General features: G+C 42.7%; 1 protein-coding gene across 4 annotated transcripts; it reads left to right on the top strand.

Moving 5' to 3' along the window:
* Nucleotides 1-328,400: 328,400 nt before the first annotated feature.
* On the top strand, nucleotides 328,401-567,318 carry KCNK12 (potassium two pore domain channel subfamily K member 12). 4 transcript variants are annotated; one of them, XM_089676430.1, is made up of 4 exons: nucleotides 328,413-328,897; nucleotides 329,130-330,008; nucleotides 522,266-523,157; nucleotides 566,760-567,314. In XM_089676430.1, exons 2-4 carry the CDS (start codon nucleotides 329,666-329,668, stop codon nucleotides 566,809-566,811), a joined length of 1,287 nt encoding a protein of 428 aa, XP_089532556.1. In that variant the 5' UTR covers nucleotides 328,413-328,897; nucleotides 329,130-329,665; the 3' UTR covers nucleotides 566,812-567,314. The 4 variants fall into 4 exon arrangements, with proteins under 4 accessions (XP_089532558.1, XP_089532557.1, XP_089532556.1 ...); XM_089676432.1 differs by having other exon boundaries at nucleotides 328,401-330,008; nucleotides 522,266-522,704; nucleotides 566,760-567,318; XM_089676429.1 differs by having other exon boundaries at nucleotides 328,413-330,008.
* The last annotated feature ends 9,398 nt before the right edge of the window (nucleotides 567,319-576,716 follow it).

The following is a 576,716-nucleotide window of genomic DNA, read 5'->3' as shown; positions in this document are numbered from 1 at the left end:
ACGGTTCTGTGGCCCTCAGTAACAATTCTGTGTCCCTGAGTAACGTTTCTGTGGCCCTAAGTAACAATTCTGTGGCCCTCAGTAACAATTCTGTGTCTGTCCCTGAGTAACAATTCTGTGGCCCTAAGTAACGGTTCTGTGGCCCTCAGTAACAATTCTGTGTCCCTGAGTAACGTTTCTGTGGCCCTAAGTAACAATTCTGTGTCCCTGAGTAACAATTCTGTGTCTGGCCCTCAGTAACAATTCTGTGTCCCTGAGTAACAATTCTGTGGCCCTAAGTAACGGTTCTGTGGCCCTCAGTAACAATTCTGTGTCCCTGAGTAACAATTCTGTGTCTGTCCCTGAGTAACAATTCTGTGGCCCTAAGTAACGGTTCTGTGGACCTCAGTAACAATTCTGTGTCCCTGAGTAACAATTCTGTGGCCCTAAGTAACAGTTCTGTGGCCCTCAGTAACAATTCTGTGTCCCTCAGTAACATTTCTGTGTCTGTCCCTGAGTAACAATTCTGTGGCCCTAACTAACGTTTCTGTGGCCCTAAGTAACAGTTCTGTGGCCCTCAGTAACAATTCTGTGTCCCTGAGTAGCGTTTCTGTGGCCCTAAGTAACAATTCTGTGGCCCTCAGTAACAATTCTGTCTGTCCCTGAGTAACAATTCTGTGGCCCTAACTAGCGTTTCTGTGGCCCTAAGTAACAGTTCTGTGGCCCTCAGTAACAATTCTGTGTCCCTCAGTAACATTTCTGTGTCTGTCCCTGAGTAACAATTCTGTGGCCCTAACTAACGTTTCTGTGGCCCTAAGTAACAGTTCTGTGGCCCTCAGTAACAATTCTGTGGCCCTGAGTAACGTTTCTGTGGCCCTAAGTAACAATTCTGTGGCCCTCAGTAACAATTCTGTCTGTCCCTGAGTAACAATTCTGTGGCCCTAACTAGCGTTTCTGTGGCCCTAAGTAACGATTCTGTGGCCCTCACTAACAATTCTGTGTCCCTGAGTAACGTTTCTCTGTCCCTAAGTAACGTTTCTCTGTCCCCAAGTAACGTTTCTGTGGCCCTAACTCTGTCCCTAATACAGAGCGGTCTGCCTCTCTTGAATGACTGGAGGCAAATGAAGAATTCTAAAATGGCCACCATTTATAGCTCGACCATTACACAGTGCTGGCTGGCTGGCTGCTGATTGGCTAATGCGATCACATGTCATTAAGGAATGCATTATGGGTCAGCGTGCCTTGTCTGCGCGCCTTCCCAGACATCCCCGCTCCGTCGCCGCACATGTCCGCCGCCATTTTAGGAAAAATTTCGATTCGCGCGTCCGAAGTAGGCTATTTTTCGGATTCGGCACGAATATTCGAAACGAATTCCACTTCGCCTACTTCGATTCGCTCATCTCTAATAACAATAAAAGTGATTGTAATGGAAATGCTGGGTGCAATAACTAAAAGCAAGTCATATACACACACATACAATCGAAAGGTAGTCACACACAGGTACTTTTAACCAGCATTTACACCATTACATAATCTACGCATGTGAAAGATTCTCTACCAAATGAACACCTGACCTGGCACATCATAGCATTCACCTGGCACACCAAGAAATAACAGGATCCAACTGCAATATTCTTGCACTGTCAAAACCTCCACTTTTATTATCACACGACACACAGGAGGATATATCTTATAGTCATCACAATCTGCATAATCACACACACCAATAATAATGTGAGCATTACAGCATGAAATACACACATCATTTGACAGTGTCACAGCATAGAATTAATACATTACCGAAGCTATGTGAAGACGGGAAGGAACAGATCCCATCGGAACTAAACTGCACAGGGGGTCACAGGGAAGCCATAAACGCGACCAATCAATGAGCCCATATAGCGTTGGCGAGAGTCTCAGTGTCAGAGCGTCCTCATACACTAGGGGGCTCGCAATTGATCTCTTTCAGACTCTCGGCTTTTAAATCATTTTCCTGGCAGCTTTCCCGAAGTGGGTGGGTGCCACACCCACTCTTGGAGGAGCTAGCAGAAAATTCCTTGGACTGTCTACTTTCCAAAAGGGGTCATTTGGGGGGGTGTTTGTACTATCCTGGCATTTTAGCGCCTCCAAAATTGTGATCGGTAGTGAGGAAGTGATATGAGGAAATATGCCCTTTGAAAGCCTGAGAGTGGTCATTGGATTTTAGGGACCTGTATGTGGATAGGCTTCCAAAAATTCTCTCAAATGTGGTATCCCCATACTCAAGAGAAGTATCAGAATGTGTTTTCGGGTGTTATTCCACATATAGCCATGGCATGTGTGAGCAATATATCATTTAAGTGACAACTTTGCGTAAAATAAATAAATTTAATTTTTTTTTAATTTTTTAAAATATGAGCATGCTCAGTAGAGGACACCAGCTGGTCTGCACAATCTCAGGCTGCAGTGGGGACACAGAGAAGATGGGAGGGACAGCTGAAGGCAGGATCAACCAGATATATTTCACTATACACAAAATGAATGCTTTAGTGGCTTTGTGACTATGAACACTCTGTTATATAACATGTAATCAGAACTTTTCATAGTCTAGGCTTTAATATACATTCCAGGTCTGGTATGTATTTTTGGGATATGTTTTTGTTTTCAATTCTTGCTGTCGGATGAGCTAGAGCACAAGTGACATTTACAAAATATATAGCAGACCCTCGGAGGGGTCTACATTTTTTCCTTTTTGCCTGCAAGGTAAAAACACTTTTTTCCTTTCTAAATACTAGTGCTACTGCAGGACTTTCTGTATGTCACAGAGATGCCCCCCCCTTCATAGGCAGTATTAGGACACCCCCAGGCACGCTGTTTAAAGGAGCTGGGCATTTTCAATGCTTTACTTTAAGTGCTGGCTCATCACCGCAAAGAATCGTATGTGATTTGAACAGGAATGCAATGTGTTTTCTGCCCAAAGCGCTGAGCAAACTGTTGTCGCTATATAAATCCTGTATAATAATAATAATAAAAATCACAAGCGCTTTCCAGCACCGCATTCCTGTTCAAGGGAGAATGTCACCAGCACACCGAGGATCACCAATATGGGTGCAAAAGTTTTAATGAACAATCACATAGTTACAGAAAGGTAACGTTTCGGAGTCTCACAGGACCCCTTCATCAGGCATATGACCTAGGGGTCCTGTGAGTCTCTGAAACGTTGCCTTGCTGTAACTATGTGATCGTTCATTAAAACCTTTGGATCCATTTTGGTGATCCTCGGTGTGCTGGTGACATTCTCCCTTGCTGATTCTGTTCGGTTCCAGCCGACAGTCACTGCAGCTCCCACTTATACACACAGCCATTTTTAACGCAGGAGTGTGTGCGTTTGGATTGTACACTTGCATTCCTGTTCAGATCACATGCGATTCTTTGCAGTGCGTTTTGAGCCCGTTCATTTTCTATGAATCGCACCGCACCTACACAAAAATGCGATCCGATTCAGCCAATCGCACTGTTTTGCAACTTGTTTTTGGGGTGTCGTTGACTTCACATTGACACCTGCAGTGGTTCTTGTGAACAATCCCTCTGCCAATCCCTCCACTGGCTTCCGATTGCCCAACACATAAAATTCAAAATATTAACATTGACGTACAAAGCTATCCATAACACTGCCCCAAACTACATCACCGATCTGATATCCATCTTGTTGTGGTGGTTTATGTAAGGATATATATTATTTATAAAGGGCGTGTCCCTTTCCCTTAGATGAAATATTACAGTGCCTCCAGCCGTTAAAATACGGCAAATATTTAGTAAACCAGTAATTTGGACACCTTGATAATTCGATCACCACTTATTATTATACCTTGAATTCTTTTAGCCAATATGATTTCGTACCATACACACAAAATTTGCCTTATAATAGATAAATATAAAAATTTATTTATGTACAAAAATTATATATATATTAACACAAAACACAGAAGACTGGTGATAAATGAATATTGGTACACACAATCAAAAATATATCCTACCAATGTAAGACACAATAATAAGGTCTCTAACTAATTTCATCAATCACAAACTTTAAATGATATGATATTTATTAAATTTATTAATAATTAATAATTTTGAATATCTCAAAGGTTATATTCTTACACGCCGTGGCCATAGGCTTGCAAGAAGTAAGCCCTTGATATATGATACTCTGGTTATTAATATTCAATAAATTATGAAATATGGAAAAATTTATAATATGGCAATAAACAATTTTTTTAACAGTAACACAGTATCTGACTACATATATCTAACTATCCAATATTGTTGTAATACACTACGGTAATTTTTATGATTCTACATAACAGAGAAAGTAATGAATACAAATCAAATAAACATCTCACCACACCCGGACGTCAGACTAGGCAACTCTCCCGGGGATTTAGCTGGCAGTGGAACGCCTTTAGACTGATATATAGGCAAGTGATAGATTCAATAGGGGAGAATGTAGGAAGTTATAAGTTTTGAGGTTTAAAGTTTTAGGAAGTTTGAAAAGATGGAAGAGTAGTTATTCAGCAGAGATCTTCTTCAGATGTCAGGTCTTTCCATGAGGTCTTTATGAGGGTTTTTCTTCTTTTCATCAGGTTTTTTTTATGTCAAAACACATGGGCTTTTTATATCCACTAGTCCATTGTTCTAAGATACCTTCCCACCAGGCTTCCTGATTGGCTAGTTGAGAAATGTGTGTACATAAGCTATTTCTCACCTGCCCGCCAGGTGGCGGTCATGTATCACAGAACAATGTGAGTATTTGAGATGACTCATATCTTGGGTGGAATCTTCAGGTAATTTCAGGAATGAAATATACGGCTCTTTCCAGATATAGCAGTGATCATACCTATATTATTCTAAATAGGGACCATGGAATATAGGTGTATATTCAGTTATTCCTATTTGAAATACCATCCTGTTTGTTTCCTGATAAGACATGTAACTAATGCTAGTTTATAATACATCTTACTTCCCATCATCTCAATACTCAAGTTTAGTGATATATATAGTTCCCATTGCTGAGTATTCAATGGTGTTTAAAGTCTATGACATCTTATTTATAATCTGTTTTTGTAGTACATTTTTGTAATGATATACAGTGAACTTTTAGACTTAAATGTCCTGAATTTCACCTCTTGGTTTCAGCATCAACATTTCCTCTGTGTAGGGGAAAAAAAATTCTCTGTTTGCCTAGCCCTTGTATTGGACTCATGGTAAACAATTGTTAATGCTTTCACCCTTGGTGAACAATAGTAGATGGTAATAGTTTCAGAGGTTTGTTGGTTCATCACACTCTACAGGTTTTGGTTAAGCTTTCAAACAGTTGAGTTCCCGTCTCATTATTGTTGAAATGTTTACAAGTCAGAGTCCTATGTGTTTGACTTTCTGTAGATGCATTCTTCTCACTTCCATATACAAATAGTCCTTGTTGACAGTTTAAACAGTCCCATTGTCTTGGAAAAGTCTTAATTCCCTGTTCTCTTCAGTTCTTTAACTAGAATTCTTGAAGGTTCAACCAAGACAAAATTAACTCTTAACATACGGTTCTGCTGAGCTGTTTGCTATATAACATTATGTCTTGATAAAAGTCATATTCTTGAGACATGATTCAAAAGCCCACAACAATCTACCACCCAAAATGCACTCTCCGCTCCTCACAAGACCTCCTACTCTCCAGTTCCCTGGTCTCCTCCTCCCATGCCCGTCTCCAGGACTTCTCCAGGGCTTCCCCCATTCTCTGGAACTCACTACCCCAATCCGTCAGACTGTCACCTTCCCTCCACACCTTTAGGCGCACCCTGAAAACCCATCTATTTAGAGAAGCCTACCCAGCCCTCACCTAATTGCTGATCTCCTCCACTCCTCCCACCACAGCTATTTCCTCCTGCACCACTATCCCCTCCCTCCTAGATTGTAAGCTCCGAGGAGCAGGGCCCTCGAACACCTCCTGTATCGCATTGTATTGTTACTGTACTGTCTCCCATTATAATGTAAAGCGCTGAGAAAACTTTTGGCGCTATATAAATACTGTATAATAATAACTGAGGGAAATGAACAGGAATCCCACACCACATCGGTGTGAACCAAGACTAAGCAATTAAAAAAAAAAAATCACTGCTCCTAGCTGAATGGGATTTTTTTGCATTGGTACATGTTCCCCAGGGCAATGCCCACCAACATGCTATTTTTTGATACACTGCTGCCTGTTAGCCCAGGAAATTTTAATTTGACAGATCCAGGTTCATTGATTTCAAGGGCATTCAGGTTTGTCATCCGAACTTCTTTGAAGTTCACAACATTGGAACCAAACCCAGGGCAGTTCAGCTCGTCCCTAGTAAATAACAGACAGTACATATTTCAGGAACTATACCCGTGTATGTCTGCGGTACCCCGGCCTAATCGCGCCATGTGTATCGCTCCATAGCCACTTCTAATAAAAATCTCAATATCATCTATGCTCTGCAAATGTCATCTCACTTATGCTGTCTCAATGCTGACATTTCGGGTTTATCTTTCGTTTACAAAGCAGCGACTGGAATGTTAAACCGACATTTATTCTACATCTTCAAAACAGACATTCATCTCAATAGGCGATGTCGAATTAAAAGCCTGCCATGATCATTGCTTTGCTATCTGGGCCCCAGAGACCGCACACCAATATTGTGGATGTGGACGAAGACTTGGAAGAATAGATCTGGCACTATTGCTTAAAGCCATATTTAACCCAAAAGCAAATATTTATTATATTGCACTTTACCAATTCTTAGATGTGATGTCTGCATTCATTGACTTTTTGGGGGCTTTTTTTCTTCTATTTTCATTTGGTGACGCAGACAGCAAGTCTGTTGGTTTTGAAAAGAACAAGCTCTCTTCCAGATGTATCAATTTACAGGGATGAGACAAACCATTTAATACCAGCAGGGGTGCTTACATTGATCAGATTTATTTATTTATGTAAAAAAGGAAATAACTGTTTTCTGCAATTGCTTATAAAGTGTTAGCTGGAGTTTGGCTTCAATTTGTTTGTGTGTTTAAATCTGCCAGTTGTTAGAAATTGTGTATACAGTTGCAAGAAAAAGTATGTGAACCTCTTGGGATTACGTGGAGTTTTGCATGAATTGGGCATAAAATGTGCTCTGAAAGTCATCTAAGTCATAACAATAGAAGAACGCAGTCTGCTGAACATAATACTACACAAACATTAGATGTTGCCATGGTTTAATTGCACATAACATGTAAACCTTCACAGTGCAGGGAGGAAAAAGTATGTGAGGCCCTAGCTTAATGACTTCTCCCAGAGCTAATTGGAGCCAGGAGTGAGCCAACCTTGACTCCAATCAATGTGATGATATTGGATGTGTTGCTGACAGCTGTCCTGCCCTTAAACACACACCTCTTTTGGGTTTACGGGTTTCAAGAAGCACTGTCTGATGTGAACCATGCCTCGCAGAAAAGAGCTCTCAGAAGACCTGCAATCAAGAATTGTTGACTTGCATGAAGCTGGAAAGGGTTACAAAAGTATCTCCAAAAGCCTTGATGTTCATGTGTCCACGGTAAGACAGACTGTCTACAAATGGAGAAAGTTTAGCACTGTTGCTACTCTCCCTAGGCGTGGTCGTCCTGTAAAAATGACTGCAAGAGCACAGCGCAGAATGCTGCATGAGGTAAAGAAGAATCCCAGTGTCAGCTGCAATAGATTACATGTTTGGTTTTGGGTTTCATATCGCTTTAAAGTGTTACTAAACCCACAACAGTAAAATTAGTCTATGCAGTAAAGCATGCTTGTTATACTCCCTGTGGAACCTAAGGGGTTAATCCTCTGCACTGTGTAAAAATGATGTTTGATCCTGTCTTCTCTGATCCTCTCCTTCCACTGTCCCCAATCCATCTGCTGATAGAACAGAGCCTTGGGGGCAAGCTGTGCATGCTCAGTGTGCTGTGTATTGCTAGAGAGTTTTTTTCTTATTTAGGAGGGTGCATGTGATCAGCACAGGGCCAATCAGCACTGTCCAGACAGAGGGTCAGGAGTTATGCAGCCTCATAGGACAATCAGGGGAGAATGAAAACTCCTCCTACAAGCTTTAACCAGTGCTCTGCTGGACACTGATAGAAGTCACAAGACTGCTATATACTGCTGATGAGAAAAAGGTATTTATCAGTTTAAATTTGCTAAAATAATTGCATTTCAATGTTGTGTGTACTGTAGGAGACCAGATATAGTGAATGCTGGGTCCGAGGAGACCAGATATAGTTAATGCAGGGTCCGGGGGAGAGCGGATATAGTGAATGCAGGGTCCGGGGGAGACCAGATCTAGTGAATGCAGGGTCTGGGGAGAGCGGATATAGTGAATGCAGGGTCTGGGGGAGACCAGATGTAGTGAATGCAGGGTCCTGGGACACCAGATATAGTGAATACGGGGTCCGGGGAGACCGGATATAGTGAATGCGGGGTCTAGGGAGACCGGATATAGTGATTGCGGGGTTCGGGGAGACCAGATATAGTGAATGCGGGGTCCGGGGAGACCGGATATAGTGAATGCGGGGTCCGGGGAGACCGGATATAGTGAATGCGGGGTTCGGGGAGACCAGATATAGTGAATGCGGGGTTCGGGGAGACCAGATATAGTGAATGCGGGGTCCGGGGAGACCAGATATAGTGAATGCGGGGTCCGGGGAGACCGGATATAGTGAATGCGGGGTTCGGGGAGACCGGATATTGGGAATGCGGGGTCCGGGGAGACCATAAATAGTGAATGCAGGGTTCGGGGAGACCAAATATAGTGAATGCAGGGTCCGGGGAGACCAGATATAGTGAATGAAGGGTCCTGGGAGACCAGATATAGTGAATGCAGGGTCCGGGGAGACCAGATATAGTGAATGCAGGGTCTGGGGAGACCAGATATAGTGAATGCAGGGTCTGGGGAGATCAGATATAGTGAATGCAGGGTCTGGAGAGACCAGATATAGTAAATGCAGGGACCTGGGTTTAGTAACACTTTAATATTTCCAAAGGCCCCCATGTTTGGCTGCTTATGCTTGTTAATGAATATGAATCAGATGATCTGTCCAGTTAAAGGTCTCATAATAATAATGACTATGACAAAAGTGGAATAAATACAATAAACTGTATGGTGCAAGATTGTGCCGGTGTGTCTGCCTATTCATGAAATAATAAAAACATGTCTTGCTCAGCAGACGGCACTCAATGCGCGCCAATCCAAACTTGCAAAGCCTTGCTTATTCAATCAATATCACGGACGGCCGAGGTTATTTTTCAGCAGGTAACCTACAGTATGGTATTGATTCAATAACGTGTGCTGATGGGCATAACAAAATCCTGTTAAAACACACAGCAAATTAATGCTATTTATCATTCCCAACACTCGCTCATCATTTTTCAACAGTGGCACAGATTCACGGTTTAACTGTGATTTAGCTGCGGCAAAAACATTACGGGTCAGCATAAGGATAACCCTTTAGAAGCCTATAAATGTCTGAATGTAGGGCTCATGCACACTGGGCTTAAAAATGTTCCTTTTACAGGCGTTTGATTTTTTGTGATCTGTAGAAGTACTTCTAAGTTAGCCTTTGGGCTAACTCTGGTGCAGCTGTGCATGGTAGCCAATCAGCTTCTCATTTCAGCTTGTTCAATAATCTTTGATAATAAAAAATGTGTAGCACTACTCCCTCAGTAGTCATCAAGTTTTGGGTCCCCCTACAGCTCTGCGCAGCCAGGCAACACGCATTTTCTTCCACACCTGCACACTGAAGTCAGTAAAAAGTCATTGAACTTGGTTGTGATGTTTTACTAGTAGGTGAACATGGATGGGGTTTAGGGGTGTATGGGATGCCCAAGGAAACTGTGAAGACAAACTCCTTAGCAACTATGTACAAGTCCATAGACATTCTGTCCTTGAAGAGCTCTCCAGCTCTGGTGTACCACCCCAGACCACAGATGAATCCTCTTCTTCACTCAGCTGCTTTAGGGTATCCCTGGGCAAGGGGACCAAGAAACTGCCAACTTAAGAGACAGTCCCAGATGAGGAGCTAGCTGGGTTCTCCACCTGACTGCCCTCTCCCCTTGTCTAGCCCAAGGGGGTGTAAGATAAGGTTACTCACACTGTCCTTTGATAACTCAATGTGTAGGGGGCTACCTTCAGGCCTTTTGCTAGGCTGGCTGTTTCCCTTCTGTTCAGGGTGTCCTTCCTGGAAGACGGTGGTACAGTGGAGACTCCCTTGTCCAGCACCAAACTGTAGGTAGGCCCCCTCCCAGGCTCCACACTCCAGCCTTCACTCCATCTTCCAGCTGACATTACTCCCACCTCATACTTAAGGGCTGTCCTGGCCCCATGTCAAGCCTCCTGCTTGGGGATTGGCCAAGATCTCTTTAATATGCAGATCAGCCCCTCTTCACCCCCACTCGCTGCCTTCTAGAAACCTTTCCAGCTTCTAGAGCAGGGGGAGGTATCAGGGAACTGACCTGCAGAGCCCTCAGCCCTGACCTACAATAACCTGGCTGACTCACACCCAGGCTAACTCATCCCAGGCTGCTATCCAGCCTTTACCTTAAAAAAATTAACTAGCTTTCCCTAGCTAAACTCGAGGGGCATCCTGGAGGATGACCTGGAGCTGCACCAGATTTTTCACTCTCTAGTATTAGTAAATTTATGTCCATTATGTCCATACACACATAGGCAAGTACAGGCATATTATAAAAGAAGCATTTATAGGCTGACACCTCCCCCTCCCTCCCCCCCACCACCTTTAAAGGTGTGTTCAGGAAAGAAGTAGCTGAACAGCAGAAAAAACACATTTAACCAGTTAGCATCAATGCATTCCAAAGGCCAGAATAAATTCATATTCAAAGGCTTGATGCACCTAAACTCGCCTTATGTATTTGCAATGTGCATGTAGGCAGGTGCAGTCTATTTTCTCCACTACAGGTGGTGCTTGTCCACAGCGGCAATGCAGATGGGGGAGGAAGTTGAGGGGAAACTAGTTCCTCTATGGTTTCCTCGGTCATAGGGAGGCAGCTATCCAATTGGATGCTAACACCCTATGTGACTGTGGCAGCCATCTTGGATCAGGCAGAGTTTTATTAAGACCCTGGATTCTGGGTTTGGTGTGCATTTTGCAAGTTGCTAGAGTAGGGACAGGTCGCCTGTCTGTCAGAAACCATTCATAGTGTCCGGGAAAGGTTCCAGGAGGAGGGAAAGTGCAGGGACACCCTGTGCAAGAGGCATGCCGTGAATTGCAACAGTTGCTCATATTGTGGATGGTGTCATAAATGATCACATGTGCAGCACCATGGCAAACATAGATCAGAGGTTAAGATGGTGGAAGGAATAGTGTCCTATTGTTGGTGTCAGTGGGAGGGAAATAATGCCCCATCAATGGTGTGGGAGGAATAGTGCCCCATCAATGGTGTCAGTGGGAGGAATAGTGCCTAATCAATGGTGTCAGTGGGAGGAATAGTGCCCCATAAATGGTGTCAGTGGGAGGAATAGTGCCCCATCGTTGGTGTCAGTGGGAGGAATAGTATCCTATCATTGGTGTCAGTTTGAGGAATAGTGCCCTACTGTTGGTATCATTGGGGGGAAATAGTGCCCCGTCATTGGTGTTCAAGCCAGGAATAGTGCCTCATCAATGGAGTCAGTGGGAGGAATAGTGCCCCATTGTTGGTGTTGGTGGCAGGAATAGTGCCTCATCAATGGTGTCAATGGGAGGAATAGTGCCCCATTGTTGGCGTCAGTGAGAGGAATAGTGCCCCATTGTTGGCGTCAGTGAGAGGAATAGTGCCCTATTGTTGGTGTCAGTGGAAGAAATGGTGCACCATTGTTAATGTCAGTAGCAGTAATTATGCCCCATTGTCGGTGGGAGGAAAGGAATAGTGCTTTGTGTCAGTGAGAGGAAAAGTGCCCCGACAGTCAGATAAAGGCAAGCAAAGGGCCATATCCGGCCCCCGGGCTGCAGTTCGGCCTAAATTTATTTTTTTTAATTGGTTATGTTTTATAGCAAAAAGTCAAAATTATTGTTTTTTTTTTTCAGAATTGTCAGTCTTTTTTTGTTTAAAGCGCAAACAAAAAAAAAAGGGCAGAGGTGATCAAATACCAATGAAAGAAAGCTCTATTTGTGAAAAAAGAATGCCATAAATTCATATACAGCGTTGCATGACCGCACAATTGTCAGTTAAAGTAACGCAGCGCCGTATTGCAAAAAATAACCTGGTCAGGAAGGTGGGGGGGAATCTTCTGGAGGGCAAGTGGTTAACCCAATGAGCTGCCTTATGCAGGCCATAGATGGGTCGAAAATTTTTCGATTTTTCAGCCGAAAATAAAATCGGCCGATTTTCGGATCGTTAGTGGGCGATTTGGTCGACCGTTTTTCGGTATTTTGGCCGTTTTTTTTTTCGGTAAAGTTGGGAAAAAATCGGCCGATTTTGCCGATCGGCCGATTTTCGCGGCAATTAGTGGGCAAATCGGCCGATTTTTTACCGATAAAAAATCTGCGCATGAGCAGTGACCTGCAAGAGGAAGACAAAAAGAAGAAAAAGAAGAAGAGGAAGAGGATGAAGAAGAGGATGAAGAAGAAGAAGAGGATGAAGAAGAAGAGGATGAGGATGAAGAAGAAGAAGAGGATGAGGATGATGAAGAAGAAGATGAGGATGAAGAAGAAGAAGAGGATGAAGAAGAAGAGGATGAGGATGATGCTGATGAAGAAGAAGAAGAAGAGGATGATGATGATGATGAAGAAGAAGAGGATGAGGATGATGAAGAAGAAGAAGAGGATGAGGATGAAGAAGAAGAAGAAGAAGAAGAAGAAGAGGATGAGGATGAAGAAGAAGAAGAAGAGGATGAAGATGAAGAAGAGGATGAAGAAGAAGAAGATGAGGATGATGAAGAAGAAGAAGAAGAGGATGAGGATGAGGAAGAAGAGGAGGAGGAGGAGGATGAAGAAGAAGAAGAAGAAGAAGAGGAGGAGGAGGAGGAGGAGGAGGATGAAGAAGAAGAGGATGAGGATGATGAAGAAGAAGAGGAGGAGGATGAAGAAGAAGAAGAAGATGAGGATGATGAAGAAGAAGAAGAAGAAGAGGATGAGGATGAGGAAGAAGAGGAGGAGGAGGAGGATGAAGAAGAAGAAGAAGAGGAGGAGGAGGATGATGAAGAAGAAGAGGGTGAGGATGATGAAGAAGAAGAGGATGAGGATGAAGAAGAAGAAGAGGATGAGGAAGAAGAAGAAGAAGAAGAAGAAGAAGAAGAAGAGGATGAGGATGAAGAAGAGGATGAAGAAGAAGAAGAAGAAGAGGATGAGGATGAAGAAGAAGAGGATGAGGATGAAGAAGAAGAGGATGAGGATGAAGAAGAAGAAGTAGGATGAAAATAAGAAGAATTCGAGTCCAGCAAAAAGTATCTCTGCAGAGAGCTCCGCTATTTCTGACAGTTCTCTGACAGTTCTTTGACATTTACAGCGGTTGAAACATTGTATCTATTTGTTTCCGAATAAAAACATCTGTATCCTAAATGGAAACAAATAGATACAATGTTTCAACCGCTGTAAATGTCAAGGAACTGTCAGAAATAGCGGAGCTCTCTGCAGGGACACTTTTTGCCAGCTGTAGAAGGGATGAAAATCGGCCGATTTTTTTTACCATTGATGGTAACGTCGGCCGCTTGAACGACCGAATTTTCGTTTTTTAAAAGAAAAATCTGCCGTTTTTTCTCCCCATCTATGGCCTGCATTAGCCTTAATGCACATCAATCCATAAAAATACCTGTCAATGTATGCAAGTTATGGCATGAATGGGGGTTTTAGTTGCTTTAATGAAAGTAATTTATTATGAAAGTCCATTTTTTTTCTCAGTTGAAAGCCTATAATAAGCTTACATGTGCTATTATTATTGTGAGGTTTGATGTCTGCAGGCAGAATTAGAACAATTTCCATGTGGATTTGAATTGGTAAAATATTTACTTTTTTCACAATCTCTTAAGCAATTATCAGGAAATGCTCTATTAGCCGTCATACGAGCAAACAGCTGGACATACTCCCAGCAGGAAGATGAAATAATTGCTCTGACCTTATCTCTGAAAATGAGTAGATTAGCAGATTAATTTACTAAAGATGTAATCGTTTTCTTTTCCAGGTAGAAGTGCCGGAAACCTGAGAATGTGAGAGAGCCACGACAGAGCCATGATCTGTGATAATGAGGAAAACAATTCAAAACTCATGTGATACATTGTGAGGCTCAGGGATGCCAAGGCTATATATGAGGTGGTAACAAAATGTTTCGAGACTAGTTTTGTGATGCACCAAGAGATGGCAGCACAAGGCTGCACGCACGGTCATAGGGACCTTCATAAGTCAGTGTGTCAAAAGACATCGTCCTGTGTACATCGGGTGCTGTGCAACTGGTGTTATTGTGCCCACATACGTTACCACCAGGGGCGGACTGACAACTCATGGGGCCCCTGGGCAATAAGGGATCATGGGGCCACTGTGTCCTCACCCACACCCAAAGCCTATGAAAAAGGTACCAGAGGCATCTCATGGGGCCCCCTACTGACCCAGGGCCCTCGGGCAGTGCCCGAGTTCCCAAATGGTCAGTCCGCCCTTGGTTACCACATCTGCTGTTTCATCATAGACAGCAAGTTAGAACAAAGAGCAAACATGAAATTCTGCATGAAACCCGTACACCCAAGTTTCATCTCCAGTAATGATCCTCGACACACACAAGTGCCGAATGGTTTTGACATTCTAGGGCGTTGAGCTTGTTGAAGGTCTTCTTGATCTCTCGTCATCTCCCAGTGATGTTCTTCCACTCTCGAATTGCGAGTGACACTCAAAACACCTCAAACAACTCATTACAGCTTTGTCGTAAACTTGCTGAATCATGTCAGACATCTCTGTGGCAGATTTTCCCAGTTTCACGCAGAATTTAATGTTTGTGCTTTGTTCTAACTTGCTGTCCATGATGAAATAGAAGACGTGGTAATGCACGTGGTCTGAATAGCACCAGTTGCACAGCTCCTGTTTTTTGGCACACTGACTTATGAAGGATGGTGCTCTCTGTGACTGTGTGTGCAGCCTTGTGCTGCCATCTGTTGGTGAGGTACAAAACTTTAAACTTTTTGATATCACCTCATACAATGTAACAAGTCAACATGGTGGCCATTGGGCACATAATTCTGTTCTAACATTAATTTTTAAAAAAAACTACTCCTTGCTCTTTATGAACTTTTTTTTTCACCATCCCACCAAAAATGCATGTCTGAGTTTTTTGTATACAGTAGAGAGAGAAAGTGTTAAAGATTTCCAGTTATGGGTATTTTATACATACTATACATTGTAACTATGGATATGTATGCATAGCACCCTCCTAGTATAGAGTAGGCTGCTGGGTAAATTTAGATAGGCTCACCTGTAATCAGAGGAGCAGGGATTGATTGATTAATTGATTGATTAGAGCTGTTTAGTGTTTAACAGGCTGCTGCTCTGATTATTTCCCCCATCTTTTAGATGATTCTAGAAACATTGTGGGAGGAAGGACAGAGTGGACGTCCTGAATATTTATGGAACGTTAGCAAATCCCTGGGGAGGAATGCCCAGAAGGTGGTGAGAGAGCCTATAAATAGCCTGAGCCCTGAGCAGCAGGGTGTAGTGTTCCTAGGTCCAGGCCTGCAGGAGGAGACCCCTGTGCAGGGGCTTTACCCCTGGTGCAGGTTTCAAGAAGAAGTCATCAGGAAGACACTGAGGTCTCAGCTAAGCTTAGGGGCCTATTTGCAAGTACGAGTCTGGTGATCAAGTCGGGTCTGTAGAAGCTCATTGGAAAAAGCCAGGAAGAAGTTGTTGGAAAAGAGGCTATCTGTCCTATAGTGGTGTTAGCCTGGAATGTTTATTTTATTTTGCTCCATGTGTTAAAGTGTAACTAAACCCAGGACCCTGCATTCACTATATCTGGTCTCCCCGGACCCTGCATTCACTATATCTGGTCTCCCCGGACCCTGCATTCACTATATCTGGTCTCCCCGGACCCTGCATTCACTATATCTGGTCTCCCCGGGCCCTGCATTCACTATATCCGGTCTCCCCGGACCCTGCATTCACTATATCCGGTCTCCCCGGGCCCTGCATTCACTATATCCGGTCTCCCCGGACCCTGCATTCACTATATCCGGTCTCCCCGGGCCCTGCATTCACTATATCCGGTCTCCCCAGACCCTGCATTCACTATATCCGGTCTCCCCGGACCCTGCATTCACTATATCCGGTCTCCCCGGACCCTGCATTCACTATATCTGGTCTCCCCGGACCCTGCATTCACTATATCTGGTCTCCCCGGATCCTGCATTCACTATATCCGGTCTCCCCGGACCCTGCATTTACTATATCTGGTCTCCCCGGACCCTACATTCACTATATCCGGTCTCCCCGGACCCTGCATTCACTATATCTGGTCTCCCACAGTACACAGCACACGGAAGTGCAAATATTTTAGTAAATATAAACTGCTAATTACCTTCTCTCGTCAGCAGTATATAGCAGTGTTGTGGCTTATATCAGTGTCCAGCCCCGCACTAACTAAAGCTTGTAGGAGAAGTTTTCTTTCTGCTCTATGAGGATGCATAACCCCTGCCCTATGTCTGGACAGTGCTGATTGGCCCTGTGCTGATCACATGCACTCTCCCAAGAATAAAACTAACCTCTCTAGCATACACATTAAACGGAGTATGTGCAGAATGGCTACGGTTCAGTCTGTCTTATCAGGAGATACGCTGTGGACATTTGAACAAGAGGAGGAGCAGAGAAGTCAGGATCACACTGCCTTTTTACACAATGCAGATGATTAACCCCTCAGATTCCACAGTGAGTATAACAAGCATACTTTACTGCATATACAGACTGCTTTTACTGTTGTGGGTTTAGTAACAATTTAAGCTAACAAAGTTTTCATACTACTTTAACCAATAATGGATATGTTCTCTTTACAAAATCCTGATATTCATCTTGTTCACCATATTGCAAAACCCTGTTTTTGCCATTTTCTTCATCTTCTGAATCAGATTAGTGTGTTTTACTATTTTGATCCCTAGCCTTTCCGCAAGCCAACTCACTCCCACATACTGAAATCATAGAGGAGGTTGCATAGTACAGAATTGTAACAAGACTGCAGACCTTCCAAAAGGCAAAGTCTGATGAGTCTAACTGAAAAAATTTAAAACTCAGGTTAGTCCCTTTAGATTAATGTTCTCTTACACAATTCCGCATTCAAAATGGAATGTTAACCTTCATTTGCTTTTGCACGCTGCTCAAAAAGTGCCCACACTGTCAAGGACAAATGCCTGGGCAGCGTGGTTCCTGATCATGTGATCACCATATTTGCTTTCAGATGGTGAGCACATTGCTTTGTTTGTAAACAGTTGTCACCGACAATGACTCCAGGTATAGACTCCAGAGAGAGAGAGAGAGAGATCATATTTCCCCCGGTACAAATCATTAGTAAGACCTCATCTGGAATATGCAGTTCAGTTTTGGGCATCAATTCACAAAAAGAACATTGCGGAACTGGAGAAAGTGCAGAGAATGGCAACCAAACTGATAAGAGGCATGGAGGAGCTCAGCTATGAGGAAAGATTAGAGGAGCTGAATTTATTCTCTCTTGAGAAGAGGAGATTAAGGGGGGATATAATCACCATGTATAATACATAAGGGGGGATATGATCTCCATGTATAATACATAAGGGGGGATATGATCTCCATGTATAATACATAAGGGGGATATGATCTCCATGTATAATACATAAGGGGGGGATATGATCTCCATGTATAATACATAAGGGGGGATATGATCCCCATGTATGATACATAAGGGGGATATGATCAACATGTATAAATACATCAGTGGTTCATATAGTGAACTCGGTGTAGAGCTATTCACCCTGAGGTCATCACAGAGGACAAGGGGGCACTCTTTACATCTGGAGGAAAAGAAATTTGATCTCCAAACACGGAAAGGTTTCTTCACAGTGAGAGCTGTGAAAATGTGGAATAGACTCCATCAAGAGTTGCTCTGGCCAGCTCAGTGGATTGCTTCAAAAAAGTCCTGGATTATTTCTTGGATACACAGAATATAACTGGATATAACATTTATAGGTAAAGTTGATCCAGGGAATATCCGATTGCCTCTCGAGGGATCAGGAAGTAATTTTTTTCCCCTGCAGGAGCAAATTGGATCATGCTTTGCTGGGTTTTTTGCCTTCCTCTGGATCAACTGTGGGTGTAGGATTCTAATTTTTTTTTTTTTTCTATGGCTGAACTGGATGGACGTTTGTCTTTTTTCAGCCAGACTAACTATGTAACTATGACATCTGCCAGAGTATTCTTTTCTGTGAGCGTGTGCTGTGCAAATAGAAGTATATACTGTTCATAAAGCAGACAGTGCGGCAACCTAAAATAAATAAATTAAATAATATAGGTTTAGAATAATATACATTTTACAGATACATAAATAAGATAGATTTTTCCCCAAAAATTATAATCAGGATTTTTTTGGACTCAAATAAATACCTTATAAAGCCTTAACAAAAATCAATGCAAAACTATTTACAGTTGCGCTCAAAATGTTGCATACCCTGGCGGAAATCATGAAATGTTGGCATTTATGTTGAAAATATAACTGATCTTTTATTTAAGTATTTTGAAAATGTCTAGTTAGGTTTGTTGGCTTTTCAGGTAAGTTTGCAAAACTGAAGTCCGCTGACCTCCTATCTCTACACAGTTTAGACCCGGGGTCTCCAAACTTTCTAAACATAGGGCCAGTTTACTGTCAATCAGACTTTTGGGGGGCCGGACTGTGGCCATTGGGAGTAGAAATTGTCCTGGCATCAGTGGGAGTAAACAACGCATCTTTGGTATTAGAAGGAGGAATAGCGCCCCTTCATTGGTGTAAGTGGGAGGAATAGTGTCCAATTGTTGGTGTTAGTGTGAGAAAGAATACCCTGTTGTGTCAGTGGGAGGAATAGTGTCCCATCAATGGTGTCAGTTTGAGGAATAGTGTCCTATCATTTGTGTCATTGGGGGAAATAGTGCCCCATTGTTGGTGTTGATGGCAGGAATAAAGCCCCATCAATGGTGTCAGTGGGAAGAATAGTGCCCCATCAATGGTGTCAGTGGGAAGAATAGTGTCCCATCATTGGTGTCAGTTTCAGGAATAGTGTCCTATTGTTGGTGTCATTGGGGGAAAATAGTGCCTCATCATTGGTGTTGATGGCAGGAATCGTGCCCCATCATTGGTGTCAGTGGGAGGAATGGTGCCCATCGTTGTCGTCAGTGGGAGGAATAGTGCCCCATCGTTGGTGTTGGTGGCAGGAATAGTGCCTCATCAATGGTGTCAGTGGGAGGAATAGTGTCCCATCATTGGTGTCAGTTTCAGGAATAGTGGCCTATTGTTGGTGTCATTGGGGGAAATAGTGCTTCATCGTTGGTGTTGATGGCAGGAATAGTGCCCCATCATTGGTGTCAATGGGAGGAATAGTGCCCCATCATTGTTGTCAGTGGGAGGAATAGTGCCTCATTGTTGGTGTTGGTGGCAGGAATAGTGCTCCATCAATGGTGTCAGTGCAAGAAATAGTGTCCCATTGTTGGTGTCAGTGCGAGGAATAGTGCCCCATTGTTGCTGTCAGTGGGAGGAATAGTGCCCCATTGTTGGTGTCAGTGTGAGGAATAGTGCCCCATTGTTGGTGTCAGTGGGAGGAATAGTGCCCCATTGTTGGTGTCAGTGGGAGGAATAGTGCCCCATTGTTGGTGTCAGTGGGAGGAATAGTGCCCCATTGTTGGCGTCAGTGGGAGGAATAGTGCCCCATTGTTGGCGTCAGTGGGAGGAATAGTGCCCCATCTTTGGTATTAGTGGGAGGAATAGTGCCCCATTGTTGGTGTCAGTGGGAGGAATAGTACCCCATCGTTGTCGTCAGTGGGAGAAATAGTGCCCAGCGTTGACGTCACTGGGAGCAATAGTGCCCCATCGTTGGAGTCAGTGGGAGGAATAGTGCTCCATCAATGGTGTCAGTGGAAGGAATAGTGCCCCATCGTTGGAATCAGTGGGAGGAATAGTGCTCCATCAATGGTGTCAGTGGGAAAAATAGTGCCCCATTGTTGGCGTCAGTGGGAGGAATAGTGCCCCATCGTTGGTGTTGGTGGCAGGAATAGTGCTCCATCAATAGTGTCAGTGGGAGGAATAGTGCCCCATTGTTGGTGTCAATGGGAAAAATAGTGCCTCATTGTGGACGTCAGTAGCAGTAATTATGCCCTATTGGTGGGAGGAAAGGAATAGTGCCTTGCATCAGTGGGAGGAAAAGTCCCCCGAGGGCTGGATAAAGGCAAGCAAAGTGCCACATGCAGCCCCCCGGGCCACAGTTTGGAGACCACTGGTTTAGAATGATTGCAGAATATAGTCATTATTGCAGTATGTTTGTGCCTGTCATTAGAAATGCTGGCTTCTTGCCGGGAACTTTTTACTTTCTGTGCCATCCTGGTAATTAAGGCAGTAAAAGTACATTTATTAACTTGCAAGAGCTAAGAGTTGCTGTTAATTTCAGCAGTGAAAATATTTCCTGTTAGGAATGAGTGTTTAATTTGCATTGAGGGTTTAGCAAATTAGTCATGTTTATGTAAGATATTAAAGGAAACGGCTTGATCTGCTTTTCTTGGCACCTCCAGAAACTCAGCTGACATGCTCATCCTTCGGCTTTTGTACTGAGACAGGACAATTGATACACTGTAAATTGTTTAGAGCAGGAGTATTGAATTAAAATTTAAGGAGGTCCAGACTTGCTTCATTATCTGTAGGGGAGATCAGAGAATATATGTTCCCTGGTCTCCTGTTCTTACTGTATGGCCCGTTTACTGTGGTCCCAGGCTCTCCTGATCAGCAGGCAGCAGCAGGGGAACCCTTCTTACCACTGTATAATGTGATAGAGCCACCTAGATAACCTTTACTGAATAGCCAATCACTGGCTGAAAATAATGATACCAAGCTTATGGCTGCAGCTGTAGCCTGTTTTAACCACTTGAAGTCCAGGACATTTTAAAACATTTCAAGGATAGCAAGTGGTGAATGTTATTGTATGGCTAATCACGTAAAAAAAGTTTGTGTGTATACAGTTGCAAGAAAAAGTATGTGAACCCCTTGGGATTACGTGGAGTTTTGCATGAATTGGGCATAAAATGTGCTCTGAACGTCATCTAAGTCACAACAATAGAAGAACACAGTCTGCTGAACATAATACTACACAAGCATTAGATGTTGCCATGGTTTAATTGCACATGACATGTAAACATTCACAGTGCAGGGAGGAAAAAGTATGTGAACCTTTGGACTTAATAACTGGTTGACCCTCCTTTGGCAGCAATAACCTCAACCAAACGTTTCCTGTAGTTGCAGATCAGACCTGCACAACGATCTGGAGTAATTTTGGACCACTCCTCTTCACAAAACTGTTTCAGTGTAGCAATATTCTTGGGATGTCTGGTGTGAATCGCTCTCTTAAGGTCATGCCACAGCATTTCAATCGGGTTGAGGTCAGGACTCTGACTGGGCCACTCCAGAAGGCGTATTCTGTGCTGTTGCAGCCATTGTTTTGTTGAATTACGTGTATGCTTTGGGTCATTGTCCGGTTGCATCACCCATCCTCTGCGGAGCTTCAGTTGGTGGACAGATGGTTGTACGTTTTCCTGCAAAATGTCTTGATAAACTCTGGAATTCATTTTCCCATCAATGACAACAATCCGTCCAGGCTCTGAGGCAGCAAAGCAGCCCCAAACCATGATGCTCCCTCTGCCATGTTTTACAGTGGGGATGAGGTTTTGATGTTGGTGTGCTGTGCCTTTTTTTCTCCACACATAGGGGTTTATTTACTAAAGCTGGAGAGTCCAAAATCAGACTCCCTTCTGCATAGAAACCAATCAGCTTCCAGGTTTCATTGCCAAAGCTTCATTGAACAAGCTGAGGTTAGAAGCTGATTGGTTTCTATGCAGAAGGGAGTCTGATTTTGGACTCTCCAGCTTTAGTAAATAAACCCCATAGTGTCATCAGACACTGAAAACGATTTTGCAACTTTGCTCAGTGATGTGCGAACTTGGTGCTATATTCAAAATTTCAGTGTTTTTGGTTTGATTATATTATTGAATTAAATTTATTATTATATTATTATTTTTTATGATTATTTATTAAATTATAATTTATGATTTCGTGTTTTAAATTTTAACAAACATGTTTACTAGACTCTTGTTCGGACAGATTTCAGTGAGTTATTCCTAAAAATTACAGGCCTACAATAAAAAAAAAAACATATTTCCATGCAAAAAAATGTACCGCTTTGAGCACAGAAATATGGACATAATCAGACCACTAGGGAGGTTAATAAAGAGGCCGGTGAGTGTATAGCCCCAGACAAGCCTGCTCATACATTCAAACATGAGATCTTGGCTCAGTTCTCTTATTCAGTTCCCCATGGCAGTGATAAAGTTTCTATGTATATTATAGTTCTCTGACAATGATTTTATTGTGCATATCACAGGCCAGTAATTTCCTCTGATTAAGAGTCTGCAAGAGACAAAGAACATTTGTACTGGTTTGAAAAAGTGCAACAGACATTCGGGTATATTATTAGCACTGCTCCCACGTTGTGATAACCACAGTGACAAGTGGTTCTTAAGGAAACTTGTCATCCATCTCTTTGCAAAGTGGCTGGCATCATACTCTTGGACTTCTTTCCAAATGATGATCAAGATGACATCCTGCTGCTTATCATGGAGATCAAGAAGATAGTTTGCTCATGTTCTAAGCAGAACTTCAGTTAAAGGACAAGTTCACCTTTTGTGTAATAAAAAAATAAATAAATGCACATGATTTTGCAAGTAAAAAAAGTGCATTTAATATTTTTTTACACTGTAGCCTGTAAAGCATTGCACCTGCAATCACTGGTGCAATGCCAGGCTCCTGTTGACATCCAGTATAGCTGTCTGCCCATAGCTCTTGTACGGACAGACAGTCACTGAATTACAGGTATAGTCAATGAACTACAAGAGCGCTCATCATTGCCATCAAAGTTCATTGAGAACAACCAGTCGCCTGCCTCGGTGACAGATGGGTCTTCTAGTTCAGCGGTTGCCAACTGATGGTCCGCGGAAAATTTTGGTGGTCCGCAGAAAAATGTGGACATTATTTTAATTTTTTATGTTTTATTAATAATAAAACAAAAATAATATTCTACGAAATTCTTATATTCTGAATCACAATTTTCGCCTTTATATTGCACTAAATTCATGAACTGTACTAGAGAGGGAGAAACGAGAGAGGTGCAGCGTGACGTCAGGGTGGTCTTAAATTTGTATGAGGTCATCACAGAGGACAAGGGGGCACTCTTTACGTCTGGAGGAAAAGAAAGGTTTCTTCACAGTGAGAGCTGTGAAAATGTGGAATAGACTCCCTCAAGAGTTGGTTCTGGCCAGCTCAGTGGATTGCTTTAAAAAAGTCCTGGATTCTTTCTTGGATACACAGAATATAACTGGATATAACATTTATAGGTAAAGTTGATCCAGGGAATATCCGATTGCCTCTCGGGGGATCAGGAAGGAATTTTCTCCCCTGCAGGAGCAAATTGGATCGTGCCTTGCTGGGTTTTTTGCCTTCCTCTGGATCAACTGTTGGTGTAGAATTATAACATTTTTTTGTGTGGTTTTTTTTTTTTTATGGTCGAACTGGATGGACTTTTGTCTTTTTTCAGCCAGACTAACTATGTAATCATTACTGAGCTATACACTTCAGTATTGTCAGTACCGGTCTTGGCTTGAAATAAAAACGGCTCTCCATCTTGCAGTAACGTCCTAGGAGCCAAAAATACATAAACGCATTTCAAACAAGCAGGAACAAATATCACACTGAAAATGTGTAATACTTAAATAAGCTTCAATTATTTTGTAATTATATATATATATATATATATAAATATAAAATATGTGGAAATGCTTTTTTATATATTACCAAATATATAAAAATTATTTTTAAAAATATATATTTTTTAAATATATTCTTCAGATTTTTTTTTTTTTTAAAAGTCATTTTAACATATATTTTTACATATATTTGTAAATGCATTCCAAAAATGTAGATTTGTAACTTTAATGACATACAGTATATTTGAAATGTATTTTTAAAAATATTTTTCATATATTTTGTACTAAAAACGCATTTCAACATAATAAATATATATATATATATATATATATATATATATATTATAATATGGCCAACATTGTAGTATTTCAAATATATGTCAATATATTTGGGAAGAATATTTTTTAAATATATTTTTCTTCCATATGGGGTGGCACATACATACTTACATTGGCCCAACCTGGACCAGTGTAACTATGTACCTGGAATTCATCATTAACACATGTAGCACCCTTCTAGTTAGTGTAGGTTGTTAGGCAAGTTTAGTCTAGCTCCTCTGTAGTCAGTGGAGCAGATGCTGATTGCTCTAGTCAGTTCGGTTTCACACAGGCTGTTTATCTAATTACTTCCCCCTGTATTCTAGAGAATTTTGGAATTATAGTGGGAGGAAGAATAGCAGTCTGAATATTTATGGTGATCCAGCCAATTCCTGGAGAGGTGTGCCCAGTAGGTGACTGGAGAACCCATATATACTCTGAGGCCTGGGGCAGGTGGGGGGTTCCTGGGTCCAGTCCTGCCAGAGGAGACTCCTATGCAGGGTCTCTGCCCCTGAGGCAGTGTGCTGGAGTTGTTATTCAGGAGTGAGGTCCCAGCTGAAGCTTAAGCCTGGGGGCCTATTCACAAAGTCTATTCCTGCAGTTGTTTTGGGTCTGGAGAGTGTCCAGATGGCCTGTGGTATTGTGAGCCTATCTCCCTCACTGAAGAGTGCCCAGTGGATATCAAAAGGAGGCAACTAAAGATCCTGCGGCATCGTGAGTAGCAGACCCAAGTGCTAGGCCTTAGTGACTGCGTGTAGCTCTCAGCTCTTTGGAAGAAGTCATAGTCACCTGTCAGCAGTAGAGAGTTTTGTGGGATGTTTTGTGCAGCTCAGTGTGAAATTAAAGAGTCCTCAAAGAATTCAGTTCAACATTTCTGGGATATCCAATGCTCCCCTTGCCCCATCCAAGTTCAACTCTACAATAAAGCATCAAAAAGACATCCCTGATCTGTTCTATGGAAATAAAGAAAATGCTGTATGCTTGGCTGTATGTGCTCTAATCATTGGGCAAAGAATCAGTCCACCAGTGGCTCCTCCAGGGGTGAGCTATGTACAAATATCACCAGTGTTGCTATAATCACCATTTTTGTAAGGAAGCAACATTTGAATTTCTTGGCAGAGCTAAAACATAAGTGGCCCAAATAGAAAGGTCAATTTCATTGATATTATATTTCCAAAATGGCTTGTGTAGCCATTTTACAACATGTTTGACGAAAGCAGAATTTTCATTAAAAGGGATCTTTAACTACATGGTATACAAAATGCTGCAAAGGAGGAAACTAGAAAACACACACAATACATTCAACATTTTTAGACTTACTTAGCAGAATGGAACAAACAGCCGCTATTAGTCATTTTGGAGGCTTTCATTATCTGTGTATATCCCTTTTCAACTGCAAAATTTATTTTGAGGACAAGTACTGTAGAAGCAAGTAATGCTGTGCAATTGTTAGTGTGATCTTTCATCAAATGTGGCTTTGTTGCAGTGCAAACATTAGTCATGTTTAGGAACCAGCAACAGCAATCAAAAATGTGAATGAATAAATATTTAGAATTGTCAGAACACAACAAATCTAACCCAAAATGGGAATTTATGTAGGCACAGAGTGAACATTCACCATGTGAAATTAAGACACCCCTTTGTCCCCTATGTAGCACCCTCCTAGTGTAGAGTAGGTTGCTGAGCAAATATAGTTTGGCTTACCTGTAACCAGTGGAGCAAGGGTTGATTATTTAGGGCTGCTCAGTGTTTCACAGGCTGATGCTCTGGTGCTTCCACTGTCTTCTAGAGGTTTAAAGAAGGAAGGACAGAGTGGGCACCTTGAATATTAATGGGACTCCAGCCAATATCTGGGGAGGTGTGTGCAGTAGGTGGTGACAGAACCCATAAATAGCATGAGGCCTGAGCAACAGGGTGCAGTGTTCCTGGGTCCAGTCCTGCAGGGGGAGACCCCTGGTGCAGGTTTCAAGAGTAAGCCATCAGGAAGACACTGAGGTCCCAGCCAGGCTTAGTTGGGGGGCCTATTTGCATGTTTGAGTCCGGGAATCAAGTCAGGTCTGTAGAATCTCACTGGAAAGAGTCAGGAGGAAGTTGGTGGGGAAATGCCCAGCTGTCCTATGGTGGTGTGAGTCTACATCTCCCTCACTAGGAAGAGCCTGGTGGATATTGGCAGGACGCAACCGATGAACCTGTGGCTATGTGAGTAAATGACCCCAGTGCTGGGAAGACTGTGTAGCTTTTAACCTCTAGAAGAGGTACTACCCACTGTCAATGTAGAGAATCTATGGGACATTTCATTTTGTACAAGTGCAGCCAGAAGATAAGAAGTCCTTAGTTTGTTCAGTTCTACAGTTTTGGGGTATCCTATGCTCCCTATCCAAGTTTATTGTTCCAAATATAAAAACAAACAAACCCTTAGACCAGGGGTGGGCAAACTTTTTGACTTGAGGGCCGCAATGGATTCATATATTGGACCCGGGGGCCGGACCAAGAGTAGATGAATGATGTGTATGTGTCATCCATAGTAAGTATAGTAATATTCCCCCATAGTAAGCATAGTAATTAATCCCCCATATAGTAATTCATCCCCCATATAGTAATTCATCCCCCATAGTAATTCATCCCCCATATAGTAATTCATCCCCCATATAGTAATTCATCTCCCATATAGTAATTCATCCCCCATATAGTAATTCATCTCCCATAGTAATTCATCCCCCATATAGTAATTCATCCCCCATATAGTAATTAATCTCCCATAGTAATTCATCCCCCATATAGTAATTCATCCCCCATAGTAATTAATCCCCCATATAGTAATTCATCCCCCATATAGTAATTCATCCCCCATAGTAATTCATCCCCCATATAGTAATTCATCCCCCATAGTAATTCATCCCCCATATAGTAATTTATCCCCCATATAGTAATTCATCCCCCATAGTAATTCATCCCCCATAGTAATTAATCCCCCATATAGTAATTCATTCATCCCCCATAGTAATTAATCCCCCATATAGTAATTCATCCCCCATATAGTAATTCATTCATCCCCCATAGTAATTCATCTCTCATATAGTAATTCATCCCCCCTATAGTAATTCATCCCCCCTATAGTAATTTATCCCCCATAGTAATTCATCCCCCATATAGTAATTCATCCCCCATAGTAATTCATCCCCCCTATAGTAATTCATCCCCCATATAGTAATTCATCCCCCCTATAGTAATTCATCCCCCCTATAGTAATTCATCCCCCATATAGTAATTCATCCCCCATGGTAATTCATCCCCCATGGTAATTCATCCCCCATGGTAATTCATCCCCCATATAGTAATTCATCCCCCATAGTAATTCATCTCCCATAGTAATTCATCCCCCATATAGTAATTCATCCCCCATATAGTAATTCATCCCCCATAGTAATTCATCCCCCATAGTAATTAATCCCCCATATAGTAATTCATCCCCCATATAGTAATTCATTCATCCCCCATAGTAATTCATCCCTCATATAGTAATTCATCCCCCATATAGTAATTCATCCCCCATATAGTAATTCATCCCCCATAGTAATTTATCCCCCATATAGTAATTCATCCCCCATAGTAATTCATCCCCCCTATAGTAATTCATCCCCTCTATAGTAATTCATACCCCATAGTAATTCATCCCCCATATAGTAATTCATCCCCCATAGTAATTCATCCCCCATATAGTAATTCATTCCCCATATTAATTCATCCCCCATATTAAGTCCCCAAGTCCCCCCTGTGTCAATTCACTTACCTTTGCTCCGCGCGTTCCTCTCGCCGTGTTCCCGCGCCGTTCCGGTGTAGCATGAAAATCTGTCTCCTATGAGGATCTGTCCCCTCGACGTATCTGCGCATGTGCCAGTTTCAGGCATTAGCAGCCGATCGGCGATCTCCGGCACATGTGCAGATACGTCGAGGGGGACAGATCCTCATAGGAGACAGATTTTCATGCTACACCGGTCTTCAGGGCGGACTGTGAGAGGAGCCTAGCTCCCCTCACGTTCGTCACGCTGCCCCGCCTACACACATCCTGACAGCCATCCTGACAGTATCACGCTCCGCGGGCCGGATTAAAAGGTCCGCCGGGCCGTATACGGGCCGTAGTTTGCCCATTGCTGCCTTAGACTGTTCTTTGGATCCTGAGAAAGAGAATGTCAAAATTCTTTGTGCCTGGCTGTGTGCGCTTTAAGAGGGAGAAATATTACTAAATTCACCAGAGGTTCTTTTAGAGGTGTGCTACACTGAATAAATTTAAAAGATGCTGTGGAGGGAACTCATAAAGGTTGTCACAAGCTCCATTTAGACTTCCATTGGTCCTCCGCACTGAATTTGTTGGTGTTTGTGCCCTATTCATGTTCCTTTCATTAACAGGTACATGATACCATTGGAGGCCAGCACTGAGGCTGGGAGCATCCATACAGTGCACTGCCTCCCTGGTGATTGCGCCCGTCACACAGACAGGATGATGAACGAGGATTCTGATAGGGAACTGAAAGACTAGTTCTTCGTCAGGTCCAACTTGCTTTTCATTGACTGCATGGCAGTTGGTGGATCTACAGTGCTATGAAAAGAGTATTTGCCCCCTTCCTGATTTTTTTATTGTTTTGCATATTTGTCACATTTAAATTGTTCAGATCATCAAACAAATTTATATATTACACAAAGATAATTTGAGCAAATACAAAATGCTGTTTTTAAATGATGATTTCATTTACTAAGGTAAAAAAAGCTGGCCAAAGTAGTTTTTTGGAAAGCTGAGTTAAATATAATTTGCCACACCTAGGCCTGATTACTTCCAGACCTGCTGAATCAAGAAATTACTTAACTAGAAGCTGTCTGGCAAAGTGAAGAATGCTAAAAGATCTCAAAATGTAACACATCATGCTGCAATCTAAAGAAATTCAAAGAACAGATGAGAAACAAAATAATTGACATAGATCTGTCTGGAAAGAGTTACAAAGCCATTTCTAAGGGTTTTGGACTCCAGCAAATCACATTGAGAGCCGTTATCCACAAATGGAAGGTTTTCCACTGTTCCAAATTTTCTCCAAGGAGTGGCCGGCCTTCCAAAATTACTCCAAGAGCACAAGAAAGACTCATCCAGGAGGTCAAAAAAGAACCCAGAACAACATCTAAAGAACTGCAGGACTCACTTGCCTTAGTTAAGGTCAGTGTTCATGATTCAACAATAAGAAAGAGACTCGGCGAAAATGGGAGAATTCATGGGAGAGTTCTGTGGCAAAAAAAGAACACAAAGGCTCACCTCATATTTGTCAAAAAACATCTTGCTTTACAGGGGGCACTTCTTTTCACAATAAAAACTTAGCTGCAGAGTCATTTTAAAGTGGACCTTATAGTAACTTTACACTTGGCACAATGCAGTCAGGCAAGTACCATTCTACTGGCAAGCACCAAACCCAGACACGTCCATCGGATTGCCAGACAGAGAAGCGTGATTGGTCACTCCAGAGAACACATCTCCACTGCTCTAGAGTCCAGTGGCGGCGTGCTTTACACCTCATCATCCGATGCTTTGCATTGCATTTGGTGATGTAAGGTTTGGATGCAGATGATCGACCATGGAAACCCATTCCATGAAGCTCTCTATGCACTGTTGTTGTGCTAATCTGAAGGCCACATGAAGGTTGGAGGTGTTTAGCTATTGACTCTGCAGACAGTTGGCGACTTCTGCACATTGTGCGCTTCAGCATGTGCTGACCCCACTCTTATTTTACGCTGCCTATCAATTCGTGGCTAAGTTGCTGTTGTTCCCAGTTGCTTCCACTTTGTTATAATACCACTAACAGTTGACCGTAGAATATTTAGTAGCCAGGAAATGTCACGGATGGACTTCTTGCACAGGTGACAACCTATCACGGTACTACGCTAGAATTCACTGAGCTCCTGAGAGCGACCCATTCTTTCACAAATGTTTGTAGAAGCAGTCTGCATGCCTAGGTGATGATTTTATACACCTGAGGTGATTGGAATCCAATGATTTGGAGGGCCGTCCCAATACTTTTTGCAATATAGTGTATTCCACTGCTTGCACCACCAAATTCCTCTTGGTTGAAGAAAGACACTTATGAATATATAGTATATTCAGCATCCTGTACATGTCCAGGTGTTCTGTTTTACATGGTGCTTTCTGCACTGAGATGGGGAGTTTAGACCTTGGATCCGCAGATCCGATCCATCCTGCGTGGATCGTTGGCATGCAACCTATACGGGGTGAAACCGGACCCGCTCCACGAAAAGGTAAGTTATAAAGAAAGCCGACGATCCCAGCAGGATGGATGAACGTTGGCTTGCTTTACCACTTACCTTTTCGTGGAGCAGGTCCATTGTCACCCCATGCGGTCGGTGTCACCCCATGCGGTCGGTGTCACCCGGAGCGCCTTGTACCCTTCGCACCTGCCTTGGGATGCCACTGCACTCCCGGAAGCATCAGATGCAGAAGTTACTCTTCATCTGGGTGGAATTCTTTGGCACAGGCGGCAGGATAGGTAAGTATTCATTGCTTGCTTTGCAAGGAGCATTGCTTTTCACAAAATAGCGACGGAGTCACATTAATTATAACCTAAAGATTTGATTGCATTCTAATATTCATGAGTAAACGTAGGAATGGAACATTGCGTTTTAGCCACCACAATTTACAACCATTGATTCCGTATGGCGTCTTCCTAATAAGTTGTTCTCTAAACTTTACAAAGCCCAAATATATTATATGAAAAGAAGGTTTGGATCTGTGATATGCCAAGCCAGTTGAAATCAAGAGAGGACTCATTCATCACTCCAGCCGCTAGACAGGTGATTATTAACATATTGACTTTGTGAAGTGGATATTTCATGCAGCCAGAATACAAAACTTCTCAGCCCTGAAGGTCAGAAAATTTTACTATGACAATATCTATTTAATGTAGCTGAACAGACCTTGTATAAACACTCCATGGTGCCTTGACAAAAATAGAATTTAGGGTTTAAAGGGAAATATATATTTTGTAGGTATTTTATTTTTATATTTCTACTGAAATACATATTCTGTTTTGTTTTTTTGCGGTGAAATTGAAACTTGGCATATGAATATTTCGCTTTTACCACTTGCAGCCAGAAGGTGGCACGATCCAAAGAAGTGACGTAGCTTTTTGGAGGCCCAGCTATGGGTGTGTTGGTAAATAGACATAAAGGGGGAGAGTTACTAAAACGGGAGCACTCAGGATCTGGTGCAGCTGTCCGGGGCTGGGACAAGGGGTGGGCAGGAGGGGCGGCTGCCCTGGGCACTGTGGTACAATTTGAGGTGGGTAGGTACCATGAGATGATTGTGGGGATTTCTGTTGAGAGGGGGAATTTGGGGTGGCAGCAGGAAGTAAGAATTGCTCTAGGAAGGAAGGGCAGCACAGTGCCTATATGGTCAGCACTTCCGCCTGGCAGCACTAGGGTCGTTGGTTCAAATCCCAGCTACAGCACCACCTGCCTGGAGTTTGCATGTTCTCCCTGTGCCTGTGGGGGTTTCCTCCGGGTACTCCGGTTTCCTCCCACACTCCAAAGACATGCTGCTAGGTTATTTGGCTCCTGTCTACATTGGCCCTAGTATGTGTATGTATGAATGTGAGTTAGGGACCCTAGATTGTACACCCCTTGAGGGTTAGGGACTGATGTGAATGTACAATATATATGTAAAGCGCTGTGTAAATTGACAGCACTATATAAGTACCTGAAATAAATAAATAAATAGGAAGGGAAATTTGGAGGGCTGGAAAGGGGACATGGTAAAGGGATAAGAGGATTTGTGCTAGTAGGGATGATTGAGGAGGGGGGTTGTGCTTGAAAGTGAAATTTAAGGGGGGGGGGGGGGATTTGTGCCAGGATGTGGGATTGGGGAGGGAATTTGTACCAGAAGGGGGGATTTGGAGTAGGGGGAGAGAATTTGTGCTCATAGGAGAAAATTTGAGGGGTAGAGGAATTGTGCTGGGAGGTTTTAAGCTGAGGGGAAGGGGGGCAAAAATTGTGCTGTGAGGGGGAATTTCAGCGGGGGGGCAAATTTGTTCTGGGAGAAGGGGTAATTTAAGCCTAGGGGTTTTTCAAGGGGGGGGATTGCTGACACATAATACACATACATCTTGTGGGGGTGGGGGTCACCGTTGGGCATGTTTGCCCTGGGCTCTGGATGATGTTGTCTCGGCACTGCAACTGTGCAATTAAACCTTGACAATAAAACCTGGAAGCTGATTGGTTTCTATGCAGAGCTGCACCAGATTTTGTACTCTTCAGTTTTAGTAAATCTCCCCCAAAGAGCGCTAGAGATCAGATTACATAGACTAATGAAAGACCAAGAAAGAACCATTAGCTCTGTCTGTTAGCGGATATGTAACTAAGGTTTACACTTGCATTTGCTCACTGAAGAGCAATCTGTGTTGGATCACTTTTTAAAAGAGGGCAGTTCACATCCTGTGAGGAGGCTTTATACACTGCCTGTTATAACCCCTTAAACCCTGAATCAGCATACAGTTGCAGGGTGGTGGCAGGGCGCCCCCATTCAGTTGAATGGGTCACATACAGCAGGCATACTGCCCACTAAACGCAACTGCAGGAATCTATTTTGCCACATAGCCTCAGGGCCACAGAAAATCACTCCTTTTCAGCTCAAGAGGAAGTGGTTGGGGGCTGTAAAAATGTGGTTGAACCGCTCATTTTTACTGCTCCCCCAACCATAAGTGTAAACAAGGCCTAATTCTTAGTCCGTTATACCCAGGCTGACAGCCAAGTAGGCAATGCTGAGCGTTTTTGCTAAAGTCTAGCAGACTTTACATATGGAGCGTCATGGGTGAACCTTGTGGTAATTATTTATTTGCATTTTGTTTTTTTTTTTATAAATCCATAATGTGTCAGCAGGTCCAGATTTAGACCATGGGGGCCTGGAGCACTTCAGGTTCATGGGGCCCCTTATATACAGAGTTGGTTTTCATTCTCAATGAGAGGTACACATTTTATAAATGCATGACACAACGTCACTTTGACGTCAAGCATACACACACACAGTCATAGGCTACCTTCCTTGGTAGGTGTAAGTGCTCTATGTGTGGTTCGCTTGAGCTCCCAAAGTTCATTTTAAAAAATTATATAATATACCAGTCCAGAGTTAAAACTTTTACAGGTGATGGCAGGCAAAATTTTACTTCCCAAGATACATTTAATAAAAGTAATTCATTATTATTTTTATTATTATTATTATTATTATTATTAATAATAAATTATTTTATTGTTATTTATTTTTTTATTATTTTAAATTATTATTATTTTTAATATTGTTTTATATCTTTGTATAGAGGGGAGCTCCTTCTGTCAGTGGGAACGAGGTCAGCTGCCCCTTTTGCCCCCTTATAAATCCAGCACTGAGTGTCAATGTTGGTTCTAGCAGGGAGTGGTGTGTCACTCATTTCAGCTTATCGCACTGTTTTTCTTTTTTTTTTTATTTTCTAATGACACTTTATTTATGTCTGCTGTGCAGTGACATGTGGTCTTGCCCAGTGCGCTGCAGAAAAATGTTAACATGCTGCAGCACCAGGGGCGGACTGACAACTCATGGGGCCCCCGGGCAATAGGGGATCATGGGGCCCCTGTGTCCTTGCCCAAACTCAAAAAAGCATATGAAAAAGGTACCAGGGGCATCTCATGGGGCCCCCTACTGACCCCGGCCCTTGGGCAGTGCCCAAGTTTCCAAATGGTCAGTCCGCCCCTGTGCAGCACACATCACAGCAGCACTGTGTGAACAGGGCACCTAGAAAACAATTGTTTTCCTTGTGCCCAAGAGGTGACCAGTGGGGAAAAAAAACAGGCCACGGACGCAGTGTGAATGAGCCCTTAACCATTTTCCTAGGGAGGCAAGATTTTTCACACATAGTAATTTCTACAAAAAAAATGCAGAAATTAACGTCAACCCCTCCAAAAGTATACATTTTCTGAAAGCAGCGACCCTGGAAAATAAAAGGGCGGTAGTTACAAATGTATTTGTCATACCATATTTGCACACCTGTTCATCAAACACATATTTTCAGAAAAAAAAATACACTAAGATGAATTTTAGTGCAAACATAATATTGTATCACATTTTTTGGTAAAAATATAAAAAGGTTGCATCAAGTAAATGGATACCAAACATGTCAAGCCTTAAAATTGCACAGGCATTCGAAATGTCGAAAAAACTATGGTACCCAAAATTCATCACAGGCAACGCTTTAAATGATTTTACAGGTCTTAGAGGTTTTAGAGGTAACAGTGAATTACTGCTCCCACTCGTTTGTGCTGATACCTCACATGTAATCATGGTTTACATCAGGGCTTAAAATTTCAAGTCCTGAGCTACTAGCCAGGCCTTAAGAGTTACTCACCACCAACACACACAAACAGAGACACCTGTACACACACACAGACATGTACATACACACACAGAAACATGTACACACACGCACAGAGACACATGTACACACAGACACATGTGTACACACACAGGCACGTACAGACACACAGATACATGTACATACACAGAAATACACATGCACAGACACATGTACACACAGACACATGTACATATATACACAGACACATGTACACACAGACACATGTACGTACATACGCACACATGTACATGCACACACATACACACACGTACACATACATGTACATACACCCAGACACATGTATAGATACATACATGTACATACACACAAACACATGTATACACACACACACACACAGAGCCCTATAAAAAATTGCAGTACTTCGTTGTTCACTCACAGAGCCGGGTACTGCACTCTAGGGGGAGGCAGAGAGCACAGCACACACTTCTTGCTTTGCTTTCACTGCGCTCAGCTATTGAGCAGTCTGACAGCTCCCACTGGCAATGACAGATCTGGCCTGAGCTCTGAGCCTGCTCAGCAAGACGGCCCTGGGGGACACACCCCCACTATAATTTCCACTCGCCACTGGAAAGCAGGCCAGTTGAAATTTCAAGGCCTGGTTTACAGATAAGTGCTTGTGACCCCATATGTAACATAATACATGTCACTTGCGGGGTCGTTAGTCGCAGGAGGGTTTGGGTCACTGCTGGTCTCTCTACCTATGTAGGGTGACTGGTGTTGTCTCCGCTACCTCCTATAATTTTCTGCAGGCCGCCTGTAGTGGCTGGAGCTGCTGGGTCCCTCCCACAGCTCTGGCTAGGTACAGCAGAGCGATAATATCACCACTACATTTACATGGTGATACCTGGACTTGCAAAGGCATTTGGTACACACAAAGAAGATTTACATCCTTTGTGGCTACTGAAAAATACACTCACTGGTCACTTTAACCACTAGCCTACAGGGCACTTATACCCCCTTCCTGCCCAGGCCAATTTCCAGCTTTCAGCGCTGTTGCACTTTGAATGACAATTGCTCGGTCATGCAACACTGTACCCATATGACATTTTTATCATTTTTTTGTGACAGATAGAGCTTTTTTTTGGTGGTATTTAATCACCTCCTGGGTTTTTAATTTTTTCCTAAACAAACCAAAAACCACTGAAAATTTTGAAAAAAAACCCATTTTGTCTTGGTTTTTGTTATAAAATTTTGTAAATAAGTGATTTTTCTCCTTCACTGATGTGCGCTAATGAGGCTGCACTGATGGACACTGATAGGTGGCACTGATGAGGAGGCACTGGTAGGTGGCACTGATGGGCATTGACAGGCATCACTGAAGGGCACTGAAAGACAGCACTCATATAGGGCACTGATAGGTGGCACTGATAGGTGGCACTGACTGGCACTGTTAGGTGGCACTGATAGGCAGCACTGAGGGGCACTGATAGGTGGCACTGCACACTGATAGGCGGCACTGACTGGCACTGATAGACGGCACTGATTGGCAGCAGTGATAGGTGGCATTGCTTGGCATTAATAGGTGGCACTGACTGGCACTGGGTGTCACACTGATGGGCACTGATATGTGGCATTGTGCACTGGTAGGCATTGACGTGGCATTGATGTGGCACTGATGGGCATTGGCAGGTGGCATGGATAAGCACTGACCGCTGGCACTGATGGACACTGACAGGTGGCACTGCTGGGGCTACACAGATCATCAGGGCACACTGATCATCAGTGCCCTGATGATCAGTGTACATGTCCCCTCCGCAGAATGCCGATTACCGGCTCTCTCCTCTCGAGCTGTCAGAGTGACAGCTCGTGGGGAGAGAAATGCCGATAACCGGCATTTCCCTATTTACATGCGATTAGCTGTGATTGGGCACAGCTGATCACATGACCGAGCCAACATTTTCGGCTCTTTCCGTTGATCGGTGATACGCTGTGTCCGAGGGACACAGCATACCGCCAATTGCCACGCTGCGCACTCCAGGAGCCGCGCATGCGTGGTTAGAATGGGAGGACGTCATATGCCATCCTCCCAGAACGAGAGAACCGCCTTGCATCCGTCATTTTACTATATGGCGGGCAGGAGGCGGTTAACAGGTACACCTTGCTTGTTCTGGGTTGGACCCCTTCAGAACTGCCTTAATTCTTCTTCATATATTTAACAGGGTGTTGGAAACATTCTTCAGAGATTTTGGTCAATAGTGACATAAGTTACTGTTCTATCACCTCGAACCAGTCTGCCCATTCTCCTCTGATATCAACAAGACATTTTCCTCCACACAACTGGCGCTCACTGGATATTTTCTCTTTTTCAGACCATTCTATGCAAACCCCAGAGATGGTTGTGCGTAAAAATCTCAGTAGATCAGCAGTTTTTGAAATACTCAGACCAGCCCATCTGGCACCTACAACCATGCCACCTTCAACGTCACTTAAATCCCTTTTCTTCCCCAGTCTGATTGCTTGGTTTGAACCTCAGCAAGTCATCTTCACCACGCCTACATGCCTAAATGCATTGAGTGGCTGATTAGGAATTTGTGTTACCAAGCAATTGAACAGGTGTACCTAATAAAGGGACTGGTAAGTATACACTATATTGCCAAAAGTATTGGGACACCCCTCCAAATCATTGGATTCAGGTGTTCTAATCACCTCCATGGCCACAGGTGTATAAAATGAAGCACCTAGGCATGCAGACTGCTTCTACAAACGTTTGTGAAAGAATGGGTCACTCTCAGGAGCTCAATGACTCCAAGCATGGTACCGTGTTAGGTTGTCACCTGTGCAATAAGTCCATCTATGACATTACCTGCTACTAAATATTCCACGCTCAACTGTTAGTGGGGTTATAACAAAGTGGAAGCAACTGGGAGCAACAGCAACTCAGCCACCAAGTGGTAGGCCACGTATAATGACAGGGTGGGGCCAGCGCATGCTGAAGCGCACAGTGCGCAGAAGTCGCCAACTGTCTGCAGAGTCAATAGCTAAAGACCTCCAAACTTCATGTGGCCTTCAGATTAGCACAACAACAGTGCGTAGAGAGCTTCATTGAATGGGTTTCCATGGTCGAGCAGCTGCATCCAAACCTTACATAATCGAGTGCAATGCAAAGCGTCAGATGCCGTGGTGTAAAGCACGCTGTCACTGGACTCTAGAGCAGTGGAGACGTGTTCTCTGGAGTGACCAATCACACTTCTCTGTCTGGCAATCTGATGGACATGTCTGGGTTTGGCAGTTGCCAGGAGAACGGTACTTGCCTGACTGCTTTGTGCCAAGTGTAAAATTTGGTGGAGGGGAGATTATGGTGTTGGGTTGTTTGTCAGGGGTTGGGCTTGGCCCTTTAGCTCCAGTGAAGGGAACTCTTAAGGCAGGCATGTCCAAAGTCCGGCCCGCGGGCCATTTATGGCCCGGGGGTCGGTTTAATACGGCCCTCCAACAGCCCTCCCTGCTCTGTGTAATGTGGCCCTCCCACGGCCCTCCCTTCTATGGCAGACAGTCTTCTGCTTGAGAGCAGAGGGCAGTGCGCATGCCTGACTGCGGCGCGTTCTCCCTGGTCTGTGTAAATGCGGCTGTCGCACGGCCCTCCCTTCTGTGGCAGACAGTCTTCTGCTTGAGAGCAGTGCGCATGCGTGACTGCGCCGCGCTGGGAGCGACAGAGGGCGGCGACGTCAGGGCCGGGCTTCCAGCGTGAAGTGTGTTTCTCTTCCCCTCCCGGCTGCCGAGCAGAGACTTCAGCTCCAGCTACCTTTTTCACCCTTCACATTAGTGCAGGTAAGTTTTTTTTTAAATTTATTTTCAATACATTGTGAAAACTCAGCTGTCAGTTGATCTTAATGTTATGAAATGAAAAGTATGTCGTTTGCAATTAACTTGGCATAAAATAATTTATTTGCATTTAATTGTAATGGTTCAAAGAATGTTCGGAAAAATGTTCGGCCCTCCACCATGTTCACTTCATCCAATCTCGCCCTCTTTGAAAAAGGTTTGGACACCCCTGTCTTAAGGTATCAGCATACCAAGACATTTTGGACAATTTCATGCTCCCAACTTTGTGGGAGTAGTTTGAGGATGGCCTCTTCTTGTTCCAACATGACTGTGCACCAGTGCACAAAGCAAGGTCCATAAAAACATGGATGAGCGAGTTTGGAGTGGAGGAACTTGACTGGTCTGCACAGAGTCCTGACCTCAACCTGAAAGTCTTTGGGACGAATTAGAGTGGAGACTGTGAGCCAAGCCTTCTCATTTTCAGAGCCTGACCTTACAAATGTGCTTCTGGAAGAATGGTCAAATATTCCCATAGACACTCTCCTAAACCTTGTGGACAGCCTTCCCAGAAGAGTTGAAGCTGCAAAGGGCGGGGCCAACTCAGTCCGTAGGGTTCAATATTAACAATGGGATGCCATTAAAGTTCATGTGCATGTAAAGGCAGTCCGACCAATATTTTTGGCAATATAGTGTATATTTAAATGAACGTTTTTGTTCCCGGAGTTCAACTTTAAATCCCAATAAAGACACTACATACTGCAGGCTGAAGTCCTTCATTTAAATACTCATCTCAAATTGTTATTGGCCTTGACTGGCCTTGCTATTTTTATCATTTTGTTTCTAATTGGCATGACATCAAGATTGTAAAAGCTGTAGCTCTTTTTTGCTCTTTGGAAATGTACTGGTTCAGAATGATTGTCTATTCTAAAAAAAACTGACTTTTTTTTATTTATAGCCATTTTAAGGCTCAGGAACTGACCGTCGGCTGTCCTCAATTCCTCCTTCGTCCTGCAATGAACATTTTTCACTAAACTCATGGACGGGGGCCAGGCTCCTGTCCCTGTGCATCCAAACCTTTGGCAATCATCCAGATTTGTGGAGAAGCTTTCAAGGTGCTATTCGTCATCTCCGCGCGGAGAAATAAAAATCCTTTGCTGCTGCGAATGCCTTCTTAATTGTAATCACCTGTGACAGGGTTCTCTGTACCCACCTCTGGTAAGATGGTGAAAAACTGTACCTGTCAGCATAGACAAAGCTGGCACAAAGAATAGAAACATACACAGAATATAAAGTAGACAAATATTCCGAGAGAACCGGAAATCTACAATTACTAATTCTTTGCTTTTTGATAAAAATTTCCTTAAAGGGTAACCCCACTTCAATAAAAATAGCAAAATAAAGAAAACAATTAGCATATACAATCGCGGCATAAGTCATATTGTAATTGAATCGTATTAAAAATCATTGAATAATTTTCTGTAAAATGCAATATGGCAACCTGGAGGCGTTGTGTACACAGATGGTATACAGAACGCCCCCAAACACACCTCGAAGATGACCACTGCCTTGCTATAAAAACTGAGGGTAAAGGTGATGGACTGGCCAAGCAGGTCTCCAGTCCTAAACCCTATTGAGCATCTGTGGGGCATCCTCAAATGGAAGGTGGAGGAGCGCAAGGTCTCTAACATCCACCAGCTCTGTGATGTCGTCATGGAGGAGTGGAAGAGGACTCCAGTGGCAACCTGTGAAGCTCTGGTGAACTCCATGTCTAAGAGGGTTAAGGCAGTGCTGGAAAATAATGGTGGCCACACAAAATATTGACACTTTGGGCCCAATTTGGACCTTGTCACTTAGGGGTGGACTCACTTTTGTTGCCAGCGGTTTAGACGTTAATGGCTGTGTGTTGAGTTTTTTTGTGGGGACAGCAAATTTACACCTCAATAAAACTAAAGTTATTCTAAAGATTGGAATAAAAAAAACAAGCAAACATGTCAAACATACCTGCTCTGTGTAATGGTTTTGCACAGAGCAGCCCCAATCTTTTTCTTTTTGGCTCCCCTGCCTGCAGTCCTGACTCCTCCCCCCAGACTTGTGCTCCCTATAGCAAGCTTCTTGTTATGGGGGCACTCGAGCAGGCTTGCTCCTTAGCTGTGCTCCTGTGAATGGACATTGTCACCCTGCCCCCTCCTCATTGGCTCACTGGCTGTGATTTACTGCTATGTGAGCCAATGAGGAGAGAGCGATCCGGGAAAGCTGTAGCTCTCATGCACATCGCTGGATCAAGATGAGGCTCAGGTAAGTATAAGAGAGGACTGAGGGGGGAGCTACAGCCAGAAGGTTTTTTTACCTTAATGCATAGAATGTTTTAAGGTAAAAAAGCTTCTGCCTTTAGAACTTCTTGGGCGGGGTGGACAACTACATGGCAAATGAGGTTTATTGTTGAAAAATGTAATGTAATGCACTTGGGGGCCAAAAATATAAATAAAAGTTACTCAATAGGGGGAGAGCCATTGGGGGATTCCAGAATGGAAAAAGATCTGGGGATCTTAGTTGATTATAGGCTCTTCAATGGCATGCAAAGCCAAACTATAGCAAGCAAAGCCAGCAGAAAAAACGGTATTTACTCAAGAGATAAGACTATAATTCTATAATTTTACAAGTCTATTTCCTTTAGTAAATCAACCCCATAATGTTTATGAACCCAAATTCCTGAATGCCGGGGCAGAGAGGCTAAAATACACTAAGAGACTAAAGAACCAAAATACTAAAAATAAAAATTAAAGCTACATAGAATGCTTAGCTATAGATATTTTACATATGTAAAATATCTATAGCTGTGCTGGGATGTGGTAATTGGCATGTATACACTGACAAAATATTGACAGTAAGTTATGCATAGTAATAAAGACACCAAAATGACAGCTGTGTTCTATGAAAGATCACCCCCCAAAACTCACTCCCCATAATGTCAGCTGTCTTCTGTTGTGATATCCTCCTCAGACTATTACATATTCATTCACAAATCTAAAAAAAAATCCAGATAAAAAAATTCAAATAATGAAAATGATTCAATGTAGATTTTTTGACTGTTTTTGGGTTCTTTTAGAGTTTGAATGTCTTCCAGTGTTTGCATATAACAGTTATATATCACAGGTATAGACTATTAAAGGACCACTTTATTTCTGGAAGTGGAAGAGGCGTTATATCATCTCTATGTGGTGTACAGTATATGATATTTCCTGCTTGCAAATTTTAAATGTTTTGCTTAAAGGGTAACCTTACTTTGATGGGAAAAGGTCTAGCGAAAAAAAAAAAGTATATATACACTGCTCAAAAAAATTAAAGGAACACTTTGAAAACACATCAGATCTCAATGGGGAAAAAAATCATATTGGATATCTATACTGATATTGACTGGGTAATGTGTTTGGAACATAAGGATGCCCCATTGTTTGATGGAAATGAAAATGATCAACCTACAGAGTAACTGCCTGTCTCCTGGAATCTCCTCCATGCTCTGGAGACTGTGCTGGAAGACACAGCAAACCTTCTGGCAATGGTACGTATTGTTGTGCCATCCTGGAGGCGCTGGACTGCCTGTGCAACCTCTGTAGGGTCCAGGTATCGCCACATGCTACCAGTAGTGACACTGACCCTAGCCAAATGCAAAACTAGTGAAAAACAATCAGAAAAGAGGAGTAGGGAAAAAAATGTCAGTGGCCTCCACCTGTAAACCCATTCCTGTTTTGGGGGTCATCTTATTGTTGCCCATCTAGTGCACCTGTTGTTAATTTTATTAACATCAAAGCAGCTGAAACTGATTAACAACCCCCTCTGCTACTTAACTGACCAGATCAATATCCCAGGAGTATATACAGTCAGGTCCATAAATATTGGGACATCAACACAATTCTAAAATTTTTGGCTCTATACACCACCACAATAGATTTGAAATGAAACAAACAAGATGTGCTTTAACTGCAAACTGTCAGCTTTAATTTGAGGGTATTTATATCCAAATCAGGTGAACGGTGTAGGAATTACAACAGTTTGCATATGTGCCTCCCATTTGTTAAGGGACCAAAAGTTATGGGACAACTGGCTTCTCAGCTGTTCCATGGCCAGGTGTGTGTTATTCCCTCATTATCCCAATTACAATGAGCAGATAAAAGGTCCAGAGTTAATTTCAAGTGTGCTATTTGCATTTGGAATCTGATGCTGTCAACTCTCAAGATGAGATTGAAAGAGATGTCACTATAAGTGAAGCAAGCCATCATTAGGCTGAAAAAACAAAACAAACCCATCAGAGAGATAGCAAAAACATTAGGCGTGGCCAAAACAACTGTTTGGAACATTCTTAAAAAGAAGGAACGCACTGGTGAGCTCAGCAACACCAAAAGACCCGGAAGACCACGGAAAACAACTGTGGTGGATGACCGAAGAATTCTTTCCCTGGTGAAGAAAACACCCTTCACAACAGTTGGCCAGATCAAGAACACTCTCCAGGAGGTAGGTGTATGTGTGTCAAAGTCAACAATCAAGAGAAGACTTCACCAGAGTGAATACAGAGGGTTCACCACAAGATGGAAACCATTGGTGAGCCTCAAAAACAGGAAGGCCAGATTAGAGTTTGCCAAACGCCATCTAAAAAAGCCTTCACAGTTCTGGAACAACATCCTATGGACAGATGAGACCAAGATCAACTTGTACCAGAGTGATGGGAAGAGAAGAGTATGGAGAAGGAAAGGAACTGCTCATGATCCTAAGCATACCACCTCATCAGTGAAGCATGGTGGTGGTAGTGTCATGGCGTAGGCATGTATGGCTGCCAATGGAACTGGTTCTCTTGTATTTATTGATGATGTGACTGCTGACAAAAGCAGCAGGATGAATTCTGAAGTGTTTCAGGCAATATTATCTGCTCATATTCAGCCAAATGCTTCAGAACTCATTGGACGCTTCACAGTGCAGATGGACAATGACCCAAAGCATACTGCAAAAGCAACCAAAGAGTTTTTTTTTTTGTTTACAAACGATTTTATTGAGTATAAGTAGACAATAAAATAACAGCACATTTTCAAATATTAACAGCAAAAACAAGGCACTTTGGAAAAGTACAATTCAGAAAAAGATATCATAATAATGAAGAGAAGAAACAGAAGAAAAGTAGATTGCAAGTACATGAAATACGTTAATGATAAGAGAAATTGAATAATACGTCTGTCAACAGCATCTGTCAGTCATTACCAAAGAGTTTTTTAAGGGAAAGAAGTGGAATGTTATGCAATGGCCAAGTCAATCACCTGACCTGAATCCGATTGAGCATGCATTTCACTTGCTGAAGACAAAACTGAAGGGAAAATGCCCCAAGAACAAGCAGGAATGGAAGACCGTTGCAGTAGAGGCCTGGCAGAGCATCACCAGGGATGAAACCCAGCATGTGGTGATGTCTATGCGTTCCACACTTCAGGCTGTCATTGACTGCAAAGGATTTGCAACCAAGTATTAAAAAGTGAAAGTTTGATTTATGATTATTATTCTGTCCCATTACTTTTGGCCCCTTAACAAGTGGAAGGCACATATGCAAACTGTTGTGATTCCTACACCGTTCACCTGATTTGGATGTAAATACCCTCAAATTAAAGCTGACAGTCTGCAGTTAAAGCACATCTTGTTTGTTTCATTTTAAATCCATTGTGGTGGTGTATAGAGCCAAAAATGTTAGAATTGTGTCGCTGTCCCAATATTTATGGACCTGACTGTATATATATATATATATATATATCTCATATACAGTTGTTACACAAGCCATATTGTAAATTATTGTTAATACAAATGACCTTTCCTTTTCAACCTGCAGCCACTTTAATGCTCTGTAAAATGTAATGTAACATGGCATCCTGGGGGCATTTTATACACCATGCAGATCACCCGCAAGATGTTTATTCCTGCTTATACGATCATTTTACCAATTTTTGCAGAAGTCTGCACTGCACTAAGATACAAGTCAAATTGTAGACATTGCATTATCACAGGTGTGTTTGGACTCGGAAGTCTGGAAATGTTTGGATCCCTACTCTGCTGTCTCTCCCCCATATTGACCTCGTACCAGGCTCCCTTTATTGAATTTCAATAATAATAACAATAATAATAGCAATGATGTGCAGTAGCCCATAGCATCCCCACAGCAGTTTAGAGAAGTCAGATGAATGAACAATGATTTCCTGCAAAAGGAATTTAAATTTTGGTGAGATACTCCCCAAGGATTCAATACATCTAAGTGGATGCAGATACTGCAAATTTTCTAATCAGAGCACTAAGAGTGCACCAGGTGATTGTAATGAATCAGACCCTCCTCTTCAGGGTTAGTTTGCAATACATGATGAAACAAACAGCTATTTATTTAGAGCAACAAAAGGTAGGAATCTGCTACAAGATTTTTTTAAAAAACCCTGCAATGTACATAGATCATCCAGAGGGGATTGTTTTTTCTCAACAAAGACAAAGCAGTGAAATAGTCTATTTAAAGGAAGAGCTGTTATGCTCATCTCTCCAGTGGCCAGTGTCTCCTACCTTTGCCTTGTTCAATGTGGCAGTCTATGTCAGACCCTTCAGTATTCAACATTTCCAGGAGTGTTGGATGCCTGTGTCCCCTGTTGTGCAACATGGTTCCATCCTCCGATTGCTACCGGACATAGCTGCATGGAGGAAGAACACAGACATTTGACCTCCCAGATATCTTGAATGCCAAAGAGGCTGATGGAGGTTGCAACACTGGATCTGAGTGAAGGCGTATAAGAGCTCATCTACTGCAGTGGCCCTTTCTTTGGATCTTTTTCTTCCTGGCAGGGTCACTTTAAATTCCATGCTGGCCATGAGCATTTGTGATAGAAAATAGTGTTTGACTTTCCAAAAAATATAAGTTTTCCTGTGTGCTGGACTTTTTACCAGACTGTAAAAACAAAGAAATATTGGCATCAATGAACACAACAAAGAAATGGGAGTTCTTCAAAAAAACTGTATGTGATATTCTCTGAAATATTACCTGTGCCATGCGCAACTCGGGAAAGACGGGGAGTTTAGAGAACTCAATGCATGGCTAAAGACCTGGTGTAAGAGGGAAGGTTTATTAAGTACTAATGCAAACTCACAAAAAAGGTGTCTGAGCCGACATTTCATCATTCGACATCCTCACAGAGCGGAGAGGACGTCGAATATGAAACGCGTAGGGTGTGGCTTAATGGATGTGACGTCACGATGTTCCTCGAGACTGTTGGCTGGGTTACCGCGGTGAGCAAGGCTCGTCCTTGTTGTTTTGCAGAGGCTGTCATTGCTGGTGTCGGCTCAGACACCTTTTTTGTGAGTTTGCATTGGTACTTAATAAAGCTTATGTTTTTAACAACGTATTGCACCATTATATTTCTTCTTGATTTCCCCGAGCATTGCCACTATTTTTGGAGAGAGAGAGGATGACCGTTTGATATCAGAATTCCTTCATTCATGCTGATTGGCTGATTGCAGTGTATTGCTCCCAAACCTTGGAAACCTCAACAGATCATCACTCCCAGAGCAATAGCGATTATGCTGATTTATAATTTTATCAGCATATAGCTCTAGTTAGTTTATTTAATTTATTCGGTGGGGGATTTCCTTCACGGTGTTTATTGTTTATACTAGATTACAGCATTGATTGTCACTTCATGGTGGTTGGACTTTATATAAGACTTGTGGACATTATAATTTCCTTGCATTTTTTATTATTGATATATTTTTTTGGGATGATCTAATATGGACATTTTGTTTGTTGGATTTATTATTTTTGATTTATGTTTTTGATATTATTTGATTATTTATTTATTAGCGCATTTCTTTTATTATTTAGTGTTTATACCTGATTTGGGCTAAGGTTTGCAGCTTTGTTGTGAGATTTTGGCGCTTTTTCTTATTATCACTACAGTAAGAGGGAAGGATTTGGGTTTCTAGAGCACTGGGCTAACTTTCATTGGAGTGCAACCTATATGCTAGAGATGGTTTGCACCTAAATAGAAGGGGGTCTGCTGTGCTGGGGGAGAGGTTTATGGGAAGGCTGGAGGAGTATTTAAACTACGATCAAAGGGGGAGGGAAAATTAGATTATAATGGGGTAGACAGGTCAGACAGGGGTCAGTACTTATTGGTGGGTGGAATGGGCAAAGATCGGGGGAGGGCTATGGCAGATAATAAGAAAGTTCCCATGTTACAAACAACCAGTGGAATTGGTACCTTTTGTATGAACATAAAAAATATGCAAAATACTTGTGCACAAGGTGTCAATGAATTAAAGTGTTCACTAATGCCAGAAGTCTGCCAAGCAAAATGGGTGAGTTGAAAGCTTTGGTGCATGAACAGAACTATGATTTAATTGGTATTGCTGAATCTTGGCTTCATTCTTCACACAACTGGGCCATTAATATTCCTGACTATGTTCTCTTTCGAGAAAGGGTAAACAGGAAAGGTGGGGGTGTCTGTCTCTATGTGAGAAGTGATCTCAGAGCGAGCATGAAAGAGGACCTAGTTGATGGAGAGTATGATGAGGCTGAAGTATTATGGGTGGAACTGCACATGGGGGTGCGTACTACAAAGGTAATCATTGGAGTTTGTTATAGACCGCCCAGTGTTAATGAGGAGGTGGAGACTCAGCTGCTTGCACAGCTCGAAAGGGCTGGGACAGTGATAATAATGGGGGATTTTAATTAACTAGAAACTGAGTGGAGTAATGGTACTGCAGGAACAGTTAAAGGAACAGTTAAAGGGCAAGGATTTTTAAACCTACTACAGGACAATTATGTTACAGTTCATAGAGGCCCCAACTAGGAATGATGCTCTGCTGGACCTGGTAATCTCAAACCATGCAGAGCTTATTACAAATGTCCATATAAAAGAACATCTGGGTAGCAGTGACCATAACATGATTTCATTTATTGTTAGCTGTAAACAGCAAGCACATACGGGAAAAATAAAAACGCTTAATTTTAAGAGAGCTAATTTTCCAAGGCTGAGAGCTACTCTCCAAGACTTAGACGGGGAGGTTATATTGGCATCAATGAACACAACACAGAAATGGGAGTTCTTCAAAAAGACCGTATGTGAACAGACTGCAAAATATATTCCCATGGTCAACTAGTTTAAAAGGCTAAAAATCAAACCTATGTGGCTTACGGCCAAAGTTAAAAAAGCTATAGATAGTAAGAAAAGAGCTTTTATTAAATATAAAAATGAAGGAACGCTATCATCGTTTAAACTTTACAAAGAATATAACAGAATATGCAAAAAGGAAATAGAGGCAGTAAAATTTGAAAACGAACGACAGATAGCAAAAGATAGCAGGACCAACCCCCAAAAATTCTTCCAATATATTAAAAGTAAAAAGGTCTCGTCCGAGCATGTAGGTACTTTAATCTTTAATCTAGAGTGGGTGACTTTGGACAAAGAGAAGGCAAATTTATTAAATACCTTCTTCAGCTCTGTGTATACAAAGGAGCATGGGGGAGCTCTTGTCCATAATGGGCATGGTATTGACACAGCTCCAAATGATCCACATTGGCTCACAACTGATATGATCCAAAAAAATTTAGATAGAATAAAGGCGAATAAACCACCTGGACCGGATGGCATACTGTAACGTGCCTGATTGGGGAGCCTGATTTGGAGAGAGGGCGTCCTCTTACCACTCCCGCTCGGGACCCCTGATAGGGTAGACAGAAGGTATCGAGCTAGGAGAGGCACGAGTGCCTGACGGGTCTGCGGTGACAGCTGGCAGGTGATGACCCGGAGGACCAGGATGCAGGTCGGTTGCAGATGCAGGTGCAGCAGCAGGAATGTATAGCGGGGATACGAACAACCGTGGCAGCTGGCAGACCGGAATAGTCACAGGCAGGAGAGGTAGAAGCATCAGGCAAGCCAGGTCAGGATCAATCAGGTGAATCAGGTACAGAGGAGCAGGCAAGCGGATAGTCAAGGGGTGAGCCAGGTCATAGTCAGGTCAAGCAGGTAAATAACAGGAGTCAGGATACAAACACAGAATGTAGTAGACCAGAAGGCACCATTCTAAGTGCAGCAGGGGTTTAAATAGCCTGCCTGTGCACGTCAGCACGTGCACACATGTGCACTCGAGTGTGCGCAAGCACGTGTGCACCAGCACGGCCAACGGGCACCCGGCGCTGGCACACACTCCTTTTCCCTGACAGTGCCCCCCTCTTAAGGCAGGCTCCGGATGCCCAACTGGGTCATTCTCTCCGGGTGCTTGCATCTAAATGCCAAGATTATGTCTCTAGCGTGGACATTGATTTCTGGCTCCTATGAATTATCTTCAGGTCCATATCCCTTCCATTTAATTAGGTATTGGAGCTGATTCCTTCTTCTTCTGCAATCAATGAACATTTCTACCTCCTATTCTTCCTCACCATTGACGATCACTGATTCAGGTGGTTTTGATTTTCGGTCAGGAAAACGGTTAGGAACTGAAGGTTTGAGTAGTGACATGTGGAATACAGGATGCATCCTTAGTGTTTCTGGCAAGGTAATCTCGTATGATACACTATTGATCCTCTTCTTTACTTTGAAAGGTCCCAGAAATTTGGCACCAAGCTTCTTTGAGGGACAGGTCAATTTTTAAATTAGTTGTAGACAGCCATACCTCTTCACCAGGCTCCAGGATCAAGTCCCCCTTTCTTTTCTTATAAAAAAATTTCTTGTCTTGTTGGGCTTTCAGGATTGCCTCCTGTAGTACTTTGTTGTTCTGTTGGAGGAACACAAAAGTATGCTGTACTGCTGGAATCAATGACTCAGGCAACGTATTGGATAAAAATAATGGATGAAATCCATAGTTTGAGAAGAATGTAGACTGTTTTGTGGCCGAGTGCTTTCAGTTGCTATAAGCAAACTCAGCCAAGGGCAACAATGACACCCAGTCGTCTTGGGAAAATGAAGTAAAGCAACGGATATATTGTTCTAATGTCTGATTTGTTCTTTCCATTTGTCCATTAGTCTGGGGGTGATAGGCGGAAGAAAATGAGAGTTCTATTCTTTATTTTTCACAAAGTGCTTTCCAGAACTTTGAGGTGAATTGTACTCCTCGATCGGAAACAATATTTCTCAGCACTGCATGGAGTCTTACTACTACTTTAATGAAGCTTTGGGCTGTCTCTGTTGCAGAGGGTACTCCTTTCATGGGAATGAAATGAGCCATCTTCCCCAATAGTCCCCAATGTTTTGCTCCTATTGCTCTTATTACGCATACACGTGGAACAAGAGTTTACATAAGCTTTGCAGTCCTTCTCCCATTCAGGCCACCAGAACAGACGTTGTATTAAGTGTTGTGGACCCCAAAGTGTCCTGCCAGGGGATGATCATGACATAATCCTAAAATCCTTAGCCATACACTTTCCGTGCAAAAATTCTGTCTCCCGACCACAGTAAGCCCTCTCTAGCCGATAAGGTTACTCCTGGAGGTGAGGGAGCCCCCACTGATGCCTGCTGGACTTGTGACAACAGATCTCTTTGTAAAAGACAGAAATTTCCTGCTGAAAGCACCGTGTTGGGAATGGGAAGATCCCTAGGATCATCGAACATCCAAGACAGGGCATCGGGTTTGACATTCTTTTGAGCCTGGTCTATAGGTTATGTGAAACATGTATTGTGAAAAGAAAAGTGCCCACCTGGCTTGTCAGGGTTTCAAATGCTTTACCGTCTTCAGGTATTCCAGGTTCTTATGGTCCGTATAGATCAGGATGGGGTGTGCTGCTCTTTCCAAGAGATACCTCCACTACTCCAAAGTCGATTTGATAGCCAGCAGTTCTCGATCCCCTACATCATAGTTCCTCTCTGGAGGGGATAATTTGTGGGAAAAGAATGCTACCGGGTGTAGTAGAAGTTTGAGGCCCTGCCACTGAGATAGGACTTCCCCCACTGCATTCTCCGAGGTGTCAACTTCCACTACAAAGGAGAGTCTCGGATCTGGATGACTCAGGATGAGTGCTGAGGTAAATAGTTTCTTTAATGAATCCAAGGCTGTCTGCGCTTCAGGTGTCCAATGGAATCGGATGCCTTGATTGGTCAGTTGGTTAATGGGGACTATGATGGCTGAGAAGCCCTTGATAAATCTCCTGTAGAAGTTTGCAAATCTCATAAAGCGTTGTATTCCATTTTTGTCTGATGGTGCAGGCCATTCCAAGATGGCAGAGACCTTCTGGGGATCCATCCTGAACCCTTCAGTGGAGATGATAATCCCAAGAATTGGATACTCTGGTGTTCGACTTCACATTTCTCAGGCTTGGCATAAAGACCATGAAGTCTTAGGCGACTGAGAACCTTTTGCAGTGTCCTCGGCGGGGTTCAAGGGAAGTGGAAAAAATTAAAATGTTGTCAAGGTATACTATAACGAAAATGTCTAGGAAGTCTCTGAAAATATTGTTCACAAAATGCTGGAAGGTTGCTGGAGTGTTACATAGGCCAAAGGGCATAACTAGGTATTCAAAATTCCAAATTTGGTATGAAAGGCAGTTTTCCACTCATCTCCTTCTCAGATATGTACAAGATTATAAGCTCCTCTTAGATCCAGTTTTGTAAACAAGGTTGCAGATCTGTCTCTGGAATAGTTCTGGAACCAATGGTAGGGGGTATCTGTTCTTGACTGTGGTGTTTTTAGCTCACAGTAGTCAACACAGGGACGAACAGAGTGATCCTTCTTTTCTACGAAGATGCCAGCTTCTGCTGGGGAGGTAGATGGAAAGATAAACCCCTTCTTCAGGCTGTCATCAAGATACTCTTTTAGTGCTTCCAATTCCCGCTCTGACAAAGGGAAAATCTGACTAAAGGGAATCTTGGCCCCAGGTAATAATTCGATTGGGCAGTCATATGGTCTATGTGGTGGCAGGGAGTCAGCACCACGTTTGCTAAAGATGTCCAGGAAACTGTGATAGGCCGTTGGGACTGTTTTGGTGTACTTCAGTTTCTGCATCAAGTAGGGGTCTGGGTGGAGCCGAAGGTTGGAGCAGGCAATGCTCGTGACAGTAGGTGGACTGGAACTTCACCTCACCAGATACCCTATTGATGTTAGGGTTATGTACCTGCAACAAGGGGATTCCCAAGATAACCGGAAATAGTGGGGAAGCAATGGCATCCAGGCATAGTAGTTCCTGTTGGCCCGAGAAAGGTATCATGACTGGTAGGGGAATCGTTTCCTGGGTGACTGCCCCAGATTTGATGTTAGATCCATCAGCCAGATATACTGTAAGTCTCTGTGCTTTGCCTCATAAGGGTATCTGGTGTTGCCTGGCGAAGGTTACATTAATAAAACAGCTGCAAGCTCCAGAGGCAAGGATAGCGGAAGCTGGAAAGGCTCTTTCCGAAAGCTGAAATGAGACAGGAATAGAGACGTGAGCATGGTTGATGGGAGCAGGAGGTGGACTGGTGGGTAAGTTGTTTGGAGACTTACACAACTTGGCGGGGCAGTTTTGCACGTAGTGCCCGGATTCTCCACAATAGAGGCAAAAGTTGTTTTGGCGTCGATGCTGGCGTTCTTCAGGTACCAAAGAGGTTCGTAATAGACCCAGTTGCATGGGTTCAGGTTTTTCCACTGAGGGTGTAGCGGAGCTGGTTGGCTCCATGTTTGTCAGTGGTGATGCCTTGGGTAGCATCCATATGGGGCAGCCTAGCCCAGTGGATCTCTCTAATCTACGCTCCCTGAGATGATGGCCAATATGTATGGCGAGATTAATGAGCTCTTCCAGAGTGTTGGGTACTCCCTTGTGGGCTAGTTCATCCTCGAGGGGCTCAGCAAGGCCTAGGCAGAACTGGTAACATAGGGCAGCATTGTTCCATTTGGTATCGGCGCTCCAGCGCCTAAACTCTGTGACATAGTCCTCCACTGCCCTGTGTCCCTGCTGGAGTGCATTAAGAGCAGCCTCTGCTGATGCGGATCGCTGGGGGTCATCGTAGAGCTGAGCCATGGAGTCAAAAAAGATATTTAAGGAGGCTAACTTGGAATCCTCTTTTTCCAGCTAGTGATGGGCCCATGCCTGTGGTTCTCCCTGGAGCAGAGAGATCACAAACCCCACCTTAGTTGCTTCTAGGGAAAAGGTATGATGTAAAGCGAAATAAAGTTCACATGCATTGTGGATCGCCCAGAATTTGCCGCGATCGCCAGAAAATCTCTCCGGTGTAGGGACCCTTGGTTTGGGAGGTAGTATCATTACAGCAGGAGGCATTATGTTTCGTGGAGCAGCAGCGGGGGCAGGTGCTGCTGCGGCACTAGCAGAAGGTGCAGGTAAGGTCTGAAGACGGTTCTCCAGTTGTGTGTATCCCTCTTGCAGATCCTTGACGGCCTGTGTTAGTGCCGAGATGTGATGATAGATTTCATCTAGAGGTCAGGCCCATCTCTCAGGCTCTGACATGGCCTTCTGGTACTGTAACGTGCCTGGTTGGACGGCCTGATGTGGAGAGAGGGCGTCCTCTTACCACTCCCGCTCGGGACTCCTGATAGAGTAGACAGAAGGTATCAAGCTAGGAGAGGCACGAGTGCCTGATGGGTCTGCGGTGACAGCTGGCAGGTGATGACCCAGGAAACCAGGATGCAGGTCGGTTGCAGATGCAGGTGAGCAGGTGCAGCAGCAAGAAGGTATAGCGGAGATATGGACAACCGTGGCAGCTGGCAGCCAGGAATTGTCACAGGCAGGAGAGGTAGAAGTGTAAGGCAAGCGAGGTCAGGATCAATCGGGCAAATCAGGTACAGAGGAGCAGGCAAGCGGATAGTCAAGGGGAGAGCCGGGTTGGCGCAGGCGGAGTTTAATCACAGTCAGGTCAAGCAGGTAGATAACAGGAGTCAGGATACAAACACAGAGCGTAGTAGACCAGAAGGCACCATTCTAAGTGCAGCAGGGGTTTAAATAGCCTGCCTGTGCACGTCAGCGGGTGCACGCGTGCACACTCGGGTGCACACATCTGTGTGCGCATGCACACCTGCACGGCCAATGGGCACCCGGCGCTGGTGCACAGATGTGCACAGATGTGCACAGATGCAAAACTCATTTTCCCTGACACATACACTCTCACAGGTCCTTAAAGAATTGAGCTCTGTCATTTCAAAACCATTGTTTCTAATTTTTAGGGACTCTTTAATGACTGGCATAGTACCACTGGATTGGCGTAAGGTCAATGTGGTGCCAATATTTAAAAAGCGGTCAAAATCTTTATGAAGTAATTATAGACCTGTTAGTTTAACTTCTCTAGTTGGGAAGATACTGGAGAGTTTCATTTAAGACCACATAGATGAGTTCTTGCTGGAAAAAAATATTTTAAGCAACAGACAGCATGGATTCATGAAAGACAGAATTTGTCAAACAAATCTGATTTCTTTTTATGAGAAGCTTAGCAATACCTTGGACAGAGGTGTGGCTGTAGACGTGGTATACATGGACAGAGGAGTGGCGGTGGACGTGGTATACTTGAACAGAGGGTTGGCGGTGGATGTGGAATACTTAGATTTTGCAAAATAGTTTGACACAGTTCCCCACACACGGCTAATGTGTAAGGTAAAGTCTACAGACTTGGAAAAATCCATATATAAATGGATAGAAAACTGGCTAAAAGATCGTATTCCGGGAGTAGTGGTTAATGATTCATATTCTGAATGGTCTAGGGTTGTCAGTTGTGTACCCCAAGGTTCAGTGTTGGGACCCTTACTTTTTAATATATTTATAAATGATATAGGGTCTGATATTAAAAATCCCATTTCATTCTTTGCAGATGACACCAAGCTGTGCCATGGAATAACATCCTTACAGGATGTCTCCAACTTCCAAGCCGACCTCAATGCACTGTTTAATTGAGCAACAATGTGGCAAATGAGGTTTAATGTTGATAAATGTAAGGTGCTGCACATGGGGGCTAAGAATATGCATGCATCATACATACTAGGGGGGGTACAACTGGGGGGATCAATGGTGGAGAGGGATCTGGGGGTTCTGGTAGATCACAAGTTTAATAATGGCATGCAATGCCAAGCTGCGGTTTCTAGAGTGAGCAAAATCCTCTCGTATTAAAAGAGGTATAGACTCCAGAGAGAGAGAGATCATATTACCCCGGTACAAATCATTAGTAATACCTCATCTGGAATATGCAGTTCAAATTTGGGCACCAATTCACAAAAAGAACATTGGGGAACTGGAGAAAGTACAGAGAAGGGCAACCAAACTGATAAGAGGCATGGAGGAGTTCAGCTATGAGGAAAGATTAGAGGAACTGAATTTATTCTCTCTTATCAGTTTGAGAAGAGAAGAGGAGATTAAGGGGGGATATGATCTCCATGTATAATACATAAGGGGGGGTATGATCTCCATGTATAATACATAAGGGGGGATATGATCTCCATGTATAAATACATCAGTGGTTTATATAGTGAACTTAGTGTAGCGTTATTCACCCTGAGGTCATCACAGAGGACAAGGGGGCACTCTTTACATCTGGAGGAAAATACATTTAATCTCCAAACACAGAAAGGTTTCTTCACAGTGAGAGCTGTGAAAATGTGGAATAGACTCCCTCAAGAGTTGGTTCTGGCCAGCTCAGTGGATTGCTTCAAAAAAGTCCTGGATTCTTTCCTAGATACACAGAATATAACTGGATACTAACATTTATAGGTAAAGTTGATCCAGGGAATATCCGATTGCCTCTTGGGGGATCAGGAAGGATTTTTTTTTTCTGCAGGAGCAAATTTGGTCATGCTTTGATGTTGTTTTTTTTTTTTTGCCTTCCTCTGGATCAACTGTGTGTGTAGGATTATAACTTTTTTTTTTTAATGGTTGGACTGGATGGACTTTTGTCTTTTTTTCAGCCAGACTAACTATGTAACTACGTGAGGAAGAAGAAGGAAAGTTACTTGTAGAAAGTTTTGCGATTTCTTGAAGAATAGGCAGTCATAAGAATTTTTGTTATTTTATGGTCAGTAGCACAGTAACCTATGTACCTTGTTGCGGATCACAGATCAGTTTTTATATGATATGTCACATACTGTTTTTCAACATGTTTTTCATGCTTCACAGCAAGGACACATCAAAATGATTAGAAGCCTTTGCCCAGCAGGAGCACAGAATGATCCAGCCTAGGGTGGTGACGTTTTAGAGGGCAGCTGGCTGTTCTTTGTGTAATTACGTTAAACACATTTAAATAACCTGTAAAGCATCCAAACAGAAATCAATCTGATTTTAATAATATGTATTACAAAATGTATTTACCTTATAAAATTGTTAGGAACCGTCAAAGCTGTTTGTTCATAGGAAAGTCACCTTGAACTTGGCCAAGGGGTGCAAACAACTGAAATCCAGCCCGTGATACAGGATAGTTTTGATCAGAAATAATTGGAACTTGATACATGGCTAGCATAGTGGCTTAGTAAAAGGTTAGCTTTGAAAGTGGTGAACAGCATTTTCTTGAACGAGTTGGCAGGCCACCAAAGGGCATGAATTTGAAAAATGTTTTTCATTATACAGTCCTCATTGTGTCAAACGGACAACCTACCAGAACATATGAATTGGATTTCCTATTATCTCTTTAAAAAAAACGATTGTAGCTTTTAAGAATAAATTGGACTTTTCAGAATAATCAGCTTTGCTCTAAATGTTACAATGGCTTTTTAATTAGGACAGCCAAAAAAAGCATGAAGGATAATGTACTAAGTGCTGTCACCCATACTCAAGAGCAAATCCTATATACATCTGATGCCAGGATTGTGTGGCTAGGCACCAACATCTCTAGGATCAATAGATACAAATGCAGTTTCTTCTAGTTATGGGACTCCATATACACTAGAAGCTTTAAAAATGACAGAGATATGCTGGATAAAAACTGCTGATATTATTTTGCCGAAGTTTCTGACAGCTGAATGTAAACCAAAAATGAAAATACAAAATGTAAATTAAACCATATGGGGGTCTCACCTCAATCCATACCAGGCCCTTTGGGTCTGGTATGGATTTTAAGGGAAACCCCACTCCAAAAATTAAAAACAAAAAGGCTTTGGGTCCCCCCCCCAAAATCCCTATCAGACCCTTAGGTCTAGTATGGATTTTGAGGGGGACCCACTGCCCAAAAAAAAAAAAAGCCATGGAGTCCATAACAGACACTTATCCTAGAATGCAGCCTGGCAGGCCAGGAAAGGAGGGGGAACAAGTAAGCCCCCTCAAAGCACCTATTCCCTGTGTTGATAGGGACAAGGGTCTACAGGTGGGGGGTTATCAGTCCCTTTTAACAAGGGGGACCCCAGATACCGCCCCCCCATGTGAATGAGTATGAGGTACATAGTACCCCTACTCCTTCACACAAAAGAAAGGAGTAGTGTAAATAAAAGCAAGAGATAGATAGATTTTTTTTCTGCTCCTAAACACTGAGCTTAAAAAACGCCTCTAGACTACAAAGTGTGCATGGACACAGGATAGCAAGGTTTGCTTCTAGAGGCAAAAAAACCCCTCTAAACTCTGCTGCTAGGAGTGTGTTTCTAAGCTAGTGTGCATGGAGCCCAAAGGTGCCGAACATTGTAAAAATCTAAAAGTTAAAACAAGTGCAATGTGAACTTAGTACCATACATTTTGCAGGTATATTACATAATACGGATACATAAAACTTATTTCCATGTGTTTCACAGTCAGTTGCTACAGTGGGGCAAAAACACCATACCTACTGTGAAGCATGGGGGTGGCAACATCATGCTTTGGGGCTGTTTCTCCGCAAAGGGACCAGGATGACTGATCCATGTACAGGAAAGTCTGAAAGTCCGTGTTGCCCAGCGACAGCCCCAAAACATCACTGCTCTAGAGGAGATCTGCATGGAGGAATGGGCCAACATACCAGCAACAGTGTGTGCCAACCTTGTGAAGACTTACAGGAAACGTTTGACCTCTGTCATTGCCAACAAAGGATATATAACAAAGTATTGAGATGAACTTTTGATATTGACCAAATACTTATTTTCCACCATAATTTGCAAATAAATTCTTTCCAAATCAGCCAATGTGATTGTCTGGATTTTATTTCTCATTTTGTCTCTCATAGTTGAGGTCTAGCTATGATGCCAATTACAGGCCTCTCTCATCTTTTTAAGTGGGAGAACTTGCACAATTGGTGGCTAACTAAATACTTTTTTGCCCACTGTATGTATTCCCCTCCATTCAACATTGAGACTTCCAATTTGAAATTAGGGTCCACTCAAGGACAATAATTACGATTCGTTTCATGGGTATCCACCCCCACCTCCTCAGGTTCTGTGAAACTATAATATACAGTCAGAATACATGTTGAAAAATGTCTAAGTAGATTATATATATATATATATATATATATATATATATATATATATATATATATATATTTTACACATATTTCTCATATTTCTATAAATACCTTAGACTAAAATAAAAGATTAATCCCAGACTGGAATCATGGGCCTGGGGACCACCATCCACACCAAACCCCCTCCCAGGGGGAAAAAAGTATCATTTTACATTTTGCTATCCTTTTTTCAGTCAGGTGAATATATAGGGTCCTTTGACATTACAATGCACTGAAGATGCATGTTCAATAATGTGCATTAGCTTGCATGTTTCTGCATGTTGCCTTGCATTTATATACGTTAATATGTGTTACAGTGCGAACAACAAACATAGAAGAGCCATTGTTTTCTATGCTCCCTTACAGAGGCAGTGTTACCTCCTTACTGACTGTTTAAACCTCATTTGTGCATCCATGTCTTTATGGACCTTGCTTTGTGCACTGGTGTGCAGTCATGTTGGAACAGGAAGGGGCCATTCCCAAACTGTTCTCACAAAGTTGGGAGCATGAAATTGTCCACCATGTCTTGGTATGCTGATGCCTTAAGACACAGGTGTCAAACGGGTGGCTCTCCAGCTGTTGCCAAACTACAAGTCCCATGAGGCATTGCAAGATTGACAGTTACAAGCATGACTCCCGAAGGTAGAGGCATGATGAGACTTGTAGTTTCGTAACAGCTGGAGGACCGCCAGTTAGACACCCCTGCCTTAAGAGTTCCCTTCACTGGAACTAGGGGGCCAAGCCCAACCCCTGAAAAACAACCCCACACCATAACCCCCCTCCACCAAACTTTACACTTGGCACAATGCAGTCAGGTAAGTAACATTCTCCTGGCAACCGCCAAACCCAGACACGTCCATCGGATTGCTAGACAGAGAAGCGTGATTGGTCACACCAGAAAACATGTTTCCACTGCTCTAGAGTCCAGTGGCGGCGTGCTTTACGCCACTGCATCTGACGCTTTGCATTGCACTTGGTGATGTAAGGCTTGGATGCAGCTGCTCGGCCATGGAAACCCATTCCATGAAGCTCTCTACACACTGTTGTTGTGCTAATCTGAAGGCCACATGAAGGTTGGAGATCTTTAGCTATTGACTCTGCAGACGGTTGTTGACTTCTGCGCACTGTGCGCTTCAGCATGCGCTGACCCCACTCTGTCATGTGACGTGGCCTACCACTTGGTGGCTGAGTTGCTGTTGTTCCCAGTTTCTTCCACTTTGTTATAATACCACCAACAGTTGAGCGTGGAATATTTAGTAGCCAGGAAATGTCACGGATGGACTTATTGCACAGGTGGCAACCTATCACGGGACCACGCTTGGAGTCACTGAGCTCCTGAGAATGACCCATTCTTTCAAAAATATTTGTAGAAGCAGTCTGCATGCCTAGGTGATGATTTTATACACCTGTGGCCATGCAGGTGATTGGAACACCTGAATCACATGTTTTGGAGGGCTGTCCCAATTCTTTTGACAATATAATGTAAATGTAACATTTTGTGCCTGCAGTTCAGATTTAATCTAATGAAATTGCCAGTAGTAATTTTTTTTTACGGTGAGGAGAGCACCAGACACATGGTTGAGAGTCCATTTCAATTTTTATTCATTATAAGAGTATAAAGGACATCTGCCATTTTTGGCTAGTTTGAATTGTCGGCCAACATTTCATAAATATGTAAATGTTTCTGCTATACTTATTCTAGCCATTCACATTAGGATTTCTGTTGTGCAGCTCTGTGGGTTGAACAGAAGAGAAATCAATAGATTGGATGAAGGAATCTCCTCTGCCGAATATTGCATTGTTGAAGTGACAGATTTATGGCACTGGAGCCTTAAGTAGATATACTTTAGTACTGTTGACAAAAATGTCATCCCAATGGGGCGACTAAGTGATGAGTGGGCTGCTCTCAGTTCGGCCGAACCAAGGAACTGGGACAGTAACCTTGAACTATAAAAGTCATTTTTAAATTTGAAAATCGAAGAAATTGAAGCACCGCACCAAAGTGTTAGAGTCCAAAATGAGGTTTTATTACAAATGTGTAATAGGTGCCGCAGCTGACATGTTTCAGCAACCACACAACGTCCCCTTCGTCAGGGTGTATTGTGAGCACTGGGCAATGTCCAGCAGCTGATGTTGTACAATGCTCCATCAGTGAAAGAAATAGCTGTCAGAATACAATATTCAAAATATTAGGTTTTACTCCAAATGTAAATTAGATGTTACAGCCAACGTGTTTCAGGGAACACACACCATCTCCTTCCTTGGGGTGCATTGTGAGTGCTGCGCAATGCTCAGCAGCTAATATTTGGAATTTTTCATCAGCTGCTGAACATTGCCAAGTGCTCACAATACACCTTGATGAAGGGGACATTGTGTGGTCCCTGAAACACATTAGCTGTACCACATATTATACGGCTGGGAATAAATCCTCCAACACTTTGGTGTGGAGCTTCGATTTTCAGACTTAAATATCACTTCTAAAGGCCACAACAAAGTGTTAGAGTACTAAAAACATATAAATAAGTGAGCGCTTCCAATAATAATATATTTGTCATCAATGACAGCAGCTGTACACAAAAGGCACCATATAAGACCTCCAGATAAGCAGTAACATAGAAGAGGGTGCAGCACTAATAAATTAATAAACAAATGAGTGGATAAATGCATATACATACATATATAAATATAAAGTGATACTGTGCAGTTATATATATGCCACTGAGATATGTGGCCAATATAACGTGAGAAAAGCACTATATCAAAGAATAAGTCCAAAGTGAAGATGTGAGCGAGATCTCAGACGATCTTCCGATGTCCAAATGACACAAATTGTGGATAAGGTGAGACAATTAGGATATAGACTGCGCACTCACCAGATACGCAACCTTTAAGCGCATTTGTGTAATATGACAAGGACATCAGATATCTCCTCATAGGTCTGGTCAGATCTGGTCATGCCTCCTTCACTGCCCCACGGTTTGCACTCAGCATTCCCATTTAGAGATAACCACTCTGTGGATGTAGCTGGCTCTCTCAGGAGCTCAGAAAAAAACAGAGGAGGCCAGTAGTGCAATACGTTTTCGAATGTTTATTCCCACATATAGGCAAGTAGGCATAACAAGAAGTAGAATTAAGTACTGACCCGATTCAAAGTTGCCGCCGGGATCCCTCGTGGTGCCGGCGGTGTTGCGTCAAACCAGCTGTAGCTTGATCCTAGTAGCTTGAAGCTACAGCTGGTTTGACGCTACACTGCCAGCACCACGCTTGATTGATGTGACGTCATTACGTTTTCCTACGAGCTACTGCGCATGTGCTGAGAAGCTGGGTCCGTTTTCTGTGATTGCTGTATGCTGTTGACGCTGGTGTCGGCTGGGACACCTCCTGAGTTAAGTGCAATGAGTACCTAATAAAGGAAGTTGGTTTTTAATAATACTGCACTATGAAGTTCTTTTGTTTCCTCCGAGTGTCTGGCATCTTCTTCCTTGGATACGATTAAGGGTGGCTTTTTTGGAGGATTTCCTTTATGATAATTTGAAAGTATTTGCTCCATCTGAAATTGGTCTATGTGGATCTGGGTTCTGCAGAATATCATTTCTTGAAGATACATCTACGAATGACTGACCACTCTATTAATACTATCGCTCCCAGAGCAATATATGTTTTTGTTTTATAGCTCTGGTGAGTTTATTCAGCGTTTTTTGGTGGTGGTATTATCACATTTAGATATTTTTGTGCACAGTTTTTGTGTTACATATATTTTTAAGTGTGGACTATTTTGAACTTTTTTTCATTTAAATATTATTTATATATTTTTTTGTATCATGGATATATTTTTATATTTACTAGCGCAAAATATATTTTTTGTAATAATTGTTACACTTTATTTATTTATGGTGGATTTTTGCAGCTGGTATATCATAAGTGATTTATATATAATTTTTCCTCTTTCCATAGGCGCCATTATATATATTTTTTCCAGATATAATTTAAACACCAAAAACGATAGAAAAACTGTTTATTACATCTTTATTACAGAACAAAAAAAATCATATTTCAAAACATATACTATAGTTCTAGACAATAGTGGAATAGAGCTCCATATGTAGCTCTCATAGGTTCAAGTGTAACAGTCTTGATGTAAAGGCTTTCAGACACATTTCAAATATCACTCTTCCTCATGGGTATAAATATACCTACAAGTATATGTATAAAAGGGTGCAGCGCTAAAAACACAAAGTAAATGTATCAAGTGGAACAATAAAGTGCAACATATAGATATATATAAAACTTGCGAATATATAAAGAAAAGGAAATCAGTAAACGGTAGGAAAATAAAGTCTGTGAGTAAATGTGATAATAAGTGCACTAAAGTGCAATAAAATTGATCAATAGTATTATAAATGATATTCACGGTTGCACTTAATTGATTTGTGCAATAATGTAATCAAAAGTCCATCAAACAACTGCGTTCAAATAATGTTCTTATATTAACCTCCCTGGCAGTATTTCCGAGTGTAGCTCGGGGTAACATTTCACTACCAAAAGCGGTAACCCCCCCGAGCTACACTCGGGCTTACCATGCGGCGCTGCTCCGGCATGTGTTCTTCACTTACCTTACCCTGCGCTCCCACGATGTGTCCCCTGCAGCGTCCCCGGCCATCTCCTCCGGCCGATGCCGGCATCCGGCTTCTGTGTCCTGTCCCTGTGACGTCAGGACGTACGGGCGCCGCCGGCGGCGGGAAATTTAAAAATTTTAAAAAATGTCATTTTTTTTTTTTTTACATTTTACACAGTAAAACATTGCTGTTTCAACCTATTTCACATACATATTGTCCCTAGTGCTTTGTCCTGTGCCCTGCCTGCATTTTGTCTGTTCTTTCTGCCTGGAAACTGAGAAATGTCCATGGCGTCCAAAAAGTGTCCCTTTAGGTCAAAAGCGGTTTAGATCAGCTAGAGAACAGCGATAGTAAATCAGAACCACTTGCAGAATTGAGTGATAATGATTCGTGGGGGAAATTCGTCATCAGAAACTGAAAACGATTTTGCGACTGAGCTCAGCAATGTGCGAACTTGGCGCTCTATTTCACATTTCAGTGTTTTTGGTTTGATTATATTATTGAATTAAATTTTTTATTATTTTTATATTATTTTTATGATTATTTATTAAATTATAATTTATGATTTTGTGTTTCAAATTTTATCATACCCGGGATGTCTACTAGACTCTTGTTCGGACAGATTTCAGTGAGTTTTTCCTAAAAATTACAGCCTACAATAAAAAAAATACATATTTCCATGCAAAAAAATGGTACCGCTTTCAGCACCAAAAATCTGAAATAATCATACCGCCAGGGAGGTTAAAGTGCAGGATGTGAACGTGAGATCAATCACACAGGGGAATCCACCACCTCGGACGGATGTACACTCACCAGAAGGTATATGATAACAGCCATAAGATATATCACATCTGGAGGTGAAGAGGCAGCCAGGGGGTTAATCGTACTGCTCCATCAAAGGCATAGGTGGAATGAGGAACCCTTGTCCTAGGGAAGATAGCTCAACCACAAGAGCCAGAAATTTGTATACAGTGTAGTAATTTATTGAATTCATAAAGCAGGGTTAAAAAATCCCTGTGGAGTGACAAAGGTGAAAATGACAGGTACCAAAACGGCCGCCACTCTGTCCTTCTGCAGCGGCCACGTGACGTCAGCAATGTGGCTCCACTGACGCGTTTCATGCTCATGCACATCCTCAGGGGTACCCCATACTACATATTTGTATAAATATACCTGGTTTTACAAGAATAAAGCAACTCAATAAACTGTTTTTATATCATTTTTGGTGTTTGAATTATATCTGGTGCCGTGAAAGTCCTATACACCCATGACACATTTATTGGATTGACTATTTCTGGCATGTTGGCAGCCAAGTGGCCTCCAATCACACTAATTAGTTTTTTGCTATTCCCCTTCATCAGGGTGTATTGTGAGCACTTGGCAATGTACAGCAGCTGATGGAACATTGTACATTAGCTGATGAATAGTGCCAAGTACTTATGATACATCCCGAGGAAGGAGATGTTGTATGGTGCCTGAAACATGTTGGCTGTAACAGCTTTTATACATTTGGAAAAAAACCTCATTTTTAAAACCTCTGCCATTGTCAGAATACCCAAACAGAGGCATCTAATTGGCTGCAGTGACTTTTCGGCTTTTTGGATGATTTTATGCTTCTTCATTGTATCCCCGACCTTATATACTTGAATATAGTGTTTGGTGCAAACCCCTGTTCTATGTGCAGAGATGTTCTGGTTGCTTTAAATCTTAAACAGCAGTTGCAAAGCATTTTTTTATCTTTTCCCTCTTTGTGAGTGACAGACAGGGAAAGCAGGACTGTGCTCTGATTGGTTGTTACTACAGCTGAGAAGGATCCACCCATAGCAGCACTGTTGCAGCTGAACTTATGATTGGCTGTGGAGGAAAGGAGAGAGGAAAAAGGAAGAAGAAGCACATGTGGGGAAGGAGACATTTTCAGGGGACCGCATGAAGCAAGGGCTCCTGGTGTAAAGTCACAGAGTCTCACTCTCTGTGCTGCTAGAGCCCATGGGCTGGGCTGGGAGTGTGTAGCAGAGGAATTGTTGCAGGAGGACAGTGTGCAAATCAAGGATGGTCCTGCCTGACACTCAGGATTACAGCCACTCAAGTGCATGTGTCTCTCAAAGTTTGGAGCTGCTGAAAGAGAGAGGATTTCTACTACTGTCTAATGCTATCTAGAGGACAATCCAGAAACCGTGAGTACTCTGTGATGAAAGGGGATTTTGATATTGCTGCATTTGCTGTTCATCTCTGGAGAATGGTCATGAGAAAGCCTGCTCTCTAATTCTCAGAGTGACACAGATCTTGGAAAGCCCAAGCTGCTCAGAATTGGCTATTCCTTCTGCTGATTTGATGAGAGAACTCTGTCTTTGTATATTACTGTTTTGTCTCAAGACTTGTGCTGTGGCTGAAGAGTGTGTTTAGTTCCAAGTCCCCACAGAAGCTTGCTGCTCTGAATATACTGAGCAAGTGTCAGTAAATCAGGATTTCACCTGTATGGTAAAGATTTTGTGGAAGTGTTGTTTTTCTTCTATTGCAATGTTCACTGGAAGATTCTGCTTAAAGGAGACTGTGCTATCCTGCTACCCCTGGATTACAAATACTCTCCCATGCAGAGAGTGAGCGCTCTTCCATTGATTAAAGGGCCCCAATGCAGAGAGACTTTAAGTTTCATCCCACTGGCCAGTGGTTAGGACATTTCTGCTCTAGATAGTACTGCTATAGCAAATGTCAATAAGCTGCTAAACCTCATTAACAGTCATTGTTTCATGTGTCAATGTCACTCTCATATGTCACTCTAGTCAGTGTGATACTAGTCAGTTTTTGGAGTCTTTGGCGAGTGAATTGTGACTTCTTACTGTGTTATGCAAAGTGGTATCTGTGTTTTATGTACATTACCTGTGTTAAATCAGATAGTTCTTTTTCAGGGTTTGTCTTCTTCAATAAAACCCATAAAAAATATTCTCAGAGTGTCGCAGTGTTCTGGGTATAATCGGGGGTGTCTCCAGATTCAGGTGGGAGCTGAACCATATATCTAGCCAAGTTCCACCCAAGGGTATGCTACATATAAAAACATACAAATGATAATAATTTGTCCCCACAGTGCAGGTTGTGATGTTACATATGTTACAAAAAAAAAAAGGTGCAGCTCAAGGCTCCATCGGGTCCTCTTGCATGACAAACTGCTGGGAGTGCTGACAAGGACAGAGCTCTAAACATCCAGTGGGGAAAGGGAGTCCTAGAAGTCACACATCACAGCAAAACCTTGTGAGGAAGTGTATGACGGCCTCAGCTCAGGGCTCCAACGTGGCCATACCCCCAACGTGTTTCACTCCAACCCTGGGGCTACAGGGTGGAGTGAAACGCATTACAGGTATGGCCTGGTTGGAGCGCCCCCTACCCAGAAATACAAAATCACGTATATATACATAATTTTGCGCAGTCCTGCCGCCCCATAACAGTACTTCTGCTATAGGGTGGTCAGGAAGCTGTTAAAAAAACAAACAAAAATAAAACAGAACCAAAACATCATTACTACAACAAACTTTTTTACTATAGCTTCCTGGAGCTAAACAATCATTTTGCGCAGCCCTGCCGCCCCATAGCAGTACTTCTGCTATAGGGCGATCGGGAAGCGGTTAAAAAAAACAAATTGAAAAAAACAAAACAGAACAGAAAAACATCATTACTACAACATACTTTTTTACTATAGCTTCCTGGAGATAACTTTTGTCATTGTGTGATTTTGCTATATTTTGCAGTGTAGCAACGTTTTATCATATTATTTTTATTATTGTTCAGCGCTAACAGTTTGCACAGCAGTTTACAGCATGAGGGCAGGCAGTACAGTTGCAACACAATTCAATACAGAAGTATCAGCAAAAAAGGGATAAAATCATTGCTCTTCTCTGTACAAGAGGATGGATGAATTTTATAATTACTGTTACATGTCAGGAATAAGTCAAGATACTAAATGAATGGATAAACCAATGAGAGATGGAATTTAGCAGCTCCCAGAATTAATGAATGCATTAATTAGTTCACAAACTGGAAATTGAAATGTTATTAAAGCAAAGCTTGAAAGAGGAAAAAACAGAGCAATTTATATAACAGGTTATTGCTGTAAAGATTAAAGTGATATTCAATGTTATTTTAATAAAAAAAAAAAACTTTTAGTAACAAACGTTATACTCACCTGTTCTGTGCAGCGGTATTGCACAGAGCAGCCCCAATCCTCCTGTATATAAAAAGTTTTTTTCACCTTAAAGTGGAATTACACTGCGCCTAAGGGCCACAAACCAAAATGCTATTTAATTCATTTTAATATTAATAACACCCCCCCCCATCCCTCTATGTCCCAATGCTTTATTTTGCTGAGAAATCACTTTGAACCCCCCCACTATCATTTCTGGCAGTGGCCATCTTGAGTAAGGGCAGATGATTTATGTACCATTTACTTCCTGGAATCCATCTTCCCGTAGCTTAGGCATGCAGGCAGGAAGGTGTGCTTAGCTAAGAAAACCTTTCCTCCCATCTCAAAGACTTCTGGGATGTATGACATCATTTGCCTAGGCCTGGAAACCAGAAAGTAACTGTAGGCATGTAAATAAAGAGTCTAAAATCATTAAATAAAATATCCTTTCCTCTCTATTTACTAATGCTAGCAGTATAAAGAATAAAACTAGTCAATGTTGATTGAGAGAGTTCAATTCTGCTTTACTTCATGGAATGCACTAAGGTAAAATATGTTTTTAGCCTTAGAATCACTTTAAAATGGTAGTAAACCAGGGGCGGACTGACCATTAGGAAACTCGGGCACTGTCCGAGGGCCCGGGGTCGGTAGGGGGCCCCATGAGATGCCCCTGTTACCTTTTTCATAGGCTTTTTTGAGTTTGGGCAAGGACACGGGGGCCCCATGATGCCCTATTGTCCGGGGGCCCCATGAGTTGTAAGTCCACCCCTGTAGTAAACTGTATTAAAAGTTAATAAACTGGTCCCCCTGCAAGTTAACCACTTTAGTCCCAGGCCATTTCTGGCACTTTTACATTTTAAAATCAGTATCTTTTGCTAGAAAATGTCTTAGAATCCCCAAACAATATATATATTTTTTTACCACTTCAAGTCCGGACACTTTTACCCCCTTCCTGTCCAGGCCAATTTTCAGCGCTGTCACACTTTTAATGACAATTGCGCAGTCATGCAACACTGTACCCATATTAATTTTTTTAGCATTTTTTGAGACAGATAAAACTTTATTTTGGTGGTATTTATTCACCACTGGGATTTTTTATTTTTTTTGCTATATAAATGAAAAAGTTCAACAATTTTGAAAAAAAGTGTTTTTCTTATAAAATTTTGCAAATAAATAATCTTTCTTCATAAATCTTGGCCAAAATGTATTCAGCTATTTTTATAGTAAAAATAAAAAAACCCAAATTAGTTTATAACCAAAAATTATAATTTTTCCAAAATGTTTTTACATTTTTTTTATATTATTATTTATTGTTTTTTTTCTAACATACTGTCACCCTAGCAGTACAGTGTCACCATAGTGACACTGTACTGCTTGTGGGGGGTGATGAAGATGTTTTTTTTTTTTTTACACTGATTGATTGCTTTTACACCTATAAAGGTTATAAAAGCAATCTTTTCTCTTTCTCTCTGGCTGCATTCTTGCAGCCATTGAGAAATACTGTGAGGGCTGTGATTGGTCACAGCTTGTCACATGGTACAAGGCTGTTATGAATAGCCTTGTACCATGTGATCTCTGTGATCATTCACGGATTTCACTAGTAGTAAGCAATGATGTCAGGAAGTGACATCTTGCTTACTACTATTCATTTGATCACTGATTGGCCAATCAGTGATCACATGATCGGGACCTCACATAGAGGTCCCGTACAGTGATCAGTGTTCCGGAGGACACAGCAGACACCGGTTTGCTGTGCCGCGTGCTCCCAGGGAGTGCGCACAGGCTGAAAATGCTGGTGCCGTTTATGAACGGAAACCCGCTCCTGCACATGTGCCGGACAGGAAGTGGTTAAAGCAGAGGCCCTAGAGAATAAATTGGCGGTGTATGCAAATTAGTGGGTCCACTGGACTGGGCTTTTTTCTGTGGGGCAGCTAATTTGCATACCTGTCTTTGTGCTGGAAGTGCACCACACAGATACCGGGGTCTCACTGAAAGCCCTGGGTCCTGGTCTAACGGTCAGGCACGGAACTCCCGATTCTGGGTCACCTGTCCGCTGTGATAGTCTCTGATTGGCTATCACAGTGATCAGTCACTGTGAAGCCCGCCCCCACGTTTTCTCTCTCTGAATGGAGGAGAGAGATACAATGTATCACTCGCTGTCCTTTCAGAGAGAAAAAAAAGTGTGTGTAAAAATAAACAAATAAATAAATAATAATAAAATAAAATAAAAAAAATACCTAGATCTAGTATTTTTTTTTTTTTTTTTTTAGGTCAGGATTTTTTTTTAATTTTTAAATTAATATCAGTGTCAGTTTTAGTGAAAAAAAAACAAAAAAAAACACAAAATGCGCACTATTGTTTCTGGGCTGTACTACGGGTACAAACGACAACTAACACACACACATGTGGTATTGCTGTGATCGTCAGGAGCAAGAGAAATTATTTTGGCTTGTTCTCTGGTGGTTTACAAAATTGCTGCCCTATAGCTGGTAATATGTCGGATTATAGTTTTGTCGGACTAGTGACACTGGATGTTCTGCCTTGGTTGGATATATTTCACCTTCTTTTTCCTTTTTTGTTTCTGTAAGATGTCTTGTCTTGCTGAAGTACGCAATAAAATTTTTACTACAAAAAAAAATATTAAAAATTAGGGTGGAGATGGAGGCCATCACCTCACGTACTTGTGCGTGTGCGCACCTGCTTTTGGTGGAATCCTGTTAAAGCAGAGATTTTATTTATTTCAGGTACTTATATAGCGCCATCAATATACGCAACGCTTCACATATATATTGTACATTCACATCAGTCCCTAACCCTCAAGGGGTGTACAGTCTAAGGTCCCTAACTCACATTCATACATATACTAGGGACAATTTAGGCAGGAGCCAATTCACCTACCAGCATGTCTTTGGAGTGTGGGAGGAGAACATGCAAACTCCAGGTAGGTGTTGCTGTGGTTGGAATTTGAACCAGCGACCCTAGTACTGCCACAAGGAAGTGCGAACCATTTAACCACTGTGCTGCCTAACACCTTCTTCTAAATACTAGAAGCCAAATTAGACAGGGTTCAATTAACCCACCAGCATGTCTTTGGAGTGTAGGAGGAAACCCATGCAGGCACAAGGAGAACAAGCAAACTCCAGGCAGGTTGGGATTCAAACCATTTACTCTATTATTGCCAGGCGGAAGTGTTAATCATTTAGCCACTGTGCTGCCCAGCACCTTCTTCTAAATACTAGAGCCAAATTAGACAGGATCCAATTAACCAACCAACATGTCTTTGGAGTGTGGGAAAAAACCAGAGTACCCAGAGGACACCATGCAGGCACAGGGAGAACATGCAAACTCCAGGCAGATGGTGCCATGGTTGGGATTCAAACCAATGACTCTAGTACTGCCAGGTGGAAGTGTTAATCATTTAGCCACTGTGCTGCCCAGCACCTTCTTCTAAATACTGGAACCAAATTAGACAGGATCCAAATAATCTCCCAGCATGTCTTTGGAATATGGGGGAAAGCCAGAATACCCAGAGGAAACCCACGCAGGCACAGGGAGAACATGCAAACTCCAGACAGGTGGTGCTGTGGTTGGGATCCAAACCAATGACCCTAGTACTGCCAGGTGGAAGTGTTAACCATTTAGCCACTGTGCTGCTCGGCACCTTCTTCTAAATACATGTTTTTATTGGATTTACACTATTGGAGCCCTCTCTTCTCTCCCTATATGAGTGTTATGTCATTGCTACCCGTTTATGGGAAGAAGAGCTGATGACAAGATTTATGTCTGCTGATGATCAGTTGGCGGCTGGTGCCTCAGTCTATAAAAGCTTTTGTTGACTTCTCTCATGGGGATCGCAGGGCTTCTGGTAAGCCTTTTGAATAATTGGTGATCTCCACATGGTGATTTCATCTACACGATATTGGGGAAGAAGATCATCGGTTTACTTACCATTACACGCACTGGGTGGCAGTTACCTACATTTTATGGACTTTTTGCTATTTATGTTTTCAATAATTTTGTATATATTATTTAGCGCTGCACAACTGTTTATATCCGTACCTTGGTAAGCCGTATATACTCCTTCCATATACATACATACACAGGTTTGCTTAGCAGCGCTGCGTAATGATGAATCTTTCCTCTCTATCAGTGTATCTCTCGGCTCAAACAACCGCAAAACAATCAACTGTCTCTGTGGTTTATATTGTAATCTCAGCGTTTTCCAGCATCTGGGAGGTATTATGGGCTGCCCGGCACCGATCTGAATGTTGGTCGCAGGACACCTGAGTGGAGATTAATTATGGTTTTCCGGAAGGCACTTAGGATACGGCGTGAATACACAGAATATTCTGGGGGGATTTTGTAGCTCGGATAAACCCGTAATTTAATTGCTGCTTACAGTTTAAATCTCTCTTCTACTTTTCATGAAAATGGAGTTCTTTGGGATTTTGACCTCTGGGATTATTATTGCAGTCGAATGTCATGTTTGTGTAATAGGCACAGACCATTCTTAGGTATGTTTTTTTTTTTTTATTGAAGTTACAAATATAATTATGGTAGGTATGAATTACAGTTACACTTCACTTTAACCCCTTACACTGCCAGACTTTTTTTTTTACGATATCTTTTAAAACATTTTTGCACAGATGTTAAAATGCTCATTTTAGACCTAAAGATTACTTACAACCCTCCAAATAGTATATAATATTTGAAAGCAGAGACCCTGGAGAAACCCCTCCCAAAAAAATATTATATAATTTCTGAAAGCAGGGACCCTAGAGAAACCCCCCCAAATATTATATAATTTCTGAAAGCAGGGACCCTGGAGAACCTTCCCCCCCAAAAAAAATATAATTTCTGAAAGCAGGGACCCTGGAGGAAACCCCCCAAAATATTATATAATTTCTGAAAGCAAGGACCCGGGGTAAACCCCCCCCAAAAAAAAACAAATGTATTATATAATTTATGAAAGCAAGGACCCTGGAGAAACCCCCCAAATATTATATAATTTCTGAAAGCAGGTACCCTGAGGAAAACCCCCAAAATAGTATATAATTTCTGAAAGCAGGGACTCTGGGGATAACCCCCCAAATATTACATAATCTCTGAAAGCAGGGACCCTGGGGAAAACCCCCCAAATATTATATAATTTCTGAAAGCAAGGACCCGGGGGAATCCCCCAAAAAAACCCAAATTTATTATATAATTTATGAAAGCAGGGACCCTGGAGAAACCTACCAAAATATATAATTTCTGAAAAAAGGGACCCTGGAGACCCCCCCAAAAAAATATAATTCCTGAAAGCAGGAACCCTGGAGGAAACCCCCCAAAATATTACATAATTTCTGAAAGCAGGGACCCTGGAGAACCCCCCCCAAAAATATATAATTTCTGAAAGCAGGAACCCTAGGGAAACCCCCCAAAATATGATATAATTTATGAAAGCAGGGACCCTGGAGAACCCCCCCCCTAAAAAAAAAAAATTATATAATTTCTGAAAGCAGGGACCCTGGAGAAACCCCCCCAATATATTATATAATTTCCGAAAGCAGGGACCCTGAGGATAACCCCCCAAATATTATATAATTTCTGAAAGCAAGGACCCTGGGGAACCCCCCCCAAAAAAAACATGTATTATATAATTTCTGAAAGCAGGGACCCTGGAGAAACCCCCCAAATATTATATAATTTCTGAAAGCAGGTACCCTGAGGAAAACCCCCAAAATATTATATAATTTCTGAAAGCAGGTACCCTGAGGAAAACCCCCAAAATATTATATAATTTCTGAAAGCAGGGACCCTAGGGAAAACCCCCCAAATATTATATAATTTCTGAAAGTAAGGACCCGGGGGAACCCCCCCAAAAAAACCCAAATGTATTATATAATTTATGAAAGCAGGGACCCTGGAGAACCCCCCAAAATATTATATAATTTCTGAAAAAAGGGACCATGGAGACACCCCCCAAAAAAATATAATTTATGAATGCAGGGACCCTGGAGGAAACCCCCCAAAATATTACATCATTTTTGAAAGCAGGGACCCTGGAGAACCCCCCTAAACAATATTATATAATTTCTGAAAGCAGGAACCCTGGGGAAACCCCCCAAAATATGATATAATTTATGAAAGCAGGGACCCTGGAGAACCCCCCCAAAAAAAAAATTTATATAATTTCTGAAAGCAGGGACCCTGGAGAAAACCCCCCAAAATATTATATAATTTCCGAAAGCAGGGACCCTGAGGATAACCCCCCCAAATATTATATAATTTCTGAAAGCAAGGACCCTAGGGAAAACCCCCCAAATATTATATAATTTCTGAAAGCAAGGACCTGGGGGAACCCCCCCCCCAAACAAAAACAAATGTATTATATAATTTCTGAAAGCAGGGACCCTGGAGAAACCCAAAAAAAATTATATAATTTCTGAAAGCAGGGACCCTGAGGAAAACCCCCCAAATATAATATAATTTCTGAAAGCAGAGACCTTGAGGATAACCCCCCAACATATTATATAATTTCTTAAAGCAGGGACCCTGGAGAACCCCCCCACCAAAAAAAAAATATAATTTCTCAAAGCAGGGACCCTGTAGAAAACCCCCCAAAATATTATATATTTTCTGAAAGCAGGGACCCTGGAGAATAAGATAATGGCAGTTGCATTTTTTTTTATATCACATGATATTAACGCAACTGTTTATCTATAATCAAGTCTTTAAAAGCCTTTCCTGGCTCTCAGTTTAGAGGCAACCATGAATGATTGCCCTGGAATTATTGCTCTCACTCAGCTATACCTAATATGTGTGGGGCAGTTGTCATTTTCATACGCGTGTGCAGCCGACATGTTTGTATGTGTGTGTGCATGTGGTGGGGAGGGGGCTGTAAAAATTGAGGGCTGTTTTATATTTATCTTAATAAAATTTAAAGCAGTATTAAACCCAAATCCAAAAATGCAATATACTGCAGCTTAATCAAATGCTCAGCTCATTAAATGGGGTGGCTGCATTAGTTTTTTCTTTTAAGGCTTTTTTCCCCCCTCTGTTTTCACCTGCTTATCTGGACAGTAACACACCTCCTGTATTAGAGCGTCCCCACTCTGGATGAAGGAGCACAGGGGGCACAGCAGACGGCAGGGGTAGGGGAGTGTTAAAGAGTGTTAAACGAGCAGGGCCCTCATATTCCTTCTGTATTGAACTGTATTGTAATTGTACTGTCTGCGTTATATTGTAAAGCGCTGCGCAAACTGTTGGCGCTATATAAATCCTGTATAATAATAATGTACTAGCAATATGTACAATAATACAGTAACAAATTGAAGCCAAACTCCAGCTAATACTTTATAAGCAGTTACAGCAAACAGTTTCTGTTTCCTTTTTGGATAAAGGTTTTACATAAATAATTAAAAGCTGATCAATGTAAGTACCCCTGCCAGTGGTAAATGGTTTGTCTCGTTCCTGGAAACTGATACATTTGAAAAAGAGCTTGCTCTTTTGAAAAACAATAGACTTATGCAGGCCATAGACGGGTCGAACATCGGGTGATTTTTCAAAAAAAAAAAAGGAAAAATCGGTCGTTCGTACGGCCGACGTTACCACCAACGATAAAAAAATCGGCCGACTAAATCATAAAGTTCACCCCATAACTTCTGTCCCTTGCTGGTCACGGCTAATGCGTGGATTTTTTATCGGTAAAACGATCAGCTGATTTGCCCATCATTGCTGGGAAAATCGTCCGTAAATTTTCCAGCATGACTGATAAACAAACTGCAAAAAACCAGAAAAATGGCCGACCAATTAACCCACTAACAGTGCGAAAATCGGCTGATTTTTTTTTTGGCCGAAAAATCGGCCGATTTTCGAATCCTCTATGGCCAGCATTAGGCCTAGTTCACACTGGCACTGAAAGCAGGTGTTTGAGGGGCATTTTTACCAGAACTCTGGATCTGCCTCCCGGTACATGTGACACTGCATATCATGTGAGGGTGAAGTCACTGGTGATGTATCCTACCAACAATGAATTTGTGAAGTCAGAGTTACATTACTAGTGTCTCACTCACCAGGTAGTGGAAAAACATTCAACATTCAATATATATATTAATCAAAAAACTGCTGCCACTTTAAACAAAATGTAATAAATAAGTGACTAAGACAACATTTAAAATGTTATAGTGGTGCTAAATTAATAGTGATGGGGTGATATAGTGAGTACCACACAATAAAATGTGAATAAATCAATAAAATGATAACAGTGAATTACTGTGAATACAAAAATTATATATAATAATCCAAAGTCCACAGAAATTGTTCCTCTTTCTTTGGAATCCACCGCGTGCTCTCTAATAATAACCAGGTGCCTCAAAGTGTCCCTCACACAGATATGCACTCACCAATAGTTGTTGCCTCCCAATTTCGTGATTGGCAAAACAGGCATCAAAGAATAATTCTCCAAATATAAGCAGATTATAACCAATGGGGTCCAACCATCATGGAGGAATACCAACAACAGGGTCAGGGTGGCAAAGGTTCATTGATGTACACGAGGAATGAAGACTGGTCCATGTAGTCCTTTCCAATAGAAGAACTACTGTTGCTCAGATTGCTGAAAAAGTCAAAGCTGGTTCCGATAGAAAGGTATCTCATACCTTCAGAGGTCTAGTCCATGCCTTGACAGTTCAGGACTGTTTTGTGGAAAAAGGGGGACCTACTCAATATTAGATGGGTGATCATAATGTTTTTTATATCAGTGTATAAAACCACAATTATTGTGGCCACAGTTGAGGGGGGGTTCATAACTGAAAAGTCCGGGGCCTTTCAAAAAGGTCTGCAGTCTGACCACAGTGGAGTGTATTTGTTCCATTCCGAAACGTGCCATCATACACAGTCAGGCCATTAGATACCACTAATCAAACAACAACATCCTACAGGAGACAGAAGGTCTTATTGAGGGGTCAGAAAGTCCAGCCAGAAGCAAGAAGACAAAGGTCTCAGTTCCAGGAGTCAGGTCAGCTCCTATCGGGGTGTCAGGAGAACCCCAATCCATAGGCCAGAGGTGGGCCATGCAGCAGGATGCTGTGTCTAAAGGCTAGAGAACCAAGCATCCAGGAGAGCTGGACAACGCAGTCAGAGTGACTGGATTCCATGGAGGAATAAAATGGAGGCGATTAATATTCCCAATCAGGGTGAAAAAGAAGATTTGATCTCCTTTGGAGGGGCTATAGGATCCCTTATTTCCTATAAGGCTCATTACTCACCTCTATCTGGTGAGTGCCGTCAATATTATTTTTCACGTGGTGGCCAGGTGGAAGCACATTTTGAATAATTTACTATTGGTCTTGACGGGAATAAGGACTTATTTTCACATGGACACTTATTGTTATTTTTAATTTTATTTTTGTTCACTTGTGTAAATTTGTTTGTAGATTTTGCGCTTTGCGATTTTTTGTTGTTGTTGTTTGATTATTGGTGGTTTTTCACTGTTGCACAGCTGCATAATCACTTAGTATTTTCTTTTTGGCACTGGGATATATATTTTTGATTCATTAGATACCACTGAATATGTTCTGACCCAAGAGACAGAGATAAACATCTCGGGACACTAGCAGACTCCTTCCATAAGAACGGTTACAAGGACAAAACTATCAACACCGTCATAAACTCAGCCTTGAGAACACGAAGGGAAAACCTACTTCAGTACAAGGAGAAAAAAACAAACAACCGTGTACCTCTAGTAACCACATACAACCCAGCACTAGAAGGAATAGGAAAATTGATCAAAGATTTACAACCCATCATAACAGAGGATGGAACTCTGAAAGAAATATTCCAGCAACCCCCAATACTGGCCTCCAGACAACCCCCCCAACCTCAGAAATAAACTAATCAGTAGGAAACTTCCTTCCGATCAAGAGGTCCCAAATAATGGAAGCCAACCCTGCAATAAAAAACTCAGCAAACTGTGCAACCAAATCAATCCATCGAAAAGCATCAGACACTCAAAAGGATCTTCAATATCTCCGGATCATACAGCTGCACCTCCAGTAATGTTGTGTACCTTATCCAGTGCAGAAAATGCAGCAAAGGATCTTATGTTGGCAAAATGACAGAAGTTGCAAACAAGGATGAATTTGCACAGACATACCATCAAGGAACCATCAAGGAACATAAAGAAGATGACTTCTGCACACCTGTGGGACACCATTTCGCACAACCAGACCACACTTTGGGAGACCTCAATATTTTAGTTCTTAAAGGAAATTTCAAATCCACTAAGGAAAGAAAAACTTTTGAACTAAGAATGATAATTCTGTTTGAAACAAGAGATAACGGCCTTAATTTGGACATGGGATTCCTCAGTCATTATCCAACAGTTTTATGACTCCCTATGTGAGTGTTGATCCCCCCCCCCAGTCTTTGCTTTTGCTTTGCTGTGTCTTATCTCTAGGCTAACCTTAGGCCTGTGTTTCGTTCTGCTTTTTTTTTTTCTCATCCCCCACATCTCTAACATTCTGCTAAAACTTTGTAATAATAGTACTGCTTGGACCTTGAAGAAGAGGACATACCCCGAAAGCTTGTCCTCAAAATTGTATGTTAGTGCAAATAAAAAAAGTATCACGTCAGTACTCAATTGTTTCTGTCGCAAATGCACTAATACGGCTACAATCACCTCGAACTAAGAATGATAATTCTATTTGACACAAGAGATACAGTAACTGCCTTAATTTGGACATGGGATTCCTCAATCATTATTCAACAGTTTTATGACTCCCTATGTGAGTGTTGTTCCCCCCCCCCCAGTCTTTGCTTTTGCTGTGTCTTATCTCTAGTCTTTTTTTTTCATCCCCCACATCTCTTCTAACATTCTGCTAAAACTTTGTGAAGTATTACTGCCTGGACCTTGAAGAAGGGGACATTCCCCGAAAACTTTTCCTCAAAATTGTATGTTAGTGCAAATAAAAAAAGTATCACGTCAGTACTCAATTGTTCCATTCCATCAAACACCTCTAGCTATAATGATAGTAATCGGCATCAGCACTTTCCGAAAGTATTAGTTAACAAATCTTATCTTACATCCATTTCCAATGCAATTTAAACATGTTTCTCTTGTTTCTAGACTATGTCAAGAAGATTGATAGTATCTCTTTCTATGTGCTCCTTTTCCCACGGAAAGTACATTTATCTTATTACTTGCTGGTTTAGAACAATTTAATGGAGTGCTGAAGTTCACTAATGATTTCAAAAGAACCGGCTTGCATTAATCAAAGCGTCATTACCCGTTACTTCCCGAAATGTGATGCCGGCTGACTTTGATACCAATTAAACTGATCCAAGGGGAATGGTCAGTACAATGCCCATTGGACAATTCCTTTGTGTAATGGGCAACGTGTCTTTCAGGTATTCATTAGCTGCCACCCTGTGATTTCCATTTCATCATCTGTTGTCAGATGTTCCCTATTTCATGTGTAGGAGCAGTGATGATAGATTTCACCTTGGCAAGACAGTCCATTCTCTTACATGATGTGCAGTCATACAGACAAGATGGTAGATGTTTGTGCTCCAGCCATCATTAAATATCAAACCTTGCTACATTCCAGGATGTTCAATCCCAGTGAATTTTAATTACTTCAGGGACTGCCGTCTGTGTATAGAAGATGTGCGATGGAGTGACTAGAGATGGTGGTTGAGAAAAGGAATGGGAATTGTTTATTTTTTGGGTGTTTTTTGTTTTTTTTTGTTTTTTTGTTTTGCTTTTTTTAATTGCAAAGCTAACACCCCAGAGAATCAGAGAGTGAATTTTACTTGCCAAATGGTGGTAGCAGTTCACACCAGTGTAATTAATAGCAAACACTGTAGGGTGGGTTATAGCGATATACACTGAATTATTTATAAAGTTAAACTCCAAAGTTAAAAAATAAAACCACTATATGATATACTTGGTATTCAAAAGTATTTCATACACATCCACTACTTAAAGTGGAAATAAACTCTCTCAATCAACATGAACTTTTATTAACTCATATGCTGCTAGCACTAGTAAACAGACAGGAAGGTGTATTATATTTACTTGTTTTAAACTTTTTTGTACATTTCTTCACTTGCTTTCTGGTTTCTGGCCTAGGCTAAAATGATTTCACACATCCCAGGAGTCTTTATGGCATTTTCTTTCTTTCACCTGGAGGAGGGGAGGATAGTCTTTCTCAGCTAAGCACGCACTCCTGCCTGCATGCTTGAGCTAAGGGCAGATGGATTCCAGGAAGTAAATGCTACATGAATCAACTGCTCTTACTCAAGATGGCTGTGGCTAGAAATGCTAGTGAGTATTTTTAAAATTGGAGATGTAACCGTGTGCCACCGGCTGCATAAACGTCTGCAACTGTTGCCCCCCACAGCAGTCTACAGTACTGTAAATACAGAATGGGCTGTGTTAGTGCTCTCCCCCCGCTGGTGTATATCTGCAGTCAACATCTCTCTCTGCTCTCACAGCTGCTGTTGAGGGGATCTCTGTAATTCTCCACTTGCTTTGTGCTTCCCCTTCTCTTCTGGCAGTGAAGTTCAGATCCTAACAGAGGGCAGGAGAGGGAGAGAGACAATGGGAACATCAGTAAGGATTTACTGTGCAGGTGCTATAGATTATGGGAGTTGTAGTTCTTAAAAGGGTGCTGGACAATGCATGTTAATGGAGGATGGCAGGTTGTGGACTTTATACCCTGTGAACCCCTGCATCGGAGAGAAGTGTCACTGCTTTCCTGGGCACACTGATTCTGTTCAGGGCAGTCTAGGGAAGAGAGTGGTGAGGAAAGATCTGTTGTGAGGGTCTGTGGCTAACGTCTGAGGGACTGGAGCCATTAGCGAGGAGTAAAGAGGACTGGTTGCTGTGCCTGTTCCCCACCACATCAGGGAGAGGGGATGGACTTGCACCCAAGCCTACTGGAGCTGCCTCCAGAGAGAGTTGAGAGAGAGTCACCGTGGCTTCAGGGTCTGAGCTTAGAGCTGTGTGAGGGTCTGGGACCTGATTGCGGTGAACTTCTGATTGCCAAGCCACTGGGACCTGATTAGCTGCCTGCCAGGAAGTGGGGAGCTGATTTACATGTCCTGAATGCCAGCCACACATAGCCAAAACATAAACTGTTTTTACTTATCAGCTTAGCCTCTGGCATGTACTAACACGCCTAAAGGCACAGTGCACTACCTAAAGATGGGCCCCACCGAAAACTGGTCAATGAATACCAGGCGCCAGGTACTTTCAGGGGTACCCCATTCAGCATTTGACAGGTGTTGAGGAGGCATTGTCTCACCCCTTGGACTGCTTTAACCCCTTGGATCCCACACTAGCACCCTGCAACCATGTGCAATAACACACGGTTGTGGAGGAACTTGCAGAGAAACCCCATTCACTTGCGACAGGGAGTATAATTTCTGACACAGCACGTGTACACCCCCAGCAACTAATGGGGGAAGCATTGGGGGGAGCATATAAGTAGCTTGGTATGAATGCAACGATGAGTTAACTAAAGGTTTCCAGGCATGTAGGGTAGGGTGGGTTAGATTTTTTCCAATTTAAGATAATAACTTATCTGACCTAAAAAATAATAGTACATTCAAGAAGATTCGGGAGGCCACTGTATTGGTCAAGTGTTTTATCAGACCCAACAGTCAGATGTTTGGATCCAGAGTTAGGTGGAATGGTAGTGAGTCTGAAAGTTGACCACGGCTAATATAATAGGTTGTCTAGCTGGGCAGTTCCAAAAGACAAGTGGGAAATGCGCATTCATTTTTAATAGCACCCCAAAGCTTCTTTACAACACACTGCAATGCAACAGTCCTGCAGCCACGGTTGCTGAAGGAAAAATATGGTGCTTGTCCAATGTTCTCTGTGTTGCAGCACATAGGCAACCTATTCAAAATACATGATTATTACACAACACATTGGCTATATGTGAATCAGCCCTGAAGTGTATCCAAAGCCATAACTTTTTACCTGTTTTAGATAGAGAAGGGAGAGTTTAGTTGGATAGATTGACTCTTTCTATTTAACTTGATAATTAGTGTAAATGGAATAGAAAGTGATGACAAAGTCCAACATTTCAATTTGTCCCAAAAAGAGGAACACGGGAAATCCTCCAATAGAAACACTGTCCTCAAAATGGCTCACATTTCCTCCAGTTACCGCTGAATAAACCAAAATTCGAGGCGTGGTTGACTCTGTAAACATCACCCAGCTCATCAAAAGTCGGTTTATAAATCAACTGAGACAGAAGGAAAAATATTGTCCAAACAGAAACTACATTCTATCACAGGGCTTAAAATTTCAAGTCCTGAGCTACTAGCCAGTCCTTAGAGTTATTCACCACCAACACACACAAACAGAGACACCTGTACACACACACTCAGACATGTACATACACACACATACATACACACACAGAAACATGTACACACACACACATACAGACACATGTATACACAGGCACGTACAGACACGCATACACACAGATACATGTACATACACAGAAATATACACACACGTACAGACACATGTACATACACACAGACACATGTACATACATACACAGACACATGTACACACAGACACATGTACGTACATATACACAAACACACACACACATGTACATACACACACAGACAGACACATGTACACACACAGACACATGTACATGCACACATACATGTACATACACGCAGACACGTGTACAGATACACACATGTACATACATACAGACACATGTACAATTGTACATGCATACACAGACACACACATGTACACGTACACACACAAACACACACACACACGTACACACACACACCACCCCCCCACCATAAAAAGTTGCAGTACTTTGTTGTTCACTCACAGAGCCGGGTACTGCACTCTAGGGGGAGGTAGAGAGCATAGCACACAATCCTTGCTTTGCTTTCACTGCGCTCAGCTATTGAGCAGTCTGACGGCTCCCAGTGCTAATGACAGATCCAGCCTGAGCTCCGAGCCTGCTCAGCAAGACGGCCCTGGGGGACACACTCGCCCCCACCAAAATTTCTACTCGCCATTGGCAAACAGGCGAGTGGACATTTCAAGCACTGTTCTATCAGATGGCAGTGCCAACATACCCGTGGCTACCTGAACAAAGTAGCCGACAGTGGAGATTCTTCCATCCATGCTGTTGTGGGGAAATCAATTGGTTTTCTCTCATTTAGCCTTATAGGCCCATCTTACTTTTTGTTGTTTTAGGATTTCCCCAATGGGACACAAATGGCAAAATAAAACTGGCAGGGGGTTTTAACCATTCCCTACCTTATCCAAAATGAAAAAAGAAAAGGCTTTAGATATGCAGGGAGCACGTGGATTTGGGTCACAGAACCGAGAAGAGGGTGATCGCTGCTATATTCTGAGTGCTGTGACTACTACAGTGTATCTCAGCTTCCATAGCAGTCCCACAGGTTTGGCATATGCATGTTTCCATGGGTCCAAGCTGTAACTATGCAATAAAATCAATATCTGGATTGGAATTTATCTTTAAAGAAGAAATGCAATGGCAAACCTAGTACCAAATAATAGCAATCGTGTTGTTTCTCAGACCATCAATCCAATGTCATCAACCCCAGTGGTGTATTTTGGTTGCGTGCCACCCTAGGCAAGAGTAAAATTGGGGGGGGCTGGGAGAGAGGGATTCCAGCACTCACTCACCGGCCACCCCGGGAGCCATGATCAGGAAAGCCAGACGTCTTCCTTCTGTGCTAATCTCTGACAATTATCCGGTAATGAGAGTTGGACACCCTTCAGCAGCCCATACTTCTGTGCCTGTGCCACACCTGCTCCCCATGCTCAGTCACCGGATGCCACGTGTGTCACTTCTGCCGGGGGGTGGTGCTGCCCCCCTGAAAAATACCACCCTAGGCAAATGCCTTGTTTGCCTTGTGGTAAATATGCACGTGATCAACCCTAACTCATCCTTTCTATACAGTACATGCCTTTATGACATACCTGGAGACGCCTGGAGTTGCACCCACCAATTTGAGCGCTTAAAGGACATCACAAAATATTGGTGGGCACGACACATGAGTGCATTGTAAAGAGTGTAATGTATATGCTATGTGATTTTAATGGTACGTTATTCATATTTTCATCTTTCATCTTTTTCTTCCTTCTTGTTGAAGAACCCCTTACCATATGTACCTATGTATAACATTATCTGTTTGTTATCTCAACCTGAATTTTTATTTTTGTTAATGTTAACCCTTTCACGTCAACGCCTCCTGGCCCTTTAAGAGTTTCTGGATGCCGGGAGACAAAGGCGGGCATTCGGCTTATGTAACCACTCTGACTGGCTGTCACAGCGGCCACATGATCAGAAAGCTCCCGATGGCAGGTATGCATTGGGAGCTTACCGATCACCACTGGCTACCGTGCTGGGATCATGCAGAAAGCGTGCTCTCAGCATGGTAAGTGGTGTATACAGGGCCGCATATAAGCGTACAGCTGGCAGAAGGAGTTAAGGAATAGGTATATCATGATATAGTACTGGTTGTAAAAGATGTGGGAAAAAACATTTCCCTAGACTAATGTCTTTTTTATCTGTAATGTTTTCTGGAATAAATTATATTTTTCTTTTGGTATGTTTTGGTTCTGTACTGCAAAACACAACTTGGGAGCTACTCAATTGCATGGAGCATGTGTATGTAAGGGGAGAGCAGAGTGATGAGCTCATCAGTGTGCTACTTCTTCTTTCTCTGTTCATTCATAGGCTGGGGAAGGGGAGGGAACTACAGCAGATCAAAACTCTTCTTTTGCCAGGCAGGGCTGTATTGTGTAGCAGAGCTGTGTAAGTCACAGAACTGGATGGAAATATAAATCCTTTGGTTGGTAAATCTTCTCCCTTATATTTCATCTGCATATTTAGCTTTTTGCCTACAGTTCAGCTTTACAATGTGCCTGGTCACATGACATTCATAATTATTGATGCTTCAGATGTAATTTACCCTTTGCTTTACTTGCCATTTTTAGATTGTGGACCCTTAACAATGCCCTGAAAGACTGCCTTCTTCTTTATGATAAGTGTGTTTAATTGAGGATTTCTAACCGTTTAATTGCAAGATACATAGACTTCGCTGCTTGTGTCGCCTATTTACTGTGGACTGTAAAAACATTTGCCAACGTCTCTCGTAAACTCATTAGCCGGTTCTTCAGATGTTGTGATTTTCTTTTATTAGATGCATAGCGAGAGCAATAAAACACCTTCCCTCACCTAGCCGGCTTTCTTCCATTTATCTACATGAATAATGCCTCCAGCACAGTGTCATGCACCGCACATAATAGTAAGATACTAGAAAACATCATGAATAATCTCGATACATTATCTCACTTACACCTTTCCCTTTCACTGTAGCACCAGATGAAGAATATTTATGTGCTTTAAATGATGTTAAAATAAATTAGAATTTCTTTTGTTTTGGGAAATTTATTTGGCTTCCTTATTAGCCATCAGTAACATTGGCAGGGAATGTTTCACAACTATAGGAATCAGTCTAGTCAAGATTGGATTATGTTTTGGGTCAGATATGCTGTGATAAAAACAGCAGTTTACTATTTCTTTCTAAATATGAATGCATGCAGTATGTATATATATATATATATATATATATATATATATATATATATATATATACTGTAAATACACTGTGCCAAAAAAATAATGAACACTTATTAATCAAAGTGTAGCATCGATCAAGTCAATGTAACTCCTGGTCAGTTAAGTGGCAGAGGGGGTTGTTAATCAGTTTCAGCTGCTTGGTATTAATGAAATTAACAACAGGTGCACTAGATCAGCAACAATGAGATGACCCCCAAAACAGGAATGGTTTTACACATGGAGGCCACTGACATTTTTTTCCTTACTCATCTTTTCTGACTGTTTTTCACAAGTTTTGCATTTGGCTAGGGTCAGTGTCACTACTGGTAGCATGAGGCCATACCTGGACCCTACAGAGGTTGCACAGGCAGTCCAACTCCTCCAGGATGGCAGATCAGTACATGCCATTGCCAGAAGGTTTGCTGTGTCTCCCAGCACAGTCTCAGGAGCATGGAGGAGATTCCAGGAGAGAGGCAGTTACTCTAGGAGAGCTGGACAGGGCCGTAGAAGGTCCTTAATCCATTAGCAGGACCGGTATCTCCTCCATTGTGCAAGGAGGAACAGGATGAGCACTGCCAGAGCCCTACAAAATGACCTCCAGCAGGCCACTGGTGTGAAAGTCTCTGACCAAACAATCAGAAACAGACTTCATGAGGGTGGCCTGAGGGCCAGACATCCTCTAGTGGGCCCTGTGCTCACGGCCCAGCACCATAGAGCTCAATTGGCATTTGCCATTGAACACCAGAATTGGCAGGTCCACCACTGGCACCCTGTGCTTTTCACAGATGAGAGCAGGTTCACCCTGAGCACATGTGACAGACGTGAAAGGGTCTGGAGAAGCCATGGAGAACGTTATGCTGCCTGTAACATCGTTCAGCATGACCGTTTTAGTGGTGGGTCAGTGATGGTCTGGGGAGGCATATCCATGGAGGGACGCACAGACCTCTACAGGCTAGACAATGGCACCCTGACTGCTATTAGGTATCGGGATGAAATCCTTGGTCCCATTGTCAGACCCACCCACTGGTGCAGTGGGTCCTGGGTCCCTCCTGGTGCCCGACAATGCCCGGCCTCATGTGGTGAGAGTATGCAGGCAGTTCCTGGAGGATGAAGTAATTTATACCATTGAATGGCCCCCACGCTTGCCTGACCTAAATCCAATAGAACACCCCTGGGATATCATTTTTCAGTCCATCAGATGCTGCCAGGTTGCTCCTCAGACTGTCTGGGAGCTCAGTGATGCCCTGGTCCAGATCTGGGAGGAAATACCCCAGGACGCCATTCGCCGTCTCATAAAGAGCATGCCCTGACATTGTCAGGCATGCTTACAAGCACGTGGGGGTCATACAAACTACTGAGGACCATTTTGAGTTGCTGCAATGAAATTTCAGTAAAGTGGACTAGCCTGCCGCATAATTTTTTCACTTTGATTTTCGGGGTGTCTTTGAATTCAGTCCTCTGTAGGTTGATAATTTTCATTTCCATCAAACGATGGGGCACCCTTACGTTCCGAACACATTACCCCGTCCATATCAGTATAGATATCCAGCATGAGATGTTTCCCCATTGAGGTCTGAGGTGTTTTCAAAGTGTTCCTTTAATTTTTTGGAGCAGTGTATATTTGTGTGCTCGCCCAAGCATTTGCAGGGATCACTTATACTTATTAGATAGATAAATGTTGACCTTTTTGATGACCCCTAAAGTCATTTTGCTGGCCATTGAAAGGTATATGTTTGTTAGTAAAAAAAAAATAATTTTGGATGGTTTGTTTCTAAGAGATAATGTCCAATCAAAGAGTAAAATTGATCATCGTTTTCGACCATAGTGACAAGAGAAATGGGGAAGCAGGATGGAAATTTTTTGTCAAACTAATGAAATGCTAACAGTGTACCTGGCTTTGGTTTGGGAACTTCCATTTATTCTAAAACTTAATGTTAAAAGCAAGTGAAATCTGAAGAGCCAGCTTAAGAGACCAACTTAGGCGTCACTGTTAATCTTGAGAGGAAACTTTCTGGTGCAGTGAAGATAAGAATAGAAGATGCCTCAAGCCAGTTCCTTTATGAATCACCTATGAAGAGTATGATGCTGCTTGAGGGTTCTTTTTGTGATTGAATAATTAGAATCGAACATCAGAGACTCCTCAGGTCTCCCAAGTTTTGGGTGTTTATTGCTTCCAGGAGAAAAGTGGTTGAAGATGTGGAAGGTGTCCTGTAGCTGAGGGCTGGACCAAAGCTTAATGAGAAGTAAAGATACAAGACTGTAGCTAAGTTCTTGGTTTGCAGCAGCCATGATAGCAAATATTCTTTTACCAGCATACCATATATCATATGCATGCCATAGAGCAATGTGTCTCAGAGGGAGAACAGCACCCTGTGGAATAAGTGACTGTAACTTTTATGGATCTTGTGTTAAAGGTAAATTGTGCTGAAGATGCATCTATCCGTGGCTCCATGTAACTCTTGTTTTAAAAAGAGCCACTTGGCAAGTCCAAAGGACCACTGTATAAGGTCTTTTAGGCAGCAGGGTCCAGGAGTTGGTGAGCATAGACAAAGCACAGCTGCTAAAGGAGAATATGTTGTAATAGAAGCAGGGGTGGACTGACAACTCATGGGGCCCCCGGGCACAAGGGGATCATGGGGCCCCTGTGTCCTTGCCCAAACTCAAAAAAGCCTATGAAAAAGGTACCAGGGGCATCTCATGGGGCCCCCTACTGACCCCGGGCCCTCGGGCAGTGCCAGAGTTTCCAAATGGTCAGTCCGCCCCTGAATAGAAGTAAAATAGTTAAGATGAGGCCTGTACCCTAGGATAAAATAGGCTACATTTCAAAACTTTGACACAAGCATAAGGATCCTGGTTTTAACCAGGTGACTATAATTTTTAAAACTCATTGGACTCAGCTGAAAATAACAGTTACCTTATATTGGTGTGTCGACTTTGTGAACGGACTCTAACATATACAGTTGCAAGAAAAAGTATGTGAACCCCTTGGGATTACGTGGAGTTTTGCATGAATTGGGCATAAAATGTGCTCTGAACGTCATCTAAGTCACAACAATAGAAGAACACAGTCTGCTGAACATAATACTACACAAACATTAGATGTTGCCATGGTTTAATTGCACATAACATGTAAACATTCACAGTGCAGGGAGGAAAAAGTATGTGAACCTTTGGACTTAATAACTGGTTGACCCTCTTTTGGCAGCAATTACCTCAACCAAACGTTTCCTGTAGTTGCAGATCAGACCTGCACAATGATCTGGAGTAATTTTGGACCACTCCTCTTCACAAAACTGTTTCAGTGTAGCAATATTCTTGGGATGTCTGGTGTGAATCGCTCTCTTAAGGTCATGCCACAGCATTTCAATCGGGTTGAGGTCAGGACTCTGACTGGGCCACTCCAGAAGGCGTATTCTGTGCTGTTGCAGCCATTGTTTTGTTGAATGACTTGTATGCTTTGGGTCATTGTCCTGTTGCATCACCCATCCTCTGCGGGGCTTCAGTTGGCGGACAGATGGTCGTACGTATTCCTGCAAAATGTCTTGATAAACTCTGGAATTCATTTTCCCATCAATAACAACAATCCGTCCAGGCCCTGAGGCAGCAAAACAGCCCCAAACCATGATGCTCCCTCCGCCATGTTTTACAGTGGGGATGAGGTTTTGATGTTGGTGTGCTGTGCCTTTTTTCTCCACACATAGTGTTGTGTGTTCTTCCCAAACAACTCAGTCTTGGTTTCATCTGTCCACAGTATATTTTGCCAGTAGTGCTGTGGAACATCCAGGTGCTCTTTTGCAAACTTCAAACGTGCTGCAATATTCTTTTTGGACAGCAATGGCTTCCTCCGTGGTGTCCTCCCATGTACTCCATTCTTGTTTAATGTTTTCCTTATTGTAGATGTGTCAACAAAAATGTTAGCATGTGCCAGAGATTTCTGTAGGTCTTTAGCTGACACTCTGGGATTCTTCTTTACCTCATGCAGCATTCTGCGCTGTGCTCTTGCAGTCATTTTTACAGGACGACCACACCTAGGGAGAGTAGCAACAGTGCTAAACTTTCTCCATTTGTAGACAGTCTGTCTTACCGTGGACACATGAACATCAAGGCTTTTGGAGATACTTTTGCAACCCTTTCCAGCTTCATGCAAGTCAACAATTCTTGATCGTAGGTCTTCTGAGAGCTCTTTTCTGCGAGGCATGGTTCACATCAGACAGTGCTTCTTGAAACCAGTAAACCCAAAACAGGTGTGTGTTTTTTAAGGGCAGGACAGCTGTCAGCAACACATCCAATATCATCACACTGATTGGAGTCAAGGTTGGCTCACTCCTGGCTCCAATTAGCTCTGGGAGAAGTCATTAAGCTAGGGCGTCACATACTTTTTCCTCCCTGCACTGTGAATGTTTACATGTTATGTGCAATTAAACCATGACAACATCTAATGTTTGTGTAGTATTATGTTCAGCAGACTGTGTTCTTCTATTGTTGTGACTTAGATGACGTTCAGAGCACATTCTATGCCCAATTAATGCAAAACTCCACGTAATCCCAAGGGGTTCACATACTTTTTCTTGCAACTGTATACATACTGTCCTTTACTTGACTATATCAGGCTGAATTGGGTTAATACAGTAGATTTGTAATTTGGGTCAGAAGAACTACTAATGGCTGAATCAGCTTAGATGACTCATGCAGAGCCATACAAAGCAGTGTGCTTACAGTGTAAAGCACACACACAGCCCACACAGTAAAACACACACAGAACACAATTAATCATTTGATCTCCCCACATCTTAACCCCTTCCTGTCAGTGTCAGTGCTTTTTATTAGCACTGATCACTGTATTGGTGTCACTGGGGATGTCATTGACACCAAGTCAGTTCCCCCCAGTGTCAGAATGCCCGCCACAGTCCCGCTATAAGTCGCTGATCGCAGCCATTACTAGTAAAAAAAACAAAATTCCAGTATATATACCGCCATCTGTAAATGCTATAACTTTCACATAAACCAATTCACTTACACGTATTGGGATTTTTTTTTAGCAAAGTCATGGAGCAGAATACATTTTGGCCTAAATTTATGACAAAATTCTATTTTTTTAAATTTTTGTTTACTGGACATGTTTAATAGCAAAAAAAAAAATATTTTTTTAAAAATAGTGTTTTTATTTCAAAATTGTAGAACGTTTTTAATTATAGTGCAAAAAATAAAAAATGCAGTGGCGATCAAATACCACCGAAAGAAAGCTCTATTTGTGGGAAAAAAAGGACATACATTTTATTAGGGTGCAGCGTTGCATGACTGTGCAATTTTCAGTTAAAGTAATGCAGCGCCGTATCTCAAAAAATGGCCTGTTAAGGAAGGTGGTTAAAAAAAAAAACAATTTTGTCTAAGTAGCACAATGAGCAAACTTTCCAATTTGCAATGTTTCATGATAATGCAATTACTATATCACTTTTATTCCATTGTAAGTGTTTTTCAGTTACTATTACATAGATCCATGTCCCTTGTGTAAAATATGAAAATTTTGCACCCACTCAATTTTAGCAAAGCATAATTAAGGTGTCACTACAAAACTGTCTTTAGCCCTCTGTTTCCCATTGGGGAGATTTCCCTTCACTTCCTGTCTCCTAGCCACAACAGGAAGTGAGAGGGAATTCTGAAGTGTCACCAGAACTAGTATCCCCATTGGAAAATTTCCTTTTTATTCCTGTTCTGGTGTCAATCCAAAATGTGAGATTTTTTTTTTACTTTCAACGATAATGGGAAACAGAACAAACACAGAGCAAATCTCCCTAACAGTGGCACAGAGAGCAATAAAAACTGACAGCTGTTTCAATCCCTCCTCACTCTATCTGAAAAAAAAAAAGTTTTGCTTTTAGTGAAACTTTAAGCCCGGGTTCACGCTCGCAGCAAATTCCACACCGCATCAGAATTGCACCCCGTTCATGCAAACTTCTGCGGGTGTGTATGTTAACAACACCCCAAAATCGGTCCGCAAAACGCGGTGCGATGTGCAGAATCGGATTGCATAGGTGTGAATACCCATGTGATCCGATTCTAGTGCGGACCCAAAAAAGGGTCCTGCACCTTTTTGGTGTGGATGCAGTGCGATTTGAACCATACATAATGTATGGCCCCAATTGCACCGCACACAATTTGCATGTTATTTGCACAGGAATGCGGTGCAGTTCCTGTGCGAATCACGTGCGATGTACCTACCCTAAGGGAATGATAGAGTTCACCTCTGCATAAGGCTCCATGTACACTGCAGTTGATAAACTCACGTTTAGGAGCTTTTCTGCATTTTTTCCAGCAGCCCCTGAACTCTCCCTAATGTTTTCCTATGTGTCCATGTACACATCGTCGTTTACAGTCGTTTACAGGCAGTTGAGATTAGAGTTCAAGAGTAGATTTTATCAGCGTTTCAAACGTTTGTAAACTCGTGTAAACGCGGCTAACCGCGTTTATAAGCGTTTGCATTTGGAAATTTTTTTTAACTCTTCCATTTGCATTTTTAACTCTTCCAAATGCACGCAAAGCGTTTTCCGGGTACTCAAATGAACCCGGTACACCATACTTTGAGATTTCACATGAAAGAAAATATGTTAGACACTGCTGCAATAATTTCTGCACAGAAATGAGCTGGAACACATCCAAACACCACAAAAAAAGACAGCTAATCTTAACAAATACTGCCCTCTCTGCTTCTGCTCTCTCTATTTCCCTCAAAATGTCTGAAATAGTTAATTTTTTACTGTTTTTTAGTGCATTCTGGGCATTTTGGAAGGTCTCCTGAGGTTATCTTTAACCTCCTTAGCGGTAATCCCGAGTGTAGCTCGGGGTAAAATTTCAATACCAAGAGCGGTAACCCTGAGCTACACTCGGGCTTACCATGCGGCGTTGCTCGGGGGGTCCCTGCACCACTTACCTTGTCCTTCGCTCCCGCGATGCGTCCCCTGCAGCGTCCCCGGCCATCTCCTCTGGCCGATGCCGGCATCCGGCTTCTGTGTTCCGGTCCCTGTGACGTCGGGACATACGGGCGCCGAAACCGGCGGGAAATTTGAAATTTTAAAAAAATTTCATTTTTGCTGTCATTGCTGTTTCAATGCATTTCACATATATTCTGTCCCGAGTGCTTTGTCCTGTGACCTGCCAGCATTTTGACTGTTCTTTCTGCCTGGAAACTTAGAAAAGTCCACGGCGTCCAAAAAGCATCCCTTTACGTCAAAAGCGGTTTTAGAACAGCGATAGTAAATCAGAACCACTTGCAGAATTGAGTGATAATGATTCGTGGGGGAAATTCGTCATCAGACACTGAAAACGATTTTGCGACTTTGCTCAGCGATGTGCGAATTTGCCTCTGTATTTCAAATTTTAGTGTTTTTGGTTTGATTATATTATTGAATTAAATTTATTATTATTATATTATTATTTTTTATGATTATTTATTAAATTATAATTTATGATTTCGTGTTTCAAGTTTTATCATATCCGGAATGTTTACTAGACTCTTGTTCGGACAGATTTCAGTGAGTTATTCCTACAAATTACAGCCTACAATAAAAAACTACATATTTCCATGCAAAAAAATGGTACCACTTTCAGCGCAAAAAATCGGAAAGAATCATACCGCCAAGGAGGTTAAAAAACACTTCTAAGCGCAAACGCTCACAAACGTGCATAAACGCACGGTATGCAAACGTGGCTAAACAGACGTTTTTTTAACCTACGTTTTCCAGCAGTCAGTTTCCATCATTCAGAAGTGTCCTGTGTACATGGAACCTAAGGATTCATTTCTTTCAGGATAGAAGGACACTTCACAAGTTAATTTAATAATAAACTCTGATATGTGGTCTATTAAGAATTAATAGTATGTGTAAAATTTTTAATTATTTTGCAAGTGCGTTCTCATAGGACGAATTACGCACGCCTCTTTGCAAACACTTTTTTTTTCTGCTAAGTAAATAGGATACATTGATAAAACCGAAGGGATAGCTGGGGTTTGAAGGTGAATAAAATCAGACCCATGCTATTTCATTTGCACTATTAATTATTTTGCATAATATATGTTGTTTTCTTCCTATGGGGCGTTCTGTGTTTGCTTTGAAGTCATTAGAACTGCAGCATCGCGGGATACAAATAACCCTTCCTGAAAAAAAAAAAAATCATATTTTCATATTTTTTTGCAAGTTTTGTATAAAAACATGTAATTAAGCATACGCCTGCAATGCGGCTTAATTAGCTACGAATTTCAGCCTGCAAGATTTATTAATAGAAATTATAGCCCCGAGCATGCCTTCATTGAAACATATTGGTACTTATTAAATATTTCCAAAATGTATTAAGATCACTACGGTGAAGAAGTGGAATGACTTTATCCACCATTGGCACTGCACAATAGTTTTAGTTTCTTTGTAAAAGGGATTTGCCAAATTAAACAATTTCAGTTTAAAGGACAAGTTCACCTTTTCTGGCAGAATTTCACTTTTCATAATAAATAGAAGCGTTTTCCAATGCCATTTCTGGCACGGCCATCCTAATGTGCTTTTCTCTCACGTACAGTAGCTCTGGCTGTATGTTTCGGGTCGTTGGCCTGCTGGAAGGTGAACCTCCGCCCCGGTCTCAAGTCTTTTGCAGACTCTAACAGGTTTTCTTCTAAGATTGCCCTGTATTTGGCTCCATCCATCTTCTCATCAACTCTGACCAGCTTCCCTGTCCCTGCTGAAGAAAAGCATCCCCACAACATGATGCTTCCACCACCATGTTTCACAGTGAGGATGGTGTGTTCAGGATGATGTGCAGTGTTAGTTTTCCGCCACATATAGCGTTTTGCTTCTAGACCAAAAAGTTAAGTTTTGGTCTCATCTGACCAGAGCACCTTCTTCAACATGTTTGCTGTGTCCCCCACATGGCTTCTCACAAACTGTAAATGAGACTTCTTATGGCTTTCTTTCAACAATGGTTTTCTTCTTGCCACTCTTCTATAAAGGCCAGATTTGTGGAGTGCACGATTTTCCCACCTGAGCTGTGGATCTCTGCAGATCCTCCAGAGTTACCATGGCTACGTTTCTGATTAATCCTCTCCTTGCCCGGCCTGTCAGTTTAGGTGGACAGCTATGTCTTGGTAGGTTTACAGTGGTGCCCAGGGACGGACTGACAACTCATGGGGCCCCCGGGCAATAGGGGATCATGGGGCCCTGTGTCCTTGCCCAAACTCAAAAAAGCCTATGCAAAAGGTATTTCATGGGGCCCCCTACTGACCCCGGGCCCTCGGCAGTGCCCGAGTTTCCAAATGGTCAGTCCGCCCCTGGTTGTGCCATACTCTTTCCATTTTCAGATGATGGATTGAACAGCTCCGTGAGATGTTCAAAGCTTGGGATATTTTTTTTATAACCTAACCTTACCCTGCTTAAAGCTTCTCCACAACTTTATCCCTGACCTGTCTGGTGTGTTCCTTGGCCTTCATGAAACTGTTTGTTCACTAATGTTCTCTAACAAACCTCTAGCGGCTTTTCAGAACAGCTGTATTTATACTGAGATTACATTATACACAGGTGGACTCTATTTACTAATTAGGTGACTTCTGAAGGCAATTGGTTCTACTAAATTTTAGTTAGGGGTATCAGAGTAAAGGGGGCAGACTACAAATGCACGCCACACTTTTCAGATATTTACTTGTAAAAAATTTTGAAAACCATTTATCATTCTTTCCACTTCACAATTATGTGCCACTTTGTGTTGGTCTAATACAAAACACAAAACTACTAAGTTTCCTGTAAATCAATAACCATTCAAAACCCACACTACACCACTGTAAAGGTAGAATCCCGGACCAGCTAACACAGTGGGCACCACAATGACTGGGGCTTAAAATTAAGCTGTGTGCCCTTGCGCTGTCATGTGGTTACAACAACGAAGCAGTATTCCCTCACCTAGTAACAGCCCACATGCCCAGTCCAGTCGTCCCATTCAGGTGTGGTCTCTCTGAGAGCCTAAGGGCAGGAAACAGTGAAACTTGTACCTCCTGGGTGTGCCCAGGTGTCCTGGGGATTGTGGGAAAGGGAATTAAAGGACATGCAATAATCATAAATAGTGCAGCGCTTGAAGCAATACTTTGTGCAATACAAAAACTGTGCTCACATACAAATGTGTCAATATTAAATAATATAAATAATATTAAAATATGTTAAATCATTGAATAAAACAAAATGTATCTTAAATATATAGTGCCACTCAAAATAATCTCTTGACAATAGTGTCCACACAGTAAAAAAAAAAAAAAAAAATATATATATATATATATATAACAGCCCCCTACAAAGGAGGATAATTTAAACAGTGCTTTAAGTGTAATAAAGTGACCACACTTCAAATACCACTCAAATAATCAAACAAAATGTCCATGAAGTAATCCACAGGTGATAAAAATTCATGCAATGTGCAAATAGTGCTTGTATTCCGTGAGCGTGTCCACACTCTTCACCTACTAAGGCTAAATTGCCTCCTCACCTCCTCCAAGTGACCCCCAAGGGCCAGACAGCTTTCAGGATCACCCTGGATCCCTATTTCCTGACGGCAAGTACCTCTCCTCACGATGTGGATCTCTTAGGGGACTCCCATTACCCCAGACCAGAAGCTTCTGAAGAATAATTGCTCACCAACCCAGTGAGCCAAAAAAGGAATCTTCTAAGTGTAGTATTTTAGCCAAGACTCTTTATTGTTAGTAAACAGAAAAGAAGAACCCACTCACATGTTCCCGCAGTCCTCCTTCCTCACCAATATGTGGGTGTACTGCATGTAAAGGAACTTCCTGGGTGTACCAAGATGGCGGCTGGCGCTGTAGGTGCGTCACCGCGTACCGGAAGCTGAGTAATAGCGTACCTATGCGTTACGTCACTGGCTACTCGTGACTTCCTCGGGGTAGCAGTTTAAGTGCTGGCAGCTTTCAGTAGGTAGACTTCCTTTCAGCGCAGGAGGACTCTTGTCTGAATTAAAGGACATGCACCCACTTTTGGATAAGTTGAGTGAAGAGAGACTTTGCTATACTACTTAGGCACAATTTTCATTTCCCAATGTGCAACTGCAACATTGTAAATCATAAGTTTTTTAGGTTCAGATACACTTCAAATGTTGTTTTATGTATGCCTAGATTTCAACTTCTACTGTATGCCTCACATCAGCCAGCTTGACTTTAGAGGGTCCAGTGTCTTCTCCTGACTAGTTCAACAACACATTAATCAGTAGGTCACCAGAAGATGTTTTTTAAAAAGGAGTTCAGAAGTACACATGTGCTCCCAAGGAAAACTCATGGGAGCTTTCCTTCTAGTCTTTTCCCGGTAGAAGCCCCACACGAATTATTTGGAAGTTCTAGGCTTTCAAACAAGCCATCAGCGATTAGATGAATTAAAATGTTATCCAAGCTCCACTCAGCCAAGCGGGTGTGAAGACACTACTAGGCTTCAACTGACAGATTTCGTCATAGAAGATGTTGTCAAGAGGTCAATTGACAACATCTTCTATGACAAAACGCATTGGGAGGAGCCTACTGCTGACGTCCTCATGCCCGCTTGGCTGAGCAAAGCTTATTTTTCCAGGCTTATCTATTTTTACATTATTTGACTATCTTTGTTTTGCACAATTAACAGCGTTTTTTTTTACAGTTTTACACTATGGGAGTTCTTGTACATATTTCATGCTTAAGATGGTGGAAATGACTTGACAGAAGTCACTGTGGAAGAGTGACCTTTTCTGACCATTCTAAAGTTTTTCTGGCTACTTTGAGTGTGCATTTAGACATCTTATAGTGTGGGATCTATCCATCTGGTAAGCAGTTGGTGTGTCTTTGTGGTGGAGGTTATGTCAATATTCCCATTATACACGTTCTTGGATCAGACTCAAAAGAAGCAGCGCTGCAGCAACATTTAGCTGGAAACCGGAACCATCATAGGTCAATGTTCATATTTGCCAGCACACCATGGTTCACCACCGGCCAGCGTCCTTTCGTTGCCTAGCAAGAGCCAACTTCACTGGGCATGCGCAACCGGCAGGTGTCATTTGATTGGGCAGGAGGTTTGGTCACCTAAAAATGGTGACACTGGACTCCACTGGCCATAGATTAAGATCGGGCACATCTGGTAAGAGTGCCCAATCAGTTCTTTACATCTGATACTTTGCTGACAGGTAGGGGGACAGTCCTGCCAGTAGTGTTGATTGATATATGCCGATCCCATGAGTGATGGATATGTGTTCTGACAGTATTTACCATTGATTCATGTGGTTTTGGCAGGATTGTGATGTCATATGATGTCAGAGGGCAGGGGTGTCACACTGTTTCTTGTATTTGATTGGTGCATATTACTTAATTCATATCAATTTGTATGTATTGGAATTTTAAAGGTACAACGCAAAATGTTTATGTACATTTTTCCTGCCCACTGCTTACCAATTTAAAGGAAATGCATACACTGACCACCAGTGTGAGGGGGCACAGACACTGACCACCAGTGTGAGGGGGCACAGACACTGACCACCAGTGTGAGGGGGCACAGACACTGACCACCAGTGTAAGGGGGCACAGACACTGACCACCAGTGTAAGGGGGACACAGACACTGACCCCAGTGTAAGGGGACACAGACACTGACCGCCAGTGTAAGGGGGACACAGACACTGGCCACCAGTGTAAGGGAGACACAGACACTGACCGCCAGTGTAAGGGAGACACGGACACTGACCGCCAGTGTAAGGGAGACACGACACTGACCGCCAGTGTAAGGGAGACACGGACACTGAACGCCAGTGTAAGGGAGACACGGACACTGAACGCCAGTGTAAGGGAGACACGGACACTGAACGCCAGTGTAAGGGAGACACAGACACTGGCCGCCAGTGTAAGGGAGACACAGACACTGACCCCAGTGTAAGGGGGACACAGACACTGACCCCAGTGTAAGGGGGACACAGACACTGACCGCCAGTGTAAGGGGGACACAGACACTGACCTCCAGTGTAAGGGAGACACAGACACTGACCGCGAGTGTAAGGTGGACATAGACACTGACCACCAGTATAAGGGGGACACAGACACTGACCGCGAGTGTAAGGGGGACACAGATACTGACCACCAGTGTGAGGGGGCACAGACACTGACCACCAGTGTAAGGGGGCACAGACACTGACCACCAGTGTAAGGGGGACACAGGCACTGACCCCAGTGTAAGGGGGCACAGACACTGACCGCCAGTGTAAGGGGACACAGACACTGACCGCCAGTGTAAGGGGGACACAGACACTGACCGCCAGTGTAAGGGGGACACAGACACTGGCCGCCAGTGTAAGGGAGACACAGACACTGACCGCCAGTGTAAGGGAGACACAAGCACTGACCGCCAGTGTAAGGGGGACACAGACACTGACCGCGAGTGTAAGGTGGACATAGACACTGACCGCCAGTATAAGGGGGACACAGACACTGACCGCCAGTGTAAGGGGGCACAACACTTACCAGCGACTTTTGAGTATTTTTTCTCTTGTCAACCACCATTGCCAAGCATTTTTCCCTCCCACTGACTTTGGCCTTTTTTTTTTACTTGTGCTGACTACAAATACCAGGTATTTCACCTTCCCCTGACCACTGATACCAGACATTTCCTTCCTCTGGCCATCAATGCCAGCACTCTGCTAGCAAGATGGCAGCGGTATGACGTCACGAGCTCGGCTCCTCCTCCCTAGATGTGTTGCGCTCTCCAATAGGGCTTCCTAGTAGCAGAGTGGTGAGCAGATTGATGGTTGTTTTATATATGTGCACTTTGTACATTGTCTTGTAAGTGTAATTTTAATGGTGGGGATTTAATACATTTTAAATGGAGAGTACTACATTTCGGCCTTTCTGTTGCTTGGGATATATACCGATTGGTCTCTGAGAGCAAGCTGCAGAAGAAGGTGGAAGTCGCCTGGAGAAGATGTCAGGCCCTGATCCAGATAGTCAAACGAGGAAAAACACAAGCGCCATCTGGGTGTAGTACTTTTAATGAACCTTTGAATGAAAAAACAGCAAAAGTAACACTCACAAAAGGAAATTGGTCTCAGGCATGGGTAATAGTAGGGATGGTCGTCAGTATCGGTACCGGGCTGCAAAAGAATGGAGGCTGTGAACCGGCTGGCAGGTAGTTCTGGAGGCTCCCAGGGCTTCCTGGTCTGCGTGGAAGGCAGCGTCTGGGGGGCAGAAGTGACGTCAACACCTGAAGTGGGCCAGATAGTTCAGATGGGCTTGCATTATTTATATATCTAAGGTGAGCAGGTTTTTCAGCTGGTGTGGTGTATGTGCGCTACATTCTGAAGGAAGAAGTGAAAATATATACATTCACAAGATATGTGCTTAAAGTATGGAAACTCTGGTTTTCAGATTTTCACAGAGAAAAATATTTTTTTTTATTGATTATTAATTAAATTTGTTGCAATAATATTACTCTTGATGCCTTCAAATAACTATGTTAATAATCACAAACTGATTTTATTCCATAAGTCCATGTATTTGCTTTGTAGTGTGGCTGTTAGAAGTCATGCTAAGTTTAATAAATGAAATCGCATGTCAAGCACAGCCTGTATTGATACAGAATAGGTGGTAATCTGGTGATGGTAATCGATTCTACAACCAGCAGAGTTCAGACTTGTAGAAGTCAGGTTGATGGTATATGATTAACAAGTTTAATTGGAATACGCACCTTTCATCCTTTTTTTTCCGCTACTGACACCAAAAGGAAGCGTGTTGTGACAATAATAGACTGGATGTCCTTGTTTGCTTCTGTAGAAGAATTTTCTTATTTGCAATATTCAGGACTGTCATCATAGTTACATAGTTAGTCTGGCTGAAAAAAGACAAAAGTCCATCCAGTTCAACCATAGAAAAAAAAAAAGTTATAATCCCACACCCACAGTTGATCCAGAGGAAGGCAAAAAACCCAGCAAAGCATGATCCAATTTGCTCCTGCAGGGAAAACAATTCCTTCCTGATCCCGAGAGGCAATTGGATATTCCCTGGATCAACTTTACCTATAAATGTTATATCCAGTTATATTCTGTGTATCTAAGAAACAATCCTGGACTTTTTAAAAGCGATCCACTGAACTGGCCAGAACCAACTCTTGAGGGAGTCTATTCCACATTTTCACAGCTCTCACTGTGAAGAAAACCTTTCCTTGTTTGGAGATTAAATTTCTTTTCATCCAGACGTAAAGAGTGCCCCCTTGTCCTCTGTGATGACCTCAGGGTGAATAGCTCTACACTGAGTTCACTATATGAACCACTGATGTATTTATACATGGAGATCATATCCCCCCTTATGTACTATACATGGAGATCATATCCCCCCTTATGTATTATACATGGAGATCATATCCCCCCTTATGTATTATACATGGAGATCATATCCCCCCCTTTATGTATTATACGTGGAGATCATATCCCCCCTTATGTATTATACATGGAGATCGTATCCCCCCTTATGTATTATACATGGAGATCATATCCCCCTTATGTATTATACATGGAGATCGTATCCCCCCTTATGTATTATACATGGAGATCATATCCCCCTTATGTATTATACATGGAGATCATATCCCCCCTTATGTATTATACATGGTGATCATATCCCCCCTTATGTATTATACATGGAGATCATATCCCCCCTTATGTATTATACATGGTGATCATACCCCTCCTTATGTATTATACATAGAGATCATATCCCCCCTTATGTATTATACATGGTGATCATATCCCCCCTTATGTATTATACATGGAGATCATATCCCCCCTTATGTATTATACATGGAGATCATATCCCCCTTATGTATTATACATGGTGATCATATCCCCCCTTATGTATTATACATTGAGATCATATCCCCCCTCATGTATTATACATGGAGATCATATCCCCCCTTATGTATTATACATGGTGATCATATCCCCCCTCATGTATTATACATGGAGATCATATCCCCCCTTATGTATTATACATGGAGATCATATCCCCCCTTATGTATTATACATGTTGATCATATCCCCCTTATGTATTATACATGGAGACCATACCCCCCTTATGTATTATACATGGAGATCATATCCCCCCTTATGTATTATACGTGGTGATCATATCCTCCCCTTATGTATTATACATGGAGATCATATCCCCCCTTATGTATTATACGTGGTGATCATATCCCCCCCTTATGTATTATACATGGAGATCATATCCCCCTTATGTATTATACATGGAGATAATATCCCCCCCTTATGTATTATACATGGAGATCATATCCCCCCCTTATGTATTATACATGGAGATCATATCCCCCTTATGTATTATATATGGTGATCATTTCCCCCTTATGTATTATACATGGAGATCATATCCCCCATTATGTATTATACATGTTGATCATATCCCCCCCTTATGTATTATACATGGAGATCATATCCCCCTTATGTATTATACGTGGTGATCATATCCCCCCCTTATGTATTATACATGGAGATCATATCCCCCCTTATGTATTACACATGGAGATCATATTCCCCCCTTATGTATTATACATGGAGATCATATCCCCCCTTATGTATTATACGTGGTGATCATATCCCCCCCTTATGTATTATACGTGGAGATCATATCCCCCTTTATGTATTATACATGGTGATCATATCCCCCCCTTATGTATTATACGTGGTGATCATATCCCCCCCCCCTTATGTATTATACATGGAGATCATATCCCCCTTATGTATTATACATGGAGATCATATCCCCCTTATGTATTATACATGGAGATCATATCCCCCTTATGTATTATACATGGAGATCATATCCCTCCTTATGTATTATACATGGAGATCATATCCCCCCCTTATGTATTATACATGGAGATCATATCCCCCCTTATGTATTATACGTGGTGATCATATCCCCCCCCCTTATGTATTATACATGGAGATCATATCCCCCTTATGTATTATACATGGAGATCATATCCCCCTTATGTATTATACATGGAGATCATATCCCCCTTATGTATTATACATGGAGATCATATCCCTCCTTATGTATTATACATGGAGATCATATCCCCCCCTTATGTATTATACATGGAGATCATATCCCCCTTTATGTATTATACGTGGTGATCGTATCCCCCCCTTATGTATTATACGTGGTGATCATATCCCCCCCTTATGTATTATACATGGAGATCATATCCCCCTTATGTATTATACATGGAGTTCATATCCCCCTTATGTATTATACATGGAGATCATATCCCCCCTTATGTATTATACATGGAGATCATATCCCCCTTATGTATTATACATGGAGATCATATCCCCCCTTATGTATTATACATGGAGATCATATCCCCCCCTTATGTATTATACATGGTGATCATATCCCCCCTTATGTATCATACATGGAGATCATATCCCCCCTTATGTATTATACATGGAGATCATATCCCCCATTATGTATTATACATGTTGATCATATCCCCCCCTTATGTATTATACATGTTGATCATATCCCCCCTTATGTATTATACATGGAGATCATATCCCCCTTATGTATTATACATGGAGATCATATCCCCCTTATGTATTATACATGGTGATCATATCCCCCCTTATGTATTATACATGGAGATCATATCCCCCTTATGTATTATACATGGAGATCATATCCCCCCTTATGTATTATACATGGAGATCATATCCCCCCCTTATGTATTATACATGGTGATCATATCCCCCCTTATGTATCATACATGGAGATCATATCCCCCCTTATGTATTATACATGGAGATCATATCCCCCATTATGTATTATACATGTTGATCATATCCCCCCTTATGTATTATACATGTTGATCATATCCCCCTTCTGTATTATACATGGAGATCATATCCCCCTTATGTATTATACATGGTGATCATATCCCGCCTTATGTATCAGACATGGAGATCATATCCCCCCTTATGTATCATACATGGAGATAATATCCCCCCTTATGTATTATACATGTTGATCATATCCCCCTTATGTATTATACATGGAGATCATATCCCCTCCTTATGTATTATACATGGAGATCATATCCCCCCTGTCACGACCCGCGGTCGCCGCCACCAACAGGCGACAATCGCACAGCCACGACTAGCAGTAATACGTCACGCCCACGGCGTCAGACCCCAGACCTTCTCACCAAACTCGTGACCGAAGGGCCGGCCGATCCAAAACCGCGGTGTGACGCGCGTAACAAGGCCCCACCCAGCTGCACCCTACACAGCGATTGCCCAGCTAATGGACTACAATCGGTGCCTGCAGCCTGAATGCGCTTGTTACTTGGTCGGGTTAGTTACGCAACTAACCCTCTACTGCCACCACCACTTTTGTCGGAGACTGGGAAACTCCCGTTATCAAATATACACTTGCCTTGCCTGGTTTTAGCAAATTCAAGTTGTGAGCCGAAAGGTTCTTTGATCTCCTCTGTTACGATGTTACCTCGGAGATCTCTCTGTGTGTGAGTGTCTCTAACTCACTTAAAAGTCTTAAAGGTCCCTCTCAAAAGGGGAGGGGGGCTCTGACTTGGGAGTGGTCATTGGGAAACTCTACACTAAATTACTAGCTCATATCCCGTAATATGAACCATACAGTTGACCTCAGGACTGTGCACTTATTCTGGTCGGTTTGATAATGAGTGGGCTTACATAGTTTTGGGTGATAAAAATGACACCTTTGCAGACTGGCCGTCTCCACTTCTCATGTCTTAGGTTGTTCCACACCATTTGCCAGGAGATTTGCCTCACAGTCTGCCTCACAGGAATGCAGGGGGGATGTGAGGATTCCAGGAAGACCTCAAATACACAGACAGAACACGAAAAAGAGGGTTGAGGGGGAACTCCGCTCCAATTCTGATGAGCAAGTTTGCCACACCTCCCCCTTAAGTGGTTGCCAAGGAGTGATTATACATGGAGGTCTTATCCCCCCTTATGTATTATACATGGAGATCATATCCCCCCTTATGTATTATACATGGAGATCATATCCCCCCTTATGTATTATACATGTTGATCATATCCCCCCTTAATCTTCTCTTCTCAAGAGAGAATAAATTCAGTTCCTCTAATCTTTCCTTATAGCTGAGCTCCTCCATGCCTCTTATCAGTTTGGTTGCCCTTCTCTGTACTTTTTCCAGTTCCCCAATGTTCTGGTTGTAAATTGGTGCCCAAAACTGAACTGCATATTCCATTTGAAACAGGAAATCAGGACTAAGGTGTGACATAAAGAAATACAGTACTTAGCCTCTTTTTAGGATTTTAGAGTGCCAGGCAAGCTGATGAATATACAGGCATACCTCGGATAATCCGCCTCGGTTAACATCACTTTCGGTTTGTGAATAAAAATCCATTGAAAATAATGCCTCGGTTTACGAACTTTTTACGATTTTTTTTTGCAATACAAAGTAAGTTTCCCTAGGATACAATGCACCTGGGAGATTTATAGTGCCGCACATGCTGGAGTCTGTGGTAGCACGTGGCGTCGAGTGTGGAGGTGTCGGAGGATTTGGAGCGGTTTTTGAATCAAGTTATTGCTTGATTAATCATGTCCCTGTACAGTATTTATGCATTTAAAGTGCACTTTATAAAGAGTTTTGAACAGATAAAAGACTTTTTTTTCACTTTTTTCTGACCTCCGGAACGGATTAATTGGTTTTCAATGCATTCCTATGGGAAACCACGCTTCGGTTTACGAACTTTTCACAATACGAAACGTCCCGGAGAACGCATTAAATTCGTAAACCGAGGTACACCTGCATTGTTGAAATACATAGCGGGAACTGTTTTGCCTACTAAATGATCCTTTACAGAGAGTTGTATGATCCAAGAACCCCTGCCAGAGTATAGCCAGATCCTCAAACTTCAATGCAACAGTATGACTTGCCATGGAACACCCCTCCCCAACAGTCAAATGATTGGCCAAGCAGTACACTGCTCGCTCTTCTCTCTTCTCCTACCGTCATGTCAGTACATGGGCATGCAGCAGAGCCTGATTGAGAACGAAAAAAAAAAATGCGCTAGGACTCCGTTGGATGTCGGCAGGGGATCTGTCTGCTAATCCCCTGCTGATCAGAGCGGAGTGTACGGATGCGGTCCATGTCTGCTCAGTGTATGCAGACCAGACATGGACGGAGCCCACTCTGCCCTATGGGTGGCTGGGAATAAACAGACTCCATTGTTCGTTTACACCCAACTGCCCTCCCATTTGCCCACATGGTAGGAGATAGATCCCCTTCTAGTTTTTTTTCAGTGGAACAGATTGGATTGGAGGCAGGCAGGTGTAAACAGACACAAGTCCTTTTAGACTCGATGGTCCTTAGGGGGGAATGGACCATCCAATCAGGTCCACCTGAAAATCTTACCGGCAGACCTGATTTTGGACCCTTTGTATGGAAGGGGCCTAAGAAACAGAAGAAGCAGACTAATGACATCATGTCTACCTAGAGAAAGTTACTGAAGTGGATTGCATTTTAATGATCATTCTGTTGCTGTATATTATGATGTATTAAGAATTTATTCATGCAGACTTAAAAAGATAATGAAGGGTCCACTTTGATGAATAAATTTCTGTATTCATTTCTGTTTTTATTGATCTGCCTTAAGTGCAAAATGTAGTAATTTAGTTGTACCTCCAATAACTAAATGATCTAAGTGTAATAACAGGGAATATTTTATTCTCTAATATAGATTATTAGGACAAATGAGTCACAGAAGACCAGGAGCACAATATCTACTAAGATACTTCACAATATATATGCATTTAGCATTTGCACTGTCTTAGACTTTTTAAAATAAAAAATGCTGCATTCACTATAATGCTTTCCTTATTCCCTTACCATGGTGGAGCTCAGATGTTATCTTATAGAATAGTTATGGTCAATTAAAATTTCCTGCTAATGAGAGATTTAACTAATTTCCGGCAGTCACCTCATTGGGCTAGAGTTACAAGTCTAAGCAGGTGCTTCCGAAGGGCTAAAGTGGTTGTAAAGGCTCAAGGTTTTTTAGCTTCATGCATGCTATGCATGAAGGTAAAAAACCTTCTGTGGGCAGCATTCCTCCCAGACCCCTCAATACTTACCTGAGCCCCATTGTAATTCAGCGATGTGCATGAGAGGGACTCTCCCTCCTCATTGCCTGAGAAAGCAGTGGAAGCCATTGGCTTCCGCTGCTATGAATCACAGCCAGTGAGCCGATTAGGAGAGAGAGGGGTCGACCGAGCCAAGGCTCCGTGTATGAATTGACACCCAGAGCAGCAGCTCGGGAGTGAGCCTGACTCAGTGCCTCCTTAGCAAGCAACTAGCTCTGGGGGCACTTGGCAGGAGGGAAGGGCCAGGAGCGGTGTCAGGGGACCTGAGAAGAGGAGGATTGGGGCTGCTCTGTACAAAACCACTGCACAAAGCACGTAAATATGACATGTTTGTTATTTTTAAAATAAAATAAAATTGCCTTTACTATAACTTTAAAGTTTTTCTGCTGTGCTGACTCAAGTTCTGAAGTTTTATGGGTCAACTATGTTATTTGTACAACTAATTTGTTACAATCTAGAAGTGTGTACGGTGTCCTTAGGTTTATCTGCTAGGTTGGCAGATCTGAGAGGATGGCGTAAACACCGCTGGCTAGGTTTTTGCATTCTTTTTCAGATATTCTCTTCCCCCTTCAGGTCATAAATAGGGATTCTTCAGTGCTGGGGAAAGATTGCCAAAATATAGATGATACTCTGTTGGTCTGTGCCTCCATATAGGGGTCCAGTCGGGGTTCCCTGTGGGGTTTGGAACCCAGGGACTACATGGACTTTTAGCTGCCAATTGTGGACTTACTGCCTTTTATGGATTACTACCAAATCATGGACTCTAAGGGATTTCTTGCTAACTCTGTGGATTTGCTGTCTAAATGGACTCTTGCTCTTGAAGGATTAATTCCTGAACTTTGCTGCTAAATCAGATATGACTACCTCAGGGGTATTTAGACAACTCTGTACAGGTATGTGTGTGAAGATGTTGTTTGATAAAATTCCTATGTTACCCTCAACTACTTCAATAAAGATCCTTTGTTGATGCTTTAATCTGCCTGGTCTGAAGTCTCTCTAAAGGGGTGCATGCATGGTATATCAAAGAACAGGGTTTACATCAGGGGATTGAGGTCAGAGAATGTATGCTACAAAGAGTCCAGCATGTAGGATGCTGTCTAGTATTGCTACATTGCTGTTGCTATGGACGACATATATATATATATATATATATATATATATTGTGGGGTTAGCTCAGGTGGGGGATCTCCTTCCCTGGGACAAAGGTAGACCGCACAGCAGGCTTTCGTCAAAATCTGACTGGATGTCAGTTTTATTAAAAAGGTTTGCAAGAAATATCAAAATAAACAAAACATCAAAATAAACCCTTGCCATCCAGGCACTAACTAAACAGCAGATGATTCCTCTCTCAGAGGTGAAGGGCTTCTCCCTGTCACCAAAACAAAGTAACAGCAAACCTTTTCTTGCAGGTATAGTCCATACACACAGCTCTCTCAGAACACCTCTCTGAGTCCCAGGCCACGAGCAACTCCTTGCTCCAGCCCTGCCTTATTTATACCACCTGTTGGTGGTCATCAGTGGAGCCCAAACTCTGGTCCGGACCCACCTGCTTAACTGTGGCCCCGAAAACCCGGAGTGGACTCCACCTAAACGGTCAGGTATGAGCATATGCGAGGTGACACATAGCGTCCCTCTATCACCTCGCCGTTCATCCTGTCACATATCCCCCCCCCTCTGCTCAAGCCCCTGCGGCTGAGCAACTGTCCCAACCAGACAATGGACCCGGGAGAGGGCATCTACATTACTTTGCAGTTTCCCCGCTCTGTGTTCCACTGTGAATTTGAACACTTGTAGCGCGAGAAACCACCTTGTCACTCGACTGTTTTTCTCCTTATTATCACACATCCATTTGAGCGGGGCATGATCAGTAACCAACTTGAACGGTCTTCCTAACAGGTAATATTTCAGGGCCTCCAAGGCCCATTTGATAGCCAAACATTCCTTCTCCACAATGGCATAGTTTCTCTCATGTTTGTTGAGCTTTCTACTTAGGAAGACCACAGGGTGCTCCTCCCCATCTCTGATTTGGGACAGTACCGCACCTAGTCCCACGTCAGAGGCATCAGTCTGTACCACAAACTCTGTTGTGAAATCTGGAGTCACCAGCACAGGTTGAGCACAGAGAGCTTGTTTCAGCCTTTGAAATGCGGTCTCCGCCTCAGGATTCCACTTAATCATGACTGACCCCCTACCTTTTGTCAGATCTGTCAGTGGGGCTGCAATGGTGGCAAAATTGGGGATAAACCGCCTGTAGTACCCCGTGATTCCAAGAAATGCCCGGACTTGTTTTTTATTTACAGGTTGGGGCCACTTTTGAATTGCCTCAATTTTATTGATCTGAGGCCTAATGAGACCTCGACCAATGATGTAGCCAAGATATTTGGCCTCCTCTAAGCCAATGGCACACTTTCTGGGGTTGGCGGTAAGACCTGCTTCCCGCAGCGAATCTACGACCGCTTGCAAGCGGGACAAATGAGATTCCCAGTCTGGACTGTGGATGACGACATCGTCCAAATAGGCAGCTGCATATTGGCGATGTGGTCTCAACGTCTTGTCCATCATCCTTTGGAATGATGCAGGAGCCCCATGCAAACCAAACGGCATCCGCTTATACTGAAAGGACCCCTCGGGGGTGGAGAATGCCGTCTTTTCTTTTGCAGCTTCCGTTAAAGGAATCTGCCAATAGCCTTTGGTCAGATCTAAGGTGGTTATGTACCGAGCCGTTCCCAACCTGTCAATGAGCTCATCCACCCGAGGCATCGGGTATGCATCAAACTTAGACACACTGTTCAGTTTCCTGAAATCATTACAGAAACGAATGGTTCCATCTGGTTTTGGGACCAACACTATGGGACTCGACCACTCACTGTGAGATTCCTCAATCACTCCCAACTCTAACATGTCCTTTATTTCCTTTGCCACCGCTTCCCGCCTGGCCTCAGGTATTCTATAGGGCTTGACATTTATACGGACCCCGGGCTGGGTAACTATGTCATGCTGTATGACCGTCGTCAGTCCAGGTAGGGGGGAGAAGAAATCTCCATTTTTCCTCACAAACTCCTTAACATCATTTTGTTGGGCTACTGACAAGGTTTCCGTTATCGGTACCTGAGGGGCCACGGGAACCACGTCCTTTTGGGGGCTTGGTACTGCCAACAGACTTTCCCTGTCTTTCCAAGGTTTTAAGAGATTAACATGATAGATTTGTTCGGGTTTCCTTTTTCCTGGCTGGTAAACTTTATAATTTACTTCCCCCACTTTCTCCCTAATTTCAAAGGGACCTTGCCACTTTGCGAGGAATTTACTTTCCACAGTGGGGACTAGCACCAGCACTCTATCCCCAGGGTTGAAGGTACGGATCCTGGCACCCCGGTTATAAACCCTTCTCTGGACCTCCTGGGCTTGCTCCATGTGTTCCCGAACGAGTGGCATGACAGCTGCGATTCTATCCTGCATCTGTGAGATATGCTCGATGACACTTCTATAGGGCGTGGTCTCTCCCTCCCAGGTTTCTTTTGCAACATCTAGCAATCCCCTGGGATGTCTACCATACAGTAATTCAAAAGGCGAATATCCTGTAGATGCCTGAGGTACTTCTCGTATAGCAAACATGAGATATGGTAGCAAAAAATCCCAATTTCTCCCATCTTTGTCCACCACCTTTTTTAACATATTCTTAAGGGTCTTGTTAAACCTTTCCACAAGCCCATCAGTTTGGGGGTGGTAGACCGAGGTACGGAGATGGGAGATTTTGAACAATTTGCATAACTCTTTCATAACTCTAGACATAAACGGCGTGCCCTGATCCGTTAATATCTCCTTTTGAATACCTACACGACTAAGCACCCGAACAAGCTCTTTGGCGATATTTTTAGCGGAGGTATTACGCAAGGGGATGGCTTCAGGATACCGGGTGGCATAGTCAAGTATAACCAGTATGTGCTGATGGCCCCGGGCAGACTTTACTACTGGACCCACTAGGTCCATGCCCACTCTTTCAAACGGTACTTCAATAATGGGTAGAGGTACTAGCGGACTGCGAAAATGGGGTGAGGGCGCAGAATATTGACATTCCGGGCATGATTCACAATGCGCTTTGATGTCTCCATGTAAGCCTGGCCAGAAGAATCTCTGGGTTATTCTCTCCTTTGTTTTCTCTACACCCAGGTGTCCACCCATTATATGCCCATGGGCTAAATCCAGTACCATCCGGCGAAAGGGTTTGGGGACCACTAACTGTTCTACCACCTCCTCCCCTTGCTTTACCACTTGATAGAGCAAGTTATTGTTAAGAGCCATGTAGGGAAAAGACACCGCTACATCATTTTCAACTGGTTCCCCATCAATCATTTTAATGTTTTCACGGGCTCTATTAAGTGTGGAATCTTTCAGTTGTTCCGTACAAAAATCCTCTTTTCTGACCTCTAGGTCAGGCACCACATTCTGTCCACTCTCACTAGAGCCAGCGATCATCTCTTGTTTTATATCCTCAATGTCTGGGGTTGGATCCAACTCCTCCTGCTCCCCAGCCATTACAGAGAAAGGGAAAAGATCTACGCCTTCCTCGGACACACCCACAGTTTCCACTTCCACTCGGCAGTCAAAGGGGTCAGGAGTGAGTTCAGGAGTTTCCGGCGTTTCCCCAGCAGGGGGAGCTCGGTCTTCCTGACTCCCCTCCTTATCCCATAACTTCCAGAAATGGGGAAAATCTCTCCCCACTATGGCTTCATGAAGCAGAGAGGGCACCACCCCCACAGAATGGGTCACAGGGCCCCAGGGAGTACCAACCTCCACCAGAGCAGTCTGGTAATTACGTGTATCACCATGAATACAAATAACCCCAATCATGCTAGGGTGTAAGCTGGCAGGGTTTACCAAATCACTTTTCACTAAGGTCACAACACTACCCGAGTCTAGCAGAGCAGTTACTGGCTTTTCATCAATGGCAATCACACACATTTGTTTTTCCATGCGTTTCTGACATGCTGCAGTACATACCACCTGTGCAAACAGAGACATGCGTTTTCCTAAATAAGCATTTTCACATTGCATAGGTTCATCATTTAAAGGACAGTTTGCAGCAATATGACCTAACGCATGACAACGATAACAGATTATATGTTCAGTGCTTAGACCTCAAAATGGCTTTGGGGACCTTCCTGACCTATTTGGCCAGTCTCTAGGTCCTAAGCCTACAGTCTCATTATCTGACACAATAGTCTTATCATTTTTTTCTGAGCCTTTGGCCCATGGAACAGTCTTACGGGATCCTCCGGATAGTTTTCCACCCCTAGTGACCTTGGGGTACGGCCCAGGTGAATGAAGAAAGTCCTCAGCGGCTGCATATCTCTCCACCAGGTCCACCAGCTCATTTGCAGATTTAGGGTCTCCACGGCCGACCCACTTCCTCAAAGTGGCAGGGAGTGCATGCAAATATTGGTCCATGACCACACGCTCCACAATCTGAGGGCCTGACAATACCTCTGGCTGGAGCCACTTTTTGGAGAGATGTATCAAATCGAACATCTGAGATCTGGGTGGTTTGTCAGCCCTAAAATGCCACTGATGCATCCGCTGAGCCCGGACTGCAATGGTGACACCCAGGCGTGCAAGGACCTCAGCCTTCAGTTTCTCATAGTCCTGGGCATCCCCTGGTTCCAGGTCATAATAGGCTTTTTGGGATTCACCTGTCAAAAATGGTGCAAGCAGTCCTGCCCATTGCTCCTTTTTCCATCCTTCCCGAACAGCAACCCTTTCAAAAGTTGTGAGATAGGCCTCCACATCATCCGCAGGTGTCATCTTCTGCAAAACATAGCTGGCCCGCGCCATTTTCTGCTCCACTGGCAGTGGATCTGCAGATTCCTTCTTTAATTCTAATAGGTGTTGGGCCACCTGCTTAAGGAGCTCTCGGTCTGCTTCTTGGGCCTCCGCAAACTGGCGATTTGTCTCCCGTTGTGCTGCATTGGCCTGCAGCAAGGCTCTTATTATTTCCTCCATCTTCCCACTTGCTCAGGAAATGCCCGCATCCCCCACCATATGTGGGGTTAGCTCAGGTGGGGGATCTCCTTCCCTGGGACAAAGGTAGACCGCACAGCAGGCTTTCGTCAAAATCTGACTGGATGTCAGTTTTATTAAAAAGGTTTGCAAGAAATATCAAAATAAACAAAACATCAAAATAAACCCTTGCCATCCAGGCACTAACTAAACAGCAGATGATTCCTCTCTCAGAGGTGAAGGGCTTCTCCCTGTCACCAAAACAAAGTAACAGCAAACCTTTTCTTGCAGGTATAGTCCATACACACAGCTCTCTCAGAACACCTCTCTGAGTCCCAGGCCACGAGCAACTCCTTGCTCCAGCCCTGCCTTATTTATACCACCTGTTGGTGGTCATCAGTGGAGCCCAAACTCTGGTCCGGACCCACCTGCTTAACTGTGGCCCCGAAAACCCGGAGTGGACTCCACCTAAACGGTCAGGTATGAGCATATGTGAGGTGACACATAGCGTCCCTCTATCACCTCGCCGTTCATCCTGTCACAATATATATACATATATATATCACTTGCTAAAGTAACCAACCAGCCAGGGAACGGGTGACAGCCAAGGGTGACAATTACTCTAGTTGTGAAGGGGTGTTATGTTTGGCCCCTTTACTAGCAATTGGCTCCCTACAAAGAGGTAGACCAGGTGGCTCCTTAAACCCTGAGCGTTGGCCCTCCTAAGGGCTCTCACCTCTTTTGAATCAACGGGAATGCTGACCCCATTTCCTTCTGTGCCATTGAGTTTCAGATCTCCGCAGTTTCCTTTGCCTCTCTGTGACTCTGTGAGGCTCTCTGTTTCTTGTGTGGTCAATGGTATTGTCTATCCCTAGCTGCTATTACCAGGTCCCAGTCAGCTAGTCTGCCCTTAGTGGGAACAAATTCCCCCATGGGACCCTTCATTTTTAATACCATTCTGGCACTGATTTTGTTGTTCCTAGGTTATGCTAACCAGCTGATCTATCATTATGGCTTACTGTATATCAAGGGAATTGAAAATGTGCATGAACATATGGTCCATGTTTTGAAGAGTTATAAAACATTTAGCATGCAACTCTGCTATATGGATTGTGACATGGCAATAATCAGGTTTGTTTTTTTCTAGATTTCTTAAAAGTCAGGAAATATAACATGCTGCAGCTAAAGTGACCTTCCAATGGAAGCAGACTCATAGTACTGTATACTCCATGGAACTCATGTAAGCTTTTATCAGATGGTTAACCAGAGCTGACCCTAACCCATCCTCATAATTAGATTGTCTTCTAATTGTATATTTGAGATTGAGTTTGCTTAATTTTTAACCAACAGCCATTGAAAGCCCTTTGACTGAGCTAGTTAAATTTAGGTGTATATAACAGACTGCAAAATAATATTTTGTGCACAAAGAGTAAACTGTAGTTACTAGAGGAAAGTGTCAGACCCTCTAGGCCAGGGTTTCTTAACTAGGGATCCCTCACAGGTTGCTAGGGGTTCCTTGAGCAATGAGCAATTTGTGTCTCAAATAAGTTCCTAATGACACCATTGATCATTTTAGCTATCTGTAAGGGGGTAATTCTTCCCAATGAACACAAGTGTAAGGAACATTCATCCCACTGACTACTGTATTATGATTTGTAGATATAGTAATTTTTAGCAGGGGTTCCTTGAGACCGAAAAGTTAAAGGGTTCCTCTGAGTTGGAAAGGTTGAGAAAGTCTGCTCTAGGCACTGGGCAGGGCTGCCCTTAGGTTTTCCAGCACCTTGTGTGAGATTTTAATGTAGCAATCATCCAATAAATAAATACATAAATAAATAAAAGTGCACACTGTTGAACATTAGTCCACTTAAGGGGAATGCACACTTTTTTGTTAATTACAAGTAGCATCTGCTCTGTTTTCTAAGTTTCTAAATACTACTTTAAAGTATAGTATGAGCAAATATTTGGCAATTTTGCAAACTAGAGTTTGGGCTGACCAGAGAGGGATCACTTTCACCCAGCTGGCCGGCTGTTGGCCATGTATTGCAATGTACAGTGGGGATCTCAATCCCATAGACCAACTGTGGGGAGATCGCAAAACAGCAGTTGGGAAAAAGAACCCTTCCAATCTGAGAGACCTGGATCAGTTGGCGAAAGAAGAATGGTACATAATTCCAGTAGAGAGACGTAAGAAACATATTGATGGTTACAGGAAGCGATTGATTTCTTTTTTTTTTCAAGCGGTGTGCTACCAAATATTAAATTGAGGGTGCTAATAATTTTGTTCAGTCCATTGTTGGGATTTTGTATGGAATGTGTCAGATTTGGCTTTTTGTTTCTCCAATTTTTGGTGTCATACCAATAAAAAAAGAAATAAACATGAGAATGCCTAAACATTTGTAATTGCAATAATTTGCTGGGGAAGTGGTGCGTTATCTGACAGAAATTTATTTATTTCAGGCACTTATATATCACTGTCTACGCAGCTCTTTACATATATATTGTACGTTCACATCAGTCCCTAACCCTCAAGGGGCGTACAATCTAAGGTTCCATAACTTACATTCATACATACACATACTAGGGCCAATTTAGACAGGATCCAATTAACCTAGTAGCATGTCTTTGGAGTGTGGGAGGAAACCGGAGTACCCAGAGGAAACCCACGCAAGCACAGGGAGAACATGCAAACTCCAGGCAGGTGGTTCCATGGTTGGGATTCAAACCAGTGACACTAGTACTGCCAGGCAGAAATGCTAACCATTTAGCCACTGTGCTGCCCAGAAAGGGGTGCCAATATTTTTGGCCATGACTGTATATAAAAAATATGAGATGCTAGAGGGGTTTTACGTTTTGACTTCAAGACTCAAAATTTGCAATTAACTCTCTACACACTGCAATATACACATGAAACCCCTTGAAAATGCATCTTCTTGATTGCTGTGCCATACATAAAACACAGAGTTTTGTATTTCACTTGCTGCTTAGTAATAGGCACAAGTGGAATTTTTATTCATATTTTCTTAGTAGCTTGTATTGCCTATTATTTTCCTGTGTAAATGAGATGGGCCAAGTCTTTTGACACCCATATTTGTTTCAGTATATTTCCATGTAGCTACACTGATAGTGTGAGTGTTCCTGGAAGATAAAATGAAGCAGTGCTTGAACGGTAGTGAACGTGCCCTAGGTGGCCCAATTATTATGGAGAGTGGCAGGGTGCTTGGATTTACTGAACAATTACTCTGAATTGAATCAGCTCTGAGATGCATGGTGTCTTTTCTTTATCCAGATAGAAGATGTAACCCAAACATATCACAACTAGACTTTCATTTTAGGCTAAACTTTAAATAGAACTCCAAATGTTTCTAAACTTTTGGAATTGGGGGCTCACTTTGATCTTTTGCTGAGTGCTCACTGCCAGATCTAGATGCTGTGTTTTTTCCCCCCTATATTTAATGTTTACCCTTTAAAGGGTAAGCTCACCTTTGCTATGTTACAAATTCCACCTGTCTTTAGGGTGGAAATTGTAACATGTTCCAGCTCCTGTCTTCTCTCTCCATGATCCCTCCTCCCTGTGACAGTGGGTGGGGGATCCTCTCCCTGAAACCACTGTCAGAATTCACAAGCAACTCCCGCCATGGCCAGTGTTCTGTGAATGAATGAACTACAACTACCGTCAGCTATCGTGGCGGACGGCTTGTAGTTGTCAATGCACTGTGAGATGCTCTTTTAGTTCATTGATTCTTCCTGTCAGTAACTGTCTGTCCATACAAAGTATGGATAGACAGCTGTACTGATTTTCTGCAGAATCCTGGCATTGCACCCAAGATCTACTGATCACAGGTGCAATGCCTTGCAAAAATATAATAAATGCATGTATTTTTTTTACCTGTGCATTTATTATTATTATATGTATTTATAAAAGGTGAACTTATTCTTTAAGTGGTAAATTTATTAATCTCTCAGTTTCACTGGAGTGGGGGCAGAGTCATGGTCAAACACAACAGTAAAGGCTGGCTGGAATTTTCTAAAGCCCCTCTTTTCCACTCTCCTCTAACGACCCGCTGGTATGAAAAAAAAAACCTATCCAAATGCCCATTTTGCTTTCCTGAAGCCATGGTGATGTGACGGCCTTTCACTCTTCTACTTCCTATCAGTGGTCCTTCTTCAGGTGTCCATATTACTGCTTGTGTGATGTGAACAGCTTCTATTGATGGAGGTGACACTTCCAGTGACCTGGTCCTCTCCCATAGGCTCCAAAGGCAGGAAAACGTATAAAGGGTGGAGAGAACTAATCCTTCCCACCTTCCTCTAACCAACCACTGGTATAAACAAAAAAGAATTTAGCCAAATGCCCATTTTACTTATCAGAAGCCATAGTCACGTGACGATCCTTTGCTCTTCTTTGGTTTCCCTCTTGGGATCCTTTGTTCAGGGGTCTACATCACCAGCTGCATGATTTCGACACTTTATATTGGTAGATGGGGCACTTCCAGCGATCATATCTTCTCTCATAGGCTTCAGAGGCAGAAGAACTCACAAGGGCAGTGAGGGGACCAGTGCCCAAGAAGATGACAAGCAGGGATAAATTCCTGGTCCATATGGCAGGAAATTAGCATAACTCATAGAGGAAAACTCGATTTCGCTCCATTACACTGCAGGATGGCTTAGGAAAGGTGTTTGCAATTAAGACTGATGAGTAAGGTGTTTGATACACAATGTACTATTTAAATATCATTTTTGCCGGGAGTTGGGCTTTAAAGCTAAGGTTAGGTATGGCAGTTTCTACATAGTTACATTCATCCAACTTGAACCAACTTATGTGCAATTCTTATGGGATCCCAATGGAAGCTGGAAATTGGGAACACAGGAGGTCACTCATTGGCATGAGCGCCATTCATAGAACACTTTGGGGGAGATTTACTAAAACTGGAGAGTGCAAAATCTGGTGCAGCTCTGCATAGAAAAATCAGCTTCCAATTTCTTTTTTTTGTCAAAGCTTAATTGAACAAGCTGAAGTTAGAAGCCGACTAGCTACCCTGCAGAGCTGCTCCACATTTTGCACTTTCCAGTTTTTGTAAACCAACCCCTTTGTATGTTTTTGCATTCTGATTGGATAAGGTGGAGAGATGGGGCGGTATTGTCATGCCGTCCACCTGTAAAAATTGCCATACCTAAACTTCAGCTTTAAGCCTAAATCCATCCATAACTTTAATTTAATTTTTGAATAGAGTGGGGAAATGATCCATTTTTCATTGTTGCATTGAGGGAATATTCTCTTGCTTCCTGTCCTTGTGACAACCTGATACTTAGGGAGTCATTGGGTAGCAGATGAAGGAATAGCTCTCTGCTGGACAGAGATAGCAATATAAACCAATCAGAGGTTCTAAATCTTCCCCACTCTGAGAAAAAAGATGTATGTTAGTTGATGTCTGGTTTGTGAGACTTTTCACCTAAGAGGGATTCTTAACCATTCCCCCCTCTATCCAAAACTGAGATTGAGTGCTTTTGATATTGCCAAGAAATATTGGCAATAATGTTGATTATTTTTGACCATAATAGATATACCTGGAGAAGAGCAATAGTTAATTAGAACATTCCATCATGGATCTATTATGAATCGGGTGAATCCCATGTTATCACACTCTCTATTAATAGTAGAGAAGTTTGAGTTGTAGTTGTTGGTGAATGCTGCTGGTCAACAATGGAGAATGAATTAAATATGTATGATCTTAAAAAAAATACATCTAATGAGTACACTAGCTAAGGAAGAAGAAAACGTGACTAGAGAAATACATACGCAACAGAAAAAACAGAAACATTAAATGTTTTTGGCTCCATTATCAACATTTTATTTACAGCCCCTTCAAATGTCCATAGGCAGCACAACAGGGTGCCATTCAATATAGTGCCACTCAAGTGCTTCTCAGTTAGATATAGTGCCCCCAGTTGGCCATCAATCATATACAGTGCCCCCAAGTGTCACTAACTAAAAACTTGCAGTATCTCCAATTGTCTCTTAAAGTGTATGTAAAGCCAATACTTTTTTATAAAGTATTATATAAAATAGGATAAGTTTAAGAACCCAAACACTGTTTTTTTTCTATTCCTCCTTGCTTCCTGCCCTAGAATCACAACAAAAGTAGGAGGGGCTCTCTACAGAGCATGGGGATATTCCCTCTTAGATAATTATCAAAGCACATGTTTATTTATTGGATGATTTCTCCTCTTGTTTCCGTGACAACACAAAAATTTGGATTCAATTGATTTTCTGTACTGGAGACAATTATCCCCAGAACCAAGAGGTTCTGGTGAATCTCCCTTTTTTTGAGGACACAGATAGCAAAAGAAACCTCAGAAGAAAGGAAGGGAAAGAGAAAGGCGCCAATAGGGTTTCCACCTCATCCCTTTAAACCTGAACCCATATTAATTACACAGGTTCTGGGGCTAATTTAATGTAGATAAGGCACTAAGTGAGTTCAATTACCACCTTAATCAGCCACAGAATCTGTGTAATTCTTATGTGCTCGGTTTTAAAATGATGAGGTGGCAACCCTAGGCGCCAAGCAGCCGATAGTGTAGCTCAGTTTATCGGAAAACTGTAAATGTGCCACACAATTCACTCACAAAAAGTTCCAAGGTGAAAGGCATGTAATAGCAGGAAGTATAGCCACCATGAGCCAGTCCAATCCAGGTGGAAGCCGCGAGCAGAGCATCAGCAGTGAAGCAGGGCAGGAAGCTGGACCAGGCATTGAGGAGCCACCATGAGGAGAGAACTGAAAGAAGACCTGTCAAACCCAGGGACTCTGCAGCCAATGGGGATGCGTTTCAGAGGCTGGACCACGCCTCCTTTCCCAGCCTCTCAGCAAAGGAAGTGTATGTGCTTTTTTCTGTCTTAGCAAAAGAAACCTCAAAGGATTTCTATCCCCTTACCATTCAACCAGGGGCGGACTGACAACTCATGGGGCCCCTGTGTCCTTGCCCAAACTCAAAAAAGCCTATGAAAAAGGTACCAGGGGCATCTCATGGGGCCCCCTACTGACCCTGGGCCCTCGGGCAGTGCCCGAGTTTCCAAATGGTCAGTCCGCCCCTGCACTCAATCCAAAACAATTTTGGCTTCACACACACTAGTGCCTATCTAATACATTACTCCCCCTGGTCCCTTCAATTATACACGGGGGTTATTTACTAAAACTGGAGAGTGCAAAATCTGGTGCAACTCTGCAAAAAAAACAATCAGCTTCTAGGATTTATTGTAAAATCTTAACTGAACAAGCTGAAGGTAGAAGCTGATTGGCTACCATGCAGAGCTGAACCAGGTTCTGAGTGCTCCCGTTTTAGTAAATCTCCTCTTGTATACAGCACCACAAAAGTTCCACCATTTATAAGTAGTACACATAAATGTATATTTATGTGAATTAAAAATAATAAATCTTTAGTTTTCCCTTAAAAAAAAATCACAGAGCATCACAATGGGTCTATAAAGGCAGATTCTGTTGATTACAATAGCTGCTTTGAAAAATTAATTTAAAGATTTTTACTAATTAATTCATAACTGCATCTGCATTAATTAGAGTTTCTTTCAGATCTTTCTGAATTCAGCCTCAAAATACGTGTTTTACTCTGTGTTTGGTAATGCAGATATAATTTAAAAGAAAATGATGTGTTTCATATTTAGGCTGTATCATCGTCTATTACTTGCCCAATGTACATTGGAAATCAGAAAACAATGTCTGCACATTAGCAGGAAATGTTCGACTTCTGGTGGACTGTACACTTTACAAGAATAATTTATACTGTGCAATAAAATTTTATTTGGCAAATGTTGGTAGGTCTAGACAAGGCTAATCTTGAGCATTGGACAGATCTATTTTAAAAAAAATAGAAATACCAAGGCTAACACAAATGGTGGCCTTCTTTTCTAATGCTACTTTCCTGGCTCTCTCTGCTTTCAGTACATTTTGAGTTACTGACCCAGGGCAAGCATGCAGAAAGTGAAACTAAAACTCCTAAATTGTGTCCTGGGTTAGTCAATCAGAAAGTGAAGGGAATTGGCCCCAGAGCTTAGTGAAGAAGGCAGAGCTCTGCTGACTTCCAATCATGTGCAAGCAAAAATGCATTTTTTTTTTTTTAAATCTCCTTGAATGTGAAAAGGTATTCTTTAAAAAGTGAAATTTCACCTCTTTCACTAGGCTTTGGACCAAATTCACTTGCAAAGTGCAACTTCCCTTGCACAGTCAACAGCTTATTTGCCTTTAGTAAATCAAACCCTGTGCATTTATGGAGTTGGCTTTATGTACAGGGGCACAGTCATGATGGAACAGAAAAGGGCCTTCTCCAAAATGTTGCCCCAAAGTTGATAACATATAGTTGACTATGTATGCTGTAGCATCAATATTATCTTTCACCATAAACACATGAACTCAATATTTGGATGCTGTAGCATTAACAGTAACTCAATATTTGGAGAGATTTCCATATACTTTTGGCCACTTGGTAAGTATGATTGGTGGTCAGATCTTCCTCCTGAAAGTTTTGTGGTCCCACTTCTGTGGCCTTTACAAAAATCCAAAACTGCTAGCTATATATGAATATGCCAATAACTGGGGAAATTCATATGGATTCTCTAATCAAGTATCACTAACGGTAAGGGCTTGCAGCTCAATTCTGGGATGGACAAACCCCTGCAATTCGTCATCTTCCCCATAGGATCACACCCTGCATCATTAAAAAAATGATGCTTAGTTTTTTAACAGGTATCTTCTTTCTGGTCTGATGCCATCACAGGTTCTCTTTGCCTCCTAATTCCTCTGATGGTGGGCAGATGCTAAATACTGTAGAAAATTGAACCAAGTAATGGTGTGGTGTCGTTCTCACAAGCTTTTTTCTGCAATTTCAAGGCCATAAGGTTTATTTACTAAAACTAGAGTGCAAAATCTGGTGTAGAGAAACCAATCAGCTTCCAGATTTTATTGCCAAAACCTAATTAAACAAACTGAAGTTAGAAGCTAATTAACTACCATGTGCAGCTGCACTAGATTCTGAGTGCTCCAGTTTTAGTAATGCAGGCCATAGATGGGGAGAAAACCAGCCGATTTTTCTTTAAAAAAAAAAAAAATCTGTCGTTCAAGCGGCCGACGTTACCAGGAACGGTAACAAAAATTGGCCGATTTTCATCCCGTCTACAGCCGGCAAAAAATGTCCCTGCAGAGAGCTCCGCTATTTCTTTGACAGTTCCTTGACATTTATAGCGGTTGCAACAATGTATCTATTTGTATCCATTTAGGATACAGATGTTTTTATTCGTAAACAAATAGATACATTGTTGCAACTGCTATAAATGTCAAGGAACTGTCAAAGAAATAGGGGAGCTCTCCACAGGGACACTTTTTGCCGGGCTGGAATTCCTCTTCTTCTTCATCCTCTTCTTCTTCTTCCTCTTCTTCTTCTTCCTCTTCTTCATCCTCTTCTTCTTCTTCTTCTTCATCCTCTTCTTCATCTTCTTCATCCTCTTCTTCTTCTTCATCCTCTTCTTCATCCTCCTCTTCTTCTTCATCCTCTTCTTCTTCTTCTTCATCCTCTTCTTCTTCTTCCTCTTCTTCTTCTTCTTCTTCTTCTTCTTCTTCATCCTCTTCTTCTTCTTCATCCTCTTCTTCTTCATCCTCTTCTTCTTCACCCTCTTCTTCTTCTTCTTCTTCTTCACCCTCTTCTTCTTCTTCCTCCTCTTCTTCTTCCTCTTCTTCTTCTTCATCCTCTTCTTCATCCTCTTCTTCATCTTCTTCGTCCTCTTCTTCTTCATCCTCTTCTTCTTCTTCTTCATCCTCTTCTTCAGCTTCTTTATCTTCCTCTTCTTCTTCATCCTCTTCTTCATCTTTTTCTTCCTCTTTTTCTTCATCCTCTTCTTCTTCTTCTTCATCCTCTTCTTCTTCATCATCCTCTTCTTCTTCTTCTACCTCTTCTTCATCCTCTTCTTCTTCTTCTTCTTCTTCTTCATCTTCTTCTTCTTCTTCATCCTCTTCTTCTTCTTCCTCCTCTTCTTCTTCCTCTTCTTCTTCATCCTCTTCTTCTTCTTCTTCCTCTTCCTCTTCTTCTTCTTTTTCTTCTTCTTTTTGTCTTCCTCTTGCAGGTCACTGCTCATGCGCAGATTTTTTTATCGGTAAAAAGATCGGCCGATTTGCCCATAATTGCCGCGAAAATCGGCCAATCGGCAAATTCGGCCGATTTTTTCTTCCAACTTTACCGATAAAAAAAATCTGCCAAAATACCGAAAAATGGCCGAACAATTAGCCCACTAACGATCCGAAAATCGGCCGATTTTATTTTCAGCCGAAAAATCGACCGATTTTCGACCCATCTATGGCCTGCATTAGTCTACCCTCAAGACTCCCTGGACTCCCGATAAGTGGGATGAAAGTGGATCTGTGAGTGAGTGAGTCTGCAGAGGACGGACCTGGACATAGGGTGGAGTTGCTTTTTTGAAGAGCTGCTGGCAGAGCTTCTTTTTGGTGTTATGCCCAGAATGGAATTGGGTTTTAAAATGCTTTACAATTAACAGAATTCAATTTTTACCTTTGTAGTTCTCTGCCCTGTGCTAAACATTTTATAACATTTTCTCTCCTTTTCCATTTGCACTGTAAAGGCCAATATTAATAAAATGTTTTTCCACTTTTATATAAAATTTTATTTGTTTATTACGATGGCGTTTCACCTCCTGTCTTCTGCGAATTCACCTTTGAACATCAGACTTATAGCTATTCCCATCTGCAGTACTCTGTTCCTATCATGCATTACAGTCAACCTGATGATTTATATCCTTATCTTTAAAATAAAATCTAACCTCATATCATTGTGTACCGCATACCAAACTAAAGCTTTCAGCAAAATGCAGAAGAAAAATCCATTTGTAGCATAAAGGCATTACAGCAGATTAAAAATGGCAGTTCTATGCCTTCTAATCACATTCTCTTTCAATATAAACTACAACAATGTACAAAAGACAGGACTTTGGATTAATGGGGATAATCAAGTCTCTTTACAGATGCATATCAATTACTAAACTGAAATCCAAGTAGATCGCATGATGGGACCTAAGTATTATGGCACTGGATAAGATATTTTACAGGCTTGTGTAACATGATTTATTTTGTTGGCCTACAATGGTAAAGAAACAAAGAACCCTTCAAGATAGTTTAAAGTGGTTAATCTATGTTTAAAATGCAAAAATATAATGAAAATGTTTTTTGTAATCTGGTAAACATGACATTTGCATATGCATTTTTCATAATTTTATTCATTACAATTTTCAGCCAGCAAGTGTACCTTGAGGCTCCTTTTACCTATTTACTTGGATATTCTTAACTGAACTGCTAAAAAAAAGTCTGTTTAGTAAGCTGGGCAGCACAGTGGCTAAATGGTTAGCACTTCCACCTGGCAGTACTAGGGTCACTGGTTCAAATCCCAACCCCAGCACTACCTGCCTGGAGTTTGCATGTTCTCTCTGTGACTGCATGGGTTTCCTCCAGGTACTCTGGTTTCCTCCCACACTCCAAAGACATGCTGGTAGGTGAACTGGCTCCTGTCTAAATTGTCCCTAGTATGTGTATGAATGTGAGTTAGGGACCTTAGATTGTACACTCCTTGAGGGTTAGGGACTGATGTGAATGTACAATATATATGTAAAGCACTGCATAAATTGACAGTGCTATATAAGTACCTGAAATAAATAGGTAAAACTCAGATAACTCAAACAACTGAACTTGTGCAAGAAGTGGAGGATCCCATCTGCTACCCCTCAATTCCCCCAAAATATATGTACTACATAGTGTTTTTGTGCTATACGTAAGTGAAGAATGTATTTAGGTGCTGGCAAACATTATAACCATTGCACCCACTAGTACTTCAATGCCCCTCATATGTGCAACTGCCTTGAAGTTGCAAAGATACTTGTTGAAACCAATGCACTTGTTAAAACTAATACAAATTTATTGAACAAAAATTTTATTTAGGTATTATATGAAGACAATGAAGGTGTATACACAAATTGCGGTCTTCCCCACCTCAACTCGGGATGTTTCTTCCTTTAGCTGCTGGTTGAAGGCAATTTCACATGCTGAAGTTAATCTGGTCATCAAAGACGCAGCTGACTATCATTCAGCTGTGAGTCAGAATGTCCCCTCATCCTTCATCCTTTAGGCTATTGATGCTAATTGAACTCTAAATGCAAACTTTCTGGTACCAAAAGAACTTTATTGAAAGAGTACTTTTACAGAAATGACTCTATAAAACGCAACCTTAAAGTATCACACAAGTGTGGCAAATGAAACAGGTTCATATAATGCTTGAAGAAAGTATGGGCCCGCGCAGGGGCCTATTTGGCAGTAGTAACAATGAAACAAACAAAGGGATCACAATCCATATATCAATAGCATGATAGAGGCCAAAGATTATACTGATACATCTCTGGAAAAAGATCATGCAACCTGGTCCCCATGATGTACACCCACAAATGGTAGTGACAATATGAAGTGGGACTTAAAAATTGTAAATGTGGCAGTGTGAATGTGTGGTTGGAACAGTTCAATAAGAGATATTTAAATGTTGTGAAATATTATCTAGTCTCTGTAATTAGATTAACTCCTAAGAAAAGCTAAAGGTCCCTGGAGTGTGAAGTACAGGGGCCCTATTGTGAATCTTACCAAATAGTGGCACAGAGTGAGAAAAAGAACAGAAAAAGGAAGGAAGAGAGATGGTTCACCATGGGGTGGTAGCAGTCACCTTTCTGCCCTCAAAAGGGGTAGCAAGGGGAAGAAAGAAGTTTCAGGATAAAGAGGGAGCTCAGACGTGCAAGGGTCAAAGGTGAAGTAACTGTGTTGTGAAGTGGGATACTGATTGGTAATCCAATCAGGGTTGCCAGATAGAGAGAAATTTATCATGTTTGTCTTCCAGTATTGCCATCAGTTTTTCATTAACAAGAAAACCTTGAATTCTGGATTTGACCTCCTCAAATTGAAGACCTGGTGTCCTCCAAGCACAAGATAAACGCAATTAAAGCATGAGAGCGCCAGGGACTTTGAGTAGGAAGGCCTCACCTGGGTTTTTTTGTAAATTCAGCTGCGTGACCGAGTAGATAGTGTTACAGACACGTATACACAGTCTGCGGGCCATCAGGCAGGACCACCATATCTGGCACATGGTGCCCTTCATCTTATATACTCTGAAACAAGACGCGTCATAGCCAGGAACCTACAGTGCTCAGCATAAATGTGTACACCCCTTTTGAAAAGTAAGATTTTAATCAATATCTCAATGAACACAGGAACAGTTTCCAAAATTTTAACTTGAGGTGATTGTAGCCGTAGTAGTGCACTTGCGACAAAAATAATTGAATTCCAACTCCAAAACATCTCTTCTAACCCTTTGTGATCAGTACTGCTTTGACCTTAAGAAGGGGACACTCCCCGAAAGCTTGTCCTTAAAATTGTTTGTTAGTGCAAATAAAAAAAGTATCACGGACAGTACTCAAAATTTTAACAAAACTGAGTTTTATAGAACATTGTTTTAGCTCATTGCATGAAAGTAAGATTAATAATATGACTTAGATTACAAAGTCTTCAGTTTTACTTAAATTAGTTGATGCAAAAATGAATACACCCCACAACAAAAACTACTCCATCTAGTATTTTGTATGACCTCCATAATTTTTAAGGACAGCACCAAGTCTTCTAGGCATGGAATGAACAAGTTGGTGACATATTGCAACATCTATAGTTTTCTGTTCTTCAAGACCAACCTCTTTTAGAGAATGGATGCTGAATGGATAGTGATACTCAACTTGTCTCTTCAGAATTTCCCATAGGTGTTCAATACGGTTCAGATCAGGAGATATGCAGTACTTAGCCACTGATTCACTTCCACCCTGTTCTTCTTCAGAAATGCAACAGTGGCCTTAGATGCGTGTTTTGGATCATTGTCATGTTGGAAAAGTGCACGACGACCAAGGGCACGGAGCACAAGACACAAGGGACAACGGACACAAGGGAGCGCCAATCTCAGAGGGTTATAAAATTATTGGTAACAAGAGGTTAAGAACTACTCACAAGCGTAAGAAGTGTTAAAGCATGGTAAAAGAATGCCTTTGGTAAGCCCTCAGTCTGACAGTGATGTGAAGATGGGTCCTGGTAATGCAGGATGAGCAGAGATGCAGCCGTCAGTATTCAGCAATGCAGAGAGTTTTGAAAATGGTGCCAAAACCAACGTGGACCGCAAGGAAGTTGGGACCTCGGCGGGTGACCAATGGCAAGGCAGGAACAGGGTCAGGTGATGCGTTTTGAAGCACTTGCTTCTTTTTCAAACCTGATCGGCTGTCTGGTACTGTCACATACCTGGTTGGGGATCCTGATGTGGAGAGGAGGCGTCCTCTTACGACTCCCGCTCGGAGCCCCTGATAATGGGAACAGAGGGCGCAGAGCCAAGAGTGGCACAAGTGCCGGGTAGGTCTGGAGCTGGTGCAGGTAGGTGAAGACCCAGGAGATCCGGATGCAGGCCAGGTGTGGATCAATCAGGATACAAGCCAGGTGAAGATACAGGTAAGTAGATGCAGCAGAGTCAGACAAGCCGGGTCAGGATCAAACGAGCAAATCAAGTACAAGGGAGCAGGCAAGCGGATAGTCAGTGATAGCTGGGGTTGGTGCAAGCAGAGTTCTTTCTTAGTCAGGTCAGATCAGGATACAGGCAACAGAATCAGGTTATGGAGTGCAGAACATTATAGACCAGAAGGCATTGATGACACTGTATTGCAGGTTTAAATAGCCCACCTTGCGGTGACGTGCACCCTACTGCGCATGCGTGCACTTGCACGCTCCTGCGCATGCGTGCCCGCACACTCCCGCGCATGCGCACTTGCACCGCCGTGGCCCGAGGGGATCCATCGCCATCGCACAGCTGCACGACGAGAGGATCCCTGACAGGGACTCCGGTGCTTTATAGGCAGAAAACCGGATGGGGCGGGATGAGGATGATTTCACTCTGAATTGCAGCTGGGTCAGCAGCTTGGATCAGTGGATAGGGCATCGCCGGAGGGGAGACATAGACCGGCTCATTCATTGCTTCCCTTCCAACACACGTACAACCCGGAGAAGGAAAACTACAACTCCCAGTAGTCTTCTACTGGGACACTGCCACCACCATGTTTCACTGTAGGCACCATGCATTTTTCTTTGTACTCCTCACCTTTGCGATGCCATACAGTTCTGAGTCCATCAGTTCCAAAAACATTGATCTTGGTCTCATCACTCCAGAGTGCAGAGTCCTAGTAGTCTTCTTCTTTTTCAGCATGGGCCCTGGCAAATTCTAGGTCGGCTTTTTTGTGCATGGGCTTCAGGAGAGGCTTCCTTCGTGGCCGACACCTTTGCATGCCATTCCTCTCTGGGTGTACTTTCTGGGTGTTCCAAAATGGCACCAACGCTGGATGTGATGTCACCACATCTACGTAATCATCTGACGCGTTGCATCACATATCACGTTACCTCCTCAGGAACAGTAGGCGTGGTGACAAGCCATTCTCTTTATACCCAGTCTGCTAATTCAACTCTAAGAGGCTGACACATAAATCTACTAAGAGGGAACACCCGCTGCCATTTTCTTGAAGACCTGCGGCCATGAGAAGTGTGATTTTTCACTCCAGAGAACATGTCTCTACTGCTCCAGAGTCCAGTGGCAGCGTGCTTTATACCATCGCATCCGACGCTTAGCATTGCACTTGGAGATGTAAGCTGCTCAGCCATGGAAACCCAATCCAGGATGTTCTCACTGTTGTTGTGCTAATCTGAAGGCCACACAAGTTTTCAAGGTTTTAGCTATTGACTCTGCAGACAATTGGTGACTTCTGCACACTGTGCGCTTCAACATGCACTGACCCCACTTTGTCATATTACATGGACTACCACTTCGTAGCTGAGTTGCTGTAGTTTCTAGTTGCTTTCAGTTTGTTATAATACCACTAACAGTTGACCGTGGAATATTTAGTAGCAAGCATGGTAGCAAGCATGAGAGCGACCCATTATTTCACAAATGTTTGTAGAAGCAGTCTCTATGCCTAGGAGCTTGATTTTATACACTTGTGGCCATGAAGGTGATTGGAACATCTGAATCCAATGATTTGGAGGGGTGTCCCAATACTTTTGGCAATATATTATATATTAACATATGCTCATCTGTACACTATCCACCTCCTCTGACCAGGAATCTCGTTCCTCCTTCAGGTTACTCCCGCCTTCCTTGTACTCAGACAACAATCGATATGGTTCCCATCAGGGGCAGACTGACAACTCATGGGGCTCCCGGGCAATAGGGGATCATAGGGCCCCTGTGTCCTTGCCCAAACTCAAAAAAGTCTATGAAAAAGGTACCAGGGGCATCTCATGGGGCCCCCTACTGACACCAGGTCCTCGGGCAGTGCCCGAGTTTCCAAATGGTCAGTCCACCCCTTGTTCCCATGCAACAAAAAGGCCATAACATCGTGCTCTCTGTATAAAAATAGATTAAATCCCCCCCAATAAAATTACACTTATAGACAAATAAATATAGTACACTTTAAAACCAGTCCACAACCAGCTCACCACTCCGCTAGCAAGATGGCAGTGGTGTGATGTCAAGGGCTCGGCTCCTCCTCCCTAGGTAGCCTACTGAAGAAGCCATATTGGATGGCTCAATGCTTCTAGGGAGGAGGAGCCAAGCCCGTAATGACACACTGCCACCATCTTGCTAGCAGAGTGGTGAGCTGGTTGTGGACTGGTTTTAAAGCGTACTACATTTATTTGTCTGTAAGTGTATTTTATTAGGGGGATTTAATACATTTTTATATAAAGTGCACTATGTTTTAGCCTTTTTGTTGCATGGGATCCAAATTGATTGTTGTCTGAGTGCAAGAAAGGCGGGAGTAACCTGGAGGTTCCTGGTCAGAGGAGGTGGATAGTGTCCAGATGAGCATACGTTAATATCCATAAGGTGAGCAGGTTTTTCACAGGTTTGAGGTGGAGGTGTACTTGCCACTGGATGAAGAAGTGGAGATATTATTTTACACACAATTTTCAGCAAATATTTCATGGTGGGTTTTTTTTTTACTTTTCTTTTTTGGATTGGACTATTATCCTTATGTTGTTTGATATTTGGTTGTGCTTATTGGCATTATAAATTCACTAGTAATGTAGTGACTGGCAGGTAGAACTCCTGGAAACTTGAGATCCAGTACTACCCTTTGCCTTCTTCACCTCATTACATCAGTAGCAACAGAAACTCATGGATATCAAATTTTAGTTTAATATAGTCAGATCATTGAAAAATCCATTATTTGCAGTTACATTACATTCTATAAAAATAATTGCATTTCTTTGCAATACTAATTCAAACATGCAAATGGTTACACACTTTGATTTTTTTTTCTGTTGGAAACCTTTAAAACTTTAGGTATAATTTGAAACATATTTAGATGGCAGTTAATTTTACCTGACAGCCCCTAACGACTGCCTATAAACCCCATCTTCCCATATTTCATTATAATGGAGAAGTTTTATATGAACTGTCTTATTTTTATTGTATTGTCTCAGAATTGTCTGTTGACAGTCTCCGACTATAATTTTCAGGCGTAAAATTATCAACATACACCTAAAAGTCTCTTCTTATCCTTTGATCTACAGTATTGCTCTGATGAATTCCATATATTATTTCAGTTATTACTTGTCACTATAATTGTCTATCATTTTCTCTGCACCTGGAAGATGAAAGGATGAGTGGAATAAACTCTTTATTTTATAGCGTTGGCCTCTTTTGTTGGACCCACACAGGCAGGAAGAAATATTTTGTTTTCTGAAGACTTTATGACACTTTACTTGTGACAGCAATTACAAATCAAGTAAAGTCATTTGAAGAGAAGAGAACAATCAAACATTTTAGACTTGAAGAGCTCACCATACAACTCTAGTGCTAACTACAGCAGCTGCTGCTCCGAATTTCCAGAATTTATCAATACTGCCAAGAACAATGGCAGGTACATTTTGTCTTCTTGCACTCTTGGAGACTTACTACCATTCATACCGCATTGAAGAGCACCTGGGGCATGGTAAATATGCTACCCAATACTCATCAAGCTCAGCAGTACTAATGGAAAAAGGTGTGAAGTGGAAATGGGGGGGATAGAATTACCCTAGGTGTACACTTATGTAGATTTCAGTGTGTTTTCCAGTTTGCAGAAATGCACTACAGTCTATTTAACATGGTCTGCTTTGGATCTAGGTCACATCTGTGCGTTTTGAGTTGGTGTGTTTTTTTGGAAAGGGTCAGGAACTTTTTTGCTGCAGCAGATTGCGTTTTGTGTGTAATAGACTTCAATGGAGCTGCACCAAAAACATTGTGTTTTGATGAGTTTGCTGTTTTTTTTGCTAATAGGAAAGTATGACAGTTATGTTCATGTAGTGCGACTTTTAAGCAACTGTAGAAGAAATTTGTAAATTTTGTATAAAATTGTATTCTATGTATTGTACACTGCACTCATTGTGCACACCGCACTAATTATGTTTTCATTACATTTGCATTCTTTCAAGTCCTGATTAGAGATTAGCCTGCCTATGTAATGCCCCTTGTTACCATAAACATTTTATAATATTAATGTTATACCTACGTAAACATGTGTATAAAAAAACTTCAAACATGCTGAATAAACAGAACAGTGATTTGGAAAGATGCTGAGTGTATCTTCTTGTGTCTGTTCCCTACTTCAGTAGTTAATACTAATTTGGAACCAGTAATCAATATGAGGATAGGAGTTGCCTATCTATAAAATTTTCAGTATTAATGTCCAGAACAGATGGTGAGCTTTGCCTTGGAGAGGATTTACAGATGACCCTGAGAATCTGAAACGGGGAGCCTGAGACAATCTAGGAATTTAATCAGCCGGCTGATGTATGCCCTTTGCTTACATTTTGAGATATCAGAATTCCTTGATCAGTAAGGCATTTTCAAGAGAAAAGATACCTATTTTACTCCCCTTAATCGAACTGTGTTGATTGGTGGTTATATGTTATGTTGTCACTGTCTACAGTCCATTGTAGTGTTATAGAGTGTTATAGATAAGAAAAGGAAGAATAGTGCTGGTTACCAGGTTACATGAAGCACATCTGCTGTAATAGAGCTAGAGGCAAGAGGGTATAGGCACATGTAGAGAAGAGAAGAGAAAATACTGGCCAGTCATTATGGGCATTAAGTTAAGTAGGTAAGTAAGGGATTGAAAGGTAAGAGGGTACCCTTAGAAAATGCCCAGCTCAAGAGAAGTGCTAGAGAATATATGAACCGAAGGTGTGGTTCCGCCTTTACTGAGCCCCTAGATGAATGGTTAAAGTGTACAGGGATCCACAAAGGGTAACATAGTTTCCAAGTCCACAGGGACTAAGAATAATGCAGATTAAACAGCTAGAGGAACAGCTATCTATTTAAGCAGGAGGGTTGAAAGATGACAGACAATGTAACATTAGACATAAGAGGAAATTTTGATCTTAAATTGTGGAATTATTTTAGAGTAAGGCACCACAACTAGTAAATTCTAAAACATGAGAAAAAGCTAAAAACAGAGAAATGAGAGTCAAATTGTAAAGAAATAATATCATTTTTGGCCCTGGCCCAAACAGAATACTTTAGATGTGGTCAGAGAAGGAATATAAGATGAGCACTATGGCTACCCATCTGATTATTAAAGCAAGAGTAAGTTGAATACTGGATTATAGTACATGGGGTGAAGGGATATCATAGAACAAAATAAGAAAGCAGAGTATAAAGAGAGGTAAAACTAACTTAGGCAGAGACATTTTAAAGAGAGATAATGAAAAGTGAGAGAATGACATGCATGTGTTGTGTAAAAAATGGGAAAAATTTAAGCAATTTAGAGATATAATCTTGTATGTGTGTGAATGGGTGTGCTGGGCCTTTTGGTCCTTTGTGTTCTATAGCTCCGTGTAGATTTCCCCCCTCACTCACTTTCTCTTTCCCATGAGAAGAATATGCTGGAATGAGACATGAGTGATAAAGACTGGTAAGGACACAAATATGATATGACTATGGGTTTTCATAACATTGTGGGGTTTATTTACTAAAGCTGTAGAGTGCAAGATCAGGCTCACTTCTGCATAGAAACCAATCAACTTCCAGGTTTTATTGCCAAAGCTTAATTGAACAAGCTGAGGTTAAAAGTTGATTGGTTACTATGCAGAAGTGAGTCTGATTTTGCACTCTCCAGCTTTAGTAAATCAACCCCTATGTGTCGGCTTAATTAATCTGATAAACAATGTGATCACAGGAATCATGGTAAGTTAAAGGTTAAATTTAAAAGTGCATATAGTATAAAATAACACAAATAAAATATAAAAGCAGAAACAGTGCATTTAAAAAAGGGAAATGAGGTAAAGCGTCCTCTTTTATGGAGATGTATCTGTGTAACTGGAATTAGGTGTGATATTGAGATTATCACTCGAGTATTCATTTCTGATATGATGTTAACAATTTTATTAATTTTATTAATGATATAGATATCTTTTAATTGGTTTAGACAACCTTTGGGTGGAAATGGAATATAGGTTATTGGGAAAATCTGTAATTCTTATTGTTATACAGGATTTATATAGTACCAGGAGTTTGCGCAGCACTTTACAATATAAAGGGAGACAATACAATACAATCAAAAAACAAGAATATTAAGAGGGCTCTGCTCATAAAAGCTTACAATCTAATAGGGTGGATATGGGGTTACTTTAGATTAATATGACATGGTTATTTTACAGCTGCCTTAATACTTAACAGAGCCTAGATGGATGGGATACATGAGAACTTTTTCTATTAAAATGAAAAATATAGGTCTTATAGCAACTCGATGTATGTTCCATGATGTGAGAGTAATAAATAAAATGACAGACCCATATGACCAAGCCCACACACCCTGTGAGGATAAATGCCACCTGTTTTATATTTTTTTGATCTGGCTGATGATTTTCTTTTCTTTCATATACAGATCATTGGTACTTTTTGTTATTATTATTTATTTTTATTTTTAAATCCAAAGCAGAATGTGTGGACTGTGAAATGATGCGTCTGTTTTCCTTGTAAGTAAGTTGGTAAGCTAAAGAGAACTTTGGATTTACGGACATCTCTGCATCACCGCACGGTATTGTTATCATATATTATGTTGTGACTTTGGAAAATATGTAAGACAGGAACTAAGAACTTGTATTATCTAGCTAAAACTAACAACAGAGCACGCAAAGAAATATTATTATTGCCAGGAAAGGTTGTCTTTTTAGAACATGAAACTTGAGTTCTTACACAAAGAACATGATAGGAAAAAACAAGCCATTGAGATATATTTCATGCAAACTAGACCCAGTAATGGCGGGTTCACCCGGCTTTATCAGAGCAGTAGCTGCTACTAGACAAAAGTACAGACATTTTTTCCGGTCGATTATTCAACGTTAATGGTCATTTTGTGCAGGAATGATTGCAAACAACCCAACTAAATATTTGTCTAATACAAGGTTCACAAAATATGGATTTGTATTGTTATTTCTGTACAAAAGATAGCAATGAAAAAGGCGTAGCATTGAATCCAGCCACCTTATTGCCTGCGTTGGAGGAGGCTAGAGACAAAGAAAAACCACATGTGTTAAATTGATGTTGCTTTGATCAGCTGTTGTGAGCCCAGTGAGGACACATTCCTTGAAGACCCAGATATTTTATTTTTTTTGTAGATTTGATCCCGGTTTTATACCGAGGATGGCTAGACCCATACTGAATATGCAGTTATCACCCAGAAGGACGCTCTGTATTTAAAGTCATTGGATCCTTCTTCACCAGCTCAAGAAGCTGAACTCCATGCTTTAGCAACACCTGTGAGCTATCAAAAGAGAATGTATTTGCCAGTTTATAAGATGAATTTTTATACTTAAAAATAAACCCCAAAAATCAGGGGTCGTCTTTTTTTTTTTAAAGAATATTGATTGGGTTTTCACAAAACAGAACATTTCAAAGTGGCGAGTACACATATGACATATACGTAACATCATATCTAACTTAAAGGGTTGTGATGCAGCACTCATCAATCACATATCATAGTGAAGGTAATTACAAGAAAACACTTGTATACTGTCGGGTTAAAAGGTTTACATAAACGGGTAGAATAGGAGGGATTGTATATGAAGGTGATGAGAAGATGACGGGTGTGGGAAGGAAGACGATGTGGTGTCGAGTAGAGACTATGAGTTAAGGAAAGAAGGTGAGGTTGTGATTTAAATGATGTAGCCTGAGGTTGGATGCTTGAGATGTACATAGATGTCAGCTGATGTCTGGGGGTCTTCTTACATGCAGGGTATACAATGTGAACCTTTAGTTCATTTGGGCCAATATGTATACTGTATGCTGTATGTAGCCAAAGCTACCGTTCATACAGTATTACCGCACATCCAGCGGGCTGAAAGATTAGTGGGTGTATTTAAATAAAATGGCTGGTAGACAAGACCCCCATCATGGCTCCAGCAAGAAGAAGGAAATATGAAGCCAGTTTCAAACTGAAAGTTGTAATGTATCACAAGATGTCATTGATGAACTTATGATGTCAGGGGATGAACATGATGAGGATTTTTAAGGATTTTGAATACTGGTAAGTCATAACCATTTTAATTAAATTGATTGAAATCAAATCTGATGTTTTTAAATGGTGTTGCCTCGGAAGGGTGGTAGTCTTATATGACAACTATAGACCAAAACCTATGTTTTAACTGGAAAATTAGGGGGTCGTCTTATACACCCTGTCTCCGGCAAATACGGTATACATTTATATAGATAGTAGAGAATTCGAGAGCTTTTGGGGTGGCGCATGATTTTACTTCCATTTGAAGGGCTAGACGTTTTTACTTCAGCAGGTAAAACCAATCAAGCATGCTAAGTTATTGATTGGCTGTTTTCAGCCCTCCAGTGTCTTGCTGAAGTAGCCATACTAACAATAAAACTCACACATTGGAAGCAGACCAGGTAACTAAGAATTCTGCATTACAGCCCGGGACACTTGCTGGGTCTGTGCAACTCACAGATTCCACCCTAGTTCTTGCCCAGTAGAGCTGGGATGAATAATTAAACTCTGAGGACCCCAGAACAACAAGAACAAGTGGTCCACAGCAGGGGCGGACTGACCATTTGAAAACTTGGGCACTGCCTGAGGGCTCGGAGTCAGTAGGGAGCCCCATGAGATGCCCCTGGTACCTTTTTCATAGGCTTTTTTGAGTTTGGGCAAGGACACAGGGGCCCCATGATCCCCTATTGCCCGGGGGCCTCATGAGTTGTCAGTCCACCCCTGGTCCACAGTGGGGGAGGGAGGCAACTTCTTATGAAACAGGACTTTGGAAAGAGGTGATTTTTTTTAGGTCTGCCAGCCACTCTTTTATTATTACAGGTACTTATATAGCGCTGACAATTTACTCAACGCTTTACATATACAGGTGTACCTCGGTTTACGAATTTAATGCATTCTCTGGGACGTTTCGTATTGTGAAAAATTTGTAAACTAAAACACATTTTCCCATAGGAATGCATTGAAAACTAATGAATCCGTTCTGGAGGTCAGAAAAAAGTAAAAAAAAAGTCACTGTCTCTATAGGTCAGTGCCGGTTTTGAAATGTAATTACCGGCTTTTTTTTATCTTCACTATAGCTCAGAGAGTCAGCTGTCACTTTCCCCCCAGCTAATAGAAAGAAAGTTTCCTTTTCGTTTGTTTCCCGAGATAAAAGAAACAAAGTGACAGCTAATTCTGTGAGCTATAGTGAAGAAAAAAAAAAAGCCGGCAATTGTATTTAAAAATTGGCACCAACATACACTTGATATATTGCAAAAATTCGTAAACTGAGGCATTATTTTCAATGGATTTTCATTCATAAACCGAAAATTAAGTTAACCGAGGCGTTCGTAAACCGCGGTACACCTGTACATTCACATCAGTCCCTAACCCTCAAGGGGTGTACAATCTAAGGTCCCTAACTCACATTCATACATACACATACTAGGTACAATTTAGACAGGAGCCAATTCACCTACCAGCATGTCTTTTCCCTGCATCTTGACACACATAATTAGTAAATGAGCCTGGAATAACGCCAGGGTTCACCAATGTTGTTTTTGAATATACAGCTTCTTGTTTTACCTGTTACCAAAGGTGTTACCAAAAACTGAACATCCCTTCCAGACATGCACTGCTGGGGCTTGGATGACATGCACTGCTGGAGCCTCCGGGGACATGCACGTTACATATCCCAGGATGTATGGGCTCCCATTCATGAAGGGAGTAGGCGGGAGGGTCTGGCAGAGCATCATCGATAGGTGGCTACCTTAACCCAGAAGACAACCTCTTCCTGATAAAATCATAGAGGAAGATGGCAGCATGACACCTGAGTGGTGGCAACAGAGAAGGACATCGCAGCAAGACTACACTGGATTCCCCCGGGTGGGTATGTATCTTAATGGAAGACATCCCAGAATCAGGCAAGTGGGAGTTAAAAAAAATAAGTTTTAAAAAAATAAATAAATGGTGGGGCCTTCTTGAACCTCATTCACATTGTTAGGGAGCCATAAAAAAGAGCACTGCACATTTATAATACAAAGCAATGTTTTTATGAATGTGCATTGCATTCCACTTGCTTTGGGACCCTAAAATAAGCTAAGTGCAATAAAAATGCAGTAATAAAATCTGAGAACACAGTGTGATCATGTGACCCAGGGACGGACTGACCATTTGGAAACTCGGGCACTGCCCGAGGGCCCGGGGTCAGTAGGGGACCCCATGAGATGCCCCTGGTACCTTTTTCATAGCCTTTTTTTAGTTTGGGCAAGGACACAGGGGCCCCATGATCCCCTATTGCCCGGGGGCCCCATGAGTTGTCAGTCCGCCCCTGATGTGACCTATCAATGCCATGTGATTGACTGCAGTTCCAATCACAAAATTGTCTCTTCTATGTTACGCACAGCACAAGTCTGATCATTGGAGGAGAGCAGGCTGAGTTCTTAGCACACTGACCATGCTGTGCTCTCATGCACTGTGTGGTCAGCTTTTATTAAGAAAGTAGAGAGGGACTGTCAGGAGCACCAGATATTTCCCACAAAAGGAAGCAATACAAAGAGAACAGGATATTGTTTCATACAAGTGTACCACTACCACCCCCTTGCTGATAATTTTGGGTCCTCAAATAGTATTGCACAGCCAGGCAATCTGCATTCTCCACACAAGTTCAGAGTCAGAAATCAGTCCTTGAGTGTTTGTTTTGTTGTTTATTGAGGGGATTTGGAACTGGAATAGGGTAATGGGGGAATTCAGATAATTCGTTATTTCGGATGACATTTTGTTTCATTATTTCCGAATTCATTTAAATTTGTTATTATTGTAATTTGGAAATTCGGATACAACCGTATCGCCAAATAACAAAAATTTTATCTGAATTTCGATTCTTAACAAAAAGAACCGCACTGAGAGGTTTTATCTTCTCTGTCCTTGTTCGGGTCAGACTGACCACTGGCCTTCACAGCCTTACTGCAGCAAATTTTGAAGTTTTGCATAGAGTGGGGATAAATTAAAATTCCTGCCAGATTTTTTTTTCTGCAATCCCCCTGGGGAGATGCTGCCTGATGCTTACAAAAGAAATGGGGGGGGGGGTTGCCTTCAGTAGTAAGGGACAGGGCGGACTGACCGTTTGGAAACTCGGGCACTGCCCGAGGGCCCGGGGTCAATAGGGGGCCCCATGAGATGCCCCTGGTACCTTTTTCATAGGTTTTTTCGAGTTTGGGCAAGGACACAGGGGCCCCATGATCCCCTATTGCCCGGAGGCCCCATGAGTTGTCATTCCGCCCCTGGCAAGGGATCATATAGATTTAAGGTTGGGGCGCGTTAAAAAATGCCCTTGAACTACAATATTAGAGCCGTCCAAAACCAAGAATGTTGAATGCAGCTTACCAATCATTAGATGTAGCTGCATTTGTTTTCTTTTATAGTATTTTTCCTCTGTGTTTTCACCTGGCAATCTGGCAAGTAGAGAGTGACTCCACTCTGGATGAAGGAGCACAGGGACACCTTTCGACAGCAGACAGACTAGACAGATGGACTAGAAGATTTAGATACACTAACATGGAAAAGAAAAATAATTCCCAGTATAAACATGCATATACAATATCAGACATTCAGGTGAACCCCAGCATGGGTTTAACCATGGAAATTGAGGTTTTCTTTCTTAGTGACCTGCGAAAAGATGTTGCAAAACTCCAGCTAACACTTTTTTAGGCAGTAAAGCTGGATGCTCAGCCTGTTGCCCTACAAGTCCCATGATGCATTGCAAGTCGCTGGCAATTACAAGGATGACTCCCAAAGGCAGAGGCATGATGGGACTTATAGTTCCTCAACAGCTGGAGTGGCACAGGTTGAGCACCTGGTTTAGCAGGGACCAACCAAATTTCTATGGCCAATCCCATTCATGAGAAGTTGATCTAATGAGAGACTCCTCTTGAACAGGACTATTAGGCTCCATTCAACGCTGGTAACGTTAGTTGTGTAAAGTCACGTTAAAAATGTGAGTTTTTCAGCATTTTTGCATTAGCATTTAGCCGAGTTTAGCCACATTTTGCCATGTTTTTTCGCATTTGTGTTTTTTAATGAAAAAACATTTTTTTTTTTGCTGAAAAAATCCAAAAACACTGGTTTGCTGTGTTTTACTGCATTTTGCCACATTTTACCAAATTTTTCAGCATTAGAGCGTTTTTACAACTAAAAAAACTCCTCTAGAAACCCACTATTTCTGAGTTTTTTTCCAGCCAAAAAGCGCCCTTGCCAAAAAACGCTGCTTACAGTCTATGTGTGCATGGACACATAGGATATCATGCTGGGGAGTTTACTGTTTGTAGAAAAAAAAATGCCAAAATACAAAAACAGTCGCTGTAAAAACAATCAGTGTGCATCAGACTGTTTTGTACGATCAGCTCCTGCAGCCAACTGGCTGCAGCGTTAATCAGTTTATTCTAACAGTGAAGAAATCCCCAGTTTTAGAATAAAATTGCACAGCGGGGAGATTTCCTTCATCCACTTCAAATGTGTGGATGGCCAGTTTTTTAGCAACAGTTTTTTTTCCTTTTTGGGATAAAGGTTTTACATAAATAACTAAAAGCTGACCGCAGTAAGCACCCCTGTCAGTTGTAAATGGTTCGTCTCAATCTTCTAACTTGTACATCTACAGGACAGTCTGTTCTGTCAAAAACAACAGATTTACTGGTCAGATGACCAAGTGAATATAAAAGAAAGAAAGCCTAAAAAAAGAAAACGAATGCAGCCACCACATCTGATGACTGGTAAGCTGCAATATAATAAATATGCATTTGGGTTTAATACCGCTTTAAGCACTTTTCCTGATATGACCCAAATCGGTTTCCAAAGCATTGAAACCAAGTGGGTAGGTTTGGCGCGGCCCAGTTTACATGCCGTACTGAGTTCCGCTTCTGATCGTGTTGTCAGGAACATATTTGTTAATACTGTCTCTTAGCAACCATTGTAAATGATTCCTCACTACTGCTGTTGAGTGGAAGTTCTATTTATAGACTATATATTTTGTCTGATAAATAGAAGGTAAATGGCTGCTTGTTTATCAGTGGTCTGTAGGATTAATATATTATTCCAATTAAGAGGGCCAAGGATTGTTGTTTGTAGCTTATCAGCCATCTCCATCTCTGGGAACGCTTTTAATATGTGCTTTTTGCATGTATTTCCCCCAAGAATTCTACATATATTGTGGATAGATAGATAGATAGATAGATACACTATATTGCCAAAAGTATTGGGCCAGCCCTCCAAATCATGTGATTCAGGTGTTCCAATCCCCTCCATGGCCACAGGTGTATAAAATCATCACCTAGGCATGCAGACTGCTTCTACAAACATTTGTGAAAGAATGGGTCGCTCTCAGAAGCTCAGTGACTCCAAGCGTGGTCCCGTGATAGGTTGCCTCCTGTGCAATAAGTCCATCCGTGACATTTCCTGGCTACCAAATATTCCACGGTCATCTGTTAGTGGGATTATAACAAAGTGGAAGCAACTGGGAACAACAGCAACTCAGCCACCAAGTGGTAGGCCACGTAAAATGACAGAACGGTTTCAGCGCATGCTGAAGCGCACAGTGCGCAGAAGTTGCCAACTGTCTGCAGAGTCAATAGCCAAAGACCTCCAAACTTCTTGTGTCCTTCAGATTAGCACAACAATAGTGTGTAGAGAGCTTCATGGAATGGGTTTCCATGGCCGAGGAGCTGCATCCAAGCCTTACATCGCCAAGTGCAATGCAAAGTGTCGGATGCAATGGTGTAAAGCATGCCGCCACTGGACTCTAGAGCAGCGGAGACGTGTTCTCTGGATTAAAAAATCATGCTTCTCTGTCTGGCAATCTGATGGACATGTCTGGGTTTGCTGGTTGCCATTAGAATGGTACTTGTCTGACTGCATTGTGCCAAGTGTAAAGTTTGGTGGAGGGGGGATTATGGTATGGGGTTGTTTTTCAGGGGTTGGGCTTGGCCCCTTAGTTCCAGTGAAGGGAACTCTTAAGGCGTCAGCATACCAAGACATTTTGGACAATTTCATGCTCCCAACTTTGTGGGAACAGTTTGGAAATGGCCCCTTCCTGTTCCAACATGACTGCGCACCAGTGCACAAAGCAAGGTCCATAAAGACATGGATGAGCGAGTTCGGGGTGGAGGAACTTGACTGGCCTGCACAGAGTCCTGACCTCAATCCCATAGAACACCTTTGGGATGAATTAGAGCAGAGACTGCGAGCCAGGCCTTCTTGTCCGACATCAGTGCCTGACCTCACAAATGAAGAAGAATGGTCAAACCTTCCCATAGACACCCTCCTAAACCTTGTGGACGGCCTTCCCAGAAGAATTGAAGCTGTTATAGCTGCAAAGGGCGGGGCCAACTCAATATTGAACCCTACGGACTAAGACTGGGATGCCAATAAAGTTCATGTGTGTGTGAAGGCAGGCGAGCCAATGCTTTTGGCAATATAGTGTAGAAAGATGGATAGATAGATAGATAGATAGATAGATAGATGCACACACATTGTCTGACCATTTCCTTTTAGTGCAAAAAAGTGCAAAAAAGTCCCAAGAAGCACAGTGCAATACAAAAACAGCGATTTTCCAGTTCAGCCCCCATACATCATATGCTTTCCTTTTGGTTAGATTGATATGGGGTCCGTGTTTACAAAGGACACAGCAGGCCTGTGACTATAGGTGGAAGAGATAGGGTTGCCATCACAGTACGGATATTATAAATGTGTTCAGTTCCATAATTGAGATGCGGGGTGTTCAGTTAGCATAGCAAATCAGACTGCCTTACCCAACTGTTGCCTTTGCTCTGCCCGCTGTAATTGGGTGGCAAGCTGTCAGGTTGACGAGCCAGTCATGCTCCATGTTTCAGAGGTGGTAGCAGCAGCTGCTGTGTAATTGAAGCTTGCAGTTTTTCCAGGTTTAATTCATAAATACAATGATTATTCTGTATTTTTTTTAGTGTATACAAAGTGGTGGTGCAGCGCTAACTAGAAAATATAGACATAAAATTAGTCCACAAGATCATTGCACCATGGTAGTACTTATATTATTAGCTGCCAAACCAATCATCACCAGACTGTGGAGGAGAGACTTGGCACCTAATATCTCTGAAATGACTGCCTTTTTAAATTTCACATATTATAATGAAAAAGCTATTGCTATTAGAACTGGTTCTTATAAAAGTTCCAAAGACATTGAAATCCATGGATCCAATGGTTATCTCCACTACACTAATTGATGTTTATTATTAGTAAGCGTTGCCAAATGTAATTTAATTTTACATAACTTTTTGTCTTGCTTTGTTTTCCCTTGCTTTGGTTTAAAACCCATGAAGACTATCAAGTTTCAGCTTTCATATTTACTTTTGATGACTTTATTATTATCAATACATTGCTGTATATTCTGTATTAACAAGATGAAGCCATTTATGCCTTGATGTAATTAATAAACTGCAAAATTCAATACAAATTTATTGTTGCAAACAAATTAGTCCCTAAACATCTCATCAGGGGCGGACTAACCATTTGGAAACTCGGGCACTGCCCGAGGGCCCGGGGTCAGTAGGGGGCCCCATGAGATGCCCCTGGTACCTTTTTCATAGGCTTTTTTGAGTTTGGGCAAGGACACAGGGGCCCCATGATCCCCTATTGCCCGGGGGCCCCATGAGTTGTCAGTCCGCCCCTGCATTTCATCATAAGGTACAAATAAAAGTCCAATGGGATGGTGCAAAAAACTAAAAGAAAAGCTGACAGTGCATAAAGATCCTTATTGAATAAGCCGTATTTGATGGTGCCCAGAGGGATAGAACACACGAAGGAAGATCCTTCACCTGCAAACCAAACAAACTGCCTCTTTCCTCTGTTTTTTGACTGCCCAATGGGGAACAGTCAAAAAGCACAGTAGTAACAACACCATAAACGGCGTAAGAAGGACCTCCAGACATTTTTCTCAATGGCACCACTCTGATTGGGCAAATTGTCTCCAGTTAAATGGACAGAAGTAATTCCAGCATATATTAATTAAAAGGAAAAAGCCATCTCATAGTATAGTAAGAGTATAGCAAAAGAATTTTATTCAAAGAAAACGTCAGGATGGATAAAGGTTTTTAGGTCCAGGCTGGAGATTATATTACTCTATTGATTCATGACTACTGATGAAACCATGGCTCCTGCTAGCACCTAACTTTAAACATATAAATCTTTGTCTTATGATTTATTCATGGATTGTAATTACTCCATTGAGTTCCAAGACAATGCCACTTTCAGGATATTTGTTACATAGTTAGTCTGGCTGAAAAAAGACAAAAGTCCATACAGTTCAACCATAAAAAAAAAAAAAAAGTTCTAATCCTATACCCACAGTTGATCCAGAGGAAGGAAAAAAAACCCCAGCAAAGCATGATCCAATATGCTCCTGCAGGGGAAAAAATTCCTTCCTGATTCCCGAGAGGCAAACTTGTAAAAAAGATATGCTCTTTGCTGTATCATGTGAATTTTTTATTTTTTTTGCTCTTTGGTGTTTACTTGTTTTGGATAGCATGGGAAAGGAGGGAATATCAACATTCAATTCTGCTAAAAAGTAGAAATAATTGTGCTAAAAAAGTAGAAATAATTGTGCATGGAGTTGGAAAGTACTTAGGCAACACAAAAAAGTTATATTGGAAGATAGAGCATTCACATGGTTACCTTTAGCGTCACCTTAACCTCCCTAGCGGTCTGATTATGTCAGTATTTCTGGGCTGAAAGCGGTAAATTTTTTTGCATTGAAATATGTTGTTTTTTTATTGTAGGCCTGTAATTTTTAGGAATAACTCACTGAAATCTGTCTGAACAAGAGTCTAATAAACACCCCGGGTATGTTAAAACTTGAAACACGAAATCATAAATTATAATTTAATAAATAATCATAAAAAAATAATAATATAATAAATGTAATTCAATAACATAATCAAACCAAAAATACTGAAAATTGAAATATAGCGCCAAGTTCGCACATCACTGAGCAAAGTCGCAAAATAGTTTTCAGTGTCTGATGACGAATTTCCCCACAAATCATTATCACTCAATTCTGCAAGTAATTTACTATCGCTGTTCTCTAGCTGGACTAAAACTGCTTTTGACCTAAAGGGACAGTTTTTGGATGCCATGGACTTTTCTCAGTTTCCAGGCAGAAAGAACAGTAAAAATGCAGGCAGGGTGCAGGACAAAGCACTCGGGATAAAATGTATGTGAAATGATTTGATACAGGAATGTTATACTATGTGATTTTAGTGTATTAGTGAATGTCACTTTTTAAAATGTTTAAATTTCCCGCCAGTTCCGTCCCCCCCCGTACGTCCCGACGTCGCAGGGAACGGAACCCGGAAGACGGATGCCAGCATCGGCCAGAGGAGATGGCCGGGGATGCTGCAGGGGGGACATCACGGGAGCAAAGGACAAGGTAAGTGATCGAGGGATCCCGGAGCAACGCTGCAGTGTATTCCCGAGTGTAGCTCGTGGTTACTGCTTGTTTTGCTGCAACTTTACCCCGAGCTACACTTGGGAATACCGCCAGGGAGGTTAAAGCAAAGCCCGTGCTGGACAAAGCAATAGATCCCACCTCTAAACCTGCACATACTCAACTTTTCATCACTGCTCTGTTCAGCCACCAAGAGTGAAGAAAAAACCTTGTATTTCCAGGGAGAAATGTGACTTACGCCATGTGACAGCCCTGGGCCAATCACCAAACACCGCCACTGTCACATGGGTATAGTTCATAGCCTTATGTAGGCTCTAACTCATAGCTTCTACATGGCGGTATCTTCTGTTCCCAGTAGCTGAACAGAACGGGGGGAGTGAAAAAACATTGAATATGTACTACTGGGCAGTGAGGGGTTAAAGTTAACCTCTTGTTTTTGCCTTGCTGGCAAATAACAGATTCACTTTCGGAAGCTTTACACGAAATGCAGGCATACCTCGACTTACGAACATAATTTTTGGTTTAAGAATGAATATCCATTGAAAATAATGCCTCGGTTTACAAATTTTTTTTGCAATTAAAACGGATTAATTGGTTTTCAGTGCATTTACAATTTTTTTTAATCATGTCCCTGTACAGTATTTATGCCTCTAAAGTGCACTTTATAAAGAGTTTTGAACAGATAACATTTTTTTTACTTTTTTCTGACCTCGAACGGATTAACTGGCTTTCAATGCATGTACTAATTCATTTTTAATCATGTCCCTGTATTTATTCCTTTAAAGTGCACTTTATAAAGAGTTTTGAACAGATAAAGGACTTCTTTTTTACTTTATTCTGACCTCCGGAACGGATTAATTGGTTTTCAATGCATTCCTGTGGGAAATCGCATTTCAGTTTACAAATTTTTTGCAAAACGAAAAGTCCAGCAGAATGTATTAAATTCATAAACCGAGGTACGCCTGTAATATTTTCCAACATAACGTTCTGGATTTTCTGTCCAAAACTCCCATGGAAGAAAACTGACAACTTTCACCTACCAGCCTTACATTAAACTGTCAGGAAACATTAAACCAACAGACAATAAGACATTTCATATAGTAAGTGTTAAATTACTTTATTTCCATGTCAGTCATCAAGTGTAGAAGCAAAAATAAAGAAGACAGCCCGGGAGTTTTCACCTTTAGAAACAAGTGAGGAATGACTTTGATATTTCTGTCCTTAAATTTCCTTTTAAGCTGATGTGTTAATATTCTCCCCACTCCTCCGGTGATGTAGTGCAGACACAGTCTGAAATAATTATAGTGGAAGTCATATAATTGCTGTCTAATAACGTAGACAGAATTTTATGCAGTGACGCATCATTTCGTTTTTTTTTTCTATCCTAGTTTATTTTTATGGTTTTGTGTTCCTCCTGCCTTTGTGTATACTCAAAGATAATTTCTTTCTATATTCCTATAATTTTACTGAATAGTTTAGGAAACGTGAATATCCGAGAAACTTGAATAAAGTTTGTGAGTGGCATTGTGGGATGTCAAACTAAAAGGTTTTTATGGCCATCAGTAGTGATGGGTCAAACACCCTCCTGTTCGGTTCACGGTCGAACATTTGAATCTAACAAAAGTTTGACCGCAAACTTCGAACAGAGAGGAAAATTCACTAAGCAGCATATTACCGCATCTGAGTATGCGGTAAGATACGGCACAGCTACTAAAAAACATTCTTTAATGTTTCAGCTGTCATCGGGATTCCCCACTGACAGCTAAATGTAAAATGAATTGCTGTCTTTGTCTGGCAATTCAAAAAAATAGCTTAATTTTTCAAGAAAATGGCATGGGGGTCCCCCCAAAATCCATACCAAACCCTTATCTGAGCATACAACCTGGCAGGTCAGGAAAGGGGGGACGAGCGGGCGCCCCCCGAACCATATCAGGCCACATGCCCTCAATATAAGGGGGGGTGCTTTGAGGCAGGGAGGGCTCCCCCCCAAAGCACCTTGTCCCCATGTTGATGGGGACAAGGGCCTCTTCCTCACAACCATGGCTGGTGGTTGTGGTGGTCTGCGGGGGGCCCCCCCAAAATCCATACCAGATCCTTATCCGAGCACGCAGCCTGGCAGGTCAGGAAGGGGGGGATGAGCCAGTGCGTCCCCCCCAAACCATACCAGGCCACATGCCCTCAACATGGAGGGGTGCTTTGGGGCAGGGAGGGCTCCCACCCGAAGCACCTTATCAACACCTTGATGGCCAACAAGGGAGACCCCGTATCCTGCCCCTCTCCGTGTGAATGAGTATGGGGTACATGGTACTGCTACTCATTCACAAAAAAAAGGGGTAGTTTAAAAAATGTCAGAAGACAGTCTTAGACAAGTCCTTTATTAAAAACAAAAATTAAAAAAAAGTCCCTCAAAGTAGATCTAACGTCAATAATGATGGTTGTGGCCACTGCCAACCCAAAAAAAGTTTATAGCCGATGGTTGAAGGGGTCTGCAGGCGGGTCCCCCCAAAATCCATACCAGACCTTTATCAGAGCACGCAACCTGGCAGGTCAGGAAAGGGGGAATGAGCGGGCAGCCCCCCCAAACCATATCAGGCCACATGCCCTCAATATGGGGGAGTGCTTTGTGGCAGGGAGGGCCTTATCCCCACCTTGATGGTCATGGTTGTGGGGGTCTGCAGGCAGGGGGCTTATCAGAATCTGGAAGCCCCCATTAACAAGGGAGGCTCCAGATCCCCCCCCCGTGTGCATGAGTATGGGATACATGGTACCGCTACTCATTCACCAAAAAAAGTGTAGTGTAAAAAATGTCAGAAGACAGTCTTTGACAAGTCCTTTATTAAAAACAAAAATTTAAAAAAATGTCCTCCGGAGTAGATCTAACATCAATCATGATGCCCACAGCCACCTCCGACCCAAAAAAAAAAAAAAAGCTTCACTCTCAATGCTGGCTTCTACAATCTGACAGATGCGGTGGGATGACAGTTCTTAAATACTGTGATGATGTCACAAGGGGCAGGGTTACCCCCTGTCATCGTGCGCTGTGATTGGCCAAAGCATTGCACCTGACCTGTGGTCAGGTGCAATGCTTTGGCCAATCACTATGCACTGTCAGGGCGCAGCGGGTTGTGGGGTGCGACGGGTGAATAGCCTACCGAACAGCATTACCGTTCATGTGTTCGGAAACTTATGTTCTACTCAAGCATCTAACCCAACCTTAGTCATCAGTATTGTTGAGGAAGACCACCCGAGGCATCACTGTTCTGATCTTTGATTTTTACAGTGACTCTGTCATTGTTCATTAAATAAAATCAAGCCAGAAGTCCCTGTAAAAGAACCAGGTTAATGCTCATCTGTCCTGATGTCCGTTCCACCGATCTCCAGTCATTACTGTGGCAAATAAAGGTTACTTCTCTTCTGGTCTTTTACCTTCATGACCTGCTCCTCTTCTCACTAAGGCTGACCAAAAATGAGGTGACTGAATGATCATATAAATGAATGAGATTCAGATGATTGTACAAATGCTAATTGTGCTCAAAATGGAAATGATTGCTATTTGAAAATTTAATGATTTTCCTGGAAATCTTTTGCCACTGAAATCGCATTGATGGAACAGACATTACAAAGATGTCACATCATTTCCACCATTCCACTACTTAGAACAATTGCTCACATGGATAACTTTTCTGGTCAATGACTTTCTGCCAAGAATGATTTTCTGCCATGTTTATCAATCATTTACAGTTATTTTTGCACTGGAATGAGCCAATTATAGTGTTAGTAAAAAAAGTTTTGTGAATCTCTGTTGGCTGCGTAGAAAAATAGTTCCGTCCATGGCCAGCTTCACTTATAGCCACCAGTCATTTTTATTGTTTTGCCCGTTCGGCACTTCATACCTCATCATTGTCCTATACTCTCTCTTATTAAACCTGATAATGTCACGCTCTGCACTGCAGCCTTTGTTTTTAATCTGCCGAGTCAGCAAAGTTCCAGTCCAGTCTTGAATCCAGAAAAATCAATTTGCTGATCCGTAGATAAAGGTCTATGTTGTGCTGGAGAGGCATGGTAGTGCGTTGCCTCAGTTATTATCTGTGCTCCATCACACAAAGAGGGTCAGTTCTCAGGAGGGAGACAATGTTTATCTGCCCTAAGAGCAAACACAAAATGTGATGCAGGTCAAGTGGGATGTGCTGTCTATTATTCCAATTGAACAAACATGGAATACTTAAAACCCATTTTCCAGCATTGACGTTCTTGCTGTGCAATCTTTATTTTCTTGGTTGTCTTTGAAGCTGAACTCTGGGCATAAAAACTTTCATTTAAACATGTCACTCAATAGTCACTAAGGATATAAATCTACTCGGTATACCAAATGTTTTTGCAAACCGAGGAAATACCTTGTGGTGACATTATTGCTGAGCGAGATCTGTGGTTGAGACCCAGGAACACATCTCCCATCCAGGGGCGAACTGACAACTCATGGGGCCCCCGGGAAATAGGGGATCATGGGGCCCCTGTGTCCTTGCCCAAACTCAAAAAAGCCTATGAAAAAGGTACCAGGGGCATCTCATGGGGCCCCCTACTGACCCCGGGCCCTCGGGCAATGCCCGAGTTTCCAAATGGTCAGTCCGCCCCTGCTCCCATCTGTCCCCGGAGGAGGACTGTCCTTATTCAGGACCAAATCTTTTTTTTCCCTCTTTGATCTCCCAGTGGCCTTCAATTTAGCTTCATTTACATATAGAAAAAACACCTTCCGTTTACCCAGAAATAGTGCTTATATTGCTCTTAGTCTTACGTCAAAGCTGTAGAATATTGTACTTCTTTAATTAGGAAAAAAGGAGACATAGTGTGAAAATCAGCAAAACAGGGTTTAACGCAGGGGTGGACTTACAACTCATGGGGCCCCCGGGCAATAGGGGATCATGGGGCCCCTGTGTCCTTGACCAAACTAAAAAAAGCCTATGAAAAAGGTACCAGGGGCATCTCATGGGGCCCCCTACTGACCCCGGACCCTCGGGCAGTGACCGAGTTTCCAAATGGTCAGTCTGTTCCTGGTTTAAAGTAATAAGGGCCAGTTCACACTACATGTGTTTCAGTTGCTTTTTCTGCATCCAAAACACACACAAAGTAAGTTATATGGTTGTCAATGTCATAGTCCACATCAGTGATTGCAGTTCCAGTGCGTTCCGGTTGCAGAAAAAAAAGTAGAACAGGCTGCATTTTTCTGCACAGAACTGTACTGGAACGTGGTAAAACGCATCAAAAACACACCAGAATGCACCAAAACACATCAAAATAGCACTGAAACATGCATGTCCCTTTTTGAATTGAAGAAAAAGAGAAGGGGAAAAAATGAACTGGAATGCATAAAAACCACATTGGAATGCATATAAACCGCACCAGAATGCATCAAAAACACATCAAAACGCTCATGTGGAAACGCACCAAGAACACATCTGGGCTGTGTTTCTATAGTATGAACTAAAGGCAATTAAAAAAGTTATACTTACCTGCACTATGCAGTGGCTTTGCATAGAGCAGCCAATGAGGTAAGTACTGGGGGGGGGGGGGTGCTGCACACAGAAGGCTTTTTACCTTTATGCACAAAATGCATGAAGATAAAGACATTAAGTCTTTAGGACGACTTTAACTGATAATTTTTGCTTTTTCAAGCATATCTAAACCCAAAAGCGAAAAAATAATATATTGCAGCCTGGCAGTCCTTCAATATGGTGGATGTATTACTTTTTTTTTGTTTGAATTATTTATAGTTTTTTATTTTGCTCTTTAGCAAAGCACATGGTACAGTCAACGGATAATAGCCATAATGAAATGAGGGGCATACAACAGTATACATTATCACCGTGCAATGAGACTGTGGTAAGTGAGTCCACAAAAGAACGGAGATCTTTTGTTAGTATCCTAAAATATCAAAAGTCCAGCCACACGCAAGGCCACCTGGACCAACAGAGCCCCCATAAAGTCGTATTCCTAAAACACTTATACCAGATACACTATATTGCCAAAAGTATTAGGACCCCCCTCCAAATCATTGGATTCAGGTGTTCCAATCACCTCCATGATCACAGGTGTATAATATCACCTAGGCATGCAGACTGCTTCTACAAACATTGGTGAAAGAATGGGTCGCTCTCAGGAGCTCAGTGACTCCAAGCGTGGTCCCGTGATAGGTTGCCACCTGTGCAATAAGTCCATCCGTGACATTTCCTGGCTACTAAATATTCCACGGTCAACTGTTAGTGGGATTATAACAAAGTGGAAGCAACTGGGAACAACAGCAACTCAGCCATGAAGTGGAAGGCCACGTAAAATGACAGAGCGGAGTCAGCGCATGCTGAAGCGCACAGTGCGCAGAAGTCGCCAATTGTCTGCAGAGTTAATAGCTAAAGATCTCCAAACTTCATGTGGCCTTCAGATTAGCACAACAACAGTGCAGAGAGAGCTTCATGGAATGGGTTCCATGGCCGAGCAGCTGCATCCAAGCCTTACGTCACCAAGTGCGATGCAAAGAGTCGGATGCAGTGGTGTAAAGCCCGCTGCAACTGGACTCTAGAGCAGTGGAGACGTGTTCTCTGGAGTGACCAATCACGCTTCTCTGTCTGGCAATCTGATGAACTTGTCTAGGTTTGGCAGTTGCCAGGGGAACGGTACTTGCCTGACTGCATTGTGCCAAGTGTAAAGTTTGGTGGAGGAGGGATTATGGTATAGGGGTTGGTTTTCAGGGGTTGGGCTTGGCCCCTTAGTTCCAGTGAAGGGAACTCTTAAGGCGTCAGCATACCAAGACATTTTGGACAATTTCATTTTCCCAACTTTGTGGGAACAGTTTGGGGGTGGCCCCTTCCTGTTCTAACATGACTGCACACCAGTGCACAAAGCAAGGTCCATAAAGACATGGAGGAACCAGTTTGGGGTGGAGGAACTTAACTGGCCTGCACAGAGTCCTGACCTCAACCCCATAGAACACCTTTGGGATGAATTAGAGCGGAGACTGTGAGCCAGTCCTTCTCATCCGACATCAGTGCCTGACCTGACAAATGACTTCTGGAAGAATGGTCCAACCTTCCCATAGACACCCTCCTAAACCTTGTGGATGGCCTTCCCAGAAGAGTTGAAGCTGTTATAGCTGCAAAGGGCGGGGCCAACTCAATATTGAACCCTACGGACTAAGACTGGGATGCCATTAGAGTTCATGTGCTGGTAAAGGCAGGCCGACCAATACTTTTGGAAATATAGTGTATGCGGGTGGGGGACTGGTTAGAGCGCCTAAATGTAGAGCGGTGAAAAATGTATTCCTTTTTTTCCACCTAGTGATCTGGCCACTGCAAGTCTGTTATTTTTAAACTTCCTTTAACAGATGAAAATGTTCAGCAAAAGTGGCAGTTAGATGATTGAGACAAACCAATTAACCGCTTGCCTAGAGGGCCAATTATGACATTTCTCTCCTACATGTAAAAATCATCATTTTTTTGCTGGAAGATTACTTAGAAACCCACAAACATTATATATTTTCTAAACAGAGGCCCTAGAAAATGAACTGATGGGTGTTGCAATTTTTCCAATTCAAATCTTTTGAAAAACATACACTTTGCTGAATTTTAGTGAATACAAACACAATATAATACCCATTTTTTGGTAACATATAAAAGATGAGCTGGTTATTTGTCTTCAGTTTTTGAGTCTATCTAAATTGGCTAGTAAATCTAACACACCCCTCCCCCCAGACTGACAATGCTGCTGTCCAAAGGTGCCCCCTGTGCTCCTTCATCCAGAGTAGAGGCGCTCTAATACAGGTGGTGTGTTACTGGCCAGATCACCAGTTAAAAACAGAGCAAAAAAAAAGAAAACTTAAGCAGCCACCACATTTTAGCACTGGTAGGTTGCAATAAATCTAATTTTTTGTTTGAAAACAGAGGGAAAAAGCCTAAAAAAAAATCAAATGTAGTCGCTACATCTATTGATTGTGATTTTTCATTCAATATGTTTTATTGTCGTTTTATAAAGACAAACAAAAAGGCAGCACAATATTGCTCATGTACCTATAATCAGGGGCGGACTGACCATTCGGGCTCTCGGGCATTGCCCGAGGGCCCAGGGTCAGTAGGGGGCCCCATGAGATGCCCCTGGTACCTTTCATGGGCTTTTTTGGGTGTAGTTTGAGTGTGGATGAGGACACAGGGGCCCCATGATCCCCTATTGCCCAGGGGCCCCTTGAGCTGTCAGTCCGCCCCTACCTATAACACACAGACAAGGAGGAAGAACACAAGAAAGTCACTCAAATCAGAAATTACTGTGTTTTTCTGCTTCCTTGTAACATCCTCCATGAACTCCCAAACCTCTCCTTTTCCCTCTCACTTCCTTTTGTTTTAAATGTGCAGTGCATGTTTGTTGTGGTCATGTTCACTGCTCTAGGCACACTACACATTACATTGTACATATTTCACCTTTCTAGCGAAGAGAGAGCGATTACGTTGCCACATAAAGTGGGACCATAGGGAGTGGATGTAGAGAAAGTCAGATCACAGCAGCAAAAAAGAAAAAGAAAAAAGGAACGTTGAGATTTGGAGGAGGCTGAGAACAACAGAAGAGATTTTTCAGAATACACATTTTTCTTTAAACCAGTTGTGGACTGCCCACCACACTTTCACTGCACCTGATCCGGAATCTCTGGGTAGGAGGGTGATCACTCACCACCCAATCTGTGCTGTCATTGGCTACAGCACAAGTCAGTCAGCAGGTCCTGGCCAATGATTCATGGAGCAGCACAGGGCTCTGCACGCGAAGCAGCGAGAAAAAACAAAGCAAAGCAGGGAGAAAAAACAAACACATCTAGGTGAAAAAGCAGCACATATTACACAAGTTAGGCACACAGTTAACCCTTTGATTGCCCCTGGATTTTAACCCCTTCTCAGCCAGTGTCATTAGTACAGTGACAGTGTATTGTATTAGCATTGATCACTGTATTAGGCTAGGTTCACACCTATGCAGCTTGAGTTTGGTCTGTTTCTGCAGTGCTTTTTGCAGTGCGTTTTGCATTTTTGAACATTCATTTTTGATGCGTTGTTACATGTTTTTGATGCATTTTGTGATTTTATTTTTTTTTTCTTGTTGCTAGGCAGATAAAAATGCGAAACGCAGCTAAAACACACTACACGTTTTTCTGCAGCATCTCCATTGAAGTTTATAGAACCAAAAATGCAACGTTTTGCATTTTAAATAGTCCCTGACCCTTTCCAAAAAACGCACCGGGTGAAAACGCGGCAATGTGAATGTGTCCCATAGGAAATCATGTTAAATGGACTGTAGTGTATTTCTGCAAAATGCTGCGAAAAACACATAGAACCTAGACTCAGTGTCACTGGATTATAAAAGTGTCAGTTAATCAGTTCCCACACAGTGGGGGAGATTTACTAAAGCTGGTTCAATCAGAATCTGGTGCAGTTGTGCATGGTAGCCAATCAGCTTCTAACCTCAGCTTGTTAAATTAAGCTTTGGCAATAAGACTCCGGTCGCACTGGGTGCGACTTGGCATGCGATTTGCATGCCATGGGACTTACAAATTGCATGCCAAGTTGCACCCTATTGTCTGCAATTACAGCGGTCATATCAATGCGGTTCTGACTTGGTTGGAGCCACACCGATTTCTATAGTAGTGCATGCAATAAATTTGGTGCGATCTGCATAGACATCTGTGTCAGATGTCTTGCAAATCGCACCTGAAATTGGCATGTCCCCAGACTTTGAAATCCTGCGACTTCACTGTAAGTTGCGCGATTTCAAATTCGGGCTTGATGTGACCGGAGTGTAAGTGCCCGGTCATACCGGTGCGATTTGGGAATTGAAATCGCACCTGAAATTGCATCTAGTGAATGTCAGTGTCTTAACAGGTGCGATTCACTGCAGCGCAATTTCTAAAGTAGTTTTTGCATTACTTTTCCTGCAGTTTTGTTGCAATTTCGCATACTGTACATAGAATATAATGGAAATCGCACTGAAAATTGCAAGAAATCGTTGGAAATCTTCACAAGTAGCAATAAATTCTTCAGAAATCGCACCTGAAATCGAGCTGAAGTTGCACAAAATCGTGTGGTTTTTAATTTCTATGCAGAAGTGCACCTGATTTTGCACTCTCCAGCTTTAGTACATAAATCCCAGTGTCAGATTGCCCTCTGCAGTATCACAGTCCCACTATAACCCCCAGTTCACATCTATGCGGCTGTGCAGGCTGCGTTTTGCACGGGCACAAGAGCCCATTCATTTGAATGGACTCTCGTGCCAGTGACATGCAGGGAAAGAAGTCCCTGCTCTTCTTTGGAAAACGCAGCCCACATGGGAACCTCTTTTCCCAGTACAGTTGCGTTTTCCAGTGTGGGTGGCGTGCCATTAGAACTAATGGCATCCACCCGCGGGTCCGCAATTCTCTGTGTGGGTGGTGCGGTTGCACGGATTTTCATGCGGATCCACTGCGGCACCACCCGCACAGATGTGATCCTAGGGTCAGTCTCTGCATACTGATACAGTATAAAAATAAATAAATAACAACAAAAATAACAACAAAATGTTAGAATTGTGTCGATATCCCAATATTTATGGACCTGACTGTACACCTATTGGGATTTTTGTTTTACCAAAGACATATAGCAAAATACATTTTAGCCTACATTTATGAAGAAATTGTATTTTTTTTATTGGATATGTTATATAGCAGAAAGTAAAAAATGCTGGGGTTTTTTTTTTTCAAATTTTCGGTCTTTTTTCATTTATATAATACAAAATTAAAAAACCCAGTGGTGATCAAATACCACCAAAAGAAAACTCTATTTGTGTGAAAAAAATTGTATACATTTCACTTGCGTACAGTGTTGCATGACCATGCAATTAAGTTAAAGTAGCACAGTGCCGAATAGCAAAAAAAAAATGCCCTGATCATGAAGGGGGTAAAATCTTCTGGAGCTTAAGTGGTTAAACCAAAGTTTCATTTAATTGTAATACAGTCCACTTCCTTTTGTAAAGACCATCATACATTTAGACGTATTTCCCAATTTTATAAATATCACGGTTTAAGTTTGTCCACTTCTGAGCCCGGCATTAGTGCCTCTGTTACATTTTGAAGAAAGCTCAGATGTTATCTGTTCAGGAGGAGTACAGAACTGGATAACAGAGATAGTGAGAGACATGGCATGGAAAGAAATTGGAAAATGGAAGAGATAGAAATAGGAAAAATGTCAGAACATTCTAACTGTAATTACGAAGAAAAAAATGGGAGGGGGGGGGGGGGGAGAGAGAGAAAGAAAGAGAGAGGGAGGGGGGAGAACATACATGTAAAGTCAAGAAGAAGAAAGTCACATTCATGCTTGGCAGATCAGGGCCCATCCAGCATCCCAATAGATTTAGCAAATGGTATAAAAAGTGCACTTTGTTAGCTGCTACAATAAGAATCACCATCATATCACAAGGGAAGCCCATTGACATCCTGAGAAAACAAATCGGATATACAGTTCAAAGAGAATCAAGTGAAAAAAATTGCCATCGAACTTACATAATATCAGCACATTAGCTATGAAATCAGCTGAAAGTAAAGGTGACCCCACCTGTAGAATCTCATTTGAAAATATTAATTCTCAGATTGTTTGATTTTCTAATGCAGGAGTGCTCAACCTGTGGCCTGCGAGCCACATGTGGCCCATGGAGCCCTCTGATGTGGCCCACGATCTCACACCACACCCAAAGGTTATAATAGAGGTCTATGGCAAAGAGCAGGTTGTGCCAAATGTGGTGCCTGAACCCTACCCTTCTCACCAACTCCTGACAAAGGACTGGCCATCTCCCACTGTACTGTCATTTACATAACAATGCCACTCTCAGCTGCACCCTGCACAAAGATTTTCCAGCTCCCGGGTCCATAATCTAGGTGCCAGCAGCCTGAGTCACTGGGTGAAAGTGTTACCAAACCCGCAATAGTAAAATCAGTCTGTATATGCAGTAAAACATGCTTGTTATACTCACGGTGGAACTTAAGGGGTTAATCCTCTGCATTGTGTAAAAAGGCTGTTTGATCCTGTCTTCTCTGATCCTCACCTTCTCCTACTGTCCACAATCCATTTGCTGATAGTACAAAACCCTGGAAGGCACTCAGTTTAGTGTGTATTACTAGAAAGTTTTTTTCTTCTTTGGGAGGGTGTATGTGATCAGCACAGGGCCAATCAGCACTGTCCAGACAGAGGGTCAGAGGTCCTGCAGCCTCATAGGACAGTCAGAGCAGAATGAAAACTCCTCCTACAAGATTAACCAGTGCTTGGCTGGACACTGTCACAAAACTGTCACAAAACTGCTATATACTGCTGATGAGAAAAGGTATTTAGCAGTTTATATTTACTAAAATAATTGCACTTCCATGTTGTGTGCACTGTGGGAGACCAGATATAGTGACTGCAGGGACCGGGGAGACCAGATATAGTGAATGCAGGGTCCGGGAGACCAGATATAGTGAATGCAGGGTCCGGGGAGACCAGATATAGTGAATGCGGGGTCCAGGGAGAGCGGATATAGTGAATGCAGGGTTCGGGGAGACCAGATATAGTGAATGCAGGGTCCTGGGAGACCGAATATAGTGAATGCAGGGTCCAGGGAGACCGGATATAGTAAATGCAGGGTCCTGGGAGACCAGATATAGTGAATGCAGGGTCCTGGGAAACCAGATATAGTGAATGCAGGGTCTAGGAAGACCGGATATAGTGAATGCAGGGTCCGGGGAACTCAGATATAGTGAATGCAGGGTCTGAGGGAGACCAGATATAGTGAATGCAGGGTCAGAGGAGACCAGATATAGTGAATGCAGGGTCCGGGGAGACCAGGTATAGTGAATGCAGGGTCCAGGGAAACCATATATAGTGAATGCAGGGTCTGGGGAGACCAGACATAGTGAATGCAGGGTCTGAGGGAGACCAGATATAGTGAATGCAGGGTCCGGGGAGACCAGATATAGTGAATGCAGGGTCCAGGGAGACCAGGTGTAGTGAATGCAGGGTCCGGGGAGACCAGATATAGTGAATGCAGGGTCCAGGGAGACCAGATATAGTGAATGCAGGGTCCGGGGAGACCAGATATAGTGAATGCAGGGTCCGGGGAGACCAGGTATAGTGAATGCAGGGTCCTGGGTTTAGTAATACTTTTATTAAGCAATTAACTCTTTAAGCTGCCACCACCTTTTGACTGAGAAGGTGCAAACTCACTCTTAGCAAGAACAAATATGAAAAATAAACGACTGTACAAACACTGTCACCACAGACAGGTGTATTCAGAGATTTGTCATATACCGTGGATCTCTTTAGGAGACAGGGATTTAGTTTACAGTTTAGTTTTTAGTATTTCTTAGCTACAAAGAGACAAAAAGCAACAGAGAATTAAAATGTAGTTGAAAATGAAGAATACTTGCAGAGTCCTGGGTTTTAGCAGAGTCTAAAAAAATGGTACAATGTCTCTCTCAAGTCCGGTTAGGTGTTCCTTGGTTGATGTTAAAACGAGAGCTATCAAATCTGCTTGCAATCTCTTTTTTATCTGACTTCATGGGGGGTGCTGACAGAGGCCATCTGACCAATCATATGGTTTAAGGGGTGGGTGCTGCTGGTAGGTCACCACATTTATGACCAAATACAGTTTTTTTTATAAGTAATCATATTTCTGAATACCTACCGTTTACAGTCTGCTACAATGCAGAGTATTGTCCAGCATGAAAGTATCTTCAAAATGGATATAGATATGACAGGTCTTGGATATTTATTTCTCCTAGGAGGGGTGTGGAGGCCAAATCCACTCTACTACCTCCTAGCATAGGGGTATTTGGGTTCAAAATGCTACCCAATAACTGATATAGGTGAATATGATTTTATTCTGGCTATACTGTCATAATTTCAGAAGTTATGAAATGTGCTCAAGTTTTAGTCTTAGCTGATAATCAGTCTATCAGAAATGTGTGTGTGTGTGGGGGGGCTGGTGTGGCGTCAGGGGTCATAATGGCGACTCTACCCCATGCTCCAGGGGGACCGTGCGGCCTCCCTGTCACATTCTGTTTCACACTTGAACAGGAAGGACGGTGGGGGCTGCATATACAGGTTCCAATGCTCTCTATTTTCCTCCTTCAACCACTGAAAGCTGGCTTCTCCTCTTCTTCCTCTCACCGACTTTCAGCGGCTGCAGGAGGAAAATGTTCATTATGATATTCAAAATAACAAATCCAAATTCTAAACCATTTAATTTCATTGTGGCCCATGGATCATTTAAGTGGCCCTCGCTCTTCAAAAGTTTGAGCACCCCTGTTCTAATGGTTAGTGTTCATTTTTTTATTGTATTGATAATAAAATTAGAAGGAGCAGGATGACATTTTTTTCCTCCAATGAATTAAATTCTAAAGGTGCTTTACACTGCACCATTGAAAAAATGTGATACAAATATATACGCATTTTTGAAGCATTTTTGCAGCGTTTTCCAGACTCCTGACTTTAATCATGCACTTGGACATGTGACTAAAAAAAAGCACCAAAACGCACCACAGATGCAACATCAGCGTAAAGCTTGCCATTGGCCAAAACACATAAAAATGCACATAAAAACTGTAAAATGCACCAGAAAACCTGCCACAAAAACGCATAGATCTGAACCCAGCCTAGAGTTTCAAATCAGGATATTGTGTGCAATGGCTAGTTGTGTTCTGAACACACAAAAGCTGAGCAGTGTTAGAAAGGAAGGCATGGTGGCTAAGAGACAATTTTAAGGCTTCTATTCCAACTGGACAGCATCCTACATGGGGCCCATCCTTCCTCCGCTCCATCAATTATCTCCTGGCCAAGCAATAAACAATTGTCCTAGATTGTAAGCTCGAAGGAGCAGGGCCCTCGAACCCCTCGTGTATCGCATTGTATTGTTATTGTACTGTCGCGTGTTCTGTCCCCCTTTGTAATGTACAGCGCTGAGCGAACTATTGGCGCTTTATAAATACAGTATAATAATAATAATTGTCAATGGAGCTTGGGACAGTTCCTCAGGTAATGGTGACACAGCCTTAACCATTAGCCGCCCGGCCTATAGCCGTTTGGCGGCCGCAAAAATGCTTTAGCTTTCCGGGGTGTACGCCATTTGGCGTCCTCCCACACATGCGCAGTTTGCGCGGTTGCAGAGCTGCGCAGTGGTGCGATCTGTCACCGGCCGTGTTCCTCGGACACGGCCGATGACAGATCTGAGTACCGGCCCCCGTTGCCGGTACCATGTGACCTGCTGTGACCAATCACAGCAGGTCACATGACAGTTGTATACAATGGATGGCTTCATTCATGCCATCCATTGTATACTAGTGCCTAGCTGTGAATGGTCACAGCAGGTCACATGCACATGTCATGTGATTAGCTGTGGCCAAATCACAGCTAAGCACAAACAAAAAAAAAATACCTGAATGAATCGATGTCATTCAAGTAAATGCTTGCTTATAGCAAATTAATTCTTTGCTATAAGCAAATTGTGTAAAAAAACAAACAAATACTGATCACTTCCCCAAAGTAGTACAATGTTACTATGGTAACATTGTACTACTATGGTAACATCGTACTACTTTGATCATAGTAAAATATGAAAAAAAATCTTAAAAAAAAAAAAATGTAATAAAAAATTAAAAATAATAATAAAAAAATATATATATTTTTTTTTCATACTGTCACCAGTCAGTGTCCCTGATCACCGCCATGCCAGTTATATGATGATGCTGTACTGCACTGGTGACAGTATGTAAAAAAAAAATAGTGAAAATAATTTTTTTAATTTTTTAATTTTCCGAAAAATTATGACAAGAAAAATACAACTTCAAAAAACTCGCCATGCCTCTTATGAAGTACGTCGGACTGTCTACTCTGCAAAAAGGGGTCATTTGGGGGATATCTGTACTGTTCTGACATTCTTGGACCTCAAGAAATTAGATTGGCTGTCAGTACTTCAGGATTGATCAATATTCAGATCTATACCATAGTTTGTGAACTCTATAACTTTCCTACAAACTAAATAATACATCCTAATTTGGGTTATTTTCACCAAAGACATGTAGCAGAATACATCTTGGCCTAAATTTATGAAGAACAATTATTTATTTGTAAACTTTTATAACAGAAACAAAGAAAAATGTGTTTTTTTTTTCAAAATTTTGGGTATTTTTTTGTTAATTTAGCAAAAAATAAAAACCCCAGCAGTGATTAAATACCACTAAAAGAAAGCTCTAGTTGTGTGAAGAAAATGATAAAATTTTAGTTTGGGTACAATGTTGTATGACCGCGCAATTGTCATTCAAAGTGTGAGAGCGCTGAAACCTGAAAAATGGCCTGGGCAGGAAGGTGTAAAATTGCACGGTATTGAAATGGTTAAAGTGGCATTAAACCCAAAACCAAAAATGAAAGTTATTGCAGCGTACCAGTGCTAAGATGTATACCTGCATACGTTTTCTTTTGTTAGGCTTTTTCTCTCTGTTTTCACCTGGTAATCTGCCCAGTAACACACCTCCTGTATTAGAGTGCCCTCACTCTGGATGAAGGAGCACAGGGGAGCAAGGCAGACAGCAGCATTGCCAGTCTGGGGGAAGGGGAGTGTTAGATACACTATCAGATTAAAATACACTAACAAATTGAAGCCAAATTCCAGCTCACACTTAATAAGTAGTTACAGGAAAATTGTTTTCCTTTTTATTTTCCTTTTGGAGTTTTTGACATAAATAAATAAAAGCTGACCATTGTAAGCACCCTTGTCAGTAGTAAATGTTTTGTCTCATCGCTGTAACTGATACATTTGCAGGACAGCTTGTTCTGTTGAAAAACAGCAGATTTACTCGCCAGATCACTACATGAAAATAAGGGAGATAAAGCCTAAAAAAGAAAGCTAATGCAGCAACCACATTTAAGCATTGGTAAGCTGCAATATAATAAATGATGCTTTTGGAATTAATACTACTTTATTAGGTAAATGGCATCCAGTTAGGGTTTACATTCACTTAAAGTGGAGCTCCACCCAAAAGGGGAAGTTCCACTATAAGGACTGGTCCTTCGCTCCCTGGGGAGTGGGGGGGGGGGGAGGAGCAGGTACCCAAAATTGACAGGTACCCACTCCTGCTGTGATTGCCTAAGTAATCGTTAGCGGAGGTTGTCCTCCCCCCCTCCTCCTCCACTTTAAAGATTGGTCCCCCGCTTCCCATTAACCACTTGCAGACCGGACACTTTTACCCCCTTCCTGACCAGGGCAATTTTCAGCTTTCAGCGCTATCACACTTTGAATGACAATTGCGCGGTCATGCAACACTGTACCCAAATGAATTTTTTACCATTTTTTTGAGACAGATAAAGCTTTATTTTGGTGGTATTTATTCACCACTGGGATTTTTATTTTTTTTGCTATGTAAATGAAAATGTCCAAAAATTTTTTAAAAAAGTGTTTTTTTTTATAAAATTTTGCAAATAAATAATATTTCATCCTTAATCTTTGCCAAAATGTATTCCATTATCTTTTTAGTAAAAAAAAAATCCAAATTAGTTTATAACCAAAAATTATAATTTTTAAACATTTTTTTTTACATTTTTATTTTTTTTTTACATACTGTCACCCTAGCAGTACAGTGTCACCATGGTGACCAGGTGCCCAAACTGAAGATGCTGGCGCCGGGAACACAGGGCGGCTGGTGAAACGGACTGTGGGGGAGGGACATCACAGGATCGAGGGAAAGGTCAGTTGTTTTTAAAAGTCAGCAGCTACAGTTTTTATAGCCTCTACCATTTATTTATTTTTTTTATTTGCACTGGAATTTTGCTTTAAATCAATCCCTCTTTTTATACTTATTTTTTTTATTCCTAGAGCTTTGTGTTAATAGCTGCATTGGGTAACAAAAAAGGAGGAGGAAGACTCCTAAAAAGAGGCCAGAGAAAGTTGGGTTATGGCTGGTGGTGTAATGCTCTCCTATAGGTGGGCAGAGCATGGACAGTATAAAAATACAACACAAAACATAAGACAGTAATAATACATTTTAGATACAATGTAACACCACAGAATAGAAGAAAAGCTACAAATGTTCTGAAGCTCGTTCTCTTAACAAATCATTGGCTTCTCCATCAAAGTGTTTGTATGGGACAGCCATGGAATTCCGTTTTAAATCAACATCCTCTTTTTGTACTTTTTTTTTTCATTCTTAGAGCTTTGTGTTAATAGCTGCATTTGGCAACAAAAAAGGAGGAGGATGACTCCTAAAAAGAGGCCAGAGAAAGTTGGGTTGTGGCTGGTGGTGTAATGCTCTCCTATAGGTGGGCAGAGCATGGACAGTATAAAAATACAACACAAAACATAAGACAGCAATAATACATTTTAGATACAATGTAACACCACAGAATAGAAGAAAAGCTACAAATGTTCAGAAGCTCGTTCTCTTCACAAATCATTGGCTTCTCCATCAAAGTGTTTGCATGGCAGACACCCTTGTTATGTCTGTGTCATTCTGCTCTGCAACTCAGGAAGATACAATAAATCATTTCAATGTTGTGCTGTCTCATTATGTGAGGGTTTTTTTTCATTATATAACTTTGCTCCAGCTTCCTTGCTGTCTTCCTACCCTAAATAATAGCCTTTTTTTCCCCAAAGTCTCTTCAAACTCGGAGCAGCGGGAGACTAAAAATAGATTAGAGATCAGAGGAAGTTTTCTGTAACATTCGCCTCTTATTCACCTGTTATGTTTTTTTATCATTCCATTAAGGATATTTGAAATCCTTTGCTAGGGTGACACAGGAGCAACTATAGATTTCAAGACAATTTAAAGGCAAAATCTATCTACTGTAAAAATGTAATAAGTGCATCCACATTAATTTAAAAAAAATGCTTTTATTTAATGATTGCTTTGGAACCTGCAGAGCATTGCAACTGCAACCAGTGGATCTTAGGTGTAATGCACAGGATACTGCAGACTATTACTCCAGTTCCAGGTCCACTCCAAGATTCAGACCAGGGGTGGACTGATCATTTGAGCACTCGGGCACTGCCCGAGGGCCCAGGGTCAGTAGGGGGCCCCATGAAATGCCCCTGGTACCTTTTTATAGGCTTTTTTTGGTGTGCTTTGAGTGTGGGCAAGAACACAGGGGCCCCATGATCCCCTATTGCCCGGGGGCCCCATGAATTGTCAGTCCGCCCCTGATTCAGACCTATGGTTAACCACTTCAAGTCCAGACACTTTCACCCCCTTTCGGCCCAAGGCAGATTTCAGCTTTCAGCTTTCAGCGCTGTCACACTTTGAATGACAATTGCACGGTCATGCTCCCGGCCCTTTAAGAGTTCCAGAAGCCTGGAGGTGGGGTGGGGTTTTAGGGTCATGTGACCGCTGTGATTTGCCTTCACGACAGTCACATGATTGGAAAAGGTCCTGATCGCAAGGGGAGATTGGGACCTTTCCGTGTGTCACGGACATATGTGCTTGGAGCACGTAGGGTGCACGCTCTCAGCACATATGTATTTTCTAATGGCACGCAAATATGTCAATTAGTTTGTTAGCTCTTACATGGAAGCACTGACTAGTCTAGATACTGTGCCATGGGAATTGGAAAAGAACTGTCAAAAGACCTGAGTAACAAGGTAATGGAACTTTATAAAGATGGAAAAGGACATAAAAAGATGTCCAAAGTGCCTTCAAAACAACCACACTGTCTTTTTCCAGAGCAGCCTGTATTTTTCTTGTGGTTACCTATGCGTTTCCCTTTGTATCCCAAACAATTCTTCTGTCAGTTATGGCTGCAATCTTTCTTGGTCTACCTGACCTTGGCTTAATAATCCTATGCTCCCTCACTCACATCTTCAATCTCTCCCTCTCTACAGGTGCATTCCCCTCCCCTCTAAAGCACGCGCACATCACTCCCATTCTTAAGAAACCCTCCCTGGACCCCACCAACCTGAACAACCTTAAACCCATCCCCCTGCTGCCACTTACCTCTAATCTCCTAGAACGCCTAGCCTACAATCATCTGAGCTCCCACCTCATTGACAACAACCTTCTCTACCCCTTACAGTCTGGCTTTTGCCCCCTACACTCCACTGAAACTGCCCTACTAAAGCTCTCTAATGACCTACTAACTGCTAAAACCAATGGCCACTATTCAATACTCCTATTACTCGACCTCTCCACGGCTTTTGACACGGTTGACCATCCCCTCCTCCTCAAAAAACTATACTCTTTTGGCCTCAGAGACTCTGCTCTCTCCTGGTTCTCCTCCTATCTATCACAGCACTCCATCAGTGTTACCTATAACGCTGCCACCTCCTCTTCACTCCCTCTCTCTGTAGGGGTCCCCCAAGGTTCTGTCCTTGGACCCCTTCTCTTCTCTATCTACACCTCCTCCCTTGGTCACTTGATAAGCTCCCACGGCTTCAAGTACCATCTCTATGCTGACGACACACAAATCTATCTGTCTACCCCTCACCTCACCCTTTCATTTTCCACCCGCATCGCTAGCCTACTGAGTGACATATCGGCTTGGATGTCACTCCACTTCCTCAAACTCAACCTTTCCAAACCTGAGCTCCTAGTATTCCCCCCAGCCTGCACCACCCCCACTGACTTCACCATAAATATCGCTAACACCACCCTCAGTCCATCCCAGGGGCGGACTGACCATTTGGAAACTCGGGCACTGCTCGAGGGCCCGGGGTCAGTAGGGGGCCCCATGAGATGTCCCTGGTACCTTTTTCATGGGCTTTTTTGAGTTTGGGCAAGGACACAGGGGCCCCATGATCCCCTATTGCCCGGGGGCCCCATGAGTTGTCAGTCCGCCCCTGGTCCATCCCCTCACGCCAGGGTACTAGGTGTAATCCTAGACTCCCATCTGTCCTTCCATCCCCAGATCCAATCGCTGACAAAATCATGTAGACTTCACCTCCACAACATCTCCAGGATACGACCGTTTCTAACCTCGGAAACCACTAAGCAACTTATTCACTCCCTTGTTATATCTCGCCTCGACTACTGTAACTCCATCCTCATTGGCCGACCTCATTGCAGGCTATCCCCCCTCCAGTCTATCATGAACGCTGCTGCCAGTCTCATCCACCTCACAAACCGTTCTGTATCAGCCAGCCCTCTCTGCCAATACCTCCACTGGCTCCCAGTTGCCCAACGGATAAAATTCAGAACTCTAACAATGACATAAAAAGGCATCCACAACACTGCCCCAATTTACACAACCAATCTCATCTCTAAATATCACCCAAACCGTACACTCCGCTCCTTGCAAGACCTCTTGCTCTCTACCTCCCTTATCTCCTCCTCCCATGCTCGTCTCCAAGACTTCTCCAGGGCATCACCCATCCTCTGGAACTCCCTACCTTAATCTATCAGACTATCACCTACTCTACTTGCCTTTCGGCAATCATTGAAAACCTTTCTCTTCAGGAAAGCCTATCCCGCCCTCTGGTAATTCTGGAATCCTCTACTCTTCCAACAACTCCATCCCCCACAGTGACTACCTACTGTACCACTCACCCCTCCCTCCTAGATTGTAAGCTCCAAGGAGCAGGGCCCTCAAATCCCTCTTGTATTGAACTGTGTTGTTGCTGTATTGTCTCCCACTGTAGTGTAAAGCGCTGAGCAAACCGTTGGTATAAATCCTGTATAATAATAATAACAAGAGATCCTCAAAATTTCCACTTCTTAATAGGCGATTTAACAGTACCGATTGGCATATTCAAGGCTGTGGACATCTTTTTATGTCCTTTTCCAAATATGGGGCACCATTCCCTCCACTGACACCAACAACGGGGTACTATTCCTCTCACTGACAGCAACGATGGTGCACTATACTTCCTCCTAATGCCAAAGATGCACCAGTACCATATCTACTCCCAATGGCCACAGTCCGGCCCCCCTGAAGTCTGAAGGATAGTAAACTGGCCCTGTGTTTAGAAAGTTTGGAGACTACTGCTCTAGAATAGATGGTATTGTTAGAAAGTGATGTGTCTATGATCAGATCACCAATATACAAGTAAAATTGTACAGATTTTTTATAGTGTAAACAATAAAGTAATGCTTAACTTAAAGTGTTACTAAACCAATGACAATTAATGCTCTATATCTGGTCTCCCACCGTATACAGAACATGGAAATGTAATTATTTTCCTAAATATAAACTGCTAAATGCCTTTAATCACCAGCAGCATATAGCAGTCTTGTGAGTGTCCAGCAGAGCACTGGTTAAAGCTTGTAGGAGGAGTTTTCATTCTGCTCTGACTGTCCTATGAGGCTGCATAACCCTGACCCTCTGTCCGGACAGGGCTGATTAGCCCTGTGCTGATCACATGCACTCTCCCAAAGTAAAAAACAACAACTCTCTAGCCATACACACTAAGCTGAGCATGTGCAAAGTGTCTGCTAGAGCTCTATTTTATCAGCAGATGGATTGTGACAGTAAAAGCAGTGGAGGATCAGAGAAGACAGGATCAAACAACCTTTTTACACAATGCGGAGGATTAACCCCTTAGGTTCCACAGTGAGTATAACAAGCATGCTTTACTGTATATTCAGATTGATTTTACTGTTGTGGGTTTAGTAACACTTTAATCAATTATTTTGGTATTTGGTACCTTAAAAGTCCTCTCTGTATATATTCTTTTTCTAGATTTCATTTTTGACTAAACACAACATGTTGTTATGCAGCCTCATAGGACAGTGTTCTCTGATTTCCTTTGTTTTTCTGATTTACTAACTATGTAAAAATGTATCCTTTCTAAAATGAACGTGTCTAATAATGATACATATTTTATAATGCACTTATTCCAAACTCCATTCTGAAGAATTTTCCAGACAGTAGTTTTACATCTTGGCATAGCTCTTCTAAATACATTTTCTGAAAAATCTAAACAAGGAAAACATGTGAAATAATGCCTTGCTTTCCCCCATCCCTACCTTATGCTCACATTGCAGCTTTTGCACAATAAAATGTGATTTATTCATACCTTGCATACTTCATGCAATTACTTTCTATTGTACACAAAACAAGATACATTTATATCAACTTTGGACTAGAATCACAGAGAAGAAAGGAAAATCTACACAGTTGCTTGTGCTCCCAATCGAACTGTCAAGCCATCTAATGGCTGGTGTCATAACTGAGCACATGTGCAGCACCATGGCAGTTGCATATCAATCAGAGGCTAAGATGGCAGATTCTCTGGCTGTAAAGCAGTGGTTCTCAACCTTTCTAACGCCGCGACCCCTTAATACAGTTCCTCATGTTGTGGTGACCCCCAACCATAAAATTATTTTCGTTGCTACTTCAGAACTGTAATTTTGCAGTGGGAGGAATAGTGCCCCATCATTGGTATCAGTGGGAGGAATAGTGCCCCATCATTGGTATCAGTGGGAGGAATAGTGTCCCATCGTTGGTATCAGTGGGAGGAATAGTGCCCCATCATTGGTATCAGTGGGAGGACTAGCGCCCCATCACTGATGTCAGTGGGAGGAATAGTGTCCCATCATTGGTATCAGTGGGAGGAATAGTGCCCCATCGTTGGTGTCAGTGGGGGGAGGAATAGTGCCCCATCGTTGGTGTCAGTGGGAGGAATAGTGCCCCATCGTTGGTGTCAGTGGGAGGAATAGTGCCCCATCGTTGGTGTCAGTGGGAGGAATAGTGCCTATCATTGGTGTCAGTGGGAGGAATAGTGCCCCATCGTTGGTGTCAGTGGGAAGAATAGTGCCCCATCATTGGTGTCAGTGGGGGAGGAATAGTGCCCCATCGTTGGTGTCAGTGGGGGGAGGAATAGTGCCCCATCGTTGGTATTAGTGACACAAATGATTGGGCACTATTCCTCCCACTGACACCAATGATACTTACCTTGCTGACCCCTGCTCCAGCCTGGGCTCGCTCTCTCCCTCTCCCATCTACAGCCTGCAGAAGCAAAATTTGCACTTACCTGTCAGCTGTCTTCCTTCTCTGGCCTCTCTCCTCTTCACTTGGTCCTGCAGCTCCCTCGATCTTCTTCGATCTGCGCGCTCTGCCGCTCGGCTCCTCCTCTCCAAGCTCCACCTCCTCGCCGGTGATTGGCCGCCTGTGTGCCTCTCCTGAGCTACAGTTCCGGTGGCCAATCAGCGGCGAGGAGGCGGAGCTGTTGAGTGATCCCGGAGGTGTGGCCAGGTTACAGGGGCAGCATATCATCCCGCCCACAGATCGCGAGACAGAGCAGCGGTGTCTCGGTTCCTAAGACCATCGGAAATATGTGTTTTCCGATGGTCTTAGGCGACCCCTGGGAAATGGTCGTTCGACCCCCAAAGGGGTCGCGACCCCCAGGTTGAGAACCGCTGCTGTAAAGGATAGGGTGGTTTAGTTCCATTTTATTACATTTAATATTAGCTTCTGTAATAGATTGAACCCACAAATCCCCGTTAGGTGACAAATCTCTGCGTCCGCAAACAGAATGTACACCACAACATATATACTAGAACAGGAAGTAAATCCCTTTCTATAGTGGCCATACATGGAACGACTTTATATACGATTGTGTTGTTGGTCAATTTACTGTCTTTGAGAAAAATACATTTGGGACATCGAAAAGATTCGCCAAATAATGCACCTTATAATACGCTAAATAATGCACCAAATAATACGCCAAATAATGCGCCAAATAATACGCTAAATAATGCACCTTATACTACGCCAAATAATGCGCCAAATAATGTGCCAAATAATGCACCTTATAATACGCCAAATAATGCACCAAATAATGCACCTTATAATACGCTAAATAATGCGCCAAATAATGCACCTTATACTACGCCAAATAATACGCCAAATAATGCGCCAAATAATACGCTAAATAATGCACCTTATAATACGCCAAATAATACGCCAAATAATGCGCCAAATAATGCACCTTATAATACGCTAAATAATGCGCCAAATAATGCACCTTATACTACGCCAAATAATACGCCAAATAATGCGCCAAATAATACGCTAAATAATGCACCTTATAATACGCCAAATAATGCACCAAATAATGCACCTTATAATACGCTAAATAATGCGCCAAATAATGCACCTTATACTACGCCAAATAATACGCCAAATAATGCGCCAAATAATGCACCTTATACTACGCCAAATAATACGCCAAATAATGCGCCAAATAATGCACCTTATAATACGCTAAATAATTCGCCAAATAATGCACCTTATACTACGCCAAATAATACGCCAAATAATGCGCCAAATAATGCACCTTATACTACGCCAAATAATACGCCAAATAATGCGCCAAATAATGCACCTTATACTACGCCAAATAATACGCCAAATAATGCGCCAAATAATGCACCTTATAATACGCTAAATAATGCGCCAAATAATGCACCTTATACTACGCCAAATAATACGCCAAATAATGCACCTTATAATACGCTAAATAATACGCCAAATAATGCGCCAAATAATGCACCTTATAATACGCCAAATAATACGCCAAATAATGCGCCTTATAATACGCCAAATAATGCGCCAAATAATGCGCCAAATAATGCACCTTATAATACACCAAATAATACGCCAAATAATGCGTCAAATAATGCAACAAATAATGCACCTTATAATACACCAAATAATACGCTAAATAATGCGCCAAATAATGCACCTTATAATATGCCAAATAATACGCCAAATAATGCGCCAAATAATACGCTAAATAATGCACCTTATACTACGCCAAATAATATGCCAAATAATGCGCCAAATAATGCACCTTATAATACGCTAAATAATGCACCAAATAATGCACCTTATAATACGCTAAATAATGCGCCAAATAATGCACCCTATACTACGCCAAATAATACGCCAAATAATGCGCCAAATAATGCACCTTATACTATGCCAAATAATACGCCAAATAATGCGCCAAATAATGCACCTTATAATACGCTAAATAATGCGCCAAATAATGCACCTTATACTACGCCAAAATAATGTGCCAAATAATATGCTAAATAATGCACCTTATAATACACCAAATAATGCGCCAAATAATGCACCTTATACTACGCCAAATAATATGCCAAATAATGCGCCAAATAATGCACCTTATAATACGCTAAATAATACGCCAAATAATGCACCTTATAATACGCTAAATAATGCGCCAAATAATGCACCTTATACTACGCCAAATAATACGCCAAATAATGCGCCAAATAATGCACCTTATAATACGCTAAATAATGCGCCAAATAATGCACCTTATACTACGCCAAATAATACGCCAAATAATGCGCCAAATAATACGCTAAATAATGCACCTTATAATACGCCAAATAATGCACCAAATAATGCACCTTATAATACGCTAAATAATGCGCCAAATAATGCACCTTATACTACGCCAAATAATACGCCAAATAATGCGCCAAATAATGCACCTTATACTACGCCAAATAATACGCCAAATAATGCGCCAAATAATGCACCTTATAATACGCTAAATAATTCGCCAAATAATGCACCTTATACTACGCCAAATAATACGCCAAATAATGCACCTTATAATACGCCAAATAATACGCCAAATAATGCGCCAAATAATGCACCTTATAATACGCCAAATAATACGCCAAATAATGCGCCTTATAATACGCCAAATAATGCGCCAAATAATGCGCCAAATAATGCACCTTATAATACACCAAATAATATGCCAAATAATGCGCCAAATAATGCACCTTATAATATGCCAAATAATGCGCCAAATAATACGCCAAACAATGCGCCAAATAATGCACCATACACACTGATTTATCTACTTTACTACAATCAGATTTCTTTGCTTAAAATCAATTGATGGCACATTATGTGTCTTTTTTATTGCTCATACATTCATCATATTGTCCGATTCTGTGAAAAAATTGTTCAGTCAGATCATTACATGTATGGCCACCACTCTAAACATTTCAGTACAAGGGCCAAATCATACATGTTATAAATATTCATGGGCTGTAAAAAAAAGTCCTCATCAGAGTCCTCCCTTACATCAAAGTCCTCATCAGAGTCCTCCCTTACATCAAAGTCCTCATCAGAGTCCTCCCTTACATCAAAGTCCCTGTCAGAGTCTTCCTTAACATCAGGGTCCATCTCAGAGTCCTCCTTAACTTCAGGATCCATCTCAGAGTCCTCCTTAACTTCAGGATCCATCTCAGAGTCCTCCTTAACATCAGGGTCTCTATCAGAGTCCTCCTTAACATCAGGGTCCCTATCAGAGTCCTCCTTAACATCAGGGTCCCTATCAGAGTCCTCCTTAACATCATGGTCCTTATCAGAGTCTTCCTTAACAACAGGGTCCTTTTCAGAGTCCTCCTTAACATCAGAGTCCCTATCAGAGTCATCCTTAACATCAGGGTCCCTATCAGAGTTTTCCTTAACATTAGGGTCCCTTTCAGAGTCCTCCTTAACATCAGGATCCCAATCAGAGTCCTCCCTTACCTCTGGGTTCGCATCAGAGGCCTTCCTTACATCACCGTGTCAGAGTCCTCCCTTACATCAGGGTCCCAATCAGAGTCTCCCCTTTCATTAACCCCTTCACGCCTAAGAGTAAAACAAAATCTAATGCCTAAGCACAATTTTGCAGCTTTGACCTGTGTTAGTAAAACTGTCCATATCATCACAACTACCTTGTATATCCAGGTGGATTATACCTTGTTTATTGTCAGAACAAATCACGCTTTTTTTTGTTTATTCAGTTGTATATTTCTTGCTACTACCATAACCAACCACCAAAGAACAACCCAAAATCATTTCTCCTGCTGCTGACGATCGCAGTGATACCACATATGTATGTTAGTTGTTGTTTGTACCCGTAGTACAGTCCAGAAACAATAGTGCGCATTTTGTTTGTTTTTTTATCCTGTCACTTGACATTGGTACTAATTAAAAAATAAAAATCCTCAAAAAAAAAAAAAAAAAAATCTGACCCTTGACCCAAACACTAACCCTGGCACTGACCTAGATTAAACGTTGATCTACGTATTTTTGTTTATTTATTATTATTATTATTATTTATTTTTTATAACACTTTTTTTTCTCTCTGAAAGAAGAGGGAGAGATACAATGTATACTATAATGTGTACAATGATACAATGTATCTCTCTTCCATTCAGAGAGAGAAAACAAGAGGGATGGGCTTCACAGTGACTGATCACTGTGATATCCAATCAGAGACTTTCACAGCAATCATGTGACACAGAATCGGGAGTTCTGGGTCCCGATTGTTAGACCTGGACCCGGGGCTCTCACTGACACATTGGTCTTTGTGCTGCGCGTGCACCATGCAGCGTGCTCCCAGCACAAAGACAAGTACACAAATTAGTGGCCCCAGGGAAAAAAAGCCCAGTAATTTGTGTACGCTTGGCACCAAGGGGTTAAGGTCCCTATCAAAGTCCCTCTTTACATTATGCTCCCTATCAGAGACCTCCCTTTCATCAGGGTCCCCATCAGAGCCCCCCTTACATCAGGGTCCCCATCAGAGCCCCCCTTACATCAGGAACCTTATCAGATTCCCCTTACATATGTGTCCCTATCAGAGTCCCTCCTTAAATCAGGGTCCCCATCAGAGTTCCCCCTTACACCAGAGTCCCTATTAGAGTCCCTCCTTATATCAGGGTCCCCCCAGAGCCTCCTCTTACATCAGGAACCTTATCAGATTCCCCCTTACATAAATGTCCTTATCAGAGACCCTCATTACATCAGGGTCCCCATCAGAGTCTGTCCTTACATCAGGGTCCCCATCAGAGTTCCCCCTTACATCAGAGTCCCTATTAGAGTCCCTCCTTACATAAGGGTCCCCATCAGTGTCCACCTTACATCATGTCCCAATCAGAGTCCCCCCTTATATTAGGGTCCCCATCAGAGTCCCTCCTTGCATCAGGGTCCGCATCAGAGTCCCTTTTACATCAGGGTCCACATCAAAGTCTCTCTTTACATCAGGGTCCCCATCAGAGCCTGTACTTGCATCAGGGTTCCTATCAGAGTTCACCCTTACACCAGGGTCCCTATTAGAGCCCCTCCTTACACCAGGGTCACTATCAAAGTCCCTCCTTACACCAGGGTCCCCATCAGTGTCCAGCTTACATCAGGGTCCCCATCAGAGTCCCCCCTTACATCAGGGTCCCTATCAGAGCTCCTCCTTACATCATGGCCCCCATCAGTGTCCCCCTTACATCAGGGTCCCCACCAGTTTCTCTCCTTACATCAAGGTTCCCATCAGGGTCTCTCCTTACATCAGGGTCCCCATTAGATTACCCCTGTACATCATGGACCTTATCAGAGTCCCTTCTTTTATTAGTTTCCCTATAAGAGTCCCCCTTACATCAGAAGCGGAGCAGCCTCTGCCGACTTTATTCCTCAATCAGAATTCATTCAGGACAAGCCGCTGACCCTAGCTGGAGGTTGGATAAATCCCTGTAGGGGTGACCCATATTCTAGGCACACAGACATGGCCATGTAGCGGGTATTGGCTGCCAGAGGAGAGAAGACAATTCATTTTGTCTCTGAGTTTTCTTGTAACTCGTGAACTTTGTGGGAGAGATCGCAGTGTGCAGAGATTCGGGAGCTCTTTGTTTTTTGATTCTTAGCAACACCATGCTTTAGCAGACATCCCCGGTCAGCTCCAGAATCATCCTTCCTTTTCCATCCTATTAAATGTGAAGATGTGGGCGACGTCAGGGTGTGATAGTGCAAGGAAAATACAACGGGGGTAATACAAAAATCTTTGAAAGGGTAACTCCACAACCACTTGCGCTGCTAAGGATTTACCCCCCCCCTTCCTGACCAGGCCATTTTTTGCGTTACGGCACTGCGATACTTTAACCCTTTGAGGACCAACGGACGTATTTGTCCCATGTTTTTAATTGCCTGTATCATCTGATTAAGAACTTAAAATACTTTTTTTTTTTGGTTTGAGTCAAAATATTAGTTCTTATCAACAAATGGATCTAGCTTTTTGCCAATTATTTCATGAAATGGCTTAGTTACAGCAACTGAAGTGTACGAACTTTAAAAACAAAAAATTGATTCTTTTGGCGTTCCGTAATCTTATGGTCCTCAAAGGGTTAACTGCCAATTGTGCGGTCATGCAACATTGCACCCAAATGAAATTTGTGTTCTTTTTTCCCCACAAATAAATCTTTCTGTTGGTGGTATTTGATCCCCTGTGCATTTTTTATTTTTTGCGCTATAGCAAAAAAAGACCGACAATTTTGAAAAAAAAAATATTTTTGACTTTTTGCAATAAAACATATTCAATAAAAAAATTTAAACAAATCAAATTTCATCATAAATTTAGACCAAAATGTATTCTGCTCCATGTCTTTGGTAAAAAAAAAAAAATCCCAATTCTTGTAAATTAATTGGTTACAACAAAGTTTTAGCGTCTACAAATGGCTCATACAAATGAATGAGCTGCTGTTCCAAATCAAATGAGGCCCAAGACAATTCATCTTCTTCCAATAGGACCCAGGAAGATCAAAAGGTTGGACACCCCTGCCATAGTCCATCTCAGGAGCAAAGGGTGGCTACATTTTTACATACAGTGGGATCACTCTAATAGAAAGTTGGATCACAGCAGCAGCAAAAAAAAGTGCTATCTTCTGAAGTTATACACTATTTTTCCAAAAGTATTGGGATGCTCACCTTTACATGCACATGGACTTTAATGGCATCCGTAGGGTTGGTGATGCTAAGCTAGGGGTGATAGTTAGGGACCTTAGATTGTACACCCCTTGAGGGTTAGGGACTGATGGGAATGTACAATATATACAGTATGTGTAAAGCGCTGCGTAAATTGACAGCACTATACAAGTACCTGAAATAAATATGTGTTTGCAGTATTCTTTTTAGGATGTTTTTGATATGAATAAAAAGATCTTTGACACACAAAAAAAAATTGCATTTTCATATATATTATATATATATATACACATACACACAAAGTACACAGTGCCTTGAAAAAGTATTCATACCTCTTGAAATTTTCCATATTTTGTCATGTTACAACCAAAAATGTAAATGTATTTTATTTGGATTTTATGTGACAGACCAACAGAAAGTGGCACAAAATTGTGAAGTAGAAGGAAATTGAGAAATGGTTTTCAATTTTTGTTTACAAATAAATATGTGAAAAGTGTGGCGTACATTTGTATTCAGCCCCCCGGAGTCAATACTTTGTAGGACCCCCTTTCCCAGCAATTACAGCTGCAAGTCTTTTTGGGGATGTCTCTACCAGCTTTGCACATCTAGGGAGGGACATTTCTGCCCATTCTTCTTTGCAAAATAGCTCAAGCTCTGTCAGATTGGATGGAGAGCGTCTGAACAGCAATTTTCAAGTCTTGCCACAGATTCTCAATTGGATTTAGGTCTGGACTTTGACTGGGCCATTGTAACACATGAATATGCTTTGATCTAAACCAGGGGTGTCCAAACTTTCTAAACAAAGGACCAGTTTATTGTCCTTTAAACTTTAGGGGGGCCAGACTGTGGCCAGCGGGTACGGAAATTTTCCTGGCATCAGTGGGAGTAAACATTTTCCACATTTGGTATTAGAGAGAGGAACAGTGTCCTGTCATTGGGAGGAACAGTGCCCCATTACTGCTGTCAATAAGAGAAATGATGCCCCATTGTTGGTGTTAGTTGGTAGAACAGTGTCTTGCAACAGTGGGTGGAACAGTGCCCCAAGGGCCGGATAAAAGCAAGCAAAGGGCCACAGTTTGGAGACCACTGATCTAAACCATTCCATTGTAGCTCTGGATGGATGTTTAGAATCGTTGTCCTGCTGGAAGGTGAACCTCCACCCCAGTCTCAAGTCTTTTGCAGACTCTAACAGGTTTTCTTCTAAGATTGTCCTGTATTTGGCTCCATCCATCTTCCCATCAACTCTGACCAGCTTCCCTGTCTCTGCTGAAGAAAGGCATCCCCATACCATGATGCTGCCACCACCATGTTTCACGGTGGGGATGGTGTGTTCAGGGCGATGAGCAGTGTTAGTTTTCCCCCCACACATAGCATTTTGCTTTTAGGCCAAAAAGTTAAATTTTGGTCTCATCTGTCCAGAGCCCCTTCTTCCACATGTTTGTTGTGTACCCCACATGGCTTCTCACAAACTGCAAACGTGACTTCGTATTGCTTTCTTTCAACAATGGCTTTCTTCTTGCCACTCTTCCAAAAAGGCCATATTTGTGGAGTGCACGACTAATAGTTGTCCTGTGCACAGATTCTCCCACCTGAGCTGTGGATCTCTGCAGCTCCTCCAGAGTTACCATGGGCCTCTTGGCTCCTTCTCTGATTAATGTTCTCCTTGCCCAGCCTGTCAGTTTAGGTGGATGGCCATGTCTTGGTAGGTTTGCAGTTGTGCCGTACTCTTTCCATTTTCGGATGATGGATTGAATAGTGCTCCGTGAGATGTTAAAAGCTTGGGATATATTTTTATAACCTAACCCTGCTTTAAACTTATCCACAACTTTATCCCTGACCTGTCTGGTGTGTTCCTTGGCTTTCATGATGCAGTTTGTTTAATAATATTCTCTAACAAACCTCTGAGGGCTTCACAGAAAAGCTGTATTTATAGTGAGATTAAATTACACACAGGTGGACTCTATTTACTAATTAGGTGACTTCTGAAGGCAATTGGTTCCACTAGTTATTAGTTAGGGTATCAAAGTAAAGGGGCTGAATACAAATTCACACCACACTTTTCACATCTTTATTTGTAAACAAATTTGAAAACCATTTATCATTCTCTTTCCACTTCCCAATTATGTACCACTTTGTGTTGCTCAATCACATAAAATCCAAATAAAATACATCTACATTTTTGGTTGCAGCATGACAAAATGTGGAAAATTTCAAGGCGTATGAATACTTTTTCAAGGCACTGTGTGTGTGTGTATATATATATAGTGTGTATATAAAGACAGGCGTCCCAATACTTTTGGCAATATAGTGTGTATATATATATATATATATATATATATACACGCATACAATGTTGCCAAAAGTATTAGGACACTTGCAACTTTAATCGCATCCCAGTCTTAGTCCACGGTCCTCAATACTGAGTTGGCCCGCCCTTTGCAGCTATAACAGCTTCAGCTCTTCTGGGAAGGCCGTCCACAAGGTTTAGGAGGGTGTCTATGGGAAGGTTTGACCATTCTTTCAGAAGCACATTTGTGAGGTCAGGCAGTGATGTCGGACGAGAACGCCTGGCTCACAGTCTCCACTCTAATTCATTCCAAAGGTGTTCTATCAGGTTAAGGTCAGGACTCTGTGCAGGCCAGTCAAGTTCCTCCACCCCAAACTCGCTCCTCCATGTCTTTATGGACCTTGCTTTGTGCACTGGTGCGCAGTCATGTTGGAACAGGAAGGGGCCATCTCCAAACTGTTCCCACAAAGTTGGGAGCATGAAATTTTCCAAAATGTCTTGGTATGCTGACGCCTTTAGAGTTCCCTTCACTGGAACTAAGGGGCCAAGCCCAACCCCTGAAAAACAACTCCACACCATTAACTCCCGTCCACCAAATGTTACACTAGGCACAATGCAGTCAGGCAAGTTCCGTTTTCCTGGCAACTACCAAACCCAGACAAGTCCATTGGATTGCCAGACAGAGAAGCATGATTCGTCACTCCAGAGAACACGTCTCCACTGCTCTAGAGTCCAGTGACGGCGTGCTTTACACCACTGCATCCGACACTTTGCATTGCACTTGGTGATGTAAGGCTTGGATGCAGCTGCCCGGCCATGGAAACCCATTCCATGAAGCTCTCTATACACTGCTGTGCTAATCTGAAGGCCACACCACGTTTGGAGGTCTTAGAATCTGCAGACAGTTGGTGACTTCTGCACACTGTGCGCTTTAGCATGCGCTGACCCCGCTCTGTCATTTTATGTGCCCTACCACTTTGTGGCTGAGTTGCTGTTGTTCCCAATTGCTTCCACTTTGTTATAATCCCACTAACAGTTGACCGTGGAATATTTAGTATCCAGGAAATGTCACGGATGGACTTATTGCACAGGTGGCAACCTATCACGGGACCACGCTTGGAGTCACTGAGCTCCTGAGAGCGACAAATTCTTTCACAAGTGTTTGTAGAAGCAGTCTGCATGCCTAGGTGCCAAGGTATTTTCTGCTTCTTTTTGGTATAGAACAAATTTTTCAGGAAGAGAATTGTACTCAGTGGGGTTCCCTGTTGGTTCCCTTTGAAATCTTTGCAGTTACAAATACTAGGTGTATCTACAATTCACACATAAAAAGTAAGTAGTATGTTGTGCCAAGCAAAGCAGAGTCTGGCACATAGATTCACATGGCATACATTTACATAAAGAGCACCAAATGTTGTCCTTGCAGGGATGTAGGCTCATTATTTATTCATCACGTTTATAAAGTGTCAATGCCAACATGTTACGCAGTGCTTTGCATAGTACATTGAACCATTCACATCAGTTGGATCCACACCAGGTTTTACTACATATATTTTGGATTGGCCATATTTAACATTTTATGTTCATCTGTGTCATATCCCTGTTCCCATGGCAATGCTAACAAGTTAGCCCCCAACAGAATTACGTGTCAACTGTCATTCAGCACCTTCGATCATCAATGAATGTAACAACAGCTCTTCCAAAGCCCTAACTCACAGCAGAAGTGGAGTATTGTGCCGTTTTGGCCATCAATAAATGCTGAAAGTTTGGAGTTTTAGTGACACCATTCAATGGCCAACATAAAGTATATCTATGATCAAAATGTAAAATCATATATTAATTTCCACACTATTTCTAGCCTATTCCTATTATTCTGAATGATCTTGATGTTTGTAAACTTACTTTGTGAAGATCCCCACACCTTTACTTCCTTGAATTCTGTGACACCTATGTGTGTATTATTATTATTATTATTATTATTATTATTATTATTATTAAACAGGATTTATATAGCGCCAACGGTTTGCTCAGCGCTGTACATTATAGTGGGAGACAATTTAGTAACAATACAGTTCAATACAAGAGGGATTTGAGGGCCCTGCTCCTTGGAACTTACAATCTAGGAGGGAGGGGTGAATGGTACAGTAGGTAGTAACTGTGGGGGATGGATTGGTTGGAAGAGTAGAGGATTCCAGAATTAGCAGAGGACGGGATAGGCTTCCCTGAAGAGATAGGTTTTCAGTGATCGCCTAAAGGCAAGTAGAGTAGGTGAGAGTCTGATAGATTGGGGTAGGGAGTTCCAGAGGATGGGTGACGCCCTGGAGAAGTCTTGGAGATGAGCATGGGAGGAGGAGATAAGGGAGCTAGAGAGTAAGAGGTCTTGCGAGGAGCGGAGTGTACGGTTTGGGTGATATTTAGAGATGAGATTGGTTATGTAAATTGGGGCAGTGTTGTGGATGGCTTTATATGTCATTGTTAGTATTTTGAATTTTATCCGTTGGGCAACTGGGAGCCAGTGGAGGGATTGGCAGAGAGGACTGGCGGATACAGAACAGTTTGTGAGGTGGATGAGACTGGCAGCAGCGTTCATGATAGACTGGAGGGGGGATAGCCTGCGATGAAGTCGGTCAATGAGAAGGGAGTTACAGTAGTCGAGGTGACATATAACAAGGGAGTGGATAAGTTGCTTAGTGGTTTCCGAGGTTAGGAACGGTCGTATCTTGGAGATGTTGCGGAGGTGAAGTCTACACGATTTTGTCGGCGATTGGATCTGGGGCTGGAAGGACAGATGGGAGTCTAGGATTACACCTAGTACCCTGGCGTGAGGAGAGGGACTGAGGATGGTGTTAGTGATATTTATGGTGAAGTCAGTGGGGGGGGGGGGGGGGTGCGGGCTGGGGGGAATACTAGGAGCTCAGTTTTGGAAAGGTTGAGTTTGAGGAAGTGAAGTGATATCCAATCCGATATGTCGCTTAGTAGGCTAGCGATGCGGGTGGAAACTGAAGGGGTGAGGTGAGGGGTAGAATGACAGATTTGCGTGTGTAGGCTGCATTCACTCTTGACCTTAGCATCCCTGGCCATTTTTACAGGCTTTTTTTCCCTAGCAATTGTACAGATATCTATGAGTGTTTTTGCATACGTTTTTGCTTGAGCGTTTCTTATTTTAATAATTTTTAGCCAGTGGAAAGCTATTTATTAGGGAAATAAAAAAACAAAACTTGTGATATGCGTGATTATGCACCTTTATGCACAATTTTTGTGGATTTTTTTCAGACATTCCCATTGAAGTCTATTGGAGCCAAAAATGATTGATGCTTGTAAGTCAAAAGAAGCTTGCATACTTTTTTAAGCTACAAGCTTCGAGTAAAACTTAGGTATGAATGGGATGTTAAAGATGCAAGGTTTTGGCATAGCTTAGATTCTTTTGTCAGGCTTTATTTATTGTATCAATTCAGAAATGAATAATGCCTGATGAAGGGATCTATGTAATCTTAAGGCAGGGGTCTGCAATCTATGGCCCTCCAGGTGTTCAGGAACTACAAGTCCCATGAGGCCTTGCAAGACTCTGACAGCCACAAGCAAGACTCCCAGAGGCAGATGCATGATGGGACTTGTAGTACTTCAACAGCTGGCGGGCATAGTTTGGAGACCCCTGTTTTAAGGTATCTAAGTTTTCTTAAGGGATCTAGATTATCTTGAGTCATCTGAGTTATTGAAGTTGTTATTAATTTATCTATATGATCTGAAGGGATCTAATTTATCTTAGGAGATCTACGTTATATGAAGTGATCTAAGTCATCTTAAGTTACCTGAGTTATGCAAATTATCTTACGGTATATAAATTATCTTAAAGTGTTACTAAACCCACAACAGTAAAATCAGTCTGTATATGCAGTAAAGCATGATTGTTATACTCACTGTGGAACCTAAGGGGTTAAACCTTCGCATTGCGTAAAAAGGCTGTGTGATCCTGTCTTCTCTGATCCTCCCCTTATTTTACTGTCCCCAATTCATCTGCTTTAGTACAGAGCAGCAGTGGCAAGTCTGCACATTCTAAGTTTGTTGAGTATTGCTTTTTTTGGGAGGGTGCATGTGATCGGCATATGGCCAATCAGCACTGTCCAGACAGAGGGTCAGAGTCATACAGTATCATAGGACAATCAGAGGAGAATGAAAACTCATTCTACAAGCTTTAACCAGTGCTCAGCCGAACATTAATAGAAGTCACAAACTGCTATATAATACTGATGAGAAAAGGTATTTAGAAGTTTCTATTTACTAAAATAATTGCTTTTCCATGTTCTGTGAACTGTGGGAGACCAGATAATGTGAATGCAGGGTCCTGGGTTTAGTAACACTTTAAGGGACCTAAGTTATCTAAATTATATTAACCGCTTCCCGACCGCCCTATAGAACTACTGCTACAGGGCGGCAGGGCTGCGCAAAATCACAGCTTCAGTTGTCGATCACAGGGTCCCAGTTGGAGGATCGCCAAGTATTACTGACAGGGGAGAGGTCTGTATGTAAACAATACAGATCTCTTCCCTGTCAGCTCCAGCACGCTGCTTTGTATTGCTCTGCATAGCAGAGTGCTTACACAGTAAAACACACACAGCACATAGTTAACCTTTTGATTGCCACAAATGTTATCCCCTTCCTGCCCAGTGTCATTAGTACAGTGTAAGTGCTTTTTGTTAGCACTGATCACTGTATTGGTGTCACAGGGAATGTCAGTGGCAGTTAGTCAGTTCCCACCCAGGGTCAGAATACCCGCTGCAGTCCTGCAGTCCCGCAGCCCGCTATAAGTTGCTGGTCAGCGCCATTATTACAGGTGAAACTCGAAAAATTAGAATATCGTGCAAAAGTTCATTTATTTCAGTAATGCAACTTAAAAGTTGAAACTAATATATGAGATAGACTCATTACATGCAAAGCAAGATAGTTCAAGCCGTGATTTGTCATAATTGTGATGATTATGGCTTACAGCTCATGAAAACCCCAAATCCACAAAATCAGGAAATTAGAACATTACATGCAATCAATAAAACAAGGATTGTACATAGAACAATATCGGACCTCTGAAAAGTATAAGCATACATATGTACTCAGCACTTGGTTTGGGCCCCTTTTGCAGCAATTACTGCCTCAGTGCGGCATGGCATGGAAGCTATCAGCCTGTGGCACTGCGGAGGTGTTATGGAAGACCAGGATGCTTCAATAGCGGCCTTCAGCTCTTCTGCATTGTTCGGTCTCATGTCTCATCTTTCTCTTGGCAATGTCCCATAGATTGTCTATGGGGTTCAGGTCAGGCAAGTTTGCAGGCCAATCAAGCACCGTAATCCCACGGTCATTGAACCAGGTTTTGGTGCTTTTGGCAGTGTGGGCAGGTGCCAAGTCCTGCTGGAAAATGAAGTCAGCATCCCCCTAAAGCTCGTCTGCGGAAGGAAGCATGAAGTGCTCCAAAATCTCCTGGTAGATGGCTGCGTTGACCCTGGGCTTAATGAAGCACAGTGGACCAACACCAGCAGATTAAATGGCTCCCCAAATCAACACAGACTGTGGAAACTTGACACTGGACTTCAAGCATCTTGCAGTGTGTGCCTCTCCATTCTTCCTCCATACTCGGGGTCCTTGGGCCTCTCCATTCTTCCTCCATACTCGGGGTCCTTGTGCCTCTCCATTCTTCCTCCATACTCGGGGTCCTTGGTTTCCAAATGAGATGCAAAAGTTGCTCTCATCAGAAAAGAGGACTTTGGACCACTGAGCAACAGACCAGGTCTGTTTTTCTTTAGCCCAGGTAAGACGCTTCTGACATTGTTTGTTGCTCAGGAGCGGTTTGACAAGAGGAATATGATATTTGAAGCCCATGTCCAGGATCCATCTGTGTGTGGTGGCTCTTGATGCACTGACTCCAGCCTCAGTCCACTCCTTGTGAAAGTCCCCAACACTTTTGAATGGCTTTTTCCTGACAATCCTCTCCAGGCTACAGTCATCCCTGCTGCTTGTGCAACTTTTTCTTCCATACTTTTCCCTTCCACATAACTTTCTATTAATGTGCTTTGATACAGCACTTTGGGAACATCCAACTTCTTTTGCAATTACCTTTTGAGGCTTTCCCTCCTTATGGAGGGTGCCAATGATGGTTTTCTGCACAATTGTCAGGTCAGCAGTCTTTCCCATGATTGTGATTCCTACTGAACCAGACTGAGGGACCATTTATAGGCTTAGGAACCCTTTTCAGGTGTTATGGCTTAATTAGCTGATTATAGTGGGACACTTTGAGCCGAGAATATTGCACCTTTTCACAATATTCTCATTTTCTGAGATTGTGGATTTGGGGTTTTCATGAGCTGTAAGCCATAATCATCACACTTATGACAAATCACGACTTGAACTATCTTGCTTTGCATGTAATGAGTCTATCTCGTATATTAGTTTCACCTTTTAAGTTGCATTACTGAAATAAATGAACTTTTGCACGATATTCTAATTTTTCGAGTTTCACCTGTAGTATAAAAAAAAAAAAATTCCAGTATATTTACCGCCATTTGTAGACGCTATAACTTTCATGAAACTCAATTAATTTTACAAGTATTGGAATTTTTTTTAGTAAAGACATGTGGCAGAATACATTTTGGCCTAAATGTAAATGTTTTACATTTTTTTACTGGGCATGTTTAATAGCAAAAAGTCCAAAATATTGTTTTTTTCCTCAAAATTGTCGATCTTCTTTTGTTTATAGTGCAAAAAAAAATGAAGAGACGATCAAATACCACAGAAAGAAAGCTCTATTTGTGGGGAAAAAAGGACATAAATTTCATTTTGGTGCAGCATTGCATGACCGCGCAATTGTCAGTTAAAGTAACGCAGCGCTGTATCACAAAAAATGGCCTGGTCAGGAAGGGGGGTAAATCCTCTGGAGGACAAGTGGTTAGTGAATATGAATGATTCTAAGATATCTAAGGTATCTTATCTAAGTTGTGTTAAGGGATCTAAATTTGTGTCACTGCGGATGTCGGTGACAGTCAGTTCCCCCCAGTGTCAGAATGTCCACCGCAGTCCCGCTATAAGCTGCGTATCACCGCCATTACTAGTAGCAAAAAAAAAATTCCAGTATCTATACCGCCATTTGTTAACGCTAGAGCTTTCACGTAAACCAATTCATTTACATGTATTGGTTTTTAGCAAAGGCCAGGAGCAGAATACATTTTGGCCTAACTTTATGACAAAATTAGATTTTTAAAATTTTTTACTGGACTTGTTTAATTGCAAAAAGTCCAAAATATTTGTTTTTCCTCAAAATTGCTGGTCTTTTTTTTTTTATAGCGCAAAAAATAAAAAACACATAGGTGATCAAACACCATCGAAAAGAATGCTCAATTTGTGGGATAAAAAAGGGACATAAATTTAATTTGGGTGCAGCGTACGCAGTGCCGTAACGCAAAAAATGACCTGGTCAGGAAGAGGGATACATCCTCTGGAGGGCAAGTGGTTAATTAAATGATTACATTGTGATTTGTGGTCTATTCTGATAACTGTATGTGTCATGTTTCACATGACTGTCATATGCCTTTAAGTGTTCTTTGTATTTTGTCTGCTCCTCCCTTTCTTTTGGTTTAGTTCTTGCTGTATAGATAGCCCACCCCTTTTCCTAGTAATGCATTTCAGCTTCAAACCTCATGTCCTGAAGCAGATCACATTATGATCTTTTGACCTATCCAATGTTCATTGTTGTAAGATTCTCTCAGTTTAAGGAATAAACTTCACAAGATCTACAAGATGTCATCTGGATTGAGTCACTGCCCGTGTTATTCAACTAAGATTGGAGTTATAGCTATCTCATCACAACTGTAAGTTACAGAGATCACACTTTCAATGCATAGATTGGAGAGACAGAACAGTATGGGGCCAATATATACAACAATTGTATTCAGTATATGATTTTTTTTTCTCCAGATATTTTTCCTTTATATTTAGCTAAACACTAACCTGTCCAGCAAAATAAAAGTCAAAGGGGTTGGGACGAATCATAACACTGCCAAGGGTGCAGGACCCTTGGTTCTCACAGTACTTTTTAGCCCAGGGTGGGATTTGTTTCAGCTGTTTGTGATAATGATTGGAAATAGAGGTAGCATAGGACTTTAATCTCCATGAATTAATTATCTTTCTGTAATAATTTATGGGAATACTTTGTAAATTCTGCATGATGAAGTAATTTTAAGTAATTAAACTAATTTAGAAATATGTATAAATATTAAGCCACATGTTCCTCCACATGCAGATACATTCATTAAGAGCATTTCTGGGTAAAGACACTTTGATAGAAGTAAACTGTTATACTATTAAAATGTTATATGTATTTATTCTTTCTAGCAGCTTTGTAATGATTCCACTTTAACACATGATTTCCATCTTAAATACATTGCAGTGTTTTATAACAAATAGCTTAGTGTCTATGTGTCTATCATGTGGTGTGAAGATATTGTATTACAGGGAACCTACTCATTAATTATCCTGCAGATTACAAATAATTAGCACAATAATTATCTACTCTGAAATATTTTATTTTTATATTTTCTATCAAATGCAAACCCTTTGGCATGAACTGTGAAGAAATGCATACATTAAAGGGGAAGTGTGCCTTTTCAGTGAGCACTTGTTGAGCTATTATTGCAATGTTTAGAATCCATTTATACCTGAGCATTATACAGCATGTTAATTTGAAAGGAGCTGCCAATAAATTGCAATGCAGCCAAAAACACGCATTTTTAAAACCCAGAGGACAACAGTGCACAGAATGTATGTTGTGCTGCACTGCAGTGCGGGTGTGTTGTCCTCTATTTTATTAGTGGATTAGGGTGCCAATCAAAATGGATGAAGTATGTTAATGAAGTATGTTAATGAAGTATGTTAATAAAGAGCAATAAAACATGCATTTTACCATGTGTTACCAAAATGCATACCTGTGAACAGGGGCGAACTGACAACTCATGGGGCCCCCCGGGCAATAAGGGATCATGGGGCCCCTGTGTCCTTGCCCACACTCAAAGCACACCAAAAAAAGCCTATAATAGGAACCAGGGGCATTTCATGGGGCCCCCTACTGACCCCGGGCTCTTAGGCAGTGTCCGAGTGCTCGAATGGTCAGTCCGCCCCTGCCTGTGAATAGGTCCTAAAGTACTTTTTTGTGCACAGTTTTACATGCTTGTTGTTCCATATCTTGTTATTTTATTTAAAGCCTAAGTGTAGCTAAAATAAAACACAGAAAAATAAGCACAAGGGGCATACCGTACGGTCAGTAGGATGTGTCCCTTGTGCTGATTCCTCCATCCATGCCCCCATGCTGTTATAATCTTCCAGTGCAGCAGGGGTAATAGAACTAAAATAAAATACAGAAAAATCAGCACAAGGGGCATACCATACGTTCAGTAGGAAGTGTTCATTGTGCTGATTCCTCCATCCATGCCCCCATGCCATTATAATCTTCCAGTGCGGCAGGGGTAATAGAACTAAAATAAAATACAGAAAAATCAGCACAAGGGGCATACCATACGTTCAGTAGGAAGTGTCTATTGTGCTGATTCCTCCATCCATGCCCCCATGCCATTATAATCTTCCAGTGCGGCAGGGGTAATAGAACTTAAAAAAAATACAGAAACATCAGCGCAAGGGGCATACAGTATGGCATTAAGAGAGTCCGACTATACCCACCGTTTTTGTCCAGCTCCTCTATTCATAGAAGCTGTACCACAGCTTCTATGAAGAAAACAGGATCTATGAATAGAGGTGGCAGACCTTTTTTTTTTTTTTTTAATTAATACCTTTTATTAGATTTTATTACAATACATAATACAACAATATACAGGTGTACCTCGGTTTATGAATTTAATGCGTTCTCCGGGACGTTTTGTATTGTGAAAAATTAGTAAACCAAAACGCGGTTTCCCATAGGAATGCATTGAAAACCAACTAATCCATTCCGGAGGTCAGAGAAAAGTAAAAAAAAAGTCGTTGTCACTATAGGTCAGTGCCAGTTTTTAACTGTAATTAACCAATTTTTTTCCCTTCACTATAGCTCAGAGAATCAGCTGTAATTTCCCCCCCAGCTAAAAGAAACAAAGTTTCCTTTTAGTTTGTTTCCCAATCAGCTGTCACTTTTCCCTCAGCTAAAGAAAGAACATTTCCTTTTAGTTTATTTCCCTGAGTTAAAAGAAACAATGTTTCCTTTAGTTTGTTTCCCGAGATAAAAGAAACAAAGTATCCTTTAGCTCCGGGGAAAGTGACAGCTAATTCTGTGAGCTATAGTGAAGAAAAAAAAAGCTGACAATTGCATTTAAAAATCGGCACCGACGTACACTTCGTATTGCGAAAACAATTCATAAAACATTTGTAAACCGAGGCATTATTTTCAATAGATTTTCATTCGTAAACCGAAAATTACGTTAACAAAGGCGTTCGTAAACTGAGGTACACCTATACAATTTATCAAAACATAGACAGTCCAACTAAACTACTTTAACCCTCAATCCATCTCTCCTTATCCCTCCCTACCCAATAATGAAAATGACAGGTGTCACTGGTTGTTTTATTTCATTCATATTGTGGTACATCGTACATTTGGTTTCAGAATTTAAGGAGCAGCACATTTTTTGAACAAAGCCTCCCATGTGACTTGACCAATCAGAATATGTTTCCCAATGCCCATATTGCAACAGCACAAATGCACAAGTGTTTTGATGGGCAATACTGCTGACCAGCCTACACTATAGAAGATCTTGAGTGAGATGGTGGCTGTGCATAGGAAAACTGTGCTATACAGATGTGGAGGTTGTTGGTTAGGCATGCCTATGGGACAACCATGCTAGGGTTGCCATCCCTTTAAACCTGAACACATATTCATTACACAGATTCTGGGGCTAATTTAATGCAAATAAGGCACTAGGTGAGTTTAATTACATAATAATCAGCCACAGAACCTAAGTAATTAATATGTGTTTGGTTTTAAAGGGATGAGGTGGCAACCCTAAACCATGCCCCTATTACAGGGAGCAGCAGGTGAGGCCCTTATTATTCAGGAATAACTGAGCTGAACAGACAACATTCACTGAAAGGGCACAGAAGGGCAGCAAAGATGATGAATTAGGCAATACTTTAGGAGGAAAAAAAATAGCCTTTACCTACAGTGCATTCCTAAAGTATTCAAACCAATTTTTTTCAATATTGTTATGTGGCAGCCTGATACTACAGTTGTTTAATCACTTACCTACTGGGCACTTATACGCCCTTCCTGCCCAGGCCAATTTTCAGCTTTCAGCGCTGTAGCTCTTTGAATGACAATTGCACGGCCATGCAACACTGTACCTATATGACATTTTTATAATTTTTTTCACACAAATAAAGCTTTTTTTTGGTGGTATGTACTCGCCGCTGGGTGTTTTATTTTTTGCGCTATAAACAAAAAAAGAGCAAAAAATTAAAAAAAATAAGTTTTTCTTTGTTTCTATTATAAAATTTTTCAAACAGGTAATTTTTCTCCTTCACTGATGTGTGTTGATCAGGCTGCACTGATAAGCAGCGCTGATGGGCATTGATGAGGTGGCATAGATAGGCAGCACTGATGGGCACTGATAGGCTGCACTGATGAGGCAGCACTGATGATGCTCTACTGATATGCAACAATGATGGGCACTGATAGGCAGCACTGACTGGCAGCGCTGACTGGCGGCACTGCTGGGCACTGATGGGCACTGATGGATGGCACTGCTGGGCAGCACTGATGGGTGGCAGTGATTGGGGGGGAGGGGGCACTGCTAAGCACTAATTGGAGGGCACTGCTAAGCACTGATGGGTGGTACTGCTGGGCACTGGTGGGTGGCACTGGTGATCAGTGCCGATCTGTTGTCTCACAATTGCCGGTTATTGGTAGTACTTTCCTCATGCTGTGACAGCGTGAGGAAAGTGCTGCTGATAACCGGAAACTGTATTTACATTGTGATCTGCTGTGTCATTGGACACAGCTGATAACGTGGTAAAAGGCTACTGTGATTGGCCTTTTACCACATCACGTGATCAGCTATATCCGTAAGACACAGCGATCATGGGCGTGACATCATATTTATCACGTGATTAGCCGTCATTCGGCTATAGCGCGGTTGCCTAATGGTTAAATTCATTTTTTTCTTGTTAATCTACACTCAGTACCCCATAATGACAAAGTGAAAACAGAATTTTAGAAATGTGTGCAAATGTATGAAAAAGGAAAAACTGAAATGTCATATTAGCATAAGTATTCAGACCCTTTGCAACAACACTTGAAATTTAGCTCAGGTGCCTCCCGTTTCTCTTAATCGTTGCTGAGATGTTTCTACACCTTGATTGGAGTCCACCTGTGGCAAATTAAATTGATTGGACATGATTGGGAAAGGCACACACCTCTCTATAAAAGACCTCACAGCTCACAAAGCATACTGTATCAGAGCAAAAAACAAGAGGTCAAAGGAACTGCCTGCAGAGCTCAGAGACAGAATTATTTCAAGGCACAGATCTGAGGAAGGCTACAGAAAAAAATTCTCAAGAGCACAGTGGCCTCCATAATTCTCAAATGGAAGACGTTTTGTACAACCAGGACTCTTCCAAGAGCTGCTGGAGTAATGAATAAGCAGTCCCCCCACTGTATGTCCACTGTCTGTATTGGTTTTATCCTGGTTCAATAAAGTGGATTGTTTGGAGTGCAGCCAATGGAACCTTTGTTCTCATCTTCCAAGAGCTGGTCGCCCGGTCAAACTGAGCAATCAGGGCAGAAGGACCTTAGTAAGAGAGGTGACCAAGAACCTGATGGTCACTTTAACTGAGCTCTAGAGATCCAGTGTGGGGATGGGACAACCCTCACTGCAGCCCTCCACTGATCTAGGCTTTATGGAAAAGTGGCCTGTGCAAAACACATGAAAGCCCACTTGGAGTTTGAAGAAATATTTTATTTTACAATCAGGCTATTTCCTGTGCTGCTGAAATATTTTTAATTTATTTAAAACAGACAATGGCACATCTGGCCACTAGATAGCAATACGTATCATGATTTTAGTGCCATATAGTGGCCAAATTCTGTATTTTCTGTTTTAAATCAAAGAAAAACATTCGTTCAGCACAGGAAATAGCCTGATAACATTTGATTTTTTTGCCCCTTTGGCACAGAACAAATGTACATGCACTTTTATCAGTCAAACTGCTATGCATTTTTTTTATAAATACCCCTCTCAGTTTCAATACTGTGGGTAAGTAACCTGAAGCAAGTATGCAAGACAGGGGTTCTGGTGTTACTTGCTATACCATATGCAGGTCAAAAACTCAGAAACTTTGGAGCATATTAAGAAGGAGGTCAGCAAGAGTAGCCTACATATTTGTCTCAAATCAGGTTTCTTCCATAAATGACATAAAAATATAAATAAAAGTAGACCTGAGGTGCATACACGGAGCTGTCCAAGATGGCCACCAAAGCCGAGAGCTCTGTCCCAGGCCGGCCGACTCTAACCAGCCACAGCACCCACAGCCCTCGTTCCTTGCTCCCTTGTAGGGCAAGTGATCCAGAGAGAGCCCCAGCAGTGATTGGGACCCATGTAGATGGAGTGGCGGACACGCTCCCACCACCATCAGGCAGACATAACTCATGCTAGGGCATCCAAGATGGCGGCCGGATCTGCTGCACGGCCATGCACGGTCTGTCACTTCACTTGCTGGAGGATGGAGGGCGGGACCCATTAAACCTACCAGACACTCAGAGCACTCATGTGAATACTCCATCTTATATTAGGGATTCACCAGCTTCTGTGGAATCCCTCATTGAACACACAATGGACGATCTGGTTCTCTCACAGCCTAAGCCTTCCAGACCTATACCCCCTGACCCAGCTACAGGTTCTGCATCCCCCAGCTGCTTGGATGTAACTGCCATGTTCTCTAAATTTTCTGACCTGCTGGATAAAGGATTGATCAGATAGCTTTGCAGATTACTGCAGATATTAAGGCAGATTTGCAGGGCCTAGGCTTTCGCATTGATACCATTGAAAACAAGGTTGATTTGATGGTGGCTAGGACAAATCAGAATACAGCATGCATCCAGGATCTCCAGGATTAGTTGGAGACTGCCCTGGCCAAAATTGATGATTTGGAGAATCGATCTCAGCGGTATAATTTCAGAATTAGAGGGCTCCCTAAAACTGTAAAGGACACTCCTGCTGTGGTCCATGATTTCTTGGAAGTCTTCTCCCCAACATCTCTAATCACAAGCTGGAGGTGGATAGGGCACTCCGGGCTTTACAACCCCCTCATGCTGATGGGTTAACAAGAGATATATTATAGTGAAGCCCAATATTTACACTGTCAAGGAAGCTGTGATGAGATGCTCTTTACATATCCAGGGCCATGAGATTCAAGTCTTTGCAGATCTCTCACCTTATACCATACAGCGCAGGTGGGCTCTTAAATCCTTGCTGCTGGCCCTTACTCAGAAAGAAATCAAATATCAGTCATCTATTGGGTCCAGGGAACTCCATTGTAACTCTAGATCTTAGTTTAGACAAGTCCAGAGCGATGGCGGTGCCATTTCAATGTCCCTCTAAAAGCAGCATAGCTATCGCTAAAATGACTAACTCTTTGGGACTGGTGGACATTTGGAGGGAAACTCACCACACAGGGAGAGATTATACACATTACTCGGCCCCGCATGCTACTTGCTCAAATAGATCACGTATTTGCATCAAGCACTAGCGTTCCTGGGGTAATTAAGGCCCATATTAGTGAAACAGCATTGTTCAATCACTCTATGGTATGTGTGGTCTTCTCGCAATCTAAAGGGAGGCCAGTACCCTTTCATTGGCAATTTAATGAGTTGCTTCGTAGTGACCCGATAATATGTATGGAAATTAGAGATGAGCGAATCGAACATGACGAAGTGGAATTCGTTCCGAAGATTTGGAAAAATTCTATTCGCGACGAATCCGAAGATTAGTAAACTTCGGATGCACGAATCGAATTTTCCCAAAAATGGCGGCGACGTGTGGCGACGGAGAAAATGGACAGAGAAGATGGGGCGGGGATCTCTGGGAAGGCGCGCAGACAAGGCACGCTGACCCATAATGCATTCATGACATGTGATCGCATTAGCCAATCAGCAGCCAGCCAGCACTGTGTAATGGTGGAGCTATAAATCGCGGCCATCTTAGAATTCTCCATTAGCCTCCGGTCATTCAAGAGAGACAGACCTGTGTGTATTAAGGGACAGAGTTAGGGCCACAGAGACTTTAGGGCCACAGAATCGTTACTCAGGGACACAGAATCGTTACTCAGGGACACAGTGTTCAGTGTTGTGCGCATTAAGCCAGACACCAAAGGGCAGCACAGACCTGTTATTACTCGCTCAAGCATGGCTGAACAAAACCAGTCTCTACCACAAATTGGACCCAGACCTGCCCAGGGTCTCGTAACTAGATTGCACGGAGGAGTAGAGTCCGTTATCGGAATTAAATAGACAAATGCCACACCAAAAAGAGTGGCCATTTCCAACACTTATTCCAGAAAGAGGAACAACCCGTTTCATATACAGCCTGTAGACGTTTCACATCTGCCACATTCAGTCGATTTAAGACGCAAGCTCCACTTCCTGTGGTCTCTGACCGTCGATATACCTTTAAGTGTCAGCTTTGAAGCTATATTCCCTCCGGAGCACTGACACTGGTGCCCTTCCGTCAACATGCCTTTAAGTTTCAGTTTTCAACCATATTCCCCACAGAAGCCAAACTCTTGGGTATCCCAGAAGCTGCTCAGCGGGTCAGGGCAATAAAGCTCCCGGTTCGCAGGTTGTTCCGTCTTATGGATGGAAGTACGACGGTATATGATCTTCTTGGCACCCACGGCATTACCTCATAAAATTTCTGCATTGCATCTGCAATCACAACGCTGACTTCCCGGATCGCCACTCAGCCATTGGACTCTTGATAGTCGTCTCCCCACACTGCTGCTGGGGGGACTTTTTAACCTAGGCCTGTGTATGGCCTTCAATTGAAGCTGCTTCCGCTCCGCCACTCTGCCATTGGACTCTTGATAGTCGTCTCCCCACGCTGCTGCTGGGGGGACTTTTTAACATAGGCCTCTGTATGGCCTTTAATTGAAGCTGCTTACGCTCCGCCACTCTGCCATGGGCCTCTTGGGTATCCCAGAAGCTGCTCAGCGGGTCAGGGCAATAAAGCTCCCGGTTCGCAGGTTGTTTTGTCTTATGGATGGAAGTACGACGGTATATGATCTTCTTCGCACCCACGGCATCACCTCATAGAATCTCTGCATTGCATCTGCAATCACAACGCTGACTTCCCGGATCGCCACTCAGCCATTGGACTCTTGATAGTCGTCTCCCCACACTGCTGCTGGGGGGACTTTTTAACCTAGGCCTGTGTATGGCCTTCAATTGAAGCTGCTTCCGCTCCGCCACTCTGCCATTGGACTCTTGATAGTCGTCTCCCCACACTGCTGCTGGGGGGACTTTTTAACATAGGCCTCTGTATGGCCTTCAATTTAAGCTGCTTACGCTTCGCCACTCTGCCATGGGCCCCTGTACCGCCTCCTCTTGCTGCTGCCAGGTCCAGAGTGTGTCATGGGTCCCTGTACGGCCTCCCATTGCTGCTGACTTCATCGCCAGACTCTGCCATGTGCCACTTTCAGATCTCCTTACACTGTTGGTGGGTTCCATTTTGTGATAGGGTGCTGTATGGCCTTCCATTGCTGCTGCCTCCACCGCCACCCTGCGCCATGTGCCTCTGTCGTCTGCTCACGCTGCTGACGGCTTCCGCTTTTTAACAGAGGCCTGTGTTTGGCTTCCGAATACTGCTGCATCCACCGCCACCCTGCGCCATGTGTCTCTGTCGTCTGCTCACGCTGCTGACGGCTTCCGCTTTTTAACCTAGGCCTGTGTATGGCTTCAGAATAATGCTGCCTACACCGCCACCCTGCGCCATGTGCCTCTGTCGTCTGCTCACGCTGCTGCCAGGTCCATGCTGATTCATGGCCCCCTGTACCGGCTCCTCATGAACGTGGTTCAGCGGGTTTGCATCACTTAACGGCAAATCGTTGACAAACGCTGGGACGTTCAGTGTTGTGCGCATTAAGCCAGACACCAAAGGGCAGCACAGACCTGTTATTACTCGCTCAAGCATGGCTGAACAAAACCAGTCTCTACCACAAATTGGACCCAGACCTGCCCAGGGTCTCGTAAGTAGATTGCACGGAGGAGTAGAGTTCGTTATTGGAATTAACTGTGAGGGACTTTTAAACCTAGGCCTGTGTATGGCCTTCAATTGAAGCTGCTTCTGCTCCGCCACTCTGCCATTGGACTCTTGATAGTCGTCTCCCCACGCTGCTGCTGGGGGGACTTTTTAACATAGGCCTCTGTATGGCCTTCAATTTTAGCTGCTTACGCTCCGCCACTCTGCCATGGGCCCCTGTACCGCCTCCTCATGCTGCTGCCAGGCCCGTAATCTGCCATGGGCCCCCGTACCGACTCCTCATGCTGCTTCCAGGCCCGTAATCTGTCATGGGCCCCTGTACCGCCTCCTCATGCTGCTGCCAGGTCCAGAGTGTGTCATGGGTCCCTGTACGGCCTCCCATTGCTGCTGTCTCCATCGCCACACTCTGCCATGTGCCACTTTCAGGTCTCCTCACACTGCTGGTGGGTTCCATTTTGTCATAGGGTGCTGTATGGCCTCCCATTGCTGCTGCCTCCACCGCCACACTGTGGCTCCACACTCTGGTTTTGGCCCCGTGACTGCCCAAATGAGTGAAGTGTGCGGTGATTCTAAGATCGACGGCACTCATCTGCATGTCATACTGACTGACAGTATTATTTCTCTTCCCCAGCAGACTCCAAGGACATTTAAATTAAAGGTACAGTGTTCTGCACTAATATAAAGGCTCTCTGAAGCCTAGAAACACCCTTTTTATAAGTTAAATTCGCAGCGAATATATTCGGCTCGAAGCGAATTTATTCGGCGAATTCGGCGAATCAGCCGAACCGAATTTTTGAATAATTTGCTCATCTCTAATGGAAATAGATACCACCTTGTGTGAATACTTTCAACAAAATGACACAGCTGACATTCCACTGGTCACATTATGGGCGGTTCAGAAAGCTACCATGAGGGGAAATATTTTACAAATTTCCTCTCGGGTCAAGCTGAAACACCACATAGACATAAAGAGATTGGACACTGAATTACAGTTGCTTAGCAAAATTCATAAACGCAAACTCAACAGGACACCCTTGCCAAACTGGAATCTACTAGGCTGGTATTGAGCCTAGCACTGACGACTAGGGCTAAGAGGGACTTGAGGGGGACTAACGCTCATTGCTACTGCCAATAGATAGAACTGGCTCGATGTTGGCCACTACGCTGACGCCTAAAGTCTGGTCCCATACATTCCCAAAAATAAAATCTATTATGGGGGATATACCCAAAATCTGCAAAAAATAACGGCGGAGTTTCATGCCTTTTTCTCTAGGCTATATCAGTCAGGGTCCTCGGTCTCCAGGGAAGCTGTTGATGCCTTTTTGCAAGACTTACCATTGCCCCGTCTGACGGTAACTCACAGAAATAAGCTGGAGGCCCCTATCTCTGGGGAAGAGTAATCAAGCAGGCCAAGACAGGCTCTGCCCCTAACCCGAATGGCTTTTCTTCACTTTATTATAAAAAAATTGCTTTCACCCTATCCCCGTATTTAGCTTGTTTCTTTCATTTGCAGGACGGGGAACCGCTGTATCCTTCCCTGAACATGGCCAGATCCTAGAGCGATTAATGTTGTGTCTCCCTGCTGTGCTCCCACTGGGATGGTGGTCCCCCCCAGGAAGGATTTATACTGTCTATAGACTTACAGAAGGTCATTGACACGGGGTCTTGGCCCTATCTTTTTAGGGTCTTAGAGGTCTGGGGGTTTGCTACACGGTTTTTAGGCATACTACAGGCCCTTTATTCTTCCCCGCTAGCACAGGTTCGCTTGTAAGGTCAAGACTCTCAGTCGATCCAGATCATTTGGGGTACTCAGCAAGGGTGTCCCTTATCTCCCATAATTTTTGCCATGGCAAATGAGACCCTTGTGTTAGCAGTTCAGACTGACTGTTAGAGATCCGGGTGTGACCAGAAATGTATGGACTGACACAGGGAAGTAGCAGGCTTCAGGAACACAGGTGTAGTCAGGGCTGGAGAGGTGGAATGGTCAGGCAGCCCGGTAGGTACTGTCAGGCACCGCCCGGCGGGATCTCTAGTACCCACAGAAGGGGATTCCCCAGGGAGCGGAGTCTAAGCTCCAGTCTGCCTTTTCACCAGAGCCCCTGATGGTGGGGATGGACTTGGCGCAGGACTGAGACCAGGTCGCAGCCCCTGAGTGCACCCAACTGTGGTAGAGGGGTCCGACGAGGGTATGTACCGTGGGAAAGCCTGACGTGAAGAGGCTGGCAGACCTGGTAACAGGGACAGATCCGTGCGGGATGGATGGATGGATCGTCTGGGTAGCGTCAGGCGTAGTCAGGCAGGCTAGGTCAGCAACGTGCGGGCAGCGAGGTACCGGAGGATCAGGCAGAGAATAGTCAGGGTCATAATCTGGGTTCAGTAACTCACGGGCAGCGCGGTACAGAGGATCAGGCAGAGAATGGTCAGGGTCACAAGCCGGGTTCAGTAACTCACAGGCAGCACGGTACAGAGGATCAGGCAGAAAGATGGTCAGGCAAGCCAGCGGTTAAACAGGAGACAGTCAGCAGGGTCAGGAACAATGCAGAGTCGGCAACAAATCAGATAGGCAGAGGAACAGGAACACAGGATACAAGGTACAACGGCTCATGGGAAACATACACCAAGGCCCAGATCACAGGCCTGGTCCTGCTTAAATACACCTCCCGCAATCAGCTTCAGCTGATGGCTGACTGCAGGAATGAGCTTCTGGTTGCTGAGAGCACCCGCTGGCCAGCCCTGGTACTGCAGCCCACACGGCAGGTGAGTCCCCCCACCAGTGGTGAATCCATTTCTGACACTGACCCTGATATAAGAGGGGAACGCTGCAGTCCACAAGAACACAAGTGTGCACTGTTTGTGGATGACCGTTTGATGTTCTTGACCTCTCCGTTAACCTCTACTCCCAAGGTAGTCCACCTATTATGGGATTTTTGGAGGGTGTCAGGTTTGGAGGTTAATATGACTAAGTCGTTAGCTCCGAATGTCTCTGTTGCAACAGGATTGATTACTCGACTACAGGATTCATTTCCCTTTGAGTGGAGTGACACCCACATTCCGTGTTTGGGTGTGCAGCTTAAGGCTACTGTGGAATTCCTTTACAAATTCAATTATCCACCACTTCTTTGCAAGCTTGAGGCAGAGCTACAGATGTGGCCGGCACATAATCTTTCCTGGCTGGGCAGACTACATTCAGTTAAAAAGACTTTACTCCGACAACTTCAATATTACTCTCTCACCATTCCTGTCCCATGATTGGTGTTGGAGAAATTTCAATCTTCAGTAATTAGGTATGTTTTGGGCAACAAGGGCTGTTGCTTCACTAAAAAGATCCTCTTCTGTCCTAAGACAAGGGGTGGGTTAGGACTCCCGGACTTCATAGTTATTATCAGGCGGCACAACTGACCCAACTCTCGGTGGTATATAGGAGAAGTAATAAACCAAATTGGGTCTACAGTATATGGGGAAGATGGCGGTTCCTGGTTTCACATTAGACTTTACTTTAGTGTCCCCCTCAGAACCGGTCTCGGTCGGTTTTGATATGTGACAAACTCAAGGATAACTCAGCATTGGTTTTCCCCTTCTGTCTGCTGGCCCATATTTTTAATATTCCTAACTTTCAACCAGAGAGGGATATTAAGGCATTTAAATGATGGCTTGACAAGGGGCTATATCAGATTGGGCAGAGGGCCTTTTACGCTACGCTATTGTATTGCAGTTCTAGAAATGCCCCAAACGGAATAGTTCCTTTCTTCCAGATCTCGCATTTTTTGCGTTCCCTTGTGCCCAATTAGCCAGATCAATGTAGGGTCACTTTATACGAAAAGTGGTTGTTAGGGATCTGGGTATGACCAGAAATGTGTGGACTGACAAAGGGAAGTACCAGGCTTCAGGAACACAGGCGTAGTCAGGGATGGAGCAGTGGAATGGTCAGGCAGGCCGTTAGGTACTGTCAGGCACCGCCCAGCAGGATCTCTAGTACCCACAGAAGGGGATTCCCCAGGGCGTGGAGTCTAAGCCCCAGTCTGCCTTTTCACCAGAGCCCCTGATGGTGGGGATGGACTTGGCGCAGGACTGAGACCAGGTCGCAGCCCCTGAGTGCACCCAACTGTGGTAGAGGGGTCCGCCGAGGGTATGTACTATGGGAAAGTCTGACGTGAAGAGGCTGGCAGACCTGGTAACAGGGACAGATCCGTGCGGGATGGATGGATCGTCTGGGTAGTGTCTGGCAGGCCAGGTCAGCAACGTGCGGGCAGCGAGGTACCGGAGGAGCAGGCAGAGAATAGTCAGGGTCACAAGCCGGGTTCAGTAACTCACGGGCAGCATGGTACAGAGGATCAGGCAGAAGGATGGTCAGGCAAGCCAGGGATCAAGCAGGAGAAGTCAGCAGAGGTCAGGATCAGGCAGGGTCGGCAACAAATCAGATAGTCAGCAGAACAGGAACACAGGATACCAGGTACAGGGGCTCATGGGAAACAATACACCAAGGCCCTGATCACAGTGCCTGGTCCTGCTTAAATACACCTCCTGCAATCAGCTTCAGCTGATGGCTGACTGCAGGAGTGAGCTTCTGGTTGCTGAGAGCACCTGCTGGCCAGCCCTGGTACTGCAGCCCACACGGCAGGTGAGTCCCACCACCAGTGGTGAATCCATTCCTGACAGTGGTGCACACAGGACAAAGGCCAAAGAGGGGGTATCGCTCTCATATATGGACTGCTACTGACTTCTCATTTTAAGTTTTCTTGCATGTATGACTGGGAGAAGGATCTTGGGGAAGAGGTTGAGTCTGGCATAAGTGTTTTTTGAGATCCTACTCTGGTATTATGAATGTAACTTTAATAGAAGCTAATGTTAAACTACTTACCTGACGGTACTTGGTTCCAATACGTTTAGCTAAAATTTATCCATCAACTTCTCCCCTTTCAAGGGATGTGGCATGAATGGATCCATGTTTCATGTATGGTGGGAATGTCCATGGCTGAAAGCTTTTGGAATGGTGTCTTTGCTATGTTGTGTAAAGTTATGGGGATACCCTTTCCTCAGAATCCTTCTGTGGCTTTACTTAATGCAGCAGTGAAGGATGCACCTTGACATTTACAACGCTTGATTTTCCTTGTTCTATTAGGAGCAAAGATGACCATTGTTAGAGTTGGAAGCAACCCTCAGTCACTGTGACCCAGGCAAAGAAGAAAATCACCTGGATTATGCTGCAGGAGAACACTGTTAGTATACTTCATGATACAGTGGCTAGATTTGAAGGTACGTCGGAACCCTGGGCTGAATATATGAATGCTGCTTTATGATTGCTCAGTGGGGACAGGGGTATGTGCCACCTTGACATCTTGCTCTGGACCTGTCTTTCTGGTTTCTTTTTCTTTCCTATCTCTTTTTTCTTTCTTTTCCTCTTTGGTAGTCTGTTATCAGTTTCTAAGTTCAAAGTATCTTTATGGCAGACGCCTGAGGTATCTGGTACTGAGTGCTCCTTTTCTGGGAGATAACTGTGCGATACAGGGGGATGATGAATATTGCCCTTCCTAGGAGTTACTTGAGCATATCTGTTATTGCTGGAAACTATCGGATTCTGTGCACCCCAATGTATTCATTATGTGTTCCTTCTCCTCTTTTCTCTTGTGCTAATCTATTTTGATACTGATGATAGTTATTTGTTTTGTTCTGTCAAAACTTCAATAAAAATCTATTGGAAGTAAATAAAACTAGACCTATTGGTGTGCAGTATTAGATAAATAAGTATATGATATTGATTTTGATGGTGTAGCTTAGACCTCGTATGCACAGGTGCCGGAAGGAAGCACTTGGCATGTATCCCTGACATCCAGTGTATAAAAAAATATAATGAGCCAACTGGATCAATACACTAGAGCTGTCTGCTAAGCACCATGTTTACCTGGAGCTACATTGTGTTCTGTGCTGTTTATGTGGTTTTCATGTTGGATAATGTTCATGTCTATTTCCAGCCTGGCACAGCAACTAGCACAGCAAGCAATGCACGACTTTTTGTACTACTGCTACATACGCTTCTACAATTACACCTTTTGTAGGCTTAGCCTGATTTTTTTCTACTCTTTTCTCTAGTAGCTCAGTAAACATTGCGGATCCATCCCAGATGACATCTGGATCATTGGCCCAGTTCTTGTTATTACAAATTCAAAATAGGGGACTTACAAGAGACCTGAACATTTCTTAGTAACTAAAATTTAAGGGAAAAAAGCTTAGTTTATGCACTACATAAAACATACATACTTCATAAGTAGAATAAAAACATTCTGGTACACCCCTCTCGCTCATGTCTTATCCAACACCATATTGGACACTACGTACAATATAAAATTATTTACCTAGTACCATTCCAGAGTATATTAATTTTACAGTAAAAACGATAGTGTGAGACCAGCTGAGTGATAGACTCATTGCGTTTGTTGAGAATATTTGAACTTTTTTGGGAGTATCTGTAGGTGACCAAAAATATAAAATATAGTGTAGCCTATCTATGGTCAATACTGGTGGGCAGTCCCATGACCAGCATGGATACTTGGAGGGAATCAAGGGAAGGGCACCCTGCAGTTGAAAGGACCCTGATACTTATGGTACAGATCAACATGGACATCCAAAATGTAATAAACCCCCCCAAAAAAATTAGGCCTTCAGACTGGGGAACAGAAGGCTAAGTCCAAGGTAAGTACATGGTTCCCCAAGCTTGTCTTTTCCCTCTCACACAAATCCTATGGCTGCAGTATGTCCTCAGAAAGGAGGGGAGTATGTTTGTTTTATGTACCTTATAAATAAAAGTTGTTTTTTTTTATTATAAGTATTGAGACATTTTCTATTGTCTTTAAAGTTCCAAATATTGAGTTTGGATGTCTAACTATATAATGGGAATGTTGGTGCCCATAACTAACATTTCAAGTAACTTAATTCTATACATATTTATATAACTTGGTCCAGTTCTTATGTCCAAAGTCCCTATTCCAATGTTTTCATTTCCATTTTCCCTTCCAGCCTGTCTGAGACATACATATACTGTATGTTAATCAGTTTGGAACAGGGTATGTAGCATACCATGTAACTGTTATGGGCTCCAGAAGCACAGTGATTAGGGCTGTCTAGCTTCATCGTCATCGTCATCCACCAGTGCCCATCAGTGCAGCCAAGCAGTGCTGCCAGTCAGTGCCACCAGTCAGTGCCCAGCAGATGTGCCAGTCAATGCCTAGCAGTGCCGCCAGTCAGAGCCCAGCAGTGATGCAAGTCAGTGCCACCTATCAGTGCTGTCTATCAGTGCCACCTATCAGTGCTGTCTTTCAGTGCCACCTATCAGTTCCGCCTATCCGTGCCGCCTCATTAGTGCTGCCTATCAGTGCTGCCTATCAGTTCCCATCAGTGCTGCCTATCAGTGCCGCCTATTAGTGCCCATCAGTGCTGCCTCATCAACGCACATCAGTGAAGGTGAAAAATTACCTGTTTGAAAAATTTTATACTAGAAACAAAGAAACTTTTTTTTTTCAAATTTTTTTGCATTTTTTTTGTTTATAGCGCAAAAAGTAAAGTGCCCAGCAGCGATTAAATGCCACCAAAAGAAAGCTCTATTTGTGAGAAAAAAATGATAAAAATTTCATATGGGTACAGTGTTGCATGACCGCGCAATTGTCATTCAAAGTGCGACAGCGCTGAAAGCTGAAAATTGGCCTGGTAAAGAAGGGGGTATAAGTGGTTAAAGGCCTTCATGTTTTTTCTGAAAACAGTAGAATGATGGGCTTTACCAAAAAGCTATCATTTTGTTTCATCTGTCCACAGCACATCTCCCAAAATGATTTGGCTTCCTCAGGTAAGTTTTGGCAAACTCCAAACTGGCTTTTTTATCTTTTTGTGTCAGCAGTGGGGTCCTCCTGGGTCTCCTATCATAGCGTCCCTTTTCATTCAGATGGCGACGTATAGTGCGAGTGGACACAGGTGTACCCTGTGCCTGAAAGTCAGCTTGAATTTGTCTGGAAGTTGATTGAGGATCTTTATCCACCATTCGAGCAATCCTTTGTTGCAATCTTGATCAATATTGGCTTTTTGTTTCTGCACTTTTTTGTGTCATACTAGTACAAACAATAGACATAAACATGAGAATGCCTAAACATTTGTAATTGCAAGAATTTTCTGGGCGAATTTGTGCATTATCTGACAGAAATACAGTGGTGGTAATATTTTTGGCCATGACTGTAGAACCTTTTTTTTTCATTTTGGATAGAGTAAGGAATGGTTATAACCCCTGTCAGTTTATTTTTTGCCATCTGTGTCCCATTGGGGAGATTTACCTTTACTTCCTGTTCCACTACCAAAACAAGAAGTGAGAGATAATCCATGCAAATTAAGGGGTTTTCTTGGGGACCCCAAGTCACCAGAACTAGTGTTGCCATTGGAAAGCTTCGCCTCCATTACTTTTCTGGGGACAACCCAAAATTTGGGGTTTATTTTACTTTCACTTTTGATAATAATGGTAAACAGGACAAATAGAGGGGGTGAATCTCCCTAACTGGGGCGCAGACTAAAAACTGACACTTTATCTAAAAGAAAAAGTTTTGCCTTTAGTTACACTTACTGGAGTATTTGGTTCTTTTCACATGAACACAGATATTCTGTGTTTTGTTTGCCTCTACAGCCTCTCTAATGGGGCCCCTTCCTACCCCCAGGCCCCATAGCAGCCATGCGGGCTGCTTTAGCTATTGTTACACCATTGCTCCACTCCATTGTTAGATGCCCCATGGTTCTCAATAATTTAGGGAAGTAAGCTGGAAAGGGCTTACTGTGAGTGGTCAATCCTTCTGGTGATCCAGAGATATATATATATCTGTCCCCAACCATCAATCTTAAACTGTTACTAAACCCACAACAGTAAAATCAGTCTGTATATGCAGTAAAGCATGCTTGTTATACTCACTGTGGAACCTAAGGGGTTAATCCTCTGCATTGTGTAAAAAGGCCGCTTGATCCTGTCTTCTCTGCCCCTCCTCTTGTTCAAATGTCCACGTCTTATCTCCTGATAAGACAGACTGAACCTGTAGCCCTTCTGCACATGCTCAGTTTAGTGTGTATTGCTAGAGAGGTTTTTTTTTTTTCTTGGGAGAGTGAATGTGATCAGCAAAGGGCCAATCAGCACTGTCCAGACAGAGGTCAGGTGTTCTGCATCTTGATAGAGCAGAAAGAAAACTCCTTTCTGCTCTATCAAGATATCATATATATCTGTTACCAACCATCAATCAGAGCAGAAAGAAAACTCCTCCTACAAGCTTTAACCAGTGCTCAGCTGAAGTCACAAGACTGCTATATACTGCTGATAAGAAAAAGTATTTAGTTTATATTTACTAATATAATTGCGTTTCCATGTTCTGTGGGAGACCAGATATAGTGAATGCAGGGTCCCCGGAGACCAGATATAGTGAATGCAGGGTCCGGGGAAACCAGATATAGTGAATGCAGGGTCCGGGGAGACCAGATATAGTGAATGCAGGGTCCAGGGAGACCAGATATAGTGAATGCAGGGTCCGGGGAGGCCAGATATAGTGAATGCAGGGTCCATGGAAACCAGATATAGTGAATGCAGGGTCCTGAGAGACCAGATATAGTGAATGCAGGGTCCCTGGAGACCAGATATAGTGAATACAGGGTCCAGGGAGACCAGATATAGTGAATGCAGGGTCCGGGGAGACCAGATATAGCGAATGCAGGGTCTGGAGGGACCAGATATAGTGCATGCAGGGTCCGGGGAGACCAGATATAGTGAATGCAGGGTCCGGGGAGGCCAGATATAGTGAATGCAGGGTCCATGGAAACCAGATATAGTGAATGCAGGGTCCTGGGAGACCAGATATAGAGAATGCAGGGTCCCTGGAGACCAGATATAGTGAATACAGGGTCCAGGGAGACCAGATATAGTGAATGCAGGCTCCAGGGAGACCAGATATAGCGAATGCAGGGTCCGGGGAGACCAGATATAGCGAATGCAGGGTCCAGGGAGACCAGATATAGTGAATGCAGGGTCTGGGGAGACCAGATATAGCGAATGCAGGGTCCTGGGAGACCAGATATAGTGAATGCAGGGTCCCTGGAGACCAGATATAGTGAATACAGGGTCCAGGGAGACCAGATATAGTGAATGCAGGGTCCGGGGAGACCAGATATAGCGAATGCAGGGTCCGGGGAGACCAGATATAGTGCATGCAGGGTCCGGGGAGACCAGATAAAGTGAATGCAGGGTCCATGGAAACCAGATATAGTGAATGCAGGGTCCTGGGAGACCAGATATAGTGAATGCAGGGTCCCTGGAGACCAGATATAGTGAATACAGGGTCCAGGGAGACCAGATACAGTGAATGCAGGGTCCGGGGAGACCAGATATAGCGAATGCAGGGTCCAGGGAGACCAGATATAGTGAGTGCAGGGTCTGGGGAGACCAGATATAGCGAATGCAGGGTCCTGGGAGACCAGATATAGCGAATGCAGGGTCCGGAAAGACCAGATATAGTGAATGCAGGGTCCAGGGAGACCAGATATAGTGAATGCAGGGTCCGGGGAGACCAGATATAGCGAATGCAGGGTCCAGGGAGACCAGATATAGTGAATGCAGGGTCCGGGGAGACCAGATATAGCGAATGCAGGGTCCAGGGAGACCAGATATAGTGAATGCAGGGTCCGGGGAGACCAGATATAGTGAATGCAGGGTCCGGGGAGACCAGATATAGCGAATGCAGGGTCCTGGGTTTAGTAACACTTTAAGTATTGCTGATATGCTGCCCCGTTGCAAACCAAAACTCCCATGTGGAATAAGGCACTGCACAACATCGATAAGTCATCTAGCCATGGCAGAACATTGAAGTGTTCTGTCCTATAGCAGGACTTTATTCCCATGTTCTGACAAAATCCTGCTATAAAACATAATTGGAGGAATTTATCAAAACTGGAGCAAGGAGAATCTCTATCAGCCGTACACAGCAACCAACCAGCTTCTATCTTTTTTTTTTTTTTTTTTTTAAATAATATAATAAAAAACCCTCAAAAAGCAGCAGTTAAACATTCATGTTATGCTGCAGAAAGTAGCATTGGTAAACTGCTCTTGTTTTAACGTAATATGCAATATGTTTGGAAAGCAATATAAAAACATGTCACATTGCTTTTACAAATGATGTTGTGAAGAAATTGAAATTGGAAGCTGATGTCTGTGTGCCATCGAGGTTATTTTATACCAACTGCTGGACAAAAATATAAGCTGAATGTAGATAGTGTATTATTTGTCCCTATTAAATCACCAAAGGCTAGATTGCTCGGATATTTAATTTACTTTTTTTTTTTTTCTGTAAAAGCTGAAAAGCAAGCGACATTTGACAAGTTTAAATATAAATTAAATATTATATCCAACTCCAGGCAGTTGCAAAAATCTCAATTTAGCCCACAGTTGTATCCAGCTATGCTATATTTAACCACTTGCCCTCCAGAGGATTTACCCCCCTTCCTGAGCAGGATATTTTTTGCAATACGGCGCTGCGTTACTTTAACTGACAATTGCGCGGTCATACAATCTTGCACCCAAATGAGATTTATGTCCATTTTTTCCCCACAAATAGAGCTTTCTTTTGGTGGTATTTGATTGCCTCTGCGTTTTTTAATTTTTTTTTATAAACAAAAAAAAATGACAATTTTGAAAAAAATATATTTGTGACTTTTTGCTATAAAACATATCGGTAAAAAAATTTAAATAATCCAATTTCATCATAAATGTAGGCCAAAATGTATTGTGCTCTATGTCTTTGCTAAAATTAAATATCAATACGTGTAAATTAATTGGTTTATGTGAAAGCTATAGTGTCTACAAATGGCGGTATATATACTGGAATTTTTAATATTTTTTTATATTAGTAATGGGGGCGATCAGTGATGTATAGCGGGACTGCGGGACTGTGGCGGGCATTCTGACACTGAGGGGGAACTGATTAACTGCCACTGACATCCCCAGTGACACTAATACAGTGATCAGTGCTAATAAAAAGCACTGACACTGTACTAATGACACTGGGCAGGAAGGGGTTAACATCTGGGGGAGATCAAAGGGTTCTGTGTGTGTTCTGTGCTTTACTGTATAAGCATGCTATGCAGAGCAATACAAAGCAGCGTGCTGGAGCTGACAGAGGAGAGATCTGTATTGTTTACATACAGACCTCTCCTCTGTCAGTGTTCCTTGGCGATCGCCAGGTGCCGTCGGGGAATCTCTGGCCGGGACCCAGTGATCGACAGCTGTAGCCGCCAATGGCCCCCTATCCAGAAATACAAAATAATGTATATATACATGATTTTGCACAGCCCTGCCGCCCTGTAGCAGTAGTTCTGCTATAGGGCGGTTGGGAAGCGGGTTAATTACCTGTAATCCACCTTGAATTAATATTATTATACAGGATTTATATAGCACCAACAGTTTGCTCAGCGCTTTACAATATAATGGGAGACAATACAGCAACAATACAGTTCAATACAAGAGGGATTTGAGCTTACAATCCAGGAGGGAGGGGCTAGTGGTACAAAAGGTAGAAACTGTGGGGGATGGACTGGTTGGAAGAGTAGAAGATTCCATTATTAGCTGAGGGCAGGATAGGCTTCCATGAAGAGATAGGTTTTCAGAGATCACCTAAAAGTGAGCAGAGTAGGCGATAGTCTGAGAAATTGGGGTAGAGAGTTCCAGAGAATGAGGGAAGCTCTGGAGAAGTCCTGGAGACGAGCATGGGAGGAGGAGACAAGGGAGCTAGAGAGCAGGAAGTCTTGCGAGGAGCGGAGAGTGCGGTTTGGGTGATATTTGGGGACAAGATTGGTGATGTAATTTGGGGCAGAGTTATAAATGGCTTTATATGTTATTGTTAATGTTTTGAATTTTATCCGTTGGGCAATGGGAAGCCAGTGGAGGGATTGGCAGGGAGGGGTGGCAGATACAGAACGGTTAGTAAGGTGGATGAGTCTGGCAGCAGCATTCATGATAGACTGAAGAGGGGATAGCCTGCGATGAGGTCGGCCAATGAGGAGGGAGTTACAATAGTCAAGGTGAGAGATAACAACGGAGTGAATAAGTTGCTTAGTGGTTTCCGAGGTTAGGAACGGGCGTATCTTGGAGATGTTGCAGAGGTGAAGTCTACACGATTTGGACAGTGATTGGATCTGGGGGTGAAAGGACAGATGGGAGTCTAGGGTTACACCTAGTACCCTGGCATGAGGGGAGGGACTGATGATTGTATTATTGATCTTACAAATATTCCTGTTAAAAAAAGTTTTAAACCTATCTCCAGGCAAAAATTAACTTTTATATTAATTTATTACATGTGTTTACAGATTGTATTGCATGGTGATGGCTTCAGCGGCCATCATACTTCAGTGTGTCCAAAGCACAGTGACACACAACAAGGGCATTTGTTTTGTAAACAAACCCATATGATCACCATGACTAGATTCCATAATAATCACATGATCAGGAACTAGGTTGATTGGTTCCTGATAGTGAGCATAGACCACTGGCTGTCACTTAAAAAAGCTGTACATGCTTCTAGTACTTCAATAGAATGTAGGTTAACATTCTTCTAGCAAGGGTACTATGTTAAAAGTGACTGCTGAATTGGAGGATCTGCCTTCATTATTACCACCTGATACAATCACAACATTCGAATGAAAAAAGCTGCAGAGTCTACATCTTTTTACGAATAGCCAAAAAATATTTGTTACATGTCTTTACAGATTATATTGCTGTAGACTGTTGGCACCAGTGGCCATAGTGCCTCAGTCTGTGCAAGGCATAGTACCAGCTGAAGTTGGCATTTGTTTTGCAAACAAACCCATGTGATCACCATGAATGGATGTGATCACATGATCAGGAACTACATTGATTGGTTCATGATCATGGGTGTCACTTACAGAAGCTGTTCATGCCTCTAGTTCTTCAATAGAATGTAGGTAACCATAATCCTAGCAAAGGTGTAGTTTAAGTTTACCATAATCCTAGCAAATTATTTTTGCTTAAGCTGATTTCTGAATTGGAGTATCTGCCTTCATTATTACCACCTGGTACAGTCAGAAACCTATAATGAGAAAAGCTGCAGAGTCTACATCGTTTTAGGAATGGGCATAAAATGTATTTGTTACATGTTTTTACAGTTCGAATTTTCACAGTGATAGCTGTAGGTTGTTAGCATCAGTGCCATTGTGCTTCAGTCTGTGGAAGACATAGTGGCAGCTGAAGTTGGCATTTGTTTTGCAAACAAACCCATGTGATCACATGATCAGGAACTACATTATTTGGGTCATGATCATGGGCGCCACTTACAGAAGCTGTACATGCCTCTTTTTCTTTCATAGAATGTAGGTTAACATGATCCCAGTAAATGAACTGTGCTTAAATTGATTTCTGAATTGGAGTACCTGCCTTCATTATTACCACCTGGTGCAATCAGAAAATTCTAATGAGAAAAGCTGCAGAGTCTATATCATGGGCAGCACAGTGGCTAAATGGTTAGCACTTCCGCCTGACAGTACTAGAGGCATTGGTTCGAATCCCATCCACGGCACCTCTTGCCTGGAGTTTTCATGTTCTGCCTGTGTGGGTTTCCTCTGGGTACTCCAGTTTCCTCCCACACCCAAAGACATGCTGGTAGGTTAATTGGCTCCTGACTAAATTGGCCCTAATATGTGTATGTATGAATGTGAGTTAGGCACCTTAGATTGTACGCCCCTTGAGGGTTAGGGACTGATGTGAATGTACAATATATATGTAAAACGCTGCGTAAATTGACGGCGCTATATATGTACCTGAAATAAATAAATTTTGGGAATAAGCAAAAATTAATTTGTTGCGTTTTTACAGATTGTATTGCGTGGTGATAGTTGTTGACTGTTGGCAACAGTGGCAGCTGAAGTTGATATTTGTTTTATAAACAAACCCACGTTATCACCATGATTGCATGTTATATTTAGGGATGCACTGATACCCTTTATCAGGAAGTATGAGTACTGATACTTTTGGTCAAGTACTCGCCGATGCTGAGTACCCATACTTGTGCTATTTGCACCAATACAAAATGTATGGACACAAATTGCACAGCAAAGATTAGCATACGATTTGAACAGGAAAGCCAATTCTGTCCAAATCGCATGCGGTTTCCCCACTGCTCCTGTGTGAACCCAAGCTGTCATTGCAGGAAGGTTTCCTGCAGCAGAGGGTGTGTGTGGGGGGATGCTTGCTATGGTGGCAGATGCTCAATATTCTCAGTGGTAGGAGAGGAGAGAAAGCGGCAAGGATTTCAAATTCCTGTTGCTTTCTCTCCTCTCCTTGCAGGGATGACAGGTTGGGCTAAAGGGCTTTGATTAGTCAGCACCATCACATGAAGGGTGCTAACCAATCAGATGCCATCTAGTCCATACTGTCATCCCTGCCCTGCAAGGAGAGGAGAGAAAGCTGCTTCACAGGTCTGGGGATTTAAATTCCCCTCAGCTTTATTTTCTCTCCTTGCAGTGATGACAGTATGGGCTAGATGCCATCTGACTGGTGAGCACTGTCCATGTGACGGTGCTGATCAATCAAAATCCCTCTAGCCCAAACTGCCATCCCTGCAAGGAGAGAAAATAAAGCTGAGGGGAATTTAAACTACAGTTGTGGCCAAAATTATTCAACCCCCAATGCTGTAAAGGGGTTTAGGGACTATAGTGTACATTTGGAATTGTATTCAGAATCAAATCCTACAAGGACGTTGTAACTACCCAAATGCAACTAAAATGACATCAATTGTTTATGTAATACAGTAGTAAATGGTTCTTATGTGGTTTCTTCATTGCCACAATTATTCAACCCCTTAAAGACTACCACTCTGAAGAACAGAGGTTCATACAGGTGCTTTCCATCAGGTATTGAAAACACCTGTGGATGTCACCGAGCAGCAATCAAGCATAATAAGCACCAATTAGGCAGCTTTAAAATGACTGTGATACTCAGCTCCTTCTAGACATTTACTGGTGTGGTTACAAACATGGTGAAGGCAAGAGAATGGTCCAGGAAGACAAGAGAAGAGGTGATTTCTCTTCACAGGAAGGGCAATGGCTATAAGAAGATTGCAAAGATGTTAAACATACCAAGAGACACCTTAGGAAGCATCATTCGCAAATTCAAGGCAAAGGGCACTGTTGAAACGCTACCTGGTCGTGGCAGAAAGAAGATGCTGACTTCGACTGCTGTGCGCTACCTGAAGCGTAGAGTGGAGAGAAGTCCCCGTGTGACTGCTGAGGAACTGAGAAAAGATTTGTCAGATGTGGGTACAGAAGTTTCAGCCCAGACAATAAGACGCACACTGCGTAATGAAGGCCTCCGTGCCAGAACTCCCAGGCGTACCCCCTTGCTGTCTCCAAAGAATAAGAAGAGTCGACTGCAGTATGCCAAAAGCCATGTGGACAAACCACAAAAGTTGTGGGATAGTGTTCTGTGGACTGATGAAACAAAATTAGAACTGTTTGGGCCCATGGATCAACGCTATGTTTGGAGGAGGAAGAACAAGGCCTATGATGAAAAGAACACCTTGCCTACTGTGAAGCATGGTGGAGGGTCAATCATGCTTTGGGGCTGTTTTGCTTCTGCAGGTACAGGGAAGCTTCAGCGTGTGCAAGGTACCATGAATTCTCTTCAGTACCAGGAGATATTGGATGGAAACGTGATGCAGTCCGTCACACACCTGAGGCTTGGGAGACGTTGGACCTTTCAACAGGACAATGATCCCAAGCATACCTCCAAGTCCACTAGAGCATGGTTGCAGAGGAAAGGCTGGAACATTTTGGAGTGGCCATCGCAGTCACCAGACTTAAATCCGATTGAGAACCTCTGGTGGGACTTAAAGAAAGCAGTTGCAGTGCGCAAGCCTAAGAATGTGACTGAACTGGAGGCCTTTGCCCATGAAGAATGGGCGAAGATACCCGTAGATCGCTGCAAGACACTTGTGTCAAGCTATGCTTCACGTTTAAAAGCTGTTATAACTGTAAAAGGATGCTGTACTAAGTACTAAGATTGAATGTCACTTGGGGGTTGAATAAAACTGATAATGCTGTGAGCACAGAAAAGACATTTGTGGTTATTTCATTATAACTGTTATGTTATATTTGTCTGACCTACAAGTGCCTCTTTAATGTAAATGTAAGCAAGATGACTGAATGATCAAAAGCAATGTCAAACTGGCCAAAACACTCAATTTCAGTGGGGGTTGAATAATTTTGGCCACAACTGTACATCACTGACCTAATATCCAAGTACCACCCAGCACGCACACTCCGCTCCTCACAAAACCTCCTTCTCTCTAGTTCCCTGGTCTCCTCCTCCCATGCCCGCCTCCAGGACTCTCCAGGGTGTCACCCATCCTCTGGAACTCCCTGCCCCAACCATCACCTACTCTCCTCTCCTTTAGGCGCACCCTGAAAACCCACCTCTTCAGGGAATCCTACCCCACCCCCTGCTAACTTGCCGACCTCCTCCACTCCATCCCCCACAGCTATTTCCTCCTGTGCCACCATCCCCTCCCTCCTAGATTGTAAGCTCAAAAGAGCAGGGCCCTCGATCCCCTCATGTTTTGCATTGTATTGTTGTTGTTCTGTCACATGTTCTGTCCCCCTTTGTAATGTACAGCGCTGAGCGAACTATTGGCGCTTTATAAATACTGTGTAATAATAATAATTTAAAAAATTAAATTTTAAATTTGATGGTGGGATTTCAAATCCAATTAACCTCCCAGCATGTCTTTGGAATGTGGGAGAAAACCCACACAGGCACAGGGAGAACACACAAACTCCATGCAGGTGGTGCCATGGTTGGGATTGGAACCAGCAACCCTAGTGTTGTCAGGTGGAAGTACTAACCATTTAGTCACTGTGCCACCCCAAGAGCACTATAGGGAACAACTTCAGGCTGTCATATTGCAAGGAAGCAACTTTTGGATTTTTACAGTTTTTCAACTTACAACTGCTGTGCAATGAGAAGGAAAGGCAGTTTTTAAAAGCATTAAAATATAAATGTCTTATATCGCAATTAAATATTTTTAAACAATTTTTAGTCCACAAGGGGTATATCCTTTATTAACCATTCGAAAGGGGTATTTTATTTGCCTGGATTTGTTTTCCACCCCTATAAGTACGGTAAGTCAGTCTCCTGGTAATTTTTATCAGTACTGCAGCTCCTTTAAAATGAAATTTCACTGTGTATTCTGAATACACATTCTACACCTCATCGTACATAAAGAGATTAAATATGATAAGCTGTGTGAGGCCCTGTAGCAAAAATGGGCTTAATATCTCACAAGGCCTGAACATTCACCAGTGGTTGCCTCAAACCTTGTAACAATGGATTAAAAACATATTAAAAGAGAAGGTGAGGTGTTTAATTCACCATGTTATATCCTGAAATAAACAGCAAAGGATAATGTGTGAATAAGTGGTGGTTTCTAAAGAGATTTGTGAGAGGGATAAAAATGCGAAGGGCTGGCGTGGAAAAATCAGATTTATAGGAGCACATCTAGAAATAAAAAATGTATTTAGCATAAGGTAAATGTAATTAATATTGTTTATAATGTCATCGCTGTTATTATTATTATTGGGGTTCCGCAGATACCGGTATTGGGGCCGATACTAAGCATTTGCAGGAGTGCTCATACTTGTACGAATACTCCGATACCTGAAAAAAATACCTTTGCAGTGCGATTTGAGCCCATAGAAAATGAATGCAAGGAATCACATGTGAGCTGAACAGGAATGCAGTGGGATTCCTGTCTCAATCAAATGCAGCTTCCCGATGGGTGATTTGCAGTGCAATTTATTTATTTCAGGTACTTATATAGTGCTGTCAATTTACGCAGTGCTTTACAAATACAGTTGCAAGAAAAAGTATGTGAACCCCTTGGGATTATGTGGAGTTTTGCATGAATTGGGCATAAAATGTGCTCTGAACTTCATCTAAGTCACAACAATAGAAGAACACAGTCTGCTGAACATAATACTTCGCAAACATTAGATGTTGCCATGGTTTAATTGCACATAACATGTAAACATTCACAGCGCAGGGAGGAAAAAGTATGTGAACCTTTGGACTTAATAACTGGTTGACCCTCCTTTGGCAGCAATAACCTCAACCAAACGCTTCCTGTAGTTGCAGATCAGACCTGCACAACGATCTGGAGTCATTTTGGACCACTCCTCTTCACAAAACTGTTTCAGTGTAGCACTATTCTTGGGATGTCTGGTGTGAATCGCTCTCTTAAGGTCATGCCACAGCATTTCAATCGGGTTGAGGTCAGGACTCTGACTGGGCCACTCCAGAAGGTGTATTCTGTGCTGTTGCAGCCATTGTTTTGTTGAATTACTTGTATGCTTTGGGTCATTGTCCTGTTGCATCACCCATCCTCTGCGGAGCTTCAGTTGGCGGACAGATGGTCGTACGTTTTCCTGCAAAATGTCTTGATAAACTCTGGAATTCATTTTCCCATCAATGACAACAATCCATCCAGGCCCTGAGGCAGCAAAGCAGCCCCAAACCATGATGCTCCCTCCGCCATGTTTTACAGTGGGGATGAGGTTTTGATGTTGGTGTGCTGTGCCTTTTTTTCTCCACACAAAGTGTTGTGTGTTCTTCCCAAACAACTCAATCTTGGTTTCATCTGTCCACAGTATATTTTGCCAGTAGTGCTGAGGAACATCCAGGTGCTGTTTTGCAAACTTCAAACGTGCTGCAATATTCTTTTTGGACAGCAATGGCTTTCTCCGTAGTGTCCTCCCATGTACTCCATTCTTGTTTAATGTTTTCCTTATTGTAGATGTGTCAACAAAAATGTTAGCATGTGCCAGAGATTTCTGTAGGTCTTTAGCTGACACTCTGGGATTCTTCTTTACCTCATGCAGCATTCTGCGCTGTGCTCTTGCAATCATTTTTACAGGACGACCACGCCTAGGGAGAGTAGCAACAGTGCTAAACTTTCTCCCTTTGTAGACAGTCTGTCTTACCGTGGACACATGAACATCAAGGCTTTTGGAGATACTTTTGTAACCCTTTCCAGCTTCATGCAAGTTAACAATTCTTGATCGTAGGTCTTCTGAGAGCTCTTTTCTGCGAGGCATGGTTCACATCAGACAATGCTTCTTGAAACCAGTAAACCCAAAACAGGTGTGTGTTTTTTAAGGGCAGGACAGCTGTCATCAACACATCCAATATCATCACACTGATTGGAGTAAAGGTTGGCTCACTCCTGGCTCCAATTAGCTCTGGGAGAAGTCATTAAGCTAGGGCCTCACATACTTTTTCCTCTCTGCACTGTGAATGTTTACATGTTATGTGCAATTAAACCATGGCAACATCTAATGTTTGTGTAGTATTATGTTCAGCAGACTGTTCTTCTATTGTTGTGACTTAGATGACGTTCAGAGCACATTTTATGCCCAATTCATGCAAAACTCCACGTAATCCCAAGGGGTTCACATACTTTTTCTTGCAACTGTATATTGTACATTCACATCAGTCCCTAACCTCAAGGGGTGTACGGTCTAAGGTCCCTAACTTACATTCATACATACACTTACTAGGGCCAATTTAGACAGGAGCCAATTCACCTACCAGCATGTCTTTGTGGTGTGGGAGGAAACTGAAATACCTGGAGGAAACCCACACAGGCACAAAGAGAACATGCAAACTCCATGCAGGTGGTACTGTGGCTGGGATTTGATCCAACAACCAGGGGCAGACTGACAACTCATGGGGCCCCCGGGCAATAGGGGATCATGGGACCCCTGTGTCCTTGCCCAAACTCAAAAAAGCCTATGAAAAAGCTACTAGGGCCATCTCATGGGGCCCCCTACTGACCCTGGGCCCACGGGCAGTGCTCGAGTTTCCAAATGGTCAGTCCACCCCTGCCAACAACCCTAGTACTTGCAGGTGGAAGTCATAACCATTTAGCCACTGTGCTGCCTCTAAATTTGAGCCATTTATTTAGTATGGGCTTAAATCGAAGGATATCAGTATCGGCAAGTACTTGAGCACAAGTATAGGTTCTCGTACTCGCCGAAAAACAACCCGTATCGATGCAACCCTAATTATTATTATCTACATCCTCTACATTTATTTTACATTTGCTAATGTAAACAGGGAAAAAATATTTGTAAAATGGTAGATGAGGCCAAAAAATCAAGCCATGTGATTCTTTTAAGGACAGACCCAGAGGAATGAAATTTACGGAGGGGCTACATGATGGGAGCAATAGTTCCAAGAAAGAATTAAAGTGACTGTAAACCCTTACCCAGTGAAGTGACTGGCCTCAGGTGATACACTGAGATGAAACAAATCCTCCTACATACGTTGTACCTGTTTATCTGAGTCTTCTCTCCTCTACATTCATTCAAAGTCTAGAACTTATAAAGCTTCCATACAATGTATATTATATAGGGCACGCTTGTTAGAGCCCAATCTCTGTAGCTGTAGGGCTCAGAGATTCTGCTTTCTCCTGGCTCTTATCCTACCTGTCACAACGCTCTTTCAGTGTTACCTATAATGCTACCACCTCCCCCTCACTCCCCCTCTCTGTTGGAGTCCCTCAAGGCTCCATCCTCAGGCCCCTTCTCTTCTCCATCTACACCTCCTCCCTTGGCCAACTCATACACTCTCACGGCTTCAACTACCACCTCTATGCCGACGACACACAAATCTATCTCTCAACCCCCCACCTCACCCCCTCGGTCTCTGCCCGAATCACACACCTACTGAGCGACATATCAGACTGGATGTCACTCCACTTCCTTAAACTGAACCTCTCCAAAACCGAGTTTCTTGTCTTCCCCCCAGCCCAGACACCACCCCCCATTAACTTATCCATCACATCTAACAATGCCACCATCAAACCCGCCCGCAGGCCAGAGTACTTGGTGTCATTCTGGACTCCAACCTATCCTTCCAGCCCCAAGTCCAATCTTTAACAAACTCGTGCAGACTCCACCTCCGCAACATCGCCAAAATCCGCCCGTTCCTGACCCCAGAAACCACTAAACAGCTCATCCACTCCCTCATCATATCACAACTCGACTACTGCAACTCCCTCCTCACTGGCCTGCCTCGCCGCTGGCTATCCCCGCTTCAGTCGATCCTGAATACGGCTGCCAGACTCATTCACCTTTCTAACAGCTCCATTTCCGCCACCCCCCTCTGCCAATCCCTCCACTGGCTTCTGATTGCGCAACGGATCAAATTCAAAATCCTAACACTGACGTACAAAGCTTTCCACCATAATGCCCTGAACTACATCACTGACCTAATATCCAAGTACCACCCAACACGCACACTCCACTCCTCACAAGACCTCCTTCTCTCTAGTTCCCTGGTCTCCTCCTCCCATGCCCGCCTCCAGGACTTCTCCAGGGTGTCACCCATCCTCTGGAACTCCCTGCCCCAACCCATTAGATTATCACCTACTCTCCTCTCCTTTAGGCGCACCCTGAAAACCCATCTCTTCAGGGAAGCCTACCCCAAACCCCTGCTAACTTGCCGACCTCCTCCACTCTTCCTACCACTCCATCCCCCACAGCTTTCTCCTCCTGTGCCACCATCCCCTCCCTCCTAGATTGTAAGCTCGAAAGAGCAGGGCCCTCCATCCCCTCATGTTTTGCATTGTATTGGTATTGTTCTGTCACATGTTCTGTCCCCCTTTGTAATGTACAGCGCTGAGTGAACCATTGGCGCTTTAAAAATACTGTATAATAATAATAAAGGGCCTCAGGTCTGAAGAAGGAGCCTACTGAGCATGCTCCGAAATGTGTTACTGTCCCCTTCACCGCCTACATCCGACTCTGCTCACCAAGCCTCATTTTGATACACAGGCACATCCTAGGCTTTATTTCCTGATCCTATAGACAGAGTTTGCTGCTGGACGGCTGGATGTCTCACCTGGATCTTAGTACACCACACAATGAGTCTTTTTAACTATTTATCTTGTAAGTGCAATCAGGGGTGGACTGACAACTCATGGGGCCCCCGGGCAATAGGGGTCATAGGGCCCCTGTGTCCTCGTCCACACACAAAAAAGCCTATCAAAAAGCCAATGAAAGGTACCAGGGGCATCTAATGGGGCCCCCTACTGACCCCGGGCCCTCGGGCAGTGCCCGAGTGCTCAGATGGTCAGTCCGCCCCTGAGTGCAATTTGTCTATTGTTCACTAATAAATTGTCTATACTGCACTTAGAGGCGCCTTCCTCTCTTTTTCAAACTTATAAAGCTTGTCTGAGCTTTCAAGAAACAGGAGGCAGAGAGCTGACAATACACACTTCAGAGCTCAGTGAGGAGAGCTTTGAGAGATGATTGGAGGGAAGGGACACACCCATCCTTATACAACACATAGGAACAGAGCTGAGGCTGTCAATCACAGTCCTGTGCGCTGGAGCTCCCTCCCCTGTTACCATTGTTTTCTGGTGTCAGGAAAACTTGTCAGAAGTGACTCATGCTGATAGCAGACGAATGAAGCAGTGGATAGAAATGACACTTAGTTTTCTTAACCACTTCCCTACCAGGCACTTATACCCCCTTATTTACCAGGCCAATTTTCAGCTTTCAGCGCTGCCGCACTTTGATTGACAATTGCGCGGTCATGCAACATTGTACCCATATGAAATTTTGATAATTTTTTTCTCACAAATAGAGCTTTCTTTTGGTGGTATTTAATCGCCACTGGGCACTTTACTTTTTGCGCTATAAATAAAAAAGGTGCAAAAAATTTGAAAAAAAAAAAAAGTTTCTTTGTTTCTATTATAAAATTTTTCAAACAGGTAATTTTTCTCCTTCACTGATGTGCGTTGATGAGGCAGCACTGATGGGCACTGATAGGCGGCACTGATAGGCAGCACCAAAGGGCACTGATAGGCAGTACTAATGAGGTGGCACGGATAGGCGGCACTGATAGACAGCACTAATGAGGTGTCACGGATAGGCGGCACTAAAATGCAGCACTGATAGGCGGCACTGATAGGTGACACTGATGATGGGTACTGATAGACGGCACTGACTGGCATCACTGCTGGGCACTGACTGGCGGCACTGACTGGCACAACCGCTGGGCACTGACTGGTGGCACTGACTGGCAGCACTGCTGGGCTGCACTGGTGGGTGGCACTGGTGGGCAGCACTGGTGGGTGGGCACAGGTGGGTGGCACTGGTGGGCACAGGTGGGTGGCACTGGTGGGCACAGGTGGGTGGCACTGCTGGGCACAGGTAGGTGGCACTTCTGGGCACAGGTGTGACACTGCAGAGTGGCACAGGTGGATGCACTGCTGGGCACAGGTGGGTGCACTGCTGGGCACAGGTGGGTGATCTGCTGGGCACAGGTGGGCGGAGTTAGTGGGCGCACTGCTGGGCACAGGTGGGCGGAACTTGCGGGTGGCACTGCTGGGCACCGATGATCAGGGCACTGATCATCAGTGCCCTGATGATCGGTGCCGATCCTCGCTCTGACAACTGCTGGTTCTCGGCAGTACTTTCCTCACGATCTGACAGCGTGAGGAAAGTGCAGCCGAGAACCGGCACTTGCATTTCCCTCTGATCAGCGTGTCATTGGACACCGCTGATCACGTGGTAAAAGGCCGCTGTGATTGGCCTTTTACCACATCACGTGATCAGCTGTGTCCGTAGGACACAGCGATCATGGAGATCGCCGGGTGTGCGCCCCCTGGGGCGCGCAGGAGAGCGCGTTCTGGGGGGACGTCATATGACATCCACTCAGAACTGGCCGGCCGCAGTGCAGCCGGCATTCGGCTATCTGCGGTCGGCTACTAGTTAATTGAAACAAGTACACACTATAGAAGGATATGCTTTGTTCATTTTTCATATCTGAGGATTACAACCACTTTAAGATGTATAGGTTCAAGATGCCTTTTACTGATTGGAGGTTGACTATCAAGATATTGTGAGGAACCGAATGGGTAGGAGCTGTGGTGATTGCTAGGAAATATTTCCAGACGTTTGGACGAGAGAAAGTTGAACCGCCAGCCTACCCTCACTTTTTTCTCTTCCAAGTAGGTCAGATTATAGGAAATTTTGTCACTGCAGCTTGGCGGATAGTGGATCTTTGGGGGTCTAGGGAACGCAAACAAAAAGTGGGGCCCATGATGGTATGGTACTTCGTCTTTTGGTATTGGTTGTTTTTACTGGGGCTCGGTCCCTTGAGAAGCAAGAAAATGGTTAATTTGGAGCTGACCTTGGCTTGTGGGTCTGGGGAAAGGGTTAAATCATAGTTAATACTACGCAGACACAAAAGACTTCCTCCTAGAATCCCACAGTTGTCATGTTGTTTAGGCCTGCTTCACACCTATGCTGTTTGCTTTTGATCCGTTATTGCAGTGCTTTTTACGGTGCGCTTTTGCACACACGCTTTTCACGTGTTTTTGATGCGTTTTCTTTTTTCTTATTTATTTTTTTATGAATGGGATAGGGAATTTGTTCACGTAATTTAGAGGTGCTGTATGTAGGGACTTCCAGATAAGCTCCCCACCCACAGACCTCCAAAGGCACTTGGGCCTGGGTGATGAGGAAGAGACAAGGTCCCCCCCATGCTGAGGGCATGTGGCCATGTATGGTTGGAGATGGGGGGAGCACACACTTATCCCTCCCCTTTCCTGGTCTGCCAGGCTGCATGCTGAGATAAGGGTGTGCTATGAGTATCCCAGCACATTTGTTTACATTCATCTGCCCGTCAGGAATCCCTCGCTGACAGCTGAACGGGCTGGGAGGGGCATGCGTTACTGGCTTTTACAATGCTTGCAGCTCCCTGACAACCAGGAGCCCAAAGCAGGAAGTTGTCACGTGTAGCAGCAGGTTTGGCACAGACGAACACCCATTTTGTTTGGCTGTTTTTGAAAATCTCCGAACCACTCTTGGATTGGGAACGTACTGGCAGCTCATCCCTATTGTTACGTCTACTGTACAACTTAAAGCAGAACTTCACTCAACATTGACTACTTTTAATCCTGCTAACATTCGTAAATGGATAGGAAATTATATTATTTTTACTTGTTTTAAACTTTTTTCAAATGTTTTCAGTTACTTCCTGGCTTCCAGGCCTAGGCAAATGATGTCATACATCCCAGGAATCTTCAGGAAGCCAATGCCTGAGCTAAGGGCAGATGGATTCCAGGAAGTAAATGCTACATGAATCATCTGCTCTTACTCAAGAAGGCCACTGCCAGAAATGCTAGTGGGGTGTTTTTCAAAATGACTTTTCAGCAAAATAAATCATGGAGACATAGATGGGGGAGTTTACTTTGAATATTAACATTGAATCCTACATGGAAGAAAGATATATTTTAAAAATATTCTTCCCAAATATATTGACATATATTTTAAATACTATAATTTTGGACATATTCAATATATTTTAAAAATAAATAAATATATATATATATACTGTATGTTGAAATGCTTTTTTTATATATTACAAAATCTATGAAAAATGTTTTTAAAAAATACGTTTTCAAATATACTGTGTGTCTTTAAAAATACATTTAATCTACATTTAATCTACATTTTTGGGATGCATTTATAAATATATGTAAAAACATATGTTAAAATGACATTTTTATATGTAAAAAAAATCTGAGGAATATATAAAAAAAAAATAAAAAAATATTTTTCATGTATTTTGTAATATATAAAAAAAAGCATTTTAACATACAGTTTATATATGGGAATATATATTGTATACGGCCAAAATTGTAGTATTTCAAATATATGTCAATATATTTGGGAAGAATATTTTTAAAATATATTTAAAATATATTTTTCTTCCATGTGAGATTAAATATCATTTTTTGGTATGTGGTGCTTGCATGCAGTGCAGTTCCACTTTAAAGAGTAAGGCAGTTCATAAATTCATCTTTTTTTTTTGTTTAACCAGTGGGTTGAACAGAAAAAAAAAAGATCTGATTCCCCCATCCAAACATTTGATGAGGATGGGGGAATTACTTCTGTTGAGCTATTGTATTCTGACAGAGGGGAGCATTCCCCACCATTAGATTACAATGATTATTGCTGCTGGCTATAGCTGGCGGCACCGATCAATCAGGAAAACCCCGACAGACCGGTTATACAGCAGTCGAGCAATAGATTGAATTCTGTACAACCAGGGTGTCCATATATGGATCAAAATTTTTTCGGTCCCTGCAGAACTGGATGATTTTCGATCCTGATATGGCCGGCTTTGAGATGATTTTTGCGTTTTGTGATCTGCCATACATCACCATAATCTTGTTTCATATCTTATACATTTTTTTGAAAGCCGTTCTCATTGTTTGGCTGTTTTTAGATAAGGAAATGAAAGTGTGTGGATTGCTTTTTCTGCCGTTGGAATTTTTAGTGGAGCCATCCTTTCATTGCACATAGATATTATACTGTGTCAAGCTATTCCATGGTAGCTCCTATCACGGAAATAATTGTTAGGCAATCTCTTCTGTCAGTTTTGTATGGAAATTGCACAGCAGATTAGCTTAGAAGGCATCTCATTCGGAACATATTATACAGACTGCATACAGTACAGTGAGGCCATAGTATACGAGTAACACAATACAAATATGCTGACAAAAGCAGAGATCTGCCAAGCTTACACACATCACCCAGTTTCAACAAATCATCAGCCATCCACGTACATGAGTAACGACAACCTATTGTGGATGAATGTTAAAGTTACTTACCAGCTATGCTTCCCCTTCTGCCAAGGGTGTGAAGCTGGGAAAAGCAATATAATAATCTCTTTTTTTTTTAATATGCCATTGTCATGCAATACTACTATGAGGGTGACCTAATAAGGTCCACTTGTTCTCCTGGTGCCCTAGGGCAGGGGTCTCCAAACTATGGCCCTCCAGGTTTTGAGGAACTGCAAGTCCCATGAGGCCTTGAAAGACTCTGACAGCCACAGGCAAGACTCCCAGAGGCAGAGGTATGATGGGACTTCTAGTACTTCAACAGCTGGAGGGCCATAGCTTGGAGACCCCTGCCCTAGGGGATAATAATAACCTTTTTTTATGCTGAAATCAGGGGCAGACTGACAACTCATGTGGCTCCCGGGCAATAGAAGATCATGGGGCCCCTGTGTCCTTGCCCAAACTCAAAAAAGCCTATGAAAAAGGTACCAGGGGCATCTCATGGGGCCCCCTACTGACCCTGGGCCCTCGGGCAGTGCCCGTGTTTCCAAATGGTCAGTCCGCCCCTGGTGAGGCCATAGTATACAAGTAACACAATACAAATATGCAGACAAAAGCAGAGATCTGCCAAGCTTACACACATCACCCAGTTTCAACAAATCATCAGCCATCCACGTACATGAGTAACGACAACCTATTGTGGATGAATGTTAAAGTTACTTACCAGCTATGCTTCCCCTTCTGCCAAGGGTGTGAAGCTGGGAAAAGCAATATAATAATCTCTTTTTTTTTAATATGCCATTGTCATGCAATACTACTATGAGGGTGACCTAATAAGGTCCACTTGTTCTCCTGGTGCCCTAGGGCAGGGGTCTCCAAACTATGGCCCTCCAGGTTTTGAGGAACTGCAAGTCCCATGAGGCCTTGAAAGACTCTGACAGCCACAGGCAAGACTCCCAGATTCAGAGGTATGATGGGACTTCTAATAATTCAAAAGCTGGAGGGCCATAGTTTGGAGACCTCTGCCCTAGGGGATGATAATGACCTTTTTTATGCTGAAATCAGGGGCAGAACGACAACTCATGGGGACCCCGGGCAATAGGGGATCATGGGGCCCCTGTGTCCTTGCCCAAACTCAAAAAAGCCTATGAAAAAGGTACCAGGGGCATCTCATGGGGCCCCCTACTGACCACAGGCCCCCGGGCAGTGCCCGAGTTTCCAAATGGTCAGTCCGCCTCTGGCTGAAATGCATTGTACTGCAGCCTATGGCGTGGAATTGTGCAAGAAGCAGCATCAGGTCCTGGTGCTACGGAGGGCAAACAAATATCTCACCGCTTCTGCTTCTTCAGGAGATTTCTTGTCCTTTGTGATCAGCCTTAGTTGAAGGTTAGACCAGACAATTTTTTCCTTTTTTTGGTGGACATACTGAATTACTCTTTAAGTTTAATTTTTCTCTTGGGGACATTGGTGGTGAAGTGGTTCTCAGCTATGCCTTCCCTGGACTGAGACCCCAAAATAATGCCAACAACTAAAGTGCCGAGGTCCACAGGAATCCCTGCAAATTAAAACAAACTAATGTATGATTTGCCAACATGGACCAAAGTTCAACATGCTTTAAGCTGGTGACATGTGGGTGCTTCCCCCCACTATATCTTAATGCTTGCTAAATCTAGGAGAAATCTAAAAGATCTACAGTCCTAGAAGATCTAAAAGATCTGCTTACCTAGAGTGTGCAACTCTGTACTGTGCCATTGTCCCATTTCTACAAAGTTGAGGGCTTTAGCTTTATTTAATTAAGAGCAAACTTTCCCATCTCTTTTAGATCTGCTGTGGCTGCTACTTCCACTGATCAATTCAGACCTATTAAAACCTGATAAAAATATGGTGCCATAGCAAAAATTACCACAACAAAACTCACAAAACATTTTTTTTCAAGATTAAATGAATTTGATTGGGCCTTTGTGTATTTACATAGTTACATAGTTAGTCTGGATGAAACAGACAAAAGTCCATCCAATTCAACCATAAAAAAAAATAGTTATAATCCTACACCCACAGTTGATTCGGGGGAAGGCAAAAAACACAGAAAAGCATGATCCAATTTGCTCCTGCAGGTGAAAAAAATTCCTTCCTGATCCCCCGAGAGGCAATCGGATATTCCCTCAATCAACTTTACCTATAAATGTTAGTATCTAGTTATATTCTGTGTATCTAGGAAAGAATCCAGGACTTTTTTAAAGCAATCCAATGAGCTGGCCAGAACCAAATCTTGGGGGAGTCTATTCCACATTTTCACAGCTGTGAAGAAACCTTTCTGTATTTGGAGATTAAATTGCTTTTCCTCCAGACATAAAGAGTGCCCCCTTGTCCTCTGTGATGACCTCAGGGTGAATAGCTCTACACAGAGTTCACTATATGAACCACTGATGTATTTATACATGGAGATCATATCCCCCCTATGTATTATACATGGTGATCATATCCCCCCTTATGTATTATACATGGTGATCATATCCCCCCTTATGTATTATACATGGTGATCATATCCCCCCTTATGTATTATACATGGAGATCATATCCCCCCTTATGTATTATACATGGAGATCATATCCCCCTTATGTATTATACATGGAGATCATATCCCCCCTTATGTATTATACATGGAGATCATATCCTCCCTTATGTATTATACATGGAGATCATATCCCCCCTTATGTATTATACATGGTGATCATATCCCCCCTTATGTATTATACATGGAGATCATATCCCCCCTTATGTATTATACATGGAGATCATATCCCCCTTATGTATTATACATGGTGATCATATCCCCCTTATGTATTATACATGGAGATCATATCCCCCCTTATGTATTATACATGGAGATCATATCCCCCCCTTATGTATTATACATGGCGATCATATCCCCCATATGTATTATACATGGAGATCATATCCCCCCTTATGTATTATACATGGCGATCATATCCCCCTTATGTATTATACATGGAGATCATATCCCCCTTATGTATTATACATGGTGATCATATCCCCCTTATGTATTATACATGGTGATCATATCCCCCTTATGTATTATACATGGAGATCATATCCCCCCTTATGTATTATACATGGTGATCATATCCCCCCTTATGTATTATACATGGAGATCATATCCCCCCTTATGTATTATACATGGAGATCATATCCTCCCTTATGTATTATACATGGAGATCATATCCCCCCTTATGTATTATACATGGAGATCATATCCCCCCTTATGTATTATACATGGAGATCATATCCCCCTTATGTATTATACATGGAGATCATATCCCCCTTATGTATTATACATGGAGATCATATCCCCCTTATGTATTATACATGGTGATCATATCCCCCCTTATGTATTATACATGGTGATCATATCCCCCCTTATGTATTATACATGGAGATCATATCCCCCCTTATGTATTATACATGGAGATCATATCCCCCCTTATGTATTATACATGGAGATCATATCCCCCCTTATGTATTATACATGGAGATCATATCCCCCCTTATGTATTATACATGGAGATCATATCCCCCCTTATGTATTATACATGGTGATCATATCCCCCCTTATGTATTATACATGGAGATCATATCCCCCCTTATGTATTATACATGGAGATCATACCCCTCCTTATGTATTATACATGGTGATCATATCCCCCCCTTATGTATTATACATGGGGATCATATCCCCCCTTATGTATTCAAGAGAAAATAAATTCAGTTTCTCTAATCTTTCCTAATAGCTGAGCTTCTCCATGCCTCTTATCAGTTTGGTTGCCCTTCTCTGCACTTTCTCCAGTTCCCCAATGTTCTTTTTGTGAATCGGTGCCCAAAACTGAACTGCATATTCCAGATGAGGTGTTACTAATGATTTGTACCGATGGAAATATGATCTCTCTCTCTGGAGTCTATACCTCTTTTAATACAAGAGAGGATTTTGCTCACTCTAGAACCCCCAGCTTGGCATTGCATGCCATTATTAAGTTTGTGATCTACCAGAACTCCCAGATCCTTCTCCACCATTGATCCCCCAGTTGTATCCCCCCCTAGTATGTATGATGCATGCATATTCTTAGCCCCCAAGTGCAGAACCTTACATTTATAAACATTAAACCTCATTTGCCACGTAGTTACCCAATTACACAGCATTGAGGTCGGCTTGTAAGTTGGAGACATCCTGTAAGGACGTTATTCCACGGCACAGCATGGAACAGCATTTTGAACAAGCTAAATGTAAAAGTTAAAAAATCTATATCAAATCCAAAAATGTGATGCCTGAATACAGTATCACTGATGCTGTCGGTGAAAATCACACTGGCCCATAACACCACATGCAGCTTAGCAGCATCTCCCAAGCATTTAATTTAAAGGATTGGCATTTCCCCATATTTCCCTTAAATGCCTCAACCTAGAAACATCCCAGAATTTGGTATCATACTTTGTTTCCATAGATTTCAATGGGGAGGGCAATTTTTTCAGGTTTTGCAGATTTTAAGCTGCATTCAACACACTCCCTGTGAACCCACTACAAGCAGATTCCCACATCCCTAATGCTTTCTTTGACAATGTCGTCAGTGTAGTTGTGATTATAACTGGTGTCCCCATTGAAAGTTTTCCCTTCGCCTCCTGTTTCTGTTGCAACTCAGAAATATTTTGAATTTCCCATCACTTTCTGTACTGGAGAGAATGGTTACCAGGAGCTGGCCATAGACGTTTTGGCTGAACGAAAAACCCAACAGGTTCCTCCATCCACACCTCATTTGTGTGGATAGAGGAACCCCCCCTTCCAGGACATTGTATTCTAAAGGCTCCTGTACACTGCAGCTAATAAACTTATGTTTAGGAGCTGTTCAGTATTTTTTTCAGCAGCCCCTGAACTCACCCTAATGTTTTCCTATGTGACCATGTACACATCTTTGTTTACAGTCGTTTACAAGCATTTGAGTTTACAGTCATTTTTTTGAACACACAAAACTTGCGTTCAGCAGTCGATTTTATCAGCGTTTCAAATGCAAAATGTGGCTAAATGCAGCAAATCGCATTTATAAGCGTTTGAAATTTTTTTTAACTCTTCCAGTTCCCGATGCTGTCCACAGCCTTGTTTCATCATGAAAAATGCATGCAAAGCATTTTCAAGGTGCTCAGATGGAAAAAACACTGAACACAGGATGTTCCTACCAAGCTTGTCACTAGAGATGAGCGAATTATTCAAAAATTCGGTTCGGCTGATTCGCCGAATTCGCGGAATAAATTCGCTTCGAGCCGAATATATTCGCTACGAATTTAACTTATAAAAAGGGTGTTTCTAGGCTTCAGAGAGCCTTTATATTAGTGCAGAACACTGTACCTTTAATTTAAATGCCCTTGGAGTCTGCTGGGGAAGAGAAATAATACTGTCAGTCAGTATGACATGCAGATGAGTGCCGTCGATCTTAGAATCACCGCACACTTCACTCATTTGGGCAGTCACGGGGCCAAAACCAGAGTGTGGAGCCACAGTGTGGCGGTGGAGGCAGCAGCAATGGGAGGCCATACAGCACCCTATGACAAAATGGAATCCACCAGCAGTGTGAGGAAACCTGAAAGTGGCACATGGCAGAGTGTGGCAATGGAGACAGCAGCAATGGGAGGCCGTACAGGGACCCATGAGACACTCTGGACCTGGCAGCAGCATGAGGAGGCGGTACAGGGGCCCATGACAGATTATGGGCCTGGCAGCAGCATGAGGAGTCGGTACGGGGGCCCATGGCAGATTACGGGCCTGGCAGCAGCATGAGGAGGCGGTACAGGGGCCCATGGCAGAGTGGCGGAGCGTAAGCAGCTAAAATTGAAGGCCATACAGAGGCCTATGTTAAAAAGTCCCCCCAGCAGCAGCGTGGGGAGACGACTATCAAGAGTCCAATGGCAGAGTGGCGGAGCAGAAGCAGCTTCAATTGAAGGCCATACACAGGCCTAGGTTTAAAAGTCCCTCACAGTTAATTCCAATAACGAACTCTACTCCTCCGTGCAATCTACTTACGAGACCCTGGGCAGGTCTGGGTCCAATTTGTGGTAGAGACTGGTTTTGTTCAGCCATGCTTGAGCGAGTAATAACAGGTCTGTGCTGCCCTTTGGTGTCTGGCTTAATGCGCACAACACTGAACGTCCCAGCGTTTGTCAACAATTTGCCGTTAAGTGATGCAAACCCGCTGAACCACGTTCATGAGGAGCCGGTACAGGGGGCCATGAATCAGTATGGACCTGGCAGCAGCGTGAGCAGACGACAGAGGCACATGGCGCAGGGTGGCGGTGTAGGCAGCATTATTCTGAAGCCATACACAGGCCTAGGTTAAAAAGCGGAAGCCGTCAGCAGCGTGAGCAGACGACAGAGACACATGGCGCAGGGTGGCGGTGGATGCAGCAGTATTCGGAAGCCATACACAGGCCTCGGTTAAAAAGCGGAAGCCGTCAGCAGCGTGAGCAGACGACAGAGGCACATGGCGCAGGGTGGCGGTGGAGGCAGCAGCAATGGAAGGCCATACAGCACCCTATCACAAAATGGAACCCACCAACAGTGTAAGGAGACCTGAAAGTGGCACATGGCAGAGTCTGGCGATGAAGTCAGCAGCAATGGGAGGCCGTACAGGGACCCATGACACACTCTGGACCTGGCAGCAGCAAGAGGAGGCGGTACAGGGGCCCATGGCAGAGTGGCGAAGCGTAAGCAGCTTAAATTGAAGGCCATACAGAGGCCTATGTTAAAAAGTCCCCCCAGCAGCAGTGTGGGGAGACGACTATCAAGAGTCCAATGGCAGAGTGGCGGAGCAGAAGCAGCTTCAATTGAAGGCCATACACAGGCCTAGGTTAAAAAGTCCCCCCAGCAGCAGCGTGGGGAGACGACTATCAAGAGTCCAATGGCAGAGTGGCGGAGCGGAAGCAGCTTCAATTGAAGGCCATACACAGGCCTAGGTTAAAAAGTCCCCCCAGCAGCAGTGTGGGGAGACGACTATCAAGAGTCCAATGGCTGAGTGGCGATCCGGGAAGTCAGCGTTGTGATTGCAGATGCAATGCAGAAATTCTACGAAGTAATGCCGTGGGTGCGAAAAAGATCATATACCGTCGTACTTCCATCCATAAGACGGAACAACCTGCGAACCGGGAGCTTTATTGCCCTGACCCGCTGAGCAGCTTCTGGGATACCCAAGAGTTTGGCTTCTGTGGGGAATATGGTTGAAAACTGAAACTTAAAGGCATGTTGACGGAAGGGCACCAGTGTCAGTGCTCCGGAGGGAATATAGCTTCAAAGCTGACACTTAAAGGTATATCGACGGTCAGAGACCACAGGAAGTGGAGCTTGCGTCTTAAATCGACTGAATGTGGCAGACGTGAAACGTCTACGGGCCGTATATGAAACGGGTTGTTCCTCTTTCTGGAATAAGTGTTGGAAATGGCCACTCTTTTTGGTGTGGCGTTTTGTCTATTTAATTTCGATAACGGACTCTACTCCTCCGTGCAATCTAGTTACGAGACCCTGGGCAGGTCTGGGTCCAATTTGTGGTAGAGACTGGTTTTGTTCAGCCATGCTTGAGCGAGTAATAACAGGTCTGTGCTGCCCTTTGGTGTCTGGCTTAATGCGCACAGCACTGAACTTCCCAGCATTTGTCAACGATTTGCCGTTAAGTGATGCAAACCCGCTGAACCACGTTCATGAGGAGCCGGTACAGGGGGCCATGAATCAGTATAGACCTGGCAGCAGTGTGAGGAGACCCGAAAGTGGCACATGGCGCAGGGTGGCGGTGGAGGCAGCAGTATTCGGAAGACATACACAGGACTAGTTTAAAAAGCGGAAGCCGTCAGCAGCGTGAGCAGACGACAGAGGCACATGGCGCAGGGTGGCGGTGGAGGCAGCAGTATTCGGAAGCCATACACAGGCCTAGGTTAAAAAGCGGAAGCCGTCAGCAGCGTGAGCAGACGACAGAGGCACATGGCGCAGGGTGGCAGTGGAGGCAGCAGTATTCGGAAGCCATACACAGGCCTAGGTTTAAAACTGGAACCCAGCAGCGTGAGCAGACGACAAAGACGCACATGGCAGAGGATGGATCTGGCAGCAGTATGAGAAGGCGGTACAGGGGCCCGTGGCACAGTGTGGTGATGGGGGCTACAGCAACTGGATGCCAGAAAGTGGCCGATAGGGCTATATACTGCATGGAATTATAAAGTTGTAAAGACAGCGGCCTATAAGGCTATACACACTATAATAATCATGACTTGATTGACCATTGGCCTATAAGGCTATACACAGCATGAATATCATGACTTATTCTGAGAGTGGTTTGGAAGGCTATATACAAAAAGTAATTCATGAGCTGTCCGGACAGCGGACAATAAGTACATATATACAAATCAATTCATCAGCTGTCCAGCCAGCGGCCTCAAAGGCGACACATATAGAAAGCAATTCATGAGCTGTTCAGACAGCGGCCTCTAAGGCGACAGATATACAAAGCAATTCCCGAGGTGTTCAGGGAGCGGCCTGAACGGCTAGGTTATTACTAAATATATTTTTGTGGCCAAACATCGGCCTATAAATAGATGTCTACACAGTGACAAAAAATTATGTCACCAGACAGCGGCCCCTAAGGCGACAGATATACAAAGCAATTCCCGAGGTGTTCAGGGAGCGGTCTGAACGGCTAGGTTATTACTAAATATATTTTTGTGGCCAAACATCGGCCTATAAATAGATGTCTACACAGTGGCAAAAAATTATGTCACCAGACAGCGGCCCCTAAGGCGACAGATATACAAAGCAATTCCCGAGGTGTTCAGGGAGCGGCCTGAACGGCTAGGTTATTACTAAATATATTTTTGTGGCCAAACATCGGCCTATAAATAGATGTCTACACAGTGACAAAAAATTATGTCACCAGACAGCGGCCCCTAAGGCGACAGATATACAAAGCAATTCCCGAGGTGTTCAGTGAGCGGCTTGAACGGCTAGGTTATTACTAAATATATCTTTCTGGCCAAACATCGGCCTATAAATAGATGTCTACACAGTGACAAAAAAGTAGGTCGCCTTACAGCGGCGTATCCTACAAATTATAAGAAATGGTTTAGACCAAAAAAAAAAAAAAAAAAACTTTGATGCGATGCTATACCTTAGTAGATTGTGGAAAGTCGACAAGTCAAGCGTAACTGTGTACATTACAGAAAATCTTAACAAGACAACCAAACATGTGGCCAAACCGTGACCGATACAACAAGTTAACAATGTAAGAAACAGGAGGGGGCCAAACCGTGGCCAATAAATAAACAGTCCACCTCATTGATGAGATGGACAACACGTGTCAAATAAATATTTAAAAAAATTGCTATTCCATCGGTCTGGAACTGGTCGACTATAAATAATTAAAAAGTTTAAATTCATGTGACAGTCGTCCAGCGACGTATAAATAATTTAAAAACACCAATTCATGAGGGGCCCGACCAGCAGAGTATAAGTCATTAAAAAGGTTCAATTCATGTGACGGTCGTCCAGCGAAGTATAAATAATTTAAAAACACCAATTCATGAGGGGCCCGACCTGCAGAGTATAAGTCATTAAAAATGTGCAAAACATGAGTCGGCCGACCAGCAGCCTCTCAATAAAATATATATACAAATGTACGGATCAGGTGGAGGTCTTCCATTTGTCCCTAATAACATGTTTGGGGCATGATTCATGGCGGATTTAGTCAGTTGTGTCAGGAACTGGTGGTTTGAAATCCAGACTAATCCACGCCTGATTCATTTTCACAAACGTGAGTCTCTCCACACTTTGGGTGGACAGTCGTGTCCTCCGTGGAGTTACAATACCTCCTGCCGCACTAAACACGCGCTCCGATGCCACGCTACTGGCCGGGCATGACAGCCTTTCAAGGGCAAATTCAGCTAGTTGGGGCCAAAGGTCAAGTTTCGTTGCCCAGTAGTCAAGGGGATTGTCTACCTCGGTTGGCAGGGTGCTGTCCAAGTAGGCCCAAGCCTGTTGTTTGAGGTCCTGCTCCAGGTCCACCTGATGCTGCTGCTGCTGTGGCTGGTTAGTAGTTTCCTCACTGCGCTGGTGAAGAAAGCTACTCATCATCGACTGCAGACTGAGGCAGCCGCTGCTGGTGGAGCTGCCACTGCTCCTACCACCCCACCCCTCCCCTGCTGCCATGGCAGCGGAACGCGAGCGCACAGGGCCCACAGTGTCTGAGGATGGACGTTGGCGCACAAAGGCAGAGACCAACTGACTACATAGGTGGTTTTTATAGTACGTTATTTTGGCCTCCCTCTCAGCAGGTGTGAAAAAGGCCACCATTTTTGAACGGTAGCGAGGGTCCAACAAGGTGGACAGCCAAAAGTCATCCCTCTGTCTGATGGTTATTATTCGGCTGTCGCTACGCAAGCAACCGAGCATGCTATGGGCCATTTGTGCCAAGGAATGCGAGGGACTCCCTGCCTCCATCTCCACAGCATACTGCCACGGTGCGTCTGGGTCCTCTGTCTCCTCCTCCTCCTCTACCAGATGCTCCTGCTCCTCCACTCTTGTCCGCTGAGTGGAAAAACCACCCATTTCACTCAATAATTCCTGAGCACCAATGTCCTCCTCTACCTCCTCCTCTTCTTCCTGTCCTGCCCCCACAGGGGTCATGTGGCGTTGAGATCTGTGCGCCACGTCTACCGCACCCTGACCAGCCATTGTTAACAGCATTTGTTCCAGGACGTGCAACAGAGGAATGACGTCGTTCATCCCATAGTCCTGCCGACTCACGAATAGCGTGGCCTCCTCAAAGGGCCTGAGCAAGCGACAGGTGTCACGCATGAGCTGCCAATGGCTGACATCTAAGTTACACAGGGGAGTACCTTTATCCGCTTGTAACATCAGGAAATCGGTGATGGCCTTTTGCTGTTCGTAAAGGCGGTCTAACATATGTAGGGTTGAATTCCACCTTGTTGCAACGTCGCAGATCAGGCGATGCTGTGGAATTCCGTTCTGCCGCTGCAGCTCAAGGAGGGTGTGCTTTGCGGTGTAGGAATGGCTGAAATGCATGCAAAGTTTACGTGACATTTTAAGGATGTCTTGCAGTGGGATGGTGGATTTTAGGAACCGCTTGACAACCAGATTGAACACGTGAGCCATGCATGGCGCATGGCACAACCTTCCTTGACGCAGAGCAGACACCATGTTCTTTCCGTTGTCGGTCAACATGGTTCCGATTTTCAGTTTGCGCGGAGACAGCCATCTGTCGATTTTTCTGTTCATTACACTCAGAAGTTCCTCCCCTGTGTGACTACGTTCGCCAAGGCATACCAGGTGCAGCACAGCGTGACACCGTTGCGCCCTGCACATGTGATATGCCGGTCGGGTAATGGGACTTGGCACGGGGGTGACGGCTGAGGACACGGCGGAAGAAGAGGTGGTAGAGGCGGACATCTTTTCTGGACCAAGGACGTGCAAACGTGGAGGCAAAAGCGGCGTGACCTGTCCAAGTTGCTGGTGCGGCTGTGCCGGCACCACGTTCACCCAGTGGGCCGTAAATGACGTGTACTGTCCCTGACCATAGTTACAGCTCCACACGTCGGCGCTGCCGTGCACTTTGGCAGAGACCGACATGCTCAAAGACTGGCCCACCATCTCTTCTACATGTGAATGCAGGGCTGGCACTGCCTTTTTGGCGAAGAAATGCCGGCTTGGCACTCTCCACCGCGGCTCGGCACAAGCCATCATTTCTCGGAAAGGTGCTGAGTCCACCACTTGGAAAGGGAGGGACTGCAGCACCAGCAACTTGGACAGGAGGACGTTCAGCTTCTGCACCGTCGGGTGCGTGCTCGCAAACTGTTGTCTCTTGGAAACGGATTGCAAGAAAGACTGCTGACGGAATCCGTGAAGAGGAGTAGCAGGAGAAGGAGCATCTGAACGAGCAGAAGATGCCAACGAGCGACAACTCCCCTCAGCAGAGGTGTTGGAGCCTTGACTGGCTGATAGAGGGCGATTGACGTCGGGTGACGAAGCAAGTAACAGAGCGGGTGATAGAGCGGGGGCTGGGGCAGGCAGAACCGCCGTATCTTTATCACGGTTTTCCCAGGCCACCGAATGGCGACGCTGCATATGCTGACGCAACGCTGTAGTCCCAACATTGGCCCCCTGGCCACGCTTGACTTTCTGGCCACATAGTCGACATACGGCTACGTTTACTTCCTCGGGCGGCTTGACGAAAAATTGCCACACCGCCGAGTAGGAAACTTTGCCCCCGCTACTCCTCACTGGCTGACTGCTACTTCCTCCGTGCACACCGGCACCACTACTGGCCGTGGTGGTAGGCTGCAGTGGAGCTGGTGCTCTACTCCGTGGCCGTTTGGCTCCACTGACACTGCTGCGACCCTGCTGCCTCCTGGGCAACCCACCGACTGTTTTGCTCGCTGGCAAGCTGGCACCCTCTTCTCCTGATGATGCGGAAGCAATAGCCTGATGATGACGAGGCTGCCAAGTGCGATCAGCCTCATCATCATCAATTAGGGTCTCCGCGTCACTACTAGCCCCCTCGGCTGCGTGTGGGTCAGGAGACAGACCTGCCTCTAGACCGGCTACCGAGCCACTCTCCTCGCCAGTACTTCTTCGCCTGGCTGCTGAAGAGGCGGATGTCTCCCCCCGTTCCTGACCGCCCTCTGTTAGCTCTTCCTCACTGTACAGTGGGGCTGAGCCCACAGCATGCGATACTTCGCTTGGTGAGGGAACACCAAAGGACAGGGGCAGGTCGAGGACACGTGATTTCAGTGGGCTTGCTCCCGGGCCATGCCAACTAACGGTTGTGTCTGACGTACCCACCGACCGTTGGCTGTAGGTGTCAGAGGTGACCTGGGAAGAGGAAGACGACCGAGTCAACCAATCGATGACGGCAGGGTTGTTGGTGGAGACACGACCGCTGGATGACACCGGGAGCACTGGCCTCTGGCTGCGACTAGTGCTGCCTCGACCCCTTCCTCTGCTGCCACGTCTGCTCGCTCCTGAAACATTGCCTCCTCTGCCACTCCTCTGCGTGTTGTCTGACATACTCTTTAATTCAAAAAGCACCCCAAAAATAAAACCGGATTTAACTCTTTGAACGTACAATAGTGGTTGTGAAGCAGAAAGTCAGTTTATTTAGCACAATCTGTCAATTGCAGCTTGCCGTTGGCTGTAAACTGTACGTTTATGTCACTGGAATGCACTAATCACCCAAAAAATATTACCGCCAGCCGGCGTGTAAATGGATTTAACTCTTTGAACGTACAATAGTGGTTGTGAAGCAGAAAGTCAGTTTATTTAGCACAATCGGTCAATTGCAGCTTGCCGTTGGCTGGAAACTGTACGTTTATGTCACTGGAATGCACTAATCACCCAAAAAATATTACCGCCACCCGGCATGTATATGGATTTAACTCTTTGAACGTACAATAGTGGTTGTGAAGCAGAAAGTCAGTTTATTTAGCACAATCGGTCAATTGCAGCTTGCCGTTGGCTGTAAACTGTACGTTTATGTCACTGGAATGCACTAATCACCCAAAAAATATTACCGCCACCCGGCGTGTATATGGATTTAACTCTTTGAACGTACAATAGTGGTTGTGAAGCAGAAAGTCAGTTTATTGTACACAATCGGTCAATTGCAGCTTGCCGTTGGCTGGAAACTGTACGTTTATGTCACTGGAATGCACTAATCACCCAAAAAATATTACCGCCACCCGGCGTGTAAATGGATCTAACTCTTTGAACGTACAATAGTGGTTGTAAAGCAGAAAGTCAGTTTATTGTACACAATCGGTCAATTGCAGCTTGCCGTTGGCTGGAAACTGTACGTTTCTGTCACTGGAATGCACTAATCACCCAAAAAATATTACCGCCAGCCGTCGTGTAAATGGATTTTACTCTTTGAACGTACAATAGTGGTTGTGAAGCAGAAAGTCAGTTTATTTAGCACAATCGGTCAATTGCAGCTTGCCGTTGGCTGTAAACTGTACGTTTATGTCACTGGAATGCACTAATCACCCAAAAAATATTACCGCCACCCGGCGTGTATATGGATTTAACTCTTTGAACGTACAATAGTGGTTGTGAAGCAGAAAGTCAGTTTATTGTACACAATCGGTCAATTGCAGCTTGCCGTTGGCTGGAAACTGTACGTTTAGGTCACTGGAATGCACTAATCACCCAAAAAATATTACCGCCAGCCGGCGTGTAAATGGATTTAACTCTTTGAACGTACAATAGTGGTTGTGAAGCAGAAAGTCAGTTTATTTTGCACAATCGGTCAATTGCAGCTTGCCGTTGGCTGGAAACTGTACGTTTATGTCACTGGAATGCACTAATCACCCAAAAAATATTACCGCCACCCGGCGTGTAAATGGATCTAACTCTTTGAACGTACAATAGTGGTTGTGAAGCAGAAAGTCAGTTTGTTGTACACAATCGGTCAATTGCAGCTTGCCGTTGGCTGGAAACTGTACGTTTGTGTCACTGGAATGCACTAATCACCCAAAAAATATTACCGCCAGCCGGCGTGTAAATGGATTTAACTCTTTGAACGTACAATAGTGGTTGTGAAGCAGAAAGTCAGTTTATTTTGCACAATCGGCAAACTGCAACACCAACTGTGCACGACAGCCACCAAAAAAAAAAAGGGTGTATGTCACTTTAAATTTTCGATTCTTTGATAGCTGTGGCCCTGAGTAACGATTCTGTGTCCCTGAGTAACGATTCTGTGTCCCTGAGTAACGATTCTGTGGCCCTAAAGTCTCTGTGGCCCTAACTCTGTCCCTTAATACACACAGGTCTGTCTCTCTTGAATGACCGGAGGCTAATGGAGAATTCTAAGATGGCCGCGATTTATAGCTCCACCATTACACAGTGCTGGCTGGCTGCTGATTGGCTAATGCGATCACATGTCATGAATGCATTATGGGTCAGCGCGCATTGTCTGCGCGCCTTCCCAGAGATCCCCGCCCCATCTTCTCTGTCCATTTTCTCCGTCGCCACACATGTCGCCGCCATTTTTGGGAAAATTCGATTCGTGCATCCAAAGTTTGCTAATCTTCGGATTCGTCGCGAATAGAATTTTTCCAAATCTTCGGAACGAATTCCACTTCGTCATGTTCGATTCGCTCATCTCTACTTGTCACACATTGTAATGACCAATTCACACCTCAGACCTCCCCCACCCTTGGAAACAAAAAATATGTTAATGACCATTCCCACCCACCTCAGTTAGAATACACTGAATAGGGATTGCAGCCATTGAGTGACAAAATTTTTTCAGCATGTTCCTTTAAAAGAAATTGATCAAATGTTGACTTTTGTCAAGCAGGGATGACCACACACTTATCAAAAATCAGCCAGTCTCTGCTGAACCTGGCTGAATTTAGATGAGTGTAAGGCCAGTATAAATTATTACTAAAAGCAAAACGTTTTTATAGTTTTGGATAGAGTGGAGATGGATTAGAACACTTGTTGGGTTTTTATTGCTATCCATGTCCCTGTTAGGGAGATTCATCCTCTCTATATGTCCTGTTTACTGTTATCTGAAAAAGTGAAAGGAATCCCACATTTTGAGTTGTCCCCAGAAAAGTAATAGGGGGAAATCTCCCAACAGGGACACTAGCTCTGGTAAGCTAGGTAAGAGACAGAGATTTGCTCTCTTTGAAGAGATTTCCCCTGACTTCCTTTTTGGCTATGGGACAGGAAGTGAAGGGAAATCTCAATGTGACACCGATGGAAAAAACTGCCAGGGGTTAAAACTCTTCCTTACTCTATCCAAAATGAAAAAAAAAGTGCCTTTAGTTCTACTTTAAGGGGCAATCTCCCTAGGGGGGAAACAGCAATAAAGCCTGACAGTGGTTCTAATTTTTATACATATTATCTAAAACTAGAAAAATAGAATGTACACTTTAATATACACTCACCAGCCTCTTTATTAGGTACACCTGTTCAATTGCTTGGTAACACAAATTGCTAATCAGCCAATCACATGGCAGCAACTAAATGCATTTTTGCATCTAGACATGGTGAAGACGGCTTGCTGAAGTTCAAAATGAGCATCAGAATGGAAAGAAAGGGAATTTAAGTGACTGTGAACATGGCGTGTTTGTTGGTGCTAGATGGTTTGGTCTGAGTATTTCAAAAACTGCTGATCTACTGGGATTTTCACACACAACCATCTCTAGGGTTTAACTAAATTAAATGTGAGTGGCCCAAAAACTATGCCACATCCCTATTAAAGTACAACTAAACTCAAAATTTGACATGGTGGGATTTTGCAGACACAAGAAGTCTATTTTTGCTTAAAAAAAACAGTTTATTCGTACAAAATTCAATCAAAATATAACATATTTATCGACTTAATGTCTAAAATTGTATTCAATTTACATTCCATCTCAAATACAATACAAATTGCGATTGTAAATTCTGAAAATCTTGACGTGTTTCTTGGATTTGATCCACTTCATCAGGAGCTAGGGATGAATGTCTCTATACAAAAATTTTCAAATGATCAACACAGATTATAGTCCATCAAATACAAACATATGGTTTCATATTAGATTTGACCTGAAATGGCCCATATGCAGGGGGGAGACATCTCTAGGGTTTACAGAGAATGATCCGAAAAAGAGAAAATATTCAGTGAGCGGCAGTTATGTGGAAGAAAATGCCTTGTTGATGTCAGAGGTCAGAGTTGAATGGGCAGACTGGTTCGAGATGATAGAAAAGCAACAGTAACTCAAATAATCACTTGTTACAACCAAGGTATGCAGAATACTATCTCTGAATGCACAACATGTCCAACCTTGAAGCAAATGGGCTATAGCAGCAAAATAGCAGATCACACCAGGTTCCACTCCTCTCAGCTAAGAACAGGAAACGGAGGCTACAATTTGCATGGGCTCACCAAAATTGGACAGTAGAAGATTGGAAAAATGTTGCCTGGTCTATTGAGTCTCGATTTCAGCTGCGACATTCAGATGGTAGGGTCAGAATTTGGCATAAACAACTTGAAAGCATGGATCCATCCTGCCTTGTATCAACGGTTCAGGCTGGTGGTGGTGTAATGGTGTGGGGGAGATTTTCTTGGTAGACTTTGAGCCCCTTAGTACCAGTTCAGCATCGTTTAAATGCCACGGCCCACCAGAGTATTGTTGCTGATCATCCCTTTATGACTCCAGTGTCCCCATCTTCTGATGGCTACTTCCACCAGGATAATGCACCATATCACAAAGCTCAAATCATCTCAAACTTTTTTCCCGAACATGACAATGAGATTCCTGTACTCCAATGGCCTCCACAGTCACCAGATCTCAATCCAATAGAGCACCTTTGGGATGTGGTGGAATGAATGGAAGTGGATCTCATCATGGATGTCCAGATGACAAGTTTGCAGCAATGGCTATCATGTCAATATGGACCAAAATCTCTGAGGAAGGTTTCCAACACCTTGTTGTATATATTTAATGTAGAATTAAGGCAATTCTGAAGGCAAAATGGGGGTCCAACCAGGTACTAGCAACGTGTACCGAATAAAGTGGCTGGTTCTTGTTCCAGTTGGTTGAGGTTGGGTAGTATATTTTCCTATGGACTGCTATTGATCATTAGTTACTGAGTATTTATTTCAGCTCTATCCTAATTATTACCAGTATTTCAATCTTTACAGAGAAAGGTAAAGGCAAAACTGATTGAAACAACAAAAATGTTCCTATTATTAAAATGAAAGGAGAAACCAGCTGAGATTACTTTTATCTCCCAACACAATGGAGCCTGCATTAAACCGACAATACATATGCATGGATAAGTGTATGTTTGCCTTCGTAATTAGCAAGACGGCGGCATTTAGACATTCTGGATTCACCGGCTCACTACTTGTTATGGTTCCCATTTTTCATCTAATTAAACACCCTTTGATTTTATAACCAGACTGCATGGAAGGAATATATAATCACAAATAATGAAGCTGGCTGAATACTACCCTAAAACCAGAGTTGAAGGCTTAATTAAATGGACAGTGCCGCATTACAATATTCTTGCATATAATGCGCAAACAATAGTATGTCTGCCTCTGGTGTGTAATTCTTTCCATAGAAAGGTACGTGGATGTCATTGAGGAAATGGATATGGTCCCTTTTTGTTCCAAAGGTTTGAGTTTTTTGTGATGTGCGTTGGGGCAGGTACCAAATCCAACTTTGCAAATCCAAAGTGCATGCGGCTCTTGGCAGTTATGTTCAGCCTAATGGGGGTGTCATGTAAAAGTGAACATCAGTATGAGTCAGGGGCGGACTGACAACTCATGGGGCCTCTGGGCAATAGGGGATCATGGGGCCCCTGTATCCTTGCCCAAACTCAAAAAAGCCTATGAAAAAGGTACCAGGGGCCTCTCATGGGGCCCCATACTGACCCCAGGCCCTCGGGCAGTGCCTGAGTTTCCAAATGGTCAGTCCGCCCCTGGTATGAGTGTACATAGATACTGTAGTGCACCTTCCTTTGATGCCACAATGCACAAAAAATGCTTTTGAAATGACTATTTGAACTGAGCCCGCTGGCCCAAGATACCCTACCATAGCAGGCGCCTATGAAGGGCATGGAATTCGAAATAAGGAAGATGAAATCAGGAGAATCATGGTTGTTCTGTCCTTGCTACACGTTTCCCTGTGTGTAACTCAACATGCAGCTAAACCCTCCTATTCTGCAATAAGCCAGACTGAATATAATCTTGAAGCTTTATTAACAAAACAAGGTGGGTGAAACTATTAGGAAAAACATATAAGAAGCACATACAATCAATATATGAAATATACAAACACAATGAAAGGATTAAGCTGCAGCTGGCAATAAGTCCATGCTCACCAGCAATGCTGCCTGTAGGGGATGTAGGTTTAGTCCACAACATCCAATGGCTGGTTCCTTTCTCTCTCAGTTTCTAAGATGGAGTCTGAGCTCCCAAGATGCATCTATCTCTTTTTCTCAGAATGATGGGAATTTTTATTAACTCTTTTATCTAAACAGTCCCTATCTTCTGGACAATACATTTATTGTAGGCTCCATCTAGTGGCCAAATGTAATATTGCAGGCTGAATGTCCCTGCTGGAGACAGAACAATGGGTCTAAAATTGTATAATTCTCTGAAGATTGGATAAATCTGCATGTGTGTATTCAGAATCTAATTTCTTAATTTACCAGTTTGTTTTTCAAAATAATTTGTGGTTAGGAACATATACAGAGAATCTTGTTTCACATGTTTAAAGCCTCAGGATCCCCATATATGGGCCCATAGCAGCAGGCAAATTTTTAAATGGCTTTGGTACATGTCCCTGATAGCAGTGCCCGACTTCCAATGATGTTTGATGGACAATAACTCCCTTAGTATCCCTACAAATGGCGAGAACTAAACAGCGAGATTTCCCTCTTTAGACTTCAGTAGAGTTTGCAGCAAATTTTTAACTTTGAGCAAGATTTGTGAAACTGTTCCTGAACTAAAACACAGCAGATTTGAACCTTCCTTTTAAAAAAGCTGGGAGGCATACATACAGTAATATTGAGAAGGTGATAATCTAGCATTATTACGGGGCAAACTGACACCCTATTTTCCTAGCTGTTTGGTTGAAAGTAAAGGGTTCCATCAGCAAAATGAGATGTGGGTGGCTGTGCGCTGCCCCCCGCAGCCTTGTCACCCTAGGCCACATCCTGTGTTGGCGACTCAGAAATATAGTTCTTTGATGAAACTGAAATGAGACTTTTACTGCATGACTGATAGCTGTCATAAGTCTCAATGCCCTGTCCAGGGGCGGACTGACAACTCATGGGGCCTTCGGGCAATAGGGGATCATGGGGCCCCTGTGTTCTTGCCCAAACTCAAAAAAGCCTATGAAAAAGGTACCAGGGGCATCTCATGGGGCCCCCTACTGACTCCGGGCCCTCGGGCAGTGCCCGAGTTTCCAAATGGTCAGTCCACCCCTGGTCCTGTCTATGGCTAGCCACAGAAATATTTTCCAGTGCCCAAGTTAATGTGGTTGTAAAGGCTCAAGGTTTTTTACCTTCATGCACCCCCCACTGCTAGGAGGATAGTATGTAAAAAAAACCATGAATAATAATATAAAAAATAAAATACAAATGTAAAAAAAATGTTTTTAAAATTATAATTTTTGGTTATAAACTAATTTAGGTTATTTTATTTTTATTTAACAAAAAAAGATAGATGAATACATTTTGGCCAAGATTTATGAAGAAAGATTATTTATTTGCAAAATTTTATAAGAAAAACACTTTTTAAAAAAAATTTTTGGTCTTTTTCATTTATATAGCAAAAAAATAAAAATCCCAGTGGTGAATAAATACCTCCAAAATAAAGCTTTATCTGTCTAAAAAAAATTGCTAAAAATGTCGTGGTACAGTGTTGCATGACTACGCAATTGTCATTCAAAGTGTGATGGCACTGAAAGTCTGGACTGGAAGGGGGTGAAAGTGTCCAGACCTGAAGTGGTTAATATGGAATGTTTCATGGTTATCTGCCAAAAAAATAACAATATTTTTCCCTGACTACAATATTGAAAGAAAATGCACAAAACAACTATATATTCCCTTTAACCTCCCTGGCGGTAGCTCGGGGTAAAGTTTCAGCACCACAAGCGGTAACCCCGAGCTACACTCAGGAATACCATGCGGCGCTGCTCCGGGGTCTCTTCTTCACTTATTGTGTCCTGCGCTCCCGTGATGTCCCTCCTGCAGCGTTCCCGGTAATGTCCTCCGGCCGATGAAGGCATCTATTTTCCGGGTCCCGTTCCCTGCGACTTCGGGACGTACGGGGGAAGGTACTGGCAGGAAATTTAAAAATGTCAAAAAGTGACATTCACCAAATTCACTAAAATCACATAGTATTCCATTACTGTATCAAACCATTTCACATACATTTTGTCCCGAGTGCTTTGTCCTGCGCCCTGCCTGCATTTTTACTGCCTGGAAACTGAGAAACGTCCATGGCGTCCAAAAAGCATCCCTTTAGGTCAAAAGCGGTTTTAGACCGGCTAGAGAACAGCGATAGTAAATCAGAACCACTTGCAGAATTGAGTGATAATGATTCGTGGGGGAAATTCATCATCAGACACTGAAAACAATTTTGCGACTTTGCTCAGTGATGTGCGAACTTGGCGCTATATTTCACATTTCAGTGTTTTTGGTTTGATTATATTATTGAATTAAATTTATTATTATTATATTATTTTTTATGATTATTAATTAAATTATAATTTATGATTTCATGTTTCAAATTTTATCATACTTGGGATGTTTACTAGACTCTTGTTTGGACAGATTTCAGTGAGTTATTCCTTAAAATTACAGCCTACAATAAAAAAACGACATATTTCCATGAAAAAAATGTACCGCTTTGAGCACAGAAATACTGACATAATCAGACCGCTAGGGAGGCTACAGTGGAACGTCACTCTCTCAATATTAACAATTTTTAACCCTTATGCTGCTATCATTAGTAAATAGATAAGAAGGTATATTGTATTTACTTATTTTAAACTTTTGTCTTCAGCTGCTTCTAGACATGTGCAGAATAAAAACAAATTGTTTAGCTTCGGATTGATTAGTTTAGTTATTAGTTTAATTTCATTGCATTTGTAACAATTTGTATTCAAACTGAATATTGAGTTGATCTGAAATAATTGTGAAGAATAGTTGATTCTATTCTATTCAACATTCGAATTTTGGAAAACAGCTATATTCTTTCTATTTTTTTATTCTATTCTATTTATATTTCTGTTCTGTTCTTTTCTATTCTATCCTTTTATGTTCTATTCTTTTCTATTCTTTTCCATTTTGTTTAATTCTATTATTTTATTTTCTATTCTATTCTGTACTGTTTTATTCAATTCTATTCTTTTCACATTCAAATTTCAGAAGTCCGCTATATTCATTCTATTCTACTTTTTCTTCCATTCTAGTCTATTCTTTTTTTCTATTCTATTCTAAACTATTATATTCCTTTATTTTTAAATCTATTCTATTCTTTTTGAAGGAAATCAGCATTAGTCAGCAATATCTTTACATTTCAAATTTGTTTTCAAATTCAATTTTATTTTCAAATTTATTTCAAATTCGATTCAGATTTGATTTGAATTTGGATAATTCTATTCCTTTATTTTCTATTCTATTCTTTTTGAAATTTCAAATTTGTTTTAGAATTTGATTTCGTATTTACAATTGGTTCAAATTTGATTTGAATTTGGATAATTTGCATCAGACAGAATTTCAGACAAAATTTCTTTTTATTATTTTGGATTCGTTTAAATTCGTTACTATTGTAATTCGAAAATTCTCATGCATCTGAATCTCTGAATAACAAAAATTTGGTCCGAATTTCAGTGTAGAACAAAACAAACTGCACATGTTTAGTGGCTTCCTGGTTCCTGGCCTAGGCCAAAATGATGTCATACATTCCAGAAGTCTTCACGAGTATTTTGTCTTTCACTGGAAGAGGGGCTGAGGAGCTTTCTCAGCTAAGAACACACTCCTGCCTGCATGCCTGAACTAAGGGCAGGTGCATTCCAGGAAGTAAATGCTACACTAATCATCTGCCCTTACTCAAGATGGCTACAGCTAAAAATGCTAGGTGGGTGTTTTTCAATGTGATTTCTCAACAAAATAAAGCATGGAGACATGGATGGTTGGGGAAGTTTTGAATATTATTAATTAATTTAACCACTTACCAACCTTGCCATAGCTGAATGACGGCTACATCGCAGTTGACCAGTTCTAGGAGGGTGTCATATGACGTCCTCCCAGAACATGCCCTCCCATGTGCCTCCAGCGGCACACACCTGGCGCTCTCCATAATCAGACACAGCTGATCACATGATGAAGTAAAAGGTCAATCACAGCGGCCTTTTACCATGTGATCAGCTGTGTCCAATGACACAGCAGATCACAAAGTAAATACAGTTGCCAGATATCGGCAGCACTTTTCTCATGCTGTCACAGCCTGAGGAAAGTACTGCTGATAACCGGCAAATGACACAGAGGACATCTGCACTGATCATCAGGGCCCTGATGATCAGTGCCCAGCAGTGATTCCCACCAGTGTCCAGCAGTGCCGCCCATCAGTGCCCATCAGTGCCGCCTATCAGCGCTGCCCAGCAGTGCCACCCAGCAATTGCACCCATCAGTGCCCAGCAGTGCCGCCAGTCAGTGCTGTCAGTCAGTGCTGCCAGTCAGCACCACCTATCAGTGCCGCCTATCAGTGAAGTATCATCAGTGCCTCCTCATCAGTGCCCACCAGTGCTGCCTCATCAGTGCAACCTATTAGCGTCCATCAGTGCAGTATATCCGTGCCACCTCATCAGTGCTGCCTATCAGTGCCCATCAGTGAGGCCTATCAGGGCAGCCTCATCAACGCACATCAGTGAAGGAGAAAAATTACCTGTTTGCAAACTTTTATAATAGAAACAAAGAAAAACTTTTTTTTTTTGCTTTTTTTTGTTTACAGTGCAAAAAATAAAACACCTATTGGCAATTAAATACTACCAAAAGAAACCTCTATTTGTGTGAAAAAAATGATAAAAATTTCTTATGGGTACAGTCTTGCATGACTGCGCAATTGTCATTCAAAGTGCGACAGAGCTGAAAGATGAAAATTGGCCTGGGCAGGAAGGGGGTGAAAGTGCCCGGTAGGCGAGGGGTTAATAATGTTTTCAGTTTGTGGTGCTCAGATGCAGTTAAATTCTTCTTTAAGAGTGCAGTGAAACTTGCATCTGCGAGGGCAAATCGTTGGGTCTTCTTCCTGTAAATTTAGAATTTGGTTGGGTTTTCAGTGCTCAGTGCCCTCCAACTATTGAGCATTATATCGCTTACAATCAATAGCAATTTTTGCGGCATAAATACCTTCTATATGTCCCCGCACAGAGTTGCAGGCTTCCTGGCAGAACGGTGTCGGTGGCATTCCAGCAAAAGCAGACGCCAAAATGTCATATGAGACTTAATTTGACATGCTCATTTAGCTGCACATGTCGGTTTCCACGACAACAATGGCGATATTTAACATATTCCATAACTGCACTGTTAGCTGTGTAATACTTTTGTCAGTTCTGAGTTGATATTATAGGCCTCTCTCCTCTTTCTATGTCACCTTTGCTAATGGCTTTGTGTAACCCTTTAATAATGCATGCATAAATCTGTTCTGCCTGAGCTTTTTACTACCGAATTTGGCCTACATAAACCCACGCTATACTTATATAGAAGATAGGCTAGGCGCCAAGGTCCAAAATCAGCAGAGGCGGCATTTTACTATACATAGTCTATTTCTAGCATTCATTAACTCTCATGGTAAAAGCGAGGGTATGATACAGCCCAACTTTCTTTTAGTAGAAAAAGGGAGACTTTTTAGGACACCATGGGGGTTGATTTACTAAAAGTGCAAAATCTGGTGCAACCGTGCATGGAAGCCAATCAGCTTCCACTATTTGTTTGCCAAAACTTAATTGAGCAAGCTGAAGTTAGAAGCTGATTGGCCACCATGCACAGTTGCACCAGATTCTTCATCCTCCATTTCAGTAAATCAACCCCCGTAGAGTTTAGGAAGCAAAACCATCAAGGCACTTCAACCACTTGTTAAATGTGTGATGTGATTTTATTTTTTGAGGAAACTACTGAAAATGCCAAAGATGGCTTAATGGGACTTTTAATGTGCTTAGAAGTACTCAAACCCCAAAAAGTAAAATATTACAGTATTTATTTACACATTGTATAAAGCATAGAAGTCCAATGTCCTTTCATAATAATATTGAACAATAAAATATCTTTACAAATTTTAGAAAACTATTGCAGCACTATCCCCATAGTTAGTCTGGCTGGAAAAAGACAAAAGTCCATTAAGTTCAACCATTACAAAAAAAAATTATAATCAGAGGAAGGCAAAAAAACCCAGCAAAGCATGATCCAATTTGCTCCTGCAGTGGAAAAAATTCCTTCCTGATCCCCCCGAGAGGCAATCGGATATTCCCTGGATCAACTTTACCTATAAATGTTAGTATCCAATTATATTCTGTGTACCCAAGAAAGAATCCAGGACTTTTTAAAGCAATCCACTGAGATGGCCAGAACCAACTCTTAAGGGAGTCTGTTCCACATTTTTACAGCTTTTACTGTGAAGAAACCTTTCCGTATTTGGAGATTACATTTCTTTTCCTCCAGACGTAAAGAGTGCCCCCTTGTCTTCTGTGATGACCTCAGGGTGAATAACTCTACACCGAGTTCACTATATGAACCACTGATGTATTTATACATGGAGATCATATCCCCCCTTATGTATTATACATGGTGATCATATCCCCCCTTATGTATTATACATGTTGATCATACCCCCCTTATGTATTGTACATGGAGATCATATCCCCCCTTATGTATTATACATGGTGATCATATCCCCCCTTATGTATTATACATGGAGATCATATCCCCCCTTATGTATTATACATGGTGATCATATCCCCCCTTATGTATTATACATGGAGATCATATCCCCCTTATGTATTATACATGGAGATCATATCCCCCCTTATGTATTATACATGGAGATCATATCCCCCCTTATGTATTATACATGGAGATCATATCCCCCCTTATGTATTATACATGGTGATCATATCCCCCCTTATGTATTATACATGGAGATCATATCCCCCCTTATGTATTATACATGGAGATCATATCCCCCTTATGTATTATACATGGAGATCATATCCCCCCTTATGTATTATACATGGAGATCATATCCCCCCTTATGTATTATACATGGAGATCATATCCCCCCTTATGTATTATACATGGAGATCATACCCCCCCCTTATGTATTATACATGTTGATTATATCCCCCCTTATGTATTATACATGGAGATCATATCCCCCCTTATGTATTATACATGGAGATCATATCCCCCTTTATGTATTATACATGGAGATCATATCCCCCCTTATGTATTATACATGTTGATTATATCCCCCCTTATGTATTATACATGGAGATCATATCCCCCTTATGTATTATACATGTTGGTCATATCCCCCCTTAATCTCCTCTTCTCAAGAGAGAATAAATTCAGTTCCTCTAATCTTTCCTCATAGCTGATCTCCACCATGCCTCTTATCAGTTTGGTTGCCCTTCTCTGTACTTTCTCCAGTTCCCCAATGTTCTTTTTGTGAATTGGTGCCCAAAACTGAACTGCATATTCCAGATGAGGTATTACTAATGATTTGTACCGGGGTAATATGATCTCTCTCTCTCTGGAGTCTATATCTCTTAATACAAGAGAGGATTTTGCTCGCTTTAGAAACCGCAGCTTGGCATTGTATGCCATTATTAATCTTGTGATCTACCAGAACTCCCAGATCCTTCTCCTCCATTGATTCCCCCAGTTGTACCCCCCCCCCCAAGTATGTTTGATGCATGCATATTCTTAGCCCCCAAGTGCATCACCTTACATTTACCAATGTTGCTAAAGTTTGGTCATAGTCCTACACAGCCAAACAACACGCATTTCCTCATTTAAACTTGCATCCAGGAGACAGTGACCAGTCCTTGTGCTTTGTTTTGAAGCTTTATTTGTTGATTGAACTTGGATGGGGTAAGGGATGTATGGGATGCCCAACGGTAATGGCAACAGAGGACAAACTCCTTAGCAACTATGTACAAGTCTTTACACAGCAGAAATTCTCCTGGAGAGTTAGCAAGCATCTCCGGTTGTACCATCCCAGGCCCCAGATGAAACCTCTTCTCATCCAGCTGTAGGGTTGCCACCTCATCCTTTTAAAACCGAACACATATTAATTACACAGGTTCTCTGGCTGAGGTTCTCATTAAACTCACTTAGTGCCTTATCTGCATTAAATTAGCCTCAGAACCGGAGTAATTAATATGTGTTCAGGTTTAAATGGATGAGGGGACAACCCTATCCAGCTATACTCTGTGAATCCCTGGGCAGGGGATCCAGTGCCTGCCACTGCAGTGCGAAAAAAGTCCAAGGTAAGAAAGTTAATCCAGTTTCACACTAGAGTGCCTCTTTCACCTTACTGGCCCAGGAGGTGCAGATCTATTCACTCAGCCCTTCTCCTGTGCTGCTGGTGGGTTGGTGGCTGCTACCAGGCCTTCTAAGTGGGCCGCTCCTTCCCTGCTGCACAGATGGTCCTTGCTCTGGGGGCTGGTGAAGTCCTGAGCTTTCCTCCTTCCAAGATCCTCTGCCTCTAGGTGAGCCCATCTCAATCTCGGCCCCCTCCCAGGCTCCTGCTCTCAAGCCTTACTTCTCCATCTTCCACCATACCTCTCCTGCTGCTGAGCAGGCTCAAACACTCTTAAGGACTGTCCTGACCCCTTGCAAAGCCTCCTGTTGGGGATTGGCCAGGATTCCTTGAGAGTGCAGACCAGCCACTCCTTACCTCTGCCCACTGTTCTAGAACTTTCTCTAAAACTCTAGAGCAGGAGGAAGTTCCAGAGAGCTAGTCTGGAGAGCCTCTCAGCCCGACTGAAATTTGACCCCCTGACTATTACACCTGGGCTGCTATTCAGCCCTTCTAATTGAAAATTACTAATTACCTCTAATTGAAAAGCTACCTATGAGGGTGCTACACTATGTACAGTACCCTCTCACCAGCCACAATCTGTCTGCAAAGAATAGAGCAGAAGAGACCCAAAAAACATCACTGGGTCTTAAAAAAGGTATGCAATAAAACCTAAAAATCTAATTAACATGTTGATAACACCAGGGAATGCAAAAGCAGATTATACTTCAGCTTTAAAGCAGTATACCCAATAAAAGATTTATATGTCCCTAAATCCTATGTAAAAATTATTACGTAGGCAAAGTAGTTAAAGTGGTTGCAAAGACACAAGGTTTTCTAAAAAGTTTTCTGTGTGCAGCAACCCCCCCCCCCAAAAGTTACCTGAGCCCTATCTTATTCCAGTGATGTGCATGAGAGCCTCAGCTCTCCGGGGACCCTACCTCGTCATTAGCTGAGACAGCAGCGGGAGCTATTGGCTTCACTACTGCCAATCACAGCCAGTGAAACAATAGGAGAGATCGGGGGGGGGGCGGAGCAGAGCAGCACTCCGTGGGTGAATGGACACACAGAGCAGTGGCTTGGGAGCGAGCCTGCTGGAATGCCCCCGTAGGAAGCTGGGCACTAGGCAGGAGGGAGGAGCCAGGGGCGCCAGTGGAGGACCCAAGAAGAGGAGGATCGGCTGCTCTGTGCAAAACTACTGCACAGAGCAGGTAAGTATAACATGTTTGTTGTTTTTAAACAATACAATTCTGCCTTTAATATCACTTTAACCCATATATACTGACAATGCTAAATTTAATCTTTAGCATCTAGATTTCCATCATCTTTAGCCATGAACAGGTTAAGCTCCAGCTGGGGAAAAGTTACCTTTTGTAGACCTTATTAGCTTTGGCTTTCCAAAGCATGCTGGAGCTCAAGTTCATCAAAACAAGTATATTCAGTAGCATATCATGTTCCCTCTTCTTCCAAAATACTTCCTAATAAAAGGATCACTTTAAGCAAAGAAGACACCTCCTGGGGGTCATACACACAGTAATATTTTAGTGGATCAGTTTATGAAATTCAATAGCTTTCTGAAAAGTGTGTTCATATGATAATAAAATAATATATCCTACAAAACGAAAAACAAATATGGCTTGTACTGTGTAATTGTCCTAGACAGGTGTGAAAAAATGCTGTAAATTAAGGATGCTTTCAGAAGTAGAAGTGTTAATAGTTTATTTTTATCAATTAACAAAATGGAAAAAAAATGAACAGAATAGAAATCCAAATCAAATGGAAACAATGCCAAGCGATTCAACTATGCTTAAAACTTAGGAACTGCGGTGTAGAAAAATGTCTTCAGGTACTCTGGACTGATGAGTCAAAATGTGAAATATTTGGCTGTAGCAGGAGGCAGTCTGTTCGGGAAGGGCTGGAGAGCGGTAGAATAATGAGTATCTGCAAGTACCAGTGAAGCATGGTGGAGGTTCCTTGCAAGGTGGGGCTACATTTCTGCAAATCGAGTTGAGGATTTGGTCAGGATCAGTGGTGTCCTCAATGCTGAGAAATACAGGCAGACACTGTTCCATCATACCATCAGGATTGGCCCCAAAAGCAGGGCAACGACTCCAAACATACAGCCAATGTCATTAAGAACTATCTTCAGTGTAAAGAAGAACAAGGAGTCCTGGAAGTGATGGTTTGGCCCCCACAGAGCCCTGATCTCATCATCATGCAGTCTGTCTGAGATTACATCAAGAGACAGAAGGATTTGAGACAGCCTACATTCACAGAAAATCTGTGCTTAGTTCTCGAAGATGTTTGGAACAACCTACCTGCCGAGTTCCTTCAAAAACTATGTATGCTCACACCAAATATTGGTTTGATTTGATTTGGATTTCTCTTCTGTTCATTAATTTCCATTGTGTTAATGAATAAAAATAAACTATTAACACTTCTACTTCTGAAAGCATTCTTAATTTACAGTATTTTTCACACCAGCCTAAGACTTTTGCACAGCACTGTATATGAGCACGTACTGTATATATGTGATAAATAGAAAGGAAAAAGAAGATTAATTAAAAATGAAATAGCTGAACACAGCAAATAAAGGCAATCCAGAACCAATAGATACATTTAATTAGAATAGTTTAAGGGGTCACATGTAGATGATAAAACTCTGTACATTGGCAGTTCACTAATCTTCACTAACATATGCAAAACATTGGAACTGGATTTATAATGAGTTACTATGACTGAAAAGAAACAGTCACATTTAATATAAAGGTTAGATGAGTATCTGTGTGTGTCTCTTTCTTTACAGTGGCCCATAGTGAGTGTTATCTACTTGGTTTAATAGAATTTTGTTAACTACACCACATGCATAGATAGAAATTGTCTTTTCACATTGCAAGAAAAATGTAAGAAATCTTGCACTATGGTTCAAGAGACTCTGATTTATAAGTATCGGGATTATGCAAGTCAACAGTGACTCCTGAGTTTGAATCAACCAAACAACCAATGAGAGGATGCGTTTTTGCTAAGCATTAGTTGACAACCTAATCCCTACTTAAACTATTTTTCAGGTACTTAGTTCCACTTTAATAGAATTGAATTCCCTAAATGCTTAACAGAACAAAGTTCCAAACAGGAGCATAACAACAGATCATGGGGTCCCACTGCAAAATTTTGATGGGGCTCCCCAACTACCTCCCTATTGTCATTCATCTTACATAAAGTAGTTCTGAATCAAGGACAAGTACTGTAGCTGGAGAGCTTTCAGCATAGTCAGTACTAAAGACGGGTGGACTGACAACTCATGGGGCCCCCGGGCAATAGGGGATCACGGGGCCCCTGTGTTCTTGCCCAAACCCAAAAAAGCCTATGAAAAAGGTACCAGGGGCATCTCATGGGGCCCCCTACTGACCCCTGGCCCTCGGGCAGTGCCCGAGATTCCAAATGGTCAGTTCACCCCTGACTAAAGACCATCGCTTTGGAAAGAAGTTGCCAGGGCAGAAAGGAAATAACTTTAGCATTAACATTAATTTTCCATTTGTCCTCAGATCTCAGAGACTCATTGTAAATTTTAAGCCCTCCCACCCCTTGCACCTGTAGTACTACCTCCTTAGGAGTTGCTAAGTTTTGGGTCCCCCTATGGTCCTGCACAACAAGGCAACATGTATTTTTCCTTCTTAAATCTTGCACATTGGGGACAGTAACCAGTCCTTAGGCATGTTTTTTTGTGATTTTTATTAAGGGGTAATACATTTGGATGGGTTGAGAGATGTATGGGATATTCTTATAGAGCTCAGCCTCCCCTGGTGTACCACTCTAGACCCCAGATGAGCCCTCTTGTCATCCAGCTGTACTAAGGAAGTCCTTGAGCAAGGGGACCCAGAACCTGTCTTTACGTGCACGGTCCCAGATAGGGAGCTAGTCAGGTTTCCCACCAGAATGCCCTCTCCCCTTATCTGGCCCAAGGGGTGTAGGATTACTCACTGTTCCTCACCTGCAGGCTTGTTGGGTTGGTGGCTGACTTCTCTAAACTGTGTTTTTTTTCAGATAAACAAACAGCTATCGGTTTTTGGAAACTAGAACTAGTTCTAGTTTCCAAAAACTAGAAACTCTGAGGGGTTTTTTACAGCCTGAGGAAGGCATACAAAGTTAATTTCAGTGCTGGTCAGAAGTATACCATATATACCCATTTTGCTGTGGGGATTCATTGTCATGCATGTCAAATATTGATTTTTAAAAACAAAAAATTCTATACATTGCCACACCTTGCTTTAGTATGCATCTGGCTTGCTGCCCTCAATGAGTTGCTCTACTGTTGCTACATTCTCCTCCCGCCAGTGGGGGGGAGGCAAGTTACTCAAAGCCCAAAAAACTGTAATACAAATTGTTTGGAGTGCTGGAAGATGAAGTCCAAGGTAACGGTGACGTTATCAGGCGACAGCTACCTTGAACTACCTCAATTGCCTGTGCAGCAGATGGAGCTAGTGTGGGGGATATATATTTTCTGCCTGAGAAAAACCCACGTTCTTTGTGCTGTGGCAGTTGAGCTGTTTGGACACAGACCTGTGTAGAGGCCTAGGCCGTCAGGACCAGACCGTTCTCATGCAACCCACCAGCCAGAGTGGTAACCGAGAGGTTGCTGCTTCCATCGCATCTACTGTTTCATCTGTCGCTTAGAAATCAATTTTTCCTCTAGACCCGCTGAATTTGCCAAGCAAGCTGCCACTATCACATCCACCATCTTGGAGCCTGTTCTTGAGTAGGGTGCCCCCTTTACTGAAAACTTCTTTGGCATCCAGTGGAGTTGGTGAGCAGACCACTGGCCCACCTAGCACCAGGCTCATAGCTGGGTGCAGGACATTTACCCCTTTTCCTAGACAATCAGACCTGTACATCTTCAGCTCTTAACTCTTGACTCTCTTTCATATATCGCCACTTCAGGATATAGTTCCATCAGAGTCCATTAAGCCTTCCCCCGGCTGAATGATGCATTGCATAGTCAAAAGCAATACTATATTTTCACTTCCTGCAGAATACAACCACCATTTTACTTGCACCGCTTGTCTGCTGAGCCCCAACGTTAGCCAGTGAAGATCCCTCTTAGAGGCTGCCCCACTTACACAGTTTACAATTCCCCTTTCTAGGTTGTGTTTGCTGTTCTGTTTGGAGTAAGACCTAACCAGTCTAGGCCTGGCACAGCCACCATAAGATCACATGGGCAATATAGTCATATTTTTCCTTTCCAAAAAATCCCTTTCATTGCCTGCCAGGTACTAAGGGTGGTGTTGATAATGCTTTTGCTGATCTAGGCTACCACATTATTGGTACTTATACAATGTGTATACCACTGTTTCTTTTGTAACTATTGATCATCCAGAGTGATGATTCAGGTTAATGGTAACTGATTTTGATTGCATTTGGTGGATGTCCACTTTGCCAATTAATGACCAATAAAGTCACTTACTCCATGCCACTTGTGTCTCTTTGTAGCAGCTAGATACAAAGTGATGAACTATCTGTTTGTGTTCAATCTCTTGTAGAAAGAAAGGAATGAAACAAAGGGTGTGTCAGGGTAGGGGTCTGAGACGTGGATGGCAAGGATCAGAGAACCCACTTCACCAGTGACTCCTTTTGGGGTAGCGCTACATATAGATGGTAAAAACAGGAATAAAATAATGTAAACGTATGAAATTAAACATAACGAAATTAGCCAAAGCCATTATAGTCTGCCTTTAAATCATAGGACTCTAAACCATTTGTTTTAGAGGTAAGCTGGAACCATCTTTCTTTTAGTTTTACGAACTAAAGGAAATATTTGCCACTGTCGGGTATGGAGAAGTATGTGACTCATTCTATTTGAACAAACCATGGATCCCCTTGACCTTCAACTTCGATTTAAAACAACAGGCTTAAACTGATGCAACCCCTGCATGACAAACCCATTGACATTCATGAAGTTGTGTTGCAGTTAAAAAAAAACAATGTCTGCCATCTGCTTCTAGAATGGGTAATTCATTTCAGATTCGGTTACTGGCTCCCAATCATAAAACGTAGGCATAAAGTATCAGTGTAGAGAGCTTTAGCAGATGTTTTCTGTTATGTACCCTTTCATGTCTTAATTAACATACTTTCCTTAGTGAAATCTAGTTTTCCTTATGACCCTGTGCCACTTGTGGCTTGGTAGTATCCAGTAAATCATTTAAATTACTGGCTCTGACAACCAATTTTGCTCATAATTCTAATTAAAATTCATAATTATTATGGTATCATATGTAAAATGCAATTAGGGATGACTCCAGGGTTTATGCTATTTAACATTTTTATCTTCTCTGGCTTTTTTAGATGTCCCTATTTACATGAAGGAAAAGGTGTTCAGTTCCTTTGGCTGTGTATCTAACACTGTGGTCTTACAGTACTCAGACCAGGGGCGGACTGACCATTTGGAAACTCGGGCACTGCCTGAGGGCCCGGGGTCAGTAGGGGGCCCTATGAGATGCCCCTGGTACCTTTTTTATAGGCTTTTTTGAGTTTGGGCAAGGACACAGGTGCCCCATGATCCCCTATTGCCCGGGGGCCCCATGAGTTGTCAGTCCGCCCCTGACTCAGACCCTTAATTCACTTCCCATCAAACTCCATAAGCATGATATTTTGTGGTTTCTCCCCTTGTTTACATGCATTTCTTCCTACGGCCTATAAAAATGCAGTGGTAGGTGAAAACATTTCCAATAAGTGGTGTGCAGGGAGCATGGAAGATGAGACATAGAAGGATGTTGTGTGGAAGGAGCATGGGTATAAGGCATGGTGGGGTGTTGGGAGTAACATGAGTGTGGAGGGAGTATTAGGGATAAAACATAGAGGGGTTAAGGGAGCGAGGGTGATGGAACATAGGGCAGTGGCGTGTGAAGGGAGCATTGGAAATAAATATTGAGGGATTGGGTGTTGACACAGCATAGGAATGAGACACAGAGCAGTGGGGTGAGAGATAACACATGGAATTGTGGGGTGTGAAAGGAGAATAAAGGATAAGATTTGGAAAAGTGGAAAGTGAAAGGACCATAGGGATGAGAGATGTAGTTATGGAAAGAGTATAGGGCATAAGATATGGAGAGGTGGGGTGTGAAAGGAACCTGGAAGATGAGACATGGGGAGGTGAGGTGAGCAGGACACAATGGGAAATGAGGCATGGAAGAGTAGATATGGAGGAATGGGAGGATAAGAAATGGAAGGTTTTGGTGTGAAGGAAGCATGAGAGATAAGTCATAGAGGGTGTGGTGTGTGTATGGGGCATGGGGGAATGAGTAATGGAGAAGTGGGTGTGAGGGGGAACATGGGCGACAAGACATGAAGGGGTAAGGTGTGGAGGGAGCATGTGGATAAGACATGGAGAGGTGGGGTGTGGAGAGAACATAGAGGATGAGACATGAAGAGGTGGAATGTGGAAGAAGCATAGGGAATGAGGTTTAGGTATGGAAGAAAAATGGGGGATAAGACATGGAGAGGTGAGGTGTGGAGGACGCATTGGGAAATGAGGCATGGAAGAGTAGATATGGAGGAATGGGAGGATAAGAAATGGAACTTTTTGGTGTGAAGGAAGCATGAGAGATAAGTCATGGAGGGTGTGGTGTATATGGTTCATGGGGGATGAGTAATGGAGAAGTGGGTGTGGGGGGGAGTATGGGTGACAAGCAGGGGCGGACTGACAACTCATGAGGCCCCCGGGCAATAGGGGATCATGGGGCCCCTGTGTTCTCGCCCACACTCAAACCACACCCAAAAAAGCCTATGAAAAGTACCAGGGGCATCTCATGGGGCCTCTTACTGACCCCGGGCCCTCGGGCAGTGCCTGAGTTCCCAAATGGTCAGTCCACCCCTGGTGACAAGACATGAAGGAGTAAGGTATGGAGGGAGCATGTGGATAAGACATGGAGAGATGGGGTGTGGAGAGAACATAGAGGATGAGACATGAAGAGGTGGGATGTGGAGGAAGCATAAGGAATGAGGCTTAGGTATGGAAGAAAAATGGGGGATAAGACATGGAGAGGTGAGGTGTGGAGGGGGCATGGGGGGATAGAACATGTAGAGGTGGGGTGTGGAAGAAGCGTAGATGATAAGACATGGAGGCCTAGGGTTTGGAAAAAGTATGGGCAATGCATTTTTTTTTAACAAGGAATAGGTGCAGGAACTCCCCTCTTTTGAGTCACCCCTGGTCTCCATCCCCTACCCACTACCTCATCTCTTGACCCCACCCCCTACCAACCTCCCAGTACAGCTCCTTTTTGAGAATACAGAAAAAACAAACTGGGAGGAACCAAACCAAACTAAACACTGTATGACCTTACACCAATCTTGAATCAGATATGAAAGATGGAAGATGCCATGGTTCATGTACTGATAAGGCCATTAACTAATTATATGTTGCTGGAAGTAAAAGTTAACTAATACAAAGGACGATGAACAAGTCAGCAACAGGGGCGGGCTGACAACTTATGGGGCCCCGGGCAATAGGGGATCATGGGGCCCCTGTGTCCTTGCCCACACTCAAACCACACCAAAAAAAGCCTCAGAAAGGTACCAGGGGCATCTCATGGGGCCCCCTTCTGACCTCAGGCCCTCGGGCAGTGCCCAAGTTCCCAAATGGTCAGTCCTCCCCTGGTCGGCAACGATCACAACTGTGCACAGCATACCTCGGTGCCTTGTTTAGAGTTGTTGCTGAGATTAGTGAGCTCATTTGTATGCTTGAAGTTGGATTTTGTCTGCAAGTTTGGTGACTGCCGTATAAAATAGAAAAACAAGAAACCAGGAAAGGCTGTTCATTGTTCAGAGGAGGATGATAAACAGCTGCTGCCAGTCAGGCAGGCTTCAGTCATACGATTTATTTGTTTTGAAACCTGATTTTTCTTATTTAATGAAAACACATTGAGGTTACACATGGGACTGTGATAGGAATGGAGTCTTTTTTCAGGTTCTAGTACTGTGTTTGATAGAAAACTCCATGAATAGGAATATGTATAGTAAATGTTTTGGTTTAACATTCCTAAAATGCACAATGCTAAGGCATTTTGACTGAATTGAAATTTTTGAGATTTTATTACATTTATTCATAAAAGACACATCAACGACCATTATTCTCACTACTTCAAGGTTATAATTCAGAAACAAAAAACAATAGTACAAAATACATGAGCTGAGGACACCTTCAATGAAAACCAAATGTCAAAATGATCAGTAGTTGTAAAGCGCCTGCACAAACTGTTGGCGCTATAACTCCTATATAATAATAATAATAATAATAATAGTTTTTGAAATATCAAAATGCTATGTGCAAACCTTAAAAATAAAAAAAAGCAAAAATAGAGATCAGCTCACCACTTCCAAGTTTTACAAGCCTCTTTTTGGTCCTTCAGTAAGGATCAATGAAACGGAAGGTTTTCATCTCTCTGAGATGCCGTACTTTTCCTCCAGATTCCACCATTTTGGTAAATGCGTTGGAGTTAATGAGAATGAGGTTAATTTAAAGGGTAACTCCACTTGAGAAAAAAATCCCCTCTGGGTGATCAATTTACTGTACAGTGCAGGGATTTTAAAGTGATTGAAAAGCCTCACTTTGTAAAAAAACACACTAGTTTAACCACTTGCCTACCGGGCACTTATACCCCCTTCGTGCCCGGACCAATTTTCAGCTTTCAGCACTGTCGCACTTTGAATGATAATTGCGCGGTCATGCAACACTGTACCCATATGAAATTTTTATAATTTTTTCACACAAATAGAGATTTCTTTTGGTGGTATTTAATTGCTGCTGGGTGTTTTATTTTTTGCACTATAAACAAAAAAAGAGCAAAACATTTTTAAAAAAGTTTTATTTGTTTCTATTATAACATTTTGCAAACAGGTAATTTTTCACCTTCACTGATGTGCGTTGATGAGGCTGCACTGATAGGCAGCACTGATGGGCACTGATAGGCACTGATGAGGTGGCACAGATAGGCAGCTCTGATGGGCACTGATGAGGCTGCACTGATGAGGCGGCACTGGTGGGCATTGATGAGGAGGCACTGATGCTGCTGCACTGATATGCACCAATAATGGTCACTGATAGGTGGCACTGATAGGCCGCACTGATAGGCACTAATGGGAGACACTTACGGGTGGCGTTGAGTGACGGCACTGACTGATGGCCCTGACTGGCAGCACTGACTGATGGCACTTACTGGCGGCACTTATGGGTGTCACTGCTGGGGGGCACTGGTGGGTGGCACTGTTGGGCACTGCTGGGTGGCACTGCTGGGTGGCACTGCTGGACACTGGTGGGTGGCACTGCTGGGAGGCACTGCAGGGCACTGATCATCAGTGCCCTGAAGATTAGTGCTGATCTTCTCTGTGATAGCTGGCAACTGTATTTACTCCATGATCTGCTGTGTCATTGGACACAGCTGATCATGTGGTAAAAGGCCGCTCTGATTGGCCTTTAATCTCATCACATGATCGCTGGGTGCATGCCCCTGGGGGCGTGTGGGAGGGCACGTTCTGGAAAGACGTCATATGACGCCCTCCCAGAACTGGGTAACTGCGCTGTAGCCTTACTTCAGCTATAGCGCTGTTACCAAATGGTTAAACTAGAAATGAAAGGCAAAACATTTCTGTACATATATACAAAAAAAACATAAATACCTTCTTTCCCATTTTTAAAAATGATCATATTTCCTCTGTTCTCAGCTGCATAAGAGCTGGAGGAGGAGAAACAACAGGATACTGATCTTCCCAGTGAAAGGCTGTGCAGGGGGTGGGTGTGTGTGTGTGTGTGTGGGGGGGGGGGCAGTCAGGACAAGTCTCATCATTTGGTGGATAGTAGGCTGAGTTCCTAGCACAGCTAGATAACTGACCACACTGTGCTCTCATGCCTAGTGTGGTCAGTTTTTAATAGGAAATCAGAGGGGCAAGCAGGAACACAGGGATTTCAAACAAGTGAAGTAATGCAAAGAGAACAGGTTACTTTATCATACAAGTACACGGTACAGTAGGCAGATATCAGGAATATGATATGTTGGGTTTACGTATTCCTTAACAAACTTTATTGCAGAGTCCTACCTGTATCTGCTTTGAAGAAATATCTGTTTGTTCCAGTTTGCGTCTTTGGATAATAATTATGAATGGGAGTGAATGTTTGTGTTGCTATGGGTTAGTTGGTGATTTTTTATAGTTTATATATGTGATTTTTAAGTTGCATGTGTTGTGTTTAAAGCACATTAATACACTACAGAGTTTTAATCGCTTCTTTGGCTTGTGCCGCGGGTTCGTGGCTGGATTTGCGCTGAAGCTCAACTGATGCTGATTTGTTCTCTGCATTGTTTGCTGCTGCTTCTGCTGAGGAAAGATGCTGCAAACATTGTTTATTCTCACTGATGCTGGGGCCAGGACATTTTCTATCCTCACTGGCCCCAATCCGGCCTTCCTACTGTCTGAAGGTCAGTATACTGGCCCTTTGTTTGAAAGGTTTGGAGACCCCGGCCCTAGACCATAACAATCAATTAACCCTTACAATGTAGGCACAGCCCCATTTTTTAGTTGCCTGGAGTTGGGTTTTAATAGTGACTTTCATAACAATGAACTACTTTTTGGTCTGTTTAATATATCCTTGAAACCGTTTTGTTATATGTGTTTAAAAATGCAAAACAGTGTATTATCTTAAGGAGTTTAATAAGTCCTTCCAACTCCTATCTTGCACTAAATAATGCTTAGTGCCTGCTCTGTAAAAAACAGGAGAGTGGGAATGTTTGAGAAGTTTTGCAAAAGACAACTTGGTAGGGCTGACACCACTCAGGTCACAAACAGTTGTCAACTGTCAAAATGTTGTAAACCCGCAGTAGAAATGTACTGCATGTTTTTTTTTTTTCATTTTACCCTGACATACACTTTAACCCAGGGGCGGACTGACCATTTGGAAACTCGGGCACTGCCCGAGGGCCTGGGGTCAGTAGGGGGCCCCATGAGATGCCCCTGGTACCTTTTTCATAGGCTTTTTTGAGTTTGGGATGACTCCAGGGTTTATGCTATTTAACATTTTTATCTTCTCTGGCTTTTTTAGATGTCCCTATTTACATGAAGGAAAAGGTGTTCAGTTCCTTTGGCTGTGTATCTAACACTGTGGTCTTACAGTACTCAGACCAGGGGCGGACTGACCATTTGGAAACTCGGGTACTGCCCGAGGGCCCGGGGTCAGTAGGGGGCCCCATGAGATGCCCCTGGTACCTTTTTCATAGGCTTTTTTGAATTTGGGCAAGGACACAGGGGCCCCATGATCCCCTATTACCCGGGGGCCCCATGATCCCCTATTGCCTGGGGGCCCCATGAGTTGTCAGTCCGCCCCTGCTTTAACCCAAAGCACTTGAATGTGCAACCTAACAAAACTTAACAAACTACAACAGACTAGGTAAATGTAAAAGAGCCTGTAATGGCCTATACATATAAAATCAGAAATTAGTGCTTGAATTATAAACTGACATCCCAGCTGACAGAGAAAATAATAATCATTATGACACTTGTTTATCATAATGATTATTATTTTCAGCCATGTGACTGATATTTTCTGCTTTCATTAGCTGTTGTTGCTCACAATAATGGCAAATAATGACCATTACGGCTTAGTTAATTTTGCCTATTGCATTTCACTACTCAACCATGGAATATGAAAACCCCAATGCAGTGCTGGATAGGAAAAAACTATCTCCAGTGTACTATGAAATTAAGTAGTTCATTTACTTAACATATATAAAAAATAATTAAATGTGTAGCATTCATGAATAGAAAATAAAATATTCAAAGTCATTAAGTCAAATAAAAGCAGAACTGCTCTGCAGGCAAACATAAACACTCAGTTTTTGGTTCAGCTATGTAATTATTCCAAAATTATTAAATTCATTTAAACACTACTAATTCAATTACTTTAAAGTGAACCATACCATTCTTCTTGCTATTTCATACCTTATACCTGTATCTGTGCATAGAGCAGGAGTCACAAAATGGCAGCCTGAGGTTAGAGCCATGGATAAGGGGGTACCACCAGACCTCCTGTAAGGGGCCCAGGCCAGCAGGGGGGCCCAGGCAGCTGGGTGAATCAAATGGTGGAAGGGAGGGTGATAGGCACGGCGGGGGCAATTACTGGAACCGATCCCCTGTATGGCTGTCTCTGCAGCAGCTGAAAGCTGGCTTCTTCTCTTTCTCCCGCTGGCTTTTAGCTGCTCCAGAGACAGACATACAGGGGATCGGTTCCAATAATCCCCCCCGCCACACCCATCACCCTCCCTGTGCACCATATGTTTCCCCCTGCTGCCCAGGACCCCCTGTGTGCCTCCACCCCTACAGTGCTCCTGCCTTACCTTCTCTCCTTCCTACCAGCAGCTGCAATCACGCAATAGGATCCTTCAGGATGGTGACTGATCTGACCCGAACCCTCCAGGTAAATATGTCATATTTACCAACTCTTTCTTTTCCTGAATGAACACAATGTGATTGGTACCAATCACTCACTGTGTTCATTCATAAATGAAGCCTAGTAAACTGTGTTTTGTTTTGTTTTTGGAAGGGGCCCTGCCAGGTTAGCTGTATGGGGCCCTGTGATTTCTAACAGCAGCCCTGCCCGCGGTCCAGCCACGGACCGTGTGACAGTCCTGCCTGGACTGCAGCCGCAGCACTTAGCAGCATGAGTCGACTCCTCTTCTGTGTACTCATCTGCCTGCTGCTGCTGTTAAACTCACAGCAGGTCAGAGAGTGGGAAGCATGGTAGATCTGCATGAAGGGTGGGAGCTGCCCAACTTTTCACTTTAACAAGCAGGTGATGGGTTGCTAGGACGCAAGGCGAGAAGAGTTGGGCAGCTCCCGCCCTCAGAGCAGACCTGCTGTGCCTCCCAACCCTCTGCCCTACTATGTTAAGGTAGAACTGTGAAGGGGAGAGAGCTGTAACTGCAATGGGGATTGTAGTTTATTGGGGGGCTGTGATTGTAAGGGGCGATTGTGTTTTGGGGGGAGCTAAGATGTTGGGGGGGGATCTGTGATAGCACAATGGCTGTGATGTGTGAGGGGCTATGATGTGAAGAGGAAGGTTGTGATCGAAAGGGGGACTGCAATGAAGGGGGGACTTATGATTGCAATTGGGATGTGATGTGAAAAGGGGGCTGTGATGAAATGAGGAGGGTTGAATTGCAAAGGGAGGCTGTGATTGCAAGGAAGGCTGTGGTGTGAGGGGATGTTAGGAAGGGCAGGCTATGATTTTGGGGAGGGGGTACTGTAGTGTAAAGGGGGGCTGTGATGTAAAAGGGGGTGGTGATGTGAGGAGGGGGCTGTGATTGCAAGGGGGGCTGTGTCTTGAAGGGGATTGTGATGTGAAAGGGGGGGCTGTGATGTGAAAGGGGGTGTTATATGATAGAGGGGACTGAGGACACTGATGTAAATGGTGGGGGAGGGGCCATGATGTGAAGGATCTGAGTCACAGAACAAGGAAAATACATTTTACTGATCAGACCTCCATGAATTGTAATTTAGAGGCTGCTGTGTGTATAGAGGTATATAGAGGCCAAGCCTTGCAGTCCTAAGCGGTTTAATTGATGCCAGTCAAAAGAAAAAAAAAAGAAACTACACAATTATAAAGCATAGTGATGTGATTTACAAATGTGTTTAGCTCTCTGCTGCTCTATATTTCTGAATGAAGAAATAAAAAAAGGCCAGCAATTGAGCTTTGTGATGTATCCTGTCATATGTCCAAGAGTCCAAAAGTGAGTAAATAATAAATATTTCCTATAAATTTCTGCAAAGAGAATGAAAAAATGTTCATACAAAAAAGCAAGGGAAAAATAAAATAATAAAGTTGGCAGTGTCCTCACCCTGGACAGGGCCTCTATGAACAGAAGGGATTCCCTTCCTGAGAAATTAATCAGTATCTAGTCAATGTAATGAGGAGCAGAAGAACTACTGCAACCAGCAGTTGATATAACCATAAATGTATAAATGCACACCTGTATAGAAATAATTCAAGATTTATATAAGAAGATATTAATATTAGTACATACATCCAACAAACGAACAGGTATTACCAGCAAAGGGCCAGATAGGAGTCCTGGTGAAATTGTGCACACGTACCAGGGCACATATAGGTATTAACTGAGATGCCTCTAGATAAATGTTGCAGCAGATTCCAGTTTCAGGGGCTTCTGAGGATGAAGCGGCGTCTGTCACAAGATCAACGGTCACAGGGGGATCCTCCAATCGTTGTCCAACCAGCCTGGAATGGAGCTTCTCACCAGCAGGAACTGTTGTGTGGCACTGAAACTCAGAGTCAGCACATCTACTCTGCACTTTAGTCCCTTTCTATTAGTTTCTAATCTGGCAAAAAAGTGGAAACCACCCCCAACCTATAACTAACCTTTGCAGTAGGATGCCTGGTGCCAACCCCCATGGGGATGCGTGGGACACCCAGCAATAGCACAATGGCAGCTGAAGGCCTCCAGTGTGTCCCCCAACCAACTGTGCAAAAAAGTAGTAATCACCCCAACCTATAGCTAGGGGGACACACTGGCTGCCTTCAGCTGCCTTTGTGCTCTTGCTGGGTGTCCCATGCAGGGGCGGACTGACCAATTGGAAACTCGGGCACTGCCCTAGGGCCCAGGGTCAGTAGGGGGCCCCATGAGATGCCCCTGGTACCTTTATCATAGGCTTTTTTGAGTTTGGGCAAGGACACAGGGGTCCCGTGATCCCCTATTACCCGGGGGCCCCATGAGTTGTCAGTCCGCCCATGGTCCCATGTGTATATATTTGCAAATGTGTGCAAAATGATCAGCAACAGCAGCACAAGAACAAATTTATTTCTAATCTCTCAAAAGCAGTTTCTCTCATCAAGGGATGTTGACATGTCAAAGGGCCAACAGCTGTAGACCATAGGACAATAGTTAGCAACTGGTTCTCTTTTTGCTTCTGTGCAACTATCAGTCCCCAGTAAGATCTTTACTCACAGCATTCCCGGACCTGTCGGCCACCCGGTCTCCACGGGGAAACCTTTAATGACGGAAATGACAAAGTCCTCCTCCAGCCTGGGCTCTGAAAACAGTGCCCTTAAGCAGGCATCCCTTACCTAGCTGTCCTCCTCAGGCCCTTAGCTCAGAAAATGCTTAGGCTCAAATGGTGGTTTCTTGTCTTCATGGTCCTTCTCCAAGGACAGCAACCCCAGGAATCCCAGGAGTGCCAGAACCCTCCCTGACAAGGAAATGACAAAATCCTCCTCCAGCCTGGGCTCTGAAAACAGTGCCCTTAAGCAGGCATCCCTTACCTAGCTGTCCTCCTCAGGCCCTTAGCTCAGAAAATGCTTAGGCCCAAATGGTGGTTTCTTGTCTTCATGGTCCTTCTCCTAGGACAGCAACCCCAGGAATCCCAGGAGTGCCAGAACCCTCCCTGACAAGGAAAAAACAGTCTGCTCAGGGCTCCTGCACATTTATCACTGCACGGTTATCCCCCCCCCCCCCCACCTTCTGGAATTTCCAGGAATTGGCCAGGTCATGATAAATATTCAACTAATTATTTGAATCTCTTTGCTTGAGCTCTGGAAGCTTCTTCCAGAGGCAGGGGGAACCAATCCAACCCTTAGTCTAGGATCCCGAGCAGATCAAAACAATCAGGCACCACTCCACTGACTGCTATGGAGGGTGGTACAAGTAGTTGGCAAAAACAAAAAATAATATCCATGTCTCCTTTTGGAAAATATCCATTTGAAAAGGTGGTCACACAACATTTCAAGGATGTTACCTTCTTTAGACCACTTGAAGCATAGCAACCCCAAAACATTGTGTGATCACTTTTTTTTCTATCGTTCCATAAATAAATAGGATATGGCTAAAGGCAAGACCTATCTTCATTCCTGGTCTGGACACATGGGAACACCAGAAATAGTAACCAATTTTCTTTTGCATAAAGAATCGGAGCTTTATTAAAATCCAGTAGGTGCTAGCTGGCTATTTTAGATAAAAATAGGGCTTAGTGAATTTTTTTTTCTTTATCAATAAGGAAGGTTATTAAACAATCAGTGCGTGTCTTGTAGAGTTTTCGGCTCAGAAACAGAACTTATTATCATAAATGTTTAATGATTTCTGCCCAATCTGAAAATTGCAAAGTTTCCAAGAGAGTGGCTGGTAAATCTCTCGCAGGCTTGTTATCCCCACTCATGGAGATGAATTGATAGGTACGTATTGATCTGCTGATAGACAAAATGAAAGAGAGAGTGCAATATTTCCACACAGGCAATCAGCAATGACACACTAGTTTGTTTTCTGATGAGTCAAACTTTGCTTTCCAATTATTTACCTTGCAGTGCTATAAAATAACTTCATTAAGCTTGAATTGATTGACCTGTCATCGATGTTGCCCCATGGAATTCAGCTAGGAATGCAACTTGAAAGTCTGAATTGACCTTTGTTTATGTTTTCTGTGTAAAATGTTTCTTAATGTAATTATGTAGGACCATGACCTTCCATTAAAAAAAATACTTTATATAGTGCAGCACTTAAGCACTTGCCCTCCAGAGGATTTACCCCCTTCCTGACCAGGACATTTTTTGCGATACGGCGCTGCATTACTTTAACTGACAATTTGGCGGTCATGAAATTTATGTCATTTTTTCCCCACAAATGCAGCTTTCTTTCGGTGATATTTGATCACCTCTGCGTTTTTTATTTTTTGAGTTATAAACAAAAAAAGACCGACAATTTTTTAAAAAAATATAAATTTTTTACTTTTTGCTATAAAACATATAAATACCCAATCCAATAGAAACATTTTTTTTAAATCAAATTTCATAAATTTAGACCAAAATGTATTCTGCTACATGTCTTTTCTAAAAATAAAAACCCCAATAAGTGTATATTAATTGGTTTACATGAAAGTTATAGCGTTTACAAATGGTGATATATACTGGAATTTTCTTTTATATTAGTAATGGCAGCGATCAGCGACTTATAGCAGGACTGCGGCGGGCTTTCTGACACTGGGGGGGAGGGGGGGGGGGGAACTGACTAACTGCCACTGACATCCCCAGTGACACTAATACAGTGATCAGTGTTAATAAAAAGCACTGACACTGTACTGACGGAACTGGGCAGGAAGGGGTTAACATCTGGGGTGATCAAAGGGTTAACAGTGTGCTGTGTTTTGCTAGGGAGACATGCTATGCAAAGAGATACAAAGCAGCATGTCCGTGTTGACAGGAGAGAAACCTGTGTTGTTTAAACACAGGTCTCTCCCCTGTCAGCTTTCCCTGACGATTGTCAAGTGTCGGCCGGGACACGGTGATTGAAATCTCTAGCCGCCAATAGCGGTGCGGGTAGGGTGGCACACACACATGTGCCCCCTACCCGGAAATTCACACACACACACACACACATATATATATATATATATACACACACACGTGATTTTGCACAGCCCTGCCGCCCTGTAGCAGTATTTCTGCTATAGGGCAGATGGCAAGTGGTTAATTATTAGTTTTCTCTTAGTCTCACAAATACCTATTGATCCTGCCATTGAAGTCCATGTTATGCAGCTTTCTGTGATGGTGTGAAGCTGCGCTGCTCCTGAATTCAGAGCATAGTTGACACTCTCATGTAGGCTGGGCCTACAGTGGGAGGAGAAGATGTTGCAGTGGGTGTAGCTATCAGCATTCTCATTGCTGATTCATAAGCCTGTAGATTGTCAATCAGCACCTGGCCACACCTAGTCCTTCCCACTGCTTTCTGCATTGGCAGCACTCCCTCTGTTGCTGAAAACCTCCCACTGTGAGCTGCAGTGTCTGGGAGGGGGAGCGTGGGAGATACAAAGGAGGGAGCATTTGGCTCAGACAGTGACATTAAAGAAAATTTTAAGTGTAATTTATGAATCTTGTGTATCACACAGTTAATGGATTATGTACTTGTTTAAACTGTCCTACTGGAGTATTTAATTGTACTTTAACCGCCTTCCGCCCGCTATATAAGAAAATGATGGGCGGGGCGGCGGCTCTCTCGTTCTGGGAGGATGTCATATGACGTCCTCCCACTCTAACTATGCATGCGTGCCCCCGGGGGGCACGTGGCGCACCATGTCCCTGGGACACAGCGGATCAGTGATCACACTAAAGAGCCGATGGCATCAGCTCTGTCATGTGATAAGCTGTGTCCAATCACAGCTGATCACATGTAAACAAGAAAATGCCGGTTATCGGCAGTCCTCTACTCGTGCTGACAGCGAGTGAGGGGAGGAGAGCTGGTAGTTGGCATTCCACAGAGGGGACATGTACACCGATCAACAGGGCAGTAATGATCAGTGTAGCCCCATCAATGACACATGCAAATGCCCATCAGTGCACATCAGAGCTGCCTTTCAGTGAAACCTATCAGTGACATCAATCTGTTCTGCCTATTTATTTATTTCAGGTACTTATATAGCGCCATCAATTTACACAGCACTTTACATATATTTTGTACATTCACATCAGTCCCTAACCCTCAAGGGGTGCACAATCTAAGGTCCCTAACTCACATTCATACATGCACATACTAGGGCCAATTTGGACAGGAGCCAATTAACCTATCAGCATGTCTTTAGAGTGTGGAAGGAAACCCACACAGGCACAGGGAGAACATGCAAATTCCAGGCAGGTGGTGCTGTGGTGGGGATTTGAACCAACAACCCTAGTACTGCCAGGCGGAGGTGCTAATCATTTAGCCACTGTGCTGCCCATCAGTGTCCATCACTGCAGCCTCATTATCACACATCAGTGAAGGAGAAAAATTACCTATTTACAAAATTTTATAACAGAAACTTTGTTTTTCAAAATGTTCAGTCCTTTTTAGTTTGTTTAGCAAAAACCCCTGTGTGCGTGTGTGTGGAGGATTCGATTGGCCCTTTTTGATTGGGCTGTCATGTTTGCAGGGGGGGGGGGTGTGGATTTTCTGACCTCTTTAGCACACTTTGGTATATATATGTTGGATCAGCAGGTATACTGTACACTTTAGCTCTGAAGAAGGGAGTTCGTCTCCAGAAACGCATCAGCTTATCCCTATTTAGGAAGCAGTATTGCATTGGACTGATATTGCGGACCACCTGTTTTTATTTTCTTTTGGTTTGTGAGTATATATCTATTTGTTTTCTCAATAAATATGTGGTGTACCGCGGTAATGCACGATGAGAGTGCACCGTTGTTTGCTTTTGTTCACAAAAACCCAGTGGTGATTAAATACCACCAAAAGAAAGCTCTATATGTCTCATAAAAATTATACAAATTTTGTTTGTGTATAATGTTGCATGACCGCGCAATTGTCATTCTAAGTGCAACAGCGCTGAAAGCAGAAAATCGGCCTGGGCAGGAAGGGGGTAAAAGTGCCCGGTAGGCACTTTTACCCCCTTCCTGCTTATTTCTCCATTTCTATGATTTCTATGGAGAAATAAGGCAGCTTATTTCTCCATTTCTATGATTCTTTACATTTTTAATTCTACTCACCCCTCCCACAAATTAATTAGATCAATATAATCTCAATATTATGCACTCATCAATATCCTTATCTCACCCTCACACATTTTATATTATTACACACAAATCTACTAGCATCTGCTGTTTCAATCAACTGAACAATACAATTCAAAAATGTGTAAAAATAAGAACAGTGCTTCCCTTCTCTTTAAAACTACATAACAGTCCAGCATAAATCAAGTATATAAATTAATAATAAATGTCCACATAAATAGTAGCAATCTGCATTCTCCTGGAAGTGTTTCAATCTCAGTGGAAATTCCTGTCCACCTCATAAACAAAAAGGTACTCTTTAGTGCTGCATCAACCAAAACCATTATAGCTGTGAACTCACCAAAAATATTAATACCCCCCCCCCCCCGATATAGCAGAGCATGGGTGTCATATTTAATTTTTTTCACTAAACCACCCCCAAATCACTTCTAACCCATGGCATTAAGCAATTTTTCCCCTTATTCACCTAAGATACCTCCCACCCCAGAGAATGCCTTGTGGTAAATACACCCCTGGACAACACAGGGTACCAGCAAACACGGCATTTGCCTAGGGCGGCATTGTTCAGGGGGGGGCAGCACTGCCCCTTGGAAGAAGGGACGGAAGAAGGGACATATATAGCATGGGGACCTGGTGGGTTCCGAGAGAGGCTGTGGGTTTCATGATGATGTTTGCACAGCCCTCTTCCCCCCCAAAAAAAAACACAGTTTACTATGCTTCAGTTAAAAATGAACACAGTGAGCGATGGGTACCGATCACTCATTGTGTTCATTCAGGAAAAGGAAGGGGCTGGTAACTGGACACTTCCTCCATTCTCCATCCTGAAGGATCCTATTGCAGCTTGCAGTGTATTACAGTGTGCTTGCAGCTGCTGGTGGGAAGGAGAGGAGGGAAGCCAGTGGCAATGCAAGGGTGAGGGGCCTAGGCAGCAGGAGCAGGGGAAATGCATTGTGCACAGGGAGGGTGATGGGTGTGGTGGGGTGGGGGGGATGGTTGAGCAATTAGTGGAATCGATCCCCTGTATGGTTCTCTCTACTGCAGCTGAAAGCCAGCAGGAGAGGAGAAGTCTGCTATCAGGTGGCTGTAATTGCCCCCAGCTGTGCCGATCACCCTCCCTGCTCACATCCTTTTCACCCAGCTGCCTGGGCCCCCCTGCTGGCCTGGGCCCTGTACAGGAGGACTGGTGGTACCCCCTTATCCATGGCCCTGCACTAAAGCATTTGCTTTGCATGGAATGAAATATACCTGGTTGCTCCTGCCTTCAGCTGTCCCTCCCATCTTCTCTGTGTCCCCACTGCAGCCTGAGATTGTGTAGACCAGCTGGTGTCCTCTACTGAGCATGCTCAATTTTATTTCCCTTCTAAGCTCTTCATTTCTTGATTTTTCTTATCTGTCCAGCCCATGTGACTATAGAGTCACACATGTGGACGTATATACAGTGGTAAATGACACTCCGCTCCCTCCTCCTCCATGTCTTCCTATTGCTAAACACTATGGGGCCACTTGTACTCCTTCTCCTCATACTCTTCTCCTCCATCCCCAAAATCTCTTCTCTCTATCCCCCCATTCCTCCCAAACAACTATACATCGCTCCCTCGCTGCTTCCATCTCCCCTCCATGGCTCTCACCACCTCCCCCTGTTACTCCACTCTCCCACTGACCCGAACGCCACCAATGGCAGAACCACACGCTCTTGTACATCCTGCTCCCATGCCACCTTTCTTACCCTTCTTCTCCTCCTAACCGCGGGGGACATCTCCCCAAACCCTGGTCCTCCTCCACCTCACTCACCCACAAGGCACCCACCTACTTCCACGAACTGCCGCAACCCCCTCAACCTAACACCGGTCCCCCTGCTCCCCAAAACCACCCCTCCATTTTCGTGTGCACTCCTGAAAACCCGTTCGGTTTGCAACAAACTTACCGCCATCCACGACCTCTTTGTCTCCCGCTCCCTCAACCTCCTGGCGATCACCAAATCCTGGATCCAAACCACCGACTCTACTCCCCTGCAGCACTCTCCTATGGAGGTCTCACCTGGACCCACTCTCCTAGACCCAGCGGTCAGAATGGTGATGGGGTTGGTATGCTCATGTCACCGCAGAGCACCTTCCAAGTCCTCCCTAACCCTCCCTCTCTATCCTTCTCCTCCTTTGAGGCCCACTGCATCCGACTATTCTCTCCAATCCCCCTGAGGATCGCAGTCATCTATCATCCCCTTGGACCCGTATCCCGCTTCCTTGAGGACTTCTCCGCCTGATTACCCTTTTTTCTCTCCTCCGAACTGCCCACCCTCATCCTTGGAGACTTCAACATCCCTACCAACATCAATAGCCCGGCTACATCCCAACTCCTCCACCTAACCTCTTCCTTTGCACTCGCACAGTGCATACAGTCCTCCACCCACTCCGACAGGAACAACCTGGACCTTGTTTTCTCCCATCTCTGCACCCCCCACAACCTCACAAACCCCCCCTTTTCCTCTCTGACCACAACCTCATTACCTTTTCCGTCTCCTTTTCCTCATACACCTACCTCTCCAAACGTCAAACTATCACCAACCGAAACCTCCGCAACCTGAACCCTGCCCCCTTCCACTCTGCAGCTGACCAACTTTACGACAGTATCCTTCCCCTGTCCTGCCCTGACCTGGCCACTACTGTCTATAACAACTCGCTGTCAGCCGCTCTTGACTGCGTAGCATCCCTAACCACACAAAACATTAGACCTCGACCACTTCAACCCTGGCAGAATGACCATACAAAAAACCTCAAACGACGCAGTCGTGCGCTAGAGCGACTATGGCGCAAAACCAGATCCCAACAAGCATTCTCCCGATATAAATCTGCCTTCCTCACCTACACTTTCTCCCTCCACGCTGCCAAGCAAGCCTACTTTGTAACCCTCATCAATACCCTCTCCTCCAACCCTCGCCGGCTCTTCTCCACCTTCAACTCTCTGCTCTCTCCGCCCCCTCCTCCACCCAGTACCTCACTCACCGCCCACAAGATTGCTAACCACTTCCAAAGCAAGATCGACGCAATTCGTAGGGACATCACCACTGCTCAGATTTCCGCCCCACCTAGCATCCCTCACACAAAAACCCCCTCAACACTCCTCTCCTTCAACCTCGCCACTGTCCAGACCTCTACCCCGCCCAACACTCCCCACACTCAAACCCCCTCAACACTCCACTCCTTCGACCCTGCTACCATTGATGAGGTCACTAAGGTCTTTTCTAAAGCTCGCCCTACCACCTTCCCCCTGACCCTGTCCCCACACAACTCCTACGATCACCCTCCTCCTCCATCCTACGCTCCCTCACTCACATCTTCAATCTCTACCTCTCTACTGGCACATTCCCCTCCCCACTGAAGCATGCGCACATCACTCCCATACTTAAAAAACCCTCCCTGGATCCCACCGACCTAAACAACCTTAGACACATCTCCCTGCTGCCATTTACATCCAAACTCCTTGAGTGCTTAGCCTATAATCGCCTAAGCTCCCACCTCACCGACAACAACCTGCTTGATCCCCTACAATCTGGCTTCCGTCCCCTACACTCCACCAAAAGCACCCTACTAAAACTCACCAACGACCTGCTAACCACCAAAGCCAAAGGTCACTACTCAGTGCTACTACTCCTCGACCTATCTGCAGCTTTCGACACGGTCAACCACCCCCTCCTCCTCAAAAAACTATACTCTTTTGGCCTCAGAGACTCCGCTCTCTCCTGGCTCTCTTCCTATCTATCACAACGCTCCTTCAGTGTTACCTATAATGCTGCCACCTCCCCCTCACTCCCCCTCTCTGTTGGGGTCCCCCAAGGTTCTGTCCTCGGGCCCCTTCTCTTCTCCATCTACACCTCCTCCCTTGGTCAACTGATACACTCCCATGGCTTCAACTACCATCTCTATACCGATGACACTCAAATCTATCTCTCCACCCCTCGCCTCACCCCTTCAGTCTCCGCCCGAATCACTAGCCTTCTGAACGCCATATCAAACCGGATGTCACTCCACTTCCTCCAACTAAACCTTGCTAAAACCGAGCCCCTAGTTTTCCCCCCAGCCCGCCCCCCCCCCCGACCTCTCCATCACGACCAACAACGCCACCATCAGCCCCACCCCGCAAGCCAAAGTACTAGGTGTCATTCTAGACTCTAATCTGTCTTTCCAGCCCCAGATCCAATCGCTGACAAATTCATGCAGACTCCACCTCCGCAACATCTCCAAAATACGCCCGTTCCTAACTCCAGAAACCACAAAGCAACTCATCCACTCCCTTATCATATCACGACTTGACTACTGCAACTCCCTCCTCGCTGGCCTGCCCCAACACAGGCTATTCCCACTTCAGTCTATCCTGAATTCTGCGGCCAGACTCATCCACCTCACCAACCGCTCCATATCCGCCTCCCCCCTCTGCCAATCCCTCCACTGGCTTCCGATTGCCCAACGCATAAATTTCAAAATATTAACATTGACGTACAAAGCTGTTCATAACACTGCCCCAAACTACATCACCGACCTGATATCCATCTACCACCCAAAACGCACTCTCCGCTCCTCACAAGACCTCATACTCTCCAGTTCCCTGGTCTCCTCCTCCCATGCCCATCTCCAGGACTTCTCCAGGGCTTCCCCCATCCTCTAGAACTCGCTACCCCAATCCATCAGACTGTCACCTACCCTCCTCGCCTTTAGGCGCACCCTGAAAACCTATCTCTTCAGAGAAGCCTACCCCGCCCTCACCTAATTGCTGATCTCCTCCGCTCTTCCCACCACTCCATCCCCCACAGCTATTCCCTCCTGTACCACTCTCCCCTCCCTCCTAGATTGTAAGCTCCAAGGATCAGGGCCCTCGAACCCCTCGTGTATCGCATTGTATTGTTACTGTACTGTCTCCCACTATAATGTGCAGTGCTGAGCAAACTATTGGCGCTATATAAATACTGTATAATAATAATAGGGCGGGATATAGTATGCTGATTGATTACATTCACTAAGAAGCTCACAAAAAAGCTTTGTTTTAATATAAATCAGCAACAAATATATCACATGCAGTAATAGAAGCCCCTCTATTGATTGTTGTAGTTGTAATTGTCTAACTCACTGGGTTGTTCCTTGGAGCTCTGTTCTGAAGAAAGAAGTAACCACCGCATAACAAACCTGGCTTCTCCTCTTTATGTATTTCTCTTTTCAACTTCTGATGATTATTTGCATTGCTTCGCAATGTTTTGTAAAATGTTAGTCTGCATGTCTGTACAATATCCATTATTTTTAATGAAACACACATCTAGGATATCAGTCAAATCCAGTCACATAAAGGAGGAATTAAGTGCAGAATGTTTGTTTTATACAAAGCACAATAAACCCAGTGTTATAAAAGATAAAGGTCGGTGCATCAATAAAATGCAGCAGAAAATGGAAATAAAGAACTTTTTTTATATATTCAAATAAAAAGAAGAGGCAATCTCAACAGGATTTCATCTAAATATTCCAGCTACAATCCTTGACTGTGGTTACCGTGACACATTTGTTAGAGCAGCATTGTGTTCTAAATGAGAAAAATACCTAAAATGTAATATTTAAATAGCCCAAGAGTAATGTTAACATTTATCATGGCCTTTAATAGCAAAAATATGTTCTTTCAGGTTTTGTTTACTTTCAAATGTTTTCGTTTTTTTTTAACTAGGTATTAGTAAAAAAAAGAGGAAGTGTTACATGCCAGAGAAACAGCCCGAGGGATGAAAAAGGGCTCCTCCCATGGCATGCTTTCGACGCATTTCACGCAGGGCTTAGTCGTGGGGTAGTCATAGGTAGTAACCGCTCCCCAACCGCCCTATAGTAAAACTACTGCTACAGGGCAGCAGGGATGTGCAAAATCACGTATATATACGTGATTTGCACTTCTGGGTGCGGACCCGCACCACCATTGGTGGCTAGGGATGTCAATCGCTGGATCCTGGCCTGAGATTCCCCGCCGGCACCTGGCGATCCCATTCACAAAAACAATTACTTCTGTGTGCCATGCAGGGCTGTGCTGTGCCGGAATATGGATGCACCTGTGCTGAGATGTCTATTGGGGCATGCGGCTGCACAGGCACAGCGGCTGTGTCCCAATATGACCTCCCTGTGGGTGTGGGTGCACAGACCCGAACGCACACAGTGTGGGTTTGGGGACACGCACTCACACGCTAGTCACATTGGAACACAGTGGATGTGCCCATGCAACCGCATGTCCCAATAGACATCTGTTGGACTGTCGGCATGGGGAAGCGTGCATCCCTGTGCCAGCAGAGCATGTCCCTGCATGGCACATAAAAATAATCTGCCATGTGAATGGGGCATGCCTTGTAATAGTAGGCTCACATGTAATAATGGGCTCACATACTATTTCTGCATCTGTGAACTCTTGCTTGGTACTGTTAGGGTGACTTGCTGTGGTGTGTGTCTGCCGTTTGGCCTGTGGAGTGCCCCGTAGTTGGAATAAGGGGGGTTCATCTTCTGGGGCTATCATGAAACAGAGAGGAACCATACATGGAGAGATGTAGTGCTGCACCTATTGGGGACATCGCTTGGTGGGATCCTGAAACAGGACTGTTAGTGAGCTACACACCACTGATGGGAATTTATTCAAATTAAAGGTATGAGACACCACAACATAGTCCTAGAGACATATGTCAAAGAGGAACGCTGGAAAGAACTGGTTGGTTGGAACCAACTATGAAGATGTAGGGTGGACCCGCTATCAAGTACTCAAAGTTAAGGAAATTAACATGGAGGCCAAAGGAATGCAGGAAAAGGTATTAACACAAGGTTCCAACAAGGTGGCAACAAGAATGCATAACAGCCAAATCCAACACAGCAGTACATTACGGAAGGTCCTGCAGAACACGGTCCCAGTGTTATAGAAGACACTCCAAAAGGCTTATGGTACCCAACAGCATCTGAAGAAGGAGGTGGCTGAAAGTAGTACGGATTCAAAGGCAGAAGGAGCTCCTAGTTGGTGTCTCAGCCATGTAGCCCTTACTCTGTCCCTTCTTCACTGGCACCTCTACCAATGCTAGTCACACTGTCCCTGATCAGTCCACTTTGCCGGTGCATCTCAGCTGCAGTGGGACAGAGGTAATTGTTAGCACTACCCACGCTAACGACGGCATCATCCAGCACAGCAGAGTCCAATCGGATGGCAGCTTCCCTGATGACACCTATGGAGGCCTTAGACAAACAAGGTCCTCTGTCCCCCTTGGATGGCAACTGTGGATTGGTGGCTGTATGGTCTACCCATCTAAGCGGTAGGGACCCAAGTCAGGGCCCGCTGCTTAGCAGAAACCTCCTGGAATGGGCCTGGACCACAGACGTGCAAGGCTTTGCGAAGTATGCAGTATTTTTCCCTCCATGCCATGGGGTAGGATGTAGGATGATTTGTTTCATCTCTGTGGCTAGTCACTTCACTGGGTATATGTAAATGTTTGCTACCTCAACATCCTTTTCTCACCTTTTGCCTGTTTCAAAAAAGCCCATTCCACAGTTCATGGCGTTTCAGTGATTTTCGGGTCCAGGGTACAGGGCAAGAGGCCATCACTGGGCAGGACAGGAGAACCCCAAAAAATCCCGTGGCTCCTGAGAGATTAGCGCTACAAGTAAAGAAAAAAAACCCAGATATATAGCATCAGTTTTCAAATGATTTGGAACCGATATGCTTTCTTTTAATAAATGGATACTTCATCAGTCATACGGGGTGACCATGTGTAGCTTCTTATAACTTCTCCTATTTGCAATGACAGCTAGTCAATCTAGTGCATGATTATGCCAATTAAATGTGGAGGTAAAATTTAACTGACAAAATTAAAAACCAATTACATTCAATGAGTACAATCAATCAGTAGACAGCTAAGCCTGTCCAATGACCACCGCAACTGTCTGACAGTCTGAAAATCCACTCACTCCACATACTTTTCTTTAATCTGAATTTAACCGCTTTTCCTCTGCCCTATAGTAGAACTACTGCTACAGGGCGGCGGGGCTGCGCAAAATCATGTATATATACGTGATTTGCATTTCCAGGTGAGGGCTCGCGCCACCCTACCTGCACCACCATTGGCAGCTAGGGATGTCAATCACAGGGTCCTGGCCTAAGATTCCCCGCTGGCACCTGGTGATCGTCGGGGAAAGCTGACAGGGGAGAGACCTGTGTGTAAAGAACACAGGTCTCTCTCCTGCCAGGAAGGACATGTTGCTGTGTATTTCTCTGCGCAGAAAAGAAATACACAACAGCATGTTTCCCTAGTAAAACACACACAGCACATCATGTAAAACACACACAGCACACAGTTAACCCTTTGATCGCCCCAGATGTTAACCCCTTCCTGCCCAGTGCCATTAGTACAGTGCCAGTGCTTTTTATTAGCACTGATCACTGCATTAGTGTCATTGGGATGTCAGTGGCAGTTAGACAGTTCCCGCTATACGTCACTATTCGCCACCATTACTAATATAAAAAATTAAAATACCATTATCTACACCGCCATTTGTAAATGCTAAAACTTTCACGAAAACCAATTAATTTACACTTATTGGGATTTTTTTGCAACAAAGACATGTAGCAGAATACATTTTGGCCTAAATTTATGAAGAAATTAGATTTTTTTCCCAGGATATGTTTTCTAGCAAAAAGTCAAAAATACTGTTTTTTTTTCAAAATTGTTGGTCTCATGGGATGGTTGGAAAACATATCGGCATTTATTCTCTGACTGATGGTCTATCATGGTTTGATGTGTTTGAATCTTTGGAAACTGCTTGGTTGTTTTGTATTTCTTACTGACTGCCTTACTCATGTACTTGCATTTATCTTTTTTTATGTTTGCATCTTATACTATTGTTTCTTACCTATGTGCCTTGTTCTTGAGGTGTTTTGACCCTCAAGAGATTTCACTGTTATTGTTGTCCATCTTTTAATAAAAATCGTTTGCAAACAAAATTGTCAGTCTTTTTTTGTTTATAGAGTAATAAATAAAAAAAAACAGATGGGATCAAATACCACCGGAAGACAGCTCTATTTGTTGGAAAAAAGGACATAAATTTAATTTGGGTGCAGTGTTGCATGACCACGCAATTGTCAGTTAAAGTAATGCAGCGCCGTAACGCAAAAATTGGCCTGGTCAGGCAGGAGGGGGGTAAATCCTCTGGAGGGCAAAGGGTTAAAGTCCAACTCCAGGCAAAACCTTTTCTTATAGTTTGAGATAAAGTGGGAAAAAGTTAGACCTTTTGTCAGGTTTTTGTTGCTGTGTCACCTTTGGGGAGATTTTTCCTTCCATCCAGTGTATTTATGGGGAAAAGAAGTGAAGGCAATCCTCTCCAACAGGGACACGCCAATAAAAGTCAGACAGAGGTCCTAACTCTTCCTACTTTACCAATGCCTGGACTGGGGCAATCAAGTGGAGCTCAAGCCAAAACTTTTCCAGATTGTTCTGGATGGAGCGGAGAAAGATTAGACCCTCAGCCGGGTTTCTGTTGCTGTCTCTGACATATTGTGGAGGATTTCTTATCACTTACTGCCTCAGAAATGGTGGCCATCGAGAGGAAATGTTTTCTGTGGGGACAGGGAGCACGGAAGAGCAATTTTCTAGTGGAAAGGGAAAAAGGTTAAAATATCATTTAGGCGTATATTGCTTTACGTGTCCATAGCTTACATGCCTATGTGCCCAACCACTGCTCCTCTGAAAAGTGATCCACATTTCAATCTATTTTCAGGGTTGATTGACAGGCAGTGAGAAGTCAATGTGATGCCTCCTCGCTGTATTAACCCCATTTTTGCAGAACAAACACGATGCAATAGTGTGCATTCCACGCAAGTGTGGGGCTTTTGCAGATCTTGCCTATTCACTTGAATGGGTTGCGTTCATTGAGCTTGCTGTCCATAGATTAGGAAATGGATTGTTTTTGCATGTAAACACCCCCGTCTGCTGCCATTGCACCTTAAGGGAGGCAATCTAGGGTACGAAAAATGCAGCTCAACCATGCTTAAGCTCAGCTAGAGAAGTAGAGAGTGCACTGTGCACACGGGCAGTTCGAGCTACCCAGAGTGGCCAGTAGGGGGAGCACAAATATAGTGTCCATCCTATCCTGCAAACAGCAGAATGAAATGGGATAGGGATCGGTGGTTTTTGCTGAGAGTCTCTCCCACAGCTGCATTACATAACAGGAGAAGGTGCATCATTTGAAACAGGAAACTCAAATGTTAAAATATATTATATTGCAGCTTACCCATTCTTAGATGTGGTGACTGAATTAGTTTTCTTTTTTAAGGATTTTTTCTCCTTTATTTTCACTTATTGATCCAGCTAGTCTTTTATTTTTCAACTTCTATTAACAGACCAATCTGTACAGCAATCTGGCAGTTAGAGGGTTAAGACAAACCATTACCACGGACTGACGGGGGTGCTTACAATGGTCAGCTTTCATCAATTTCTGTAAACCTTTTATCTCAAAAGAGAAATAAAAACTGTTGCTCTAGCTAGTGAATTCTGGAGGTCAGCTTTAGTTTGTTAGTTAGGTCCAAGGGCCTCAAGAAATGAGATCACCCATCAGTACATCAGAATTTATATATTTTTAGATATATACCATAGTTTGTGAACTCTATAACTAATTGGTCACTCAATTGTTTTTCATACAAATACTTTACTAATTACATGAAAATTGTTCTGTAATGTTACGAGAAAAATGTCCGTGCTTGTCTCTTCGGATATTTTTGCGTGAACTGCCGTGATCAGCTTGAAAGCTGTGTACTAGCGAGCAGATTATTGGACAATCGCTTTTTTCATTATATGTACTATGGATATATACCTCCAAAGACATGCTGGTATGTGAATTGTCTCCTGTCTATAATTGTCCCTAGTATGTGTATGTATGAATGTGAGTTAGGGACCTTAGATTGTACACCCCTTGAGGGTTAGGGACTGATGTGAATGTACAATATATATGTAAAACACTGCATAAATTGATGGCAATATGTAAGTTGGCAGCACAGTGGCTAAATGGTTAGCACTTCTGCCTGGCAGTACTAGGGTCATTGGTTCAAATCCCAAACACAACACCACCTGCCTGAAGTTTGCATGTTCTTCCTGTGCCTGTGTGGGTTTCCTCTGGGTACTCTGGTTTCCTCCCACACTCCAAAGACATGCTGGTAGGCTCATTGGATCCTGTCTATAATTGTCCCTAGTATGTGTATGTATGAATGTGAGTTAGGGACCTTAGATTGTACACCCCTTGAGGGTTAGGGACTGATGTGAATGTACAATATATATGTAAAGTGCTGTGTAAATTGATGGCGCTATATAAGTACCTGAAATATATAATAAATATCACCAGGTAAAAATTAAGGGGAAAAAAAGACTAAAAAAGAAAACAAATGGAGACACCACATTTAAAGAAGTATTAAACCCAAAAGCAAGGGTTTAATCCCACATGGAAGAAAGATATATATTTTTAAAATATATTCTTCAGATTTTTGTTAACATATAAAAAAGTCATTTTAACATATATATATACAATTTTTTACATATATTTGTAAATGCATTCCAAAAATGTAGATTTGTATTTTTAAAGACATACAGTATATTTGAAATGTATTTTTAAAAATATTTTTCATATATTTTGTAATAAAAACACATTTCAACATACAGTATGTGTATATATATATGTATTTATTGAAATATATTTTGAGATATATTGACTACGGCCAAAATTGTAGCATTTAAAATATATGGCAATATATTTGGGAAGAATATTTTAAAAAGGTATTTCAAATATATTTTTCTTCCATGTGGGTTATATTTCAGTTTACCAATTCTTAGATGTGATGGCTACATTAGGTTTTTTTTTTAGGCTTTCTTTTATTTTCATCTGGTGATCGAGCCAGCAACTCTGTTGTTTTTCACAAGCTCAAGCTCTCCAGCAGAATGTATCAGTTCACATGGATGAGACAAACCACTTAACGCTGGCAGGGGTGCTTACAATGATCAGCTTTTATTTATCCACGCAAAACCTTTATCCCAAAAGGAAAAAAAAACAGTTTGCTGTAACTGATTATAAAGTGTGGGTTAGAGTTTGGCTTCAATTTGTTAATGTATCTAAATCTGCTAATATAATTAATACTCCCCCCAGACTGACAATGCTGCTATCTGCTGTGCCTCCTATGCTCCTATGTAATTTGTGTTTGATCTGTTTCTGCAGTGCGTTTTGTGGTGCGTTTTTGCACATGCGTTTTTAATGCAGTTTGCTTTTTTTTCTTGTTGCTAGGCAGATTTAAAACTCAAAACGCATCAAAAATCTGGCAAAAATCTGGCAAAAGTGCACTACATGCTTTTATGCAGCATTTCCTTTGAAGTCTATAGAAGTCCATAGCATTTAAAAAAATCCCTGACCCTTTCCATAAAAATGCAGAGATGTGAACGTGTCCCAGAGGAAATCATGGTACATAAACTGTAGTGCGTTTCTGCAGAACGCAGTAAAAAACGCTTAGGTGTGAACCTAGAGTAATACAGGAGGTGTGTTATTGGCCAGATTAGGAGATGATAGCAGAGAGAAATAAAAGGTAAAGAAAAGAAAACGAATGTAGCCACCACATCTAATGATTGGTAAGCTGCAATAGATGACATTTTTGGTTTGGGGTTTGACATCGCTTTAAAGTGCTTCTAAAGGCTCAAGGTGTTTTTACATTTATGCATTCCATGTATGGAGGTAAAAAAACCTTTAGTGTGCGGCATACTCCCCCCCCAATACACACCTAAGCCACCTCTCGATCCAGCGATATGCACTAGAGTCTTGGCTATCCTGGGACTCCCTCTCCTCATTGGCTGAGACAGAAGCGGGAGCCCTTGGCTCCCACTGCTGTCAATCACAGCCAGTGAGCCAATGAGAAGAGAGAGGAGGCGGGGCTGAGCCACAGCTCCATATGTGAATGGACACATGGAGCAGCGAGTGCCCCCATAGCAAGCTGCTTGCTGTGGGGGCACCCAACAGGAGGGAGGGGCCAGGAGTACCGAAAGGGGACACCAGAAGAGGAGGATCTGGGCTGCTCTGTGAAAAACCACTGCACACAGCAGGTAAGCATGGACATGTTTGTTATTTTTTCTTAAAAAAAAAAAAGCCTTTAGAATCGTTGGCTGCAATATATTTTGATGGGCAACTTGGTCTTTATTTGTAGCCACACTTATGTTTCACTTGGCACACTGGGGTTGATTTACTCAAATTGGAGAGTGCAAAATCTGGTGCAGCTGTGCATGATAGCCAATCAGCTTCTAACTGCAGCTTTTTTTATTAAGCTTTGACAATAAAACCTGGAAGCTGATTGGTTTCTGTGCAGAGCTGCACCAGATTTTGCACTTTTCAGTTTTAGTAAATAACTCCCTGTGTGCCTGGCTGCTAGTGTTAGGGAAAAAACCTTAGGACCAAATCAGTGGGCCCTTTTGGGCGTTAGCTCTACGGGTAATTCCATATTTTTTGCCAAGTGAAACTTCACCATATTCACTAAGCTGTAAGGAAAATTCCTTTGGAATGTACAAGTTTTTTTTTTAGTAAATCAACCCCATTGTGTTACTTCCTTTTGTTCCATAGTCTGGCTGAAAAAAGACAAAAGTCCATCCAATTCAACCATAAAGAAAAAAAAAGTTATAATCTGATACCCACAGTTGATCCAGAGGAAGGTAAACAACCCAGCAAAGCACGATCCAATTTGCCCCTGCAAGGAAAAAAAAATTCCTTCCTGATCCCCCGAGAGGCAATCGGATATTCCCTGGATCAACTTTACCTATAAATGTTAGTATCCAGTTATATTCTGTGTACCCAAGAAAGAATCCAGGACTTTTTAAAGCAATCCACTGAGATGGCCAGAACCAACTCTTGAGGGAGTCCACATTTTCACAGCTCTTACTGTGAAGAAACCTTTCCATGTTTGGAGATTAAATTTCTTTTCCTCCAGACGTAAAGAGTGCCCCCTTGTCCTCTGTGATGACCTCAGGGTGAATAGCTATACACCGAGTTCACTATATGATCCACTGATGTATTATACATGGAGATCATATCCCCCCTTATATATTATACATGGAGATCATATCCCCCTTATGTATTATACATGGAGATCATATCCCCCCTTATGTATTATACATGGAGACCATATCCCCCCTTATGTATTATACATGGTGATCATATCCCCCTTATGTATTATACATGGTGATCATATCCCCCCTTATGTATTACACATGGAGATCATATCCCCCCTTATGTATTATACATGGAGATCATATCCCCCTTTTGTATTATACATGGAGATCATATCCCCCCTTATGTATTATACATGGAGATCATATCCCCCCTTATGTATTATACATGGAGATCATATCCCCCCCTTATGTATTATACATGGAGATCATATCCCCCCTTATGTATTATACATGGAGATCATATCCCCCCTTATGTATTATACATGGGGATCATATCCCCCCTTATGTATTATACATGGAGATCATATCCCCCCTTATGTATTATACATGGAGATCATATCACCCCTTATGTATTATACATGGAGACCATATCCCCCCTTATGTATTATACATGGAGACCATATCCCCCCTTATGTATTATACATGGAGATCATATCCCCCCCTTATGTATTATACATGGTGATCATATCCCCCCTTATGTATTATACATGGAGATCATATCCCCCCTTATGTATTATACATGGTGATCATATCCCCCCTTATGTATTATACATGGAGATCATATCCCCCCTTATGTATTATACATGGAGATCATATCCCCCCTTATGTATTATTCATGGAGATCATATCCCCCTTTATGTATGATACACGTTGATCATAGCCCCCCTTATGTATTATACATGGATATCATATCCCCCCCTTATGTATTATACATGGTGATCATATCCCCCCTTATGTATTATACATAGTGATCATATCCCCCCTTATGTATTATACATGTTGATCATATCCCCCTTATGTATTATACATGGTGATCATATCCCCCTTATGTATTATACATGTTGATCATATCCCCCTTATGTATTATACATGTTGATCATATCCCCCTTATGTATTATACATGGAGATCATATCCCCCCTTATGTATTATACATGGAGATCATATCACCCTTATGTATTATACATGGTGATCATATCCCCCCCTTATGTATTATACATGGTGATCATATCCCCCTTATGTATTATACATGGAGATCATATCCCCCCTTATGTATTATACATGGTGATCATACCCCCCCTTATGTATTATATACGGAGATCATATCCCCCCTTATGTATTATACATGGAGATCATATCCCCCCTTATGTATTATATACGGAGATCATATCCCCCTTATGTATTATACATGTTGATCATATCCCCCCTTATGTATTATACATGGAGATCATATCCCCCTTATGTATTATACATGGAGATCATATCCCCCCTTATGTATTATACATGGAGATCATATCCCCCCTTATGTATTATACATGGAAATCATATCCCCCTTATGTATTATACATGGAGATCATATCCCCCCTTATGTATTATACATGGAGATCATATCCCCCCTTATGTATTATACATGGAGATCATATCCCCCTTATGTATTATACATGGAGATCATATCCCCCCTTATGTATTCTACATGGTGATCATATCCCCCCTTATGTATTATACATGGAGATCATATCCCCCCTTATGTAATATACATTGAGATCATATCCCCCCATATGTATTATACATGGAGATCATATCCCCCCTTATGTATTATACATTGAGATCATATCCCCCCATATGTATTATACATGGAGATCATATCCCCCTTATGTATTATACATGGAGATCATATCCCCCCTTATGTATTCTACATGGTGATCATATCCCCCCCTTGTGTATTATACATGGAGATCATATCCCCCCTTATGTATTATACATGGAGATCATATCCCCCTTTATGTATTATACATGGAGATCATATCCCCCCTTATGTATTATACATGGAGATCATATCCCCCCTTATGTACTATACATGGTGATCATATCCCCCTTATGTATTATACATGGAGATCATATCCCCCCTTATGTATTATACATGGTGATCATATCCCCCTTATGTATTATACATGGAGATCATATCCCCCCTTATGTATTATACATGGAGATCATATCCCCCCTTATGTATTATACATGGTGATCATATCCCCCTTATGTATTTATACATGGAGATCATATCCCCCCTTATGTATTATACATGGAGATCATTTCCCCCCTTGTGTATTGTACATGGTGATCCTAACCCCCCTTATGTATTCTACATGGTGATCATATCCCCCTTATGTATTATACATGGAGATCATATCCCCCTTATGTATTATACATGGAGATCATATCCCCCTTATGTATTATACATGGAGATCATATCCCCCCTTATGTATTATACATGGTGATCATATCCCCCTTATGTATTATACATGGAGATCATATCCCCCCTTATGTATTATACATGGAGATCATATCCCCCCTTATGTATTATACATGGAGATCATATCCCCCCTTATGTATTATACATTGAGATCATATCCCCCCATATGTATTATACATGGAGATCATATCCCCCTTATGTATTATACATGGAGATCATATCCCCCCTTATGTATTCTACATGGTGATCATATCCCCCCCTTATGTATTATACATGGAGATCATATCCCCCCTTATGTATTATACATGGAGATCATATCCCCCTTTATGTATTATACATGGAGATCATATCCCCCCTTATGTATTATACATGGAGATCATATCCCCCCTTATGTACTATACATGGTGATCATATCCCCCCTTATGTATTATACATGGAGATCATATCCCCCTTATGTATTATACATGGAGATCATATCCCCCTTATGTATCATACATGGAGATCATATCCCCCTTATGTATTATACATGGAGATCATATCCCCCCTTATGTATTATACATGGTGATCATATCCCCCTTATGTATTATACACGGAGATCATATCCCCCCTTATGTATTATACATGGAGATCATATCCCCCCTTATGTATTATACATGGTGATCATATCCCCCTTATGTATTTATACATGGAGATCATATCCCCCCTTATGTATTATACATGGAGATCATTTCCCCCCTTGTGTATTGTACATGGTGATCCTAACCCCCCTTATGTATTCTACATGGTGATCATATCCCCCTTATGTATTATACATGGAGATCATATCCCCCTTATGTATTATACATGGAGATCATATCCCCCTTATGTATTATACATGGAGATCATATCCCCCCTTATGTATTATACATGGTGATCATATCCCCCTTATGTATTATACATGGAGATCATATCCCCCTTATGTATTATACATGGAGATCATATCCCCCCTTATGTATTATACATGGAGATCATATCCCCCCTTATGTATTATACATGGTGATCATATCCCCCTTATGTATTTATACATGGAGATCATATCCCCCCTTATGTATTATACATGGAGATCATTTCCCCCCTTGTGTATTGTACATGGTGATCCTAACCCCCCTTATGTATTCTACATGGTGATCATATCCCCCTTATGTATTATACATGGTGATCATATCCCCCTTATGTATTATACATGGAGATCATATCCCCCCTTATGTATTATACATGGAGATCATATCCCCCCTTAATCTCCTCTTCTCAAGAGAGAATACATTCAGTTACTTTGTTACTCTGTGTAACTTTTGAATACTACGAAGGCCATTGCTGGGAATGTGGGCACACAGACAACCTACATTACAACTGCCTTGGATAAGGTTGAAGCAGCCACGGCATTTAATGAAAGGGGCAACCAAGTGCATAAAGTGTATATGAGGATAAAAAAATAAAATAGGGCACTCAGCAAGAAAGCACACCCTTGAGCGAGTGTAACATGTTTCTGCTTGACTGGATCATACCTTTAAATCACTCATGTTAATGTCCCGTTACTTATAATTTCCCCTCATCTGAATGACAGCCAGTCAATCTAATGCATTATGCCAATTAAGCGCAGAGCTGAAATGTGATTGACACGACTAAATCTGTGTACATAAGGGAAAACTCTGCTTCTCCTAACACACACAATGTACGTACCCGGGCCCCGGAGGGCTAGAAATACTGGGACAACAAACAACGCCGTGTTAATTTGCTGTGCATATGATCGAACACTGCTCTCCTTATTACTCATCCATATTTTATCTTCTGCTTTTTACTTCCAACCTTTAAGCTTTTATTCCCTCTCTCTGCTTTGTGACTCTATTTATCAGCATGTACTTTCTTTCTGTATTGTACATTGGATGCAAAATTGCCCTTTAATAATAAGTGTGTCTTGAATCGCTAATCTTCAGCTTTATTAAATATTTAATAATCCATTGAAAAACGGCAACCTTTAAATATAAAACAAAATATTTTATTGTATAATAAATTGAATAAAAATGCCAAAAGAAGAAATTCATTGATTTTGGATTGTAGTTCAAAGTCAGTAAACAAATATGTACACCTTAGCAATGAACTTCTCTCATTTGCTCCCCTTTTGTTTGTAAAATATACCATTGGAGTTTCTTGATTTATTTGTGAAATATTTAAAAAAGAAATACCTGTGATCCTGACAAATATTATGAGGGAATCATCAGGGGTGGACTGACCATTTGGAAACTCGGGCACTGCCCGAGGGCCTGGGGTCAGTAGGGGGCCCCATGAGATGCCCCTGGTACCTCATTTGTTTTTATAGGCTTTTTTGAGTTTGGGCAAGGACACAGGGGTCCCATGATCCCCTATTGCCCCATGAGTTGTCAGTCCGCCCCTGTGAGGGATAGTAACTTCTTGTACACATTATCATTGGCTCCCAGTTCTCTGTATAGAATGGAGAAAACCTTCCCCATCTTACTGAGAAAAGGAGAGTGGGAGGCGTTCTTTAAAGCGGAGCTCCACCCAAAAGGGGAAGTTCCACTTTAAGGACTGTTCCCCCGCTCCCCATTAAGGATTGGCACCTTTGGGGAGCGGGTACCTGAATTTGACAGGTACCCGCTCCCACTTCCGGTCTGATCGCCTAGGAGATCGGAAGCGGAAGGTGTCCTCCCTCCCTGTAGTCTTGTGGGATATGTGACAGGTCCCAAAAGACTACAGGACCATTCATGAAGTGCAGCGCTACTCGCGCATGTGCAGTGGGTACCCGGCTGTGAAGCCGCAAGCTGTCACAGCCGGGGGTGCCTACACTGAAGATGCCGGCGTCCTGGAATACAGGACGGCCGGTGAAACAGGCTGCAGGGGACACACCACAGGACCGAGGGACAGGTAAGTGGCTGTTTTTTAAAAGTCAGCAGCTACAGTTTTTGTAGCTGCTGACTTTTATTTTTTGACAGGGTGAGTGGAACTCCGCTTTAAAGAGTAACTCCACTTTTGTTGAGAAAAACAAAAATTCCCTGTTGAGCAGGGGCGGACTGACCACTTGGAAACTCGGGCACTGCCCGAGGGCCTGGGGTCAGTAGGGTGCCCCATGAGATGCCCCTGGTACTTTTTTCATAGGCTTTTTTGAGTTTGGGCAAGGACACAGGGGCCACATGATCCCCTATTGCTCGGGGGCCCCATGAGTTGTCAGTCCACCCCTGCTGTTGAGTATTCAATGCACATTGCAACGATTTCAACAAACTTTGTGGCAGATATTTCTTTATTTCTGAAGATATAGCTGTTCTCTTGTCTGTATCCATGTGCAGACTGAATCTGAATGGAAGTGATTTTATAATTAACAATCAGCTAATGCACTTGCAGGGCTCTAATGAGGAAAGTGGCAGGGTCTGCATCCTTTCAGACGTGATTTCCCTGTATCTCAGCAAAAATGGCATTATTGTTGCAGGGGATTCCCAAAATCTGACTATCTCTATCTATCTCTCTCTCTCTCAAATCTCACTATCTTATTGTCGGCTTCTTGGAAAATCAGTAAGCTAATAACACAAGAAGAAATTCAATTTTTTAGGGGGGGGTTGGGAGTTCTGTACACCATCTGTGTACATGTCAGGGACCATCGCGACGCATGGGTCTGCACATGCGTAGGTGTCTGTCAAGACATGCAGGCAGCAGGGCACTAGGACCTAGGCTGCGCCTGTCAGGTGCAGGGCGGGCTACTTAAACCAGCCCTGCACAGACACAAGTTGCCGTATGGTCTGATCTGATTCCTGTGTTCCTGTATTCTGTTGCTGAAGATTCATTGCTGACCTGCCTGGACCTGACCTCTGCTGACTTCTCCTGCTCTGACCCCTGGCTAAGTTTGACCTCTCTTTGGATATCCCTACCTGATCTGAACTACTGGTACCGACCCCGGCGAGTGACCTGACTATTCTTCTGCCTGCTGCCTTGTACTATGCTGACCTCTCTGTTACCGACCTGGCCCGTCTGACCACGCTCATCCGTTCATCCATCCGGCACGGATCCAGCCATCCCTGCTTCCGCCTTCTGCCTCTTCACGTCAGGCTCTCCACCTGCGGATTTCTCTAGCACAGATGGGTGTACTCAGGGGCCGCGACCTGGTTCCAGTCTGCTCCAAGTCCATCCCCACCATCAGGGGCCCTGGTGAACAAGCAGGCTGGGGCTTAGACTCCGCGCTCTGGGGAATCCTGTCCTGTGGGCTGCTAGAGGTACCGCCAGGCGGATGCTAACAGTACAGAACGCCTCCAGGTTGTCATATTGCATTTTAGAATATTATAGCACTGCAGATTGAAAAGGAAAGGTCATTAAATAACATTCAATTACAATATCACTTGTGTTGAAATTGTATATATATATATAATTTTTTTTTTGTCACATGATTAGTATATTTATCCAAGAGCAGGTTTATTGTTTTTAACTGTATATGCAATATTATTTTTTTTTCTATTTGCTATTTTTTCCCCACGAAAGTGGAGTTACCCTTTAATTCTGTCTTAGGGTGACACTGCTCACTCAGGATACTGTATCTGTGGAGCAGCAGCGTTGTCACCCAAGAACAGGAAATGTGGTAATGGCAGGAGTGTTTGATGAAAATAAAGGAAAAAAGCCCCAAAAACCAACCCAGTCAGCACATCTAAGGAGTAGGGACTGATAGTATGCAATATATTACATTCTGGTTCTTGGGATGAGATAAGCTTTACTATCTGTTGGTGATTGACATCTACTAAGAAAAGGGAAAAACATCCATTGCACATTGCCAATAGCAATCAGCCAGAAATTTTGCTTTAATTGCCTAGATGGCAGCAGATCAATCAAAACTAATCACTAATTGCTTATTGATTGGTGTAGAAAAAGTGATTTTTTTTGTTGTCTATCATTAAGTTTGCGTTCTCATGACCTGTCAGAATTGCTCTAGGAGGTGAACTATTTCTAGTCCTGAGATAACTGGTGCAGTATTTTTGGGGTGCTCAACAATACCTTTTAAGCCTGGGTTCACATACGTGTGGCTCCGTATATCGTATGTGATTCGCAAAGGAAGCGTACCGCATTCCTGTGCAAACGGGCGGACTGACCATTCGAGCACTCGGGCACTGCCCAAGGGCCCGGGGTCAGAAGGGGGCCAGATAAAATGCCCCTGGTACCTTTTATAGACTTTTTTGGGTGTGTTTTGAGTGTGGGCAAGGACACAGGGGCCCCATGATCCCCAATTGCCCAGGGGCCCCATGAGTTGTCAGTCTGCCCCTGTGTGCAAATCACATGTGATGTGTGTGTGGTGTGATTGGAGCCATACATTTTGTATGGCTCTATTCACACCACATCCACACCAAAAAGGTGCAGGACCCTTTTTTGGGTCCACACTAGAATCAGATCGCATGGGTATTCACACCTATGCGATCCGATTCTGCACATCGCACCGCATTTTGTAGACCGCTTCCGGGGTGTTCTTAACTTAACATACACACCCACAGCGGTTCGCATGAACGGGGTGCCATTCTGATGCGGTATGGAATTTGTACTGAAAACGCTGCAAATTCCACACCGCAGCAGTGTGAACCCGGGCTAAAACCTGAAAAAAATTATTTGATCAAACCCAATGCTTCTATTTATCAATGTTTTCACGCAACATTTAAGAGTTACAGGAGCTGATTTCCTAAAGGTAAATAGGTAATTCAGACGGCAAGGTAAGTTGTACTTTTCAAGAGAATTTGCCCCCGAGCTTAGGGAATGAGCTGAAGCTCTGTTGACTTCCATCATTTAATCATGTGTATGCAAAAATTTCATTTTTATGTTCCTTGCATGTGATTGGGTATTCTTTGCAAGTTGAAACTGCACCACATTCTTTAAGCTTTGTGAAGGTTCCCTTGTAAAGTGCAAGTTCCTGTGCAAAACAGCCTATTTGCCTTTAGTAAATCAACCCAATAGTGCCTACCTTTTTACTTTAAGCACTAACAAGTGATTGCTTTTACAGGATAATAAGTAAAATAAAATAGAGAAAGGTGATGAAGATAAGGGCACTAAAATGGTTGTTCAGTCCAAAAGTGGAGTTTTAGTTAAAGGTAGAGCCCAATGAGTTGAGTTAGGCTCTGGCTTTTTATATGTCGTGGGATCTTTCATTCATTTTTCCAACTCTGTATCTGCTCACCTGTGATTTTTTTGTGTGTTGTCCGCCATTGGACATCCCAGTCTCTCCTGCTAAATTCTTCATAAAACAACCAGAAATGAAAGACCACTATATAGACAGACTACAACAGATAGTTGCCTCTAAAACACTGCAAGAAAAAAATCAATCAAACAATAATCAATGAATATTTCAATAACCATATCCTTGATGTAAGACTTTTACATATACTCAGTGAAGTGACTGGCCTCAAGTGATACACAACGATGAAGCAAATCCTCCTACATAAGTTGTATCTGTTTATCCAAAGTGCTCTCTCCTTTACAGCCTCCTAAAACACACAGAAAAAGAGCCATCTCTCAGCTCCAGCAGGCAGGGGGCATGGACACACTCCACAGCACAGAAAGGATAGCAGAGTGTAATCTGAGACCTGAGTGTAGGAAAAGGACAGACCCTCCTCTATACAATCTTATAGGGAACTGTGCACAGCTGAGGCTGTCAATCACCTTCTGTGTGCCAGAGGGAAAGGGGGGGGGGTGACATTCAGTGGTGTGAGGAAAGCCTGTCAGAAATGACTAATGCAGAAAGCAGAGGGAAGAGAGAAGAGACAGAAATCTCTCTGGATGTTTTGGACTGAGGCAAGTACAAACTGTAGAGGGATATGCTCTGTTAGTTTTTAATTTCAGAGGTTTACAACCACTTTAATATAAAAGTAATCATACTATAACAAAACCCAATAAAAAACAGGCCACCATTTCTTATTTTGTTATTTATTTATTTTTATTTATGTTTTGATATAGTTTCCCTGAAGGGATATAAAGTCAAAACTATATTTAAGAGAAGTCTCTGGTGGAGAAATGGTTGGTGGGTTTTTATTGGATTTTGTTACACCATGGTAACTTTCCTATTAAAAATCTTTTTGTACAATAAATGGTCCTAAATTTAGGATATTGTTATTGAATTATTCATTGGTTGATTATTGTTAATTTGATTTTTTTGTAGTGTGTACGAGGTAATCATTTGTTGTGTTCTGTATAGTGGTGATTCATTTTTGGTTGTTTACTTTATAGTCACCATAGAAAACAAATAGATTAGGAGGTTTGTTCGGTCATTATAGTGGTTATGTAAATTCTTCATAATTTAAAACAAATAAAACATATATCAAGGAATATTGGAACCAGTGATCACTGTGCCGAGATCTCACCAGAGTCCCCAAGAGATAAATGAAGATTTTAGGTGGGTCTCATTTATCCAGGTTATAGTACATCTAGTAGTAGATAGTTACTGTAGCACTACCCCTTAGAAGTTGCAAGAGATTTCAGGTCCCCCTATAGCCCTGCACAGCCTGGCAACACGCATCCTCACACAGGCTTGCATCCAGGAGTCAGAGATCAGTCTTTGAGATTTGTTTTTGTGATTTTATTAGGGGGATTTCGAACTGGGATAGGATTAGGGGTTTATAGGATACCCAATGGAACTGATGAACTGAGAACAACTTCCTAGAACTATGTACAAACCTTCACTGCAACAAAGTCTCCAATGGAGAGCTAGGCAGCGTCTCCCAATGTACCACCCCAGACCCTAGATGAACTCTTCCTCCTTCACCCAGCAATCTAAAGGTCTCTCTAAGCAAGGGATCCAGGTCCTGTTGCTTTAGAAAATGGACAGTTCCAGGTAGGTGGTGAATCTGGTTTTCCAACATAGTGCTCCATTCCCTATATGCCCAGGGGGTGCAGGGGGTACTCATTCAGATCCTCTCCTGTACCACTGATAGGCTGGTGGCTTCTACCATACCCTCTAGCTGGGCCGCTCCTTCCCTGCTGTACAGGTGTTCCTCGCTCTGGGGGCCAGTGAAGCACTGAGCTTTCCTCCTTTCCAGCTCCACTGCCTATAGGTGGGCCCCTCTTTCCATCTGGGCTCCCTCCCAGGCTCCTGCCTTTAACCTCACATCTTCCTCTCTGTCTTCCATTCGAACTGAGCAGGTTCAAACACTTTTAAGGGTTGTCCTGGCCCCTTGCCAAGCCCCCTGTTGGGGATTGGCCAGGATCCCTCAAAAGTGCAGATCAGTCACTCCTCACATCCGCCCATTTCTTCTAGAACTTTCTAGTGCAGGGAGAAGTTCTAGTGCAGGGGGAAGTCCCAGAGAGCTGATCTGCAGAGCTTCTTACCTCTAACCTTAGTTTGACCCTCTAGCTATTACTCCTGGGCTGCTACTCAGCCCCTGACTGAAAATTTAAACTCTAGTTCCTACTAGCTGACTAGGAGGGTGCTACATCACATTCAGCTAGACTTGTTCTGTAATGCAAAAGACATTTTTTAGCTCATACAAGTCACGTCTTCAGTTCTAATGAGTGTCAGGATGTCTCAGATGATTTACCTCTCCAGAATTTGCCAAATACTGAACTATCAATTCTAGGTGGATTGACCCTTTAAAAACTTTACACACTATTTTACACTGTGTAGAGTTTCATTGTTAAATTTAAAATCTAGGCTGGTACCTTTCAGTGTATTAACATCCAATTTAAATAAAGGTTCTCAAAGCATACCCCTTATATGAGCCTTGGACCCCCCCCCCCTTTTTTTCTCTTCCCAAAATTAATCTATAAAATGGACCCAAAGCTGATATATGTTATCACTAATGGGGTTATCTATGTCTAATTCTCCTTCTGGAGGCAAGAACAACTAGAGTGATTTCTTTATCGGGCACTGATATATATGGTGTTCATATCTCATTGTCATACTATTTCTTGTTCTCATTGGGTGACCTGGACCTTTCATGGATCTTGACTCCAAAATCAGATAATATCTATGAGACCCCTTCATTTTTTTGTATCATATTAAGGGGTGCTCTGCAGACTCTGATGTAAAGGGTACTTTCGTGAGCTTTGGTAAGCAGAGACCCCCTTATATCAAAGTTCCCCTTTGCACCATTGTCCACAGCATTCTACCTTTTATCAGAACCCCCCTTTAAATCAGGGTTCCCAGATTCCCCCTTACATCAGAGTTCCCCTTTACATTAGAGTCAACAGAGCTCCCCCCTTACAGTGTAAGTGGAAATTCTGTGGACTGTGTAAGGAGGAACTTTGCAGACTCTGATGTAAAGGTGAACCTTGCAGACTATTATGTAAGGAGGGCTCTGGGAACCCTGATTACAGGGTAATGCTTGGAACTATGATGTAAGTGGGGGCTCTGGTTCCCAGAGTCCCTTCCTTACATAAGATTTCTCAGTGTTCCTTTTTGAATCAGAATCTGCATATTCCTCCCTTACAGTGTGGATTCAGATGTAAAGGGAACTCTGCAGATTCAGATGTAAAGGGAAACTCTCCAAATTGTTCCCAGCAGCTTTAATGATAGGCCTCTCAGCTTTCCCTGAGCTGGGACCTCATTCAAACTCCTGCAGTCTTCAGCCAATCTGCCCGGAAGAACAGCAGCTCTTCAGGCTGGGTCTTCTCCTGAAAGACAAGGACTATTGCAGGCCCCAGACTATTTATACACACACCAGCTGTCAAGGTCCTACCTTTCCGCAGGGCTGTGGTGCTCCATGTGCTGGCATCCATCTTAGGTGTCTGCAAAGCATTGTGGGATCCTTTATGCTTTCAGCCCTCTGTGGCTCCTCCCCCAGGAGGTGGCGGCTTATCACATATAAGTCTGCTGTTTGTAGCTGTCCATTGCATTCGTGTCCTGTCTCTTGCACAGTAACAAGCTCCTGTTTAGCTACTCTTTGCTTTCCTGGATACCGACTCGGCTTTGGCTAAGACTCCTCCTGGCTTCTGACCCCGGCTCTGGCGACCATTCTTCCTGGCTCCTGATCCCGGCTCTGGTGACGATTCTTCCTGGCTCCTGATCCCGGCTCTGGCGACCATTCTTCCTGGCTCCTGATTCCAGCTCTGGTGACCATTCTTCCTGGCTCCTGATCCCGGCTCTGGTGACGATTCTTCCTGGCTCCTGATTCCGGCTCTGGTGACGATTCTTCCTGGCTCCTGATTCCGGCTCTGGTGACGATTCTTCCTGGCTCCTGACCCCGGCTCTGCTGACCATTCTTCTTGGCTCCTGATCCTGGCTCTGGTGACGATTCTTCCTGGCTCCTGATCCCGGCTCTGGTGACGATTCTTCCTGGCTCCTGATTCCGGCTCTGGTGATGATTCTTCCTGGCCCCTGATCCCGGCTTTGGCTACGATTTCCGCTGTTAGACTTGCATAGACTCTTGTCTTATTTTTATTTTAATAAACCTACCTTTACTTGCACCTTCTTGTGTGTCTGGCTCCTCGCTCCCTGACACCAGCCCCCTGATGGCCACCCACTTGATCAGGGATTGGTTGAGACTTCATGCATATTCATTGCAAAGTCTGCAACTTCCAACCCACTATATTCTAGAACTTACTAGAAGATGGGGAGAAGTAGTTGAGCCTGCAATCAGCAGGACCCAGAACAGCTAAAAGCAGTCAAAATCCACTCCACTGGCTACAGAGGAGCCAAAAACTAAATTGACCTAATTCTAAAAGCAACCTAACTAGGAGGGGGCTACAAATGTATATTTGGACAGAAGAACTGAGTATATTGAAGAGGACTTTGGAGGCTTCTGATTCTTTTATTATTTCTCATATACCTTGTTGGACTTTTCATCTGTTACTGAGATTCAATAAATACTACATGCTCTGGAAAAGAGCCAAAGCTGACTAAAATTAGTTTGGATAAGGTTGCTTTCCACACACCCCCTGCACACTCCTGTTTCCATAAAAATAATAATAATTTCCGAACGATTATTTATCAATATTATTTACAACATGATATTACATATTATATAATAATATTGTATTATATATTAATTATATATTATTAAAACCAGCTTACAAAACTAGGGTCATTTTTGGTGCCATTTAAAGGTATTAACTTCTGAGGGTTAAGGAAACTCCTTTCAACTATTTAACTATCATGGACTTGCCAAATAGGTCCCCTCATCAGATTCAATATTTATTTATTTCCCAAAAAGGAAAAAAAACAGACAGTAAAAAAAGCTAAATAAAAATGTAAAGTGACAGTATGATCAAATGCGCATAAAGGGGAAAAATACAAATACAAAGTCAATAAATTAACTAAACTATCCTAAGTCCACCTTCCCCCACAAAAAAAACTCCTTCTAAATAATAAAAAAGAAAGAGCAAATTTAACTTAAGAAGATGAAAGAGTAAAATTGATCTGCATATCTATAGATATAAATATTAACATATAAGTCAAATATTTCCTGATATATAATATTCTGAATCACATCCATAATAGGTGATACCAAAGGGTACCAATTGAGATAAATGTAAAGAAGCTGGAGAAGTGAAATACGCATTCATGTGAATTTATGAGGGCTGCTGCAGGTAATGAGAACTTGCTATTAAACAAAGTGCATATTCAATAATGAAAATATTGTAATTGTGATGCACGGTAAAACATCGTGATTACCTAATTACATAGCAGAAGCCCTGGAGATATAATTATAGATGAAAGATGATCGGAGATAGAAGTAATATACATAATCTGCAATTTAAAGACAACTTCTGAAGGGGAACCCCACACAGTGTCCCCAAATAACCTTGCCATGAAATAGGGAGGGAGCGTGTCTTTCCAATACATCTGCCACTTTCTGAAGACACAAGTAAACTTAGACATTTACAGAAAGGTATGAGGGATATTAAAAAGCAGCCCATTGATATGCACTGGCTAAAAGAAGCCACCGACTGATGTTCAAACATCTAGCCAATATATTTTTTTTATTTATTGCCGGTACTTATATAGCGCTGTCAATTTATGCAGCAGTTTACACACACATATATATATATATATATATATTGTACATTCACATCAGTCCCTAACCCTCAAGGGGTGTACAATCTAAAATCTTTAACTCACATTCATACATACACATACTAGGGCCAGTTTAGACAGGAGCCAATTAACCCACCAGCATGTCTTTGGAGTATGGGAGGAAACCCACGCAGGCACAGGGAGAACATGCAAACTCCAGGCAGGTGATGCTGTGGTTGGGATTTGAATCAATAACCCTATTACTGCCAGGTGGAAGTGCTAACCATTCAGCCACTGTGCTGTCTATGTTATGAAAGCACTGGCCTCCACTGCCCGATGATCCTCCACTTTGACAGCTAGCAGGGGATTTTTTTCTCTTTCCCTTCCCCTGCTAGATATCAAATTAAAAAAAAAAATGTGACTATGTGCATGCAATCTAAGGTCCCTAAATTACATTCATACATACACATACTAGGGCCAATTTAGACAGGAGCCAATTAACCTATCAGCATGTCTTTGTAGTGTGGGAGGAAGCTGGAGTACCTGGAGGAGACCCATGCAGGCACAGGGGAACATGCAAACTCCAGGCAGGTGGTGCCATGGTTAAACCAACGACCCTAGTACTGCCAGGTGGAAGTGGAGTGCAATGTCCTTCTCCTGTGTGGATATACTTGTTACAGTTTAGGCATGATGATGTACTAATGGAAATACTTCAATGTATTAAAAAGGTAGCATATCTGGTGGGACTTTAGTTTTTACATTATAGGGGCTGAAAACATGTAGATACTCCTCCTCATTAATGATGCTTCAAGGGAAGGGTACTGTTAATGCTACAGCATACAAAGGCATTATAGACAATTTAGACCTTGTGGTAACAGTTTCTACACGATCCTCTTCTTTTCCAACATGACTTGAGTCAGGCACTCAATTAGCATTAACAGAGCCCTGACGCCAAAGTGATACTAAATACTAAATACTCATGTTTTATTTTTTTTAAATAACAAACATGTTATACTCACCTGCTTTGTTCAGTGGTTTTGCACAAAGCAGCAACGACCCTCCTCTTCTTGGGTCCCCTGCCAGCGCTTCTGACTCCTTCTCCCTGAGCAGTGCCCCCATAGTAAGCCACTTGCTATGGTGGCACTGGTGTATGCTTGCTCTCTGCATCCATAACACAGAGCAGCCTCCTCCCTGGCTGTGAATGACATGGATCCCTCTGCTGTGTCTCAGGAAATGAGGAGGGAGAGACCCAGGAGAGCCGAGGCTCCCATGCACATCACTGGACCGAGATTGACCTCAGGTAAGTATTAGGGGGTTTGAGGGGGCTGATACAAACTGAAGGTGTTTTACCTTCATGCAAAGAATGCATGAAGGTAAAAAACCTTGAGTCTTTGGAACCAACTTTTAACCTTTTGAACATTAGTGATGGGCAAATCTGCTCAGATTCAATTCACCAAAGGATCAAAGTGCACCTTAAGCTGGCCACAGATGGATAGAATCTTGGCCGGTTCAGCAGAGACCAGCCGGAATTTGATCCATTTATGGGCAGGCTGGTTGTACTGAAGTTGATCCATCGATCGACTCCAGTACAACCAGCCTTTCAGATTTTTTTTAATGTGATCACTTGTTAATATTACCAGTAATTACAGTTGCAAGAAAAAGTATGTGAACCCCTTGGGATTATGTGGAGTTTTGCATGAATTGGGCATAAAATGTGCTCTGAATGTCATCTAAGTCACAACAATAGAAGAACACAGTCCGCTGAACATAATACTGCACAAACATTAGATGTTGCCATGGTTTAATTGCACATAACATGTAAACATTTACAGTGCAGGGAGGAAAAAGTATGTGAGGCCCTAGCTTAATGACTTCTCCCAGAGCTAATTGGAGCCAGGAGTGAGCCAACCTTGACTCCAATCAGTGTGATGATATTGGATTTGTTGCTGACAGCTGTCTTGCCCTTAAAAAACACACACCTGTTTTGGGTTTACTGGTTTCAAGAAGCACTGTCTGATGTGAACCATGCCTCGCAGAAAAGAGCTCTCAGAAGACCTACAATCAAGAATTGTTGACTTGCATGAAGCTGGAAAGGGTTACAAAAGTATCTCCAAAAGCCTTGATGTTCATGTGTCCACGGTAAGACAGACTGTCTACAAATGGAGAAAGTTTAGCACTGTTGCTACTCTCCCTAGGCGTTGTTGTCCTGTAAAAATGACTGCAAGAGCACAGCGAGAATGCTGCATGAGGTAAAGAAGAATCCCAGAGTGTCAGATAAAGACCTACAGAAATCTCTGGCACATGCTAACATTTTTGTTGACACATCTACAATAAGGAAAACATTAAACAAGAATGGAGTACATGGGAGGACACCACGGAGGAAGCCATTGCTGTCCAAAAAGAATATTGCAGCACGTTTGAAGTTTGCAAAAGAGCACCTGGATGTTCCACAGCACTACTGGCAAAATATACTGTGGACAGATGAAACCAAGACTGAGTTGTTTGGGAAGAACACACAACACTATGTGTGGAGAAAAAAAGGCACAGCACACCAACATTAAAACCTCATCCCCACTGTAAAACATGGCGGAGGGAGCATCATGGTTTGGGGCTGCTTTGCTGCCTCAGGGCCTGGACGGATTGTTGTCATTGATGGGAAAATAAATTCCAGAGTTTATCAAGACATTTTGCAGGAAAACGTACGACCATCTGTCCACCAACTGAAGCTCCGCAGAGAATGGGTGATGCAACAGGACAATGACCCAAAGCATACAAGTCATTCAACAAAACAATGGCTGCAACAGCACAGAATACGTCTTCTGGAGGGGCCCAGTCAGAGTCCTGACCTCAACCCGATTGAAATGCTGTGGCATGACCTTAAGAGAGCGATTCACACCAGACATCCCAAGAATATTGCTACACTGAAACAGTTTTGTGAAGAGGAGTTGTCCAAAATTACTCCAGATCATTGTGCAGGTCTGATCTGCAACTACAGGGAACATTTGGTTGAGGTTATTGCTGCCAAAGGAGGGTCAACCAGTTATTAAGTCCAAAGGTTCACATACTTTTTCCTCCCTGCACTGTGAATGTTTACATGTTATGTGCAATTAAACCATGGCAACATCTAATGTTTGTGTAGTATTATATTCAGCAGACTGTGTTCTTCTATTGTTGTGACTTAGATGACGTTCAGAGCACATTTTATGCCCAATTCATGCAAAACTCCACGTAATCCCAAAGGGTTCACATACTTTTTCTTGCAACTGTACATGTGAACCTTTGGTCATTCATGGATCAAAATTCAGCAAGGCCCAACCAACCCATTGGAAACCTTTCTCTTGGTCAGCGCCACTAGCTATAGCCACCTGTTCTGATCAGCATATGCTGACAATGGGTCTCCCCACAATCAGAACACAATAGCTCAGCGGGATTGATTGAATGTGTGGATTGGAGAATTGAGTAATTTTTTTTCTTTTGTTCAAAGCACTGGTTGAATGAAAAAATTGTTCGTGTATGACGAGCCTAAGTTCATTAATATCATTGACCCTTTACAAATCACAAAAGGGTATAAACACATAGTAAGTTAATGTAAAATGGATGTTGCACTGTTTTAAAATGAAAAAACAAATCATGTGCATATCAACCACAAAATAAATAAACACAAATTACATCAACCCGCTTAGCAGGTTGATAATGCACATGATTTTTTCTTCATTTTAAAACATTATCCTTCTAATACTATTTTGATGTCAAATTTATGCTTGCAGCTCACTAATATTATTTTATTCTGTGCGCAAGATATTTTTGGGATGTAAACACAAGTTGTGACACTACAACCATCAGTTTTTTTTAAATTTCTGGTACTAAAGTAAACTTTATTGTAACAGTATGTATGATGATAATGAGTACAGAAAACTGAACAAGATGGAAATAACACCTCATCCACATAAGGCCTTTCCTTCATACATGAAATACAAGAAATTGGAAGACAACGTATTTGTCTGAATTAGTTAGGAATCTAAAGAAGCCCATGGATGATATGATTTTCTTTTCTTCCACCTGCGGAGCTATTGTAGTCTGCTGTCAACCTTTCCATTTGGCAGAACACAGTGATCACTGCTAGTGGCTACAGCAGCCAACAGTAATTGCATACAAAACATCCGACAGGCTGGTTGTACTGAAGTCAACTGATGGATCAACGTCAGTACAACCAGCCTGCCCATAGATGGATCAAATCCTGGCTGGTCCCTGTTGAACTAGTCGAGATTTGAACCATCTATGGCTGGCTTAAATGGTACAAGAAGAGAAATGTACCTAGAGCTTCACATACAGTAATTGTCCTGTGTGTTCCAGTGATAATCTGTGTAGATAAATAATGTTCATTTTAATTAGCCTGAAGAATAAGGCAAAAAAATGAGTGGGTTGTGGGTTGCTGATGTAAGGGAATACATTTTACACAAGAAGTCAGTCATAAAGATAGGTAGAATGATAGTAAACAGGAAAAAAAGAAGAAAAAAGAAGAGAAGAGAGAAACAAGGTAGGGAAAGAAGGAGTCTACCACAGGGGTCACTCCAACTCCAAAGGGAGTAGATGAGAAGGTCACCTCCAGGGGCGGACTGACAACTCATGGGGCCCCCGGGCAATAGGGGATCATAGGGCCCCTGTGTCCTCGCCCACACTCAAATCACACTCAAAAAAGCCTATGAAAGGTACCAGGGACATCTCATGGGGCCCCCTACTGACCCCGGGCCCTCGGGCAGTGCCCGAGTTCCCCAATGGTCAGTCCGCCCCTGGTCACCTCTTGGAACAGAGCTGGGCTAGTCACAGAGTAAATTGAGAAACAGGTTGGTAATCTAGCCAAGGTTGCCATATCGAGAGGAACTTATTGTCTGTTTTGCATTAAAAAAGTTGCCCTGAAGCCTCAACTTTACTTCTTCAAAGTTAAAGGCTGGCAATTTCCATGCATGAGCTATTGTTTGTTTTGTAGCCATGAAAATGTGGATGATCAGACAGTGAGAGGCCAGTGGGATGTCTTTTATTGGTCTGTGGAAACATTTTAAAATTTCAATCTTTACCTGGTCTGAGTGTTCCCATGGAAACTTCAGAAGGCTACAGTTAAGCTGGCCATAGACTGATCGAAATTTGACCGGTTTAGCAGGGATCAGCCCAATTTTGATCTGTGTGTGGCCATCCCTGTGCAACAGAAATCAATTGTTTGATCAATTTCTGTCGAAGGAACATATGGCAAAACTTTTGTTAAACCAGCCAAACAGGCTGATAACACAGGGACAATACTGAATCTTATGTCAGGTTGTTTTGCTCTTTGTGTACCCCATACTGGAGACTTTTTGTTTCTGGAACACAGAAAGTAGGTGGAATCGTCTCGTAATGAAGTGAAAATCGCATCTCTCTCAACTGCCCCTGACATCATAACCCCTATTCGACCAGATCCCCCTACTTCTGTTTGGGTGACAACTGTACAGTTTTGGATTACCTGGACTTTCTGTCCCAATGTAATTGTCTGCAAGACAAGTAGTTTGGTTTGTTCCGACGGGTACACAGATAGCAGAGATAAATTTAAAAAGTTTCTATCTCTTCCCCTATTTATTTAAAATGATAAAACACTACCGTTTTCTGAAGTTTAAGTAGTGGTGTATTTAGTTTATGTGCTGTCCTAAGCAACACTAAAATGGGGTACTTCCTGCCCCACCAGCACCCAAAGCCCCCCCCCCCCACCCCCGTTGCTGCCACCACCACCCACATGGAAGAAAAATATATTTGATATATATTTTAAAAATATTCTTCCCAAATATATTGCCATACATTTGAAATGCTGCAATTTTGGCCATATTCAATATATTTCAATAAATATATATATATATGTGCTGCATGTTGAAATATGTTTTTATTACAAAATATATGAAATATATTTTTTAAAATATATTTAAAATATACTGTATGTCTTTAAAAGTACAAATCTACATTTTTGGAATGCATTTACAAATATATGTAAAAATATATGTTAAAATTAGTTTTTTATATGTTAAAAAACAATATGGAGAATATATTTAAAAAACATATATTTAAAAAAAAAAAATATATATATATATATATATCGCACTGCTATATATATATATATATATATATATATATATATATATATATATACAGTTGCAAGAAAAAGTATGTGAACCCCTTGGGATTACGTGGAGTTTTGCATGAATAGGGCATAAAATGTGCTCTGAACGTCATCTAAGTCTCAACAATAGAAGAACACAGTCTGCTGAACATAATACCACACAAACATTAGATGTTGCCATGGTTTAATTGCACATAACATGTAAACATTCACAGTGCAAGGAGGAAAAAGTATGTGAACCTTTGGACTTAATAACTGGTTGACCCGCCTTTGGCAGCAATAACCTCAACCAAACATTTCCTGTAGTTGCAGATCAGACCTGCACAACGATCTGGAGTCATTTTGGACCACTCCTCTTCACAAAACTGTTTCAGTGTAGCAATATTCTTGGGCTGTCTGGTGTGAATCGCTCTCTTAAGGTCATGCCACAGCATTTCAATCGGGTTGAGGTCAGGACTCTGACTGGGCCACTCCAGAAGGCGTATTCTGTGCTGTTGCAGCCATTTTTTTTTTAATTACTTGTATGCTTTTGGGTCATTGTCCTGTTGCATCACCCATCCTCTGCGGAGCTTCAGTTGGCGGACAGATGGTCGTACATTTCTTGCAAAATGTCTTGATAAACTCTGGAATTCATTTTCCCATCAATGACAACAATCCGTCCAAGCCCTGAGGCAGCAAAGCAGCCCCAACCATGATGCTCCCTCCACCATGTTTTACAGTGGGGATGAGATTTTGATGTTGGTGTGCTGTGCCTTTTTTTCTCCACACATAGTGTTGTGTGTTCTTCCCAAACAACTCAGTCTTGGTTTCATCTGTCCACAGTATATTTTGCCAGTAGTGCTGTGGAACATCCAGGTGCTCTTTTACAAACTTCAAACGTGCTGCAATATTCTTTTTGGACAGCAATGGCTTCCTCCGTGGTGTCCTCCCATGTACTCCATTCTTGTTTAATGTTTTCCTTATTGTAGATGTGTCAACAAAAATGTTAGCATGTGCCAGAGATTTCTGTAGGTCTTTAGCTGACACTCTGGGATTCTTCTTTACCTCATGCAGCATTCTGCGCTGTGCTCTTGCAGTCATTTTTACAGGACGACCACGCCTAGGGAGAGTAGCAACAGTGCTAAACTTTCTCCATTTGTAGACAGTCTGTCTTACCGTGGACACATGAACATCAAGGCTTTTGGAGATACTTTTGTAACCCTTTCCAGCTTCATGCAAGTCAACAATTCTTGATCGTAGGTCTTCTGAGAGCTCTTTTCTGCGAGGCATGGTTCACATCAGACAGTGCTTCTTGAAACCAGTAAACCCAAAACAGGTGTGTGTTTTTTAAGGGCAGGAAAGCTGTCAGCAACACATCCAATATCATCACACTGATTGGAGTCAAGGTTGGCTCACTCCTGGCTCCAATTAGCTCTGGGAGAAGTCATTGAGCTAGGGCCTCACATACTTTTTCCTCCCTGCACTGTGAATGTTTACATGTTATGTGCAATTAAACCATGGCAACATCTAATGTTTGTGTAGTATTATGTTCAGCAGACTGTGTTCTTCTATTGTTGTGACTTAGATGACGTTCAGAGCACATTTTATGCCCAATTCATGCAAAACTCCACGTAATCCCAAGGGGTACACATACTTTTTCTTGCAACTGTATATAAATATATTGAATATGGCTAAAATTGTAGTATTTCAAATATATGGCAATATATTTGGGAAGAATATTTTTAAAATATATTTCAAATATATTTTTCTTCCATATGGGCATCACTGCCACCGACGATCAACACACATCCCCCACTGCCTCCCCCCCCCACTCCTGCCGCAAGCACCCGATTCATGGACCTAGAGTAGTAAAGTGTCACTAAGGTGACACAGAACTACCTGATGACAGGATGTATAAAAATAATTAGTAACAAAAAAAGAATGTTAAAAAAGGAAAAACAATGTTTATTTATTTTTTTTACATACTGTCACCAGTCAGAATCCCTGATCAGCACCACACCAGTTATATGATGACACTGTACTGTACTGATGACAATATGTGTAAAAAAAAAAATTTAAGAAGAAAATGTATTTAATTTCTTAAATTTCAAAAAGATTGTGACAAAAAATTACAACTTCAAAAAACGTGCCATGCCTCTTATTAAATACCTTTAACTGTCTGCTTTCCAAAAAAGGGTCATTTGGGGGGATATTTGTACTGTCCTGACATTTTAGGGCCTCAAGAAATCAGGTAGGCCATCAGTACATCAGGATTGATCGATTTTCAGATATATATACCATAGTTTATAGAATCTATAACTTTCACACAAATGAAATAATATACACTGATATGGGTTATTTTTTACCAAAGAAATGTAGCAGAATACATTTTGCCCTAAATTTATGAAGAAAGATGATTTGTTTTTGCAAAATGTTATAACATAAACTAAGAAGATGTGGGGTTTTTTTTCAGTATTTTTTAGTTTATGTAGCAAAAAATAAAAAAAACAGCGGTGATTAAATACCACCAAAAGAAAGCTCTATTTGTGAGAAAAAAAATGATATAAAGTTCATTTGGGTACAGTGTTGCATGACTGAGAGTTAAAGTAGTGCAGTGCTGAATAGCAAAAAATGTCCTTGCCAAAAAAGGGGTAAAACCTTCTGGAGGGGAGGTGGTTAATAACGCTTTAAGTGCCACATGATTGGGCAAAATTAATTAAAATAAAATTCTGCATTACTTGGTTTGAGTTTAGTTGATTTGCACTGCGGGAGATTAGGTTGGGTTGTTTTAGGCTCAGTTCATACTGTGTGTTCTGGTTGAGGGAATTGCACTGGTTCAGTGGCGTTTCCTAGGGCAGCAATTTTCAGGGGGGCTGCGCCTCCCCCCCCGAAGAAGGGACTCAAGTGGCAGGGATGGGGACCTGGTCAGCTCCGCCATGAGATCTGGAGGAGGTTGCGCACTGCTAGAGGGTGCGGGGATGGCCGGCTGCTTCTTTCATTGGGGATGTTAAGGTTACTCCATGAATCGGGTGGTCATGGTGGGGAGGGGGGGTATGTGTGTTGGTCAGTGGTGGCGGCAGGGGGATGGATGGGGCATTGCGGCGATGGGTTGTGGTGGTGGCAGCTGGAGGGGGGGGGGTTAGGGGTATGCTAGTGGGATGGAAGGTGCCCGATTCTAGTGTTGCCCAGGGCAGCACATGAACAAAATACACCACTAAATTGGTTCCCGCAACCACCCACAGCTCTTAGGAGATGCGTGGGGATGCCCTTCATTCTGAACGGCACCCCCATGCATCTGGGTCCGCAGTGCGATTGCGAGTGTGGGAACTTCAGAGAAACCGCATGGTCAAGAAAAGACTTTTTGACTTTTTGACCATGTGGTTTCCCTGCAGCCACGTTTTCAATAAGGTGCATGCCGCTGTGCCCGAGCAAACATGGACCGCACAGTCCGCAATAATGTGAACCAGGCCTAAGGGCCAATTCACCATTCCTCTTGTCAGTTGGCATAGGGACTTAACAGGCAACTAAACATAATAAAAAAAAGAACACAAATACATTTTTATTCTTTAATATAAAATTTAGAAAATATAGCTGGAAAATGTTGTACAAGCCAACGTACAATATAAATGACTGAGAGTACACAGCCTAAAGTTGTACAAATACTTTAATGAGCAATTGCTGCTTTGTGTTTAGCTGCAATTTAAATAATTTATAATATTGCTGATTTATATTTTGTATAATTTGATGTCAATATAGACAATGTAAGCGTGGCTGTCAGAGAAGAAATAACACTTCTCATTTCTGTTTTCTTGTCCAGGAATATAAAAAGCATATATAAAGAGAATTGCCGCTGTGACAGATTTTATTTCTTGCACCTGTGTAATCACATCTGGCAAGTTTACAAGTGATGGCACAGTTCATAATACTGTACATTATCTTGGCACCCACAGACATATAAGCTACCATAAAGCAGCTGCTTTAAACCTATGACAATAGGACAGATCATAAAACCTGTCCACATTGAATTAGCAATTATCATTACAAAGCGCTAAATACACAATATTGTCTTATTATACAAGCAAGCTCATGTAAAAGAACATGGTCTGTTTTGTTTTATTTGTTAAAGTATGTGCAACCATCCCCCACCAAAAGTATATATATATATATATATATATATATATATATATATATATACATATATATATACACTGCTCAAAAATATGAAAGGAACACTTTGAGAACACATCAGATCTCTATGGTGTAAAATCTCATGCTGGATATCTATACTGATATGGACTGGGTAATGTGTTAGGAACGTAAGGACGCCCCATCGTTTGATGGAAATGAAAATGATCTTCCTACAAAGGACTGAATTCAAAGACACCCCAAAAATCAAAGTGAAAAAATGATGCAACAGACTAGTCCATTTTGCTGAAATTTCATTGCAGCAACTCAGAATGGTCCTCGGTAGTTTGTATGGCCCCCACATGCTTGTATGTATGCCTGGCAACATCAGGGCATGCTCCCAATGAGACGACGGATGGTGTTCTGGGGTATTTCCTCCCAGATCTGGACCAGGGCATCACTGAGCTCCTGGACAGTCTGAGGTGCAACCTCGCGGCGTTGAATGGACCAAAACATTATATCCCTGAGGTGTTCTATTGGATTTAGGTCAGGTGAGTGTGTGGGCCATTCAACGGTATCAATGCCTTCATCCTCCAGGAACTGCCTGCATACTCTCCCCACATGAGGCCGGGCATTGTTGCATACCAGGAGGAACCCAGGACCCACTGCACCAGCATAGGGTCTGACAATGGGTCTAAGGATTTCATCCCGATACCTAATAGCTGTCAGGGTGCCATTGTCTAGCCTGTAGAGGTCTGTGCGTCCCTGCATGGATATGCCATCCCCAGACCATCACTGACCCACCACCGAAACGGTCAGGCTGAACAATGTTACAGGTAGCATAACATTCTCCACGGCTTTTCCAGGCCCTTTCATGTCTGTCACCTGCTCAGGGTGAACCTGCTCTCATCTGTGAAAAGCACAGGGCGCCAGTGGTGGACCTGCCAATTCTTGTGTTCAATGGAAAATGCCAATTGAGCTCTATGGTGCCAGGCAGTGAGCACAGGACCCACTTGGGATGTCGGGCCCATCATATACATCTGTGAATTCATGATATCATCAATGAAATGCAGCTCCCCAACACCAGCAGCACTCATGCAGCTCCACAGAAGGACACTGCCACCACTATATTTCACTGTACACACCATGCTTTTTTCTTTGTACTCCTCACCTTTGCAACGCCATACAGTTCTGAAGCCATCAGTTCCAAAAACATTTATCTTGGTCTCATCACTCCAGAGTATAGAGTCCTAGTAGTCATATTTTTCAGCATGGGCCCTGGAAAATTCTAGGTGGGCTTTTTTGTGCATTGTTTTTTAGGAGAGGCTTCCTTCATGGACGACACCCTTGGATGCCATTCCTCTGCAGTATACACCGTATTGTGTCACAGGAAACAATCACCCCAGTTTGGCTTTCTACTTCTTTAGTTAACTACAGTGAACTTGCATGGTGATTTTCTTCAACCCTTCTCATCAGAAGACACTCCTGTCGAGGTGTTACCTGCCGTAGATGGCCTGAACCTCTCTGTGAGATGGTTGCAGTTCCGTCTTTGTTAAATTTTTGTATCACTTTTGTTACAGTATTCTGACTGATAAGTAAAACTTTGCTGATCTTCTTGTAGCCTTCACTTTTCTTGTGTAAATAAATTATTTTCTTTCTCAGGCCTTGTGACATTTCTCTTCCATTAGTGCCATTGCTGACAGCATGAAATGGGAGGGGTTTTCTTTGTAAGTAACGCCCTTTATATTCAACTGTCTGCTGGACACCTGTTTAATGAATAATTAGACTCACCTGTAGTTGAATTCTTGTGAATTAAGATTTTGTTGTGTAATATTTAGCTTTGCTACTAAAACTTTAATTGGGGTGTATTCATTTTTTCAAAATGATCTTGAATGAATTTGTCAGCAAGAATATTTTTTGTGTGTGAAAATGAGCAAATCTTGTTTGAAATCAATGGCCTGCATTTTTGGGAATATTTTGTGGTATAGGGTCCCATAGAAAATGTAGATTCTGAAAGGAAAGTAATGTAAAGAGGGGGTGTACTCATTTATGCTGAGCACTGTATATATATATATATATATATATATATATATATATATATATATATACAGTGAGGAACAGAAGTATTTGAACACCCTGCGATTTTGCAAGTTCTCCGACTTAGAAATAATGGAGGGGTCTGAAATTCACATTGTAGGTGCATTCCCACTCTGAGAGACAGAATTAAAAAAAAAAATTCAGGAAATCGCATTGTATGATTTTTAAAGATTGTATTTGTCTTGCACTGCTGAACATAAGTATTTGAACACCTGAGAAAATCAGTGTTAATATTTGGTACAGAAGCCTTTGTTTGCAATTACAGAGGTCAAACGTTTCCTGTAGTTCTTGACCAGGTTTGCACACACTGCAACAGGGATTTTGGCCCACTCCTCCACACAGATCTCCTCTATCCTGGCTGTGTGCTTTGGGTCGTTGTCATGTTGGAAGACTCAGCCACGACCCATCTTCAATGCTCTGACTGAGGGAATCAGGTTGTTGCTCAAAATCTCACAATAAATGGCCCCTTTCATCCTCTCCTTAATACAGTGCAGTCGTCCTGTCCCCTTCGCAGAAAAGCACCCCCAAAGCATGATGTTACCACCCCCATGCTTTACAGTAGGGATGGTGTTCTTGGGAAGCAATTCATCCTTCTTCCCACTCTGAGAGACAGAATTTAAAAAAAAATTCAGGAAATCACATTGTATGATTTTTAAAGAATTTATTTGTCTTGCACTGCTGAACATAAGTATTTGAACACCTAAGAAACAGCAAGAATTCTGGCTCTCAAAGACCTGTTACTGTGCCTATAAAAGTCCACCTCTACTCCACTCATTAATCTAACTTAGTAGCACCTGTCTGAGCTCTTTTAAGACACCTGTCCACCCCACAGTCAGTAGAGACTTCAACTACTACCATGGGCAAGACTAAAGAGCTGTCAAAAGACACCAGAGACAAAATTGTGGACCTCGACAAGGCTGGAAAGGGCTACGGGCAATTGACAAGCTGCTTGGTGAAAATAGATCAACTGTTGGAGCAATTGTTAGAAAATGGAAGAGGCTAAAGACGACTGTCAGTCTCCCTCGGACTGGGGCTCCATGCAAGATCTCACCTCATGGGGTATCACTGATGATAAGAAAGGTGAGGAATCAGCCCAGAACTACAAGGGAGGAGCTGGTCAATGACATGAAGAGAGCTGGGACCACAGTTTCAAAGGTCACTGTCTATAGAACACTATGCTGTCATGTTTCAAACCGTCTGAAGTTTGCCAATGACCATCTGGATGATCCAGAGGAGGCATGGGAGAAAGTCATGTGGTCAGATGAGACCAAAGTAGAACTTGTTGGTCTAAACTTCACTCATCGTGTTTGGAGGAAAAAGAAGGATGAGTTGCATCCCAAGAAAACCATCCCTACTGTAAAGCATGGGGGTGGTAACATCATGCTTTGGGGTTTCTTTTCTGCGAAAGGGACAGGACGACTGCACTGTATTAAGGAGAGGATGAATGGGGCCATTTATTGTGAGATTTTGAGCAACAACCTCCTTCCCTCAGTCAGAGCATTGAAGATGGGTCGTGGCTGGGTCTTCCAACATGACAACGACCCGAAGCACACAGCCAGGATAATCAAGGAGTGGCTCCGTAAGAAGCATATCAAGGTTCTGGAGTGGCCTAGCCAGTCTCCAGACCTAAATCCAATAGAACATCTTTGGAGGGAGCTGAAACTCCATGTTGCTCAGTGACAGCCCCGAAACCTGACAGATCTAGAGGAGATCTGTGTGGAGGAGTGGGCCAAAATCCCTGTTGCAGTGCAAACCTGGTCAAGAACTACAGGAAATGTTTGACCTCTGTAATTGCAAACAAAGACTTCTGTACCAAATATTAACACTGATTTTCTCAGGTGTTCAAATACTTCTGTTCAGTAAATTCTTTACAAATCATACAATGTGATTTCCTGAATTTTTTTTTTAATTCTGTCTCTCAGAATTTCAGACCCCTCCATGATTTCTAAGTGGGAGAACTTGCAAAATTGCAGGGTGTTCAAATACTTCTGTTCCTCACTGTGTGTATATATATATATATTTATTTATGTATCCTAGTGCAGAATTCTGGGCAAGTCACTAATGCAATCAGGAAATGATGTTTCTGCAGGAGTTCCATATACCACCTGTTTACAGAATACATCCAAGTTGCCATGTTTCATTTTACAGAAAATGAAAAAAAGACTTGTGTCACAATTTTGTACAATAAATTATCATTTTTTATTTGCTACAGTGGATTTACCCTTTAAGTTTAAAGCAGAACTCCGGTCAAAAACTTTTTTTGCATTTCACTTGCTGAAGACAAAACTGAAGGGAAAATGCCCCAAGAACAAGCAGGAACTGAAGACAGTTGCAGTAGAGGCCTGGCAGAGCATCACCAGGGATGAAACCCAGCGTCTGCTGATGTCTATGCGTTCCAGACTTCAGGCTGTAATTGACTGCAAAGGATTTCCAACCAAGTATTAAAAAGTGAAATTTTGATTTATGATTATTATTCTGTCCCATTACTTTTGGTCCCTTAACAAGTGGGAGGCACATATGCAAACTGTTGTATTTCCTACACCGTTCACCTGATTTGGATGTAAATACCCTCAAATTAAAGCTGACAGTCTGCAGTTAAAGCACATCTTGTTTGTTTCATTTCAAATCCATTGTGGTGGTGTATAGAGCCAAAAATGTTAGAATTGTGTCGATGTCCCAATACTTATGGACCTGACTGTAAACCAGTAAACATGTTATATCTACAGGACACATTCCAACTCCTGCAACAGTTTATACAGATGCATATAATTTTCTCCACCAAGTGCTGCCTCTTCATACTCTTCTCTGTATTATCATTCCAGCCTAAATTATTAATAGCGATGTACTTTTCTCGCCATATTTTCTATAAATGGAATATTCGAGATGTTGACCGCTTCCATGAAAAATACGATCTAATTATTTTTGCATATGTGAGTAACCTAAAGGAGAATCGATCGGCTGAGCCATTTACAATTTACTTTGTTAAATCAAACAATTTCTCTTAGCAAGATGGAAGTATCCATAAAGGAAATCCATCCTACAATATAAGGGATGGTCTTTAAAAACAGAGAAGACAAACATCAGTCATTGGCACAGGAGTCGGATTGTAGCTGTTTTTTTCTGTAATGCTGGTTAGTTAAAGTGTATCTAAACCCAGAGCCAAGAATGTAATATGTTACAGCATAGCAGTCCTTACATATGGTGGCTGCATTAGTTTTCTTTTTTTATGCATTAAAGCGGTATTAAACTAAAAATATAATATATTGCAGCTTACCAATCATTAGATGCAGGGCTGTGGTTAAGAGGGTACCACCAGTCCTCCTGTACAGGGCCCAGGCCAGCAGGGGGGCCCAAGCAGCTAGGTGAATCGGATGTGGTCAGGAAGGGTGAGTGGGGCAATTACTGGAACCAATCCCCTGTGTGGCTCTCCCTGCAGCAGCTGAAAGATGGGTTCTCCCCCCCCCCCAGTTGGCATTCAGCTGCTACAGAGAGAAACATAAAGGGGATCGGTTCCAGTCATTTACCAGTCCCTTCCATTCCTGAATGAACACAATGAGTGATTGGTACCAATCACTCACTGTGTTCATTCATAACTGAGAATAATAAACTGTGTTTTTTTGTGGGGATGGGGGGGCCCTGTTAGGTTGGCTATATGGGGCCCTGTGGTTTGGGGGAGCCCTGTCAGGTTGGCTGTAAGGGGCCCCGTGGTTTCTAAAAGCAGCTCTGATTAGATGTGGTGGCTGCATTAGTTTTCTTTCTTTCAGTCTTTTGCTCTGTTTTCACTTGGTGATCTGGCCAGTAACACACCTACTGTATTAGAGTGCCCTCACTCTGGATGAAGGAGCACAGGGGGCCTGCGTTATGGTTTTATTGCTTTTGTAAGGCCTGATGCTTTTGGTGAAGACTTTTTATGTATACTGGTTTTTATGCAATAAATGGTGTGGAACCAGGGGTGGACTGACAACTCATGGGGCCCCCGGGCAATAGGGGATCATGGGGCCCCTGTGTCCTTGCCCAAACTCAAAAAAGCCTATGAAAAAGGTACCAGGGACATCTCTTGGGACCCCCTACTGACCCCGGGCCCTCGGATAGTGCCAAAGTTTCCAATTGGTCAGTCCGCCTCTGTGTGGAACCACCTAGTTTACACGCTTCACTATGGAAGTTCTTTTCATTTTTTTACCGATGGATCTCTTGCTTCTCTCCTGAGCTGGTGATACCTAAGGAGGATCCTTATGGGCCTTTTTTTAATCATTTATAATCTGCTCCCATACATCCCGTATGGGCAAGCAGATTTACTGACCGGTCTGCAGGAGACCTGCATTGCACCAGCGATCTGCTGATTGCTGATGCAACGCTTTACAGGCTCCTGCAACAAAAAATAATTAATGCACTTTTTTTTTACCTACAATCATTATTTTTTATCAAAAAGGTGAACTTATCTTTTAACAACTTCCCATCCAGCCCATGTATATAAACGGCCGGACAGGAGCAGTGCAGGGGCGGGTGGCCGTTTATAAATGTCCTCCCCGCTTCCCTGCTTCTGTGCACTCCCTGGGAGCACACAGCACTGCAATCCGGTACCCACTGTGTCTTCTGGACACAGCGGAACATCGATCGTTGTACAGGACCTCTGTGTGAGGTCCCAATCATGTGATCACTGAATGGCCAATCACATGAATAGTAGTAAGCAAGATGTCATTTCCTGACATCATTGCTTACTATGTGTGAAATCTGAATGACCACAGAGGTCACATGGTACAGGGCTATTCACAACAGCCTTGTACCATGTGACAAGCTGTGACCAATCACAGCTCTAACAGTATTTCTCAATGGCTGCAAGAAAGAGAGGAGAAATTATTGCTTTTACAACGTTTATGGGTGTAAACGTAATCAGTGTAAAAAAAAAAAAAAAAAAAATCTTCATCACCCCCCACAAGCAGTACAGTGTCACTATGGTGACACTGTACTGCAAGGGTGACAGTATGTAAAAAAAAACCCATAAATAATAATATAAATATGAAATAAAAATGTAAAAAAAGTTTTGATAAATTATAATTTTTAGTTATAAACTAATTTGGGTTATTTTTTTTTTTTTACTAAAAAGATAACTGAATACATTTTGGCCAACATTTATGAAGAAAGATTATTTATTTGCAGAAGAAAAAACATTTTTTTTTTCAAAATATTTGGACTATTTCATTTATATAGCAAAAAAAATAAAAATCCCAGTGGTGAATAAATACCAACAAAATAAAGTTTTATCTGTCTCACAAAATGCTAAAAAATTCATATGGGTACAGTGTTGCATGACTGCGCAATTGACATTCAAAGTGTGATAGAACTGAGAGCTGAAAATTGGCCTGGACAGGAAGGGTGTAAAAGTGTCAAGACTTGAAGTGGTTAAGCTGCAAAGGCAACAGATGGGGGTGTTCACATACTGGGGTCACAATGCTTGTTCCGCCCTCCCTAGCAAAAATGATCCCCCCCGTCACAATCAGTGCTGCTCCTGATGAATGCACTGAAAATGCTCCTCAGTGGTGTGTCATTTACAGGTTTAAAGCAGCCAATGAGGAGGCATTATATCACTTCTTCGCCACCTGTCAAATGCTTCTGAACAGCATTCCAAATGTAGACTATTTATTTCAGGTAGTTATATTACACCATCATTTTACACAGCACTTTACATATATATTGAACATTCACATCAGTCCCTAATCCTCAAGGGGCGTACAATCTAAGGTCCCTAACTCACATTCATACATACACATACTAGGGACAATTTAGACAGGAGCCAATTAACCTACCTGCATGTCTTTGGAGTGTGGGAGGAAAGCGGAGTACCCAGAGGAAACCCACGCAGGCACAGGGAGAACATACAAACTCCAGGCAGGTGGTGCTGTGGTTGGGATTTGAACCAACGACCCTAGTACTGCCAGGCAGAAGTGCTAAGCACTAAGCCACTGTGCTGTCAGTTTAGCTGCCCATCTAAATGTAAGCTGTAAGTCTGGATTCACACCGCAGTGCGATAAGACATGTGCGTTAACATGCATTGCGTTACTCATTAACATGCATTGCATTAGGACAGCCTATTCATTATAAATGAGCTGCCAACCTGCCACAACAGCCTTTCAATACCTTCCCCTTTCACAGCAGCAAAAAAAAAAAAAATGTATAAAAACTACCATCAGTGACTTATTATAGACAAGTCAGAGTTAAACGGCCAGATCGTTGCAGAATCAATGCAAGGACCGTCTTCTATTTAGTGATGGTCCCACGCTGCCAGCCCATCACTGCAGAAGAAATGTAAACAGATGGTGCATGAATACTGCAGGCAAGTACATTCACACCTTATAGCTATCAAAGCGTAGATTCAATGACTCTATAGGCATCACAGGAAGACATTGTTTTTCTGTATCTAAGGGTTCCTGTATGAACATCAGTTCCTGGCACAAAGTTCCTGCATAAAAAAAGCGAGGATGTGCTGTATAGTAATTGTGCGTATTTGCGCGTTTGTGCGCGTACTCATACACAAACATGATTTTTCCAGCTTTTCTTGGAGTTCAGTGCACATGCATTCATGATCATTTGCGCATACACACATGTACAAGCGCAAAATACTGACCAACAATGCAGATTTTTTTTTTTATTCTATTTTTATTCTATTGATCTGTACACAGGGGAAGTTGCTGTGTGTACAGGCCCATTAAATGGGCTAATATAAAAAAAAACACAAGCGCTCAAGTCCGTGAGCATCCCAGGACCACAGTAGCAGTCACTTGCTGGGGTGCAGCCCTCTAAAGATCGGGAATCTTGATATTACTGGAAGAAAGCAGAGAAGGGGCACACTCTCCTTGTGCATTACTGTGATAAAAAGGAATTTATTTGAAAATGACAAAAAATGTATACTCACAAACAGGGGCGGACTGACAACTCATGGGGCCCCCAGGCAATAGGGGATCATGGGGCCCCCGAGTCCTCACCCACACCCAAAAAAAGCCTATGAAAAAACCAATGAAAGGTACCAAGGGCATCTCATGGGGCCCCCTACTGACCCCGGGACCTCGGGCAGTCCCGAGTGCTTGAATGGTCAGTCCGCCCCTGCTTACAAACCAAGATTCATAAAACAAGCTAGGAACCAATGTGACAGTCCAAGCAAACGGTAGTCTAACAGCAGGGTGTGCTAACGCGTTTCGGGAGATGTACTCCCTTCTTCAGAGCTGAAGAGCTTAAGATCAGTTAAAAAGAATTCATAAATGCCTAAAAAGATGGAATTCGTAGGCATCCATGTGCAAGAGACTTAAGACTATGGGCAGCAGATTAATGAAGAAAGCTTAGGGCTAGTTCACACCTCTGCTTTTTTTTTCTGCATCCAAAACGCATATAAAGTAGGTTATATGGTTTTCAATGGCATAGTTCATGCTGGTGCTTGCAGTGCCCGTGCGTTTCGGTTCCAGAGAAAAAAAGTCGGACATACTGCATTTTTTCTGCACAGAACTGTACTGGAATGTGGTCAACACATCAAAACCACACTGGAATGCACCAACATGCATCAAAAATGTACCAGGCCCCAGTACAGTGAAAAAAATATGAAAAGAAGAAAAAAGCATCTGGAATGCATCCGGAAATGCATCAAAAACGCACCAAACACGCAAATGCGGAAATGTATCGGTAATGGATCTGGCAAACATTTTTGTGGTGTGAGCTAGCTCTGAAAGTGGTTGTAAAGGCTGAAGGTTTTTTCCCTTCTGTGTACTGCTCCCCCCCCTCCCCCAGCCCCCCTAATACATACCTGAGGCTGATCTCAATCCAACGAAGTGCACAGGAGCAGCGGCTCTGCCAGCTCTCTCACTCATTGGCTCAGACACAGAAGTGAGTTGGCGGTAGGGCAGGGCTGAGTCCTGTTGACACACAGAGCGGGGTTCAGGAGTGAGCACACATGCGTGCCTCAATAGTGGTTTGCTATGGAGGCACTCAGCAGGGGGGGAGGTGCCAGGACCGCTGGCGGGGGGGGGGGGGGGGGGCGAGGAGAGGATGATTGGAGCTGCTTTGTCTATAACCATTACACAGAGCAGGTAAGTATGACATGTTTGTTATTTTTTAAAAATAAAAACTGTGCCTTTAATGTCATTTTAAAGTATATGTACACTTTTAACCCTTTAAGGACCATAAGATTACGGAACGCCAAAAGAATCAATTTTTTGTCTTTAAAGTTCGTACACTTCAGTTGCTGTAACTAAGCCATTTCATAAAGTAATTGGCAAAAAGCTAGATCCATTTGTTGATAAGAACTAATATTTTGACTCAAACCAAAAAAAAAAAGTATTTTAAGTTCTTAATCAGATGATACAGGCAATTAAAAACATGGGACAAATACGTCCCTTGGTCCTCAAAAGGTTAACAGTAAATTTCTCTTATTTTCCCCCTTTTGGTATGGTATATATGCCATTGTAAGTATTTTATTATATCTGCAAAAAAAAGCTGTTCATCCAGCCAGAAATCTTGTGAGCTCCCTGTGCTCTCTGAAAACAGGCAAATTACGTAGTCCTAATGCACACCCTATTCTAGCATGACAATGCTGCTCAGTAGAGTTGTCACCCTAATACAGGAAGTGTATTCATGGCAGGATTACTAGTTAAAGTAAAGATGAAAAAAAAGAAAACTAACGCAGTCACTGCATCTAAGGAGTGGAACGCTGCAATACCATCAATGTTTGTTCATGGCTTTAACTGCTTCCCGACCGCTCTATAGCAGAAGTACTGCTACAGGCCGGCAGGGATGCACAAAATCACATATATATCACGTATATATTCCGCCCCAGGGGCGGACTGACCATTTGGAAACTCGGGCACTGCCCGAGGGCCTGGGGTCAGTAGGGGGCCCCATGAGATGCCCTTGGTACCTTTTTCATAGGCTTTTTTGAGTTTGGGCAAGGACACAGGGGCCCCATGATCCCTAATTGCCTGGGGGCCCGATGAGTTGTCAGTCCGCCCCTGTTCCGCCCCCTACCCGCGCCACTATTGGCTCCTTGGCATGTCAATCACCAGGTCCCAGCCGGGACTCAGTGATCATCGGTGAAGCTGACAGGGGAGAGGTCTATATGTAAACAATACATATCTCTCCCCTGTCGGCACGAACAGGCTGCTTTGTATTGCTCCGCACAGCAGAGCAATACAAAGCAGCTTGCCTACAGATGTTAAGCAATACAGTCTTTATCTATGTCTTCCACGTGCAGAAACAATGTATCACGTGGTTCACATAACTAAAAATCCATGTATAGAGCGAAGGTCATTTTGAAACATTTCTAGTGAATGGTATTGAAATCCCATCCGCCGTAGATCCATTCAGACCTTTAATGCAGTATGACCATTCATACAAGGCAGCGTTCAGCACTTCATTGAATGGAAGTAAAGCAGCATGAAAATGATACAATGTCAATGGCCGCTAACAGAACAGCATGAGGATACATTTCACACTTTGTTGATAAGGAAACAAGAAACTGTGAATGTCTTTCTTTGTAACAATTGACTTTGCATGTCTAGTCAAAGCGGAAAGAAGAGAGGGAGGAAAAAGAAAAAAGCTTGTTTTTACTGTCAGGTAACTGCCAGCATTTGCCATGCATTCAGTTAACAAAAACATGTTCATGTAAGCCTGAGATGTAGGCACATGTTCCCAAAGCTGCTATTTGGTCCAGTGTTACATTCATTATATAATCGTGACATGTAGCTACAGAAGTATGGAAAGCAGGCCATATATCATACAATTTTGGTGGGGCCGGTGGGGAGCCTTCCCAATGATCACTGCTAGCGGCTATAGCTGCTGGCAGTGATCAAAGGGATAAAAAAAAAAAACAGGCTGATTGCGCTGAAGTCAATTGTAGACATGTGCACTCCTGAAAATTGTGTTTTGTTTGGGATGCATTTGTTTGTTGATACTTTTGCTTATTTGTATTCATTCTGTCGGTCCAGTTTGTTTTCAGGGTTCATTTTGTTTCTTCAAACTTCATATTGTTTATTTGTTAGTCCAGGCGGATTTGACGTTTTCGTAAGGATTTGATATTTTCTTTGTGAATAGCTGGTTGTTAAGGAGCGGGCAGCCGTTGCGTCCTTAACAACCAAGACTCATCTGCTGTCAATGGGATTCCCTGCTGACTGCAGGATGTAAACAAAAGAAGTGCAGCATTAAATTAAAAAAAATGAATAAACAGTGTGCCCCCCCCCTCCAAATCCATGCCAGGCCCTTATCCCAGTTTGCAGCTAGGCAGGCCAGGAAAGGGGGGTAATAAAAGAGCGCCCCCCCCTCCTGAACAATACCAGGCCACATGTCCTCAACATGGGGGGTTCTTTGGAGGAGGGGGCTCCCCCCAAAACACCTTATCCCCATGTTGATAAGGACAAAGGCCTATTCCACACAACCCTTGCTCAGTGGTTGTGGGGGGTGCAGTGGGGTGACTTATTGGAAACTGGAAGGCCACTTTAACAAGGGGGCCTTCGGATCCTTGCCCCACATGTGAATGTACATGGGGTACATAGTACCTCTACTCATTCACCAAAAAAAAGTAAATAAAAACCCAAAAGACAATTAACCACTTCCCACCAGCCTATAGCATATTGCCGGCCAGGCAGGACCTTCATTGTTGTGGGTGGGCATTATATGGCATCCTCTCAGAACGAGCCTTGCACGCGGCCATACAGCCATGCTTTGGGGTGCGATCTGCCACCAACTGTGTCCACCGGACACCAGACACAGCCAATAACTGATTAGTGTACTGGCCCAATGCCATTACCATGTGATTGCTGTAACCAATCTCAGTAGATCACATGACAATTGTAAACAATGAATAGCTTTGATTCATGCCATTAATTGCGTACAATTGTGTTGCTAGCTGTGATTGCTGACAGTGATCACATGATACAGACAGGGCCAATCACAGCCCATCTGTACCATGTTATTTGCTGTGGCCAATCACAGCTAATCACAACAAAAAACACTAAATGAATTGATTTCATTCAGTAAAATGCTTGCTTATAGCAGTGAAATTCACTGCTATAAGCAATCATATTGTGTAAAAAAAAATCCTGATCACTTCCCCAGAGTAATACAATGTTACTATGCTCTGGTCACAGTGTGTTTAAAAAATTGTGAAAAAAAGAAAAAATGTACATAAAAAACAAATATTATTCTTTTTTTTTTTTTACATACTGTCACCAGTTTCCCTGGCCACCGCCACACCAGTTATATGATGACACTGTACTGCAGGGCCGGACTGACCATCTGGAAACTCGGGCACTGCCCGAGGGCCCGGGGTCAGTAGGGGGCCCCATGAGATGCCCCTGGTACCTTTTTCATAGGTTTTTTTGAGTTTTGGCAAGGACACAGGGGCCCCATGATCCCCTATTGCCCAGGGGCCCCATGACTTGTCAGTCCGCCCCTGCTGTACTGTGCTAGTGACAGTATTTAAAAAAAAAGTGATTTTTTTTCTTCATTTACTAAAAAATTGTGACAAAAATTACAACTTCAAAAAACTCGCCATGCCTCTTACTAAATACCTTGGACTGTCTACTTTCCTAAAAGGAGTCATTTGGGGGGATATTTGTACTGTCCTGACATTTTAGGGCCTCAAGAAATCAGGTAGACCATCAGTACATCAGGATTGATCGATTTTCAAATATATATACCATAGTTTCTAGAATCATTTGGGGGATATCTGTACTGTCCTGACATTTGTAAGCCTCAAGAAATGAGATCAGTACACCTGCACAGCGGTGGTGTGTCAAGATGGAAAAGTCATGACGCACTATGAAGATCAGGAGTGACTCAAAAACTAATCAAACCGGAGACAGACAGCTAGCATTTTCAGAAGGTGCTGAGTGCTGACATACCACATTTTCTATCAGTAATTTTTTTTTTTTATAAAGAGAAAGTAACCCAATTTAGCTTCAATCCAGGTGATTTTACAGTTATATGGAGAGCTCACTTAAAGCTGAAGTTTAGTTAAATTTATTATTTTACAATGCAGCTCTAGGGACACAACTTACCCCTAATGAAGTGTATTCCATATCTGACTGGCTGCTACATAATATAGAAATCTTTGCATCCCTGCCACTGGTCCTCTCTGATTTCTGGCACTGCTGGGGATAACATCAGCCACTGCGAGTGTGAAAGAAGAAGACCCCTTTTACAGGAGGTGGAATTTGTTTGCTCAGTGGGGGATCTGTCGTCTGATCAGAGCAGAGCGAAGTGGACAGACGACAGGACCATGTCCACTCCGCTTATGCAGAGCAGACACAGACACAACCCGCTCTGCTACATGGGCAATCGGATTTACACAGACTGACAAGTCCCTTTATACCTGACTGCCCTCCGATCCAAGCTGTCCAGATGGAGGGGATTGGATCCCCATCCATTTGTTTTTAGCAGGTTGGATTGGAGGTAGGTGGGTGTAAATGGACATAAGTTCCTTTACATCTGCTGCTTCATAGAGGTGTACGAAGGGTCCGATCGGGTCCAGCTTAAAAACGGACAGACAAACCCACTTGGATTGTGTTAAAGGGGGCAACAGTTGAGCCAACTTCTCCTCTTCTGCCTGACTCCTCCATTAAAGTGTTGCTAAACCCAGGACCCTGCATTCACTATATCTGGTCTCCCCGGACCCTGCATTCACTATATTTGCTCTCTCTGGACCCTGCATTTACTATATCTGGTCTCCCTGGACCCTGCATTCACTATATCTGGTCTCCCCGGACCCTGCATTCACTATATCTGCTCTCCCTGGACCCTGCATTCACTATATCTGGTCTCCCAGGACTCTGCATTCACTATATCTGCTCTCCCCAGACCCTGCATTCACTATATCTGGTCTCCCCGGACCCTGCATTCACTATATCTGCTCTCCCCGGACTCTGCATTCACTATATCTGCTCTCCCAGGACCCTGCATTCACTATATCTGCTCTCCCCGGACCCTGCATTCACTATATCTGGTCTCCCCGGACCCTGCATTCACTATATCTGGTCTCCTAGGACCCTGCATTCACTATATCCGCTCTCCCCAGACCCTGCATTCACTATATCTGGTCTCCCCGGACCCTGCATTCACTAAATCTGGTCTCCCCGGACCCTGCATTCACTATATCTGGTCTCCCAGGACCCTGCATTCACTATATCTGGTCTCCCCGGACCCTGCATTCACTATATCTGCACTCCCAGGACCCTGCATTCACTATATCTGGTCTCCCACAGTACACACAACATGGAAATACATTTTCTCATCAGCAGCATATAGCAGTCTTGTGACGTCTATCAGTGTCCAGCAGAGCACTGGTAAAGCTTGTAGGAGGAGTTTTCATTCTCCTCTGATTGTCTTTTGAGGCTGCATAATCCCTGACCCCCTGTTTCGACAGTGCTGATTGGCCCTGTGCTGATCACATGCACTCTCCCATGAAAAAAAACCTCTCTAGCAAGACATACCAAGCTGAGCATGTGCAGCTTGCTCTACAAGGCTCTGTTCTATCAGCAGATGGGTTGGGGATGTTAAAAGAAGGGGAGGATCAGAGAAGCCAGGATCAAACATCCTTTTTACACAATGCAGATTAACCCCTTAGGTTCCACAGTGAGTATAACAAGCATGCTTTACTGCATATACAGACTGAATTACTGTTATGGGTTTAGTAACACTTTAATAGTACTTGTACTATTCTTTCCCAGAATGTAAGGTGTTCTGTGATTGGAGGAGGCAGATCCTGTCATTCATCTGCTCTTTCTCTATTCACACAATAGCATGAGCTCTATGAATGGAGGAGGACAAAGATTTCCACACTATGCCACAGCCAGATGGCCACGAGACACATTTCATTACAGATTAGTCATGGTGCTGCATAGAAAAAAAAAGTTGAACTAAACTTCAGCTTTAAATTAACCCCCGCTTCACATCTATGCGGCGGTGCGGGTTGCGTTTTGCACGAGCACAAGAGCCCATTCATTTGAATGGACTCCCGTACCCATGACACGCAGGGAAGAAGTCCCTGCACTTCTTTGGAAAACGCAGCCCGCAAGGGAACCTCGGTTCCCAGTACAATTGCGTTTTCCAGTGCGGGCGGCGTGCCATAGGAACTAATATCACCCGCCCGCATGTCCGCAATTCTCTGTGCGGGTGGTGCAGCTGCATGGATTTTCGTGCGGATCTGCAATGGCACCACCCGCACAGATGTGAACCTAGGGTAAAGGAATATGGAGAGAAATATGCTGTAAAGGTTGCCTTGCTGTCTCCTTTTGAAAAAGCTAACCGTCTGGTTGTAAAGGTCGCCTTGCTGTTTTCTCTTTTTAAAGAGCTAACTGCCTGGATGTAGAGGATACCTTGCTGTGTTCTCCTTTTGAAAAAGCTAACTGCCTGGCTGTAAAGGTTGTATTTCTGCCTTCTCTTTTTAAAGAGCTAACTGCCTGGATGTAGAGGTTGCCTTGCCATCTTCTTTTTTTATAAAAAGCTAAATGCCTGGCTGTAAAGACTGCTTTGCAGTTTTCTCTTTTTGGAAAGAAAAAGTGACCTGAGAACTGAGAGAGGGAGTGATCTGGAAGGATCAGGTCAATGAGCCAGGCAATATTGCATCAGAGGATTAAGGTGACTGTGAGGCAATTAGCATCTCAGAAGGAAGTCAACAGTAGCAGCCTCTGAACACAGGTTTATTTTCATTGTAGTTCTTTTAGGCTCCATGCATATTATTTTTTTAACCTCAAAAAACAATGGATAAAATACTAGATAAAAAACGTTGGTAATAACATTTTATTTAATAGTGTTTTAGTAGCGTTTAGGAGCTTTAGCATTTTATTAGAGCTTTTAAAAAAAACTGTTGGGAGCTGTTAGAAGTTGTAGTAGCTTTGCGTTGCATGTAGGAGCAGTTAGCGCTTTTTTTCTGCTGGAAAAAACGCTCCCAAAAACTCTACAACAATGTTTTTTCTGCTCCTAAGCCCTGGTTCACACTGCCGCGATTTCAGGCGCGATTTGGGAATTGAAATCGTACCTGACATCGGATCTAATGAATGTGAATGTGATTGTCTTAACATACGCGATTTGCTGCGGTGCGATTTCAAAAGTAGTTCTTGTATTACTTTTTCTGCAGTTTGTTGCGATTTCACATACATAGACTACAATACAAATCGCATTGCAAAACGCAATGGAAAACGCAAGAAATTGGTGGGAAATCTTCACAAGTTGAAAACAAATCTTCAGAAAATGCAGTGAAATCACAATCAAAACGCGCAATTTTAAATCGCATCCAGTGTGAACCAAGCCTTAGCCCTGGTTCACACTGCCGCGATTTCAGGTGTGATTTGGGAATTGAAATCGTATCTGAAATCAGATCTAATGAATGTGAGTGTCTTAACATACGCGATTTGCTGCAGCACGATTTCAAAAGCAGCTCTTGTATTAATTTTTCTGCAGTTTGTTGCAATTTCACATATAGACTAAAATAGGAATCACACAGCTAAACGCAATGGAAACGCAAGAAATCATTGGGAAATCTTCAGAAAATGCGGTGAAATCGCAAACAAAACGCACTATTTTATATTGCATCCAGTGTGAACAAAGCCTTAATGCTGAAGCTTGAAAAATGCTGCTAGCCTAGAATAGTGTGCATGGACACATAGGGGTAGATTTAGGAAAACTGGTTCACTCAGAATCTGAAGACCTGTGCATGGTAGCCAATCAGCTTCTAACCTCAGTTTGTTCATTTAAAGTGTTACTAAACCCAGGACCCTGCATTCACTATATCTGGTCTCCCCGGACCCTGCATTCACTATATCTGCTCTCCTCGGACCCTGCATTCACTATATCTGGTCTCCCAACACCCTGCATTCACTATATCTGGTCTCCCAGGACCCTGCATTCACTATATCTGGTCTCCTCGGACCCCGCATTCACTATATCCGGTCTCCCCGGACCCTGCATTCACTATATCCGGTCTCCCCGGACCCTGCAGTCACTATATCCGGTCTCCCCGGACCCTGCATTCACTATATCTGGTCTCCCCGGACCCTGCATTCACTATATCCGGTCTCCCCGGACCCTGCATTCGCTATATCCGGTCTCCCCGGACCCTGCATTCACTATATCTGGTCTCCCAGGACCCTGCATTCGCTATATCCGGTCTCCCCGGACCCTGCATTCACTATATCTGGTCTCCCCGGACCCTGCACTCACTATATCTGGTCTCCCCAGACCCTGCATTCACTATATCTGGTCTCCCCGGACCCTGCACTCACTATATCTGGTCTCCCCGGACCCTGCATTCACTATATCTGGTCTCCCCGGACCCTGCATTCACTATATCTGGTCTCCCTGGACCCTGTATTCACTATATCTGGTCTCCCAGGACCCTGCATTCACTATATCTGATCTCCCACAGTACACACAACATGGAAATGCAATTATTTTAGTAAATATAAACTGCTAAATACCTTTTCTCATCAGCAGTTAGAGCAGTCTAGTAGCTTCTATCAGTGTCCAGCAGAGCACTGGTTAAAGCTTGTAGGAGGAGTTTTCTTTCTGCTCTAGGAAGATTCAGGACCCATGACCTCTGTCTGAACAGTGCTTACTGGCCCTGTGCTGATCACATCCACTCTCCCAAGAAAAAAACAACCTCTCTAGCAATACACACCAAACTGAACATGTGCAGAATGGTTACGGTTCAGTCTGTCTTATCAGGAGATATAAGGTGGACATTTGAACAAGAGGAGGAGCAGAGAAGACAGGATCAAACAGCCTTTTACACAATGCAGACGATTAACCCCTTAGGTTCCACAGTGAGTATAACAAGCATGCTTTACTGCATATACAGACTGATTGTACTGTTGTGGGTTTAGTAACATTTCAAGCTTTGTCAATAAAGCCTGGAAGCTGATTGGTTTCTATGCAGAAATGCACCTTATTTTGCACTCTCCACCTCTAGTAAATAAACCCCAATGGATAACACTTAGCTTCTAGGAACAGTGAAAATATTGCTGATAATTTATTTATTATTTATTTCAGGTACTTATATAGCGCTGTCAATTTACGCAGCACTTTACAGATATTGTACATTCACATCAGTCCCTAACCCTCAAGGGGTGCACAATCTAAGGTCCCTAACTCACATTCATACATACACATACTAGGGACAATTTAGACAGGAGCCAATTCACCTACCATTATGTCTTTGGAGGGTGAGAGGAAACCGGAGTACCCGGAGCAAACGCATGCAGGCACAGGGAGAACATGCAAACTCCAGGCAGGTGATGCCATGGTTGGGATTTGAAACCAACGACCCAGGCAGAAAATGCTAACCATTTAGCCACTGTGCTGCCCAGATAACAGCTTCTAAGAACTTCTAAGAATGGGCAGCACAGTGGCTGAATGGTTAGCACTTCTGTCTTGCAGTACTAGGGTCGTTGATTCAAATCCCAACCACGGCACCACCTGCCTGGAGTTTGCATGTTCCCCTGTGCCTGTGTGGGTTTCCTCCCACACTCCAAAATGCTGGTAAGTTAATTGGCTCCTGTCTAAATTGTCCCTAGTATGTGTATGTATGAATGTGAGTTAGGGACCTTAGATTGTACGCCCCTTGAGGGTTAGGGACTGATGTGAATGTACAATATATATGTAAAGTGCTGCGTAAATTGACGGTGCTATATAAATACCTGAAATAAATAAATAAAAAAACACTGGTGTGAATGGAGCCTTATTCCACCAGCAAGATTTAACTGGAGCTATGTAATAAAGCCACTGCTATTGCATCCCCCCATGTAGAGACTTTATAAACCCTGCAATGTACACAGCCATCAGCATGCTCTGTACAATGACTCTATACTACAACCACTGTGACCTATCCAGCTCCCTGTATGAAGAGAAAACACCTAGTGCATTATCCAAGGTTTATTGTAAAGAGTAAAAAATAATAAAAACATACAGACGAAGCATGTATCTAAAAAGCATAGAAAAATGACAATGGCCACAACGGCAGGCAAGGTGTTCTCACTGTCAGTGCGGTCAAATGGCTGACGCGTTTCGGGGACGAATCCCTTTCCTCAGAGCTAATGACCAGCCTCTGATGCAGATGTGTAATGGATGAAAAGTGGGAGCCTTTCTGGTGATGTCTGCCAGCTCCCTGTCCCTCTCTAATTCTGCTTTTATTATCTATGGTTGCTTATATACGGATCTTTTACAATTGTCTGTCCCCTCATACTAGAAAAAAAAAATATTACCTATATAATAAAGATCCCTGCAGCCTCCTTCTAATAGGCTCATAAAGCCTTGCAGGAAGCACTGTCTAGGACTGTACATGATTAAATGTGGAGCTGACAATATAGGCTTTCAGTCATTAAATCCGCAGTTCTGGCTGTGTTAGGCTGTATGAGTCCTGCAGTATGCCAAGCTTTCCACACTGAAGGATCATTGGTTGTGTTCAGTCAATTTATAGATTTAAAAAAAAAAAAAAAAAACTATCCATCTTCCAGTAGAAGCAACTGCTCCTAGTCACTGATCAGCATCGTTTATGACAATGGGGCTGAGGAAAGAAAAGGAGCAGCCCTTGAATTGGAGGGAGCACGTTGTGTGTAGAAGAGAGCTGCTGCTGCTGCTGCTCTTGGAGATCCAGCGCCTGCAGCACCCCCGTCCTCTTCATAGGCTCTGCTGACTGCTGACCTAACTAGAACAAGCGCAGCGCTCTCCAAGGTGCTGAAGGCAGCCGGCTGCACGGGGAACCACACCAAGCTGATTATGCAACACAGGGAAGAGAGCAAGCTTCTGCCTCCATGAAGACACAAGTATTCCAAAGGAAAACGCCTTGCTGGGGAGCTCCCCTCCAACACAGAATATTTGTGTTTGCCTGCAGTAAGGGATATGCTCACACAGTTCACATTAGCTGCAAGGTAAAACATCCCATCTGATCCCTTTTATATTTCATTCTGAAGCTTGGAGATCTTGGTGATGCTTTCCTATCCCACTGTGTTGGGTTTTTTTTTTTATTTGCTGAAAATGCTGTAACTGTGTTTTTTTTTTTAATCTGCTTGTCGTGAGCACCATAAGGGATGACTGTGGCTTTATTTGATCAATGTGAAAGTTTTTGACTTTTTTTTTTTTTTTTTTTGGTGATGACACAAGACAAAAGTTTACAAGGAGCCCTATTCTTTGTTGCTGGAGCGTCTGATGGGACCAGACAAGCCTTGAGGATCTGCAAAGGTCATTGGTCCAACATAAAGGCAATGGATGCTTTTTGCCACCTCTACAAATTTCCTTTCTAATTGGAGCTGGATGGGATGGATAGCTGGCTGGGGATGACTGCTAAGGTGGATTATTTATTGTAACACAAAAGGAGATTATCAATATTTATTCAATTGTATATCCAATTCAAAGTCAAAGGAGCTAAATATGCATGCTTACTCAATGGACAAAAGCTGTGAATTATCACCGATAGTCATTTAGACACAACTGCCAGGAATGCCAATCTATTCTGGGGAAACTTTCCAAATAAAGTCTTACAATGAGAAATTGCACTGAGCTTTAGGTTTTTACTAGGCTGTTTAATAGTTGATCATTGATTCCCTCTCTGGAGCATCACTTATGGATTGTGGTCCAATGCCTCTCCATCCGATGAAGTGCTGGTTGCTGTCCAGGTGCCCGGTGGTGCTGAAATTTGGATGATGTCTAGCAGGAGAACTAAAAGCTGCTGCTGCTTACTGCCACTCAACGAAGACAACGGGCGATTCCTTCTCCTGGCCATCTTCATTGTGCTCTACCTGATCGCCGGGGCCACAATCTTCTCCACCATAGAGAGGCCCTCAGAACTGGTGGCCCACCACCGATGGGACAGGATATTAAAGAACTTCAGCCAGTCCTTCAATATCAGCCTCCTGGAGCTCAGGTCTTTTCTGCGAGATTATGAAGCAGCCATGGCAGCAGGGATTAGGGCAGATGCCCTCCGACCAAGGTGGGACTTTACCGGAGCACTGTACTTTGTAGGGACTGTCGTCTCCACAATAGGTAAGACATTGTTTTACACCAGGGACTTTGATTTACAGACACAATGTTTTCATAATGAATTGAAATTTAGAAGCTTAAACTTTTAATTCTGGGTCACCATTATTCTGGAGGTCTTAATGGGGTTTCCAGAAATACTGAAAATTTCACTTGACTTGGACCCCTGTGGAAAACATTAAGAAGGTCCCTCAGTCTGATGAAAAAAAAGAGGGTCTTTGAAAACAATTTTTCATACATGCTGGTAAAATCTGGTCCTGTGTAGAGAGCCAATGTATTTTATAAAAAAAAATTTTTTTAAAAAACGTGTGAGCCAATATAGCGACTTTCACCTTCAGAATGTGTAACAAAATACTATTTTTTAAAAAATGAATAAAAACATAAAGTAAACCAAAAATAAAAACAATATGTGGTTCGCAAACACTTCACACCCAACTCATGTAATAGTGTATATAATAGTAAATAAATTATTGTGCTGCATGGGTGATTTTTTATGAGGATTTTTTGTGTATTATATTGGGATGTTTTTGCTGCATGGGTGGATTTTTAGTGGAACACAATTAAGAGGGTTATTGCATGTTTCTGAAAATTGATATATATGCACATGCTGTTTTTGTTTTTAGGGAGCGCAGCACAATAATTTATTTATTTACAATGTATTTTATAGTTCAGCTCAGTCCAGGGGCGGACTGACAACTCATGGGGCCCTCGGGCAATAGGGGATCATGGGGCCCCTGTGTCCTTGCCCAAACTCAAAAAAGCCTATGAAAAAGCTACCAGGGGCATCTCATGGGGTCCCCTACTGACCCCGGGCCCTCGGGCAGTGCCCGAGTTTCCAAATGGTCAGTCTGCCCCTGGTTCAGTCCACCTAGTGTAAGGAGCAGCAGTACATGGTGGGCCCAGTTTTTATTTACTAAAGGGCTTTAGGACATGTGAACCTGACCCACAAATAGCCAGTCACTTTATTAGGTACACCTTGCTAGTGCTAAGAAAATGTCCCCCACGCCATTACACCACCACCACCAGCCTAAACCGTTGATACAAGGCAGGATGGATCCATGTTTTTATGTTGTTTACACCAAATTCTGACCCTACCATCTGAATGTTGCAACAACCAGTCTGCCCATTCTTCTCTGAAGTCTGATATCAAAAAGGAATTTTTGTCTACAACTGCGGCTCACTGGATATTTTCTCTTTTTCGGACCATTCTTCGTAAACCCTAGAGATGGTTGTGCATGAAAATCCCAGAACATCAGCAGTTTTTGAAACACTCAGACCGTCTGGCACCAACAACCATGCCACATTTCAAAATCACTTAAATCCCCTTTTCTTTCCCATTCTGTTACTCGGATTGAACTTCAGTAAGTCATCTTTGCCATGTCTAGATGCCTAAATGCATTGAGTTGCTACCATGTGATTGGTTCTTTATCAGTTTGTGTTACCAAGCAATTGAACAGGTGTACCTAATAAAGTGGCCGGTGAGTGTATTTCTATTAGTTTTATAGCATTAGATTGTCATGATAAAGAAAATCCACATAAGCTCTGGTCTTGACTTGTGACCCCCCTATAATTTGAGCTCATGTCCAACTATTGAGGAGACCAGCAGTACATGGTGGACCCAACATTTGTACTAATAGGCTGTGGGAAGAGGAACCTCACATATCATTACATAGAGGATCCACAAATAGGATATTTGCATTATCTTTATAAAATTAGTTTGCCATAGTAGAGAGAACCAAATCCACAAAAGATCTTGTAGTGTAACCCTCTCTTTATTTCTCTGGTTGAGCTCCCATCTGTCTGTTGAGAGAACCACCAAGATATTGTGTGCCATGTTTTTGTTTATTAAAGGGCTGTGGGAGGTGGTGGACCTCACATATAATTACACGGAGAACATAAAATTAGTTTGCCATGGTACAGAGAACCAAATGCACAAAGGATCTTGTGTTGTAACCCTCTATGAGAGAAAATGTATTTCTCCGGTTTAGCTCCCATCCATTTACTGAAAGAACCACCACTACATGGTACACTGTGCTTTGTTTACTAAAGGGCAGTGGGAGATGGTGAACCTCTCATATAATGACACAGATGACATAAAAATAGGATTTTTCCATTAGTTCTATAACATTAGTTTGCCACGGTACAGAGAACCAAATCCACATTGGCTCTGGTCTTGTGTCCCCATACAAAAGCCAATTTATTTCTCTGGTTGAGCTCCAGGCCACCTATTGGGGAGATCACCAGTGCATGGTGAACCCTGTTTTTATTTACTTATGGGCTGGTGGTGAACCTCTCATATAATTACATAAAGAACGCACCAATATGATATTTCCATTCGTTTTTTAATTAGTTTGCTATGGTACAGAGAACCAAATCCCCATAAGCTCTTGTCTTGTGACCCCCTATGAGCGCCAATTTATGTCTCTGGTTGAGCTTTTGTCTACCTACTGAAAAAACCACATGTACATGGTTTTTGCTTACTAAGGGCTGTGGGAGAAGATGAAACTCATATATAATTACACAAAGGACATAAAAATAGGATATTTACATTAGTTTTATCAAATTAGTTTTCCATGGTACAGATAACCATATCCACATAAGCTTTGGCCTTGTGTTGTGACCCCTATGGGACACAATTTGTTTCTGTGGTTGAGCTCCTGTCCATCACTTGGGAGGGCCACCAGTACATGGCGAGCCCTGTTTTTGTTTACTACAGGGCTGTGATAAGTTGGGAACCTCACTTTTAATTACTCAGAGGACTCACAAATATTTTTATTTTATTTATTTATTACAGGTACTTACTGTATATAGCGCTATCAATGAAGCGCTTTACATATATATATTGTACATTCACATCAATCCCTAACCCTCAAGGGGCTTACAATCTAAGGTCCCTAACTCACATTCATACATACACATACTAGGGACAATTTAGACAGGAGCCAATTTACCTACCAGCATGTCTTTGGAGTGTGGAAAGAAACTGTAGTATCCAGGGAAAACCCATGCAAGTACAGGGAGAACATGCAAATTCCAGACACGTGGTGCCATGGTTGGGATTCAAACTAACGACCCGAGTACTGCCAGGTGAAAGTACTAATCATTTAGCCACTGTGCTAAAAATTAGTTGGCCATGGTACAGAGAACCAATTCCACATAAGCTCTTGTCTTGTGACCTCCTATGAGCGCCAACCTATTTCTCTAGTTTAGCTTTTGTCTGCCTATTGAGAGGACCACCAGTACATGGTGGACCCCATTTTGTTTACTAAGGAGCTGTGGGAAATTAGTTTAAAAAAAAAAAGAAAAAAAAAGCTTGATATGGTTCAGAAAGAAAAATTCACAAAAATTCTCATATATTGCATGCCTTAAACTACATTGCTGACAACTTTGCAATTTTAAAAGGAAACATGAAATAGTAATACATGTAAGAAAGGGCCACTTGTACATAATACATGGAACCTCAAGGGGCCTGTGAATCAGCACAATTTTCCTATTGCACACCCTGCAAGCTCTGAAATCAGGGAAACTCTGACCCTGCTCGCTCCTCCTGCATCTCACTATTACCCACTGGAGCTACCCATTAAGGTAATGGACCAGTAGTGATGCACAGGAGGGTAAAAACTCTTTTATGGGAGATGGCCATTATTAGCACACTAGAGCTTCTTAGGATTTGGGGTTCCTCGGGTGCTCTATAGGAGAAGTGAACTGAAATGAATAGGCACCTGGAGGTATCTTTTATTATTTCCTAATGATACCTTAACACATTTAATATTACTTTAGGCATGCTTAAAAAGAAAACAATATTGATCTCTCAAGACTGGTGCAAGAGCTAATATCATGCAAGAGTGATCTTGCATTTAGAACTGGTAGCTAATGATTACTTGAACTTCTGAACTTCTGTATAAAGATCCCAGTGCAGCTGAGTGTGTGATCTGAACTGGATGCCAATCTAGTTATCTCACCGCTAAGTATTACAAAAATGTGTTAAAGCCTCTCTTGGGAGAACAAAACGTATCCCTTGCACTGGAGCCAACTTTACACTGCTTGGGTTAAAGGCACTTTAAAGTCTAGAGGGTCACAAAAAGCAATTTTACTTATCCAATCCTCAGCTCCACCAGCTCTTCTCTACCTTCCTACACTTCCAACAGTGGACTGTCCATTAGTGCCCTCCTGTCCAATGCAGGGCTAAGGAACCTGAATTGTGCTTTATGATGTCAGAAGGCATCTGACCGCTGGACCGTAGGGCTACAGGGACCAGTTTTACAACCTGGAGGCGCCTATGGGAGCCAAGGATCAGGTAAGCTAAACTGCTTTCTCTGGTCCTCTAGACCGAACAGGCATTTTACCTTTGCAGTGCAAGGGCAACCCTACTGCAGGGGGCATTTTTGTTTTCCCCAGAATTTAACTTTACTGATATTATAAGTAAATTCACTTATGCTCCTTTAATATTGTAAGTACATATCAACAGATCTATTGGTATAGCTGGAAATATATACTATCTTGATAGTAACAATTCAGAAAAATATTTTCACAAAATGTATTATGTGTTGCTGTATATTGTTATGGCAACTAGAAAGATACAAGAGTTCAAGGGTGCTCTCTGTGGGTTAAGTGTGTGTTTTTAAGTAAGCCCTCATGCATGGTTTGGTGCAGTTTTTCTAACAATGTAAGTATTAACAGTAAGAGCAAAAATGTCCGCGTGTGTTTATCCATATGTGTGTACATGTGTGTGTATGTGACGATAGCAAGGCAAAATACATTTGAGTATTCTAATCCAAACCCTTATATTCAATGCCTTAAAAAAAATGTATATTTATATATATATATATATATATAAAATAATAATAATTAATAGAATTTATATATATATATATATATATATACACATACACACACACATATAAAATATATATATATATATATATATATATATATACACATACATATACATGTATGTATATAGTCCAAGATACGTACATTCCTCACCCCAGACACTACCAAACTACTCGTGCACTCCCTCGTCATCTCACGCCTGGACTACTGCAACTCCCTCCTCACCAGCCTACCCAAACGAAGGCTAACCCCACTCCAGTTGATCATGAACTCGGCGGCGAGACTCATCCACCTCACTAACCACTCCGCAACCCCCCTCTGCCAATCACTTCACTGGCTCCCAATTGCCCAACGCATCAAATTCAAACTACTAACCCTGACCTACAAAGCCATCCACAATGCTGCCCTAACCTACTTAACCGACCTGATACCCAAATACTACCCTACCCGTGCCCTTCGCTCCTCTCAGGACCTCCTACTCTCTAGCTCCCTGATCTCCTCCTGCCACGCCCGACTGCAAGACTTCTCCAGGACATCCCCCATCCTCTGGAATTCCCTACCCCAATCCATCAGACTGTCACCCACCCTCACCACCTTCAGACGCACCCTGAAGACCCACCTCTTCAGGGAGCCCTACCCCAACCTCACCTAACACCTGACCTCCACTCCTCCCACCACCTCATCCCCCACAGCCACTTCCTCCTGTACCACTTTCCCCTCCCTCCTAGATTGTAAGCTCGAAAGAGCAGGGCCCTCGAACCCCTCGTGTATCGCACTGTCTCTGTCTTGTCTCATGTCTTGTCCCCCTGCCTTTGTACAGCGCTGAGCAAACCCTTTGGCGCTATATAAATACTGTATAATAATAATAATAATAATATACATATATATACATATACACACACACACACATGTACAGTATATATATATATGCGTATATATGTATATATATGTATATATTTGTGTGCGCATGCGAATGAAGATGAGAAACCCTTATGTTTAACAAATTTGTTAATAAATCTTATCATTTTGGCTGCATTGAGCTCACACCCTCTCTCTGACCTTATCTCTGAAAATCTATTTAGGATAATTGATATTTCTGCTGAAAGTGGTTCCCAAGTGGTTGTCTGCAGGAGCACTACAGTGCTTATAGACTATAATTATGTCCCAATCTGATTGTTATCGGCTGGACCAGCCAGCAATAATCTCATGTCTATTGCTAGCCAAACCGGATGATAACAGGAGAGAACAGGTTGCTATCAGCTGCATAGATATCATTTCAGAACACTCTGCATTGGTACATATAATAGAACACTTGCATAAATACGCATGACTGCTATTAGTAGGTCTACTACTATTTATTGTGCCATGTATTTTAGATCTATTGGTCATTTGATATCTATCAGTAGCACCACCTGTATTCCTTTATAGTGTTTCTTACAGCTAAAGGCTCACATATAATAGGGGCAAAAGGCAACAAAAGGGCAAAGTTTTTTCTGTCTCCAGAATTCAGTATGCAGACTTCCGCCTGTGAGAGGTATGTGGTTATGACTCATTCACACACAGGATAGGAGCCAAGGAACGTACAGTGGTTCATTACGCAATTTATAGAGTATCAGAGTAGAAATGGAACAAATGCCTTAAAAGAATAGAAAATAAATATTTAACAGAGACCCATCTAGCAATTCCATTACCAGGCTGTTATTCTAAATGCATATACACGTAGAGCCAGATTGAAGATAGCAATGTTTGCATATAAAGACTTCCGACCTGTGTTGGCATATGCAGGGTAGAATGGTGATTATCAATTTTATGGATCTACTGCTTCAATAAAGGCAAAACCTACCCCTTGGTGTGGGTCACCTAATACAGGGTCCACCTTGACAAGAGTTCTTGCCTTAAAGTGGTTGTAAACCTCAGGCAAGAAATATGAACAAAGCATATCCCTTTATAGTGTGTCCCACATTTGTCCCAATCCAGAGCACTAAGTGTCATTTTGGTCTGCTGCCCGGATCCTCTGCTATATGCATGTCTCAATTCTGACAAGTTTTCCTGACACCAAGAGAAAAAAAGATTAAGGGTAGGGAGCTCCAACACATAGCCTGTGATTGACAGCCTCAGCTTTGTTTTTGTGTGCTGAGTGGAAGGGGGGGGGGTCTCTTCTCTCCAGTCAGCTCTCAGAGCTCTCCTCACTGAGCTTTGCAGTGTGTAATTTCAGCTCCCTACCCCCTGTTTTCTGAAAGTTTAGACAAGCTGTATACATTCTGGACTTTGGACCAAGAGAGCTACAGATAAACAGGTACAACTTATGAAGGAGGATTTATTTAATCTCTGTGTATCACCTGAGGCCAGTCACTTCCACTGTGTATATTTGAGGATTTACAAACATTTTTTGTAAATGTTTTTCAAGCAGCCTGTTATGTTTTAAAGTAACTAAAGCTGCAAATGGTTATCCATTTTTGTTTTGATTTTTACTTTTTCTAAAACTGCAAACATATGGTGAATTAAAGTACATCTGAAGACTCCTGTGTGACAGAAAAAACAGGTCCCAAACCAGTAAGTGTGTGATACACAAACCTCATCAAGTATTAAAAACTTCCTATACCTTCTTCCTGAGTGAGACAAATCTTCCTTTGTGTCTCACATGCTCCCTCTCCTAGACACTGCAGTTCACAGTGGGAGGGTTTCAGCAAGAGAAGCAGTGCTGTCAATCAGGACTAGGTGTGGCCAGAGGTTGATTGACAATCTACAGACTTGTGAATCAGCAGTGACAATGATATGTTATCTGTGCCCACTTCTTCGTATCCCACTATACTGCAAGCAGGCACAGCCTACAAGAGTGGCAACTCTATTCTGAATTCAGGAGCAGTGCAGCATTGTTGTCACCTCATCACAGGAAGCTGCATTAAATGAATTTCACTAGAAAGATTACAGGTATTTGTTGGAGAAAGGACTAACAGAAAACCATAAGTCCAGATGTTCTTTTTGAATAGGAGACCATACGGCTAGGTTTAGATGTACATCTAAACCCGACGATCCTTGAAAATAAATTGAATAAGTGTTCGGATCAGTGTTCAGAGCCGATTAACAAGCAGTGGGGAGGACTCCTCACCACCTATTTTAACCTCCTTGGTGGTATTCCCGAGTGTAGCTCGGGGTAAAATTTCAGTACCAAAAGCGGTAACCCCGAGCTACACTCGGGCTTACCATGCGGCGTTGCTCAGGGAGTCCCTGCAGCACTTACCTTGTCCTTCGCTCGCGCGATGTGTCCCCTGCAGCATCCCCGACCATCTCCTCCGGCCGTTGCCGGCATCCAGCTTCTGTGTTCTGGTCCCTGTGACTTCGTTTTTTAAAAATGATTATTATATAGTAAAACCAGGGCTTTTTTTCTCAGAGGAAAGGTGGTGGAACTCCCCCACCCAAACCTGGCCACGCCCCCATCAAACCCTAGGACCACCCCTTTAGAGAACAGGAATGCAAGTAAAATTTGGGAGGGGCTTCCGATGACATCATTTCCCGTACATACCATATAAGGGAAATGATGTCATCGGACCCCCGGCTGCCTCTTGCATGATCTGCATGAAACACATGCATAGATATAAAATGACTAATGTACTGACACCAGAAACACATGCATAGATATAAAATGACTAATGTACTGACACCAGAAACACATGCATAGATATAAAATGAATACCGTACTGACACCAGAAACACACGCATAGATATAAAATCAGTACCGTACTGACACCAGAAACACATGCATAGATATAAAATGACTAATGTACTGACACCAGAAACACATGCATAGATATAAAATCAGTACCGTACTGACACCAGAAACACACGCATAGATATAAAATCAGTACCGTACTGACACCAGAAACACATGCATAGATATAAAATCAGTACCGTACTGACACCAGAAACACACGCATAGATATAAAATCAGTACCGTACTGACACCAGGAACACATGCATAGATATAAAATCATGGCAGGCCGTTTGTAAACGTCCAGCATAGATATAAAATCAGTCTAGCATGCATGTGTACCCTGTCTGGTAGATGTGCCTGCTCCTACAGGCTCCCCTAGGGTTGCCACCTTTTCCTCCAAAAAATACCGTCCATCACTGAATTTATCTTTCCTGTTCCTCATGCACAGGAGGGGCGCTCTCGATCGGCGCCGCTGAGCGCTGAGCAATTGCGTTCTGAAATAGTTTAGGTGGGCTCAGGTGGGTGAGGATAGTTTAGGTGGGCTCAGATAGTTTAGGTGGGCACAGGTGGTTGGGATAGTTTAGGTGGGCACAGGCTGGGGAGAGAGTAAAAATTTAGAGCAATACATGATACTGCAGTCAGTGACAGGGAGCCGAGCGCAGCTTACCTACTCCAAGCTGTACGGCCCCTGCGTCCACGCTGTCACTGCCGTTGATGTCGCCGCGCCGCCCCCGATGTTTACACGCCGGCGGGGGGGGGGGGCGGTGAAGCGTGCATAGTGTCCTCGCCCATCGTCCGCGCCCCCGATGTTTACACGCTGGCGGTAGAGGGGGGGGGGGGTGAAGCGTGCATGTCCCCGCTCACCGGCTGTGAGCAGCGGCAGTGACAGGTGCCGGGCACGCGCAAGCATGACATAAACAAGCCGCGTCCGGCACCTGTCACTTTCGCTGCTCTGCATAGCTTGTCAGCTCTGCAGAGGCAGTCGGTGAGCGGGGACAAGAAGAAAAAGGTGGCGGAACGCAGTACCGCCGCGTTCCGGCAGAAAGAAAGCCCTGAGTAAAACATTGCTGTTTCAATGCATTTCACATATATTTTGTCCCTACTGTCCTGTGCCCTGCCTGCATTTTGACTGTTCTTTCTGCCTGGAAACTTAGAAACGTCCATGGCGTCCAAAAAGCGTCCCTTTAGGTCAAAAGCAGTTTTAGATCAGCTAGAGAACAGCGATAGTAAATTAGAACCACTTGCAGAATTGAGTGATAATGATTCGTGGGGGAAATTCGTCATCAGACACTGAAAACGATTTTGCGACTTTGCTCAGCGATGTGCGAATTTGCCTCTGTATTTCAAATGTCAGTGTTTTTGGTTTGATTATATTATTGAATTAAATATATTATTATTATATTATTATTTTTTATGATTATTTATTAAATTATAATTTATGATTTCGTGTTTCAAGTTTTATCATACCCGGGATGGTTACTAGACTCTTGTTCGGATAGATTTCAGTGAGTTATTCCTAAAAATTACAGCCTACAATAAAAAACTACATATTTCCATGCAAAAAAATGGTACCGCTTTCAGCACCAAAAATCGGAAATAATTATACCGCCGAGGAGGTTAACCCTATGTTTGCAAAACAAACATGCTCCAACCACATGCATTGCACTCAATTGTGGTGCTTCCCCATTCACTTGAATAGGTCGACTTCAGCAAGCTTGCCGCCTGCCAATCATGATATGTTGGATGATTTTTGCAGAGGCTGCAAAGTGAAGCATTCTCACCATGGCATGCAAACACCCCTATTCACTGCCAATGCAGCTTAAGGGGGGGTAGTTGGGGGGCTCTAAGAACAAGGCTCAGCTGCATGTTTTAAAGACCCCCAACGGAACATCTAAAGTTAGCTTAATTCTGCTTTATTGTAAAGTGTTCTTTGGAGTGCAGGAACCAATGGTTGATAACCAGCTCTATAGCTGGCCTTACTGAGAGAGATAATAATAGTCATAGAGGGGGTTATTTACTAATACTGGAGAGTGCAAAATCTGGTGCAATTCTGCATAGAAACCAATCAGCTTCCAGATGTTATTGCCAAAGCTTAATTGAACAAGCTGAGGTTAGAAGCTGATTGGCTACCATGCACAACTGCACCAGATTTTGAGTGCTCCAGTTTTAGTAAATCCCCCCATTGCATCTGCTGGATGTATAATGGACTGGCAGTGAAGTTATGATAGGCAGGGCAGTGAATTCTCCTGTTTAAGAGGGCTGAGACTGAGCAGCCATAAAATCTCACATCTCAGATATTCTAGAAGAGGTGACAGATTTATGGTCTGTGCCTGTATACATGTGATTCCAATGTGTCTTTAAAATGAAGTGTAAAAACAATATAGAAATCAAAGGGAAGCTGCAATAGAGCAGCCATAGCCGTGGTAATTATGGGGGCTTACAGTATGTGTTAATATGTTGATATAGTATATTCTATTCGTTTGTTGCATTTGGAATAAACAATTTTAAGCTGCTCTCTGGGAATTAGATAAAATTTACTTTTGTAGTACCCCCCACCCCCACCCCACACACACACTGCAAGGGTTAAATGCTCATTTAGTCTAGGGGTGCTATTCTGTTCTATTCTGTCCAAAGCTCCAGGCATTGGACAGTCTCTGGGCTTCATCGCATGCAGTCACGGCCATGGATAAGGGGATACCACCGGTCCTCCTGTACAGGGCCCAAGCCAGTTGGGGGGACCCGGGCAGCCTGGGTGACTCAAATGTAGGCAGGGAGGGTAATCAGCGCGGGGTGGAGGGGGGAAATTACTGGAAGCGATCCCCTGTATGGTTCTCTCTGCAGCAGCTGAAAACTGGCTTCTTCAGCTCTCCCTCCCGCTGGCTTTCAGCTGCTGCAGAGAAAGCCATACAGAGGATCTGTTCCAGTAATCGCCCCCCTGCTGTCCAGGCCCCCCTGTGTGCCTCCGCTCCCGAAGTGCATCCGGCTTCCCTTCTCTTCTTGCTGCAAGCACACAATAGGATCCTTCAGTATGGAGAGTGGGGGAAGGGTCACATTTACTAGCCCATTTCATTCCTGAAGGAACACAATAAGTGATTGGTACCGATCACTCACTGTCACTCATAACTGAAGCATATTAAACTTTTTGTTTTCTTTCAGGGGGGGGGGGGGCCTGTATAGGTTGGCTGTATGGGGACCCGTGGCTTCTAACAGAAGCCCTGTGTGCAGGGCATGGTTAGTAACCCTGCATTTGAAATAAACATTCCCAAGCTGTTCTCTGGGAATTAGATAACATTTACCTTTGTAGTACCCCCCCCCCACATACACACACATACACTGCAAGGGTTAAATGCTCATTTAGTCTAGGGATGCTATTCTATTCTGTTCAAAGCTCCAGGCGTTGGCAGTCTCTGAGTTTCATTGCATACAGTGCACAGTTAGTAACCCTGCATTGTACATGAGGAGGAGTGCCTGCAATCAAGGCCTGAAATGTCATGGAAAGGAGGCACCCCTGTATGGGTCACTTAGCTGGAGGGACCCTGCTAGAGAGAGGGATAAGGTAAGTAATAGACCTTAGCCCTGCACCCCTAGACAGATGAGCATTGAAAGCTGAAGTTTAAAGTGTAAGCTAACCTTTACAGAAAATTGGTAAAGTGACCTTACACTGGACCCCCTCCCCATCCCCCTCCCAGTCCCGCTGTAGCAGATTGCCATGATCCCCCGCTGTCAGATACTGAAAAACTGCTGTACCGGTTCGGGGATTTGAAGTTCCCCGCGGCTTATTCTCCTGTTCGTATTGCTTAGACCAGGGGTCTGCAACCTTTAAGACATAAAGAGCCACTTGGACCCGTTTCCGAGAGGGAAAAAAAGACTGGGAGCCGCAAAACCATTGCAACATTTAAAACAAATCCGACACTGCATATATTGCAAAAAGCGCTCTGGTCATGAAGGGGGTTTAAGGGCCCAGTAAGCAAAGGGTTAATCAGGGCCACAGTGTATCGTCATAATCACAATCATAGCCTTAGGTCAGTGGTGGGCAACCTTTTTTTTCAACTGAGCCAAATCTCGCCAAAACCACGATTGAAATTTATTTTGAGAGTCACATTTTTAAAACTGAAAATACATCCCCCATATAGTAATTCATCCCCCATAGTAATTCATCCCCCATATAGTAATTCATCCCCCATAGTAATTCATCCCCCATATAGTAATTCATCCCCCATATAGTAATTCATCCCCCATAGTAATTCATCCCCATAGTAATTCATCCCCCATATAGTAATTCATCCCCCATATAGTAATTCATCCCCCATAGTAATTCATCCCCCATATAGTAATTCATCCCCCATAGTAATTCATCCCCCATATAGTAATTCATCCCCCATATAGTAATTCATCCCCCATAGTAATTCATCCCCCATATAGTAATTCATCCCCCATATAGTAATTCATCCCTCATATAGTAATTCATCCACCATAGTAATTCATCCCCCCTATAGTAATTCATTCCCCCATAGTAATTCATTCCCCATATTGTGTCAATTCACTTACCTTTGCTCCGCGCGTTCCTCTCGCCGTGTTCCCGCGCCGTTCCGGTCTTCAGGGCGGACTGTGAGAGGAGAGGAGTTCGTCACGCTGCCCGCCTACATCCTGACAGCCAATGTTTGCCACGCTCCGCGGGCCGGATTAAAAGGTCCGCCGGGCCGTAGTTTGCCCATTGCTGGGCTAGCTGTAGAGTCCTGACTTTTGGGGCGGCCGCCCGAGAGGAGGGAGGGGAGCGGGCGCCCGGCACACAGAAGAGCCACATTAAAGTGTGTAAATAGCCACGGCTTGCCTACCACTGAGCTACGGCAACCCTATTGCCTGTCACCTGGTGGGCAGTGTGCTCCGGAGCCGCAGCAAAGGTGAAAAAGAGCCGCATGCAGCTCTGGAGCCGCGGGTTGCCGACACCCGGCTTAGACAGTACAAACTACAGGGATTCTAACTGGTCAGTATCATCACATGGACGTTGCTGACCAATCGGAAGCCATCTAACCCATACTATCAGTACTGTGAGGAGAGGAGAGAAAGCCACCAGGATTTCAAATCCCCAGACCACTGAAGCGGTTTCTGACAGCAGGGGATTGCGGCAATATGGTACAGTGGGACCGGGGGGAGGGGGGGGATATGTCCACAGTATAAGGTCATTTTAAAGATTTTCAGTAAAAGTGAACTTACACTTTAAGTATACATATTAACAGTACCATGGTTCAGGTCCCTTACTTGGTAGAGGCTGAGTTGACCAGAGGGATTCCTTTACATTTCCTATCCAATACCTCCTGGAGCTGGTAAAAGGGTCTAGTAGGACAAGGAGTGGCACGGGTGCCTGTGATGGGTCCAGACACAGCAGGCTGGATACTGCTGGGTTGCTGTGGATTTGCAGACCAGATCTGATGCAACCACGGCACCACCTGCTTGGGGTTTGCATGTTCTCCCTGTGCCTTCGTGGGTTTCCTCCAGGTACTCAGGTTTCCTCCCACACTCCAAAGACACGCTGGTAGCTGAATTGGCTCCTGTCTAAATTGGCCCTAGTATGTGTATGTATGAATGTGAGTTAGGGACCTTAGATTGTACACCCCTTGAGGGTTAGGGACTGATGTGAATGTACAATATATATGTAAAAGTGCTGTGCAAATTGACAGCGCTATATACCGGTACTTTAAATACATAATGCAAAACTTAGGCACGCAGGTAGGACACAGGATCCTGCAGAGGACAAGGTGGCACGTTTTACGTCTGTAGGAAAAGAAATTTAATCTCCAAACACGGAAAGGTTTCTTCACAGTAAGAGCTGTGAAAATGTGGAATAGACTCCCTCAAGAGTTGGTTCTGGCTAGCTCAGTAGATTGCTTCAAAAAAGTCCTGGATTGTTTCTTAGATACAGAGAATATAACTGGATACTAACATTTATAGGTAAAGTTGATCCAGGGAATATCCGATTGTCTCTCGGGGGATCAGGAATGAATTTTTCCCCTGCAGGAGCAAATTGGATCAGCTTTGCTGGTTTTTTTGCCTTCCTCTGAATCAACTGTGGGTGTAGGATTATAACTTTTTTTATGGTTGAACTGGTTGGATTTTTATCTTTTTTTCAGCTAGACTAACTATGTAATATGAGAGAAGTAAATTGTAGTGAAAACAGCTGGAATCAGCAACATCCAGGTAGCAGTCGAACCTTTGAGAAGACAGAAGTAGGATCAGAAGCCAGGTAGGGGTCAATATCAGGCAGTCAATAGAGGTACCAAGTCAGCAGGCAGAAGATGAAGTCAGGACATAAGCCAGCAACAAGGAGATCAGAATGCAGAGGAATCAGGAGTCAAGCTGGGTCATGCACAAAGCAGTGAAAGGAAGGTCAGGTCACAGATCTCAGAAGCTGATCACCACCCAGCAATTTCTCCTCAATGTGTTCTTCTTTACAGCTGTAGTAAACTCAGATAAAAAAAAAAAAATCCCCTGCAATGCAATCTTATAATGTGCTCATATGCATCAACTACTGGCACATTAGGGAATACTTACCATAGAACGAAGCCCTCCAGCAGTGCACTGTAACCGGTGACAGGGCTTCCATCTTCCCTTGGTCTTCCTTCCGGGTTTGTGAGCTTTGGCCCACTGACTAGCCGAGCCTTGATGACGTCACAGGAGTCTTGGGACATGGCACAGTGCTATGAAGGAACGAAACAGGTATGCCAGTCCTTCAGAGCACATGTGCTGGCTGCCAAGAACAGCAAGTATCTCCTAAAGGGTGCACGTTTAGGAGATATTCATTCATTCAAAATCCCAAAGCAAACTTTACTACCTCTTTAAGTAGAGATATTCATGTCAATGCTAGTCAGACATGCACACCCGTTCACGCATTTTTGTGCATAACGGAACCCTGGTGTTTTGGAGCATGGTTTGTATTATGCACATTGTGCAGATTATCGGAAATGGCCATATACTCAATTCTCCTGACAAAGTTGCTTGCATTATAGGAACAATCCCATAACAAACTGCTCAAAAAAATTAAAGGAACACTTTTTAATCAGAGTATAACTTCAGTCAATGAAACTCCTGGGATATTGATCTGGTCAGTTAAGTAGCAGAGGGGGTTGTTAATCAGTTTCAGCTGCTTTGGTGTTAATGAAATTAACAACATGTGCACTAAATGAGCAACAAGGAGAAGGGTTTTTCAGGTGATTTTTTTTCCTTACTCATCTTTTCTGACTGTTTTTCACTAGTTTTGCATTTGGCTAGGGTTAGTGTCACTACTGGTAGCATGAGGTGATACCTGGACCCTACAAAGGTTGTACAGGCAGGCCAACTCCTCCAGGATGGCACATCAATACGTATCATTGCCAGAAGGTTTGCTGTGTCTCCCAGAACAGTCTCAAGAGCATGGAGGAGATTCCAGGAGACAGGCAGTTACTCTAGGAGAGCTGGACAGGGCCATAGAAGGTCCGTAACCCATCAGCAGGACAGGTTGTGCATGGAGGAACAGGATGAGCACTGCGAGAGCCCTACAAAATTACCTCCAGCAGGCCACTAGTGTGAATGTGTCTGACCAATCAATTAGAAACAGACTTCAAGATGGTGGCCTGAGGGCCCGACGTCCTCTAGTGGGCCCTGTGCTCACTGTCCAGCACCATAGAGCTTGTTTGTCATTTGCCATTTAACACCATAATTGGCAGGTCCACCACTGGCACCCTGAGCTTTTCACAGATGAGAGCAGGTTCCCCCTGAGCACATGTGACAGACGTGAAAAGGCCTGGAGAAGCCATGGAGAATGTTATGCTACCTGCATGGTGGGTCAGGGGAGGCATATCTATGGAAGGACGCACAGACCTTTAGGTATCGGGATGAAATCCTTGGACCCATTGTCAGACCCTACACCTGGTGCGTGACAATGCCTGGCCTCATGTGGGGAGAGTATGCAGGCAGTCCCTGGAGGATGAAGGAATTGATACCACTGAATGGCCCCCACACTCACCTGACCTAAATCCAATAGAACACCTCTGGGATATCATGGTTCGGTCCATCCAAAACCACCAGGTTGCACCTCAAACTGTCCAGGAGCTCAGTGATGCCCTGGTCCAGATTTGGGAGGAAATACCCCAGGTCACCATTCGTCATTTCATTAGGAGCATGCCACGACGTTGTCAGGCATGCATACAAGCACATGGGGGCCATACAAACTACTGAGTACCATTCTGAGTTGCTGCAATGAAATTTCAGCAAAATGGACTAGCCTGCTGCATTATTTTTTTACTTGCTGCATCTTTACATTCCTAACACATTACCCAGTCCATATCAGTATAGAGATCCAGCATGAGATTTTTTCTCCATCGAGATATGATGTGTTTTCAGAGTGTTCCTTTATTTTTTTGAGCAGTGTATATTATTTTCTACATTGTGCTTAAAGGGTTACTAAACCCAGGACCCTGCACTCACTATATCTGGTCTCCACGGACCCTGCACTCACTATATCTGGTCTCCCCGGACCCTGCACTCACTATATCTGGTCTCCCCGGACCCTGCATTCATTATATCTGGTCTCCCCGGACCCTGCACTCATTATATCTGGTCTCCCCGGACCCTGCACTCACTATATCTGGTCTCCCCGGACCCTGCACTCACTATATCTGGTCTCCCAGGACTCTGCATTCACTATATCTGGTCTCCCCGGACCCTGCACTCATTATATCTGGTCTCCCCGGACCCTGCACTCACTATATCTGGTCTCCCCGGACCCTGCACTCACTATATCTGGTCTCCCCGGACCCTGCACTCACTATATCTGGTCTCCCCGGACCCTGCACTCACTATATCTGGTCTCCCAAGACCCTGCATTCACTATATCTGGTCTCCCAGGACTCTGCATTCACTATATCTGGTCTCCCTGGACCCTGCATTCACTATATCCGGTCTCCCTGGACCCTGCATTCACTATATCTGGTCTCCCCGGACCCTGCATTTACTATATCTGGTCTCTCCGGACCCTGCATTCACTATATCTGGTCTCCCACAGTACACAGAACATGGAAATGCAATTATTTTAGTAAATATAAACAGCTAAATTCCTTTTCATATCAGTAGCATATAGCAGTTTTGTGACTTCTATTTGTGTCCAGCCGAGCACTGGTTAAAGCTTGTAGGAGGAGTTTTCTTTCTGCTCTTGGAGGATGCAGGATGCTGAGCCTCTGTCTGGACAGTGCTGATTGGCCCTGTGCTGATCATATGCACTCTCCCAAGAAGAAAAAAACCCTTTCTAGCAATACACACAAATCTGAGCATGTGCCGAGTGACTCTACACGATATATGTCTTATCAGGAGATAAGAGGGGGACACTAGAAGGGGAGGATCGGAGAAGTCAGGATCAAACAGTGTTTTTATACATTGCACAGAATTAACCCCTTAGGTTCCACAGTGAGTATATCAAGCATGCTTTACTGTACATACAGACTGATTTTACTTTTGTGGGTTTAGTAACACTTTAATGATCAAAAAAGATACTGCCTTTTCTTTAAATAAAAGGCTTTGACTTCTTCTGTAGAACACCAGAAAAGTACAAATACTTTGCCAGCTTTATGCTGCCCTGTCCCAACTTTTTTGAGGTATGTTGATGCCACCAATTTTAAAATTACTTAATTTTTTTGCTAAAATGGTCCATGTTCTCAGTTTAAACATTTGATATGTTTTCTATTGTGTATTGTGCATAAAATATGGATTTATGAGATTTGCAAATCAATGCATTCTGTTTTTATATACAGTAGATGTTACACAGCGACCTAACTTTTTTTCTGGAATTGGGGTTGTAAGTCAATATTCAAGTATAATGCATAAAGATAATGGCAAAACGCATTACCCCATGGCGGTCAAAAAGATTTTAGTGCAATAAACAACTAGGTTCACATATATGCGTTATATCGCATGGGATTCGCACAGGAACCGCATTGCATTCCTGTACCAATCACATGCGATTTGTGTGCGGTGTGATTGGAGCCATACATTATGTATGGTTCAAATCAAACTGCACCCGCACCAAAAAGGTACAGGACCCTTTTTTGGGTCCGCACTAGAATCGGATGGCATGGGTATTCACACCTATGTGATCCGATTCTGCACATCGCACTGCGTTTTGCGGACCGCTTATGGGGTGTTGTTAACTTAACATACACACCCACAGCGATTCGCATGAACGAGGTGCAATTCTGATGCAGTGCAGAATTCGCACAAAAAATGCTGCAAATTCTGCACTTCATCAGTGCGAACCAGGGCTAACGCAGGCCATAGACGGGTCGAAAATCTGCTGATTTTTTTTTTTTGGACGAAAAATTGGACGATTTTCGCACCGTTAGTGGGTTAATTGGTCAGACGTTTTTCCCGGCAATGATGGGCAAATCGGCCATTTGTTTTACCGTTAAAAAATCTGCGCATGAGCCGTGACCTGCAAGAAGAAGAAGAAGAAAAAGAAGCAGAAAATGAAGAAGAAAAAGAAGAAAAAGAAAATGAAGACGAAGGAAAAGAAGAAGAAATTGAAGAAGAATAAGAAGAAAAAGAGGAAGAAATTGAAGAAGAATAAGAAGAAAAAGAAGAAGAAAATGAAGAAGAAGGAAAAGAAGAAGAAGAAAATGAAGAAGAATAAGAATAACAATTCCAGTCCACTATAATAGTTTATATGAAAAGTCTTGCGGTTGCAACAATGTATCTATTTGTATCCAAATAAAAACATCTGTATCCGAAATGGATACAAATGGATACATTGTTGCAACCACAAGACTTTTTCGTGTAAAATATAATAGCGGAGCTCTCTGCAAGGGTCAGAAGTAAAAATGCCAGCCGTAGACGGGACGAAAATCGACCGATTTTTTTACTGTTGGTGGTAACGTCGGCCTATTGTTTTTTTTTTTTTTTAAATTGCCGATTTTTGACCTGTCTATGGCCTGCATTAGAGTTGATTCCTGATTGGTTACCTTTGGTTTTCGGTGGTCAGTGTTCCTGTATATTATTATTATTATTATTATTATTATTATTATACAGTATTTATAAAGCGCCAATAGTTCGCTCAGCGCTGTACATTACAAAGGGGGACAGAACATGTGACAGAACAATACCAATACAATGCAAAACTTGAGGGGATCGAGGGCCCTGTATATCCTACCTTATCTTTATTCCATCACTTGCAATTGTCTTCCAGAAACCCCCTCCTCCACCAAAGCTGGATGACCCAGGACAACTGCCTTTTTGGACACTTTATTTAAATATTGGATGTGGATAACAAAATGATATGTCAATAATTAGCCCGTTTTAGTGTAAGCACTTTTCGCGGGGTCATGGTTTTTCTGCATGAATGATATTTATCTAAGAGATGCCTGCAGCTGTTCTTGCTGAACCTTATTTAAGGTAGCAGACTCATTAAGAATCCTCTGCTTATTTGTTTAGTGGGAAATATATATCACCAGAGCTGTAAAGTGCAGATGACTGCAACTTTTACAGAGTGACCATTGTGTGGTTCATGACCTGTGACAATGGATTATGTGACAATATAACATATTAAAGAGCAATACAATACAATCTGATACAGTATAGTCTACGGTATCAAGAATGAGCCTTCTTGCATTATTCAAATGATAATTTATTACTTTGTTAAATGTATTTTCTACTGCAGCTAACATTACTGTATATTTGTTATATGGTTCAATGGACACAAAGCAGTAACTGTCACTTGTGTAATAAATTATGAAATGTCTCACTGAGATATATATGTAACACTGGATAGAAAACTAATAAATGATACAAAAAACAAAATAGGATCTGTTAAATACTGTAAATTGTAATACATATGTTTAATACAGGACAATCTTAATATCTGGTGAGAACACTCATGCAATGCGATTCAGGTGAGGATTTAAAAAAAGGGTCCCACACCTATTTGATGTGATGCGATTTGAGACATACAAAGTGTATAGCTCAAATCACACTGCACAGACATTTGCATGTAATTCACATAGGAATGTGGTGGGATTCCTGTGCGAATTACATACAGTGTGAACCTGGGCTAAATGACATAATTAATACAGTACAAGTACGTGTTTAACCACTTCGTCCAGGGTGGGTGTCATATGACCTCCTCAGGCATCATCCCAGTATGAAAAATTTAAGCAGCTGATGCTCATTCATTGATGGTACTTATATAGTGTTGTTGATTTACGCAGCGTTTTTCATATATATTGTACATTCACACCAGGCCCTAACCCTCAAGGGGTGTACAATCTAAGGTCCCCAACTCACATTCATACATACACATACTAGGGACAATTTAGACAGGAGCTAATTCACCTACCAGCATGTCTTTGGAGTGTGGAAGGAAACTGGAGGAAACCCACGCAGGAACAGGGAGAACATGCAAACTCCAGGCAGGAGGTGCTGTGGTTGGGATTCAAACCAGTGATCCTGCCAGGCAGAAGTGCTAACCATTTAGCCACCATGCTCCCATTCATGTAGAAGTGATTTGAGTTGCTATACAGCCACTTGATCACTTCCAGGGGCAGTAGAAGGGGTCCCCCCTCCTCTGCAGCCACCACCTTTCCTGGGCTCTCCAGTCCAAATTAAGGGGTCCAAGGCCACTCTGACTGGCAGCTTTTGGTGCACTGAACAGAGGGAGAGGTACTGGTGTTGTTCCTCCTTCTCTGTGAGATCAGAAACCGGAAGCAACCAGATATAGTGAATGCAGGGTTCGGGGAGACCGGATATAGTGAATGCAGGGTCCGGGGAGACCGGATATAATGAATGCAGGGTCCAGGGAGACCAGATATAGTGAATGCAGGGTCCAGGGAGACCAGATATAGTAAATGCAGGGCCCGGGGAGAGCGGATATAGTGAATGCAGGGTCCGGGGAGACCAGATATAGTGAATGCAGGGTCTGGGGAGACCAGATATAGTGAATGCAGGATCCAGGGAGACCAGATTTAGTGAATGCAGGGTCCGAGGAGACCAGATATAGTGAATGCAGGGTCCGGGGGACCAGATATAGTGAATGCAGGGTCCGGGGAGACCAGATAGTGAATGCAGGGTCCTGGGAGACCAGATATAGTGAATGCAGGGTCCTGGGAGACCAGACATGGTGAATGCAGGGTCCGGGGAGACCAGATATAGTAAATGCAGGGTACAGGGAGACCAGATATAGTGAACGCAGGGTCCTGGGTCTAGGAACACTTTAAGTACTGTAGTTTGGTCCTGTTCCACAGGAGTACACAATTTTAAAATGTGACATGTTAGGTATGAATTTACTTGGTGTAACATCATATTTTATATTTTGCCAAAAATGGGTATTATATTGTGTTTGCGTGCACTAAAATGCGTTAAAGTGTATTTTAAAAAAAAAATTGTGTTTGAAAAACTGCTGCACAAATACCATGCGACATAAAAAATTGCAACACCCACTATTTTATGCTCTAGGACCTCTGCTTAAAAAAAATAATGTTTTGGGGTTCTAAAATCTTCTAGCAAAAACGAATTTAGATTTTTACATACGGTATATATGATAAGTGTCAGAACTAGCCTGGAAGTCAAGTGGTAATCACATTTTTAATACAGTACAAAGAAAAAAAACTACTTGATCTGTACTCTCTAACTGATATTTGCTTTAAAACGGGGTAATAAAAAAATGTTGTTGATCATGTGCTGTTATTACTGCCTTTGCCGTGTGTCGGTCACTTTTCAGAGTTGAGGAAGGTACATGCACATCTACATATATGAAGACATCATGGATGGATGTATCTTAATGGTACTGATGGGATAGTACCTAAAGCAGAAGGTACTATTTCTTTCTTCAGGCCACCCTAAGGCAAACCATAGATGTTACAATTTTCTTTTCTGCAACCACGAGTTGCAGGAAAGAAAATTGCTTGATTCCCCCTTCAATCTCCATCAGTGGTGATGAGTGAATCCCTCCCATGGAGCTATTGTGTTCTACCAGTGGGGAGCCAACCCTGCTGGTCAGAACACAGAAATTATTGCCAGAGGCTATTGCCACTGGCAATAATCGGCTGCTAAAAATCTGATATGCTGGTTGTACCGAAGTCGATCGATGGATCTGCTTGGGTATAATCAGCCTGCCCATAGATATTTTGAATCTCGGCTGGTCCCTGCTGAACCGGCCAAGACTCGAACCATCAGTGGCTGGCTTTAGACATTTGTAGCTAAACTGAACCCCCCATATGAAGGGTAGAAGGGAGCTGAGTTGTTGAGTGACATTAAAGAGGACCTTCGGCTTGCTCATGCAGCGCAAAACAACAGGTTCACCTTATCCTCTCCTGCTGCATATATTTTTCTTTGTTTCTCTTCTCTACTGCTCCGTTCAGATGCAAGGAGAAACAGCTATGTGTAACCTCAAGTTAGATTTTCAGTCTGAGCTTACACAGCACTCGGCCTAGTATGGTTCAAAGAACATGAAATCATCTCTACTTTTTGCTATTGTCACCCCACTGCCATGACCACATTGCAATCTTCAGTGCACTTCAAACCATCCTTTTTTTATTTCTGTCTCTCCATTTTTTGAAAAAAAAAACGGGTCCACAGAGATCCCTGAGGAAGTCATGTGATTTGTGATGCTACGCGTCAGGCGGAAGCGTGGTGGCGTCACTTCCAGTTGGACGACAGCCGCCATTTTGGTGCACCCATCCCCATACTATTTACCAAACACGCCTCTGTGGGCCTGTGGATCTGTTTTTTTATGTGAGTAATATTTTATATGTTCTTAATTCATTAAATTGAAATATACTACACTATGGGAAGCCTCTTGTGATTTATCCCCTTGAGAATGGACCATAGGAGAGGAGTTCTTTGAGGGATTCAGATGAGGAGACATCCAGGAGAGCCGTTTTAAAATGTATTAACCCCAAGCGCTTGAGACCTCTATAGTTTATACTGTAGATCATCTTTGGAGGTGAGCGTGCTTGCTAGCAGGTGCACAAGTGGTGGTCACCAGTCATCTTATTGATTATTGAAGAGTGTTTTATTGCACAATAGACTGTATTGGGGCTATTTTTTCACATATGATTTTTTGCACATATTTTTCACTCTTTTTTTTGCTATTTGTCATGAAGGATTCTCAGCCAGGTGTTTATTATTCTGATAGTGTATTCCTATTCCTTTCACATTGATTACTATTTATATTATTCACCATTTGGCCTCTTCATTCTTGGAGAGGTTCTCTGTCAGGTGTTTATTTATTTATTGAATTTATTAATTTATATTACCATTTGCCATTTATTTATTTATTTATATTACCGATATACTGTTGTGTGTATCATATAATTTTGATTGATTGCAACTTCTCACTTTATGTTATTATCATGTGATTCATCAGTGCACATCATCACATTAGGGGAAGTTGCTGAGCCGGGTTTTTATTTTTCATCTTACCATTGTTTTCATATTGTTTATGTTTTATTTCTTCATGTCCTTTGATATCTGGAATTATATTCACCTCACTGTGACAGTGAGAGGTGCTCAGCCAGGTGTTTATGGATTAAATTCATTTCATTTTGATTTGAAATTGATCATCAGAACTTTGGTTATTGGCTTTTCACTATTTGAGTAGCACATCATTTTTAGTTTATTTACTAGGCTTGTGGGTACAATTAGGTGCTTGGTGCAACTCACCAAGTTTAAATAGTTACTGGTAGCGAAGGTTTCCTTTCCATACATTTGTCTATGTAGACAGTATACATCCACAAACAACACATGCAAGTCTTATATTTGCATAAGACAAGGAGAGTTTGTACAAAAGTGCCTAAGAGGTGCCTAAGCATCAAAATATCTAAATGCATTCCTGTCTGCTTCTGCTTCCATGCCGCCCTATAGCAGAAATGCTGCTACAGGGCAGCACAGGTGCGCAAAATCACTTATATATATATGATTTTGCAGTTCCTGGTAGGGGGTGTGTGCGTGCGCCCTATCCACGTCGCCATTCGTGGCATCAGCTGTCAATTCCCAGGTCCCGGTCAGTGATTCCAGCATCGGAAATCTCCAATTATTACCGACGGTGGCGAGGTCTGTATGTAAACAATACAGATCTATCCCCTGTCAGCTCCTGCACACTGCTTTGTATGGCTCTGCATAGCAATGTGCTTACAGTGTAAAGCACACACAGCCCACATAGTAAAACAGCACACAGTTAACCCTTTGATTGTCCCAGATGTTAACCCCTTCCTGCCTAGTACCATTAGTACAGTGTCAGTACTTTTTATTACCACTGATCACTGTATTCGTGTCACTGGGGATGTCAGTGACACCAAGTCAGTTCCTCCCAGTATCAGAATGCCCGCTGCAGTCCCACTATAAGCCCGCTGATCGCCGCCATTACTAGGAAAAAAAAAAGTTCCAGTATATATACCACCATTTGTAAATGCTATAAATTTCACGGACATCAATTAATTTACATATATTGGGATTTTTCTTATAGCAGAGACATGTAGAAGAATACATTTTGACCTAAATTTATGATGACATTTTTTTTATTTTTTTACTGGACATGTTTAATAGCAAAAAGTCAAACCTAAAGGTTTTGTTTTTTTTCAAAATTGTCAGTTTTTTATTGTTTATAGCACAAAAAAAAAGTAGAGGTGATCAAATACCACAGAAAGAAAGCTCCATTTGTGGGAAAAAAAAGGACATAAATTTCATTTGGGTGCAGTGTTGCATGACTGCGACATTGTCAGTTAAAATAACGAAGCGACGTATCGCAAACAATGGCCTGGTCAAGAAGGACGGTAAATCCTCTTTAGGGCAAGTGTATCAGTTATCAATGCCACTTGCACCCCTGCACAGGTCACTACAGTGTTTCTGGTATGCATACCCACATGACATGGCTTTCACCAATATGGCAATCACAGCCCATACAAGGAGGAACTTCTTGTCATGTTATACATTACCTGTATCTTATAAGGGAAGATAATTTAACGCAGAGCCTTCAATGCCTCATCTTTGCCCCAACGCCTTGCCATTGTGACTGGGAAAAGCTCTGATACTTCTAGGTGGTGCCAATAGTCAAAAAGAGATAATAAGCTTCTTAAATACTAAGAAGTTATGTGAAATCAGAACATCAGAGTGGAAGCGGTGGGGGTACTGTACAGTGTACCTCTAGGCACCTTCTACCAAGCAGTAGCTTTTTATACCACTTTAAAGACCCTTACATATACCCAGTGAAGTGACTGGCCTCAGCTGATACACAGAGATGAAAGAAATTCTCTCACATAGGTTGTGCCTCTTTATCTGCTGCCCTCTCTCCCCTACAGCCTTCTAAAACACATAGATCAAAAGATTTTTCTCAGCATAAGCAGGCAGGGGGCGGGGATCTGACATTGCAAACTCCAAAGCATAGAGCAGGTAACTGAGTGTAATATGAGACCTGAGTGGAAGGAATAGACAAACACCCCTCTACACAGACTCATAGAGAAACATGTACAGATGAGGCTGTCAGTCACCTGCTGTATGCTGGAGGGGGGTAGGGGCCATCTCCCAAGATTCTGTGGTGTCAACAAAACCATGCAGATAGCAGAGGAGAGAAGGGACAGAAATCACACTAGGCACTTTGGATTGAGGCAAGTGCACACTATATGCTCTGTTCATTTTTCATTTCAGAGGTTTACAATCATTTTAATCACAGGAAAATATAATAATAATAATAATAAAATAATATAATATCTAAGTAGGCTGGCTATGTTCTCACTACATACATAAGTACCTGAAATAATAAATATTTGATGCATGCTTGAGTTTGAACGGAGTACACTCTTAAAATTCTTAGACTGTTTTCTGGTTACTGCAGTACTCCTTCTTGTATTATGCCAACTCCACACTTTCAGGCACCAAAGATTGATAAATTGCCCATTATGAGTGAAACGTTTCTAGAGAGATGATGATTGATCTATAGCTCACGTTGTCGGCACGCACTGACCATCCATCTCTCTTCTAGGGAGTGCAGCATGCAGTCTTCCAGCCCAAGAGAAAATAATGTCTTTCCTCCGCATTGTAGAATGCATGGGTTGTTTGTTTTTGAGGTTCCCTTAAGAGAAATGATCCGCAATGGATGATATTATTGTTTTGAATAAAGCATATTAACTTGTCATTGCTACTCATTGAAGTGACCTAGAAACTATTTTTATCTACATTACAGAAAAGGAGAGTGGAAGTACGAGACACATGGTATTACATTATAGAACACAGTTATTAAGTGGCCTTAAGACAAATGACATCAAATCCAACCTTATACATACAGGATCCCAAGTCATTCAGTTTAGATTACAGCAGTGCTTCTCAAAGTGTAATTTCAACAGTTATAGCTACAGTATCTATACAAACACAACTATCTATAAACTCTAGAAGAAAGTCAAAACCTAGGAGTCTATTTATAAAACAAAAGTCCATAGGCTTTTATCCAGGGAATTTGTATGTACACTCGTTCTGTGCAAAATGTGCGAAGGAGCAGCGTATGGCTTAATCCTTCCTCCCAATTTTTCTTTATTAAAAGTCTTGCAATCAATAAACAAAATAATATACAGAATATACAACAATAAATAATTATATACATATTTACACAAACACAAAAATAAATATAGCAAAATCTGCTGTCAGACAAAAGCAAACCTCTCAGAATTGAACGTGTCCTTACTGGGGGAAATAAATCTTACTACAACTCACATCACTACACCAGACATCAAACCTGTGAGGTCAAGAAGCAACCCGCCCCCATTATGCATGCTTCCTCTCACTCTCTCCTCATTGGCTCTCTGGCTGTGATTGACAGCAGCAAGCTCCCTCTACTGTGTGAGCCGATAAGGAGACAGAGACCCTGGAGAGCCATGGCTCTCATGCACATCGCTGGTTCGAGCTACAGATTGAAAAGGAAAGGTCATTTTTAATAACATGAAATGACAACATGGCTTGTGTAGCAATTGTATATGTTATTTTTTTTTTTTTTACTTGCTATATTTTTTTCTTCACAAAGTGGAGTTACCCTTTAAGCAAAATTCCCTTGCAAAGTGAACAGCCTATTTGCCTTTATCAATCAACCTCATAGTGCCTTTTAACCTCTTCACGCTGGTGCCTCCCGGCCCTTTAAGATGTTTCAGACGCCTGAAGCAGGGCGGGGTTTTAGGGTCATGTGACCAACCATGATTCACTGTCACAGAGGTCACATGAATGGAAAAGGTCCCGATCGCAAGGGGAGATCGGGACCTTTCCGTGAGACACTGACATATGTGCTGGGAGCACGCAGGGAGCACGCTCTCAGCACATGTTTTTTCAAATGGTACGCAAATATGTGGCTGCTCAGCTTCTAGGCCCAGCCCGCTGAGAGGCCACATATTTGCGTACGGTCAGCATCAATGGGTTAATTGCAAGAACAATGGGAAGGGAAATGAGACAAAGAAAAGAGAAAGAAAAAAAAGAAAGAAAAAGGAAGATGGCCGAGGGAGAAATAAAGGGCGGTGTTAGGTGGAGGGAAAAGGGTGGATTCATATATGGATGCTAACTGTAAATGTGTTCAATCATATGTACATTTGTTGATAAATATACCGCAACATACTGTAAATTTTTTTAAAATCATAAATACATATAGTAATGTGGATTTCGTGCGTTATGTGTTTATTACATTCACTTCTCCTAATCTGTATAATAATGTTCCTTTATTGGTCTGTCTCCTCTGAGAGTGTGTATGTGTTTGTATGGGTGTAGCACCCTCTAGTGTGCTACTAGAGTAGTGTAGGTAAATCTATTGTGTATGACTCGTGGTACTGTGTGAATCTGTAAATTAGGTTATTATTATTATTATACAGGATTTATTTAGTGCCAACAGTTAGCTCAGCGCTTTACAATATAACGGGAGATAATACAGCAAAAATACAGTTCAATACAAGAGGGAAAGGAGGGCCCTGCTCCTTGGAGCTTACAATCTAGGAATGGGTTACTGCAGGCAGGCTGGAAGGCTTAACAGGTTGGTACTCTATTGCCTACACCTGGTTCTGGAGGACCATGGAACCTTCCAGAAGCCAGTGGGCATAAGGGGTGGAGACCTGTACTGCATGTTTATGGGAGTTTAACCAATCTGAGGTTTCGAGGCCTTGGTAGAGTGGCGGACCATCCCATAAATATGGGAGAGTCGGGTGTAAGATGGAGTGCTGAGGAGACTGTAGGTAGCCTGAGAGGAGTCCCCTAGGTCTGGTGGTGGTGGTGGTGGTGGGAGTGGCCTCCAGGCTGGGCACAGGCTTGCTAAGGAAAATCCATTCAGCATCATGGCATGAACAGAATCAAGGCCTGGGAGCAGTGGGAGCAAGGAGGACAGAGTGAGTACATCAGCACACCCAGGGATACACAAGGGGAAAGACTGCCACGTGTAGCAAGCCTTCAAAGGATATCGCTGTGCTTAATCTTTTATCCTTGTCCTGGGAGATCCTCAGAGCAGCCAGGAGGGCTGGTAGTGTCTGCAGGCCGTGGAGCTGGGAGCAGTTCTGCAGGGGAGAGGAGACATCTATGCGTGTAGTTTGCAACAAGTTAAGCTAACCCACATGGAAGAAAAATATATTTTAAATATATTTTAAAAATATTCTTCCCAAATATATTACCATATATTTGAACTGCTACAATTTTGGCCATATTCAATATATTTCAATATATATATATATATATATATGTATATGTACAATGAATGTTGAAATGTGTTTTTATTACAAAATATATGAAAAATATTTTTAAAAATACATTTCAAATATACTGTATGTCTTTAAAAGTAAAAATCTACATTTTTGGAATGCATTTACAAATATATGTAAAAATATTTGTTAAAATGACTTTTTTGTATGTTAAAAATATCTGATAATTATATTTTTAAAACTTTTTTTTTTAACATATAAAAAAGTCCTTTTAACATTTTTTTTTACATATATTTGTAAATGCATTCCAAAAATGTAGATTTGTATTTTTAAAGACATACGGTATATTTGAAATGTATTTTTAAAAATATTTTTCATATACTGTATTTTGTAATAAAAACATATTTCAACATGCAGTGTATATATATATATATATATATATATATATATATATATATATAAATATACATACATACATTTATCGAAATATATTTTGAAATATATTGAATATGGCCAAAATTGTAGCATTTTAAACATATGGCAATATATTTGGGAAGAATATTTCTAAAATATATTTCAAATATATTTTTCTTCCATATGGGAACTTTCAGAGGGACTGCGAGTCCCTAACCAATAGGGGGCTGTAGCTACTGATCTGTAATGTCTGACCGCATTTAAGGAGAAGAATAGTCTAGGATCTGTTTCTGTAAATAGGAACAAAGTCGTCCCCGTGAATTGATTCAGTCGAGTTGGGAATCCCATAATCCCTATTACCCTATCCAAGTTACATCCCCTAATAAAATAACACAAATCAAGCTCATGGACTGTTCACTGATGGTGGATGCAATTGTGGAAAATGCATATTGCTTGGCTCTTCGAAGCTTATAGGGACCCAGAAACACAGCGGCCCTCAAGAGAGCTACGTGGGTGTAATCCTTGCTGAGGTTGAAGGGTTAATCCACTTTTACCACAAACCGTCTATGCGGGTACCTGCTGATAAACACAAACTGTGTAGCCTTGACCAAAGGTGGATAATGCCCTATAGGTGTAGGCCATTTACATAACCCTGAAGCCTGGCCGAAAAACTCCCAGAGATGGAATCATCTGGTTGCTGGGATGTTGCTAGGACACTCCCAGCTGTTATTGCTCACCCCCCCTTTAGAAGAGTGGGCTGTTAAACCCCCACATGTGGTGCACAACCTCCTCTGTCCCAGCATTGCTGAGCTCACAGATTCTGCATCAGGGAAGAGAGAGTACTTGTGAGGGGGTTTGATTCAGCTGGGAGTATCTTAGCAACATCCTGGCAGTAAGGCAGGATGGGATGATGCCATCTCTGGGAGTATTTCAGTCAGGCTTCAGGAGGTAAGTAAATGGCCTACATCTATAGCAAGGGCATCATTTTACTTTGGTGGGAGGGGCTTAATGGGCACCATTAAACAAAATTCAGGCTTCCTTGTATTAAAGGAATGTGTTATGATTGCTGTGCCACGAGCAGGGGCGGACTGACCATTTGGAAACTCGGGGCACTGCCCGAGGGCCCGGGGTCAGTAGGGGGCCCCATGAGATGCCCCTGGTACCATTTTCATAGGCTTTTTTGAGTTTTGGCAAGGACACAAGGGCCCCATGATCCCCTATTGCCCGGGGGCCCCATGAGTTGTCAGTCCGCCCCTGGCCATGAGCAAAAGTCTCACAGACACAGCCCCAGCACAATTACAAAAAAACAAAACAAAACCTGCATTACATATGATTCGCACACACTGAAAATAAATGGAGAGCTAACACATTTTCTCAGACTACCTTAACCCCTTGCCATCCCGCTCGCAATAAATCTACTGTGAGCAGATGGCAAGAGCAGGCATCACCATGCACATGAACATTGCAGACCTGCTTCTGGGTTTTGCCCAAATCAGTTAGCCGGTTACAGCCAATGATTTTGGCTGTAAATCAGCTGATCTGCTGTACCCAATCATAAAACAGAGTCCCGTGTTTACAAACACACAGAACTCTGTACACAGAAAAGCGATCTGGCTGTTTTTTCTCCATGAATAGCAGGGAGAAAAAACAGCCAGATCTCTAATTAAAACCAGCACATATTAAACGTGTTAGGCACACAGTTAACCCCTTCCCAGCCAGTGTCATGAGTACAGTGTACAGTATTATCACTGATCAGTGTATTAGTGTCACTACAAAGGTGAGTGTTAGTGCCAGATTGCTCTCCACACTATCACAGTCCCACTATAAGTTGCTGATCACCGCCACTACTAGTACAGCATCAAACCTGCATAAATTCACACAAACCAATTAATATATACACTTACTGGGATTTTTTTACCAAGGATATTTGTCTATTTGAGGTACTTATATAGCACCATCAATTTACACAGCACTTTACACATAAATATTGTACATTAGTCCTTGTCCTCAAGCAAAGGTTCCTAAAACACATTCATACTAGGGACAATTTAGACAGGAGTCACTTCACCTACCAGCATGTTTTTGGAGTATGGTATGAAGCCCATGCAGGTACAGGGAGAACATGCAAGCTTCAAGGAGGTAGTGCTGCTAGGCAGAAGTGCTAACCACTTAGCCATTGAGCTTCTGTATGTAGCTGAATACATTTTGACCTAAATCCATGAAGAATTTTGATATATGTTTTGTAACAAAGTAGAAAATATAGGGTTTTTTTTCAAAATGTTCAGTCTTTTTTCATTTATATAATAATAAAAAAACAGTGGTGATCAAATATCACCAAAATACAGCTCTATTTGTGTGCAAAAATGATATAAATTTCAGTTGGGTACAGTGTTGCATGACCGCGCAATTGCCAGTAGCACAGTGCCAGAAAAGCAAAAAATGGCCTGGTCATGAAGGGGGTAAAACCTTGCAGAGGTTAAGTGGCTAAAGAAGAACTTCATTAATATAGTCAGAGACTGCTTAGCAACCAACAACTGTTGAGACAATGAACACTTTGGTGAGTCAGTTATAATGTACATAAATATGAATATATATTTATCGATGTTTACTAGGTTTTAGGGTTCCTACGTTGGTGCATATGCAGCTGGTGACACTTATAATTCATTTATATAATTAATTTATTTGTTTATTGTGAGCTCTTGCTGTATTTCTACCAGATAAAATGTACAATATAGTGTATATAGAGCAGGAGTCTGTAAGGCACAGTGCAGAGGTGCAATGCGATGTACACTATATTGCCAAAAGTATTGGGCCGCCTGCCTTTACACACACATGAGCTTTAATGGCATCCCATTCTTAGTCTGTAGGGTTCAATATTGAGTTGGCCCCGCCCTTTGCAGCTATAACAGCTTCAACTCTTCTGGGAAGGCTGTCCACAAAGTTTAGGAGGGTGTCTATGGGAAGGTTTGACCATTCTTCCAGAAGCACATTTGTGAGGTCTCTGCTCTAATTCATCCCAAAGGTGTTCTATCAGGTTGAGGTCAGGACTCTGTGCAGGCCAGTCAAGTTCCTCCACCCCAAACTCGCTCATCCATGTCTTTATGGACCTTGCTGTGTGCGCTGTTGGGCAGTCATGTTGGAACAGGAAGGGGCCATCCTCAAACTCTTCCCACAAAGTTGGGAGCATGAAATTGTCCAAAATGTCTTGGTATGCTGACACCTTAAGAGTTCCCTTCACTGGAACTAGGGGGCCAAGCCCAACCCCTGAAAAACAAGCCCACACCATAATCCCCCCTCAACCAAATTTTACACTTGGCACAATGCAGTCAAGCAAGTACCGTTCTCCTGGCAACCACAAAACCTAAATACATCCATCGGATTGCCAGACAGAGAAGTGTGATTCGTCACTCCAGAGAACACATCTCCATTACTCTAGAGTCCAGTGATGGCTTGCTTTACACCACGGCATCCGACCCTTTGCATTGCACTTGGTGATGTAAGGCTTGGATGCAGCTGCTCGGCCATGGAAACCCATTCCATGAAGCTCTCTGCACACTGTTGTTGTGCTAATCTGAAGGTCACACAAAGGTTGAAAGTCTTTAGCTATTGACTCTGCAGACAATTGGCGACTTCTGCGCACTGTGCTCTTCAGCATGCTCTGACCCTGCTCTGTCATTTTACGTGGCCTACCACTTCGTGGCTGAGTTGCTGTTGTTTCCAGTTGCTTCCACTTTGTTATAATCCCACTAACAGTTGAGTGTGGAATATTTAGTAGAAAGGAAATGTCATGGATGGACTTACTGCACAGGTGGCAACCTATCACGGGACCACGCTTGGAGTCACTGAGCTCCTGAGAGCGACCCATTCTTTCACAAATGTTTGTAGAAGCAGTCTGCATGTCTAGGTGATGATTTTATACACTGGTGGCCATGGAGGTGATTGGAACACCTAAATCCAATGATTTGGAAGGCTGGCCCAAAACTTTTGGCAATATAGTGTATGTGCTTATCCTCCTCCAGTCCCCACTGCAAACACTTTTGATTTTTTCTTTTGTTTTCTTTAGGGGAACGGGTACCTCTCCCATTGCCTCATTTCTTGCCTAAGCGAGAAGTACATCACCACTTCACCCCCTCCCTGCCCATAGCTTCCTGGGACATGTCACACATCGTAGGAGGCTGCATGTGCAGCGGGAAGCCACCTGTGATTCCTCAGGAAGTCACAGCCAGTTCCCATATCCAAGATGGTGGCACCAGAGAGCCGCATCGGGGAGAAGAACCAGCTGCGGTAGGGCAGTGCTAGACTCCAGGGACTAGTAAGTCAGCAGCTGTAGTATTTGTAAATGTTGACTTATAATTTTTTTTAAACACTTGCGGATTGCCTGCCCGAAATGTACTGCGGCCCATACAGGCACAGCGACGTACCTGTAGGTCTCTGACCTCTTCTGGGTACAGGACGCTTGCTCCCCTGCCCGCTGACTCCTGCTGTGATTGTGCAAAGCAGAAGTTTGTGATCTGGTCCCAGCCAATGATTCATGGCTGGGACCGGCTGTGTCCAATCATAGCCCGGAGCCCTGTGTTGACAAACAATGCAGGGCTCTGTACAGAGATAACAATCTTGGTTCTTTTCCCTGCAAAGCATGGAGAAGAAACAAAAAAATATTTAATAAGAAGCAGCACACATTACACAATTTAACACTTGTTAGGGACACACTTAACCCCTTGATTACATGAGATATTAACCCCTTCTCGGCCAGTGTCATTCCTACAGTGACAGTGTATAGTATTATCACTTATCACTGTGTTAGTGTCACTGGAGATATCAGAGTCAGTCAGTTCCCACCCAGTGTCAGTTAGTGTCAGATTGTCTGCCGCATTATCACAGTCTCGCTATAAGTTGTTTATCACCGCCATTAGTAGTATTTAAAAAAAATCCTGTATATATACCATAGTTTGTAGTTACATAGTTAGTCTGGCTGAAAAAAGACAAAAGTTCATCCAGTTCAACCACAGAAAAAAAAGTTATAATCCTATACCCACAGTTGATCAGGAGGAAGGCAAAAAAAACCGCATTAAAGCATGATCCAATTTGCTCTTGCAGGGGAAAAAATTCCTTCTTGATCCCCCAAGAAGCAATCGGATATTCCCTGGATCAACTTTACCTATAAATGTTAGTATTCAGTTATATTCTGTGTAGATGCTATAACTTTCATGAAAACCAATCATATCAATCAATATATATGTATTGGAATTTTTTTTACTAAAGACATGTAGCAGAATACATTTTGGCCAAAATCTATTAACAAATCTGATTTTTAAAAAAATGTTTCTTATTGGAAATGTTTTATAGCAGAAAGTCAAAAAATATTGTGGGTTTTTTTTCAAAATCTTCAGTCTTATTTCCATTTATATATTAAAAAATAAATAAAACAGTGGTGATCAAATACAACCAAAAGAAAGCTCTATTTGTGTGAAATAAAAAATGATATAAATTTCGTTTGGGTACAACGTTGCATGACCACGCAATTACCAGTTAAAGTATCGCAGTGCTAAATAGCAAAAAATGTCCTGGTCATGAAGCGAATAAAACCTTCAGGAGCTCAAGTGGTTACAAATGGAGACGTTCCTCTTGAATCTACTCAGACAAAGCCAGAGCTTCATTATAGACTGACTGTCCTGTTCTAGAGCCACAAGGACAAAAGTCACATATGGCCACTGTGAGCACAGGAATCATGTTCTGTTTCTCATCGAGTAAGTATTTCTCCATTGACCAACATCTGACCCCAGCAAAACGCTGTTGTTAAACGTAATCTCATTCCCTGGCTGCTGCAGGCCTGTCTGCCAGCACAGTGAGATGGTAACAACAGAACAAAGGGGACTTCATCTTTTGTCTTTGCTAACTGGATGAAGACAGTTTTATTTCCTTCCTTTGTTGGAGAATGGCGCTTGAACTGAAGTTATATGAATTAGGATCTTTATAGCATCGTTCATTATTACCTGCAATCCTCAAATTTTGTGCATCTACAGCAATTTTTCCTTTTGGTTTTGGAGAGACCATAGAAATGTTGGATACTTTATCAGATTTATATTGATCTCTATTCGTCCAGGGGACCATAGTCACAATGACACAAATTAAATCTGAAGTTTAGGGATGGCAAGTTTTACTTAGTTACATTGGCTTAGCTTGAATCATTGTAAGTATGTATGTGCCATACCTGGGATCTCCCATGAAGGTGGAAATCATTGGAGTAGGCAGGACTACAATAGTGATTGCTGATAGCTTCCAGTTTCTGTGCTGAGTGGCTGCCCTGCTGCCAGGGCGGTGCTACCACTAGGCGAACTAGGCAGCTGCCTAGAACCACTGCCGCCTAGGGCACAGCCACAGCCACTGGTTTTCCTACTCTCTGTCATGGCCGGATCTAAGAGGGTGCTGGGGTAGGCTACACTCCCCCCCCCCAGATTTCATCAGTGCCCCCCCCCCAGGCTGGTCTTTCCATGAACTCTGTGCTTGGTCTCTGAGTGCCTTCCCCCATTCCCGCACTCATGGCTGGGGCAAGGGGATAGCAGCCTGGAGCAGTGAAGCCTGCAAAGGAGAAATGACAGGAGAGAGCCGGGAGGTGCGGGCTGTGCTCTCCCCCTCCTGTCAGTGGAATGATCCTCCATAAAGCAGATGACAGAATCGCTCTTGCATTGGCATGTTCAGTGTTTGATTCATTCCCTGGCTCCCTGCTGCTGGGAGATGAGGAGTTACTGGAGGAGAGAGGGGGCAGGGTAATCAAACTGTGTACAGTCCAATCCAAAAGCAATCCTGTGTCATCTGTTGTTTGGAGGATCGCTCCACTGACAGGAGAGGGAGCACCACCTGCACCTCTACCTGGTTTTCCACCTGTAAGTTCAGTGGGGTGGGGGGCTTACAGGCCGGGGGAACTATACACAATGAAAGGTGGGGGGAGTAACAATCATCTGTGATGAGGTGAGAGGTTTATGCAGGAAGGGGGTTGGAGGCTATTTGTGCTGGGAATGGTAATGGGGATGATTGGGGGGGGGGGGAGAATGCTGCTAGGAGAAGGAATGGGGAAATATGTGCTAGGATCAGGAGGGAGGTTTGGGGGGTTATTCTAAAGGGGGGGGGGGATTTGGGTAAGCTGGGATCTTATGTTGGGAAGGATAATTTTGAGGAGTTTCAGCTAGAAGAAGGATTTGGGGGAATTTGTCCTAGGTGGGGGGATTGAAGGAAGAGGATAGGTGCTAGGAGGGGGATTTGTGCTAGGAGGGAGATTGGGGGGCAATTTGTGCTAGGAGAGGGTATCTGGGGGATTTGTGTTAGGAAAGGGGTTTTGTGCTAGGAGAGGGTATTTGGAGCATTTGTGTTAGGGGGAGGCATTTGGGGGGATTTGTGTTAGAAGGGGAGATTGGGGAAGGATTTGTACAAGGAGGGGGGATTTGGGTGAAATTTGTGGTAGGAGAGGGAATTGGGGGGGGGGGTTGGGTAAGGGGGGAGGATTTTATGTTGGAAAGGGTAATTTGGAGGGGTTTTAGATAGAAGAGGTATTTCGGGAAATTTGTGGGTATTGAAGGAGGAGGATTGGTGCTGGGGGGGATGGGGGGGTGCTAGGAGGGGGGATTGGGGGGGCATTTGTGCTGTGTGAGGTGATTTTGGGGATTTGTGTTAGGAGAGGAGAGTGGGGGGGGAATGTGTGTTAGGAGGGGGGATTGGGGGGGGGATTTGTGTTAGGAGGGGGGAATGGGGGAGAATTGGTACTAAGTGGAGGGATTGGGGTGGAACTTGTGCTAGGAGAGGGGATTCGGGTGGTTGTGCTAGGGAGAGGAATAGGGGTGATTTGTGCTAGGAAAGGGATTGGGGGGAATTTTTTCTAGGAGATTGGGGATAGGGGATAATTGAGATTGGAGGGGGGGCGGAATTGTGCTGAGGGGGATTGGGAGGGGTTGTGCTAGGAAGGGGGATATGTGCTAGAAGGGGGGGTTTAGGTGGGGAGGGAGGATTTGTGCTGGGAAAGTTAATTTGGAGGGGATTGTGCTATGAGGAGGGATTGGGGAGATTTATGCTAGGAAGGGGGTTTTGGGGGAGAGGATTTGTGCTAGGGTGGAAAATTTGTAGGGAAAGAGGATGTGCACTAGGAGGGGTGAAACAGAACTACCGATGAAGTTTTCTTTTTTTGGGGGTTGAGGGTGCATGCAGCTGATCTTACCTAGGGCAAAAAATAGTCTAGTACCAACCTGCCTGCTGCCCTGCTGCTTATTGACCACAGGAGGTTACTCTCTGATTGGACAAGGTGGAGATAATGACATCACTGTCTGCCTCCCCACCTTGTCCAATCAGAGAACTAATTGCATTCATTGAAAGAATGCAAAGTATTCCCTGAATGGAGACTGTGCTGAGCGAGCAACCTGTTCACAAAGCAGCAAGGCAGCCGCTTAGAAGCTAGTGGAGACCCAGAAGCTAGTGGAGATCACTGGAATAGTAGTGCCTTCTACCATGGGGTCCCACAGGCATGGCACATACACACTCAAACTTTGAAAACCATACAGCAGCACTCAAAAACACCCAAGTGTAGTAAATATGCATACAATTTTGTTGAGCTGAGCCTTTAAAAAACATAAATCAATTAAAAGTGTTTAAACACCCAAAAAGTGTCAAATACATTCATTTATGGCCTAGAAGTCCACTAAAATGTCCATCAAACCAAGATTATGTGAAATTAATGACAAAATCCTTGTGAGCCCCCTGGTGAGTTCCACCACCAGTAGCATACACAGCCTGTTACCAATGAAAAGGACCCCAAATGGATGCTTAAGAACTGCTGCAGCAATTATCACAGATCTCAGCCCCTTGAGAATGTCTAATATGACAAAACGCATCAGGGCGGAGCCTGTACTCACATCATAATGCCGCCGCTTCCTTGGCGGAGTTTGTTGATGCGCTCTTCGTTCATTTACTATCGTGAGTAACTTTTTAAAGCAATAGTAAAGTCCTAAAAAAAAGTTATTTATTATAATAGGCTAATGTTATAATGTGCTAGTATGCACCCTGGGGCGGACTGACAATCCATGGGGCCCCCTGGGCAATAGGGGATCATGGGGCCCCTGTGTCCTTGCCCAAACTCAAACAAGCCTATGAAAAAGGTACCAGGGGCATCTCATGGGGCCCCCTACTGACCCCAGGCCCTCGGGCAGTGCCCGAGTTTCCAAATGGTCAGTCCGCCCCTGTATGCGCCTCATACTAGCACATTATGAAATACTTACCTTAAAATGAAGCCTTTCAATGGCACGGCATCACCGCTGACAGGGCTTCCATCTTCACATGGTCTTCCTTCTGGGGTCGCGGGCTCTGGCCGTATGAATGGCCGAACTGCAATGATGTCACTCCCGTGCATGCGAGTCATGGCCCGGAACGGAGCTCTAAAGGGAAGGCATGAGTATGAGTGGTGTCACCGGCTGCACCCCCTGTGAATATCTCCTAAACGCTGCAATATTCACTGTACCTGCAGGTAAGCCTTATTATAGCAGGTTTACACTATGCGATCTGACATTTGTTCTTTTGCCAGATTATGATATGCTGAGCAGAGGAGGTCATTAGATGTAATTCTTGCTGCTGCACCCTGAGAATCCCAAGCTTTGAGGTATGATTGCTGCAACAGGTCTTAAGTATCCATGTGCAAATTAAGACCCCCTACAGGGGTTAGACAAAAAAATGGAAACACTACATGATTTGCAGGTGTGAAAGTGAGGACAACTGCTGGAAAAGTGACTGCAGAGCTCAATCTCAGTCTTCATGGGACTCAGTCTTCACGAGACTGAGCTCTGCAGTCACTTTTGCAGCAGATGTTTTCTTATTCCGGGTCACAATCCTGCGCAATGTCCTTTTGTCTCTTTCGGTCGGTTGACCATGTTGACCGTGCTTATGATTATCAGATGACGTTTTCCTGGAAACTGTATACGGCGTCATAACCTTTGGTACTGTAACTCGCGACACGGCAAATTAATTGGCAACTTCAGTCACAGAGGCACCAGCTAAGCGGCACCAACAAACCAATTTGCCTTTTTGAAGCTCAGTAAGCTCTGACACGACTCTTACTAGCAGCGCACACAGCGAATGATGAAAGTCAGGCTTCCCACCTGTTAGCTAGGTGTCTCATCACACAGCAGAAGCAAAAGAATGTTACATCACTTACACTTTCAACATGAAACAAGTCATCACTTTTAAACCTGCAAATCATGCAGTGTTTCCATTTTTTTGTCCAACCTCTGTATAATTTGGGGTCTTCTTCATTGGTAAGAGGCTGCGTATGGCATTGGTGGTGGAACTCACCAGAGGACCCACAAGGATTGTGTCATTGATTTCACAATATCTTGGTCTAATGGACTTTGTAGTAGACTTTTATGCTGTAGACAAATTAATTTCACACTTTTGGGTGTTTTAACACTTTAAAGCGGAGTTCCACCCAAAAGGGAAAGTTCCACTTTAATGCTTTGTCCCCCACTCCCCATTAAGGATTGGCACCTTTGGGGAGCGGGTACCTGAATTTGACAGGTACCTGCTCCCACTTCCACTGTGATCGCCTAGGCCAGGAGTAGGCAGCCTGCGGCTCTATAGCTGTTGCTCTGCTCTTGGTCACAGCACTGGACCAGGATCGGGTTCAGTTGAGTATAAGGGGGGCTGAGGGGGGAGCTGCACACTGAAAGTTTTTGCATGCATGAAGCTAAAAAACCTTCAGCCTTTAGAACCACTTTAATCCCCCAGGAGGGTAGGCTGCAGGAGTACGAGATGAAAATGGCGCTGGGGCCACAAAGGAAAATTTTAAAAATAGAACAAATCATAGAAAAACCCCCCACAATGTTTAGCTAGAGGAGGGGCTGGCCGAGGTAAGGTCTTAAAAGGTAAGGTCTTAAAAGAGAAGTATGGCCTATGCTTTTTTGGTCATACTTCTCTTGTGGGTCACAGATGTGCAATTACTTTTGTGCTCCTGTAACCCAGAATCAGTGAACAGCGTGCTAAAGCCGCTGTCGGCTGACATCACAAAGCCGCTCCAAGCTCTGGAAGTATCCAGACAATATTATCGGGATTCACCCAGCTTCCTGATTGACAACTGGCTCCAGCTCTCAGCCCTCGGCTGTGCCTTCCCCCTCTCCCGCCTGGTGCTCCAGTGTGCGATGGAGGGGCAAGTAACTGCTCAATTCTTAGGCTTAGAGTTCTATACGCATCCTTAAAATCCCATTCCCAGGTCTACTTTAAATAGTACCTTTTTTTTAGAGATCTATACATCAGACCAAAAAGAGAGACAACTGAGAAGGAAAGAGGACAGAGGGATTTGGTCCAAAGAGGGACAGTCCCTCTAGCTGAGATTTGGGAGCCATGAATTCCGCTCTACAGCATAATCCTCTCGCAGATGAATATATCAGCTTTATCTGTCAGATTCCATTCAATTAATCAGAAAACACATCTGAGAATCAACTTCATTGTACATTTTATTAATGTAATATAAATTCATCTTTTTATATGATTCCTCAGACTCTGCCAATTGCCCATCTCCAAATTGTGCAATAAATCTTAAATTCTCTGCTTCTTATCTTCTCTCTTTTATATTTTAGAGACCTAAACAAAAAGTCTGTAGGGAAAAGATGCCGTAGTCAAAAAGTGCAAAACCTATAACAAGCAGTTACAATGACCTAGGTATATCTGTAATGTCTTCTCTTCATATCTACAGACAGTCATTGACCAATCAGTGCCCCCCATTTAGGGCAGGTGGGTAGCAGTTTTTTTTAATAACCCCCTCCCTCTCCCATTAGAGAATTTACCCAGCGGTGCAAACCACCATGTAATAGCAAATGGGTCAACCAATTTACCCCTTAGACATCAAACGCTGCATCATGGAAGGAAGGAGAGAAAATCATATCTTCCCTATGCCCAGAACTGGTTAAATCGCTTTGCTTAAAGGTTCACCTTTACCAGAAAAACTGCCTATGGAGGTAAAGGGTATGTAGATAAAAGAAAAGCATACAGCTTTGACCAAAGTTGAACAAAGCCCTTCATATAGGCGTAGCCCATTTACATACCTCCTGAAGCCTGACTGGAAAACTCCTAGGATGTTGGTAAGAGATGCCTAGTTGTTGACCTTCACCATCACAAGAGTGAGCTCTCAACCTCTCAGCTCAGAGCTGCTGCATCAGGGGAGAGAAAACCCATGTGAGAGGGGTGGAATCCAAGAAAGAGCTCACTCCTGTGATGAGGGAGATGAACAGTAACAGCTAGTTGTCTCTTAGCAACGTCCTTAGCAACATCCTAGGAATTTTACAGACAAGCTTTGTGAGATATGCAAATGGCCTACACTTATAGTAAGGGCATTATTCAACTTTGGTCAAAGCTGCACATTTTGTTTTTATCTACAGACGCCCCTTTTCTGCATTGGCAGTTTTTTGCCAAAGGTGAACTATGACTTTACCTTGGAAAATAGGACAGCAAAGGAGCAATGTTAGCCGCTTTCCCGCCACCCTATAGTAGAACTACTGCTACAGGGCGTCAGGGCTGCGCAGAATCATGTATATATACGTGATTTGCATTTCTGGGTAGGGGGCTAGGGCCATTGGTGGCTAGGGATGTCAGTCACTGGGTCCCGGCTGGAGATTCACTGCCAGCACCCGGCAATCATAGTTACATAGTTAGTTTGGCTGAAAAAAGACAAACGTCCATCCAGTTCAACCATTAATAAAAAAATTATAATCCTATATCCACAGTTGATCCAGAGGAAGGCAAACAACCCAGCAAAGCATGATCCAATTTGCTCCTGCAGGGAAAAAAAAGACAAAAGTCCATCCAGTTAAAAAAAAAAAGTTATAATCCTATACCCACCATTAAACCACAGGAAGGCAAAAAAAAAAAAACCCCAGCAAAGCATGATCCAATTTGCTCCTGCAGTGGAAAAAATTCCTTCCTGATCCCCTGAGAGGCAATCGGATATTCCCTGGATCAACTTTACCTATAAATGTTATATCCAGTTATATTCTGTGTATCTAAGAAACAATCCAGGACTTTTTTTAAAGCAATCCACTGAGCTGGCCAGAACCAACTCTTGAGGGAGTCTATTCCACATTTTCATGGCTCTCACGATCATCAAGGAAAGCTGACATTTAGCCAGGTCTCTCTCCTGCCAGCAAGGACATTCTGCTTTGTATTTCTCTGCATAGCAGAGAAACACAAAGCAGCATGTCTCCCTAGTAAAACACACACAGCACATCATGTAAAACACACACAGCACATCATGTAAAACACACACGGCACACAGGTAACCCTTTGATCTCCTCAGATGTTAACCCCTTCCTGCCCAGTGTCATTAGTAAAGTGTCAGTGCTTTTTATTAGCACTGAACACTGTAGTGGTGTCATTTGGATGTCAGTGGCAGTTAGTCAGTTCCCCCCCAGTGTCAGAATGCCCGCCACAGTCCCGCAGTCCCGTTATAAGTCGGTGATTGCCGCCATTACTAGTATAAAACAAAAATAAAAATTCTAGTATATATACCGCCATTTGTAAATGCTATAACTTTCATGTAAACCAATTAATTTACACATATTGGGATTTTTTTTTAGCAAAGACATGTTGCAGAAAACATTTTGGCTCAAATTTATGACGAATTTTAATTTTTTAAATTATTTTACTAGACATGTTTTATAGTAAAATCTCAAAAATATTGTTTTTTGTTTTTCAAAATTGCCGGTCTTTTTTTTTTTCATAGCACAAAAAATAAAAAATGCGGAAGTGATCAAATACCACAGACAGAAAGCTCTATTTGTGGGAAAAAGGACATAAATTTCATTTATGTACAGTATTGCATGACCGCGCAATTGTCAGTTAAAGTAACGCAGCACCGGATCGCAAAAAATGGCCTGGTCAGGAAGGGGGGTAAATCCTCTGGAGGGCAAGTGGTTAGGATATGTTGCAGGGATGGATAGGGAGGGAGAGCTATTACAGTGTATTTAAACCAAAGAACAAAAAAATTATTCATTGCAGCCTACCAGTTCTTAGATATGGTGTCTGCATTCAATTTTCACCTGGTGATCCTGCCAGTAACACACTAATAACTTTCAAATCAAGAGCTTTGCTAGGATTGTAAAAGACACGGGGCAACTCTGGCCAGCCCATGGAGAGCAAGGATGTGGTGTACTCATGAGCATTGGTGAATAGTGGGTGTGGCCAAAATGTGGGTGTTGCCCAAAGGGGCATGAATAAATAAAACATGAGTCTACTCACTATATGCCTGACACACATATGCCACAGTCCTTGTACCCATTAGACACATATAAACCTCAGCACAATAGCTTTTTAGAAAAGTTAAACTGTTTCAGTACATATGCATTTTTGCACACTGAAAATAGACATACTTTCTATCAGGGGTGTGTAATGCACAAAGTGCAGGGGTCAGGGGTGTGTAATACATGGAGTTCAGGGGTGTGTAATGCACAAAGTGCAGGGGTCAGGGGTGTGTAATACATGGAGTTCAGGGGTCAGGGGTGTGTAATGCACAAAGTGCAGGGGTCAGGGGTGTGTAATACATGGAATTCAGGGGTCAGGGGTGTGTTATGCACAAAGTGTAGGGGTCAGTGGTATGTATAGTACAAACTACAGGGGTCAAGAGTATACAAATCACAGATCAGCCAGGGGTGTGTAAAGAAAAAATGCAAGGGGTAGGGTTGTGTAAAACACATAGTGCAGGGGCCAGTAATGTTTAACATGAGGGTCAAGGGAATTTCTCTACAGCATGCTGGCAGGGGACAGGTTTTTCTGCTCAGACCATGGCTGCTTCCTAAAGAAAGCGAACTGTCAGTCTTTGAACACCCTATATTTTAATACACTTGGAGGTCTATACAGCTGATTTGAGCTTAAAGCGGAGTTCCACCCAAAAGGGGAAGATCCGCTTTAAAGATTTGTGCCCCACTGCCCATTAAGGATTGGCACCTTTGGGGAGTGGAGGGGGGGAACAGGTACCCGAATTTGACAGGTACCCGCTCCCACTTCCGCTGCGATCGCCTAGGTGATCGGAAACCAAAGTTGTCCTCCTACCCTTCCTCCCCAAAGTCTTGTGGGACACGTGACAGGTCCAAGAAGACGACAGGGCCATTCAGGAAGCGCAGTGCTACTCACGCATGCACAGTGGGCACCTGGCTGTGAAGCTGCAAGCTGTCACAGCTGGGTGCCCACACTGAAGATGCCGACGCCTTGAACACAGAACGGCATGTGAAACGGGCTGCGGTGGGGGCAACGTGGGATCGTGGGACAGGTGAGTGGCTGTTTTTTAACCACTTCCCGACCGGCCGTTGCATATAAACAGCCGAACGGTGGCAGTGCAGGGTCGGGTGGCCGTTTATAAACGGCCTCCCCGCACCCTGCTTGTGCGCGCTCCCTGGGAGCGCGCAGCACCGCGATCCGGTGTCCTCCGGACATAGTGAAACACCGATCGTCGGACGGGACCTCTGTACGAGGTCCCGATCATGTGATCACATGCAAAGTAGTAAGCAAGATGTCACATGTGACATCATTGCTTACTACGTGTGAAATCTGTGAATGATCACAGAGGTCACATGGTACAAGACTATTCACAACAGGCTTGTACGATGTGACAAGCTGTGATCAATCACAGCTCACTCAGTACTTCTCAATGAGTGCAAGAATGCACACAGAGAGAAAGAGAAATGATTGCTTTTACATCCTATATGGGTGTAAAAGAAATGTGTAAAAACAAAAAACTTCATCACCCCCCACAAGTAGTACAGTGTCACCATGGTGACAATGTACTGCTAGGGTGACAGTATGTAAAAAAATAAAATAAAAATGTAAAAACAAAAGTTTAAAAATTATAATTTTTGGTTATAATCTAAAAAGATAACGGAATAAATTTTGGCAAGGATTTATGATGAAATATTATTTATTTGCAAAATTTTATAAAAAAAACACTTTTTTTCAAAATTCTTGGACTTTTTCATTTACATAGCAAAAAAAATAAAAATCCCAGCGGTGAATAAATACCACCAAAATAAAGCTTTATCTGTCTATAAAAAATGGTAAAAAATTCATTTGGGTACAGTGTTACATGACCGCGCAATTGTCATTCAAAGTGTGATAGCGCTGAAAGCTGAAAATTGCCCTGGTCAGGAAGGGGGTAAAAGTGTCCGGACTGGAAGTGGTTAAAAGTCAGCAGCTACAGTTTTTGCAGCTGCTGACTTTTATTTTTTTACAGAGTGAGTGGAACTCCGCTTTAATATTCAATTGAGCTTTAACTATACTTGAATTTGTATCTACTAGCGTATGACTAATCTCTTGATTGTAAAGTATTGAAAGTGAGGGACCTGTCAACACAGGGTTAATCCTACACCACCAAACAATTAAAATGTCAGTGGGCGCCCCCTTACAGTTTTCCGTTCCCAAGGCAGAAAGTTCAAATATAATCCCAAGAATCTGTATGTTCATATCCTTCATTTAAAGAAAAGAAATCCGGTGCTGGTAATCGTTTTTTGCTTGAAAGTTAATTGTTTTAAGCGAGTTCTTTTTCTCTTCTAATTGGGAAGTATTGATTCTTCCTCCTCTGTCTTCACGTTAACGTGGTTTTGTTTTCCAATCTGAATCCACCGCCACACTGCACCTTCCCAACCTTGAAAGAAAGAGTCGTTACAATCTATCAAACCAACTCTTCTGTGACCAGAAAATACGTCTGTGGACTTCCCTGGGGGACCATTTGCAATTTACAGTGCTTCAGAGACTATCATATGGGGAAGTGCAAAAGGCTTCTTATTGTAACCTTTATTTAAAGTATATCTAAAGTCAAAACTCCTTTTTTTATATTTTGAATAGAGTAGGAGAAAGTTTAAATCACTATCGGCTTTTTATTTGCCATCTCGTTAGGGCACATGTGTCTAATACAAGGACATTTCATGTGGTCCTCACACATCTCCTGCAGCTGCGACCCCCCCCCCAGGGGCGGACCGACAACTCATGGGGCCCCCCGGGCAAGAGGGGATCATGGGGCCCCTGTGTACTTGCCCAAACTCAAAAAAGCCTATGAAAAAGGTACCAGGGGCATCTCATGGGGCCCCCTACTGACCCCGGGCCCTCGGGCAGTGCCCAAATTTCCAAATGGTCAGTCCACCCCTGGACCCCCCTTGCCTCTGCCTCAACCTTGTATCAGCAGTTGGTAGCAGAGAAGAGGATTGAACTCCTTCTATGGATCCTGTGCTTCTCTGTACAGCTGCAGAGAGGCTTGTCTCTGCTCCCCCCCTCCCATCTCAGCAGTCAGCAGCAGAGAGGAGGACAGAACTCCTCCTACAGATCCTGCACTTCTTTATGCAGCTGCAGCACCCCCTCATTTCTGCCTCCCCTGGTCTCAGCATTCACCAGACTCCAGCAGCTGACTCTAGCCCTCCTCTGGTCCTCCTCCAGACCCTGCACTTTCTGCTTCCCAACTTTGCCCACCACTTCTTTCTAGAGGCAGCACAAGTGGGGGTTGCACTGTGATGTAAGGGACTCAGGGGGACTCTTCACTTTAGATGATGGGGGAGGGTGGCTCTTGACATCTGATGTAAGGGGGGGGGGGGGGTTCTCTGGACATCTAGTCTTATAGATACAACTCATCAAGCACAACTATAATGCTGATGCAGCCCGTGATGAAGTTGAGTTTGACACCCTGGCATTAGGGAGATTTCCCTTCACTTCCTGTTCTGTAGATCCAACAGGTGAGAGGATATCTTTCCGCTTTGAAGCAAATCCCTCTGAGACAGATGTAAGTGGAACTAGTGTCCCCATTGGTGGCAACTCAAAATGTTGGATTCCATATGACATTGGTGATCAGGACAGTTAGAGAGAATGAATCTACCTAATGGGGGGCACAGACATCAATTGTAACCTGACAGTCATTCCCACTCCTTGCCTAGTTATCCAAATCTAAAAAAAAAAAAAACAAAAGTGAAAAGGAAGACTTTCACAGCATAACCAAAAAAAAAAAAGAACGAAGGCACTAAGTTCACAGTGTGGTAATCTAGAACAGCGTTTTTCAACCACTGTGCCGCGGCACACTAGTGTGCCGTGAGATATTGTCTGGTGTGCCGTGGGAAAAATTGCAATTTCATCCGTAACATGTGGCCTCGGCTCACAAATAGACCAATCATTAGAACAGCAATGGGCAAACTACGGCCCGCGGGCCGTATACGGCCCGGCGGACCTTTTAATCCGGCCCGCGGAGTGTGATACTGTCAGGATGATCTGTCCCCCTCAACGTATCTGCGCATGTTTCGGAGATCGCCGATCGGCTGCTAATGCCTGAAACTGGCACATGCGCAGATACGTCGAGGGGGACAGATCCTCATAGGAGACAGATTTTCATGCTACACCGGAACGGCGAGAGGAACGCGCGGAGCAAAGGTAAGTGAATTGACACAGGGGGGGCTTGGGGACTTAATATGGGGGATGAATTACTATGGGGGATTAATTACTATATGGGGGATGAATTACTATGGGGGATGAATTACTATAGGGGGGGATGAATTACTACAGGGGGGATGAATTACTACAGGGGGGATGAATTACTATATGGGGGATGAATTACTATATGGGGGATGAATTACTATAGGGGGGATGAATTACTATATGGGGGATGAATTACTATGGGGGATGAATTACTATGGGGGATGAATTACTATATGGGGGATGAATTACTATATGGGGGATGAATTACTATATGGGGGATGAATTACTATGGGGGATGAATTACTATATGGGGGATGAATTACTATGGGGGATGAATTACTATAGGGGGGATGAATTACTATGGGGGATGAATTACTATAGGGGGGATGAATTACTATGGGGGATGAATTACTATATGGGGGATTAATTACTATAGGGGGGATGAATTACTATGGGGGATGAATTACTATATGGGGGATGAATTACTATAGGGGGGATGAATTACTATATGGGGGATGAATTACTATGGGGGATGAATTACTATGGGGGATGAATTACTATATGGGGGATGGATTACTATGGGGGATTAATTACTATATGGGGGATGAATTACTATGGGGGATGAATTACTATGGGGGATGAATTACTATATGGGGGATGAATTACTATATGGGGGATTAATTACTATGGGGGATGAATTACTATGGGGGATGAATTACTATATGGGGGATTAATTACTATGGGGGATGAATTACTATGGGGGATGAATTACTATATGGGGGATGAATTACTATGGGGGATGAATTACTATATGGGGGATTAATTACTATGGGGGATGAATTACTATGGGGGATGAATTACTATATGGGGGATGAATTACTATGGGGGATGAATTACTATATGGGGGATTAATTACTATGCTTACTATGGGGGAATATTACTATACTTACTATGGATGACACATACACATCATTCATCTACTCTTGGTCCGGCCCCCGGGTCCAATTATAAAATATTTTATTATTTCATAATAAAGTAATTATAAAATAATTTCTTTGTGTTTGATTCCTATTCAAGATAATTACTTTATATATAGTCAATATAGGCACAGAGGTACATTTTTTTAACATTTTCTAATTGTGGTGTGCCTCGTGATTTTTTTCATGAAAAAAGTGTGCCTTTGCACAAAAAAGGTTGAAAAACACTGATCTAGAACAGCTAATCAGAATGGACTTAAAGTGGAACTAAACCCTCCTATCCTTAACAGCCATGGCAGTACCGAACCAGGGTCATTCAGCGCCCAGGACAAGAATCCAGAATTATGCCCCTCCCCCACTGTTAATACATGCCATACCATGGGTGTACCACTCTGTGTCCATTCTTTTCCCCCTTGCTCATCTATGCCCAGGGGAGCTGCCCCTCCTGCCTACCCCTTGTCCCGACCCTTATCCAAGGAAGCTGCCATCTTAGCCTCTGATTAATCTGCAATAGTGCTGCACATGTGATCAGTTATGACACCAGCCATTTGATTGCTTGACAGTTCAGGTAGGGGCACAAGCAACTGTGACAATTCTTATTTATGGCACGCCTTAAAAATAACTGCTTAGGGAAACTGTCAAATCGATGAGTTTAGCTCTGCTTTAACAAAAGCTCGGCTGGTATGAAATGGATTTTACTTAGTTGTTTGGGTGGCTACATTTCTTGGTATTGCTTCTTTCCCTTTTTATTAAGTGAGCCTTATGGTTGATTCAGTGAACCTGAAGATCAATGATGGTCTGCAAAATGCGGCAATCTATAATACGGATCACATTTCTGATTGGCTGCTATGTTGATGTGTGAAGTGTAGACGCTCTCAGCGATCCATACTTCCATAAGTTCAGAGCAGTAAGAACATTTAAAGAAGCCTTCCGGGATAGCAATATGAGGGCATATACAGTGAAGGAAATAAGTATTTGATCCTCTGCTAATTTTGAATGTTTGCTCACTCAAAAAGAAATGATCAGTCTAAAAATTGAATGTTCGGTGTATTGTAACACAGAGAAACAGAATAGCAACAAAAAATTCAAAAGAAATGCATGTCTAACAAATTATGCACTGATCTGCATGTTCATGAGGGAAATAAGTATTTGATCCCCTATCAATCAGCACGATTTCTGGCTACCAGGTGTCTTTCATACAGGTAACAAGCTGAGATTAGAAGCAGTCTCTTAAAGGGAGTGCTGCTAATCTCATTTTGTTACCTGTATAAAAGACACCTGTCCACAGGAGCAATCAAACAATCACATTCCAAACTCCACCATGGCAAAGACCAAAGAGCTGTCCAAGGATGGACTGTATTCAATATAGCATAAAAGACCGCTACGTCCCTAATTTAACAAATCCGTCCTATTTAGGGGATTTTAATGCAGCCAAATAGAAAAGGTTTCTCTTAAAATTACAAAAACTTTATGGGTACAAAACAATTTAAAACACAACACATCCTAAAAGCACCAAAGAGCTCTGATATACAGTTGTGTTCACAATAATAGCAGTGTGTTGAAAAAAGTGAATAAAGCTCAAAATCCTTCTAATAGCTTTTATTTCCATCCACACAAATGCATTGGGAACACGACACATTCTATTCCAAATCAAACATGAAGAAAAATATATCAAATTTGTGTTGTTCCACTAAAAAAATTGAAGAAAAGTGAATATTAAACTGTTAAAAAAAATCGCAGTGTTTGTATTCTTCTTTACAAACTCAAACATTCACTATATAAACTGAAAAATGTTTGAAGATTTTGCTTTCCTTTGAATGACTTCATGAATATTTGGTTGTAGTCGCACTGTTTCTGAGAACTGCTGTACATCTGTGTTGCATGGAGTCACCCAACTTCTGGCCCCTGTGAACAGGTATTCCAGCCCAGGATGATTGGACCACATTCCACAGTTCTTCTCTATTTCTTGGTTTTGCCTCAGAAACTGCATTTTTGATGTCACCCCACAAGTTTTCTATTGGATTAAGATCCGGGGATTGGGCTGGCCACTCCATAACATCAATCTTGTTGGTCTGGAACCAAGATGTTGCACGTTTACTGGTGTGTTTGGGGTCGTTGTCTTGTTGGAACACCCATTTCAAGGGCATTTCCTCCTCAGCATAAGGCAGCATGACCTCTTCAAGTATTCTGATGTATTCAAACTGATCCATGATCCCTGGTATGCGATAAATAGGCCCAACACCGTAGTATGAGAAACATCCCCATATCATGATGCTTGCACCACCATGCTTCACTGTCTTCACAGTGTTCTGTGGCTTGAATTCAGTGTTTGGGGGTCGTCTGACAAACTGTCTCCGGCCACTAGACCCAAAAAGAACAATCTTACTTTCATCAGTCCACAAAATGTTGCGCCATTTCTCTTTAGGCCAGTCAATGTGCTCTTTGGCAAATTGTAACCTCTTCAACACGTCTTTTTTCCAACAGTGGGACTTTGCGGGGGCTTCTTGCAGATAGCTTGGCTTCACATAGGCGTCTTCTAATTGTAACAGTCCTCACAGGGAACGTCACACCTTCTTTCATCTTCCTGGAGCTGATTGTTGGCTGAGTCCGCGCCATTTTGGCTATTCTTCTATTCATTCCAATGGTAGTTTTTCACTTTCTTCCATGTCTTTCAGGTTTTGGTTGCCATTTTAAAGCATTTGTGATCATTTCAGCTGAGCAGCCTATCATTTTCTGCACTTCTTTATATGTTTTCCCCTCTCCAATCAACTTTTTAATCAAGGTACGCTGTTCTTCTGAACAATGTCTGGAACGACCCATTTTCCTCAGAATTTCAGAGAGAAATGCACTGTAACCAGCATGTACAACATTTGCTGCCTCCCTTCCTTAAATAAGGGCAATAACTGCCACCTGTTTTTCAAAGAATGAATGACCTCACTAATAGAACTCCACACTGCTATTATTTTGAACATGCCCCTTTCAATTAGTGATTCAATGACACAGAATCAGCAGCATGCATGTCATGACTGTTGGGTCTGTTGGATTTCTATTACTCTACTACATCTGCTAGTAAATTATTTGCTATGTAGAAATATCATTTCTACCAAAAACAGCGATTGATCCGGTTAGTGATGTCTGACTGCTATTATTTTGAACACAACTGTAATACCCAATTACAATGAGATATGTAGCACTACCCTCACAAATGCATCTGAGTTTGATTCGGGTTCCCCTATACTCTGCACGGCCAGGCAACATGCATTTTCCAGTGCTAAAATACGTGAATGATATTATAGTGAAATTAAAGTGCAGAGTCAATCTGACATATAGTGAAAATAAAAAAAAGGCTATTTAAACAAGGCCTGTGTAAGACGTCAGCAGTGAGCGGACCCCTGAAGACATGCATGTGCACAAAACGCGTCGGGTGGAGCTGCACTTACTGAGGTCACGCCGCCATTGCCAAAGGTTGGAATAGCGGCCATGTTGCTATTCCTCATAGGAGAGGGTCCACTTCTTTTTTGCCCTTGGCTGAGCATCCCTTGCAGAGGCTTCAGTGCTGTTACCTGTACCCAGATGAGATGTGCTTACATGCTGTTTACCAGTAGATGTGTGGTGAGTGTACATCTGACAGAGGAGGTGGATTCCCTATTTGATCACTTCACAATATTCACCGTGATTGCCGCACTTATATCCTTATGGACAATTTATAGCTCTTACTCCACTGATATTTTATGGACTTTATATATTCTCACTTTTATGCTGCACTTTACTGTTTCACATTTATTGAATGATTTATTGAACATTTTTTTAATTTGATTTTTATATGTTGCATGTGACTGTTCCGCTGAAATTTTATTATTTTTTTTCACTATATGTCAGATTGACTTTGCACTTTATTTTCACTATAATATCATTCACTTATTTTAGTGCTGCACTTTGTGTATATTTATCCATAAGGAGTTGTTACCTATACCTTGATGCTAGCTGCTTTATAATTCCAGCGCTCGCCTACACTTGATATTTAAACAGGCATTTTCCACACTTGTACTTTTAGAGTCAGTAAAACAGTCCTTTGTGCTGTTTTTTTAGTTGTTTCTTTTATTAACAACTTGCATGGAGTCTAGGGGTATATGGGATGCCTAAGGAACTGTAGAACTCGAGGACAAACCTCTAAGCAACTATGTACAGAGTGGAATGGCAAAAATAACTGTCACTGTCCTGTTTTTGGTGTGCCCCCTCAGATCCCTGATGAATCCTCCTCTTCACCCAACTGTGCTGAGGGTATCCCTGAACAAGAGGGTCCCAAGAGCTTGCAGTTAAGCAGTCCCAGATGAAGACCAGTTGGGTATTGCATCTGACTGCCCTGTCCCCCTATCCGGCCCAGGGGGTGTAGGAGTGCTCACACTGTCCTGTCCGGTCAGTGTGATGAGTTGGCAGTTGCTTTCACTGATGTTGACTCCAGGGGCAGACTGACCATTTGGAAACTCGGGCACTGCCCGAGGGCCCGGGGTCAGTAGGGGGCCCCATGAGATGCCCCTGGTACCTTTTTCATAAGCTTTTTTGAGTTTGGGCAAGGACACAGGGGCCCCATGATCCCCTATTGCCTGGGGGCCCCATGAGCTGTCAGTCCGCCCCTGGTTGACTCTTTACCATGTGATCAGCGCTGCCAATGTCTGAGAAAAGGAAAGCTGATAACCGGCAATCCTGTGACAGGGATATTTACACTGATAGTCAGGGCACTGATCATCAGTGCCCTGATGATCAGTGCAGTCCCATCAGTGCAGCATATCATTACCCATCAGTGGAGAATATCAATGCAGTCCCACCAGTGCCAATCCCTGTCCATCAGTGCAGCATATTAGTGCTAATCAGTGCAGCTTATCAGTGTCCATCAGTGCCACCTATCAGTGCCCATCAATGCTGCCTCATCAGTGCCTCTTCATCAGTGCCCATAAGTCCCCATCGGTGCAGCTCATCAGTGCCCATCAGTGCAGCCTATTGGTGCCCGTCAGTGCCGTCTCATCAGTGGCTATCAGTGCTGCCTCATTAGTGCAGCTGCATCAGTACCCATCTGTGCAACCTATCAGTGCCCATCTGTGCAGTCTATCAGTGCCCATCAGTGCAGCCTATCGGTGCCCGTCAGTGCCGCCTCATCAGTGGCTATCAGTGCTGCCTCATTAGTGCAGCTGCGTCAGTACCCATCCGTGCAGCCTATCAGTGCTCATCAGTGCAGCCTATCAGTGCCCATCAGTGAAGAAGAAAATGTACTTATTCGCAAATTTTTATATCAAAAACTATAAACTATGATTTTTTTTTTCAAAATGTTCAGCCTTTTTTCATTTGTTTAGCAAAAAATAAAACCCCAGTGGTGATTAAATACCACCAACAGAAAGCTCTCTTTGCACAAATTGTCGTTTGGGTACAGTGTTGCATGGCCGCGCAATTGTCATTCAAAGTGCGACAGCACTGAAAGCTAAAACTTGGCCTGGGCAGGAAGGGGGTGAAAGTGCCCGGTATTGAAGCGGTTATGGGTGTCTCTCTTTATAAAAACAGAATGTTTTAGCATGCATTTAAATGCACACAGAAATGAGACGCCGACTCGTGTGAAGTGCAGAATTTTGCATTTACCTCGCCGCGTTTCCTCCACCAGCTCTATCACTAGTCGGTTAAGATGAAGCAAAGCTCTGGCACATGAAGCCTAGCCCGAGGACGTCTTCCTGCGTTGCTTTGTAACAGTGACACATTCTACTGATACTGGCAGCGCTTCACAAGACTCTTCCACTTGTCTTATCTAATACAGACAGGAATGAGGGGGAAGAAATTCCAGCAGCATTATCTGCAGGATCAGCTGGGGAAGGAGCACATTTCTGCTCCCATCATTTTCTCTTTCCAATTAAGCCTGGGTTCACATATATGCGGTGCGGTACATCGCATTTGATGCACACAGAAACCGCACCGCATTCCTGTGCAAATCACATGCAATTTGTGTGCGGTGCGATTGGAGCCATACATTTTGTATGGCTCTATTCGCACAGCACCCACACCAAAAAGGTGCAGGACCCTTTTTTGGGTCCGCACTAGAATCGGATCACATGGGTATTCCCACCTATGCGATCCGATTCTGCACATCGCACCGAGTTTTGCTGACCGCTTTCAGGGTGTTGTTATCTTAACATATACACCCGCAGCGGTTCGCATAAACGGGGCGCAATTCTGATGCGGTGCGGAATTTGCACAGAAAATGCTGCAAATTCCACACTATATATAAAAAGTGCAGCGCTTGATAATAAAACCAATGAGAATAAAGGCTAATTAAACTGCAAATATAAATATATATATATGAATGAGTTCAAAGTAGAAGAAGATAGTCCTGCAATTCCATATAAGGATATAGGTGCTCAGGTGACTTAGAGATCCTGGTATCTGTGTGGTAGTGGTAAAGCAATGCGCACTCACCGGATGCGCATAATAAATGCGCTTTTGTGTATATATAATCCAGATGTCATCTGATGGTGGGTGGTCCTCCCTCAGTTAGGTGTGAGGCTGGTGATCCTCTTCCACTAGGGGTCCCCCTATTAGCTCCTGGTGGGTAGTATCCCTCTGATTAGGCTGGATAACAGCAATTCGTCCTGGGAGTGTGTCTGTGAACTAAAGTACTCCCCCAGGGGATGACAAGGATACTCCCATAGTGTAGTAATTTTAAAAGAATTTTTATTGTGATGCATCAGGTAAAAAACAAATAAGAATAGTTGCAGACATTTATCTGTTTAAGAACTAACCGTCTGGTATAGTAAGATGGCCGCCAGAGCTCTGCATCAGTGTGAACCAGAGCTAAAATAAAATACATATATGATCTGTGAAGATGATGACTAACAGCGCATGCGCAGGTTTATATAATAAGGTGAGGAATAGTGTGCAAAGGGTTCCAATGCAACTAATCAGACCTTTTCAGACAAGACCGGGTTATGGTACCGGGATTGATTACCGTGCTGTACACATCATCAATGCCTCTAGTGCCGTCCTATTGAATAAGGACAATGCTGACATTTGTAAAGGAAATATATGTATATTGTAGCCTTCAAGTGGATGTACGCTCTTACAGGTGCCCAGTGCAGTGACTGGTCTCAGATGATTCACAGAGATAGATTTAGGCCTGGTTCACACTACATGCATTCCAGTTGCATTTTTTCTGCATTCAAAACGCACAGAAAGTAGGTTATATGGTTGTCAATGTCATAGTTCACATCTGTGCTTGCAGTTCCAGTGCGTTCCGGGTGTAGAAAAACAATTAGAACAGGCTGCATTTTTTCCGCACAGAGCTGTACTGGAATGCAGTAAAATGCATCAAAAATGCACCAGAATGCACCAAAACACACCAAAAACGCACCGGAACGCACATGTCCCATTTAAATTGGAGAAAAAGAAAGGGGAAAATTAACTGGAAATGCATAAAAAACGCACTGGAATGCATCAAAAATGCATCAAAAACGCACATGCAAAAACGCATTCAGAATGCATCTGGACTGCGTTTCTACAGTGTGAACCATCCCTAAAGGACAAGTAGGGCCAAAGCTCCTTTGACCATACTTCTATGGATTATGGGACTGCACATACAGTCAGGTCCATAAATATTGGGACATCGACACAATTCTAACATTTTTGGCTCTATACACCACCACAATGGATTTGAAATGAAACAAACAAGATGTGCTTTACCTGCAGACTGTCAGCTTTAATTTGAGGGTATTTACATCCAAATCAGGTGAACGGTGTAGGAATGACAACACTTTGCATATGTGCCTCCCACTTGACAAGGGACCAAAAGTAATGGGACAGAATAATAATCATAAATCAAACTTTCACTTTTTAATACTTGGTTGCAAATCCTTTGCAGTCAATTACAGCCTGAAGTCTGGAACGCATAGACATCACCAGACGCTGGGTTTCATCCCTGGTGATGCTCTGCCAGGCCTCTACTGCAACTGTCTTCAGTTCTTGCTTGTTCTTGGGGCATTTTCCCTTCCGTTTTGTCTTCAGCAAGTGAAATGCATGCTCAATCGGATTCAGGTCAGGTGACTGACTTGGCCATTGCATAACATTCCACTTCTTTCCCTTAAAAAACTCTTTGGTTGCTTTTGCAGTCTGCTTTGGGTCATTGTCCATCTGCACTGTGAAGCGGCGTCCAATGAGTTGTGAAGCATTTGGCTGAATATGAGCAGATAATATTCCCGAAACACTTCAGAATTCATCCTGCTGCTTTTGTCAGCAGTCACATCATCAATAAATACAAGAGAACCAGTTCCATTGGCAGCCATACATGCCCACGCCATGACACTACCACCACCATGCTTCACTGATGAGGTGGTATGCTTAGGATCATGAGCAGTTCCTTTCCTTCTCCATACTCTTCTCTTTCCATCACTCTGGTACAAGTTGATCTTGGTCTCATCTGTCTATAGGATGTTGTTCCAGAACTGTGAAGGCTTTTTTACATGTCGTTTGGCAAACTCTAATCTGGCCTTCCTGTTTTTGAGGCTCACCAATGGTTTCCATCTTGTGGTGAACCCTCTGTATTCACTCTGGTGAAGTCTTCTCTTGATTGTTGACTTTGACACATATACACCTACCTCCTGGAGAGTGTTCTTGATCTGGCCAACTGTTGTGAAGGGTGTTTTCTTCACCAGGGAAAGAATTCTTTGGTCATCCACCACAGTTGTTTTCCGTGGTCTTCCAGGTTTTTTGGTGTTGCTGAGCTCACCGGTGCGTTCCTTCTTTTTAAGAATGTTCCAAACAGTTGTTTTGGCCACGCCTAATGTTTTTGCTATCTCTCTGATGGGTTTGTTTTGTTTTTTCAGCCTAATGATGGCTTGCTTCACTGATAGTGACAGCTCTTTGGATCTCATCTTGAGAGTTGACAGCAACAGATTCCAAATGCAAATAGCACACTTGAAATGAACTCTGGACCTTTTATCTGCTCATTGTAATTGGGATAATGAGGGAATAACACACACCTGGCCAAGGAACAGCTGATAAGCCAATTGTCCCATAACTTTTGGTCCCTTAAAAAGTGAGAAGCACATATGCAAACTGTTGTAATTCCTACACCGTTCACCTAATTTGGATGTAAATACCCTCAAATTAAAGCTGACAGTCTGCAGTTAAAGCACATCTTGTTTGTTTCATTTCAAATCCATTGTGGTGGTGTATAAAGCCAAAAATGTTAGAATTGTGTTGATGTCCCAATATTTATGGACCTGACTGTAGTTCTGCATTTCTGTGATCTGTCTTCAGCCAACAACAGGTAATGCCCCTTCGACTGATGTCATTCAGCTAGTCCAGACTCTGGTGAGATGCCAGCTTTAGGGTCGCAATCCACCCAGATGCCTGGACCAGTGCTGGCTCAGCCTCTCAGTGCCTCCCGCCCTCTGCACAGCCTGGAGCTCCAGTATTGTTTTTACTAAAAATTTATATCCTAGACCTTTGCTCTAATATAAAATATAAATTGGAACTGCCACCATTTTATTCTCTAGGGTGTCTGCTTTAGAAAATATATAGTGTTTTATGCCCTATGTAATCTTCAGAGCTTTTATATATGTGTGCAAAAACCGCAAAAACATCCCTGGCAGTGAAAGGGTTACGCAAAAAAAGATATATTTCTATCTACCTGTCTGTCTGTCTATGTGTATATACTGTATGTCTGTCTACCTTTAAGTACAATCCCTTCATTTACAAATTATCTATCTATTCCAATCTATCTATCTATCTATCTATCTATCTATCTATCTATTCCAATCTATCTATCTATCTATCTATCTATCTATCTATTATCTATCTATCTATTCCAATCAATTATTCTATCTATCTATCTATCTATCTATCTATCTATCTATCTATCTATCTATCTATCTATCTCCTAGATTGTAAGCTCCAAGGATCAGGGTCCTCCTATCCCTCTTGTATTGAACTGTATTGTTGCTGTATTGTCTCCCGTTATATTGTAAAGTGCTGAGCAAACTGTTGGCGCTATATAAATCCTGTATAATAATAATAATTATTATTATCATTATCTATCTATCTATCTATCTATCTATCTATCTATCTATCTGTCTAGGGCTTTTTCCTCAGAGAATAGGTGCAGGAACTGCCCCTTCTGAGTCACTTCTTAACTCCACCCCCTCCAACCTCAAACAGTAGACCCTTTCTTCAGCAGTAGATCTCTTAGAGCAACAATTGACCCCCCCCCCCAGCAACAACAGACCGCCAAACAAAAAGTGATCCTCTCTAGTGACAATAGATCTCCCAGCAGCCATCAATAATAGACCCCTCCTTTGGGAGTAGATCCCTTCCAGCAACAATTGACCTCTCTAGCAACAATAGACCCCAGCAGAAACAACAGATCCCCCAGCAGCTAGCATCAATACACTCTCTAACAGCCAGCAACAATTTCCCCCTCCATCAGCAGTAGATCGCTTATCGCTTCCAGTAACAACTGACCCCCCAGAAACAATAGACCTTCTATCTATCTATCTATCTATCTATCTATCTATCTATCTATCGAGGGCTTTTTTCTCAGAGAATAGGTGCAGAAACTGCCCCTTCTGAGTCACTTCTTAACTCCACCCCCTCCACCCTCAAAACAGTAGACCCTTTCTTCAGCAATAGATCGCTTCCAGTAACAATTGACCCCCCAGCAACAATAGAACTTCTATCTATCTATCTATCTATCTATCTATCTATCTATCTATCTATCTATCTGTCTGTGTATCTGTCTGTCTGTCTGTCTGTCTGTCTATCTATCCATCTAATTTTCTACAATCCCTTTATATACAAAAACATTAATTTCGTACTCTTCCCTTCAGTCGCACTCTGCGACCTTTTCAAATGACTTTTGGTTGGCGCTAAGACCCTCTAGTTGTTCTCGTTTATCTGTTTTGGTTGTTAGGAGCATCTACTGAAGTAGAGGTAATAATTAACTTGTGTTAATGTAAAGGGAGGAGAAGGGAACTGTACAACTGAGCGAGCCGAACAACAAGGTCAAATGCTGACTGGAAAACCGTAAAATCTCCGGGGATGTCTGAGCGGGGGAAGAAGCAGAAAATGTATAATTGAGAGTTATAGAGTACTGCAGGGAAAATACTTTGCTTTATGCTCCCAAAGAGGACTCTGCTTTAATGAAAAATATATAATGTTTTATCTGCTGTTCAAATTACATACAGGAGGGCAAGATTAGAATCTTGCATGCCCCTGACAGTGGAATACATATGGGGGGTTTTTCCCAGTGAGAAAAGGTTTGTACATTTTTTCCTAAGATATGAATGTTTTTGACAAATACACCTTTCATATATTGTTTAGGCCCCTTTCACACAGGCGTTCTGTATGTCCGCTTTTCATCTCTCCATTTATGGAAGAAAAATAGACACCCATGTATTTCTATGGACTAGTGGATGTAAACGGATGATTGTCTGCTTACATTTGTTAATGTTTGTACCTGTTAACATCCATTTTTTTTTAACAGAAGAAAACCCTATTTTTCTTCTGTAAAAAAAAACGGAATGAACGAAAAAAGGATGTAAGTGGATGTAAACAGATGAAAAACAGATGTAAATGGATGACAGCAGACTAAAACTGATGTAAACAGATGAAAAACTGAAGTAAACAGATGTAAAACGGATGAAAACTGGATGAAAAAACTAATGTAAACTGATGAAAAACAGATGTAAACTGGTGAAAAACGGATGTAAACTGATGAAAAACGGATATAAACTGGTGAAAAACTGATGTAAACTGATGAAAAATGGATGTAAACTGATGTAAGCTGATGAAAAACGGATGTAAACTGATGAAAAACAGATGTAAACTGGTGAAAAACTGATGTAAACTGATGAAAAACGGATGTAAACTGGTGAAAAAGTGATGTAAACTGATGAAAAACAGATGTAAACTGGTGAAAAACGGATGTAAACTGATGAAAAACAGATGTAAACTGGTGAAAAACTGATGTAAACTGATGAAAAACGGATGTAAACTGATAAAAAACTGATGTAAACTGATGAAAAACAGATGTAAACTGATGTAAACTGATGAAAACCGGATGTAAACTGATGAAAAACAGATGTAAACTGGTGAAAAACTGATGTAAACTGATGAAAAACGGATGAAAACTGATGTAAACTGATGAAAAACAGATGTAAACTGATTTAAACTGATGAAAACCAGATTTAAACTGATGAAAAACAGATGTAAACTGGTGAAAAACTGAAGTAAACTGATGAAAAACGGATGTAAACTGATGAAAAACAGATGTAAACTGGTGAAAAACTGATGTAAACTGATGAAAAACAGATGTAAACTGGTGAAAAACTGATGTAAACTGATGAAAACCAGATGTAAACTGATGAAAAACGGATGTAAACTGATGTAAGCTGGTGAAAAACTGATGTAAACTGGTGAAAAACTGATGTAAACTGATGAAAACCAGATGTAAACTGATGAAAAACGGATGTAAACTGATGTAAGCTGATGAAAAACGGATGTAAACTGATGAAAAACAGATGTAAACTGGTGAAAACTGAAGTAAACTGATGAAAAACAGATGTAAACTGATGAAAAACGGATGTAAACTGGTGAAAAACTGATGTAAACTGATGAAAAACGAATGTAAACTGATGAAAAACGAATGTAAACTGGTGAAAAACGTATGTAAACTGATGAAAAACAGATGTAAACTGGTGAAAAACTGATGTAAACTGATGAAAAACGGATATAAACTGGTGAAAAACTGATGTAAACTGATGAAAAATGGATGTAAACTGATGTAAGCTGATGAAAAACGGATGTAAACTGATGAAAAACAGATGTAAACTGGTGAAAAACTGATGTAAACTGATGAAAAACGGATGTAAACTGGTGAAAAAGTGATGTAAACTGATGAAAAACAGATGTAAACTGGTGAAAAACGGATGTAAACTGATGAAAAACAGATGTAAACTGGTGAAAAACTGATGTAAACTGATGAAAAACGGATGTAAACTGATAAAAAACTGATGTAAACTGATGAAAAACAGATGTAAACTGATGTAAACTGATGAAAACCGGATGTAAACTGATGAAAAACAGATGTAAACTGGTGAAAAACTGATGTAAACTGATGAAAAACGGATGAAAACTGATGTAAACTGATGAAAAACAGATGTAAACTGATTTAAACTGATGAAAACCAGATTTAAACTGATGAAAAACAGATGTAAACTGGTGAAAAACTGATGTAAACTGATGAAAAACGGATGTAAACTGATGAAAAACAGATGTAAACTGGTGAAAAACTGATGTAAACTGATGAAAAACAGATGTAAACTGGTGAAAAACTGATGTAAACTGATGAAAACCAGATGTAAACTGATGAAAAACGGATGTAAACTGATGTAAGCTGGTGAAAAACTGATGTAAACTGGTGAAAAACTGATGTAAACTGATGAAAACCAGATGTAAACTGATGAAAAACGGATGTAAACTGATGTAAGCTGATGAAAAACGGATGTAAACTGATGAAAAACAGATGTAAACTGGTGAAAACTGAAGTAAACTGATGAAAAACAGATGTAAACTGATGAAAAACGGATGTAAACTGGTGAAAAACTGATGTAAACTGATGAAAAACGAATGTAAACTGATGAAAAACGAATGTAAACTGGTGAAAAACGTATGTAAACTGATGAAAAACAGATGTAAACTGGTGAAAAACTGATGTAAACTGATAAAAAACGGATGTAAACTGATGAAAAACGGATGTAAACTGATGAAAAACTGATGTAAACTGATGAAAAACAGATGTAAACTGATGAAAAACGGATGTAAACTGATGAAAAACAGATGTAAACTGGTGAAAAACTGATGTAAACTGATGAAAAACGGATGTAAACTGATGAAAAACTGATGTAAACTGATGAAAAACTGATGTAAACTGATGTAAACTGATGAAAACCAGATGTAAACTGATGAAAAACAGATGTAAACTGATGAAAAACAGATATAAACTGGTGAAAAACTGATGTAAACTGATGAAAAACGGATGTAAACTGATGAAAAACAGATGTAAACTGGTGAAAAACTGATGTAAACTGATGAAAAACAGATGTAAACTGGTGAAAAACTGATGTAAACTGGTGAAAAACTGATGTAAACTGATGAAAACCAGATGTAAACTGATGAAAAACGGATGTAAACTGATGAAAAACGGATGTAAACTGATGTAAGCTGGTGAAAAACTGATGTAAACTGGTGAAAAACGTATGTAAACTGATGAAAACCAGATGTAAACTGATAAAAACGGATGTAAACTGATGAAAAACGGATGTAAACTGATGTAAGCTGATGAAAAACGGATGTAAACTGATGAAAAACAGATGTAAACTAGTGAAAACTGAAGTAAACTGATGAAAAACAGATGTAAACTGATGAAAAACGGATGTAAACTGGTGAAAAACTGATGTAAACTTATGAAAAACGAATGTAAACTGATGAAAAACGAATGTAAACTGGTGAAAAACGGATGTAAACTGATGAAAAACGGATGTAAACTGATGAAAAACTGATGTAAACTGATGAAAAACAGATGTAAACTGATGTAAACTGATGAAAACCTGATGTAAACTGATGAAAAACTGATGTAAACTGATGAAAAACAGATGTAAACTGGTGAAAAAGTGATGTAAACTGATGAAAAACGGATGTAAACTGGTGAAAAACTGATGTAAACTGGTGAAAACCAGATGTAAACTGATGAAAAACGGATGTAAACTGATGAAAAACAGATGTAAACTGATGAAAAACGGATTTAAACTGATGAAAAACAGATGTAAACTGATGTAAGCTGGTGAAAAACTGATGTAAACTGGTGAAAAACTGATGTAAACTGATGAAAACCAGATGTAAACTGATGAAAAACGGATGTAAACTGATGAAAAACAGATGTAAACTGATGTAAGCTGATGAAAAACGGATGTAAAATGATGAAAAACAGATGTAAACTAGTGAAAAAATGGATGTAAACTGGTGAAAAACTGATGTAAACTTATGAAAAACGAATGTAAACTGATGAAAAACGAATGTAAACTGGTGAAAAACTGATGTAAACTGATGAAAAACAGATGTAAACTGGTGAAAAACTGATGTAAACTGATGAAAAACGGATGTAAACTGATGAAAAACAGATGTAAACTGGTGAAAAAGTGATGTAAACTGATGAAAAACGGATGTAAACTGGTGAAAAACTGATGTAAACTGGTGAAAACCAGATGTAAACTGATGAAAAACGGATGTAAACTGATGAAAAACAGATGTAAACTGATGAAAAATGGATTTAAACTGATGAAAAACAGATGTAAACTGATGTAAGCTGGTGAAAAACTGATGTAAACTGGTGAAAAACTGATGTAAACTGATGAAAACCAGATGTAAACTGATGAAAAACGGATGTAAACTGATGAAAAACAGATGTAAACTGATGTAAGCTGATGAAAAACGGATGTAAAATGATGAAAAACAGATGTAAACTAGTGAAAAAATGGATGTAAACTGGTGAAAAACTGATGTAAACTTATGAAAAACGAATGTAAACTGATGAAAAACGAATGTAAACTGGTGAAAAACTGATGTAAACTGATGAAAAACAGATGTAAACTGGTGAAAAACTGATGTAAACTGATGAAAAACGGATGTAAACTGATGAAAAACGGATGTAAACTGATGAAAAACTGATGTAAACTGATGAAAAACAGATGTAAACTGATGTAAACTGATGAAAACCTGATGTAAACTGATGAAAAACTGATGTAAACTGATGAAAAACAGATGTAAACTGGTGAAAAACTGATGTAAACTGATGAAAACCAGATGTAAACTGATGAAAAACGGATGTAAACTGATGAAAAACGGATGTAAACTGATGTAAGCTGATGAAAAACGGATGTAAACTGATGAAAAACAGATGTAAACTAGTGAAAACTGAAGTAAACTGATGAAAAACAGATGTAAACTGATGAAAAACGGATGTAAACTGGTGAAAAACTGATGTAAACTTATGAAAAACGAATGTAAACTGATGAAAAACGAATGTAAACTGGTGAAAAACGGATGTAAACTGATGAAAAACAGATGTAAACTGGTGAAAAACTGATGTAAACTGATGAAAAACGGATGTAAACTGATGAAAAACGGATGTAAACTGATGAAAAACTGATGTAAACTGATGAAAAACAGATGTAAACTGATGTAAACTGATGAAAACCTGATGTAAACTGATGAAAAACTGATGTAAACTGATGAAAAACAGATGTAAACTGGTGAAAACGTGATGTAAACTGATGAAAAACGGATGTAAACTGGTGAAAAACTGATGTAAACTGGTGAAAAACTGATGAAAACCAGATGTAAACTGATGAAAAACGGATGTAAACTGATGAAAAACAGATGTAAACTGGTGAAAAACTGATGTAAACTGATGAAAAACGGATGTAAACTGATGAAAAACGGATGTAAACTGATGAAAAACTGATGTAAACTGATGAAAAACTGATGTAAACTGATGTAAACTGATGAAAACCTGATGTAAACTGATGAAAAACTGATGTAAACTGATGAAAAACAGATGTAAACTGGTGAAAAAGTGATGTAAACTGATGAAAAACGGATGTAAACTGGTGAAAAACTGATGTAAACTGGTGAAAAACTGATGAAAACCAGATGTAAACTGATGAAAAACGGATGTAAACTGATCCGCTTTGTCTTTGAAAAAACCTGACTGAACTGATGAAAAAAATGAAATGCCCGTGTTAAAGGACCCTTAACCATTTCAATACCATGTGATTTTACACCTTCCTGCCCAGGCCATTTTTCAGGTTTCAGCGCTCTCACACTTTGAATGACAATTGCGCGGTCATACAACACTGTACCCAAACTAAAATTTGATCATTTTCTTCACACAACTAGAGCTTTCTTTTGGTGGTATTTAATCACCGCTGGGGTTTTTATTTTTTGCTAAATTAACAAAAAAAGACCAACATTTTTGAAAAAAAAACACATTTTTCTTTGTTTCTGTTATAAAAGTTTACAAATAAATCATTGTTCTTCATAAATTTAGGCCGAGATGTATTCTGCTACATGTCTTTGGTGAAAATAACCCAAATTAGGATGTATTTTTTAGTTTGTAGGAAAGTTATAGAGTTCACAAACTATGGTATAGATCTGAATATTGATCAATCCTGAAGTACTGACAGCCAATCTAATTTCTTGAGGTCCAAGAATGTCAGAACAGTACAGATATCCCCCAAATGACCCCTTTTTGCAGAGTAGACAGTCCGACGTACTTCATAAGAGGCATGGCGAGTTTTTTGAAGTTGTATTTTTTTGTCATAATTTTTCGGAAAATGAAAAAATTAAAAAAATTATTTTCACTATTTTTTTTTTTACATACTGTCACCAGTGCAGTACAGCGTCATCATATAACTGGCATGGCGGTGAACAGGGACACTCTGACTGGTGACAGTATGAAAAAAAATATATATATATATATATTTTTTTTATTATATTTAATTATTTATTACATTTTTTTAAAGATTTTTTTTCATATTTTACTATGACCAAAGTAGTACAATGTTACCATAGTAACATTGTACTACTTTGGGGGAGTGATCAGTATTTTTTTTTTTTATACACAGTTTGCTTATAGCAAAGAATTACTTTGCTATAAGCAAGCATTTAGCTGAATGAAATCGATTCATTCAGCTTTTTTTTTTTTTTTTTTTTTTTGTGCTTAGCTGTGATTTGGTCACAGCTAATCACATGACATGTGCATGTGACCTGCTGTGACCATTCACAGCTAGGCACTAGTATACAATGGATGGCATCATGAATGAAGCCATCCATTGTATACAACTATCATGTGACCTGCTGTGATTGGTCACAGCAGGTCACATGGTACCAGCTACGGGAGCCGGTACTCGGATCTGTCATCGGCCGTGTCCGAGGTGCACGGCCCGTGACAGATCCCGCTGCTGCGCCGCTCTGCTGTGCCGCAAACTGCGCATGTGTGGGAGCACGCCAAATGGCGTGCACCCGGAATACAGGAGCGCATTTCAAGCCGCCAAACGGCCATTGGCCGGGCGGCTAATGGTTAAAGTATATGTGAATCCTCACCTTGTAAAACAAACTACTGAGTTTAAAATAGAAATAAAAAGCAAAACATTTGTGTATATAAATATAAAAAATATATAAAGTTAGAAAGATATAAAAAAAAAACAAACATTATAAATACATTTGATCAAGTGATCACATTGCCTCTGTTCTCAGCTGCATAGAGAGGAGTAACAGCAGCACACGAATCTTCTCAGTGAATGGCTGTGCGCAGGAGGGGGTGTGTTGGTGTGTCAGCACAAGACTGATTAGAGAACAGGCTGAGTTCCCAGCACAGCTAGAGAACTGACCATGCTGTGCTCTCATGCATAGTGTGATTAATTTTTAATAGGAATGCAGAGGGACTGGCAGGAACACCGGGGATTTCATTCAGAGGAAGCAATACAAAGAGAACAGGATGCTTTTTCATAAAAGCACATGGTAGAGCAGGCACAGGGGCGGACTGACCATTTGGAAACTCGGGCACTGCCCGAGGGCCCGGGGTCAGTAGGGGGCCCCATGAGATGCCCCAGGTACCTTTTTCATAGGCTTTTTTGAGTTTGGGCAAGGACACAGGGGCCCCATGATCCCCTATTGCCCAGGGGCCCCATGAGATGTCAGTCCACCACTGAGCAGGCACATATCAGGAATATGAAATGCTGGGTTGACATATTCTTTAATGACGTTACTCTTTATCATGATATGTAGTTAAAGATATGTTGCCTCCTGAACATCTGTTTTGACCGCTGATAACCCACCGCAAGCACATGCTTTACTTATGATTGTAGCACGGTTCCTGGAATTGGTAGCACCTGGCAGTGGTTCCATCTACCAAAAGCCAACATGTTGTATACATTTTTCTGTGCCAGTGGCAATGGGTACTAACATGGCTAATACCCATGTTCATTTGTGGCTGTGTGGTTGTGGAGCGGGGGGGGCATGAGTAAAAATGCAGATCAATGGCCTGTTTATACTGGCTGTGTATACAAGGCCTAAGGCTCTTTGAGTCTCCTGGACGTGCAACAAAATAGAATTTCAGAAATGTGCTGCAAATGTGCATCATGCTTGCTGTGCCATTATTCATTAGTGGCAACCCAAACGTGGCTAGCAGAAAAATGCTAACCATGGCAAACGCACTACAAATGTGCGAAAATGCACATTGAAAAAATGCGTGGCACAACGGTACATGCCCAAAAAGGTTCTGGAGCTTCTTTGGCACATTTTTCGTGCATAGGGCAACCAATTCAAGTGACTGGGCTGCCCTATATGCGATGTGCAGAAACGCTCAAAAAATGCACGAGTTCCCACGCTGAGAAGGTGTGAATGCAACCTTAAACCAGGACCACATTGATTATTTTCAAACTTGGAGACTAAACAAATTCTCTTTGTGCAAGTATCGATTTTGCTTTGTGCCACTCTAGGAGTTTGTTGGGCAATTGTTAGGAAATTCATCTCATGAGATTAATCTATTTCTCAATGGGAAAAATCATCCAGTTATCTAATAGATTAGCATTTAATGATTGATTAATATCCTAATCTCACTGAAGTTTATGAGGGAGAAGAGATGAATCACTATAAAATTAAATAGAGATATTATGTAGCAAAACTGAGCAATGAGGGCTACGCAGGCAATTTTTTTGTATCTTAGTCATAGTTCAATAAGTACAATAAAATCCGCAGGTAGCTTGTTTTGTTGATTTTACGTCAACAGTCACTCAAAGGCAGCTGGTCGTCTAAGAGATAGTTACTGGTTCCTAGAGCTATGGTTGAAATAGAGTCATGAAAAAGTAGCAAAAAAATCTAAAAAAATGAATCTGAATCTAAAGGTAGTGGCACTTACTGGACTGGTGAGAAGAAGCGGGCAGATGGGAAGGAGTAAGTAAGGAAGATCCAGTTGGAGTAAACAAAATCCAGCTGGAGATCTGAAGTCATTGTGTGAGCATCCCTCCCTCCTGCCCTATTTATCAACTCTGGATGGTCTGCCTTTCGGTCATAGAAGAAGGTGGCGGTTTGGAGTCTATGAAGGTGGTTTAAGCCTGGTATTTTTTGGAAATACAGTGGGGATCCACCTTTGGTATGGTGTCCCCTAGCTGGTCCAGTCAACACATAGTGACCAGGTAGTTGTAGACCAGTACGTGTGTGAGGTCAGTTGAGATAGTCCCCAAGGTAGTGTTTTGCGGCTATGACATATCATAGTTAACTGGTGCCACGGACACAAGATTTTTGGTAGAGTTATATGATGCCTTCAAAGACCTGAACCCTGATTAGCTTTGTAATTTTATAATTTGTTATTTAAGTTTTTTATATTATTTATAATAAAATGCTGCTATGGCCATTTAACTTCACTTTAGAGTAGTGTGGGGTTTTTTTTGTGGGCTAGTTAGAGTTGAAATGATGGTCAGATGGGAGTTGATAGGTGGGTGACCTCTGATCTACCCTGGTCATGCATGCTTGTCCCAAGTCAAGGATTCTTTAGCTTTCTGGTGCCCAACATTTTGCCTGAGGGCAGGATGCGGTCTCTTTGGTATATGGTGTGTGACCTTTGGATCTGAGTAGTTTGTATTGGGAATATTGATTAAGGTAATACCACTGATCTCTACCAGACTCGTGTAACATGTTCCACGTTTCGCATTGCCTTCTGTAGCATTTACACAATAAAATTGTGATCTGGTCCCCAGTGATGAAAAAACCCACAAATTTGTGCAATTTCTACTCCAATACTCACTAAATACCCTAAATAGAAAATCAAACCTTTCACCCTTGAAAGTATGTATAAATTATTATATAAACTTTTCCAAGTGCTCTCAATACCCACCCAAAATACAATAAATAAATAAAATAAATATATAAATCCATAAATGTCCCACAACTTAATAGATGTCCCAAAATATTTTCATATTCCAAAAATATCTGTGTGAATATTCCAAATTGGTTTGTAGATAATCCGGTGTAGACTTTACAAAATCTTCGTGAACCTCAAAACAAAAAAACTTAAAATAGTGTATTACCCTTTGACTTATAAATAATAGAGTGAATCATGTGTATCATGCGAAATCCATAACGTGCACACTACACACGTGAGAAAAAAAAATTAAAATATATAAATATATATATAATAAATAAATAAATGTAATTAATATATAAAAATAATTAAATAATTTACAAAAATAATTTATATTTCTAGTAGTGAAGATAACTAATCCCCAAAAACAAATAATACTACACGTGATAACCTCCATGTACTGAAGGCTAATAGTGAACACTGCAAACAAAGTGACAAATCAAGTGTTATCCTCCACTGGTGAAAGATGGATAATTACCCTTCTGAGCAATAGGCTAAACATAGGATAGTGGCAATCTCCAATGTTCCTATTTCTCCTCTTGTTTTACTCTTCCATATCCTCTTAGAGCAAAAAAGGAGAGATTCAGCGGTATGTAGTATATACAAACCACTTTAATACGATTTCTTACATTAACCTCCTTGGCGGTATGATTATTTCCGATTTTTTGTGCTGAAAGCGGTACCATTTTTTTGCATGGAAATATGTAGTTTTTTATTGTAGGCTGTAATTTTTAGGAATAACTCACTGAAATCTGTCCGAACAAGAGTCTAGTGAACATCCCGGATATGATAAAATTTGAAACACGAAATCATAAATTATAATTTAATAAATAATCCTAAAAAATAATAATATAATAATAATACATTTAATTCAATAATATAATCAAACCAAAAACACTGAAATTAGAAATACAGAGGCAAATTCGCACATCACTGAGCAAAGTCGCAAAATCGTTTTCAGTGTCTAATGACGAATTTCCCCACGAATCATTATCACTCAATTCTGCAAGTGGTTCTGATTTACTATCGCTGTTCTCTAGCCGGTCTAAAACCGCTTTTGACCTAAAGGGACGCTTTTTGGACGCCATGGACTTTTCTAAGTTTCCAGGCAGAAAGAACAGTCAAAATGCAGGCAGGGCGCAGGGCAAAGCAGTAGGGACAAAATGTATGTGAAATGCATCGAAACAGCAATGTTTTACTATGTAATAATAATTTTTTTAAAAATGACATTTTTTAAAAATTTCAAATTTGCCGCCTGTTCCGGCGCCCGTACGTCCTGACGTCACAGGGACCGGACCACGGAAGCCGGATGCCGGCATCGGCTGGAGGAGATGGCCGGGGACGCTGCAGGGGACACATCGTGGGAGGGAAGGACAAGGTAAGTGCTGCAGGGACTCCCTGAGCAACGCCGCATGGTAAGCCCGAGTGTAGCTCGGGGTTACCGCTCTTGGTACTGAAATTTTACCCCGAGCTACACTCGGGAATACCGCTAAGGAGGTTAAAATTGATGACATTCAGCTTCCAATCCTCAAACAGTGAAAAAAAAACCCAGCATGTTCCCACTTTCAAAATGGCCGCAATTGCACTTCCGGTTTGCGTGTGTGCGTCAGACGTCACGTGTCCCGACGTGTTTCGTCACTTCCTGGACTTTTTCTCAAGGGATCATTTGGTCCCCAATGATGTCATGCCTCCATCTCCTATTAGTATACACAAAAAACTCGAACATTATTCATGGGACTTTGGATGAGGCATAACATTACGTAAAAAATGTATTAAACAATGGATGAAAATCATGCACATAAATAATAGAATATGTAAGAAGGCAAGCTGATTTGTTATCACTGCCATGTATTGGCATACAATCTACATCATTTTCATATAATACATGTATAAATTCCACTCTTCCAAATTTTTTACAAAACATAACGATGGGTGCATCCTTTAGCTTGACGCCTTTCACGAAAATAGCTTCACTTCCTCAAGAGTCGATGCCCAATGTAAAATCTGTAAGCCAAGAAACGAAAGTACAATACTTACAGATCACCTTAATAAACAATCTAAAGATTAGATAATCTTAGATTGTTTATTAAGCTGATTTGTAAGTATTGTTCTATCAATAGACATCTACACTCACCGGCCACTTTATTAGGTACTCCTGTTCATTTGCTTGGTAACAGAAATTGTTATTCAGCCAATCACATGGCAGCAACTCAATGCATTTAGGCATGTCGACATGGTGAAGATGACTTGCTGAAGGTCAAACTGAGCATCAGAATGGGGAAGAAAGGGGATTTAAGTAACTTTGAATGTGGCATGGTTGTTGGTGCCAGACGGGCTGCTCTGAGTATTTCAAAATATACTGTGATTTTCACACACAACCATCTCTAGGATTTGCAGAGAATGGTCCGAAATGAGAAAATATCCAGTGAGCAGCAAATGTGTGGACAAAAATGTCTTGTTGATGTCAGAGCTCAGAGTAGAATGGGCAGACTCAGGGGTGGACTGACAACTCATGGGGCCCCTGGGCAATAGGGGATCATGGGGCCCCTGTGTCCTCGCCCACACCCAAAAAAGCCTATGAAAAAGCCAATGAAAAGCTACCGGGGCATCTCATGGGGCCCCCTACTGACCCCAGGCCCTTGTGCAGTGCCCGAGTGCTCAAATGGTCAGTCTGCCCCTGGGCAGACTGGTTGTTGTGACATTCAGATGGTAGGGCCAGAATTTAGTGTAAACAGTATGAAAGCATGGATCCATCCTGCCTTGTATCAATGGTTCAGGCTGGTGGTGGCGGTGTAATGGTGTGGGGGAGATTTTCTTGGCACTAGCAAGTTGTACCTAATAAAGTGGATGGTGAGTGTCTATGCATAAACATTGCACCTGTTTTTACCCTCCCCCTGCTCTGAGGGAGTTTTGGAATATATGCTATGAAATTCTTGGCTTACAGATTTTACATTGGGTATCTGCTCCTGAAGAAGTGAAGCTTTTTTTCTCGAAACGCGTTGAGATAAAGGATGCAACCATTGAGCTAACGGATGTAACCATCATTATGTTTTGTCAAAAATGTGGAAGCGTGGAATTTATACATGTATTATCATATAAAAATGATGTAGATTGTATATTAATACACGGCAGTGATAACAAATTAGCTTACCTTTGAAAATTTTTATTATTTATGTGTAAGATTTTCAACCATTGTTTAACATATTGGCGCCGACAGTATGCAAATATGTGGCCTCTCAGCGGCTGGGCATTGATGCCAAGCGGCCGCATATTTGCATACAAAAAGTAAATAAACTTGTGCTGAGAGCGCGCACCCTGCGTGTTCCCTGCACATTTAGCGGTGCCTCACGGAAGGGTCCCGATCACTACTTGCGATCAGAACCTATCCGATTATAGGACTGCTGTGACAGCAAATCATGGCGGTCACATGACCCTAAACCCTGTCCACCTCCTGGCGTCACAAACCCCTTAAAGGGCCGAGAGGCGCTGGTGCCAAGGGGTTAATTTTTTTACCTAATGTTGTGCCTCATTCAACGTCCCATGAATAACGTTCTTGTTTCTTCTTTAGCAGCCAAAAATGTATCCTGTCCACACTCTGCAACCCTCATTTCCTCTATTAGGTCTGCAGTTTATGATAGTCTTGGCCTCAGAGACTCCGCCCTCTCCTGGCTCTCTTCCTATCTATCACAGCGCTCCTTAAGTGTTACCTATAACACTGCCACCTCCTCTTCACTCTCCCTCTCTGTTGGGGTCCCTCAAGGTTCTGTCCTCGGGCCCCTTCTCTTCTCCATCTACACCTCCTCCCTTGGCCAATTGATAAACTCTCACGGCTTCAACTACCATCTCTATGCCAACGACACTCAAATCTATCTCTCTACCCCTCACCTCACCCCTTCAGTCTTCGCCCGTATCACAAGCCTACTGAGCGACATATCGGATTGGATGTCACTCCACTTCCTCAAACTAAATCTTTCCAAAACTGAGCTCCTAGTTTTACCCCAGCCCGTGCCCCCCCCCCCCCGATTTCTCCATCAAGACCAACAACACCACCATCAGTCCCACCCCTCAAGCCAGAGTACTAGGTGTTATACTTGACTCTAATCTGTCCTTCCAGCCCCAGGTCCAATCGCTGACAAACTCATGCAGACTTCACCTCCGCAACATCTCCAAAATACGTTAGTTCCTAACCCCGGAAACCACTAAGCAACTCATTCACTCCCTTATTATTTCACGCCTTGACTACTGTAACTCCCTTCTCATCGGCTTACCTCACCGCAGGCTATCCCCGCTTCAGTCTATCTTGAATGCTGCGGCCAGACTAATCCACCTTACAAACCGCTCCGTATCCACCACCCCCCTCTGCCAATCCCTCCACTGGCTTCCGATTGCCCAACGGATAAAATTCAAAATGCCAACATTGACGTATATAGCTGTTCATAATACTGCCCCAAACTACATCACCGATCTGCTGTCCAAATATGACCCAAAATGTACTCTCCACTCCTCACAAGACCTCCTACTCTCTAGTTCCCTGGTCTCCTCCTCCCCCCATGCCCGTCTCCAGGACTTCTCCAGGGCTTCCCCCATCCTCTGAAACTCCCTACCCCAATCCATCAGACTATCATCTACTCTCCTCACCTTTAGGCGCACCCTGAAAACCTATCTCTTCAGGGAAGCCTACCCCGCCCTCAGCTAATTACTGAATCCCTCCACTCTTCCTACCACTCCATTCCCCACAGCTATTTCCTCCTGTACCACTATCCCCTCCCTCCTAGATTGTAAGCTCCAAGGAGCAGGGCCCTCGAACCCCTCTGTATTGAATCGTATTGTTATTGTACTGTCTTGTGTACTGTCTCCCATTATAATGTACAGCGCTGAGCAAACTATTGGCGCTATATAAATCCTGTATAATAATAATAATAGTCCTCTCAAGCATTATGTGCTGCCCTTTGGTGTTGTCTTTGGTGTTGTCTGAGGCCACATTTGAGGCCCCTTTTAGCTCATAGATTGACAACCACTGCTTTAGCTGGTAAAGGCAAGATTGGGATGACAGTCCCCAATCCTGCTCCTTTAAAGATCAAGTCATTAGCGGCAGCAGCCATATCTTCTATATAGCTGTCACATTTGAGATGCTTTGGATGCTTCCCATTATCGCTGCCTTCTGTACTCGTGTATTTCTTAGTGTGCTCAGCAAGTGGAGATGAAAGCTGAGAATGCAGCAACAGCAATGTTATAGACCAAACGAGAATTGAGAGGCTCTTCTCTTTAACAAGGCTCTCCGTATTCATGAGGATATTCTTGGAATCACAATAACAACTAGCAGGAATTACTAGAAGCCATGTACCCAGAGCAGCCGTTAGTGTGATAGCACCATTCTACTAAATCAATTTCCAGTCCTTGATAGATTTTAGCTCAGCATATATAAGCTATACATTACTAAAGCACACTAAAGGGAAGCGCTTTGTACAACTCTGGAGATACACTGGAGATAATCACTGGACTGCATTCATTTCATGATAGTTTGATGAAGAGGAAATATTTTATAGTTGTAATGCCATTCCCCAGCAGCATATACTCTTTTCAGCACTAAGGGCTGAAGGGAACACCCTGTTAAGTATGGAGAAGCATGTGATCCAGACCATGTGATAGCACTGGTCCAATCAAAGTGACAGCACTGGGCCAATCAGTGTTCTCACAAGGGAGTACATGGTCCTGTGTGAGTTAGTCAATTGTAAGACTTTCCTTTCATTTCATTTGGGAAAAAAACTGAATGATTTCTACTTTTTGTTATAAAACATATCCAATAAAATCAAATTTTTTCATAAATTTAGGGCAAAATATATTCTGCGACTTGTCTCTGGTAAAAAAAAAATCAAACTGTGTTTTTTGGACACTGTACTATTGGGGGCACTAGTATAGTTCTGACCATGATCGAGATACTGATCCGTTCAGGCACTATACTAGTAATGGCGGTGATCAGTGCCCTTTGGTGTGACTGTGATAGTGTGGCGGGAAATCTGGCACTAACTGACACTGGCTGGGAGGGAAACTAACTGACACTAATGTCGCTAGTGACACTAATAAAGTGATCAGTGATATTACTGTACATTGTACTAATGGCACTGGCTGGGAGGGGCTTAACATCTAGAGGCAATCAAGTAGTTTACTGTGTGTTTACTCACAGATGTGACTGTTTTTCTCCCTGCTTTTCAGGGAGAAGAAACAGCCAGCTCACTGTTCTGTGTACACAGAGTTCTGTGTTTTTGTAAAAACAGAACTTTGTGCTGTGGTTGGCCACAGCTGATCAGCAAGTTTCAGCCAAAATCATTGGTTGAAACCTGCTGACAAACTCATATTGTTAATAAGCAGAAGATGCTATAAAATAAATCCTCAATAATAAATAAATATGTGCAGTCCAAACCCTATAAGTCCAAAAATAAATCAAATCAAGTTCTTCTCGAGTAATAACGTGTTCAAAAATCTTTCAAAAACTTTCCCCGATAATATTCCTCAAAAAAAAGAAAATATCACATAGTGTATTATCTTTTTAAATCAAAAAATTATAAATTATAGTGACTTCATTCAAGTGAATACCCAATCACATTGATAATCAGTGAAAAAGTGAACAAAGTGAAAAAACTGTGAATCCAAACAGTGAGATACCACTGTGAATGTGAATCACTCTTCAGTGCTCCTACTCAAACAAACACTGTGACACTTCTAAATGCAGTAAGGAATGCATACCCTTACCAATATTCCAAAAAACAGACGCTTTTATATCTTTCAAAAAGATAGGTGGGAGACAGTCCTCCTGTGGATCTTTACCCAGTTTAATCCGCCTTCATAATACTATCAGGATCCAGAAGCCTTGAGACTCCATATGTCCCCATCAAACATATAACTGTAAGCATATAAGGGACAAAATAGTGTGATACCGCCAAGATAAATCATAAAATTGACCTTTAATCAAGGTGCTTACATTTTGCCAACTTGAAAAACGCTTTAAAATACCATAATACAGTTTTGCTGTCATCCAGGAAGTGACCAGGGACAATCAGATGGTCTTTCCCTCATCCAAAATGGCCGCCAGTCGACTTCCGGTTCCCGTGTGCGTGTTGACGTCACTTCCCCTTGACGCGTTTCGTCATCGACTTAATCATAAGGGTTTTCAAACTCATATTGTGTCCAATCACAGCACTGGTCAGCGGGGGCGAAGGGTGGGCGCAGATGCGCTCTCAAAAAACCTACAGGTTACATAGTTGCATTGTTAGTCTTGTTAAAAAAAGACCCAAGTCCATCTAGCTCAACCAGTGAAAGGGAAAAAAATGTACACAATCCTATATGTATAATCCTATAACCACAGGTACATTGCAGCGCCTGGCTGTGCCGCCCATTTGCAGTAAAGTTACTGTGGACAGATGGCAAGTGGTTAAAGTCATTGGCGTCCATTCAACCCTTCACTGCTACAGATCATGTAATCCGCTGCTATGCAGGCACGGCTCCCCAACAGACTTCAGCTCAGTGTGGCAGTGCAGAGCGGAGGGATCTCCTTGGTTCCTCCTCAGCCCTGATGTGTCATGTGGCACAGCCAGGGAGAAGTTGCCCTTACTCTATGGGAATGTCACTCTGCTTGAGGGCTGGTAAGTACTTGGTAGAGAAATGCTGGAGAGAAAGAAATCTTTATGCTATGGAGTCATTTCTGTGCTGGGGAGTGGGGATTTTAGTGACAGAGAGTGGAAATTTCAGTGCTGGGGAATGAGGATTTTTTTCTAGGGGGCGGGGATTTCTGTTTAAGAGAAGGGAGATTTTTGCTGGGCAGAAACGTTTGTGTTGGGGAAATCTTTGTGCCTCAGGGGAGATTTTTGCTTGGGAGGGTGGAATTTATTTATATAAAGGAAAAGTTCTCTCAGAGGTGTGGGATTCTTGCTGGTGGGGTTGAGGAGGGGTTTTCTTGAGGGGTGGGGGATTTTTCTGAGGGGAAAGGGAGGTGTTTTCTTGGGGGGGTGGAACATTTTAATAAGGGGATGAGGAGGGTGTTTTTTTTTCGGGAAGGGGATTTTTCCAGATGAGGATGAGCAGGGGTTTTCTTGTGGAAGGGGAGTTGGCTTGGAAGGGGAAAGATTTGCGCTGGGGCAGGATTTTTGCTTGGTGAGGTGAAGTGGAAGGTTTGTTAGGAGGTGCTGGTTGGGGAAAGGTATGCACACTCCTGACCCCTGTACTCTGTACATTACATTTTCCTGACCTTGAAGTCTGTACATTACACAATCCTGACCCCTGTACTCTGTACGTTGCACACTTTCTCTATTACATACTCATGACTACTACATTCTGTACTTTACAAACATTACAACATTCTTATGTATATTACCGTTATTATGTATGTTACTCTTATTGTATGTGCTTTACATACATCAATATTCCTCTGATCCGGGTACTCTGTATGCTACACTCTCCCGATCTCTGTTCTCTGTACATTACATAACACTGACCCCTGTGTTTTACATACTACTGACTCTTGAATTGTGTGTTACATACCATTATGATGTGACTGATGTGAATGTATAATATATATGTAAAGCGCTGCGTAAAGTGACGGTGCTATATAAGTACCTGAAATAAATAAAAATAAATAAATAAACCCTGTGCTCTGTACTTTATGTACTCCTGCATGCTGTGCATTACATACCCCTGCACCCTGTGCATTTCATAATACTGACCCCTGCACTATTTGTGTTACATACAACTGACACTGGCACTCCAGTACTTCTGACCCCAGAGGTTGATTACCTAGGGCTGCTCAGTGTCTCAAAGGCTGCTGCTCCGTTACTTTCCCCTATCTTCTATAAGATTCTAGAACCATAGTGGGAGGAAGAACAGGGCATACAACCTGAATATTTATGAGACTCCAACCAATCCCGGGCGGTGTACCCAGTCTTTAGTCCTTACACTTCAACTGGCTAGTAATGGGGGCCAGTTGTACCGTTGGTGCACATAGGAATAGTTCCAGTTACACCTGAAGGCATCAAAAAGGCTGCTAGATGGCAGATATTAAATCCCCACAGTAGCAGCTGACCAGTCCTAGCGAGATTGCAGCTCACCATCTGGTAACACACAGAAATTAGTCCATTCTCTGCTCTGCACCCTTTCAGAACTCAGGACTCCAGTCTCCCTCATGACCTCAAGAGCTTTGCAGTAGCTCAGACTCTTTCTCTGGCCTCCAATCCCACAAATGAAGGTACAGGACATGGCAGCCAGTCTGCACACCCTCCGATCCCTGGACATAAAGCTCCCCTCTCTCAAAATGCCCAGGAAAGAAGTCCTTCTCTCTCTGCTCCTCTAAGTTCAGGAGTTTGTAGGGATTGTAATTTGCAGCTCATAGCCTTCATTGCACAGTGCTCCTTTTTGGACTACATCTCCCATGACCTCTGCCGCTATTGGCAGCTGCCAGAAGTGCCAAAAGGGATGGGGGAGAAGCAGGAGCAAGTAGGGGATCAAACAAACAACTGGCTCCGATCTTCAGTGGAGTGCCAGCAGCGGGAAGAAGGCCAGCATCCCACAGCTGTTCAGCCAACAGCATAATGGTGGGGGGAGGGGGAACGGGCAGAGGATTCACTCAGCCGGTGGGCACCCAGCTACATTTCCGATGGAGACAACCTGTTCAGGTGAGAATTCCACTTGCTTCCTGTCAAGTCTCTGCAATAGGAATTCGGGAAAAATCTACGAAACTGAACACAGAAAAAAAAAACGAACGCTGCTTACTATTACTATACGTTATTCAAAAGTAAAAAAAAATTGCCTTTGAAAGGTGAACTTCCTTCCAGTTTCTACCCTTGAAGAATAAACAGGAGAATTTCACCGGTTGCCAATGCAATACAGTTATTTTTATACCTGACACCCGCCTTATATTCAGACTCAGAAGCTCTCCATACAGAAGAACCAGAGAGAGAAACCACAGCTCTCTCCGACAATATCAAAACTTATAGCTATCATTGGAAACCTGATTAAAGGGAAATGTATTAAAGTTTCAAATAAAATAGAAAATGTATTCAGTTTTATGGCTTCTAAGTAACCGATTTCCCATCCAGCACTATATATTACTTGTGCAGTCGGTTTTCAGTACCAAACCTGCAAGATTGTCCTTTTTGGCAGAGGAAGGAAAACTGAAATAAAATTGGGAATCCTTTATTAATATAACCCCCCCACAAAAAAACCCTTTAAATAAATAAGAATTCTAGTGTTTATTTAAAGATACTTAAAGAATCATCGTATTTAAAATAATCACATTTTGTTGCTTTGCAGCCTGAAATGAAGACAGACACAGTTTTTGTTTTTCCCAGCTGTATTTACTGCAACTTATAACATCAAAGATATAACACCAACATGTCAGAAAAAAAAAATTCAAAAACAGAAATCACTGAGTTGGAAAAAGGATCACCCCCTTGTGTCAGTATTTTGTTGAAGCACCTTTTGATTTAATTCCAGCCTTTAGTCTGTTGGAATATGTCTCTACTAACGTTGCACATCTAGACTTTGCAATATTTGCCCTCTCTTCTTTGCTGAACTGCTCAAGTTCAGTTAAATTTATGGACTGCAGCCTTCAAGTCATGCCACAGATTTTCAATGAGGGTTAAGTCTGGGCTCTGAATAGGCCATGCAAGGACATTAATAATAATAATACCACACCAAAAATCCAATGTGCTAAATTAAATATAACCCTAGTAGCATACATTACACCTTCACCCTTGAAGTTGTCAAATAATAATCATAAATATGCCACCTAACATCCCTTATGAATAAGTCCGATGACGAAACGCGTCGAGGGAAGTGCCGTCAGACGCACACGAGAGCCGGAAGTGGAGCGGCGGCCATTTTGACTAGTGGCAAGAAGCACACCAAACATTCTGGAGGCTCTTAGGATTACAGAAAGGTCTGAAATTACTGGTACAATTCGGTTTTAAAGGCTTATGTAATGTGAGTGTATTCAATAAAGTATTTATATTATTTATATGGTGTACTGGTGGTATTACACTGTTATATTCTTCATATATTTTGGCATCTTGATGGAGTATGGTGTAAGGAGGATTATGGAGCTTGTATGCTGATGGACCCAGATGACAGAAGGAGAGAGGGTTTCCCTAAGGATTCTTTCATGAGGGCTGTATGACTGCCATATGGTATCTGGATTAAGGCGAGATTATTTAGATGTTTTGGTAAGGGTATTTACTCCTTACTTTTAATAGAAGTGAACACTGTTTTTCACTTGCTGTGTGGCACAACGTATGATTCACCAACACGTTTTTGCACCTTATTCACTGTAGAGGATTCACTAGTGTGGTATTTAGTTGAGTGCATTCACTTATTGTTTTGCTATATTCATTTATAAGGATAATGCACTATGTAATTTTTGTTTCTTTTTTTGAGGTGACTTTGATCGGGAAAGCCCGTGGGAGGCTTTATATATTGGGACAATTGTGTGAAATCACTTTTTTTGAAGGACACTGGTGCTGATATTACAATCTTTGGACTTTCATAATAATTTTTGGACTTTAATAATAATTTTGGACTTTATGGAATTCGTTTATGGTTAGTTTATCTCTGTGTTAGGTGGCATATTTATAATTATCATGCAAGGACATTCACCTTTTTCTCCTTCAACCACTCTGTGCTCATTTTTGCTTTGTGCTTTGGGTCATTGTCATGCAAATCTTCCCATTGACAACTTTCTGAAGGAGGGCAGCAGATTTTCCTCAAGAATTTGATGGTATTTTGACCCATCCATTTTTCTTTCTATCCTGGTAAGAGCTACAGTCCCTGCTACAGAGAAACCACCATAACAGGATATTACCACCTCCACGCTTTACTGTAGGAATGGTATTATCTGGATTGGATTTTTGGCAGACATATCATTTAGTGTTGAGGCCAGTTAATTCAATGTTAGTCTCATCTGACCATAACACCTTTTCTATGCAGCTTCAGAAACTTCAAGGTGTGTTTTGGCAAAGCTCAATGGTGACTGCATGTGGTCTTTCTTGGGGAACATTTTTTTTCTTGCAACCCTCCCATACAAGCCACATTTGTGGAGAATTTGTGATATTGTCACATGCACACAATAACTGCTCTTGGTCAATTCCTGCAACTGCTTCAGAGTTGCTGTAGGCTTATTGGTAGCCTCTCTGGCCAGTTTCCTCCTGGATCTTTCATCCAGTTTGGAGTGACGTCCTGATCCTGGGAGGGTCTGTGTTGTACCAAATACCTTCTACTTCCTAACAATAGACTTCACTGTGCTTCTAGGCATTGATAAAGCCTTTACATTTTTTTCTTGTATCCATCTCTTGACTTGTGCCTGTCCATAACTTTGGAGATCTTTTGACAATTCCTTGCTACCCATAGTAGATTGTTTGCTTTAGTTGCATTATAAGGAACTGAAATGCTCCAGGAAAGCTCTTTTCATGCTGAGATCATCACAATGACCACAGCTGATCACAGTTGAAAGTCAAATGGCTTTGTGTGCCATTGAGAAGGTGATTACACCTGATTGAGTTTACAAGTGATTTTTAGGAGGGGGGGGGGTGATCCCTTTTCCAACTCAGTCATTCTGTTTTTGAATTTCTCTTAATTTTTTTTCTACCATGTTGGTGCATCTTTCACTTGGATGCTATAAGTTTCACTGAGTAAATACAGCTGGATAAAACAAAAACTGTGTCTGTCTTCATTTCAGGCTGCAAAGCAACTAAATGTGATTATTTTAAAGGAGGTGATTCTGTTCTATACCCACTGTGTGTGTGTATACAGTCAGGTCCATAAATATTGGGACATCGACACAATTCTAACATTTTTGGCTCTATACACCACCACAATGGATTTGAAATGAAACAAACAAGATGTGCTTTAACTGCAGACTGTCAGCTTTAATTTGAGGGTATTTACATCCAAATCAGGTGAACGGTGTAGGAATTACAACAGTTTGCATATGGGCCTCCCACTTATTAAGGGACCAAAAGTAATGGGACAATTGGCTTCTCAGCTGTTCCATGGCCAGGTGTGTGTTATTCCCTCATTATCCCAATTACAATGAGCAGATAAAAGGTCCAGAGTTCATTTCAAGTGTGCTATTTGCATTTGGAATCTGTTGCTGTCAACTGTCAAGATGAGATCCAAAGAGCTGTCACTATCAGTGAAGCAAGCCATCATTAGGCTGAAAAAACAAAACAAACCCATCAGAGAGATAGCAAAAACATTAGGCGTGGCCAAAACAACTGTTTGGAACATTCTTAAAAAGAAGGAACGCACCCGTGAGCTCAGCAACACCAAAAGACCCGGAAGACCACGGAAAACAACTGTGGTGGATGACCGAAGAATTCTTTCCCTGGTGAAGAAAACACCCTTCACAACAGTTGGCCAGATCAAGAACACTCTCCAGGAGGTAGGTGTATGTGTGTCAAAGTCAACAATCAAGAGAAGACTTCACCAGAGTGAATACAGAGGGTTCATCACAAGATGGAAACCATTGGTGAGCCTCAAAAACAGGAAGGCCAGATTAGAGTTTGCCAAACGACATCTAAAAAAGCCTTCAAAGTTCTGGAACAACATCCTATGGACAGATGAGACCAAGATCAACTTGTACCAGAGTGATGGGAAGAGAAGAGTATGGAGAAGGAAAGGAACTGCTCATGATCCTAAGCATACCACCTCATCAGTGAAGCATGGTGGTGGTAGTGTCATGGCGTGGGCATGTTTGGCTGCCAATGGAGCTGGTTCTCTTGTATTTATTGATGATGTGACTGCTGACAAAAGCAGCAGGATGAATTCTGAAGTGTTTCGGGCAATATTATCTGCTCATATTCAGCCAAATGCTTCAGAACTCATTGGACGCCGCTTCACAGTGCAGATGGACAATGACCCAAAGCATACTGCAAAAGCAACCAAAGAGTTTTTTAAGGGAAAGAAGTGGAATGTTATGCAATGGCCAAGTCAGTCACCTGACCTGAATCCGATTGAGCATGCATTTCACTTGCTGAAGACAAAACTGAAGGGAAAATGCCCCAAGAACAAGCAGGAACTGAAGACAGTTGCAGTAGAGGCCTGGCAGATCATCACCAGGGATGAAACCCAGCGTCTGGTGATGTCTATGCGTTCCAGACTTCAGGCTGTAATTGACTGCAAAGGATTTGCAACCAAGTATTAAAAAATGAAAGTTTGATTTATGATTATTATTCTGTCCCATTACTTTTGGTCCCTTAATAAGTAAGAGGCACATATGAAAACTGTTGTAATTCCTACACCGTTCACCTCATTTGGATGTAAATACCCTCAAATTAAAGCTGACAGTCTGCAGTTAAAGCACATCTTGTTCATTTCATTTCAAATCCATTGAGGTGGTGTATAGAGCCAAAAATGTTAGAATTGTGTCGATGTCCCAATATTTATGGACCTGACTGTATATATAAAATAAAATAATGTTATATACAGTATATACTTTGCATACATGTATATATATATCCAATTCAGCTCTGGAAGGCTTTCCCCCTTCATTACCAGAGCCTTTTTTGCTATTCAGCACTGTGTTTAACCAAATTGCATGATAATGCAACGTAATTGTGTGATAATGCAAAACTGTACCCAAACGACATTTATATCATTTTTTCACACAAACAGAGCTTTCTTTTGGTGGTATTTGATCAACACTGGGTTTTTTATTTTTTGCAATATAAAAAGACAGGAATTAAAAAGAAAACAACAATATTTTGTGCTTTCTTCTGTAAAACATGTCCAATAAAATATAAAGAAAATCAAATTTCTTTATAAATTTTGGCCAAAATGTATTCTGCTACATGTCTTTTATTAAAAAAAGTCCAAATAAGTGTACATTGATTGGTTTGCATCAAAGTTATAGTGTCTACAAACTATAGTATATATATTGGATTTTTTGTTCTTAGAAGTGCTTGCAGTAACTTTCATTCAACTGGGTGTGTCAGAGGGGCTGAGAGTGTCCTTGGAGTCCAGGAGCATAACAGAAAACCCAAATTACCAAGCGGCTCCTGCAGGGGTAGCGTTCCGTATTTATCAGACCAAAACAGATCAATAAAGAAAAGTTAATTGTTAGGATTTACATACATTTTAAGCTAATCCTCTTCATTAAGCCCTACCTGTACATTTAGTCTGCATTCTGAATAATTAGGGAATCCAGCACCAGAGCAGAGTACAGAATTACCAAAGCTCAGCCTTGACAGACACCAGGCAGTGAGCACCATTAATTCCTGATTCAGTATTTACAAGAGATGAGCAAGTGGATCCTTGCTGCACAGGTCAATATTATCACTTCAAATAAAGTTTTTTTTAATTTTCCCAGATTTTTCCCACTGTAGGGCCAGAACATAATTTTTATTTTGGAAATGTGTTGGTTTTGTGCCAAGTAACCTTTTGCCTTTGTACTCTGTCTTTTGGGCTAGATTCAAATTTGTGTGTTCTATTGTGTGTTTTATTGCATGTTACTCTAATTCAAGAATAACAACCCAATGCACCTTGCCAGTGCACTACTACACATGTGCATTGAAATGCACCATATAGCAAAGGTGTGAACCTGAAACATATGGGTTGCGATGTGCTATGTTCAAGAAAAAAAAAAGAGAAGGCGCAAGTCCACTTTCTTCTACATTTTGGTGCATTGGCATACCTTATCACAATGAACAATAATATGTGTAATAACAAACATCAGTTGTGAATGCAGACATTTGCATCTTGCTTCAGAACATTCACTTCATAGTAAATTAGCTCAACAGTTTGAAAAAAATGCAAAATTTCAGTAAAAAACACACTAAAGTTTATTTTAGGGCACATAAGCACAATATATTTCCTAATTTTTGAGGGTAAATTATAACAGATGAGATTGTGGCAAGTAAATAGATACCACACATGTAAAGCCTCTTGTGAAATGTTGACAAAGTTCAATCTATTTTCCATAGGTCACACTGTTCAACAAATTTTTATTTTTTGCCAGTTTTGGAAACAAAAGGATCCATTTCTTAATGAATTTCACATTCTGAGTTCAAATATAACAATGAAATTTGTCAATTGGCTCTAGTTTTTCTGTAAACGGAAAGTTTTCTACTATAGGCGTAATGACTACATAATGCACAATAATTATATAGATAGATGTCTTTCCACAAATATAAAGCAAGTGATATTGACTACATAACAAAGCCTAAATGGCATAATATATTGCATAGGATTACCAAGAAAAATTATAGCCATAAGCTAAGTTGAATCATTTTAATACATAGGATTCTCACTAGTTTTGTCTTCAGTTTGTGTCGGTTTTGCTTCTCTTGGCTTTTCTCTTGTATTCGAGGAAAGGGCTATCTCTTACAACTGCACGTGACTACACGCTTCAGGTTCTTCCTCACTTGACTCAACCACGAAGGATTCTGGTGCTTTAGGAATTGGTAGCCCCTCTCCATGAGGAACTGGACGTATTGCGAATATTTGGATAGTGCACAGATAACTTTTTCTTCTTATTTAGCCCTTTTACAATTGGAGGCACCATACAAAAGTAACAATTACTAACATGATCTGTTGGCTCTCTCCAAATCATTGGCACAGCGAAAGGCATAGATGCCTTTTTTCCATTCAACCATTGCTCCAGTGCCGTCCCACAAGAATTGCAGCATATATGTGGTGCCCAGCTCTTGTCCTGGTCTCCTATCTTGCAGCCAAAATACAAGTTGTAGGCTTTCTTAATCTTTCCTGTTATCCTCCTTTTTTGTGAGATAAAAGTTATTTCACCGCAGATATAGCAGAAATTATCTGCTTTATTCACACAAGTTCGAGGCATTACTGAGTAGCCTATATAAGCATAAAACGAAATGTAAAGATGCTGTCGAACTACAATCAGCTACAGATACTGCAGCTTTTATGCAGTGAAGTGATGCAATTAAAGGCTAATATTGCATCATCTCAGTATACATGCAATTTTCTATTGGTCACCAGTATCAATTGCGCAATATGCAGCTGAAGTTGCATCATAATTTTGAATGGCTTACGTCATTAGATGGGTGAATATATCATGGAAACTAGAGCCAATCAACATTTTTTAGGGTCATTTTCGTTTTCATCACCCCAAAATTATGTAAGATTAGCTAATTTTATGCCCAAAACTTTTTACCTGTTGAACAGTGTCATCAGTTTAGAGTTAACCAGTGAAAAATGGGCCTAGAATTATTGCTCTCACTCTGAGGTGCGTGATGATATGCGACATGTGTATCACAATCAATGCTTTAATGCATAGGCACCCCAATGCATGTATTTACATTCATACCTGCGTGTGTGTGGAGTTGGGGGGTTGCAACGATTATGCGCAATAGAGATATGGAAGCTGTACACGACAGCCATCTTGTTAAGGCCTCAGCATTTTAGTTTCTTGAGCAGTGTTCCTCTTCTTCCTCCCTACCCTTTTGTAAACTATGGAATTTGTAGGTGTAACTTGTAAAGATCTTCAAAAATGCCTCTTATCATACTTAAAACACAAATAAGTGCCAGCTCCAGGGCTGTAAACGGCTAATTAGTCTTGGCAGGATGTCTGTTTTCCACGAAGCATGGAAAACACTTTCCTCTGCCCTATCATAAAACAATAATAACTCAGTCATGTAGTCACACATGACCTGTAAGGCCATTAGAGCTCTAGGAATGCACAGCGTGCCATAAAACATCTATTCTGCATGTAACAATTCCACATACAATTCATAGCATTCAACAGGAACAGGGCACTTAATATTAGATATATATTTTTATAGGGAATATCATACCGAACAAATCAAGGTCATACATGACTATGTTAGCACATAGGAAAAGGGGGAAAACAGTCTCTTCCCTCCTGGGTGACAAAGGTACGCTGTGTTTGGTATCCCTGGGTTCGAAATATAATTCTGAATAATAATCTGCCAGTTGTTAGAATACCACCTGCGCGTATTTGAGGTTATTAATATTCGTATGAAACTGTATTTGAGACTTGGTCATAAATTTGGTGACCTTCCAACACCCATCCCTTAAACCAGATGATTGGTCAGTTGTTCTTAGGCGCAGGGGTGGATTGACAACTCATTGGGCCCCCAGGCAATAGGGGATCATGGGGCCCCTGTGTCCTCACCCACACCCAAAAAAGCTTATGAAAAAGCCAATGAAAGGTACCAGGGGCATTTCATGGGCCCCCCTACTGACCCCGGGCCCTCATCCTGGGGGTCCCTGCTTAGGCGACACCCCTTTGATATCATAGAAAAGAGACTGACCGGATCTAGTAAGAGAGCTCTCCTTTAACATCAATCAAGAAACATCTTAATGGACTTGAGAGCGAAGGCAAGATTTTTGCATGGACAATTGGACTTTGCTAGTATTCTGCCTTCTTAACTCCTTTCTTTTATTTCTCTGTTGCATTATTGTTCTCCTTATTTCTTTGTAACATCCCTCTCTGTAAACATTTTAATTGCACCATTTTGACCTTTTTAGTAATAAACCCTATTTTGAAGTGTTGAAACTGTCTCTAAAGTTTTTAATGCAAACTAAAGATTCCCTGTCTCTGGAAGAGTGCTACTGTATATAATAATCCTCTGATTAAACCTGTCTGTGGTGACAGTGTGTGTTGCAGATGTTTATTGTTCATATTTGTTCTTGCTAACATTGTGAAGGATTTATAGGCCAAAAACTATCTGTTGGCAGTGTGAAGTTAAAAGGGTTAATTTTGTAATTAATTAACCCAGTGACAATCTCCCTCAGGCTGCTGGCACATAGATTGTGGTCTTGCGAGCTGGAAAATTGTTGCCGCAGTTACTCAAGTGTCAGACTGACTAGCCCTTTGTCAAGAGTTGGTGAAGGGCAGGGTTCGGGGCTCCACAATGCATCACAGGGGGGGACTCAAAAAATCGGGGGGGGGGGGGGTCATTTAAATTTTTATCAATTTTTAATACTTTTTACCTTATCTTTTACTAAAATTTATTTTTCATCACATGGACAAAAGGTCCCCTATGTGATTATTTCTTGATGACATGTTCTTTTTATTGCAACATCAGGGGTATTGTAGACCCTCCAGTCTAACTGGATTCTCTGCCTATCTTCCAATGACGCTAATGGAGTGCAAATCACGCTGCATTAGCTTCTACCCCTGCCATACAGGCTGGGGAATGTGACACCAGTACCCGGAAATTACTCTAATGACCAGGGTTTTTTTTCATTGGGAAGGCAGTGGTACTCAGTTCCAGCATCTCCAGTACTGAAGGTACTGTATGTATTAGCAAGGTGTCCTTGGGTATGCTTGAGGGTCTATTGATGCTGACAAATGAGGGATCTATTGTCACTGGTGGATTGTTGCTGGGGTGGTCTCTTTTTGCTGGGGAGATGTCTATTGTTGCTGGAAGGGATACTTTTGTTGTGGGGGGTCTATTGTTGCAGGCTGTTGGATAATCTATTGCTTCTGGGGGGCTATTTTTGCTGCTGGGGAACTATTGTTGCTGGGGATCTGCTTTTTTGAGTGAGGTCTGCTGTTGCTTCCTGTGTGTGTGTGGGGGGGGGGTCTATTAATGCTAGCTGTTGGAGGGTCTACTGTTGCTGGCAGAAGTCTATTGTTGCTGGGGTGGATCGATTTTTGCTGAATAGGTATATAGTCATGCCAAAAGTTTTGAGAATGATACAAATAATAATTTTCACAAAGTCTGCTGCTTCAGTGTTTTTAGATCTTTTTTTCAGATGTTACTATGATATACTGAACTATAATTACAAGCATTTCATAAGTGTCAAAGGCTTTTATTGACAATTACATTAGGTTTATACAAAGAGTCAATATTTGCAGTGTTGGCCCTTCTTTTTCAAGACCTCTGCAATTCGCCCTGGCATGCTGTCAATCAACTTCTGGGCCACATCCTGACTGATGGCAGCCCATTCTTGCATAATCGATGCTTGGAGTTTGTAAGAATTTGTGGGCCTTTTCTTATTCATCCGCTTCTTGAGGATTCACCACAAGTTCTCAATGGAATTAAGGTCTGGGGAGTTTCCTGGCCATGGACCCAAAATTTCGATGTTTTGTTCCCCAAACCACTTAGTTATCACATTTGCCTTATGGCAAGGTGCTCCATCATGCTGGAAAAGGTATTGTTCACCACCAAACTGTTTTTAGATGGTTTGGAAAAGTTGCTCACGGGCAGGGGCGGACTGACCCTTTGGAAACTCGGGCACTGCCGACTACGGGTCAGTAGGGGGCCCCATGAGATGCCCCTGGTACCTTTTTCATAGGCTTTTTTGAGTTTGGGCAAGGACACAGGGGCCCCATGATCCCCTATTGAGGGCCCGGGGTCAGTAGGGGGCCCCATGAGATGCCCCTGGTACCTTTTTCATAGGCTTTTTTTAGTTTGGGCAAGGACACAGGGGCCCCATGATCCCCTATTGCCCGGGGGCCCCATGAGTTGTCAGTCCGCCCCTGCTCACGGGGGATGTTTTTGCACCATTTTTTATTCATGGCTGTGTTCTTAGGCAAAATTGTGAGTGAGCCCACTGCCTTGGCTGAGAAGAAACCCCACACATGAATGGTCTCAGGATACATTACTGTTGGCATGACATAGGACTGATGGTAGCGCTCACCTTTTCTTCTCCAGGCAAGGTTTTTTCCAGATGCCCCAAACAATCGGAAAGGGGATTCATCAGAGAAAATGACTTTACCCCAATCCTCAGCAGTCCAATCCCTGTTGCAGAATATCAGTCCCTGATGTTTTTCCTGGAGAGAAGTGGCTTCTTTGCTGCCCTTCTTAACACCAGGCCATCCTCCAAAAGTCTTCGTCTCACTGGGCATGCAGATGCACTCCCACCTGTTATACCATTCCTAAACAAGCTCTGCACTGGTGGAGCCCCAATCCCACAGCTGAATCAACTTTAGGAGATGGTCCTGGTGCTTGCTGGACTTTCTTGGACACACTGAAGCCTTCTTCACAACAATTGAACCTCTCTTCTTGAAGTTCTTGATGATCCGATAAATAGTTGATTTAGATGCAATCTTAGTAGGAGCAATTTCCTTGCCCGTGAATCCCTTTTTGTGCAAAGCAATGATGATTGCACGTGTTCCCTGCAGGTAGCTATGGTTAACAGAGGAAGAACAATGATTTCAAGCACCAATCTCCCTTTAAAGCTTCCAGTCTGTTATTCTAACTCAATCAGCATGACAGAGTGATCTCCAGCCTTGCCCTTGTCAGCACTGACACCTGTGTTAACGAGAGAATTACTGACATGATGTCAGCTGGTCCTTTTGTGGTAGGGCTGAAATGCAGTGGAAATGTTTTATTGGAATGAAGTTCATTTTCATGGCAAAGAGGGATTTTGCAATTAATTGCAATTTATCTGATCATTCTTCATAACATTCTGGAGTATATGCAAATTGCTATCATAAAAACGTAGGCAACAGAACTTGTGAAAATTTATATTTCTGTAATTTTCAAAACTTTTGGCCACGGCTGTATTGTTGCTGGGAGTTCTATTTTAATGAGGGTAAAGGACAGGAACAAGGGACGGTGGTCACATGTGGATTGGTGACAGGGACATTGGGTGACCTGGAAAAGGGGGAAGTGGAGTACCTACACCTATTATCTGAGAAAAAAAGAGAATAGAATGCTAATGACCATGCCAGTCCAGAGGAAGGGGTTCATGTGGGGGGGATCAGCAATTGTGGGAGTGTGTGTAAAATCCACAAAAACAAATCCATACCACACCACTCAACCATGCTATGACTAATGCACTATTGTATTTTATCCTGTTCTGACAGTGTAGATAATAAAAGTTGTAACATAAATAGTGATATATATCTAAACATACATCAACGTGCCGCGCTCCACATTCAAAACTGTACTGCTCATATATGGGTGATATTGCAATTGATACCGTGAAAACAAAAGTGCTTCAAACAAGTGCAACATATAGTGCATAAATAAATAAATAAATATAACAATTGATGTTCTGCCAACTCTATGAACAGTCCTCTTTATGCTTCTATTATTATTTCAGTGACAGGTGAGATATATAGTGCCACACTTCCCGTGCTCTGTGGATAGGTGTGCGCTCACCTCCTTGTTAGCCAGACAAGCTGGCTAAACACACTTTTTTGTCCTCACTGGACAAGCTGGGATTCTTTACTTTAACTGCGTGTCTCCATCCAGTACTGGGCTGCCTTATTGCCACCAGAGGTCTCCCTCCTTCCACACTTACACCTCAATGGATCTCTTATGGGGATGGTGGGGATGATATTTCCTCCTCTCAATTTACACCATGTAAAACAAGAAACCACAAATGGTGCCTTATCTTTTGTGAGGTCAGAGCCTATTTATTAATAGGAAAACGCCACTCACAGTTTCCATCAATGCAGTTGTCAGCTGGCATGTGTGTCGATCCTATTAGCTAGCGCCGCTCGTCCACCGCGGCGTCGTGACGTCAGAGCCCCTCCCCTACGCGTTACGCCACAGGGTCACGTGGCTTCATCAGGGGGAATGTATTAGGACGTCACTGCGCTCTGCTCTCTATATATAGAGACCGTCGGCGCCATTTTCTTGTGGTCCGCATGGGCGCGGCCATTTTCCTTTAGTCTAAATGTACCGATCTACTTCTGATGTGTGTGACACACATCAGAGGTACTTGTTACAATTTGTACCAATGTTACAAATTGTAACAAGTACCTCTGATGTGTGTCACACACATCAGAAGTAGATCGGTACATTTAGACTAAAGGAAAATGGCCGCGCCCATGCGGACCACAAGAAAATGGCGCCGACGGTCTCTATATATAGAGAGCAGAGCGCAGTGACGTCCTAATACATTCCCCCTGATGAAGCCACGTGACCCTGTGGCGTAACGCGTAGGGGAGGGGCTCTGACGTCACGACGCCGCGGTGGACGAGCGGCGCTAGCTAATAGGATCGACACACATGCCAGCTGACAACTGCATTGATGGAAACTGTGAGTGGCGTTTTCCTATTAATAAATAGGCTCTGACCTCACAAAAGATAAGGCACCATTTGTGGTTTCTTGTTTTACATGGTGTAAATTGAGAGGAGGAAATATCATCCCCACCATCCCCATAAGAGATCCATTGAGGTGTAAGTGTGGAAGGAGGGAGACCTCTGGTGGCAATAAGGCAGCCCAGTACTGGATGGAGACACGCAGTTAAAGTAAAGAATCCCAGCTTGTCCAGTGAGGACAAAAAAGTGTGTTTAGCCAGCTTGTCTGGCTAACAAGGAGGTGAGCGCACACCTATCCACAGAGCACGGGAAGTGTGGCACTATATATCTCACCTGTCACTGAAATAATAATAGAAGCATAAAGAGGACTGTTCATAGAGTTGGCAGAACATCAATTGTTATATTTATTTATTTATTTATGCACTATATGTTGCACTTGTTTGAAGCACTTTTGTTTTCACGGTATCAATTGCAATATCACCCATATATGAGCAGTACAGTTTTGAATGTGGAGCGCGGCACGTTGATGTATGTTTAGATATATATCACTATTTATGTTACAGGTTCTAACACAGTTCATGAGCAGTGTGTATAGTGCTGCAGCACTAATAGTTGTACATGGTCTTAGATTATTATTTATCACGTTAAGGGGGGTATCTCATTTGTGGCTCACGAGTATAATTTATCACAAGATAATAAAAGTTGCCCTATGATGTGTGTACACCCCCACGGACTTATGGCAGACAATGGAGGCGGAAAATGGGTTAAACAAGATCACAATGAGTATTCATTTAAGCTGGCCATGCACTGGTATAATTTAGTTTGAACATTTGTATGGAACTTCAGAAAAATTGTTCGTCAGAGCATCCAATCTTGACATCATTGAGTCAACTAATTTTGAAATTGAATTTCTTTGAAATCCCTTAATATTTCATCTAGATCTGTTATGTATTAAACAGATTTCTATGGTGCCTAGAACACTACAACATGTATGAATTTTCTTGTCACTAGGGTCGAAAATGATTGCCAGTTTGACCCAAGCAACCATTAGAAAATCAAGCACGCTTTCCGAAAATTAACATTTTCAAACAAAATCCTACTAGTGTATAGCCAGCTTAAATGCCATGGGAAGTAACAACATTTCAAGGTGTTGTTACAGTATCTATAAAATGATATACCTGGAGGAAGACCTCATTAAACTGTAGTGCAATGGACAGTCCCATGAAAGAGAATCCATTGGGAGAGGTGACTTTGATATTACTTATCAGAGAAGTAAAGCCAAATGTCTAAGTTCACCAAGTTTTTTATGTTACAGTTGCCTACTCCGCTATCCAGATGGCTTCACAAGCATTGTTCATACTTCAGGCTAGGGGTGTACTACTGGAACATATTATATATAGAAATCATTGACAACCAAATGCTTTTTGATTTTTTTGATAGATTGGGGAATAATTAGGTGGTAGGTCAGCCTAAGGCTATGGATAATGTTATAGTTAGATAAAGTGTTCAGACTTGCATAAGGGGAGGGTTAGGTGTGAGGGTCTTCCTAAATGTCAGGTTAATCTTTAAGGTTTGGAATGTAGGAGACACTTTTTTTAACACTCAACTTCTTCAGAATTACCAGCCACTGATAACATGGTAATTTGTTTCAGCCAAAGCATTACTTATGCTATAAGTAAGGCTTCGGCCAAAACGAATTACCATGTTATGGCTGTATCCAGCTCTGTAGCCAATCAATAGAGAGTTGTTCCAATGGATGTTACTGAATAGCCGACTTCATTGTATCAGAAGATCAGAGATGTCTATGACAGCTGTCAGCACAAACACAGTAGCATTGCCGCAGATAAAGACCCAAAACACAGAAAATGCTGTACAATAGACCCTCAAAAACTATGTATAGTCCAAAACCCACAAGTCCAATCTTTAGATCAACTTCTTCTTGTGTTCAAAAATTCCTCCATTAATGTACCTCAAACAGAAAAAAATATTCACATAGTGCATTATCCTTTTAAATGTATCCAAATAATAGTGACTTTATTAAAGTGAATACCCGATAAAGATAAAGACCCACTTCCGTGAGACTGGCTATATATGTGTGCATGGTGGGAAGTGGTTAAATACCAACAAAAAACCTTTATCAGTTGAAAAAAAATATCTGAAATTAATTTGGGTACACTGCTGCTTGATGGACCAGTTGTAAAACAATCATGGCACAGAAAACTGTAAAATTGCCTGGTAATGAAGGGGAATTACAGGCTGGTACATAAGTGGTTAAACAGTCTATAACCAGCAGAAATGCCAGCAGGGTGGCGGTTTGCCAGGGTATAGCTCTGTTCAATTAATTCACAAATTTAGCCCAAAAATTTCAAATCTGATTAGCAAATAGAGAAAGGTGGTAAGCGCTGTGACTTACCATTGAGGCAGTGTGATAAGTCTGATAAGTCGTCTTTCCTCCTTTCCCGTGTTTATAACACATACATATCATTTACATTCCCATACTGTTGGATCTGGCTGTTGCAGTAACTTTAAATATGAAAGCAGTCGCTTAGTAAATTAGGACCAGTTGCTTTTCACCCCTGATGTCAGGAAAAGCTGTATATCTGGATTATAGAATGGATTGAGATTTGTGCATCCTTTGAAGTTTTCCAGTGGTGTGTTATGTAAAGTATTATATGACGGCTTTAGAAAATGTGAAAATTCTCTTTGAGAGGTTTCGTATTGTTTTGGAAATACGCCACCGAGTAGTCCTAACCTCACCTTTGACAGTTGTGTCTAACTGTTTGCTGCTTTGTTCTCTAGAAAGAAAATGATCTGTGATCAGTATTTATTCTGTCTTTGACATTACAGTAGTTCAGGACAATCAAAGTCGACCTGCACTCTGCACATTTGAAATACCAGTCAGCATGAAAACCCATTCTTTATGTGCCGCACTAAAATAAATGAGAAAATCCCTTACCTTATGAAACATAGTTTAAAATTTGATAAAAACAAATAAAAAAAAAACATCTTCCAAGGTCATACAGAATAATGTGCAAGGTGCTTAATTTACAATCTGCATAATCTGTGAAATACTTATAACATAGACAAGAATGTATCAAAATATGTGATAAACTGAAAGATGGCCCTCCTTCCAGCACACATCAAGTGATTGACAGCCTCAGCTGTGCATGCTTCCCTACAAGACTGTGTGTGTGTGTGTGTGTGTGTGTGTGTGGGGGGGGGGGTGTCCTCTCCCTCCACTCATGTCTCAGATTACACTCACTAAACTGTCTGCTCTATACTGTACAGTGTGGGACATTAGATCCCAAACGCCTGCCTTCTGAAGCTCAGAAATGCTGTGTAAATTCTGGACTTTGAGTGGCTGCAGACAAACAGATGTAGCTCTACCCCCGAAGGAGCTGCTGATGATAATGGGTTCTGTGTTCTGCACAGTCCCTACTGACACACTTGGTCATATACTGAAGACCATTTGCACCTGTGGATTTAAGGGTGAGCAGTCTACCACTCACCCTTGGGTGGGAGTACACATTTCTAGTGTTGTGGTACCCCTGAACATGTATGGAAGTACCTGGTGCCTAGTACTTAACTTTGGCTGGCTTTTGCTGGGGCCTTTCTTTTGTTGGTGCACTGTCCCTTTAAGAGAGTTAGTATATAACAAAGACTAAACAGCGGAGTAGGGGCAGTCTCCATTTGAGCCAACAGTGTGGTGGGCATGTAGAATATGTATTTCAGCTCACCACTTTCTGTCAGGCAGCTAATCAGTTCACTTGACTTAGTGATTCACAGTTCCCAGGGATTAGGTTCTGGATCCTCACACAGGCCGTAGACTCTCAGCTCGGACCCTGAAGACACAGCGATTCTCTCACTGAGCTCAGTCTCTTAAGGCTTGGGTGTAGGTCCATCCCTTCTTCCTGATGTGGGGGAACAGGCACAGCAACAGGTCCTCTTAGCTCCTTTCTAATGGTTCCACGATCCCTCAGACAAGAGGCACAGACCCTGATAGCAGGTCTTCCACTCTACGCATCAGTGGACTCAAGGTTCAACATTTTTATTGCCAATTTTAACCACTTAACAGACATGCAACCTTTGTTCATCCAATTGCCGCAAGAGTGTATCTGAGGCCACAATGGAAGCCATGCAAGCTTTTCATACTGCCCGCAATGTTTGATGACTTCGATAACATTTTATTTAGTGCAAGTTTTTAACCAATAAATTACCTCGGTGGAACATAAGATATTTTTTATTGGATATTTTTGATGGACAGGATTATATGGTTCTATTAGCAGTCTTAGTTTTGGTCTCATAATTATAAACTATAACTCCCTTCTCACTAACTCCCTATAGAAGTCCCTTCTCACAGTCACGTAGCAGGGGCGGACTGACCATTTGGAAACTCGGGCACTGCCCGAGGGCCCGGGGTCAGTAGAGGGCCCCATGAGATGCCCCTGGTACCTTTTTCATAGGCTTTTTTGAGTTTGGGCAATGACACGGGGGCCCCATGATCCCCTTTTGCCCGGGGCCCCATGAGTTGTCAGTCCGCCCCTGTCACGTAGGATATTCATACTATCCGTCAATCCTCCAAAGGTTCTAACCGTGGATTTTTAAGTGTTCAATTCATGTGCAAAAATGTATGTGGGCTCCTCTTCCTCCTTTCGTGAAAAGTGTCAGCTCCTCATGCAATAAAAAATAAAAACGCATATAGTTCATTATCTTTTTAAATATAATAAATTAAATATATTACACTCACAAAAAGTGCTAATATTGTGCCAATTTTCCACCATGTGACATCAATCAATATCTGTAATGCCTACTCTTACCCTCCAATCAAAAATCCTTGTTTTATTAAAGGAGTATGAAAATGAAGTGCTTTTCAAGATTCATTCTTCCTCTTTCATAATCAAATACTCCCCAAAAAGAGATAATATCATATAGTGTAGTATTTTCAATACACTGGAAAACAATAGTGCCACTGTGCCTGCACTCCTGCAATCTCTGTGATCACCAACCAGTGCTCAATCCACCTACAGTGACCCGTCACCTCACGGTTCATGAACCTTACCAGATTCTCTTAGGTCTGAAGCATGGACTCTCACAGTGAACTACTATACCTCAAAGATCTCCTCTAATGCCGATGTTCCACTCAATGTTGCCCATATGTAATCAAATCAAACATAGGCAGACCATAGTGTACCAAATAAAACAAACTGGTTTATTCTTTAAAAAAGCGCTTACAATGTGTATAAAACACCAACATACAACACCTTCATTGGACCTCTACAAAGATGGCTACTGCTGGACTTCCGATTTGCGTCTGACGTCACTTACTGACGCGTTTCGTCGTTACGACTTTGTCAAAGGATGTACACGTTAGACATGCGGCTGGCTCTTATATAGTGAACTTCCGCCCACATAGGATGCTAATCTGCCATCTTACAAAAGGGATTACTTCAAAACTGGATTGTATCTGATACTTATACTTTAAAATCTATTACAAACTCTTAAATAGTAACAAATGCAATCCTATACATCCCATATTAAACAAAAATCCCATAGATACATGGATAATTATATATGTGCATAAATGCCAAGACATGCTATGCCATATAGCCCCCTAGTGGTAAATCTATGAACATACCCATCTATGGTCACAAATGCACAGGTCCCACATATATCTCAATACATAAAACAGCACCCTCCCATTCTGATATTACCCAGGATGGAAAAACACTCAAAGACCACCTATACGGATGAATGCACGTACCTACACATACCATATACACCAAAATCCCCCCAGACACTTGGATGAGTAATAGTATATATATATATAAAACTGCCTAATCTAACGGCTGCCATATTAGCCCCTAGTGGTGAATCATCACTAGGTCACCTATAACCATCCCATAGCATATGACTAATATACATGAAGCAACAACATTCCGTGTGCAAATATCCAGGGTAAAGATGAACTCTGATACCACAAAAAAATAGTAGAGGGGAGTGACTCACAAGTTCTCAACTTTCAACCACACTTTATCAAGTGTATAGCAAATGTACATTCCAAATATCAGCTGGGTACCCATTTGGAATGTACATTTGCTATACACTTAAACATTTTGCCTTGCATTTCTAGTTTAAACTGAATAGGTTGTTTTACAAGGCGAGGGTTCACATATACTTTAAAATATGACCCCATGGGCATTCTGGCCATCCCATTGCCTTCTAAAAAGATTCTGATTTCCATCCTAACCACTTCCATACCGGGCACTTTTACCCCCTTCCTGCCCAGGCCATTTTTCAGGTTTCAGCGCTCTCACACTTTGAATGACAATTGTGCGGTCATACATTGTACCCAAACTAAAATTTTATAATTTTCTTCACACAACTAGAGCTTTCTTTTGGTGGTATTTAATCATCGCTGGGGTTTTTATTTTTTGCTAAATTAACAACAAAAGACTGAAAATTTTGAAAAAAAACCCAAGTTTTTCTTTGTTTCTGTTATAAAAGTTTGCAAATAAATAATTGTTCTTCATAAATTTAGGCCGAGATGTATTCTGCTACATGTCTTTGGTGAAAATAACCCAAATCAGTATTTATTATTTAGTCTGTAGGAAAGTTATAGAGTTCACAAACTATGGGATATATATGAATATTGATCAATCCTAAAGTACTGACAGCCAATCTATATTCTTGATTTCCAAGAATGTCAGAACAGTACAGATATTCCCCAAATGACCCCTTTTTGCAAAGTAGACAGTCCGACGTATTTCATAAGATTCATGGTGAGTTTTTTGAAGTTGCAAACCTTCTGGCAATGGCCAGTTGGACTGCCTGTGCAACCTCTGTAGGGTCCAGGTATGGCCTCATGCTATCAGTAGTGACACTGCCCCTAGCCAAATGCAAAACTAGTGAAAAACGGTCAGAAAAGATGAGTAGGGAAAAAAATGTCAATGGCCTCCACCTGTAAAACCATTCCTGTTTTGGGGGTAGTCTTATTGTTGCCCATCTAGTGCACCTGTTGTTAATTTCATTAACACCAAAGCAGCTAAAACTGATTAACAACCCCCTCTGCTACTTAACTGACCAGATCAATATCCCAGGAGTTTAATTGACTTGATGCTATACTCTGATTAAACAGTTTGAGCAGTGTACATGAGTTAATGTGTTACTAAACCCAGAACCCTTCATTCACTATATCTGATCTCCCCTGGACCCTGCATTCACTATATCTGGTCTCCCCGGACCCTGCATTCACTATATCTGGTCTCCCACAGTACACACAACATGGAAATGCAATTACTTTAGTAAATATAAAATTTACTAAATTTGCTAAATACCCTGCTATATACCTTTTCTTATCATCAGTATATAGCAGTCTTGTGACTTCTATCAGTGTCCTGCTGAGCACTGGTTAAGGTTTGAAGGAGGAGTTTTCATTCTGCTCATGAGGCTGCAAGACCCCTGACCCTCTGTCTGGATAGCACTGATTGGCCCTGCGCTGATCACATACACCCTCCCAAAGAAAAAACAAAACTCTACAGCAACACACACTAAATTGAGCATGTGCAGAGTGATTCCTAGAGCTCTGTACTATAAGCAGATGGATGAAGGGGAGGATCAGAGAAGACAGGATCAACAGATTTTTTTACACAATAGACAGAATTAACCCCCCTAGGTTCCACAGTGAGTATAACAAGCATTTTTTATTGCATATTCAAACTGATTTTACTGTTGTGGGTTTAGTAACGCTTTAAATGTGTGCTGGCTTTTCTCTGATCCACAGACAGAATGTACTGAATAGTCTGAGTATTTACCACTGAATAAGTGTTGCCCAGCAGTAGATATAAATATCTGTCAATAAATGTGTCAGCTGCAATTGGCAGCAACAACACATTTTCAGGTTGCCCTTGTCAGATGTATATCTTGGCAGCCAGTACAGCAGAATTTAAGGAAGAGCCCAGTGACACTTAATGAAACCGACTACTTTCAAATGCATTAGTGACAACACAGAAATGACTTTGAGGGTGATAAATACATACGGGTCAATGCAATCTTGTTGTATGCAAATAAGGACAGCTGGTAGCGGTTCTGTAGAGATAAAATCACAGTGCTCTCCAGACTCATAGGGGATTTGATCCTGGTTACTCTTAAAGGGTCTTCATAAAAACTGACCAATGTAAGTGTATTTCTATAAGATAAAGGTAATGTGCAAGGTGCAATAGCAGCCAGTCAGCAAGTGTCCATTGTTTTTCAGACTGCCCTTATCTGATGAGGGGTGACATTTGATTGGCTGCTATGGGTCTGCATTATTATATTAATTATTCTTAGCACATTTTGTGCTGCTCCTTTTTCACTCTTCCGGCAGAGTGCGGTGCTCTCTGAAGAGCAATCCACATTAAGGTGTTACTAAACCCTGGACCCTGCATTCACTATATCCAGTCTCCCTGGACCCTACACTCACTATATCCGGTCTCCCCGGACCCTGCACTCACTATATCTGGTTTCCCCAAACCCTGAATTCACTATATCCGCTCTCCCCGGACCCTGCATTCACTATATCCGCTCTCCCCGGACCCTGCATTCACTATACCTTGTCTCCCCGGACCCTGCATTCACTATATCTGGTCTCCCAGGACCCTGCACTCACTATATCTGGTCTCCCAGGACCCTGCATTCACAATACCTGGTCTCCTCGGACCCTGCATTCACTATATCTGGTCTCCCAGGACCCTGCATTCACTATACCTTGTCTCCCCGGACCCTGCATTCACAATACCTGGTCTCCCAGGACCCTGCATTCACAATGCCTGGTCTCCTCGGACCCTGCATTCACTATATCTGGTCTCCCAGGACCCTGCATTCACTATATCTGGTCTCCCCGGACCCTGCATTCACTATATCTGGTCTCCTCAGAACCTGCATTCACTATATCCGGTCTCCCTGGACCCTGCATTCACTATATCCGCTCTCCCCGGACCCTGCATTCATTATATCCAGTCTCCCCGGACCCTGCATTCACTATACCTGGTCTCCCCGGACCCTGCATTCACTATATCTGGTCTCCCAGGACCCTGCAATCACTATACCTGGTCTCCTCGGACCCTGCATTCACTATATCTGGTCTCCCAGGACCCTGCATTCACTATATCTGGCCTCCCCGGACCCTGCATTCACTATATCTGGTTTCCTCGGACCCTGCATTCACTATATCCATTCTCCCCGGGCCCTGCATTCACTATATCTGGTCTCCCACAATACACACAACATGGAAATGCAATTATTTTAGTAAATATAAACTGCTAAATACCTTTTCTCATCAGCAATTAAAGCAGTCTTGTGACTTATATCAGTATCCAGCTGAGCACTGGTTACTCTTGTCGGAGGAGTTTTCATTCTCCCCTGGCTGTTCTATGAGGCTGCATAACCCCTGACCCTTGTTCTGGTCAGCACTGATTGGCTCTGTCCTTACCTCATGCACCCCCCCCCCAAAAAAAAAATCCTCTAGCAATACACACCAATCTGAGCATGTGCAGAGTGTCTACTAGGGTTCTGTACTATCACCAGATGGATTGGGGACTGTGGAAGAAGAAGAGGATCAGAGAAGACAGCATCAGACGTTTTACACATTGTAGAGAATTAACACCTTAGATTCCACAGCAAGTAAAACAAGCATGCTTTACTGCATATACAGACTAATTTTACTGCTGTTGGTTTAGTAACACTTTAAGATCACTTTTCAGAGGGTGTTGACAGGCAGTGAGGAGGCATTATATCACCTCCGCCTATATCAACACAATAATGGCACACTACCGTGCCACAGTCATGTGCATTGCATGCAGTTGTGGCACAGCCCCATTGGACAAGGTGGAAAGCATGATTTCACTGCACCACCTCTCCACAGCCTTATCCAATCAAATACTGCACCAGTGCTACACCTGTACTGCACCTACTGTATACCACACCCTTTCTGCATCTTTACTGCATGCTTGTTTGCTAAAACATCCATTAAATGCACTGACATTTCTTAAAGAGCCCCAACGATAGCCGGCAGAAGAACAACATAGAGACTTCCCTTCCTGTAAAACCATACTGCAAGCCCCAACAAGAGAATGTTTTGCATTTTTTGTAATAGCTGACTGCCTGTGTGCAGAATGCAGCAGGCAGTCACTGTGCATGGGACCTGGAAGTTGTAGGAGCCTTCCACAAGGATCCCACTGGCATAGTATATGTATAGTTACATTGTTCCAAGCTGCACTAATGTAACTGTATAAAAAGCCACACCTTGAATTTTTCTTTAACCTGTGACAGTAATTTAAGTCCAGCGCGCTACTGAGAATATAAGTAGAAGCTTCCAGAACAGTGGGGAGCTCCCTGTCTGCATAGGGAGGGTTGACATGATAATGTGACAATGTTCAAGTCACACACAACAATTATACGACCATGTATCATGCTATTACAGTATTACTTATAAAGGACCAATATCTACAATTAGACGGTGCTATCATAGCCAGCAGTTATCATTATGGGTAGCAAACGAAAGAAAAATAGAATTATAATTTAGAGCTGTCCATGAAAAATGACATTTTTGGTTTGACGATCCCGGATGGTATGTTGCAGCTGCACAATGCCGCTCCAGACCCCTGGGGCTGTTGTTATGCCTTAGGCTGAGGGAGCTCAGACACCTGCTGATTTTAGGAAGAAGTGTGACGGATTTACGCATAGTTTGTGATAACCCATGAGGATGATAATGAGCATGTGTGATTGTTGTGGCATGTGTTGTCACTCGCACAGATCTTCCAATGTGAATTAAAGGGGAATTGGTCTTTTTTTTTTTTTTTTTTTTGTTATAAGGAGAGCCTGACGTAATAGAAAAATTCTTTGTTTGTGGAACACTAGTTCCCTGATTTTTTCATCAATTTGTATTTCTATAGCATTATTCTCTCTGGGTTCTCAAAGTACTTAGAGGGGAGGCAGCCATCTTGGGTGCAACTCAGTTGACCCAATAATCTTCCACCATGTCCTTGGAGGGTGGAAACCCAAGCAAACATAGGGAGAACATACAGACTCCATGCAGATAGTCGTCGAGACTCAAACTGAGGACCCTACTGTTGGAAGACAGATGAGTACTCAACTTTTCCCTAACTTTCCTGATGTTCATGGTTGTTCCAGTGCAGAGATTTAGAGCATATGACTGGCAGCATACAGGTGGTTAGCAAGCAGTTTTAGAATAGGGAGCAGCTGTATTACCTATTTTTACTTAGATGCACATGTGAAAGTGATTAATGTTAACTTGTACTAATATTGTAAAAAACTTTATAAATATAGACTATATTGTCAAAAGTATTGGAACACCCCTCCAAAATGTATTTTTTATTTCATGTACTTATATAATGCTGTCAATTTATGCAGCGCTTTTACATATACAGTATATTGTACATTCACATCAGTCCCTAACCCTCAAGGGGCGTACAATCTAAGGTCCCTAACTCACATCATACATATACATACTAGGGCCAATTTAGACAGGATCTAATTCACCTACCAGCATGTCTTTGGAGTGTGGGAGGAAACCCACACAGGCACAGGGAGAACATGCAAACTCCAGGCAGGAGGTGCCATGGCTGGGATTTGAACCAACGACTCTAGTACTGCCAGGTGGAAGTGCTAACCATTTAGTCACTGTGCTGCTCCAAATCATTGGATTTAGGTGTTACAATCACCCCCATGGCCATGGATGTATAAAATCAAGCATCTAGGCATGCAGACTGCTTCTACAAAAATTTGTGATAGAATGGGTCGCTCTCAGGAGCTCAGTGACTCCAAGCGTGGTACCGTGATAGGTTGCCACCTGTGCAATAAGTCCATCTGTGAAATTTCCTGGCTACTAAATATTCCACGGTCAACTGTTAGTGGTATTGTAACAAAGTGGAAGCAACTGGGAACAACAGCAACTCAGCCACCAAGTGGTAGGCCATGTAAAATGACAGAGCGGGGTCAGCGCATGCTGAAGCGCACAGTACGCAGAAGTCACCAACTGTCCGCAGAGTCAATAGCTAAAGACCTTCAAACTTCATGTGGCCTTCAGATTAGCACAACAACAGTGCGTAGAGAGCTCCATGGAATAGGTTTCCATGGCCAAGCAGCCACATCCAAGCCTTACATCACCAAGTGCAATGCAAAGCATTGGATGCAGTGGTATAAAGCATGCTGCCACTGGACTTTATAGCAGTGGAGACGTGTTCCCTGGAGTGAAGAATCACGCTTCCCTGTCTGGCAATCCAATGGACGTGTCTGGCTGCATTGTGCCAAGTGTAAAGTTTGGTGGAGGGGGGATTATGGTGTGGGATTGTTTTTCAGGGGTTGTGCTTGGCCCCTTAGTTCCTGTGAAGGGAACGCTTAAGGCGTCAGCATACCAAGACATTTCGAACAATTTCATGCTCCCAACTTTGTGGGAACAGTTTGGGGATGGCCCCTTCCTGTTCCAACATGACTGCACACCAGTGCACAAAGCATGGTCCATAAAGACATGAATGAGCGAGTTTGGGGTGGAGGAACTTGACTGGCCTGCACAGAGACCTGACCTCAATCCGACAGAACACAAACAGAGCGGAGACTGCGAGCCAGGCCTTCTCGTCTGACATCAGTGCCTGACCTCACAAATGTGCTTCTGGAAGAATGGCCAAACCTTCCCATAGACACCCTCCTAAACCTTGTGGACAGCCTTCCCAGAAGAGTTGAAGCTGTTATAGCTGCAAGGGGCGGGCCAACTCAGTATTGAACCCCCCACGGACTAAGACTGTAAAGGTAGGCGGCCCAATACTTTTGGCAAAATGGTGTATATAATATTCCTATGTGTTTTCCCACTTGCAGACCACTCACCACCTTTTTACTGTGGCACGGAGGCCCTGCATGTGATCCAGCATTTTGGGTAGGGAATGTGCGCTTGTGCTCGCCACCCCATCTGTGCTACCATATGCTATAGCACATGTCAATTAGCAGGTCGGGACCTGCTGATCGGTTTAGAGAATGATAGTACAGAGCTCTGTGTTTACTAACACAGGGCTCTGTACACAGCAGGGAGAAAACACAGTCACATCTATTAGTAAAATTAGTACACATTACACAATGTTAGGCACACAGTTAACCCTTTGATTGCTCCTAGATGTTAACCCCTTCCCAGCCAGTGTCATTAGCACAGTGACAGTGTATAGTATTATCACTGATCAATGCATTAGTGTCACTGGAGATGTCAGCGTCAGTTACTCAGTTCCCATCCGGTATCAGTTTGTGTCAGATTGCACAGTCCCACAGTCACTGATCACTGCCAATAGTAGTATACAAAACATTGAGTATTTATACCATAGATGTTAAACCCTATAACTTTCTGGCACACTAATCAATATACACTTATTGGGATTTTTTTTTTACTAAAGACATGTAGCTAAATACATTTTGTCCTAAATTTATGAAGAATTTTTTTATTATTGGATGTTTTATGGCAGAAAGTAAAAGTTTTTTTTTCAAAATTTTCATTTATTTTGTTTTTTTTTTTCATTTTGTTAATAAAAAAAAACAGGTGGTGATAAAATACCACCAAAAGAAAGCTCTATTTGTGTGAGAAAAAAGATATACATTTGTTTTGGGTACAGTGTTGCATGACCAAGCAATTTCCAGGTAAAATAGCACAGTGTCGATTAGTAAAAATTGCCCTGGTCATGAAGGGGGTAAAATCTTCTGGGGCATAAGTGGTTTCCTCAATTATACACTATGGGCGAAGATAGATAGATAGATAGATAGATAGATAGATACTTTATGACCACTGACAGGTTAAGTGAATAACATTGATTATCTCGTTACAATGGCATCTGAAAGTCATGGGTATATTAGGTAGCAAGTAAACATGTTGTCTCTGAATTTGATGTGTTGACAGCAGAAAAAATGGGTATCGCAGTCTGTCGTGTATGGGGCTACGTAGCCGCAGACCAGTCAGGGTGCCCATGATGACCCTTGTCCACAAGGAAATGTAACCTGCAATGGGCATGTGAGCATCAAAACTGGACCATGGAGTAATGGAAGAATGTGGTCTAGTCTGGTGAATTCAAGAATGGTTTGAAGAACACAACATTACGTTTTAGGTGCTGATTTGGCCTTCAAATTCTCTAGTTCAAAATCTAAGAATCTGTGGGATGCATTGGATAGACAAGTCGGATCCATGGAGACCCGCACCTTGCAACTTACTGGACTTAAAGGATCTGCTACTGACGGCTTGGTGCCAGATACCACAACATACCTTCAGAGGTCTAGTGGAGTACATGCCTCAACGGGTTATGGTGGGCAGGGCCGGTGCTTCCACTTAGCAAACTAGGCAGCCATCTAGGGCACACTGCCACCTAGGAGCATCTGGGCACAGCACAGGCCACCACTCTCTCTGTGTGGGAAGCCACCACGTCATGAACGATCCTTCAGCTGAGAGGAGGGGCAGCAGAGGGGAGGAAGAAAAGACAGAGGAAGATGCCGGGTGTCTTGGGCCAGTGTAGAAGCTGAGCTGCTGCTCCTTCCAGTGTTCCTCTCAGACTCAGTCCCTTACTGCAAGCCATCTGGCAGCTTCTAATCACTGTAGAGTTCCAGCCCTTCTCTTCCTATTCATCAGTGGAGGCAGAGCTATGCCTGCGAAGGAAGGTATTGTCTGACTCTGATGTCTTGTGTCTGTGTGAGTGTGACCCGGCCGGCCATCCATCACATGTGCAATGTGTCAGTGAGTGATGACATCATCATGAACGCATAGCCTGCTCTTCTAGTGCCTGCTGGGCCTGCTGATCTGTGTCAGTGTTGGTGGGGGTGTGTTGTGTCAGATTTGTCACTGTGTGGGATCTCTCAGTTCAGTTGCCTGCTGTCACAGCATTTTATCACCCCCCCCTTGCCTGGGGAATTCCAGCCTGGGATCTGTCAGATTGTGGATCCATCACCCTCCACTCACTGCAACTGTCACCCTGCCACTGCCAGCCACAGATATAGTCCATCCATGACACTGATTTTGTCTTTAATATTGGTGCTGGTGGCATCTAATGGCACTAATTTTTGCAAATTTAAAGAAATTTAGCAGTATCATGTTTTGTTGATTTAATATTTTCTACTGTTTTTAAACAATTTTTTTTTTTTTTTTGGGTGGGGAGGGGCAGAGTAGCTAGTCTTGTCTAGAGCACAAGATAGTCTAGCACTGGCCCTGATGGTGGGTGGTCATAATGCTGTGGCTGATCAGTGTAACTGAATCATTTGAGGGCGTTACCTTGGTTTTCAACATGGGCCAGCTGCTAGAAATAATTCACAGATCAGATCACTTATTAATATTTATCAAAATCAAGGAGAGATCTGCCCATCTGTGGGCTCCTTTTGGCTATAATATTGTATTATATAAACAATAATTGTTGAACTTAATATAGCAAAAGTGATCTATAAATACAAAATTCAATTAAACGTGTCAAGTACATGCATAGAAGAATTCATAACACGTGATCACCATGTACCTGGCACTGTCCTCTTAAAACTTCCTTATTAAAAATATTCCCAATTATTTTTTTTATGTTCGGCATCAGGGTGGGTTTATCATCAGTCACAGGCAAATTGCCTCTCCCTTTGGAGATTTTCTGCTTTGCATAGATTACATCCTATCAGAAGGAAACAGTAGCAATCATAAATAATAAATCAAATAAAACACACCAACGCTTAAGATGAAGCTCCCCTGTCACTGGTAAATGGTGTCTTTAAAACATAATGTATTAAAATTTAAACATGAAAAAATTTAAACGTTTTCACATTCCTAAACACCAGCTATACTTTCATTTTGTGATGTTTTATTTAAATGTAATTGCCTGATCAATCACGAGAATTTTTTATTTTTTTTTCTGTCCTCGAAATGATTGAAATTTAATCTTAGGACTTAAGCCAAAACTTTAGGGGCTATTAACATTTCGTGAAGACAGAACTTTTTCATTGCGCATTAGGATGGATGAAACATGTTTTCTTCCCATCTGTTTTAAAAAGATAATGTGATAGGCTATTTCAGACTAGAGCCATGTGTCTGATATGGGTTACCTGACATTGGGAAAAGGAAACCAGTCTACTGGATGGATTGCAGTACCACACTTTGGTTTTGTTTGGATCCACTGCAGAGAGCTCATGCCAGTTACTGACAGCAATAAACACTGAGTAACACCACTGCAATTTAAAATCTTGCAATTTGTGTGCAATTTCAGCACGATTTCAGTTGCGATTTTTGAAGACTTTATTGCTACTTTTGAAAATTTTCAACGATTTCTTGCAATCTGCAGTGCGATTTCCATTATATTCTATGTATGTGAAATCGCAACAAAACTGTAAATGTAAAAGTAATGCAAGAACTACTTTAGAAATCGTGCTGCAGAAAATTGCGCATGTTAAGACACTGACATTCACATTCATTAGATGCAATTTGCAAATTGCACCTGAATTCGCACCAGTGTGACCGAGCACTGAGGAGTGTATTTATACTAAATTTGCAGAGCTATTTGTCTGGTGAGACTGTAAGCAGGGGCGGACTGACAACTCATGGGGCCCCCGGGCAATAGGGGATCATGGGGCCCCTGTGTCCTTGCCCAAACTCAAAAAAGCCTACGAGAAAGGTACCAGGGGCATCTCATGGGGCCCCCTACTGACCCCGGGCCCTCGGGCAGTGCCCGAGTTTCCAAATGGTCAGTCCGCCCCTGACTGTAAGTGTATTTCTTCTGTATTAGTGGGAGCAAAATTGAATGTTATTAAGCTGTTTTATCTCCAGCCCGAATTTTGTTCATTGATACATAATAGAGTGAACCAGGAAAATACTGCATTATAGCCTCTACATAGTTACATAGTTAGTTTGGCTGAAAAAAGACAAAAGTCCATCCAGTTCAACCATTAAAAAAAAAAGAAGTTATAATCCTACACCCACAGTTGATCTAGAGGAAGGCAAAAAAAAACAGCAAAGTATGATCCAATTTGCTCCTGCAGGGAAAAAAATCCCTTCCTGATCCCCCGAGTGGCAATCGGATATTTCCTGGATCATCTTTAACTATAAATGTTAGATGGAGCTGATAATAATAGGAAAAAAAATACTTTCCTATTATTAACAGCTCTATCTAATGGCCTAAATGTGGCAATTTCGTTATTCACTCTATGAATAACAATCATCCCGGATAGTAAATAATCTAGAAGCATTCAATTTGCCTGTATCCGCAAAGAACAAACATACATGCTGTTTCACGGGATAAAAAGTTCTGAAAATGTTTTATAAATGCACCACTTAACACAGAGCACCAAAAAGCAGAGAGATGCATTCAGATACAGTCATGGCCGAAATTGTTGGCACCCTTGATATTTTTCCTGAAAATCAAGTATTTCACACAAAAAAGGTATTGCATTAACACATGTTTTGCTATACACATGTTTATTCCCTTTGTATGTATTGGAACAAATATAAAACAGAGGCAGAAAAGCAAATATGACATAATGTCACACAAAACCCCAAAAATGGGCTGGACAAAAGTATTGGCACCCTTAACTTAATATTTGGTTGCACACCCTTTGGAAAACATAACTGAAATCAGTCGCTTCCTATAACCATCAATAAGCTTCTGACACCTCTCACCCGGAATTTTGGACCACTCTTCCTTTGCAAACAGCTCCAGGTCTCTCTTATTGGAAGGACACCTTTTCCCAACAGCAATTTTAAGATCTCTCCACAGGTGTTCAATGGGATTTAGATCTGGGCTCATTGCTGGCCACTTCAGAACTCTCCAGCGCTTCTTTGCCATCCATTTCTGAGTGCTTTTTGACGTATGTTTGGGGTCATTGTCCTGCTGGAAGACCCAGGATCTTGGACGCAAACCCAGCTTTCTGACACTGGGCCCTACAGTGCGACCCAAAATCCTTTGGTAATCCTCAGATTTCATGATGCCTTGCACACAGTCAAGGCACCCAGTGCCAGAGGCAGCAAAACAACCCCAAAACATCATTGAACCTCCACCATATTTTACCGTAGGTACTGTGTTTTGTTCTTTGTAGGCCTCATTCCGTTTTCGGTAAACAGTAGAATGATGTGCTTTACCGAAAAGCTCTATCTTGGTCTCATCTGTCCACAAGACGTTTTCCCAGAAGGCTTTTGGCTTACTCAAGTACATTTTGGCAAACTGTAGTCTTGCTTTTTTATGTCTCTGTGTCAGCAGTGGGGTCCTCCTGGGTCTCCTGCCATAGCGTTTCATTTCATTTAAATGTCGACGGATAGTTCGCGCTGACACTGATGCTCCCTGAGCCTGCAGGACAGCTTGAATGTCTTTGGAACATGTTTGGGGCTGCTTATCCACCATCCGGACTATTCTGCGTTGCAATCTTTCATCAATTTTCCTCATCCGTCCACGACCAGGGAGATTAGCTACAGTGCCATGGGTTGCAAACTTCTTGATAATGTTGCGCACTGTGGACAAAGGCAAATCTAGTTCTCTGGAGATGGACTTGTAACCTTGAGATTGTTGATATTTTGCCACAATTTTGGTTCTCAGGTCCTCAGACAGTTCTCGTCTCCTCTTTCTGTTGTCCATGCTTAGTGTGGCACAGACAGACACACAATGCAAAGGTTAAGTGAACGTCTCTCCTTTTTATCTGCTTTCAGGTGTGATTTCTATATTGCCCACACCTGTTACTTGCCCCAGGTGAGTTTACAGGAGCATCACATGCTTGTAACATTCTTATTTATCCGCAGTTGTGAAAGGGTGCCAATACTTTTGTCCAGCCCATTTTTGGAGGTTTGTGTGACATTATGTCGAATTTGCTTTCTTTCCTCCCTTTTTTTGTTTTGTCCCAATACACACAAAGGGAATAAACATGTGTATAGCAAAACATGTGTTAATGCAATACGTTTCGTGAGAAATACATGATTTCCTGGAGAAATATCAAGGGTGCCAACAATTTCGGCCATGACTGTATGCCAAAGAAGTGGGAAGGGAAGCACTGCCCGAGGGCCCAGGGTCAGTAGGGGGCCCCATGAGATGCCCCTGGTACCTTTCATTGGCTTTTTCATAGGCTTTTTTGGGTGTGGATGAGGACACAGGGGCCCCATGATCCCTTATTGCCCGGGGGGGCCATGAGTTGTCAGTCCGCCCCTGCTCCTGAGGACAGTACTGACTGCGGTGATCTTCACCCATGAATCTCTTGCATGACCTCATAGGAGAAATTGATAGTTTAGGAGATGAGAAAGGAAAGGCAACAATGCTCAGCATCAGCTCTCCCAAGTCTCCCTGTATTAGCTGCATTAACATGAATTGGCCATTAGGGAGATTTCACTGCACTTCCTGTCCTGGAGACATGTCATGAAGAGAGTGGCAATTTCTCCAAAGTATGGGGAAATACTCTCTTAGGCAGTTAACACCATAACAGATGTCCCCATTGGAAGACTTTATTTACATAAAAATCATTCCCCTCTGGGTGATCTAAGTACATTGCAAGGATTTTTAACAAATGTTGTTGCAGATTCCTACTTTTTGTTATTCTGAAGACATAGTTTGTTTGTCTGTGTGAAAAGTCGATGTGCAAAGTGAATTTGTATGGGTGTGAATTATATAATTTTGTGAATTTATAATTATCAATTAGCTGCTGCACCATTTAGACATGATTTCCTTTTGGGAGTATCTCACCAAAAATTAAATTTTTGTTGCAGTTGATGCCAAAAATGTGACTTGTACCTTAGTGCAGACTTCTGGAAAGATACGTAAGCCAATCACTGAAGCAGGAAATTACAGGTTGCGTTTTGTACACCATTTTATGCAGAACTTCTCCAGGTTGCCATATTGCATTTTACAGAAAATTACAGCACTGCCAATTGAAAAGGAATGGTCATTTTTAATAACATTCAATTACAATATGACGAATCACAATTGCATGCGCTATATATTTTTTTTTATTTGCTATTTCTTTTTTCCCATGAAAGTGGAGTTACCTTTGAACTGCTACTGCTGTGGCAGTGCAAACAACATTTTGGATTCCTTTTCACTGCCTCTCTGTGACAATGGCAACCAGGAAAAATAGAGGGGTTCAGTCTCCCCAGTGAAGACAGAGAAATCTTAAAGTTGGCCAAATTTAAGACGATTCCTGTAAATCGGCTGGAATTCAAGTAGTTGAAAATCCTGACAATACTACCCAGCTCAACAAACTTTAATCAGAAAATGAAAAGAGCCAGGTGGAAAAAAGTTGGTTGGCTTTTGGAATGACCCAGTCAGAGTCCAGACCTTAACCCCAGAAAGAGGACCTCAAGAAAAGTGATTGTAGCCAATCAGCTGCAGTCAGTATTAAGGTATTCCAACAGCCAGTAGTATACTGTGAGAATACAATACTTGGTAGGGCTAGATTTGTCCAACCATGCTGATTGGGAAACTCCATGGACCTTTACATGTGTGGCCAGCTTCACAAGAGTTCCAACCCTTCTCCGCTCTATCCGAAACTACAAAAAATATAAAAATTAAAATTAAAAGGAACCCCCAAGTAACAGCTAAAGGCTTGAAGACATCACTGGAACTGGCAAACATCTTTGTTCATGTCTATCATACGTAAGTTTTTGATCAGACAAGGTGTCCATGGCAGAACATCTCGAGGAAGCCGATCTCTCAATAAAGAACATTGCTGCGTGCTTGAAGTTTACCAAAGAGCACCTTGGCAAACTGCAACGCTACTGTCTTTTTGGACTTATAAAACAAAAGTTTATATCTTCGGGAAGAATACTCAGCACTATGTATGGCACAGGGCACAGCTTAACATGAAAACATCATCCTAACGGTGAAGTATGGTGCAGGGAACATTATGATTTGGGCTTGCTTCGCTGCCTCAAGGGCTGGACCACTTGCCATCATCAAGGAGAAAATTAATTCCCAAATTTACCAAAACATCCTGCAACTTAATGTCAGGGTGGCTGTCCACCAGTTAAAACTTAGTAGAAGTTGGGTGATGCAGCAGGACAATGACCCTAAGCACCAAAGTAAATCCACCACAAATTGTCTTTAGGAAACGAAAATGCATCTTTTGGAGTAGCCAAGAGCCCAGACCTTAAGAGACACTGTGAAATTACCTCAAGAAAATTATTGTAGCCAATCAGCAACAGTCACCATTTGCATATTCTGAGAGCCAGTAATAAAGGCTGCAAGAATACAATAGTTGACATGGAAGATTTGTCCAACCACGCTGAATGAGAATCAATGGATCTTTACATGCGTGGCCAGCTTCACAAGAGTTCTAACCCTTCTCCACTGTACAATGCCTATAGACATTAGATGAAATTAACAAAGGTATTTCTATAAATAATAAAAAGAAATATTCTAGCATATACCAGGGCTCAAAACTTCCATTCCTGAGCTGCTGATTACTTGCCACCAGTTCTCACACCCAACCCCTACCCTGCCCCGCCCCTAAATATGCCTTCATAAAATGACACTGTTAAAAGTTTTATGCAGAATAAAGTTACGAAAATAAATATTAACAACAACAACTTTAACAATATTAAGCCCACTGGCCATCCCACTGAGCCCTTCAGTGCACCCACCTTTATCACTCTTACAACTTAATATATCCTCCATCACATGTCCTTCTCCTCCTCTACTCCAATCCCATCTCCTCCATCCCAGGTCCTCCTCCTCCATCTCATGTCCTCCTCCATCCCATGCGCTCCTCCATCTCATGTCCTCTTCCTCCTCCAGTCCCATCTACTCCATTCCACATCCTCCTCCTCCACTTCCATCTCCTCCATCCCATGTCCTCCTCCACTTCCAGTCCAGAGAGAGAGAGAGATTGAGAGAGAGAGTGAGAACAAGAGAGTACAAGGGAGAGAGAGTACGAGGGAGAGAATGAGGCTCCGTTCACATATGGGCATTTTGAATAGCGTGCAGAATCGACACAATTCTGTATGCAATTTCAAAACGCTTTGCTAAAATGACAAATCGCACAATGCAATTTTCAGGTGCCATTCATTTCATTGGCACCTAAAAACACGGTGCAGTGTTGTAGCATGATAAATTCCGCTGAAATTGCAGCAGAAATCATTGCGCAAAGCTTGTCACACAAAAAGGAGCAGGAGCTTCTGGGCAACAATCTTCGCACAACGCGGTTTGCCACGATTGCAGTGTGATTTGTCGTGGGAATGCCACCTGAAATTTGCATTGTGCGATTTTTCATTTAGCAGAGCATTTTAAAATCATGGCGATTCTGCCCATGATTCAAAACACTCAATGTGAACAGAGCCTGAGAGAGGGAGAGATAGAGGGAGGAGAGAGAGGAGGATGAGAAGGAGGAAGAGCGGGGGAAAGAAAAGATGGGAGAGGCGAGGAAGGGGGAAAAAGGGAGCAAAGCAAACTGGGGTGGGGGAAGGGGCTGTTCTGGGTGTAGAAGGCTCACTCATCAATTATGCCTCCCCCCTTTAGGCTGGTCTCCCCCAGGGCTGTGGCAACTAGCAGCTATTGTTTCAAAATTGCCACCCAGCTGTCTATAGAACGCCTCTCAGTGCATTGCATGGAGTGTGGATTGGATGGAGTGTGGGCGGGGTTGGGCGGTCACAAATAGGAGGCAAAGTCTTGGATTGGAGAAGCAGCAAAGTGAGGGAGGGGCTAGGAGGGCAGTGGAGACAGGATGACTGGCCGGGAGATGGAGCGGATATTGCCCGACTCCCATGCAAGCTGCTTTCCTCTCACTCTCACTGTATTACTATGCCAGGCTGCCAGTGACTGTGGAAGGCAGAAGCTAGAGAGGTATAGCTGCTCTCCACTTTTCCGAGTCGGTCATGGTGTCTGGGGGTGATGATGCTCCTCCAGCAGCTGCAAACAGACTCCTCATCCTTCTCCTCCTCTGGCTCCCCCTGATGGCGGCCCTACCTGGGACACACTCATTGCCACGGTATTTCCACTTGCCAAATGAAAGCAGGCAAGTGGAAATTTTGAGGCCTGGCATATACAATAGCCACACAAGCCATATTCAATCTGCAGCCGCTGTCAAACTTTAGGCATCCTCTGCAAGGGGAATTTCAGTTTTGGATAAATACTCCCCAAGGGTTAAATACTTCTTAAAAGATGCAGATCCTGCAGCCTTTCTCATTAGAACACTGAGAGTGCATCAGGGGATTATAATGAACCATACTCTGCCATTCAGAATCAGTCTGAAAAGAAAGCGCAGAGTAACAAAAGTAGGAATCTGCTACAAAGGTTGTTAAAATCCTTGGGATGTATGTTATTCACTCAGAGAGGTTTGTTATTTTCTCTAGAAAAGTGGAGTAACTCTTTAAGTTTACCAGAAACGTATAAGGGAGGGAGGTGGAAGTTGTCTAATGTCCATCCCATCCAACAAGCTTTCCCCCAAGCAGGCTTGGACAAAGTACTCCTACAAACATGTAAATGATTATTAATCCATTTGAACAAGGCCAGACTGGAATGACTATCTTTAAAGTGGTAATAAACCTAAAATCAAACATTTATTATATCACAGCTTTCCAGTTCTTTCATGCGATGGCTGGATGTGTTTTCTTATTTTACGCTTTCTTTCCTTTATTTTCACCTGGTGATCTGGCCAGTAAGTGTTGTTTTTCTACAAAACAAGCTCTCTTCCAGATGTAGAAGTTAAAGTACAAACCATTTACCACTGACAAGGGTGCTTACAATGATCAGCTTTTATTTATCCATGTAAAACTTCTAACCCAAAAGATAAAAGAAAACTGTTGTTATGTAACAGCAGCGTGAGTTAGAGTTTGGCTTCAATTTTTTAGTATACAGTTGAAAGAAAAAGTATGTGAACCCCTTGATATTACGTGGAGTTTTGCATGAATTGGGCATAAAATGTGCTCTGAACGTCATCTAAGTCACAACAATAGAAGAACACAGTCTGCTGAACATAATACTACACAAACATTAGATGTTGCCATGGTTTAATTGCACATAACATGTAAACATTCACAGTGCAGGGAGGAAAAAGTATGTGAACCTTTGGACTTAATAACTGGTTGACCCTCCTTTGGCAGCAATAACCTCAACCAAACGTTTCCTGTAGTTGCAGATCAGACCTGCACAACGATCTGGAGTCATTTTGGACCACTCCTCTTCACAAAACTGTTTCCTGCAAAATGTCTTGATAAACTCTGGAATTCATTTTCCCATCAATGACAACAATCCGTCCAGGCCCTGAGGCAGCAAAGCAGCCCCAAACCACGATGCTCTTTCCGCCATGTTTTACAGTGGGGATGAGGTTTTGATGTTGGTGTGCTGTGCCTTTTTTTCTCCACACATAGTGTTGTGTGTTCTTCCCAAACAACTCAATCTTGGTTTCATCTGTCCACAGTATATTTTGCCAGTAGTGCTGTGGAACATCCAGGTGCTCTTTTGCCAACTTCAAATGTGCTGCAATATTCTTTTTGGACAGCAATGGCTTCCTCCGTGGTGTCCTCCCATGTACTCCATTCTTGTTTAATGTTTTCCTTATTGTAGATGTGTCAACAAAAATGTTAGCATGTGCCAGAGATTTCTGTAGGTCTTTAGCTGACACTCTGGGATTCTTCTTTACCTCATGCAGCATTCTATGCTGTGCTTTTGCAGTCATTTTTACAGGACGACCACGCCTAGGGAGAGTAGCAACAGTGCTAAACTTTCTCCATTTGTAGACAGTCTGTCTTACCGTGGACACATGAACATCAAGGCTTTTGGAGATACTTTTGTAACCCTTTCCAGCTTCATGCAAGTCAACAATTCTTGATCGTAGGTCTTCTGAGAGCTCTTTTCTACGAGGCATGGTTCACATCAGACAGTGCTTCTTGAAACCAGTAAACCCAAAACAGGTGTGTGTTTTTTAAGGGCAGGACAGCTGTCAGCAACACATCCAATATCATCACACTGATTGGAGTCAAGGTTGGCTCACTCCTGGCTCCAATTAGCTCTGGGAGAAGTCATTAAGCTAGGGCCTCACATACTTTTTCCTCCCTGCACTGTGAATGTTTACATGTTATGTGTAATTAAACCATGGCAACATCTAATGTTTGTGTAGTATTATGTTCAGCAGACTGTGTTCTTCTATTGTTGTGACTTAGATGACGTTCAGAGCACATTTTATGCCCAATTCATGCAAAACTCCACGTAATCCCAAGGGGTTCACATACTTTTTCTTGCAACTGCATCTAAATCTGCTAGTACATCTAACACTCCCCCCCCCCCCCAGACAGTGCAGCTGCCCAAAGGTGTCTCTGTTGCTCCCTAATCCAAAGTGGGGGCACTCTAATACTGTGTTGCTGGCCAGATCACCAGATTACAGAGGAAAAAGCCTAAAAAAAAAGAATACTAATGCAGTCACAACATCTGAGGGTTGGTAGTCTGCAATATATTACATTTTTGGTTTTGGGTTTATTGTTGCTTTAATATATGCCTCATTGGTAAATACATTATTACACAAATAAATGTTTTTTTTCACATGCAGCCCTGAGTTTACAGAAGAATGTGCCTTTTTAATGTGATGTTTGGAATTGCTATTCATTTTTGCAGTAAAGCGCACAATAATTTTTCAAAATCAAACACATCATTAAAAACATAACTGATGTCAGCAGAAGACGCTGAACTGCAAGCAACAGATTTGCATATGCGGCGATTCTGCAGCTTTTGAAGAACTATAAGTCCTATAGGGAAAGTAGCAGGATACGCAGTTCCATTACTTTCAGTTTGATAACAACTTTGCTGACACCAGTTATATTTTTAATGATGTATTATTTTAAGTTAATAGGCAGCCATCTGGTACACGAAAAGTGATGGTTCCCTTTAATCTTCACTAACAATTCTGTGCTTTATTGGCTTAACAGGATCATAGAAATTAATATCAATCCTAAGGATCACATTAAAATGGCACAAATCGTACAGTTAGTACAGAGCTTTAGTTCCCAGGGGTGTACAGAGCAGGCAGCTGAATGTTCAACAGCATTTCTTTGTATTCCTCAGCAGTTTGAGAGCATCTTCCAAATACACGACAGCGTTGTACTGTTGTCTCCAACAGCTTGGGCTCTCTCTCTAATTAAGCAACGGTCTCTGGGAAATGCAGCAGTGTCTGTGCTCTGTAACATGACAGGAGAAGCAGATGATTGCAGGTACAAACCTTGCAGGTTGTACGCTGACATGGGTTTCCAAAGTCGGTTGGGAGTGGGAGCAGCTCATGGCTGGAGGTCAGGGACAGGAGAAAGGCAAGGTAAGGGGAAGGGAAGAAACAGAGGAAAAGGGAAGGAAAGAAACAGAGGAACAGGGTAGGGAACGAATTGAAGGAAAAGGAAAGGAAAAGAGGGGAAAGGAAAAAGGAAAAGGAAAAAGAAAGTAAAAGAAAAGGAAATAGAAGGGAAAAGGAAAAAGGAAACGGAAATGATAAAGGAAAGGAAAACGGAAAAGGAAAGGAAAGGAAAAGGGAAAGTTAGAGGAAAAATAAAAGGAAAGGAAAAGTAAAAGGGAAGGAAAAGGAAAAGGAAAAGAAAAGGCAAGAGAAAAGGTAAAGGACAAGGAAAGGAAAATGGAAAAGAGATGGAAAAAAAAAGGAAACAGGGGTCAAATCTGAATCATATGACAAGAGGTTGCAGTTCCACTCAGGAGCATACAGTGAGGAACAGAAATATTTGAACACCCTGCAATATTGCAAGTTCTCCCACTTAGAAATCATGGAGGGGTCTGAAATTCACATTGTAGGTGCATTCCCACTCTGAGAGGCAGAATTAAAAAACAAAATTCAGGAAATCACATTGTATGATTTTTAAATAATTTATTTGTCTTGCACTGCTGAACATAAGTATTTGAACACCTAAGAAACAGCAAGAATTCTGGCTCTCAAAGACCTGTTACTGTGCCTTTAAAAAGTCCACCTCTACTCCATTCATTGATCTAACTTAGTAGCACCTGTCTGAGCTCTTTAAAGACACCTGTCCACCCCACAGTCAGTCAGACACCAACTACTACCATGGGCAAGACCAAAGAGCTGTCAAAAGACACCAGAGACAAAATTGTGGACCTACACAAGGCTGGAAAGGGCTACAGGGCAATTGCCAAGCAGCTTGGTGAAAATAGATCAACTGTTGGAGCAATGGTTAGAAAATGGAAGAGGCTAAAGACGACTGTCAGTCTCCCTCGGACCGGGGCTCCATGCAAGATCTTACCTCATGGGGTATCACTGATGATAAGAAAGGTGAGGAATCAGCCCAGGACTACAATGGAGGAGCTGGTCAATGACATGAAGAAAGCTGGGACCACAGTTTTAAAGGTCACTGTCGGTAGAACACTACGCCGTCATGGTTTCAAATCATGCATTGCATGGAAGGTTCCCCTGCTCAAGTCATCACATGTCCAGGCCCATCTAAAGTCTGCCAATGACCATCTGGATGATCCAGAGGAGGCATGGGAGAAAGCCATGTGTTCAGATGAGACCAAAGTAGAACATTTTGGTCTAAACTCCACTCGTCGTGTTTGGAGGAAAAAGAAGGATGAATTGCATCCCAAGAACACCATCCCTACTGTGAAGCATGGGGGTGGTAACATCATGCTTTGGGGGTGCTTTTCTGTGAAGGGGACAGGACGACTGCACTGTATTAAGGAGAGGATGAAAGGGGCCATTTATTGTGAGATTTTGAGCAACAACCTCCTTTCCTCAGTCAGAGCATTGAAGATGGGTCGTGGCTGGGTCTTCCAACATGACAACAACCCGAAGCACACAGCCAGGATAACCAAGGAGTGGCTCCGTAAGAAGCATATCAAGGTTCTGGAGTGGCCTAGCCAGTCTCCAGATCTAACTCCAATAGAACATCTTTGGAGGGAGCTGAAACTCCATGTTGCTCAGTGACAGCCCCGAAACCTGACAGATCTAGAGGAGATCTGTGTGGAGGAGTGGGCCAAAATCCCTGTTGCAGTGCAAACCTGGTCAAGAACTACAGGAAATGTTTGGCCTCTGTAATTGCAAACAAAGGCTTCTGTACCAAATATTAACACTGATTTTCTCAGGTGTTCAAATACTTATGTTCTGCAGTGCAGGACAAATAAATTCTTTAAAAACCATACAATGTGATTTCCTGAATTTTTTTTTTCAATTCTGTCTCTCAGAGTGGGAATGTACCTACAATGTGAATTTCAGACCCCTCCATGATTTCTAAGTGGGAGAACTTGCAAAATCGCAGGGTGTTCAAATACTTCTGTTCCTCACTGTATATGATAGCAGGCTGAATTCTGGCTGCTACGGAATACATACAGTCTAGAAACAGAGTGGTCTTGCAGTCAGTGCTTCCTGAACAGAAACTGCAGTTAACTGACTGATATGTCTTGCTCTTTGAGCCACTACTTTGAGCACTGGAAGCTGTGTCCAGAAAAAAATTCAGCCAGTGAGCAAAAAGACTAGTTACTGGTATTGTTTACAGGCTCCCACATTACTAATTTACCATGCCTTGTTTGCTTATATGGAGGCAGATATCATGGTAGAAGTAGGTCTTCTCCAATCTGTCACTATACCACCCTAAAATAACACTGCCTAACCTGCCACTGCTCTAATCTGACACTACATTGCCCTAATATGACACTATACTGTCCTGATCTATCACTATACTGCTCTAATCTGATACAATACCGTCCTAATCCGTCACTTTTCTGCTCTAATATGACACTTTACCACCCTAATCTGATACTATACTGCCTTAGTCTGACACTATACTGCCCTAATATACCACCCTAATCTGATACACTGCTCAAAAAAAAATTAAAGGAACACTTTTTAATCAGAGTTATAGCATCAAGTCAATGAAACTCCTGGGATATTGATCTGGTCAGGTAAGTCACAGAGGGGGGTGTTAATCAGTTTCAGCTGCTTTGGTGTTAATGAAATAAACAACAGGTGCACTAGATGGGCAATAATGAAAAGACCCCCAAAACAGGAATGGTTTTACAGGTGGAGGCCACTGACATATTTTTCCATACTCATCTTTTCTGACTGTTTTTCACTAGTTTTGCATTTGGCTAGGGTCAGTGTCACTACTGGTAGCATGGACCCTACAGAGGTTGCACAGGTAGTCCAACTCCTCCAGAAGGAGATTCCAGGAGACAGGCAGTTACTCTAGGAGAGCTTAACAGGGCTATAGAAGATCCTTAACCCATCAGCAGGACCGATGTCAGGGCTCCCGGGTATGACCAGAGGTGTGTGACTGACGCAGGGAAACGCAGGCTTCAGATATGTTATAAACAATGTAATTTATTAACACTAACAATACAAACATAAACGCAGTGCAATACTAAAACATAGCACAGTGCAAACAAACCAAACCAACCACCCACAGATAACAGTACATACAATGCAAGCGTCGTTAGGCAGGCCGGGTCAATATCAATCGGGCAGGTAGGTACAGGGGGAGCAAGCGGAGAATGGTCGGAGTCACAAGCCAGGTTCAGCAGGTAGCGGGCAGCGTGGTACAGAGGGTCAGGCAGAGGAGAATGGTCAGACAAGCCAGGGATCAGAGCAGGGTCAGCAGAGAATCAGCCGGGAACAGGGAGCAGGAACAGGATACAGGGCCCAGGAGAAACACAACACCAAGGCAGAGTCTGCAGGTCTGAATGTCCCTTAAATACACCAGTATAATTAGTTCCAGGTGTTTGACTGGCTGCAAGGTTGAGTCTCTGATTGCTGGGAGCACCCGCTGGCCAGCCCTGGTACTGCAGCTCATAAGGCAGCTGAGTCCCACTATTGCTGGCCAGTCCATTCCTGACAACCGGTATCTGCTCCTTTGTGCAAGGAGGAACAGGATGAGCACTGCCAGAGCCCTACAAAATGACCTCCAGCAGGCCACTGGTGTGAATGTCTCTGACCAAACAATTAGAAACATACTTCATGAGGGTGGCCTGAGGGCCCGACATCCTCTAGTGGGCCCTGTGCTCACTGCCCGTCACCATAGAGCTCGATTGGCATTTGCCATTGAACACCAGAATTGGCAGGTCTGCCACTGGCGCCCTGTGCTTATCACAGATGAGAGCAAGTTCACCTTGAGCACATGTGACAGACGTGAAAGGGTCTGGAGAAGCTGTGGAGAACATTATGCTGCCTCTAACATCATTCAGCATGACTGTTTTGGTGGTGGGTCAGTGATGGTCTGGGGAGGCATATCCATGGAGGGACGCACAGACCTCTACAGGCTAGACAATGGCACCCTGACTGCCATTAGATATCAATATGAAATCCTTGGATCCATTGTCAGACCCTACACTGGTGCAGTGGGTCCTGGGTTCCTCCGGGTCCATGACAGTGCCAGGCCTCATGTAGCGAGAGTATGCAGGCAGTTCCTGGAGGATGAAGGAATTGATACCATTGAATGGCCCCCACGCTCGCCTGACCTAAATCCAATAGAACACCTCTGGGATATCATGTTTCGGTCCATCCAACGCCTCCAGGTTGCACCTCAGACCTCAGACTGTCCAGGAGCTCAGTGATGCCCCAGTCCAGTTCTGGAAGGAAATACCCCAGGGCACCATCCGTTGTCTCATTGGGAGCATGTCCCAACATTGTCCGGCATGCATACAAGCACGTGGGGGCCATACAAACTACTGAGGACCATTTTGAGTTGCTGCAATGAAATTTCAGCAAAATGGATGAGCCTGCTGCATCATTTTATCACTTTGATTTTTGGGGTGCCTTTGAATTCAGTCCTCTGTAGGTTGATAATTTTCATTTCCATCAAACGATGGGGCGTTCTTACCTTCCTAACACATTACCCAGTCCATATCAGTATAGATATCCAGCAGGAGATTTTGTCTCCATTGAGATCTGATGTGTTTTCAAAGTGTTCCTTTAATTTTTTTGAGCAGTGTACTTTACAGCCCTAGTCTGACACTATACTGATTTCAGCTATCTGTGTGGGGAGAAGGAGCTCTGTTGCTTGTGCCCAGGCTGTGTGCAGTGCAGGGATTGGAGAATGAGCTCTGCTGAGTGACCTGCCAGCTGTGACCCCTGTCCTCTGCCCTGCCAGCAGTGGCCCCTGTCCTCTGCCCTGCCAGCAGTGACCCCTGTCCTCTGCCCTGCCAGCAGTGACCCCTGTCCTCTGCTCTGCCAAAAGTGACCCCTGTCCTCTGCTCTGCCAAAAGTGACCCCTGTCCTCTGCCCTAGCAGTAGTAACCCCTGTCCTCTGCCCTCCCAGCAGTGACCCCTGTCCCCTGCCCTGCCAAAAGTGACCCCTGTTCTCTGCCCTAGCAGTAGTGACCCCTGTTCTCTGCCCTAGCAGTAGTGACCCCTGTTCTCTGCCCTAGCAGTAGTGACCCCTGTCCTCTGCCCTACCAGCAGTTACCCCTGTCCCGTGCCCTGCCAGCAGTTACCCCTGTCCCCTGCCCTGCCAGCACTGACTACTGTCCCCTGCCCTGCCAAAAGTGACCCCTGTCCTCTGCCCTGCCAAAAATTACCCCTGTCTTCTGAGCTTCCAACAGTGGCTCCTGTCCTTTACCCTCCAAACACAGTTTTGTTTGTTATGGATTTTAGTTGGGAAGGTTCAATTGTTCTAAAATCGAATGTTAAAAGAAAAGTAAGTTATGAAGCACTTTTGAATGAAAAATGTCCTGAGAACTTTCATAAAAATATTCACACAAACGTTAGTTCAGAAATCTAGTAGCCAGCTTTAGAAATGTGGTATTGAACACTATAGCGTTATCTACAGTGAACATGCGGTCTCATTGTGAAATATCTTGACTGTCTCCAGTAAGAAAAAAAGATGTGCCAATTATTCTGATACGCAGAGACATTTGGAGGGCTGTCGCAGGGCTGGAGGGGCTCATCCTGTAATTGCCAGGTACATCCCTGGGTTTTATTTGTTTATTGTTCTGTGGGTCGATACTTGACACTCCGGTAAAGGGTATTTATATCAGCCACTTCTTTGTTACATAGGTCAGAATTGATCCTGCCTCCATGTACAATAAATCTTTGTATCTGCAAGTCAGCATTTCTCACAATACAGGCAGAAAAGATCAATTGCATCAAGGAAAACAGGAGGTGGCTGTCCCTTCCCTTATCCCCAGCAAAACTCATATAAACCCTATTAGGCAGCAGTTCACTATAAATATCTAACGGATAAACAGAGCAGCGGATCTGTGCCAACTTGTTATCTTTTACAACTACTGTTTTACTTTCCCTCTTTCTGAAGCAAACAAATGAATGGATGTGGCAAATATTTAGTCATTTAAAGCCCCACTCCATACTCAGCGCCCTACCCCCTCCCCCCCAATTGCCCCATTCCCACCAGAGGCCCCCCTGCATGTGTTTTGCAATGCTTTTTTTTAACATCTTCCTTTTTCAATATTTAAATGAGATTAATATCTGCACTAAAAAAAGAACAAGTCACCCTTTTCACCCTCAACTGCTGGAAAAATAATATCCCCACTGTTATATAAATCAACAATCGAGTACTGTCCGTGCTACAATTGTTTCTGTCGCAAGTGTACTAATACAGCTACAATCACCTCAAACAATATAAATCAACAAAATTATATATATATTAGCGCAATATCAGATTTAACTTAATATTATTGTGAATACAGTGTCAGAAATGTATAAAGTGCAAAATGAATTCCCGTAAAAACCAATACACAAAACTATCATCAGTGATTAACTACTTTGCTTCTCATACCTGTTCATCCCTATGGACCAGAGCCATTTTTACATTTCTGCTATGGACTTGTTTATTCAGCAAAAACTTTGTCATGACTTAAGATAATAAGGTAGTACATACAGTATGTTGGTATATAAGGACACACAAGGCTTTCTTTTCATTATATTGTCCTGCAAAAAATATTTTTTTTTTGCAATCCTTAGACAATAAAATGCAACAAAACAAAACAAAACACACCTTTTATTTTTAGTAGTGTTAGTTTAAAAATAATTTGTGTTACTGCATATAAAAAGTGTGCATTTTATTCTGTAATTTGTCCTTTTTTAAACAACACTCAGATGTTAATTCTGGTATAAAGCATTGCATTTACAATGAAATAAAGTGGGTTTTTTTCAATTTTGCTAAATGAGAATTGTGTAAATTTATGTTAAATGTGTAAAAATATTAAACACAGGAAAAAGGAAAAGCTCAAAGAGCTGGGATTTTTAAGGTGCTAGTAATGAACATAAAAATATAAACAAAAAAGTTTAAAGAACCCCGGAATAGAAAAAAAATCACCCATTAGTATACGCCCCCACACAAAAAACAGTAAACTAGGGGTGTCAAACTGGTGGCCCTCCAGCTGTTGCAAAACTACAAGTCCCATCATGCCTCTGCCTTTGGGAGTCATGCTTGTAACTGTCAATCTTGCAATGCCTCATGGGACTTGTAGTTTGGCAACAGCTGGAGGGCCACCAGTTTGACACCTGTGCACTAAATAGTTAATAACGTTAACTTACCTTACCATTTAGGAGAAAAGTCTAATTGAATTTTCATGACCTCAGCTCTGTAATTCAAAAGATAACAGTATCTTCTCTGCCAAAGAGGAAGTGTAACAGCCGGGATTACATCATATCCTCTCCTTTCCCTCTGCAGTAAAAGGAAACTACAGTTCCCATCAACCACAGAGAATTATAGTGAATGTGTGCGGGAGAGTCTGCTGATGAAGTCACATCAGCTCCAATAGTTTTGTCATTCAACTTCCTCAGTCCATTTCAGAAGAGAGCAAGAAAAGGTGACTGTGTTCCAACATATAGTGGGACAAAGAAATTTGGGGATTTGAAGGAGACTGAAAGCAACAGAAAAGATTTTTTGAGTTAACACATACTTGAAAATAGTTTTTTTTTAAAACCAGAGTTTAGTATCACTTTAAGGTATTATTGTACACTAAATAGTTAGAGAGTAGCGGGGTGTTTATATATATACATATGTATACACACTATGTATATTGCCAAAAGTATTGGGACGCCTGCTTTTACACACACATAAACTTTAAGGGCATCCCATTCTTAGTCCGTAGGGTTCAATATTGAGTTGGCCCATCTTTTTCAGCTATAACAGCTTCAACTATTCTAGGAAGGCTGTCCACAAGGTTTAGGAGTGTGTCTATGGGAAGGTTTCACCATTCTTCCAGAAGCGCATTTGTGAGGTCAGGCACTGATGTCGGGGGAGGAGGCCTGGCTCGCAGTCTCCACTCTAATTCTTCCCAAAGGTGTTATATTGGGTTGAGTTCAGGACTCTGTGCAGGCCAGTGAAGTTCCTCCAACCCAAACTTTACACTTGGCACGATGCTGTCAGACAAGTACCGTTCTCCTGGCAACCGCCAAACCCAGACAAGACCATCGGATTGCCAGACAGAGAAGCGTGATTGGTCACTCCAGAGCACATGTCTCCACTGCTCTTGAGTCCAGTGGTGGCATGCTTTACACCACTGCATCAGACGCTTTGCACTCGGTGATGTAAGGATTGGATCAAAAACGAATTCTCCTGCGCTCTAGGGCTCAGACAGGTGGCGAACAGATGGAACCAGGCCTGGAGGGATCGTCCACCAATGCATAAAGGGCTGTGCGGCTCCAAAACAAGGCTGGGGAAGCCCAATCAACACTGCAGAATGAAATGAAAACGAGAAGCGCACCAACCTTGCGCATTACCTCAGTAACCAAAATTTATTAATTGTAAAAAATATACTCACAAACAGCGAATAAAATCAGGCATGTAAGTCCTCACAGGGACTTGAAGCTAACATGAGTCCCATCAGGGGAGTAGGTGTTCAGTACATCTGACGCGTTTCGAAGGGGGTCCCTTCGAGCTCTGAGGAAGAAGGGACCCCCTTCGAAACGCGTCAGCTGTACTGAACACCTACTCCCCTGATGGGACTCATGTTAGCTTCAAGTCCCTGTGAGGACTTACATGCCTGATTTTATTCACTGTTTGTGAGTATATTTTTTACAATTAATAAATTTTGGTTACTGAGGTAATGCGCAAGGTTGGTGCGCTTCTCGTTTTCATTTCATTCTGCAGTGATGTAAGGATTGGATGCAGCTGCTCGACCATAGATACCCATTCCATGAAGCTCTCTACGCCCTGTTGTTGTGCTAATCTAAAGGCCACACAAAGTTTGGAGGCTTTTAGCTATTGACTCTGCAGACAGTTGGCGACTTCTGTGCAATGTGCGATTCAGCATGTGCTGACCCCACTCTGTCATTTTACGTGGCCTACCACTTCATGGCTGAGTTGCTGTTGTTCCCAGTTACTTCCACTTTGTTATAATACCACTAACAGTTGGCCGTTGAATATTTAGTAGCAAGGAAATGTCACGGATGGACTTATTGCACAGGTGGCAACACCTGAATCCAATAATTTGGAGGGGTGTCCCAATACTTTTGGCAATATAGTGCATATACACACACAGGAGTTGAACAAAAAATGGAAACACTACATGATTTGCAGTTGTGAAAGTGATGACATATTTCACATTGAAAGCAGTGAAGTGATGTGAAATTATTTTGCTTCCGCTGTGTGATGAGACATCTAGCTAACAGGTTTGAATCCTCACTTTTGTCATTCACTGTGTGTGCTGCTAGTAATACGGAGTCATGCCAGAGCTTACTGAGCTTCAAAGAGGGCAAATTGCTGGTACCTGCTTAGCTGGCGCCTCTGTGACTGAAGTTGCCAATTTAATTGCCGTATTACGAGGTACAGTATCAAGGTTATGTCGGCATGTACAGTTTCTGGGAAAATGTCGTCTGATAAGCATAAGTGCTGTCCAAATGGTCAACTGACCGAAAGAGACAAAAGGACATTGCACAGGATTTTGACCCGGAAAAAGAAAACAGCTGTTGCAAAAGTGACTGCAGAGCTCAATCTCAGTCACCCAAAGTCTGTCTCCATGAAAATGGAGCGAAGTCCAAAAGCAAAACATTCACTGGCGAGCTGCAATTGCCAAACCAATAGTGATCGATATTAATGCTCAGAAGAGGAGAAAGTGGTGCAACACCCATAAATCGTGGACTATTAATCAATGGAAGACTGTAATATGGTCCAATAAATTGAGCTTCACACTGTTCCCAACCAGTGGACGTGTTTATGTGTAGCAAACACTGTCCCAAGCTTATGACCAGGTCAGGACTGTCTTGTGCCAACTGTAAAACATGGTGGCGGCACAATCATGTTTTGGGCAGCCATATCTTGGTATTCTGCAGGCCCCATCATCACCTTGAAAGGTAGAGTCACTGCCAGCAACACAGATTTTGGCCGACCATGTGCACCCCATGGTGCAAGCATTGTTTCCCAAAGACAGCGCTATTTACCAAGACAGTAACAACCAAGACAGCTGGTGTTGTCAAATTATGGTTTGACAAGCTTGCAGATAAAGTCTCGCACCTTTCCTGGGCACCACAGAAACCAGACCTTAATATCAAAAAGTCACTTTTGGAGAACAAAAAGAACACTTTTTGTCAATTGTGGAGAACAAGGCTTGGGCTCGTTTTCAGCCTCCGGCATTTCTGTGAGACCTTGAACAATTTTTGCATGAAGAGTAGTATCAGATTCCATTATCGACCATCCATGACCTTTGTTTGTCAATTCCCTGGAGAATTCAGGCCATCTTGGATGCCAAAGGCAGTTCAACATCATATTAGGTAATGATGTTTCCATAATTTTTCCCAACCCATATATATATATATATATATATATATATACACACACAGTTAGGTCCATATATATTTCAATTTTCATTCCTTTGGTTCTGTATGCCACCATGCCACCAGAATAAATTAAAACAAAACAAACCAAATGAATTGGAAGTGCAAACTTTCAGCTTTAATTCAAGGGGCTGAACATAAATATCAAGTACAAAGTTTAGGAACTGCAACCATTTTTATACACAGTCCCTCCATTTTCAGGGGCTCAAATGTAATTGGACAGATGAATATAATCATAAATAAAATGTTCATTTTTAATATTTTGTTGAGAATCCTTTACTGGCAATGACTGCCTGATGTCTGGAACCCATGGACATTACCAAAGACTGGGTTTCCTCCTTTCTGATGCTTTGCCAGGCTCTAACTACAGCTGTCTTCAGTTTAGTTTTTAGTTTTGCCTTCAGCAAGTGAAATGCATGCTCAATTGGGTTGAGATCAGGTGATTGACTTGGCCATCGCTGAATATTCCACTTCTTTTCCTTCAAAAGCTCCTGGGTAGCTTTTGCAGTGTGTTTTGGATCATTGTCCATCTGTACTGTGAAGCGCCGTCCAATCAAATTTGCTGCATTTGGCTGAATCTGGGCTGACAGTATATTTGTAAACACTGCAGAATTCATCCGGCTGCTTCTGTCTTCTGTCACATCCTCAATAAACACCAATAACCCAGTGCCACTGGTAGCCATGCATGCCCATGCCATCACACTGCCTTCACCATGTTTTACAGATGACATTGTGTACTTTGGATCATGAGCTGTTCTAAGCCTTCTCCACACTTTTTTCTTCCCGTCATTATGGTACAGATTAATTTTAGTTTAATCCGTCCAAAGAATGCTTTTCCAGAACCGGTCTGGCTTTTTTTAGATGTTTTTTGGCAAAGTCTAATCTGGCTTTTCTATTCTTCAGACTTATGAATGGTTTGCAGCTTGTGGTGAACCCCCTGTGAAGTATTCTCTTGATTGTAGACTGAAAATGATACACCAACCTCCTGGAGAGTGTCCTTCACTTGTCTGGATGTTGTGAATGGGTATTTCTTTACCATAGAGAGGATCCTGCGATCATCCACCACTGTTGTCTTCCGTGGACATCCATGCCTTTTTATGTTGCTGAGCTCATCAATGCTTTCCTCAGAATGTACCAAACTGTTGATTTGGCCACTCTTAATGTTGCTGCTATCTCTCTGATGGATTTGTTTCATTTTTGAAGCCTTACAATGGCCTGTTTCCTTTGCATGGACAGCTCCTTTGAACGCATGATGTAGGTTCACAGCAATAGATTCCACATGCAAATACCACACTTAGAATCAACTCCAGAGCTTTTACCTGCTTAACCTCCCTGGCGGTCTGATTGTGTCAATATTTTTTAATGTCAAAGCGTTACATTGTTTTGCATGGAAATTTGTTGTTTTATATTGTAGGCATGTAAATTTAATTCATAAATAATTATAAAAAATAATAATATAATAATAATAAATGTAATTCAATAATGTAATCAAACCAAAAACACTTAAATTTGTCCAAACAAAGGTGCAATATTACTAGACACTGCATATTGGTTTAGTAAGCATCCCGGGTATGAAAAATGTTGAAACGTTTTCTTTCCACTGTCATCTTGCTTCAAGCAACAAACCACGAACATCCTTGTAGGTGCTGACTTTTTCTCGGTTGGTGTGATGTAGTCCATGAAGTGACGACCAGTCAGGCGTTCCGGTTTGACAACGCCAACGGCACGATGTCTAGCTCTATTCACAGCCGTTGATGGTGTTTGGTGGTTCACAAAGATACCTTCGGAAACTTTCCAAATGAAGTCAGAATGAATCACGGGCTTGTCACTCTTTTTTCATGATCAGGGAAAATCTGTACTCTGACATGACCGTGCCAAAGAATAGAGTGGCAAGTAGTTTATTAGTTGTCCAATACCACTTCTGCAGGGGTTTCCCCACCACTCCCTGAAGTATTATTAGGCCCAGAAATTTCCAGATGTCATTTTTGGTCACTTGTTCACACTTTCTGCTTCTTGGTAACTTCCGATGCAGAGTAGCCAATTGTTGCTCTTGGTACCGGTTTATCTCAGTAACTATTTTTTCAATAACCTCATCGGTCAGAAATAATTGTAAGTATGCCAAGGGGTTGCCATGTTCAATGTCTACTTTCATACCAGATGCTCCAGTAAATGGGAATCTTGGGGGCACTGCCTGATCCGTACCACAATCAATAGAGCACCAAGTTCGCACATCACTGAGCTCAGTCGTAGAATCGTCACTTTCAGTGTCTGATGGCGAATTTCCCCACGAATCACTATCACTCAATTCTGCAAGTGATTCTAATTTACTCTCGCTGTTTTCTAGATGGTCTCTGACCTAAAGGGACGCTTTTTGGATGCTATGGACGTTCTCAAGTTTCCAGGCAGGAAGAACGGTAAAAGTGCAGGCAGGGCGCAGGACAAAGCACTCGGGACAAAACTGAGGGGAAATGGTTTGATACAGTAATGGAATCCTAACAGATTACAATGTATTGTGTGTATGTGATATTTTGTTTACTTTTTATAATCTCCCACTGGTTCTGCCCCCCGCGTTGCGCAGCTCACAGGGAAGGGAACCGGCATCGGCTAGAGGACACAATGGGAGGACATTGGGGGATCGCAGGGATAAGGTAAATTACACTAAAGTGTAATCCCAAGTGTGGCTCGGGGTTACCGTTTTTGGTACTGAAAATAACCCCGAGCTACACTCAAGATTACCACCAGGGAGGTTAATTGATGAAGAAATAATGGAGTAGCTAACACCTGGTCATGAAACCGCTTTTGATTCAATTGTCCAATTACTTTTAGTCCCTTGAAAAAGGGGGGATGGCTACTCTGAAGAGCTGTAATTCCTAAACCCTTCCTCCAATTTGGATGTACATACCCTCAAATTAAACCTGAGAGTGTGCACTTTCAGCCCACGTCCATTATATAACTATAGCTTGAATATGTTTTGGTAAATACCTGAAAAAAAATCTAAAATTGTGCCTGTGTCCAAATATATATGGACCTAACTGTATGTAAATGGCTACAAACTACAGTAGATAAAATTGTCCATCGGTGAAGCTTTAAAGCAGTATTAAACTCTGCTTTTGAACTTGTACCTACAGGAAAGCCTATAATAAGGGTTAGCTGTAGGTACAATGAATATCTCCTAAACTTGCGGTGTTTGAGATGTTCATACGGGATGCAGACGGTGATGTCACCGGCATTTGCACTATGAAGGGATGGCTTACTCATGTTGACCCTTCCGAGTTCTGCACCATGGCTGTGAATCCTGCGCGCATGCTTGGGGTGTCTTCATCGCGGCTCAGCCATTGAAGTGGCTGCAGCCCGCGAACCTGGAATGCAGACCTGGTGAAGATGGAATCCCTGCCAGCGGAGACAGCACGCAGCTGGAGGGCTGTGTTTTAAAGTATATGTTTTGGTAAAAACCTGAAAAAAATCTAAAATTGTGCCTGTGTCCAAATATATATGGACCTAACTGTATATATATATATATATATATATATATATATATATATATACACACATACACACACACTGTATATATATAAATTATTTCATGATTGCCAGCTAAATTGTTTTGCACATCGACTATCCTCTGCTACAAGGTTACCAGACCTGTTAACTCACGCACCTAAATTGATCTGAAGCCAACTTCAGCGCATTAACTTTGATTTGTAGAAGATGGGAACGGTGTGAGAGTAAAAGGATGTTAAGTGCTTTGATTGCTTTCAGAAAAAGTCTCAGAGCATCAAGTAACACATAAATGAGGCAGAGCAGTGAGAGTAATAACCTGTGAATGGAATCCAAGTCCTGCTACTGGATTCTATGTACGAGTAAACTAACCTGCAAGAATACAACTGGGTATACACGCTTAATTTTTCTTTGTTCAGCGGCAAAAAAAAAAAAAAAAGGTTCCTCCATTCACACAAACAAAGTGGACGGGGGAACCCTCCCCGCTGTGCTATTGTATTCTGACAACGGGGAATCCTTCACTGTCAAAATACACTGATCAGCACTGCAGCCAGTTGGCAGCAACCGCTAATCAAATGACCATTTTCCCATACCTCTCAACTTTCAAACTCGAGAATGTGGGATACTTGATGGAGGCAGTGATCCATGGTGCTCTATGGCAGAGTGGGTGTGGCAAACATAACAGTGGGATGGGCTTAATAGGCATAGGCTTAATGGGCACAGGTAAACAAAACCAGGGCTTCCTTGTACCTATAAAATATGCTTTGATTGCTGTGACACAAGCAATAGTCTCACAGACACATATAAACTCCAGCACAATCATTAAAAAAAGGAAACCATTACATATAGTTTGGCGCACACTCAATATATACATAAATCAGGGCTAACACTTTGTCTGAGCCTACCTTAACCCCCCTAGCGGTCTGATTATGTCAGTATTTCTGTGCTCAAAGTGGTACTTTTTTTGCATGGAAATATGTTGTTTTTGTTTTTGTAGGCCTGTAATTCCTAGGAATAACTCACTGAAATCTGTCCGAACAAGAGTCTAGTAAACATCCCGGGTATGATAAAATTTGAAACACAAAATCATAAATTATAATATAATAAATAATCATGAAAATAATAATATAATAATAAATTTAATTCAATAATGTAATCATACCAAAAACACTGAAATTGTAAATAGAGCGCCAAGTTTGCACATCACTGAGCAAAGTCACAAAATTGTTTTCAGTGTCTGATGACGAATTTCCCCCACGAATCATTATCACTCAATTCTGCAAGTGATTCTAATTTACTATCGCTGTATTCTAGCCGGTCTAAAACCGCTTTTGACCTAAAGGCAGGGGCGGACTGACAACTCATGGAGCCCCCGGGCAATAGGGGATCATGGGGCCCCTGTGTCCTTGCCCAAACTCAAAAAAGCCTATGAAAAAGGTACCAGGGGCATCTCATGGGGCCCCCTACTGACCCTGGGCCCTCGGGCAGTGCCCGAGTTTCCAAATGGTCAGTCCACACCTGCCTAAAGGGACGCTTTTTGGACGCCATGGACGTTTCTCAGTTTCCAGGCAGAAAGAACAGTAAAAATGCAGGCAGGGCGCCGGACAAAGCACTCGGGACAAAATGTATGTGAAATGGTTTGATACAGGAATGTAATTCTATCAGATTTTAGTGTATTGAGTGAATGTCAATTTTAATCACTCATTGGGTTTATTCAGGAAGGAAAGGGGCTAGTAAATGTGACATATTTACCAGACCCTTCCCACATTCTTCATGCTGAAGGATCCTACTGTGTTCTTGCAGCTGCCAATGAGAAGGAGAGGAGGGATGCCGGCAGCACTGCAAGAGTGGGGGCACACTGGGAGCAGCAGGGGGAAACATATGGTGTACAGGGAGGGTGATGGGTGTGGGGGGGGGGCAATTAGTGGAACCAACCCCATGTATGGCTCTCTATGCAGCAGCTGAAAGCCAGTGGGAAGGAGAGGAGAAGTCTATTATTTTTGGCTTCTGGGGTATCTATTGTCACCATGGGGGATATGTTGTTGCAGGGGTCTATTGTTGCTAGAGGGAAATCTAGTGTTGCTGAGGGGGTCAATTGTTGCTGGAGGGACAACTGTTGCTGCAAAGCATCTACAATTGATGGAGGGGTCTATTGTTGCTGAATGCTGGGGGGTATATTGATGCTGGCTTCTGGGAGATCTTATGTTGCTTCTGAGGGCCTATTGTTGCTGGGGGGGTCTATTTGCTGAGGGGATCTATTATTGCTGGAGAGTTCTAGTAAAAACTCCAGACATATTGCACCACAAACAAGAGACAAGGGGGTACAAGTGGCACATAGGGGGATTGGGATTAACCTAATAATACATGCGGGGAGGTTGATGGTAGGACTTTGCAATTGCAGTGATCGACTTTTGCTCATAAGGTCAGGGATTTTTGAAGGAGGAACATGGGGGAATGCTACCAGGATTGAATGTATGTAATGGCAAGGAGTGCTGGGGGGTCTATTGATTCTGGTGGATCTATTGTCACTGGGGGGGGGGGGATATATTGATGCTATTAACGATAAACTGTTGCTGGAAGGGATCTACTGTTGAGGGAGTGGTCTATTGTTGATGGTTGCTGGAAGATTTATTGTTGCTGGTGGATATACTGCTGGGGAGGGTATTTTGTTGTGGGGGGGTCTGCAAGAAATCTATTTTACTGCCTTTTTCCCCCTAAATATTACTTAGCACCACAAACAAAAGACAAGGGGGTGACAAGAGGTGACTCGGAAGGGGGGAGTACCTAATCGGATGGGGTGAGACCTATTCTCTACAAACAGAACAAGCTCTACTACTTCAGTACATCAACTCCATTGTGCGATTATTCACATCAAGTTTCTAATCAATCTAACAAAAAGCACATTCCTGTTTTCTTTGAATACCAAATGATGTACAGATGCCTTTCACATGACTGGATAACTGAAATAAATATTCACACATTTTTTGAACGAAGATTCTCAGCTCATTTAGTAAATCAGCACGGATGCTATCATTCTGCTGCAGGCAGGAGGACGCATTTCCCCAGACGAGGTATTTTGTATCAGCATCTCAAACTGTTGTGCAAAGTGTCTTTGCATTTGTCAGACATCTTACATGGGAGACTAGCAAGCTGTGTCCTTAGTTTTGTTATGACGCAGCAAAAGCTGACAATTTTCAGTCTGAGAAAAAAAAATCCAATAGTGTCTAGAATTTAGTACTGGTGTCTAGTATGAAGATACTTTTAGATAGCATTACTTCTAAAATTTCACCTGTATTACATATACAGGCCATACACGGGTCGAATTCCGACCAAATTTTCTTTAGAAAATCGGAATTTTCATGCGTTTTGTAATCCGATGGAGCCACCATTTATTTCGAAATTCGACCAACCAAGCCTTCACCTCATGTTGCTACAGAAAGAATTTTCGTGGCCAAGAAATTTCTTTTCTTCCCAGGTCACAGCTCATGCTCCTTTCTTTTTCAATTACATTTCTCGTGTGATTCTCCCATTATTGATTAGAAATTAGTTCATTTTTCAAAAACTTTCCAGCATGCCCGATCACCCAAATTCAATGGTCGCTCGAAAATTGGTTGTTGCTGTGGCCCACTAATGGTGCACAATTCAAATGAAAAGTCTTAGAAAAGATTTTCTAAAAAAAATTATTTCGGAATTTGACCCATTATGGCCAGCTTTGCAGATGATGCCTGTTAAGGCATCATCTGCAAAGCGAACTAGCCAACATGCAGTCACGAACTAGCCAACATGCATCCTACATATGTGATCAGCATGAAAATTGTGGCATGGTTATTACATGGGTTTGTTAGTAAACAAACCTCCCGCAGTTGTCAGAGTATTCCTCACTGCCCAATGAGGGGAATTTACTAAGGCTACGTTCACACTAGCCTTGTGTGCAGGCGGCAGAGAGGCGTTTGGGAGGCGTTTTTACCGCTTCCCAAACGCCTCTGCCAATTCTGCACATTACAGCACATGGTGCTGTTCTAACGGGAGCGTTTGCGTCGCGTCGCGGCAAAACGGACGCCTCTGGTCGAGTCAGGAGGCTTTGAAGCCTCCTATTCTCGTCTATGGTGCCGCTCCGCAAACACCCGGCCGACGTTTGCGGTGCGGTTGCGGGGCGTTTGCGGAGCGGTAACACCACTCAAACTGCATTATAGGCGTTTGTGGGGCGTTATTAACGCTCGGCAAACGCCTAGCAACCGCCGCTAAACCGCGCATGCGGCGTTTGTGGAGCGTTTGCCGAGCGTTAAAAAACGCTCCGCAAACGCCGGACCAACGCTTGCCAAACGCTATAGGGGCGTTTGGCAAGCGTTGGCAAAACAGCCAAGTGTGAACGAGCCCTAAGACTGGAGAGTGCAAAATCTGGTGCGGCAATGTTTAGTAACCAATCAGCTCCCAGATTGTATTGCCAAAGCTTACTTGAACAAGCTGAAGTTAGAAGCTGATTGGTTACTATGCACAGCTGCACCTGATTCTGAGTGCTCAAGTTTAAGTAAACCAACCCCATTGCTTCCTTTGAATTGGCTGTATCTACGTTTAAATCGTGCATGCTAGTGGACAGAAGAGGTCATGTCAGCCAGATGTCGATGAACAGTTTCTATGCTGCAGATAACAATACAAATGGATCTCTTCTTAGTGTCTCATCCTACTTCTCATAATAGCTCATTCAATACTGTGGGGTCAATTCACTAAAGGTTACCAAATGCGATAACGCTATCACATTATTATTTTTATTATTATACAGGATTTAAATGGCTCCAACAGTTTGCTCAGCGCGTTACATGACTCATTTGGATAAATTAACACATGCGGTAACAAAATGTCTTATTCACAAAAAAAAAAAACAACGATTCTGTGGAATTTAACTCAAAATTAAAAATGTGTTGGTAAATATTGCGAAAAGAAAAAAAAACATGCGATAAGCTGCTAAATCCAATTCACAAATAGGACAGAAAATCAATGTGATATTTATCACCAGGGATTTGCTGGTGGTATCACATGCAGTATTTTTTCAGATGCAGTGAGGGGGTCCCCTCCCAACACCTAGGGGTCTGGTATGGATATTTATGGGAACACCACGCCAAAATAATGATGTGGGGTCCCCCCCAGAACCATGCCAAACCCAAAATCCCTTAGGATTGTGAGGGGACCCACACACTTTTTTTATTTTGATGTGGGGTTCCCCCCAGAGCCATACCAGACCCAAAATCCCTTAGGATTGTGAGGGGACCCACACACTTTTTTTTCTTTTTTATTTTGATGTGGGGTTCCCCCCAGATCCATACTAGACCCACAATTCCTTTGGATTGTGAGGGGACCTGCACACTTTTTTTTAATTTTGATGTGGGGTTCCCCCCAGATCCATACCAGACCCAAAATCCCTTAGGATTATGAGGAGACCCACATACTTTTTTTTCTTTTTTCTTTTGATGTGGGGTTCCCCCCAGATCCATACCAGACCCAAAATTCCTTAGGATTGTGAGGGGACCCACACACTTTTTTTTTATTTTTATGTGGGGTTCCCCCCAGATCCATACCAGACCTAAGGGCTGTTTTTTAAATCTTGGTGCAGAGTTTTCCTTAAAATCCATACCAGATCCAAAGGGGGGGGACCCCACACTGTTATTTTCATAATTTGTAATAGCTGACATGTTTTGTTTACATTCAGCTGTCAGTGGGACACCCACTGACAGCTGATAAGTCATCCGTTGTTAAGTACGCCGCAGCCGGCCTCCTTACCAACCAGCTACCGTGCGATAAATTACCACATGAAAATATGCAGTAATTACCGCAATACAGATTTTTTTACCGCAAAATTCTTAGTGAATTGCACATTTGCATAAAAATGTACCGCATGCTTTATTTACCCGCATTTTCAGTTGTTATATAACTATTAGTTAATTGATCTCTATTGGTATAAAAGCATGGTAGACCTTGCACTTCTGCAACATTTCAAAAGAACATTATATAGCCAGAGTTCTTCTTTAAATGTATCCGTATCACCAAGAACAAGAACAAATTCCCGAGCAAACGTCACACATTGTATTCTGGAAATTCTCACAAGATCACTTATTACCCAAAAGCAAGTGAGTAATGGAAGAGAACAAAATGTTACACTGTCATGGCGTGCTTCTGTTTTTCTTGGAATAGGTAACATATGACATGCCCGCTCAGCATCCTCTCCCGTCTCTCCAGCTGCACTACTCATCTTTTATATGAGTCACAACTGTAACCTTTCAGATGGATTAGCCATAACGTCTCATTAAATCACAAATATGGCCCATTTGATGTTTTCATTTGTTTTTCCTACCCAAATAATATTATGTGAAATGAATACAGAAAATTTGGAACTGCATAATGCAGCACTGGGGTCTTGGGCTCAATGTCCAGTCTGCATGGAGGCTATACAGGTGAAACTTGAAAAATTAGAACATCGTGCAAAAGTTCATTTATTTCAGCAATGCAACTTAAACGGTGAAACTAATATATGAGATAGACTCATTACATGCAAAGCAAGATTGTTCAAGCCGTGATTTGTCATAATTGTGATGATTATGGCTTACAGCTCATGAAAACCCCAAATCCACAATCTCAGAAAATGGGAATATTGTGAAAAGGTGCAATATTCTCGGCTCAAAGTGTCCAACTCTAATCAGCTAATTAAGCCATAACACCTGCAAAGGGTTCCTGAGCCTTTAAATGGTCTCTCAGTCTGGTTCAGTAGGAATCACAATCATGGGAAAGACTGCTGACCTGACAGTTGTGCAGAAAACAATCATTGGCACCCTCCATAAGGAGGGAAAGCCTCAAAAGGTAATTGCAGAAGACGTTGGATGTTCCCAAAGTGCTGTATCAAAGCACATTAATAGAAAGTTATGTGGAAGGGAAAAGTGTGCAAGAAAAAGGTGCACAAGCAGCAGGGATGACCGCAGCCTGGAGAGGATTGTCAGGAAAAGGCCATTCAAAGGTGCTGGGGACTTTCACAAGGAGTGGACTGAGGCTGGAGTCAGTGCATCAAGAGCCACCACCACACACAGACAGATCCTGGACATGGGCTTCAAATGTTGTATTCCTCTTGTCAAGTCGTTCCTTAACAACAAACAATGTCAGAAGCGTCTTACCTGAGTTAAAGAAAAACAGACCTGGTCTGTTGCTCATTGGTCCAAAGTCCTATTTTCTGATGAGAGCAACTTTTGCATCCCATTTGGAAACCAAGGACCCCGAGTATGGAGGAAGAATGGAGAGGCCCAAGGACCCCGAGTATGGAGGAAGAATGGAGAGGCACACACTGCAAGATGCTTGAAGTCCAGTGTGAAGTTCCCACAGTCTGTGTTGATTTGGGGAGCCATGTCATCTGCTGGTGTTGGTCCACTGTGCTCCATTAGGTCCAGGGTCAACGCAGCCGTCTACCAGGAGATTTTGGAGCACTTCATGCTTCCTTCCGCAGACAAGCTTTATGGGGATGCTGACTTCATTTTTAGACTTGGCACCTGTCCACACTGCCAAAAGCACCAAAACCTGGTTCAATGACCGTGGGATTACTGTGCTTGATTGGCCAGCAAACTCGCCTGATCTGAACCCCATAGAGAATCTATGGGGCATTGCCAAGAGAAAGATGAGAGACACGAGACCGAACAATGCAGAAGAGCTGAAGGCCGCTATTGAAGCATCCTGGTCTTCCATAACACCTCAGCAGTGCTACAGGCTGATAGCTTCCATGCCACACCGCATTGAGGCAGTTTTTGCTGCAAAAGTGGCCCAAACCAAGTACTGAGTACATATGCATGCTTATACTTTTCAGAGGTCCGATATTGTTCTATGTACAATCCTTGTTTTATTGATTGCATGTAATATTCTAATTTTCTGAGATTGTGGATTTGCGGTTCTCATGAGCTGTAAGCCATAATCATCACAATGATGACAAATCACGGCTTGAACTATCTTGCTTTGCATATAATGAGTCTATCTCATATATTAGTTTCACCTTTTAAGTTGTATTACTGAAATAAATGAACTTTTACACGATATTCTAATTTTTCGAGTTTCACCAATATATTCTCCCTGTGTTTTTGTGGAAGGTTGGGGCTACCCCTTGTGATGTGCGGCAGAGAGGGGCTTATCTAGTGCCGGAGAAGCCCTACCCGTCAATGGGGTGATCATATTAGGCATACCTTAGAGGGCATCTAAAGAAAAAGTAATTGAATATATTATAATTACTGTGCAATCAGTCAAAAATTAAAATGCTGCTTCCTTACAGAAAGGTTCTATGTACTACTAATGCATAAAATGCCTCTGTTAATGTCATTTTACACAGTTCCATATTTAGTCTGGCTGAAAAAAGACAAAAGTCAGTTCAACCATAAAAAAAAAAGTTATAATCCTATACCCACAGTTGATCCAGAGGAAGGCAAAAACCCAGCAGAGCATGATCCAATTTGCTCCTGTAGGGGAAACAATTCCTTCCTGATCCCCCGATAGGCAATCGGATATTCCCTGGATCAACTTTACCTATACATGTTATATCCAGTTATATTCTGTGTATCCAAGAAAGAATCCAGGACTTTTGTAAAGCAATCCACTGAGCTGGCCAGAATTCTTGAGGGAGTCTATTCCGCATTTTCACAGCTCTCACTGTGAAGAAACCTTTCCGTGTTTGGAGATTAACTTTCTTTTTCTCCAGATGTAAAGAGTGCCCCCTTGTCCTCTGTGATGACCTCAGGGTGAATAACTCTACACCGAGTTCACTATATGAACCACTGATGTATTCTACATGGAGATCATATCCCCCCTTATGTATTATACATGGAGATCATATCCCCCCTTATGTATTATACATGAAGATCATATCCCCCCTTATGTATTACACATGGAGATCATATCCCCCTTATGTATTATACATGGAGATCATATCCCCCCTTATGTATTATACATGGAGATCATATCCCCCCTTATGTATTACACATGGAGATCATATCCCCCTTATGTATTATACATGGAGATCATATCCCCCCTTATGTATTATACATGGAGATCATATCCCCCCTTATGTATTATACATGGAGATAATATCCCCCCTTATGTATTATACATGTTGATCATATCCCCCCTTATGTATTATACATGTTGATCATATCCCCCCTTATGTATTATACATGGTGATCATATCCCCCTTATGTATTATACATGGTGATCATATCCCCCCTTATGTATTATACATGGAGATCATATCCCCCCTTATGTATTATACATGGAGTTCATATCCCCCCTTATGTATTATACATGGAGATCATATCCACCCTTATGTATTATACATGGAGATCATATCCCCCCTTATGTATTATACATGGTGATCATATCCCCCCCTTATGTATTATACATGGAGATCATATTGGTAAGAATATGATATCAGATCATTTGGTAAGAATTAGGCGGCGGGAGCAGACATGCATTAGGAGCTCCTGCGCTCCTAGCCCCAATCCGCTGCCATCCAGGCCGCAGCGGACCCCAGCGGGGCCCCTAAGACACTCCCGGCCCAGCCCGACCACCAGGGAAGGTTTCGGGACCTTTTCCCGGAGCTCCGGGAATCACGGCCTACCCGCGAACCTGAAGCCGCGGCCTTAATTTTTGCCGCGACCGGACCGCATCGCTGGACATCCGCCCGGACCGTCTCCGCTCTGCCCACCGACCTGCCTGCCTGCCCAGGGCCCTCCCCATCAGCCCTGGGTCCTCGTTGACTACCCTGGACCACCAGGAACCGGCACGGCCTCACGGTCTCCCTGGAGCCCTCCCTGCTAGCTCAGGGACCACCCCAGACCGCCCGCGTCCAGCCGCTGGCACCCTGCCGCCACCTCGGGGCACCCAGCATCCAACACCCAGCGGCCCGCACCCGGCGACCCTGCCTGGGAACTGCTTTGGGCCTCCCAGCACCCTGTGGGCTGCCCTGCACCCTGCACCAGTCGGCCCCAGACCAGGGACCTTTCCAGGACGCCGCCGCACCTCCGCTACCTGCACCGAGAGGGTAAGCCTCCCCTTTGGGGCACATACCACTGAACTGCCCAAACCCTATCCAATTCGGCGGAGCCAAGCCTACCACGCGGCCTTACCGCTCCCACCGACGCAGGGCCCCCAGCACCCCCAGTCGCTGGCCCACAACATCCACCTGCGCTGCTCACCTCACCCACGGAAGCTGAGCCAGACTGCGACTAACCCACTCCACCTCCAGACGTCGGTCCTCACCACCTCCTGCCAACGACCCCTCTACACCGCCTAACGCCGGTCCCTTCATACACCACCTGATGCCGGGCCCTTCAGCACCATCAGCGCCTCCCGACGCCGAGTCCTCAGCGCCTGGCCCTTAACATCCGCCTGCGTCGGCTCACTTCGTTCACGGACGCTGAGCCTACTACAGCTGCCAACGCCTAGCCTACTCCACCTCCAGACGTCGATCCATACCACCTCCTGACGACGACCCTTCCACTCCTCCCGACGTCGGGCCCTTCAGCACCCTCAGCGCCTCCCGACGCCAAGCCCTCAACACCTGGCCTCAACTTCTCCGGTCTCCGAGCCGCCAGCATCACCAGATGCCGTACCTACTGCACCCCAGACGTCGCGCCCTTCGACCCCTCCGCTCACCGAACTACCGCACCCACTGATGATGTGCCGCCACACCCACGGACACCAACCTACTTCACCCGCAGACTACTACCAACCAGCTGCTATCCTTGCTGCCCTCCACTCTCCCTCTCCGCTCCCAGAAGAACTCATTAGTCTCCTCCACAGCGCTACAGACGCTCTGCTTCACCATCCCGGACCTGCACCCCCTCACTTCCCATGGCGTTGCGGACACTTTGCTTTGCCATCCCTGACCAGCACCCCTTCACCCCCCTGACCTTTCCAGCACCCCGCTCACCCCAACATGCCGCCCGCGCTCCTCCTCCTCGTCCTCCTCTCCTCCATCCTTAAAACCGCCTCCCTCTACCCGCCCACCCCCACTAAGCAGCTCTATATCGCCCCCTCGCTTCTCCCCTCTCCCCATTACGGCACCCACCACCTCCTCCTGCTACTCCACTTCCCCGCTGACCCACTTGCCACCACTTCCAGACCCACACGCTCCTACACCTCCCGTTCCCATGCCACCTTCCTCACCCTCCTCATTCTCATATCAGCTGGGGACATCTCCCCGAACCCTGGCCCCTCACCACCTCACCCCCCCCTAGAGCCCCCCCTGCTCACGCCAGCCGACGCGACCCCCTCAACCTCATACATGTACCCCTCCTCCCCATACCTATCCCCCCTCTCTCGGTTGCACTCCTGAATGCCCGTTCGGTTTGCAACAAACTTACCGCCATCCACTACCTCTTCATCTCCCGCTCCCTAAACCTCCTAGCAGTCACCGAAACCTGGGTACACGCCACCGACTCCACTTCCCCTGCGGCACTCACCCATGGAGGTCTCATCTGGACCCATTCGCCAAGACTGAGCGATCGCAGAGGTGGTGGTGTCGGCCTGCTCCTTTCACCGCTGAGCACCTTCCAGGTCCTCCCTAACCCACCCTCTCTATCCTTCCCCTCCTTTAAGGCGCACTGCATCCGACTCTTCTCACCCACTCCCCTAAGGATCGCAGTGATCTACAGACCTCCTGGGTCCATACCCCACTTCCTGGACAACTTTGCCGCCTGGCTCCCCTTCTTCCTCTCCTCTGAGCTACCGACCATCATCCTCGGGGACTTCAACATCCCCATCAATGACAACAACCCGGCCACTTCCCAATTCCTCCACCTAACCTCCTCCTTCGCGCTCACAGAGCACACGCAATCCTCCACCCACATCGGAGGAAACACCCTGGACCTCGTCTTCTCCCACATCTGTACCCTCAACCAGTTCTCTAACACCCCCTTCCCTCTCTCTGACCACCACCTCATCACGTTCTCCATCTCCCCTTCCCCCACCCCCCCCCCCCCCAAAAATGCCAAACCATCAACAGCCGCAATCTCCACAACCTGAACCCGGCCCCCCTCCACTCAGCCGCCGACCGCCTATACGACAGCATCCTCCCACTGTCATGTCCTGACATAGCCACCACCTTGTACAACGACTCACTGTCAGCTGCCCTAGACTCTCTGGCACCCCTAACCACACGCATCATCAAACCCAGGCCGCTTCAACCATGGCAGAATGACAGCACTAAACGCCTCAAACGTCGCAGTCGCGCACTGGAGAGACTGTGGCGCAAAACCAGGTCCCCTCACGCATTCTCCCTCTACAAATCTGCCTTCCTCACTTACACCTCCTCCCTCCACGCCGCCAAGCAGGCCTACTTTGTTAACCTAATCAACACCCTCTCCTCCTGCCCTCGCCGACTCTTCTCCACCTTCAACTCCCTGCTCTCTCCCCCCCCTCCTCCACTCAGTACCTCACTCACCGCGCACGAGATTGCCACCCATTTCCGTAACAAGATTGACACTATCCATAAGGACATTGTCAACTCGCAATCTACCTCCCCACCAAGCCTCCCCACCCCCGTCACCCCTTCTTCTCCCCCCTCCTCTGCCCTCACAACCGCACTGCCCTCCACCTCTCCCAAGGCCCCGCCCACCGTAACCCCCCCTGCACTGCACTCCCTCAGCCCTGTCACTACTGAGGAAATCGTCAAGGTCCTCTCAGAAGCCCGTCTCACTACCTGCCCCCTGGACCCTATCCCCTCTCAACTCCTCCGGTCACCCCCCTCTTCCCTCATCCGCTCCCTCACCCACATCTTCAATCTCTCCCTCTCTACTGGCGCATTCCCCTCCCCCCTAAAGCACGCACATATCACCCCCATCCTCAAAAAGCCCTCCCTGGATCCCGCAGACCCCAACAACCTCAGACTCATCTCCCTGCTGCCACTCACCTCCAAGCTCCTTGAGCGCATAGTCTACGATCGCCTAAGCGCCCACCTTATTGACAATAACCTCCATGACCCATTACAGTCCAGCTTCCGTCCTCTACACTCCACTGAAACTGCCCTCCTCAAAATCACTAACGACCTACTAAACGCCAAAGCCAAGGGCGACTACTCTGTCCTCCTTCTCCTGGACCTCTCTGCGGCCTTCGACACAGTCAACCACCCCCTCCTCCTTAATAAACTACTCTCCCTTGGCATCAGAGATACCGCTCTCTCCTGGTTCTCATCCTACCTATCCCGACGCTCCTTCAGCGTCAAATACAATGGTACCACCTCCCCCTCCCTCCCCCTCTCTGTTGGGGTCCCCCAAGGCTCTGTCCTTGGACCCCTTCTCTTCTCCATCTACACCTCCTCCCTGGGCACACTTATACACTCCCATGGCTTCAATTATCACCTCTATGCTGACGACACCCAAATTTACCTCTCCACCCCTCTCCTCACCCCCACTATCTCCGCCTGCATCACTCACCTCCTAAACGACATCTCAGACTGGATGTCGCTCCATTTCCTCAAGCTTAACCTCTCCAAAACCGAACTCCTCGTCTTTCCCCCTGCCCACACCCCCCCCCCCAGCCTATCCATCACCACCACCAACACCACTATCATTCCCGCCCCGCAAGCCAAAGTCCTTGGCGTCATTCTTGACTCGAACCTCTCCTTCCTCCCTCATGTCAAATCACTTGCAAACACCTGCAGGCTCCATCTCCGCAATATTGCCAAGATACGTGCCTTCCTCACCCCAGACACCACCAAACTTCTTGTACACTCCCTCATCATCTCACGCCTTGACTATTGCAACTCTCTTCTCACTGGCCTACCCAAGTGCAGGCTCTCCCCACTCCAGACCATCCTGAACTCAGCGGCCAGACTCATCCACCTCACCACCCGCTCCACCTCTGCCACCCCCCTCTGCCTCTCCCTCCACTGGCTCCCGATTGCCCAACGCATCAAATTTAAACTTCTAATCCTGACCTACAAAGCCATTCATAACACTGCCCCTGACTACCTCACCAACCTGATCCCCAAGTACCACCGTACCCTTCGCTCCTCACAGGACCTCCTTCTATCCTGCTCCCTGGTCTCCTCCTCCCATGCACGACTGCAGGACTTCTCCAGGTCCTCCCCTATCCTCTGGAACTCACTGCCCCAATCCATCCGACTGTCGCCTTCCCTCCCCACATTCAGGCGCTCCCTCAAAACCCATCTCTTCAGGGAAGCCTACCCCACCCTCACCTAACGGCCATCCTCCCTCATTCCTCCCACCACTTCATCCCCCTCAGCCACTTCATTCCCCTCAGCCACTTCCTACTGTTCCACTGCCCCCTCCCTCCTAGATTGTAAGCTTGAAAGAGTAGGGCCCTCTTACCCCTCGTACGCTGTCTGTTTTTGTTGTACTGTGCCATGTATTGTCCCCCCTATTGTACAGCGCTGAGCAAACCCTTTGGCGCTATATAAACTCGATGTAATAATAATAATAATATCCCCCCTTATGTATTATACATGGAGATCATATCCCCCCTTATGTATTATACATGGAGATCATATCCCCCCTTATGTATTATACATGGAGATCATATCCCCCTTATGTATTATACATGGAGATCATATCCCCCTTATGTATTATACATGGAGATCATATCCCCCCTTATGTATTATACATGGAGATCATATCCCCCCTTATGTATTATACATGGAGATCATATCCCCCCTTATGTATTATACATGGAGATCATATCCCCCCTTATGTATTATATATGGTGATCATATCCCCTCTTATGTATTATACATGGAGATCATATCCCCCCTTATGTATTATACATGGAGATCATATCCCCCCTTATGTATTATACATGGTGATCATATCCCCCTTTATGTATTATACATGGAGATCATATCTCCCCTTATGTATTATACATGGAGACCATATCCCCCCTTATGTATTATACATGGAGATCATATCCCCCCTTAATCTCCTCTTCTCCAGAGAGAATAAATTCAGTTCCTCTAATCCAGTGTTTCTCAACTCCAGTCCTCATGGACCCCCAACAGGTCATGTTTTCAGGATTTCCATTATTTTGCACAGGTGATTTGATCTGTTTCACTGCCTTAGTAATTACCACAGCTGTTTCATCTGAGGGAAATCCTGAAAACATGACCTGTTGGGGGTCCATGAGGACTGGAGTTGAGAAACGCTGCTCTAATCTTTCCTCATAGCTGAGCTTCTCCAATTGGCTGCAGCACTGATCAGTGTATTCTGACAGAGAAGAGTCCCCTGTGTCAGAATACAACGCCCCAGCAAGGGGAATTTCTGCATTAAAGTATATGCAAACCCTCACCTTGCAAAACAACCCATTCAGTTTAAAATAGAACTGAAAGGCAAAACATGTGTGCATTGATTTAAAAAACATGGTAGATAGCTTTGTTCTCCTTTTTTCAGCTTCATAGAGAGGTAAGGGTGGAGAAACAGCAAAACACCGACCTTCCCAGTGAATGGCTGTGCAGGGGAGTAAGGTGAGGGCAAGTTTGATGATTGGAGGAGAGCACACTGTGTTCCCAGCATAGCTAGAGAACTGACCACGCTATGCCCTCATGCCTAGTGTGGTCAGTTTTTAATAGGAAACCAGAAGGACTGGCAGGAACACCAGGGAATTCACACAAAGGAAGCAATGCAAACAGGATATGTTTTCATACAAGTACAGCAGGCACTGACCAGGGATGTTCAACTCTTCTGCCACATACTCACAATCCGAAGACTCTGATAAGAAACTAGACCACCTTCGTATTGCCTACAATTGTAGTAATAATGTGACACCTACATAAGCACAGTGATAAAGAAAACAAACATCAAAAGCACCAAATAGACAGAAGATATTTGGAAAGCTGCTGGGTGTATCTTTTTGTGTCTGTTTCCTAATGAAGCAGCTATTAACCACTTGCCTACCAGGCACTTATACCCCCTTCCTTACCAGGCCAATTTTCAGCTTTCAGCGCTGCCGCACTTTGATTGACAATTGCGCAGTCATGCAACATTGTACCCATATGAAATTTTGATCATTTTTTTCTCACAAATAGAGCTTTCTTTTGGTGGTATTTAATCGCCACTGGGCGCTTTACTTTTTGCGCTATAAATTAAAAAAAGTGCAAAAAATTTGAAAAAAAAAAAAAAGTTTATTTGTTTCTTTTATAAAATTTTTCAAACAGGTATTTTTTCTCCTTCACTGATTTGCGTTGATGAGGCGGCACTGATGGGCACTGATAGGCGGCACTGATGGGCACTGATAGGCAGCACTAAAGGGCACTTATAGGCAGTACTAATGAGGTGGCACGGATAGGCGGCACTGATAGACAGCACTAATTAGGGGTCACGGATAGGCGGCACTGATATGCAGCACTGATAGGCGGCACTGATAGGTGACACTGATGATGGGTACTGATAGATGGCACTGACTGGCATCACTTCTGGGCACTGACTGGCGGCACTGACTGGCACAACCCCTGGGCACTGACTGGTGGCACTGACTGGCAGCACTGGTGGGTGGCACTGGTGGGTGGCACTGGTGGACAGCACTGGTGGGTGGGCACAGGTGGGTGGCACTGGTGGGCACAGGTGGGTGGCGCTGGTGGGCACAGGTGGGTGGGCACAGGTGGGTGGCACTGCTGGGCACATGTAGGTGGCACTGCTGGGCACAGGTAGGTGGCACTGCAGAGTGGCACAGGTGGGGGCACTGCTGGGCACAGGTGGGGGCACTGCTGGGCACAGGTGGGGGCACTGCTGGGAATGGGTGGGCGGGGCTAGTGGGCGCACAGCTGATCGGAACTTGCGGGGGTCACTGCTGGGCACCGATCATCAGGGCACTGATCATCAGTGCCCTGATGATCGGTGCCGATCCCCGCTCTGACAACTGCCGGTTCTCGGCAGTACTTTCCTCACGATCTGACAGCGTGAGGAAAGTGCAGCCGAGAACCGGCACTTGCATTTTCCTGTGATCAGCGTGTCATTGGACACCGCTGATCACGTGGTAAAAGGCCGGTGGGATCGGCCTTTCACCACATCTCGTGATCAGCTGTGTCCGTAGGACACAGCGATCACGGAGATCGCCGGGTGCGCGCCCCCTGGGGCGCGCAGGAGAGCGCGTTCTGGGAGGACGTCATATGACGTCCACTCAGAACTGGCCGGCCGCGGTGAAGCCGTCATTCGGCTATGCGCGGTCGGCAAGTGGTTAATAATCTGGAACCACTGATCAATATTAAAGATGATCTCCGGCCGCCTCCCCCACCGCCCTTTTACCAGGCGGTCCGGGTGGCACATTTTTGATACCCAACCAGAGGATCTAGTGTTGTCCCGCTGAGATCCCCTTGTATTCTGCCACCTCTCTGTCCCGTGCCACCATGTTGATTGTGACATCATCAAGAGGCTCGTTGGCGCTTCCTGGCTCCTGATGATGCGGTGCTAGGTCCTTCCTCCCTCCTTTCTGAATGAAGTGCTATGCCTCCTGGGATATGTGGCGTGCATGTTGCAGGAGGCAAAGGGAGGACAGGAGGACAGTGCACATCATTCACCTAGGGTCTATTATTATTATTATACAGTGTTTATATAGCGCCAAAGGGTTTGCTCAGCGCTGTACATTAGCGAGGGGGACAGAACATGAGACAATACAATACACGAGGGGTTCGAGGGCCCTGCTCTTTCGAGCTTACAATCTAGGAGGCCTAGGCAAATATATATATAGATATATACATGTAAAATGCAGTTTGGATGCGTTTCTGCATGCACATTTTTGACACGTTCCAGGTGCTTTTTTTCTCTCAATTTTTGGGTCATTTGAGGTCCAGTGCATTTTTGATGTATTTTTTATGCATTTTACCACATTCCGGTGCATTTTTGATGTATTTTAACAAGTTCCAGTACAGTTCTATGCAGGTAAAGTACAGCATGTTCTACTTTTTTTCTGGAACCAGAATGCACTAGAACTGCAAGCGCTGGTGTGAACCATGCCATTGACAACCATGTAACCTACTTCTGTGCATTTTGGATGCAGAAAAAATGGATGTAGTGTGAACCAGCCCTTAAAGTGTTCCTGAACCCAGGACCAGGGGCGGACTGACCATTTGGAAACTTGGGCACTGCCCGAGGGCCCGGGGTCAGTAGGGGGCCTCATGAGATGCCCCTGGTACCTTTTTCATAGGCTTTATTGAATTTGGGCAAGAACACAGGGGCCTCATAATCCCCTATTGCATGGGGGCCCAATGAGTTGTCAGTCCGCCCCTGCCCAGGACCCTGCATTCACTGTATCTGGTTTCCCCGGACCCTGCATTCACTATATCTGGTCTCCCCGGACCCTGCATTCACTATATCTGGTCTCCCTGGACCCTGCAATCACTATATCTGGTCTCCCCGGACCCTGCATTCACTATATCTGGTCTCCCCGGACCCTGCTTTCACTATATCTGGTCTCCCAGGACCCTGCATTCACTATATCCGCTCTCCCCTGACCCTGCATTCACTATATCCGGTCTCCCCGGACCCTGCTTTCACTATATCCGGTCTCCCCGGACCCTGCATTCACTATATCCGCTCTCCCCTGACCCTGCATTCACTATATCTGGTCTCCCCGGACCCTGCTTTCACTATATCTGCTCTCCCCGGACCCTGCTTTCACTATATCTGATCTCCCCGGACCCTGCTTTCACTATATCTGGTCTCCCAGGACCCTGCATTCACTATTGCTGGTCTCCCTGGACCCTGCATTCACTGTATCTGGTTTCCCCGGACCCTGCATTCACTATATCTGGTCTCCCCGGACCCTGCATTCACTATATCTGGTCTCCCCGGACCCTGCAATCACTATATCTGGTCTCCCCGGACCCTGCATTCACTATATCTGGTCTCCCCGGACCCTGCTTTCACTATATCTGGTCTCCCAGGACCCTGCATTCACTATATCCGCTCTCCCCTGACCCTGCATTCACTATATCCGGTCTCCCCGGACCCTGCATTCACTATATCCGCTCTCCCCTGACCCTGCATTCACTATATCTGGTCTCCCCGGACCCTGCTTTCACTATATCTGCTCTCCCCGGACCCTGCTTTCACTATATCTGATCTCCCCGGACCCTGCTTTCACTATATCTGGTCTCCCAGGACCCTGCATTCACTATATCTGGTCTCCCTGGACCCTGCATTCACTGTATCTGGTTTCCCCGGACCCTACATTCACTATATCTGGTCTCCCCGGACCCTGCATTCACTATATCCAATCTCCCCTGACCCTGCTTTCACTATATCTGCTCTTCCTGGACCTTGCATTCACTATATCTGGTCTCCCCGGACCCTGCTTTCACTATATCTGCTCTCCCTGGACCCCACATTCACTATAGCTGTTCTCCCTGAACTCTGCATTTACTATATCCGGTCTCCCAGACCCTGCTTTCACTATATATGGTCTCCCCGGACCCCGCATTCACTATATCTGGTCTCCCCGGATCCTGCATTCACTATATCTGGTCTCCCCGGACCCCGCATTCACTATATCTGGTCTCCCCGGACCCTGCATTCACTATATCTGGTCTCCCACAGTACACAAAACATGGAAATGCAATTATTTTAGTAAATATAAACAGCTAAATAACTTTTTTCCACAGCAGTTAGAGCAGTCTTGTGACTTCTATCAGTGTCCAGCAGAGCCCTGGTTAAAGCTTGTAGGAGGAGTTTTCTTTCTGCTCTAGCAGGATGCAGAACCCCTGACCTCTGACTGTACAGTGCTGATTGGCCCTGTGCTGGTCACATGCACTCTCCCAAGAAAAAAAAAACCTCTCTAGCAATGCACACCAAACTGAGCATGTGCAGCGTCTCCACACGATATGTTTTATCAGGAGTTAAGAGGGAGACACCCGGTGCGGTTTTTGGAAAGGGTCAGGGACTTTTTTAAAAGCAAAATGCTGCGTTTTTGGCTCTATAGACTTCAATGGAAATGCTGCAGAAAAGCATGTAGTGCCTTTTTGCTGCGTTTTGACCTGCCTAGCAACAAAAAAAAATGAAAACTGTGAAATGCATCAAAAACGTTCAACTGCATATTTCCAAGACAATGGAGAAACTCCAAACAAAAAGGGGATTCCTGTACTTCTTGGAAATCCCTTTTAAAGAATGTATAGCTCCACAGCCGCCCTGGATGGTGTATGCGGCACATTTACAGAATATCACATTAACCCCCATTAGCATTATGCCGGCAGATTTAGAAGCAATTCCCCTTCAAAAGCCATTCCACCTCCTGATGCTTCTCATGTAGATCAAGCTGGGGAAGCTCTGCCAGAGGACAAATTAGGCCATGTGAATTAAACCTTGGAGTTTATGGAAGTTGGGGAATTAGGTGGATCCGGACAAGGATTGGATAAACATAATGGATTGCGCATTTCAGGGAGTTATTAAGCCTACATTGTTTCTGCAAGAGCCTGGGGCTTAAAGCCTTATTAGTGTTCTATATAAAGCTGGCATATCGCCTCGCTTTGGTATTTCCTGTCTTAGTTTAAGGAGGAAAAAAAAAAAATATATATATAAGCAATTTAAATATACTGGAGATGAAAATTACAGCATGCACAACCAAGGCTGTGTCTCAGAGGAATGAATGGAAGACAGGCTACATAAGACATGTATACTGGCTGCCTTGATAATTGCAGCTTATACTCCCTGAGCCCGAACAATTCTTGCATGAAGAAGATGATGTCAGGTATGTCTGACACTGAGTATGATGCCGTGTGCAGTACCGAGAAGCTGCGAATAACTGATTGTCTTAAAGGGAAACAACCGTTTTTTTTTCCAATTATGAAAAGGATGGCTCAAACCAACCAGCTAAATATAAAAACAAAATGAATAATGCCTATAATGTTGGCTATATGTGTGAAATGACTTCCTCTACTTGTTGCCCTTCACAGAACGAGTGCACCGTTTTCTTAGCATTCGATTCTAAGAGAAAATAGAAAATAGCCTTAAGAACATTAATAAAATAAGAAAACAGAAAATACAGATAGAAAAGAAAAGAAAGAAAAGAAAAGAAAAGAAAAGAAAAGAAAAGAAAGAAAGAAAGAAAGAAAGAAAGAAAGAAATTTTAAGAAAATAGAAAATAGCCTTAAGAACATTAATAAAATAAGAAAAGAGAAAATAAAAATAGAAAATAGAAGACATAGACAGACAGAAAACCAGAAAATAATAAAGATAGAAAACAAAGAGTAGGGAAAATGATGAACATAAGAAAGCAAGAAAGAAAGAAAGAAGAAAATAGCCTTAAGAACATTAATAAAATAAGAAAATAATAAAAATAGAAAATAGAAAACAAAGACAGAAAGAAAACCAGGAAATAATAAAAATTGAAAATAGAAGACAGACAGAAAGAAAAACAGAAAATAATAAAAATAGAACATAGAAGACATAGACAGACAGAAAACCAGAAAATATTAAAGATAGAAAACAAAGAGTAGGGAAAATGATGAACATACGAAAGAAAGAAAGAAAGAAAGAAAGAAAGAAAGAAAGAAAGAAAGAAAGAAAGAAAGAAAGAAAGAAAGAAAATAGCCTTAAGAACATTCAACCAGAAGAGTTAGGCCCCACTAGATTCTTGTGAATGCCTCTCTCTTGACAGGAGAAAAGCATCATTAAAAACACACCTAAAGCCATGTTTTTCAAATGCATTTAGGCATTTCATTGGCCAGAATATTAATTTTTGCCACCCCTCTCTGCCAATCCCTCCACTGGCTTTTGATTGCCCAGCAAATTAAATTCAAAATACTAGTAGCAACGTACAAAGCCATCCACAACTCTGCCCCGAGCTACATCACCAATCTTGTCTTCAAAAATCACCCAAACCATCCTCTCCATCCCTCCCAAGGCCTCCTGCTCTCTAGCTCCCCTGTCTCCTTTTCCCATACTTGTCTCCAGGACTTCTCCAGAGCCTCTCCCATCCTTTAGAACTCTGTAACTCAATCTGTTTGGCCACGTTTAGATGATCCCTGAAAACTCATCTCTTCAGGGAAGCCTTTCACGCCTCCAACTAATAACTGAACTTTTATCTCTTCCATCAGCTCACCCTCCCAGAGTTATAACCTTTGGTACCACCTGCCCCATCCTATTAGATTGTAAGTTCTTATGAGCAGGGCCCTTTTAACCCTCTTGTATTTTACTGTATTGTAATTGTACTGTCTCTCTTTAGATTGTAAAGTGCTCTGCAAACTGTAGGCACTATACAAATCCTGTAAATAATATTCTGGTCATTGAAATGAAGGATCGCTCAAGCACTATATGCGCCTAGCATTTAGGCATGTTTACACATGTTTTTATGCCTTTAGATGCGTCAGGCATTTTTTCTGCCCAAATGCTCCTCTTTTGAGTGCAATTTTGGTGTGTCCAGATTTCTGCCTCTAAACGCCTGTAAACGCCTATGTGTGCATGAACACATAGGCTAATATAGATAGGCATTTAGGAGCAGAATAAAAATAACCTCAAACGCCTGTAAAAAGGGCATTTGACAGCTCAGTGTGCATGGGGCCTTAAAGAACATTTGACCAATAGAGAAAATAGCCGGACTTGTGTCCATGTGCATCCGCCTACCTCCGAGTCTGTCCAGGTTTAGGAAAAACAAAAAAACAAAAAAAAGGACTTCATCTATGTTTTTCTGGACCTAAACATGACAGATTGGAGGTAGTCTGATGTAAAGAGACACAAGTCCATTTACATCCAGAAGCCCATAGATCCATCATGGGTTCGTCACAGTCCTCTGTCAAAGTGTGGACAAAAACTGAATGGGTATGGATGTCACAGAACTGATACCCATCCCATTTATCCCCAGTTCAGTAGGGAAGTTATTTGTGGATCGCCTGGTAAACGGAAGGGAGCACCCATGTGTGAAAGGACCCTTAAGCTGGCCATAGATGGATCAAATCTTGGCTGGTTCAGCAGGGACCAGCCGACATTCAATCTATGGGCAGGCTGGTTGTACCCCAAATTGATCTATTGATCGACTTGGGGACAACCAACCTGTTTGATTTTGTACATTATTATTATTATACAGGATTTATATAGCGCCAACAGTTTGCTCAGCCCTTTACAATATAACGGGATACAATACAGCAACAATACAGTTCAATACAAGAGGGATTTGAAGGCCCTGCTCCTTGGAGCTTACAATCTAGGAGGGAGGGGTTAGTGGTACAAAAAGGTAGTAACTGTGGGAGATGGACTGGTTGGAAGAGTAGAAGATTCCAGTATTAGCTGAAGGCAGGATAGGCTTCCCTGAAGAGGAGACAAGGGAGCTAGCGAGTAGGAGGTCTTGCGAGGAGCAGAGAGTACGGTTTGGGTGATATTTGGAGACAAGATTGGTGATGTAATTTGGGGCAGAGATATAAATGGCTTTATATGTTATTGTTAGTGTTTTGAATTTTATCCGTTGGGCAATGGGAAGCCAGTGGAGGGATTGGCAGAGAGGGGTGGCTGATACAGAACGGTTAGTAAGGTGGATGAGTCTGGCAGCAGCATTCATGATAGACTGAAGTGGGGATAGCCTGTGATGAGGTAGACCAATGAGGAGGGAGTTACAATAGTCAAGGCAAGATATAACAAGGGAATGAATAAGTTGCTTAGTGGTTTCCGAGGTTAGGAATGGCCGTATCTTGGAGATGTTGCGGAGGTGAAGTCTACAAGATTGGGACAGTGATTGGATTTGGGGCTGAAAGGACAGATGGGAGTCTAGGATTACACCTAGTACCCTGGCATGAGGGGAGGAACCGATGATTGTGTTATTGATCTTGATGGAGAAGTCAGTGGAGGTGGCACAGGCTGGGAGAATACTAGGATCTCAGTTTTGGAAAGATTTAGTTTGAGGAAGTGGAGTAACATCCATGCTGATATGTCACTTAGTAGGTTACTAATGCGAGTGGAGACTGAAGGGGTGAGGGGTAGAAAGATAGATTTGTGTGTCATCAGCATAGAGATGGTACTTAAAGCCATGGGAGTTTATCAAGTGACCAAGGGAGGAGGTGTAGATGGAGAAGAGAAGGGGTCCAAGGACAGAACCTTGAGGGACCCCTACAGAAAGAGGGAGTGAAGAGGAGGTGGCAGCGTTATAGGTAACACAGAAGAAGCGCTGCGATAGGTAGGAGGAGAACCAAGAGAGAGCAGAGTCTCTGAGGCCAAGAGAGTGGAGTTTTTTGAGGAGGAGGGGATGGTCAACCGTATCAAAAGCTGCAGAGAGGTCAAGTAGTAAGAGTACGGAGTAGTAGCCATTGGTTTTAGCAGTTAGTAGATCATTAGTGAGTTTTAGTAGAGCCGTTTCTGTGGAGTGTAGGGGGCGAAAGCCAGACTGTAAAGGGTCAAGAAGGTTGTTGTCGGTGAGGTGGGAGCTCAGGCGATTGATTACTACCAATCAACATTAGATTATTACCAGCGGATAAAGCCCCCAGCAGTAATCATTGTATTCAGCAGGCAGAATTGAGCAATTTGTTTTTTCCTTCCACCCATGGTGGATGGAAAGAAAATTGAATCATCTATGGCTTGCCTATGTAGGCGTTATTGTTAGTGAAAAATTACATGTCAGATCGATCAGCAGATCCAGAGGTATAGGCAGCTAAAGGTAGAATTTCAGTTTTACTATCACTTTAACATTTGTATGGATATAATTTTAAATGTAGCATTTATGTCTTTAAACACTTGTTCCATTATATTATTCATCACATCACATTATGAATTAAAGCTACTAGAAGAGGATGTATCCCCATATCCACAAATGTAATTAGAATCATTGTAGAATGACTGCTATGGAGCGCCTAACATTCACCTCGAGAGAATATCATATTCCAAGCTGCTATATTTTATATGCTGTTGCATATATTCACATATTGATTGATGGATTCACAACTTTTAATTGAAGTTGTATTGGTAGAACCCTTCATATGAACGCTCAGACACACCCATTGTACTGCGGGTTGCTATGTGGGAATTACAGGATCTATTCTGAAGATATGATCTTTTTTACAAATAGACATGGAGTTATGCTTATACTTTAGGCTGCAATCACATATGACAAACAAAAAAGAAAACAAAAGAAAAAAAAAAGAAAAATTCCCAGCTCTAACTTACCAGCCTGCAAACAAACCAAATTAACCTGTCTAACAGTATGCGTTAAAAACCCGGGTTTAGTTAGTACACATTTGTAAACACATGCGTAAGCTACAGAGCCTCGTAACGGCACCCCGATATTCTGTAGTTCCTAACTCTCCAATTTTAAGAGCCCCCATAGTAGAGGCACATGTATTTAATGGATAGGGGCAGATGGACCTAAGGGAGCCCATCCCGCCTTAACCCTTTGACGCCGACGTAACACAAAGCACTGCACGGCGCGCTCCCAGCACAAAGACCGCGGTGTAACTGAAAGCACCGGGTCCCGTTCTAACGATTGGGACCTGGGACTCCGGATTCCAGGTCACATGATCGCTGTGATAGTCTCTGATTGGCTATCACAGTGATCAGTCACTGTACAGCCCAGCCCCCTTGTTTTTTTTTCTCTCTCTATGAACTTAGGAGAGAGATACATTGTATCTGGCATAGAGGGGGAAAAAAATGTTTGTAAAAAAAAAAAAAAGATAAATAAATATTAAAAAATAAAAGAAAAAATAACTAGATAAAGGTTTGATCTAGTTCAGTGCCAGGGTTAGTGTTTGGGTCAAGGTCAGAGTCAAAGGTCAGGATTTAAAACAAAAATTGGTGTCAGTTGTCAATGTCAGTGTCAGTGTGTTTTAGGTAAAGAAAGACAAAACCAAAATGTGCACCATTGTTTCTGGGCTGTACTACGGGTACAAGCAACAAATAACATATACCGTATTTTTCGCTCCATATGACGCACCTGACCATAAGACGCACCTAGGTTTTAGAGGCAGAAAACAGGAAAAAAAATTCTGAACTAATGGACTGCAGACATAGTACAGGAGATGACCAGAGACTGCGGACAGTACAGGGATGACCAGAGACTGCGGACAGTACAGGGATGACCAGAGACTGTGGACAGTACAGGGATGACCAGAGACTGCGGACATAGTACAGGGATGACCAGAGACTGTGGACAGTACAGGGATGACCAGAGACTGCAGACACAGTACAGGGATGACCAGAGACTGCAGACACAGTACAGGGATGACCAGAGACTGCGGACAGTACAGGGATGACCAAAGACTGCGGACAGTACAGGGATGACCAGAGACTGTGGACAGTACAGGGATGACCAGAGACTGCAGACAGTACAGGAGATGACCAGAGACTGTGGACAGTACAGGGATGACCAGAGACTGCAGACAGTACAGGAGATGACTGCTGACCTTTGGGGGGGAGGGGAGCGGGTACCTGAATTTGACAGGTACCCGCTCTTACTTCCGCGGAGTTGTTCTTTGACCTTACCTGTTCCTCTATCCAGCGGCGCGCTGTCTTCCCGGCTTCTGTAGTGTCGGCGCTGGGCTTGACAGCCAGGTGCCCAGTGCGCATGAGCCCGAAGCACTTGCGCTTTGTGATTGGTCCGGCGGCTTCTGGGATTTGTCATGTGCCCCAGGTACCGCCTTACCATTTACAAAAAGCACCGCTTCTTGCGCATGCGCACTTGGCACCCGGCTGTCAAGCCCAGCGCCCACACTACAGAAGCCGGGAAGACAGCGCGCCGCTGGATAGAGGAACAGGTAAGGTCAAAGAACAACTCCGCGGAAGTAAGAGCGGGTACCTGTCAAATTCAGGTACCCGCTCCCCCCCCTCCCCAAAGGTCAGCAGTCATCTCCATAAGGTCCCGCTGCAGAGCTAAGCAGCTGGCCCGGTATTCTGACACGGCGGCGGTGGAAATACCGGACCGGCAGCTCCATATTTGCTCCATAAGATGCACTGACATTTTCCCCCCTTTTTTGGGGGGAAAAAGTGCGTCTTATGGAGCGAAAAATACAGTACATATATTTGGTATCACTGAAATCTTCAAGAGCTGGAGAATTTTATTCTGGGTTGCTCTTTGGTGGTAGGTTATGGTAGTAACAAGAAACACACAGCTAAATAAAAAAAAATATTTTTTTTTTACTATTTTGGGCCAGTTTTCCTTTGATAATAATAAAAAAAAAAATCAGAAGATATCCATTACCATTTACCACCAAATGAAAGCCCAATTTGTCCTGAAAAAAACACGGTAGAATCCACCTGGATGTACAAAGTAGTTGTGATGATATGTACGGTTTTACTACCACATGTCATTGGTGCAAAATTGTGCTTAGGCATTTAGATTTGTTTTACCCTTAGGCGTGAAGGGATTTAAGGTACAGGAGCGCACTGGACACCCAGCATGTAGCACAATGGCAGCTAAGGTGTTTAGTGCGCCCCCTCAACCAGCAATTCAACAGTACAAAAAATGGCCACTGCCCCAGTCTATAACTGACCTTCACAGCAAAGAGCACATGGAAGAGCGACGCATGTCAAACAAAAATTCCCATCTCTAACTTGCCAGCCAGCCTGCAAACAAACCGAATTAACCTGTCTAACATAATATAAGAAATAGAGAAAAAAAAGCACCACAAACTAAATAGAACAAAAGCTGCACTCCTAACCAAAAAAAAGGTAAAAATGTGAATAAATCAAAGAGTGCGATTTATTAACCTGTCTAACAGTATGCATTAAAAACAGGGGTTTAGTTTGCACACATTTGCAAATACATACATAAGCCACAGAGCCATGTCACGGCACCCCAGTATTCCTAACTCTCCAACTACAGAATACTGGGGTGCCATGAGGAGGCTCTGTGGCTTACGTATGTGTTTGCAAATGTGTGCTAACTAAACCCCTGTTTTTAACGCATACTGTTAGACAGGTTAATTGGGTTTGTTTGCAGGCTGGCTGGCAAGTTAGAGCTGGGAATTTTTCTTTTTTGTTTGACATGCGTCGCCCTTCCATGGGCTTCTTGCTGTGAAGGTCAGTTATAGACTGGGGCAGTGGCCATTTTTGGTATTCACATATGAGCAACACGGGGGCGTTGCACTTTTCTTGCTTTTTTTGCAGGACAACCTAGTCACTTGAATGGGCTGGCATACTCTTCAAAAACACCCCAAAGTAGCTTCTGTACCAATTTTTGGAGCCGACTTTGGCACATTTTTGAATAGTACGTTCTTGCATGATTTTGGGCAACACAATGCCAGTTTCTTTAGTGTGGTTGGAGTGCCAATAACAGTGAATGACAGGGACCCAAACACACGTTGCACATTTTGCCTTTTTAGCTCGATCCAGAAACATGGGCAGAATTGCGATCCCACGTCCTTCAGAGGTGTACAGGGCTTTAAGCCCACTATAGCATCTCTTCAACTAACGATATATTAACCATATGTAGGCAGAAGCCAAGCCAAGGCATACAAGACCCTAGGTAGAAGCCAGATAAATGAAGGATGGTGGTTATTGGAGGCAAGGATGCACAGCAGCTGGATTAATATGATATTAGTTACATAGCTGGTAAGGTTGAATAAAGACATCAGTCCATCCAGTGCAGCCTGTGTGGGTGTGGATGTGTGTGTTTATGTCAGTACCATTTTCCATATCCCTGTATATTGCGTTTGCTAAGATGCCCATCTAACAGTTTTTTTTAACTATCGATACTTCCCCCTGACACCACCAATTGTGAAAGAAAGTTCCATAGCCTTACCACTCTGACAGTAAAGAACCCATCTGCAGTATAAGGCCGAACTGCTTCTCCTCCAATTGAGTAGCCCCATGTCTTCTTAAAGTGTTACTAAACCCACAACAGTAAAATCAGTCTGTATATGCAGTAAAGCATGCTTGTTATACCCACTGTGGAACCTAAGGGGTTAATCCTCTGCATTGTGTAAAAAGGCTGTTTTTGGTCCTGTTTTCTCTGCCTCTCCTCTTGTTCAAATGTCCACCTGATAAGACAGACTGAACCCATAGTCACGTGCACATGCTCAGTTTAGTGTGTATTGCTAGAGGTTTTTATTTTTCTTGGTTATTTTTTCTTCTGCTCTAGCTGCTGATGAGAAAAGGTATTTGCAGTTTATATTTACTAAAATAATTGCATTTTCATGTTGTGTGTACTGTGGGAGACCCAATATAGTGGATGCAGGGTCCGGGGAGACCAGATATAGTGAATGCAGGGTCTGGGGAGACCAGATATAGTGAATACAGGGTCCAGGGAGACCGGATATAGTGAATACAGGGTCCGGGGAGACCGGATATAGTGAATGCAGGGTCCAGGGAGACCGGATATAGTGAATGCAGGGTCCGGGGAGACCAGATATAGTGAATGCAGGGTCTGGGGAGACCAGATATAGTGAATGCAGGGTCCGGGGAGACCAGATATAGTGAATGCGGGGTCCAGGGAGACCAGATATAGTGAATGCAGGGTCCGGGGAGACCGGATATAGTGAATGCAGGGTCTGGGGAGACCAGATATAGTGAATGCAGGGTCCGGGGAGACCGGATATAGTGAATGCAGGGTCCGGGGAGACCGGATATAGTGAATGCAGGGTCCGGGGAGACCAGATATAGTGAATGCAGGGTCTGGGGAGACCAGATATAGTGAATGCAGGGTCCGGGGAGACCAGATATAGTGAATGCGGGGTCCAGGGAGACCAGATATAGTGAATGCAGGGTCCGGGGAGACCGGATATAGTGAATGCAGGGTCTGGGGAGACCAGATATAGTGAATGCAGGGTCCGGGGAGACCGGATATAGTGAATGCAGGGTCCGGGGAGACCGGATATAGTGAATGCAGGGTCCGGGGAGACTGGATATAGTGAATGCAGGGTCCGAGGAGACCGGATATAGTGAATGCAGGGTCCGGGGAGACCGGATATAGTGAATGCAGGGTCCGGGGAGACCGGATATAGTGAATGCAGGGTCCGGGGAGACCGGATATAGTGAATACAGGGTCTGGGGAGAGCAGATATAGTGAATGCAGGGTCCGGCGAGACCAGATATAGTGAATACAGGGTCCAGGGAGACCAGATATAGTGAATGCAGGGTCTGGGGAGAGCAGATATAGTGAATGCAGGGTCCGGGGAGGCCGGATATAGTGAATACAGGGTCTGGGTTTAGTACCACTTTAAGCTCCCAGAAACTGAATAGTATTTTCCCTATGCTGGAATCACCATTGAGGTATTTTTATGTTGCTATCATATTATTGCCTCTCGGGGGATCAGGAAGAAATTTGTTTCCCTGCAGGAGCTAATTGGATCAGCTTTGCTGGGTTTTTTGCCTTCCTCTGGATCAACTGTGGGTATAGGATTATAACTTTTTTTTTTTTTTTTTTTTTAACGGTTGAACTGGATGGAATTTTGTCTTTTTTTCAGCCAGACTATGTAACTATATCTCCTCTGAAGCTTCAGGGAGAATAAGTTTAATGCTTGTAGTCATTTGTTGTAACTGAGGTCCCCCTGTCCCCTTTTTAGCTTTGTACTTCTCTTGACTTTCTCCAGTTCCAACACATCCTTCCTGAGGACTGGTGACCGGAACTGGACACCATACTCTAGATGTGGCTGAACCAGAGTTTTAAGTGGTAGAATTATAGTTTTATTTCTTGAGTAAATAACCTTTTGAATCCATGCTACTATTCTGCTTGCTTTGCTTGCTGCAGCTTATATTAAAGTGTTACTAAACCCAGGACCCTGCATTCACTATATCTGATCTCCCCGGACCCTGCATTCACTATATCTGGTCTCCCCGGACCCTGCATTCACTATATCTGGTCTCCCCGGACCCTGCATTCACTATATCTGGTCTCCCCGGACCCTGCATTCACTATATCTGGTCTCCCCGGACCCTGCATTCACTATATCGGATCTCCCCGGACCCTGCATTCACTATATCTGGTCTCCCCGGACCCTGCATTCACTATATCGGATCTCCCCGGACCTTGCATTCACTATATCTGATCTCCCACAGTACCCATAACATGGAAGTGCAATTACTTTAGTGAATATAAACTGCTAAACACCTTTTCTCATCAGCAGTTACAGCAGTCTTGTGACTTCTATCAGTGTCCAGCCCAGCACTAGCTAAAGCTTGTAGAAGGAGTTTTCGTTCTGCTCTAGGAGGATGCAGAACCCCTGACCTCTGTCTAGACAATGCTGATTGTCCCTGTGCTGATCACATGCATTCTCCCAAAAAAAACCCTCTCTAGCAATACACACCAAACTGAGCATGTGCAAAATTCCTACAGTTCAGTCTGTCTTATCAGGAGATAAGAGGTGGTCACTTGAAAAAGGGAGGAACAGAGAAGACAGGATCAAACAGCCTTTTTACATAATACGGAGGATTAACCCTTTAGGATCCACAGTGAGTTCAACAAGCATGCTTTACTGCATCTACAGACTGATTTTACTGTTGTGGGTTTAGTAACACGTTAAGCTCTCTCCATAGCATGCTGCACATGCCTTCTTACTGTTTATATAGATCTTTTAACTCTCTGAACCCTCTCTTTTCCTATTCTTCCTTCCTGGTCTCTCTTTACAATCTGTTTTTCTGACTTCCCTATCCCACTTCTTGAAGTAACACTTTAAGTTAACCATACATGTTACAGTCTGATTATACAACTTGTTTGGAATCTGCCAGCAACTGTGGGGTACATGGACCTGATTTAAAACAAACTGAAGGGCCTGATAAGGTAGGTTTTTACATTACATAATTTTGGTCAATCTAAAGAAAATTGTAGACATGCTGAACAATCAGATCATACGGTCCATGGTCAAATATAGACAAATAGGAATTGGTCTGCAGTCTGGAATGATGAAAGGGGAAAGTTGCTGAGTCATGTAGGTAAATCCCCAGAATTTGCAAGGGAACGTTCACTTTTGCAAAGTAATTTTCCCAGGAGCTTAGTAAACGTGGTGAAGGTTCACTTTGCAAAGGATACCCAATCAGGTGCAAGGAAAATTAAAAAATAAACAGCAGTTTTTCCTTGGTCATGGTTGCATAATGGAAGTCAGCAGAACTTTACTTCCTTCATTAAACTCTGGGGCAAATTCCCTTACAAAGTGACCAGTCTGTTTGGCTTTAGCAAATCAACCCCATTGACTGTCAAGCGAAGGGGTACATTGCTGATGCCTAAATGGAATAACGTGGTTTATATAGCGGAAGATGACTTGTAAAGGTGGATTATATTCCTGGAACATCCCAATGCTGAGTCCCATTAACCTGGAGGTATTTCATTCATAACACAAGCAGTGCTCCTCTTTAGTCACCTGGCTACAAAATAGTCAAACAGAAGAGCCGAAGCTGGGAAAATGTATTTGGTAGTTTTGAAAAGAACTTTCAGCCTAAATTGTAAATCTGCCATCTCTGGCCCAAGTGATCCTTTGAACGTTTGTCCCAGTGTGCCATTTCCACATACTCAGTCACTGTTAGGTGGTAAGTGGGCCAGGGTACCAATGGGAATACCATATTCATTATAACTACATAACGCTCAGCAGCGTTATTGCTATGCCATTGTCCTTTCTGGAGTTATATGGGTGAGGTATAATAAATAAAACTCATTGGTTATCTTTGGTTAGGGAACGAATGTAAAGAAGCAAGCATGCACTGCTGCAATTAACGCCGAGCATACGCATATATGCAGCTTCACAGAACTGGGTTTTTTTTCATCATATATGCGTATCTGTCTGTGTGCTGGGAGCGCTCCACACAGCCCCACATCCAGCACTGGCTAAATCCTGCCGCCTCAACCTCCGCAACATTTCCAGAATTCATCCCTTCCTGACTAACGACACCACAAAACAACTTATACACGCCTTAGTTATATCCCACCTTGATTACTGCAACTCCCTCCTCGTGGCCTACCCCTACACAGGCTGTCCTCCCTTCAGTCTATTATGAATGCTGCTGCTAGACCTGTACACCTTACTAACCGATCAGCGACTGCTGACCCTCTCTGCCAATTCCTTCACTGGCTTCCACTAGCCTAGCGTATAAAATACAAAATACTAACCATAACTTACAAAGCCATGTAAAACCCCTAGCTACATCACCAACCTCATCCAGAGATATTATCCAAATCATCCACTCCGCTCCTCCCAAGACATCTTGATCTCTGGCTTTCTTGTCACTTCCTCCCATGCTCACCTCCAGGACTTCTCCAGAACCTCTCCCATCCTCTGGAACTCTCTACCCCAGTATGTCCGGTCAGGCCCCACCCTGTACGCCCTTGCCTAAAGGAGTCCATCTTTGAAAACTCATTTAGGGAAGCCTACCCCCACCTCCACCTAAGAACTGTACTTGAGTTACCTTCATCAGATCATGCCCCGCAGCTATCACCTTTTGTATCACCTCCCCCTTCCTTCAGATTGTAAGCTCCATGAGCAAGGCCCTCCTATTCCTTCTGTATTGAGCTGTATTGTAATTGTACTGTCTCCTTTATATTGTAAAGTGCTGCACACTGCTGGCACTATATGAATCCTGTATAATAATAATAATAATAATAATTTTAGTACAAACACAAAAATAACATAACTGTGAAGTAAAACAACAAGAAGTGCACCAACCTTGCGCATTACCTCAGTAACCAAAATATATTTAGTAAAAGAATGGTACTCACAAACAGCGAATAAAAACAGCAATGTAAGTCCTCCAAGGGACTTTAAAGGCAAGAGGCCAGTGCGAATCCAATCATGGGGGTAGCCACTCAGTACAGCTGACGCGTTTCAAAGGTCATGTCTTCTTCCTCAGAGAGCTCTGAGGAAGAAGGCATGACCTTCGAAACGCGTCAGCTGTACTGAGTGGCTACCCCCATGATGGGATTCGCACTGGCCTCTTGCCTTTAAAGTCCCTTGGAGGACTTACATGCCTGTTTTTATTCGCTGTTTGTGAGTACCATTCTTTTACTAAATACATTTTGGTTACTGAGGTAATGCGCAAGGTTGGTGCGCTTCTTGTTGTTTTACTTCACAGTTCTGTTCGGGCTTCCCCAGCCTTGGTGTGGAGCTGCACGACCTTGTTTATTCCAGTGGTTGCTTTTCCGGAGTTTGATTTCATCTACTCACCACCGGCCTGGGTCCCAGAGCGCAGGAGAAATCGCATTTGGTTCATTGACAAAAATAACATACACATATGTAGTACTGGTGCGATCGTCAGGTGCAGGAGAATTTATTTTGGGTTATTCTTTGGTGGTAGGGTACACTTTCACTATTTGAGCCAGTTCTCCTTTGATAATGAAAAAAAAAAACAGGAAATATCTGTTTCCCTTAGTCACTAAGGGGTTAACGTGACTTTGTAAGAGATCCAAAGGACCTATTCACCAGCTAATTTGATTGTATCACTTTGCCCAGGAGATCTGAGATCCATGGCAACAATCCACTGGACTTTAAGTGTTCTGACCCATGTCAAATTAGCCATGTGCCTGTTTTGATACGCGCACACACACACTAGCATGCGTTTTCTTTATTCCTTTCACATTTATCACCCCTGACAAAACCTTAAATTAAGGTGAAATATTTGGGGATTTGGACCATTTTGGGAAACTTTTTGAGTGTTTATTGTTTGATATTTTGTCTTGATATTTTGTCAAAGTGAGCAAAAATGGATAACATTGTACATGACTAATATAATTTTTTTAGTATTAAAAAAAGTTACAAATATACAACCATTGTTCTATAGCAGGGGTCTTGAATTAAAATTTACAGAGGTCTGGTCAGCAAAATTTCCTTTCAATAGAGGTCCGAATCTCGTTAGCGATATAACACATCACAGTACATTATCATCTTTAGCGTACCTTTCAAACTGTAGTCACTTCTAAATCACAGTCCCTTCTTTAAAGAAGTCCCAGACTGTCCTCGGTTCCCCTTCACATCATTGCCCCCCTTTACATCGCAGTGCCCCTTTAAACATCAGTGCCCCTCAACATAACACAGTGCCCCTAACACAACACAGCACCCCGTAACACAACACAGCGCCCCCATCACAACACGGCGCCCCTTAACATAAGACAGTGCCCATTATAATGCAATCCTTCCCCTGCACAGTCCTACGGTACCTTAGGCAGAGCAGAGGCACTTATCCTTCTGCATTGTCCTCTCCTGGGCCTCCAGCCCTTCACCGATGTCATCCTCATAGCGGGCTGGGGTGGGAGGGGCTGCAAATCAGGACTGAGGGGTGGGAGCTGCCTAAGTTATGTTAACAAGTGGGCTATTGCCTGGCTTGCTAATATGAAAGAATCCCCCTTTCTGGCTCGAGCTGCAGAGAGTGGAAGTCTTTACATTTTAACAAGCTGGGTAATTATCAGCTCCTGCCCCTCAGTCCCGATTTGCAGCTCCTCACACCCCACCCACTGTGAGGATGACATCGGTGGCTGAGTGAGAGCCCCAGAAGAGGATACCCAGCAGTGGCATGGCTGCAGTCCTGACAGGACTGTTCCTTGGTCCTTTTCCGGACCGCGGTCTGCCATTTAGTCACCACCAGGGGCGGACTGACCATTCGGAAACTCGGGTACTGCCCGAGGGCCTGGGGTCAGTAGGGGGCCCCATGAGATGCCCCTGGTACCTTTTTCATAGGCTTTTTTGAGTTTGGGCAAGGACACAGGGGCCCCATGATCCCCTATTGCCCCGGGGCCTCACGAGTTGTCAGTCCGCCCCTGGTCACCACTGTTCTATAGTAAAGATAAGTTTTGAGAGATGTTAGTTGGCCTCCTTTGAAACAAATTTTGCTCGCCCTGTAGATAAATCAGCCACATGCGGTAATATTTTAGAAAAACTATTGAAATAAAAGTTATATTTTAACCCTTAGTGGGCAAGGTGTGCAGTGAATGGAGCACAACACCATTGAATATCTGAACAAATCTTTGTTCATACAAATTGATCTGCTCATCACTAACAATAGGTGATTGCGTACTACCAGGCCTGGTATCAAAAAGTCCAAGGGCTTCTGAGCATTTACGTAAAGTCAATGAGAACCTTTTTCTCGACTTGCAAAACTACTGTTGATTGCTTATCATGAAATCTCCTTATGCACAGCAAACCCTGGGGCTGGCTTAGCTCTGTAGGCAGTGGACAACAAGGGGAAGCTGGTTTAGATTTTCAGGTCAACCAGAAAATTTTATTGCAACATCAGCCTTTTCTTTGACCATTTATAATTAAATACAATGTCAGGATTTTGTTATCCATTTGTAGTGAAAATATGGCAGTTTTCCATAATAGGGTCACCCTTACAGAGAAAGAAAAAGAGCAAGATTGACACAAGCGAAGTCTATTTGCATTTAAATTAGATAAAGAGAGAGGGTAGGTTAGAAAGACAGAGCTAGAAGGGAAAGAAGGAGCAAGGAAAGAGGAGAGGGAGAGAGAAAGAGAGACAGGGAAGGAGAGAAAGAGAGACAGGGAAGGAGAGAAAGAGAGAAAGAAAGAAAGAAAGAGAGAAAGAAAGAGAGAAAGAAAGAAAGAGAGACAGGAAAGGAGAGAAAGAGAGAGAAAGAAAGAGAAAAAGAGACAGGGAAGGGGAGAAAGAGAGAGAAAGAAAGAGAAAAAGAGACAGGGAAGGAGAGAAAGAGAGAGAAAGAAAGAGAAAAAGAGACAGGGAAGGAGAGAAAGAGAGAGAAAGAAAGAGAAAAAGAGACAGGGAAGGAGAGAAAGAGAGAGAAAGAAAGAGAAAAAGAGACAGGGAAGGGGAGAGAGAGAGAAAGAGAAAAAGAGACAGGGAAGGAAAAAAAGAGAGAGAGAGAAAGAGAAAAAGAGACAGGGAAGGAGAAAAAGAGAAAGAAAGAGAAAGAAAGAAAGAAAGAAAGAAAGAAAGAAAGAAAGAAAGAAAGAAAGAAAGAAAGATAAAGTGATTCCAAATACTAGAGGTTTTTTACCTTCATGCGTTCTTTGCATGTAGATGAAAAACCTTCTGTGTGTAGCAGCCCTCCCTAACATTTACCTAAGCCCCATTTCGATCCAGCGATGTCCATGAGAGCCTTGGTTCTCCAGGAACTCTCAGTCCTGTTTGGCTAAGGCAGCAGCCAAAGCCATTGGCTCCTTCTGCTGTCAATCATAACCAGTGAGCCAAACAAGAGAGGGAGGGGATGGGGCTGAGACAGGGCTCTGTGTGTGGATGAACATGCAGAGCCACGGCTCAGGAGCATGCCTGCTTGGGTTCCCCCATAGCAAGCCGCCTGCTGTGGGGCACCCAACAGAAAGGAGGGGCCAGGAGCGCCAGTGGGGGACCTGAGAAGAGGAGGATCTGGGCTGCTCTGTGCAAAACCACTGCACACAACAGGTAAGTATAACATGTTTGTTATAAAAAAAAAAAGGTTTTGTATCAAGTTAGGAACGGGAGGAAGATAGGAATATAGAAAGAGAGAGAATAGGGGAAGGAACAATAGAGAAAGAGATGAGCAAATAAAGATAGGGAAGAATGAGTACGGAAAGAGAGAGAAACAGGCAAAGGTAAGCAAGGAAGGGAAAGGAAAAACTGAGAATTAGGAGAGAGAGAAAAGGAGGAATAGGGAATCAGAGGGAAGAAAGTAAGGAAGAGCATGGAGGGAAGACTGATAGACTAAATAGAAACTGGGAAGAAGCAGTTGGGGAAGAAATAGATGAGGGAAAGAAAAGAGAAAAAGTAAGGAAAGAAGCAGGGAAAAAGAGGAAAGAGAAAGAGAAGGCTGAGAAAGGAAGGAGAGAGAATGGAAAAGAATGACAAAGAATGAGGAGAGAGAGTAAAGAGAGACAGGCAAGAGTGAGTAAGGAAAATAAGAGGAGGAAAAAGAACAGATAACAAGCAGAGAAAAGAAAGAGTAAAGGACAGAGAGGACAAGCAGAGAAAAGAAAGAGTAAGGACAGAGAGGACAGAAAGAAAGAATAGAGAATGAGCGGAAAAAAATAAAAAAAGAGACAGAGAAGGATAAGTAGGGAAAGTGAGAGGAGGAAACAACAGAGAACAAAGCGAGAGAGACAGGAAAGAAGGAGAGAGAAGGACGGGGACTAGGGGAAGGGAGGAAGAGAAGAATGAGTAAGGGAAGAGAGAAAAGAGGGAAAGGAACATCAGAGAATGAGGAGGAGATGGAGCAAAGAGAGACTGGCAAGAAAAAGAAGGGAGATAAAGAGGAGAGGGATAGGAAAGCCAGAAAAAGAGAGAGTGTAAAGAGAGACCAGGGAGGAAGAATAGGAAAAGAGAGGGTTCAGAGAGTTAAAAAATCTATATAAACAGTAGGAAGTCTGAGTATAATATGGATAGAGTTTAAAGTGTTACTAAACCCACAACAGTAAAATCAGTGTGTATCTGCAGTAAGCATGCTTGGTATACTCACTGTGGAATTATTGTTATTATTATTATACAGGATTTATATAGCGCCAACAGTTTGCGCAGCGCTTTACGATATAAGGGAGACAGTACAATTACAATACATTTCAGTACAGAAGGAATAGGAGGGCCCTGCTCGTGGAGCTTACAATCTAAAGGAGGAATCTAAGGGATTAATCCTGTACATTGTGTAAAAAGGATATTTGATCCTCTCTTCTGTGATCCTCCCCTTCTTCCAGTGTCTCCAAAATATCTCCTGATAGCAAGAGAGGCTAGGGGCTTGGGCTTGGGAGAGTGTATGTGATCAGCACAGGGCCAATCAGCACTGTCCAGACAGAGGTCAGATGCTCTGCATCCTGCTACAGGAGAATGAGAACTCCTACTACAAGCTGTAACCAGTGCTCTGCTGGACACTGAGAGAAGTCTCAAGACTGCTATTACTGCTGATGAGAAAAGGTATTTAGCAGTTTATATTTACTAAAATAATGGCATTTCCATGTTCTGTGTACTGTGGGAGAATAGATAGAGTGAATGCAGAGTGAATGCAGGGTCCTGGGTTTAGCAAAACTTTAAAAATCTTAAAATGTCATCTACATAACTCCTAAGTAGAAGAGGAGCAGAGCAACAAGACAGAATGAAGGGACAAAGGGAGGGAAGCAGCTAATTCATTCATAATGAACAAAAATAAATGAGAATGTAACCAATCAGCATTCTTGTTCAATCCCTCCTTAAAATGAAATGTACGATTGGTAAAAAAAAGAGGAAAGAGAGAAGAGAGGAGCATTGGGCAATTGGGGGTAAATAAGGGAAGGCAGACAATGAAGGGACGGATAGACAGAGGGTAGAGTATGAAGACATTTTTCTATTTGAAAAGGAATAACACTTCATGAAAACGACTGTTACCAGTCCTGCCAACTGTCTGTTGAAAAATCACATAAAACCTTAATTAAAGGCTTCAGGGACGATATTTAACATCATTGAAGGGTTTCTATGAACTTTTGTTCTGATTAAATTATAAATCATTTTGGTCTATGTCATTTCCAAACTCGATAACATTAATTTTCCTGTCATATTCCCAATAGGCTGTTTTTATGTGTCAGAGAGAGAAATCTCAAGTAATTTTCAGCAAAGTCTTTTGTGTTTCATAAAAACAATTATTTCTTAAAATAACAAACCATCACCAATGTGGTAATTTACGGTTTGTAACTAGCGTTTGATCCTGAAGGTGACTGCATGGGAGATAATTGTTCTTGAAGCACTCTAGAGGAATTAAAAGGCTGTCAGTGAGCAAACAGAAACGGAATTCAGTGTGCAGAACACTGCAAATTAGGTTAGGACCATAAAATATTAACACGTTCATTAATACTTAGTAATTGTTAGTTAAAATAGTAGTTAAAAATAGTAAAAGCAATTCTGTTTTATCAAATAGTGTTGCTAAGTACTAAACAATTTTAAAATTTGACTCTAAATGGAGTCACCATACACCCTAATGCAGACCTGGGTATTTTACGACCCTTTGGTTGACCTTATACACCCCAAAAGAGGTCAATCAGAAATTAGAAATCAAATGTAAATAACTATATGCCATGCACACAATACAAGTGCATTGCTTAAATTTTGAAGGCAACTGCAATTTTTTTTCCAATTTATGTGTGTAAATGTGTGCCTACTCAGCTTCACAGTAAGGTGTTAGAGTGCACCCTAATGCAGAACTTGGCATTTTATGGACCTTTGGTTGACCCTGTCCAGCCTAAAAGAGGTCAATAAGAAATTAGAAACCAAATGTAAATAAATGTATGCCATGCACACAATACAACTGCATTGCTTATTTTTTATATTTCCAATTTACGTGTGAATGTGTGCCTTCTCAGCTTCACAGTAAGGCATTAGAATGCAGATGTCTACAAGTGATGGTGGAGGCTGAACTTCTGCCACCCCCAGTGTGAGTGAGGAGTGTGGCTTCCCTGGATACAAGACAGCCAGTCAACAAGATGGTGGTGGCTGTGCTCCTGCCCTCATTGGTCCTTTGGTCATCAAGATGGTGGCAATCACACTTTGGCCCTTTCCAAGCTTTGGTCATGTAGGAGGAGCTGCTCCACCCCCCAAGTTACTTGAGCAGACCATGGGAGGTGGGCAACAAGGATATGATGCAGGTAAGGGCATGTGAGGAGGTGTTGCCAGATCCTGCTCTCCACCACACAGGTAAGGGGAACATCCTACGCCCCCTCACTAGTCCGCTTTAACTTCCATCTTAATTGATATCACATGCCAGGAGCATGTATAACAGTAGAGGGAATATATAAATACCCATCACATTCGTTCGGCTCTTCACAACAGTCCCAGTTTCTCATGTGGCCCCTTGGAAAAATGAATTGCCCACCGTTGCCCTAATGGACATACACTAGAAGAAGAATTTCAAAACATTATGATGTGTGCAAGACCCAACTCCTCTCCTCTTCACTATGCAGCTCTGAATGGGAAACTAAAATGAAGATGAACTTCTGTGAGCTAATTTGAGCTTTCTTTGCTTTATATGTCATTCATGATGATATAACTATGGGGAAGTCAGACACACATGGCTCAGTCATCTTAGAGCAGTAAATACTGTATATACAACCATACTATCTAATAAATCCATTTTTACAAACCCTTATATTGTGAAAGCAGCTATAATTAAATGAAAGTATGGAAAGACTGCCCTCCACATAGGGTACCACCATAATAGAAAAGCTCCAGATACCTTAAACTCTATTAGTAGAGAGTCCTGGGCAGTCACATGTAAAAGCAGCATATACTTTACCCTCAAGACATCTTTCCTTTTCACAGTCTCTCTCTTACCTGGGGTCATTAGTATTCACTCTGAGGGTGAGTGGCTTGCCTTAGGCTGTGTCCAGCTCACAACTTCTTGCATGTAGTTCCTGAGACAGGATCACTGCAGTTCACCTCTGGCTTTCGTACACTTTTCCCAGGTCCTCCGGCGGGATAGCCTCACTTCAGGGCACACATAGCCTGACCTAAATGGCCTTTTGCAACCATCTGTAGCCTCCACCACCATAAGAGACAGGATGACTACAGCTAGTTCTTCTGAGTGCAGAACTACTCTCACCCAGTCCTCCAGCCCTGTTCAGGGCCTCCATTTAGCTGCCCACATCTGCATGCTGGTGGGGGTCTCTGGCTCCTATGCCCCTACTGCACTAAAACTCTTCCCAACCTTGCTTATAACTGGTTATTCTCTCACCCTTTACATCACTACAGAGGAGCTTTAGCTAAAGGGGACCTAGCACCTGCTTACACTATTCTGTGTTATCACACACTAATCTGAGACAGAGCTAGTGGAAGACTAGCTAACTGCATCTGAATCCAATCCCTTCCAAAATATTAGCTGGCAACAGGGGCAGACTGACAGCTCATGGGGCCCCCGGGCAATAGGGGATCATGGGGCCCCTGTGTCCTTGCCCAAACTCAAAAAAGCCTATGAAAAAGGTACCAGGGGCATCTCATGGAGCCCCCTACTGACCCCGGGCCCTCGGGCAGTGCCCGAGTTTCCAAATGGTCAGTCCACCCCTGGCTGGCAACTTCTAAATCCAGTTTCTTTATTGGTTACAAAATATTAGTACAGGATCTATAAATTCTAACGCGTTTTGGCGAGAGCCTTATTCATAGCATACTAGCTAACTGCATCTGTGTACACATGGGTATGAGCAGGCTAGGAGGCACAGTGGCAAGTAACTGTCAGTGACATTGCTGCTGGGCATGAATTTAGCATCCAATAGCCCTTGCCAGACTTCCCACTGCAATAAAAGTGTATTTCTAAAACATTTTATAGAAACGATTAAAAATGACATAAAACATCAGCTTAAGAACTCATTTACATGTGTTTGACACCTTAACGCACACATGTCATTGCGCATTACGTTGTGCATTCATTTGGGTTGCATTATGGGCATTGAAAAGAATAGGAAAATGCAGAAAATCAGTCACAAATATTGTAACGCATCACACCACAATGGACTATCAATGGCACCCCGACACATGTAATGTGCTTTACTGCAATGCAGTCGTCTAAATGGGTGCTTAGAGACGAGGGTTAACACTAGAAAGTGGTTCGAAATGACATGAACAGGCAGAGCAAAGAGCAATGAATGTGTACAAGCAACTGTAACCCGTATTGCCACAGTCAATTAGGAACTCATTTTTACTTGAGTGAAATCAGAGAAAGAAGAATTCTGATTGATTGCTATAGATTACTGTAGTCTACACGCTTTGCCTAACAAAATAAGCTAGTAAAAGTAATTACTCTCCAGAAGGGCCAATAAGAATTTATTGGCTTTTATATAAATTGGTTCTCATTTTGACAGTGTCTCTGTAAAAGAACTTGGAACACACACCCTGTAGTAGAAGCATTTTATTTCTTGCCATCATCAGTCATACTTTATAGGGGGTATAGGATTCTGTATATAGTGGTTTTCTATTTATTTAATCTATTAATTTCTTTTTCTTTCTATTGGTTGAACAAGATAGACTTTTTTTTAGCTGACTAACTATATAACTATGAGAAATTGCCTATCCATTGTCAAACGATAATAGACAGCAAAAAAAAAAAATGTGTATATATATATATATATATATATATATATACACACATACATACACACACACTTGTCACCAGGGAATGTATAGATGACCCGAAGAGAAGGCAGTAGCGACAGTTGCCTAGAGTGCAGTGAAGGAGGACATTTAAGGAGACATGAACTGTATCTGAGCACCACAAACTGAAAATCACTTTGAAAAAATCCCTGCTATCATTTCTCGCCACAACCATCTTAAAGGTAAATGATTCATGTACGACACTTCCAGTCCTACGAGGAGCGCATGTTGAGCGTTCTGAGGCTCTCTAGACCAGTAAAGTGCTCATAGGATTGCTGATATCTTTATACTTATGGGCATATCTTTTAATGGAATTTTTTAACCACAATACATTTTTACGGTTTGTTCTATGTGCGGATCCTTCTCTTTTTTGGATTATATGCCATCTAATATACCATTGGAGTATCATCTGACCATCTGGAGAGGAGGAGACAACAGGGAGAGGTGACAATTAAGGAGGTCCTGGGGTGACCACAAAGCGCTATATGACCTTTCTTGTAAAAGGAGGTTATTGGCACCTGGTGAGTGAGGAGAGCACCTTGACCACTGGTGGTGGATCACTTGGCAGTATAAACGGTGGATTATGAAACATTTCTCACTTTGTATGGACTTTATGTTACTATAATTGGCTTTGAGGTAATGGACTATGTAGGGTTTGGAACTTTGTACATAGAATTGTATCTGTGTTTTGCACTGTATTTGGTTGTTTAAAATATACGGGTATATGAGTACATTTAAACACACGGTTTGTTGTAGTTGATGGTAGTGAGCAAGTGCCATCGGTAACACATGTGTGTTTATGTCCTTTTGGGGTTAGAGGTGGCAGCTGCACCATCGTTTTTTGGTATCCATTTATCTATAGGCATGGTTGGTTTTGTATACTAGATGATTCATGTGGCATTTACTTCCTGGAATGAATCTGCCCTAAGCTCAGGCATGTAGGAAGGAGGATGTGCCTAGCTGAGAAGGTTGCTACTCCCCTCTAGCAGATAAAGACAGAAAATGCTCATGAAGACTCCTGGGATGCAGGGGCGGACTGACCATTTGGGAACTCGGGCACTGCCCGAGGGCCCGGGGTCAGTAGGGGGCCCCATGAGATGCCCCTGGTACCTTTCATAAGCTTTTTTGGGTGTAGTTTAAGTGTGGGTGAGGACACAGGGGCCTCATGATCCCCTATTGCCAAGGGGCCCCATGAGTTGTCAGTCCACCCCTGCTGGGATGTATGACATCATTTTAGCCTAGGCCAGAAACCAGGAAATAACTGAAGAACTGTAAAAAAACAAGTTTAAAACAAGTAAATACAATATACTTTCCTATCTATTTACTAATGCTAGCATCATAAGTTCATGTTGATTGAGAGTATAGTTCTGTTTTAATATTTATGTATTAGAAAGGCATGCATATCTGAAATATATATATATGTTTTAATATATTTTTTTAAATAATATCTTATTTTTTTATTACTTATAATTGATGCAATGTTATGCATGTGATCCAATTAAAAAAACTGATATATAAAATGTTTCCGATGATTATTATAAACAGCAAGATTATTCAAGGAATTGACTTTTTTTTTAATTCACCTGAATATAGGCAGACAGATTTGTGCAGTCTATGTAGGATATGAATATATTAGAGATCCTCCTGCGCTTGTATGGACCACCCTCCCTTTTCCCTAGTTAGCAGCCGCTGACACTCCAACTGATAACCAAATACAGTGCTCAAAGTGAATAAATATTATAATAGTGTAGCGCTAAATAACTAAATCAAACTAACTTAATTATACACGTGATAAATAAATATCATAAATCTAGTGACACAATACTTAGTGTCTAAAATAATCTAAGTGCTCATACCATAAATAATTTGACTCATAAGTAATAAAAAACTTCATAAGACATAGTAATAATAAAAAATATATTCAAAAAATAGTGTTAGTGCCACTCAAAAATAAATAAATAGTGGGTGATCGTGCCAAATCACTTATATTAAATAAATTGTCCAATATCCAAAAAAAAAAAAAAAAAAAAACATATAAAAATATTTTTAAAAAATAGAAAACATAGAGAAATATTTTCCAAGTGATGCTTAGATGCACATGCAGTGTGTTGATAAAGTGTCACTCGTGCACAAATCCACTCTGCTACTTTGGCTGCAATGCCTCCTCACCTCCTTTCAACGACCCCTAGGGGCCAACAAGCCTCTAGGATCACCCTGGATCCTCAACACTCCCGGATGATGTCTCTCGGGATATCCTCCTATATGTCTCCTCCACTCCTCCACGCCTTATGGAGTCCTCTACCACGACTCACTGTGGACACTCACTCTCACAATAGTGAGTTCAAAGAAAGAGAGAATCCTCCATAGTGTAGTATTTTAGCAAATTCAGCATTTATTTATGTGAGAAGAGTAAGAGATAACTCACATTTCCCGTACAGCATATCCTTCTCCCCTGCATGGGTAAACTGCACTCACGTGGTCTCTTAGAAAATGGCGTCCGTACCGGAAGTGCGTCACTCCGGACTCCGGAAACAGCGTCTCTGCGTGCCTACGCGTTACGTCACGTACCTCGTGACTTCATCTGGGTCTGGTTTCTTTTTTAAAAATATTTTTATATGTTTTTTTTTTTTTTTTTTTTTTTTGGATATTGGACAATTTATTTAATATAAGTGATTTGGCACGATCACCCACTATTTATTTATTTTTGAGTGGCACTAACACTATTTTTTGAATATATTTTTTATTATTACTATGTCTTATGAAGTTTTTTATTACTTATGAGTCAAATTATTTATGGTATGAGCACTTAGATTATTTTAGACACTAAGTATTGTGTCACTAGATTTATGATATTTATTTATCACGTGTATAATTAAGTTAGTTTGATTTAGTTATTTAGCGCTACACTATTATGTAGGATATGATTTGCGAATCATGATCAATGGGATTCCTGGAACTGCATAACTCGCAGCACATCAGACAGATCTACAAATATTGAAGTCAGAAATATGAAAATCAGATTTTTCTAATTGGATCACATTGACACTAGGCTACTTTCACACTGATCCGCTGCAAAAACACAGCAAAAATGCATGGGCGGTTTTACTGTGTTTTACCGTGCTTTTGCCACGCTTACTGAGCGTTTTTTAAAGGACATGTGACTTAAAAACTGCACCAAAAATGCTTCTTAGAGGCATTTTTCAGGTGTTTTCCATTTATTTCAATGGGAAGAGGCATTTTTTAGGCTTTTTTTTTTAACTCACCAAACATGCCCCAAAGATGCTGCAAGCAGGGGTTTCCGCACCGCAAGCTTAACGCCTCAGTGTGAAAACATACATAGATATACATTCTCATACATAGGGAAGCATTTTTCTTGAGCTTTTCAGGCACTTTTTTTAACGCAAAAACGCTTCAAAAACTCCTCAGTGTGAAAGTAACCTTAGAGAATACAATGGGAGAGGCCCTTCTCCATACAAACTTACAATTGCAAGAAAAAGTATGTGAACCCCTTGGGATTACGTGGAGTTTTGCATGAATTGGGCATAAAATGTGCTCTGAACGTCATCTAAGTCACAACAATAGAAGAACACAGTCTGCTGAACATAATACTACACAAACATTAGATGTTGCCATGGTTTCATTGCACATAACATGTAAACATTCACAGTGCAGGGAGGAAAAAGTATGTGAGGCCCTAGCTTAATGACTTCTCCCAGAGCTAATTGGAGCCAGGAGTGAGCCAACCTTGACTACAATCAGTGTAATGATATTGGATGTGTTGCAGACAGCTGTCCTGCCCTTAAAAAACACACACCTGTTTTGGGTTTACTGGTTTCAAGAAGCACTGTCTAATGTGAACCATGCCTCGCAGAAAAGAGCTCTCAGAAGACCTACGATCAAGAATTGTTGACTTGCATGAAGCTGGAAAGGGTTACAAAAGTATCTCCAAAAGCCTTGATGTTCATGTGTCCACGGTAAGACAGACTGTCTACAAATGGAGAAAGTTTAGCACTGTTGCTACTCTCCCTAGGCGGGGTCGTCCTGTAAAAATGACTGCAAGAGCACAGCGCAGAATGCTGCATGAGGTAAAGAAGAATCCCAGAGTGTCAGCTAAAGACCTACAGAAATCTCTGGCACATGCTAACATTTTTGTTGACACATCTACAATAAGGAAAACATGAAACAAGAATGGAGTACATGGGAGGACACCATGGAGGAAGCCATTGCTGTCCAAAAAGAATATTGCAGCACGTTTGAAGTTTGCAAAAGAGCAACTGGATGTTCCACAGCACTACTGGCAAAATATACTGTGGACAGATGAAACCAAGATTGAGTTGTTTGGGAAGAACACACAACACTATGTGTGGAGAAAAAAAGGCACAGCACAGCAACATCAAAACCTCATCCCCACTGTAAAACATGGCGGAGGGAGCATCATGGTTTGGGGCTGCTTTGCTGCCTCAGGGCCTGGACGGATTGTTGTCATTGATGGGAAAATGAATTCCAGAGTTTATCAAGACATTTTGCAAGAAATGTACGACCATCTGTCCACCAACTGAAGCTCCGCAGAGGATGGGTGATGCAACAGGACAATGACCCAAAGCATACAAGTAATTCAACAAAACAATGGCTGCAACAGCACAGAATATGCCTTCTGGAGTGGCCCAGTCAGAGTCCTGACCTCAACCCCATTGAAATGCTGTGGCATGACCTTAAGAGAGCGATTCACACCAGACATCCCAAGAATAGTGCTACACTGAAACAGTTTTGTGAAGAGGAGTGGTCCAAAATTACTCCAGATCGTTGTGCAGGTCTGATCTGCAACTACAGGAAATGTTTGGTTGAGGTTATTGCTGCAAAGGAGGGTCAACCAGTTATTAAGTCCAAAGGTTCACATACTTTTTCCTCCTTGCACTGTGAATGTTTACATGTTATGTGCAATTAAACCATGGCAACATCTAATGTTTGTGTAGTATTATGTTCAGCAGACTGTGTTCTTCTATTGTTGTGACTTAGATGACGTTCAGAGCACATTTTATGCCCAATTCATGCAAAACTCCACGTAATCCCAAGGGGTTCACATACTTTTTCTTGCAACTGTATAAGGTATTTATACTTTCTTGTTCCTTTAACATGCTGTATTTTCCAGGACATTGCAATCCTGATATATATTTAATTATTCAGTGAGACTATAGGGGTTGATTTGCTTACTTTGCAAGGGAATAATTCCCAAGGCTTAGTGAATGTGGGGAAGTTTCACTTGCACGTGATTGGATGGTGAAAGTCAGCAGAGCTTCACCTTATTTGCTTGGCTGTAGGAAAAATTCTCTTGCAAAGTGCAACTTCCCTTGCAACGTGAACAACCTATTTGCCTTTAGTAAATGAGTCCCATAGTTTCATTGAATTATATATTTATCAGAAATGTGATGCCCCCGGGAAATACAGCATGATAAAGGACCAACACAGTATAAATACCTACATGAAATGGAAAAAAAATGCCTGTTACCAGAATCTTTGGTCTTAGGGAGGATATTGGTGTTCTTAAAGTACATCCAAAGCCTGAACGTTTTTTATTTTCTTTATTATTACATTTATTACAATGTTGTTTTGATTAGAATAGGGAAGGGTTAAACATTTTTTTGTTCCATTTGTGTTCCATTTGTGAGGTTTTTCTTCTTTTTTTCTTGTACCATAGACTCAACAGGATGAAATATCCCCAAAGTCAGGGATGTCCCTCTTAGACAATTCTCATGTGAACAAGCTTCCCCACTGGAAGATTTCCCCTCTATTCCTGTTTTGGTGTCAAGCCAAAATTTCTTTTTTTTCCTCACTTTAATGGTAATGGTCATTGAGACAAACAGAAAAGACGAATCTCCCCAGCACTACAAACCTATAAAGCAGGCATTATAAAAACCAATCACTCTACTTCATATGATATAAAGGATTTTCATCTTTGTAATTCTGAGAAAAATGGAGAACAAAGCTAAAGTATGATTTTCAGCAAAATAAATATATAAATAATATATAAATATACACACACACAAACATATATATATATATATATATATATATATACATATATACATACACATACATACCGGCGTATAAGACGACCCCCTACTTTTCCTGTTAAAATATAGGGTTTGGGCTATACTCGCCGTATAAGACTACCCCTCTTCCAATGCACACCAAATAAAAATGAAAAAACATCAGATTTGATTTCAATATGGTATGCTATTTCAGTATGGTATTCCAATGATGGGGCACTATTCCTCCCACTGACACTAATGATGGGGCACTATTTCATCCACTGACACCAATGATGGGGAACTATTCCTCCCACTGATACCAATGATGGGACACTATTCCTCCCACTGACACCAATGATGGTGCCCCATCAGTAGTGTCAGTGTGTGAGGAATAGTGTCCCATCATTAGTGTCAGTGGGAGGAATAGTGCCCCATCATTGGTGTCAGTGGGAAGAATAGTGCCCCATCATTAGTCAGTGGGAGGAATAGTGCCCCATCATTGGTGTCAGTGGGAAGAATAGTGTCCCATCATTAGTGTCAGTGGGAGGAATAGCGCTCCATCATTAGTGTCAGTGGGAGGAATAGCACCCCATCATTGGTGTCAGTGGGAGGAATAGCGCCCCATCATTGGTATCAGTGGCAGAAATTGCGCCCCATCATTGGTGTCAGTGGGAGGAATAGCGCCCCATCATTGGTGTCAGTGGCAGGAATTGCGCCCCATCATTGGTGTCAGTGGGAGGAATAGCGCCCCATCATTGGTATCAGTGGAAGGAATAGTGCCCCATCATTGGTGTCAGTTGGAGGAATAGCGCCCCATCATTGGTATCAGTGGGGAGAAAAGTGCCCCATCATTGGTGTCAGTGGGGGAGGAATAGTGCCCCATCATTGGTGTCAGTGGGGGAGGAATAGTGCCCCATCATTGGTGTCAGTGGGGAGAATAGTGCCCCATCATTGGTGTCAGTGGGGGAGGAATACTGCCCCATCATTGGTGTCAGTGGGGAGAATAGTGCCCCATCATTGGTGTCAGTGGGGAGGAGGAATAGTGCCCCATCGTTGGTGTCAGTGGAGGAGGAATAGTGCCCCATCGTTGGTGTCAGTGGAGGAGGAATAGTACCCCATCATTGGTGTCAGTGGGGAGAATAGTGCCCCATCATTGGTGTCAGTGGGAGGAATAGTGCCCCATCATTGGTGTCAGTGGGGAGAATAGTGCCCATTGTTGGTGTCAGTGGGGAGGAGGAATAGTGCCCCATCGTTGGTGTCAGTGGAGGAGGAATAGTGCCCCATCGTTGGTGTCAGTGGGGGAGGAATAGTGCCCCATCGTTAGTGTCAGTGGGGGAGGAATAGTGCCCCATCGTTAGTGTCAGTGGGGGAGAGGAGAGGCTGCTCCTTCTTTCAGTTCGGCCGCTTGATTTTCGCGGGGCCGTTCGGCTCCGCCACCTCCTCGCTGGTGATTGGTCGCCTGTGTGCGCTGGCGCCCAATCACCGGTGAGGAGGCGGAGCCGAGCGGCTGCGCGACCATCGAGCGGCCGAACTGAAAGAAGGAGCAGCCGCGCTTCCTGGACCGGATCGTCATGGGACCGGGACCGGAGCCAGGTAAGGTACAGCAGCCCCTCTGCCCACCCCTGTACTAAGTGTCCGTTGGAGGACACCGCCCCTCGAAAAAGTGCCGCCCTGACACCGGCTCGCCGTATACCGGCGTATAAGACGACCCCCGACTTTTCAGAAGATTTTCACGGGTTGAAAAGTCGTCTTATACGCCGGCAAATACGGTATATATATATATATATATATATATATATATACATATACATATATACACATTACATACACATACATATATACATGCATACACACACACATTATATACAGTGGGGCAAAAAAGTATTTAGTCAGCCACCAATTGTGCAAGTTCTCCCACTTAAAAAGATGAGAGAGGCCTGTAATTGGCATCATAGGTAGACCTCAACTATGAGAGACAAAATGAGAAAACAAATCCAGACAATCACATTGGCTGATTTGGAAAGAATTTATTTGCAAATTATGGTGGAAAATAAGTATTTGGTCACCTACAAACAAGCAAGATTTCTGGCTCTCACAGACCTGTACCTTCTTCTTTAAGAGGCTCCTCTGTCCTGCACTCATTACCTGTATCAATGGCACCTGTTTGAACTTGTTATCAGTATAAAAGACACCTGTCCACAACCTCAAACAGTCACACTCCAAACTCCACTATGGTGAAGACCAAAGAGCTGTCGAAAGACACCAGAAACAAAATTGTAGACCTGCACCAGGCTGGGAAGACTGAATCTGCAATAGGCAAGCAGCTTGGTGTGAACAAATCAACTGTGGGAGCAATAATTAGAAAATGGAAGACATACAAGACCACTGATAATCTCCCTCGATCTGGGGCTCCACGCAAGATCTCACCCCGTGGGGTCAAAATGATCACAAGAACGGTGAGCAAAAATCCCAGGACCACGTGGGGGGACCTAGTGAATGACTTGCAGAGAGCTGGGACCAACATAACAAAGGCTACCATCAGTAACACACTACGCCGCCAGGGACTCAGATCCTGCAGTGCCAGACGTGTCCCCCTGCTTAAGCCAGTACATTTCCGGGCCCGTGTGAAGTTTGCTAGAGAGCATTTGGATGATCCAGAAGAGGATTGGGAGAATGTCATATGGTCAGATGAAACCAAAATAGAACTGTTTGGTAGAAACACAACTCGTCATGTTTGGAGGAGAGAGAATGCTGAGTTGCATCCAAAGAACACCATGCCTTGGGGGTGGCAACATCATGCTTTGGGGCTGTTTCTCCGCAAAGGGACCAGGACGACTGATCCATGTACAGGACCGAATGAATGGGGCCATGTATCGTGAGATTTTGAGTGCAAACCTCCTTCCATCAGCAAGGGCATTGAAGGTGAAACATAGCTGGGTCTTCCAACATGACAATGATCCCAAACATACCGCCCGGGCAATGAAGGAGTGGCTTTGTAAGAAGCATTTCAAGGTCCTGGAGTGGCCTAGCCAGTCTCCAGATCTCAACCCCATAGAAAACTTTTGGAGGGAGTTTAAAGTCCGTGTTGCCCAGCGACAGCCCCAAAACATCACTACTCTAGAGGAGATCTGCATGGAGGAATGGGCCAACATACCAGCAACAGTGTGTGCCAACCTTGTGAAGACTTACAGGAAACGTGTGACCTCTGTCATTGCCAACAAAGGGTATATAACAAAGTATTGAGATGAACTTTTGATATTGACCAAATACTTATTTTCCACCATAATTTGCAAATAAATTCTTTCCAAATCAGCCAATGTGATTGTCTGGATTTTTTTTCTCATTTTGTCTCTCATAGTTGAGGTCTACCTATGATGCCAATTACAGGCCTCTCTCATCTTTGTAAGTGGGAGAACTTGCACAATTGGTGGCTGACTAAATACCTTTTTGCCCCACTGTATATATATATATACACACACACACACACAAATATATATACAGCAAAGGAAATAAGTATTTGCTCCCCTGCTGATTTTGAATGTTTGCCCACTCACAAAGAAACGATCAGTCTAAAAATCGAATGTTCGGTGTATTGTAACACTGAGAGACAGAATAGCTACAAGAAATTCAAAAGAAATGCATGTCTAACAAATGATGCACTGATTTGCATGTTCATGAGGGAAATAAGTATTTGATCCCCTATCATTCAGCAGGATTTCTGGCTACCAGGTGTCTTTCATACAGGTAACAAGCTGAGATTAGAAGTAGTCTCTTAAAGGGAGTGCTGCTAATCTCATGTTGTTACCTGTATAAAAGACACCTGTCCACAGGAGCAATCAATCAGATTCCAAACTCTCCACCATGGCAAAGACCAAAGAGCTGTCCAACTGTCCATCCCAACTGTCAATCATGGTGGTGGAAACATTCTGCTTTGGGGACAGGACAACTGCACCGCATAAAAGGGACGATGGACAGGGCAAATCTTGCGTGAGAACCTTCTTCCCTCAGCCAGGGCATTGAAAATGGGTCGTGGATGGGTGTTTCATCATGACAATGACCCAAAACACACAGCCAAGGCAACAAAGCAGTGGCTCAAGAAGAAGCACATTAACCACTTGCCTACCGGGTACTTATACCCCCTTCTTTACCAGGCCAATTTTCAGCTTTCAGCGCTGTCGCACTTGACAATTGTGCGGTCATGCAAGATTGTACCCATATGAAGTTTTTATCATTTTTTTTCTCACAAAGAGAGCTTTCTTTTGGTGGTATTTAATCTTTGCTGGGCGCTTTACTTTTTGCGCTATAAACAAATAAATGTAAACAATGTGAAAAAAAAATTTGTTTCTATTATAATATTTTTCAAACAGGTAATTTTTCTCCTTCACTGATGTGCGTTGATGAGGCAGCACTGATGGGCACTAATAGGCGTCACTGATGGGCACTGATATGAGGCACTGATGGCACTGATAGGCAGCACTATTGAGGTGGCACGCATAGGTGGCACTGATAGGCAGCACTAATGAGCTGTCACGGATAGGCGGCACTGATAGGTGGCACTGATAGGCGGCACTGATGATGGGTACTGATAGACAGCACTGATAGGTGGCACTGACTGGCATCACTGCTGGGCACTGACTGGCGGCACTGCTAGGCATTGACTGGCGCAACTGCTGGGCACTGACTGGCACAACCGCTGGGCACTGACTGGCAGCACTGCTGGGCTGCATTGATGGGCACTTGTGGGTGGCACTGGTGGGCGGCACTGCTGAGCACAGGTAGGTGGCACTGCTGGGTGGCACTGGTGGGTACAGGTGGGTGCACTGCTGGGCACAGGTGGGCAGAGCTGGTGGGTGGCGCTGCTGGGTACCGATCATCAGGGCACTGATCATCAGTGCCCTGATGATCGGTGCCAATCCCTGCTCTGACAACTGCCGGTTCTCGGCAGTACTTTCCTCACGCTCTGACAGCGTGAGGAAAGTGAAGCCGAGAACCAGCAATTGCATTTCCCGGTGATCAGCGTGTCATTGGACACAGCGATCATGGAGATCTCCGGGTGCGCGCCCGTGGGGGCGCGCAGGAGAGCGTATTCTGGGAGGACGTCATATGATGCCCTCACAGAACTGGCTGGCCGCGGTGTAGCCATCATTCGGCTATATGCGGTTGGCAAGTAGACTAAGGTCTGGAGACTGGCTAGGCCACACCACGACCTTAACTGATTGAAAATCTGTGGAGGGAGCTGAAAGTTCGAGTTGCTAAATGTCAGCCACCAAACCTTAATGACTTGGAGAGGATCTGCCAAGAGGAGTGGGTCAAATCCCTCCTGAGATGTGTGCAAACCTGGTGGCCAACAAAAGGAAATGTTTGACCTCTATGATTGCCAACAATGGATTTGCCACCAAGCCAAGTCATGTCTTGTGAAAGGGATCAAATACTTATTCCCCTCATGAACATGCAAATCAGTGCATAATTTGTTAGACATGCATTTCTTTAGAATTTTTTGTTGCTATTCTGTCTCAGTGATACAATACATCTACCATTCGATTTTTAGACTGATCATTTCTTTGTGAGTGGGCAAACATTCAAAATCAGCAGGAGATCAAATAATTATTTCCTTCACTGTATATACACACACACAAATATATATATATATATATATAAACACACACACACATTATATATATATATATATATATATATATACACACACACACACATACATATTCACATATGTATATACACATATATATTATATATATATATATATATATATATATATATATATATATATATATATATGCACGCATTGTTTGTCTAAGTATGTTTTAATAAAAGTCTGCATGCATTTTAACATTTTAAAAATAAAAAGTAACACCCGTTTGCAACCAGGGACATTAATAGCACTGAGCCCATTTAGATGTAAAGTAAGTATATTTTTGTAACTTAATGAGGTATAACAATTTGGAGCTGACCGTATTTCAGAACAGGCCAGACAAATGTCTTCCATAGAGCATGCATAAAATATAAGCTAATAAACCACACTTAGAATATATTTTTTCCTATTAAGCTCAACTGCAAATTACTATTTTTTGCTAAAGTGTCAAAAAGCCAGTTAGAATCAAAACTAAGTTTTGATAGCCTGACCAACACATTGGCCTTTCAACCTTTTCAAGTTGAGAAACCACTGTGTGTATGGTAAGTAAAGTAATGAGAGAGAAGATTATAAGAGGGGTCGTAGACTAAAATGCCACTGGATCATGGCCACATTTTCACCTAGTATCCCTAAGATCATCACATACTAGTTTAGTTAGCATGGATACAGGGGCGGACTGACAACTCATGGGGCCCCCGGGCAATAGGGGATCATGGGGCCCCTGTGTCCTTGCCCAAACTCAAAAAAGCCTATGAAAAAGGTACCAGGGGCATCTCATGGGGCCCTCTACTGACCCCGGGCCCTCGGGCAGTGCCTGAGTTTCCAAATGGTCAGTCCGCCCCTGCATTTTGAGTTCTGAAAGGAAACTGCAGCCTTTATTGAAAACTCATGCAAGGGCAGGAAGAGCTTACAGTGTCCATATAGACGGTGACTCCGGTTGGAACATAATCCAAGAACCCAATTTTGCAAGTCAAAAGTCTAAAAGAGTTTACAATGTAACTATATATATTTCAGGCTCATAAAACATTTGCCATGTAATCAAAACAAATTATTGGCGCACTGGGGTCAGCATAAATATTAACATTTATATCCAACAATGAAAAGTAGTTAGGGAATATCTAATGATGCCTAAAAAAAAAATTGGTGATTTGGCCTATTTGAGTGAGGAATCATTAAACTGGAATGTTTTTTTTGCCAGCCAATCACTATTGTTTTCATTCCTGGAGAGGCAGGTGGATAATGTCACGATTTCCATCTTGACCAATCAGAGGAAGCCTTGTATTCAATGATGAATAAAAAACTTCTCCTAAATGGCAGCACTCAGCTCAATGCTGCTGAATTCCTGCAGCAGACGGGAAGTTGCCCATACTGTTGCCGCACCACAGCGCCGCTTGCTCTATATAGCTAATGCTACTACAGTATATTTGAGCACAAGCAGCCAACACATCTTTTTGTAATGGAAAACGTTTGTTTGGGCCAGTGATCATAAATATAAATTCTACTTTAAAACATGCCTAAAAGTACACATACTTACCTTAGTTCCATCGATCTGACACCTGCATGGTCCCTTGCTGGCATCTTCTCCCCTGGTTCTGGTCTTCAGCCATTTTGATTGGCTAGCACAAAATGACGCCATTTCTGCATACTTCAGAGTGCAGTCTTACCGGCACACTGGTCCTCTTCCTGTGAGCACAGAGCATCAAGGGCATCAAGGGCCCAACCTTTTCCTATGAACTCATAGGAGAATGCTGCAGAGAGAAGCACCACATCATTGCCAGCTCAAACCTCAAAGAAGGGTCGCTACAGAGGGAGAGCCTGTAGAATTATAAACTAGACTTGTGTGTTTCATTTTGTTACTATTCATTTGGAGATTTGGATGTAAATGAATCTTGGAATGGACATACTAATGAATGTCAACTAATCTGAAAAAAGCGAAATGATATCAAGGAATGCATCTGTTTCACTTGGTTGATGTCGCTTGATTGGATGGTAGTTCAGGCCCATTGGGAAATTAACTCAATTTTCAAATTAGTTCAATAATTTGGATTCGGATAACAAATGGATCCGAACTTCATTCTATTCGTTAATTTGAATATATATGTGACACCAGTCAATACTGTCCAAACAGCTTATGCCATTTCTCTTGGTGGGTTGGACTAGCATCCGAAAATATTGAATCTTTTCGATTCAAATCTGTCTGACTCAATAACACGAGGGGCGTCCAAGTCAAAACGGAACTTTTGATTTTATGTAATAAAAGAACAAATTTCAAGTAGTGGAAACTACATATATTTTTTATATACTCCCCTGCTACATTTATACACTTATTCCTGTATTTAACTAAAATTAATTAATTAAAAGATTTGACAGTACATCTGAACCATCCTAGGACAGTCGGCTTCACTTCATCATTGTGCTCGCCATTCCAAGAGAAAGATTTGTCTCTTGTGCAATTTCACAACAGGTTATGCCTCAATTATCCAGGAATAGGCGTTCCATGAATGATTGCTGTGGGTTGGGAACCACCACAGCCGGGATCGTCATTGACAGATGTACAACCATCTTTGAAATGTTTACACCATTCATCACTGTACTGTGCTTGACGTTTTGGTAGATATCCATGAGTGTAATGCCTTTGTTCACAAGAAATTTCATCACCACATGTTGTTGATGAACTAACACTTTTGTCTGCACTAACACTTTTGTCTGCCATCTTGATTACTGCTCTCTGGACTGGTCTGCGACATGTGTACCACTTATCAGTAATAGGACACATTTGACAGTTACTACTGTGTGTAGTACCACCATGTTAACAGCCCTTTTTTTACCTGTAAAATAAAAGTCCCAGTTTGACTTGAATGTCCCTTGCATATCGAATATATAGGAATCTTCCAGAAAAACTGCAATATTTCTCGAATCCACCCAGACCAACAAATATATGAAACAATTGCACAAGATATGAACCGAATTCTGAAAACAAATCAGTTCAACGCAATAACTATGAAGAAATGAAATTCTTCAATGAACAAATGCATCTAAAACTAATTGAAAAGAAAATTTCCGATATGCAGATGCCTATTATAAACAAACACAGAATCATAAAATAACTGAATCTATAAAATGAGTGGCTCTTCTATTAGTGGCTTAAGATCGAATAGAGATATATGCATTGGAAGAAAGGTAGCCAGCAGAGAGTTGAAACTGAATAATAATGCTGGTTATCTCAAAACAATTACTAGTACAAGTTATCACTAAAAAGTTAGTTACCAAAGAAATGTTCCAATAAATACAACACTTCTATTATACCAACATCATTGCGCCAATGTAATAAAGAGAGGAAATACACTCACTGGATGCTGCTATTATTAAAAAACTCAAAATAATAATAAAAATGTGAAAAATATACAAATCACAAATAATAGCGAAAACCAAATCACACAACTAAATATAACCACCACCAAATTAGTGCATATTAATAGTGCAAACAAAAAATCAATAAATAGGGAATCTCAATATAGTCCATTCAGAAAAGTCCATATAAACATGATCCTCAGTAAATGAAGTAATGAGATCCTCCTTCATGAGCAATGTGGTATTCGGTGATCAAAAACACCCCATCAAAATGCACACTCACCATGTGCTAGTAATTAACCAGCATGTCAGTATATATCCAGCATTCACCAAACAGACTTCAAAAGACGATCCTCATGTGTTGGTAATTACTCAGCATACTACTGTGTATCCAGCATATCACCAAACAAACTCCAGAGAAGATCCTCTCATATCCAGATTAGCACATGTGGGTAAAGAAAATACTCGCCATAGTGCAGTATCATCCAACAAATTTATTGCCAAACAAACCCCCCTTAAAATCACACTCACAATGAGCAAATAAAAACAAGGCGTTTTGTTATATCAGAGCTCCAGTCTCTGCATCCTGTGTCTCACCAGCCAGCCCGCATTCAAGATGGTAATAGTGCGATCACGTGATCTGGACAACCTGACGCGTTTCGTCCAATGACTTCTTCCGAGGGATGGGGTGTTTTTGAGCACTGAATACCACATTGCTTATGAAGGAGGATCTCATTACTTCATTTACTGAGGATCATGTTTATATGGACTTTTCTGAATGGACTATATTGAGATTCCCTATTTATTGATTTTTTGTTTGCACTATTAATATGCACTTATTTGGTGGTGATTATATTTAGTTGTGTGATTTGGTTTGCGCTATTATTTGTGATTTGTATATTTTTCACATTTTTATTACTAGTACAAGTTAGTTAAAAGAAACTTCAACTTACATTTGTTTGTATGCATTAATCACATTTTTATAATACAAAATCAAAAACTTCTGAATTTATGTTGTTGAGAACAATGATACAACTTGATAGATGAAGTCTTAAACATCCCAGAAGTCTTATACTCTGTTTTTCTTGATTTCTAATAAGTGTTTCCTATTTTCTTTGCAGGTTTCGGAATGACCACACCAGCCACTGTCACCGGAAAAGTGGTCCTTATCTTCTATGGCCTTTTTGGATGTGCTGGAACCATATTGTTCTTTAACCTCTTCTTGGAAAGGATAATATCTCTTTTGGCTTTTGTCATGAAAGCTTGCCATGAAAGACGGTTACGACGAAATGGGCTTCTACCTCCGACTGTCCGTCGGGGGTCATCTGTCTCCGAAGTGGACAGTCTAGTAGGCTGGAAGCCATCTGTGTACCACGTCATGCTAATTCTGGGAATTTTTGCTATCATCCTCTCTTGCTGTGCATCAGTCATGTACACCCCAGTGGAGGGCTGGAACTACATAGACTCTTTGTATTACTGTTTTGTCACTTTTAGCACCATTGGATTTGGAGATCTAGTAAGCAGCCAAAACGCAGTGTACAAATATCAGGGATTATACAGGTTTGGAAATTTCATGTGTATACTGTTGGGAGTTTGTTGCATTTACTCTCTTTTTAACGTCATATCGATTGTAATCAAGCAAGTTTTAAACTGGATTCTAAAAAAATGTAGGTGCCGATGCTGTAACAAGTGCCATAAATCCAATGCCCGACTTGGGCGCCGCAATGCCATCACTCCCGGAGCTCGTTTCCGCAGGAACCAATTGTCGATGGAGACCGATGGCAACTATGACAGCGATACGGAAGGCAGGAGGCTATCGGGGGAAATGATCTCAATGAGGGACCTTACGGCGTCCAATAAGGTTTCTCTTGCCATACTGCAAAAGCAGTTATCTGAAACAGCCAATGGTTACCCTAGAACTGTGTGCATCAATACACGACAAAATGGCTTCTCAGGAGGGGTTGGAGCTTTAGCCATCATGAACAATAGGTTGGCAGAAACAAGTGATTCTAGGTAGAGTCTTTTCAAATTCCTATATTTTCAGTATACTTTTTTCAATAAAAGTTGTCAAACTCATAGTAATTTTCCTGAATGTGAACATCTACCAAGCCACCCATTCAAATCTCACTGCAACAACTGATCCCATTTTCATCAGCATGTAATCACATCTCATGTGTATGATGAAACATGTGCTTTATAGTTCTCAGGAAAATATAAAGGACCTTGTACATTATGGTGTCTGAAAGAGGAACTGTTTGTGTTGCTATAGCAAGCAATCAAGTGGTTGCTGCATAAAAAAAATAAATCTAAAAATAACAATTGAGGCCTAATTAGAATGAATTACACAGCACTTCTGTTCAGTGCCTCATGCAGTTGTGATGTCAAAGTGTAAATTGTCTGAAATTAAATGTCATGTCATGCTTATAGCAACCAAAAAGCACAGAAAGTTCCACTTTCAGATATTTTGACAAAGGGCACTATATAGAGTTATAATAAAAAGGGCAACCATGGCATCTTTAGACGTGCAGGCACCAAGCTCCTATTAAAAGCAAATAACGAGAGTGCAGAATTGACTTACCTCCCCTCAGGGATCCTTCAGCTGCCAGCAACTTCTGTATCTCAGGAAGTTTTAGACCAGCCATTCTCAACCAGGGTAGAACCTTGAGGCTCCTCCAGAAGTCACTAGGGGATCCTTGAGGTGTGGTGGAATTACCTCCCATTTGATGGTGCCTTCATTCTTATTTTTTCTTAATTAATTCTAAGGCCAGTTCTACTTGGCAGAGCCAACTGCCAGACTGGCCTTAGCTGTTTGTAATGGAGTCATTCAGAACAACACTCTAAGGAGGGATTCGTAACTATTGGCCACCAATGTAAGTAGCATTTTTTCCAGTGACCACCAATATAAGGGGATTTCTTTCCAGTGACCTCCAAATGTAAGGGGCATTATTCCCATTGGCCATCAATGTAAGGGGCATTTTTCCACTGACCACCAATATAAGTAGCATTTTTCCACTGACTACCAATGTAAGGGGCATTCTTCTCATTGGCCACCAATGTAAGCGGCATTCTTCCCACTAAACACCAATGTAAGGGGCATTCTTCCCATTGGCCACCATTGTAGGGGCATTTTCCCACTGACCTCCAAAAGGGGTTCCCTGAGGACTAAAAGATATTTCAAGGGCTCCTCTGGAGTAAAAAGTTTGAGAAAGACTGTTTTAGACTTTAAAAATAATTTTTGGACTTAAAGCTGCTTAAAATGGTTTAGCAAGGTGCAATGACCAAAGTAACAGCAGCGTTTTTTTAATACAAAGGTCAGTTAATACAGGTCTGTTGTCCTGCAGCTCACAAGCACAATCAATAGTTTTTCTCCAACTGTCAATTTCCTTTAAAATCTAATTAAACAGAAAATTATAGCTCTTATATAAAGTGAAACTCCACATCACAAGCATGTTAACAACAGGGTGGATTTGATTTAAATCAAACTGATTTAAATCACGATTTAAATCACAATTTAAATCACTAGTCAGTAAGGCTTGATTTAAATCCTAGTTTTCTGCATAAAGACTAATTCTTGCTGGTATAACTTTAATATGCAAGTAGATGAAGATTTTTAGAATAAGAACTTTTCATATTAGTTTTTTTATCCCCAGTTTAATAGGTTAATCATTCATATTTGGACAACTTTTCTGTTGTATTTAGGAAGGAGAAAAATAATCATTACCTTAATAATAACAATTTAAATAGATTTATTCACTGAAACAATAACTTTCCAGCATATGTGATTTGCTTAAACATCCATGTTTGTTAACTAATTTAACTAAACAAAATATATATATTTTAAGAAACTTAGACTGTCAGCCCCTTCCTCCTCACACTGAGTTTCACTTTCTTCTTGTGCAGATCTATTCCACTCCAAACAATCAGAAAAATATTGTTTCTATTCTATTCACTGAACTTCTTGAAACTTATCACTGAAGGGGTTGATTCTGTATTCATAGGTTTGTAGAAGTTAGGATGAAGGTCTTTTTCTTAACTCTGTTCATGTTATAACATTTTTGCTGTGAAGAAGAGGCATGTGATCTCCGCTGAGTCAAATTCAGTTTTGAGAACTGCAAAAGTAAACCAAACATCTGTGATAATATCTTGTAGGCAGAGAAACTGCCCAATAATCTTACAAAAACCTCTGGAAGAGCATGACATTGTGAATGGAGTCATGGAATTTATTTACCAAAACAATTAAACATATACAGCCTTATTCTACATAATTAAAAAACTAATCTTTATTTCATGATGGAATAACCTTTGGATGGTAATATATTTTCCTCAAAAAGCATTTTATTTAAAAAAAACTCCGATTTAAATAAAAAAAATCAGATTTAAATTAAAAAAATCTGATTTTTTTTATTTTTTTTTAAAAAATCATTGATTTTAATCCACCCTGGTTAACAAACATATGATAGACTAAATGAGACAGCCTGTTTTCTATAATCACACAATTTCAATTGTGAAAAAAAAAATCTAAATCTCAAAATCCCTGCAGATGTACAGACATTTGACAAGTATTTCAACAAAGAAAAGCTGTGAGCCAATCACACAAGCAGGAACTGGGGTTTTTGAGGGTGCCATGCAAGAGTACGTAGAGCCACAATGTCCCCATTATCGGAATTTCTACCATATTAGAAAATTCTGGCTGGTTATAGATTCATTTTTCATAACCTAGATTGCAAAATAGTTTGTGTATTTATTATATATTGTTTATTAATTTTTGCCTTTTTTTCAGCAAAAGTGAAGTTTTCCTGTCTATGCAGATGGTAAATGAGCCCATTTTCAATGAACCGACTTTTTAAAGGGAATGTTTTTTTGTGACTGGTTATTCAGAGCAAACCTAAAAATAGTTTTTGATTGGATATGAACAACTTTTCTTATGGCGCTATAATTTATCTCTAGTGATCTTTATGTCAAATATTGTGCTGAATGTTTGCTGTGGGAAAATCAACTACAAGATAAACCTCTTAGAGAAAGTATATTGTTATTTAGTTGAGGAACTTATATAGCGCCGTCAATTTACACATATATATATTGTACATTCACATCAGTCCCTAACCCTCAAGGGGCGTACAATCTAAGGTCCCTAACTTACATTCATACATACACATACTAAGGCCAATTTAGACAGGATCCAATTAACTTACCAGCATGTCTTTGGAGTGTGGGAGGAAACTGGAGTACCTGGAGGAAACCCACGCAGGCACAGGGAGAACATGCAAACTCCAGGCAGGTGGTGCCATGGTTGGGATTCGAACCAATGACCCTAGTACTGTCAGGTGGAAGTGCTAACCATTTAGCCACTGTCCTGCCCATTCACATTTCACATTTGCTGTCCTGTTCTAGTAAACAGGAAGTGTGGTGCGTGTATTAAATCACCAAATATGACTGTCCCCCATGTACTTAGATAGTTCAAAGACTTAAGGCTGAAATTTAGGTTTGGCAATTTTTAACATAGTTGCATTGGTCCAGCTTGGGCTAATATAAGTATATATGTGACATACCTATGGGATCCCCGTGGAAATTGGAAATCACTGTAGTAGGCACCTCTACTATAGTAAACTCAAAAGCAAAGACTCCTATGTGAAAAGCAAGGCAGCATTCAGCAAGTGTTTCAAATCCTCAAGTCAACAAATATGCATATTTCTGGAGATAGCACCACACTTTTTCCAGACTACTACTATAGTGATTGCCACTAACTTCTAGGTCCCATGCAGATGCCATGCTGCTTACTGAACACAGGAGGTTACTTGCTCGGCATAGCTGTCATTCAGAGAACACTTTGTATTCTCTCAATGAATGCAAAGTGTCCTCTAATTGGATGGTGTGGAGATCATGACATCATCAACCCACCTCTTCACTTCATCCAGTTAAAGAATGCTCTTCATTTATTAAGAAAATTCCCTTAATGGCACCTGTGCACTGGATCCAGAAGCTAATGGAGATCATTGTAGTGGCGATGCCTATTACAGTGACTTCCATTGGGATCCCACAGGTATGACACATGCATATATATATATATATATATATTGATCCAAGCTGTACAAATTGCCATACATTCAGCTCTAACCAAGAGCAAGATGTTTAAAACCTTAAAGTCAGCTTATATACCTTAACACAAGATTAGATTGTCCTTCCCTTATGTCGTATTCCAATCACTCATACCATATAAAATAAACTAAACTTACCATAATTTCTGTCCAAATACATTGACAAAGCTAGTACAAGGTGTGACAATTTAATTCCCAGAATGGACTGTAAAAAAAAAAAATGTCTGCCTACCAATACACTAGCAGCTGTTGTCACCTTCAAAGTAGTCCTATTGTGAAGCAACACGTTTCTCTAGCTGACTGTGCCTCTGCCTGTAATTTATTTTCCAGAACAGTGCTCAGTATCTTTGTCGAGGTGTAATGGATGTCTGGAAGGACATCAAATCTGTGTCCTTTTAAGGCATTTTTGCATTTTAGAAACAGCCAAAAGTTGCAAAGTGCTAAGTCAGGGGTATAAGGTGGTTAGTCACCTTTTTGGAATGGATTTCTGGGCCAGAAACTCTGGAACACTTTATGCATCATGTGCAGGAGCATTGTCATGGAGGAAAAGCCACTTGTCAGGCAAGAGTACCGGTGTTTTCCTCTGAACAGATTGCCGGAACCTTTTCATTTTCCACACTTGCATCTGTCCTTTGTGTTTTTGGATGCTCATTTCTTGTGTCATTGTAGACATCCTCCCACCCTTCCTTAAACCACCTATGCCATGCAAAAACACTAGATTTCTTCATGGAATGTTCACCATAAGCCTGTTGTAACCGAGCTAAAGTTTCACTCGCACATTTGCCAATGTTCACGCAAAAGTTGATGTTAATCTGCAGCTCCATATTCCTGTCACTCATTTTCCACCAACAGTGCAACGCATGGCTGTTTGTCTGCCCACCGTAGTGCTATGCCGTGGGTATTCTATGAATTAAATTGTCACACTTTGTATTATGTACTGTAAGGTCAAAGGGTTGTGGACACCTGATCATCACAATGTATGAGCTTGCCCTCCTTTTTTGAAACTACCTTAGCCCCCACTCTGAGAAAGTTTCCACAAAATGTTGAAGTGTGTCTGTGGGAATTTGAGCCCATTCAAATAAAGGAGTATTTGTGAGGTCAGGCACTGATTTTGAATGAGGAGACCTGACGCACAACCAGCTTTCCAGTTCATCCCAAAGATGTTCAGTAGGGTTGAGGTCAGGGCTCTGTGAATGTCTCTCTGGTTCCTCCACACCAAACTCATCAACCCATGTCTTTATGGAGTTGGCTTAGTGCACAGAGGCCCAGTCATGGTAGAACAGAAAAGGGTCTTCATCAAACTGTTGCCATATGACTTGAAGTGCACAGTGGTGTAAACTGCCTTTGTGTGCTATAGCATTAGGCTCCTTTTACACTGACAGTACGATCGGGTCTGCCTGTCAGTTTTACAGGCGGACCGATCGGACCATCCATAGACCTCCGTGGACTGGTGATATATCAAAAATAGTGCTGCGCTAGTCCCATCATAATACCTATGATCCTAGACATCATAAAATATTCCACATGCTATAACTGATATAATACTAATTTAATAACTTTATATATTCCTCTGCATGTATATGTATATAGTGCCAATATAAAATGTCCCAATGTCAAATCATAACGTCCAAATATAACTCCAGTCGTGAACTATAAACCGTGCTTTAAAAGCAAAGCTTCACCTCTGTGTAAAAATATTCAGCATGAATTCCAGTGCCAAACCAACACCAGGTGAGCTCTCACCTTAACCTCTTGGCGCCTGTGCCTCCTGGCCTTTTAAGAGTTTCAGAAGCCGGGAGGCGGGGTGGCGTTTTAGGGTCATGTGACCGCCATGATTTGCCATCATGGTGGTCACATGATCGGAAAAGGTCCCGATCGAAAGCTCTCAGCACATATGTATTTTCTATTTGCACGCAAATATGCGGCCGCTCGATGTCAAGGCCCAGACCCCTAGAGGCAGCATTTTTGCGTGTGATCAGTGTCAAGGGGTTAAAAATATGACATCCCACCAAATGTTCAACAGCGCTTTTTGGTCCTACCAACGGGACTGAAATCGATTCCTCCTCTCCAGTTAAGATTTCAATGTTTCATGCATATTTCCTCCTCTCAGCTCTGCTCCATAACATGTATAAATTTGCAAATAGTGCCTTATCCTTAATATATTTTATTAATAAAACCAATAAACATATTGCACGCACATGTGTAGGGTGCCAGTCCGCACCGAGGTATACATTCAAAGATAGATGTTGCAATGTTCGTACTTGCCTCTGTCAGAGATCCGGGTATGACCAGAAATGTGTGGACTGACACAGAGAAGTAACAGGCTTCAGGAATGATATAATAACAATATAATTTATTATTAGCCACCCAAATATACAACGCACAGTAAACAAACCAACCTTCCACTAATCTTAGTATGTGCAGGAACACAGGCGTAGTCAGGGCTGGAGAGGTGGAATGGTCAGGCCGGCCATATGGTTCTGTTAACGACCGTCTGGTGGTACCTCTAGCAGTCCTCAGGACAGGATTCCCCAGGGCGCGGAGTTTAAGTCCCAGTCTGCTTATTCACCAGGGCCCCTGATGGTGGGGATGGACTTGGAGCAGACAGGAACCAGGTCGCGGCCCCTGAGTACACGTGCTCGTGGTAGAGGGATCCGCCAGAGGTATATACTGATGTGAAGAGGCAGAAGGTGTGAGCAGGGATGGCTGGATCCGTGCAGGATGGATGGATGGATCGTCTGGGTAGCGTAAGGCGTAGTCAGACAGGCCAGGTCAGCAACGTGCGGGCAGTGAGGTACCGAAGGAGCAGGCAGAGAATGGTCAGGGTCACAAGCCGGGTTCAGTAACTCACGGGCAGCATGGTACAGAGGGTCAGGCAGAAGGATGGTCAGGCAAGCCAGGGGTTAAACAGGAGACGGTCAGCAACAATGCAGAGGTCGGCAACAGAAGATAGGCAGAGGAACAGGAACACAGGATACCAGGTTCAGGGGCTCATGGGAAACAACACCAAGGCACTGACTGCAGGCCTGGCCATTCCTTAAATACACCTCCTGCAATCAGCCTCAGGTGATGGTTTGATTGCAGGAGTGGGCTTCTGGCTGCTGAAAGCACCCGCTGGCCAGCCCTGGTACTGCAGCCCACATGGCAGGTGAGTCCCACCACCAGTGGTGAATCCATTCCTGACAGCCTCTGTGTGCTATTCAGATCACTAAGCCACGTTCTGTATTGACGTGGTGACGTAATCCAAGCCCCGGCACGTTTTGTCACCGGGCACATGACTTTTTCAAGCGGAATGATAGGTCACGTGCACTGCGACGAAACATGTCAGTGCTGTTGACCGAACACTTGGTGGGAGGTCATATTTTTAAGGTGAGAGCTTAACTGGTGATGGTTTAGCACTGGAATTCATGCAGAATATTTTTACACGGAGGTGAAGCTTTGGTTTTGAAGCACGGTTTATAGTTTATGACTGCATTTATATTTGGACGTTATGATTTGATATAGAGACATTTTTATTGGCACTATATACATGCATTGATTTACATGCACAGGAATATAGGAAGTTATTGAATTAGTATTATATCAGATACAGCATGTGGAATATTTTATGATGTCTAGGATCATAGGTATTATGATGGGACTAGCGCAGCACTATTTTTGATATATTGATGTTTTGCTTGACTAGTATGAGAGGTCATTGAGTGCACTGCGGCTGGACATTATCCATATTTTATTATATTTTTATATTCTATATCACGATATATTACAGATCACATATGGTGTATGGACTGGCGGGTGTCAGCAGACAAATGTCCGCTGACACCCGCCAGCATCCGATCCGATCCTATACTCCAAAAACAGATCGATGCGGATCCATTCCCCATCTATCCGGTGGATTGGATCAGCTGACAATTTGGTGGAAACAGACAGGCAGTCCATTTCCATCCAACCACCCCATAGATAAATCCAAGCTGTGTCTGCTCTACAGCAGTGGAGCGGACAGAGACCTGTCATCTGCTTGGTCAGTGGGGATCAGTGGAGAAATCCCCCACTGAGCAAACTGATCCATTGGTGGGTCCACCACATGTGAAAGGGGCCTTAGCAGTACCCTTCCTTTGAAACACCATAATTTGGTAGACTGTGAACATACTCTTGGTTATTGAATGTATAATATCATCTAGTGCCTATGGGTACCCAGGCTCTGATTTCAATAACTCCAGCTCTCAGTGGTGACTCTGAGAACAATATATAGGGGGGGGGGGGGGGCGTTCTACATAAGATACCACAGTCAAAACTTGGGGGGGGGCACTAATAATTTTCACTACTAACTCAAACCACTGGAAACAATTAAATAAGTATATATAAATAAGATTACAAAATACAAGAGTAATGCAGTATGTTATGATACCTTTTTTGTTGTACTAACCTAACACTTAAAAGACAAGCTCCCAAGAGTTTTCCTTTCTTCCTCAGGTATTGCTTCAGGCCTGAGAAAGGGAGGAAGACTTTCAGAGTCTGCAGACGTACTACAGGAGATGATTATAGACTGCAGACATACTACAAGAGAGGATCAGAGAGTGCATAAATACTGCAGGAGATGGTCAGAGACTGCAGACATGCTACAGGAGATGGTCAGAGATTTCAGACATACTACAGGAGATGATCAGAGACTGCGGACATAGTACAGGAGATGACCAGAGACTGCAGACACAGTACAGGAGATGACCAGAGACTGCGGACACAGTACAGGAGATGACCAGAGACTGCGGACACAGTACAGGAGATGACCAGAGACTGCGGACATAGTACAGGAGATGACCAGACACTGCGGACACAGTACAGGAGATGACCAGAGACTGCAGACATAGTACAGGAGATGACCAGAGACTGTGGACATAGTACAGGAGATGACCAGAGACTGCGGATATAGTACAGGGGATGACCAGAGACTGCAGACATAGTACAGGGGATGACCAGAGACTGCGGACACAGTACAGGGGATGACCAGAGACTGCAGACACAGTACAGGAGATGACCAGAGACTGCGGACACAGTACAGGAGATGACCAGAGACTGCGGACACAGTACAGGAGATTTATTTTATTTTATCGAGTTTATATAGCACCAAAGGGTTTGCTCAGTGCTGTACAATAGAGGGGGGACAATACATGAAACAGTACAGTAACAACAAACAGCACACAAGGGGTAAGAGGGCCCTACTCTTTCGAGCTTACAATCTAGGAGGGAGGGGGTAGAGGTACAGGAGGAAATGGCTGTGGGGGATGGAGTGGTAGGAGGAGGGAAGGGCAGCGGCTGTTAGGTGAGAGTGGGGTAGGTTTCCCTGAAGAGATGGGTTTTCAGGGAGCGCCTGAAGGTGAGGAGGGAAGGTGACAGTCTGATGGAATGGGGTAGTGAGTTCCAAAGGATGGGGGAGGACCTGGAGAAGTCTTGCAGTCGTGCGTGGGAGGAGGAGACCAGGGAGCAAGATAGAAGGAGGTCCTGTGAAGAGCGAAGGGTACGGGTAGGGTGGTACCTGGGAATCAGGTCGGTGAGGTAGTTAGGGGCATGGCCTAACTGAATGGCCTTATAGGTCAGAGTGAGCAGTTTGAATTTAATGCGTTGGGCAATGGGGAGCCAGTGGAGGGAGAGGCAGAGGGGGGTGGCAGAGGTGGAGCGGCTGGTGAGGTGGATGAGTCTGGCCGCTGAGTTCAGGATGGTCTGAAGCAGGGAGAGTTTGCACTGGGGTAGGCCGGTGAGGAGGGAGTTGCAGTAGTCAAGGCGTGAGATAATCAGGGAGTGTACTAGTAGTTTAGTGGTGTCTGGGGTAAGGAAGGAGCGTATCTTGGTGATGTTCCGGAGGTGGAGCCTGCATGTGTTTGTAAGTGATTTGACATGAGGTTGAAAGGAAAGGTTTGAGTCCAGAATGACGCCAAGGACTTTGGCTTGCTGGGCGGGATTGATGGTGGTGTTGTTGGTAGTGATGGAAAGGATGGGGGGGGGGCGCGGGAAGGGGGAAAGACAAGAAGCTCGGTTTTGGAGAGGTTGAGCTTGAGGAAATGGAGCGACATCCAGTCAGAGATGTCGTTTAGGAGGTGAGTGATGCGGGCGGAGAATGTGGGGGTGAGGTGAGGGGTGGATAGGTAGATTTGAGTATCATCAGCGTAGAGGTGGTAATTGAAGCCGTGGGAGTGTATGAGTTTGCCAAGGGAGGAGGTGTAGATGGAGAAGAGAAGGGGTCCAAGGACAGAGCCCTGGGGGACCCCAACAGAGAGGGGGAGGGAAGGGGAGGTGGCACCGTTGTAGGAAATGCTGAAGGAGCGTTGGGATAGATAGGACGAGAACCAAGAGAGAGCGGTGTCTCTGATGCCAAGGGAGAGTAGTTTATTAAGGAGGAGGGGGTGGTCGACCGTGTCAAAGGCCGCGGAGAGGTCTAGGAGAAGGAGGACAGAGTAGTCGCCTTTGGCTTTGGCGGTTAGTAGATCGCTGGTGATTTTGAGGAGGGCAGTTTCGGTGGAGTGCAAGGGACGGAAGCCGGACTGAAGCGGATCAAGGAGGTTGCTGTCAGTTAGGTGGGCGTTTAGGCGATCGTAGACCAAGCGCTCAAGCAGCTTGGAGGTGAGTGGCAGCAGGGAAATTGGTCTGAGGTTGTTGAGGTCAGTGGGGTCCAGGGAGGGCGCTTTAAATATGGGGGTGATGTGCGCATGTTTTAGGGGGGAGGGGAAGATGCCAGTAGAAAGGGAGAGATTGAAGATGTGGGTAAGGGAGCGGATGAGGGAAGAGGGGGGTGACCGGAGGAGTTGAGAGGGGATAGGGTCCAGGGGGCAGGTAGTGAGGCGGGCTTCTGAGAAGACTCTGGTGACTTCCTTAGTGGTAGTAGGGCTGAAGGAGTGCAGTGGTGGGGGGGGTTACGGTAGGCAGGGCCTTGGGGGAGATGACCAGAGACTGCGGACACAGTACAGGAGATGACCAGAGACTGCGGACACAGTACAGGAGATGACCAGAGACTGCGGACACAGTACAGGAGATGACCAGACACTGCGGACATAGTACAGGAGATGACCAGACACTGCGGACATAGTACAGGAGATGACCAGAGACTGCGGATATAGTACAGGAGATGACCAGAGACTGCAGACATAGTACAGGGGATGACCAGAGACTGCAGACATAGTACAGGGGATGACCAGAGACTGCGGACACAGTACAGGGGATGACCAGAGACTGCAGACACAGTACACGGGATGACCAGAGACTGCAGACACAGTACAGGGGATGACCAGAGACTGCGGACACAGTACAGGGGATGACCAGAGACTGTGGACACAGTACAGGAGATGACCAGAGACTGTGGACACAGTACAGGAGATGACCAGAGACTGTGGACACAGTACAGGAGATGACCAGAGACTGTGGACACAGTACAGGAGATGAACAGAGACTGTGGACACAGTACAGGAGATGACCAGAGACTGTGGACACAGTACAGGAGATGACCAGAGACTGCGGACACAGTACAGGAGATGACCAGACACTGCGGACACAGTACAGGAGATGACCAGAGACTGCAGATATAGTACAGGAGACAGGGGCGGACTGACAACTCATGGGGCCCCCGGGAAATAGGGGATCATGGGGCCCCTGTGTCCTTGCCCAAACTCAAAAAAGCCTATGAAAAAGGTACCAGGGGCATCTCATGGGTCCCCCTACTGACCCTGGGCCCTCGGGCAGTGCCCGAGTTTCCAAATGGTCAGTCCGCCCCTGACAGGAGATGACCAGAGACTGGAGACACAGTACAGGAGATGACCAGAGACTGGAGACACAGTACAGGAGATGTCCAGAGACTGGAGACACCGTACAGGAGATGTCCAGAGACTGGAGACACCGTACAGGAGATGTCCAGAGACTGGAGACACAGTACAGGAGATGTCCAGAGACTGGAGACACAGTACAGGAGATGTCCAGAGACTGGAGACACAGTACAGGAGATGTCCAGAGACTGGAGACACAGTACAAGAGATGTCCAGAGACTGGAGACACAGTACAGGAGATGACCAGAGACTGCAGACATAGTACAGGAGATGACCAGAGACTGCAGACATAGTACAGGAGATGACCAGAGACTGCAGACATAGTACAGGAGATGACCAGAGACTACAGACATAGTACAGGAGATGACCAGAGACTGCAGAAATACTACAGGAGAGGATCAGAGACTGCATAAATACTATAGGAAATGATCAGAGACTGCAGCCATGCTACAGAAAATTATCAGAGACTGCAGACATACTACAGCAGATGATCAGAGACTGCAGACATATTGCAGGACATAATCAGACACTGCAGACTGCAGTACTGTGGATGGTGTGGTGATGTTACTGTTGGTGTACACAGCTCTAGGACCTGGGGAAGACTGTTGTTCTTCCCTCTAGAGTATATCCCTATACCCCCCCCTCTTCCAGAGCCAGACTCCTCTGCTCACATCCTTAGCACACAGATCCCCTTCTAGCCCGTCAGCTCAGCAGCAATGCCCAGTCTAGATGACTCCTGGCCTGTTCCATTGTCAGAGCACGAAGCCCAGAGTCAGCATACTGCAGGAGGGGCCCTGATACTGCTTATAATGGCAGCGGGGCCCCGTTCCGTTTGTCAGGGCCCGCCTCAGGTGGCAGAATGCCAGGGCCCACCGACTACGACCTTGGTAGTTCCACCACTGCCTGCCAGCCTAATTTAGCAGGGTCCACACGCGGGGGGGGGTCAAGGAATAACCTGTAGGGACGCCACTTCCAACTGCACTGTGGAACAGTTGGATTGAAGTTTGTAGATTTGCACTCTATGAAAAATGACAGACGAGGTATTGCTTGGAAATGAGAATACTAAATGAAACAAAGAAAAATCAGTATAGTCATATGGGGAATTAAATTATGACTTGTATGATTCCATCTCTAAGGGCAAAGAAGTATTAACATTTTAAGCTTATTAGTTTATCTCAACATATTTTATTTTACCTTTTATGATTGCTTCTAATATTTTCAAATATATCATACTTTCACAATCCACATGATATATGTACAATTCTAAAAGAAATATGTTTCAAACTCATCAAACCATTTGCAGCTTGGTAAGAGATTGAGGCAAGGTTTTGCATGTTGATTTAAAGTGGAATTAAACCCCAAAACAAAAATGTAATATATTGCAGTTTACCAATTCCTAGATGTGTTGGCTGCATTTCTTTGCTTTTTTTTTCGTCTTTTTTTTCCTTTATTTCATCTGGTGCTCCAGGCAGTAACACATTCCCCATCTTAGGGGAAAAGCAAACAAAATCTTCCCAACAACAAACAAATGTTCTGAGAAGGTTCTGAGAATTTTCATATGAAATTTCCTAAGAATTTGCATTCCAAATTCTGTCCATCTTTGGCCAACTTTAGACTAGCAGATTTAGATGGACTTGACTAACAAATTGATGCTGAACTCCAGCTAAAACTTTGTAAGCAGTTACAGTTTTTTTTCCTTCGGAGATCACATAAGGCAAGGGTCAGTAGCATGTAACGCAGAGTTCTGAGATTAGCAGTATGTAAAGCAGTGCAGGGGTCATTAGTAACTAATGCAGAGTTCAGAGGTCAGTAGTAAGCACGGCTTTTTTTCAGCTGGAACGTGGCAGTTCCGGCACCTGCAGCACTAAATGTGTGTAATGGTAAGGACTACTGGGGTGTGCTGGAGGGTCTATGGATACTGGCTCCTGAGGGATCTATTTTTCCATGGGGGTATATTCAGAGCTGCTGCTAGAAACAATGAGGCCCAACACAGCCAACCTGACAGGGCCCCCCAAATAAACATAGTTTACTATGCTTTAATTATGAACACGGTACGTGATCAGTACCAATCACTCATTGTGTTCATTCAGGAAAGGAAGGGGCTGGTAAATGACATATTTGCTTGACCCATCCCCCACTCTGCATTCTGAAAGATCCTATTGTAAGCTTGCAGCTCTGGGTAGGAAGGAAAGAAGGGAAGCCGGCAGTACTGCGAAGGTAGGGAGGCACACGGGTGCCTGGGCAGCAGGGGGAAAAATATGGTGCACAGGAAGGGCGATTGGTGCAGTGGGGGGAAATTACTGGAACCGACACCCTGTATGGCTTTCTGTGCAGCAACTGAAAGCTGGTGGGAGGGAGAGGAGAAGAAGCCAGCTTGCAGCAGAGAGAAGCATACAGGGGATTGGTTCCAGTAATTGCTCCTACGCCGTGCCGATTACCCTCCCTGCCCACATCTAATTCACCCAGCTGCCTGAGCCCCCCTGCTGGTTTGGGCCCCATACAGAAGGACTGGTGGTACCCCCTTATCCACAGCCCTGTTGCTGGTGGGGGATCTATGGTAGCTGGGAGATATCTACTGTTGAGGGGGGGGGGCTATGGCTGCTTGCTGCTGGAGGGTTTATTGATGCTAGCTGCTGGGAGATCTGTTTCTGCTGCCGGGGGTATTGGGGTGGATCTATCGTTGCTGGGGGTCTGTTGTTGTTGGCAGACGGGGGTCTGTTGTTGTTGGCAGAAGGGGGTCTATTTCACTGCTTTTCTTGTTATCATCAACAAATTTCATACAAATTACTTAGTATTACATGATACTTGTTTCTGTAGTCTCTAAAAGGGGCGGTACTGGAAGGTGGAACCAAGGGACAGTACTCAGAGGTGGGTAAGGGGTGGAGAGAAGGGTAACCCAGAAGGAGGGAGATCCTGCACCCATTCTCTGAGAAAAAAAAGCCTTGGTAGTAAGTAACACAAAGTGCAGGAGTACAAGTAATGCAAGGTTCAGAGGTCAGTAGTAACACGGATTGCAGAAGTAAGTAGTAAATAAGGCAGAACTAAAGAAGTCATCAGTAAGGACAAACTCCCCCCTCCCTTAGTGAAAATGTACTCATAAGACCCCAGGTTCAGTTGCTTCCCCGACAAAGAGAGGGAAGTCCTCCCAGGTCTCCCTTCAGATGACACGTCAGAGCCGTGGAGGTGCCCAGAACATCCCTCTGCTCTGCATTCATATTGGTGCATGAATCTGAGGTCTAAGAGACAGCAGGTAGGGTCAAGAGGTGGCAGCACAACAGGGTCACCCATCACATGCCCAGGTAGTTCGTGATTGACAGGTTACCGACCCTTGATGTGGAATATACAGTTATGAAATGTGCCCATGAACAGGGCTGGCGATATCACTAGGAGAACTAGGCAGCCACCTGGGACGCACTGCCACCTAGTGCCATGGCCAGATCTAGGGGGATCGGCTACGACCCCCCCAGATTTTAGTTGTCTCTCCCCCCCCAGCTGATCTTTCCATGGACACTGTGCCTGGATGCTGCATGCCTTCCCCCTACCTGGACTCACGGCTGGGACAAGGGGAGAACAGCCTGGAGCAGTGAAGCCTGCAAAGGACAGGAGAGAGTTCCTTGTCAGTGGAGCAAGCCTGCATAAAGCAGATGACACGGGATTGTTCTTACATCTGCATGTTGCTAGGAGGGGGGATTTGAGTGGGGAGGAATGATTTGTGCTGGGAAGGGTAATTTGGAGGGAGATTTATGCTAGGAGGGGGATTTGGGAGAGAATTTGTGCAAGGGTGGAAAATGTGAGGGGAAAGATGATGTGTGTGAAGTAGAACTACAGGTGAAGTTTTATTTTTTTATGGGCGGGGGGGGGTTCAAGTAGCTGGTCTTGCAGAGTCCTTGCTTAACAACATTCCTAGCCCATTGTCTTTATAGATTAGAAATATAAGGTTCAAATATCCTTCTGACTTTACTTTCTCCTTTTGTGCTGTAAAATCTCAGTCTTCCACAGTATTGTGTTAAACTGATGTAGAGTTTTCAATGACCAAAGAGTTAGTCTTTGAATTAATTTTTTTTTTCAAGAAATTCTCCAAATTTTAAAGTGGAGCCTCCTAATATTAGGCCACCATTCCACTTAAATCTTGTTGAGCAGCCAAGAGTATCATAAAAGCATTACACCATAGAATTAGAGTTTATTTCCTCCAGAAAATAAAGATTTCAAATTCAAACTTGTGATTCTTACCATGGGATCCTGGCAGTGTGAAGCCCTCAGAACTCCTCAGTGTCTTCTACTAATGATTTCCATGATTCAACATGGTTTTTTCAACATTCGAGACCACTTAGATCAGGAATTTTCAACCAGGGTTCCATGGAACGCTGAGGTTCCTTCAGCGGTTACCAGGGGTTACTTGAGCATTGAGCAAGTTATTCCTCTTGGATAAGCTCCCGGTGACACCATTGATCTTTTTAGCTATCTGTAAGAGCGTAATTCTTCCCAAGTATAAGGAGCATTCTTCCCACTGACCATCACGCTAAAATTTTAGGAGTTGTAGATATAGTCATTTTTAGCAGGGGTTCCCTGGGACCAGAAAGTTATTTCAAGTTATTTCAAAAGTTATTTCAACCCTTGAAAGTTATTTCAAGGGTTCCTCTCTGTTGAAAAGATTGAGAAACACTGACTTAGACTAGACAGTGTCTGCCTTGCCACTTGTGACAGTGGTAGACATAGTCAGAAACGGGCCCCTGTGTGGGAATACATTTTTGTTCCCCTCACCTTATTCAGAAAGGGGGAAGAGTTAAGCATCATAAAGAGGAGGTCCAGCCGCATGTTCCAGAACCCAAAATGGCCACCAAGGCACTTCCGGAAACGTCAATGCGTCACTACGTCACGTGCCCCGGACGCGTTTTGTCACATCCGGACTTTTTCAACATCCATGTTGGAAAAGTCCAGATGTGACGAAACGCGTCCGGGGCACGTGACGTAGTGACGCATTGACGTTTCCGGAAGTGCCTTGGTGGCCATTTTGGGTTCTGGAACATGCGGCTGTTCATATCCCTGGGACTTCCATTTACCACCTGGCTCTCCATTAGAGTTGAATAATCACGGCTTTGGAGCTACCGTTGTGTATTGATGCTGTCTATATTGTTTCATGATATGGAAGCTGATCTCATTGTTTCTTGATGTAAGTTGCTACAATAAAATTGTGTGTTATCTGATTCAAATGCTGACCCCTGGTCTGTTTATGAGGTTTATGGGAAGTGTCTGGAGAAGATGATGTCATTTGGAGGAATTTCCATTCTTACTATGGATCCTATGCTGGTTTAGTTTAACTTAGGGTAATTATGCACTTTTACTGTATTGTGTGCAGTGGGTTTACTTATTGTACTGCTTTAATATTTCATGATTGCTGTGGCACCTTAGTGTTTGCATGTGACAAATGTGGCACAATTATAAAACCTTAAGATAATACACTATGTTTAGGTTTTATCTTTGTTGAGGTATATGAAGATTTTCTGGGATTCCGTCATCGACCTCTCCTAGGATCTGAGTCATTGTGAATTTACCTACAAGTATTTTTGGACTTTATTTTGGACTTTGGGTTGAAGTGATATTATTGACTTATTTATTTATTAATTCAAGTCTGCTCTAATATTTATTTATTTTTGTACTTCAGGGGAAGGATTGTTAAGTGACTTGATTGGGTTGTGTATTGGGGTGTGGTGGGTGTGTGCTGTCTCATTGTTACTTCATTCCTTTTCACAGTTATAATCTCTGTCCTATGTGACATTCTCTAAGAATAACATGATATGAGACTCTTTCCACTTCCTGTGAATCTTAGGTGCCACATGCTGCTCCGTTCTAGACAGGTGTAATCGCCAAAGCAAACAGAGTAAAAGCACATAGGAGTTGGCATCTAGTATTACCTCTGCTGCCATTTCAGGAATGGGCAGGGGCAGATTATGATCAGATGGGGTCAGACCATATCACAGGAGAGATTTCCCTAAAATACCTTCACAGATTAGTCTGACCAACTACCTGTTTCATTATTACAGTATAATCTTTTGGGCAAGGTTTAAGCCACCATAGTGGGAACACAAAAAAATTACACTTGCCAATGCCTAAACACTAGGCAGGAGTTTGTGGTCATGTGAAATCAACATTAAGGCACAACTCCACACTTAGAAGCGAACAGCAACTAACACAGTTAGCCCTCTATTGACCTGTGGCCAACTTGTTATACTATTAACACTAAGCACTCTAAACAGCCCTACGGTTAGAGAACACCACTCCCCAGGTGAGCACCATTTAGGGGCCGGTACTGCAGAGTCTGTACCAGTCTCCACCAACACAGCTATTCCTGTCACCTCACTTGACTTGTGACTTGTTCAACTGCTATTACTGGATAAAGGAGATACACCTCACTATAACTACAGCTTGTTCTCTCTCCCAGGGGCCCTTCTACTCTTTCCTGTGACTCCCAGGCTAGGTCCCTAGACACTCTGTGCCACGGGTCCAGTCCAGTTGCTAGTGAAAGGGCCAAGCACAATATTCCTTCACTAGTAGCCATCACCCTTGCCATGTCACTCATTTCCTAGCTGGTTGGCTGCATTTTCCTGAGCAATGGCAGTCCCTGATGTAAGCCCTTCTTTAGATACTCCATGAATTTTTTAAGGAACAATAAAAGTCTTTACTGAAGTAAAGACATACAGGAACAGCTCTTCCATAACAGCTTCACATACATTCCTGTACAGAGTTCTCTAAGTGCCCCATAAAGAGATTGTACCTTAGACAGATGGCAACTTCAATAAAGTAATCCTTTCAAGTCCATCAAGGCAGTAAGTAATCCCTTTAGAGTCAATGAATCCATGAGTCCAGAAATCCTCAACAGGCGATAAGACCATGGCTGATAAGTCCATAGGAGTCCTCAGGTGCTCAACCCCATAGGGAACCCCAACTGGACTCCAGATGGGGACACAGTTCAGCGTACATATCTTGGCAGTATTTTAGCAGCAGACCTCTTGGGGCACTGAAGAGCCTCTTTTTATATGGTATGACCTGCAGGGGGAGGATGATCTCAGAGAAATGGTGGGAAAACCTAGTAGAAGGGTTAACCCCTTCCTCTCATATCCATCAACCTAGCAGGTCCACTTAAGGACACAGTGCACACATCTACATTGTAATTATTTACTTAAACAAACAGCACAGTTGATCCAGATGACTGCAAAACATGAGTCAGCATAGAAAAAAACATTAACCCTTTGGGAGCACCTGCTTGCAATCTGAACCTCCTGCTTTTATATACACCAAGATAGTCATTGAAAATGGTCAGAATCCCCAAACCGGATAATACTCATTATTAGATAAATCACTCGGCAACTAAAACCTATATATACCCTTATAGTGAATACTCAACTTTAAACCCAAGAAAAAGTCACACTTTCACCCTTGAAAGCAAATGCCAATATTCAAAAACCTTTTTCTTCACCTTAACTCAATTCATAAATTAAACCATAAAATTAAATAAAGTCCCAAAAATTAAATTTAAATTTTTTTTTTTAAATCCACCAAAATTTCTCAATCCTGTCAGGCTTTTCCAGAAAGATCAGTGCCACCATCAGCCATCAACACCTGATCATTGTATTGTGATGGCTGGGAAAACTCACTACTGTCAGAACACAATAGCACAGCAGGAGTGATTTGGTGTGGATGGGGAATTGGCTGTGAATTTGCAGGTCATTCCACTTTAACACATACATTGCAAATGGTAGTTTTGACAAATTGGTTTTGTCTAAAAACAATTTGGAATAAGTTAGAATTCCCAGGCATGAGTATTATCCAATATTCAAAAACCTTTTTCTTCACCTTAACTCACCTTAACTCAATTCATAAATGAAACCATAAAATAAAGTGACACAATTTGCCACTTTATATTAGTTTTATTTTAGTGTAAACAGAGTGATTCTGCATGATTCACGTGTTACTCACAGTTGAATCTATTTTATGAAAAATAATTTTTGCACAGATATTGTATATACTTATTTTGGTTTGAAAGATATATACACATATTTTGAAGGTAATACACTATTTTAGTTTTATTTTTTTTTTCGAGGTAATCACTGGGTCCGGAATGCTGGAAATATTGAAGTTGGACACACAGAATTGAGAAATTTTGGTGGACTTTAAAAAAAAATTTTAAATTTAATATTTGGGACTTTATTTAATTTTATGGTTTAATTTATGAATTGAGTTAAGGTGAAGAAAACGGTTTTTGAATGTTGGATAATACTCATGCCTGGGAATTCTAACTAATTCCAAATTGTTTTGCAGACAAAACCAATTTGTCAAAACTACCATTTGCAATGTATTCTGTACAGCTCTGAGCATACCCTTTGGCTCTATATAAATACTGTATAATAATATAATAATAATGTGTTAAAGTGGAATGACCTGCAAATTCACAGCCAATTCCCCATCCACACCGAATCACTCCTGCTGTGCTATCGTGTTCTGACAGTAGTGAGTTTTCCCAGCCATCACAATACAATGATCAGGTGTTGATGGCTGATGGCGGTACTGATCCTTCCGGAATAGCCTGACAGGCTACAACCAGCCTGCCCATGCATGGATCGAAATTTGGCCAGTCCCAGCTGAACCAGCTGTATTTCAATCCACGTATGTCCCTTAGGCTGGTCATGCATTATACAATTATCTGGAGATTTTTGGTTTAGATTTACCAAAAACCATATAATAGGAGGACAAACCTAAACAACACTTTCAGTTGTATCCAATTAGGCAGGCCCATGCACTACACAGTTGAAAGTAAATCAAAAGGAAATTGGGCAGAAATTGGACAGAAAATTGTATAGTGTATGGTCAGCCTTAGGCTGGCCATACATTATACAATTTTCTTGAGATTTTTGGTTTAGATTTACCAAAAACCATATAATAGGAGGTCAAAACTATACAACACTTTCAGTTGTATCCAATTAGGCAGGCCCTTGCACTACACAGTTGAAGGTAAATCTAAAGGAAATTGGGCAGAAAATTGGAAGATAATTGTATAATGTATGGCCAGCCTTATGCAGGCCATAGACGGGTTGAAAATCGGCCTATTTTTCTTTTAAAAAAACGAAAAGTCGGTCGTTCAAGCGGCCGACGTTACCAGCAACGGTAAAAAAATCGGCCGATTTTCATCCCGTCTACAGCCGGCAAAAAGTGTCCCTGCAGAGAGCTCCGCTATTTCTTTGACATTTATAGCGGTTGCAACAATGTATCTATTTGTATCCATTTAGGATACAGATGTTTTTATTTGGAAACAAATAGATACATTGTTTCAACCGCTATAAATGTCAAAGAAATAGCGGAGCTCTCTGCAGGGACACTTTTTGCCAGACTGGAATTCCTTTTCTTCTTCATCCTCTTCTTCTTCATCCTCTTCTTCTTCTTCCTCTTCTTCTTCTTCATCCTCTTCTTCATCATCTTCATCCTCTTCTTCATCTTCTTCATCGTCCTCTTCTTCATCTTCCTCTTCTTCTTCATCCTCTTCTTCTTCTTCTTCATCCTCTTCTTCTTCTTCATCATCCTCTTCTTCTTCTTCATCCTCTTCTTCTTCATCCTCTTCTTCATCCTCTTCTTCTTCTTCATCCTCTTCTTCTTCTTTTTCATCCTCTTCTTCTTCTTCTTCCTCTTCATCCTCTTCTTCTTCTTCATCCTCTTCTTCATCCTCTTCTTCATCTTCCTCTTCTTCTTCATCCTCTTCTTCATCCTCTTCATCCTCTTCTTCTTCTTCATCCTCTTCTTCTTCTTCTTCTTCATCCTCTTCTTCTTCCTCTTCTTCATCCTCTTCTTCATCTTCATCTTCTTCTTCATCCTCTTCTTCATCCTCTTCTTCTTCATCCTCTTCTTTTTTTTCATCCTCTTCTTCTTCTTCCTCTTCATCCTCTTCTTCTACTTCTTCTTCTTCATCCTCTTCTTCTTCTTCATCCTCTTCTTCTCTTCCCCTTCTCCTTCTTCCTCTTCTTCTTCATCCTCTTCCTCTTCTTCTTCTTCTCCTTCTTCATCCTCTTCTTCTTTTTTCTTCTTCTTTTTGTCTTCCTCTTGCACTTCACTGCTCATGCGCAGATTTTTTTATCGGTAAAAGATCGGCCGATTTGCCCATCATTGCCGCGAAAATCGACCGATCGGCAAAATCAGCCAATTTTTTTCCAACTTTACCGATAAAAAAAATCTGCCAAAATACCGAAAAACGGCCGAACATTTAGCCCACTAACGATCTGAAAATCGGCCGATTTTATTTTCGGCCGAAAAATCAGCCGATTTTCGACCCATCTATGGCCTGCATTAGTCTCTATTTTATTTGCAGTTAAGATGGTGTTGTACATGTGATCAGTTAGGACACCAGCAAATTGATGGCTTGACAGTTTGGTGGGGATTACAGGCAACTGTGAAAGTTTTCATACACAGCATGCCTTGAATGTAAATGTTTTGGGAAACAGTTAGATAGATGGATTTGGTTCCACTATAATCAAATTAAGCTGTAAAGCGATACAAGATAACTTGGGCTTCCCACACCTATTTCTTCTAATTATCTGCAGACTTGTAAAGCTCTGTTACTCTGTCTGAGTTTTAATCATTTCAATCACTTGGTATTGACCCAGTTGGTGACAATTTTATTTTAAGCACAGGTGTGTGCTTAACACTTTTAATTAATATTAAAACAAACCATAAATACCGAGTTCATCCAGCATTTCTATCTGGATTATTATTTTTCTGCTTCCTACAAAAGATTTTCAAACTGCGTCTGACTTGTTTGTCGAATCCACTAAGTACAGTTCATGTCAGCACAATCTCTTTATCTTATAACTCAACTCTGTAATTAATTTTGCCAGGAATAATAATTTCCAGTGCAGCTGCTGAAATGAAACCCAGGGGAGTAATGCTTTATCATTTCCCATGAAAGGAAAACTTTCTTCGTAAGTCTTTTTTTATTTCATTTAAAAGCAAAAAAATATACTTCTGTATGATAATTAAGAGAACTATAATTATCATCTGAAATTTTATGTAGTGTAACGTTACATCTAATTGAACACGGCTATGTATTTCAACATCTATCTATATGAATATAAAACAAAATATTAAAAGATAATTCCAAGATAAGATTGGTTGAAGCAGTTTGAGTGTATTGTATGATTTAACCTTTCCATCCCCGCCCAGTTCCACCAACTGAATCATTTAAAGCTAAACTCCAATAAAGCAGATAAATACGCAGATGAAATATATACAGTTTCAGTGTAAACTGGAAATCCCTTCAAAGTGAATGAAAATGTTTAATGAAAATATTTCCTTCTAAATTGTAAATGTCTTACAAAATACACTGCTCAAAAAAATTAAAGGGACACTTCTTAATCAGAGTATAGCAGCAAGTCAATGAAACTCCTGGGATATTGATCTGGTCAGTTAAGTATCAGAGGGGGTTGTTAATTAGTTTCAGCTTCTCTGGTGTTAATGAAATAACAACAGGTGCACTAGATGGGCAGCAGTGAGATGACCCCCAAAACAGGAATGGTTTTACAGATGGAGGCCACTGATATTTTTCCCTACTCATCTTTTCTGTTTTTCACTAGTTTTGCATTTGGCTAGAGTCAGTGTCACTACTGGTAGCATGAGGTGATACCTGGACCCTACAGAGGTTGCACAGGCCGTCCAACTCCTCCAGGATGGCACATCAATACGTGCCATTGCCAGAAGGTTTGCTGTGTCAGCCAGCACAGTCTCAAGAGCATGGAGGAGATTCCAGGAGACAGGCAGTTACTCTAGGAGAGCTGGACAGGGCTGTAGAAGGTCCTTAACCCATCAGCAGGACCGGTATCTGCTCCTCTGTGCAAGAAAGAACAGGTTGAGCACTGCCAGAGCCCTACAAAATGAGGAGGCATATACATAGAGGGACTCACAGACCTCTATAGGCTAGAAAATGGCACCCTGACTGCCATTAGGTATCGGGATGAAATCCTTGGACCCATTGCCAGACCCTACGCTGGTGCAGTGGGTCCTGGGTTCCTCTTGGTGCATGACAATGCCCGGCCTCATGTGGTGAGAGTATGCAGGCAGTTCCTGGAGGATAAAGGAATTGATACCATTGAATGGCCCCCACACTTTCCTGACCTAAATACAATAGAACACCTCTGGGATGTCATGTTTTGGTCCATCCGACGCCGCCTGGTTGTGCCTCAGACTGTCCAGGAGCTCAGTGATGCCCTGGTCCAGATCTGGGAGGAAATACCCCAGGACACCATCCGTCATCTTATTAGGAGCATGCCCCGATGTTGTCAGGCATGCATACAAGCACATGGGGGCCATATAAACTACTGAGTACCATTCTGAGTTGCTGCAATGAAATGTCAGCAAACTGGACTAGCCTGCTGCATAATTTTTTCACTTTGATTTTCGAGGTGTCTTTGAATTCAGCCCTCTGTAGGATAATAATTTTCATTTCCATCGATGGGGCGTTCTTACATTCCTAACACATTACCCCGTCCATATCAGTATACATATCCTGCATGATATTTTTCCCCTTTGAGATCTGATGTGTTTTCAAAGTATTCCTTTAATTTTTTTGAGCAGTGTATATATTTTTACATTTATTTATATAAATATGTAACTAATCCAGTAGCTTTGGGCTCATTTCACATGTTCATCAGGCTAATCTTTTTTGCTTTGCTGAAAAAAGTTTCTTTACACTGAGTTCAATAACTCAAGCTCAAATTTAAACACATGAGGAGAGATTCATCCTCCTGATGTTCCCTGTTCCTGTCTGCTTCCTCAGACAGAGCTGTGCAGAATTTTAATTGGAGAGAGCTAGTCTGAAGGCAAACGGCATTTGCTGTGCTCTCTTTTTAGAAAACCCATGCTTTGTGACACAGGGTTATGGGTACAGCCTATATTAAATGTACTGTATATTTTATAGTAATAGTGAAAAAAATGAGGTAAAATATGTAGAAACTTTCAAAAACAAAGTAAAATTGACTATTCAGATAGAGCAAAAAGCAGTATGCAAAATTCAGAAACTGATAGCAAATAGTCAATTTGTTATTATTCTTCCTACTCTAAGGTGATAAAAGTAGCAATACAATTATACTAATTTTTTCTTTTTGTGAAAAGGAGACCCTCTGTTAATGATCATCCTGTGTATTCCTGCAAAGGGGTGCCCCCTACTTACGTAGGTGGGTTCACTACTTAATAAGCCACAGCCCTAGAAAAAGCATGCAGACAGTGAAATTTAAACGGTCTTCACCTTTTTCAGGTCATCAGTTCACTAAATAGTGATGGCGGAATGTGGAGACAGTCCCTGATATTACACCTATAAAACACAAGTTGGCAAAATCCCATATTTCCTTTTATTATTATTATACAGGATTTATATAGCGCCGACAGTTTGCTCAGCACTTTACAATATAACGGGAGACAATACAGCAACAATACAGTTCAATACAAGAGGGATAGGAGGGCCAGGGGCGGACTGACTCGGGCACTACCGAGGGCCTGGGGTCAGTAGGGGGCCCCACGAGATACCCCTGGTACCTTTTTTATAGGCTTTTTTGAGTTTGGGCAAGGACACAGGGGCCCAATGATCCCCTATTGCCCGGGGGCCCCATGAGATGTCAGTCCGCCCCTGAGGAGAACCCTGCTTTTTGGAGCTTACAATCTAAGCTTTTAAACCACTTTGCCTCTCACACCTGTTCACCCCCTATGGACCAGAGCAATTTTTACATTTTTGTTTATTCTATTCAGGGATAACATTGTTATTACCTAACGCCAAACCACACTGCATCTGAGCTCCACAAACCAAAAAATGCTATTTAATTCATATTTAATATTCAAAGCAAACTCCCCCATCCATCCCTGTCTCCATGCTTTATTGTGCTGACAAATCATTTTGAAAAATACCCCCTAGCATTTCTGGTCACGGCCATCTTGAGTAAGGGCAAATGATTCATGTATTATTTACTTCCTGGAATCCATCTGCCCTTAACTCATGCATAGGCTAAGCTGAGAACCTTGCCCTCCTGAAGACTGTTGGGATGTATGACATCATTTGCTTACATGGAAACCAGGAAGTAACTGCAGAAATGTAAAAAAAAGTTTAAAACAAGTAAATATATCATACGCCCTTATCTATTCCCTAATCCTAGCAGCATAAGGATTTAAACTAGTCTGATTGAGAAAGTGAAGTTCCGCTTCAATATAAAAATATAATACATGTTGATTTTGTTAAGGACAAACAAGGCTTTCTTTTCTTGAATATTGTCTTGCAGCAATGACTTTTTTCCTTGCAATCCTTAATAACAAAACGTAACAAAATGCATTTTTTCTTTTTTTGAGCAGTGCTAGTTTATAAATTGTGTTACTGCACATAAATGCCTTTGTCCTGTTTAACATGACACTAAAATTATGATTCTCGCAGGGGCGGACTGACCATTTGGAAACTCGGGCGCTGCCCGTGGGCCCGGGGTCAGTAGGGGGCCCCATGAGATGCCCCTGGTACCTTTATCATAGACTATTTTGAGTTTGGGCAAGGACACAGGGGCCCCATGATCCCCTATTTTGTAACTATATGTAAAAATGTTAATGAACAAAACAAACAAAAACAAAAAAAAGTTTAAATGTTATTAGTTAACCTCCCTAGCGGTATGATTATTTCAGATTTTTGGTGCTGAAAGCGGTACCATTATTTTGCATGGAAATATGTAGTTTTTTTGTCAGTAATAGCGGTGCATGGCAATATAAAACATGAACCTCCCTAGTGGTCTGATTATGTCCATATTTCTGTGCTCAAAGCGGTACATTTTTTTGCATGGAAATATGTATTTTTTTTATTGTAGGCCTGTAATTTTTAGGAATAACTCACTGAAATCTGTCCGAACAAGAGTCTAGTAAACATCCCGGGTATGATAAAATTTGAAACACAAAATCATAAATTATAATTTAATAAATAATCATAAAAAATAACAATATAATAATAATACATTTAATTCAATAATTTAATCAAACCAAAAACACTGAAATTTGAAATATAGCGCCAAGTTCGCACATCACTGAGCAAAGTCGCAAAATTGTTTTCAGTGTCTGATGACGAATTTCTCCATGAATCATTATCACTCAATTCTGCAAGTGGTTCTGATTTACTATCGCTGTTCTCTAGCCGGTCTAAACCCGCTTTTGACCTAAAGGGACGCTTTTTGGACGCCATGGACTTTTCTAAGTTTCCAGGCAGAAAGAACAGTCAAAATGCAGACAGGGCGCCGGACAAAGCACTCGGGACAAAATGTATGTGAAATGGTTTGAAACAACAATGTTTTACTATGTGAAATTCGTTTTGAAAAAAATGACATTTTTTCTAAATTTTCAAATTTCCCGCCGCCGCCGGCGGCGCCCGTACGTCCGAACGTCACAGGGACAGGAACACAGAAGCCGGATGCCGGCATCGGCCGGAGGAGATGGCCGGGGACGCTGCAGGGGACACATCGCGGGAGCGAAGGACAAGGTAAGCTCTGCAGGGACTCCCTATGCAGCGCCGCATGGTAAGCCCGAGTGTAGCTCGTGGTTACCGCTTTTGGTACTGAAACTTTACCCCGAGCTATACTCGGGAATACCGCCAGGGAGGTTAATAAAATAGAAACAAAAAAAAAAAATAAGCAGGAATTTTATTATATAGAGAAAGAGAATAAGGAGTTAATTAGGGCTAATTACAGTAAACTAAGGGTTAATAAGGGGTTAAACAGAGGAACATTTAATTTAAAATTAAAAAAAAAAGTCAGGTTGCTTTAAAGCAGTAGTAAACCACAGGAAAAAGAAATCCCCTGCAAGGTAATGTCATAATGTGCTAGTATGCATCGGCTGGGGCCCAGTGATTAACATCTCTAGCCGCCAATAGCAGCCCAGCATGCCCCCTACCCAGGAATGCTAATTATATATATATATATATATATATATATATATGATTGTGCGCAGCCCTGCTGCCCTGTAGCATTACTTCTGCTATAGGGCAGAGGGCAGCTGGTTAATGAGAGCTGAATTGCTGTGTGCTGGGACAGGGAAGGTCCTGGCAGCAGGGCAGAAGGACTGGACATGTTACGCACACTCTGTGTACAATGATGACAATTTGTTGGACGCTTGTGACATGCCAAGAGTCTTCAACCGGTTAAAGTGCTGTTTAACTAATGGGTCTATTTGTAGAAAAAAAAATGCCATGTCATTGTCACAGCATTTGCACATCCATAAGGCTTTATCCCCATAATGTGTCCAATATGTTACCACAAGCTGGAAAACACTACATAGACCTCCCCAACTGGGGTACAGACAGCAAGACAAATGGACAAAAGTTCTGTCTTCTCACCAGTCTATACAAAAACTAAAAAATAGAAAAAAAAAAAGGTTTGGTGTTTTTGCTTTAGATGCACTTTAAAGAAGTCAAGCCTCTTATCTCAAACATGCAATAGGTCTTATCTGAAGAGGATTTCTTAGAAAAATATAAATCCTCTATTTAGCTGAAACCTATGTCCTATAGTAAATGGAAAACCACAGATGCAGATATTTGGAGATACATTTGGGCAGAAATTGCATACTATTTTCTAGGCACATATCACTATGTCGTATCTAGATATCTCAAGGATATGGATGTCTGTCAAGTCTGAATATGAATTTATGAAGTAAGAACATAATAACCGGGGGAAAGGACTGAGAACACCGAGATAAGCGTTACAAAACACATCATGAATATTCCAGTGTGTATTGGATTTCTTATTGGATTTATTTGGTTCTTTTTTTTTTTCTTGCGTTTCATTGTAGGATACAGTGTTGTGAAATGATTTGGGGCTTTAAAAATTCAGAACAATAGTAAGCATTTTAAATGATTTAAATAGAAGTGACAGTTGACAGGGAAAATACATTTTATGTTGAGTTGTAGCAAGTACAACTTAGCAAGGGTGAGGCCCAAGAACTGGCTTTTCTTTATGTGAACCTCTGCTTTGCTTGTGAAGGACAAAGCAACAGGATAACTTGAAGTAGAAGTCCCGTCCAGGGGTGGACTGACCATTTGGAAACTCGGGCACTGCCCGAGGGCCCGGGGTCAGTAGGGGGCCCCATGAGATGCCCCTGGTACCTTTTTCATAGGCTTTTTTGAGTTTGGGCAAGGACACAGGGGCCCCATGATCCCCTAATGCCCGGGGGCCCCATGAGTTGTCAGTCCATCCCAGGTCCCGTCAAATCCTAACTATACCTAAACCTATCCCACCCTCATTCTAAACCTATTCTAACTACCCTGTAAAGGAAAGATGTTTATACAGGCGGACCTCGGTTTACAAACACCTCAGTTAATGTAATTTTCAGTTTACAAATGAAAATCCATTGAAAATAATGGCTCGGCTTACAAATTGTTTTCACAATACGAACGGATTAATTGGTTTTCAATGCATTTATGATTTTTTTAATCATGTCCCTGTACAGTATTTATGCCTTTAAAGTGCACTTTATAAAGAGTTTTGAACAGATAAGACTTTTTTTTACTTTTTTCTGACCTCCAGAACGGATTAATTGGTTTTCAGTGCATTTATGAATTCATTTTTAATCATGCTCCTGTTCAGTATGTATGCCTTTAAAGTGCACTTTGTAAAGAGTTTTGAACAGATAAAATACTTTTTTTTTACTTTTTTCTGAGATCCGGAACAGATTAATTGGTTTTCAGACCATTCCTATAGGAAACCGCATTTCAGTTTATGAATTTTTCACAATACGAAAATTCACGCAGAGCTCATTAAATTCGTAAACCGAGGTACGCCTGTACTCACCTATTCTGAAGGGGCTCCAGTCTGGTCACATAATCTCTTCAGTGGACAGCTTCAGTGAAGAGGAGGGATCTCTGACAACAGCTGCAGAGCCTGCGTGATGACATCACCCATAGAAGGGGCTTAGAATGGGGGTGAGAGCGGGTTTAAGTATAGTTAGGATCTGATTGCACTTCCACTGCCGCCGATCTTTTTCCTGTTTTCCTGATACTGACTTACTATGCTTTGTTCTGCACTGTATCTCTGTGTGGAGGTGACCATCTTGGTAGAGATAGGTTTTTGCTTCCTCATCTCAGCGCCTCCAGCAAGAACATTGGTGTGCAAAGCCTATAGAATTAGGGTGTGCACACCAAAGCTCAAACGCACATGCATATGTGTGTATGTGTATACAGTATATATAAATACAATTTTCCTTGAGGCGCTATGCACTGCCGGCACATTATCTCCATGCCTGCAGATTCAGAACAAGAGAAAAATGCTTCCACACTTCTCTTATAAGCAGAGTCACTCAGTGGGAGACCTTTCCCATCTCCCCATTGGCACACGCAGCCATACTGCTAATGTGAACGGGGTGATTAGGGTGTGCCAAGGCACAACCTGCACATCCTGTACGCATGCCTATGAGCAAGGAGAGCAGTGAGCAGCACAGTAGTGATGTCACCAAGCCTCACTCCTAATTTGGTGAGACTAGCAGTCAGAGGTAGAAGTACCTTAAATCTCATACTGCATATATACAGCTTTGAGGTTGTAGACACAGGAGTGCAGAGGCACACTCACATACCAGGAAACACACTGCTATTTTTTAGGAGGAATTCCAGATAGAAAGGTTCTAAGGTCTAAGATGTGGTGGTCCACGATGGTCTGAAGGGTTTGGTCCTAAAGGATGGGCCAGTGGTCTCTGGTGCAGCTCTGGGTGTCCTCTGGAAAAGAAAAAAGGGAGGTGAGAGAGCCCTTAAATTATTCACCAAAAAGAAAATGGGAAAATAACTTACAGACGTTAGGACTGTAACTTTCCAAATGCCCAGACGGAGAAAAATCTCCACGCAGAATAAAGTTGGTTGTTCTTGATGCCATGGGTATCCCAATTCTGGGTCCTCTGCTGGGTTCTCACATGTGTGTGTATGAAATCAGAGAGTTCAAAAGGGGTCCTAAAAAAAGCCTGGCGATGGTCCGATTGGCAGAGGTGCCCGTTGTCATATGTCTAAGGATAAACATTTTTTCTTCATAATTGGTATGCATGATCCATCAGCACCGTGTCACAAAAATTACAAATCCCAACAAAATAGAAAAGCGTGTGGGACTTCTAAGCTGCTAGTGTACCTTCAGGATAGGACACTTAAGACACTTCAAATATATACACCTTCCTTTTTGCATAGTAACCAGTCATGATCAACGGGTCACCAAAATACATTGTTGAAAGTTAGGAAGGTGATATGGTGATAAAAATCATCTATGTTGATCCCCTGGAGAGAGTTTATTGGCAGGAAATACAGAAAGCTGGCGAGGTTGCCGGAGCTTGATCTTTTATCCTCTTTTTGAGTGTGAATCATTTCCTTGAGACCCAGAGTATTTCATTCACTGCAGATGGACATCTGTGACTCGGGAACCTCCCTCTCCTCAGGCTGTTCATTGGATTTGGGTGTGCCTTGGTCCGGGCATTTCCTTATGGCATTCAGCCCTATGCATTTCTCCTCTCTCTCTCTTGGGATCGATTTTTGATCTGAATAACCATCAGTATGGTGGTTTCCTCTTCTCTGAACCCCTGAAGCCAACTCAGCAAAACACATTGGGACTTATCACCATATTACCTTCCTAACTTGCTACAATGTATTTTGGTGACCCTTTGCTCATGACTGGTTACTATAGGGAAGAGGGAAGGTGTAAAGTGGGATTCACTGTATTGAAGGGTTTATGCTCTTACCTGTTTTTATGGAAGGGTTTATATGTTTAATGTTGTACTATTTGCAATAAAATTCTATATTTTGTATATTTGAAGTGTCTTAAGTGTCCTATCCTAAGGGTACACTAGCACCTTAAAAGTCCCACATGCTTTTCTATTTTGTTGGGATATCTCTAAGGATAGCTCAGCGTCATCTGGTTTAAAGAACATCAAATTTATTTATTTCACCAAAAAACTAATTTCTACACATCCAACTTGCATTCTTTGAATCTCTTTTAAACTCACATATAAAAAGTTACATCTTCAAAGGTACTGCATAGGCATAATAAAAATGTCTCAATGTTCCCTATAACATAGCAAAGCTTAATTTGTTTGAGTTCAGGTCCACTTTAACTGCCACCCTCCTCAGCTTTACATGGTATCTCCCCCCCCCCCCCTCCATCACTCTGTGTGGCCACTGGGAATGAAAAGACATACCTAGTAATTCTGTGAATGGGGAGCATGTGACTCACTACCTGTCTACCCATATGACAGTGCTGGTGCTTGGCCACTGACCACTTGGGCACCCATGGCTGTCACTTGGGAACAAGAAGATCTTCAACCCTGTGTACACACCAAGTCACAGGCAAGGTAGCAGTTAAGTGAACCTGTTGCTTTGCACTGCACTTGCAAGAAAGGTCATTACGACTCTGTACTGAAAGTGATGCAAAACTGGACATGGCTATTTTTATTATCTTACGAAGGTCATTCAAATTTCACATGTTGGTAAAATAACTCTTCTTCTATAGTAACTCTTCATCTTTTTCATTGAAGGTAATAAATGGATTCCAATGTACCATCATTGAGGTCCTGACAAAGATGAAGCGAAGGCTGTCTGACATCCACAGAAAGCTACAGAATGTTTAGGAGGATAACACTGTTGCTGTTGCCAGTGGTGTCATCTCTTAAATATTCTATAGTCTTCTGTGAAGTTGAACATCCTGAACCCCTTCTTCATCAAAAATTCAATAGCGGCACATTGGTTCTACTTGGAATCTATTATTTTTCTGCAATGAAAAAGAAGAAGAGTTACTCTAGACCAGTGGTCGGCAAGCCGCGGCTCGCGAGCCACATGCGGCTCTTTACCCAGTCTAATGCGGCTCTTCTGTGTGCCGGGCGCCTGCTCCCCTCCCTCCTCTCGGTCGGCCGCTCCCCTGCCTCCTCTCGGTTGGCAGCCCCAAAAGTCCGCGCGGACCTTTTAATCCGGCCTGCGGATGTGGCTGTCAGGATGTGTGTAGGCGGGGCAGCGTGCCGAACATGAGGGGAGGGGAGCTAGGCTCCTCTCACAGTCCGCCCTGAAGACCCGAACGGCGCGGGAAGACAGCGAGAGGAACGCAAAAGGTAAGTGAATTGACACGGGGGACTTGGCTTACTAGAAGGGGGGGGGGAATAGTACTGTGGGGGATGAAATACTATATGAGGGATGAATTACTTTATGAGGGATGAAATACTATATGGGGGGATGAAATACTATATGGGGGGATGAAATACTATATGAGGGATGAAATACTATATGAGGGATGAAATACTATATGAGGGATGAATTACTATATGAGGGATGAATTACTATATGAGGGATGAAATACTATATGGGGGGATGAAATACTATATGGGGGGATGAAATACTATATGAGGGATGAAATACTATATGGGGGGATGAAATACTATATGAGGGATGAAATACTATATGGGGGATGAATTACTATATGAGGGATGAATTACTTTATGAGGGATGAAATACTATATGGGGGGATGAAATACTATATGAGGGATGAAATACTATATGAGGGATGAAATACTATATGAGGGGATGAAATACTATATGGGGGGATGAAATACTATATGAGGGATGAAATACTATATGAGGGATGAAATACTATATGAGGGATGAATTACTATATGAGGGATGAAATACTATATGGGGGGATGAAATACTATATGGGGGGATGAAATACTATATGGGGGGATGAAATACTATATGGGGGGATGAAATACTATATGAGGGATGAATTACTATATGAGGGATGAAATACTATATGGGGGGATGAAATACTATATGGGGGGATGAAATACTATATGAGGGATGAATTACTATATGAGGGATGAAATACTATATGGGGGGATGAAATACTATATGAGGGATGAAATACTATATGGGGGGATGAAATACTATATGAGGGATGAAATACTATATGGGGGGATGAAATACTATATGAGGGATGAAATACTATATGGGGGGATGAAATACTATATGAGGGATGAATTACTATATGGGGGATGAAATACTATATGAGGGATGAAATACTATATGAGGGATGAAATACTATATGGGGGATGAAATACTATATGGGGGATGAAATACTATACGGGGGATGAAATACTATACGGGGGATGAATTGCTATGGGGGATGAATTACTATATGGGGGATGAATTACTATGGGGGATGAATTACTATATGGGGGATGAATTACTATATGGGGGATGAATTACTATGGGGGATGAATTACTATGGGGGATGAATTACACTATGGGGGATGAATTACTATATGGGGGATGAATTACTATGGGGGATGAATTACTATATGGGAGATGTATTTTCAGTTTTAAAAATGTGGCTCTCAAAATAAATTTCAATCATGGTTTTGGCGAGATTTGGCTCAGTTGAAAAAAAAGGTTGCCCACCACTGCTCTAGACAAAGTGTTACTCAACCAAAATGTGAACTTTAAGTAACTAATGTAACTTAATAAAAAAACAAGCTATGCCCAAGTTTGCATTACATTTGTTACAGCTCTTCTATAGTAGGAATAATAGCATAAGTCAAGTATATATGAAATGGTTGTTGTTTTTACTTTAGCATTGGCATTTCAGTGTTTTTTTTTCCATTTTACCGTCATATATCGGTTAATAAAATGTCAGAGTAGCTGATCAGTTGTTAAACTACTTTGTGTGCATACCAGAAATCCATTCTCTATATCAGTCTCTCTTTCAGATTCTTCATTCCTCCCAGAAAAGTTACTTTCTCCATTTCCTCATTTCACTTTATTTAGTACTGTTGAGTTTTGCAGAAGGGATTGCATTCCAAAAAAGTCGGTGCTTTGCTGTTCATACTGTTTGGCCTATACGGTGCCAGTAGTCCCTTAACTGGGGGTTGTGCCTCAGCCACAGCAGTCTTACTTTGGTTTAAAACTGTAATAGAATTTGCTAGAGTTAAATCATGTTTCAAAAGCAATTTGTCTTTAATGCAGACTGAGTTTGTTTTTTCTACAAGTTGTTATTTTATTATTTCATTTTGTTTTAATGACAAACCCACAGTTAACAACCAAATCTCACAAAGCTACTATAAACTGTACTGTGGATTCTCCATTATGCTGTCTACATTGCTAGAATTTACATTGTCCTGAACCCATGTTTCCTTTAGACAAAAGGAAGTTCTGTATTGCAGTAAGAGTTGTTATAAATGTCATCCTGATTAGCAGCAAGTAGATAATTCTCAAATATACAAATGCAAGCAGTAAAAGGCATTGCAGGCTTGCAAGGTGCCTGCTGGTGTAGAGAAACAACGTGTATTCGTAATGGACAGAGCACCAAATACATGCAATAAAATGACCTTGGTCCGGCAGGGATCTTCCCAATCAAAGCAGTCTTTGGGCTTGAGTAATCTATGTGTATTAGAATCAGTAGGAGCATCAAACTCACAGGATGAGAGTTCAAGCATATATTTTATTAATCCACAAATGGCAAAAGTATAACCACAAGAAGGTAACATATTCCAGGCACCGCATATTCCCCCCTTCATCAAGGCTTTAACATCTATCACAACATACAGTATACTGGACTCAAGCAATGACAACCTGGGTATGAGGGAGATCTTCAGTACTCAAGCGTCAGCATTACATAGCCATTAACGTGCGAGCTTCTTGTGGCTATACATTACCATTTGTGGAATAATAAAATACATACTTGGACTCTCATGTGATTTTGGTGCTCATTCTGGTTCGACTACACATACATTACTCAAGCCCAAAGACTACTATCATTGGGAAGACCCCTGCTCAACCAAGGTCATTTTAGGCCCAACTAAAAACTTTCCATTATCTATGTCTTGTGCCTCATTCCTACCCTCAGTGGAGGTACAAGAGACCCCTTGTCACCAATCTTGTTGTGTCCTGTAGTCTGGGAGGCAGAATACTTATAGAGTTCTTTATTAATGAATTCAGGTATCCATAAAACATGTGTAGGCTTCTGAGTACATTTTAACAGGAAAATGAACAGACTTGTACAGAATATAGAAAGCATTGTTCATGTAACAACCAGGGGCGGACTGACAACTCATGGGGCCCCCGGGCAATAGGGGATCATGGGGCCCCTGTGTCCTTGCCCAAACTCAAAACAGCCTATGAAAAAGGTACCAAGGGTATCTCATGGGGCCCCCTACTGACCCTGGGCCCTCGGGCAGTGCCCGAGTTTCCAAATGGTCAGTCCGCCCCTGGTAACAACTGTAAAAAGTAGGTAGGCACCAATACCGAGTATTTTCCTGAGTACTTGTACTTGTGAAAATACTACCGATACCTTAATCGATACTTTGCTGTGTAATTTGCGTTAAAGGATGCAAATTGCACCGCAAAGATTAGCATGGGATTTGAGCAGGAATGCGATTCCTGTTCAAATTGCATGCGTTTTCCCCGCTGCTCCTGTGTGAACCCAGGCTTGTCATAGCTCGAGTTCACATAGGAGTGGTGCAGGAAATGTCCCTGCAGGCATCTCATGCTGAGTGTCATTGGTAGGAGAGGAAAGAAGGCTGCGGGGATTTGAAATCCCCGCCGCTTTCTTTCCTTGCTTTGCAGTGGTGACAGTTCAAGCTAGATGGCATCTAATTGGTCAGCTGCTGACCAATCAGATGCCATCTAGCCCAAACTGTCATCACTGCAAGTAGAGGAAAGAAAGCGGCAGGGATTTCAACTAAGGAAGCTGGAGAGCAGGAGGTCATGGGAGGAGCGGAGAGGACGGTTTGGGTGATATTTGGAGACAAGATTGGTGATGTAATTTGGGGCAGAGTTATAAATGGCTTTATATGTTTTTGTTAATGTTTTAAATTTTATTCGTTGGGCAATGGGAAGCCAGTGGAGGGATTGGCAGAGAGGGATGGAGGATACTGAATGGGAAGCCAGTGGAAAGATTGGCAGAGAGGGGTGGAGGACACTGAATGGGAAGCCAGTGGAGGGATTGGCAGAGAGGGATGGAGGATACTGAATGGGAAGCCAGTGGAGGGATTGGCAGAGAGGGGTGGAGGACACTGAATGGGAAGCCAGTGGAGGGATTGGCAGAGAGGGGTGGCAGATACAGAACGGTTAGTAAGGTGGATGAGTCTGGCAGCAGCACTCATGATAGACTGAAGAGGGGATAGCCTGCGATGAGTATCATTACTCATACTCGCCATTAACAAAAAACGGTATTGGTGCATCCCTAGTGCAAAGTGTCATTAATTAGACAGAACACCACAGGAAATAGAAGGAAGACTAACGTAAAATGTAGATATGAAGGAAGAAGGTCCTGGAATGTATTAATAAAACTGCATTACCAGCCCAACTTTCAGCCAAGGATCAAGCCAACATGGCTTCAGAATGACATAGCTCATGAGATAGACATTTTATGCACGAAAGATACTAATAAAATGTTTACAGATGTATGTATTTACACAAAACAAAACAATCACTCCCAGCACTCAGACGTCCTCCACAGTTTGATGAAACTTGAAAAACAACAAGTCTTTAAGTGCCCAGAATGCTTGGTGGTTGCAGCCCTCTTCAGATGGGGGAATCCATTGCAAAACTACAAAAAGAGCAAACAGGGGGGCACAAGCACCTAGTGAATTACCAATGATTTATTTGGGAAAATAAAATAAGCAAAACAGATAGATACTCACAAAGGTACAACATATGGGAGCGTTAAAGACCACAATAAGCTAAGCTTAGCTCTAAAGAGCATGCTTCTTGACAGCACATGAACTGTTCGGCTCCTCATGCTGCTTCTTCCATTCACACTCCAGCCCTGCTGTACAGGGACTGCAAAAGATTGATACCAGGTCATATTAAGGTATCAACACTGCCTGAATTTAAAAATACATTTAATTACAAATAAAGCTTACAGAGCTGCATGAATGAGTGGCTTATATCTGCACAGAGTTCAGTTTTAATATTTCCCTAGAAACTAGAAGAAAACCTGAAAAAAAGAAAAATATTCATACAGATACGATAACTCACATGGAAGAAAAATATATTTGATATATATTTTAAAATATTCTTCCCAAATATATTGACATATATATGAAATACTACAATTTTGGCCATATTCAATATATTTCAAAATATATTTCAATATATATATATATATATATATATATATATATATATATACACTGCATGTTGAAATGCATTTTTTATATATTTTTTATATATTACAAAATATATGAAAAATATTTTTAAAAATATATATTTTTTAAATATATTATGCACATTTATTAACATATGGAGAAGTTATTTTAACCACTTCCAGTCCAGACACTTTTACCCCTTTCCTGACTAGGGCAATTTTCAGCTTTCAGCGCTATCACACTTTGAATGACAATTGCGCGGTCATGCAACACTGTACCCATATGAATTTTTTACCATTTTTTTTAGACAGATATAACTTTATTTTGGTGGTATTTATTCACCGCTGGGATTTTTATTTTTTTTGCTATGTAAATGAAAATGTCCAAAAATTTTGAAAAAAAGTGTTTTTCTTATAAAATTTTGCAAATAAATATTTCATCATAAATCTTGGCCAAAATTTATTCCGTTATCTTTTAAGTAAAAAATAAAATAAGACAAATTAGTTTATAACCAAAAATTATAATTTTTAAACATATTTTTTACATTTTTATTTTTTTTATATTATTATTTTATTTTTTTACATACTGTCACCCTAGCAGTACAGTGTCACCATGGTGACACTGTACTACTTTTGGGGGGGTGATGAAGATTTTTTTTTTTTTTTCCACTGATTGCTTTTACACCCATATAGGATGTAAAAACAATCATTTCTCTTTTGCTCTGTCTGCATTCTTGCAGCCATTGAGAACTACTGAGTGAGCTGTGATTGGTCACAGCTTGTCACATGGTACAAGGCTGTTGTGAATAGCCTTGTACCATGTGACCTCTGTGATCATTCACAGATTTCACACGTAGTAAGCAATAATGTCAGAAGTGACATCTTGCTTACTACTTTGCATGTGATCACTGATTGGACAATCAGTGATCACATGATCGGAACCTTGTACAGAGGTCCCGCCTGACGATCGGTGTTTCACTGTGTCCGGAGGACATAGTGGGCACCGGATCACGGTGCTCCCGGGGGAGCGCACACAAGCAGGGTGCGGGGAGGCCGTTTATAAACGGCCACCAGACCCTGCAGTGCCACCGTCCGGCCGTTTATATACAACGGCCGGTTGGGAAGTGGTTAACATATATTGTTACATACATTTGTAAATGCATTCCACAAAATGTAGATTAAATGTATTTTTAAAGACATACAGTATATTTGAAAATTTATTTTTAAACATATTTTTCATATATTTTGTAACAAAAACGGATTTCAACATACAGTATATATATATATATATATATGTATATATATATTTATTGAAATATATTGAATACGGCCAAAAATGTAGTATTTCAAATATATGTCAATATATTAGGGAAGAATATTTTTGAAGTATATTTAAAAAATATTTTTCTTCCATGTGGGAACATACACTGAGGTGAAAGTGACAATACCAAATGGGTTTTGGTGTCTCAAATGCTTCAAAGAGATTTATGCTCTCCAACATTCAATATAGGAAAAAAAAAGGTTGGACGAGAGCAATACCATAAAGTCAGCTTTTGATAAATGGTTTATATGTCATAGCATCCCCATTAACATATTAATTTGAAGCATATGAGCAAGCATAAACGTTGACATACGGAAAATGATGCCTGGCTTCAGACACAGCTAATGTAAGAGGAAATTAATTTCACTTGTGACGTGTTGCAAAGATTTATAATCAGAGCCCTCCATTCAATGTTCTTTGATTAAGTCAGCGGCAGAAAATCATTACCAGTCAGTGGGCCATCTAAGTACAAGCGGATCAGGTCATCTGCTCTCCAGAAGGTGTCGACTTTCTGCTGCTAATTTTGCTAGTCTTGAATACGTCTTCGATTGATTCTCCAAAGCGCACAGGTTTATTAAATATAAAATGGTGAGCTTTCGTCTAAAACACTAAACCATGAAAAGAGGCAATTGCTTTTCCAAAGAAAAAATATTTTGTGTTGCTTATTATTGTAACCTTAGGTTTAAAGACCAAGCACACTTTTTTTTTTTAAATAATAACTGCACCCACATTTGCAGCCAAAAAATGTACATTCATGATTTTTTACTATGCAAATGAGCCTGCAGAACATTGCAATTGCCCTCAGTGGATGATGGATGCAATGCCAGACTACTGCAGACTCTTTCTTCAGCTCTATATCTGAGATATGACTTTCAGTTGGAAAGCTGGAGGAAGCAACATTGGTCTTCAAGTGTGGTCATCACTGTACTTGTATTCCTTTGAGAACTACAAGTTTGTCTGCTGGGGTAGGAAACAGAACTTGGTTGGTGAAACGTATACCTTATGGCACCGCTCCAAGCTATGGAAAGAAAAGGAACACCCCACCAGCAAGTGAGAGTCTGAGTGATTCCAGTGTCAGTCAATACAAGTGAAGGGATGGACGCTGCTCAACCAACCCCAAAAGTCCAATGTTGAGGAATGGCCTCAGCCACTGTTCTGCCAATGCCCTCCTATGTGTTTTGCCCCACCCATCGGGGGCTTGTTCACAGACTCTGTGACCAAGGCCCCGGTGGGTGGGGTGAAATGTGTCTGAATGGCAGCTCAGGCCATTCCTCAACACTGGACTCCAGAGGTTGGTTGAGCAGTGTCCATCCCTTCACAGGACTGTGATAGTAGTTTGATTCATTCACAGATCTCTCTGAATGAATGATGCAGCTGTGCTGGAGGACTAAACGTCTGTGACTAAACGTAGGCTTTAAAATGGTTGTAAACCTTTGAAATGAAAAATGAACAAAGCGTATCCCTCTATAGTGTGTATTTACTTCAATCCAAAGCACTTAGTGTGGTTCCTATCTGCTCTCTCTTCTCTATGCTAACTGCATGAGTCACTTCTAACAAGTTATAGCAACACCATAGAATCCCAGGAAATGGCACTGTCACCACTCCAGCACACAGACAGTTATTGACAACCTAAACTGTGCATGTTTCCCTATGAGACTTTGTAGAGGGGGGTGTCCTTTCCCTCCACTCAGGTCACAGATTACACTCATTTTCCATGCTGTGCAGTGTATGGCACCAGATCTCCATCTCCTGCCTTCTAGAGCCCAGAAATGTTTTGTAAAATGTGTGCTTTAGGGTCCTTTCACATGGGCACCTTCTGTTCCAATCAGCAGAGGATTTGTCCTCTGATCCCATGCTGATCAGAGCAGAGCGGGTAGATGACAGGTCCGTGTCCATTCAGTTTATGCAGAGCGGACACGGACAGATCATGCTCTGCTCTTTGAATGGCCTAGAGTAAACGGCTCCACTGTCTGTTTATATCCGGCTGCCTCCAATCTGGCCCCCACTTCATTGGTTATATCTAAGGGTTTACAGCCACTTTATGTTATATCTGTTTGATAATGCTTGTTGGTCCTGCCAGAAATCTTGTGAGCTGACAACTTCCTGTGCTCTACGTTGACTGTTATTGTTTAGCATTATGCCTAGCTATCTCTAAGGATGGTGAGTGACCGTTGTCATCCTAGGACAGGAAGTAAATATTGCCAAAAGTATTGGTCGGCCTGCCTTTACACGTACCTGAACTTTAATGGCTTCCCAGTCTTAGTCTGTAGGGTTCAATATTGAGTTGGGCTGCCCTTTGCAGCTATAACAGCTTCAACTCTTCTGGGAAGGCCGTCCACAAGGTTTAGGAGGGTGTCTATGGGAAGGTTTGACCATTCTTCCAGAAGCGCATTTGTGAGGTCAGGCACTAATGTCGGAGGAGAAGGCCTGGCTCACAGTCTCCGCTCTAATTCATCCCAAAGGTGTTCTATTGGATTGAGGTCAGGACTCTGTGCAGGCCAGTCAAGTTCCTCCACCCCAAACTCACTCATCCATGTCTTTGCTTTGTGCACTGGTGTGCAGTCATGTTGGAACAGGAAGGGGCCATCCCCAAACTGTTCCATAAAGTTGGGAGCATGAAATTGTCCAAAATCTCTTGGTATGCTGACGCCTTAAGAGTTCCTTTCATTGGAACTTAGGGGCCAAGCCCAACCCCTGAAAAAAAACCCCACACCATAATCCCCCTCCACCAAACTTTATACTTGGCACAATGCAGTCAGGCAAGTACCATTCTCCTGGCAAAGACCAAACCCAGACACATCCATCGGATTGCCAGACAGAGAAGCATGCTTGGTCACTCTTTGAGCACAGGTATATCTTGTTTGTTGTACTGTGGGTCAGTAGTCAGACCTAAACCTGGTAGCTCTCCCCCACTTTTTCTTTTCCCCTATATTGGCATTGTGGCCACAGTAGCATTTGCGTAGGCAGAGCAGAGTAGGACTGGCCATAGAGGGATTACTTTGACGCAGTTGGCCGGCTTAAACATGTATTGCAATATGTGTGAACCAAATATCCCTATTTATTGTAAAGTCTGCTTGAAAGGGTATATACCAGTGTGCAGAGGGTCCTCAGAATTTCTAGTGGTCACTCCAGAGAACACGTCTCCACTGCTCTAGAGTCCAGTGGTGGCCTACTTTACACTACTACATCCGACGTTTTGCATTGCACTTGGTGATGTAAGGCTTGGATGCAGCTGCTCGGCCATGGACACCTATTCCATGAAGCTCTCTACGCACTGTTGTTGTCCTATTCTGAACAGCACAAGAAGTTTGGAGGTCTTTAGCTATTGACTCTGCAGACAGATGGTGACTGTGCACTGTGCGCATCAGCATGCACTGACCCCGCTCTGTCATTTTACATGGCCTACCACTTGGTGGCTGAGTTGCTGTTGTTCCCAGTTGCTTCCACTTTGCTATAATACCACAAAGAGTTGACCATGGATGTCACGGATGGACATATTGCACAGGTGGCAACCTATCACGGTACCACGCTTCAATGCACTGAGCTCCTGAGAAAGACCCATTCTTTCACAAATGTTTGTAGAAGAAGTCTGCATGCCGAGGTGCTTGATTTTATACACTTGTGACCATGGAGGTGATTAGAACACTTAAATCCAATTATTTGGAGGGGTGCCCCAATACTTTTGGCAATATAGTGTATTTATTCAGAGAATCGTCAGGCGAACATAAAGGAAAAAATTCCAGCATCCACATCTAAGGTCTGGTAAGCTGCAATATATTACATTTTTGTGTTTGGGTTTAGATATGGTTCAACCTTTAGGTGTCACTTTGTCAGACAATAACAGGTGAGAATTAAAGTAATTATTGCTTCTATACTCTTCGATGTTTGGTATGTTTGTAATTCTACTGTTATCATATCACACAAATTAAAAATTTTAATGCATTCATCTCATAACTTCTTGTACATTCATCACATTCCCAGATTTCTAAAAAGCCATCACATATTTGATTACATAATGAGCATAAATCCGTTGTATGTGGATCACAAGTAGGATCAAGCATAGGATCAAGTTTGGTTATAAAAGTAAAATATAAAAAGGAACTAACCTGATCTAAGCAATATACATTCAGTAAATGACATTTCCATAATCCATGCAGAATAAAATCCATTGCAACAAATAATAAATAATACAGTGCATTAAAAAAAATTGACCAATAAATTCCCGTCATGTTTTTTTTTTTTGTGTGTGACAGGTATTCAAGCAGCAAGAACCAGTGTTTTGGACTTCCTACTACTCGAAACTGAATGCGTTTTATTCTTTTTTTTTTTTTTGCTATAACTAAAGATGTCACACAATAAAATTAAACCTTTTACAGTCCTGTACAGAAGACATGAACTATCTCTCCAGGTCCTTCATTAACCGCTGGCATGTCAAAGCACAAAATATCATTTTTAAGATCTGCAATGCTCTTTTTGTATATTTTTTTAAGGGAATAATTACAATTTTATTGGGACATTATGGAACTTCTGCATAACATTTTTTTCCTAAATGCATCTTCTAATTTTTTGTCAATTAGAGTTTATAATGACTGCCTATGTACAAGATCTCATTTGTCTATTGTTCTTTTCTGTCTCTTGACCACTAAGTGCTTCATGGAATGAATATGCAACTCAAAGAATGCTTTTTTCTGATCTATTTAAGCTATTGATTATTACTTTATGCATGATTACAACATATTGCTGTAAAAGTGCTAATTGCTAAGAAGGAAAAAAATAGATAAAATGATATTTCTAAAAAAAAAATGTGTGATGCTCCCTTACTACATATTTGGATGCTGGACTGATAAAACCGGTTACTGATAGTTATTAGGTGGTTCCATGGGTAAGTGGTGGAGTTGATCTCCCTTTGAAGGTTTGGGTTGCTATCTTACTGGTATGATGGAACTGTTGCTTCAGTAGGAACAATGCTTGAATGAGAGGGAAGGAACCCCCCAGTGTCTGAAATAATGTTGTTAATTGGTATATACCGGTACTTATTTATGACACATTGGTTATAATCGCTGTCTTTCCTCACATATTGTTTGAAATGCCCAGTGGGCATGGGACCTTTCTTAGGCAGCAAGTGAAATCTCTGCAGTCACACACAAAAGTTTTTTTTTTAAGGTTTTAACTTTGAACTTTGTGGAGGGTTTCTGAACAGACAGTGACAGCTATTGTCTCATTTGCCATATGTAGTAAGGGCTTGAATGAGAAGGAAGGAGAACCAAAAATAATGCAACTCTTGATGGAAGAATACAAATATTTATTGAAAGTGTGAGAACGTACGCATGGAAGCAGCGCGTTTCAGGGGAATTGCCTCCCTCTTCTTCAGGGCTGTTTGTCCGTGCTAATGTGCTAACAGAGATAGATGAACTCCCACGGTAGTACCAGAATTTTTTGTGATAGCAAATGCCTGCTCCTGTATTGCAGAGGCAAAGTGCCCTACTATGGAATCCATCCATCTCCGTTAGCATGTGAACATATAAGCACGTACCAACAGTCCTAAAGAAGGGGGAGGCAATTCCCCTGAAATGCGTTGCCTCGATCTGTATATGCTCACACAGTATTTTTCCATCTTGGGTTACATTATTTTTGGGGCTCCTTCCTTATCACTCATACCCTTACTACATATGGCAAATGAGACCACATCTGTCACTGTCTGTTCATAAACCCTCCACATGGTAGCTAAGTAATAGTGTATCTAAAGTCCAAAGCATTAAAAAAAAACTTATGTCAATGTATATTCTCTTTTGGCAGTAGAAAATATACACCAAGCCTGAAGAAAGTGGAAGAGCCTCTCACAGTGTAATAAATATATTAAGCCCAATAGTTTTATAAAATATTGCACTTACATCTATATAGAAAAAAAGAGATCTCAAACAAAAACCAAAACTGCCACTATGTCCTCCAGTGTGTGTTCCATAGAAATGGAAGCGAAGTCGCCAAACGCCCCACCCTACACATTTCATCATCTATGCACAACATCCTCAGAAGCCAGGACACTGGCCATTTTACCCAGCTTTTCTGACGGCCTTTTCTTCTATTAGGAGAAAAGCAGCATAAAAAATACACTGAAAGCCATGATTTCTAAACATATGTAGGCACGTTTAAGCTTTCATTCATCCCGTTGACCAGAATATTAATTTATACTGGCCACTGAAATGAATGAACGCTCAAGTGCTAAATGCTCCCAGCATTTAGGACACATTTAGGTGGGTTGGGCTATTTTCTCTGCCGAAAAGCTCCTCTTCTGTAGTAAGAAGTAAGGGGAAGAAGTAAGAAGTAAGGGGAAATCCCCTCTCAGACAGTTGTCACCAGAACAGGTGCCCCCATTGGAAAATTACTTTCTGTTCCAGTAATAAATGTAACTTTTTGGATTTCCCCTTACCACCTGATGACTATGGACCCAATAATATTTAGAGAAGGTAAATCTCGAGTGATGCAAACAGCTATAAAAATTCTTAATCTCCCCTACACTATCTAAAACTAAAGCTGGGCATACACTGTTAGCTGTTATTCATTCAGCCAGATGGATGACCAAATAAAACATCCACCTTTGTTTGAGAGGATAGAGGAATCCCCCCACAAAGACACTGTATCTATCAGAATACACTGATCAGCGGCTGCAGGTGATGATCCAGAAAAAATTTCCAACATCATTGAAAAATGTTCAATCAAACAACTTCTGTCAATCGGGGAGAGCTACTGCTGGACCAGTCGAATCTTGATCAGTGTTTGGCCAGCTTTAAGAGAAAAGTTACACAGTTGGTAGAGGTTGAAAAGGACACCAGTCCATCCAGTTTTGGCTTTAGATACCCTTATATAGACAGTATACTGATCTAAGTAGATATGGACCTCTAAGTTGTTTTTTTTTCCCTGAAGTTGGGTTTTAGGCTCCTACTCCAGCCATTGAGTAATATTTTAGTTTTATGTGACTATTAGAAAGTTGAATCACATACTAACTTTGGTATACCTCTCTGGAAAGTCTAGTGCTGAGATAGAACTGCCAGAAATCCAAGGTTTATCCAGCTGCTCCAGCTTTAGCTGATTGTGGGGAAAACATGCCCTGTTGCTGGGTACTCAGGACCTGATGCCAATCTCACTGTTTTCTGCAGGGGAACTATAGGAAGGGATGACCCCTTCACTTTAGCACACAGGTAACACCCAATCAAATGAGTGATTTCCAATTTTTTTTTCTGTTTAGGGTGATGTGGTTTTTATGCTAGGTCTGCTGTTTGGCTCTTTCCATGACTATAATTCATGTCAATGGTGCCCTAGACCAGTGAAGGGATAAGGTCAATCAGTGCCCAAGGAAAAGATGCTTAACTGCACCCCCCACATTCCAGGTAAGAATTACCCCCATCATTGTTGTTAGTGGATGCAGAGGTGTCACTAGGGTTGGTGTCACCCGGTGCGGTAACACTTGGTGACACCCCCTCCGATGATCCCCGCAGAATGGATCGGATCTGCAGATTGAGCATAATGTATCGGACTCCGATCCATTATGCTTCATCCGCAGATCCGATCCATTCTGCGGGGATCGTCAGCTTTCTTTACAACTTACCTTTTCTTGGAGCGGGTCCGGTGTCACCCCGTATAGGACCGCACCCCCTGCACCTGCCTCGGAACGCCACTGAATGGATGCATTAACAACCCCAGCATTGATGTCAGTGGACGCCATAATAACCCCTAACATTGATTTCAGTGAATGCCATACTAACCCCCAACACAAGTATCAGAGGATACATTAATAACCCCAGCATTGATGTCAGTGGACCCATTATTAACCCCATGCATTAGTGTCAGTGGACCCATTAATAACCCTCAGTATTGGTGCCAGTATAACCACCAACACAGGTATCAAAGCACGTATTAAAAACTCCCAGCATTGATGTCAGTGGACGCAATAATGGCCCCCAGCATTGATGTCAGTGGACGACATAATAACTCCCAGCTGTGGTGTCAGTGGACGCATTAATAACCCCCAACACAGGTATTAAAGGATACATTAATAACCCCTAGCACAGGTGTCAGTTTTATTAACCCCCTGGTGGTCAGTGGCATTGAAATGTAACTCCTTCAATGACCACCCATGGAGGGAGGGGGTTAACTTTCACTGACATTACCACAAATGCAGAAGGGTTAAAATTTCACTGCCATGAAGACCAATGCAAGGTGGGGGGGATAAGGAAGTTAACATCCATTGCCATGAAGACCAATGCAGGTGGGAGATGGGGGGTTAACTTTCCCTGCCACTGATCCCCCATCCCCCACCTGCATTGGTGGTCACAGAAATGTTTACCCTTCCTCAACTCCAGCCTGCTCCAATCCCATTCCCCTACTTTCTGTGCTCTGGTGTTGGACAGGGAGCAGAAGCAATGACATCAAATACAGTCAGCTGAGCTTAACTTAGCACACACTGACTCGTGGTCAGCTCACATCTCCGAAGCTGGCCACATTCCCATTGTGTTCACACAAAAAGCAGCGTACACCAGAGCCTGAAACTGCCAGAGGAGGTAGGGAGAGGTGATTCAGTCCCACAGCTGGAGGGAGGGGGGGAGCAAAATACTCCCTCCAGCAGCTATTGCAGCCTGCATTGTGCTCTGTTCTCAATGATAGGAGTGATGGCAGCATCACTCTTGTCATTCAGGTAGCTGCAGAGGGGAGAGCTTATCTACTCTCAGTGCCCCCTTTCCACATAGCACCTCTATGCCCAGTGCACATGATCCTTTCGCCCACCCCTTGTCCTGTCCCTGCCCTAGACGCATACAAAGGTTGTCACCCTTATAAGCAGGCACCACCCAAAAGCAACCCATAGATAATTCAGTTTTTTTCATTCAACCAGTGGGTTGAACAAAAAAAGTGACCCGATTCCCACAACCACACATTAGAGTTGGATGGGGGAATCACTACTTCTGAAATATTGTGTTCTGACTGCATGGAGACTTCCCTGACATCAGAATACACTGATCAGTGTTGCAGACTACAGCCTGTGACGTTGATCAAGAAGCATTTGTCCAATAGACTTGTAGCACAGAAGTTGATCCCCATACATGGACTGAAATTCATCCAGTTCCTGCTGAAACAGTCGAATTTCAATCGATGTATGGCCAGCTTTATTCTGCCTTATTTATTTAATGTACAAGGTGGTATCAAAAGTTTCAAGACTAGTTTTGTAACACGCCAACAGATGGCAGCACAAGGTTGCATGCACAGTCGCAAGGAGCACCAACCTTTATAAGTCAGCGTGCCCAAAGACATCATCCTGTCTATATCGGGAGGTGCACAACTGGTGCTATTCTAACCATCTGCATTGCCATGTCTGCTATTTCATCATGGACAGCAAGTCAGAACAAAGAACAAATGTGAAATTCTGTGTGAAAATGGGCAAATGTGCCACAAACACGTTTGACATGATTCAGTGATGCTGCAATGAGTCATTCAAGGTATTCTGAGTGGCATGCGCGCTTCAAGAGCGGAAGAACATCACTGGAAGACGATGAGAGATAAGGAAGACCTTCGACAAGCTCAACCCTGAAAATGTCGAAATGTCGAAACCATTTGGCAACTTGTGCATGATAACCGTCAGAAAACAATCCACAACATTGCTCCCATTTTTGGCGTGTCATATGTAACAGTCCAGGCAATGCTCATGTGTGATTTAAACATGTGCCATGTTTCTGCTAAGTTTGTCCCCAGGCTGCAATGATCTCACTTCCACACCCACCCTACTTGCCAGGTTTGGCTCCTGCAGACTTCTCCCTCTTCCTGAAGATGAAGATCCAGCTTCCAGAAGACTCAGAAGACTTCCAGGACACATTCCAGAAGTGGCAGGAACGCTGGGAGCGCTGTATTGCTGTGCAGGGGGACTATTTTGAAGGTGATAGTGTGTGAAGGTAGATTAATCAAGTACTTTCTTGTAAACAGAGCTAATCTCAAAACTTTTTGATACCACCTCTATACCAAACTGTAGCATGTCCTGGGTTTTTGCATGCAGAGTCCTTAGAGTCTAAGACTCTAGATATTAACGTGTATTTATCAAGCCACATGCAGTTCAATAATAAAAGTCTTGAGGAGTTTTAGTCCCTTTGAGAGCAGAGAGATGTTTTAACTACTCTTGTAACAAAATTCTGTGCAATTGGTGATATCTGGTATTAGGATAAGTCCACAGAACACAATGAGGTTGATTTACTAACACTGGAGAGTGCGAAATCTGGTGCAGCTCTGCTTAGGAACCAATCAGCTTATATGTTTTTTGCCAAACATTAATTGAACAAGCTGAAGTTAGAAGCTGATTGGCTACCATGCACAGCTGCACCAGATCCTGCACTCTCTAGTTTTAGTAAATCAACCCCAATGATTCTTTATGGAAATTATTCTTTTTATGGGCAGAAGTAAGTTGTCCCTCCAAGGCAAACAACAAAAAATTCTTGAACCTGATGTTTGCAAAAGCACAGTAAGGGGTGATGACCCATGTTATTACAGTGAAAATGCCCCGAAAATAAAGAATTTATATTTTTAATGACACTTCCTCAAAAAATGGAGCTTTGGCAGATTGGCTACCATGCACAGCTGCACCAGATCCTGCACTCTCTAGTTTTAGTAAATCAACCCCAATGATTCTTTATGGAAATTATTCTTTTTATGGGCAGAAGTCAGTTGTCGCTCCAAGGCAGACAACAAAAAATTCTTGAACCTGATGTTTGCAAAAGCACAGTAAGGGATGATGACCCATGTTATTACAGTGAAAATGCCCCGAAAATAAAGAATTTATATTTTTAATGACACTTCTTCCTCAAAAAATGGAGTTTTGGCAGATTGGCTACCATGCACAGCTGCACCAGATCCTGCACTCTCTAGTTTTAGTAAATCATCCCCAAAGATTCTTTATGGAAATTATTCTTTTTATGGTCAGATGTTGGTTGTCCCTCCAAGGCAGACAACAAAAAATTATTGAACCTGATGTTTGCAAAAGCACAGTAATGGGTGATGACCCATGTTATTACAGCAAAAATGCCTTGAAAATAAAGAATTTATATTTTTTAATGACACTTCCCACTCATAAATGGAGCTTTGGATGCCATTCAGAACCCGGGCAGAAAAGGTTAAGAACTGTTTGCCCTTTTTTTTGTATCTAAATAAACATCAGATGCCTCCCAGTATGTATCTACATATGGTAAGTATACCAAAGCCTCATTAAATTTGCAGGCAAGAACCAATGTTAATAGAATGCAGAAACATATGTATAAACCAGTACATTAAATGGAGAATAAATGAAACCATCTGTTCAATGTTCCTTTTAAAAGTTGCCTTGGTCCTAAAAACTCATCTACATTCAACCAGAAGGACATTGCATATTCATTAAGAAACAGGAAAATTCTGCATGAATAGACAGCCTCAAAAGATTTACAATCAACTAAAAATAGGTTATGCTGCAGTGTTATGTTTGCAAAGTTCTCTGCACTGACTGTGACAACCTTTCACCATTTATGTGCCATGCACAACTGCTTTCACTGCTGACACAACATGGCAATTAATTCAACACTACATTAAGCACCCACTGATGCCTGTTAAGGTAACCGGAGCAAAATAGAACAAGTTGGGAGAATTAAAGGGCGCCTGAAAAGGAGCCAAGTAAAGAAGTTAGCCATATCCATACTTTCAAGTTAAGGTTTTAGAGTACATTTAAATTCCTTCATCAAAGTAAATGTGTATTTTGGCTGCACATAATGAATTATTAGGTTCACTAGATATCAGGACCTCTTTGGTGAATAATTTACCTTCCTATCCAATCCCCCTCCACCCTGTTCACCTGTCAAAGCCCGAAATCTCTGGGTATAGAGGCTTGTAGCTCTCTCACCTTCTGAGTATCCAACGGCCGGGACCAGGGAATGGAAGTGAGGAAAATCCATGACTGTGAAGTGTTATCAGAACAGAAATAGAGGCTTGCATCTCTCTCACCTTCTGAGCATCCAACGGCCAGGACCAGGGAATGGAAGTGAGGAAAATCCATAACTGTGAAGTGTTATCAGAACAGAAATAGAGGCTTGCAGCTCTCTCACCTTCTGAGTATCCAACGGCCAGGACCAGGGAATGGAAGTGAGGAAAATCCATAACTGTGAAGTGTTATCAGAACAGAAATAGAGGCTTCCATCTCTCTCACCTTCTGAGTATCCAACGGCCAGGACCAGGGAATGGAAGTGAGGAAAATCCATAACTGTGAAGTGTTATCAGAACAGAAATAGAGGCTTGCAGCTCTCTCACCTTCTGAGTATCCAACGGCCAGGACCAGGGAATGGAAGTGAGGAAAATCCATAACTGTAAAATGTTATCAGAACAGAAATAGAGGCTTGCATCTCTCTCACCTTCTGAGTATCCAACGGCCAGGACCAGGGAATGGAAGAGAGGAAAATCCATAACTGTGAAGTGTTATCAGAACAGAAATGGAGGCTTGCATCTCTCTCACCTTCTGAGTATCCAACGGCCAGGACCAGGGAATGGAAGTGAGGAAAATCCATAACTGTGAAGTGTTATCAGAACAGAAATGGAGGCTTGCATCTCTCTCACCTTCTGAGTATCCAACGGCCAGGACCAGGGAATGGAAGTGAGGAAAATCCATAACTGTGAAGTGTTATCAGAACAGAAATGGAGGCTTGCATCTCTCTCACCTTCTGAGTATCCAACGGCCAGGACCAGGGAATGGAAGTGAGGAAAATCCATAACTGTGAAGTGTTATCAGAACAGAAATAGAGGCTTGCAGCTCTCTCACCTTCTGAGTATCCAACGGCCTGGACCAGGGAATGGAAGTGAGGAAAATCCATAACTGTGAAGTGTTATCAGAACAAAAATAGAGGCAGAATCTTAAAATTGGGATGCTTGTTCCAGTGACAGCTGTGAAGGGAGAAATTTCCTGTTGGGTCTACAGTAAAAAGGAAGTGAGAGCTTGTTGCTTCCAATTGTGGCATTGGACACACTTTTTAAAGCACTCTGAATGCCAATGAAAGCAGCTGTCACTAGATAGAATGGTGAGCTTACAGTCCTGTTCACATATTGAGGTTTATTTACTAAAACTGGAGAGTGCAAAATCAGGCTCGTATCTGCATAGAACCCAATCAACTTCTAACCTCAGCTTTTTCAATTAGGCTTTGGCAATAAATCCTGGAAGCTAGAACATATCAGTGAGCGCTTAGTCCTTTTTTTGTTTTGTGAGCTGGTTTCTTCAGGATCCCTGCCTTTTTCCACCTTGAGGATTGATTGCTGTGCTGAGGTTACCCCTCCAATCTGGTACATCTTAGCATCCATGGTTCTGTGTTTGATGGGAACATAGCCTGACCTGCTGGTGGAGGAATGTGCCATTTTGCTGTACCTGCGCATTTTATATGCGCTTCTGATGAGTACATATAAAGCAGTCATTTTCATGGATTCACTTACCACTGGAAGTCACTAATTTCTTATGGATTCATCCATTATTGGACTTTATTATATATTGCTTTTTGTGTACTCATCCCACTACAGTCACCTATTTTTTATCACTATTGCACTGGTTTTTCAGTGCCACACCGTATTCAATATATTTATTGCATTATAGCGCCTCAGTGCGACTGTTGTGTATATATTTATACATGTCACCATAGCGCTGACCAGAGCGCCTCACTGTGATTATTTAGGGTATTGTCGCATAGTCACTTTTTCTGTCACCTAGATATATCTTCATTGTATGCAGTTACATATAAGTTTGGAAGTTTAGCATATTGTAAGTGCTGCACCATTTCTACATTTAAAACCTGGAAGCTGATTGGTTTCTTTGCAGAAGTGAGTCTGATTTTGCACTCTCCAGCTTTAGTAAATAAACCCCATTGTGTTTGCTTTGCTTCAAAAATTATACCCCAAGTTGCTTTCTTGGTGCTTCAGAGTGTCTCCGAAGCCTCCATAGAAATCTATAACAAAGCTCGCTAACAGCACCTGCAGCTATTGAAGGCTTTTCTTCAGAGTTAGCTTTGCTTTGTTTTGGAGGTCTTCCATGTATGAGATATCCCAGGGTGCACTGGGAAACCAACAAGTGAACCAGAAAGACGTCATCACAAGTCACTTCTGGTTCATGTGTATATATTCTGGAAGTGACAGGTGCAGATATCCCATCTGGTGTGCAGCAGGAAGGTGAGCAAGGTCTG

The sequence above is a fragment of the Staurois parvus genome, unplaced genomic scaffold, assembly GCF_062004578.1.
Source record: "Staurois parvus isolate SC_StPar_1 unplaced genomic scaffold, SC_StPar_1.0 ptg000169l, whole genome shotgun sequence".
NCBI classification, from domain to species: Eukaryota; Metazoa; Chordata; class Amphibia; order Anura; family Ranidae; genus Staurois; species Staurois parvus.
Note: the sequence above shows the minus strand (reverse complement) of the source record. Positions and strands in the feature narration are given on the sequence as shown.

What these genes read in the sequence shown, in the direction of transcription:
- KCNK12 (XM_089676430.1), top strand. Translation starts at nt 329,666, where the DNA reads ATGATGTCTAGCAGGAGAACTAAAAGCTGCTGCTGCTTACTGCCACTC. An exon ending in GACTGTCGTCTCCACAATAG is followed by an intron (nt 330,009 to 522,265) that starts GTAAGACATTGT and finishes TTTTCTTTGCAG; the next exon opens with GTTTCGGAATGACCACACCA. An exon ending in GCAGAAACAAGTGATTCTAG is followed by an intron (nt 523,158 to 566,759) that starts GTAGAGTCTTTT and finishes TGTGTGTGACAG; the next exon opens with GTATTCAAGCAGCAAGAACC.